Below are 576,716 nucleotides of genomic sequence, written 5' to 3'. Positions count from 1 at the left end.
ATGTGGTGCACTGTTCCCGGGGGTACACCAATACCGGGTAGATGCTGAACAAGGCAGTTAACCCACTGTTCCTAGGTCGTCATTGTAAATAAGAATTTGTTCTTAATAACTGACTTGCCTAGTTAAATAAAGGTAAAATAAATAAATAAATAAATGCGTGGAGCAACTCCCATTTCCCACTCCCTATTTGGAAAATCAATTTAATAAGTAATCAATTTAATAAGTAATCCCCCGATGGGGGATGTATTAGATAATAAGCTGATAAGAACAGATACTACACTTGATTGGGATTGCAAAATTCTGGCAACGTTCAATAAATTCCCTGGTTTTCCAGAAATCCTGGTTGGAGGATACCAGATCTCCTGCTTATTCCAGGATCCTCCAAATGGGATTTTGGGAAACCAGGGAATTTATTGAAAGTTCCTGAATTTTGCAACCCTACACTTGATCTTAGCCAAGTTAAGTTAACCCTATCATGTACCTATTATGCTGGATTGGGAAACACTGTGCTATACAATGCATACAACAGAAAACATGGCTAGGACAGTCTATCGGAGTTTAGGGGAATTTGGTTACAACTCACAAAAGGAGGAGCCCACTCACAAAGGAGGACAATCACACATGCACAAACATATTCTGTTTAAAGGGGGAATTGGCTCTGGAAGCAAAAACAGCCAAATACTCCATCTAAATCGATTCTCAATTATGGTCCAGTTCTAGAAACATAAATCCCTCTATTTTCATATCACATCAAAATAATTTCACAAATCCAAAATACACCCCAACTGTAGACTGTTTTAACCCGCTTTAACACATTTGCAGCCGACAGTATTTTTCAGTGACAACTTTGTGGCATCGTTCTTCCGTTTACAGGTGTTCGGAGACACAGATAGCTAATTAGCACAGATAGCCCACTCTGTCTTCCGTCTGTTTTCCGTAAACAAGCGCTGTAACATGGAAATATGACCATGTGGGAACACTAACCCTATAAAAGGCGTGTATCAATGAAACATTTTTATTATTACTCGCCGATATGAAAGATAAGGTTCCAAAACCGTACCGCGAGCGATGGTGTGTATGTTCAGACCGAGCATTGCGGCTCTTAACAAAACTTACCCTACAGAAGCCTTCGTCCAATGACTTGTGTGTAATATAATGGAACTGAGAGTCATGACCAAGGGCTAGTGCTTAGGTAACCTCCAGCTTTAGGAATGTGCTTTGTTTGGCAGGGGTTTCCTTTCAAACTGCAAGAGGAACATTTCCAAGAACTGAAGATTTTTCACTTTGGGACATTTTTCCAAAAGGCAAGCTGCAGAGACAAGGAGGAGTAGGCTAGACCTAATTCCTATTGCATAAGTCACATTCCTTGGACAGGACATTGAAGAGCTGACCATAAAAAAATATAGCTTAATGATGCACTATGCAGAAATTGGTGGGGCCTAAAATTCTAATAGTTCGCTTAATTTCAGTTTGTGACAAAACAAGCTAGTGTAGAGAATCATTGTACCATCTAAACCGCTGTGAAATATATTTTCCATAACCAAAAATATTGTATTTTCAGCTGGTGTACAAAACCAAAACTATACCGAACAAAAATATAAAATGCAACATGTAAAGTGTTGGTCCCATGTTTCATAAGCTGAAATAAAAGATCCCAGATATTTTCCATGCGCACAAAAAGCTTATTTCACTCAAATGTTGTGCACAAATTTGTTTGTCGCTATTAGTGTGCATTTCTCTTTTGTCAAGATAATCCATCCACCTGACAGGTGTGGAAGCTGATTAAACAGCATGATCATTACACAGGTGCACCTTGTGCTGGGGACAATGAAAGGCCACTCTAAAATGTGCAGTTTTGTCACAACACAATGTCACAGATGTCTCAAGTTGAGGGAGCGTGCAATTGGCATGCTGACTGCAGGAATGTCCACCAGAGCTGTTGGCAGAGAATTTAATGTTCATTTCTCTATCATAAGAAACATTTTGTTTTAGAGACTTTAGCAGTACGTCCGACCAGCCTCACATCCGCAGACCACGTGTAACCACGCCAGCACAGGACTTCCACATCCGGCTTCTTCAACTGCGGGATCGTCTGAGACCAGCCACCTGGACAGCTGATGAAACTAAGTATTTCTGTCTGTAATAAAGCCCTTTTGTGGGGAGAAACTCTTTCAGATTGGTTGGACCTGGCTCCCAGATTGGCCTATGCCCTCCCAGGCCCACCCATTGCCACACCCCTGCCCAGTCATGTGAAATCCATAGATTAGGGCCTAATTAAATGTATTTAATTTGACTGATTTCCTTATATAAACTAACTCAGTAAAATCGTTGTTTATATTTTTGTTCAGTATAAAATATGCAAAAACGAAACTTTAACAGCTTTTTAGCCTTGCTTTCAATGAGAATTACAGATTTATAACATTTATATGCGAGTTTGGTCGGGTTGCCCAAAAAGTATTATTCCATTAAGTCAAATAAAATATGTCAGTTAAAACATCGACTCACAATTATTCTACTGTATATGAGAACAGTGTGCGTTTTAACAAAAATAAGTATGGCCTTAAAATAAATCTCTAAATTGCATGCGGTAATGAGAGTGACATGCTTCAAGTTCAAGGAATCAAACATTTAATTACATGACAATTGGTTACTAATGTAATGATGACATTTGAAATAGAGCAGTTGACAGAATGTCACACAACTTGCCTTACTTGTCAGCTATCAATCTAATAGCTTTCTGCCAACATTTTGTTACCTAGCCAAACGCTTGTTTTCCCAGTGCTTGTATGACTAACTAGCAGACATAGTTATCATTATACGACAAGGAATACATTACTTTTAGCTCTATTTTCTAATCACGTTAGCTAGCCATCGTTTTAGCAAGCAAATCAATCAATACAGCCACTCATGAGTTGTCAGCTAACGTAGCTACCTACCGTCGCTAACCATTTAAGTTAGCTAACGTTAGCTGTGTCAAACTATTCAGCTATACTACCAACTAATTAGCTAGACAAAAATACACCCACCTAGCTAGTTGAATGTTCCAGGAGACGTGAACGCTGCAAGGTTTCCATTAGCTTAAAAGCTATCTAGCTGGCTAAAAGTCATACCTTGTCCTTGGCTTTTTCCATCTGAGCCTTGAAGATTAAATATGACTTCCGGGGTGCGAGTACATCTGAAGACAGCTTTGTAGCCGAGACAGATAGCTACTGGAGATTATCCCAATATTTCCATTGCAGCTGCATTGGTCCATCTGACACGATGCTTTTCAGTTGTCAATGCAGCAGCTAACAGCAGCCTGATTCTTGCTTGGTCAGTGCAATCCGGGATCCTTGGGACGTCCCTACCAAACATTAAAACCCCTTCCCAGAGCCTTGCCTGGTCTGGAGAGCATCGTTCATAGATGCGCATTCTAGCCCTTCTATCTCCATCTTCTTCTTCTGTGGATTTTAAATGGCTGTTGGCAACCAAACTATCTCCATCTAGAGCCAAACTCTAGTTGAGGGCAGGTTATACAGTATATATGAATGAGATTTTTTTATTTATTCTATTTCACCATTATTTAACCAGGTAGGCTAGTTGAGAACAAGTTCTCATTTGCAACTGCGAACTGGCCAAGATAAAGCAAAGCAGTTCAACACATACAACAACAGAGTTACACATGGAATAAACAAACATACAATCAATAATACAGTAGGAAAATCTATATACAGCATGTGCAAATGAGGTAGGATAAAAGAGGTAAGGCAATAAATAGGCCATGGTGGCAAAGTAATTACAATATAGCAATTAAACACTGGAATGGTTGGATTTGCAGAGGATGAATGTGCAAGTTGAGATACTGTGGTGCAAAGGAGCAAGATAAATAAATAAATACAGTATGGGGATGAGGTAGATTGGATGGGCTATTTACAGATGAGCTATGTACAGGTGCAGTGATCTGCTCTGACAGCTGGTGCTTAAAGCTAGTGAGGGAGATAAGAGTCTCCAGCTTCAGAGATTTTTGCAGTTCGTTCCAGTCATTGGCAGCAGAGAACTGGAAGGAGAGGCGGCCAAAGGAAGAATTGGCTTTTGGGGTGACCAGTGAGATATACCTGCTGGAGCGCGTGCTACGAGTGGGTGCTGCTATGGTGACCAGTGAGCTGAGATAAGGCGGGGCTTTACCTAGCAGGGTCTTGTAGATGACCTGGAGCCAGTGGGTTTGGCGACGAGTTTGAAGCGAGGGCCAGCCAACGAGAGCGTACAGGTCGCAGTGGTGGGTAGTATATGGGGCTTTGGTGACAAAACGGATGGCACTGTGATAGACTGCATCCAATTTGTTGAGTAGAGTGTTGGAGCCTATTTTGTAAATGACATCGCCAAAGTCGAGGATCAGTAGGATGGTCAGTTTTACGAGGGTATGTTTGGCAGCATGAGTGAAGGATGCTTTGTTGCGAAATAGGAAGCCGATTCTAGATTTCATTTTGGATTGGAGATGTTTAATGTGAGTCTGGAAGGAGAGTTTACAGTCTAACCAGACACCTAGGTATTTGTAGTTGTCCACAGATTCTAAGTCAGAACCGTCCAGAGTAGTGATGCTGGATGGGCGGGCAGGTGCGGGAAGCGATCGGTTGAAGAGCATGCATTTAGTTTTACTTGCATTTAAGAGCAGTTGGAGGCCACGGAAGGAGAGTTGTATGGCATTGAAGCTCATCTGGAGGTTAGTTAACAGTGTCCAACGAAGGGCCAGAGGTATACAGAATGGAGCAGCGAGAGCGACATCATTGATGTATACAGAGAAGAGAGTCGGCCCGAGAATTATAACCCTGTGGCATCTCCATAGAGACTGCCAGAGGTCCGGACAACAGGTCCTCCGATTTGACATACTGAACTCTATTGGAGAAGTAGTTGGTGAACCAAGCGAGGCAATCATTTGGGATACCAAGGCTGTTGAGTCTGCCAATAAGAATGTTGTGATTGACATAGTCGAAAGTCTTACCCAGGTCGATGAATACGGCTGCACAGTAATGTCTCTTATCGATGGCGGTTATGACATCGTGTAGGACCTTGAGCGTGGATGAGGAGCACCCGTGACCAGCTCTGAAACCAGATTGCATAGCGGAGAAGGTACGGTGAGATTCGAAATGGTCGGTAATCTGTTTGTTAACTTGCCATTCAAAGACCTTAGAAAGGCAGGGTAGAATAGATATAGGTCTATAACAGTTTGGGTCTAGAGTGTCTCCTCCTTTGAAGAGGGGGATGACCGCAGCAGCTTTCCAATCTATGGGAATCTCAGACGATACGAAAGAGAGTTTGAACAGGCTTGTAATTAGGGTTGCAACAATTTCGGCAGATAATTTTAGAAAGAGAGGGTCCAGATTGTCTAGCCCGGCTGATTTGTAGGGGTCCAGATTTTGCAGCTCTTTCAGAACAGATTGATGAAGAACATGTATTTAGTCTCTGTAGCTCATGCAGCTGTTTTGAAGAATATTTGTAGCTAAATACATTGTGAAGAAAAGAGAACAAACATCAACATACGGTGCAGTAGGCCTACATACAACGTGAACAACAAATGTAGTTCAATTGTGTTCTCAGACGACAGAAAATCAAGAAAAAAAATACAAAGCACATGGAAATCAACTCTTTATTGTACATGTACATAAATTATTGGGATAATGACTACAACAGTGTCTGGAAGGAAAAAGAGATGTCAATTAAGTGATTGCTGATAGGCTACATACAAACAGTCAGTTAGCCTAACAGTTTCATATGTGCTATAATTGTATCTTAACTTGCATAACATCTCAATTCAGATATCTGTAAACATTTGGAATGATTTTCACTTTGCCAGCACAGATACATTTTCCAAGAGCTTTCGAAGCTCACCAGGCAGAGAACAGTAAACCGCATTATACATTCTACTAGAAACAAAATAACACAACAGAAGACAATGGTGCCCTTCACAATGCCCATATTTGTTTTCATACCCAGGAGATTTGGATATTAGTGGATCTATACCAGGGTAGGCTACCACTAAAATGTAATAAAGAGACAAAGCTTAGCTCAGTGCTATTTCTGTCTCAGTTCCATGTGACAGCACTGAACAGTCTGTGGTTGTAACCCTTCTGAAATAAAAACAAAATTCCTCCTGTGAAGGGATGGAGTTTTCAGATTAATGATCTCTAATTGAATCCGATCAAAAGATAAGCATTTCCTCTTTAGGATAATCTAAGGCCAATGTAGGAGGACCTTTATAAGATAACAAAACTCTGATAGACGGTTGTGGTCCACTTTTATAACCTGCCAGAAATCTCTTAACTAAAACTATCACATAGACAGCAGTTGAAGAGAAAAATATTTAAAACATATTTAAGTCAACATGCCTGCATGTTAAATATACCTACTTAAAAGTGTAATCAATCTCACATTCCTTACAAAATAAAGACAGCATTTGCATAAACATCTGGTGAATACATTTTTCCTACAATGTGCTTCAACAGGGGGAAAAAAATGGCACATGATTCCACAATGAAACAGGCCTAACGAATTAGCTCCATAATAAGGATTTTAACTACTGTATCTTTCTGTTTTGAGTATTATGCTCATTAGTGGATAACCAGTACCTCTAAAATGACTTGATTGTCAGATATTAGTAACATAAATACATTTTGACACACTATCTGTAAGTGCTCAGCACACCTAATATGTGGTAATGACAATGGAAGTATAAATATCTAAAGATCCCAAATTAATCAGAATATCAGTGTGCAATATAGTGTAGGAGAGAATGTTTTTCTCTTTTGCAACAGCTGCATCATGGAGTTGACAATTTGCCTCACTTCCATCATCTGGTTAAACTATTATTACCTTTTAAAATCAAATAAAGGAATGGCCTGTGCTTTGATCTGACCACATTCAATGGATTTCTTTGTGTTTGATGTAAGACAGTTTTAATGTCAATAACAAGATAAGGATGACATCAGGATCATCGATCATATTGGAATGGCTTTGGTCACGGTAATGAAGTATTTGTTCTAGTATGGAATGTGCTGTTGACTCCATCTGGTGGCCATATAGAGGAGCTGCGCTGTAATCCAGCCATTGCCTCTCAGCACACCGTAAAAACACTTTTTTGGATTCAACTAATTATTACTAAGTAACTGGTTCCAGAACCTTTTTTAGTTTACTCAACTTTTCAAATCAGTGTTACCTGAACTTAACATTTTTAGTTGGCCCAAAATAATTATTTAGTTGGCCCAAAATAATAATTTCTAGTTGAATAAACATATGAGACAAGTTAAGCAAAAACATAAATTTTAATTTGACTGAATTTATGCCTAAGCTTTCTCAAGTTGGAGCTAAGTTTGGACCAACTAAAAATGTTACGTTCAGGTAACACTTTGATCAGAAAGTTGTTAATTAGCTCCTGCCGCAGCCATTCTTGGTCACAGCTAACAATTTATCACGGAAGGCAAAATTTTGTCAAATTCTTCCTCAGATGGAAATGTCCATGCTCCCGCTATACTTCAGTGGAGAAGAGGATGCTTTGACGTTTGCTGTCTGGTGTTGGGATGCTCTCAAGCTGAAGGAAATACAGTAGGACCTGTACCTACAGAATGGGAAAAGGGACAGAGCAGAGGAAAGGGATAATTAGAATCATAGCACAGATTTATGGGCTCTACAAATACACCACATGACCAGAAGTATGTGAACACCTGCTCGTCGAACATCTCATTACCAAATCATGGCCATTAATATGGAGTTGGTCCCCCCTTTGCTGCTATAACAGCCTCCACTCTTCTGGGAAGGCTTTCCACTAGAAGTTGGAACATTGCTGCGGGGACTTGCTTCCATTCAGCTACAAGAGCATTAGTGAGGTAAGGCACTGATGTTGGGCGATTAGGCCTGGCTCACAGTAGGCGTTCCAATTCATCCCAAAGGTGTTTGATGGGGTTGAGATCAGGGCTCTGTGTAGGCCAGTCAAGTTCTTCCACACCGATCTCGACAAACCATTTCTGTATGGACCTCGCTTTATGCACGGGGACATTATTATACTAAAACAAAAGTTGGAAGCGCAGATTTATCTATAATGTCATTGTATGCTGTAGCATTAAGATTTCCCTTCACTAGAACTAAGGGGCCTAGCCTGAACCATGAAAAACAGCCCCAGATCTTTATTCCTCCTCCACCAAACTTTACAGTTGGCACTATACATTCAGGCAGGTAGCGTTCTCCTTGCATCCGCCAAACCCACATTCGTCCGTCGGACTGCCAGATGGTGAAGCGTGATTCATCACTACAGAAAACGCGTTTCCACTGCTCTAGAGTCCAATGGCGACGAGCTTTACATTGCGCTTTGGCATTGCGCATGGTGATCTTAGGCTTGTGTCCGGCTGCTAGGCCATGGAAATCCATTTCATGAAGCTCCCGACGAACAGTTCTTGTGCAGACGTTGCTTCGAGAGGCAGTTTGGAACTCAGTAGTGAGTGTTGCAACCAAGGACAGACGATTTCTACACGCTTCAGCACTCGGCCGTCCTGTTCTGTGAGCTTGTGCGGCTTACCACTTCATGTCTGAGCCGTTGTTGGTCCTAGACGTTTCCACTTCAAAATAACAGCACTTACAGTTGATCTGGACAGCTCTAGCAGGGTAGACATTTTACGAACTGACTTGATGGAAAGGTGGCATCCTATGACGGTGCCAAGTTGAAAGTCACTGCGCTCTTCGGTAAGGCCATTCTACTGCCAATGTTTGTCCATGGAGATTGCATGGATGTGTGCTCGACATTATACACCTGTCAGCAACGGGTGTGGCTGAAATAGAAGAACCTACTAATTTGAAGGGGTGTCCACATGTTTTTGAATATGTGGTGTAGCTCAATCTACCTCAGCAACTAAAATCAACATGGAAGCTTACTTTCAATAGACACTATAGTACCTGTGACATAACCTCCAGTGACCAGCTGTCATTCATAGTGATGGGCTGTGTGGCATTGGCTGGGATCTTGCTGTCTTTCTCAGAGGGGCGGAGCAGGGTGGGGCCAAAGACCGTGGCCAGGTTGTGGAAAGACATCTTGTTAACACTCTCATTATCAGCAATCCTATAAGAACACAGATGATATGAAGTGTCAGCTTGTGGGATGCAGAGAAAAAGGAAGGAGATATTAGCAAGAGGATTTGAATGACAGCTATCTGACTGTATTCATGTCACAGAATAGAACATGATGCCACTTTGGGGGACTATACCTCTTCAGGTGGTCCAGCAGGAAGAGGAAGGTGACCAGGTTGGGTTCTGGGAGTGATAGCAGCAGGTTCAGCATACAGCTCTCCTTAGCCACACTGTCTGACAGGGCTGAAAGAGGATACAATTAGTTAGCTTTTTTTGTGGTAACTGCACTACCGGATCTATGTTGAATGGTTTGTTAAATTTCACGCTTATGCTGTATTCACAATGACAATATGAAAAGCAATGGAAGGCTTTGAGGTTACAAGGAGAGACTGACCGATGCCTCCAGCGAAGTTGGGGTACAGGTCATCTGTGAAAAGAGGTTCCGGCAGCTCACGGAAATACAGCTTCAGCGTTCCAGCAATGGCATTCACATCCATCTCACTCATCATCACCGACACATCCTTATTGTCTGTCAATCACAGGAAGGACATTATAATCAGGGGGAACAGTAAGCTGCAAGACGGTAAAAATAATAGTAATCCATTAATGACAATGTACACTCCTTGCTGTATTATTTGCAGGTTAGCGTTGTTCGTCACTGTTATGGAGGCAGCTCTGCAGAGTGCTCACTAGCTGTCACAGCCACAAAGTCATAAAATCTGATTCAAGTTATGTTGAGAACAAAAAACAAATGTTTATTGTCATACATTTTTACAATATAGCCAATTTTGATTTTGCAGTTGGCCTATCTAAGGGAAAATCGCTCAGTTCTGCCTCCAGGACAAGACTCATGACAATAAATGTCAACCTGCGTATTATTTGCTATGGAGGAGACCCAAGGTCTGTGTACTCACTGGCATCAAATGCACCCTTCAGGGCCTGGATGTCTGTAGCCACCCCTGAGACCCGGTAGATTCCCACCTCCTCCATGCCCCGGCGCTCAATCTCCTCTACACACTGCTTCACGATGAGGGGCACCTTGGACCGCTCCCGTCTGTCAAGGACACAAACACACACACACACACACACACACACACACACACACACACACACCAGGATTAAAACAGGATCAATGCAGGAAACAAGAAGTCCAGTACTTTACACTACTGTTACCTGTGACTGCATAACTGGGTGTCTCATTTCTGACTACACAGCTGGTGTTTATGTATTGTGGTAGTGCATAAACTATATCCAGATAATTTTTCTGTTTTAATATGTAAAACCTGCTCCCCAGTAGGTAAAACCTGTTCCCCAGTATGTAAAACCTGTTCCCCAGTATGTAAAACCTGTTCCCCAGTAGGTAAAACCTGTTCCCCAGTATGTAATACCGGTTCCCCAGTATGTAAAACCTGTTCCCCAGTAGGTAAAACCTGTTCCCCAGTATGTAAAACCTGTTCCCCAGTATGTAATACCGGTTCCCCAGTATGTAAAACCTGTTCCCCAGTAGGTAAAACCTGTTCCCCAGTATGTAAAACCTGTTCCCCAGTATGTAAAACCTGTTCCCCAGTATGTAAAACCTGTTCCCCAGTATGTAAAACCTGTTCCCAGTATGTAAAACCTGTTCCCCAGTATGTAAAACCTGCTCCCCAGTAGGTAAAACCTGTTCCCCAGTAGGTAAAACCTGTTCCCCAGTATGTAAAACCTGTTCCCCAGTAGGTAAAACCTGTTCCCCAGTAGGTAAAACCTGTTCCCCAGTATGTAAAACCTGTTCCCCAGTATGTAAAACCTGTTCCCCAGTATGTAATACCTGCTCCCCAGTATGTAATACCTGCTCCCCAGTATGTAAAACCTGTTCCCCAGTATGTAAAACCTGTTCCCCAGTATGTAAAACCTGTTCCCCAGTATGTAATACCTGTTCCCCAGTATGTAATACCTGTTCCCCAGTATGTAAAACCGGTTCCCCAGTATGTAATACCGGTTCCCCAGTATGTAATACCGGTTCCCCAGTATGTAATACCGGTTCCCCAGTATGTAATACCTGTTCCCCAGTATGTAAATTCTGTTCCCCAGTATGTAATACCCGTTCCCCAGTATGTAAAACCTGTTCCCCAGTATGTAAAACCTGTTCCCAGTATGTAAAACCTGTTCCCAGTATGTAAAACCTGTTCCCAGTATGTAAAACCTGTTCCCAGTATGTAATACCTGTTCCCAGTATGGAGAAATGGCCGCTGCCTTCTTTCTACTAGTAGAGTAAAGTGAACACTGAAAAAGACGTCCATCCTGCAGTATTGCATCTTCAGCACTATAAAATTATGTTTTCTCAAATAAAACCTGCCCATAAGGGGCTGAAGTTTAGAGTTACTTTACAAATTATCATGAGAGCCTTGGGCTCCCTATGAAAATAGAAAAACCCAAACAAGGCATGTCTTTGAGAGTTATTCCTGGCCTTACATTGAAAGTGAAGGAGGTTGGAGGAGGTATCCCATTCATTTGGCAATATTAGGTCTGATCTGTGTTGGTCACAGAAATGTGGTATGCATTACACTGAGGCTCTCATGACAGGCTTAACATGAGCTGATTTGGTTATGGGTGCTGAGATTATACAGAGGCTAACAAAGACACATTATTCACTCACTTGGTTACAACACTTATTTTCACCCCAAACACGCCTGACTGTTTCCGCGAGGGCATTCTCTTTAGACTGAACTCTCTGCTGGTGAACTTCATTGACAGCTTCACCTCAATCTGTACCAAGAGAAGTTAAGAATTAGCCAGCAGTCAGAGAAATGAAGACCATTGCATGTAACATCATCAACACAGTAAATGTAAATACAGGGGGCACACTTAATATTGAAAAGTCTTTATACCACAGTAATCATCATTGGAAAAACCATTGTAATTACCATGTTATACAGGCCTAGATAACTTATTCAACAATGGTTACACTGGCCACTGGAGTATAAAGTGGTGCCAAAAACTGTCCCTTTGCAAAACAAAAAAAAGTAAGATGGTGTGGTTTCAGAAAGATTTGTGAAAAACAGTGATGATTTAACATTTCCTATGCTGGTAATACGTACTCCGTTCATGGTGATGACTGTTCTTTGCCAGTCTTTGCTTTGTAGGGTCTGGGGATCCAGCTAGAAAATATGGAGACATCTGTCAGTCAGAGCAATTATCTGACCCAGTAAAGACAAACTGTTCAGACAGACGCTGTACAGACACCATGATGGTGTGGGATTGATGCAGTCTTTATCTCAGTACAGACATGTTATAGTACTGTATTAATGACATCCATTTTATTATTAAGAACCACTGAGATATTTAAACCACTAGAATGTTTCGCACAGTTAGCCTCTTGATCCTTTCCAACTTACAGTATAAAAAATAAAACAACTTTGAAGGAAACTGTCCATATTAGAAGGAAATTATAATTTCACAGAAGAAAAGCTAAAACTGCACAAAAGGATTGATTCAATGATGAAGATGGTTATTTTGTATTTCTTTCCAATCAGTGAGCCTGGGTCTTACATACCAGTTACCCATCACTTTCCCTCATCCTTACATAAGCTCCATATGGTTGAGTAGTGTCAACTCAAGTTACTGTGCTATTTTAATCATCTGACCAACACCAAGCTGCCAACAGTTCTTTCTAGTGGTCAGGCACAAGTGTTGTGATAACATCATCTCATGGTATTCATATGACCGACCATGACAGATGTCCTCTCAGCCAAGGAACCAACAGATACTCAATATAACTCTGGTAATCTTAATCTTTTTGTTCTGTGGACATCTTCTTACATAAGGCGGTGGACTTATCAAAAGAGAATAGAGTATTAAGTATGAGAATATAACACGTTCAAGGATACTTAAAAGATGTACCAACTAAGGATGTATGTACATATTAAAATATCTACCCTACCCTCTCGTAATGTTCCTAATCAAATACCATCCACGACAACAATAAAGACCATTCTCTCTCTTATGTGTGACATGTCTTTACCTTCTGTCTGAGCAGAGTGCTGCGGACCTTGCCCCACAGCCGTGCCCCTGTGCCTGGGGGCTTCCTGGGACCTGTGTCCCCCTCATCCTCCAGAGAACAGCTGCTAGTGTTCACCTCTCCAATCAGACTGCTGGTCTGATCCAGAATCAGCTCTTCAGTACAGGTCTCACCCATTCTTTTAGTTGAGACTCAGTTGCTCACTCTCTACTTTCACCACTAATGTACTGTACCAAACAATGGGACAAACAAAACAAGACAGCAGTCCAGAAAATAATCTTCCAAATCAGCCACTCTCTCCTAAACAATCCCCACCAAACAGCATGGGATTGGATCCCTCTGATCTGATATGGTTATTGTATTGTCTCAAAGAATCCTGAGGCCCGCATAGTCTTTTAGTGGTCCAGTAGAGTCCCCCACAAGTGTGTGTCCTGTCAACTTCTTAACCCTGTCATGCTATCAATCCTTCCACACCAGATAAAAAACAAGTTGAACAAAGGCAGCCTCTCAACCACGCTGCCTCCCTGTTGTTCCAGTTCCCAGATGGATATGTGGATTAACTCCTGAGAATCCCCTCCTCCTGTGATTATGGACACACGCTGGTGGCTGCTCAGAGGTTGTTATGAGAACTACAACCCCCAGCCTCCTACAGGATCCTCATCAGTCACCAGTTGGTAGATATTTTTTGGGTCTACTGGCTCCTCCTAACTGAGCGCCTTTGTCTGACCCTTTCTCCTTTCAACCAAACCCTCCCACATCTGATCTGTCTCTTTTTAATCCCCAAACATTTGGGCACACATGCACACACAATGTTCAGACTGCCTCTCCAATCAGCACTTATCTCAAATTCCACAAACAGATCAGACCCAGGCCAGAGGGTCACACACAATTTAATTGAAGTGTGGGACCACGTTGGCTGTGGATTGTCCAAAAAGACAATAGAAACAGTACATTGTCTATTCAAAAGACAAACATACAATGTTCTCTATTGGATGTTTTCAGGGTTTTTCTGAGAGGTGTCCCGCTCTGTCTCACTTCCACTGGATGGATCTGTGCCAGGGGCTACATTTGGTCAGCCTGTTTCCCTTCCCAACTGTAATCCCCCCTCTGTCACAACACCCCATCACCAGTCAGGCTGAGGTGACCCAGGAGCAGCCCCCACAGCCCTTTTCCTCACCACAGAACCACACATGGTGGGATTATCCACAGACAGGGCAGCTATTGGGGCTGACATACTAGATAAGTCATTTTCACCACTGTGGCCTATTAGTTAATTCAGCTATGTCACTGTTGACACTGTAGACCAGCGTGACAGGCAACACAAACTGTGCTTCATACTCTCACTCCGTACCTGTATCTGTCCTTTGGCCATGATCCTGTCTGTGCTCTCTCCGTCCTCCTTGTTTTGCTTGGCTTTGTTGTAGCACTTCTCATAACACAGCAACCTCAGAGTCTGAGAGCCTTCCAGCTCAATCTCAAACTCCTGCAGGGAAACAGCAAAAAAAACAGGTAAGAATCAATCCAGCAGATAAGGCTGAATAGACAGGACACTAACTGACACGTGGCATCCTCACCTCGTTCCACTTGGGTTCTGTGGAGTCTCTGTACACTCGTGTCTTGGCTTTGTTCACAAAATAGCCAAAGGAGTCCACCTCCAGAGTGCAGTAGAGATCTGTGTGGAAGAAGAAACAGTTCATGGAGTTAGCATGGTTCATAGGGATACACACAGAGTCACAGTAAGACCTGGATGGAGGAGTATACATGTACTTTGCCCTACACTGTTAAAACATACTTTGTGACAATCCTCACAATACAACTTGCCATGCCCTCTGAATCTGGTAAGTATTGAGGAAAATATTTCCTGTCCAGAGCATGTATACATCTGGATTAACAGGTCAGATTCGTTATAAAATAAGAGATACTGTATGCATGTGAGCTGTACGCGTGACTGTATTTGGGACAAAGAGTGAGACGACAGGGGTTTTCCATCCAGACCAGCTGTGGCCGGACCACAGTGTTCCTTGTTAATCCTCAGAGTTCTGACTGTTCCCCAGCAGCTGTTCCACATGGGAATGTCCGCTGACTGCCAGGTGACAGCCGGACTGGAGGAGACTGACAGCGGAAGGGAAGGACAGCCTTGGCTATACTCCATTCAAGGTGATCAGTGTAGGACACCAAAAATATGGAGAAAATACACAACTGAGCCACTTACTCAAGCTCTGTTGGAGGCCTGATGCAGAGTGAACAATGACATTCAGAAAACCGTAGAATCCAGACGATTCATCTTCTAAAGAGAGGAGAAGGGAAAGTCATGAGTTGTTCAATCAAAAACAATACTAATAAACATCTCCCTCTCTTATTATTAATAAGTGTGACATTACTAACCAGTCTTCCATCCTTACCAATGCTGTATCAGTTGTGTCTATGGCCTACCTTCTTTATTCATGGTCATTGGTATAGTATGGACCGTCTGAAGCTTCACACATGAGTTGGTGAGCATCTGCAGCTCCAGAGAGGTCAAAGAGAAGCTTTTGAAACCTGCATGAGGGAATGGAGTTCAGAGAGAGACTGACAGCCACCATCAGCTCAATCATGGGATTGTCACAAGCATAGCTTATGTTGCAGAGAACACTCACACTTCTTCTGTTGCTCGCGGATGATGTCCTTCCACTCCGCACGTTCGTAATCTGACGAGATGAGGAATGTGAAGCCCTGAAACACACAAAAGAACATGGAGCCCTCTGCTATACAATACAACAGACATCTTAGCAATGCTGTTTGCTAAGTCAAACGACACCGCTGGTCCTGCTCACACTGCCCCACCCTGTGCTTTGACCTCTTTCTCCCCTCTCTCTCCAGATGAAATCTCGCGTCTTGTGACGGCCGGCCGCCCAACAACCTGCCCACTTGACCCTATCCCCTCCTCTCTTCTCCAGACCATTTCCGGAGACCTTCTCCCCTACCTCACCTCGCTCATCAACTCATCCTTGACCGCTGGCTACGTCCCTTCCGTCTTCAAGAGAGCGAGAGTTGCACCCCTTCTGAAAAAACCTACACTCGATCCCTCCGATGTCAACAACTACAGACCAGTATCCCTTCTTTCTTTTCTCTCCAAAACTCTTGAACGTGCCATCCTTGGCCAGCTCTCCTGCTATCTCTCTCAGAATGACCTTCTTGATCCTAATCAGTCAGGTTTCAAGACTGGGCATTCAACTGAGACTGCTCTTCTCTGTGTCACGGAGGCTCTCCGCACTGCTAAAGCTAACTCTCTCTCCTCTGCTCTCATCCTTCTAGACCTATCTGCTGCCTTTGATACTGTGAACCATCAGATCCTCCTCTCCACCCTCTCCGAGCTGGGCATCTCCGGCGCGGCCCACGCTTGGATTGCGTCCTACCTGACAGGTCGCTCCTACCAGGTGGCGTGGCGAGAATCTGTCTCCGCACCACGTGCTCTCACCACTGGTGTCCCCCAGGGCTCTGTTCTAGGCCCTCTCCTATTCTCACTATACACCAAGTCACTTGGCTCTGTCATATCCTCACATGGTCTCTCCTATCATTGCTATGCAGACGACACACAATTAATCTTCTCCTTTCCCCCTTCTGATAACCAGGTGGCAAATCGCATCTCTGCATGTCTGGCAGACATATCAGTGTGGATGACGGATCACCACCTCAAGCTGAACCTCGGCAAGACGGAGCTGCTCTTCCTCCCGGGGAAGGACTGCCCGTTCCATGATCTCGCCATCACGGTTGACAACTCCCTTGTGTCCTCCTCCCAGAGTGCTACGAACCTTGGCGTGACCCTGGACAACACCCTGTCGTTCTCCACTAACATCAAGGCGGTGACCCGATCCTGTAGGTTCATGCTCTACAACATTCGCAGAGTACGACCCTGCCTCACACAGGAAGCGGCGCAGGTCCTAGTCCAGGCACTTGTCATCTCCCGTCTGGATTACTGCAACTCGCTGTTGGCTGGGCTCCCTGCCTGTGCCATTTAACCCCTACAACTGATCCAGAACGCCGCAGCCCGTCTGGTGTTCAACCTTCCCAAGTTCTCTCACGTCACCCCGCTCCTCCGCTCTCTCCACTGGCTTCCAGTTGAAGCTCGCATCCGCTACAAGACCATGGTGCTTGCCTACGGAGCTGTGAGGGGAACGGCACCTCCGTACCTTCAGGCTCTGATCAGGCCCTACACCCAAACAAGGGCACTGCGTTCATCCACCTCTGGCCTGCTCGCCTCCCTACCTCTGAGGAAGCACAGTTCCCGCTCAGCCCAGTCAAAACTGTTCGCTGCTCTGGCACCCCAATGGTGGAACAAGCTCCCTCACGACGCCAGGACAGCGGAGTGAATCACCACCTTCCGGAGACACCTGAAACCCCACCTCTTTAAGGAATACCTGCGATAGGATAAAGTAATCCTTCTAACCCCCCCCTTAAAAGATTTAGATGCACTATTGTAAAGTGGTTGTTCCACTGGATATCATAAGGTGAATGCACCAATTTGTAAGTTGCTCTGGATAAGAGCGTCTGCTAAATGACTTAAATGTAAATGTAAATGTCTGTACCACATTTCTACACCTGTAGGGGGCAGCAGACCCTGGACCAAAATATTTCAAAGTACAAACAATGAGCTGTGTAGTTGTTAGATATGACCTTGCAGAACCATGGGTGCAGAGAGAGAGTAATCAGTCAGTGGCTGGCTCACCTTGCCGTTCCTGTTGGCCACTCTAAAGGCCATGCTGGGGGACATGAGCAGCAGCAGAGAGTCCTGCTCCGACAGCTTCTTCCTCAAACGCTCCATCGCCTTCCCTCCTTTAGTGGTTCTCTGCACAGACGCATATAGAAGAAGAGCACTCAGACAGCTGCTGCCGTCTCAATGTATAGCACTGTCTCAGTCATTAATGGCTCTTATGAAGCCATAATCTGGTCAAGTGTTTCAACATTATTGTAATAAAGTGATCCGTTACAACACTACAGGGATTTCCCCTCTGTCTGACGTCTGTTGTCACCTTCTCTCTCTGGAGCTCGTTCTTGATCTGTGAGATTCTGATCTTCATGGCGTCAATCTCCTCTTCCTGGACCTGGGGTATGGGCGTGGCCTCTGAGTCCTCAATGGTCTGGAAGGTGAGGTCTGACAGTGGGATGTACCACTTACAGTCATACTGCTGGCCTTTCCTGGAGAGAGACACACACACACACACACACACACACACACACACACACACACACACACACAGGTAATGAACACCACAGCCAGGATATTAAACAAACCATCTGGTCCATCAGTAAATCTACACTCACCCTGCAGTCTGTTTCTTCAACTTGGCACAGAGAAGTAAGTCTGTGAAGAGGAAGACATGGCGAAGCTTTCTGGATCCCTCCACCAGCTCCACCATGAAGCAGTCCCTCAACAGCTGACGGTTCTACAGGGGCAAAACAGGGAATCACACATTCATTGGATATTTTTTCTATTCATATTTGCTAGAATTTGCTTCCACACCACCAGTGGTGGTATGGAAACGTTTTTGAGTAATTTCCTTATCAAGTTGCTTTCTGACCCCATCACATTCAGCAAATGAGAGCTGTACCTCAGGCAGCTGACCCTTAACCCCCTCATTCAATCAATTCACAGTTGACAGAACACAGATTATACCCAGAACACAAAATCAGTAGTTGTCGAGTGGGTTTCATAAACAATAAATGTACTCTGATGACTCACGTGACTAGGGTTGCAAAATTCCGGGATTTCGGGAAAATCAGGGAATTTATTGAAAGTTGATGGAATTTTGTATCCCTACATATGACACATGGTCAGAACATGTTATTATGGCCCTCAAGTGGAACCAGTATCTGATGTATGTGGCCTGACTGGTTCTAGACAGGAGGAGCATCTCCAAAAGGAATACTTGCACTGAATAGCAGAGGTGAGGACTCAAGTCATATGACATATTTGATGACTTGACACTCGACAGAAAATAAAATAACTATACTTGGACTTGGAGCTTCAAGACTCGACTTTGACTTGAAATTATCTGGCCAGGTTTGGTAACGTTTTGTCACTCATTTTGTGGCACAGAGTCTCTACTGTCCAAGCAGCCAGAGACAGCTGCATGCCAGCATCACACTTGCAAAAAAACAAAAAACAGATTGGCTAGTTAAAACGCACACTTGGCCCTCTGATTGGACCAGCAAACTTTCAATCAACAGGTCGAGTGAGCTAGCACAGTGAGTTTTTTTTGCATCAAGCAACAATTACTACTACTGGCTACTGGTCTGATAATTAATCATTTACTTGCATTTGGAATTTGTTGTTAAAACGAATTACATAATCAAAATGTGTTGTAGACAAAAATAATTTAAAAAAACCCTCTGGTAGTCTCAATAAATAGACACAGATTTGTATTTCAGCAAGTCATTGCATGTATAGATAATTTTTTTCTTGACTTGAAAAAAAACTTGACTCAACGCGCTTAGAATTCACGACTTGGACTTGACTCGAAACTCAACCCGTTCTACTTTGAACTCGACTTGAGACTCAGACCTTGTGACTTGCTTGTCACTCGAATAATAGTGAAACCTCTGCTGAATAGTAACATAATATTTTAACTAACTTCTAGAAGCTGCTGGGATAAAGATATCCTCTTCTCATAAATTAACATCTGTCCTCAAACAGATTTGAGACCTGGTTGTAAAAAGTGTAAATGAAAGATATCAAGTTAAATCAGTGTCTTGTTATTAAAGAAAATCAAATCAAACTTTATTTGTCACATGCGCCAAATACAACAGGTGCAGACCTTACCGTGAAATGCTTACTTACAAGCCCTTATCCAACAGTGCAGTTCAAATAATCTGGGTGGCCATTTGATTCATTGTTCAGCAGTCTTATGGCTACCCTCTGTAGCGGCTTACGGTCAGATGCCGAGCAGTTGTCATACCAGGCGGTGATTCAACCGGTCAAGATGCTCTCGATGGTGCAGCTGTAGAACTTAAGGATCTGGGGACCCATGCCAAATGCCAAATCTTTTCAGTCTCCTGAGGGGGGGAAAGGTGTTGTTGTGCCCTCTTCACAACTGTCTTGGTGTGTTTGGACCATGATAGTTCATTGGTGAAGTGAACACCAAGGAACTTGAAACTCTCAACCCGCTCCACTACAGCCCCGTCTATGTTAATGGGGGCCTGTTCAGCCCGCCTTTTCCTGTAGTCCATGATCAGCTCCTTTGTCTAGCTCACATTGAGTGAGAGGTTGTTGTCCTGGCACCACACTGCCAGGTCTTTGACCTCCTCCCTATAGGCTGTCTCATTGTTGTTGTGTTGTCAGCAAACTTAATGATGGTGTTGGAGTCGTGTTTGGCCACACAGTTGTGGATGAACAAGGGAGTACAGGAGGGGACTAAGCACACAGCCCCGAGGGGCCCCAGTGTTGAGGATCGGCGTGGCAGACGTGTTGTTGCCTACCCTTACCAGCTGAGCTGTAGTCAATGAATAGCATTCTCACATAGGTGTTCCTTTTGTCCAGGTGGGAAAGGGCAGTGTGGAGTGTGATTGCGTCATCTGTGGATCTGTTGGGGCGGTGTGCGAATTGGAGTGAGTCTCGCTTATCTGGGATGATGCTGTTGATGTGAGCCATGACCAGCCTTTCAAACACTTCATGGCTACCGACGTGAGTGCTACAGGGCGGTAATCATTTTAGGCAGGTTACCTTCGCTTCCTTGGGCACAGGGACTATGGTGGTCTGCTTGAAACATGTAGGTATTACAGCCTATGTCAGGGAGAGGTTGAAAATGTCAGTGAAGACACTTGCCAGTTGGTCCACGCACGTCGTCGATGCACTTATTGATGAAGCCGATGACTGAGGTGGTGTACTCAATGCCATTGGATGAATCCCGGAACATATTCCAGTCTGTGCTAGCAAAACAGTCCTGTAGCGTAGCATCCGCGGCATCTTACCACTTCCGTATTGAGCGAGTCACTGGTACTTCCTGCTTTAGTTTTTGCTTGTAAGCAGGAATCAGGAGGATAGAATTATGGTCGGATTTGCCAAATGGAGGGCGAGGGAGAGCTTTGTATGTATCTCTGTGTGTGGAGTAAAGGTGGTCTACATTGCGTGCACAATTATTAAGCAAGTGAGTATTCTAATCTTATCATTGTTTCTATTCACATTTTCGAACTCCAAACCATATAAACTTGAATGCTTATTGGATTTAATCATTTTCAGGTGATATGTATTTGTGTAATGAGGGAGGGTGTGGCGAAAGTGAATAACACCTTATATCAAGGTGTGCATAATTATTAGGCAGCCTCATTACCTCAGGTAAAATGGGCCAAAAAACTAATTTAACTGACACTGAAAAGCCAAAAATGTAAAATGCCTTTCAGACGGATGCGACACTCTTTAAATAGCTAAACTATTGAGGTGTGACCACCGGACATTCAAAAGTTTTTTTGCGAATTGTCAACTGGGGCGCAAAAAACGCATGGGGAAGAAAAGGCGCAAATTAACTGCAAAAGACTTGAGAAGAATTAAACGTCAAACTACCAGGAACCCATTATCCTCCAGTGCCACCATATTCCAGAACTGCAACCTACCTGGAGTGTTCAGAAGTACAAGGTGTCAAGTGCTCAGAGACATGGCCAAGGTCAAGAAGACTGAAACAAGACCACCACTGAATAAGATTCACAAGTTGAAGCGTCAAGATTGGGCAAAGAAATACCTGAAGACAGATTTTTCAAAGGTTTTATGGACAGATGAAATGAAAGTGACTCTTGATAGACCAAATGGATGGGCCCGTAGCTGGATCAGTAATGGACACAGGGCACCACTGAGTCAGGTGCCAGCAAGGTGCAGGAGGGGTACTGGTATGGGCTGCTATCATTGAGGATGGGGTAGTTGGACCTTTTCGGGTTGAAGATGGACTGAAACTCAACTCCCAAACCTACTGCCAGTTTCTGGAATATTCTTTCATCAAACAGTGGTACAGGAAGAAGTCCTCAGCATTCTAGAAGGCCATGATCTTTATGCAGGACAATGCTCCATCACATGCATCCAAGTACTCCACTGCTTGGCTAGCCAGCAAGGGCCTCAAAGATGCCTGAATAATGACCTGGCCCCCTTCCTCACCTGACTTAAATCCTATTGAGAACTTGTGGGCCCTTCTCAAACGTGAGATTTACAGTGATGGAAGACAATACACCTTTTTGAACAGCATTTGGGAGGCTGTGGTTGCTGCTTCATCGAAAATTGATCGTGAACAGATCAAGAAACTGACAGACTCCATGATGGAAGGCTATTGGCAGTTATTGAAAATAAGGGTGGCTATATTGGTCACTGAATATTTCTGAAAGGCCAAAAATGTTATTTAATTGTAATTTTGTGTTACTTATCTGTTACACTTACCCTAAAAATTGAGAATAAACAAGTGAGTTGAGAGAAATTATTTTTGTAATTTAGTTGCCTAATAATTCTGCACACTAATAGTTGCCTAATAATTCTGCACACTTATATATTTCCCTGAGAAAGACAACTTTTCCCTTGTTAAACATTCAGGTTTGAGGTTCAATAACATTTTGGATTGACTGAGAGCATTGTGTTTGTTCAACAATAAAATTAATCTCGAGGAATACAATTTGCCTAATAATTGTGCACGCAGTGTAGAGTTCTTTTTCCTCTGGTTGCACATGCTGTTAGAAAATAGGTAAAACGGATTTATGTTTGCCTGCATTAAAGTCCCCAGCTACTAGGAGCGCCGCTTCTGGATGATAATTTTCTTGTTTGCTTATGGCCTTATACAGTTGGTTGAGTGCGGTCTTAGTGCTAGCACTCAACCAGGTGGTAAATAGACGGCTAAGAATAATATAGATGAGAAATATCTTGGTAGATAGTGTGGTCTACAGTTTATCATAAGGTACTCTACCTGAGGCGAGCAATACCTCGAGACTTCTTTAATATTAGACATCGAGCATCAGCTGCTATTGACAAATTGACACACTTGGCTAATAATCACTTGCCTACGAATTCTCAGAAGGCAGCCCGACCTCCGCACCATTTTTCTCTGTCTTTTCTCCACGCAAATGACAGGGATTTGGGCAGTTCCCGAGAAAGCAGTATATCCTTCGCATCGGACTCGTTAAAAAAAAGAGCCAGTGTTTACAGGAATAGATCCTAATAATCCTGCCTGCCCGCCCAGTCCAGTGGGCGGTTGGTAACTGATGCAGTGACATCTGCTCTTCCTGTGGCTAGAGTGGGGCTGTGAATGCTTGGACTGTTAATACTGACCTTTGACCCTACGGGCTGAAAGCTGCTTATAAATAAAAAAAATAGCACCCATGTGGGACTCGACCAAACCAACCTAACCACATTTATGCAAAAACAAGGAAAACTCCACCAGGGAGATGCCCTCATGGATTTATAGTCACTGTATTGACATGGTCATCGGTTACTTTGACATATCTCAAAATGGAGGATGACTATCTGATGACAAAATTGGTAAGATGGGCCCAACTAGGGTTGCACATTTTGGGGAATATTCAGGTGGAAATTTTCCCTGGGAATATATGGGAATTAATGGGGATATATGCAAATGAATATGAATACTATTTAAATGTAGATGTTTTTTGCATTGGAAATATTTACCATATCATATAGAGCCAGAATCATAAACCTTTTACCTTATCATAAGTAGACATAATTTCAAATGATTAAATCCATCCAATAGAAATGTTATTATGAATTTAGCTTTAATTAAATGGATTGACTTTTCACATGGGATGATTTCACTGAAAAACAAAAGGGAATATTGAATGATCCCCAATGATCCATCGCATCTCCCCCCAAAAATGTCAACGTACATCTGTAAAATGATTCTGATTCCAGGAGGACCATGAGCTCTTGCTATTGATAAGGTGTCTGATTCATCATTTTCACCTCGAATAGAAGTAGAGGGACTTTTGTCAGAGGTTGCTTGTTGTGAGCGCTGAGGGAACTTTATGCATTGGCCAGGTGATTCTGCATCTTTGTTTCATTCTTCACATATGATTTGGCACAGTTTTTGCAAATGTACCCAGCTTTTCCTTCTACATCAGCTGCAGTGAAATGTCTCCAAACATCAGATAGTGCCCGTGGCATTTTCCTGTAAAGATTAGAATAAAAATATATACAATTCCATGTACAGATAAATAGTTAAGCAGTTAGATTAAACAATTCCTTTGTAAGATATTTTTTATTTTACTTAACATGTATGGATTAACACTCCTTAGTTAGCAGGCTCAATCAAGCTAAAACCCACATGGTAGCAACTAACCAGCAGAAATTGTTAACAAGTTAGAAATGATTTAAACACACTTTGCTGTAGACTACTATTTACCAGTTACATGATTTTTTGTTATGTCATAAAATATATTCACCCCACCCAGTATTGTAATCAAAACTTACCAGAAAGCATGTAGTCCTTGGCTCAGACAGTGTAGTAGGGTGGGCTCAATAGGATCTCATTAGTGTGTAAGATCTTGAGAATCAGCTGTACATGTGATGGAAGAATGCACTGTGCATGCAGAGGGTTGCAATTCCATTGAATTGGGGACAGTTTCACCAAAATATGCCACAAGACCTAGAATTGCCTTATGTGTATCCCACAAAAAAGGTTCACTGTTATAAGCTACATTTTTTGATGAATTTAAGCAAAATTCCCAAAATTCTGGGGCTTAACGTCAAGGGAAATTTACCGGAAAGTTTCCGACCCTTTGCAACCCTAGGCCCAACTAAATCGAACCCTGGATTTCAATCACCACAGTAAGTTTATCCAGTTAGCTACCAAACTCCAGTCACTTACAAGTACTACATTTATTTTGCCTTTAACAAATAGAGGCCTATTAATTGTGGAATACTACAATAGAGCCAACCCATACAGAAATGTAGTTTGTCTGAGTTTCATTCTCACGTTTAATTATTGTAAGAAGTCTGATGGACATAGTGGGAAAGGTTTCCAGTAATAATAGATGAAATTCAGCAGGGGTGAGGGAGTGAGGGTAAGTAACTAGTACGTGCCGCCACAGGAAAGGTTGGACAGATACTTGATAAGACGTGCTACAGGTCATTTCTGGGAAGCAGACTTCAGAGTGGGACAGGAGGATGAGAGTGGGGGAGCCAGGACAAGGATGTAGGCAGTGCGATGGGCTTTCCTGGTCAGAACCATATTATTTTGTCATGAGCTTCCTCTACGCTCCTCTACGCTCCACTTCCTCCACTAATAAACCAGACAGGCAGAGATGACTCAGCAGGAATCTGACTCACAACGCAGGTTTATTGGAGTTTACAGACACACCATTTCCCTGGCTTTTACAGGAACTGAGAAGCACTGATTGGTGTGTTTACGGACATATTCAATCAACCTTATCCCAGTCTGCTGTCCCCAAATGCTTCAAGAGGGCCACCATTGTTCCTGTTCCCAAGGAAGCTAAGGTAACTGAGCTAAATGACTACCGGCCCGTAGCACTCACTTCCGTCATCATGAAGTGCTTTGAGAGACTAGTCAAGGACCATATCACCTCCACCCTACCTGACACCCTAGACCCACTCCAATTTGTTTACCGCCCCAATAGGTCCACAGACGACGCAATCGCAATCACACTGCACACTGCCCTAACCCATATGGACAAGAGGCATACCTACAGTGGGGGAAAAAAGTATTTGATCGCCTGCTGATTTTGTACGTTTGCCCATTGACAAAGAAAGGATCAGTCTATAATTGTAATGGTAGGTTTATTTGAACAGTGAGAGACAGAAAAACAACAAAAATATCCAGAAAACCGCATGTCAGAAATGTTATAAATTGATTTGCATTTTAATGAGGGAAATAAGTATTTGACCCCCTCTCAATCAGAAAGATTTCTGGCTCCCAGGTGTCTTTTATAGAGGTAACAAGCTGAGATTAGGAACACACTCTTAAAGGGAGTGCTCCTAACCGCAGCTTGTTACCTGTAAAAAAAGACACCTGTCCAAAGAAGCAATCAATCAGATTCCAAACTCTCCACCATGGCCAAGACCAAAGAGCTCTCCAAGGATGTCAGGGACAAGACTGTAGACCTACACAAGGCTGAAATGGGCTACAAGACCATCGCCAAGCAGCTTGGTGAGAAGGTGACAACATTTGGTGCGATTATTCACAAATGGAAGAAACAAAAGAACTGTCAATCTCCCTCGGCCTGGGGCTCCATGCAAGATCTTACCTCGTGGAGTTGCAATGATCATGAGAACGGTGAGGAATCAGCCCAGAACGACACGGGAGGATCTTGTAAATGATCTCAAGGCAGCTGGGACCATAGTCACCAAGAAAACAATTGGTAACACACTACGCCTTGAAGGACTGAAATCCTGCAGCGCCCGCAAGGTCCCCCTGCTCAAGAATACATATACATGCCCATCTGAAGTTTGCTAATGAACATCTGAATGACTCAGAGGACAACTGGTGAAAGTGTTGTGGTCAGATGAGACCAAAATGGAGCTCTTTGACATCAACTCAATTCGCCGTGTTTCGAGGAGGAGGAATGCTGCCTATGACCCCAAGAACACCATCTCCACCGTCAAACATGGAGGTGGAAACATTATGCTTTGGGGGTGTTTTTCTGCTAAGGGGACAGGACAACTTCACCGCATCAAAGGGACGATGGACGGGGCCATGTATCGTCAAATCTTGGGTGAGAACCTCCTTCCCTCAGCCAGGGCATTGAAAATGGGTCGTGGATGGGTATTCCAGCATGACAATGACCCAAAACACACGGCCAATGCAACAAAGGAGTGGCTCAAGAAGAAGCACATTAAGGTCCTGGAGTGGCCTAGCCAGTCTCCAGACCTTAATCCCATAGAAAATCTGTGGAGGGAGCTGAAGGTTCGAGTTGCCAAACGTCAGCCTCGAAACCTTAATGACTTGGAGAAGATTTGCAAAGAGGAGTGGGACAAAATCCCTCCTGAGATGTGTGCAAACCTGGTGGCCAACTACAAGAAACGTCTGACCTCTGTGATTGCCAACAAGGGTTTTGCCACCAAGTACTAAGTCATGTTTTGCAGAAGGGTCAAATACTTATGCAAAAAATGCAACTCATTTTATAACATTTTTGACATGCGTTTTTCTGGATTTTTTTGTTGTCATTCTGTCTCTCACTGTTCAAATAAACCTACTATTAAAATTATAGACTGAATTTCTTTGTAAGTGGGCAAACGTACAAAATCAGGAGGGGATCAAATACTTTTTCCCCCCACTGTATGTGAGAATGCTGTTCATCGACTACAGCTCAGCATTTAATACCATAGTACCCTCCAAACTCGTCATCAAGTTCGAGACCCCGGGTCTCGACCCCGCCCTGTGCAACTGGGTCCTGGACTTCCTGACGGGCCGCCCCCAGGTGGTGAGGGTAGGTAACAACATCTCCACCCCGCTGATCCTCAACACTGGGGCCTCGCAAGGGTGTGTTCTCAGCCCTCTCCTGTACTCCCTTGTTCACCCACGACTGCGTGGCCATGCACGCCTCCAACTCAATCATCAAGTTTGCAGACGACACTACAGTGGTAGGCTTGATTACCAACAATGACGAGACGGCCTACAGGGAGGAGGTGAGGGCCCTCAGAGTGTGGTGTCAGGAAAATAACCTCACACTCAACGTCAACAAAACAAAACAAAGGAGATGATCGTGGACTTCAGGAAACAGCAGAGGGAGCAGCCCCCTATCTACATTGATGGGACAGTAGTGGAGAGGGTAGAACGTTTTAAGTTCCTCGGCATACACATCACAGACAAACTGAAATGGTCCAACCACACAGACAGCGTGGTGAAGAAGGCGCAGAAGCGCCTCTTCAACCTCAGGAGGCTGAAGAAATTCGGCTTGTCACCAAAAACCCTCACAAACTTTTACAGATGCACAATCGAGAGCATCCTGTCGGGCTGTATCACCGCCTGGTACGGCAGCTGCTCCGCCCATAACCGGAAGGCTCTCCAGAGGGTAGTGAGGTCTGCACAACGCATCACCGGGGGCAAACTACCTGCCCTCCAGGACACCTACACCACCCAATGTCACAGGAAGGCCAAAAAGATCATCAAGGACAACAACCACCCGAGCCACTGCCTGTTCACCCCGCTATCATCCAGAAGGCAAGGTCAGTACAGGTGCATCAAAGCAGGGACCGGGAGACTGAAAAACAGCTTCTATCTCAAGGCCACCAGACTGTTGAACAGCCATCACTAACATTGAGTGGCTGCTGCCAACATACTGACTCAACTCCAGCCACTTTAATAATGGAAAAATTTATGTAATAAATGTAACACTAGCCACTTTAAACAATGCCACTTTTATATGTTTACATACCCTACATTACTCATCTCATATGTATATACTGTACTCTATACCATCCACTGCATCTTGCCTATGCCGTTCTATACCATCACTCATTCATATATTTTTTTATGTACATATTCTTATTCATTCCTTTACACTTGTGTGTATAAGGTAATTGTTGTGAAATTGTTAGGTTAGATTACTCGTTAGATATTACTGCATTGTCGGAACTAGAAGCACAAGCATTTCGCTACACTCGCATTAACATCTGCTAACCATGTGTATGTGACAAATAAAATTTGATTTGGCTAATTTACAGTAACCCTCAGATTCCTAATGTATAGCTCTGAACCTGTTTGCTTGGGGGAATCCATCTTATTATGCAATCTACCCAACTAACTACTGTAACTGTCTGAATGGACAAGAGATTCCTCATTTTGACGCAAGCTGTGTAATCAGACACTATTTTGCTTATGGAATGGTGCAGTGTGACATCAAAGTGTCTGAAAAGAAGACAAGTATGAAAGCATTATAAGGGAGGTCCAGATAGCCACAGGGCCAGGTTGGGGTGTCTGTGTGCCTCTAAAGCCGTGTTCACATTGGCAGTTTGAAGTGACTCAAATCCTATACATTTGCATATCCGATTAGAATATGATATTTTTCCTGCAAAAATGTTTCCTGCAAAAAAGCACACGGAATCTGATATTTCAAGCCACATATCAATTACAAATCTGATTCCTGGCTATGTGACTTGTGTCTGAACGGTCAAATCTGATTTATTTGCCCTCAAGTGGTTTTTAGACTTTTATTCAGCATATATTGTTTCTTGCTAGCTACTCTGCTGACAGTTTGACAAGAGCATGTGGTAGCTAACTAGCTTGTTAATTGGTAACAAATACATTTGTGAATGTGCTAGCTAGCTAGTTGACTGCTGTGGCTAGCTAAAACAGTATCGTGTGAAAGTTGGATCATCTTATCCTTTGAGGCTTTAAAAGTGTTCTTACCCTATGATTTTGAACATTCAAAGCAAACGTCCATGGCAAGCATTGTTGTCACCTTAGCTTGCTATATAACTTCTGAGTGACAGGAAGCACAAGCACCAGAACCAATCAGCCTACCCCACTGCACACACTCACCCGTCGTTACTGTGACAACTAGTGGAGCCTTGTCAGCAAATTACTGCAGTCTGAACATACACAAATTCGATTTGGTCACTTGAAACTTTCTGTTTAGACAGTCAGTTGTCCAAAATGCATGCCACCTCATGTCATAGCCTGCCACACTGACCTCTCCCTTCTTCACTGTCATAGACTGCCTGCGTGGGGTGATCTCCTCGTTAATGCTGGACAGGAAGTTGTGGGAGATTCTCAGGGCATCCTGCAGCAGTGGATAGTCTGGGTGGCTGGAGGGGGTGTGTTTCAACAGGTCCTGAGAGAGAAAGAGAGAGAGAGAAAGAGATAGAAAGAGGGTGAAAGAAAGAGCGGGTGAAAGAAATAAATAAAGAGGGGTGAGAAAGGTGAAAGAAAAAGAAAGAAAGGAGAGGAGAGAGAGAGGGTGAAAGAAAGCGAGAGAGAGATAGAAAAAGAGTTAAAGAGTAAGAAAAAAAGGAGAGAAAGATGGAAAAAAGAAAGAAAGAAAGAAAGCAGAGAGAAAGAAAGTAAGAAAGGAGGAGAAAGAGTAAGAAAGAAAAAAGGAGAAAAAGAGGGTGAAATAAAGAAAGAGAGAGAAAGAAAGAGGAGAGTGAAAGAAAGAAAGCGGAGAGAGTGAAAGAAAGACAGAATGAAGAAAGAAAGATAAACCGGGTGAAAGAAAGAAAGAAAGAGAAAGGAGACAGAGTGAAAGAAATAAATGTAAGAAAGGAGAGAAATAGTAAGAAAGAAAAAGAAAAAAGGAAAGGAGGGTGAAAGAGAGAGGGTGAAAGAAAGAGAGAAAGAAATAAAGAAAGAAAGAGAAAGGAAACAGAGCGAAAGAAAGAAAAAACGTAAGAGGAGAGAAATAGTAAGAAAGGAAAAGAAAAAAGAAAGAAAGGAGAGAGGATGAAAGAAAGAGAAATAGAGACAGAGAGGAGAGAGAGCGAGAGGGTGAAAAGAAAGAAAGAGAAAGAAAGAGGAGAGTAAGAAAGAAAGAGAAAGAAGGAGAAACAGGGTGAAAGAAAGAGAAAGAAAGAGGAGAGAGAGAACGAGTAAGGAGAGAAAGAATGACGAAAAGAAAGACGGAAAGAAAGAGCGAGAGAAAGAAGGAAATAGACGAAAGACAAAAAAGGGAAAGCATAAGAAAGGAGAGAAATAGTAAGAAAGGAAAAGACAGAAAGAAAGAAGAGATGAGAGAGAGGGTGAAAGAGAGAAAAAAGAGAAAGGAGAGAAAGGAGAGAAAGAAAGAAAGAAAGAAAGAAAGAAAGAAGAGATGAGAGAGAGTGAAAGAGAGAAAAAAGAGAAAGGAGAGAAAGAAAGAAAGAAAGAAAGAAAGAGAAAAAGAAAGGAGGGTGAAAGAGTAAGAGAGAAATAAAAAGGAGAGAGGGTGAAAGAAAAAAGAGTAAGAAAGAAGAGAAACAATGAATGAGAGAAAGAGAGAGAAAGAGAGAGAAAGAGACAGGAGAGAAATAGTAAGAAAGGAAGAAAAAGAGGAGAGAGTGAAAGAGGGTAAAAGAAAGGAGGAAAAAGAGAGTAAGAGAGAGAAAGAAAGGGCGAAAGAGAAAGAAATAAAGAATTTAAAAAATTAAGAAAGGAGAGAGAGCGAAAGAGAAAGAAAAAGGAGAGAGCAAAAGAGAGAAAGAAAGAGATAAAGAGAAAGTGTGAAAGAAAGAAGATAAATTATGATCACATCTTCTAAGATATGTGAAGCATTGTTTTCATAAAAGAAATTCAAGTCTGAAGGGGAAAAATCTTCAGTGTGTTGATTTGACTTACATGCAGAACCAGGGTGCTGCGGGTGACTCTGTCCACGGGTTTGTAGAGCAGAGCTGAGGGGGACAGGGTCATAAAGTAAATAAAGTCCAAGGCAGGACAAGGCAACGCAGAACTAACAACATAACTAACAACATAGCATCCTATCAGTCACCTTGAGGTTGAGGGTCATATTCAATATGCTTTAACTTAAGCATGTACCACTCTTTCTGAATTCAAATAACTAGAAGGTTGAATGCTTCATAGTCTTGAACTATAGATATTTAAATAAATGTAAGGTTTAGTTCATTTTGAATGAATTGTTCAAAATAATGAAATTGCACTTACTTTCCAGTGAATTTTTTGCCTGGTCTTTGCATTCCTTGGTGCTTATGACCTTAAGATTCTGAGGGCACAACAGGAATTGAGAAAGGCATAATGATATGAGAACACCATTTCAACACAGCACAGTATCACCGTAACATTTATTCTAACCTCGGTCCACCCAGCCGGTTCGGGAAATTGAGCCTGGGGATGAGGTATTCTAACCAAAACGTTGCACTTGTAAAAGTAGACATATAAAATACAATACATACCTGACATATTTCAGCAAACTGTATGTTGGCCTGGCAGCACTTGTCTGCCGTCTCCACAGCAACCGTATAGTTATCCACAAAGGCCCTGTACACTCCTAGCTGGCTGGCCTATAATAGAGAGTAGATACGATGAAGTTAACCTGCTGTTGGATTCATGTACCCAGTTTTGGCTGCTCTCTACTCCGGCCATACTAGATGCTTTCCCTTCTCATGGTGCTGGGTATAGCGATCAGATGAGGTATGGCCTTTCAACACAAACAGCATTGAAAACATGCATCCTATCATCATAATTTGTCCTTTTTTTATGACTGTGTGTGCATGCACACTCGCTGCCGCACGTGTGTGTGTGTGTGTGTGTGTGTGTGTGTGTGTGTGTGTGTGTGTGTGTGTGTGTGTGTGTGTGTACGCATGCACATGTGATTTTGTTTCATGCATCTTCCTTTCCTCCACTGTCATACTGAGGCAGCTCTTTGCAGTCAGGAGCCTCTTAGTGGTGTTTTGTCCTCCTTTACTGCCTGTTATGTGCTATAGCCAGGCTTTTATCTGTGTGGGAGATGTCTCCAGGCAGTCTGCTCACATGTGGGGTCCAGCATCCACCGCACATTATAGCCAGTCTAACTCCCTCTTTCTACTCTTTAAATCTCTCGTCAGTATTATTAATGATCAAAGGAAGTCTACTAATATTGTCTTTAAAAGTGACTTATTGGATAAATATCTGCTTACTCACAGAAGAATGCAGTTTGTGGCTGGGGGAGTCTATTTCACGTTTTTGTACTTATGAACAAAGGAACAAATACATCTGGAAGAACTAACACAAAATAACCATAACAGCATTTCTATGTCTTTACACAACAATAATAATGCTCACCAGTTTCTGGAAGAGATCGCCCACACACTGGTTGTGGCACCACTCCTGAACTCTGGGTAGCAGGGCATTGTAGAAGTCCTTGTGGATCTCATGGAGCTCTGTCACCTTGAAGAAGATGGTCTCTATCTGCTGGATGGTCAGCATCGGCTGGGAGGTAGTAGCTGCTGCTCTCAGAGGCTTCATGGGCTGGGACAATCAATGCAAGACGAGCATTACTGTGTGTGTGTGCGTGCATCCATCCGTCTGTCCATCCAACATTTTACTGTCCCACGCTCTTAAATCACTGTTCATCACAGTGAGGTGTGGCATATTCAATTAGTGTCATATTCAATTAGCTCAAAGTCCTGTCTCTTACCAGTAAGATAGCCCCCAGGTGGCTGAGATATGTCTCCTCACTGGCCAGGATCCCTGACAAAACCCACTTCCGCATCTCCAACTCTTTCTCCTGATCCAGCTCTGTCTGTGTGTGAGAATGGGACTAACAGTGAATGGCAGAGAGCGAGAGAAAGAGAGAGACAGAGAGACAGTGAGAGCGACAGACCAGGTATTCACTTCTACCAGGCTTATTTGGTGATTGTAATTGTAACCAGAGCAGATCTTCCCTAATCTCCCTGGGTGTTGAATGAAACCTCTAAACAGCCAGGAGTTGAGACTGTCCTCTCAAGGGAACCTAATACATTTGATTAAATCCTGTTGGAGATGTAGAGGGCAGAGGCCAGGGTCAAAGATCCAATGTATTGTAGAGGGAAACAATTGTTTTCCTAGCCTAGGATGGGACCTGTGGTTACTGATGGGTCAAAGGCATCAGTAGTGAGGTTTCTGACAGTCTGTCGCTCACGATTCCATTTATTGCGTTCCAGCCATTACTATGAGCCCGTACTCCCCCATTAAGGTGCCACCAGCCGCCTGTGGTCGGTCGATATGGAGCTCATGCACAGAGCAGAAATGAATAGCTCTGACATTCCACAGCCTGAATACTAAGGGGGGCACAAGAGGAGGCCTCCCCCTGGATTTAACCTTTGAAGATCAGAGAGCTGAGCACATCAGAGGAGGACCTAGGGGACACCGGAGATTGGCTAGGTACAGTACAATAGAGGTGGATGAGATTTATAGGGTGAGTGAAAGTGTGGTTGGAACGAGCAGAGCATCTATATTAAATACACTCAGAGAGCCCAGGGCAGACTTATAGAAGACGGGGGAATTAACAGACAGCTGCACTGGGTGGAAAAATCAGACACATGGGCTTTAAGAGTAGAAGATGGAGGTGTATGATAGTAGGACTGGCAATAACCTTACCGACAGGGTGGACTCCAGGGAGCCAGAGGAGTGTGTGTGCTGGCTGCTGCAGCTCTTGGAGCGGAGGCGAGGTGAGGAGGAGGGTGAGGTGCTGAAAGGCAGGAGGTCATGGTGCTGCTGGTGCTCCTCCGCCTGCTCCAGGTCATAGCCATAGGAAGGAGGGGTCTCACTGTAGGGGACTTTTGGGATAATTACAGACAGATGGAGGGGATTAGGTGTGGTAGTGTAAAGTAGGTTCCAAGACAGTGGCACTGTGTGAATCTCTCTCTCTGACACTTCACATGCAATACATCCTCTCTTCTCCTCTAAAAACACCATTAAAGCCACTGAACAGGCAGTGAAAGAAGATAGAAATGTGTGATCAATTGTCATGACCGGTTTGACTGGAAACATCACCTCCCTCAAAAAAACAAATCTGTATTCATATTTGTCTATATTCATCTGCTCTTTGAAATTGAAAAAAGAAAGAAAGTTAATAATCCTTTGTTGAGACGAGAATATGGTGCAGACTCAAAAAGAACCAAAATAGGTCTTACATCAAACACAAGGGCTTAAAAAAATTACAAAAACAAAATTAAGTTATTCATATCTGTATATCAATGGTATTATATAAAAGCTACTGTACATTCAAAATAACTAGAATGACCTGATGAAAACAGCTCTGTCACTCAACCTCTAAATGTGCTCTATTCCAATACATTCTGTGTCTCTGTGCTTCAAATCCCCTCTGATCTTCAGAGACTGTGCCAGACACACAGGGACCGTCCCACCGCAGAGGATAAGCAAGGAGAATCGCAGCGAAAACTCTGATTCACTTGTGTGGTGAGGAGAAGCATTAGTCAGTCCCTCTACTCTCTGTACGTAATATACTTCAACTGTACAGATGCAGCAGCAGTTCAAGGCAGCTATACTGGACAGGAGCTTAACCATAGTAATGCTTTATTTACATATCAACTCAATGATGACAAAAAACCTCTGTGCCCTCCCTAGAGTATGAGAGCAATCAAAGAGGAATTCCCTCTTAATGATCACTCAGTAGCCACAGGTGAACCAGTAACCTGAGGGACAGATATTTGGGTCAATGGGATTTCCTCCACTCGTTATATCTTCTCCTCTCCTTCCTTCTCAACCATGTCTGATTGTGGCTGTGTGGTTTTCAAGTTCATTCTGGGTGAATAAATCCAAGGTGTAGGAAAGTGGCCAAGGCTACATTAGACCTCCCCGTTACAGAGAGAGAGGACTAAGCGCAGCTCTTCCTGCTCCTGTATTCTCTCTGGTTTGTACTGCAGGTGTTAGACACAGACCAGAAAACACCACCTTTTATTCACAATCACAGCAAAAGCAGACAGACATTCTGGGTGGAAGTGTTTGCAGACACAATGCAACACAGGGGTCTATCTTGATGTGTTAGCTGCTGTTGTGTAGACTAGTTGTTTCCTCTATTATTCATCTATATAGTTTTGCATCAAGAACAGTTCAATCCCTTTTATTGTCACTTTGACTCACCAATAATATCTACCATTATTGTCAGTATCTGTGTGGGAGAAGCACCAGCACCACCAGTATAATGATAAAAGCTGTGGTGTTTGTCTGTGAGGCCTCAGTGTTAAAATAGCAGGACACTGAAATACTGTATGTTCAGAAGTGGACACAGAGATAACTATATTGAACCAAAATATAAACGCAACATGTAAAGTATTGGTCCCTTCATGAGCTGAAATAAAAGATCCCCAAAAATGTCCATACGCACAAAAACCTTATTTCTCTCAAATTCTGTGCACATATTTTTATCATCCCCGTCAGTGAACATTTCTCCTTTGCCAAGATAATCCATCCACCTGACAGGTGTGGCATATCAAGAAGCTGATTAAACAGCATAATCTTTACATTCTGTAGGTGCACCTTGTGCTGGGGACAATAAAAGGGCACTCTAAAATGTGCAGTTTTGTCACACAACACAATGCCACAGATGTCTCAAGTTGAGGGAGCAATTGGCATGCTGACTGAAGGAACGCCCACCAGAGCTGTTGCCAGATAATTAAATGTTAATTTCTCTACCATAAGCCGCCTCCAATGGCATTTTAGAGATTTTGGCTGTGCATCTAACCGGCCTCACAACCGCAGACCACGTGTAACCACGCCAGCCCAGGTCCTCCACATTCGGCTTCTTCACCTGCAGGATCATCTGAGAGCTGCCACCCGGACAGCTGATAAAACTGAGTTTGCACAACCAAAGAACTTCTGCACAAACTGTCTCAGGGAAGCTCATCTGCATGCTCATCATCTTCACCAGGGTCTTGACCTGACTGTAGTTCAGCGTTGTAGCCAACTTCAGTGGGCAAATGCTCACCTTCAATGGTCACTGGCATGCTGGAGATGTGTGCTCTTCATGGATGAATCCCAGCATCAACTGTACTGGGTAGATGACAGACAGCGATGGCATCGTGTGGGTGAGCGTTTTGCTGATGTCAACGTTGTGAACAGAGTGCCCCATGGTGGAGGTGGGGTTATGGTATGGGTAGGCATAAGCTACGGACAACGAAGACAACTGCATTTTGTCAATGGCAATTTGAATGCACACAGAGATACTGTAACAAGATCATGAGGCCCAGTGTCGTGCCATTCATCCACCGCCATCACATTTCAGCATGATAATGCACGGCCCCATATTGCAAGGTTCTGTGCACAATTCCTGAACAAACACACTGGGCCGTACAGAGAGAAACCACTGTGTTTACTCTGGAGGAGCAGGCCTGGGGAATACAGGGGAAGTCAATGTGAAAGGCCACACTGTGTGTCCGTCAGATTATACAACAGCAGTGACACTGAGTGAATAACCACTCACACAGCCACAGAGGCCTGGAAATCACTGTCAATGGACACACACTGACCAATCATACAGACACAAATATATTTCAGTAAAATGGACATAAACTATAAAACATGTCTTAAAATGTTATTTCTTACATATGAATTGATATGAAATAAAATAATGTTCACAGAGACAGTTATTTACATGGCTCTGGAATAACCATGCTTTTTTAAATGCAGAATAGTTATCCATGGTAGCATGAAAAAGCAGGCAAGCTTCCCAACATTGAGTGAAGAGGATTTCACAATAGACTAGTTTCTCAGTACAGCGTAGTTCTCGGCCTGTTGCTAAGGGAGTGTCCAGGCAGGTCTGTCCAGAACGTTCAGCAAATTCATCAACTTCAGAGCAGGAAACAGACATTCTGCACAAGGTCACCTTTTCACACAAACATCCCCCTCCTCCCACACACACACATTTAGATGAATATTAAATATAATAGATCAACTCTAGGATTGCTGTCCTTGAACCAACCCTGTGAGTTGTCTAATGCATTGACTTTTTCCTAAGTTAAATCATGATAAAACATTTAACAAAGAAGTCCAGCTACAGCTCTGTGGGATTAACAAAGAGCTAATACAGTTTCCCCTGTGCAGTATTAGTATGGAAAGCCGTTTTAACATAGTCAGTGGCCAGTTCGCGAAAATGGTTCGCTCCTACAGACAGTGAGTCACAAGGCCATGGCTTGCTATATAAAGCAGGCAGACAGGCATTCAGTTACTTTTCTATTGAATGTTAGAATGGGCCAAACTAGTGACCTAAGTGACTTTCAGAGTAGTATGATCGTCGTTGCCAGGGGCGCGGGTTTGAGTATCTCAGAAACATCTGGCCTCCTGGGCTTTTCGCGCACGACAGTGCCTAGGGTTTACAGAGAATGGTGCAACAAACAAAAAACATCCAGTCAGCGGCAGTCCTGTGGGCAAAAACAGCTCGTTGATGAGAGAGTTCAAAGGAGAATGGCAAGAATCATGCAAGCAAACAGGCGGGCCACAAACAGACAAATAATAGCTCAGTACTACAGTGGTGCGCAGAACGGCATCTCGGAAAACTCAACTCGTCTGTCTTTGTCACCGATGGGCTATTGCAGCAGACGATCACACTGGGTTCCACTCCTATCAACTAAAAACAAGAAGTGGCTCCAGGAGTAGAAAAACATTGCCTGGCCCGACAAATCCTGGTTCCTGTTTGGTCATGCTGATAGCAGAGTCAGGATTTGTCCACGGCCCCATCCTGCCTGGCGACAACAGTACAGGCTGGTGGCGGTGGTGTAATGGTGTGGGGAATGTTTTCCTGGCACACGTTAGGTCCCTTGATACCAATTTCCATGCCCCAAAGAATTAAAGCTGTTCTGAAGGAAAAGGGGGCTTTGAACCAGTACTAGATGGGTGTACCTAATAAACTGTGTGTATATTCATCAAATTTTTTATATTAATAATGGAATTTATATCAATAATGGAATTTTCTATATCAATAATTGATTTATTTAAAATTAATAAGGAATATGAAATAATTTTTATTTTACTTTGAAAATGTGGACTAGGTTGTGTACATCAGTACCAAAAATATAAAATGTAATCCTTTTTTAGATAACATTTTAAGGCAGCAAAACGTGAAAACTGTGCAAGGGGTGTGTAGACTTTCACTAGCACTGTATGTAGGAGCATGCAAATGTGATCCCGCCCCCATGAAGTTCATTCTAATAAATAACAAAATATAAAAATGCTATTGTCGCTATCAAAAAAATTTGAATTATTGCTATCAATAATTACATTTTTGATATCCAAAATGGTCATTTTTATATTGATGAATCATATATAAATAAAAATATCTTAATTACATTTTTACAACAATAACTGTATGTTAAAACAGCTTTCCCTAGTAATAGTCAAAGCAGATGGGTTTACTCTTAAACACTATGTGGTTGAATGGTGGTAGAGTGTATCTGACAGTCTCCCCTCAATTAACCTCAAAATGGTTACTAATGTGCAATAGAGCTGTAACAAATACATTCTAATAACATTGCATAACAGCGCTCAAACCAACAGCTGGGGCTAAGAGTGTTTTAGATGTAGCAGCAGAGGACAACGTTTCTCTGGACTTTTAGTAGAGAATCCTGCAGAATTTAGAGGTTCTTTCAGCATTATTGAATTTGCCTGTGTTCTGATCTTTGGGTTTAGGAAGCCAAAGTTCATCAGGCTCAGAAAAGTTTTGTCTGGATCTGGAAGTTGTGTTGGTTTAGTGTACAAGTTAGTAGTTCCCGAGGGACTACTACAAATCCGCTTCTCTTTTACAATAGGACAGGGCTGACCTACAAATAGCTGCCTGCTAGGATTCCAAACATAACAGGTTAACATGCTCTTAAATCCTAGTCCAGAGAATAACCTGTGCACTGTCAACACGCACTCTCCCTGTGGATGCAACAATTGTGGAGAGTGATGAGAGGTTTGACGCAACACACACAACAAAAGCATCAAGGACATATTCACAGACCTGTAATCCTAATCCACATGTATAGATAGATGAACCGACTATGATCCAGAGAGAAGGGGGAATGACAGATGTGTTAGCAGGACAAATCCACAGAATCATAAACACAGAAATTCAACATTACAACTGTGATGTGACCTTGCTTAGAGTGCAGGGTTCACACAGTTTTGGTGGAATACAGGATATCCATATGAATGCTAAAAAATAAATGTAAAAAAAGTATTGTCTTGAAGATATAGTTCCCTTTTCTTTCTCCCTTGGATTAAGACTGAGCGCTTGATTGTGTTGAAGCTGAATGTTGCTGCTTTTAGAATCTCCATGTAATGCATGCATCAAAGCACTGTCACACTTCACTGCATTGGCTAAAGAACACTTTAAATATTTCTATGGAGAGAAGGATGAACTCTGCATTTGTTCTGGAAATAACTAAAAGGAGGAAATGGTCCAGACAGTGATCAGAGTGACAGCCTGTAGAGATCCTGTCAGTCCCATCTGGACACACATTAACCGGGATGGGATGCAATGAACAAAACAGAGTACACCAATTCCTCTCAATTGACAACCAAAAATCTGTTAAAATGAGACACAAATGCTAAAGGATTCTCCAAAGAAGGGGCTAATATTCCCTTTAAGACTGATTACTTGGGACATTATGGTCCAGGAATAATAACTTTAGTATTGTTAGGGTTGAACTGGCTATTTGTATGCATAACCTATATAATATACTGGGGAAGCTATGCTACAATATTAAGTATATAAACTACGGATAAATCAACTGCTGAAGACAAGAACTACACCCGGCGACAGGAAGTGCGTCATGAGGCTGGGACCAGCCTGCACGCCGACGATAGGATGAGCAAGTTTAAACCACGCTCATCCTCCCTCTGACAGGCCAGCATTGAGCGGGAACTATCTCTGTCAGAGTATATAAGAGAGAACAATAGGATGTGACGCTCTCTTCTCTGTCTGCCCTGCGTGGGGTCACAGCGAGACCGTATATATATATATATAAACATCATATTTTCCATTTGTACTATCATTCTATTTATGAATTAAATAATCATTGCAAAACTAAGTTGCATGGTTTGTTTATATCCTAATACCAGATTCGAATTGACGCAACGTGACAGTATTGAGTGTAGCACAATGACAGTCTCTCTGTCACCTCTGACAGCATGTTTATAGATTAGAAGAGATATGGCACCTTCTAAAAAAATGTTTTTTGAAATGATGCTGTTAAGAGGTTTGAACACTTTCTGCCTCCACTAAATGGATTCTCATCCTGATCGTGTGATCACTGGAGAGACAGCCGTCAGCTAACCGAGAGGAAACAAGTGTTACAATGGCTTTTACCATCCAGCATGTATAGAATGTACAAATAGAAAGTTATACAGGTTTATCAATAACAAATCTGCTTTACTAATCCTCAGCCTACAAAGAGTTGCACTTCAATCCCACTACTACGAAGGGGTCTTTTCATCCCTCACAGCTAACGCAGGAAGGCATGGGTTGGGTGGAGTGGATCTTTCAGTACTGCATACACTTCATTTCAGCACATCTGGTTTCTCTCTGATTGAGCGTCACCCATCAGGTTGAAAAGAAACAGGTCTGAAAACGTGGCACCTGCAACGGGGCGGTGGCTCTGCAGCCCTGAAAGAAGCTGACTGGGTGTTTTGGCAGATCAGCAGAGTGCGAGCCAACCAACCATCAGCACATTCTGGCACATCTGAAGTGCCCTGTTGAAGTGGGAGGGAGCCCGACCACAGGCCCAGTTGGAGTAGTGAGGCCCACCAGCTCTGCTCAGATCGGTTATGGGACAGTCTAAAATTAGCACCAGCCATTGAGCAGTGTAGGTCAGAACTCAGCTGCCCAGCCCACCACACTTACTAACCAGCGTGTTGAAATAGCTCAGGGTGGTCACAGTAATGCTCTGTATAACAGAATATCAAGGTTCAATAATTGCTCCAGTCTGTGACCTAAAGGATAAACAGTACCAGTCAAAAGTTTGGACAAACCTACTCATTAAAGGGTTTTTCTTTATTTTTACATTGTAGAATAATAGTGAAGACATCAAAACTATTAAATAACACATATGGAATCATATAGTAACCAAAAAAATCTAAATATATTTTAGATTCTTTAAAGTAGCCATCCTTTGCATTGATGACAGCTTTGCACACTCTTGGCATTCTCTCAACCAACTTCATAAGGTAGTCACCTGGAATGCTTATCCAACAGTCTTGAAGGAGTTCCCACATATGCTGAGCACTTGTTGGCTGCTTTTCCTTCACTCTGCAGTCCAAATCATCCAAAACACAACTGATTGGCTCAAAAGCATTAAGGAAAGAAATTCCACAAATGTACTTTTAACAAGGCACACCTGTTAATTGAAATGTATTCCAGGTGACTACCTCATGAAGCTGGTTGAGAGAATGCCAAGAGTGTGCAAAGCTGTCAAGGCAAAAAGGGTTGCTACTTTGAAGAATATATTTTGATTTGTTTAACACTTTTTTGGTTACTACATGATTCCATATGTGTTATTTCATAGTTTTGATGTCTTCACTATTATTCTACAATGTAGAAAATAGTCCAAATAAAGAAAAACCCTTGAATGAGTAGGGCTGTCCAAACTTTTGACTGGTTCTGTACACGTGTATGTGTTTGTGTGCGGGTGCGCACACAAACTTGACTGATACAGTGAGGGTGTGATACTAGCTGAAAAAGAGGGAGAGAAAATGTGTTTTCCCCTCATATCATAAATGATTCAGATCTCAACACCCGTGTCTTATCTTCTCTTTTCCAATAAACCACAAGAAAAACAGATTGCAGACACACACACACAAAATTCAACCCAAACAGATGCACTCACATGAGACAGTCTAAGAGTTGGACACACAGAAGGCCAGGTTTAGAGGCTTTTCCTCTCAGCACCGTGGACAACCAGGAAATGGGAGCAAAGACCAGCAACTAAACATGATTATTCCCTATAATTGTGCTTTCAGAGCAATTTCAAGAAAAGCTGTTAGCTTGCAGGAGGAATCTTCTTAAGGACTCATGCTTGTGGATATGCGTATTTGTTCTACAGTACATCTTGTTAAAGTAAATACATGAAATAGTACTGTCTGCCAGAAGCAACATCCACAAACTAATTATTGTCTAACATGGCCCAGGCTGTTTGTGCAGAGGTGAGCTCATCTCATATAGCACATTACCATCGCTGTGTTCCCCCACACCCCACAAGCAGCTGAGACATTCCTGAAACACGTGGCTTGCCAGCCAGCAGCACAGAGGGCCCTTTGAATAGGACCTGTAAAGGGAGCTAAGACCAGGGGACCATAAGGGGTTCGGAGACAGAGCACGAGGGAGGATTAGAGAGAAGGAGGAGGCCTGGAGGGAGGGCCAAAAGATCAAACATTTCTCATGCATTTTTACCATTTTCTGTAAGAAAATATATGGATATGGAAAACAGCCTGGGGTAGACACAAATACTTTCAGATGTTCTGCTCAACCTGAGAGTATTTCTCATGTTTCAGAGTTAAGGGTTGAAATAGCACCAAGTAGGCTCCTGCCCAACCGTTAACCCCTATGCTGGTTTAACTTGAACTGGATAGGGGCCTGCTTATTTAAGAGATATTAATGGTGTGTTTGTCCCTTCGCTCCATCTGACTGCAGTTGGCAGGTCCCTGGCCTGCTGCTATGATCCCCTTTCAGCTCTCCAGGCACACTCCATTCTGTACCATTTTACCAAGTCACCCACCCGAGAGGACAGGTGACACTAAACACAGAGCTCACTCAGGGTGCACAAGAGCTCTTTCCCTTTTCTGTGCTGGCCCCACTTCATCTAAATTGTTGGACACGTATCTTGTATGTAAACTCAATGGGAGGGAGAGGTGAAATAATGTTTGCTTCCTTAACCACTAAAAGTTCAGAATGTTGACATTCAGGTACAAAAAAAGAAACAGTGTGAGCTTCATCAGGAGCACTGAAATATTCACGATTGGATCGTAAACCTGGAGGGTGGGCCACCACCGCCTCTCTGACTTCTCCTGTGGTTGCAAATACAGCCCTGGACTGAGGCCAGACACGCAGACCGATAGGACCACTATCAGACCGCCTGAGTGAAAGCTTTTCATTAGTGTCAAATGAGACATACAGACCTGTCTAATTGATATTAAGTGGAAGCTGCTCTTGGCCTGGCACAGGTTCACTCAAAGTGCAGACATTCTAACAACACAATCCCCAGTAGACCTTCTTATAATGTACTCATGATTAGCCATGAGTCAGTTGTTTGGAAGCCCCAGACTGAGCCACACCCTAAGAAAAAGTCCTGGCCACTGGCATATGCCTATGTTATAGTGATAATTAACTATAGCAAAGCAGACAAACCATAGAAGTGGCTTCCTTTAACCTCCCTGGGCCAGTGGGACGCTTGCGTCCCACCTACTCAACAGCCAGTGGAATCCCGTGGCGCGATATTCAAATACCTTAGAAATGCTATTACTTCAATTTCTCAAACATATGACTATTTTACACCATTTTAAAGACAAGACTCTCGTTAATCTAACCACACTGTCCGATTTCAAAAAGGCTTTACACCGAAAGCAAAACATTAGATTATGTCAGCAGAGTACCCAGCCAGAAATAATCAGACACCCATTTTTCAAGCTAGCATATAATGTCACATTAACCCAAACCACAGCTAAATGCAGCACTAACCTTTGATGATCTTCATCAGATGACAATCCTAGGACATTATGTTATACAATACATGCATGTTTTGTTCAATCAAGTTCATATTTATATCAAAAACCAGCTTTTTACATTAGCATGTGACTAGCATGTGACTAGCATTCCCACCGAACACTTCCGGTGAATTTACTAAATTACTCACGATAAACGTTCACAAAAAACATAATAATTATTTTAAGAATTATAGATACAGAACTCCTTTATGCACTCGCTATGTCCAATTTTAAAATAGCTTTTCGGTGAAAGCACATTTTGCAATATTCTGAGTAGATAGCCCGGCCATCACAGGCTAGCTATTGTGACACCCACCAAGTGTGGTACTCACCAAACTCCGATTTACTATTAGAAAAGTTTGATTACCTTTGCTGTTCTTCTTCAGAATGCACTCCCAGGACTTCTACTTCAATAACAAATGTTGGTTTGGTTCCAAATAAGCCATAGTTATATCCAAATATCGGCGTTTTGTTCGTGCGTTCAAGACACTATCCGAAGGGTAAAGAAGGGTGACGCGCCCGACGCGTTTCGTGACAAAAAAATTCAAAATGTTCCATTACCGTACTTCGAAGCATGTCAAACGCTGTTTAAAATCTATTTTTATGCTATTTTTCTCGTAAAAAAAGCGCTAATATTCCGACCGGGAGTCGTTGTTTTCGTTCAAAGAGAGAGAAAGTAAACATGGTGTCGGCTCGTGCACGCGCCTCCAGTCTCATTGTCCTCTGATCGACCACTTACCAAAAGCCCTACTGTTTTTCAGCCATGGCCTGCAAAGCCACCATTCATCGTTCTGGCGCCTTCTGAGAGCCTATGGGAGCCTTAGAAAATGTCACGTTATGCCAGAGATCCCCTGTTTTGGTTAGAGATGATCAAGAAGGCCAAGAAATAGTCAGAGAGAGCGCTTCCTGTTTGGAATCTTCTCAGGTTTTGGCCTGCCAAATGAGTTCTGTTATACTCACAGACACCATTCAAACAGTTTTAGAAACTTTAGGGTGTTTTCTATCCAAATCAAACAATTATATGCATATTCTAGTTACTGGGCAGGAGTAGTAACCAGATTAAATCGGGTACGTTTTTTATCCGGCCGTGCAAATACTGCCCCCTATCCCCAACAGGTTTTAAGCCACACAGCTAATCAGCAGCTCTATTCACAGCTAATCAGCAGCTCTATTCACAGCTAATCAGTAGCTCTATTCACAGCTAATCAGTAGCTCTATTCACAGCTAATCAGCAGCTCTATTCACAGCCAATCAGCAGCTCTATTCACAGCCAATCAGCAGCTCTATTCACAGCCAATCAGCAGCTCTATTCACAGCCAGGAGTGATAATTGGCCTAGATCTCCACATATGAGGAGACTGGTGCTCATTCTCTAATTCCTAGGCTATTCTAGGAAAAAGAGACCTTAAGAGATTTGTACATTTTAGACTGGCTGTTTTCCAATGATTACAAGCGGGAGGTGTAGCAGGGTTTGTAGAGTCAGTGTGGCAAGGACAGAGGCCCATTTATGCCATTCAGTACTGTACCCAATACTAGGGCTGTCCCTCCTCCTCCTCCTCAGGCAGACCCAAAGTATGCCACAATGCCAGACAGTAAAACACTAGAGGTCTGCCGGGTTGTCAATGCCACTCCATGTTTGACTGGCTGTTTGCTCATGCAGTCACAGAAAAAAACCGCATCGCTGAGTAGTTTTTTTCTTCAAATGTAGCAATGACATATTGCAACTTTAACTAATTCAAATGAAGGCAGTGCCATCTGAAAGGAACATAGAACCCTCCTAAAGCTACAGTAAATATTCACCAGAACGCTTACGTAACTAGAGCACAGTGGCCCTTTATAACATTGTCATTATAAAATAGCTTTAGCAGATTACATGGAATTTATTGAATGCTGCAAGGAGTTTTATGATAAAAACAAAAAATGACATTTCCCACACTCTCTAAAAGTCAGTGCCCACAACAGAGGACAGCAGTTTGTCATGCTCGCCTCAAAACTACTGCTTATCACAGCACTGAGCCAGCAATGTATGCAATAATGTTCCTACGACAGAAAATAAATCCAGATCTCTGTTAATCCACAAAGCACGGTTTGCATGAAGTGATCCTGCGGCAGGACCGTTACCTCAGCAGCATGGCCTTTAATTAAGACAACCACTCCAGGGACAGGCTCAGCAATGTTTTTGCTGGACATTTAATCAGAAAGCTGGAGCAATCGCAACTTTCTCTGTATCTGACAGACGGTTTCCCTATTTTCTACAGGTCAAGCTGCATTGGTAAATAGGTGTTATTGTGAAGAAACAATCAAATGGTAAGACAATGTGGAAAACCACACATTACAGTGTCATAAAGCTAAATATTTGACCACAAGTCTCATGGACTTGTGTACTTTGTCAGAAGAGCCACACACTGGTTTACTGTTCTCATGCTGATTATTTCCCAGACTATTTGCTTGTTCATTGCACCTTTGGTTTACAATCCTATGCTTTCCAGCCTATCCCCTTTCATAACAGCCTATTCTCAACAATTGCTACCAAAAAAAAGTGTTCTGCTCTTCTCATATGAATTATCATAACTTTTATTAGTTGAGCCTAGCATGTCGGAAATGATTTACTACAACCGACAGTCTGCTTTTATGACTTCAGTGAAATCATGTGATATGAGGAAATATGTGGCATTGAGTCAGCCATTCACTTAGACATGTCTATACCTATTTGAGTCATCATAGACCTGAGCAACCAAAAATATCTCAATGACTGTTCGTTTAGAGACTAAGAACAACACAGGGAAGAAGACAGCACATCAAATCGTGACCTTTCCCTGTCAATCTGTGGCTAAGGAAATCAGTTCTAAAAAGACTAAACGGAGAGGAAATCAACATTTGGCTTTTTTCATCTCCACCAAAATAATATTTTCAAGACCAGATCAAAGCAGTTAAGCATAGGCTTAATAAGAGAGGGAGAACATATGTTTGTTTGTTTTTCCTCAGCTGTCTGGAACAAAGTGTTTTATAAAACATACACCCTGTCATGTATTGATGCTTTAATAAATATTTTGCACTCTCTTCTCTCTGTCCTTGCAGTACCTAGTACCACCCTATCCCACTTAAACATTGTTGCAGTGTCAATACGTTCTACATGAGTGACTCTCCTATTGTGTTCACACATCACAACAGGAAACACTGAGGACTGAAATGTTGATGGGAAGCCATGTGACGATGAGCCCTCCATCCTCTTTTTAGTGAGAGTTATCAGCCCTTTCCCTCCCCACCCCCAACAAAGAGCCTCCCTAAACGTATCACGCTACACAAACCCTTTTAAGTGAATTACTCCTAGACAAGGACAACAATGTTGATGTGTGCTGACACAAAAACACTCTAGGTGGACAGGGCCGAGCGACTGGGCAACCTGAGGGCACGCACTGTCTCAATCAGGGCAACTCTAGAAGAGCACTACACACTCAATGGTAGAGAACAGAAGGGGGAAAGGGGGCAGGCATGCTTACAAAGTGAAAAGAAAACAGTCGTACAATCCACAACGAACCACACAAGCACTAGGGTGCTTTGCAATGGTGGGCTGTGCTAATGGTTTCATATAATCATATGTAAACAAATTTGGCAGAGCTATAGTACACTATAGCGTCATGTTGCAGGTTCACATATAAGCACATCGCTGCCTGAGGAGAGATCAAGGTTAGAGCAAGTACAGGCATCTCTAATAAACACATGAAATGGCAGTGGCTATTGAGCCCTAAGGATGCATTAACAGTTCTTGTGCTTTTATACATAAAATATAAATAAAAGACTCTTGAGTACAAAAGGACAGTATAGAGACTATGGCCTTGTAGACCTACCCAGATCTCCATGGAGACTGTTGTCATGCGAGGTCCTACTGGACGTGGTGGAGTCCCCATCACCGGGCCAGATCTGGCCTATTTTACGGACACCCATGATGGAGGCCTCGGACACCAACACTTGCTGCTTCAGACGATTCTGAGACAGTGGGGAGGGCAGGCTGCTGCTGTCAAAGGACTGCTGGGAAATCTGGGAAGGTGAATGACTTTTCTGTCTGTACATGTGATTGGTGGTAGGACTTGGGGACACGTGACTTGACTGGCCGGAGGAGAAGTCTTCCTCGCTGGACGTTAGGTTCTCATTGGAGCTGCAGTCTGGGGTATAGCCGCCCCCAACATCGTAAAAACTGCCAGGTGAGTAGGAGCGCCTTGGCCAGTTTTGGCGTGAGTCCTCCTCCACACTGTGGTCCCTGATGTGAATGACCCTCCCCTCCCCCTCTGCCATCATCCCCCCGACATACACACTGGTGTAGGGTTGACAGTTTGCCGGCTGTCTCCCCCCATTGGAACGGATCACAGTGTCCTTGAGGAAATGTGGGTTCACCTCTGTATCATCATACAGCCCATTGTAGCCACAGCCGCCCTCTGTGGACCTGCATCTGAGCACAGATTTGCGGATCTCCCCCATAGCAGTGGACAGGTTCCCGGGCAGGGAGTGCATGGACCTGTTGCGCTCCATTTGCATGGCCTGACAGCCCAGGCTGCTGATCTTATCTGAGACCTCCCTATCATTGACCTTCACGAGGCCCCTCTCATGGTGGTACTCCATGTTCACATAGAAGGGTCTCTCTGTCCCTCCAACCCCTTTCCCATCTCCAGCTGTGTGAGAGTTGGCTATCTTGATGCGCTCGAAGGTGGACCTCAGTGCTGCTACTGAGCTCATGCCCACCCTGTCCCTGTCCAGATATGTGTCTGGGGGACCCACAGTAGGCATGTGGGGGGACAACTCACCCCTCTGTTCGGAGGGAGTCAGCCCATCTACCTCTCCCTCTGGAAACAGTTTATACCTCCCTGTGTCGACTGCCTCTCTCGGCTGCTCCTCCACTGTAGGCTCCTCATCTATGTGGGATGTCTGGGTGTCTGAAACACTGGATTGGTCTCCAATATTCATTAGGGACATCCTCTTGATGCCCCATCTCTGCCCATCATAAGCCTTCCTCTCCTTGGCCAGTAACGTCTGCAGGTAGATCATCTGAAAGCGCTCTTTGTTTTCCTCTAACTCCAGCTGCCTGATAGATGACTTGCATTTCTCCAGCTCCTGCTCAATATCACCCAATGATTTCAGCTCCATGCTTGGGGTATCTGACTCAGGGAACTGGGCTTTCCAAGCCTCCACAAAACCTACTGGTTCAACCATTGTTTTTTTTGTTTTACCTAGTCCACTGAGAATAGAGTAATAGAGTAGAAACTAAGTTTCTACTAAACTATATGATACGTTTCCAATCAAAATAATTTCTAAAGCATGACTTATAATGGCCATTAAAAGCTATTTCCACACTAGACTGACTGAATAGATTTTTCATAAGACTCATGCAAAAAAATGTCTACTTAACATACATGATATTATAGTCAGATCGAGTGTTTACGGGCACCAGTGAGAATGACATGAGGCCTGTTCTCAAAACGAGCCAGTTCAGATACCTGCAACAAGAGAATAACAAAGAATAAGTGTCCTTCCATATCTTCTGTAATGTCGGTAACAAACAATTATTCTTCATTCATCGTAAAAGCAGAAGCACTGTCCTATCCAGAAGTTCCATTCAATGATTTAGTGAAAGTCCAAGAACAATTAAACATTTCCAGTGTAATAACTGTTTTTAATGTTACCGGTAATTCGTTATCCTGCACCCGATTGAAAGTTAGTTTGAATGTTCTCTCGTTAACCTTACACCCACTAGACATTAGATACACTTCGTCGGATCGCACACTAGCTACGGTTACTGTGTGTTTTGGTCATTTTCTTTATTGAGTTGGTGCTGAAAAGAGAGGGAGGGACTTTGATGTGTCCAGTTTTAAAGACGCAAGCACGTCGAGAACACAAAAGATAAAGCCAAGCTGCAAAACAACTCTGGAAAATATGATTATATGGTCTATCTATAATATGTAAGTAATAATGTAGACTAATCTTTTGCTATTTTGAAAGATTAAAAACATAAATGTTGTATTGCGGTAAGTATGCTACAAACCGCCTGAAATAATGATATTTGTCTCCATCTACTGGTACAAAAGAGAATTCCAGACGGACAAGAACCCGCATGCAACTCTGCGTGTGCACTTGGCAGAATCTTGCGCAGCATGTTCCACAGGCTGAACCCACTGCAGGCTGACCCTCTTGAACAAGCCGAAATACTTCCTGTTAGCAACCAGCTCGAGGACGCTTGTGTCTGGTTTCCAAGACGGATTGCCTTGTGACTGTACACGTTGTCTTTACGGTTTAAAACGAGTTTTTCTCAAAAGAAACAAGGGGACAAGCCAGCTGTCCACTTTGTGCATACGAACTGGCTTGTCAGCGTGTAGCTAGCTATGCTTCAAGCTATCCACCTCGGAAAGTAACGGTAGCTAGGCTAGTAAATAGCTAGCAAGCTAATGCTAAGGTTGATTCTGACTTTTTGCTAGCTGCAAGTCTTGACCAGCTTGCAGCTAAAGTTCTTTACCTCGCAATAACATTAGCTGACCAGTTGATTTCAAGATGAGCGAGCAACTTAAATTTATTGTTGAGCACCTGAATAAAGACCCCTTCAAGAAAAACTTTAATCTGATCACCTTTGACTCACTGGAGCCAATGCAACTTCTGCAAATTCTCAACGATGTTCTGGCCGAAATAGACCCTAAGGTGAGACAAAGTATGTTTTGCAATGAACACAACAACCTCATACTTGATCACGAGTTGTCCAGTGGTGTATACAGTTGTCCCAGTTGATATTATGCTTATAATGGTATTACCTTGATGATGACACCTGCCCCATTTGGAGCCCCACTACTATTGTGTTTACCAGTCACCTAAATCATATTTTATTTATTTCAGCAAACTATTGATATCCGTGAAGAAATGCCTGACCAGACAGCAAAGAGAATGTTCACTCTGCTGGGGATGTTGAAATACAAACCACTTGGGAATACGTCTGAGCCGTAAGTATTCTTCTGATCGAATCAAATCAAAACTTTATTTGTCTACAACAAGTGTAGACTTTACCGTAAAATTCTTACTTACAAGCCCTTAACCAACAGTGCAGTCCAAGAAGAAGAAAATATTTACCAAGTAGGCTAAAATAAAAAGTAATAATAAAATGTAACACAATAACGAGGCTATGTAAAGGGAGCACCAGTACCAAGTCAGTGTGCAGGGGTACAGGCTAGTTGAGGTAATCTGAACATGTAGGTGGGGGTGAAGGGACTATGCATAGGTAACAAACAAACAGCGAGTAGCAGCAGTGTACAAGAGGGGGGGTGTCAATGTAAATTGTCCGGTGGCGATTTTTATGAATTGTTCAGCAGTCTAATGGCTTGGGGGTAGAAGCTGTTGAGGAGCCTTTTGGTCCTAGACTTGGCGCTCCGGTACCGCTTGCTGTGCGGTTGCAGAGAAGTCTATAACTTGGGTGACTGGAGTCTCTGACAATTTTATTGGCTTTCCTCTGACACCGCCTTTTATATAGGTCCTGGATGGCAGGAAGCTTGGCCCCAGTGATGTACTGGGCCGTTCGCACTACCCTCTGTAGCGCCTTACGGTCAGATGCCGAGCAGTTGCCATACCAGGCGGTGATGCAGGTCAGGATGCTCTCGATGGTGCAGCTGTAGAACCTTTTGAGGATCTGGGGACCCATGCCAAATCTTGAAACTTGAAACTCTCGACCCGCTCCACTACAGCCCCATCGATGTTAATGGGGGCCTGTTCGGCCCGCCTTTTCCTGTAGTGCACGATCAGCTCCTTTTTCTTGCTCACGTTGAGGGAGGGGTTTTTGTCCTGGCACCACACTGCCAGTTCTCTGACCTCCTCCCTATAGGCCGTCTCATCGTTGTCGGTGATCAGGCCTACCACTGTTGTGTCGTCAGCAAACGTAATGATGGTGTTGGAGTCGCGTTTGGCCACGCAATCGTGGGTGAACAGGGAATACAGGAGGGGACTAAGCACACATCCCTGAGGGGCCCCAGTGTTAAGGATCAGCGTGGCAGACGTGTTTTAGCCTACTCTTACCACCTGGGGTCGGCCCGTCAGGCAGATTTCAGCATTAGAACACAGAGTGTTTACTGTCTTCTCTTTTTAAATACAGGAGCAGTTTCAGACAGGGCCTGGTGACTGGCAGTAAGCCTGTGATACACCCTATCCTTCACTGGCTGCTGCAGAGGATCACAGAGCTGAAGAAGAGAGCTTACTTGGCTCGCTTCCTGGTTAAGCTGGAGGTGCCTGCTGAGTTCCTGCAGGATGATGTCATCACTGACACCTATCACCAGGTTTGTTTAACATGGGGCAAATTCGTTGGCCTGCCATGCAAAACAATTTGCCCACTGACTTCAAGGTGCAAGCATAATGCTGCATTTATAACCAAGTGGGAAGGTGATGCATTCACGTGTTTTGAACTCATTCAGAAACACATATTGACTCATGGCCAACAAGCTGCATCAACCATAAACTAAAAGTACAGCTATAATGCTTGCAACCAAATTATGGTGTTTAAAAAAAAAACATATTAATAGATTGCTTTTTATAAATAATGTTTTGCTGTTTCATTTAACTGTCAAAAATGCTGTTCTACCTTAGTAGGTGATGTCAGAGGTCAGCATGTGTGAGAAGTCAGAGCTCAGGGATGATTGATGAGTTTCCCACTAGAAATTACCATTTGGAGGGATGTTCAAGTAGATTTTTCCTAGTCATACGTGGTAAATACCACCTTCCCACTAGATTATGAATGCAGCATAACATTTAACATGGGCTCATGACTCCTCCTCTTGCTAGACTAAAGAGATCACACAATGATGCCATGATTAAAACCATTATTTTATTATTTAAAGGTCACTGTGGGTCAGACAGATGCTATGTGATGCATAACTGAGAAATGTGATTCGTAGTTTCATAGTGTTTGATCTGTTGTTTTTGTAGTATGAAGAATTAGTGGAAGGATTCAAGACCTACCACAAGGAGTGTGAGCAACTGAAAAGCTCTGGCTTTTCCACTGCAGAGATCAGAAAGGTAAAAACGGGAACAACATTTTATGTATTCCACTCATCACTTGGTATCATATGGAACTCTCTTAAGTTAAGCCACAGATGGGGATATGTGCACAGACACAGTGCTAAAACACAATCTTTTCCCTAACCTCAGGACATTGGTGCTATGGAGGAGGAGAAGGACCAGCTGATCAAGCGAGTAGAGAGGCTGAAGAAGAGGGTAAGGCATGCAGGCAGTCTGTTTGAGGAAGCCCACCCTGTCATAATGCCTGGAACTCACAGGGATTCACAGAGTAATGAAAGCATAACCTCTCATACACGCCAAGAGATTCCTCGTGGTAATGAGACTAGACAGGCATCTGACAGGCTCAATGCTTCACCCTTTTACAGGGCAGATGAGTAATGGAGCGATCATTTAGTGGGTCATACTTTTAAGCCATGCCAGAAGGGGGAACTGAGTCAGTGGCAGTGGCCCCTGGCAGTCGTGTGAGGTGAAACACAGTTTATTATGTGTCCAACAGGTGGAGTCAGTGTCCAACCACCAGCGGATGCTGGAACTGGCCAGACAACTAAGGGTGGAAAAGGAGAGAGAAGAGTCTCTGGCTCAGCAGAAGCAAGAGCAGAAGAACCAAGTAATGAATTGACTTTTCTTAGACAAAACAGGACGTAAATTAGACTATCTTTCCAATTTACAGGCTTTGTTATCCATATGATCAACTTGACTGCATACAGAGTACAAATAAATGATACAGACTTTAGGGTAAAGGTCTACATGTTATCACAGATTGTTGTCAATTAGATTTTCCAAATTCACCTACAAGTAGATTTATAAGCATGATGTTGGTTAAAATTTGATGTTGTTTTTTTTAGATGCTGATAAGTGTGTGTGTGTTGTCATTTGGACATGTTCAGCTTTTCCAGGCAGAACAGAGACTGCAGAGATCTCAGCAGCAGCTGAAGGACCTGCGACAGGCAGCAGCAGATGCCAAGCCAGAGAGTGAGTAGGCATGTTCTGCATCACCCTCAACGCCACAGCTGGTTGAAAGGTCAGGTACACATCAGATCAGGCTGAATCTCTGTTAATTGATTCACATGTATTAAGGCCCTGTAATCATGCTGATCTTTGATGTGCTCCATTGGAGCTCACCATATGTGGACTTGCCTCTTTTTTTGTTGTTGTCCTGATCTACTAGTAGCCTTTTTACAATCATACAGGAGATTTACACATTTACAGTTTAAAGAAAGACAGACATGAGACCTTGGTGTGTGGCACACCAACAAAGAATTTGACAATCCAATGACTCAAAATTTCACATATCAAAACATTTCCTAATGTGACTATTTTGTAACGGTTTTCAGTCTCATATAGGCCTACTGTGCATCAGAGCTCAACAGCAGCATTTAAGAGCACAATCTATGTTGAGGTTACATGCCCTTGAGTTAGTTAATTTAGACAGTGTTTTGCATACACTCTTGATCTTGTCTAATTTAAATGATTATGATGAACGGGTGTCTCAAGTTTAAGATGTGCATATTACCCTCCTTCTATGAGCAGGTGTGCCTCATTGTTTTTCAAAGAATGAGGTATCCTGATCAAAGGTGTAAGAACGAGCTTTGTCTTTGTCACTGTCTCAGGCTTAATGAAGAGGCTTGAAGAGGAGATCAAGTTCAACTCCTACATGGTGTCTGACAAACTGCCCAAGGAGCTGGAGAGTAAGAGGCGGATGGTGCAGTACCTGCAGAAGGTGGTGTCTGAGCCGGCCATGGGCCAAGCTGAGCTTGGGGAACTAGAGGACAAGGTGAGATATCGCTACCTACCTGGGCAATTAAGCTATAGAGCTTTGCAAGTTTGGTAAATTTGGTTCACACATATTACAATAAGAATGACTGGCAATAGCCAAAAAGTTTGTTTCTGACAAATTAAAAGTTTAAGACTGACTGTTCCCCACTTTGTCCAGATTCGAGAAAACAACATTGAAATAAACCTGCTGATTGAGAAAAGAATGATGCGAAACGACCCCATGGATGATAAACTGTCTCTTTTCAGGCAACAGGTGATTATTTCATTTTTTTCTTATTTTCTATTATCACATTCTTCAGAGATACAGTAGTGTTATTATTATATGACATAACACCAGCAATTACCTAGGATGAATTTTGTGTAATTTTCAGAATGCCATTCTCTGTCATTGATACTAAACTCAGCAAAAAAGAAACGTCCCTTTTTCAGGACCCTGTCTTTCAAAGATAATTTGTAAAAATCAAAATAACTTTACAGGTCTTCATTGTAAAAGGTTTTAACATTGTCTCCCATGCAATTAATGAACATGCACCTGTGGAACAGTCATTAAGACACTAACAGCTTACAGATGGTAGGCAATTAAGGTTACAGTTATGAAAACTTAGGACACTAAAGAGGCCTTTCTACTGACTCTGAAAACACCAAAAGAAAGATGCCCAGGGTCCCTGCTCATGAGGACTGCGGATGTGGAGGCATGAGGACTGCGGATGTGGCCAGGGCAATAAATTGCCATGTCCGTAATGTGAGACGCCAAAGACAGCGCTACAGGGAGACAGGACGGACAGCTGATCGTCCTCGCAGTGGGAGACCATGTGTAACAACACCTTCACAGGATCGGTACATCCGAACATCACACCTGTGGGACAGGTACAGGATGGCAACAACAACTGCCCAAGTTACACCAGGAACGCACAATCCCTCCATCAGTGCTCAGACTAATAGTCTGAGAGAGGCTGGACTGAGGGCTTGTAGGCCTGTTGTAAGGCAGGTCCTCACCAGACATCACCGGCAACAATGTTGCCTATGGGCACAAACCCACCGTCGCTGGACCAGACAGGACTGGCAAAAAGTGCTCTTCACTGACGAGTCGCGGTTTTGTCTCACCAGGGGTGATGGTCGGATTCGCGTTTATCGTCGAAGGAAGGAGCGTTACACCGAGGCCTATACTCTGGAGCGGGATCGATTTGGAGGTGGAGGATCCGTCATGGTCTGGGGCGGTGTGTCACACCATCATCGGACTGAGCTTGTTGTCATTGCAGGCAATCTCAAAGCTGTGCGTTACAGGGAAGACATCCTCCTCCCTCATCCTGAGATGACCCTCGAGCATGACAATGCCACCAGCCATACTGCTCGTTCTGTGCGTGATTTCCTACAAGACAGGAATGTCAGTGTTCTACCATGGCCAGCGAAGAACCCGGATCTCAATCCCATTGAGCACGCCTGGGACCTGTTGGATTGGAGGGTGAGGGCTAGGGCCATTCCCCCCAGAAATGTCCGGGAACTTGCAGGTGCCTTGGTGGAAGAGTGGGGTAACATCTCACAACAAGAACTGGCAAATCTGGTGCAGCCCATGAGGAGGAGATGCACTGCAGTACTTAATGCAGCTGGTGGCCACACCAGATACTGACTTACTTTTGATTTTGACCTCCCCCTTTGTTCAGGGACACATTATTCCATTTCTGTTAGTCACATGTCTGTGGAACTTATTCAGTTTTTGTCTCAGTTGTTGAATCTGTTATGTTCATACAAATATTTACACATGTTAAGTTTGCAGAAAATAAACGCAGTTGACAGTGAGAGGACGTTTCTTTTTCTGCTGAGTTTAAATCAGACATGTCTTTGTCAGTTATATGAATTTGTATGAGCTGGCTGTTTGTGTATGGTTAAGTGTTTGCTGGCTCTTTGAACTTTTGTGGATGATTGATGGTGTCTGATGAAGTGAGGCAACTTTATTTTTCATCAACATATTTATTCATGTTATCATATTGATATTTGAATACTTTGTTTTGTTGTTGTCTCTTTTGCTATAGTGAGGCAGATCTAGGATGAACTGCTTTGGTTTGGTCACATACTGTATTAAGCAAAGCTCAACCTTTCCTAGCTGTGGTTTGTGGGAGACACACTGTTGTGATAGCCTTATCTCCTGAACTATTCTATACCTGTGAAATGTGTGCAGGTTCTGCTTGGTTATTTTGTGTGAATTAGAATAAATGGATATATACAGTACCAGTCAAAAGTTTGGACACCTATTCATTTTTTACTATTTTCTACATTGTAGAATAATAGTGAAGACATCAAAACTATGAAATAACACATGGAATTCATGTAGTAACCCAAAAAGTGTTAAACAAATCAAAATAGATTTGAGATTCTTCGAAGTAGGGCCTCCTGAGTGGCGCAGTGGTTTAAGGCACTGCATCGCAGTGCTAGCTGTGCCACTAGAGATCCGGGTTTGAGTCCAGGCTCTGTCGCAATCGGCCGCGACCGGGAGACCCATGGGGCGGCGCACAATTTGGCCCAGCGTCGTACGGGTTAGGGGAGGATTTGGCCGGCATGGTTGTTCTTGTCCCATTGTGCTCTAGCGACTCCTGTGGCTGGCCAGGTGCAATGCATGCTGACACAGTCGCCAGGTGTACGGTGTTTCCTCCGACACATTGGTGCGGCTGACTTCCGGGTTAAGCGGACATTGTGTCAAGAAGCAGTGCCGCTCGACAGGGTCGTGTTTCAGAGGACGCACGGCTCTCAACCTTCGCCTCTCCCGAGTCCGTACAGGAGTTGCAGCGATGGGACAAGACTAACTATCAATTTGATACGACGAAATTGGGGAGAAAAAAGGGGTTACATTTAAAAAAATATATATAATAATAAGAGATTTGCACACTCTTGGCATTCTCTCAACCAGCTTCTTGAGGTAGTCACCTGAAATGCATTTCAATTAACAGGTGTGCCTTGTTAAAAGTTAATTGCATTTGAGCCAATAAGTTGTGTTGTGACAAGGTAGGGATGGTATACAGAAGTTAGCCCTATTTGGTAAAATACCAAGGCCATATTATGGCAAGAACAGCTCAAATAAGCAAAGAGAAACGACAGTCCATCATTACTTTAACACAAGGTCAGTCAATGCGGAAAATTTCAAAATGTCATCAAGGTAAAGGGTGGCTACTTTGAAGAATCTAAAATATATTTAGATTTGTTTAACACTTTTTTGGTTACTACATGATTCCATATGTGTTATTTCATAGTGTTGATGTCTTCTATTATTCTACAATGTAGAAAATAGTAAAAATAAAGGAAAAACCCTGGAATGAGTAGGTGTGTCCAAACTTGACGTATTCAGACCCTATTACTTTTTCCACATTTTGTTACGTTACAGCCTTATTCTAAAATTGATTACATTTATTTTTTTCCTCATCAATCTACACAGAATACCCCATAATGACAAAGCAAAAACAGGTTTCGAAATTTTGGCTAATTTATAAAAAAAAAAAAAACTGAAATGTCACATTTACATAAGAATTCAGACCCTTTACTCATTACTTTGTTGAAGCAACTTTGGCAGAGATTACTGTACAGAGTCATCTTGGGTATGACGCTACCAGCTTGGCGCTGTATTTGGGGAGTTTCTCCCATTTCTTCTCTGCAGATCCTCTCAAACTCTGTCAGGTTGGATGGGGAGCGTTGCTGCACAGCTATTTTCAGGTCTCTCCAGAGATGTTAGATCGGGTTCAATTCCGCGCTTTCGTCTGGCCACTCTACCATAAAGGCCCGATTGGTGGAGTGTTGCAGAGATGGTTGTCCTTCTTGAAGGTCCTCCCATCTCCACAGAGGAACTCCGGAGCTCTGTCAGAGTGACCACCGGGTTCTTGGTCACCTCCCTGACCAAGGCCTTTCTCCACCGATTACTCAGTTTGGCCAGGCGGCCATCTCTAGGAAGGGTCTTGGTGGTTCCAAACTTCTTCCATTAAAGAATGATGGAGGCCACTGTGTTCTTGGGGACCTTCAATGCTGCAGAAATGTTTTGGTACCCTTTTCCAGATCTGTGCCTCAACACAATCCTGTCTCAGAGCTCTATGGACAATTTCTTCGACCTCATGGCTTGGTTTTTGCTCTGACATGCACTGTCAACTGTGGAACCTTATATAGACAGGTGTGTGCCTTTCCAAATCATGTCCAATCAATTGAATTTACCACAGGTGGACTCCAATCAAGTTGTAGAAGCATCTCAAGGATGATCAATGGAAACAGGATGGACCTGAGCTCAATTTCGAAACTCATATAGCAAAGGGTCTGAATACTAATGTAAATAAGGTATTTCTGGTGTTTACTTTAAATAAATGTTCAAAAATGTCTAAAAACCTGTTTTTGCTTTATCATTTTGGTGTATTGTGTGTAGATTGCTGAGTTTAAAAAAATGTAAATCCTTTTTAGAGTAAGGCTGTAACGTAAACAAAATGTTGAAAAAGTCAAGGGGTCTGAATACTTTCGGAAGGCACCATATATATACTGGCTGTATCTGTATTGACTGTATCTGTAATAATATGACTGGTGTGGCTCTTCAGGCATCGATTATAACTCGTAAGAAGGAGGCGAAGGCGGAGGAGCTGCAGGAGGCCCGGGAGGAGCTAGCTGCACTAGACCGAGAGCTGAATCAGAAGAACAGCCAGGCACGAGACCAGGACGGAGACGAGGTCATCCGGGGAGATGAGGTAACATTACAGTAACTAACCGCCTTTCACAGCTCAATACTTTTGTCTGAACATCATCATCCACACCAATAGTAATCACCTTCCTCACCAGTCAATGTCTGTGGAATAGGGTCAGATACTTTTTTGGGGGTGATTCAAATATTGTCATTTTGCAGCAAAAAGACTGCTACCATTATATATAATCTGCTCAGTATTCACTAGCAACGTTGTACAATTGCCCACCGCTCAAAACTGAACATCACTATCCAAACTTTCTCAGAAGATAGTAAAATGCATCAGAGATCATATATTTTCCATCTTTAGGGGTAGATTGATTAAACATTCTCCTGTTTGCTTACGTCTACTCCGATACATAAACTTTGTTGATAAGGGTGACGTGCGGTAGTTGTGGATCCCAGTGAACATGAGACGCTATTTCTGCTCTTATGTAAACATAGTGGAGCTCACAGGCTAATGCTACTTATCCCTGTTCCCCTCACTCTCCCACTTTCCCATGCAAGGTTAAAAATAGACCACAACAGGGACTACCCGGAACCAGGACAGTATTTAACAAACGTCTGAAATGTATTTATTTTTATATCTCTTGTGTAAATATTCTTCATTAATTCAGCAAAACAAACTAGTTCAGTGTAAATCCTTCAACTAACTTTGACATCTATGGAGGATATTTTACCACAAAGAAAACAAACTGACTTGAGGTTTTGTTTATATTTTTTACTTTTACCCCTTTTTCATGATATCCAATTGGTAGTTAGTCTTGTCCCATCGCTCCAACTCCCCTACGGACTCGGGAGAGGCAAAGGTTGAGAGCCGTGCGTGCTTTGACGCCATGTTTGGTTAGATCACTTAGTATAAACCATTGGCAGAGAAAGGTCTCTCAAATTTGAGTGCCTTTTTGCCTCTGCAACATAGTGCCAGGAGCCATCACTCCTGTGTGCCAGCACACCCTGTGCCTGGCTCTATAAGATCAAGGATAAAGAGAACGACCACTCTTCACATCTCAGACTAAGCCTGTTCCTGTTTGCAGCGCGACCTTTGGCCATTAACAGGTCTATATAGTTGGTGGTAGCTGATGCATAGGGCATGTGCTGTACCCATATGTTGTCTGAGTGGTTTATGGGCAGGCGTTCCACACTCAGTGAAAACATTGCGCTGACAGCTGGACAGGCTGGCGAAGCACAGGAGCTGCATGTCTGAAATAGCATCCACTTTCTCCCTGCTCTCCTCCATGCCCTGCTCTCCTCCATGCCCTGTTCAATGTGTGTGGTTTCATCTGCTCCTCTGGATAATGAGTGAGTGTGTTTGATGTGAAAGGAAACTCTAAACCTGACTTTTTCTCAGTATGGTAACAGTAGGTGAGAACAGGATGGAAGGGGAGTCAGGGGATTTATGGTAAATGGAAAGGGTCTAGTCACACTGGGCTTATCAGTCTCTCCTGGGGTCCATGGGTCATGGTGGAAATGAGCACCTTATCAGAGGTATTTTCCATTATGCTGCTAACATGTCATCACATGTCACTCAGCAACTGCTCATCCTCAGTTAGCTTGCTTTTACACCCACTACAAACTAGTCCACCATGTTGCTAGTGTTCCATCATTACATACACTGAGTGCACAAAACATTAAGAACACCTTCCTAATATTGAGTTATTGGCCTTAGAACAGCCTCAATTTGTCGGGACATGGACTCTACAAGGTGTCGAAAGCGTTCCACAGGGATGCTGGCCCCTGTTGACTCCAGTGCTTCCCACAGTTGTATCAAGTTGGCTGCGTATCCTTTGAGTGGTGGACCATCCTTGATATACATGGGAAACTGTTGAGCATGAAAAACCCTGCGCCATTGCAGTTCTTGACACAAACCTACTACCATACCCCGTTCAAAGGCACGTAAACCCTTTGTCTTGCCCATTCACCCTTTGAATGGCACACATACACAAACCATGTCTCAAGGCTTAAAAATCCTTCTTTAACCTGTCTCCTCCCCTTCATCGACAATGATTTGAAGTGGATTTAACAAGTGACATCAATAGGGGATCATAGCTTCCACCTGGATTCACTAGGTCAGTCTGTCATGGAAATAATAATGCTTTCTGTTCACTTACACCCCAAATTCCTCCAATGTAAATAACAGATGTGTTTGCTCAGTCTGGAAAAGCTATTCACCCTGACAAAATGGATTTCACATATAGTAGGTTACTGCTATTTATAAATATGCTCAGTGCATATAGTGTATGGGCACAATGTTTCATTATCTATTATAAACTGGGTGGTTCGAACACTGAATGCTGATTTGGCTGAAAGCCGTGTTATATCTGACCGTATACCATGGGTATGGCAAAAAAAAATACATGTACTGTTCTAATTACGTTGGTAACTAGTTTATAATAACAATAAGGCACCTCTGAGGTTTGTGGAATATTGGCCATATACCACAGCCCCTCGGGCCTTACTGCTTAACTATCCCAATGTGCTGCATTTTCCAGAACTATCCGCCTGTCCTGAGTATGTGTGTGTCTGACACAGGGTCATGATAAATAGTTCAAACCCTTCAAAGTTGTGTTGGATAACTTAGCAGCTGTTTTGGGGACATATTGTATGTGACGAGGGAATGCTACGCAGCCTTATTCTGGCTGCTAATTCCCTCTCAATCTTGTCTGCCCTTGATGTCCCAAAATTAAACAAACCATACATTCTTGCGCACAAGCCATGCATGCCCCAAGTGACTTACAGGACATTTTCTGGGATTCTCCAGAAGGAATACATTTTGACATGCACAGGAGTCTGAGGCACCTTGACCCCCCCCCCCCCCCCCCCCAGTACTGCCTCACCCTCAGCATTTGTCTTCTCCAAGAACATTTTACATTGTTCCATCACTGCTGGATACTAAGCCACATTACAGTAACTCTCTCTCTTTTTCACACTCCCCCAACTCACTCTCTCAGACATGGGTCATGTCTGTCTCAGTAGAAACTGAAGGGGATGACCTTGCTTCAAGATGTGTATTTACTTTTTCTTCACTAACGTTTGATCTGTGTGGGAAGAAAGTAAAACATTTTTTTATTTTTTTTATGTTGTCATTTCTGTCTCGTTCCATTTCTCTTAGCATATCTTTCATGACAATAGTCTCCCTTGATTCCTCTCAGTTTAAACGTTTTGTCGGGAAACTGCGCAGCAAGGGGACAGTGTTCAAGAAGAAGCGGCAGGAGATTACCGAGCTGAGAGCTGAGTATGGGGTCTTGCAGCGGACAGAGGAAATCCTAAAACAGAGGCACGAGGTCGCCCAACAGCAACTGGTAACTATGCACCACAGCAATCCCCTTCGCAGCAATCCACCCTACCTGCCCCCCTCCATACCTCATAGAAGCCCCTGTATGTGTATAGTGGGACACTTACCTTTCCATCCTGCCCTTGATCATGCAATGTACATTAACAGTAAAGTGACATACCTTCCTGGAAATGACTTCACACCCCGTTCCCTCCTAGCTCCTGACTTGCTAATAGCCTGGCTGACACAGTAAGGGCTGGGCTGCTGCTATTTGCGATGGCTGCATTTGCTCTTCTCTCTGTGTCTGACGCCGGTATTTTTTTAAATCAGTGGATGTTAGGGTCTGAGCCCTCTCTCCTCTCACCACCTGCCTTCCTGTTCCCATCACTCACCCACCCAGTCACCCCAGTCCAACTGTTATTCCTTCAACCTACAACTATGAACCATTTGCTGCAACAATGTTGGTTATAGCCTACTGTATAACCCAAAACTCACTAGAAGCCCTGCTTGAAACTGTGAACTATTCATATCAGAACCAAATATTACAATGTAATTTAATGAGGTCATTTACATTCAGTCTTTATCTGTGTTTGAACAGATCTGCAGGAGAGGGAATGGGTGCTACATGGGAAGGAAATTGTGTTTATTTTCATAGATCACAGATTTCTCACTCATATATATATATATATATATATATATATATATATATATATATATATATATAGACCACACACACGTACTGCTATCTCAACCGCATGTAATCTTCTCTTCTTGGAGAACAAAGTGGCCTCTACTCCCAGGTGTTGAGCTGACCCCTGCCTGTTTGTGTGGACACAACCCTTCACAGTGCTTAGAGCACAGGCGCCAGGGGTCATTTCAGGACTAGGCTCCATGCTGCTATATATCCTCCCAGACAGGGAGGGAGTAACTCAGTCACTGTTTCAAGTTGTATTAGTCGTATGTACAGGATGCACATGGTAAACACCGTCCAATGAAATACTTACTATCAGGTTCCTTCTCGACAATAGAACAACAATAATAAATAATAAAAGATAAAAACAAAGTAAATTTCAGTAGAATAGAATAGTACATTTTAGCGTAAGTATAATATAGGAAGGCACAATTTATAGTCCAATATTTACACATGTATCAAGGAAGGGTGCATTGGGGCCAAGTGTTTAAATTGTGCAGTTGTGATGTGTGTGTAGCATGAATGTGTGGGTGGATGTCTGTGTGTGTGGGTGGGTGTCTGTGTGGGTGGGTGTCTGTGTGTGGGTGGGTGTGTGTGTGCATGTGTGCTAAGGTGTGGAAAGTCAGTGCAGGTGGTCACTCTAGTTCAAGTGTTCAGCAGTCTGATGGCTTGTAGATAAAGTGTCTCTGAGCCTGTTGGTATCAGACCTCATGTTCTGACACCGTCTGCCCAACGGTAAGGGAGAGAACAGCCCGTGGCTGGGGTGTGTGGGGTCCTTGATAATGCTGCGGAACTTCCTCAACCACCGTTTCTGAGTCATAGCTATAGGCTTACATTTGTTGACATGGTGCAAACGAATCATTAACAATTAAGTCAGATGAGCCACTGTATACATTACATGGAGGTTTACTCATTGCAAATTATTAACTTGAATTCACTGATTTCATCTTACTGCCTTGCAGCTCATGTGGGTGTAGTCTACATTGCTCAAGTGCCATTTGCCTCAGGATTCTAACACCGGACACAATCACATAATTTTATGCTGCTGCATTACAAGGCTGTCATATTTGGTGTAGTTACTGATGTGTCACCCCATATGCCCTCTCATGCTCTTATGGTGGTCCATTTAGCAATCCATGGAGGCACAGAAGGGGATCTCTGGGTACAGTGACACTCAGGAGGAACTGGAGAGAGTGTCAGCCATCAAGAGTGAACTGGACGAGATGAAGGGGCGCTCGCTGGACGACATGTCAGAAATGGTGACTATATCAGGGGATCGGAGCCACTGTCTGAGTAGCATGTCACTTTACCACAGTGACAGATCTTTCCCCACTCCAGACCACCCATACTCAGTCACAGGATCATGCTGATTGCTTTCAGATGCTCCTTCTAATGGGCTACACAAACACAGCACAATTTGTTTTACCAGAACTGTCCTAGTCCTGTTTTGTTTGTGTCATTGATTTATTTGCATTGATTTAGTGACTTGATACCTTTTGAAATACCACTTGTGCGTAATTAATCTGTCTTTTGTGGGGAAAGGAAGAGTAATTGCTGAGTTTTAAGCCAAGTTGGATCACCAAATCACTCTGTTTTATCAATCTGTCATCCCATTGCATTGAAGTCCAAATAGAACCAGTTGCAGCCGTTTAGGCCCCAGTCCAAGATGTTTTTGTAATTATTTAAAGGGTAGACAGGGCTTATGGTTAAAGCTGGCAGCTTGCACACTTGTGCTGCTGCCAATGATTCAAACATTCCTGGCTGTAGCCATAAAGTAGATTTTGACTCACTTCACAATCTCCTGTTTGGCCTTAGATAGCTTTGCCTCTGAATGCACACCCTGTAAGGCCCCTGCTTGTGTACAACACAGGTGACATAAACTCAGCAAAAAAAGAAACATCCTCTCACTGTCAACTGCGTTTATTTTCACCAACTTAACATGTGTAAATATGTGTATGAACATAACAAGATTCGACAACTGAGACACAAACTGAACAAGTTCCACAGACATGTGACTAACAGAAATTGAATAATGTGTCCCTGAACAAAATCAAAAGTAACAGTCAAAATCAAAACAAAATCTGAACAAAATCAAAAGTAACAGTCAGTATCTGGTGTGGCCACCAGCTGCATTAAGTACTGCATTGCATCTCCTCATGGACTGCACCAGATTTGCCAGTTCTTGTTGTGAGATGTTACCCCACTCTTCCACCAAGGCACCTGCAAGATCCTGAACATTTCTGGGGGGAATGGCCCTAGCCCTCACCCTCCGATCCAACAGGTCCCAGATGTGCTCAATGGGATTGAGATTCGGGCTCTTTGCTGGCCATGGCAGAACACTGACATTCCTGTCTTGCAGGAAATCACACACAGATTGAGCAGTACGGCTGGTGGCATTGTCATGCTGGAGGGTCATGTCAGGATGAGCCTGCAGGAAGGGTGCCACATGAGGGAGGAGGATGTCTTCCCTGTAACGCACAGCTTTGAGATTGCCTGCAATGACAACAAGCTCAGTCCGATGATGCTGTGACACACCGCCCCAGACCATGACGGACCCTCCACCTCCAAATCGATCCCGCTCCAGAGTACAGGCCTCGGTGTAACGCTCATTCCTTCGACGATAAACGCAAATCCAACCATCACCCCTGGTGAGACAAAACCGCGACTCATCAGTGAAGAGCACTTTTTGCCAGTCCTGTCTGGTCCAGCGACGGTGGGTTTGTGCCCATAGGCAACATTGTTGCCGGTGATGTCTGGTGAGGACCTGCCTTACAACAGGCCTACAAGCCCTCAGTCCAGCCTCTCTGTCTATTGCGGACAGTCTGAGCACTGATGGTTCAAGACAGGGTCCTGAAAAAGGGACATTTCTTTTTTTGCTGAGTTTATAATGATTATTATGGTCATAGTCATCTTTAACTGACATTTCTGTGGGTTACTTTTCCCACCAAATCAGGATGTTGGCAGATGGGTAGAAATATGTGATGCTTTTTTTCAGGTGAAGAAACTGAACTCAACGATAGTGGAGAAAAAGTCTGCCCTTGCTCCGATCATAAAGGAACTGAGGCCTTTGAGACAGCAGTGTCAGGTGAACGTCACACGCTATAAAACTTTGTCTGCAGTTTCATCTTCAAATTGTGTCATTACACAGAGCTGTGTCTATAGAATAAGCTAAATGTACAGTACCAGTCAAAAGTTTGGACACACCTACTCATTCATGGGCTTTTCTTTATTTTTACTATTTTCTACATTGTAGAATAATAGTGAAGACATCAAAACTATAAAATAGCACATATGGAATCATGTAGTAACCAAAAAAGTGTTAAACTAATAGATTTTTCAAAGTAGCCACCCTTTGCATTGATGACAGCTTTGCACACTCTTGGCATTCTCTCAACCAGTTTCACCTGGAATGCTTTTCCACATATGCTGAGCACAAAGAAATGCAATCGCCCAAATAAATGCTTCAGAGTTCAAGTAACAAACACATCTCAACATCAACTGTTCAGAGGAGACTGTGTGAATCAAGCCTTCATGGTTGAATTGCTGCAAAGAAACCACTACTAAAGGACACCAATAAGAAGAGACTTTCTTGGGCCAAGAAACACGAGCAATGGAAAGCATTCCAGGTGAAGCTGGTTGAGAGAATGCCAAGAGTGTGCAAAGGCTGGTAACTCTAATGAACTTATCCTCTGCAGCAGAGGTAACTCTGGGAGAGGTAACTCTTCCTCAGAGGTAACTCTTCCTTTCCTGTGGCGGTCCTCATGAGAGTCAATTTCATCATAGACCTTTATGATTTCTGCCACTGCACTTGAAGGAACTTTGAAAGTTCTTGAAATGTTCCGCATTGACTGACATTCATGTGTTAAAGTAATGATGGACTGTCGTTTCTCTTTGCTTATTGAGCTGTTCTTGCCATAATATGGACTTGGACTTTTACCAAATAGTGCTATCTTCTGCATACCACCCCTACCTTGTCACAACAAAACTGATTGGCTCAAACGCATTAAGAAGGAAAGAAATTCAACAAATGTACTTTTAACATGGCACACCTGTTAATTGAAATGCATTCCACTACCTCATGAAGCTGGTTGAGAGAATGCCAAGAGTGTGCAAAGCTGTCATCAAGGCAAAGGGTGACTACTTTGAAGAATCTCAAATATAAAATATATTTAGATTTGTTAACACTTTTGGTTATAACATGATCCCATATGTGTTATTTCATAGTTTTGATGTCTTCACTATTATTCTACAGTGTAGAAAATAGAAAAAATAAAGAAAAACCCTTGAATTAGTAGGTGTGTCAATTTTTGACTGGTACTGTACAACCACAGATTAAAAAGCATTAAAAATCATGACATGAGGCCAAGAGATTTGACAAAAGAAGGGGGGAAAACCCTGAGGCATCAGCCAGCTGCTGTTGACTTCATTCAGGATTTTTGTGGAGTCCATTAACTATAATTGAAACATAGTCTATGTGTATAGTGTACGACAGGGAAAGCACCTCACATCTCTCAGCTAAAGCTGGGGATCGTATTTTCCAGATTGTGTTCCCTGAGTTGGTTGACCATCATACTGGCTAACATTTACTAATGATGAAAAGTTACGTCAGAAATGTATCAATATACTCAGCTAGAGCTTAGGCTTAAGTAAAACGGAGCAAATACATGGGCTTTGATCTGATAATGATATGAAAGGGGTTGGGGAAACTAGAACCTTTGCATACATAACATACTATAACGGTGAAAAGTATTGTCATTGTACTATTGTCTTTTTAAATGCTATAGAATATGTCCATCTATGTGTATTTCTTTGTGTTCATGTATCTGTGAATGTGTATTTCTTTGGGTTCATGTATCTGTGAATGGGTATTTCTTTGTGTTCATGTATCTGTGAATGGGTATTTCTTTCATGACAGGAGCTAACTCAAGAGTATGAGGAAAAGAAGGCCCAGTATGACAGCTGTGCTGCAGGTCTGGAGAGTAACCGATCCAAACTGGAGCAGGTATAATATGAATGCTATGTGTAGACCCCTGGCCTATCTACTAACACACCCAACAGATCAACATATCACCACATATCAAATCTTCTCTATTTACATCATTGGAATGTGCTCTGCGCAAGGACCAGTTCAGTACCGCCATAGCAACAAGCATCTGATGCTTCAGGCCTGATGCTTCAGTTTCTTACTGCCACATGTTTTCATTCACCACCTCCATTGCAGGAGGTGAGAGCTCTGAGGGAGGAGATGGCTCAGGAGGAAAACCGATACCACTATATCAACTGCATGAAAGAGGTAAGGGGTTCAGGTAGCAAACAACCCCTCCCCCAACACCTGTTCTGTGACCGTCAACCAGAGCTCTCTCTCTCTCTCTCTCTGCCCATCTCTCTCGCTCTTCACAGATCATTGAGATGCAAATGCAGCGAGCAGCAGAGGAAATGAAGGCCTACGTGTCTCCTGATCCGCAAGAGAGGAGGAAGACCATCAGGTGAGTCTGCCAGCTGCTTAGGATTTCTATTACCGCAGTCACCTCCATATGCTACGATTACAACACAATGGGTGCCTACTGTATGCTACTGTTGCCACCCACCTCCCCCTATACCTCCCTCAAAGGACACACTTACAGTAGTCTGTTAGTAGATTCACCCTCATAGGTCACGCTCATTTCCAAGTGTGTCCAGAATTATTGCTTTGCTATAGAAAAATATGTAAATATATTTATATTTCTGGTTTAATAAAATATGTTATGGATGTTTGCAATGTTGTTATTCAACTACCAGGTAGTATTTTCCTTGTAAAACTCACAGTAATGTCATAATAGCAGCATTGAGCTTGCGAAAGTTTTAAAGCTCACATGAACTCTGACCCTCTGGCTGTTTCACAGGGAGCAGTACATGAAGAACATTGCGGAACAGGAGTCCCTGGGCAAGGTGAGCAGAGAGGTGCTGTTTGTGCTTTGTCAGGGTGCAGGCACGGTGCCAATCCTGTGCTGCACTGGCATCTGAAATGGATCCCCTGCAAACACAGGCACCATACTTTGGGTTCCTTCCTTCTTCACCCTGATAAGAGGGATGCCAGAGAGGAGGAAGGGTATGGCAGAGGGGGCTCAGCTGCATTCCTGCTAAACCATTTGGCCCAGTAGACAAGCTGTAATGTAGACGTGCTGCTGCAGTAGACCAGCAGTGGAGGCTCCTCAGAGGAGGAAGGGGAGGACCAACCTCCTCAGTGAATTTCATAAAAGTTGTGAAACATTAAAAGAGTAATCCTTTTTAAATAAAACTATACTAAATATATTCACGTCAAAAATAATTGATTAAAACACACTGTTATTTATGAAGATCTACAGTAGCTTCAACAGCACTCTCTAGGGTTGCACCATGGTGTAGCCGAGAGGACAGCTAGCTTCCATCCTCTCGGTACATTAACTTCAATACAAAACCTAGGAGGCTTATGGTTCTCGCTCCCTTCTATAGACTTACACAATATGCTGTAATAGAAATAAGGCCATGCTCAGTCAAACATTTTTACGGCACCGACCACCACTGCACACCAGTATAGGTGCAGCTTGTATAACACAATGTCCATCCTTATCACTGGAGCAGCTGGAGGGATGCATGCTGATTTCTACCCTCTACCCTAGCTCTGTCCTAGTCCTCATCTACATTTCCCCACCCCTGTCACATTCGTGACAAGCTACTTCTTTTTTAGGGTTATGAATAGGCTATATGCTAATTCCTCTAAGTAGTAAGTATTTGGTTGGTCAAGCTTCCTATTAATTTATAAAAGGATGGCTTGCCTTGCAACTTATAATGAAAAGGTACCGTAATTTCCGGACTATTAAGCGCACCTGAATATAAGCGGCACCCACTGAATTTTAAAAAAAAGTATTATTTTGAACATAAATGAGCCGCACATGTCTATAAGCCGCAGGTGCCTACCGGTACATTGAAACAAATGAACTTTACACGGGCTTTAACGAAACACGGCTTGTAACAAAAATAAATAGGCTTTAACGAAACACGGCTTGTAACAAAAATAAATAGGCTTTAACGAAACACGGCTTGTAACAAAATGTTTTAAATTAGCAGTAAGCTTTAGTTGTCTTTTTGCACTGAGTCAATTCCTCACGCTGCTGTTTCCAACGTCTCATCATCGACTCATTAAGACCAAGCTCCCATGCAGCAGCTCTATTTCCTTTTCCAACAGCCAGATCAATCGCCTTCAACTTGAAAGCTGCATCATATGCATTTCTCCGTGTCTTTGCCATGATGAGGGTGACAAAATGACTACCGTAATCAGAATGATGGGAAGTTTGAGAGCGCTCGATTTAATCTAAACAGTAAACAAAAAAGTTGTTTGACCTTAACCCGTTCGGCAATTTCATTGGTCTAATGAAAGCTTCATGCCGCCAAAAAACTGAGCACGTCACAGAATGTGTTTTTTTGGAGAAAAAAAATTGAAAGCGGGAAAAATCCATATATTAGCCGCGTCATTGTTTAAGCAGCGAGGTTCAAAGCCTGGGAAAAAAGTTGCGGCTTATAGTCTGGAATTTACGGTATTCAACTGAAAAAGGCAATTTAACAATGCTGATCATACACTGTATGCATGTTGGGCTGACATTAATTCTTAGTCTTTCCCTTTGGACAACAACAGAAGTTGCGTGAGCAGCAGAAGACTGTGAGGGAGAGCCATGGGCCGAACATGAAGCAGGTGAAGATGTGGCGTGACCTGGAACAGCTGATGGAGTGCAAGCGCCAGTGCTTCCTGAGGGCCCAGAGCCAAGCCTCCATTGGCCAGGTCATCCAGGAGGGTGGTGAGGATAGGCTGGTGCTGTGAGGACGAGGAGAATATTAAAGCAGGGCCAACTCTGGTACACTAAGCTCTACCACAATGACCAGGACTTCTCACTCGTCTAACTACTGTACTTAGTTAGCCAGTTATAGTTAATTAATCTGTTCTGTTTGTCTTGCATTATATCTATTTTTAGGTGAGATGATTACTCTTCATGTATCAAAACTACTCTGCTTTCATCGCCTACAGTTTAAAGGATTCCATTCATCCAATCTGTGTAAATCCTGGTTTAGTTAGTGATTTGTGTTTTTTGTAAATAATCCCAAAGTAGGATTCAGTTTAACTGATTTATCTCCTGTGAGGAACACCTTTCTGGTGACGATATTGTGAGAGTTGCCTGATGAATCCAGAACCAAAGGGACACATGTACCAGGAGGTTTCAGCCAGATAAGATGTTTAACCCTCTCTGGCCCTCTGACTTTAAACAAATCCACAGCCTCCATTTTAAGAATACAGCTTAAATCTATGTGTCTAAAGATAACAGCATACAATGTGTTGCACTTGGGACGCAACTGCACTCAGTTATTTTGGGAAACAACAGCCACGACCTTGGGTAAAGGAGCTTGCCAGTTTTGGAATTCAGCTGGGCCTCTGGTTTAGACGGGACAGTGCAGAGTGAACTAATCAAGCATCATTTTCTTGCATCTTGTACTTTGGTGAAGTCTATTTCTATGTAACACCTTTATTTGTTCCATAAATTATACTGAACAAAAATATAAATGCAACATGCAACAATTTCAAAGATTTTACAGAGTTACAATTCATATAAGGAAATCAGTCAATCGAAATCAATTCATTAGGCCCTAATCTATGGATTTCACATGACTGGGCAGGTGTACCTACCCACTTGGCAGCCAGGCCCACCCACTGGGGAGCCAGGCTCAGCCAATTAGAATTAGTTTTTCTCCACAAAGGGCTTTATTACAGACAGAAATACTCCTCAGCACCACCACCCCCCACTCAGACAATCCCGCAGGTGAAGAAGCCAGATGTGAAGGTCCTGGGCAGGCGTGGTCACACGTGGTCTGCGGTTGTGAGGCCAGTTGGACGTACTGCCAAATTCTCAATTTTTTTGGAGGGATCTTATGGTAGAGAAATGAACATTCAATTCTCTGGCAACAGCTCTGGTGGACATTCCTGCAGTCAGCATGCCAATTGCATGCTCCCTCAAAACTTGAGACATTTGTGGCATTGTGTTGTGTGACAAAATTGCACCTTTTAGAGTGTCCTTTTATTGTCCCCAGCACAAGGTGCACCTGTGTAATGATCATGCTGTTTAATCAGCTTCTTGATATGCCACACCTGTCAGGTGGATGGATTATATTGGCAAAGGAGAAATGCTCACTAATAGGGGTGCAAACAAATTTGTGCACAAAATTTAGAGAAATACACTTTTTGTGCGTATGAGGGAAAAAAAAGGTTTTATTTTTCAGTTCATGAAACATGGGACCAACACTTTACATGTTGAGTTTATATTTTTGTTCAGTGTATATATTTTATGAGTTACATAATATCCTGTTGTACTTCTCATTTAACTTTGTTCATAAAAATATATTCTTATAGAGATTCTCTGGAACTTTTGTATACTTATTAGCGAGTAGTTCTGAAAGTAGGCCACGTGAGCCAAAAGTGGTTCATTAAAATTGCATACTACGTCACATATGTGCAGATATGTACACCACATCATTGCTCTCCCTCTCGCTCTGCTGTGTGTGCATCTTGCTAGCTGTCACTCAATTGGTGAGGTGCTGAAGCTCATCGGCTAGAACTCGAATTGCAAGGGTGTTGGACCATGTGGGGGGAAATGTAGAGAAAATGTCACATTTCAGAAAAACAGTCGCTTTCAAACTAGGGATTTCGTGGCTAATTGAGGTAAGATAGTAATTCTGCTCATAGAATATGCATTTATGAACTACACCTTGACACATCCAGCCCAAAGCGGGAGGTTTAAAAAATACTTAGTAGTCACCAAAGTTCCGGAGCATGTATTTAATACGATATTTGAAGTTTATTGATATTTGGTTGTATTTCTGTCTGACTAGTCACAGCCTTCTAAAGGGGATAGATAACAATCAATGATAAATCAAACTGACCGGTCATCCTTGGAATATATCTCCCATTCACAAATCAATCATACTGAATACCTGTCTATAAATGCTGATGTGAGTAAGGGGACGTGTCACTTGCCGTACCCATGTCTTAGCTTTGACTATAGCGTGGGGACTTGAAGGGGGCATTCACCCATGGTAATTCCCGCCCCCCTCCCCTCTCATTCCTTCCTCTGGGTATAGCATATACACTATATATAGAAAAGTATGTGGACACCCCTTCAAATTAGTGTATTCTGATATTTCAGTCACACCTGTTGCTGACCGGTGTATAAAATCGAGCACACAGCCATGCAATCTCCATAGCCAACAATTGCCAGTAGAATGGCCTTACTGAAGAGCTCAGTGACTTTCAATGCTGTTATTGTGAAGAACAACAACGGCTCAGCCACGAATTGGTAGGCCACACAAGCTCACAGAACGGAACTGCCTCTGGAAACAACGTCAGCACAAGAACTGTTCGTCCTGAGCTTCATGAAGTGGGTTTCCATGGCCGAGCAGCCACACAAAAGCCTAACATCACCATGTGCAATGCCAAGCGTCGGCTGGAGTGGTGTACAGCTCGTTGCCATTGGACTCTGGAGCAGTGGAATAGCGTTCTCTGGAGTGATGAATCACGCTTCACCATCTGGCAGTCCGACGGACTAATCTGGGTTTGGCTACCCGCCCCAATGAATAGTGATAACTGTAAAGTTAAGTGGAGGAGTAATAATGGTCTGGGGCTGTTTTTCATGGTTCGGGTTAGGCCCCTTTGTTCCAGTGAAGGGAAATATTAATGCTACAGCATACATGACATTCTAGATAATTTTGTGCTTCCAACTTTGTGGCAACAGTTTGAGGAAGGCCGTTTCCTGTTTCAGCATAACAATGCCCCCATGCACAAAGCGAGGTCCATACAGAAATGGTTTGCCGAGATCGGTGTGGAAGACGACATGTAACCTAGTGGTTAGAACATTGGGCCAGTAACCGAAAGGTTGCTAGATCGAATCCCTGAGCTGACAAGGTAAAAATCTGTCGTTCTGCTCCTGAACAAGGCAGTTAACCCACTATTCCTAGGCCGTCATTGTAAATAAGAATTTATTCTTAACTGACTTGACTAGTTAAATAAATAAAAACCTTAACTAGCCTGCACAGAGCTCTGACCTCAACTCCATCAAACACCTTTGGGATGAATTGGAAGGTTGACTGCGAGCCAGACCCAATTGCCCGACCTCACTAATGCTCTTGTGGCTTAATGGAAGAAAGTTTTTAACATCTAATGGAAAGCTTTCCCAGAATAGTGGAGGCTGTTGTAGCAGCAAAGAGGGGACCAACTGCATATTATTGCCCATGATTTTAGAATGAGATGTTCGACGAGCAGGTGTCCACATACTTTGTCATGTAGTGTAACTCAATATACTGCGGACTGTCCTGACAGCTACAGTTAGTGGTCCCTCCCTGTGCCAGATGGATCGCGTGTGAATTCTAGAAGGCAGCTTGGCTCGGAACTGGTTGGGATAGAATTATAACTGAACAACAGGATCGGCCTTGTCCCACTGGAGGCTTCATTTAGAAGTGTCAACAGATGAAACAAGCCAGTCCTGTTACAAGAATGCCCCCTAATAAACACAGTGGGGTGTTATCTTAACCTAGTGCCCTTCGCTGACATACTTCACGCCATCATAGTAGTTTGCCTGTGATTGCTTTGCATCACTTGGTTTGACAAAGAAATGCTGCCTTTGTTCACATCAAATTATGATTTCAGGTGAGGTGAGTGCATTCAAATATGTGCATGCTGCTAGGGTCCAGTCACTCTCATTGTTGTTGGTCATACTAATGTACGTAAATAATGGCTGTGGCTAGGTATGCAAACTCAGTGTGGATCCCAATCTAGACTGGTACATAGACTTTCCATAGACAATATCCAGCCTGGTCAGTATCCCATGTCAAAGTATATTGATATAGTTTACAGTAAATAGTCAATGGCTTTTTATTTAGCTAATTTAATAATTCAGAGCAAACTCTGGCACTGGAGAGCATGCAGGCTTATATAACAGCCCTATGACTCAGCTAATTATGGCCCAGACTAAATCCCATGCTACATTTTATTTTAACATGGTGTGTTAATGATGCACTGGAATAAAAGCTTGTAGGTCGACACCTCTGGACCCTGAGTTGGGGAACCCTGAGCTAGGGCCTACTGATCCTGGGAAAGGGAAATGCATCAACCAGATTTTCTGCATCATATTCAGATTACTTCAGAGTATTGTTGTTTGACCGTGTTTGTCACTGACTGCTAATATCAAACTCTTGGTAAATCCTTACTTTTGAGAACATTTCCGGACTACTTCCGTCCAATGAGAGTAGTCCACATACTGAACATGCAAGGGGCAGTGTTGAGGCACTTTTGAACAAAACAGATGAGCACTACAGTGTGTTACCACTGAAGCTGAGACGGTAGACCTAACGCAAACCGAGGGTAGCGCAAGGATTGGACTGGGTGAATGCAGCCCTCAACAGTGGCGATTGCGGCTTTCTTTTCCACCATTTTTGGGGAGATAAGAGGACACCCAAAGTAACGTCAACATTCGTCGAAGGGTCATGTTTCGTTCCAAATAGCTCGTCCATAAGGCTAACAATTTACTATTCGTATCATCAGGCAGTTATCTGAATGCATATTTCATAGTTGGCAAGCTGTATTTTTTTTTCTTCTGAAAGTGTTGACTTTTAAAGAGACGGAGGCGACTGAGTAACGTTAAACGAAATACAACTGACATAAGGAGCAGATAGTCCACCATGGATAACGCTCACACAAAGAGTGTTGAAGAAGTTTATAGCGATTTTTCTGTCAACGAAAGCACAGGACTTGGTTTGGACCAGGTGAAACGTCAGAAGGAGAAATGGGGCTCGAACGGTACGTGAACCTCTAGCTACACTTTTACTACTGGTACCGGTATTTAAGCTAACTATATTTCACTGGCAAGGGAACGAGATCAGGGTTTCCCAAAGTCGGTCCTGGGCACTCCCCCGGTACACGTTTTGGTTTTTGCCCAAGCACTACACAGTTGATGATTCAAATAATGAAAGTTTGGGTGACCTTGGACTAGATAACGTACGGTCATTTGTGTCTGTTGTTATGGGGAGGGGAGGTCAAATTATGACGTCAGTGATTTTTCAGGTCTGAAAGTTGGCGCTCGAGAAAGAGGCCCGAGTTCCCGACTTGGAATTCTGTTGGATAACCGTTCAACACGAATTTTCCCAGATGGAGCTCGTTCTTTTCCCGAGTTCCCAGTGGTCTTGAATGCACTGGTCTGAGATTTCCCAGTTCAGTTATTTTGAACGCTTCATTAGCTAAACGTCAGCACACACCCGGCTTGATCATTGGTTGACGTCATCGTAGACTACCTTGTGGGTTTCAATCTTACATTTACACATTTTACTGAACGAAGTAGTTACACGGGGGAATTGTCAAATTAGTTCATTTTCAAGGGTGTTTAAACCAGGCAGCAAGACTGCTGCGCTGACCTGTGCATTTGGGTCAGGATAGCCGCCCGCACAGGCCCATGTAGCTGGCTAACGATGCTCGCAGACTGGCTGGCTAACTAACGTTAGTTAAAACGAAAGCTGGTTCATAGGATCCTGTGGTCTGTCGTTTTTCTAGATGGTTATTTAGTAGTATTCTGCCGGCACCACAAATTATGACGTCATGTGTGTATTGTAATGAAGAAACCTTCAGAATAAAAGCCCGTATTGCAATGTGGGTAACTCATTCAAAAGAATTAGCATTTTAGTCAATGACAACTTTTATTGTGCCAACAAAAGACAATAAATAATTTATTAAAGCAAATGTTTTAAATTCTTTTTTTTCTTTTTTTACACCAATAATGAAAAAATAATATGTTGACACTTTGGGCTATAGAGAACTTTTCTACCTGTCTCAGCTAAAGTGTATTGGAAAATGCTCAGTGGGATCTTAACTAACCAAATATATGTAGTTTTTGAGGGGAATGTGTCATACATATCCAGAAGCACTTCATTCTCCACCCCATCCATAGCTGAGACAGGTTTTCTCTCTCCAGCCAATATGTACCCCATGTAAAGTCTATTACAGTGCATTGCGATGGAGGTGGAGAACAAAGTGCTGCTGGATATGTATGACACAGTCCCCCTCCAAAACTACACACACTTGGTTAGTAAAAACCCTATTGAGTACCTGTTGCCCAGCATGAGACCAATTAAAGTTTTGCAGACTCTATTGAGTAATTCCAATAACATGTGTCTTATTAAGTACATTTCTTAAAATGTAGCCTTCCACAATAGCTTTCAACGTAGTACACTTTTATTTGTTACATGCGCCCTGAATACAACGGGTGTAGACTTTACCGTGAAATGCTTACTTACGAGCCCTTTCCCAACAATGCAGAGTTTTTGGAAAAGGAATTTTAACACAATAAAATAACGAGGCTATATACAAGGGGTACCGAGTCAATGTGCAGGGGTACGAGGTAATTGAGGTAATATGTACATGTAGGTAGGGGTAAAAGTGACTAAGCACTGAGGGTGGATAATAAACAGCAGCGTATGTGAAAGTGTGTGTGGGGGTAAAAGCTGTTCAGGAGGCTTGGCGCTCTGGTATAGCATGCTGTGTGGTAGCCAGGAGAACAGTCTATGACTTGGGTGGCTGGAGTCTTTGACAATTTCTAGGGCCTTCCTCTGACATTGCCTGGTATAGAGGTCCTGGATAGCATGGAGCTCGTCCCCAGTGATGTACTGGGCCGTACGCATTAACCTCTATAACATCTTGCGGTCAGATGCCATGCAGTTGCCATACCAAGCGGTGATGCAGCCAGTCAAGATGCTCTCAGTGATGCAGCTGTAGAACTTTTTGATCTGACAACCATGACAAATCTTTTCAGTCCCATGAGGTTAGAGCGGCGTTGTCGTGCCCTCTTCACAACTGTGTTGGTCTGTTTGGGCCATAATAGGTCCTTAGGGACGTGAGCACAGAGGAACTCTAAGCTCTCGACCCACTCCACCACAGCCCTGTCAATGTGAATAGGGGCGTGCTCGGCCCTCGGTTTTCTGTAGTCCACATACCCGTATTTGTGTAAACTTTCAAAATAAAAGTGTATTTTAATTTTACGGCTCCTGACCAATTGTGCTATTTTATATTTTTTTGTTGCTGATCTTAACTTTTTTTTTAACATGAGCAAAAAGAGCTTCTGGACATCAGAACAGCAATCACTAACCTCGATTTGGATGAGGATTTGTACTTCAATGAGTCGGCGGCGAAGGACATACTGCTCATCCCGGACCAGGCCCAAATCACAGACACTCGTAAAAGGAAGAGGCAACGTTCTAGAGGTTGACGTGCGGGATACCTGACGAAACTACGTCTGCGAAGGTGCAGTCACTGGAGAATAAACTGGACAAGCTCCATCAAGACTATCCTATCAATGTGAGCTGAAGAACTGTAATATCATATGTTCTCAGGACGTGGTTGGACATGGAAAATATAAATCGAGTTGTTTTTTTCCACAGACGATGCAATCTCTACTGCACTCCGCACTGCCCTTTCCCACCTGGACTTCCTGACCCCAGGTGGTGAGGGTAGGCGGCAACAACATCCGCCACGCTGACCCTCAATGCAGGGGCCACTCAGGGATGCGTGCTTAGTCCCTTACTGTATTCTCTGGCCGGGCACGACTGATGACATGATGGTGGTAGGCCTGATCACTGACGATAATGAGACAGCCTATAGGGAGGAGGTCAGAGATACACACAAGATTATATATTGGATGTCTGACAACTTTCAAGGTGACCTCTGAGAAGATGGGTTAAATAGAATCCCTACACCACCATGAATTCAAACATTGAGTGGGCAATATTCTTACCCTCTACGCTTTTGCTACCGTTAATGACTCAGCCAAACTCAAGGCTGTGGTTTCACGCAGCGAATGCAATTAAATTAAGTCCCTGTTTTTAAAATTCCTGGTGGCAAAGTTTTAGCTTTGCACAATCTAAACCAGGACATAGGGGGTTAGTGGGAGTCATTGGGGTCGGTGGTAGTCAAAGCCGAGGTGGAGATCAACAAATTGCAATGCCATGTCATGCTATGTCAAAATGTAAGAACGTTACTAAACCATTTTCCCTAATGGTGTGTTCTCTTTTCCCTGATGCATTTTGGATTGGACCGTCTCCAGAGCTACCAGCTGAAGAAGGTAACACTTGTTGAAAATAGTTTATTGTAAAAATTAAACCTAATTCTGATATTTTCTCCAATTATTTGCAAAAGAGCTGATCTGATTGGTCAAAAGACCAATTTAGTGAAAAAGTATCCGGAATGGGCTGCCTGTGTAAACGCAGCCTATGTGATGCAGCATTATTTTCTTGATTTCATGTCATTTAACACCTTTCATTCTACAGGGAAGTCTCTATGGGAGCTTGTTGTTGAACAGTTTGAAGATTTACTTGTACGAATTCTTCTGCTGGCAGCTTGTATATCTTTTGTAAGTATATCACCTGGACAATTTTTTTTCTTCCTGAGATGGTGTTTAGGGCACACAAAATGTGGTACTGCTGCTGCTTGCCATGGGCCAGTTTTCCCCCTTTTAATAGGCTAGCCCTTGATATCAATCAGCCAACATTTTACATTAGACAAGTATAGATTGATGTCTGTATTAGAAGCATGTCACTCTGGGGAATTTAGTCACAGTATTCTTGCTGTCACCGTAAAGGTTTAGATTAATAGAATTTTTAATGCATTTGATTGCTTTGGTTTATTATTTAGATGTGTCAATCCCCTTATAAGCAAACCCCTAAATCATCTGATCATATGCTTGCTGTCTGGAGTTACTGAAAAAAGCTCATGAGAAGGAGTGGGCTGTCTAATGGAAAGGGAAAGTTTGTTTGGCCTCATGGCATGAGGTGTGGACAGCAAGTGCAAATGTCTTCTGTTTTTATGCCTCTGCTGAGGTTACATTCATAGATCAGGTGGCTAAACAGCTGAGAAGGCTAGCTACACATCTGAGGAATGGTGACAACAGCAGTTGCTTGAATCGAGTTGCTATCACCATGTGTCTAACAAGACATTTGAGTCGTCTTGTACTCTTTCAGCGTAATCACTTCTATCAGGGTTCTCACTGGTAGTTTGCCTTTCACCTCGTGTTTTGACATTTAACGTTACATCGTTATTGGTAGTAAGTTGCCTATACACAAGCTAAATGGTTTGGTGGAAATGTAACTGACAGCATGCAGTGATCTAGCCTAAATTCCATAGTCCTACAGTATTATCAGTGTACTGCTGCATCTGTGTTTACTATTCATGTTCTTAGGTAGTGGACAGACGGATGTTTTTGCATTGGAAAATATAGTGTCAGATACCATGCGCATTGATTTGAGGAGATGGGGTCCTTTTGAGGCCAATGTGGAGGATTCAAGAGCTGGAATCTATAATCCCTGGTGTGTGTGTGTGTGTGTGTGTGTGTGTGTGTGTGTGTGTGTTTTTTTAGAGGAGCTGGTATGTAGTGTGCACAGCCGTGCGATATGAAGGTGTCAGTGGCTGCTGTCCGGGGGACAGGGCACCACTGAAGACCAAATTTGGGCTCTTACCTTCAGTGGGAGGGCACACGCCAGACGAATGCACCATGCCCCTCACTCCCATACTTTTGGCCGGTGGTCAGTTATGAAGTCAGATCTGACTGTGGGAGTAATAAACGGGTGCAGCAGGTTGTTCATGATGGTGTCTGTGTTATGCAGCTTTGTCTCGTTGAAGTGAATTCGTGTGCTCTTATTCTCAGCAGTTAAGAGGGACATTATTCAAATGAGTCCCACTCCCAGAAGAGTGTTTTTATCTCCTGTTTGTGAGAGAGGAGGAGTGCTGAGTTGGAGAAGAGCTTTACTAAATGCACAATGTGTGGGTTGTGATTGATTACAGAAGCAGTGGTCCTCCTGGTAACTGGTTTAATGTTTGTGGGGGGTTTGTTTGAGTTGGTAAGATGGTTGTCTGTTGGTTTCAACTGCTCATATTTGATATGCATACTGTGTATGATACTGATTAATTTAGCCAAACATACTGCTATGTGATATGCTGACACTGATGCAGTATTACAAATCCAGTCCATCTTTTATAAGCTTTGTAGCCTTACTCTATTTTCTGTTTGATTGACAGTTTTCTAGTGCAAATGCAATTTATGTGCAAAATTTACCATAAACCTCAATTAAATCTGGCAGCATGATTTAATTAAATTCTGATTCAATAATCACCTCCTTATAATGCACATTGTTGAAGAAAAGTTTCAAATTAAATCATGTTTCCAGATTAAAATGAGCTTAATGGTTAATTTTGCACTTATTAGCTCAAAGCTTTTAATTAAAAAAAATAAACAAATGTGACTGCCACTGCTAAGTTAATTAGTCATTTCAGATTGTATATTCTACCATGTTTGGGTCCATTGGCAGGCATGGATGAAGTTTGTTTTTTAACAGCTATGCTTTCTCCATGACATTTAGTACAACCTTATTTCACAACATACTTCAATCATAGCTTTCTTAACATGATTATGATCATTTAAATTCATAGCTGTAAGCGCGTAGTAAGTATCCAGGGGGAATCGTGTTGGTACGTGCTCCTGTACTATGTGCAATAACGGATCATCTCGTTGTCTTGTTTACCGTTAGGTCTTGGCCTTATTCGAGGATGGAGAAGAAACAATCACAGCCTTTGTGGAGCCTTTTGTAATCTTACTCATTCTTATAGCCAATGCCATAGTGGGTGTGTGGCAGGTGAGCAACTTACATTACATCATTTAGACCTCTTTTACAGTATCTTGAATGTCTGTGTGGAGCTGCAATGACAAGTATTCAGAAACTCTTGTTTTGCTTGTATGCTGCTAGCTAGTGACTATAGGCAAAACAGGCCACCATTAAAAAGTTACAGGTAGGAGTATCCACAAATCTCATACATTCTGCTTGCTGGTCACATGTCCGCTTTACGCTTTCCTCTTATTAATGTCATGCTTTTCAATAGAAAGTAAATGGGCAGAGGAAGGAAGTGGGTCATTGACTACATTTGAGACATGTTGATGTTTACACACAATGGTCTCTTAGCCATTCTCTAATGGTTTTTGTAAAGAAAAATCAGCCTGTAGCAACACAAAAAGGCTATATGCTCCCTTAGGATTTATTCATTCAGTTTAAACTCATGCATATTTCTGGCCTGCATGATTTTGTCCAGAAGAACTAGGCTACATTTCCTCAGCTGTCTGTCAACATAGATTGCATGTTTGTGAGCAAATGACCTTGAACATTTGAATCCAATCCATAAAGCATTTATGCGCAGCCAAAGAATGAGCATAAAATATTGTCAATCACTGTTTCAAACAACAAGTTGATAGTTGTCTTTTTTACTCAGTTTTGATGCCCAATTTCTAGTGTCAGTTAGAATGTCTGTCGCACTGGTTGACTTTGCTTACACTGCCTGGCAGCTCCTAGGAGGGATATCCAAACCACTGTGTGCCATGGAGTAGACTTTAACCTCTGTCCCCGTAGCCCTAAATTACCATGCTCAACAGACAATTATAGGCTCTTTATTAACTTATATCAATCAATAAAATGTCATTCATAAATCCCTTTTCACATAAACTGTTTTCACAAAGTGCTATAAAGATACCCAGCCTAAAACCCCAAAGAGCAAGCAATGCAGATGTAGAAGCACTTATATGTTGAAGCTGGCCAGGAAATGTGGACTTTAGAACCAAGCATTCTATTCCTCCAAGTTATTGAGTAAACACAAACGTGGATTTTCTTATTTAGCTGCTGTTCTCATAAATGTGACATTCCCTATGACGCAGTGTTAAGAACTTACACTTCTGTTTTCTTAAGCATAATCAGTACAGAAATTGACTATTTTCAGAATGTAAAATATGCAAAGGGAATCCCCTGGTCCTTGTCATGCACGATCTCTAAAATATTTCCTGCTGTCTATGACTTTGGTTAAATTTTTACAGCCACAACCATCAGAGTTAATGAAACAAAGTGGCATGGTTAGGCTGTTGAAGTGACAGATTGTGCCTTTTAAAGAAGTCACATATCTGCAGTTTGTCGGATGGTGAAAAGTCAAATAGGCTTATTTGATTTGAATTGGCTTGTAAAATGTCATCAGATCATCTATTTCAGTATGTAATATGTAACCAAACGGTCAACATTTCTAATCTACACAGGAACGCAATGCTGAGGATGCCATTGAAGCCCTTAAAGAGTATGAGCCTGAGATGGGCAAGGTCTACCGCCAGGACAGGAAGACCGTTCAGAGGATCAAGGCCAAAGAAATCGTGCCTGGAGACATCGTGGAGGTTGCTGGTAAGTTGGCCCTGTCTTTCTCGGTGCTGTAGGGTGCATTAAACCCACATCATTTTTGGTGATTCAGTAATTTGGCTTATGAATAACCATTATTTAAGATTGAAGCAAAAACAGTTCTTAGTTTTTGTTAGGAAAAAAAGGACACTCCTTCTAATCTATTTTCACTCAAACCAGCATAGTTTGACACCTCAGTCAGGTACATTTTATTTTTAATCGGGCTTACATTTTAACAACAAAATCCCATTTTTAAATTCCCCTCTCCCCCAGTCCCACTGCAGAGGTGACACCCTACATGAGAGGTGTATTTTGGGATGTTTCTATTAACCCATTGTCCCAGAGGACTAGGCACTAGTGGTGCTAAGGACCTCTCGAATCACGTGTGCTTGTTTCCAGGGGTGCTAAACTCACGAAGGTGCACTGCACACGGCACACCACCTTGACGAGGCCCCCATTGCGTTCAACCATAGCACCATGCTAGCACATTCCCATTGGAGCCGGTAAACTGAACCTCGGAGTGGCTCATCTCTCACGTTTCCTCAATGCAGCTCATGAAAAAGCCTGGTATGACTTACCCAAAGACGGTGACTTTAGCAGAGAGAGAGAGACGTTTCTGATTGATTTTCAGAGGAATTGTGTCCTGAAAAGCATGTGGCTGCAGTGCAGCAGGGGATGGACATGGATGTAGTCAACTGATGTGCAGTAAAATACTGGAGTCCTTGAAGCGCTAATGTTATCGTGATACTTGGTTTAACCCTAAGCCACTGAGGTGATACTGTGTTTTTCTGTGCATAATGGTGGGTTTTATTTTTAGCCTGAATAGCCTGTCTAGATGATGGAATCATGGCGTATTTATAGCAGGCAGTGACGGTAGTTCCTTTCTGGGGAAAAGTGTTGCTGTGTATGACGTGGGACTCCAAGCAGGACTCCAAACTCACCTTGAGAAGGGCACCGGCAGCACAGTGCATTTGCTGCTCGCTCGTTTCTATTAAACCCATTGTTTTAGAGTGACGGAACATTTGGTTTGGGGGTTAAAAGTTTAACAATACCTTCATGATGGTATGGTTACAAAGTGGATCCTGGATGTATTAGTGGGTGTTCTGTATATTTGCCTTTATTTGTTGCACAGGAATCCTTGACTGGTCCTTGCTGTGTAAAACTATGATCGAGTATAAGCGTGATTGGTTGTGTAGAGTGAAGGTCGCTTATGGTTTTGCTGTATGTTGACTCAGGAAAATGGATAACGGCCTTGCTCGGAAACCAGACTCTCTTCAAGAGAACAGTCGGTAAAGCAGATATTGTCAGAGTGATGCATTGTGGATGCTGTCAGGTGGAGATTGAGAATGTCACCTAAGCTTAGAGAGCACATTGGGGAAATCCTGCAGAGCCTTTTCAGATTGGTTTCTGTGAGGCTCCTTTCTGAATGTTTGCCCAAATCCCCAGTGTGACCGCCTGCCATGCAGGAAGGCTGGTCATGACGCAGATGCCAGCTTACTGCTGAGGCAGAGGACGCAGGCTGCGCTGACTGGCTGAACTGTGAGCAGAATACTAAACGGGCCAATCTCTGGCCTTGCCTGTCAGGGTACCACTGTGGGCCCTGACACAGCCAGCCTCCCGCTCCGCTCGTCAATGTGTTTATTGCACATAGCTAGTAGTCATCAACGTAATGTGTCTGTAGCCAGGGCTGTTGCAGTTCCACAGGACTGAGGAGAGTCTGGTCTGGTCCCTGGCTGGTGCATGTTCAGTACAGTAGGGGCCCAGATACTGATGGGGCCAGTCGGTGTGGGGTGGAATGAGGGGGGAGGATCTCTCAGCTGCTTCTATTGTTTGGACAGCATGATGACCTTGTAGGGAAGTCTGTGTCAGTGGTGGATCGCGATCTCACCCCCCCACCTCCAAGCCCAACACACAGAGACCCTACCCATCACCACTCTCCATGGCCTGGGATTCCAGACACTCAGCATGGCATTTTGTGTGGCCTGCTGTGGGGTCTTTTGGCAAGTGTCTGGTCCAGCCAGGTGTTTGCTGTCCCCAGCTTGTCAGCAGGAGGCACAATGGCTGTCTGGGACTTAGATGAATAAGGTGGAGGGATCTGTATGTTACTGCATCAGCATCCCCTTTTCAAGTTCAATCTGCTGATAGTCCTGGGCCTGGTTTCCTGATAACGATGGAACTTAGGGAGGGATTTAACAATGCATCTTTCCTGCAAGGGCTGAAGATGTAACATGCATTTCCCTAAACACCCCGTAGAGAGAATGTTTAATAAGTGAGTCATTGGAGCATGTAGCTACTGATAGGATCGAAAGATCAGATCAGCTTTCTCCATACAAATCTTACCTTAGCATTAGAATTGTTCCACAATACTGATGACGAGTCAGCTCCTAGAGATATTGTTATCACCTATGGCTTCAAATATTGAGGCGGCTTATTCTAATGCTTAGCCTATAATAATGCACTAAATCAATATTTGGCACAATTTTGCGCGCATGTTACGCATCATGAAATATATTGAGGCAATTTTTATACAGTAGCCTACAATTAGCAAAATAGAGCTCAATTGATTGAACATGAAATGTATTTCAATATTATTTAAATATATAGTGTCTTCAAAGTAATAGATTTTCTCACCAATCTACACACAATACCACATAATGACAAATAGAAAACATGTTTTTCGATTTTTTTTGTGCAAATTTATTGAAAAAGATCAAATTTACATAAGTGTTCACAACCCTGAGTCAATACATGTTAGAATCCCCTTCGGCAGCGATTACAGCTGTGAGTCTTTCTGGGTAAGTCTCTAAGAGCTTTGCACACCTGGATTGTACAATATTTGCACATAAATAATTATTCAAGCTGTCAAGTTGGTTGTTGGTCATTGCTAGACAGATTTTCAAGCAGATTTTAGTCAAAACTGTAACTCGGCCACTCAGGAACACGTTGAGGCTTCACTGTCTTCTTGGAAAGCAACTCCAATGTAGATTTGGCCTTGTGTTTTAGGTTTTTGTCCAGCTAAAAGGTGAATTTGGTCTGTTTTGAAAGCAGGCTGAACCAGGTTTTTCTCTAGGATTTTGCCTATGCTTAGCTCTATGCCATTTCTTTTTATCTTAAACTCCCTAGTCCTTGCCGATGACGAGCATACTCATAACATGATGCAGCGACCACTTTGCTTGAAAATATGAAGAGTGGTACTCAGTGATGTGTTGGATTTGCCCTAAACAAAGCGGTTTGTATTCAGGACATAAAGTTAATTTCTTTGCCACATTTTTTGCAGTTTTACTTTAGTGCCTTATTGCAAACAGGATGCATGTTTTGGAATATTTTTATTCTGTACAGGCTTCCTTTTCACTCTGTCATTTAGGTTAGTATTGTGGAGTAACTACAATGTTGGTCCATTCTCAGTTTTCTCCTATCACAGCCATTAAACTCTAACTGTTTTAAAGTCACCATTGGCCTCTGAGCGATTTCCTTCCTCTCTGGCAACTGAGTTAGGAAGGACGCCTGTATCTTTGTAGTGACTGGGTGTATTCATACACCATCCAAAGTGTAATTAATAACTTCACCATGCTCAAAAGGGATATTCAATGTCTTATTTTATTTTTACCCATCTACCAATAGCTGCCCTTTGTGAGTCATTAAAACCTCCCTGGACTTTGTGGTTGATTCCGTTTGAAATTCACTGCTTGACTGAGGGACCTTACAGATAATTATGAGTGGGATACATAGAGAGTCTACCAAATTGTATTTATGTTTTTTACAAACCATTCAAATAAAAGTACTTGTTTTGGACTCTGTATTAAAAAAAACACACATTATTTTAGATACTCAAATACACATGTATTTGAACCCAGGTCTGGTATCAACCAACAGTTATTAAGCCACTGCAATTTTCTGAATGTTGTTTTACATTGTCCTCGCGTTCCAGTGTCAGCTAATCCTGAGGCATGTCCTGCATTGACTGCTGGGAATCTGTGCTATGCTGTCTGGTTCTAGAATTGGTGGTAAAAGGGAAGACATGCTGGTCTGACCCTGGAGAGACTGTTAAGAGGAGCCACTAACGAGGAAGAGGTTGACCACAAGACAACAGGGGAAACATAAGTACCCTTCAGAGCTTCTTCTTTCAGAATACATTACTGTGGTCAGACTGTAGCGTTGTACACAGCTTCTCATGACCACATGTGGAACAGTGCATTCGAGTATTAAGAAGACTGCTGTGTGGAGAGGGAAGGCAGGACGAGTCATCAACACTCCCCTTTCATTAAGCTACGTAGAGGGATTAACAGAGGGTTTAATTACAACCTTTTCATGGTGTTAATGGCAACAGAACGCACTGGGACAGGACATCCAGAGAGGTCTTTAGCGATCCATTTCAATGTCTGAGTGTATGATGTGTCCCAGCATATAGAGGCCATAGATGGTTTGAAGGCATGTCGACCCCTGACCTCTGCTCTTCCTTCCTATCTCCCAGCAGAACGCTGTTAGTCGGGCAGCATTGGTCTACATTTCACACAGCATAGGCTGCGGGTCTTAATCTAGGTGTCATGTGGCTCCGTCGCAGTGTCCTGTTGCCACAGCAACCAAACCTGGCCCAGGACAGGACATCTGTCTGTAGTGTACTGTACAGTCCTACACACAGCCCTGTTCTGTTGGTTATGAGAGGAGACTGGAGATCTCAGTTCACCCACTGAAAACAGGAAGTAAAGATTAAAGCCAGACACATGGTTGTTACTCCAACTAGCTTTAGGCTAGTGTTCATGGTCTCACATGCTCTTTTTTCCTTTTGTAATTTTCTCTGATTCAACAAGTTCTTTGGCCTTTTGAATTGTTAGTGTACTGTACACTTGGTTAGTGGTGAATGCTTTCTAGACAAGAACAGCTGGTTAAGAGCACTTGAAGAGTTCTAGGACGTAGTTACCCGTCAAGTGCTTCTAAAATAGCCTCCTCAGAATGAGCTTTTCAGCCTTTTGTTGTAGCTGCCATAAGCACCTGCACCCTCAGGATTGTCCACAGAGAAACCTGCTGTGTCATGCAGTCATACACAGCAGGGCCTGTGTCAGTCTGTCAGTAAAAGCAGTTTTTCTGTCTTCCTTGTGTGGCAGCCTTGCTTGGACCTACTCCACAGCTGTAAAGAAGGACACCCCTGGAAGTCATGTCTGGCACTGGTTCACGGACTCTTGTGTCTGTCTGTGCCTCTTGTTGCTACGCGGCCTGTCTCACTCTCCTAGGTGTGGAGAATCACTTGTTGGCAAGCCTTGGGGTGAAAAGGTGTTCATGTTTGAGGAGACTTTTGGCCTGGTACCAAATAGGATGTTGACTTAAAGGGATAGATGATATATTCACACACACTTCATCCAGAGCAGACCTGCGGGCCAGGCTAACTGCACCAGGACAATCTTATGTGTTTTGTACCCCCATAAGGACATCAAGTGTTTATTGTAATTGGCTTTACGCCCTGTAGTCACCAGCGTTTCTTAAAACATTTAATATGTCTTGGCACAGGAAGTGTTGTACAACCATGAGGATGTGGCCGTTATGGGGGGGAAACGTTTGACTGTGGTCATGTTTTCTTTCAGTTCAGCTTGGCGTCAAATTGTATTTTGAAACTCCTCCCAAATGTGGTATCTTTCTTTGGTCTGTAGATAATATTCTGTAACTGTTTGCCTTTGTCTGAATAGCTTTCAAGTGAGCTTGATGATAATTTGATGTTGCAGCCCATCCAAGGCCAATCCATTGCATACTTCCCTCTGTGAGTTAGGTCTCCTGACCTTTTCAGAAGTGAAACGCGTTGTTCCACATTTAAACAGTTGAAAGATGCCATTGAGCTCAACACAATTATTTCTGAGAAAAGCGGTCTGTCTCTCTCTCTCTCTCTCTCTCTCTCATGATTGGCCCATGTCCATTGATGGTCCAGAACTCCTAGCACCAGTGTCAGCATTAATACGGCCTGACACACACACCCAACTGCTCGCATCTCTCTATTTCTCTCTCTCTGAGCCAAGGCCTTGTTGGTGTTGAGGCTTATGTGTCTAGCTTTAATATGTGACACCTTAGAGACACCCGCTTGTTAATTTGAAGGTTTAAAAACAAGGAGTTTGAGGTTAAAGAGTGTACTGTGTGCTAAGCGCCACTCCTGTTGCGTCAATGAGCTTTGGAAAGCGGGGCTCCATGTCTGAGTGACAGCAGTTGGTATTATCTCCTCCACCTCTTCCTGTGCAGTGGGGAGGACAGGAAATCAGCTGGCATTTAAACCAATCAATCAAATGTATTTTATGAAGCCCTTTTTACATCAGCAGTTGTCACAAAGTGCTTATACAGATACCCAGCTTAAAACCCCAAGAAGCAAGTAGTGCAGAAGCACAGTGGCTTGGAAAAACTCCCTAGAAAGGCAGGAACCTAGAGGAACCAGGCTCCGATGGGTGGCCAGTCCTCTTCTGGCTGTGCCAGGTGGGGATTAGAACAATATATGGCCATTAAGGCCAGATCGTTTGGACAGCTCATTGGGGGAACATATTTAAATAGTTTTCCCATTTTTGGCTGTGTGTATTGTTCATCCCATGCTATTTTCCTCTCCTCTCAAGGGCACAGGGGGATCGGATTAGTTTGATGTCTGTTCAGTCCTGAAAAAGGAATCCTGACATTCATGAACATGTTTCTCTTCCCTGGCTTCCACCAGTCTCCCTCAATCACCCAGATTGGGCATATTATTCCAGGACTCACTGTGTGTCTTGAAAAGAAAGGTCATGTTTGCATGATTGAAGGACATTGAAGACATTTTAATACCATGTTAAGTCTCCAGGTCTGTGAGAGCCAATATATGTGTTTTTCTGTAGAACTGTGCCCTGCAGCGTTTATGTACTAATAGGTTGCAGAATTAGGTCACCACAATTCAGATGTGGCCCAAATTGTCTGTCTCCTTTGGGACGGGCCTTTTTATGGCTCACCAGTCCTCCGTTTCCTCATGCTGGCCCACCAGTCCTCCGTTTCCTCATGCTGGCCCACCAGTCCTCCGTTTCCTCATGCTGGCCCACCAGTCCTCCGTTTCCTCATGCTGGCCCACCAGTCCTCCGTTTCCTCATGCTGGCCCACCAGTCCTCCGTTTCCTCATGCTGGATCACCAGTCCTCCGTTTCCTCATGCTGGATCACCAGTCCTCCGTTTCCTCATGCTGGATCACCAGTCCTCCGTTTCCTCATGCTGGATCACCAGTCCTCCGTTTCCTCATGCTGGCTCACCAGTCCTCCGTTTCCTCATGCTGGCTCACCAGTCCTCTGTTTCCTCATGCTGGCTCACCAGTCCTCCGTTTCCTCATGCTGGCTCACCAGTCCTCCGTTTCCTCTTGCTGGCTCACCAGTCCTCCGTTTCCTCATGCTGCTCTGGCTCTCCTCTCTCCGCTACAGCGATGGAAGCCCTGTACTCTGCCTCTGTGTAGCACAGCAACCAACCCTGAAATTAGCTATAGTCTGTCAGTTAACACTGATGCTGAATAATTGACTTCTATATTTCAGAGAACAGCTGGGGAGTCTTCAAGGTCCAATAGTCTAAGCACTCTGCAGGATGGGTATTTTTTTTATACTGTTCTGCTTTTAGTATTGGCTTAGACTTGAATATGACTTTGCACATCCACAACTAGTTTACTTGTCTTGAGACCTGTAACTGTATAGTATCTGTTGTGTGCTGCTACAATGACTTGACGTCATGGACAGAAGTTATGGAGGTCATGTGAATTATCTGTCTAGTTTTCCCTGCTTGCAAAATGTGCAATGCATCATTGTCCATCTATGATGTTTTTTTAATCTGTGTACCTCTAATTCTGTCTATATGTCTGGTTTCCCCCTCGCTAGTTGGAGACAAGGTTCCTGCAGACATCCGTCTTACTTCCATCAAATCTACAACACTGAGAGTAGACCAGTCCATCCTGACCGGTAAGACACATGGCTGTTTGCTGCACTGTTTTTCTATACGGAACAAACTTAGGCTACTCTACATCTCTAGTAAAAATAGACAAACTGTCTTACTCCAAAAGCATAACAAAACTCTCTCTTCCTGTGTAAAGACATTGTGTGCTAATTTCAGGTGTTCTACAGCTGTCTTTACTGATCGTATGAGCTCCTCAGAGCCTGCAAGCATACTGTATGACTCACTTTTAATTGTCGTCTGCCACAGGTTTATTTGCCTTCATTCCACATAGGCAAACTTGAACTGTTTATTTCTCCTCCAGAACCAAGTTATTCCAAACTTTATTTGATAGGAGAGTCATGTCCCTAACAAATCACCTCTATAGACTGGTAAGATTGTAATACGTGAGGAATGTAGGAGTCAGTTCAAACCCAACTGCTCACCCCCACCTCACAACAAAAGTTTGTTTTACTTTAGCTTATCAAAATAAGACTTATTATTAATAATTGAATATCATGACACTGTTTAATTAACTGAGTTCACGTCCTCTGAGTCTAGAGCCAGGGTTTCCACATGATCCACATTATGATAAGAGGCCTTGCCCTGGACCAGGCACACCAAGAGCCATGAATGTTACACATTGATTGTGGAGTGGGAGTCTATGATTTGAAGTTGATACAGTTTTTCCCCGAGGCTTTAGACACAGCCAAAGGGATATCTGTGTAATACGTGACCTGCGCTGCTCTCTGCTGGGATTCTAGGCGAGTCGGTCTCTGTCATCAAGCACACGGACCCGGTGCCTGACCCTCGAGCTGTCAACCAGGACAAGAAGAACATGCTCTTCTCCGTAAGCAACACTCTTTTCTCTTCACTCCTTACTGCTCCTTGTAGCGGCTGTGTGATGATTGAACTCTCCACCATCAGCTCGTAGTTTGAGATTCTCCTTCAGTTACTTGTTTACAGTCAAGCTCAATGGAGTTGAAGAACATGCTTGATGCAGGTATCCCTTAACTTTCCTAAACGTCATTAACAAATTATGCCAGCATCACTCAATATCAAAAATGTACTTAAAAATACAGACCCTGCTATTTATTTTGGTTTGTAAATATAGAATATTTACTATCTAGTCTGCTCTCCTCAAGCGTGTGATTGTGTGGCCATAACATTCTACCTGTGCATTTTCAGGGCACCAACATCTCGTCTGGCAAGGCTATTGGTGTGGTGGTGGCCACGGGCGTGAACACTGAGATTGGTAAGATCCGTGACGAGATGGCAGCCACTGAGCAGGAGAAGACCCCCCTGCAGCAGAAGCTGGATGAGTTCGGGGAGCAGCTGTCCAAGGTCATCTCCCTGATCTGCATCGCTGTGTGGATGATCAACATCGGCCACTTCAACGACCCCGTCCACGGAGGCTCCTGGATCCGCGGCGCCGTCTACTACTTCAAGATCGCCGTGGCCCTGGCCGTGGCCGCCATCCCCGAGGGTCTGCCTGCTGTCATCACCACCTGCCTGGCCCTGGGCACCCGCCGCATGGCCAAGAAGAACGCCATCGTCCGCAGCCTGCCCTCTGTGGAGACCCTGGGCTGCACCTCGGTCATCTGCTCCGACAAGACCGGCACCCTCACCACCAACCAGATGTCTGTCTGCAGGGTGAGTCTGGCTGATGTTTTACACGCTGACTGGACAGTGAAGTCTGCCTCTGAATTGGCTCTGTTGCGTTACCTTGCTGTGATTACTGTTTCAGAGTATGTGTATGTGTGCAGAAGGCTCTTTTGTAGTGGAGAATCAAGAGTGAGATGTGTTACAAAGAGGTGGTGAGGCAGCGGCGCGCTGCGGCTTTGATAGACAGTCAGCCATTAGGTGTTCATCCGCGGTGCTCTTGCATAACTGACCTTGCGTCACCACTCTGCGGAGCATCCAGTCCCTCCCACTTTCTGAGTGGCACCCCAACACACCTACAGCTCTTTCCCAGAGCAGAGAGACATTTCATTATTCATGAGCATGTTTATTCTCTTTTTGGTGAATATGCACAGGTCTTTGGAACTGCTGACTCCTTTAAACTTTGACCTGTTGCATTATATAGTAGGCCTATGTCTATCAAACGTTTCTGGATGAGAGGCTCTTTATTTGGTAGCGGCCATTTATTTCCCAGAATACATTTTGTTTGAACTAGCATTCCATGGGTCTCTGGTCTGTTTGAATGTATGTCCCTCTGTAGTCACTTCCTTTCACCTCTGGTGCAGACTGAAATTATTAGGGGAAAGGGGATGTCTAGTTAGTTGCACAATTAAATGCATTCAACTGAAATGTATCTTCTGATTTTTAACCCAACCCTTCTGAATCAGAGAGGTGTGGGGGGCTGCCTTGAAGAGAAACTTCAGGATTTTGACAATGAGGCTTTTTTTATGTACTTCTCTAGAGTCTGAACTCGTGGATCCCATTTTTATGTCTCCATGTCCAGTATGAAGTTAGAGTTAGTGCGCAATGGCTGGAAGTTTATGGGTATCTGCTAGCACAGGACTCTCTAACCCTGGTCCTAGAGAGCTTCCATCCTGTACGTTTTCACTCCAACCCTAATGTATCACACCTGACTCTAATAATTAGCTGGTTGATAAACTGAATCAGGTTAGTTACAACTGGGGTTGGACCTACAGGATGATAGCGCTCCAGGAGCAGGGTTGGAGAGCCCTGTGCTAGCCGATACCCATAGACGTCCAGCCATTGCGCTAACGTACGTTAGCATTGGATCACGAAACTAAATCCAACTTCCTTCATACTGGATACATAACATAAAAATGTTATCATGAGTTCATCTGACTCTGGGGAAGAAGATAAGCGGCCTCATTACCAAAATCCCGAAGTATCCCTTTAATCGACGTCCACGTCATCGGCGCCCAGGGAGCAGTTGTTGTTAGGATGCATGATGCAATTTTTGCCATAATACACTAGCAAATGAGTAACTACTTGTCATCATATCCTACTGTACCCATCTCATTGTTTCCATGAAGTGATGATGATATTTGTTTAAGTAACACATGTTTTCAGCTGTGACGAGTTCTCCACATTGCTTTCACCTATCCCAGTAGTTTGAGAATGGGATCTCTGGTGTAGAGGCTAGGACCTGAAAGAGAACCATGCCTTTTTCAGGTCACTACCCAGTGTCCACCAACCAACCCCCATCTCCCATTTCATCTGTCAGTGATGCTTGGAAAATCTTCCACAAAATAGTTTGTGTTGAATTCACGACTTAAGCCTAATGTATTCAGCGAGAGGATGTAATGTTATTTTCTTCTAATCATCTGACGTCAGCAGGGCTCTCTGAAGTGTGGCCTCCAGCATGATTACCATCACTCTTCCTTCATCCTATCTCTCTGACTGAGACTGCTGGCGTGTCCCAGCTGACTGGCTGTTGTGACGTGGTGTTAGTTTGCACGTGCCTGCTACTAGGCTTGTACCAGTCCAGTTCTTCCTGTGGGAAAAGGCCCAGCCCTCCAGGCTTCAGCGCACTCTTATCTTTATGCTGGCTCCCTGACAGATGGCCTCCACTATTTACTTATGGACTAAACCAAACAAGCACTGCTCACTGCTAGACTCCTGTCTTAGCCCCCACACAGCCATAGGGCATCTAAATACCTCCAGCCCAGAGAGTATGACACACACACACACACAGTATAAGGTGGTCTACAGCAGTGTTTCCTAACTCCACTCCTCCAGTACCCCCAACAGCACACGTTGTGGTAGCCCAGGACAAACCCGCCTGATTCAACTCATCCAGGGCTTGATTAGTTGACAAGTTTGTCTGGGGCTACAACAAAAATGTGTGCTGTTGGGGGTTCTGGAGAACTGGAGTACAGTTGTGAGAGCACATCTACAGCTCTCACAGGCTCTGTGGTGCTGACTTGCTGTTGTCCACTGTGCTATTATGGGGTGTTTGCTGCCATCTACAGTGTAAATTAATAAATGGCCTCTAATGTAATGTCGTAACCATACATCTCTTATGACCGAAAATAACTTCTAGACATCAGGACTGCGATTACTCACCACAGACTAGCAGAATCCTTTTTTCCTTTCACGACTCTGACAAGCCCGACGCGTAGGATATGCTGCTTCCTCGGGAACAGGCCCCGATCCCTGTGGTCTGCGTGAAGAGGAGGCTGAGAAAGAGGGGTCGAAGGTCCGGCTGCCTTCTGAGAATTTGCAGGCGATCAAATAAACCCCCACTTCCCTCCATTCTGCTAGCAAACGTGCAATCTTTGGACAATAAAATCGACGAGTTACACAGTCGATTGAACTACCAATTAAAAACTAACATCTTATGCTTCACGGAGTCGACGACGACAACATACAGCTGGCTGGTTATATGATGTACCAGCAGGATAGAACAGCGGCGTCTGGTAAGACAAGGGGCGGTGGTCTATGTATTTCTGTTAACAACAGCTGGTGCACGATATCTAAGGAAACTAAAGCTATTGCTCGCCTGAGGTAGAGTATCTCATGATAAGCTGTAGACCACACTACCTACCGAGAGAGTTCTCATCTATATTCTTTGTAGCTGTTTACATACCACCATAGTCAGAGGCTGGCACCAAGACAGCATTGAATGAGCTGTATTCCGCCATAAGCAAACAAGAAAACTCACCCAAAGGCGGCGTTGCTAGTAGCCGGGGACTTTAATGCAGGGAAACTTAAATCCGTTTTACCAAATTTCTATCAGTCTGTTAAATGTGCAACCAGAGGAAAATAACTCTGGACCACCTATATTCCACACACAGAGACGCATACAAGGCTCTCCCTCGCCATCCATTTGGCAAATCTGACCATAATTCCATCCTCCTGATTCCTGCTGACAAGCAAAAATTAAAGCAGGAAGCACCATTAACTAGATCAATAAAAAAGTGGTCAGATGAGGCAGATGCTAAGCTACAGTACTGTTTTGCTAGCACAGACTGGAATATGTTCCGGGATTCCTCCGATGGCATTGAGGAGTACACCACATCAGTCATTGACTTCATCAATAAGTGCATCGATGACGTTGTCCCCACAGTGACCGTACGTACATACCCCAACCAGAAACCATGTATTACAGGCAACATCTGCACTGAGCTAAAGGCTAGAGATGCTACTTTCATGGAGCGGGACTCTAACCCGGAAACTTATAAGAAATCCCGGCTATGCCCTCCAACGAACCATCAAACAGGCAAAGCGTCAATACAGGACTAAGATCAAATCGTACTACACCGGCTCTGACGCTCGTCGGATGTGGCAGGGCTTGCAAACCATTACATACTACAAAGGGAAGCACAGCCGAGAGCTGCCCAGAGACACGAGCCTACCAGACGAGCTAAACTACTTATATGCTCACTTCGAGGCAAATAACACTGAAACATGCATGAGAGCACCAGCTGTTCCGGAAGACTGTGATCACGCTCTCCGCAGCTGACGTAAGACCTTTAAACAGGTCAACATTCACAAGGCCGCAGGGCCAGACAGATTACCAGGACGTGTACTGCGAGCATGCGCTGACCAACTGGCAAGTCTCTTCACTCACATTTTCAACCTCTCCCTGTCCGAGTCTGTAATACCAACATGTTTAAAGCAGACCACCATAGTCCCTGTGCCCAAGAACACTAAGGTAATCTGCCTAAATGACTACCTACCCGTAGCACTCACGTCTGTAGCCATGAAGTGCTTTGAAAGGCTGGTCATGGCTCACATCAACACCATCATCCCAGAAATCTTAGACCCACTCCAATTTGCATACAGCCCCAACAGATCCACAGATGATGCAATCTCCATTGCACTCCACACTGCCCTTTCCCACCTAGACAAAAGGAGCACCTATGTGAGAATGCTATTCATTGACTACAGCTCAGTGTTAAACACCATAGTGCCCTCAAAGCTCATCAATAAGCTAAGGACCCTGGGACTAAATACCTCCCTCTGCAACTGGATCCTGGACTTCCTGATGGGCCGCCCCCAGGTGGTAAGGGTAGGTAACAACACATCTGCCACGGTGATCCTCAACACGGGGGCCCCTCAGGGGTGTGCGTGCTCAGTACCCTCCTGTACTCCCTGTTCACTCATGACTGCACGGCCAGGCACGACTCCAACACCATCATTACATTTGCCGATGACACAGCAGTGGTAGGCCTGATCAACGACGAGACAGCCTATAGGGAGGAGGTAAGAGACCTGGCCGTGTGGTGCCAGGACAACAGCCTCTCCCTCAACGTGATCAAGACAAAGGAGATGATTGTGGACTACAGGAAAAGGAGGACCGAGCACTCCCCCATTTTCATTGATGGGGCTGCAGTGGAGCAGGTTGAGAGCTTCAAGTTCCTTGGGGTCCACATCACCAACAAACTAACACGGTCCAAGCACACCAAGACAGTCGTGAAGAGGGCACGACAAAACCTATTCCCAATCAGAAGGTTCTACAGCTGCACCATCGAGAGCATTCTGACTGGTTGCATCACTGCCTGGTATGGCAACTGCTTGGCCTCCGACTGCAAGGCACTACGTAGCGTAGTGCGAACGGCCCAGTACATCACTGGGGCCAAGCTTCCTGCCATCCAGGACCTCTATACCAGGCGGTGTCAGAGGAAGGCCCTAAAAATTGTCAGACTCCACCCTAGTCATAGACGGTTCTACCGGAGTGCCACGTCTAGGTCCAAGAGGATTCTAAACAGCTTCTACTCCCAAGCAATAAGACTCCTGAACATCTAATCAAATGGCTACCTAGACTATTTGCAGTGCCCCCCACCCCCTCTTTACACCACTGCTACTCTCTGTTGTTGTCATCTATACACAGTCACTTTAATAACTCTACCTACATTTACATTTAAGTCATTTAGCAGACGCTCTTATCCAGAGCGACTTACAAATTGGTCTACATGTACATACTACCTCAAATAGCCGGTGTCCCTGCACATTGACTCTGTATCGGTAGCCCCCTGTATATAGTCTCACTATTATTATTTCACTGCTGCTTTTTAATTACTTGTTACTTTTATCTTTTATTCTTTTTTGTATTTTTTTTAAACTGCATTGTCGGTTAGGGGCTTGTAAGTAAGCATTAAACTGTAAGGTCTACACCTGTTGTATTCGGCGCATGTGACTAATAACATTTGGTGTGAGATGATTAGTTTGTGTGTGTGTGAGTCAGCCCTAACTTTCCTTGTCTGTGTTGTGGTCTCCAGATGTTCATCATTGACCAGGCCGAAGGGAACAGCTGCTCTCTGAATGAGTTCACCATCACTGGCTCTACTTATGCCCCTGAAGGAGAAGTGTAAGTACCAAATACTCTCTTAACGCCAGTCCGTTTAAGATACATTTATTTACTTCCAATTACATGAAACGTTGGAGGGAGTTAATTATTCATCTTGTCTCCTGGCCTGTGTGTCTCCCTCCAGGTACCAGGATGGCAGACTAGTGAAGTCCTCTGCGTTTGATGGTCTGGTGGAGATTGCCACCATCTGTGCCCTGTGCAATGACTCCTCTCTGGACTTCAACGAGGTCTGTGTGTCTACCTGACTGCCTATCTCCTCCTTCATATGGATCATTAAGGGATGTTGAGTAGCGGTGACTGATTGGCTAATGTTTGTGTTGTCAGGCCAAAGGTGTGTATGAGAAGGTTGGCGAGGCTACAGAGACGGCTCTCACCTGCCTGGTGGAGAAGATGAATGCGTTTGACACCGATGTCAAAGGCCTGACCAAGATCGACAGGGCCAATGCCTGCAACTCTGTATGTACACTAACTTCAACCATTGAAGAATGAAATGGTGTGTTACTCCACAGCTGGTTGTTAGCAGGTTTTCTGAGTGGTGTGTTGTCTGTCAGGTGATCATGCAACTGATGAAGAAGGAATTCACCCTGGAGTTCTCCAGAGACAGGAAGTCAATGTCTGTGTACTGCACCCCCAACAAGGCCCGCTCCTCGCTTGGAAAGATGTTTGTCAAGGTATCACCACATTTTTAGAAACTCTGCTATGTTTGACTCACATTGAACCAAGTGTTAGTGTTTTTAAGTCAACCATATTTGAATCTGTGTGTCAACCTTTAAAACACTTTAATCCCCACAGGGTGCCCCCGAGGGAGTTATTGACAGATGTACTCATGTCAGAGTGGGCACCTGCAAGGTTGCCATGACCCCGGGCATCAAAGAGAGGATCATGTCAACGATCCGTGGGTACGGGACGGGGCGTGACACCCTGCGCTGCCTGGCTCTGGCCACCCGGGACACTCCACCCAGGAAGGAGGACATGGTGCTGATCGATTGTGCCCGCTTCGTTGATTATGAGGTGAGCACTACTCATCACCACTGCATAGAGTAGGAGTTGACAGGCATTTTGCGAAAAGGCATTTGTTATGTGTAGATACCATATCTGACTTATACTGCTGGATCCTATTAATATCATATGAAGACAAATATAAAGTGGTCCCATGTTTCTTGAGCAGAAATAAGAGGCCAGAAGTTTCCCATACGCATAAAAAGCTTAATTCTTTCAAATTTTGTGCACAAATTTGTTTACCTCCCTGTTGGTGAGCATTTCACCTTTGCCAAGATAATCCATCCACCTGACAGGTGTGGCTTATCAAGAAGCTGATTAAACAGCATGATCATTACACAGGTGCACCTTGTGCTGGGGACAATAAAAGGCCACTTTAAAATGTGCAGTTTTGGCACACAACACAATGCCACAGAAATCTCAAGTTTTGAGGGAGTGTGAAATTGGCATGCTGACTGCAGGAATGTCCACCAGAGCTGTTCCCGGAGAATTTAATGTTAATTTCACTACCATAAGCTGCCTCCAACGTCATTTTAGAGAATTTGGCAGTACGTCCAACCGGCCTCACAACCGAAGACCATATGTAACCACGCCAGCCCAGGACCTCGCCAGCCCAGGACCTCCACATCCGGCTTCGTCACCAGCGGTGTCGTCTGAGACCAGCCACCCGGACAGCTGATGAAACTGTGGGTTTGCACAACCAAAGTATTTCTGTTAGAAACCGTCTCAGGGAAGCTCATCTGCATGCTCGTCGTCCTCACCAGGTTCTTATACCGACTGCAGTTCGGCGTCACAACCGACCTCAGTAGCCAAATGCTCACTTTCTATGGCCACTGGCACACTGGAGAAGTGTGCTCTTCAAATATTAATCCCCGTTTCAACTGTACCAGGCAGATAGCAGACAGCTATGTATGGCGTCGTGTGGGCAAGCCGTTTGCTGATGTCAACGTTGTGAACAGAGGGCCCCGTAGTGGCGGTGGGGTTATGGTATGGGCAGGCATAAGCTACGGACACCGAACACAATTGCATTTTATCGATGGTAATTTGAATGCACAGAGACACCATGATGACATCCTAAGGCCCATTGTCGTGCCATTCATCCGCCACCATTTCAGCATGATAACGCACAGTTCAATGCCGCAAGGTTCTGTACACAATTCCTGGAAGCTGAAAATGTCCCAGTTCTTCCATGGCCTGCATACTCACCATTGAGCATGTTTGGAATGCTCTGGTTCGACATGTTCGACAGCGTATTCCAGTTCTCGCCAATATCCAGCAGTTTCGCACAGCCATTTCATAGGCCACAATCAACTGTATTCGAAGGAGATGTGTTGTGCTGCATGAGGCAAATGGTCACACCAGATACTGACTGATTTTCTGATCTGGGCCCTTACATTTTTTTCAAAAGGATCTGTGACCAACAGATGCATATCTGTCTTCCCAGTCATATAAAATCCATAGATTAGGGCCTAATGAATTTATTTCAATTGACTGATTTCCTTAAATGAACTGTAACTCAATAAATCTTGTGGCATGTTTCCATTTTTATATTTTTGTTCAGTGTAGCATAACCTTTGGATGTATTGTGCAATTCTAGTAGGAACCCTGATGGTGACTCTGTTTTTGTGTTTCTCTGCCCAGTCTGATCTGACCTTCGTGGGCTGCGTTGGCATGCTGGACCCTCCCAGGACCGAGGTGGCTGCCTCCATCAAGCTGTGCCGCCTAGCCGGCATCCGCGTCATCATGATCACCGGCGACAACAAGGGCACTGCCGTGGCCATCTGCCGCCGTATCGGCATCCTGGGTGAGGAAGACGACGTGGACAAAATGGCGTTCACTGGCCGCGAGTTTGACGACCTGTCCCCTCAGGCCCAACGCGATGCTGTTATCAACGCCCGCTGCTTCGCCCGTGTTGAGCCCTCCCACAAGTCCAAGATTGTTGAGTTCTTGCAGGCCATGGACGAGATCACAGCCATGGTACGCTGAACCCCCCCCCCCCCCCCCCACTCACATCCTTACTGTACATGCAAAGCTGTTTTATCTATTACTGTGTTTTCTCCCACAGACTGGTGATGGAGTGAACGATGCTCCTGCCTTGAAGAAGGCAGAGATTGGCATCGCCATGGGCTCTGGCACTGCCGTGGCCAAGTCAGCCTCTGAGATGGTCCTGGCCGATGACAACTTTTCTTCCATCGTGGCGGCTGTGGAGGAGGGCAGGGCCATCTACAACAACATGAAACAGTTCATCCGCTACCTCATCTCCTCCAACGTGGGAGAGGTCGTCTGGTGAGTCTGTCATTTACGTACCTCCTCCTGCCAAAGTGATGTCTCTGTAGTGGTGTCATGGTGCTCCTGTGGAGGTTAATGATGTGTCTCTATGGGGGCAGTATCTTCCTGACGGCTGCTCTGGGCTTCCCTGAGGCTCTGATCCCCGTTCAGCTGCTGTGGGTCAACCTGGTGACAGATGGTCTCCCTGCCACCGCACTGGGCTTCAACCCCCCTGACCTGGACATCATGAACAAGCCCCCCCGCAGTGCCAAGGAGCCCCTCATCTCTGGATGGCTCTTCTTCAGATACCTGGCCATCGGATGTGAGTTAATGGGACTGTTGTGCTTTGTTTCCAATTCTATATCATAGCTCAATCTTAACATTTTCTCAAGCTCACTGCTACTGGCATACCCTGCCACATACTGTTATTGTGCACCTCTCTGCCTGTCCATTGTCTTCCTAGTTATAGAACTAGTCTGTCCCACAGTCAGTAAGCTGTGTCTCTGTCCTCAGGCTATGTGGGAGCTGCCACAGTGGGAGCCGCTACCTGGTGGTTCGTGGCTGCTGAGGATGGCCCTATGATCTCTCTGTACCAGCTGGTGAGACTAACGTCTTGATGTCAGCTTTACTCTCCAAATGGTGTTTTACCTCCCAGCCTTTCTTATGTCTCTCGTGTCTGACTCCTCCCCCCACAGAGCCACTTCCTGCAGTGTTCCCCGGACAACCCTGACTTCTCAGACCTGGAGTGTCATGTGTTTGAGTCCCCCTACCCCATGACCATGGCCCTGTCTGTGCTTGTCACCATTGAGATGTGCAATGCCCTTAACAGGTGAGTCTCCTGCAATGACATGAGCTTTCTTTCATCCTCAAAAATCATTTGCATTCAGTGGAGGACAGCTCCAACTTTTATAAGTACAAGAATAGAATATAGAGTTTTGACTAATCTGATCCACAATGTGACCTTCTCCCAGCCTGTCAGAGAACCAGTCCCTGCTGCGTATGCCTCCCTGGGAGAACATCTGGCTGCTGGGGGCCATCTGCCTCTCCATGTCCCTCCACTTCCTCATCCTCTATGTGGAGCCACTGCCCGTAAGTCAGCTTTACTTATAGCAACCAGGTCAATCTAAAGGTTCCCCATGTTCACTCTCTCTCCATCCCTCATTCTCCTCTATCCTTCCAGGTCATCTTCCAGATCACCCCTCTGGACCTGACCCAGTGGCTGGTGGTGCTGAAGATCTCCCTGCCCGTCATCCTGCTGGATGAGCTGCTAAAGTTCGTGGCCAGGAACTACCTGGAACCCGGTAACCAGCCAGAGTCTAAGTCAGCCAGCAAAGGCTGGTCCCTCTCTGCATGCACAGAGGGCATCTCCTGGCCCTTTGTGGGCATCACCCTCCCCCTGGTGCTGTGGCTCTACAGCATCGACACTAACGTGTCTGCCCTGTTCTGGTCCTGACTATACCACACAACCCTCCCAGTGCACCAGTGTGAGTGGAGATTAACACACGTCTAACAAAATCCCCCATTAACCAGGATCAGCTACAACCACATCAACTGCAGTGAGCGCTCAAGTCAACATTTGTACCTGTGTTGATGACAGATGTAATCTGTGAGCCCTCTGCTGGTTCGTCTCCAGGACATTTTCATCATTCCGCTTTTTTATTCATATTTTTAATGCTTTTGGTTTGTCATTTGTCCATGTCTTTAATTTAATATCAAGCTTTTGGTTATTTTTTTGCTTCCCATTTTTTTTTGAACAGGCATAAAAAAAATCTGCTATTTAGGAGCTGTCTGTGTATAGAGAATTAACACTATTTTATCAAAATTACGATTTTTGTACTTTTGGGAAGGCGTGTCGGGGGAGGGGGGTAGCCAGGTGGTGTAAGGGGAGTGCACAGAACTCAAACGTTTCTCTTGTTTTCAGTGTGAACTTTGACCTCTAAAGAACTTGTAGATAAGTATGCTGTACCATAACTGTAAGGACCATCATTTGCACTGAATCAGAAGTCTGTACCAAAACTGCATGTGTTCTGCCCAGGCATGAATAACGGGGATTTCTTCACCAAATTAATGATTGTTCGTTCCCCTGTTTGAACTCCTCCATTTGCTTTTTTTGTGTTTATTTTCTGCTCTAGTCAGAGCACAGCTACCTCAATGCTATTGATATCACAATTGATTACTACCTGTGTTCCTCAGTAAGCTTTTCATAAACATTGTCATATTGAGTGTTGAGGTATGTGCCATTTGGCTTGTGAATAAGGAAATCTAGAGCCCTCATTTGCCTTTTTTATGTTGCTTTTTAAAGTTTAATATGTGTTATTTTGATGTTCCTTGAGGGAGGTTAGGGTTAGGAAAAATATGTAAATGTTACCTTAGTTCAATTCAAAGCAGTTTTTTGTAATATAGACAAGCCTGTCGTTAAACACGTTTACTTGAACACAACATATTCTGTCTTTTCATTAAGGTTCACTTTTTTATGTTTGGTCTTCATTTATGGACACTGTAGTGTCTTTATTACAATAATTATATAGATTAAGTATTGTGCATATACTGTACTTGAATATGTATAAACACACCAAGTGGTGGATTTTTGTATCAGTTGAGCACAAGATGGATGCTTTGATGGGACTGTTGTGGTCAGCACTCCCTATTGGGGTGGATCACCAAGCAGAGACTGCTTTGGCCATAGTATATAGGCCCAATGCTAAAATGACTGGCTTGTAGAAGAGTCTGTACATATAACACAAATAGTATCTATGTGTATGGAGTTTTAAAGATGCTCCATACCTTTACACTAGTTTTACTTGAGCGTGTTTTAGAAACACTGTAGGTAATAGGTATTCCTAGAAAGCATGCTTTCCCCAATACCATGCCAGTAAACGCTTGAGTGTAATTAAACCTGCTATTTCTTCCAATCAGTGGTTGAAAAAGTACCCATTGTCATACTTGAGTAAAAGTAAAGATTTGTTAATAGAAAAAGTGAAAGCCACCCAGTAAAATACTACTTGAGTAAAAGTCTAAAAGTATTTGGTTTTAAATATACTTACATATCAAAAGTAAAAGTATGAATCGTTTAAAATTGCTTATTAAGCAAACCAGATGGCACAATAATTTTTATTTACAGATAGCCAGGGACACACTCCAACACTCAGACATCATTTACAAATGAAGCGTTTGTGTTTTAGTGAGTCTGCCAGATCAGAGGAAGTAGGGTGTGTCAACCGGACCATTTCCTGTCCGGTCAAAATATAACGAGTATTTTGGGGTGTCAGGGAAAATGTATGGAGTAAAAAGTACACCATTTGCTTTAGGAATGAAGTGAAGTAAAAGTTGTCAAATATAAATAGTATTTAGAGATATATACACACACACACACAAAAATTACTTTAGTACTTTAAAGTAATTTTAAGTACTTTACACTGCTGAATGTCTTACTGCATTTATTTCCATCTTTCTGTTTGCACGTGGCATGGCCCTAGACATGACTAGAAAATGAAGCAGTAGATGACTTAATGTTCACCATGCCTTTTTAAATTCCCAGTGAGAGCCATGTCTCTGCGTCTTTGCTTTTTTGACCTATGCCTTGTTTCTGTCTGTCCTATGATTGATTTGGTTTCTCCCTGTCTTTCTCTCTCCTCTCTCTGCAGCTAGTGCCGTGTAAGCCCGCTCCTCCTATAAATCCCTTGTAGGAACTGCTTTAGTGTTGTGCATGTGTTTTGAGCAGCACCACATCTTCCAAGACCTGCATGTCAATAAAGAAGAGCTATCAAGACATGAACGATACATTTCATAAGCAATTACATGACAAAGTCATCAAATGGTATATTTTTTTTACCCGAATAGATATAAATGTTTTTGGAATCAAACGAACCAATCCCAGGTCCCTCCATCCTTACTACATGAAGAGCCATAGGCTGCATTTACACAACAGCCCATTTCTGGTCTTTTGCCCAATTATTGGCAAAAGACCAAGTAGTGGAGAAATATCAGAATTGGGTTGACTGTGTAAATGCAGCCTTCAAACTAGACACAAGAGTTCCTATGTTATCTTAATATACCTATTATAGTTTTCTATTAATGTACACTTCCATGATGCATGTTCTCTGAAGCAGCCATTTTATCAGATGTGTAATTAATGTATTGATAAATTAAATGGACAATAGTACAAATGATCTTTTCCTAAGGAACTCTTTTTTTGGGGGGGGGATGTGTAAAATAACCAAATAGACTTTTCTTTGCGCTGTAATGTGCAACATGTTTGAAGCAGATTTTGCGGTATCTGGGACGGCGGAGGTGTGGCGATAGATGCAGATCCATTACCCTGAAAGTCAGTCCCTTCAGTGGCACACGTGTGCCAAACTAATTTCAGAGGTGACGATTGTATTGTCACATGACTTGGTTTCAGGTAAATAAAGCAATTCTACATGAATATGTTGCTGATCTATATGCCAGACAGGCGATGTGTATTCATTTGAAGCTACCTTGTTTATAGCCTAAATACAAGGATGTTTTAGAGCAGTGTTTCCCAACTCCAGTCCTTGTACCCTCAACGGCACACATTTGTTTTAGCCCCAGACAAGCACACCTGATTCAAGTAATCATCAAGCCCTCAATTAGTTGAATCACATGCATTTGTCTGGGGCTACAGCAAAAATGTGCTGTTGGGGGTACTCGGAGGACGAGTTGACAAACACTGTTTTAGAACTGGTACTCAAGAATAAGTCACTAATACTAATTTACCACAAACTTCAATAAAATGTCAGGGCATGAGACCAGACGTCATGATTTTATATCTTCAAAACACACATGGTTAATCATCTGCATTGGAAAACTTTAACATTACTTTCTTTGCAAAGAATGTGTCAAATTAAATGACCCCGTGATTGACACACAACATTGAGAGACGGGCCTTAAGTTATCTGATTATTCAGAAGGGAAAGTGTTTCACATCAATGTGTTAATACATGCAAATATTACAAACAGAAAAAACAAAGCAGCAGAAATAGAATAATTTCAATGATTACTGGCTTCAGATTATCTTGTGTTAACCCAACAAACAAGGAAACTCTTGGGCCACGGCCCAACGATCCTAAAATAGCCTCTTCACCTCATCTCCTTTACTCTTGGACTCCTGATGGGTATGAAATAGGTTAGTAATGTTCATTTTCACCTACCAACTAATCAGTGATCGCAAAGGGAAGGAGACGTGGAATGGCAGGTTATAATTTTGGGGTGCTGGGTTGTAAAATGCATCCTCCCCAAACCTCAGTGGCTGCTATGATGACCTCTATAACCCTGAGATGGGGCTTTATACACCCGTATCTTATATACACCCATATCTTATATACACCCATACAGAGTCCACCGGAGCATTACATCAGGAACCCATGATGCCCATGTGTGGCGTATTCCCCCAGCCCCCCGCTGTGCCCCTGGCGTCTCTGCAGTGGGCCTGGGTCACTGCATGCCAAACCACTGCTCCTGGTCTGCCCACTGGGCTGCCTCACTGTCACTGCCTTCCAGCTCTCCATCCTCCCCACTGCCCTCCATGTCATCTCCATCCAGCTCCACAGTGGCATCAGCAGGGCTCTCCTCCTTCTCCATCTTCTGCATTCCTTCCAGAGACTTCTGGTCATTCGGGTCCAGGCTAAAAGACAGATGGAGTCAGATTCGGATGATAGAGAAACATGTGCAGTCTCAAGATCGAAGTGCACCATACATATTTGAGAAAAGGTAGGCCTAAGAGCGACACTGCATTAACATTTTATGAGTTGTGTAAAACCCTGGACTTTGGCGTAACATTACCTAAGCGCTATGCTGTATTGGTCCATAGCCTCTTGATAATCATTGACCGCCACCAAGAAATCCCCCAGCATCCTGTGCAGCACACAGTCGCTCTGATTGGCCAAGGCATTCCGGAGAAGAGCAATCCCTTCCTCGTATTTCTGTTCCCGACCTTAAATGGGAAAACAAACACAATATCAAATCTCGTCCCTAACATCTTCGGTAAAACAAAAATGACAAAGATACAATGGTTCTAAATCTCTACAGCAAAACAACTAATAGAACTTCAGGGTTTGCTACCAAGCCACATACTTAGCAGCTCTGCCTTCTTGACCACAGCCTTGGTATAGTCAGGCCTCTGGGCTAGTGCCTTATCCAGCAGGGTTTTGGCCTTCTCCTGGGTCACAGGGTCCTCCAGGCAGACTGTAGCCAGGATGGTCAGAGTCTGGGCATTCGCTCCCAGGGTCTTATAGATGTTATTGGCCATCCCCATTGCCTCTCGGATCCCATTGGATGCCAGGTAACAGTCAATCAGACCTGGGGACAGAGAAGGCTCATGACTACTTCAATACTAGTAACAAAACAAAAAACATCTGATGTTGCAGCTTTATGTGGGGGCAGTTCAAGATGAAAACACATGTTCATTACAATGATGCGATCATAACAAGTAGGTCCCCTTGCCTTCATAGCAGTCCAGACGGCAGGGCGCCAGGCGCATGGCCTCTCTGAAGTGGATGATGGCCTCCTGCACTCGGCCCATGTTCCTCAGTGCTGCCCCCTTCAGGAGGAGGGCTTGCACACTGTTGCTGTTCAGCTGGATGGCCTTGGCACCCAGGTAGAGGGCCCGGGAGTAGCGCTTACTGTAGAAGCTGTGACATCTGAGCCACCAAAAAACAGATTGGTAGGAACATGTATTTAGCCACTGTGTTCTTAGGGACCTTCAATGCAGAAATGTTTTGGTGCCCCTCCCCAGATCTGTGCCTCGGCACAATCCTGTCTCGTAGCTCTACAAACAATTCCTTCGACCTCATGGCTTGGTTTTTGCTCTGACATGCACTGTCAACTGTGGGACCTTATATAGACAGGTTTGTGCCTTTCCAAATCATGTCCAATCAATTGAATTTACCACAGGTGGAGTTGTAGAAACATCTCAAGGATGATCAATGGAAACAGGATGCACTCGAGATCAATTTTGAGTCTCATAGCAAAGGGTCTGAATCCTTATGTAAATAAGGTATTTTTTTCTATATATTTGCAACAATTTCTAAAAACTTGTTTTCGCTTTGTCATTATGGGGGTATTGTGAATAGATTGATGAGGTAAAAAAATGTTTTTAATACATTTTCGAATAAGGCTGTAACCTAACAACATTTTGAAAAAGTCAAGGGGTCTGAGTACTTTCCGAGTGCACTGTATAGTGAGCAATATGTTTGGAATATCGAATTGCAATACATATAGAATCATGAGAATCGCAATACATATCGTATCAGCACCTAAGTATCGTGATTATCTTGGCAATTCCCAGCCGTATTACCCAGATATGACCCAGGGCTCTGCATGCTGGTCTGAGATGTTGAACAGCCTTCCTCCCAGGACCTCAACATCCTCCAGGTGCCCCTCACGTGCCATAAGGTAGCCGTATACATCCATGCCTGACAGTAAGTAAAGACAACATAACTGAATTAGTTCAACTATACATAAAAACCTAATAGTTAAGGTCTTAGATAAGAATCGCTAGCCTGGCTTAGTGAGTCCTAGGAAACTGATTTATTTAGTCAGTGATGGGTTTTCTGATGTCTGCTGTCCAGTACCTTTGATCAGATAAGGGTCCAGCATCTGGGCCTGCTCAAACTTCAGGATGGAGTTCTTTGTGTCGCCTGCCCTGAAGTACACATCTGCCAGGCTCACCAGCAGGTCCACATTGTCACGCATTAGAGACTTCTTCTCCAGGGAGCTGAGAAGGAGAATCAGGAAACAGAAAAACACAACACCCAGAATGAGAGCCATAGTTTAACAATACCGGAGATTATGATTCATGAAATGAATAACACTCCCATGGTGGTATGAGGAACTGGTCTGCTCACCGGATGGAGTTGATTGCTCTGTGGTTGTCCCCTGCATGTATGAAGGCATAGGATTTGATCCACACAGAGAGCCACTCCAGGTTGGGAAGACTCTGGATCACATCCATCGTCATGGACGCCACCTCAGCTCCCTTCACTGACAGAGACAGGAGACCTACAACAGACACGAGTTAAAATAACCCTTCAAAATGAAGAGCACAACATGGGATTTTGGCATGTCTGTGTGACGCACTACAGAAACATCCCAATAACTAGTCCATACCAATGATGGCATCCAGTGCCAAGGGACACTGTCTCAGGACCTCTTTGTAGCTTGTGACAGCAGAGCGTTCGTGTCCAGCCTTCCTGTACAGATTAGCCAGCATCATGTTGATCTGAGGAAGGATAAACAAATATGCAATTCGGAAATTCCTCACAGGAATCTGGGCTGCTTTACTTTATTGAAATAGTCATAAAACGGCACTGCAAGCTTGGGTGTCATTGAGAGAGGATGGGGCTTTCAGGAGGGGACCTCAAAACAGCAGCCTACCTTTGGGGTTCTCTGTCTAGATGGAATCCCATCAAGCACTGCAATTGCATCCTTATCCAGCTTCAGAATGGTGTAGCACTCTGCAATCTTATACTTGACCTCAATCTCTGAGGGAAAACTCTGAAATAAAGAAAAATGGCATTTGGTCAATTCAGAAGGCAATGCACATTGTACACAATTACATATAGTCTGTAGAGCAGCTCAGTCAAATGTGCATTATTTTTAATGAATGACATGGATGCCTGTTGCTACAGCCAGATATGTTGTAATTGACAGAGTTGGGAGCCTTCCACACCTGTGACTGCAAGGAGGATGCAGTTCCCCCGGTAGATGGCCGCACTTTAGAAGTTTTGCTGAGCACTTTCTTCTGCTGCAGTGCCATGTTGTACTTGCAAGCAGCATTACGGTACTCCTTGTCATGGAAGATGGCATCTGCATGATAAACCAGCAGCTGGTACTTCTGGGATGGTGAGAACAGTTCTCTGAAAGAACAGATGTAGTACGTGCATCAGCCTCTGGCACAGTATTTGACTGACAATAACTATACGAAGTGGTCAAGGAAATTAGCAATCAACATACAAAATCTTTTCACAAATAGTCACATTATTAATCCAGATTCAACTACACTGAACAAAAAAATAAATGCAACATCTAAAGTGCTGGTCCTATGTTTCATGAGCTGATCCCAGAAATGTTCCATATGCACAAAAAGCTTAGTTCCCTCAAATTTTGTGCACAAATTTGTTTAAATCCCAAATGGTGAGCATTTTACCCGTTGTCAAGATAATCCATTCACCTGACAGGTGTGGTGTATAAAAAAAAAAACAGCATGATCATTACACAGGTGCACCTTGTGCTGGGCACAATAAAAGGCCTGTGCTCTTTTGTCACGCAACAATGCCACAGATGTCTCAAGTTGAGGGAGCATGGAATTGGCATGCTGACTGCAGGAATGTCCACCAGAGCTGTTTCCAGATAATTGAATGTTAATTCCTCCACCATAAGCAACCTCCAACGTTGTAATAGAAAATTTGGCAGTACATCCAACCGGCCTCACAACCACAGACCATGTGTAACCACACCAGCCCAGGACCTCCACCTTCAGCCTCTTCACCCCAGGATCCTCAGTGAGTTGACCTGGCTCCCAAGTGGGTGATCCTATGCCCTCCCACGCCCACTCATGGCTGCGCCCCTGCCCAGTCATGTGAAATCCATAGATTAGGGCCCAATGCATTTTTTTCAATTTACTGACTTCCTTATATGAACTGTAACTCAGCAAAATCTTTGAAATTGTTGCGTTTATATTCTTGTTCAGTGTACATTTACACTCATCTTAAGCTAGTTGGCTTGCTAACTAAATATAAATATTGACAACTGCGTCATTGTCAGCTTGGCTCGTAACGATAAGCATGCACTGATTAGGACATGTGTTATCAATTGTACAGAATGATATGCTTATAAAGATGATCGAACGGAGTGAATAACTAGTTAGGTAGCGAATACCACAGAGGGATGTTCAGTAGCTAGCTAGCTAATATACTGTTACTTACGGATTATTATTGCTCATTGTCAGCAGTAAGCTACTAATTATCCGAACGTTTGAGTGAAGTCCCGCGGCGGCCATATCCCTCACATGATCTATGACGTTCATTTCGATGTATTTTGATGGCTTGCTTTAAGATCAAAATCTAAAGTTTACGATTGCAGACAGGTAGCTTACTTGCTAGCTATCATCACAAACTGCGATGTATTAAATATGGCGCCGCAAGTTGAAGGACCCATCAATTATGTTTTGCTTTTATAAAAACATCATATCCTTGCTACGTGTCATAAATATGCCCGTTTTTTTCTCCTCGGTATAAATGACAAAAATGTAAGTAAATCGTTTTAAAACCTTAAACGGACACAACGTTGTCCTGTTCAGGCGAATAGACAACCACAGTATGAGTCGCAATACCCTAGCGGTCAAACAGGGAAATTGTCAGGGTTGCCAGGTCCTACTAAAATGTCTAGCGAGCCCAATGAAATCTTCAAACCTACGCAGGTGTGAAAACTCGCCCCAAAAACATTTTTCGCAGAAAGAGAGGTGTTGCCACATTTATCCAATAAATGTTTTTTTCCCCCATAACGTTATCGAGCGAATTATGGACTTTTAATGACGTGGCAAGCAAAATTCGGTTTTCTATCAAAATAATGATTATTGCGAGTTTCTGAATGTCGCAAGAGAAAAGATAAATCGCCCTTATTAAACTCTCCAGATAATTTTCCATCAATGGATGTCGATGTAACTTGTTCTGACTGCCATGATTAAGCAATAAGGCCTGAGGAGGTGTGATATATGGCTAATATACCACTGCTACGGGCTGTGACCAACTGGCAAGTGTCTTAACTGACATTTTCAACCTGTCCCTGGCCAGGTCTGTAATACCAACATGTTTCAAGCAGACCATCATAGTCCCTGTTCCCAAGAACACCAAGGTAACCTGCCTAAATTACTATCGACCTGTAGCACTCACGTCTGTAGCCATGAAGTGCTTTGAAAGGCTGGTCATGGCTCACATCAACACTATTATCCCAGAAACCCTAGACCCACTCCAATTTGCATCCGCCCCAACAGATCCACACATGATGCAATCTCTATTGCACTCCATACTGCCCTTTCCCACCTGGACAAAAGGAACAGTTACATGAGAATACTATTCATTGACTACAGCTCAGTGTTGAAGGGCCCTCAAAGCTGAAGGGCCCTCAAAGCTCATCACTAAGCTAAGGACCCTGGGACTGAACACCTCCCTCTGCAACTGGATCCTGGACTTCCTGATGGGCCGCCCCTAGGTGGTAAGGGGAGGTAACAACACATCTGCCATGCTGCCTCAACACGGGGGCCCTCAGGGGTGCGTGTTCAGTCCCCTCCTGTACTCCCTGTTCACCCATGACTGCATGGCCAAGCACGACTCCCAACACCATCATTAAGTTTGCCGACGACACAACAGTGGTAGGCCTGATCACTGACAATGATGAAACAGCCTATAGGTAGGTCAGAGACCTGGCAGTGTGATGCCAGGATAACACCCTCTCCCTCAACGTGATCAAGAGGAAGGAGATGATCGTCGACTACAGGAAAAGGAGGACGGAGCACGCCCCCATTCTCATCGACGGGGCTGTAGTGGAGCAGGTTGAGAGCTTCAAGTTCCTTGGTGTCCACATCACCAAAGAACTGTCATGGTCCAAACACACCAAGACAGTCGTAAGAGGGCACGACAACGCCTATTCCCCCTCAGGAGACTGAAAAGATTTGGCATGGGTCCTCAGATTCTCAAAAAGTTATACAGCTGCATCATCAAGAGCATCCCAACTGGTTGCATCTCCGCCTGTTATGGCAACTGCTCAGCCATTTGACCGCAAGGCACTACAGTGGGTATTGCGTATGGCCCAATACATCACTGGGGCCAAGCTTCCTGCCATCCAGGACCTCTTTACCACCAGAGGAAGGACCTAAAAATTGACTCCAGCCGCCCTAGTCATAGACTGTTCTCTCTGCTACCGCACGGCAAGCGGTACTGGAGCGCCAAGTCTAGGTCCTTCTTAACAGCTTCTAACCTCAAGCCATAAGTTTACTGAACATCTAAATGGCTACCCAGACTATTTGCCTTGCCCCCTCCCTCTTTTACGCTGCTGCTACTCTCTGTTATTATATATGCATAAGTCACTTTAATAACTCTACCCACATGTATATATTACCTTAATTACCTCGACTAACCGGTGCCCCCGTACATTGACTCTGAACCGGTACCCCCTGTATATAGCCTCGCTATTGTTATTTTACTGCTGCTTTTGAATAATTTTTGGGGGTATTTTTCTTAAAACTGCATTGTTTGTTAAGGGCTTGTAAGTAAGCATTTTACTGTAAGGTCTACCCCTGCTGTGACAAATACAATTTGATTTGATTTGTTGGAAGGTGAACCTTCACCCCAGTCTGAGGTCCTGAGCGCTCTGGAGCAGGTTTTCATCAAGGATCTCTCTGTACTTTGTTCTGTTCATCTTTCCCCTCGATCCTGAGTAGTCTACCAGTCCCTGCCACTGAACAACATCTCCACAGCATGATGCTGCCACCACCATGCTTCACAGTAGGGATGGTGCCAGATTTCCTCCAGACGTGACACTTGGCATTCAGGCCAATCTTGTTTCATCAGACCAGTGAATCTTGTTTCTCATGGTGTGAGTCCTTTACGTGCCTTTTGGCAAACTCTAAGCAGGCTGTCATGTGCCTTTCACTGAGGAGTGGCTTCAGTCTGGCCACTCTACCATAAAGGCCTGATTGGTGGAGTGCTGCAGAAATGTTTGTCCTTCTGGAAGGTTGTCCCATCTCCACAGAGGAACTCCGGAGCTCTGTCAGAGTGACCATTGGGTTTTTGGTCACCTCCCCGACCAAGGCCCTTCTTCCCCAATTGCTCAGTTCGGCTATACAGTTCGGCTATACATTACAGCTCTAAAATCAATCAAGGATAGAGTCTTGTTGGTTCCAAACTTCTCCCATTTAAGAATGATGAAGGCCACTGTGTTCTTGGGGACCTTTAATGCTGCAGACATGTTTTGGTACCCTTCCCCAGATCTGTCCCTCGACACAATCCTGTCTCGGAGCTCTAAGGACAATTCCTTTGACCTCATGGCTTAGTTTTTGCTCTGACATGCACTGTCAACTGTGGGACCTTACATAGACAGGTGTGTGTTTTTCCAAATCATGTCCAATCAGTTGAATTTACTACAGGTGGGCTCCAATCAAGTTGTAGAAACAACTCAAGGATGATCAATGGAAACAGGATGCACCTGAGCTCAATTTCGAGTCTCATAGCAAAGGGTCTGAATAGTTATGTAAATAAGTACATTTGCAAACATTTCTAAAAATGTGTTTTCACATTAATGGGTATTGTGTAGATTGAGGAGGAAAATGTTAAATTGAATACATTTTAGAATAAGGCTGTAATGTAACAAAATGTGGAAAAGGGGAAGGGGTCTGAATACTTTCTGAATACACCGTATGTCAATACTTTTTACTTTCACTGTTGATAGTAGTTGATGCCAAAGCTGTGGCGATTTTAGCATGTAAATCTTGGTAGGGAAAACTCCCCCAATTTAGTTTTATGCATGCCAGCAAAGCCACTACACAACACTAAACAATACATTAATTGCACTATAACAGTGACAAACGGTGCCCACAAACTGTTAGGGCCTACAGTGTCAAGAAAGAGTATGTGAGCCCTTTGGAATTACCTAGATTTCTGCATAAATTGGTCATAAAATCTAAGTCACAACAATAGACAAACACAGTCTGCTTAATCTAATAACAATACAAACAATTATACGTTTTCATGTCTTTATTGAACAGACTGTGTAAACATTCACAGTGAAGGATTGGGAAAGTATGTGAACCCTTGGATTTAATAACTGGTTGACCCTCCTTTGGCAGCAATAACCTCAACCAAACGTTTTCTGTAGTTGCGGATCAGACCTACAGTACCCAACGGCCTGGAGGAATTTTGGACCATTCCTCTTTACAAAACTGTTTCAGTTCAGCAATATTCTTGGGATGTCTGGTGTGAACCTCTCTCTTGAGGTCATGCCACAGCATCTCAATCGGGTTGAGGTCAGGACTCTGACTGGGCCACTCCAGAAGGCGTATTTTCTTCTGTTGAAGCCATTCTGTTGTTGAATTACTTCTGTGTTTTGGGTCGTTGTCCTGTCGCATCACCCAACTACTGTTGAGCTTCAATTGGGGGACAGATTCTCCTGCAAAATGTCTTGATAAACATGGGAATTCATTTTTCCGTCAATGATAGCAAGTTGTCCAGGCCCTGAGGCAGCAAAGCAGCCCAAACCACGATGCTCCCTCCACCATACTTTACTGTTGGGATGAGATTTTGATATTGGTGTGCTGTGCCTTTTTTTCTCCACACATAGTGTTGTGTGTTCCTTCCAAACAACTCAACTTTAGTTAAATCTGTCCACAGAACATTTTGCCAGTAGCGCTGTGGAACATCCAGGTGCTCTTTTGCGAACTTCAGACGTGCAGCAATGTTTTTTTGGACAGCAGTGGCTTCTTCCGTGGTGTCCTCCAATGAACACCATTCTTGTTTAGTGTTTTACATATCGTAGACTCGTCAACAGAGATGTTAGCATGTTCCAGAGATTTCTGTACATCTTTAGCTGACACTCTAGGATTCTTCTTAATCTTATTAAGTATTCTGCGCTGTGCTCTTTCAGTCATCTTTGCAGGATGGCCACTCCTAGTGAGAGTAGCAACAGTGCTGAACTTTCTCAATTTATAGACAATTTGTCTTACCATGGACTGGTGAACATCAAGGCTTTAGAGATACTTTTGTAACCCTTTCCAGCTTTATGCAAGTCAACAATTCTTAATCTTAGTCTTTAATTTTCTGAGATCTCTTTTGTTCAAGGCATGATTCACATCAGGCAACGCTTCATGTGAATAGCAAACTCACATTTTGTGAGTGTTTTTTTTATATTGCAGGGCAGCTCTAACCAACATCTCCAATCTCGTCTCATTGATTGGACTCCAGGTTAGCTGACTCCTGACTCCAATTAGCTTTTGGAGAAGTCATTAGCCTAGGGGTTCACATACTTTTTCCAACCTACACTGTGAATGTTTAAATTATGTATTCAATATAGACAAGAAAAATACAATGATTTGTGTGTTATTAGTTTAAGGACACTGTGTTTGTTTAGTGTTGTGACTTTGAGGAAGATCAGATATTTTTTTTTTTACCAATTTATGTAGAAATTCAGGTAATTCCAAAGGGTTTTTTCTTGCAACTGTACATAAAGCTGACCCAAGGGCAGAGCTTTCTCTTCAACACCATGGAGTGAATCCTTACCACCGCTACACCTGCCCATCAGCAGAGCCTTGTCTTGCAGCAAAACAGTTAATTCAGCCTCATTTACTGACTTATTAAAAAACATAGCTGATATAGCTGACTTGCTTAAACAAATGTGGTTTCTACTGACAATTGAGATGTACAAACTATGGCATAAGGGAACAACGAGTGGTTAAAAGGCAATCTGTAATTTCGATTGAGACTAATGAGCGAGCTAAGACTGATGTAGTCAATACAACTATTTGTTCAGCACTTTTTAAATTTACAGAGACAGAATTCAGAACATGGGCCGTTCTTACAGTATTCTCCCTGTACACCAAGTCAGAACCGTAGGATAAATAAAGGGGGCGTATAAGCAGACAATGAAAGCTCTTACAATATTTGATGATTACATTTCTCTTAAACAGGCTATAGGCTACATGTGCACCACCAACTCAGAACAGTAGGCTAAATAGTGAGGGGGAAAGGGACCAAATTATTCGGGTGAGGCACATGGGCTACAAACAGCTTACTACACAACATACACTTAGTATTACTTTCTTAGCTATAGTATAAATATATCCCTGGTATATTACATAATTTATGCAGTAGCATACAATACATTTTTGTGGACAAGTTTTGTCATCAAACTTTGTCATCAAAATCTGACATTCTCTGGATTTATGATGCTTTCAAGACAACTGGGAACTCTTGAAAAAACAAGGTTGAATCATGACGTCAGTGATCTTCAGGTCGGAGCTCTAAAAAGAGGCCCGAGTTCACAATTTTGGAATTCCGAGTTGGGTGACTGTTCAAAACTTATTTTCCCGGTCTGAGCTAGTTTTTTTCTGAGTTCCCAGTTTTCCTGAACTCACTGAAGTTTGAGATTTCCCAGTTCCGAGTTTCCAGTTGTTTTGAACACGGCATAGGTCATGCTTGTTTGACAGCATGGCCAATGAAGTCAACGTTTTCTGGCCCATGGCATGTGAATGTTAATCCTTTTAAGCTTGGAAAAGAGGCCCTTAAAGCCAGATTTGGACCAAATCAAATCAAATGTATTTATATAGCCCTTCTTACATCAGCTGATATCTCAAAGTGCTGTACAGAAACCCAACCTAAAACCCCAAACAGCAAGCAATGCAGGTGTAGAAGCACGGTGGCTAGGAAAAACTCCTTAGAAAGGCCAAAACCTAGGAAGAAACCTAGAGAGGAACCAGGCTATGAGGGGTGGCCAGTCCTCTTCTGGCTGTGCCGGGGTGGAGATTATAACAGAACATGGTCAAGATGTTCAAATGTTCATAAATGACCAGCATGGTCAAATAATAATAATCATAGTAGTTGTCGAGGGTGCAACAAGTCAGCAACTCAAGAGTAAGTGTCAGTTGGCTTTTTCATAGCCGATCTTTGAGAGTATCTCTACTGCTCCTGCTGTCTCTAGAGAGTTGAAAACAGCAGGTCTGGGACAGGTAGCACGTCCGGGGGACAGGTAGCACGTCCGGTGAACAGGTCAGGGTTCCATAGCCGCAGGCAGAACAGTTGAAACTGGAGCAGCAGCACGGCCAGGTGGTCTGGGGACAGCAAGGAGTCATCATACCAGGTAGTCCTGAGGCATGGTCCTAGGGCTCAGGTCCTCCGAGAGAGAGAAAGAAAGAAAGAGAGAGAGAATTAGAGAGAGCATATTTAAATTCACACAGGACACCGGATAAGACAAGAGAAATACTCCAGATGTAACAGACTGACCCTAGCCCCCCGACACATAAACTACTGCAGCATAAAGACTGGAGGCTGAGACAGGAGGGATCAGGAGACACTGTGGCCCCATCCGATGATACCCCCGGACAGGGCCAAACAGGCAGGATATAACCCCACCCACCTTGCCAAAGCACAGCCCCCACACCACTAGAGGGATGTCTCCAACCACCAACTTACCATCCTGAGACAAGGCCGAGTATAGCCCACAAAGATCTCCGCCACGGCACAACCCAAGGGAGGGCGCCAACCCAGACAGGAAGACCACGTCAGTGACTCAACCCACACAAGTGACGCACCCCTCCTAGGGACGGCATGGAAGAACACCAGTAAGCCAGTGACTCAGCCCCTGTAATAGGGTTAGAGGCAGAGAATCCCAGTGGAGAGAGGGGAACCGACCACACACCCACTCTACTGAATAGCAGGCTAGTGATTGCTTTGCAATGTTTGCAATTAGCCACTGATTCCTTCCAAGCCACTCGTTGTTGAATTTGCGATTTCCAACTTGTTGTGTAATGTTTATGGCCAATGAGCACCGATACGTTTTATTTATAATTTCTCTTCATATGACAAGGTTTGAAAAGGATTTGCTAGTAGATCGTCGACTTGATTCACGTAGATGACTGCTTGTCTAGCTTGCTAGCTAAGATTTTGAAAGTATGATGTTGACATGATCAGTCCAATCAAAGCTACAGTAGATATAACGTGATTTGACATCCTTTGATCTGTAGCCAATGACATTGAGCCTTCTTGATGAGCACTTCTAATGTAAATATATAGCAGCACCCAATGGGCTTGAATTTTCGAGCTCTCCCCGTAGATTTTGCGGTGAAGTAGTGTCCCCATGAGTGAGAGAACACTGAGCCAATCACGGTGCAACTAGAGAACATTACCAACCCCTACGCTCTGTATTTTCCACTGGCCGCCCCACCACCACAGAAAGTACTGAGCTAGGTTGAAGCCCCTCCATTTTGGAGCTACCTTACTCAAGAAAGCAAAAAAAGAGACAATGTTTGTATGCGACTATATTAACTCAATGTATATATATTTTTTTGTTATTAAAAAATTGCAAACCGATATATGACACGTATTAATGACAAAATAACATGCAAAACAGCTAACAACATGCTGGTTAAGTGTGCCTTGAATTCTAAATAAATCACTGACAGTGCCACCAGCAAAGCACCCCCTCACCATCACATCTCCTCTTCCATGCTTCACGGTGGGAACCACACATGCGGAGATCATCCATTCACCTACTCTGCGTCTCACAAAGACATGGTGGTTAAAACCTAAAATCTCAAATTTGCTCTCATCAGACCAAAGGACAGATTTCCACCTGTCTAATGTCCATTGCTCGTGTTTCTTGGCCCAAGCAAGTCTCTGCTTCTTATTGGTGTGCTTTAGTAGTGGTGTCTTTGCAGGAATTTGACCATGAAGGCCTGATTCACGCAGTTTCCTCTGAACAGTTGATGTTGAGATGTGTCTGCTACTTGAACTCTCTGAAGCATTTGTACTGCTCAAAAAAATAAAGGGAACATTTAAACAACACAATGTAACTCCAAGTCAATCACACTTCTGTGAAATCAAACTGTTTCACTTAGGAAGCAACACTGATTGACAATACATTTCACATGCTGTTGTGCAAATGGAATAGACAACAGGTGGAAATTATAGGCAATTAGCAAGACACCCCCAATAAAGGAGTGGTTCTGCAGGTGGTGACCACAGACCTTCTCAGTTCCTATTCTTCCTGGCTGATGTTTTGGTCACTTTTGAATGCTGGCGGTGCTTTCACTCTAGTGGTAGCATGAGACGGAGTCTACAACCCACACAAGTGGCTCAGGTAGTGCAGCTCATCCAGGATGGCACATCAATGCGAGCTGTGGCAAGAAGGTTTGCTGCGTCTGTCAGCGTAGTGTCCAGAGCATGGAGGCGCTACCAGGAGACAGGCCAGTACATCAGGAGATGTGGAGGAAGCCGTAGGAGGGCAACAACCCAGCAGCAGGACCGCTACCTCCGCCTTTGTGCAAGGAGGAGCAGGAGGAGCACTGCCAGAGCCCTGCATAATGACCTCCAGCAGGCCACAAATGTGCATGTGTCTGCTCAAACGGTCAGAAACAGACTCCATGAGGGTGGTATGAGGGCCCGACGTCCACAGGTGGGGGTTGTGCTTACAGCCCAACACCGTGCAGGATGTTTGGCATTTGCCAGAGAACACCAAGATTGGCAAATTCGCCACTGGCGCCCTGTGCTCTTCACAGATGAAAGCAGGTTCACACTGAGCACATGTGACAGACGTGACAGAGTCTGGAGACGCCGTGGAAAACGTTCTGCTGCCTGCAACATCCTCCAGCATGACCGGTTTGGCGGTGGGTCAGTCATGGTGTGGGGTGGCATTTCTTTGGGGGGCTGCACAGCCCTCCATGTGCTCGCCAGAGGTAGCCTGACTGCCATTAGGTACCGAGATGAGATCCTCAGACCCCTTGTGAGACCATATGCTGGTGCGGTTGGCCCTGGGTTCCTCCTAATGCAAGACAATGCTAGACCTCATGTGGCTGGAGTGTGTCAGCAGTTCCTGCAAGAGGAAGGCATTGATGCTATGGACTGGCCCGCCCGTTCCCCAGACCTGAATCCAATTGAGCACATCTGGGACACATCTGGGAATCCAATCTGAGCACATCATGTCTCGCTCCATCCACCAACGCTACGGTGCACCACAGACTGTCCAGGAGTTGGCGGATGCTTTAGTCCAGGTCTGGGAGGAGATCCCTCAGGAGACCATCCGCCACCTCATCAGGAGCATGCCCAGGCGTTGTAGGGAGGTCATAAAGGCACGTGGAGGCCACACACTACTGAGCCTCATTTTGACTTGTTTTAATTAAGGACATTACATCAAAGTTGGATCAGCCTGTAGTGTGGTTTTCCACTTTAATTTTGAGTGTGACTCCAAATCCAGACCTCCATGGGTTGATAAATTGGATTTCCATTGATTCTTTTTGTGTGATTTTGTTGTCAGCACATTCAATTATCGAAAGAAAAAAGTATTTAATAAGATAATTTCATTCATTCAGATCTAGGATGTGTTATTTTAGTGTTCTGTTTATTTTGTTGAGCAGTGTATTTGAGCTGCTGGTAAGTCTATTGAACTTATCCTCTGCAGCAGAGGTAACTCTGGGTCTTCCTTTCCTATGGCGGTCCTCATGAGAGCCAGTGTCATCATAGCGCTTGGTGGTTTTTGCGACTGCACTCGAAGAAACTTTCAAAGTTCTTGAAATGTTCTGCGTTGACTGACCTTCACGTCTTAAAGTAATGATGTACTGTCATTTCTCTTTGCTTATTTGAGCTGTTCTTGCCATAAGATGGACTTGGACTTTTTTTGTTTTCCTTATTTCTTAAGGAACAGTGTTTAAACACTTTACAATGAAGATCTGTGAAGTTATTTGTTTTTTTACGAATTCTCTTTGAAAGACAGGGTCCTTAAAAAGGGACTTTTCTTTTTTTGCTGAGCTTATTATTGTTCATTGCTATTTTGTGTAAATGTTGCACAAAGACCAACATTTTATTCTAGTTGCGGTGAATATGTCTTGTATTATGAACCAATTTTTATAGTTAGTTTGTGAATACGTTTCTTGTACAAAGGATTGTATTCCAACATTATCATAAATATGGCTTTAATATAATTAAAGTAAACCTCAGAGTAATCTTCTCTATGAGTTGTTTTGATATCTTTATGAATAAGATGCATGCAATTCAAATGTGCTCGAACACTCCTTTGACTTCATTTAATTAAACCTCAATGTAAAGAAATCACATTTTTTGTCTTTATTTGCATACTTAATGGCAAAGGCAACGTCCCCCAAATGCAAGACGTCCTCCAGCGATGTCTGAACTTTTACTTTTGAAAAGCTATATTCCAATTATAAATACAGTAAAGTACACACACTAAAGGGTAAAAAAACACATTTTAGACAACTTTTTAGGCATTCAAGGTGTTGGTCTGATGGGAATCCATGATGTTATCTTGCTTGAGGAACAATCGAGGAACAACGGAGAACAAAAGAGGAAAGCCCCCACTTGTGCTATGTCATGACTTACCTGGATGTGCCTCTTGTTAAGTAAATCAGGTGTTACATGAGGTGAAAAGAACACCAAATCAAATTTTATCTGTCACATACACGTGTTTAGCAGATGTTATTGCGGGTGTAGCGAAATGCTTGTGCTTCTAGCTCCGACAGTACAGTAATATCTAACAAGTAATATTTAACAATTACACAACATCAAATCAAATTTTATTGGTCACATACACATGGTTAGCAGATGTTAACGTGAGTGTAGCGAAATGCTTGTGCTTCTAGTCCGACAGTGCAGTAATATCTAACAAGTAAACTAACAATTCCCAACAACTACCTAATACACACAAATCTAAAGGGATGGAATATGTACATATAAATATATGGATGAGCGATGCTGAGCGGCATAGACAAGGTGCAATAGATGGTATAAGGCACAGTATATACATATGAGTAATGTAAGATATGGTAACATTATTAAAGTGGCATTGTTTAAAGTGACAAGTGATCCATTTATTAAAGTGGCCAGTGATATGAGTCTCTGTGTAGGCAGCAGCCTCTCTGAGTTAGTGATTGCTGTTTAGCAGTCTGATGACCTTGAGATAGAAGCTGTTTTTCAGTGTTTCGGTCCAAGCTTTGATGCACCTGTACTGACCTCGCCTTCTGGATGGTAGCGGGGTGAACAGACAGTGGCTCGGGTGGTTGTTGTCGTCTTTGATGATCTTTTTGGCCTTCCTGTGACATCGGGTGCTGTAGTTGTCTTGGAGGACAGGTAGTTTGCCCCCGGTGATGCGTTGTGCAGACAGCACCACCCTCTGAAAGAGCCTTGCGGTTGAGGGCGGTGCAGTTGCTCTACCAGGCTGTGATACAGCCCAACAGGATGCTCTCGATTGTGCATCTGTAAAAGTTTGTGAGGGTTTTGGGTGACAAGTCAAATTTCTTCAGCCTCCTGAGGTTGAAGAGGTGCTGTTGCACCTTCACCACACTGTCTGTGTGAGTGGACCATTTCAGTTTGTCAGTGATGTGTACGCAGAGAAACTTGAAGCTTTCCACCGTCTCCACCGAGGTCCCGTCGATGTGGATAGGGGGGTGCACCCTCTGCTGTTTCCTGAAGTCCACGATCATCTCCTTTTGTTTTGTTGCCATTGAATGAGAGGTTATTTTCCTGTAACCAGACTCCCAGAGCCCTCACCACCTCCCGGTAGGCTGTCTCATCATTGTTGGTAATCAAGCCTACTACTGTTGTGTCATCTGCAAACTTGATGATTGAGTTGGAGGCGTGCTTAGCCACGCAGTCATGGGTAAACAGCATGCGCCCCTGAGGGGCCCCGTGTTGAGGATCAGTGAAGTGGAGATGTTGTTTCCTACCTTCACCACCTGGGGGCAGCCCATCAGGAAGTCCAGGACCCAGTTGCACAGGGAGGGGTTCAGTCCCAGGGTCTCAAGCTTAATGATGAGTTTGAAGGGTACTATGGTGTTGAATGCTGAGCTAACCACATTCTTACATATGTATTCCTCTTGTCTAGATGGGATAGGGCAGTGTGCAGTGTGATGGCGATTGCATCGTCTGTGGATCTATTGGGCAGGTAAGCAAATTGAAATGGGTCTAGGGTGTCAGGTAGGGTGGAGGTGATATGATCCTTGACTAGTCTCTCAAAGCACTTCATGATGACAGAAGTGAGTGCTACGAGGCAATAGTCATTTAGTTCAGTAACTTTTTTGCCTTCTTAGGTACAGGAACAACGCCATCAATGTGGTCTGCGGTTGTGAAGCCGGTTGGACGTACTGCCAAATTCTCTAAAACGACGTTGGAGGCTTATGGTGGAGAAATGAACATTCCATTCTCTGGCAACAGCTCTGGTGGACATTCCTGCAGTCAGCATGCCAAATATATACTCCCTCAAAACTTAAGACATCTGTGGCATTGTGTTGTGTGACAAAACTGCACATTTTAAGCTTTTTGTGCATATGGAACATTTCTGGGATCTTTTATTTCAGCTCATGAAACATGGAACCAACACTTTACATTTTGCCTTTATATTTTTGTTCAGAATAATATATATTTTTTGCTCTTCCAGAAGCAACACAGGCCTAATACCTGTAAAGTCATGAGTGACCATTTTTTGAAAATCATGGGACATATAGTCTTGGTTGCAGGTCTGGCTGGCCAGGTAGGTAGGTAGGTCCCGCTGGCCAGATGGGAGAAAAATAATCTTCTGAAATGTCATTCGTAGTCTTATTCTGCCATCTATTGCAATTATTTAGCAATTGCAGTTCATCATTTTTTTTTCCATACCTAAGGTCACTGAATAAAGTGTATACCCTACTGAAGTAGTAATTGCCAAATATAAAATATTTGCTAGTTAATTTGATCACTTACAACCATAAAATAACAATTTATAGCATAATGGTTTTTATAGCATAACGGCTTCGGTGAAGGAAGTTATGGTGGTTCACACAACGAAGAAGCAAGTGTCCCTTCCAGTAATGTGGAGTTGACATTGGACTTGATGCCAGTAAGGATGGTCTTTACGGAGACTGTAATACACTCCCTCCTTGATATAGAAATCCTTAGACTTCACTGCCTCTTCAATGATAAGGTCCCTTGCACCATAGGGACACTTAACCTCCACTGCTGTGGTGCCCATCCGACACTCCGGTGATGCAACCAGGATCCCAGAATCTGTGACCCAAAGCCCTGACATCCATTCCTGTAGCCATTTCGAATGCCTTGATGCCCTCCTCTTTGTTATCTGTGCCCCACTTTACAGACAACGTCCCATCCAACGACAGTGAACGCCTTGAAATTCATTTGTTGTAAGAAATGTGCTATATAAATCAAGTTTGATTTGATTGATGACATTACAGCTGTAGAATATTTAATAAACTGTAATTTTCAAGAGGACAATTGCAGTTTTTCCATCAACTTAATTGATAACTTGGCATTTTATCACTTGACATATCAATCATACAGTGGGAAGGATCCTATAAATCAAGACTGTGTGAATGCATGTACCACTCAGGATAAATAAATACTGTGCCTTTGAAGATTTGTCTCTGGTCATGAAACTACAATACAGGCTGGATGTCTAAACAAAATCCATTTTGAATGTCACATTTTGTTATTAATTCTCATCAATAACAACATTCTAGTACTGAGTTATCCCTCGTTAGTCTGGTATCTGGGGTAATCTGGTTAATGACTATATAATTGATTAAGTGGCTCTTTCCTTGTAGAATGTTGACCGCTGTATAGAAAACATTATTGCTATGATGCTCAAACTTAACAGCTAGACTCACTGACACACAATATACTTTATCCCTCATGCTGGCCCTGACCAAACGCAAACCGGTAAATTGCCCCTCTCCACATGGCCAGACTTTTAGTGGTCTTCTCCCCTTTTAATGTTCTTATGCTCATCCATGAAAAATGCCATGAGGTCTGAAAGACACCAACGTCACATACTGTGCAAACAATTATGTAGGGTAAGTAAAACAACCATTTTTTGATATACTGCTCAGCTAACTAGCTAGCTAAAGTGTAGCCAGTGGCTAGCTAAACAGAGAAAGGGGATGCAAATGCATGGCTTGGGCTAGAGATGACATGCAGTAGCTTTCTGCAGGAATGTGTAGTCTTGCTGAGATCTTCTCTGTTGCTAATTGGCGTTTAGACTTTTTGGGGAGTAAATTCAGGCCAATCTATTGAGAATATTCTACTTGTCCGAGAGAGAATTACATGGCATTCAAAGCGTCCGCCAGGGTAAGTCTACACGAAACACAGACCTTATATGAAGTAATTCTAAAATTCCAGATGCAAAAATGAATGGGGAAAAAACGATTGGAACCATTACCGGGTTTTACCGCTAGGTTTTATGGGTATTATGACGCATCCACTGTGCCGGTCTATTTGGCGAAACATTTATTTTGTTGCAGCCCACATACCATGACTGAACAATCAGCACTACTTCTTCGAAAGCAATTGGCAGGTAAGCCAAAGATTCAAAGAACGAAAGAGCCCCCAAGCTAGCCTAGCTAACTTTCCATGGCCGGGCTTCCTCGACGGCAGTCATGATTGTTTGTTTACATTACATTAGCGCGATCCAATTATCTCGGTTGTAAAACACATTCTAGATCATATTTTTTCCTCTAATTTATCAAATTTGTTAAGATGACTGAATTCAACTTCACTAGCCGTATCTAACATTATGCATTGAACAAGTCTAAACTGACGAACTAAGGTTAGCAATCATTAGCATTTTGACTGTCAGTGAGAACGTCACCAGGCAGCGTGAGCTGGCTAATTTAGCTAGAAAAATCAACCTTTTGTTACTGATTCGAGCAATGGTCGAAATAACAAGCGTTATCTAGCCGTAGTCTAATTTTACACCAACCTCTGTCTGCTATAAATCACAACCCTAGGTAGCGATTTACATGATCTGGCTTGCTATAAGCTACTACCTAGCTGACAAGATAACAAAGGAATAATCAGCCCCATCCCATCTGTCAGTGGTGGGAACATCACATAATTATTAGCCAGTTCACTGGTTCTGACAATGGCATCACTGTAGCAAACTCCATTGGCTGTTAACAGCTAGCATATACACCAGGGATCATCAACTAGATTCAGCAGCGGGACGATTTTTTTTCTTGAGCTGCTGGTCGTGCAGGCTGGGAACATTGTGTATATATAGTGTATGTGGACACCCAATCAAATGAGTGGATTCGGCTATTTCAGTCACACCCTTTGCTGACAGGTGTATAAAATTGAGCACACCGCCATGCAATCTCCATAGACAAACATTGGTAGTAGAATGGCCTTACTGAAGAGCTCAGTGACTGTCACCCTGGCACCTAGAGCAGCACAGGTCAACTGTAAGTGCTGTTATTGTGAAGTGGAAAGTCTAGGAGCAACAACGGCTCAGGTGCGAAGTGGTAGTTCACACAAGCTCACAGAACGGGACCACTGAAGCGCGTAAAAATCATCTGTCCTCGGTTGCAACACTCACTCCCGAGTTCCAAATTGCCTCTGGAAGCAACGTCAGCACAAGAACTGATCGTTGGGAGCTTCATGAAATGGGTTTCCATTGCTGAGCAACTGCACACATCCTAAGTTCACCATGCGCAATGTCGACAGCTCCCCGCCATTGGTCTCTGGAGCAGTGGAAACGTGTTCTCTGGAGTGATGAATCACACTTTACCATCTGGCAGTCCAACAGACGAATCTGGATTTGGCAGATGCCAGGAGAACGCTAATTACCCCAATGCATAGTGCCAACTGTAAAGTTTGGTGGCGGAGTAATAATGGTCTGGGGCTGTTTTTCATGGTTCGGGTTAGGCCCCTTAGTTCCAGTGAAGGGAAATCTTAATGCTACAGCATACATTGATATTCTAGACGATTCTGTGCTTCCAACTTTGTGGCAACAGTTTGGGGAAGGCCCTTTCCTGTTTCAGTATGACAATGCCCTCATGCACAAAGCGAGGTCCATATAGAAATGGTTTGTTGAGATCGGTGTGGAAGAACTTGACTGGCTTGCACAGAGCCCTGACCTCAACCCCATCGAACACCTTTGGGATGAATTGGAACGCCGACTGCGAGCCATGCCAAATCGCCCAACATCAGTGCCTTACCTCACTAATGCTTTTGTGGCTGAATGGAAGCAAGTCCCCGCAGCAATGTTCCAACATCTAGTGGAAAGCCGTCCCAGAAGAGTGGAGACTATTATATCAGCAAAGGGGGGACCAACTCCATATTAATGCCCATGATTTTGGAATGAGATTTTCAACAAGCAGATGTCCACATACTTTTGGTCATGTAGTGTAATTACAAATAATTTGTAGACTGCAAATTGACAGCAAGTAGCCCAAATAGATAGATATATTTGACAAAAACATGATAATTTCAAACCCTGCTTACATTTCTATACGATCACATATGTCTCTCTATTATGTGTGGAAATCTTGGAACTGATTTCCTGGTGTGTTTATTTTTTGGGGGGGGTTCAAATAAAACCCACTCAGGGGGCACCAGTTGGGGAACCCTGATATACACGTTTTTAATTCAATTGTACACTAACCCCCTCCCTTTCTGTATTTTAGAAAATAAGATAGGTTTATCTTTTCTTAATATCGGCGGTTGTCAGACATCATGCACATTATTTCAGCCAATGGATAGTTATGTGCACCTGATGTGGGCAACATACAGGCCACCTTTTCAATTGGCACCACTGACAATAGGTACCTGTTACTCATTGTCTACACAGCATTCCACTGTTCTGTGTTTTTTGTTAGTTTATTGCATTATGTTACCTTGTGTCTTTCTATTTCAGAACTCAACAAGAACCCAGTGGAGGGCTTTTCAGCTGGCCTAATAGACGATGTGGATATATACAAATGGGAGGTTGTCATCATAGGGCCACAAGACACCCTCTTGTAAGTTAAGACATAGGTTGGTATTCTGAAAGAAGAGGAGTACATATTTTAAAAGTACTCTCAGATGGGGATGATGACTGCTTTGCTTTCTCTGTTCTCTCTATTACAGCGAAGGAGGTTTTTTTAAAGCATACCTGACCTTTCCCTATGATTATCCTCTACGGCCTCCCAAGTTGAAGTTCATCACTGAAATCTGGCATCCTAATGGTAAACACACTGTTAACACTTTGAGCCCTACTAAACCTAGCACTATAATATTTTATAATCATTAGTGAGATTTATGTGTCTCCTACCATGTTTGCTAATGTATATAATTACTTTTCATCTCTTTCTTAGTGGCAAAGAATGGTGATGTATGTATCTCAATTCTGCATGAGCCAGGAGAGGACAAGTTTGGCTATGAGAAGCCAGAGGAACGTTGGCTTCCTATCCACACTGTAGAGACGATTATGATCAGTGTAATCTCCATGCTGGCCGACCCAAACAGTGAATCGCCTGCTAATGTGGATGCTGCGGTGAGTTGTAATAATACATGTATTTAACACAGACTTTGTGTGTTACAGTAGCCAAGTACGTCCAGAACCTGTGTCAAAGTGACAAGGACAACTGTGCTCTTGAGATTTTGAAATGGAGTTTGCGCTGGTCCCACAGAAAGAGTGGAGGGAGGATCCAAATGGTGAATTCAAGAGGAAGGTGGCTTGCTGTGTACGGAAAAGCCAGGAGATGGCATTTGACTAGAACCCAAACTCAATGGGTGAGTAAGCAACATACACCTAGAATCTGGGTTTCACCCAGTCTTGTTGCTATTGGAAGAAATGCAGTCAGTATTTTGTAATGTTCTGTTTTTCCTTCCATCCAGCTAAAGGACATGGGTTCAGAAGGAAAATAGGCAGTTCAGCAAAAGGCTTTAGCACCCCTTCTTTTGCCATTCAAGGGATTTGGTTGGTCAGACACTTTTCTTTTTTTTTTTCTGAGAGGTCGTTGTTTTTTGTATGAGGAATTAATGTGAGAAACCTACCAGTGAAAATTTCCCTCCATTTCCCTAACTGGAATTCTATAGAATTCTAAATGTAATTATATTTATTTTGGAAAAATATAGATTAGATTTAAAGTTTAATAGTCACATGTACAGGGTTGCAATGATGTAAGATGTCACTACTGTAAATTAACTAGCTTTTTTTATCTGCTGCTGAACAGTTTTTCTACTTCGTATCAGGTTTCTTATGCAATTTGTTTGTTGTGCTTGAAGAATTTAAAACACGTGAAAGTTGTTCTCATTATTAGGTTCTCACCAAGTGTCCCATCCTCACAATCACCTTTACATAATGTCGGCCTGCCTGCAAAACCTTGTCAAACATGTTTTTGTCGTTCCACAATCATTTGATCCCTCTTGCCTAATGTTAGTTCTACTCTCTCGTGGTGGTTTTTCTCTCCTGCTTGTTGACTGGGTCCTTTACCCAGACAATCACAATGTCTGCTACCAATCATGTCACAGTCGAGTCTCTGAGGTCCTACTCACTCTGTTTGTTTTAATGAAACGTTCCGAACCAACCAAAAAGTTATGTTAAGACTTAAGCTATGATTATTCAGTGGATATACCGGTTTGATGGCATCTGAATTTACCTCAATTTAAAAGGATTACATATTTGTTTTCAGGTTTTATGGATGTTTTTTTTGTTCTTAGTCTAGTGTTACATGGGAGCTGTAAGTGACATTGACATAGAACTTTGACCCTCTGAGGTTGTTTTTGGGTGATGGGTGGCACATTTGGCTTCTTGGTGCATGTGTACAATTATTATTTGATCAGATCTTGTACAATTCACAATTACCCCAAGATTTATATTCTGATTTGTGTATTCAGATGATATGATTACAAAAGCCTCAAACTAAGGCAGTCTAATTTTTAGTTATGGGTGCAGCCTCTTGTGGACAACATGTTTTTCTTTGCTCTAAGGACTATCAAGTCTCATGATAATAACTGCCTTATACCATCTGTTTATTCTTGGTGAAACCAGGTGGTACATCACTGGGAGGCATGCAATTACACCATTAGTTAAAACAGTTCACAATATGCAGAAGGCATCTAGAGTTGCTTTGTCTTATTATATGGGATTTTGCTGTTGGCTTTTTGATCAAATCAAATTTGGTCACATGCGCCGAATACAACAGGTATAGACCCTACAGTGAAATGCTTACTTACAAACCCTTAACCAACAATGCAGTTAAGAAAAAGTGTTAAAGTATTTACTAAAATAAACTGAAGTAAACTATAAATAAAAATAACAAATAATTAAAGAGCAACAATAAAATAACAGTAGCGAGGCTATATACAGGAGGTACCGGTACAGAGTCAATGTGAGGGGGCACAGGTTAGTCAAGGTAATTGAGGTAATATGTAGGTAGAGGTAAAGTGACTATGCATAGATAATAAGCAGGGAGTAGCAGCAGCGTAAAAATGGGGGGGGGGGGGGGTGTTAGCTATCCAGGAGTCTTATGGCTTGGGGTAGAAGCTGTTAAGAAGCCTTTTGGACCTAGACTTGGTTCTCCGGTACCGCTTGCCGTGTGGTAGCGAGAGAACAGTGTATGGCTAGGGTGGCTGGAGTCTTTGGCAATTTTTAGGGCCTTCGTCTGACACCGCCTGGTATAGAGGTCCTGGATGGCAGGAAGCTTTGACCCTTTATATTGCTTTGTGGTTGGAGGCCGAGCAGTTGCCATACAAGGTGGTGATGCTCTCGATGGTGCAGCTGTAGAACTTTTTGAAGATCTTAGGAACCATGCCAAATCTTTTCAGTCTCCTGAGGGGGAATAGGCATTGTTGTGCCCTTTTCACGACTGTCTTGGTGTGTTTGGACCATGACAGTTCATTGGTGATGTGGACACCAAGGAAGTGTCAACCTGCTCCATTACAGCCCTGTCGATGAGAATGGGGGTGTGCTCGGTCCTCCTTTTCCTGTAGTCCACGATCATCTCCTTCCTCTTGATCACGTTGAGGGAGAGGGTGTTATCCTGGCATCACACTGCCAGGTCTCTGACCTACCTATAGGCTGTTTCATCGTTGTCAGTGATCAGGCCTACCACTATTGTGTCGTCGGCAAACTTAATGATGGTGTTGGAGTCGTGCTTAGTCATGCAGTCATGGGTGAACAGGGAGTACAGGAGGGGACTGAGCATGCACACCCCTGAGGGGCCCCCGTGTTGAAGATCACTGTGGCGGATGTATTGTTACCTCCCCTTACCACCTAGGGGCTGCCTGTCAGGAAGTCCAGGATCCAGTTGCAGAGTGAGGTGTTTAGTCCCAGGGTCCTTAGCTTAGTGATGAGCTTTAAGGGCACTATGGTGTTGAACGCTGAGCTGTAGTCAATGAATAGCATTCTCACATAGAATTTTGTCCAGGTGGGAAAGGGCAGTGTGGAGTGCAATAGTGTGTCATCTGGGAGTTTTTCTTAGCCACCGTGCTTCTACAACTGCATTGCTTGCTGTTTGGGGTTTTAGGCTGGGTTTCTGTACAGCACTTTGTGACATCAGCTGATGTAAGAAGGGCTTTATAAATGCATTTGATTGATTGATCTGTTGGGGCTGTATGCACATTTGAGTGGGTCTAGGGTTTCTGGAATAATGTTGTTGATGTGAGCCACGACCAGCCTTTCAAAGCACTTCATGACTACAGACGTGAGTGCTACGGGTCGGTAGTCATTTAGGCAGGTTACCTTGGTGTTCTTGGGCACAGGGACTATGATGGTCTGCTTGAAACATGTAGGTATTACAAACTTGGTCAGGGAGAGGTTGAAAATGTCAGTAAAGATACTTGCCAGGTGGTCAGCGCATGCTCGGAGTACACGTCCTCGTAATCTGTCTGGCCCTGCGGCCTTGTCAATGCTGACCTGTTTCAAGGTCTTACGCACATCGGCTACGAAGAGTGTGATCACACAGTCATCCAGAACAGCTGGTACTCTCATGCATGCTTCAGTGTTGCTTGCCTCGAAGTGCGCAAAGAAGTTATTTAGCTTGTCTGGTAGGCTTGTGTCACTGCTGTGCTTCCCTTTGTAGTCCATAGTAGTTTGCAAGCCCTGCCACGAGCATCGGAGCCGGTGTAGTACGATTTGATCTTAGTCCTGTATTGACACTTTGCCTGTTTGATGGTTCGTCGGAGGGCATAGCGGCATTTCTTACAAGCGTCCGGGTTAGAGTCCCGCTCCTTGAATGCAGCAGCTCTACCCTTTAGCTCAGTGTGGATGTTGCCTGTAATCCATGGCTTCTGATTGGGGTATGTGCGTACGGTCGTCGTGGGGACGACATCATCGATGCATTTATTGATTTAGCCAGTGACTGATGTGGTGTACTCCTCACGCCACCGGAAGAATCCTGGAACTGGTCAGATTTGCTAAATGGAGGGCGAGTCAGAGCTTTGTGCGCGTCTCTGTGAGTGGAGTAAAGGTGGTCCAAAGGTTTTTTTTCCCTCTAGTTGCGCATTTGATATGCTGGTAGAAATGAGGTAAAACGGATTTAAGTTTCCCTGCATTAAAGTCCGCGGCCACTAGGAGCGCCACCACTGGATGAGCATTTTCTTGTTTGCTTATGGCCTAATACAGCTCGTTGAGTGCGGTCTTAGTGCCAGCATTGGTTTGTGGCGGTAAATAGACAGCTATGAAAAATATTGATTAAAATTCTCTTGGTAAATAGTGTGGTCTACAGCTTATCATGAGGTACTCTACCTCAGGGGAGCAAAACCTTAAGACTTCGTTAATATTAGATCTCATGCACCAGCTGTTATTGACAAATAGACACAGACCGCCACACCTTCTCTAACCCGGAGGCAGCTGTTCTATCTTGCCAATGCACGGAAAACCCAGACAGCTGTATGTTTTCCATGTCCTCGTTGATATGTGAAAAGGAATGAAAATTCAAAGTAATCTGGAATCAAGTGTTATTGTGAATTAATATGGACAATTATGGTGCATGTTGATTTAATTTAAGATTATGCATAACAATCAATGTTTAAATTGTGGTGGGGGGCTTTGCCATAGGCTTGATAATCCTACTTTGCTTTGATAGTGTTCTTTTCATTAAAGCCACCATAAAGCCTACACCAAATCATCAATGTCATAGCCTTGACCAATACTTCAACTAATGACACATGCAATCATGTTTGCAGGTTTACTTGCTAACAAATTAGCTATGCTGGGATTGCATACAAATGCAGGTATTCATATGATTGGATGTGACAAATGATGTAAAATGTATGGTACTGTGTAGGATTTATGACTCATAAATGATCATTTTCCTCTAGATTTGCTAACATGACCACCTCAGACTGTTAATCACTGTATTTATAGAAGAGACTCAGTGCATTTAAAACATTGAAACAAAACACTCAGATAATCTCAATGGTGTTTATCCAAGTAATCCTGATATCTCACCTTATCCCTATTGTTTGTTGTTTTTACCACTTTGTTTATCCAATGTGTATTTGACATGAGCTCAATAAAATGTGTTAACTGTCATATACTTTTGGTCTTTTTGTATTTTTGTTTGACCTATTTAGTTGTATTTATCTAGTGATAGTCTAATAGGATGGCAAGATTACTTTATATAACCTCTTGTCTAGGCTGCGCTGAATCCGCCCAAAGGATTGACATTCTCTGCGACCATGGCTCTGTAAGCTTGATACTTGTAACCACTCATTAAAATTGACCTCAATTTGTTAGAGTGACCAGGAGAGAATGTCAGTACAAAGTCATGAAAAACAGGTTACATTTGTCGAGGAAATAAAAGGGATTTGTCTGATTTAAAACACAAGAGGTAGCTGCATTTTAGCAACAAGGTAGGCTTAAAAAAATAGCTAATTGTATGCTTCTGTAATGAATGGTAATTAATTTATATGTATAGACCTGTTTTTAATGACTTATTCAAACTTTTGTAATATTGCCTTCAATGTAAACATCTCAGGTCAAGTATCTATTATTTCATTGTTATAGGTCATCAAATCAAATGTATTTATATAGCCCTTCGTACATCAGCTGAAATCTCAAAGTGCTGTACAGAAACCCAGCCTAAAACCCCAAACAGCAAGCAATGCATGTGAAAGAAGCACGGTGGCTAGGAAAAACTCCCTAGGAAAAACTCCCTAGAAAGGCAAAAAACCTAGGAAGAAACCTAGAGAGGAACCAGAATATGAGGGGTGGCCAGTCCTCTTCTGGCTGTGCCGGGTGGATATTATAACAGAACATGGTCAAGATGTTAAAATGTTCATAAATGACCAGCATGGTCAAATAATAATAATCATAGTAGTTGTCGAGGGTGCAACAAGCACGTCCGGTGAACAGGTCAGGGTTCCATAGCCGCAGGCAGAACAGTTGAAACTGGAGCAGCAGCATGGCCAGGTGGACTGGGGACAGCAAGGAGTCATCATACCAGGTAGTCCTGAGGCATGGTCCTAGGGCTCAGGTCCTCCGAGAGAAAGAGAGAATTAGAGAGAGCATATATAAATTCACACAGGACACCGGATAAGACAAGAGAAATACTCCAGATGTAACAGACTGACCCTAGCCCCCCGACACATAAACTACTGCAGCATAAATACTGGAGGCTGAGACAGGAGGGATCAGAAGACACTGTGGCCCCATCCGATGATACCCCCGGACAGGGCCAAACAGGCAGGCTATAACCCCACCCACTTTGCCAAAGCACAGCCCCCACACCACTAGAGGGATGTCTACAACCACCAACTTACCGTCCTAAGACAAGGCCGAGTATAGCCCACAAAGATCTCCGCCATGGCACAACCCAAGGGGGGGGGGCGCCAACCCAGACAGGAAGACCACGTCAGTGACTCAACCCACTCAAGTGACGCACCCCTCCCATGGACGGCATGGAAGAACACCAGTAAGCCAGTGACTCAGCCCCCGTAATAGGGTTAGAGGCAGAGAATCCCAGTGGAAAGAGGGGAACCGGCAAGGCAGAGACAGCAAGGGCGGTTCGTTGCTCCAGCCTTTCCGTTCACCTTCACACTCCTGGGCCAGACTATACTTAATCATAGGACCTACTGAAGAGATAAGTCTTCAGTAAAGACTTAAAGGTTGAGACTGAGTCTGCGTCTCTCACATGGGTAGGCAGATCATTCCATAAAAATGGAGCTCTATAGGAGAAAGCCCTACCTCCAGCTGTTTGCTTAGAAATTCTAGGGACAATTAGGAGGCCTGCGTCTTGTGACCGTAGCGTACGTGTAGGTATGTACGGCAAGACCAAATCGGAAAGATAGGTAGGAGCAAGCCCATGTAATGCTTTGTAGGTTAGCAGTAAAACCTTGAAATCAGCCCTTGCCTTAACAGGAAGCCAGTGTAGGGAGGCTAGCACTGGAGTAATATGATCAAATTTCTGCAGAGTCCAATAACATGCAGAATCATAGATATGGGTATGTATAGCCTACTGGTTGTTCAACTTATGCATTGCATGTTTGCATTGTCTGAAACTATAGGGTGTTTTGTGTGTCAAATAGTGTGAAACCGAGACCTGAAATGCAATAGCCTGCATGTGGTGTATTAGACGCCACAGAAGCCAGGAGGTAGGCCTATAGGAGTCCATATACACTGCTCAAAAAAATAAAGGGAACACTTAAACAACACAATGTAACTCCAAGTCAATCACACTTCTGTGAAATCAAACTGTCCACTTAGGAAGCAACACTGATTGACAATAAATTTCACATGCTGTTGTGCAAATGGAATAGACAACAGGTGGAAATTATAGGCAATTAGCAAGACACCCCCAATAAAGGAGTGGTTCTGCAGGTGGGGACCACAGACCACTTCTCAGTTCCTATGCTTCCTGGCTGATGTTTTGGTCACTTTTGAATGCTGGCCGTGCTTTCATTCTAGTGGTAGCATGAGACGGAGTCTGCAACCCACACAAGTGGCTCAGGTAGTGCAGCCCATCCATAATGGCACATCAATGCGAGCTGTGGCAAGAAGGTTTGCTGTGTCTGTCAGCGTAGTTTCCAGAGCATGGAGGCGCTACCAGGAGACAGGCCAGTACATCAGGAGATGTGGAGGAGGCCATAGGAGGGCAACAACCCAGCAGCAGGACCGCTACCTCCGCCTTTCTGCAAGGAGGAGCAGGAGAAGCACTGCCAGAGCCCTGCAAAATGACCTCCAGCAGGCCACAAATGTGCATGTGTCTGCTCAAACGGTCAGAAACAGACTCCATGAGGGTGGTATGAGGGCCCGACGTCCACAGGTGGGGGTTGTGCTTACAGCCCAAAATCGTGCAGGACGTTTGGCATTTGCCAGAGAACACCAAGATTGGCAAATTCGCCACTGGCGCCCTGTGCTCTTCACAGATGAAAGCAGGTTCACACTGAGCACATGTGACAGACGTGACAGAGTCTGGAGACGCCGTGGAGAACGTTCTGCTGCCTGCAACATCCTCCAGCATGACCGGTTTGGCGGTGGGTCAGTCATGGTGTGGGGTGGCATTTCTTTGGGGGGCCGCACAGCCCTCCATGTGCTCGCCAGAGGTAGCCTGACTGCCATTAGGTACCGTGATGAGATCCTCAGACCCCTTGTGAGACCATATGCTGGTGCGGTTGGCCCTGGGTTCCTCCTAATGCAAGACAATGCTAGACCTCATGTGGCTGGAGTGTGTCAGCAGTTCCTGCAAGAGGAAGGCATTGATGTTATGGACTGGCCCGCCCGTTCCCCAGACCTGAATCCAATTGAGCACATCTGGGACATCATGTCTCGCTCCATCCACCAACGCCACGTTGCACCACAGACTGTCCAGGAGTTGGAGGATGCTTTAGTCCAGGTCTGGGAGGAGATCCCTCAGGAGACCATCCGCCACCTCATCAGGAGCATGCCCAGGCGTTGTAGGGAGGTCATACAGGCACGTGGAGGCCACACACACTACTGAGCCTCATTTTGACTTGTTTTAAGGACATTACATCAAAGTTGGATCAGCCTGTAGTGTGGTTTTCCACTTTAATTTTGAGTATGACTTCAAATTCAGACCTCCATGGGTTGATAAATTGGATTTCCATAGATTCTTTTTGTGTGATTTTGTTGTCAGAACATTCAACTATGTAAAGAAAAAAGTATTTAATAAGATTATTTCTTTCATTCAGATCTAGGATGTGTTGTTTAAGTGTTCCCTTTATTTTGTTGAGCAGTATATTTTCAAATTGTTGTTTGTGGCATATCTAAATTAATTTGGTGAATAAATCTATTTAGCACTTGATGATTGAGTTAATAGCCTACCCATTAACATGTTACGCAATCAAAAATAAAAACAAACATTGTGTGATTCATTCAGATCAAGGCTTCATTAACACACCCATCTACAGTGCATTCAGAAAGTATTCAGATCCCTTGACTTTTTCCACATTTTGTTACCTTACAGGCTTATTCTAAAATTGATTGTTTTCCCCCCTCGTCTACACACAATACCCCATAATGACAAAGCCAAAACAGGCTTTTAGACATTTTTGCAAGTTAGTAAAAATAATTATATACACACACACACACACACACACACACACACACAGTTGAAGTCGGAAGTTTACATACACTTAGGTTGGAGTCATTAACTAGTTTTTCAACCACTCCACAAATTTCTTGTTAACAAACTATAGTTTTGGCAAGTCTGTTAGGACATCTACTTTGTGAATGACACAAGTCATTTTTCCAACTATTGTTTACAGACAGATTATTTCACTTATTCACTGTATCACAATCCCGGTGGGTCAGAAGTTTACATACACTAAATTGACTGCCTTTAAACAGATTGTAAAATTCCATAAAATTATGTTATGGCTGTAGAAGCTTCTGATAGAGATGAACGTACTTTAGTGTCGAAAAGTGCAAATCAATCCCAGAACAACAGCAAAGGACCTTGTGAAGATGCTGTAGGAAACAAAAGTATCTATATCCACAGTAAAACGAGTCCTATATCGACATAACCGGAAAGGCCGCACAGCAAGGAAAAAGCCACTGCTCCAAAACCGCCATAAAAAAAGCCAGACTACAGTTTGCAACTGCACATGGGGACAAAGATCGTACTTTTTGGAGAAATGTCCTCTGGTCTGATGAAACAAAAATAGAACTGTTTGGCCATAATGACCATCGTTACGTTTGGAGGAAAAAGGGGGGAGGCTTGCAAGCCGAAGAACACCATCCCAACCGTGAAGCACGGGGATGGCAGCATCATGTTGTGGGGGTGCTTTGCTGCAGGAGGGACTGGTGCACTTCACAAAATAGATGGCATCATGAGGAAGGGAAAGTATGTGGATATATTGAAGCAACATCTCAAGACAACAGTCAGGAAGTTACAGCTTGGTCGCAAATGGGTCTTCCAAATGGACAATGACCCAAAGCATACTTCCAAAGTTGTGGCAAAATGGCTTAAGGACAACAAAATCAAGGTATTGGAGTGGCTATCACAAAGCCCTGACCTCAATCCTATAGAACATTTGTGTGCAGAACTGAAAAAGCGTGTGTGAGCAAGGAGGCCTACAAGCCTGACTCAGTTACACAAGCTCTGTCAGGAGGAATGGGCCAAAATTCACCCAACTTATTGTGGGAAGCTTGTGGAAGGCTACATGACATGTTTAACCCAAGTTAAACAATGTAAAGGCAATGCTACCAAATACTAATTGAGTGTATGTAAACTTCTGACCCACTGGGAATGTGATGAAAGAAATAAAAGCTGAAATAAATCATTCTCTCTACTATTATTCTGATATTTTACATTCTTAAAATAAAGTGGTGATCCTAACTGGCCTAAGACAAGGAATTTACACTCTGATTAAATGTCAGGAATTGTGAAAAACTGAGTTTAAATGTATTTGGCTTAGGTGTATGTAAACTTCTGACTTCAACTGTATATATAAAATGTATTCAGTATTCAGCCCCTTTACTCAGTACTTTGTTGGAGCACCTTTGGCAGCGATTACAGCCTCGCTTCTTCTTGGGTAGGACGCTACAAGCTTGGCACACCTGTATTTGGGGAGTTTCTCCCATTTTCTGCATATCCTCTCAAGCTCTGCCAGGTTGGATGGGGAGCGTCGTTGAATAGCTATTTTCAGGTCTCTCCAAAGATGTTTGATTGGGTTCTTGTCCGGGCTCTAGCTGGGCCACTCAAGGACATTCAGAGACTTGTCCCGAAGCCACTCCTGCATTGTCTTGGCTGTGTGCTTAGGGTCGTTGTCCTGTTGGAAGGTGAACCTTCGCCCCAGTCTGAGGTCCTGAGTGCTCTGGAGCAGGTTTTCGTCAAGGATCTCTCTGTACTTTGCTCCATTCATCTTCCCCTCATTCCTGACTAGTCTCTCAGTCCCTGCCTCTGAAAAACATCCCCACAGCATGATGCTGCCACCACCATGCATAACCGTAGGGATGGTGCCAGGTTTCCTCCAGACTTGAGGCTTGGCATTCGGGCCAAAGAGTTCAATCTTGGTTTCATCAGACCAAAGAATCTCATTTCTCATGATCTGAGAGTCTTTTAGGTGCCTTTTGGCAAACTCCAAGCCGGCTGTCGTGCCTTTTACTGAGGAGTGCTGCAGAGATGGTTGTCCTTCTGGAATGTTCTCCCATCTCCACAGAGGAAATCTGGAGCTTGGGTTCTTGGTCACTTCCCTGACCAAGGCCCTTCTCCCTTTTTGCTCAGTTTGGCTGGGTAGCCAGCTCTAGGAATAGTCTTGGTGGTTCCAAACGTATTCCATTAAAGAATGATGGAGGCCACTGTGTTCTTGGGGACCTTCAATGCTCCACATTTTTTGGTACCCTTCCCCAGATCTGTGCCTCGACACAATCCTGTGGCGAAGCTCTACAGACAATTCCTTTGACTTATGGCTTGGTTTTTGCTCTAACATGCACTGTCAACTGTGGGACCTTTTATAGACAGGTGTGTGCCTTTCCAAATCATGTCCTTTCTATTGAACTGACCACAGGTGGACTCCAATCAAGTTGCAGAAACATCTCAAGGATGATCAATGGAAACAGGATGCACCTGAGCTCAATTTCGAAGTCTCATAGCAAAGGGTCTGAATACTTTAGTAAATAAGCTATTTCTGTTTTTAATTTAAAATAAATTTGCAACAATTTCTAAAAACCTGTTTTCGCTTTGTCATTATGGAGTATTGTGTGTAGATTGATGAGGAATTGTTTTATTTCATCAATTTTAGAATAAGGCTGTAATGTAACAAAATGTGGAAAAAGAGAAGGGTTCAGAATACTTTCCGAATGCACTGTATATGACAGACACTGAGCATGTGTATAAGGAACTAAGCGCCAGGGTGGAGACGCACAGGACAGCACATTTCAAGGTCTCTGACAACCAGCAGGTGAATATCCACACTAAGTCCATGATGACTGCATCATTTCTACAGGTAAGATGTCGGCAAGTTATTTACCATATACCATAATTAATATATTTCTCAATTTAAATGTAGTGTTATACTAAATATTGTAATCATGTTCCAGCATCCAACCCACACAACTGAACAAAAACTATCTCGACAGCATTGAAAATGTCTACAGCACCGATCACATGAGAAGACTGATGAAGCAACACTATCTTTATGTGCTGCACAGGTGTATTTAATCAGGTGTGTTGTAACTGTATTTACTTTAGAATTAAATATGGACCAACTATTGCCCATCTTTCATTAAATATTTCCCCCCTACGTCATAGCTCTTTGGATGGAATCAGAAATACTACTGGATATCCGCTATTTAAAGCTCACGTTCAAGATGGACAATGAGAGAGATTCTGGATCTAGGATCAAGCCATATGGACAGAGGAAGGGCACCACAGTGCACTCTAAAGTTATCCTCTCAAAGATTGCCAACAGTCACAGTGCAGAGTTAGAAGATGGCATTTTAAGTAATTATATTTAAGACAGTTAAACATTTAATTAATCTGACAATGTATTGAGCTGTAGTATAATATTGAACATTTCAAAATACTTTCATACTCCTTAATGGTAAATTAATGTCTGTCTGCCTGTAAACTGTGTACAGGGTTGGGGAGTAACAGATTACAAAAAACAACCTGTAATCCGTTACGTTACCAGCTAAAATATTGTAATCAGATTACAGATACTTTTGAAGAACTAGATGATTACTTTTAAATTCAGAAAAGATGTTAACGGAAAAAAAATACATTGATACCTTTTTAGTTCTTCTCAATAACATTAAATTCAGCATTGAAAAAAGGCACACATTTAAGTTTGTTCCACCTGAGCGAGTCTGACCACAAATCAAATACCGCTATGATGGTACACAATGCATTTGATGGTTCCTTTTGGCTTCTTCCAATGCCTTTTAAGGGGAAAGTCATCCAAAAGTACTGAGTTTGGGTAATCCATAAATTACTTACTGATTACAATTTAGACAGTGGATTACATTTAGAAATGAACCTTCCCAACCCTGACTGTGTGTAAGCACTATCACATGCAGTAGTTTATTAACCATGTAAATACTACAGGCTACATTTAATATCTGTTCATTATTTATATATGATTACAGTTAATTGTAATGAATTGTTTATAACTCTAAATTTTCAGTTTAAGGGTTTGGTAATGGTATGACTTTGAGCATATTCTTATCCCTAGGCTACCTGCTGTTTTGTAGCTGATGTGAAAGACTTTGAGATCTGGTGTCAGCCTAACTACCGCTCAACATCAGCACCATAGAAATAAGAATGAATTTTGTTGCACATTTATGCATGTTGTATATATTCCAAAAGCTAATATACCTGATCACAGAAATATTCATTTTTATACCATGGCATTGTTGAATATTCCTTTCTGATTGGCTTGAAGGGTATTCTAGGGCGTGCATTATTTCCATAAAACGCACGGTATATTTGCACAGTAGAATTCAATGGCTGTGGTTCATTTTTACATGTTTTGTTTGAGCTGCTTTTGAAAGCAAAAGTCGAAGTGAAAACAGTATTGATATGATTGAATTCGATTTTCATAATAACAAGCTAGGGCTGACGGTTTGATTAGCTAAACTAGCAAGTCTGTTTGTTTGGTTACCACGGCAACTACTGTAGCTATCTAGTAAACTTGCTATCTACTTCAGTGGATGTTGAACATATTTCTAGTGGCAAATGGTATAAAAGGGATAATAATCAAGGGGCTCTATGCGTTCTCTGGAAAGTAATGCAACTCTGGAAGGTCAGGTCCACTCTGTTAGCGTGTCGTGAAACACACCTTTTACGTCGTTCATTATTTTCCATGGAACGAATAGCCCCTCCTTGATTGTCCCTTACTTATTATTTCTATGATCATCAGCACCAGCTCAATATCAGCGCCAATCGACATGACGTCACATAGCTGACAGACAAACTGAGTGAGAAGCAGTGACTGCACAAAAAAAATACAACATTGTGGTAGCGACTTGAACTTGACTAACAAAATGAAGTGTGTCATTGAAGGAAACCGTGTGAAAGTTATATTAACTTTAAGAATATAGACCAGGGGCATAAATGTTCAAAGTAAATAGCTAAAGTGCCAAACCTGGATAGTTAGTAGCTAACGTTAGGTAAATTAGCTAGCTAACCTAGCTCTTTAACGTTAGCTAGTTAGCGCTCTAAAGTTGGCTAGCTCTTTGACTGCGTACTGTACCTAAACTAGTCACTGCTGATTGCTCCCTGGGGTAACTAAGCTAGCTAAAATGGAAACATTTGTGTCAGCTAGCTAAATATATTGACACATTACTGCTTGGTGAATTCCATCCACCAAACTGTCTCTTTTTGACAGCATTTGGGAAGGCTATTCATGCACTGGCACACATAGGTGATAAATTATGGTTGGATCCTATGGTGAAAGGTGTAAACATAATTGATTTACAAAGCTTTGTCAATTTAAAGTGGTACATAGCATTGCCCTGTCCTAACCCTAACCTTATGTCTATGATTATCTGCTTGGTCTGGTCTCTTGTAGTTGGCAATGCCCATTCAGCCTACGACTGCTTCCTCTTCACCACACAGTTCTTCCAACACTACAGCCCAGACACAGGACCAGCCCAGGACTGTGGAACTGTCAAATACAAATTGGTAATGAAGGTAATGGCCAAGCAGTTCTGAATCTGCTGAATATGACCCCAAGTTATCTCAGGCCTCAGGGGAGATGGATGACTCTGACAACCGTTTGGACAGTCCATCATCATTTCTTGTAAAATGTGTGACTTTATAATAGCTGTTTATTAATATACATCCATTGGTTTTAGTCAGTGGTGCCACTGTTTCGGTGCCTGGCTACTATTGAGCGTAATGTGGATCACTGTCAAATATCCATCAATCTCCCAGATAACCGGGTGATATTCCAGTTTCACTGAAGACTTAGTAGGAGAAAAGTCCAATAGCATGCTCTCAGATAAGATCTTGATTTATACTGAACAAAAATATGAATGCAACATGTAAGGTGTTGGTCCCATGTTTCATGAGCTGAAATAAAAGATCCCAGAAATGTTCCATACACACAACAAGCTTATTTGTCAAAAATGTTGTGGACAAATTTGTTTACGTCCCTGTTAGTGAGCATTTCTCTTTTGCCAAGATAATCCATCCACCTGACAGATGTGGCATATCAAGAAGCTGATTAAACAGCATGATCATTACACAGGTGCACCTTGTGCTAAGGACAATGAAAGGGCACTCTAAAATGTGCATTTTTGTCACACAACACAGTGCTACAGATGTCTCAAGTTTTGAGGGAGCATGCAATTGGCATGCTGACTGCAGGAATGTCCACCAGAGCTGTTGCCACAGAATTGAAAGTTAATTTCTCTAAATATGCCACTCCCAATGTTGTTTTAGAGAATTTGGCAGTACGTCTCACAACCACAGCCCAGTAATAAAGCCCTTTTGTGGGGAAAAACTCATTCTGATTGGGTGGGCCTGACTTCCCAGTGGCCTGGCTCCCAAGTGGGTTGGCCTATGCCCTCCCAGGCCCACCCATGGCTGCGCCCCTGCCCACTCACATAAAATCCATAGATTAGGGTCTAATGAATTTATTTCAATTGATGGATTTCCTTCTATGTACTTAAACTCAGTAACTTTTTGGGAAATTGTTGCATTGTTGCATTTTATAATTTTGGTCAGTAAATATGTTAAGGACTTGTGTGTTGGTGAGCAACATCCAGTAGGTGCTCAATAATGATTTTGGAACAAAGTGGATTTCTCATCATCAGAATTTTCAGATTGCATTGCATGGTATCAACACAAGATGCCGGTGTTTTCCAACAGCGGGGTGTATCATACTTCTTGTGACAGGTATCACCAAAACACATAACCTGTGTTTCCAGGAGAGTGAAGCTCTGCAAGCAGTGTTTCCTTCTCACCTCTGCCCCAACGTACTGAAGGCCCAGGCCAGGTGAGCTGCCATAACATACCCCAATCTATCTCCTCATATGACATTTATGAAGAGTGATTCAGATACCGTCTGAGAATTACTACAGGGTATATGATGATTATTTATTTAATTAACATTTGTATAATCTATTATTATTATTATTATTATTGTATTACATTTCTATTATTATTTTGGGCCAGACTTCTAGGCAGCATGGTGATGCACTTCCCGGTGTCTCAGGAGGAGATCACTCTGTCCATGTCTCCTCTGAGAGTCAATCTGAAAAACCACTATGAAGAGGAAAGTGGTGAGATTCTGCACTGTCTACACAGTATTAAAAACATACAAACATCAGAAACATATTGTTCCTAACTCCTCATTGTTCTGGGTGCAGATCAAATGAAAGCCATGCACACTGAGATGTCTTTAGATCCCAGTGAGTTTGACTACTTCCAGGTTGGAGTTGACTAAGACATAACCTTCTGTCTGAAGGAGCTGAGTATAAGGGGGTTATTTTGAGAAGGTCCTAAATTTTCTGTCACATGAGCTTGTAAATATATGGGTGAATCACTGTCTGTTCTTGCAGACCCAGGGTTAATTCATTTTTAAGGGGTCTTATTTACTGCACTAGACCCAAGTGTCCAGGAGACTCCGTACCCTATCATTTTCAATGGAATTGACCCCTCCTGGGTGAGATTTTGTTTTATGACCGTAGTGACTCAAGTTCTAATATGATATGTTTTTTGCTGCACGTGTACATTTTTTGTGAACAGACAGTAATAAGTAGTAGAGCACATGCATTGATTACCTAACTCTCATGCATGCTCCAAATAAACCCAAGTCCTCAGAGGACAAATATACATAAACATTGATCCAATTGCAAAATAAATCATATTGAGCCCCCCCCCAGTCATTTGGGATCCTGTGTTCACTTGAAATATAATAGTTTGTGTCATTCTAAAGTACAAATAATGAGTTTCAATCTGTGGTTCGACCCACAACCTTTGATCCGACCCTAACATCCTGGAATGTTGTTGGGGGTACCCTATTGTGAAGTCCCTTCATTACACAGCAAAGCCATGAGCTGTTTCTATGGACTGCTTGCCTGCTGGACAGTGAGCCAGTCTCTACATTGCTGCTAGTCTTACCTGTCACAGTGTGTTAGAGGGGCTAGTGTCACACACAGGGGCTCTGGTATCTGGGCTTGGGACACAGCGAGTTCACTGAACACATGATTACCCCTTTCACTGTGATTGACCTCTACAACTTCAAAGGTCATGGCTAGCATACACAGCAACAAATCAAATCCAATTGTATTGGTCACACATATTTAGCAGATGCAAGTGAGGGTGTAGTGAAATGCTTGTGTTCCTAGCTCCAACAGTGCAGTAGTATCTAACAATTCACAACAATACACAAATGTAAAAGTGAAAGAATTGAATTAAGAAATATATAAATATTAGGACGAGCAATGTCGGAGTGCATGGACTAAAATACAGTAGAATAGAATATAGTATATACATATGAGATGAGTAAAGCAGTATGTAAACACTATTAAAGTGACTAGTGATCCATTATTAAAGTGGCCAGTGATTTCATGTCTATGTATATGGGGCAGCAGCCTCTAAGGTGCAGGGTTGAGTAGCCGGGTGGTAGCCGCCTAGTGATGGCTATTTAACAGTCTGATGGCCTTGAGATAGAAGCTGTTTTTCAGTCTCTCGGTCCCAGCTTTGATGCACCTGTACTGACCTCGCCTTCTGGATGATAGCGGGGTGGTTGTTGTCCTTGATGATCTTTTTGGCCTTCCTGTGACATCAGGTGCTGTAGGTGTCATGGAGGGCAGGTAGTTTGCCCCCGGGGATGCGTTGGACAGACCTTACCACCTTCTGGAGAGCCCTGCAGTTGCGGGTGGTGCAGTTGTCGTACCAGGTGGTGATGAAGCCCGACAGCATGCTCTCAATTGTGCATCTGTAAAAGTTTGTGAGGATCTTAGGGGCCAAAACATATTTCTTCAGCCTCCAGAGGTTGAAGAGGCACGACATTGATAATATTTGCCCTGACACCTAATGTACATTGCTGTCTAGCAGAGTAGCAGAATGTTGTGATCCACTATGACCTGTTATTCTCATGTGTGGTGAATGATCAAACTTTGAGACATCAGTTAATGATGAACGTTAGTTGTCTCCAAACATGCATGTGTTTAATGTATTAACCTCTTCTCTAGGGATTGTTGTAATTTTCTTAATCTCATGGTCTACGGGTGTCTGCCCACTTTGACGCTGCATGAAAGTAAGTATCCTGGTCCTTGTGATTATACCTCTTTTACTTAGATCCTAAATAAGGCCCCGAGTTTTTCCCGGTCTGGTCACATGATTGGAGAAATCTCAGTGCCCTGATTACAGGTATGCTGATGCTGTGCTCTGCTGTCTGTCAGGCCTGTGTCCTTCCTTGTGGAAGATATGGTGCTGGAGGCCAGTGTGGTGTTGGCTACTCTTGTCCACCCAGAGAGCAGGACCCCTCCCAGGCTACAGAGGCCCAGGCTCCTGCTGCACTAAGGTAGCCATCACCATTTATTATACAGTAATTACACCACCACCAATAGGGGAGGTTCTGTATTTGGTGCAACATTGTGTAATACACAACATCACCAGCATCACAACATCACCAGCATCGTCTATTATGTCGTCGTCACCAGGGCAACCATAAGGGTAAATTCAATTATGTTTTATGTAGAAGTGGCTGAATTATTTCAAATAGACATTGACCAAATTATTTCAAATAGACAGGGAAGCCCTTGTTAGGGAACATGTTGTGGAAAAATGCAGGACATTTTGTCCTAGGGAGAAGCAGTTTCTCAATAGCATATAAAAAAGCAAACAGCAGTAAATAGCCTTAAAGCGCTTGTCCAATCATGTGACAGTCACAGTAGAGTACATTTGAATCCTAGAACTAGAACTGGCTGTGCCAGTGATGTCCTTACTGGAGGCAGTTTGCCATCATGTGCTTTTTTTGGTGCCTCAGTGGGTGTTGTGTTACAGAACAGTGCCGTGGTAGTTTAACAGAGCCTGGCTATCTGGGGCAAGGACGTGCTGGCTGGGTTAGAGGCCTGACAGGCTGTAATCCCTACATCCCCTACAGTCATTAACCTGTTATGTTGCTGTGGCGAGGATGTCACTCAGTGTGGCTCTCCTTGCCCGCCTCTACCTATTTCTCTAAGTGTCTGCTCTGAACTGCCTGAGGTGGGTTTTGCACCAGTCCAAGTCGGATTATGATGTAGTTAACGCCTGTCAGGGCTCCCTCTTCCTCCCCAAGCTTAAACATGTCCTCTGTTATGTACCCACGGTTTCAAAGGAATTGTACATACAGTTCCGGCCAAATATAGTGGCACTCTTGCACTTTTCTTAGATAATTCCCTATTTCTCTTAAAATAAGTTGAAATTGAAAAACACTTTTGGTCTCCACAGCTTGTTATTGGATTTTCAACATTGCAGAACCAATTTTATTTTTGTAAACTTAAGTTTACAATTTTTTAAATGTTTAAATAAAGACAAATGGCATAGACACCCTGGAGCTAGTACTTGGTTGCACAGCCTTTGGCCAAGGTAACTGCAGACAAATGCTTCCTATAACCATAAACGATCTTGCTGCACCTTTCTACTGGTAATTTAGCCCACTCTCCAGCAGCACACTGCTCTAATTCTTCAATGTTTGACGGGTTCCCTCCACCAACTGCTGTTTTCAGATCTCGCCATAGGTTTTAAATGTGATTCAGATCTGAACTGTTTGCTGGCCACTCCAGAACAGTACAGCGTTTCTTTTTGAACCATTCCTGGGTGCTTTTTGATGTGTGTTTGGGGTTGTTGTCCCCGGGTCCTCTCCAAATACTACCACTGCACCATCGAGAGCGTCCTGACCGGTTACATCATGGCCTGGTAAGGGAATTACTCCATCCACAACCGCAAGGCCCTCCAGCGGAGGCTGAAAACGGCCCAGTACGTCACCGGGGCCGTGTTTCCCACCCATCCAGGACATCCACTTGACATGGTGCCTGAGGAAGTCCTGCAGTATCAACAAGGACAAGGTTTGACATAGAAACACCACATTTTTGGCAGGTTTTTTGAAATGATGTTTATTGATTATGAAATTATTACAAATATTAATAACATTCCACCAATCAGGCCACTAGGTCATTTGACTGCAGGAAAGGGCTACACTGGACTGGCCACCTGCACTGACTCCCTGCACCTCAGCACACATGTACTCACACACACATATTTCCTCTCCCCCTCCCTCTGTCTGCCTACAGCTTCCTCTTGTTTCCCTCTATGTTCCTCCCATTCTCTCCCTGCCATATAATGCTCCATCTAGCTCTGCCCCTCCCCTCGCTCTCCCTCACACACTGACGCACCATGCAGTTGTAATAACCCACGCGGCATAGTGGGTAACCTACGCGCTCATGAGAGCTGACCTCTTTAAAACACACTACTGTGTTATCTAGAAACTATATTTTCCCAATAGAACATAGCGTGCAAAATGAGATCTATCTCATCTAACTTCTATTAGATATCTACTGTATCTATGTATGTCTATTAGAATACATTAGACCTATTGCTTTAGTTTGTTGACTATCACAAATGTAGTTAGTTAATTTATATTGATTTAAGACTGACAGGCATAATCTGTTTTAAATCTTAAGCTGTATATAAAGATAGGCAGATCACTAGAGGGAAATGCTAAAGGCAGCCTTAGGGTAATGGTCCTTATATGCTCTCAGGTGGGGAGGTTTTGCAGAGCTTCCAGAGGGTGAGGCTAGTATCCAGCCAGGGAAGCCCAGTGTTCAGTGGAGCAGCCTTCATGAGAGAAGATTTTTACAGTCAGAACACGTTACACACACAGAGGTCTTGGCATCACAACTCCTGCTTCCTCCAAGGTAATAGAAATGTTCCCCAAAGATAAATTAGAACAGAGTTTGAACTTTGGTGGACCTCCGTTTGTACCCTCAAGCCACGGTGTTCTGGGATTTTGGCAGGCTCTGACTGGTACTATACTTTGGTAAGTGCCAAATTATGGATAATGCCTTACTTCAACCTTTAAATTAGAAAGACATTTTCAGTAATGTCTCACCATATGAGGTGTGATTGCCCTCAAAGACAGACAGGGTGAAGGTGAATTGTGATGGATGCAAGGTGTCTGGCGGGCTGCACAGCCCTCATATTCCCAGCCCTTTTACCTAAGAACTGCCAGACCATACTGCTGACAATATGTTGAAAACTGTTTTATGGCTTGGTGATTGTTTTTCTCATACTCGTAGTCTGCTCAGCTGTCTATTAGCAATGAATTGTGTTTTGGTTCCTTAGGTTCGCTCCTTCCTCTTTGGGGCCTTGTCCTGTGAGCAGGGTGATGGTTGTACCTTTGTGCTGCCCAGGCTGGTGTGTTCCAGTGATACAGAAGATGGGGGAGATGACAGGGTCAGTGGTGCACTGTAAGTTACCATAGAACAATGAACCAACCAAGAACTGTTTTTATACCCTGCAAGTTTTTTCAGCAGACAATATTTTGTCTTTTTCCATCGTGTAGTGTCGTGACTTTACTTTCATTAATCTGATAACTGTTATTTATTTAATCAACTATGCTTAATTGTTACGCAATTAAATGAATCATGTAACAATTAACTCATTAGGATTTGGGGCACCACAGAAGAGGTTATTTAAAGAATTACCATCTCCCGAATTAAACTCTAAAGATCTTTACCTATCACATTCATCTTCTACTGTTGTTCACTCTGGAAGATGGCCAGCCATGTCAGCGGTTCCCATTGGTGATGAGCGTAGTAGGATAGTCTCACCTAGATTCGCTTTTCTCAACATCCGCCCAGGACAGCTAACCAGCTGCACCAGTGATTGTCTGGGAGGCGAGCCTCTCGCCCACACCTTGTGCCGATTACTCAGGCTTCAGGATTCAGACCACTTCACATGTACAACTGCAACCCGGCAATGTTCCGGTCCAAAGGATGGTGAGTTTATTTCTTCACCTCGTGTTGAGGTTCAAAGTTCCAACCATTAGCTCCCGTTTCCTGGTCTCTGAGATTCAGCGTTTAAACCACTTTAGACATGGCTGCAACTCCCCGTCTTTCCTGGTCTAATGTTATTTTTGTGGGCAATCCTTTTATGCACTCTGGCCAAAGGGGACGGTTCCATCAGGCTGACATGCTCTCTGACCTCAATCGGGGCGTGGCTACTTACTGTGCACAAAGTTATGTAAAACTAACTCTCTTATGGCTCCAAAAATCACATTCATATCTTAACAAAAATGCACAACGTATTGGATGGAAACTTGATAAAGGGGATATACTTTCCAAGTTACAGTATTTCATGCATACAATTTATGACATCACAAAATGAAAAGCAGTATGACAGCTTTTTTTATAGCTTCCCACTGACCATTCCCCACATTCTTATGTCAGAATTATTGTTCCAGTATCCACTTTTGACGTTAAGAGTTTCGGTGGGACAAGCCTATTAACAAAGACATTCCTCAGGTGGATTTTACTGGAGGGAGAGAAGGAGCCCCCTTCTCCTGTAATTTACAACAGGGTGTGAACTGTCAAACCAGCCCAGTTCCCTCTTCACCTCTTCTGTGGGTGAGAGAAGGTCTGGTTATTGTAACCATTGCCAAGCTGATTTGACCCACAGGACAGTCATGACAAATGTAATTTTTTTTTTACATTTTAGTCATTTAGCAGACACTCTTATCCAGAGTGACTTACAGTAGTGAATGCATACATTTCATACAATTGCATACATTTATTTTTTTTTTTTCCTGTGCTGGCCCCCCGTGGGAATCGAACCCACAACCCTGGTGTTGCGAACACCATGCTCTACCAACTGAGCTACAGGGAAGGCTATGTAATTGTATTTAATATTTAAATTTGAGTGCTTTAAATGAAAGTTCATAAAGTGTGGACATTTTTTTTTTTACTTACAAATAAGTTATTCCAATGGTATATGTGCATTTATTGCAAGGAGGAGAGTATATTTGAAAGTCAGACATCAAAGACTCCGGACATTTTGTGAGAAGTATTTTTTTTTAACTCCCACTTTGGGCTGGATGTGTCAATGTGCAGTTTATACTTGCATAATCATCATGAAAGAGAAATTATGTGGTGCACATATCTACACAAGTCCACTTTTGGCTCGTGAGTGCAACTTTCAGAACTACTGGCTAAAAAGTATCAGAATCTCTTTTAAGTGATGTATAGTTGATCAAGATCTGCCCATGAAAACATTCCTCAAGCCAAGCGCATGGAGATGTCACACCTGAGGAATGTGTAACTAAACATACAGATCACACTGAGCATTCTCATGTAGCTTCAGGCAGTTTCCTCTGGTTGCATAAGAGCAGACAACTGCGAGGGAAACCGGCTCATAGTGAGTCTAGTCCATTGTGGTGCTGAGACAGAGGCATTGACAAGCCACAGCAGGGAATTGCTGCCTGGCAGGAAGCAGTAGGGTTCCATCTGAAGAGAGAACAACTATGGAGAGATTCTCTCAGAAACACATGATCATGTATAGCCTACCTAGCTGGTATTACAATTGTAGCCTGTTCTTGTTCTAGATGCTCTTGTGCTTTTAACCTACATGTGTTCATTATCTCAGGACATGTTCAGCCTACTGTCCAAGTAAATATAACTTTCAGAGACCAGTGAACAAACAATATTGACACAAGAAAAACCTATGACAAGGGTCTGTTAAAGGAAAAGAACAAGGATAATAAATACTATATTCTTTATTTAAATATGACAGCTTTGAAAACATGTTTAATAGAATCTGCACAATCACAATAAAGATACAAGCAGCTCTCATTGTAACAAACTTTGCTTTTTTAACTGAAGTCTAGAATTGGCCAACAGAACAAAACTGTCTGGTCAGGTCACTAGGCCAGTGGAGAGCCAGACATGGACATAATGGGGAAGCTAGCTTTGATAATAGTGCCATCTGACAGGGAGGTTTTGCTTGTACTTTAAGGTTGATGAGGTTATCGGCAACCTCTAGTGCCATAATGCTTACAAAAACATTTGTGTCATCCAGTGCAGATGCCTTTCAACTCCCTGCGCAATAAGAAAAGGTATGCAGGGTATTGTTAAATGCTTTCGTTTTTTTATTTTTATGATGAAACACCTGATAGCCAGTCTGTACCAGAATCAATACGATTTTCCTAGTTAGGGGAGAGCCCTTGAAGCAGGACAGTAGCCTTCAGTGAGGGTGCACCATTACATCAACAAGAAGAACACCAAGGGTACTACAGATGATACACAGAATATTAAGGATTCTAAGATGTCATGCTTTTTCAACCCTTAAAAATAAAAAAAATTGCTTGTTCATTCAAATATGTCCCATGGTGAAAAGCATTGAACACATTGAAAGGGGATCAGATGGCGTTGAATTAATTGTTAGACAGCAGGGCATGGATGGGAAAAGTGTGAATCATATGGCTTCAGTTTCTGCTCTGTGTTCATTAGCTGTTTAAATGAACATGTGCATAGTACATGTTTACTCTTAAAATGTTGCTGCACACAAGTAATGTTGTAAATGCATAGTGCATTTGTCTGCAGCAACAATGAAAATGAAAACCTGCAATTAAAGATGAAATAAAAGTGACCTGATTAGGCGGCAGGTAGCCCAGTGGTTAGAGCATTGGGCCAGTAACCGAAAGGTTGCAAGAATGAATCCCCGAGCTGACATGGTACAAATCTGTCATTCTGCCCCTGAACAAGGCAGTTAACCCACTGTTCCTAGCCTGTCATTGAAAATAAGAATTTGTTCTTAACTGACTTGCCTAGTAAAATAAAGGTAAAATAAAATGACTTAATGAAATGTGCTATTGGAGCTTTACAACTGATGAGACAAGAAAATGCTGATTGTGAACAATTACGCCTAAAGCTAAATTGAAGCTGTGTGCAGTCACCTGACCAATATCAACTGTGATCTTACAGATATGCTTTCTTTAACCTTGTGCGTAAATGGTCATTACCATTGCATCCCAGTGGATACTGAAGAAAGCTGTGTAGCATAGATAAAAAAAACATCCATTCCACATGTATACAATATAAAACAGACAGGCTAGAGGTTACTCTATCACACATAATAACCTTCCACATCACTTGCAGTCACACTCACACCCTTCGCATCACAGCAGGAGTGAGGACAGGTTTAACAGAAACATCAAGTCAAAATGTCCCATCCTTAGAAACAATTAACTTGGTCTATGTACAACTCAAATTGCACTCAAATGTATTTTATAAAGCCCATTTTGCAAGAGCAGTCATCAAAGTGCTATACAGATTCCCAGCCTAAAACCCCAAAGAGCAAGCAATGCAGATGTAGAAGCACAGTGGCTAGGAAAGACCCCCTAAAAAGGCAGGAACCACCTAGAGGAACCAGGCTCTGCCAGGTGGCGATTATAACAGTACATGGCCATTAAGGCCAGATCGTTCTTAAAGACGTTTAAACGGTCATAGATGACCAGCAGAGTCAGATAACCGAAGTGGTTATAGAGGGTGCAACAGGATAACACCTCGGGAGTAAATATCAGTTGGCTTTTCATAGCAGAGCATGAGGTTGAGAGTGAGAGAGAAAGATCAGGTCTGGGACAAAGTAGCACTTCCAGTGAACGGTCAGAAACTGATATGGCAAAGTATGCAGCAACGGCACCTGGTCTTCATACAACCCATTAGATCAGCCAAACTACTTAAAATATCACAGTCCCTTGTTCAAAAATCTACCAAAACATTTCAACATTCATTCACATCACATAGACACATGCCCTTATGCCTGCATAAAAATGTTTGCCCTTCAATATGTTTTATTAATATGATTTTGTTTAATCTGAGTCACTGAAAGTGATGTTTTTCGTGGCCTTATTATTCAGACTTAATGGTATATCTTACAGATTCTCCTGCCTGTGAGTTATAACTTTATGCAGCTCACTCTACCAATCCCTGCTGGTGCCAGAGAGACTAAGGGATCCCCAAACCCAGTGACCTCTGCTACTAGATCACCAATATGTTGCTAGAGGGCAGGACACCTGACAGTCCTGCCTGCTCAGGTCAGAACCTCCTCAGTCTCTCTCCAAGTGGACAAGAGTGATGATATTGAACCTTGAAGATTTACTGTTGGTTGTTACTATTGCTTGTTGTTAATAGTAGTTGATGCTGTGTGTTATACAAGTCCTTTGCTTATGTCACCATCTTCTTATACAGTCAATATTGTTATTGCTTGTGCTATTACTCCTTTATTCTCATGCAATGTTTATTATGTACAGTATATTCATTAATCTCTCTGTACAGAACCACATCCATCTCATATGTCCTCTGGAGCTAAAGTTCTCTATTGTGGATAACTCTGAGGTTGCCTTATTCCTCTGACCAGGATAGGTGTCAGCGAGTCACGGACCAGTCTAACTGGAGAGCCACTCTCTTTCAGTATAGTATTCTGACGTTACTTACTGTCTTCAATCAGCTCAGCTCCTGTGACGGAATACTCACATGTACGATCCATAGATTTTCATTCCTGACTCAATCAACTTTTGACTGGCTACTACTGACCCCGTTTCTTAATCTCTACCTTCTGGGCTTTGTTTTACAGCCCAAATTAACACTCAGTTCTGATGGTGAAGTCGGTGCATGCATGGTCAGTGTTCCATCTGAGAGATGGGCCTGATTGAATCTTGGAGGAATGATGGTCTCAGGAGGGCAGCTCAGCCACCAACATCAGTCCTTAATCCCCGCCAGCAGGAACCAAAGCAGTCTGACATCTTCAAGAGGCAGACAAGAGGAAACTCCTAATTCCCCTCCTAGCCTCCATACAGTCTCTAGTCTGTGTACTCTGCCACTATTGACAGCAACACAGTGATGTCATCTGGCTTTCCTCCTGTGGGAATGAGAAAGATGCAGTCAGGAGGATGAATGGACTGAGTTTGGGAACAATCAAATGTATCATCCCCAATGGAAGGAAAACTACAATAAAACAAGGGATCAGTCACTTCTTATTCCTCTCTGGGTGTCATTCTCCCTGAAGCAGGGCAGGAATGGAGCCAATGGACTGAAATGAGGACTACCTCGGCTTTGTCTCCAATTTCCACTCGCATGAAGAAGTGATAGTCATTACCTCTTACATTCAGTCCATTGTCACAGGCAAACTGCGCAAAAGGTGACATGTAGTTGGGGTCGTATGCCAGAACATGGGCCTGCTCTGCAATGCTCCTGGCTGTCTGCTGGATACTCTCATAGTTGGTTTTCTGCAAAACACAAAAAAATGGAGGATAGTGTGTTAACATTTTTGGAATGTCTCGTTCCTCCACTTCAATACTCTACTTACTGTAAACATGTTTGTTGCACACAGGTACTGCAAGGATTTATGCGAGGGTGTACCTTGAGTTTTTTCAGCTCCTGTAGGATCATGTGTTCGGGCATGTTGTCGAAGAGGCCATCTGTGGCTGTGAGAATGATGTCCCCCAACTGGACGTCAAAGGAGGAGCTGTCTGCAGCATCAGGACTGAGGGTGCAGATAGACACTGAGTCAGTGTGGAAGTCTTACAAGAGCAAAAAAACATTTCCAATTCACACATTTGTATAATGTGAAATAGGACAAAACATCCACCAAATTAAATAATCTCCCTGTTCTAGAATACAGGGGTCAGAAAGCCTGTGGGCCAGCAGACCTGGGATTGGCTGCTGTGAGGAGGGCCCTAAGTCTGCCACTCTGTGTGTGTGATGACACTGAGCTGGCTGGGACAGTAGAAGGGATCCAACACCCACCCCACACTGGAGTATCCAGCGCAGCTGATGGCATGCCACCGCAACACCAGTGACAGCCGCACATGGCCCCAGCCACCCCTGGCCTGCATGCACACTGACTGTGGCAGTACTGACACTCAATAAAGCTGCAGCAACACTGGACAAACCAGGGAGCAGCTCAAGGGCTGAACCAATGCTGAGACTGAGGGGCTCTGTGCTTCAAAACCAAACCAATAAATAGCTACACAGCTTCTTTACAATTCAAAACATGGCTTCGACAGAATCCACAAAACTGACCTGTCACTGAGGACAGCACCCTCTGCCTCAGGCGGGGCGATAGAGAGCTGGAAGGGGGTGTTGAAGTAATGCTGCTGTTCATCGGAGTGGTGCACTACCTCTCCTCCCCGCACCACCAGGAAGCCAGAGTCTCCCAGGTTGGCTGTGTGCAGCCTGTGACTCTGCCGGTCCAGCACCACGATACAGGCCGTGCTGCTGCCTGGAGGGAAACACAAGAGGATGAATATATGGGTGGTGTGATGGGAATTTTAATGTTTGTGCTGTTCTAATAACCAATTTCTGTGTTCATGCAAGTGGCTGACTGTACAAATCCTCACTATCAGTAGCTGCAATTTGCCCTGACCGTGTTTGAGAATGAACAAAATATCTCAGTTTCAAGGGCTCAGCTTAGAAAGAAGCCTTGTGAGGTGTTGGTCTGTCACATGTTATTAAACAGTATTGGTCGGTCACATTTATATAAAAAATAAAAAAAACTTTTTTTTTTAAGTAACCTTTATTTAACTAGGCAACGGTGATGATTAATTAATTATGTTAAATCATGCAAATATAACTTGTCTGTGTATAGCCGTATATAAGACAACTGCTGGGACTGCCCAGGTAGAGCTCCTGATTGACATGTGTACTATGGTGCATTGAGTTGGTTGGAACCTCTCCGGCGCACTGACAAACAATAATTAATTTAAGATCGACTTCAGGTGTCCCTGTGTAAGAATTTCCACAACAGTGTCACACCCTACATCCTGATTCTATCTGTAACTAATGAAGTTGAATAGATCAATGGATTTCTCCCCAATTTCGTGGTATCCAATTGGTAGTTACAGTCGTCTCATCGCTGCAACTCCCGTGCGGACTCGGGAGAGGCTAAGGTCGAGAGCCGTTCGTCCTCCGAAACACAACCGCACTGCTTTTTGACACAATTGCCCACTTAACCCGGAAGCCAGCCGCACCAATGTGTCGGAGGAAACACCGTACACATGGTGTGCACTGCGCCCGGCCCGCCACAAGAGTCACTAGTGCGCGATGGGCCAAGCACATCCCTGCCAGCCAAACCCTCCCCTAACCCGGGCGACACTGGGCCAATTGTGTGCCGTCCCATGGGGCTCCCGGTCACGGCGGGCTGCGACAGAGCCTAGACTCGAACCCAGAATCTCCACTGCGCCACTCGGGAGGCCTTGGAAGGATAAAATTGAAGGAAACATAAAAGTAAACCGAACCGGCAAAAACATGGCTCTGTGTGCAGCAACACCCTGCTGATGAGTCATCTAGTTTGGACCACCAGAATGTGCTATGCTCACATTCTGACTCACTCTCGTTCTTGAATGTTTTTCCAATAGTAATACAATTACTGCTGGCCTCATGACCGCAATGGAAAAATACAATACTGACTTGTTTTTGTCTTCTACATGCGAGATGGGATGAAAAAGTACAGACTACCGAGACAGACCGTTCTGGACTCCTTACTCAGTTCTTTCTCCCACATGTTTCTGCATACTTCATTCTAGCAAAGCACTGTGATCAAGAGATTCTGGAGCTGAGTTGCAGGAATAGGCTACTACTAGTCTTTACATAGCAGCAACAACAAAAATAGTAAGAGGCATGCAGCAGCTCTCTGACTCACGATGCAAATATCCTATCTAAATAGCAGCGCCCCATGCCACTTAGTCTAACCACACAGACCAAAAATAACAGCCCATCCCATGACTGTTCCCTCTACTGCAGTGGTTCCAAAACTTTTTGGGCCCACGACACCATTTTGATATCTGAAAATTCTTGCGATCCTAAATGTGAAAGAAATGTACTTAACAGCCAATGTTAACTTTTTTATTTGGGGCTATGGTAGTCAATTGAAAAACATTCTAATCGTATTTCTGATTGTGATGGTGTGTTGAGAAGACATACTTTTAATGTGGGGCTGTCAGACTAATTTGCAATTGACTATGTATCTTCTCAAAACCACTAATGAGATGGGTGTGGCTTGATGCATGTCGCATCTGAGTTTCTCAAAGTCAGGGGGCGTGGCTGACAGCGCGCACCTCATCTCTGCTGTAACATCCAGCCTGGAACGATATTTGGTTTTAAGACGAGAGCACTGATGGTGCTTTCAAGACAACTGGGACCTCTGAAAAATACAAGGTCAAATCATGACGTCAGTGATCATGTCAGCTCTCTGGAAAGAGACCAGAGTTCACGAGTTGGATGACTTCAAAATATTCTATTCGAAGCTAGTTTATTAAAAAATAAAAAAAGTATTCCCCCCAGAGTTGCCAGTTGTCTTGAATGCACTGAAGTTGGAGATTTCTGAGTTCCCAGTTGTTTTGATCGCTGCATTAATTCTCAAACGGGAGACAGCAGGGTATTCCCTTGGAGTAAGGAACCAAAACTCCTCCGTAGTGACCCGTGAATCCATTCGGTCACATGACAGCTCGATCAGCTGTTCGATTTCACTTACCGGCATGTCAACTGAGCCAGGATCACAGCCAAACAGATTGGGAAGTAGGTTCCAAAGTGCTCTTCCAAGCGTTGGAGGTGAGCAGTCATTACTCAAGTGGGACACTTACTGATGCTGTTTTCTGTTAGAAACACGCACAGCCGAGGGAAGGGGCATCATTCACTTTTGAAAGACTCCAATAAGAATTCTTTCCTCTGAAACCACTGTTGATTCGGTCACTCATCTGTAGAATGGTTTTGTATTTCCCCTGCATGCTTGCGTTCAGTTCGTTCAGTTTCCTAAATATTCTTTCTAATTACACAGAAAGCCAAGGCTTTTTGTTTGTGAATTATTTCTTTATGAACTGTTGTCATTGTGAATGACAACCATTCCTCTCTCAATACAACAAAAATCTTCCCAACACTCCCCCTTGATAACCACCAAGCCTCGGTGTGAAATAGAACATTATCATACTCTGATCGCAAAAATATGTGGAGACATGAGAACAGGCATGTGTGCAGTGGCTGTGGTTTGATGTACATTGAACAAAAATATAACCACAACATGTAAAGTATTGGTCCCATGTTTCATGAGCTGAAATAAGATTTTTTTCCATGCGCACAAAAAGCTTATTTCTCTCAAATGTTGTGCACAATTTTGTTTACATCCCTATTAGTGAGCATTTCTCCTTTGCCAAGATCATCCAACCACCTGACAAGTGTGGCATATCAAGAAGCTGATTAAACAGCATCATTACAGAGGTGCACCTTGTGCTGGGTACAATAAAAGGGCACTAAAAATGCACCGTTTTGTCACGCAATGCCACAGATGTTTTGAGGGCGCGTGCAATTGGCATGCTGACTGCAGGAATGTCCACCACAGCTGTTGCCAGAGAATGTAATGTTAATTTATCTACCATAAGCCGCCTCCAACGTCGTTATAGACAATTTGGCAGTATGTCCAACCGTGGGCCAGCAGTTTGCTGATGTCAACATTGTGAACAGAGTGCCCCATGGTGGCGGTGTGGTTATGGTATGGGGAGACATAAGCTATGGACAAAGAACACAATTGCATTTTATCAATGGCAATTTGAATACACAGAGATATCGTGACGAGATCCTGAGGCCCATTGTTGTGCCATTCATCTGCCGCCATCACCACGTTTCAGCATGATAATGCACGGCCCCATGTCGCAAGGATCTGTACACAATTCCTGGAAGATGAAAATATCCCTGTTCTTCCATGGCCTGCACACTCACCAGACATGTCATCCATTGAGCATGTTTCAGATGCTCTGGATCGACATGTACAACAGCGTGTTCCAATTCCCGCAACTTCTCACAGCCATTGAAGAGGAGTGGGTCAACATTCCACAGGCCACAATCAACAGCCTGATCAAATCTATGCGAAGGAGATGTGAAGCACTGCCTGAGGCAAATGGTGGTCACACCAAATACTGACTGGTTTTCTGATCTACGCCCCTACTTTTTTTTTTAAAGGCATCTGTGACCAACAGATGCATATCTGTATTCCCAGTCGTGTGAAATCCATAGATTAGAGCCTAAATAATTTATTTCAATTGTCTGATTTCCTTATATAAACTGTAACACAGTACAAATCTTTGAAATTGTTGCATGTTGGGTTTATATTTTTGTTCAATGTAGTTTACAATCAATTACCTGCTGCAGTATATCTCAGTTCTGTGCTCAGCTCTTTTGCCACCAGTTGCTCTCAGTGTATCATACAATGCGTCCATATGGCAGAGGGATATAATGGTCAAGTGCGGCCTTTTCCCATGATCCAAGGGTGCTGTCTGGTTGAATTATATATAAATTGGAATAATTTTTCATTTATACTACCGGTCAAAAGTTTTAGAACAGAGTTTAATTTTTACTCTTCTCTACATTGTAGAATAATAGTGAAGACATGTTATTTCATAGTTTTGATATGGAATCATGTAGTAACCAAAAAAAAAAGTGTTAAACAAATCAAAATAAATGTTATGAGATTCTTCAAATAGCCACCCTTTGCCTTGATGACAGCTTTGCACACACTTGGCACTCTCAACCAGCTTCATGAGGTTGTCACCTGGAATACATTTCAATTAACAGGTGTGCCTTGTTAAAAGTTCATTTGTGGAATGTCTTTCCTCCTTAATGCATTTAGGCCAATCAGTTGTGTTGTGACAAAGTGGGGGGGTATACCGAAGAAAGGGCTATTTGTTAAAATACCAAGTCCATATTACGGCAAGAACAGCTCAAATAAGCAAAGAGAAATGACAGTCCATCATTACTTTAACTTGTTATGGATAGGGGGCAGTATTTTCACGGACGGATAAAAAACGTACCCGATTTAATCTGGTTATTACTCCTGCCCAGAAACTAGAATATGCATATAATTAGTAGCTTTGGATAGAAAACACTCAAGTTTCTAAAACTGTTTGAATGGTGTCTGTGAGTATAACAGAACTCAAATGGCAGGCCAAAACCTGAGAAGATTCTGTACAGGAAGTACCCTGTCTGACCATTTCTTGGCCTTCTTTGTCATCTCTATCCAAAACAAAGGATCTCTGCTGTAACGTGACAATTTCTAAAGCTCCCATAGGCTCTCAGAAGGCGCCAGAACGTTGAATGATGACTCTGCTGTCCATGGCTGAAAAACAGTAGCGCATTTGGTAAGTGGTCGATCTGAGAACAATGAGACTGGGGCGCACGTGAAGAGTCCATTTTAGATTTTGAGTCTTTGAACGGAAAGGACGTCTCCTGGTCGGAATATTATCGCTTTTTTATGAGAAAAATCGCATAAAAATTGATTTTAAACAGCGTTTGACATGCTTCGAAGTACGGTAATGGAATATTTTGATTTTTTTTGTCACGATACGCGTCCGCGCGTCACCCTTCAGATAGTGTCTTGAACGCACGAACAAAACGCCGCTATTTGGATATAACTATGGATTATTTGGAACCAAACCAACAGTTGTTGTTGAAGTGGGAGTGCATTCTGACGAAGAACAGCAAAGGTAATCCAATTTTTCATATAGTAAATCTGAGTTTGGTGAGTACCAAACTTGGTGGTGTCAAATTAGCTAGCCCGTGATGGCGAGCTATCTACTCAGAATATTGCAAAATGTGCTTTCACCGAAAAGCTATTGTAAAATCGACACCGCGATTGCATAAAGGAGTTCTGTATCTATAATTCTTAAAATAATTGTTATGTTTTTTGTGAACGTTTATCGTGAGTAATTTAGTAAATTCACCGGAAGTGTTCGGTGGGAATGCTAGTTCTGAACGTCACATGCTAATGTAAAAAGCTGGTTTTTGATATAAATATGTACTTGATTGAACAAAACATGCATGTATTGTATAACATAATGTCCTAGGAGTGTCATCTGATGAAGATCAAAGGTTAGTGCTGCATTTAGCTGTGGTTTTGGTGACATTATATGCTAGCTTGAAAAATGGGTGTCTGATTATTTCTGGCTGGGTACTCTGCTGACATAATCTAATGTTTTGCTTTCGTTGTAAAGCCTTTTTGAAATCGGACAGTGTGGTTAGATAAAGGAGAGTCTTGTCTTTAAAATGGGGTTAAATAGTCATATGTTTGAAAAATTGAAGTTTTTGGATTTTCGAGGAGTTTGTATTTCGCGCCACACTTTATCATTGGATATTGGAGTGGTGTTCCGCTAGCGGAACATCTAGATGTAAGAGGTTAACCTGTTTTGAAACATGAAGGTCAGTCAATGCAGAACAAGGACAGCAATAAGAAGAAGAGACTTGCTTGGGCCAAAAACACGAGCAATGGACATTAGACCGGTGGAAATCTGTCCTTTGGTCTGATGAGTGCAAATTGAAGATTTTTAGTTCCAACCGCCGTGTCTTTGTGAACGGATGATCTCCATATGGGTATTTCCCAGCGTAAAGCATGGAGGTGGTGGTGTTCTGGTGTGGGGGTGCTTGATGGTGACACCGTCTGTGATTTACTTGGAATTCAAGGCACACTTAACCAACATGGCTACAACAGCGATACGCCATCCCGTCTGGTTTGGGCTTAGTGGGACTATAATATGTTTTTCAACAGGACAATGACCCAAAACACACCTCCAGGCTGTGTAAGGGCTATTTGACCAAGAAGGAGAGCAATGGAGTGCTGCATCAGATGACCTGGCCTCCACAATCCCCCGACCTCAACCAAATGGAGATGGTTTGGGATGAGTCGGACAGCAGAGTGAAGGAAAAGCAGCCAACAAGTGCTCAGCATATGTGGGAACTCCTTCAAGACTGTTGGAAAATAATTCCAGGTAAAGCTGGTTGAGAGAATGCCAAGCGTGTGCAAAGCTGTCAAGGCAAAGGGTGGCTATTTGAAGAAACTCAAATATATTTTGATATATTTAACACTTTTTTTGCTTACTACATGATTCCATGTGTTATTTCATAGTTTTAACGTCGCCACTATTATTCTACAATGTAGAAAATAGTAAAAATAAAGAAAAACCTTTGAATGAGTAGGTGTTGTAAAACGTTTGACCGGTAGTGTATATTTAAGGTTAACCACATTGCAATGATTTTGATATACAAAGACGATATGATAGATCTCTCTATATTTTGTATATACAATACCGTTCAAAAGTTTGGGGTCACTTAGAAATGTCCTTGTTTTCCATGAAAACATTCATGAAATGAGTTGCAAAATGAATAGGAAATATAGTCAAGACTTTGACAAGGTTATAAATAATGATTTTTAATTGAAATAATAATTGTGTCCTTCAAACTTTGCTTTTGTCAAAGAATCCTCCATTTGCAGCAATTAAAGCCTTGCAGACCTTTGGCATTGTAGTTAATCTGAAGAAATTTCACCCCATGCTTCCTGAAGCACCTCCCAAAAGTTGGATTGGCACTTCTTACGTACCATATGGTCAAGCTGTTCCCACAACAGCTCAATAGGGTTGACATCTTGTGACTGTGCTGGCCACGCCATTATAGACAGAACACCAGCTGACTGCTTCTTCCCTAAAAAGTTTTTGCATAGTTTGGAGCTGTGCTTTGGGTCATTGTCCTGTTGTAGGAGGAAATTGCCTCCAATTAAGTTCCGTCCACAGGGTATGGCATTGCAATATGGAGTGATAGCCTTCCTTCTTCAAGATCCCTTTTACCCTGTACAAATTTCCCACTTTACCACCACGAAAGCACCTCCAGACCATCACATTGCCTCCTCCAGCATCTTTACATTTTTTTCTGCTTCTCACGAATGTTCTTCTTTGTGATCCGAACACCTCAAACTTAGATTAATCTGTCCTTAACACTTTTTTCCAATCTTGCTCTGTACAGTGTCTGTGTTCTTTTACCCATCTTAATCTTTTCTTTTTTTATTGGCCAGTCTGAGCATCCCGGAGTTGCCTCTTGACTGTTGACGTTGAGACTGGGGTTTAGCGGATACTATTTAATGAAGCTGCCAGTTGAGGACTTGTAAGGCGACGGTATCTCAAACTAGACACTAATGTACTTGTCCTCTTGCTCAGTTGTGCACCAGGGCCTCCCACTCTTTCTATTCTGGTTAGAGACAGTTTGCGCTGTTCTGTGAAGGGAGTAATACACAGCGTTGTACGAGATCTTCAGTTTCTTGGCAATTTCTCGCATGGAATAGCCTTCATTTCTCAGAACAAGAATAGACTGATGAGTTTCTGAAGAAAGTTCTTTGTTTCTGGCCATTTTGAGCCTGTAATCGAACCCACAAATGCTGATGCTCCAGATACTCAACTGGTCTGAAGAAGGCCACTTTTATTGCTTCTTTAAATCAGAACAGTTTTCAGCTCTGCTAATATACTTGCAAGTGTTTTCTAATGATCAATTAGCCTTTTAAAATGATAAACTTGGATTAGCTAACACAATGTGCCATTGGAACACAGGAATAATGGGCCTCTGTACGCCTATGTAGATATTCCATAAAAATCTGCCGTTTCGAGCGACAATAGTCATTTACAACATTAAAGTCTACACTGTATTTCTGATCAATTTGATGTTATTTTAAAAGGACCATTTTTTTTGCTTTTCTTTTTAAAACAAGGACATTTCTAAGTGACCCCAAACATTTGCACGGTAGTGTATATTATTTTCTTCAGATTTTGGCAATTTTCCCATGACCCCACTTTCATATCAGGCGACCCCGCATAGGGTCGTGACCCCTAGTTTGGGAACCGCTGCTCTACTCTAAATGCCTATTCTAGTAAGCATGAGGCTGACACTAGTGATTTATTTTTGCACCAGCCTCCAGGTTCACAAAACAGTGATCCTCAAGGGCTGGCTTTACTCACCTAGCAGAGGCACTTTGTTCTGTAGGAGCTCGTAGTAGCTGCTTGTGAGGACGCCCACAGGGTTGCTTGGAACAAAGCGTCCCTCCTTTACCAGCCGCTCACACGTCTTCATCAGTGTCCCTGAAAACTGTGATGGGTCCACCCCGTAGTCTCTCCAACCCCCCACTCCATCTGCAACGCCTAAGGAGACCACAAACAGTTTGGTTAAAAAGAGGATAACACAGGATAGAAAAGAATCAGGATTGGATTATGATTATTCTTAACACTCCTGACTAAGACACTACTTCCTCCCAAACCACACAGAGAACAACATGTAGCCTCAAGTGGATGGTGATTTTCAATCTAGTCAAGGTGGATTTTCTGGCTTTTGTTAAGGCCGGGGCAATTCCACAGTAACGGAATTACATGGAGACTCCAAAGTCTTCCCTTTAAAATGTATGCCAAACTAAAACCAAAGTTCAACAACCAATACAACCCTATGTGCAATGACTACTTTGTCAATTATTCAAAGTAAATGAAAACTAAAAAACATTTGCCAGAAAAAAAATTAAACATCTTTTGCAAAACTTTGTAACAGAATTACAGTACAATCTCCCTCAGTTTTATTCTGGTACCAAACTTTGTATCTGCACAGTTCTTCCAGTAAATGTGTTTTTGTAAAAGTTTGTGGAAATTGTTAAAAGTAGCCGAAGAACAACATCACAACCGTGAAGCACGGGGGTGGCAGCATCATGTTGTTGGGGTGCTTTGCTGCAGGAGGGACTGGTGCACTTCACAAAATAGATGGCATCATGAGGGAGGAAAATTATGTGGATATATTGAAGCAACATCTCCAGACATCAGTCAGGAAGTTAAAGCTTGGTTGCAAATGGGTCTTCCAAATGGACAATGACCCAAAGCATACTTCCAAAGTTGTGGCAAAATGGCTTAAGGACAACAAAGTCAAGGTATTTTATTTTACCTTTATTTAACTAGGCAAGTCAGTTAAGAACAAATTCTTATTTTCAATGACGGCCTAGGAACAGTGGGTTAACTGCCTGTTCGGGGCAAAACGACAGATTTGTACCTTGTCAGCTCGGGGATTTGAACTTGCAACCTTTGGTATTGGAGTGGCCATCACAAAGTCCTGACCTCAATCCTATAGAAAATTTGTGGGCAGAACTGAAAAAGCGTGTGCGAGCAAGGAGGCCTACAACCTAACTCAGTTACACCAGCCTTGTCAGGAGGAATGGGCCAAAATTCACCCAACTTATTGTGGGAAGCTTGTGGAAGGCTACCCGAAACGTTTGACCCCGAGTTAAACAATTTAAAGGCAATGCTACCAAATACTAATTGAGTGTATGTAAACCTCTGACCCACTGGGAATGTGATAAAATAAATAAAAGCTGAAATAAATCACTCTACTATTATTCTGACATTCATAAAATAAAAGTGGTGATCCTAACTGACCTAAGACAGGGAATTTTCACTCTGATTAAATGTCAGGAATTGTGAAAAACTGAGTTTAAATGTATTTGGCTAAGGTATATGTAAACTTACGACTTCGACAGACAGACAGACATTACCCTAAAAAGGCGTCAGCACGCTTCTGCCCGCCTGGCGCCTAGTCGAACTCTGCTAGTCGAACCGTAACGAGTGTGTTTGCATACTCCCTTAAAAAGAAGACCTTTGCTTGAAAAACGAGAAAAAAGCAGCAATAGTACCGTTTTTCCATTTTGAGACACCATAGCAACTATATACTTCCTCAAAATAGTCAGAATTTGATTGGACGTTTTTACCAAAGAGATCTTAGTCGCGCAATTTTACATCTAAGATGTTTGGTGCAGTATTTTTCAATGAAAACATATGCATGAAAACGAGTCGTCACTCATTGAATGAAAAATACTTTATTGAAGAATCCCTAATGTTGACCAATCACTGACGAATAGGTGTAGACTTTGGTGCCCAACTTCAGCTTTATTTTGGCACTTACCTGTGTATATGAACGTTTTGTAACAGTGTTCTCCTGAGGTCCAGGACCAGTTAGGTACACCCTATATATTGTGGCCTGGGGTAATGTGTGAATGAAAAACCAAATCTCTCTGAGATGGACTGGTTGTAGCCTACATAGTAAAAAATAAACAAGCAAGAGATAAAAAAAGAAAGGACGCCCCCCATTCACGTTGTCAGGCTGTAGAGTGGTTTGAGAGCTTAAAGTTCCTTGGTGTCCACATGACTAAGGATCTATCATGGACCGCACACAACAGTCATGAAGAGGGCATGACAACACCTCTTCCCCCAAGGAGGCTGAACATTTTGGCATTGGTCTTCAAAATAAGTTCTACAGCTGCACCATTGAGAGCATCTTGACTGGCTGCATCACCGCTTGGTATGGCAACCGCTTGTCATCCGATCCCAAGGCGCTACAGAGGGTAGTGCGTACAGCCCAGTAAATCACTGGGGCTGAGCTCCCTGCCATCCAGGACCTCTATGCCAGGATGTGTCAAAGGAAGGCCGTAAAAATGGTTAGACTCCAGCCACCCAAGTCATACTGTTCTCTCTGCTACCGCACTAATGCACAAAGTCTGGAACCAACAGCACCCTGAACAGTTTACCAAATAGCTACCCGGACTATTCTTTTTATGTTCTTTATTCATCACATACACTGCTGCTACTGTTTTATCCATCATGTTGCCTAATCACTCTATTCCCAGTTATACACCGAGTGTACAAAACATTAAGAACACCTTCCTACTATTGAGTTGCACCCAGAACAGCCTCAATTTGTCTGGACATAACCTCTACAAGGTGTCAAAAGCATTCCACAGGGATGCTGGCCCATGTTGACCCCAATGCTACCCACAGTTGAGCCAAGTTTGCTGGATGTCATTTGGGTGGTGGACTATTCTTGATACACACGGGAAACTTGAGTGTGAAAAACCCAGCAATGTTGCAATTCTTGAGACACACTCAAACCGGTGCACCTGGCACCACACCCCTCAAAGGCAGTTAAATATTTCATCTTGCCCCTTCACCCTCTGAATGGCACATACACAATCCATGTCTCAAATGTCTCTAGCAATAGGCTTAAAAATCCTTCTCCTCCACTGATTGAAGTGGATTTAACAGGCGATATCAATAAGGGATCATAGCGTTCATCTGGTCAGTCTCATGGAAAGAGCAGATGTTCCCAATGTTTTGTACACTCAACATGTGTACATAGTGCATTCGGAAAGTATTCAGACCCCTTGACTTTTTCCACATTTTGTTACGTTATAGCCTTATTCTAAAATGGATTACATTTTTTTTTAATCCTCAATCTACACACAATACCCCATAATTAAAGCAAAAACAGGTTTAGATTTTTTTTGCAAATTTATAAAAAATAAAAACAGAAATAGCTTATTTACATAGGTATTTAGACCCTTTGCTATGAGACTCGAAATTGAGCTCAGGTGCATCCTGTTTCCATTGCTCATTCTTGAGATGTTTCCACAACTTGATTGGAGTCAACCTGTGGTAAATTGAATTGATTGGACATGATTTGGAAAGGTACACCTGTCTATATAAAGGTCCCACCGTTGACAGTGCATGTCAGAGCAAAAACCAAGCCATGAGGTCAAAGGAATTGTCCGTAGAGCTCTGAGACAAAATTGTGTCGAGGTACTGATCTGGATTGTGTCAAGGTACAGATCTTGGTCAGGGAGGTGACCAAGTACCCGATGGTCACTCTGACAGAGCTTCCTCTGTGGAGATGGGAGAACCTTCCAGAAGGACAACCATCTCTGCAGCACTCCGCCAATCAGGCATTTATGGTAGAGCAGCCAGACGGAAGCCACTACTCAGTAAAAGGCACATAACAGCCCACTTGGAGTTTACCAAAAAGCACCTAAAGAACTCTGACAATGAGAAGCTAGATTCTCTGGTCTGATGAAACCAAGATTGAACTTTTTGGCCTGAATGCCAAGCGTCACATCTGGAGGGAACCTGGCACAATCACTACGGTGAAGGATGTTGGTGGAAACATCATGCTGTGGGGATGTTTCAGTGGCAGGGACTGGGAGACTGGTTAGGATCTAGGGAAAGATGAACGGAGCAAAGTACAGAGACTCTTGATGAAAACCTGCTCCAGAGCACTCAGGACCTCAGGCTGGGGTGACCGTTCACCTTCCAATAGGACAACGACCCTAAGCACACAGCCAAGACAACGCAGGAGTGGCTTTGGGACAAGTCTCAATGTCCTAGAGTGGCCTAGCCAGAGCCCAGACTTGAACCCGATTGAATATCTCTGGAGAGATAACAAAATAGCTGTGCAGCAGCGCTCCCCATCCAACCTGACAGAGCTTGAGGAGATCTGCAGAGAATAATGGGAGAAACTCCAAATATAGGTGTGCCAAGCTTGTAGCGTCATACCCAAGAAGACTCAAGGCTGTAATCGCTGCAAAAGGTGTTGTGTAGACTAAGAATTAATTTATTTAATCCATTTTAGAATAAGGCTGTAACATAACAAAATGTGGAAAAAGTCAAGGGGTTTAAATACTTTCCAAATGCACTGTATCTACCTCAATTACCTCAAACATTGAATCAGTACTTTATATAGCCAAGTTATCGTTACTCATTGTGTATTTATTATTTTTCTCTTTGTATTATTGGGACGGGCCAGTAAGCATTTCACTGTTAGTCTACACCTGTTGTTTACAAAGCATGTCACAAATAATTTATTTGAGGTCCTAAACAATTGCCAATACTCTCCATCTGTCTAATCTATTTCTTAATGTGTACATAATAATGGTCATGGCTGCCCCCCTTTCATTACAACTCTGAAACTACTACAGGCAGCTAGCTGACTTCTAGGACCCCTCAAAGGGGAGCAGAAGAAGGCTGATACTAATGAGATGGCAATGATGGCAGATAACCCAGTAAGCAGTAAAACATTCTCTTGGTTTGAAGCAGTACATTATTTTCTTGCCTTGAAGCTAAGCGAATAGCTGTTAACGCACTGGTCATTACAAAAAAAAAGTTTAGTGTCCCTGTTTTTTAAAATTGTTTGACAACATGCAACACTAAGGTTACAAACTAGCTAGCAAATGTGCACTGTCTGGCCTGTTAGCTGGCTATCAAGCAAGCTAAACAACCTGACAGGTTAAATCATCACGTTACAGAATAGTTGTCAATGTAATGTATGTATTTTTTTGCCAAATGAGTTTGTTACTCACCCAAAACATCTGCAGATCTATGTCGAGCAATAAAGCAAGCGTCGTCGCCGTAGCACATCCCTTTCTTCAAGATACCTTTTCGAAAATCCTTCCCAAAACCGCATCTTGCCGTTACCAGGCTGTAGTCACGGCTATCTGTTTGAGAGAGTCCGCCAATAACAGCTCTGGTAACAAGTCTACCGTACGAAAGTACGGAGAACATCACATACACACCAGCTCCTACTAAAGCGCCAAGCTAGCTAGTTTAGCGCCGATATAACCACACAATATTGACTTGCTAGCTTTCTACTGTGATGCTTGGACTAGTCAGCTAGATAGCCTGACAATAACATTAACCACGCACAGACAAAGACGCGTGCAAGCTGACGTGTTAACGCCCCCAGACGAGACATGTATTCTTTAGTCTGAAGAGTTCTTGCAAATCTAGTGACAACAGCGCCGTAATTCGACGGAGATCACACATCCAGATCCCAAGAGATGTTCCAAGTTTGTCATAGCTATCGGGCCTGTAGAACAGCCCACATTATAGACATCTGCGACTGGGGGAGCGAGCCAGAGTGATCTGTGGTGGTCTTGTGACTGCTGACATCCATCTCATTACTTCTTCGTGGAGGTTTCACGGCGGCTGGCATTCAATATGTTGCATTACCGCCACCTACTATATACTTTGCTTGACACATAAATAAACACATACCCTACCATAACACTACAATAAACAAAAAAAGTAATAATAATAATACCACCCTACTCCACTATTTAAATCTATTTAGTCCTACCTCATGCCAAATGGATTAGCGGTCTAAGGCACTGCATCTCAGTGGAAAAGGCGACACTACAGTCACTAGTTAGAATCCAGGCCGAATCACATCCGGCCGTGATTGGGAGTCCCATAGGGCGGCGCACAATTGGTCCAGCGCCGTCCGGGTTTGGCCGGGGTAGGACGTAATTGTCAATAACAACGTTCTTAACTGCCTTATTAAAGGTTAAATAAAAAAACATAATGCCAACAACCTGAAAGGATGGAACATCCCCACTTAACACACCCTGTAACTCTTCGGATGTCAAGTCTCCTTATGATAATACTGCACTTCCACTGACATATATAATTGTTCTTGCTTTCTCAAGGAACACCATTTAACCGGCTGTCACAATCAGCACGAACCCCTCGGGATGTAGCGCTAAACAGTGCATCCCACGTAAAATGCAGCTGCTATGTTTTGATGTTATTCTTTATCAAACGCTATCGTGACACTTTTCAATTTCAAACAAGCGCGCTCCCCGGCTTCCTTCTCCGACGTGCACCTTCAACTCCATCTCATTACGCAATTTGAGTTTCCTTAAAAGGTAATCGATTCTGACACTTAATCATCCATTACTTTTCAGGTTTTCAATACATTTTAACTTTTTAAATAAGTTTTCAAATAATTAATTTCATGTTTCTGAAACTTAGATGACAGAAAAGCATGATGACTTCTATGCCGAGCGAGGGTAAGAGTCTGCTGGATTTTTGGCACCTCCTTGTGGCAGTAATGGAAAATGTCTACTTACATTTACATCATTTACATTTTAGTCATTTAGCAGACGCTCTTATCCAGAGCGACTTACAGTAGTGAATGCATACATTTCATGCATTTTTTTTTTTTGTACTGGCCCCCCGTGGGAATCGAAACCACAACCCTGGCGTTGCAAACACCATGCTCTACCAACTGAGCCACAGGGACGACTACTTCGAGGCCCACCAGACTTTAAAGTTGGGGACCCCTTTTCACATCGTCTGTCTGCTAATGCTGCCCAGTCAGTTCAGTCAAGAGTGGTTTAAAGTGGCAATATTTCAAGAATAAAGTAAACATTTTATTGTGTGAATAAAGTCACAGTTATATCAGGATTAATGTAAGGGATTTGGTTACTTTCAATCAAATTTTATAAAAATGGTGGGTAAACTGCGTTTAGTTGCATTTACCCTCCACTAGGCCTACACCACTGCCGGTAGCCTACCCTCTCAGCAGAGACACCCATGAACACACGCAGAACAGGTAGCCTTCTTTCAATATAATACACGAGTTGAATCAAAACATGTTTCCACCGTGATTTATGAGTTGTCCATAATTCATGAGTTGAATGCTTGGAGTCTTCACAGATCCTGTGACATAAAACACCACATTTCTTTCCTTACATTAATGGCATGACCGTGTTATTTTTAAATTATTAAGCATTTAACAATTGAATTAGAACATTGAACTTAAACCCTGTATGATTCCTGGATCTAAGTGTAACTATGGAAATAATACAGATACATAAATGGTCTACTTCTTCTGGCCACAGATGGCACAGACACCAATACCTGCGCGCAGTAGAAAAACAAAGCAATGAGCCTCTAAACAGCTGACTGACAAAAGCAAACAATGATAAATCTACGGATAAATCAAATGCATTGCAATAAAGGCTATTTTTTATCAACGGCGCATGGCAAACAAATGGCGAAAATGTTGACTGAACAAAAATATAAATGCAACATGTAAAGTGTTGGTCCCATGTTTCATAAGCTGAAATAAAAGATCCCAGGAATGTTCCATACGCACAAAAAGTTTATTTCTCTTAAATGTTGTGCACAAATTTGTTTACATCCCTATTAGTGAGCATTTCTCCTTTGCCAAGATAATCCAGTCAACTGACAGGTGTGGCATATATAGAAGCTGATTAAACAGCATGATCATTACACAGGTGCACCTTGTGCTGGGGACAATCAAAGGCCACTATAAAATGTGCAGTTGTGTTACACAACACAATGCCACACATGTCTAAAGTTTTGTGGGAGCATGCAATCAGCATGCTGACTGCAGGAATGTCCACCAGAGCTGTTGCCAGACAATTGAATGTCGTTTTAGAGAATTTGTCAGTACGTCCAACTGGGCCTGACAACCGCAGACCACTTGTAACCACGCCCATCCAGGACCTTCACATCCATGATAATGCATGGTCCTATGTTGCAAGGATCTGTACACAATTCCTGGAACCTGAAAATGTCCCAGTTCTTCAATGGCCTGCATACTCACCAGACATGTCACTTATTGAGCATGTTGGGATCCTCTGGATCAATGTGTACGACTGCGTGTCCCAGTTCCTGCCAATATCCAGCAACTTCGCACAGACAAGGTATCTGTGACCAACAGATGCATATCTGTGTTCCTAGTCATGTGAAATCCATAGATTTGGTCCTAATTTTCAGCTTCCAAGAATTGTGTACAGATCCTGACGGCGCCGGAGAAGATGGCTGATATTTTACGTGCTCCTAACCGATTGTGTTTTTCTGTTCGTTTTTTTGCGTTATTTGTAACTTATTTTGCACATAATGTTGCTGCTACCATCCCTTATGACTGAAAATAACTTCTGGACATCAGAACAGCAATTACTCACCACGAAATGGCAGAAGCTTTTTTTTCTTTAATGAGTCCAACGAGCCCGAATTGAACGACATACTGCTTTCCCTGGAACAGGCCCAAATCCCTGTCATTTGCGTGAAGCGACGACAGAGAAAAAGAGGACGGAGGTCGGGCTGCCTTCTGAGAATTCGTAGGCAATCTAATAAAACCCCCCCTGACTACTAGCTAACGTGCAATCATTGCAAAATAAAATTGACGACCTACGAGGAAGATTAAACTACCAATGGGACATTATACAACTGCCATTCGCTGTGACAAATGACACTTCCGGTCCGGAGCGAGCAGTCGCACTTCACTTCGCAGGTAATATTACACTTCTTTACATTACAACGGTTTGGTTTGTTTGATCTGAGCAATTTTCTTAGCTATCAAAGATAATTGTGTAGTTTAGAGTAATTAGAGTAATTATCGAGGCCAGCTATTTTTTCGTCCTCCTAACGTAGTCAACACTGCTAGCTGCTAGCTAGTCAACACCGCTAGCTAGCCAACCGTTACCGACTAGCAGCGCTGTAGATACTAATACATTACAACGGAACGATTTGACTAGTGCAGTGGTAGCTAGCTAGCTACATAGCTGTCTTTGTCATAGCTTGATAATTGTGTAGTTTAGTAATTATCGAGGTTAGCTAGGTTAGCTAGCCAGCTATTTCCGTCCCCCGCGACGCCATTGTTCCATACCTAGCCATACCTAGCCAACTATTACCGACGAGCAGCATTGTAGAAACTAAATACATTACAAAGGAACGTCTTGATTAGTGTTATGTTATGTTAGCTAGCTACAAAGTTGCTTTTGTATAATAGCCAACCTCTACCGACTAGCAGCACTGTAGAAACTATTACATTACAACGGAACGATTTGACTAGTGCAGTGTTAGCTAGCTAGCTACATAGCTGTCTTTGTCATAGCTTGATAATTGTGTAGTTTAGTAATTATCAAGGTTAGCTAGGTTAGCTAGCCAGCTATTTCCGTCCCCCGCGACACCATTGTTCCATACCCAGCCAACTATTACCGACGAGCAGCATTGTAGAAACTAAATACATTACAAAGGAACGTCTTGATTAGTGTTATGTTAGTTAGCTAGCCACAAAGTTGCTTCTGTATAATAGCCAACCTCTACCGACTAGCAGCACTGTAGAAACTATTACATTACAACGGAACGACTTGATTAGTGTAGTGTTGTGTTAGTTAGCTAGCATTTTCGTCATTTTAGTCAATAAGATTTTCGCAACGTAAGCTTAACTTTCTGAACACTCGAGACGTGTAGTCCACTTGTCATTCCAATCTCCTTTGCATTAGCGTAGCCTCTTCTGTAGCTTGTCAACTATGTGTCTGTCTATCCCTGTTCTCTCCCCTCTGCACAGGCCATACAAACGCTTCACACCGCGTGGCCGCTGCCACTCTAACCTGGTGGTCCCAGCGCGCACGACCCACGTGGAGTTCCAGGTCTCCGGCAGCCTCTGGAACTGCCGGTCTGCGGCCAACAAGGCTGAGTTCATCTCAGCCTATGCTACCCTCCAGTCCCTAGACTTCCTGGCGCTGACGGAAACATGGATTACCACAGATAACACTGCTACTCCTACTGCTCTCTCCTCGTCTGCCTACGTGTTCTCGCATACCCCTAGAGCATCGAGCCAGCGGGGTGGTGGCACTGGAATCCTCATCTCTGCCAAGTGGACATTCTCTCTTTCTCCCCTGACCCATCTGTCTATCTCCTCATTTGAATTCCATGCTGTCACAGTTACCAGCCCTTTCAAGCTTAACATCCTTATCATTTATCGCCCTCCAGGTTCCCTTGGAGAGTTCATCAATGAGCTTGATGCCTTGATAAGTTCCTTCCCTGAGGATGGCTCACCTCTCACAGTTCTGGGTGACTTTAACCTCCCCACGTCTACCTTTGACTCATTCCTCTCTGCCTCCTTCTTTCCACTCCTCTCCTCTTTTGACCTCACCCTCTCACCTTCCCCCCTACTCACAAGGCAGGCAATACGCTTGACCTCATCTTTACTAGATGCTGTTCTTCCACTAATCTCATTGCAACTCCCCTCCAAGTCTCTGACCACTACCTTGTATCCTTTTCCCTCTCGCTCTCATCCAACACTTCTCACTCTGCCCCTACTCGGATGGTATTGTGCCGTCCCAACCTTCGCTCTCTCTCTCCCGCTACTCTCTCCTCTTCCATCCTATCATCTCTTCCCTCTGCTCAAACCTTCTCCAACCTATCTCCTGATTCTGCCTCCTCAACCCTCCTCTCCTCCCTTTCTGCATCCTTTGATTTTCTCTGTCCCCTATCCTCCAGGCCGGCTCGGTCCTCCACTCCTGGGCCGTGGCTCGACGACTCACTGCGAGCTCACAGAACAGGGCTCCGGGCAGCCGAGCGGAAATGGAGGAAAAGTCGCCTCCCTGAGGACCTGGCATCCTTTCACGCCCTCCTCTCTACATTTTCCTCTTCTGTCTCTGCTGCTAAAGCCACTTTCTACCACTCTAAATTCCAAGCATCTGCCTCTAACCCTAGGAAGCTCTTTAATACCTTCTCCTCCCTCCTGAATCCTCCTCCCCCTCCCACCCCTCCTCTCTCTCTGCGGATGACTTCGTCAACCATTTTGAAAAGAAGGCTGATGACATCCGATCCTCGTTTGCTAAACCAAACGACACCGCTGGTCCTGCTCACACTGCCCTACCCTGTGCTTTGACCTCTTTCTCCCCTCTCTCTCCAGATGAAATCTCGCGTCTCGTGACGGCCGGCCGCCCAACAACCTGCCCATTTGACCCTATCCCCTCCTCTCTTCTCCAGACCATTTCCGGAGACCTTCTCCCCTACCTCACCTCGCTCATCAACTCATCCTTGACCGCTGGCTACGTCCCTTCCGTCTTCAAGAGAGCGAGAGTTGCACCCCTTCTGAAAAAACCTACACTCGATCCCTCCGATATCAACAACTACAGACCAGTATCCCTTCTTTCTTTTCTCTCCAAAACTCTTGAACGTGCCGTCCTTGGCCAGCTCTCCTGCTATCTCTCTCAGAATGACCTTCTTGATCCTAATCAGTCAGGTTTCAAGACTGGGCATTCAACTGAGACTGCTCTTCTCTGTGTCACGGAGGCTCTCCGCACTGCTAAAGCTAACTCTCTCTCCTCTGCTCTCATCCTTCTAGACCTATCTGCTGCCTTTGATACTGTGAACCATCAGATCCTCCTCTCCACCCTCTCCGAGCTGGGCATCTCCGGCGCGGCCCACGCTTGGATTGCGTCCTACCTGACAGGTCGCTCCTACCAGGTGGCGTGGCGAGAATCTGTCTCCGCACCACGTGCTCTCACCACTGGTGTCCCCCAGGGCTCTGTTCTAGGCCCTCTCCTATTCTCACTATACACCAAGTCACTTGGCTCGGTCATATCCTCACATGGTCTCTCCTATCATTGCTACGCAGACGACACACAATTAATCTTCTCCTTTCCCCCTTCTGATAACCAGGTGGCGAATCGCATCTCTACATGTCTGGCAGACATATCAGTGTGGATGACGGCTCACCACCTCAAGCTGAACCTCGGCAAGACGGAGCTGCTCTTCCTCCCGGGGAAGGACTGCCCGTTCCATGATCTCACCATCACGGTTGACAACTCCCTTGTGTCCTCCTCCCAGAGTGCTAAGAACTTTGGCGTGACCCTGGACAACACCCTGTCGTTCTCCACTAACATCAAGGCGGTGACCCGATCCTGTAGGTTCATGCTCTACAACATTCGCAGAGTACGACCCTGCCTCACACAGGAAGCGGCGCAGGTCCTAGTCCAGGCACTTGTCATCTCCCGTCTGGATTACTGCAACTCGCTGTTGGCTGGGCTCCCTGCCTGTGCCATTAAACCCCTACAACTCATCCAGAACGCCGCAGCCCGTCTCGTGTTCAACCTTCCCAAGTTCTCTCACGTCACCCTGCTCCTCCGCTCTCTCCACTGGCTTCCAGTTGAAGCTCGCATCCGCTACAAGTCCATGGTGCTTGCCTACGGAGCTGTGAGGGGAACGGCACCTCCGTACCTTCAGGTTCTTATCAGGCCCTACACCCAAACAAGGGCACTGCGTTCATCCACCTCTGGCCTGCTCGCCTCCCTACCTCTGAGGAAGCACAGTTCCCGCTCAGCCCAGTCAAAACTGTTCGCTGCTCTGGCACCCCAATGGTGGAACAAGCTCCCTCACGACGCCAGGACAGCGGAGTCAATCACCACCTTCCGGAGACACCTGAAACCCCACCTCTTTAAGGAATACCTGGGATAGGATAAAGTAATCCTTCTAACCCCCCCCCAAAAGATTTAGATGCACTATTGTAAAGTGGTTGTTCCACTGGATATCATAAGGTGAATGCACCGATTTGTAAGTCGCTCTGGATAAGAGCGTCTGCTAAATGACTTAAATGTAAATGTAATAAACTGTAATATCTTATTCTTCACCGAGTTGAGGCTGAACGACGACATTATCAACATACAGCTGGCTGGTTATACGCTGTATCGGCAGGATAGAACAGCGGCATCTGGTAAAAAAAGGGGTGGCGGACTATGCATATATGTAAACAATATCTACGGAAGTCTCGAGGTTTTGCTCGTCTGAGGTAGAGTATCTCATGATAAGCTGTAGACCACACTATCTACCTAGAGTTTCAATCTGTATTTTCCGTAGCTGTCTACATACCACCACAGACCGATGCTGGCACTAAGACCGCACTCAATGAGCTGTATTCCGCCATAAGCAAACAGGAAAACGCTCAACCAGAGGCGGCGCTCCTAGTGGCCGGGGACTTTAATGCAGGGAAACTTAAATCTGTTTCACCAAATTTCTATCAGCATGTTAAATGTGCAACCAGAGGGAAAAGAACTCTGGACCACCTTTACTCCACACAGAGACACGTACAAAGCTCTCCCTCACCCTCCATTTGACAAATCTGACCATAATTCCATCCTCCTGATTCCTGCTTACAAGCAAAAATTAAAGCAGGAAGCACCAGTGACTAGATCAATAAAAAAGTGGTCAGATGAAGCAGATGATAAGCTACAGGACTGTTTTGCTAGCACAGACTGGAATATGTTCCAGGATTCTTCCTATGGCATTGAGGAGTACATCACATCAGTCATTGGCTTCATCAATAAGTGCATCGTTAACATCGTCCCCACAGCAACCGTACCCACCAGAAGCCATGGATTACAGGCAACATCCGCACTGAGCTAAAGGCTAGAGCTGCCGCTTTCAAGGAGTGGGACTCTAACCTGGAAGCTTATAAGAAATCCCGCTATGCCCTCCGACGAACCATCAAACAAGCAAAGTGTCAATACAGGACTAAGACCGAATAGTACTACACCGGCTCCGACGCTCGTCGGATGTGGCAGGGTTTGCAAACCATTACAGACTACAAAGGGAAACACAGCCGAGAGCTGCCCAGTGACACGAGCCTACCAGACGAGCAAAACTACTTCTATGCTCGCTTCGAGGCAAATAACACTGAAATATGCATGAGAGCACCAACTGTTCTGGACGATGGTGTGATCACGCTCTCCGCAGCCAATGTGAATAAGACCTTTAAACAGGTCAACATTCACAAGGCCGCAGGGCCAGACAGATTACCAGGACGTGTACTGCGAGCGTGCGCTGACCAACTGGCAAGTGTCTTCACTGACATTTTCAACCTCTCCTTGTCCGAGTCTGTAATACCAACATGTTTTAAACTGACCACCATAGTCCCTGTGCCCAAGAAAACTAAGGTAATCTACCTAAATGACTACCTACCCGTAGCGCTCAGTCTGTAGCCATTAAGTGCTTTGAAAGGCTGGTCGTGGCTCACATCAACACCATCATCCCAGAAACCTTAGACCCACTCCAATTTGCATACAGCCCCAACAGATCCACAGATAATGCAATCTCCATTGCACTCCACACTGCCCTTTCCCACCTAGACAATGAATGCTATTCATTGACTACAGCTCAGTGTTCAACACCATAGTGCCCTCAAAGCTCATCAATAAGCTAAGGACCCTGGGACTAAACACCTCCCTCTGCAACTGGATCCTGGACTTCCTGATGGGCCACCCCCAGGTGGTAATGGTATGTAATAACACATCCGCCATACTGATCCTCAACACAGGGGCCCCTCAGGGGTGCGTGCTCAGTCCCCTCCTGTACTCCCTGTTCACTCATGACTGCACGGCCAGGCATGACTCCAAAACCATCATTAAGTTTGCAGATGACACAATGTCGAGACAGCCGTGTAGTGCCAGGACAAAAACCTCTCTCTCAACGTGATGAAGACAGAGGAGATGATTGTGGACTATAGGAAAAGGGGGACCGAGCATGCCCCCATTCTCATCGACGGGGCTATAGTGGAGCAGGTTGAGAGCTTCAAGTTCTTTGGTGTCCACATCACCAACAAACTAACATGGTCCAAGCACACAAAGACAGTCATGAAGAGGGCAAGACAAAACCTATTCCTCCTCAGGAGACTGAAAAGATTTGGCATGGGTCTTCAGATCCTCAAAAGGTTCTACAGTTGCACCATCGAGAGCATCCTAACGGTTTGCATCACTGCCTGGTATGGCAACTGCTCGGCCTCCGACCCCAAGGCACTACAGAGGGTAGTGCGTACAGCCCAGTACATCATTGGGGCCAAGCTTCCTGCCATCCAGGACCTCTATACATGGTGGTATCAGAGGAAGGCCCTAAAAATTGTCAAAGACTCCAGCCACCCTAGTCATAAACTGTTCTCTGTTACCGCACGGCAAGCGGAACCAGAGCACCAAGTCTAGGTCCAAGAGGCTTCTAAACAGCTTCTATCCCCAAGCCATAAGATTCCTGAACATCTAATTAATGCCCCCCCTTTCACACCACTGCTTCTACCTACATGTACATATTACCTCGACTAACCAGTGCCCCCGCACATTGCCTCTGTACCGGTACCCCCTGTATATAGGCTTGCTATTGTTATTGTACTGCTGCTCTTAAAACTACTTGTTACTTTTATTTCTTATTCTTATAAAAAAAATTTAAACTGCATTGTTGGTTAGGGGCTTGTAAATAAGCATTTCACTGTAAGGTCTACACCTGTTGTATTTGATGCATGTGACTAATACAATTTGAGTTGGTTAATTTATTTTAATTGAATGATTTCCTTATATGAACTGTAACTCAGTAAAATCTTTGAAATTGTTGCGTTTATATTTTTGTTCAGTGTTCAAAGGAAAATCAATGCTTTTAAAGGAGCTCAGCTGAAGCCAAATTCAGCACTACTGAGTGGACAGCGCAGTGGACAGGGAGACAGTATGTGCAGCCACGTAGAAATAAATGTTTCATTTGGAAGCTTTTATTTTCATATTGATCAAATGTAAAACATATTTACCAATGCATTTTAAACAAATAGAATGGTTAAATTAGCATTATTTAGAGCCCCCCCAAAGTTTGACTTTTGTTGCATTTAGGGGAGCTAATGTCTCATTTAATTTTTTATTTAACCTTTATTTAACTAGGCAAGTCAGTTAAGAACAAATTCTTATTTACATTGACGGCCTAAGAACAGGGGGTTAACTGCCTTGTCAAGGGGCAGAACGACAGATTTTTACCTTGTCAGCTCGGGGATTCGATCTAGCAACCTTTCGGTTCCTGGCCCAACGCTCTAACCACTAGGCTACCTGCCACTCATTCAGGGAAGCTGAGCCCCCACTGGCTCCCCTGTAATTCACACCCTGCTTTATCTTTCATATCAACAATAAATAATAAAATAAAAGGTTAAATTACTACAAACCTTTATAGGGTTAGGGCTCCCACATGGCCATAGTTCCATGTGAGCTATTTGCGTCTCTGAACACCTGTGTGTAAACGAAGACTAACACCACAGACGTGTTGTCACCAAAAAATACAGTCAGCTCCAACTGTTAAAAAGTGTACAGTAAGTGTATATTTTGCATTTGGAAATCATTTTGATGCGATATGACGACGACTTTATGTTTCTAGAACCGTACAGCAACTGAGAATCGATTTCACGGTTCGATGGAGTATTTGGCTGCCAGAGCCAATTAGTCTCTTAACAGAACATGTTAAGGTCCTTGGACTCTAAGGAGTGATGTTAGGCTCCTTTAGTCCATAAGTGTCTTTCACATCACATAGTAGCTAGTTAAGCAATAAGGCACGAGGGGGTGTGGTATAAGGCCAATATACCACGGCTAAGGGCTGTTCTTATGCACAACACGGAGTGCCTGAATACAGCCCTTAGCCGTGGTATATTGGCCATATACCACAAACCCCTGATGTGCCTTATTGCTAATATAAATAGGTTACCAACGTAATTAGAGCAGTAACAAGAAATGTTTTGTCATGCCCAGTTAATCAGCATTCAGGACTCGAACCACCCAGTTTATAATACAAAATATATGGCAGTAATTAATTCAAGGTTGAGCTTACCTTGTAATCCTCAAATAATTGATGAAGGAGCATGATGCTAATACAATTCAAATGCCAATTTCCCCCTAAAAGTTTATTAGAAAGATTTAGTCAACATTATAAGAATGCTTTATTTCTTCATTTAATTCAGCACAAGACTTGTTTTAAAAATGGTGAGGATGCAGGTGCAAAGTGAGGATTCAATGTCCTATGATAAAGAAAGTTATACAGAAATTAACAACTAAGTGTCTTGTGATATTTCCATAGTTGTTTTAAGAACCATTAATTGCATTATTAACATTGACAGTGAGAAACAGGTGATGACAGAAATTGATGAAACATGAAATGAAGAAATTGTGAAAACAACTCTGCACAGCTTTAAACAAGGCATTTCTGTGCATTATCAGCCATATTGTTACATTGTTCCTGGTTGAACAGTCATATGTGGCAAAGACTAGTTGCAATGGAGTGCAAAACACCTGAGGTTTTCATGGTGACATATCCATTTACCCTTGTGGACAAAACAACAAAACATTTTGCTTTCATCAGGTTGGAGTGGATATCTTTTCAGTATTGGCAGCACAAAGGGCAACCAACCCTTCAGACGTGAAAGACAAAAGCAGAACAGAACATAGGTCCACTCATGCCACCTTATTTCTTGCCTTGCTTGGTGACCATGTTCCGTGGGGGTGTGACTGGACGGCTGCCATTTGGCTTCTTCTTCTCAGCGGGCTTCAGAATCTACAAGTGGAATGAATACAAGTAATCCAACCTAAGATGATGTTTTGCCCACTGCAATAGTCTTTACATCGTACAGTTTGACAATGACAAGATTGGTTATAGCGTTAAGATCTCCATACACTAGTACTAATACAATCACTGACACATTTACATTCCTGCGATAAGACAGAGTACATTCATGATGAAATACTCACCTGAAAAGAGCACATGAGGGTCTCATCCACACTCATCATAGCACCAGCATTGTCAAACTCCCCGCAGTAGTTGGGTGCTGAGAATAAAGTCACAAGCTGTCGCTTGGCGAAGAACTCATAGCCATCCTCAACAACCTGCGGAAAAAACAACATTGATTATAGTTGGGTTAAAAATAAAAACAATGCATTCAACTCCAGACAGTACAGTACAGTACAGTGAAAGTATGCAGACATACCTGATGGGCGCGACAGATCAGATCCAAATCATGTTTGTGCAGGAACTTTGCCACCACTTCTGAGCCAAAAGTGAATGAGACGCCTCTGTCATTCTCTCCCCAGCCGAGGACATCCTTGTCTGGATCTGACCAGAGCAGGTCACACAGGAGGCCCTGGTCGGGGACGTCGGTGGGCCGCATGACGCGCCTGATCTGCTCCATGGACTGGAGGTCTGGTGACAACCCTGAGAGACACAGAAGGAGGTGAACAGCAAGAATACGGTTAATTGCAGTAAGACCTTGTGGGCAAATGAGAAGTACACAATTGAAATAAAAGAAAATAGTATTTCTCAATATCACAGCAATGTCTTAGTGTGTCCTAAAACAGGACCACTTCTCTTCATGTTTAAGGACTACTAAAACGCAACCTACCTCCATGGCAACAGAATATCTTCTCATCAACAATGGCAGCAATAGGGAGGCAGTTAAAGCAATCTGTAAATGTTTTCCAGAGCTTGATGTTGTACCTTCTTTTACCTAGAATAATAAAATATAATTTTAGGATGATAGTAAGCTAGGCAATGCGTATGACAGGAACCTATAACAAAATGCAATTTATGTAGATACAAAGGCTATATTCTGTCAGAGAGTGCAGGGTTATGATTATTACAGCCACCACATATCACTCACACTCATCATAGAATCCATATATTCTGTTGATGGAGGCGCACTCATGATTCCCTCTCAGCAGGAAGAAGTTCTCCGGGTATTTGATTTTGTAGGCCAGAAGCAGACAGATGGTCTCCAGAGACTGCTTCCCTCTGTCCACATAGTCTCCCAGAAATAGGTAGTTGCTCTCAGGAGGGAAGCCCCCATACTCAAACAGCCTCAATAAGTCATAATATTGCCCATGGATGTCACCTGAAGAAGGCAAATTATTTCAACTTCAAGTTCTACACATCCCTCATTGGGATAGAAGACACTTCATGTAACAGTTATGTTCACCAAATATTGATGATTACTCACCACAGATCTTGAGGGGGGCTTCAAGTTCAAGAAGGATAGGTTGGCTGAGAAATATCTCCCTGGACTTGAGGCACAATCCTCGGATCTCGTTCTCCTGCAGCTGCACATTCTTACCAGGCTTTGCTCCCCTGACTAAAAATGAAACAATCCTGATGAATCTACAAGCAAAGATACAGTATCTACCTAGTTCGCCATCATACTCATTGCCATGTTGTCTGGATAGGGGTGTGAGTGGTGACCATCATATCAGATTTCTCATGTTATTGACTTAATCTTTTACTGACTGACTGGGGCAGCTATTAGTTGACTAAGACAGTGCCCTGGATCATGTAGCTAAAGTAACGTTAGTTACATAGCTAGCTAACTACTTTGAATGGACATTTCTTAATGTGTCGTCCGGGACAAATGTCAGGTTAACATTAGCTAGTTAGATATGGGCAACAACAGCCTTAATAACTAATGTTAGCTAGTTACTAGCTAACGTTAGCTTAGCTAGCTACCGATAGCCAGAGCCAACCTGCGTCAACAACTAACGCGTTATCTAGCTAAGGCTTGCCACCTGTCATCTAACGAAGTAAACATAATATTGCATAAATAACGTAAGATTAATGTACTCTTTCCTTACCTTCTAAAAGACGCTGGATGATACTGTCTATGTTGAGTTTGTCAACATCGGCCATGGCGACGTAGAAAAAATGGCTGAGTGAGCTGCAAATCTAGTGCTGGTTAGCTAACGCTAGCTAGTGGTGGCTACGATTGGCTAGCTTCACTAAATTGCTGGTTCCAAGAACAAAAACGTGTAGAAATGACACCCTGTTATTTGGTTATCATACAACGTTATATTATACCTAGCTAACTACTTCAACATCTTAGTGTTATACAAAACAACACCTAATATTAGCCGTCTACCGGGACAAAATAAACGTTAGCCTATCTATTAGCCGTTAACGATGCCCTCTGATCTAGCCACACCCACTTTCCTACTTCAGAGGAATCTGCACGAACAACCTTCTGGGTGGATTTGATGGCCGCTGCCATCTACTGTGCTGGCCTGGGATATACTACCCTCCTAGGTGTGCCACGCCGTGGCATCCGTGCATTACTGCTGCCACAGTGCCAGCCTCCTCCCTAAATATTTCAGCCTCCGTAGAACTTGATTGTCAATGACAATTTAATTACTGTGATTTTCATCTTCCCCAGAAGAACTGATTATTTTACTAATAGCCAAGCTTAGATTTATGAGAGGGAAGCAGGCGTCTGGTAAGAATACCAATAGGAATTTCAGACACCTCATTAATTGTAATTGACCATTCTGTTTTTTGTTGCAATATTTGTATTGATAGATTTTGAAGGTTTACAAGTGCACATCCTTGTTCACAGGACAAAACATTAAAGTGGAATTTCTGAACAAGATTACAAATACAAACTGTTGTGAAGCTAGACTCTCTAGATGATTTTAGAATGTGTACCAGCTGGGGCTGTGAACCTAGACTCTCTAGATGATTCTAGAATGTGTACCAGCTGGGGCTGTGAACCTAGACTCTCTAGATGATACTAGAATGTGTACCAGCTGGGGCTGTGAACCTAGACTCTCTAGATGATTTTAGAATGTGTACCAGCTGGGGCTGTGAACCTAGACTCTCGAGATGATTTTAGAATGTGTACCAGCTGGGGCTGTGAACCTAGACTCTCTAGATGATTTTAGAATGTGTACCAGCTGGGGCTGTGAACCTAGACTCTCTAGATGATTTTAGAATGTGTACCAGCTGGGGCTGTGAACCTAGACTCTCTAGATGATTTTAGAATGTGTACCAGCTGGGGCTGTGAACCTAGACTCCCTAGATGATTTTAGAATGTGTACCAGCTGGGGCTGTGAACCTAGACTCTCTAGATGATTTTAGAATGTGTACCAGCTGGGGCTGTGAACCTAGACTCTCTAGATGATTTTAGAATGTGTACCAGCTGGGGCTGGTACAGTTCAAATCATCTGATAGCTTTCCCAAATGGACAGATCATACTTAGTTACAGTTGGATCTATCCTGTATGAAAATGGATTCTATGCGATTAACCTGAACATCCTTTGTTTACAAGATGATCATGCACATCTCAAACATTTCCAGATAGCTTTGATGCGCAGCGGGGCAACGTGTAACAGGAGAGATGCAAGGACAGTTAGCAAGAGGTGGATTTATTCATGGTCCTTCTCTTCCCCATGTGTGATGATGTAGACCAGATTCTTGTAGTCCAGGTGTCCAGCCACATCTGGAGGGAAGGTGGTGAACATCTGCTCCATCTGAAGGGATAGATCACAAAGCCTGTTTGAGAAGATGATGAAAGTGTTTTTCCTTAGTATGTAAAAAAAAATGATCAGTGATGATGGTTCTAAACTTTTCGCGGGAGAACCCATCTGCCTGGGTTGTTAACATCTCAAATCTAATTGTATTGGTCACAAACACGTGTTTAGTAGATGTTATTGCGGGTGTAACGAAATGGGTGTATTTCTAGTTCCAACAGTGCAATAATATCTAACAAGTAATATCTAACAATTTCACAGCAATACACACAAATCTAAAGTAAGGAATGGAATTAAGAATATATTTGAAAGAGCAATGTCAGAGCGGCATAGACTAAGACACTGTTACACTGTTATACTATGAAGAGTAGTAGTAATTATTAGGAGTCTACATACAGTACATACTGTATGTAGGATCTTAATTTGATTACTCTTTTGTTGCTGAGAATTCTCAGGAAATGCAGGAAATGCAGAAGGAAATGCATACGTTTAATGTATTTGAGGTTTAAAAAGGCTTATTAGAGTTTGTAATTTCCAGTTGGACATTTTAGACTCGATTTGTCCAAACCAAAAAATCTATCAACCCCTGCAAAAATGTCAATTAATTATTGTCCACATAATAATTAACGTTTCCTGTTCCTGCAGGATTATTTTATTGCTTCAGCAAACTGGCTCAAATTAAGATCCTACATCTGTACACACCTAATATGTAAGACTGCATTGTAAGACAGGCACACTCACAAGTCCTTCTTCAAGGTCTCCTTCCCCTCAGGATCAAAGACTTTGAAGGCATTGAGGATGGTCTCCTCTGGGTCTGCACCTAAAGGATGACAGACAGACAGACAGACAGACCAAGGCATCATTTCAATTTGACAGATGGGCCAAAACCAGGATCTGCTGCCAGCATGAAGCCAGATAAACCAGCTATGTATCTCTGGCTATAAGCACCTTTTCAATCAGTCATATGAGCAGTGAAGCCTTTGTATGACATCTATGATTGTATATCATCATTGTATTGGTTGACCATTCTTACATACTTCCATTCAATATTCCCACTTATATCCTGTATATCCCACTTTATTTCATGAATTTATCTTGTACAAATGTATTAAACCATCCCTGTTTTGGTCCATGATAGTGAAAGCCTGTTGAGGGTTGATAGGGTGAGTAGGTGTACATGTATTCACATCAGAGCATACTTGCGTACTCCTGTTATGTAAGTATATATTCAGATTCAAAAGACAATTTATCTATGTACTGCCAGTGGTGTGTCAAGGGTGTCCACCCCCTACCCCCCACCCCCCAAATCTGAGATCTGATAGGTCGACTCTGAACATATTGATAATTTTGACCAAGACCCACACCTGACAGCAAGACTCACCAATATTACCGGAGAAAGCATCAGAGCGAGCGAAACAGCGCACCTCTGTCTTGGTATGTGTAGCCCATGTACCTGATACTGTCTGGGCTACAGATACTAAGACAGAGGGGCGCTGTTTCCCTCGCTCAGATGCTTTCTCTGGTGAAATAGATTCAGCCACTTGCGAATTTAAGGAAAATTACGAAACACGGATAGACACAAATGAGAAATCATTTTAGAAGTTAGTTTAGCTACCATTTGAACAGGGAAATGTACCAAACCTAATCTGAAGCATTTAATACATTGAACCATCATATTTATATAGAAAAAAAATCCACCTTGCATTGATTAAGGTTCAAAATGTTATGGCCCTCCTAAACTGGGTCCGTGCCCCACCTCGGCCACCCCATTCAAAATGTTCTGGACAGACCACTATGTACTGCATGTGTCTATGGTTGTGTTACTTGGCAAAATCAATGGAAAAGAAATGTAACTAGCTTTGGAGAAGCAATTTATCAAGTTGGTCTACTTACTTCTTTGAACTCGTGGATCTGGGCCTGTTCAAACATGGAGAGAACACATTGGATTTGGCTCCCTCTGCTCTCTTCTTTGCTTTCCGGGGGCCTGGATTTAACAAACACACAGCAATTGGTACCATGATCACCTGAGATTGTTAATTTATTATTGGCTTTTTCACATAATGAGATCATGTCAGCAAACTAAATATCTGACCGGGGTTACTATAACCTACTTAGATCATGCCAGCAAACTGGACAACTTCCGGTGAAACTGGGGGGCGCATAATTCAAATAAATTCTAATAAATATTATGGATTTTAAACATTTTGATACATAAAAGTGTCTTATATCAGCTGAAAGCTTAAATTCTTGTTAATCTAACTGCACTGTCCGATTTACAGTAGCTATTACAGCGAAAACATGCCATGCGATTGTTTGAGGACGGCGATCCATATCAAAATATTTTTCGACCAGCACAGGTTTCATACAGTCACATATAATGATTAAATATTATTTTTTTTAAATCTTCCTCTGATTTATCATCCAAAGGGTCTCAACTATAACATGTAGTTTTGTTTTGTTAGATAAAATCCTTCTTTATATCCCCAAAAGTCTGTTTAGACTTCAACTTGCAGAGAAAGGAATCCGAAAATCTACCCCTAAACTTTGTTTCAACAAGTCAAAATATGTTTCTATTTACTTCTCAGATACCCTAAAATGTAATAAAACTATAATATTTTTTTCGGGAAGAAGTATGTTTAATAGGAACATTTTTGGCAGATGTGTAATTTCTTCATGGCGCGCAAACACGGATTTCCAAGACTGAGTCCTTCTACTAAAACTGTTATTTCTTATTTGTTTTTGAAGCTACAAGCCTGAAACTTTGAACATAGACTGCTGACACCCTGTGGAAGCCATAGGAATTGCATCCAATTTACAATATGGCCTTTCTCTTGCATTTTAAGAGGATGGTCTCTCTCAAAACAATTCCGGTTGGTTTTTCTTTGGATTTTCTCCTACCATATCTATTGTGTTATATTCTCTTATATTATTTTAACATTTCTACAAACTTCAAAGTGTTTTCTTTCCAATGGTACCAATTATATGCATATCCTAGCTTCAGGGCCTAAGCTACAGGCAGTTTACTTTGGGCACGTCATTCAGGCGGAAATATCTGACTGGGTTTACTATAACCTACTTAGATCCTGCCAGCAAACTAAATATCTTACCGGGTTTACTATAACCTACTTAGATCATGCCAGCAAACTAAATATCTGACTGGGTTTACTATAACCTACTTAGATCATGCCAGCAAACTAAATATCTGACTGGGTTTACTATAACCTACTTAGATCATGCCAGCAAACTAAATATCTGACCGGGGTTACTATTAGCTACTTAGATCATGCCAGAAAACTAAATATCTGACCGGGTTTACTATAACCTACTTAGATCATGCCAGCAAACTAAATATCTGACTGGGTTTACTATAACCTACTTAGATCATGCCAGCAAACTAAATATCTGACCGGGGTTACTATTAGCTACTTAGATCATGCCAGAAAACTAAATATCTGACCGGGTTTACTATAACCTACTTAGATCATGTCAGCAAACTAAATATCTGACTGGGGTTACTATAACCTACTTAGATCATGCCAGCAAACTAAATATCTGATCGGGGTTACTATAACCTACTTAGATCATGCCAGCAAACAAAATATCTGACTGGGGTTACTATAACCTACTTAGATCATGCCAGCAAACTAAATATCTGATCGGGGTTACTATAACCTACTTAGATCATGCCAGCAAACTAAATATCTGACTGGGGTTACTATAACCTACTTAGATCATGCCAGCAAACTAAATATCTGATCGGGGTTACTATAACCTACTTAGATCATGCCAGCAAACTAAATATCTGATCGGGGTTACTATAACCTACTTAGATCATGCCAGCAAACTAAATATCTGATCGGGGTTACTATAACCTACTTAGATCATGCCAGCAAACTAAATATCTGACTGGGGTTACTATAACCTACTTAGATCATGCCAGCAAACTAAATATCTGATCGGAGTTACTATAACCTACTTAGATCATGCCAGCAAACTAAATATCTGACTGGGGTTACTATAACCTTGCACACTAAACATGATTGATGGTATAGCGCACATTTCATAATGAAGACCTTAAATACTTCTTATTTTGCAATTAAATTATTTCCATAGCCCTTTCCTCTCTGGGAGTCTATAATTAGCATGGTGAGGGAGTGGTCCTCCCGTACTCAGAGCCCCTGGATCATATGAGGGATTATGCACTGGGGCCTAGGCTTTGACAGGGTGGTGCACTGAGCCACATTTGAGTGGAGATATCCCATGAGGCAGGGATTACCATGGAATCGTGAAAACAGAGCATGGGAATGCAGTCTGATGACATTACAGTGCCAGGATTGGCAGGCCTCTCTCGACAGCTGATGTCTAACGGGTGCTGTGGATCAGCCCCACCAACAGTTGTGCTTCACAGCTGAAGGTTGTTGTGCCAATAGGTATGTACTCATCTCAATTTAGTGAAAGATTGTCTGCTTTGAGTGGAGTTGAGTTGCACTGATGATGAGTTGAGTTGATGATTATTTGATCATATTATTTGGGTTGAGATGAGGATGAACACAATCGTAAACCCATGGAAAATGTTTGCACCTCATGGGACCAGTGACCAGGTGCAACAACCTCAATAAATATATGCCTTACATCTTATCAGAAAACTATCTGATGTTTGAGGTCACTTGTCCCATCTCTATTCCCATCTCTACTCCTTGCTCCAGTCCTCAGTTGTCCTCACCCCAAAAGCTTCACAGAAAGTTTGCTAAATCTATTAATTTGGACATTCAAAGACATCTTAACTCTTACAGCAAGCAGGTCTTTCCTGAATTTTCAGAGCAAAGTAGATAAAGAACACAAATGAAAGATTCTCATTTGTTGACACATCTTACCCTTACTTCAATTTGCCTATTCTCCCAAAGTTAGATACCAACCATCTGCTCTGTCGGCCCAAAAAAATAACAATTTCATACTCTCCATGAACAAATAAAGCAGCAGTAAACCTGAGAGAGAGAAGTCATCTCAATCTCAATCTTCCTGTACATTTAATGACAAAAAAATATGAGAACTGCCAGCATCCTGTCCCCAGAGAGATACAACTAGAAGAGAACAGGAATTCCCCAACAAAATGATTCCTGACTAAAAAGCTATTTGGGATCACTTATTTCACACAGTGAAATGTATATGGCTCTCTGAAGCGTCCTATGATTAGATCCAGTCAAGGGGTGAGCATCTACTCACCATGTCGTAGCTGGAAAAGGGCAAAGAGGGATCCTTGACGGTTTATAATGTGACAGGATGATCACTAGGGGGTAGATATATAGGCTACTGATACCCCACCACACCCATTGCCAACCTTCCCTACCCATACACTATAAAAGCTCCATACCTTCTATAGGCAGTGACACAGGTGAAGAGCACTAAGTATTCCCCTTCCTTTTGGTCTATTGTCAGTGCTTAAACTATGATTTAGAGTAACAGCCCAACACTCCATCACATTACCGAGACACTAGAATCAAATATGGCTTGAGTAGAAAGCTAGAGGTTTGACTGACAGCTCCACTTGCTGGGCTCCATCCTCCAGCTGTCCCATTACATTTCCTGATGGACCATAACTATTGTGATGAGAGGTGTTTCTGGGTAGCAGCTCTGTTTGGTTTAAACCTCTGAATTTTTGTCATATTGGTGACTTTCTTACATAGCACAGGAAAAAAACTATGGAAAATAGGGGTATGGTGCCAATGTTCATCAAGGATTTTCTAATTATACAGTATCCAAATGAATGTTTTGTCAAAACATTTTCCACCCAAATAGACGGTCAGTGGTGTGGTGTGTTCTTGGGGGCATTTGAACTACTAATTGAATATATTTTGAACCCTTGACTCTTGTTCATGCATTATAGTCTTTGTAACTGAGTCACACATACTCTACATGGGAGATGGATGGATGGATGGATGGATGGAGAAAGAAGAGACATAAATGGAAATTGTGATACAAACAGGGTGGCTTGGATTTCAAAGTAGACGACGTGAAAATACTCCCTCACAAGGTAGTTGATGTCATGTCACTTCTCAGTTCTTCACACAGCCTTTTGCATAAATTCCGGGATGTCTGATGATATAGGATATATTAGAAGGGTTAAGTCCAAGGGGCTTACTGTTTTCCCAATGTCAGAAAGACAAGCCATCCTCCTCAGTAACTGCAGATCTTTAAAGCAGGCAGCAGAGCATGATGTGCCCTTTCTACTCATAGTGATTTTCGACTGAGGCTTATAGTCTTGTAGGTATTTGTTAACATTTACAAGACCAATAACCAGAAAATGTTACACTGAAATCAAATCAAATCAAATTGTATTGATCACATACGTGTTTAGCAGATGTTATTGCGGGTGTAGCGAAATGCTTGTACTTCTAGTTCTGACAGTGCAGTAATATCTAATAAGTAATATCTAACAATTTCACAACAAATACTTAATACACACAAATCTAAGTAAGGAATGGAATTAAGAACATGTAAATATATGGACGAGCAATGTCAGAGCGGCATAGACTAAGATACAGTAGAATAGAATACACTATATACATATGAGATGAGAAATGCAAGAAATGCAAGATATGTAAACATTATTAAAGTGACATTATTAAAGTGATTAGTGTTCCATTTATTAAAGTGGCCAATGATTTCAGGTCTGTGTATATAGGCAGCAGCCTCTCTATGCTAGTGATGGCTATTTAACGGTCTGATGGCCTTGAGATAGAAGCTGTTTTTCAGTCTCTCGGCCCCAGCTTTGATGCGCCTGTACTGACCTCGCCTTCTGGATGATAGCGGGGTGAACAGGCAGTGGCACGGGTGGTTGTTGTCCTTGATGATCTTTTTGGCCTTCCTGTGACATCGGGTGCTGTAGGTGTCCTAGAGGGCAGGCAGGTTTCCCCCGGTGATGCGTTGTGCAGACCGCACCACCCTCTGGAGAGCCCTGCGGTTGTGGGTGGTGCAGTTGCCTTGTCATAACAATGGATGGTGGCAATGGAGATAACTTTAAAACACAATACTAGGTTGCCCATGCCTTGACTTTGAAAACGATTTACCCCTGTTGGCCAGTAGGCAGTGCTAGCAGCACATTTTTTCAACGTGTCAAACCAAATTTATCTTGGCTCTTCGAAAATGAGCCACTGATACTGCACGTTTTGTAATACACCTGAATGTTAAAGTTTTGCTGGTTCTTCTTCAATTTAATCATCTCTTTCTACACGACCTACTGCATTTGATACACATGTAATAGAAGTGAACATAACCTGCTTCTGTCAATATGCAACCTGTGCCTGTCAATATTGGTTGTTCATTCACTGCTCAAAACGTTATCAAATATGTGAGATTACTCAGGTGATTGATCGATATGCTTGAGAATGAAATCTGCAAGCGCCGAATTGTTCAGTCAAACTTGGACTAAAAACATATTTCCATAAAACACACAGCCCGGTGGGTTTATTGTGGCAACAACCCTGGCTTGAAATTGTCTTCCATATCAACTCTAATTTGAATGTTAAGTTTCCAGATAAATCACAGCTAACTAAGATGTTATTATTTTCATATGAGGCTTGCATCTCATTTCCACCCTCGAGCCACCAATAAAACGCAATAATACTGAAACTTTTAATAAGCTTCCTTCAGAATTCCCCCTAGGTGATTTTTGTCTGGCATGAGAATATGAAATTCCTCCCTTACATATGATTCAGATAGTAATAAACTTTAAGTTGCTAAAGTACAACAATATATGCATATTATTTTCTCTTTACAGACGTTTTAAAAGGGATGTCATGTATGATGTAATAAACATATAAACGGCATTATGATACATATCACAGTGACCTGAGTTAATGACTTTTTCCTATATTTGTGATTTCACATGGCTCCAGATTATCATGTATGTACATGTATTACCTATTTTCTTATCAATGATTTGGTAATTAAATCAAAGGATGTGTTTAATGGTAACATAGGCCTACAGGTGTAACCCTTTGGTCAGAATATTATTCAGTGTACTACTGTACCCTAAGAACATGTACAGCCACCAGGGGGCGCAGACAACACTAAAACAGGTCTTGTTCAAGCTTAGCTTTGCTTGGTATGCGTTTAATAGTGGAAGGAAATGATTTGTTGAAAGTGCAGAGTTGGTATAACAACCACCTCCACCATCACCACTACAACATTTTGAATGCTAGTCTATGGTGTACAGAGAGTCAAGTATGATGGAAAACAACTTTATTGTAAATTATGGAATATGACTGCAGCCTTCACTGGTCTTACAAATATATTTATTTGTATTTATTTAACCTTTATTTAACTAGGAAAGTCAGTTAAGAACAAATTCTTACAAACCACTTAATGTAAACAGAGGCAGGTTTTCCAGAGTAGTGGTGATGGACATGAATGCCTGCGTAGTATATCGTCTTTGTATTTGATGTACATGTGTCTGTCTACATGTGCTCTTCAAAAGTAAGCTACCACTGAAAAACACTATATCAATATGATATTCATTACATATGAATCCTTCTCTGAGTCACAGGGGTTGAGTCAAATGCGGAAGAGACATTTCAGTTGAATGCATTCAGTTGTGCAACTGACTTAGGTATCCCCTTTCCCTTTCCTTTCCCCTGTATAGCCTCCAGATATGATGAAACAGAAATACACATATTTGTAACTCCTCAGATACCATATACGTACTGTTTTCACATTATAATCTTTCATTATCTAATCAAAATTAAGTTCCGGAATCCAGTAATTGACCTCATAAACATGTTATTTTACCCCCTACGGGCACTGCTCAGAGTAGACTCTAGAGGATTTGTGTCAACTTGTCAATAATATGCTTTATTTTAAGTAGGCTACTCAGTACCTCCCATATGCCTTTGTTTTTACAGGTCTCATATCATCCAGTACCAGTCTGTATCCCAGATATACAATACCTAGATTTGTTCTATGCCTGCATACCCACTTTTTTCTGAGACCCAGTTAACCCACCATATACCAGCCACTGTTCAGTTTCAGAGATCAAAGCTAGATCCAATTGCTAGAGTGATCAATTCATTTTCACATATGAACTAAGTTTAAAAATATGTTTCATATATTTTTTTATGGAACTTTGAAATATCTAAATAATCAGTAACTAGGCATGTGTGGGAATCATTTTGCAAAGTTTAGACAGTGAAATGTTTAAGAAGTTATTTCAAATTAGTTTCAAGTTTTTGTAAGTCATATGTACAGGATACACATGGTATATACTGTCCAATTAAATGCTTACTTGCAGGTTCCTTCTCGACAATACAACAACAATAAGAAATAATACAATATAAGAATTACAAATATAAAGTAAATGGCTCAGTAGAATAGAATAGTATATTTTAGCATAAGTATAAAACAGGAAGGCAACAATCTATAGTACAATATTTACACAAGGCAGCAGCTACTCTTCCTGGGGTCCAGCAACATTAAGGCAGTTATATTCAATTTAAAATATTACATGACATTACATTTCATAACACTTTTCACAACACATTAAGTGGGAAGGGGGGATTTTGGGGCAATAATTTGAATTCTGCAGTACTAGCAATAGTAGATAAGAGTATTGTAGCAGCAGTTGTGATGTGTGTGTAGCATCAATGTATGTAAGTGTGTGTGTGTGTGTGCGCGCGCGCGTGCGTGTGCATGTGCGCTAAGGTTTTTGTAGTATTACTATTTCACATTTTGAAATGGTAATGAATTAACATGATCACAGATTAAACTCGTTTTTATTCGTTCACCAGAGTAGGTGCATGCATTGCCAATGATCTGCGCCTATTTCTTCAGATGAGCAGAAATCCAAAGTGCAATGGATATATAGTCTATTCATCCATTCACTGTTATTTGTAGGCTAAGCTAATGGAGGGAGGGGTGTAAACATAAAAAGAGGTGTTCTGTGTATTTCACTATTTAGGCCACTATTATTAAGGACTGAAGATATGGACGCAACTGTTTTATTCATTTTATACAATGGTAGACGGATTTCCATAAGCACAATATGCATAGATTACATTGTTGTTCTCCTTCCCTTTATCAGACGGTAGGCTATTGATCAACCCCTTACGTCAGTATTGATAACTTTGACAAACCAAAATCAAATGCAATTTGTCCAGTTAACCGGGACTGCACAAATGCGTTGATACTATTTTTCTTTTCAAAAACACTCGCGGTCCACCAGAACATCACTTATTTTTTTACAAACACATTTGCGTTAGTTCAGTGGACTTTCATGTGCTCGTTGCATTTTTAAAAAAGTAGAACGAGTAATCGTTAACGTTGTTTAACAAGGGAAATCCAGCCCACATATTTATTGCAGCCGCTGAAAAAAATATCTTCAATATCCCCCAAGATGGCCGCCGATGTGGGATCGATGTTTCAATATTGGAAGAAATTTGATCTACGGCGGCTTCAGGTTAGTGTAATCCTTTACCTTTTTGGTTGCATGTGTTCATAGAACATTGTGTACTTTAAAATGATGGGAAATATGTTACTGTGGACGAATGGAGAAATAAATCGGCGGTGTTGCATTGATAGTTATTAGAAATTGATCCTTTTCTGCCTTTGTTCAGTTCAATCATTGATCAGCGATGGAACGACCATAGAGTAGCACAGGCGCTCTGTAGCCTCCGCTCTGCGTTCACCGCAGGGATCAGCACCACGGACACAGACCTTATTTCTATACGATTCTGTCTTTATAATGCCAATCAGTGGTGTAGCCAGAGAACGGATTGAAACTTTTTATGTCCACATGAATCTTGCTCCAAGGACGTAACTTTTCACCAGCTTAATGTTTTATACCATTTGTGTCATGATGGTGCGTGGTTTTACAATCTCTTTAGCGACATTTGGTTCTATTTTATTTTCTGTGTATGATAAAAATATGATCTTTCGTTTTTGCTTGTAAATCAACTTTGTTTGCCTCAATTAGATTGATGAAAGTTTTTTCTTCTTCTGTTCATCTGCTAAATAATCATCGCTTATTCAAGCCATCGGCTATAGGCTACCGTTGGATAGCCTACTTGATTGACTGTTTGTTATTTCTCTTTTAGACAATAACCCAGTCAGAAAAACTTGACGCGTATTTATTATAGGCTTAGTCTACCAATGACGTTATCATGTAATCTATTTAGGCTGTTGGTCATTCCGGTGTTGCGCGTTAAAACGTGTAAAATCATGATAGTCTGTTTGGCTATAGGCAATGATGTAGGCTTAATGCAACGCGTGTTCAGTGAATAGTCAGACATCTGAATGAACATTACACAAAATAGACAGCTCATATTGACTTGGTTATCACAAAGTTGTTCATGATCCGGTTTTACAAACTTGTCTAGTAAATTGACAACTAGTTTTACCACCTATTAGGCTACTGACATACAACTCTAGCGTTTTTAATGACCATTTTCAATGGCATTTCTGTAAGACTTGACATCACTAAAAAGCCAGAGCGTTGACAATGTAATTCGCTTATCTGTGCGTCTCGGTACATATGTTTTCCGCCTCTTCCCCTCTTCTCGAGCCGCATTGTGAGCACAAGGCTATTCGGGCAAGGACTGTTGTAATTGTATTCCTCGCTAATGTTTGTAAATCAGGCTCGGCCAGCGCAAAAGCAATGTCTCTACTGTATGATTGATGTTCTGTAATATGAGAAATGACTGGAGCATGGCAAGCCAGGTCCCGCGGAAAAGCCTGCCGAAAAGAAATCTGATCTGTCCTGGGTTGTCTTGTGTGGCCGGTTGTTATTGTGCCCCCCAATCGCTGGACTACTCGTTTAATCAGTGATGCAAAGGGCGAGTTTAGCTATTACGTAGCTATAGGCTACGTCGAGATTCAGTCACTTCTTTCCTCTTACAAAATAGCACGTTTTTACATAATTCGTTTGCTGCAATCCTGGCATTAGTGGCCAATGCTTAGAATCAAATAGCCAACTGCTCATTTTGTCAGGTTTGAGTCTAATAAATCAATTTGCACATTACTTTTCTCTACCTGAATGAGGCCTGACACCTCAAAATAAAGTGTTTCCAACCAAAATATCAAAATATCTATCAAGTCTATGTTTTAACGTAGCGGGAGGCCACTGATATTATGTTTGACAAAGTCATTCATGTTCATAATTTAACGTTGAAAATGATAACATGACTAAATTACTGTTAATTGAATAATGCAATATTACTCAAAAGAAACATCTTGAAAAATCCCAATATTGATGTCAGTCATATGTTGGAGTTTATATAGTAGGCTAAAGTGAACATTATAGAATCTATAGAAATGACTATTAAACTTATGGTCTTCAACTTATATCTACATGGTTCTACAGCCTGAATTACAAATGGATTAAGTATGGTTTTTTTCTACACACAATGACAAAGTGAAAACATGTTTTTAGAAATGTTTGCAAATTAATTGAAAATGAAATACAGAAATATCTAATTTACATAAGTATTCACACCCCTGAGTCAATACATGTTAGAATCACCTTTAGCATTGATTACAGCTGTTAGTCTTTCTGGGTAAGTCTCTAAGCCTGGATTGTGCAATATTTGCAAATTATTCTTTTCAACATTCTTCAAGCTCTGTCAAATTGGTTGTTGATCATTGCTGGACAACCATTTTCAAGTGTTGTCATAGATTTCCAAGCAGATTTATGTCAAAACTGTAACTCAGGAACATTCACTGTCTTCATGGTAAACAACTCCAGTGTAGATTTGGCCTTGTGTTTTAGGTTATTGTCCTGCTGAAAGGGAATTCATCTCCCAGTGTGGAAAGCAGACTGAACCAGGTTTTCCTCTAGGATTTTGCCAGTGCTTAGCTCCATTCCATTTATTTTTTGTCCTTAATGATTACAAGAATACCCATAACATGATGCAGCCAGATATTATGCTTGAAAATATGGCGAGTGGCACTCAATAGTGTGCTGTATTGGATTTTCCCCAAACATCACACTTTGTATTCAGGCATATTCATAATTGCTTTGTCACATTTTTTTCAGTATTACTTTAGTGCCATGTTGCAAACAGGTTGCATGTTTAGGAATATTTTTATTCTGTACAGGCTTCGTTATTTTCACTCTGTCAATTAGGTTAGTATTTTGGAGTAACAACAATGTTGTTGATCCATTCTCAGTTTTCTGAACACCATTGGCCTCATAGTGAAATCCCTTCCTCTCCGGCAACAGAGTTAGGAAGAACACCTGTGTCTTTGTAGTGGCTGGGTGTATTGATACACCATCCAAAGTGTACTTAATAACTTCACCATGCTCAAAGGGATATTCAGTGACTGTTTTTTTTTTTTTTAAATCTACCAATCGGTGCCCTTCCTTGCGAGGCATTGGAAAACCTCCCTGGTCTTTGTGGTTAAATCTGTGTTTGAAAATCACTGCTCGACTGAGGTACTTTACAGATAATTGTATGTCTGGGGTACAGAGATATGAGGTAGTCATTCAAAAACCATGTTAAACACTATTATTGCATGAGTGCATGCAACTTATTATGTGGCTTGTTAAGCAAATGTTTACTCCTGAACTTATTTAGGCTTTCCATAAGAAAGGGGCTGAATACTTATTGACTCAAGACATTTCAGCTTTTCATTTTTAATTAATTTGTGTGTAAACTTGATTTCTGTGGTAGAATAGTCAGAGATGGATGATTCACCCCGAACCGAACAAAAAGAGAACAGGTAAAGTGAGCGTGGAGGTGGAGTGACCTTGGTTCCCGCTGGCCGCAGGTCACACGGCCATTGCCGGTGTAATCATTCACCCCAGCCAGATGGCATTTCCGTGGGCGACCATGGAAAGGACGGGTCAGGAGATGTCCTGCCAGGTCCAGCCGGGCCCAAGCCAAGTCTTAGCCAATAGCGAGAACGCCCAGGAATCAGGATATCATTCAGCCAGTAGGGAGCATTCTCAGACCCAGGTGACAAGAAGGTGAGGTCGGACTACAAGAGGACACAGTTTACGAAGTTATTACATTGTAATAACATTGTATATTGTTTTCACAATATAAAGCACACTTTAGCTATCCAAAATATAATAGAGGAAACATCATGTGTTTAGAAGATTATTTCTTAAAGTAATCAACCTTCATCATGTACATTTTGAAGTGTAATGCAATGTGTTTTATCAGAGTTCCAGGTAACGTTGTCCAAATGTAGACACCAACTATAGCTTCAAATCATTACTGTGCTCCCACTTTATATAAAATACATTTGAGAATCCCCCTGTTGTCTTATAGTGATGGAATGCTGTGTTCATTATATATGGTTTAAAAGCAATGCACTTATTTTATGATATTTTCCAGACCCACGTATCTCCATACTCTTCTCTCCATCATTGTCTGAGGCAGTGAGTTTAGATCAGGAACGAAAGGCTTTGATTGTATACATTTAGCATGACTCAGGCGCTCCCGTGTCAGCTCTAATCCACAGACAGAGACAACAGTATTGCCAAACAGTGAAATTGCTTTGCAGCCTGTGAGCCTGGCTGCCGCTGCTACCAGCCTGCTCTCTCTGTGTGCCTTTTGCCGGCTGCTCCTGCCCCCCTAAACCCAACCCTGCAATCTCAAATTGGCTGTGAAAACAGGTCTCTCATTCCCTTTCATTCATGCTTTAATAAATTTGTTTCTCGTTATTGTTTTTGTCACATAAGGCGCTACCATCATTTCATAATTTACCGGAAATGCCAGGTCTAGGGCACTATAGGGTTGAGGGGAGGGTTAGGGTTTGTGTCCTGAGAAAGCTTTGTCCAATATGACTGAGTGATCTATAAAGGAGGAGAGGGGGAAAATAGCTCTAGAGGCAGCCATTGATAGCCTCAACCACAAACAGCATGGACAACCCAGGGAGGGAGCATGGGTGGAGACAGAGCCCCAGGGTATGAAATAGGAAAATGCACACACAGACCGACCCACTCATGCACACACATACACACTTGTGTGTAGGCATGTGGACACGTACCTCCTCCATAGGGTACATATTAATCACATAACGACAGCCATACTCATACATGCACATGTAATGCAAACGTGTAGATTTTCTTTATTGTCTCACTCCCACATACAAACATATGCAGAGTCCGAGATGGATACTAAGCTGACCTCAAATTGATACTCGAGTAAAGAGAAGATATGTCCATCCTTTTAGACCTGCAATCTCCTCTTTGACAGACCTTTCCAAAAAAGCCTCTGTGGATTAAGCATGGTTTTTAGAAGCAGTGGGACATAAGCTGCAGCCTCATCACCACAGGTCTGTGTTGCATCCATGCCCTGCTAGATAAACATTCTTCAAACATGCTTTCACACCTCCTCATTGGGAGATAACGGACGGGTTACGTCTGCCATGGTCTCATTTACCATAAGCCCCTTCTTATTCTTTGACAGTGAGAAGGACAGGAAATAAGAAAGGAGAGAGCTTTTACAGAACTAGCTGGGGTAAATTGAGTTGTGAAATCCAGGAGCCATAACCCGGGTATATAAAACGAAGGCAACATTAGAGAGAGAAGTGAAACAGACTTCAGCATTAAGCTATTTAACCTCTCTGTGTAGCATTAGTGGTAGAGACTTCAAAGCAGATGCTTCATCGTTTGGAGCGGAATTACAAATGGGTTTAGAGACAGCTACGGTGAGCATTCACACAGAAAGAGTAGACCTGTCATTAATGTCAGCTTAATCACTTTGACCTTCCTTCAAGCAGATTTCCATACCCATCCGCAGTCGTTTTGCCTCGTTCATGCCCCTGTTCGCAGGATAAGTACTGCGGTTTGATATGGGTGTGTGATGATGTCTTTGTAATGATGATGAGTTCTTGCTTTCACAGCACTTGTCATAGGCTTTCTTCTTTGAACAGTGTGAGAACATTTCTAACAAGGATATACATTGAGATATTGTTATTAAGAAACATGGATTCGTTTTTGATCATCTGTTTATGACCCTCTGTATTCTTCTCAGGTGTCTCACCCTCTGCTTTAGCATTCAGCCTTACCTAAATGTCCTATCCAAAGCCTGCACCCCAATTTTAAAGCAGTAATCCCCCCTTGGTAGTTGACAGTGCTTCATCGCAAAAGGCATGAGCTTTTTCACAGTCCTGTTTTTTTATGTATTCTGCTGCCCCTAGGCTGAAGCAATTGCTTTGCAGGAGTAAATAACCAGCTTTAACAAAACTTCAGGGACACATTAGTCTGCAGGATGAAGGATCCATGGCGGCAGGCTCCTCTTCCATAGCAGTGGGCCAGGCAGGCAGGCCAGGGGAGGTGGAAGATTCAGCGGGAGAGGTAGTGGCTCATCGGTATGGGTATAAAGCTGTGTCCTTTCTCCCTGCTGACAGCCAGTTCCCTGCCCAGTGAGTCCATATTGAGTTGTGTATCTCTACAGCGGCCCCTCTTTATTTGTTTTGATTGTCTGACAGCACTGCAGACGTATTGAGCACCAGCCTTTCTTGTTCATTTTACTGAGCTTACATTGAATCCCCTCCATTCTCCTCCCTTTTCCCTATCTTTCTCGTCCCTCTTCCAGCCTTTCTCTGCTGTATTTGGCAGGGCTTCAGTGGCTGTAATTCATCCCCCTATTGTCCATTTTGTCCTTCAGGGATAAAAAGGAGACCCTGGTTTTTGTGTGAGCGCTGGGCTTTGTATGATGTGTGGTGAGGATGCTGGCGGATGCCTGTTCTGTTGTGTAGCAGAGGTGTGGATAGTGTGGAGGGTGCTCCTGGGCCCCTAAGCTCTTGACATCAATGCCTCCCTGCTCTTCTCAAGGGTCTCTATGGGGATCCCTGGCGGTCTTATGTGTCATTGCTCAGAGTGTTTACTAGAAAGAAGGAATATGGTGGACTCTACGTTGCACACCTTTCTAGGGCCCATTTGTCCTCATTTTAACAGAAGAGGGAAGAGAAAATATGGCCCCTTTTATTTCTGTTTAAAAAAAAAATCTAAACAGCTTTTTTATTTCTAAGCAGATGTCCTCTGTTTTATCAAAATGATACAAAAGGTGTGTTACAACAAAAACAGATGAATCAGGCTTGTTATTTTAGCCAGTCCTGTCTTTGTGCAGCTGCTATCACGCTCCAGTTAATTATTCTCTTATTCATCTCCAACAATGGGAGCAGGATAGAATAAATCTGACAAGAGTTCAGCTTTTTTACTGTGAAAGGTGCATACTGGGACCCGAAAGCGAGCGAATAGCTTCAAGAGGAACAGTTTATCATTTTTAATGGAGAGGAACAGGAAGTTGAGACGTGAAACGCTGCTCTGTGATTTATATGCCGCTTCACTCGGAAAAGAGAGAGCAAGTCTATCTCTCCATCCAGACCACTGTTTCCCTGCCATCGCTACTGCTCTTGTCATATCTCTTCTTTGGTGATTTCTGCATCTCTTCAACACCATAAGGAAAATGCATTTGTCTTGTCTCTGTACTTCCAGCTAATAAAAGCTAAAAGGATAGTTCGGTATTTTGACAATGAAGCACTTTATCTACTTCCCCAGAGTCAGATGAACTCGTGGATACCATTTTTATGTATCTACGTGCAGTATGAAGGAAATTAGAGGTAGATTTGCGAATCAATGCTAACTGGAAGTCTCGCTAGTTAGCAGTTAGCAACTTCCTTCAAACTAATACATTTCTTTAGGTTGTGGTAACATTGTGGGGACATGACAAAAGATATATTCCAAAAACCAAAAAACTGTCCAGTTGTGCTGATGATTACAATGTTTGTATTCGGTTGAAAAAACAATCCCCTGATGTTGCAAGAATGTTCCCAGAACACATTTTTTTATGTTCTTTTAAAGTTCCTAAAACAATTATTTCGGTTGTGGGAACATGGAAACATTGTGGGGACATTACAAGAGATAGGTTCCCAAAACACAAAATCTGATGATAACATTCTTACAATGGTTGTATCAGGCATAGGAGGTTGGCGGCACCTTAATTGGGGAGGATGGGCTCGTGGTAATGGCTGGAGCAGAAAGAGTGGAATGGTATCAAATACATAAAACACATGGTTTGATTGCATTCCATCTGCTCCGTTCCAGCCATTATTATGAGCCGTTCTCCCCTCAGCAGCCTCCACTTGTGCACAAAACATTCCCCCAATGTTCTTTGAATATTATTCCTATGTTCACAGAATTATACAATTATGTTTTGAACAGTCCATGGAGTGTTATCCCTGGAGTGTTATCCATGGAGTGTTATCCCTGGAGTGTTATCCCTGGAATTGTTACACTGCGCCTGCAGGGATGAAACTAACACAAATATAAAGCTGTTTACACCTTTACTCTGACTTCCAGATTCTGGTCTTTGCCTAGAAAAAGAAGTATCCTTTATTATTTCTTACTCTACAAATCTTCTTTATATACTGTAAAGTCTGGATGTTTTGATTTTTATTAGTAGCCTACCGGGCTTGAAGATGGCAGATCGCATATTCAAGCCTACTTGATTACCATTCTTTTAAAAAGCTCCAGCTATGTCTGGACGGTACCCTAATAAAATATAATAATGTTACATTACACATCAATATTAGCAGAACATTGCAGCAATGTGTTTAGAACTACTCCCATTATTGTTGAAGTATGTTTTTAGAACAATTCTGGATCGTCATAACCTTAATATAAGCGTCTTGCAGGAATGTTTCTTATTTGTTGTTATAGGTGTTAGTTGTAATATCTTCAACATTAACTGAATATTCTGGGAACTTCTATTGCTCCAGCACTTTCTTGCTGGAGTATGTTCAGGGAATGTTATTAGAACCATCATAATGTCACACTATAACTTTATGAGACCATTGTAGGAATATCCCCTGCTTGTTATGTGTGTTTTGAATAACATATCCATCAACATTAGCAGAACGTTCCTGTCATGTTTCCTCAGAACCACTTCTATTGCTCCCACATTTTGTTGTGGCAGTATGAACATTACCAGAACATTATTTTATTACAGTCCCTGGCAACCTAATGAGAAACTTAGGGGAATGTTCTGTGGTATTTTTTACAGATGTTGTGATCAACATTTTAGTGAATGTTAGGATATATTCCAAGGATATTTCATTTTTTTATATTTGGTGATCAAAAACATTCTTTGAATGTTTGTGGGACGTTAGCATCCAAACATTATCATCCAAAACTAGAACTTAATGTGAATGTTAGCTAATGTTCTGGGAATGTTCCCGGTTTGCTGGGTATGTTCTGAGGGATGAGAGAGCAATGTACCAGACATCAGTTCTGCCCCCACAGACCCATGCTCCCCGTTCCTCACGCCTCCGTTTCCATGCAAATGCTTATTTTGGAATCACAACTGATGGCATCCTTCTGTTGTCACTTTCTAATTTATGTTGATGGCGGAGGACGTTGGGGTATTGATTGTGTGTTGCAACTGTGTTCGCAGCTCTGTAATGTAGGCCCTGAGGCAGGCCTCTCTTTTTGCTAGTCTCAAGGTGGCTCCTGAACTCTCTAATCTTAATTAAATATGCACTTTTTCATGGCAACAGGGTCACTGTTTTTGCATTATAATGTGGTCACAGAATTCCCCTCTTCAGTTGAAAGAAAAGGACTGTTTAGGCATTTTGAATCGTAATTTTAAAAAAATAAAGGAGAAAAAGAACAAAGAGCTGAATTAAATTGCTCCTTTTCAATTTCCCTTGTTAGTCTCTTACTGCATTCCCCTATAGTTTTTTCCTTTTTTCCAGATTAATTTTATGATAATTTTTTTCACTCTCCCTCTCTCTCTTCTCGGAGGTTTTCCCCAGACAGGTTCTACAGTGTTTTAGAGGGGATGGATTTAATTGCTCTGTGGGGATTGGTTGGCTGTGCCGGGCTCGGCTGTTTAATTAGTGTACCCTGCCGGGATTGGTTTAATGCTTCATGATCTTGAAATTGTCTGATTGTTCAGCCCTCTGGGGACTCTCTCTGCCTACGTAGGCCAGCAGGTTTAGCTAAACGTTGCTCTAGGCTTCTACAGGATGGGACTGGAGGAAGAAAACCCTGAAGAGAAGAGCAGGAATAGGGAGGCAAAGATGGCGGATAAATGAAGATAGTTCACTCAGGCTGTTTACCATTTAAAAAAATTGTCAGTTCCTGTCTACTTCAGGGGGTGGCTCTCCCATAAACACCAATGCGATAGCAGCTGGGCCTGGTGTACGTAGTTCATTGACTTCCATTGAAACAGAAAAATGTGGGAGTGGGATGTCTCGCTTCCTCTTCCGTCTCTAGGGAGGTTTAAACCTGAGGGCCAGCGCCTTTATTATGACACACCAGTGGACCTATTGCTGAGTAGAGCAGCATTTAAAGTGCATCCCTTACCCTAGGTGCTCTCTCTCCTCACATCAGGAGTTGTAGCTTTAGGCAGCATGACTGTCTTTGCACAGAGGATGAGTTCATGTTGCTCTCAAATTGCATGCCTGTGGATGAATGTTAAATATAGCACATGCTCATTAGCCATAGCCATATTACACACAAAACATCTTGTGATTTACATATTTCCAACTGGTTTGCAATTCTTGTGTATAAAATGATTATTTAGAACACATTTGACATTGGTTGTTGTATTTTGTCGACTTCTGTTTTCACAGTGTTTTGAATGTTCATAGTGCATCTCCCCCATCAGGTTTTCTCATTGTTATGACATCCCCATCAGGAGAGCCCATGTAGATCTCTAAGTTATGTGCATAGTCAGTCACCTTGAGGGACAGAGCTGTGGAAATTACATTTGTGTAAATAAGAGAGGGGTGTGTGTGTCCTCTCTACCCTGCCATGGGATGCCCTTGGTTTGGTTCAATCCTGGCAGAGACGTTGACCTCAACAGTAAATGTGCTTGGCATTAGATGCAGGATAAGCAGAGAGCAGGGGTGGGGAGTGGCAGTACATATGCCTATTGAAGGCTAAACTCACTCCGCCTCATCAGACCTATCGAGCACACTCTCTCTTAAAGAACCCAACCTTGAAGTTCATGAATCTATTTTGGATGATATTATAAATATGCTTCTTTAACCCCAGCCTGGACTTTATTATCTATATGTCCTCTCAATTGACGATGGCTTGGTGCTTGGGTATACTGTTGATTACTTTTCAGCAGTTTGTAAATCTGAACTTACTCCCCTCTCTGTCGGTGCTACTTTGCCTTGATGTGTTTTGCTGTTGTTGATTGGCTTGTCTCTGGACTACACGGGAGGTTGTACTCTCCTGTGCCTGGTTTTCCTGTAGTGCTTATCCCTTAGATAGATTGGGCTGATGCACTACATACAGGTCTGGGCATCTCCAGTCCTCGGGGGCCTGATTGGTGTCACACTTTCACCCCACCCCTAGCAAACACACCTGATTTAAACTAATTGCATTTTTAACTGAAGATCATGATTAGTTGATTATTTGAGTCAGGTGTGTTAGCTGGGGCTGGGGCAAAAGTGTGACACCAATCAGGCCCCCGATTGGAGTTGCCCAGGCCTGTGTGACACAACATGATCACCAAGGTGATAGAAGAACTCATGGCAACGGAGCGGTTGCCAAGAGTGTTCCCCACCCTTGTGCCTTACCCTCTCAGGGAGAGATGCCCTGATTACTGAATGACTCTCTGCCTGAGGAGGCTGGTGGACGGAGCTATAGGAGGACAGGCTCATTGTAATGGCTGGAATGGAATAAATGGAACAGTAATAAACATATAGAAACCACATGTTTGACAGCGTTCCATTTATTCCATTCCAGCCATTACAATGAGTCCGACCTCCTTTAGCTCCTCCCTCAAGTCTCCACTGTTCTCTACCATGGTGGAGGTGCCACTGTAGCGGATTTAGTTGTCTGTGTGATGATAAGGGGGTAAGTATATGGAGTCACCAATCAAGGGGGCTCTGTGGGCGAGCTTAGAATTCCTCCTAGTGAATGTGAATTTGAAGAGGTATCCCCTCATTTGATGTATTCAGTTGTTTATGATATGAAGTGAACTCTCTCTCTTCACTTGAGGGATTTTCTATTTAGATAGCATGTTGTGGTAGACAGCACCATCAAAACACATAGCAAATCCCGGTACATATCACCAGCAGCCGAGATGGTCATTGTTTCATTCGGTTTATGTGGTGGTTGAAATATGGATGCACCCAGTGTAGCCATGTGTGGATCCATGGTGAAAGTCAATAACACCAGTTTATTACAAATGCCCTTAAAGAGTTAATGTTCTGGCACCGGTTTTCCTTTAGAGATCAAAATATTAGTGGACCCCGGCCACATCCCCATAGCCTTTTGGGAAGGGTGTGAGCCCAGCGTCCGTCTAGACGTGCGACATCATTAACCCGCTGTGACCTCAGCCACTGATGAATTCTCTCTTACATCCCCTGCAGCCCTACGCTACGGCCCCTCCTCCCTCCACGGGTGACTCCGCTGGGACCCAGGGCTCCTCTGGACAGGCCATTAGAGCCACTACCCCTTTCTGCCACGCATAAATAGACGAGGTGGCCGTAGCCTCTGCTAGACTACTGAATAATTCAGGGCGTCTGGGCCGTGTCTGGTCCCGGGGCGCTAGGGGACGGGTGCTGCTGGGGTGCAGGGTGCTGTGTGGAGGTGCAGGGGTTAATAACAGGTCTGTGTCAGCTGCTGCCCCACCATCACCTCCACCCCACCCTATCCCACATATGAAAAAATCCTGTTCAGTTGATTAGAATTTTCTAAATGGATCAATTTTTAATCAGCGGAGCATCTGACTACGGTCAATATCATTGTCGCTGGGAAGACAGTTGCCAGACAGCTGTCTTTATTTACAGGAATGTTTTTTTTCTGTATGCTGATCCAGAGACAGGAAACGTCTAAGTCAGGCTACTGCACCACTGCAGTCATGGGTCCGTCTTGCCTGGGCTTTGGCCTTTTGATACTTATCTGTAAGAGCAAAATGGTTATATTCAGGTCCCAGCAAATCCTCCTCTCTCCAGTCTTTCCATATTGTGGGTGTCTACTTCTGTAGGAACACAGTAGTGGACAGTCATTGTTATGTCTGTGTTAGTCCAATAGAGAAGGCCTTATCATTGCTGCCTTGGCTTCTCTCTCCCATTTGCATGCGCATAAACGTTGAGTAGTAGTGAGGAGCCAGTGAACTAGCTGTAATACTGCCATCACATTTTCATAGGGCCATGGGGAGACTCTAACATGTTAAATAATGAGAGGCCTATAAACCCTACGTTCAGTGCCCACTCCACAACAGCTGTCAGGATCTAGTTATGACTCAATATCTGCAGAGAAATATGAGTTGTTTTTCATTTCCTTTGATCTGTTATTATCACTCCTCTTTTCTCAACTGCTCTCATATTGTCTGTGTGTCTGCGTCTGTGTGTCTGTGTCTGTGTGTGTGTGTGTGTGTGTCTGTGTGTGTCTAAGGATGCTTCAGCATTTTGATCAGGTGTACAAAATATTCTTTGTATGTCCTTTATTATTATCCACCATGTGCTACTCATAGTAGATTTCTGTGCAAAAGACAACACATTGTATTTAAATATGGTATTGTGCAAAGTTACACAAAAGGGCGGCAGGTAGCCTAGCGGTTAAGAGCATTGAACCGACTAGGTGAAAAATCTGTTAATGTGCCCTTGAGCAAGGCACTTAACACTAATTGCAACCTGCAAGTTGCTCTGGAAAAGACCATCTGCTAAATGACTAAAATGTAGTTGGTGTCACTTTAAAAATGCCAATCTTACTGATTTGGGAAGATGTTTTTGAGTCTTTGTGCCATGATGCCAAAAGGGTTAATTTCCTCCATTTGCTCCCTGATTATACAACTGTGGAATCTGGGCTAGCTTTTGAATTCCAAGCTGATTGCATGCCTGTAGCAAACACTTTCTGAGTTTTTCTTTTAAAGCCTCCTTTAAAATCTTCTAACGTTGTACTTTTTTGCCAATATTGAGACACCATTTACTGAAATAGACAGAAATGCACGATATGTGTTTTTGATGTAGGGTTTGAGTTGAGAAATGTAAATTGTGAAACTGAAACAGACATTTAAAAATGTAATCTTAGGAAAGGTTTGTGACATACAGCCTGTTCACTGTGCACAGTATTTTGAATGCATCTCTCAAGCCTATCTAATATGCTGACTATCAATTAGATTGTCAACTCCTATTTGTATACATTCTAGAGCACACTGTCCCACTGGGCAAAAACTGGTTGAATCAATGTCATTTCAATCAAAAAAGTCTGATGACTTTGAATCAGTGTGGAAAACTGCTTGCGTTTCCAAGAAGTCATCAACGTAAGGGAATTTCGGCATTTTTTTCACCCAACTTTTAACCTAAATCCAATGACATGGTGACATTGTTTGATTTCACTTTGAATTCACGTTAGTTTACAATTCAACCAAATGTAAATCAAACTAAACGTTGAACTGACGTCTGTGCCCAGTGGGGTGTCTCTTCCCACCATGTCACTGTTCATGTTTAGTTCCTCTCTTGTGCACCAGCAGTGTCTCCATTGTCTGTTTCACTGCTTAATATGCAAAGGCAGTCATTCAGGGAGTCATTTTGGACCAGTGTAAACGAACTAGCCACAATGATTAGCTTGGGCTGGGAAGCAAGTGTCCATCAGTGCATCTAAGTTCATGTTGAGCCCATCAACCCTCACTGCACCGGCCCTGAGACTGAAATGATAGAGCGTTCTTCAGACAGTTTTTTTTCAAATTCCTAAACATTGCCATGAGTGTAAGTATAAAAGTGAATGTACTCCAAAACGATATGTCCATGCTTATTTCATGTATGGATTAATAGTCCATTGAATGGCATCAATATTTTTAATGAATACATGTACAGTATGGATATGCCTGCTTTTGATGGTGGGATTGATTCATTGATTACATATCATTTTACCGGTAAGAAGCATTTACACAAAGATACAAACACAGTACATTGTCATAACAACAGCATGTGAAAGCATTAAACAGTAGAGGGTCAGGTGGTTTGTAGCTATCTTGCAAATGGTGGCAATTTTATCTTAATATTGAAAAGAGAGGAGCCGGTGCTTGACTTTACAACAAGTACATTTGTCTGAATTTACACAGCCAGTAAACAGTCCTTTTTGTTAGTTTGTATTCATATGCAAGCAAAGCGTGCTTCAGGGTGGCAGCATAAACGTCCCCAGGGAAATATCAGCCTTATTTATTGGGACCTTTTTTAGCTTCAGTTCAATAGGAGTAGTCTGAGGGATGGATACTGAGGGAGTATCTGGAGGAGGTGGAGCCTGGAATACCCCAGGAGACACACTGATTGACCCCCCTTTGGAAAAGGTAGAGACTGTAAATTACAATATGTTTACTACCTGGGCATCTTTGGAGAAATTGACTCAACTCTCTATTCAAGAAGACATAAGACAAAGGTCTAAGACCACTGTGACGACCCTCCCACTCTGTCTGCTGTATTTTCTCTCTTTGCTCTTGTTCCTCATTAGGATGCCAGTGGGCGGAGTGGGAAGGGTCGTCAGCTAGATGGGAAACACCTGGGCTCGGGTGTGTCCCAGGATAAAGACAACTCTTCCACAGTCATTGGGGAGACTCTCTATGCAGACACCTTGTTTTTGGTTGTGCTAGGTATGGTATCTAATAAATATATATTTTTGATACTCCTTGTCTCCACGTTGTCTCCCTTTTGTTGCGAACTCTGAGCCGGTTCGTAACAAGTGGGGGCTCATCCGGGATATGAACCCGGGACCTCTCGCACCCGAAGCGAGAATCATACCCCTAGACCCCTTGTTACGAACCGGCTCAGAGTTCGCAACAAAAGGGAGACAACGTGGAGACAAGGAGTATCAAAAATATATATTTATTAGATACCATACCTAGCACAACCAAAAACAAGGTGTCTGCATGGAGAGAGTCTCCCCAATGACTGTGGAAGAGTTGTCTTTATCCTGGGACACACCCGAGCCCAGGTGTTTCCCATCTAGCTGACGACCCTTCCCACTCCGCCCACTGGCATCCTAATGAGGAACAAGAGCAAAGAGAGAAAATACAGCAGACAGAGTGGGAGGGTCGTCACACACCCCCCCATAAAACCGGGGCCCTTGGAACAACGTACCAGCCTCTGCGTCCCAAATTGACACAGGCCTCTGCGTCCCAAATTGACAGGCCTCTGCGTCCCAAATTTACGAGAGGTTACATGTTCACCTTCCACTTGCCCCAGCCAACCTCCTTCTCCCCAGACCTCAGCAACCTTTGCGCACAGGAAGCAACATTTAAGAGGAAAGGAGAACACAAGACCAGGAGGGAACAGACAGGAAAGTTAGAACATGACAAAACCAAAACCAACCAATGGTCAGTCACATAACACTCAGGAACAGGGCACACAAGAGACCGTATCAGCTACAAACGCAAACAACATCTCCCAACGGTTCATAGTCACTTCTCAACGGTTCAGTCATTTCCCAACGATTCATAGTCACTCCAACGATTCATAGTCACTCCAACGATTCATAGTCACTCCAACGATTCATAGTCACTCCAACGATTCATAGTCACTCCAACGATTCATAGTCACTCCAACGATTCATAGTCACTCCAACGATTCATAGTCACTCCAACGATTCATGCTGAGCACACCAGATCACAACAAGAGAAAATACAATCACACCGGGCACCACAGAAAAGAGAGATATGGAGCTTCCCCAAAACCTACAATAACTCAACCCTAGTCTTCATGCAGATTTGCGGTGGGTAATTATGCACTGTAGCCCGCTGGCGAGGAAGTAACCCCCCAGCACGCTGGTAGATTCCACCAAGCCACGGATGTGCCCCCGAGACAACTGCTCAGTCCAGACACCACACAAAAATAACATTAACAATGCCCAACATATTCCAAAATGAAACACGTCGCTAAGCCTATCAGGGGAAAAAGGCTATAGCTCCGGGTAGTAAGTTTCACTACCCTATCCAAATCTCCCACTGAGGTACACAGCTGATTGTACTCACCTCAGACCAATGTTCCAACAGCGAGTAGAACAAGCGTTTTCAGGCTAGGCAGGACCTGGAAACTAACCAATGTACTCTCTCCAACGCAGCACACAAACAAAACAACCAAAGGCAACCAGTACTGAGCACCAAACTCAAACTAACAAACAAAGCACCTCAATTTAACATACCTCCATGTTTTCTCCCAAACACAAGTTCAAGATCCCGGATGAGCCCCCACTTGTTACGAACCGGCTCAGAGTTCGCAACAAAAGGGAGACAACGTGGAGACAAGGAGTATCAAAAATATATATTTATTAGATACCATACCTAGCACAACCAAAAACAAGGTGTCTGCATGGAGAGAGTCTCCTGACTGTGGAAGAGTTGTCTTTATCCTGGGACACACCCGAGCCCAGGTGTTTCCCATCTAGCTGACGACCCTTCCCACTCCGCCCACTGGCATCCTAATGAGGAACAAGAGCAAAGAGAGAAAATACAGCAGACAGAGTGGGAGGGTCGTCACACCACCTAATTAGCCTAAAGTAGCATGGTCAATTCAATAAATGCTAGCAAGGGTTAAGAAAAAACCTGCAATTTTGGTTCACTGGTTTGGTGTAATTTATACACAAAAAATTCAAATAAGAAATAAGAACACGACAAAATAAGAAGATGAATACAGGGTCAGTTCCAATACCATATTTACAATGTGCAGGCGTACTGGAGGGATAGAGGTAGATATGTATAGGGGTAAGGTGACTAGGAATCAGCTTATATGATAAACAGAGTAGCAGCAGCGTAGATGATTGTGTGTAAAGACAGTATAAATGTGTGTGCATGTTATGTGTGTGTTGGAGTGTCAGTGTGTAGAGTCCTGTGAGTGTGCATATAGACAGTGCAAAAATAAAACACAATACAAGGGTTAAGTCAGTCCGTGTAGCCATTCTGTTAGCTATTTAGCAGTCTTATGGGTTGGGGATGGAAGCTGTTCAGGAGCTTGTTGGTGTCCGGTACCGCTTGTCGTGCGGAAGCAGAGAGAACAGTCTATGGCTTGAGTCTTTAAAGATTTTCCAGCCCTTCCCTTCAAACCGCCTGGTATAGAGGTCCTGGATGGCAGGGAGCTTGACCCCAGTGATGTACTGTAGCGCCAGGCGATCGAGGACAGTGCTGTTGCCATACCAAGCAGGGATGCAGCCAGTCAAGATGCTCTCAATGGTGCAGCTGTAGAACTTTTGGAGAATATGAGTGCCCATGCCAAACCTTTTCACCTTCCTGAGGAGGAAGATGCGCGTGTGAGTGGACCATTTTAAGTCCTTAGTGATTTGGACACAGAGGAACTTAAAGGCCTACCACGATTGTGTCGTCAGCAAACTTGATGATGATGTTGGAGTCATGCGTAGCCACGCAGTCGTGGGTGAACATGGAGTACAGGAGGGGACTAAGTAAACACCCCTGTGGTGCCCCTGTGTTGAGGGTCAATGGCGGAGGTGATGTTGCCTACCCTCACCACTTGGGGTTGGCCCGTCAGGAAGTCCAGGATCCAGTTGCAGAGGGAGTTGTTAAATACCAGGGTCCTAAGCTTGGAAATGAGCTTGGAGGGGACAATTGTGTTGAACGATGAGCTGTAGTCAATGAACAGTATTCTCACCAGTGGCGGTCAGTGCCGTTTAAAATGAGGGAGGACAATTTTTGTTTTTCATGAGCATGGCCTTATTTCTATTACAGCATATTGGATGACTCTCATTCATATTCCATTCACCCAGTTCAATGTAACAGTGATAGGGTTAGGCTACTACATGATACTCAAATGTCCCTATGCCCATCATGATGTTGCTACCTATGAATGGATTAAGTAATCCTTCTAACCCCCCCCCAAAAAAAGATATAGATGTACTATTGTAAAGTGGTTGTTCCACTGGATATCATAAGGTGAATGCACCAATTTGTAAGTCGCTCTGGAAAAGAGCGTCTGCTAAATGACGTAAATGTAAATGGAAGTTTACAACGTAGGTGCACACATGTTGAGAGACAAATTTGAGGTGACAGACAGTGACACATGGACAGACAGTGACGTTTAATACCGCCTGCATCTAGCTGATATAGGGTGTAGTCATTAGTCCAACAGTTGCAAATTAGAGTTTCTATTGAAAAAAATTCAGGTATGTTTATCCCCGTTTTCTTCTGTTTGCTTACGTTTAAGAAACGTTTTCAATAGAATCGGCAGAATGAATACACCCCTGATCACACATAAACACAGTTCACTTTCATAGCAGCCACGTTGTATTCCTTCTCGCATCTATGCGCTCTCTCCTCTCACTTCTTCCCTTCACTTGTGGACTTCAATACACAACACATCAGCTGTATGTGATCAGGTGAAAAAACCTTACCAAACCAAACCGCTACACACAGCCTTCATCGTTGTCACTATATTAGCTAAAGTAACATCATAGTCAGGATAGCTAATAGAACTAACGCGTTAGTAAACCCGCTACAATCATGCAGTAAGGTTAGTGTACAGTCAGAAAACAGTTACACAGGTGGGCCCCGGTGGCAATAAATTAGTAATACCAGCTAGCTAACATAGCATCCCTCTGTTTGAGCAGGGTGTTTCAGGAGGCTAAGCTAGCTTGCTGCATTTGCTAGCTAAGTAAGTGAAACTGAAAGTGAAACAATTGATGAAAAAATCTCTCTCTCTCTTTCTCTCTTGCTTCTCCTTCATTTTGGAAGAAATTAATTTGTTCAAAACTATTATCTTGCTCTCTCTTTGAGTCAACTACTCACCACATTTTATACACTGCAGTACTAGCTAGCTGTAGCTTATGCTTTCAGTACTAGATCAATTATTTGATCCTTTGATTGTGTGGACAACATATCAGTTTATGCTGCAAGAGCTCTGATAGGCTGGAGGACATCCTCCGGAAGTGGTCATAATTAGAGGTTGACCGATTATGATTTTTCAATTTATTGGATACCGATTTATTGGAGGACCAAAAAAAGCTGATAGATTTTTACATTTTTTTGTTATTTTTATTTTTTATAATAATGACTATTATTAACAATACTGAATGAACACTTATTTTAACTTAATATAATACATAAATACTATCAATTTAGCCTCAAATAAATAATGAAACATGTTCAATTTAGTTTAAATAATGCAAAAACAAAGTGTTGGAGAAGAAAGTAAAAGTGCAATATGTGCCATGTAAAAAAGCTAACGTTTAAGTTCCTTGCTCAGAACATGAGAACATATGAAAGCTGGTGGTTCCTTTTAACATGAGTCTTCAATATTCCCAGGTAAGAAGTTTTAGGTTGTAGTTATTATAGGAATTATAGGACTATTTCTCTCTATACGATTTGTATTTCATATACCTTTGACTATTGGATGTTCTTATAGGCACTTTAGTATTGCCAGTGTAACAGTATAGCTTCCGTCCCTCTCCTCGCTCCTACCTGGGCTCGAACCAGGAACACATCGACAACAGCCACCCTTGAAGCAGCGTTACCCATGCAGAGCAAGGGGAACAACTACTCCAAGTCTCAGAGCGAGTGATGTTTGAAACTCTATTAGCACGCACCCGCTAACTAGCTAGCCATTTCACATGGGTTACACCAGCCTAATATTGGGAGTTGATAGGCTTGAAGTCATAAACAGCGCAATGCTTGAAGAATTGCGAAGAACTGCTGGCAAAACGCACGAAGGTGCTGTTTGAATGAATGCTTATGAGCCTGCTGCTGCCTACCATCACTCAATCAGACTGCTCTATCAAATCATAGACTTAATTATAACATAATAACACACGGAAATACGAGCCTTTGGTCATTAATATGGTCGAATCCAGAAACTATCATTTCGAAAACGAAACGTTTATCTAACGGGTGGCATCCCTAAGTCTAAATATTCCTGTTACATTGCACAACCTTCAATGTTATGTCATAATTATGTACAATTCTGGCAAATTAATTATGGCCTTTGTTAGGAATAAATGGACTTCACACAGTCCACAATGAGCCAGGCGGCCCAAACTGCTGTATATACCCTGACTGCTTGCACGGAACGCTAGAGAAGTGACACAAATTCATGTTAGCAGGCAATATTAATTAAATATGCAGGTTTAAAAATATATACTTGTGTATTGATTTTAAAGAAAGGCATTGATGTTTATGGTTAGGTACATTGGTGCAACGACAGTGCTTTTTTCGCAAATGCGCTTGTTAAATCATCACCCGTTTGTCGAAATAGGCTGTGATTCGATGAGAAATGACAGGCACCGCATCGATTATATGCAATGCAGGACACGTTAGATAAACTAGTAATATCATCAACCATGTGTAGTTAACTAGTGATTATGTTAAGATTGATAGTTTTTTATAAGATACATTTAATGCTAGCTAGCAACTTACCTTGGCTTCTTGCTGCCCTCGCGTAACAGGTGGTCAGCCTGCCATGCAGGCTCCTCGTGGAGTGCAATGTAAGGCAGGTGGTTAGAGCGTTGGACTAGTAACCGGAAGGTTACAAAAACGAATCCCCGAATCCCCCCTGAACAAGGCAGTTAACCCCTGTTCCTAGGCCGTCATTGAAAATAAGAATGTGTTCTTAATCTGACTTGCCTAGTTAAATAAAGGTGGAGAAAAAAAAAAATCATAATAATTGGCAAATCGGTGGCCAAAAATACCGATTACCGATTGTTATGAAAACTTGAAATCGGCCCTAATTAATCGGCCATTCCGATTAATTGGTCGACCTCTAGTCATAATTACTGTGTAAGTCTAAGGAATGGGGTGAGAACCATGAGCCTCCTAAGTTTTGTATTGAAGTCAGTGTACCCAGAGGAGGATGGAAGCTAGCTGTCCTCCGGCTACACCATGGTGCTACCCTAAATAGTGCTGTGGAAGCTACTGTAGACCTTCCTTGCAAAATAGTTTTCATCAGTTATTTGGTGACATGATTATATTTAGTATACTTTTATCTAAAAAGGATAACTTTTTAAATGTATTACCATTTTTATGAAATTCACTGAAGAGGATGGTCCTCCTGAGGAGCCTCCACTGATTCTCACATAGGTATTCCTCTTATCTAGGTGGGTGAGGGCAGTGTGGAGAGCATTTGAGATTGCGTCGTCTATGGATCTGTTGGGGCGGTATGCAAATTGAAGTGGGTCTAGGTGTCTGTGATGATGGTGTTGATGTGTGCCATAACCAGCCTTTCAAAGCACATCATGATTACAGATGTGATTAATGGATTAGCGTGAAGACAATCCACCAGGGGTTGACTCTCAGTATGATAGTTCAACTTCAACTTCAGTACGTCCTGTAGTAGTGGGAGATTATTGAAAACTGAGGTTATTGTAATACTGCCTTTGAAGTGTTCTCTCAGACTCCGAGCCTATTTCAATGAGTGCCGAAAAAAATCAAATGAAAATGTAATTGTTGTGCATGCTGTTTAATCCAATAACCATCTGATGTAACAGACTGCTATATTATCTCTCAGCATACTTAATCGGAGCGGACTTAGCCCTGTCACTTTTTGTTAACCTCTGTTGCAACGGGAGAAGGGTTTCACTAATCTGCCATTGTTGGGTTTTGCAGTCTGTAGTGCAAAACAGACTTGGCAGTCAGTGCGAAAGTAAAGGCTTTTTAATGATGACGGGCCCCACTGCTATTTCAGCTTATTAAACCGAATAATGTAGTGCTCTTTGAAATAGATAGGAGGGGGATAGTGGTGGTCTGGCAGGGTTTATTTTGGGGGTTAACTGAAATTGCGTGTTCCCTTTCCTGTTTTCCTTTCTCTCCCTCTCCCACTGGAAGTTGGCAAACAATTTAATTCCCAATGGCCTCTAAATCCGAAGTGTGTGTGTGTCTGTTAGCAAAAATGTCTTGTCTGGTAGAGACAGTACCCCCAAGTATATGTTGGAGATAATTGTATTTTGTCTATTTTGGTTGTCTAAGTGTTGTATTAGTAATAAAATATGAGCTTCATCAGGAAGTATTTTACTAAGGGAATTCAGTCTCCTGTGACAAGCTGATCTCCTACAGTGCAGTACAGCAAGGCATCCTCTGCAGTGTCATCACAGCACTTAACTTCTGTGTCCCCTCTGAAGGCTATCCTGTAACTTAAACAGATAGCTGATCGCCGGCTTGCACACCCTCCGCCACAGCATCTAACATGGATGAGGTTTCAGCTCAATAGATAAAGTAGCAGTTATTTCTCATGTGCTTTGCTCATTTTGTCAGTTTGACTGTTCCACTTATTCAGTGTTTTCTGACTTGCTGAGCTTGAGGGGATCTGAGTGCCATTTCGCAGCCAGATCTGAGTTGTGTTGATTGAATTAGACAAAGTCGGAAGATAATTAAGAACCGCAAGGCGCTGCAAAACTGTCTGCTTCCAAACTGGTGAAAATGAGACGTTGCCACATCAATGGAGCAGCCCGTTCTGCTGGATGTCAGCGCTGGGTTATATCAGTTGACACACTACCTCCTAGAGCTGGAGTCATTTCTCCCCTCCCTTTCATGTTTATCCAAATAGAATTAATCACAAACCCAAAAAACCTTGCTCCTGACAGTGCAAGACATTTGCAAAGCTTTGTTCCCTTCTTTCACCTAAGCATTTCATGACTTTAAGCTGCCAACAGTAGTTTAGCATAAACACCAAAGAGGTGTATGTGTGACAGTGTAATGTGCATGTTAAGTTTTGTTCCCTACAATGCCATATAACTGCATCCGAAATATGACTAATTTTAATGCACTAATGCTCCAATTTAGGTATAGGTTGTTTGTGTAAAGTATTCAAGAATAAATAATTCATCCATTTTACTGAACACTGACACCTGATCACATTTCCTGGTTTTCACCTAGGTCTACTTCATGTAGCCTATTTGCTTCGGTGTGCACTGGTTATCTTTTCTGTCCTTGATAACAGATCATTGATAGTCACAGGCATGGATTTGGATTCTGACCTTGATGTCCTTGGGCTGCATGTAGTCTCCTGTTCTTTAATGTTCACTCTGCCCTGTTATTCTCTTGACTTTACAGTTCATATTTGATATATACAATGTTTATAAGACTCCAAAACTTCACAGACTCACAGTAAACACAGACTTGAAGATAAATCATCGGAACATCATGATTCTCCGGCCCAGATCCTGTCACGACTTCCGCCGAAGTCGGTTCCTCTCCTTGTTCGTTCGGCGGTCGACGTCACCGGTCTTCTAGCCATCGCCAATCCACCTTTCATTTTTCCATTTGTCATGTCTTGTTTTCCCACACACCTGGTTTACATTCCCTCATTATTTGAAATGTATTTAACCCTCTGTTCCCCCCCATGTCTGTGTGTGGAATTGTTTGTTGTTTCGTGTATGTGCACGTTAGACTGGTTTGCGCTGGGTTATGTCAACCCGTATTGTGTTTAGTGTTCTTAGTGCCGTGTGTTTTGTCCGCCGAAATAAAAGGCTCCGTTTGCTACTCAAATCGATCGACCACTATCGCTGCAGTTTGAGCAAGGACGTCCGTTGGGGTTGGCCTGCAGGGACACCACCCTCACCTTCGACTAGCTGGTGGACCTGTCCATTCGGCTGGATAACCTGCTGGCCACCCGCGGACGTCCAGAGCGGGCTCTGTCGGTTCCATCCCCCAGCACCACCGCTCCGATGCCCATGGAGCTGGGAGGTGCCACGCTCAGGGAGACCGGAGGAGGTTCCGTCTCGTGCACCATCTGTGGCCGCAGAGGTCACACTGCCGGTCGGTGCCGGGTTGGTTCCTCTGGGTATCGAGGCAGCAGGCAGGGCACTCTGGCATCACCCAGAGCTCGCTGTTGCATATATGTTTTTGTATGTTACTTTTCCTACATTTTCCCTGCATTCCCAGCATAAGGCGCTCGTCGATTCAGGCGCGGCTGGGAATTTTATAGACAGAGCATTCGCTCATAGTTTAGGGATACCCATTGTTCCAGTGGCTGTGCCCTTCCCAGTTCACGCCTTAGACAGTCGACCATTGGGGTCTGGGTTGATTAGGGAGGTCACCGCTCCCCTGGGTATGGTGACGCAGGGGGGTCACAAGGAGAGAATCAGTCTCTTTCTCATTGACTCCTGCATTTCCTGTGGTGCTAGGCCTACCCTGGTTAGCCTGTCATGACCCCACTGTTTCATGGCAACAGAGGGCTCTCACGGGGTGGTCACGAGAGTGCTTGGGGAGGTGTTTAGGGGTTTCCGTTGGTGCTACTATGGTGGAAGGTCCAGACCAGGTCTACATCGTGCGCATTCCCCCCGACTATGCCGATTTGGCTCTCGCCTTCTCCAAAAAGAAGGCGACTCAATTACCACCCCATCGACGGGGGGATTGTGCGATAAATCTCCTGGTAGACGCCGCACTTCCCAGGAGTCACGTGTATCCCCTGTCACAGGCGGAGACGGCGGCTATGGAAACATATGTCTCCGAATCCCTGCGTCAGGGGTACATTCGGTCCTCCACTTCACCCTCCTCCTCGAGTTTCTTTTTTGTGAAGAAGAAGGAGGGAGGTCTGCGCCCGTGTATTGACTATCAAGGTCTAAACCAGATCACTGTGAGGTACAGTTACCCGCAACCTCTCATAGCCACAGCGATTGAGTCAATGCACGGGGTGCGCTTCACATTTTTTTATTTTTTACATTTTAGTCATTTAGCAGACGCTCTTATCCAGAGCGACTTACAGTAGTGAATACATACATTTCATTTTCATTTCATGCATTTTTTTTTTTTTACATTTTTTTTTGTTGTACTGGCCCCCCGTGGGAATCGAACCCACAACCCTGGCGTTGTGTAACGGTTTTGACTTGAGGTTATCATTTATCGGGGTGCCAGGTAGGTTGTGCCTACCAGAGAAAATATTGGTTTCTCCTTTTAGTTTGATAGGGAATGAGTCCCATCTGGTCCGTCAAGTCTACACCAATACAAAGGACTCATGTAAATGTCAGGATGGAAATACACTTTTCATAAACCCTTAAAACATTGGAAAGAACTTACAAAACAACTGTATTCTTTTGCGTGGTTGTATTAACATAAATGATCACACACACACATATAACAATATACAATAATGAGCTTTAAACAGCTCTGGTTCCTCCAGAAATGTCCTGTACCTCGGGCCTAAAAAGTCCAGCCCGGTAAACAAGTTCAGGGAACTCAAGTGACCTTAGTCACGCAATGGTTGTCCGTTCATACAGTGTAGCTTAAACCCTGTGTCAATCATACAATGAAAATAACAAATATTTTACCACACAACTATAAAGCATATCAAATCTTAATACGTCCTCAACTACAACTAACTACATAAATCATCACGGTATGCATCACCCCAAAACAAATGAAATACCGTATACAAAAAAGGTTGTAGTCAGTCGGTCAGTCGGAGAAGCCAATCCGCTGACAGATCTCCAGCGGAGAAAGGCCACGAAAAATCGGTAGATTTTCTATTAGGCTACACAAAGCACACTTTTACAGCAACACAACAAACGGAAGAGAGAAGCTTCAGAACTGAGGGTCGAACACATCCTCATTCATGTTTCCATCACAACTCCACTTTTGCGCAGCTTATGCTGGCTATTTAATTGGGAATTAAAGGGGAAGCGCCCTATTGGAAGGAGAAGCACTAATTAATTGAGAATTAAAGGGAAAGCGCCCCATTTGAAGGAGAAGCACTGAGACGGTTCAGAAACATTCGGGGCCGTCACAGTTGCACACACCATGCTGGCGTTGCAAACACCATGCTCTACCATCTGAGCCACAGGGAAGGCGCACTTACAACCTGGTGTGTATCCTGGAGGGAAATGAGTGGAAGACGGCATTCAGTACTACCTCAGGGCATTATGAGTACCTCGTCATGCCGTACGGGTTGATGAATGCTCCATCAATCTTCCAAGCCTTTGTAGGCGAGATTTTCAGGGACCTACACGGGCAGGGTGTAGTGGTGTATATTGATGACATTCTGATATACTCCGCTACACGCACCGAGCATGTGTCCCTGGTGCGCAGGGTGCTTGGTCGACTGTTGGAGCATGACCTGTACGTCAAGGCTGAGAAATGCCTGTTCTTCCAACAGTCCGTTTCCTTCCTAGGGTACCGCATTTCCACCTCAGGGGTGGAGATGGAGAGTGACCGCATTTCAGCCATGCGTAATTGGCCGACTCCCACCACGGTGAAGGAGGTGCAGCGGTTTCTAGGGTTTGCCAATTACTACCGGAGGTTTACCCGGGGTTTTGGTCAGGTAGCGGCTCCCATTACCTCACTGCTGAATGGAGGACCGGTACGTTTGCAGTGGTCGGCTGACGCGGACAGGGCTTTTGGTCACCTGAGGGCTCTGTTTACCTCAACTCCCGTGCTGGCCCATCCGGATCCCTCTTTGGCATTCATAGTGGAGGTGGACGCGTCCGAGGCTGGGATAGGAGCCGTGCTCTCTCAGCGCTCAGGTACGCCACCGAAGCTCCAACCCTGTGCCTTCTTCTCGAGGAAGCTCAGCCTGGCGGAGCGAAACTATGACGTGGGGGACCGGGAGCTGTTGGCTGTCGTCAAGGCTTTGAAGGCGTGGAGACATTGGCTTGAGGGGGCTAAACACCCATTTCTCATCTGGACTGACCACCGCAATCCGGAGTACATCCGGGCAGCGAGGAGACTGAACCCTCGCCAGGCAAGGTGGGCCATGTTTTTCACCCGTTTTTTTTCATCCTTTCTTACAGACCAGGTTCCCAGAATGTGAAGGCAGACGCACTGTCCCGGCTGTATTACACAGAGGAGCGGTCCATGGATCCCACCCCCATACTCCCGGCCTCCTGCCTGGTGGCGCCGGTAGTGTGGGAGCTGGACACGGACATTGAGCAGGCGCTACGTGTAGAGCCCACTCCCCTCCAGTGTCCCGCTGGGCGTCTGTACGTTCCATCTGTTGTCTGTGACTGGCTGATCTATTGGGCCCACACGTCACCCTCCTCTGGTCACCCAGGCATCAGTCGGACGGTGCGCTGTCTGAGTGGGAACTACTGGTGGTCCACTTTGGGCTAAGGACGTGAGTGTTTATGTTTCCTCCTGCTCGGTGTGCGCCCAGTGTAAGGCTCCTAGGCACCTGCCCAGAGGTAAGCTACCCTTACCCGTTCCACAATGGCCTTGGTCGCACCTGTCGGTGGATTTCCTTACCAATGTTCCTCCCTCACAGGGTAACACCACGATCCTGGTCGTTGTGGACCGTTTTTCTAAGTCCTGCCGTCTCTTCCCTCTGCCCGGTCTCCCTACGGCCCTACAGACTGCGGAGATCTTGTTTACACACGGCTTCCGGCACTACGGGGTGCCTGAGGATATAGTGTCTGATCGAGGTCCCCAGTTCACTTCGAGGGTCTGGAGGGCGTTCATGGAACGTCTGGGGGTTTCGATCAGCCTTACCTCAGGTTTTCACCCCGAGAGTAACGGGCATGTGGAGAGATCTTATTGCTAGGACCGGCCGGGGGAGTGGGCGGGGTTCATGCCCTGGGCAGAGATGACCCAAAACTCGCTCCGCCACTCCTCCACAAACCTCTCCCCCTTCCAGTGCGTACTGGGGTACCAGCCGGTTCTGGCTCCTTGGCATCAGAGTCAGACCGAGGCTCCTGCGGTGGACGACTGGTTCTGGTTCGCGGAGGAGACATGGGACGCTGCCCATGTTCACCTTCAGCGTAGCGTGCTGCACCAGAAAGCCAGTGCAGACTGTCCCCGCAGTGAGGCCCCGGTGTTCGCACCGGGGGACCGGGTCTGGCTCTCGACCCGAAACCTGCCCCTCTGCCTGCCCTGCTGGAAGCTGGGTCCGCGGTTTGTGGGGCCCTTTAAAGTCCTGAGGAAGGTGAACGAGGTGTGTTACAGATTACAGCTCCCTCTGATTATCGTACTAACCCCTCGTTCCATGTGTCTCTCCTCAGGCCGGTGGTGGCTGGTCCGCTCCAGGAATCTGAGGTGCGGTAGGTTCCTCCGCCCCCTCTGGACATTGAGGGGACCCCAGCGTACGCTGTTCGATCCATACTAGATTCGAGGCGTCGGGCGAGGGGCCTTCAGTACCTCGTGGAGTGGGAGGGGTACGGTCCGGAGGAGAGATGCTGGGTTCCGGTGGAGGACGTGTTGGACCCTTCAATGCTACAGGAGTTCCACCGTCTCCATCCGGATCACCCTGCACCACGCCCTCCGGGTCGTCCCCGAGGCCGGTGTTGGCGCGCTGCTGGAGCCGCGCGTTAAGGGGGGGTACTGTCACGACTTCCGCCGAAGTCGGTTCCTTTCCTTGTTCGGGCGGCGTTCGGCGGTCGACGTCACCGGTCTTCTAGCCATCGCCAATCCACCTTTCATTTTTCCATTTGTTTTGTCTTGTTTTCCCACACACCTGGTTTACATTCCCTCATTATTTGAAATGTATTTAACCCTCTGTTCCCCCCCATGTCTGTGTGTGGAATTGTTTGTTGTTTCGTGTATGTGCACGTTAGACTGGTTTGCGCTGGGTTATGTCAACCCGTATTGTGTTTAGTGTTCTTAGTGCCGTGTGTTTTGTCCGCCGAAATAAAAGGCTCCGTTTGCTACCCAAATTCTGCTCTCCTGTGCCTGACTCCCTTACAGCCAGTTACGCATACTTAACAGATCCTTTATATTACAACCATAATCCATTCTTCAACACAGAGCAGTCCCATGCAATTCAGTCCCTTCCCAATGCCCCTGAGTTTCCTGTATCAATAAGCCAAAAGGTGAAGCATAATGAACAGCTGCTACTTGACTGAAAAACAAATACTTTCCGGTGTTTAATGTAGAACACAGGAGCTGCTCAATTATATGTTTGAGTCATTTATGTACAGGAAAGGGAATAGGGCAGTTGTCTGAGGCTTGGTCTTTATGTCTGATGATAGTCTATTGGCAGCTCTTCTACACTCTCACTCACCCTCTGTCTGTCTATTTCATGCACTTGGTTTATGGATGTTGGCTGGGACGGGCGCTCCCTCTCCTATGTTCGTTTTGGGGTGGGGAGCTGTGAGTAATGGCTATTGTAGATTTGCTGCTTATATATTTGCAATAGAACGGGATGGTAGCTTACAGTATCACAAGGGATGAAAAAGGGTGCAGTGTTATTTGTTTTTGAAAAGGGATTTGCCTGCGCAGATCCCTTTGGTGGGCTAGGAGGAAGGCGGGAATGCAGTGGAACACGGGGTGCAAAAGGCACATTTTCAAAGCCACTCACTGGCGCCCATCTCTCACCATGAAGTGGCAAGCGTGGTGAGTGGCGTGTACGTTGTCATGGATACTAAAGCATGGGACCCCAGAGATGGGGAGCAGGGAGGACGAATGCCGCCCTGCGTATAGGATTCCTGTCAGGTCTGCCCTAATAGATGGCATTGATGGACCATTTGTCATAATCTAATTGTTCCAGAAAACACGAAATACCCACTAGTAAAAACAGTGGTATGTCGGTGGGCTTTTAAAGCGGGGAAATGGGAAGGGGATGCGTTGATACACTGTCTAGCACTCTCACTTAAAGAGACAATGCAATGCCTCTGTTCCGTTGTTCAGGCCAGCTGGACTGATTAGACCTGGAAGAGTGGTGGTGGTGAGGTGAAAGCAGGCAGAGGAAAATAAAGAAAGCTAATCATAAAGCAAACGGCAGTCACTTCTCTGTATCGATGTGGCTAGATGGGGGTGAAGCAGGCTGAGAAGTGTTGACAGCCTGGGGAACAACAGTGGTGGGGTTGGGAGTGATTCGTTCTCTCTCCCCTCTTTATTCTACCAGTGAAATGCTGTGGGATAATGCTTAAATAAAGCAGGGCAGAAGCGTAGATTCATGGCTGGGAATAGCACTTCTCTCTTTGACACCCGGAGACGGCCAGACTCCTGAGTTGAGTACAAATTGCACAGGGTACAAAGGTATTACTTGTTCTGCCCTGTATTGGCATGGCTCCTGTGTTTCTGGTAATGCTGTTGGGATTAATCTGGTAGTATATCCCTGATGGATGGCTTTCCTCCTAGGCTTCCCTGATAAGCAGGAGGATCTCTGGATCAGATATGCAGACTGCAGACCTCTGGGATCACCCAGGTATTTAAGGGTTCAAGTTGAATTAGCATGTTGAACCCCCTCCCCATCTTACATCCATAGGTCCTCATTCTGTGAAACCTGGACAGATCCTCCTGGAGTTAAAGATTAAACATGATGGCGGAGTGCCATGACTCCAGATGGAGAGAATAGTTTAGGACCTGACGACAATACGTCACTTTAATCATTCATGGAGCCCTGTCAGGAGCATTATAATTATGAATTTGGAACATATTGTTAGCAATTCCAAAAACCCCAATTTGGTACTTTTTAATAAAATTCAAGGTGATTTTCCCTGAGAGTGTGTTAAGTTTTAACCCTGACCTTGTACCCCAATTATTGTCCTAGTTATGCAGTAAGTGCTAACGTTACAAGGTGATGAGTCTGTCAGTGAGTCCAGGAGGCCTGGATCCCAGAGACCTGTGGTGAGATGAGTGTTTGTAGGGTCACAGTGTGACGGCCCAGCACTTTACCGTGACCTGGCTGCTCACCTCCAGCCTGATGGACAGATTAAAGGACCATTAAGTATAATTACAATTTCAGTTGGAGAAGCGAACTCACGGTGTCAGAAATGGTTACAAATTGATGCCCTACCCCATCTGCCTTTTAAATTCTGCATTTAATTAGATTAATCTACTTTTACTCTCAACAAGTATGGACTTTTGACAGGGAAAAGAAGGTGTGGTGGTGTGGGAATGTGCTGGCGACTCGAAGTGTAAGGGGTGCGAAATATTTTATTTTGCTGTTGCTTCAGGTATTTTGAAATACATTTTTCTGTTTTCCCACTGAATCCAATTGTGACATGTCCAGTCAAATTGTATTTGATGGCTGCAGAGGAGACAGTGACAGGTAGTTCCAATGTGATCCTATGTGCTGCTGTGTGTGTGGCCTGACTTGCTGTCTGCCCGTCTGTTTCTCTGATTATGTCAAATGTGGTGATGTTGGCGCAACATTGGCTGGGTGTTGCCGTGGTTTGCCAGCTCCTAATGGCAGGTTGCCAGCTTTGTATGTGGAGCACAGGATGGTAATGTACTCATCTCTGTATCCATAAGAAAACCCACACTACCGCCCAAGAGAAATTGGTCGATGTCATCATCTCAGGTGGAGGCCCAGGCAGCAGACAAAGTTTTCCCAGTTTTACATCAGCAGTAATGTTTATTAAAAAAAATCTTTACGGTAACCTTCCCCTCTCCTTCTCATTTGGGGCGATTACTACACCCATAGTGAGAACAAACAGTTTCTCTACTTAATAATTCTCATCACTTTCATCTGATATTCAGTTACCACGGGCAATTTAGTAGTTGAATAATTTTGTGAAAAATTCATTTATTATCGCTGTACGTTATGAATCTGGAGAGACATAGAGTGGTGGAGGATTTTAAATGGTGTCTGTGGAGCGAGGGATCCAGGGGAAGGTAATGTGTTCTAATGTTCTCAGCCATATGCATTGTTTTCAGGGCTCATCGGTTTTACATCGATTCCCACTGAAGTGTTTAATTGCATCATGAATATGATCTAATTCTGTCCTTTTCTTGGAAACTGGAGCACTCTCCGCCAATGATGTACGGCCTTGACAGCGCCACATCAGGATATATCTTATATGGAATGCAAATTATAGTGTTAAATTAGCCCGGAAAGATAACTAGCTGGCACGGGGAATGGACTCAACAGTTTAATTTAGTGTCAAAAGGCCGTGAAGGGATAAATCACCTCTTTCTCTCCCCATCACAGGTTGGAATTATTTCCCTTCCCTTTTACTGTATGTATTGTATTTCAGTGCTGCTGCAGGAGTTCTTGTGAAGTTCAAATGTTATGTTTTTTTGCATGGTATCAACTGACTGGTGCCTGTTGGTCGTAGTCAGAACACCTGCTACGTGGTCTCAGACCTCTTATTCCACAGATCACTCCCTCTGTTCCCTGGGGGTCTGCATTGCCATATACATGTAATGTAATTTTACACCAGTAATCCTGTGGTGCTGCAGGGTCTGGTTGAAAATGGACCCGTCCTGGCTACTTGCATTTCCCCTTTTCATTCTTCCTCTCTCTATTCCTTCTCCACTCCTTCCCTCAATGTCCTATTCTGAGTAAGAGTGATTGCTCATGAAACCAGGACAAAAACTAAACAAAACATTGAACAATAATTTAGAAATAGTTGCCATATTAATAACCCCTTTAAGACTTTGTAAGTGCTACAAAGCAAACATTACTGCCATATGAAGCTTTACCGCTTGCTCTGTAATATGAGTAGTATTTTAATTTCAATTAAAAAAGATTTACATATAAAATTATGAATATTTAAAAATAGAAACATGAATGTTGAAAAAAACACCAATATCCCACTCTGGAACGTTGATATGTCCGTAGAGTATGATATGTTCAACAATATATAGAAACATTTGCAAAATCAATAATGGTGTTTTTTTCCCAGATTCATGTTTATGTCTTTCAGTAATCATAAATGTATGTGAATAAAAGCTGTGGATTGAAAATACTCCTCATATTACAGAGCAAGCTGTAAAGCTTCATATGGCAGCAATGTTTGCTTTGTAGCAGCTACAAATGAGACGACATGGAGTCTTAAAGGAGGCCAGAGCTATGCCAAAATGTCTTAAAAATGCCAACTTTGATACATTTTTTTCTTAATTATGCTTTCAGATACAAATGTCAAAGGCAGGGCTTTGAAACAGATTATTTTAAGTGGGTATTCATGGAGCATTGTGGGTATTCAAGGGCGTTGGATAGGCCTTGGTTCATGTGAAGGAACTCTCACAGTTTCCTGTCTTCAGGAGTCAAGTGTTTGTCTGAGTGCCCTGCCTCTATACTGACTTACCCTGAATGACCCAAATGGACCAGTGTTCCTGCAATCGTCAGCATGATCTTGCTCGGCCATTTTCATTGATAACAACTAACCGAAACATTCATCCCAATAGGCAAGTTTAATGTGAGAACTTCTGTTTCTGGTGTTCCCAGAGAAGAGTGGAGCAGTCTCAGGGAACCTGGTCTGGGTATTCACAACCTTAACCTGTCTCCGTCCCCCTGGACTGGACGAGTGTTGGGAACAGGACAGAGACGGAGCAATTCCTAGCAACATAAGTATTACCATGGAACAAGATTGGCATTAGAGACAGTATTAGTGTGACATGTCATCAAAATGGTCCTCTTTCCCCTCAGTGTGATGCTTTAGTAATGGTGGTTGACATGCAGACATTATATCTTGCCTTCACTACCTACTATTGGGAATAGGCATGTCCACAGGCGTTCCTCACCACCTACTGTTGGGAATAGACATTCCTCACCACCTACTATTGGGAATAGACATTCCTCACCACCTACTATTGGGAATAGACGTTCCTCACCACCTACTATTGGGAATAGACGTTCCTCACCACCTACTATTGGGAATAGACATTCCTCACCACCTACCATTGGGAATAGACATTCCTCACCACCTACCATTGGGAATAGACGTTCCTCACCACCTACTATTGGGAATAGACGTTCCTCACCACCTACTATTGGGATTAGACGTTCCTCACCACCTACTATTGGGAATAGACGTTCCTCACCACCTACTATTGGGAATAGACGTTCCTCACCACCTACTATTGGGAATAGACGTTCCTCACCACCTACTATTGGGAATAGACGTTCCTCACCACCTACTATTGGGAATAGACGTTCCTCACCACCTACTATTGGGAATAGACGTTCCTCACCACCTACTATTGGGAATAGATGTTCCTCACCACCTACTATTGGGAATAGATGTTCCTCACCACCTACTATTGGGAATAGATGTTCCTCACCCAGTATGGCTGATTTTGACACTTTTACCAGAGAAAAGGGCCTTTACATGATCAAGAGGGGCTGTTGTTTTCCTTCTTGTTTTCCTCGGGGGGGGGGGGGGGGGGGGGGGGGGGGGTTGTTGGGTTTAGGGGAGGGATTGGTATGTTAAATGAGCTATGGGAGGTCTGCTGAGGTGTTTTTTTAGGTTCAGTCAGACGAGAATTGCTGTGTTGGGAGTTTGAGGCAGCTGTGTGAAGTCATTTTCCAGGAGCGCAAGCGGGAGAGAGGTGCGGATTAGACAGTGCTTCTGAGCCGGAACAAGTCTGTCTGGGAAGGGATGAAGGCTACAAACAATGGATCTAATTCCCCGCTCACACTGCTAGACAGCAGAGGCACTCACACACCCAGTGTGAATTAGGCCTATTTGCTCCTCTCACAGTCTGAACTGAGCGTGCCATAGCACAGGAGCTGCCCGACAGAGAGAAGCTGACACGTTCTTCACATCCTAGCCTTTCTCCTGATCTTCCCCTATTTCTGTTTCCAACCGACCTCCAAAAACTGTCTCCACTTTTCGCGTTTTTGTTTCATGTGCTGCAGGTCTTCATTATTGGTGACATAAACATGAACACACAGCAGAAAACAGGCTCCAGCATTGTGTTGGAGGGGGAGATAGGGCATTCCACTGGCGGTGCAGAGAATGTGTGCACCTGTGGCCCCATTGATTGTGTGTTTGAAACTCCAATGCTGAGAAGTTCATGCCTTTTTAATGTCAGTAGTGCTTTGCCTCAGGTCATGCGATAGCCCCGAGGTTAGGGAGGGTTCACGAGAGTGGACAAGCTGAATCACAACAGCCCTCCACCCCCAATCGAACCAAACACAGACCCAGTACCACCTTCTCTCTCTAACACACACACACACACACACACACACACACACCTGACCCCCAGAGCCATGTGGTAGGGTAGAGATCAATGTCACTGACCCAAATGGATTTTGTCCCTATTCTCTTCCCTCTGATTGGGGACAGTAATGGGTCAACCTCTGTTTGGTTGTGTCGACAACTGTTAACGCAGCAGGTAAATAAGCATTTGTATTAGACTGCCGTGACCTGTACATGTAACATGCATGCTTGTGTTTGGTTTGGAGCCTACTACTGTGAATGCTTCCTCAGGTAGCCCTCAAACAGTTTCCATGTCAGGATTGTATCTTGTTTTTCAATACCTCATTTAGTATTCAAACAGGAGCTAAATAGCAGGCTGAATGTTTAGAGAAGTGTAGTTGTTATGTGGCGAGTGAATGATGGAGATGTTGGTATACAGACCTGCTCCCTGCTCTCTCCTCTGTGCTTCTCTCTCCCATCGCGGCCATCTCCACCCTGTGTGCCCAGTAATGAGCTGTGGTGGACATGCCTTGTGTTCCCAGGCTAAATTCAATCTCTGGTCTCTGAATGGAGGGAATGGCTCTTTGTGTGTCTTTGAGAGGCAGTGAAATGAAATGGTGTGCACTGAGTGAAGCTGATTTAGAGTCTTGAGAAGAACATGTGGATGCCTGGCAGGCAAGGTTGTGTGTGTGTGTGTGTGTGCGCGTGTGCGCATTTATGCACATGTCTGAGTGAATGCATGTACGTGTGTGTCAAGGAATGTGCTGCCTTGTTGGCTGTCTATTGAATTAGGTTTTTTATTTAACTCTGCATTACCAAATGGTCTGCCAAAAATACTGTCTGAATGAAAATCTCTAGCCTGCTGGTTCATCATTGAGAAGCTCATTGTGCTCTCATTGTGACCCATTACAGGGACTGGTGAAGGACCTAGCAATAGGCTAAGTGATTTTATGAGCCAATGTCATTGGCACAAGTCTTGTTCTTTTTTCCAGGAATGCATTTTCCCTTTAAATGGCAACAAACTACATTTGCACTTAAAACATATTATTTAATCTTCTGTTATTTTACATACAAATTGCATCCTGGGCGACGCATTCATCATTTCTCATATCTACCCTGCTCCTAAATGAAAAATGGATCTGAAATGAATAATGGATCTCTCGCTATAGTATAATTTTCTGTTACTTGAATATAGTCATGTTTCTTCCCCTGCATTCTTTTCCAAGTGTTCTTCCTAGTTGCCTGGAAGAGGTTGTGATGTGTGAGTGTAAGGCTCGGGCGTTGTGAGTGAGGAATCAAACGCAGGAAGCAGCGAGCACAGGGTAGTGGCTTTTAATGGATCAACAGGCGAGCACACACAAGCCACCCCAAACAGCGAATAACGCGCACACAAAATAAAGTGCCCCAAACACAGGGGAAAACACATGCGGCGCAAAAACAAACGCACAAGCACAAACAGGAATGACAATCCCGCACAATGAGAAGACGGACTAGCTAATACTAATAGCCCCGCTAATCACCCCCACTAAGAACAGGTGCACACAATCACAAAAAGGGGGGAAACAAAAAAGGGAATCAGTGGCAGCTAATAGGCTGGTGACGACGACCGCCGAGCGCCACCCGAGCAGGAGGGGGCGCCACCGTCGGTGGGAATCGTGACAGTGAGGGGATGATATGTTCTTCCTAGTTGCCTGGAAGAGGTTGTGATGTGTGAGGGGATGATATGTTCTTCCTAGTTGCCTGGAAGAGGTTGTGATGTGTGAGGGTATGATATGTTCTTCCTAGTTGCCTGGAAGAGGTTGTGATGTGTGAGGGGATGATATGTTCTTCCTAGTTGCCTGGAAGAGGTTGATGTGTGAGGGGATGATATGAAGTACAGAGATGGGGATTTTAGAACAAGAAAGCTTCACTCTTAAATAAGTCTGTAGGGAAGTTTGCCATCATCTATCTCTGGCACAATGACCCTGGTTGTGGTCCTTCATTCTACAGTATTTTGTGTTGGTGTTTTGCGATGTTTCTGTTTTATATGATAGGCTTATGGATCGGTACTAGAGGCATACATAATAGGGGTTGTGGTTGTGTATTCACAGGTGGCTTATAGATGGTAGAGCTGGGATGGGCGGTTGTCCTTTGGGAGGTTATGGGTGGGCAGTGTAGTGTGAACCTGGCAGAGTTGGGGTTGAGTACCCTGGTCCTGTGTCTTTATCTGTAATTACATGGTGGAGCTTGGTGAGATTGGGCAGAACTCTAAAGCCCTGTAGATATCTCTGCAGGGACACCGTGCTCCAGGCTGCAGGCAGACAGACAGCAGGGTCTGGGAGTGTGAAGCAGAACCAGCCCTCATCATGCTGTAATCCCACCACAGACGTTTTCCCCTGGGACCAGGGCTGGTGTTCCTTCCTGTCCTCTACGGTTCTGGTTCTGTGGCCTGGCTGCCTGGCGTACTCTGCCGAGAAGCCTGCTGAGGCGCCGGGAGAGGCAGCCCACTCTGTCGTGCTCTAGTTGTTCTTGTCGGTTTGTCATCCCTAAAGTTTCCAGCGTATCCTAGGAGACGTCCTGACACTCAGTTGCAGATGGGAGCCGGTGGACCATGGCAGTTTGTCACATTGTGTATTGGAATTTACAGTAGGAATGAAATATGAAACAAATATGTCATTATACTTATGTGTTTTCGACTCATCTATCATTTCCATTCAACACCTCCTTCCTCCTTGTATCTCAACCTGGCCAGGATTATAGGATGAAATACCTGATTTGTCTGAGACATTGTGAAGGTCAATTTATTTTACTCAGGTGTCTTCCATCTAATGGTAATATATACTGTGATGATGCTGGTTAATTTACTTGTTGCATCTGACTGGTCCACTTCACAGTAATAACAATAATTGCATTATGAAAAAGAGGACACTTTGTCCTGGATTTAACATCTTCATACTCTGCTGTGATGATGATGTTTGGCTTCACCACAAAGAAGAACAGAGAACAAACTTCAGCACAAATGAACAGGGCAGAATTATTCCCACTCAGTTAAGTGTCTTTTGAAGTTTAATCTGCAAAAACCAATAAGAGGATGCAAAGTGGAGCCTGTGAGTCAACAGTCCCAGTGTTTGATGGGTAAACGGACAGTCAAATGGATGATCTGAAGAGACGTTCGTCTTTCTTTAGGCAAATTGGGCTGCTAGGTGACTAATTGATTGATTGCATGACTTGCTGATACAATCAAAGCTCCGGCCTGATTTATGACGATAAATCGATTGATTAATTAGATTTCCTGTGATGGAGGGGGAACCCTGCGATGGCGGTGAAGAGTGGGGGAAAGACACCTCCAAGTCATACATCCATCGTGGAGCCGACAGCCATGAGGGTTTAGTGTGGTAATGAGAGCAGCCTAGATCTCACTGCTGACATTTCCAATGCGCCGGCTACCTCTGACCCGTCTAACCCGCTCCCTAGATTAACCTGCACATGTTCACATAAACACTGCTGACATTTCCAACGCGCCGGCTACCTCTGACCCGTCTGACCCGCTCCCTAGATTAACCTGCACATGTTCACATAAACACTGCTGACATTTCCAACGCGCCGGCTACCTCTGACCCGTCTGACCCGCTCCCTAGATTAACCTGCACATGTTCACATAAACACTGCTGACATTTCCAACGCGCTGGCTACCTCTGACCCGTCTGACCCGCTCCCTAGATTAACCTGCACATGTTCACATAAACACTGCTGACATTTCCAACGCGCCGGCTACCTCTGACCCGTCTGACCCGCTCCCTAGATTAACCTGCACATGTTCACATAAACACTGCTGACATTTCCAACGCGCCGGCTACCTCTGACCCGTCTGACCCGCTCCCTAGATTAAACTGCACATGTTCACATAAACACTGCTGACATTAAAAGGATGGGGAGGGAGAGACGTGTGAAACAATGAAGTGTGACTTTTTCAGTTTGTCGGTTGCATACATCATTAGGGGAACAACAAAAAATGTCTATTGCACATTCCAGAGTAAATAAAAACATATCTTGAACAGGGTAATACGAGTGCCTCTTGTTGACTCTGCAGATTACATTTAGCTGGATGTTTAAATGCTGATTTAAAGCAAGATGGAGCCCATTCTCACCTGTAAATACTTTATGGCCCTTTTGAGAGACATGGCAGGGAACTGGCTGTGTGGTACCCACTCCACACCCCCCTGCACACACGTACAGTTCATGCACACACATGCATACATGCAGACGTACACACATACATCCCACCGAGGAGAGCAGCTACAATAAACTGTGTGGTGTGGACATCAGGGATGCTTTTTATTTGCTGTGGGTCAGAAAGGCTGTTCTGGTGATGTGCAGCATCTTACAAAACCACTCTCTGCTGTCCTCCTGAGATCAGTACTGCACAGTATACTAATGATTAAGCTGCATTGGGCAGCTCTTTGTCCAGATGTTATTTGCCTTGATAATACAATAGAAAAATACAGGCAGTTCATTTTATTTAGGCCTACATTATGAAAGTTACTGTGTTCACCAAAGCAATTTACTTTGCTATTGCAAATCTATAAATGGTTTTCCTATTGCAAATCTCACATAAGTTAACATCCCATGAATGGGAATTTTATCTGCTGGGTCTTGCAGCCTTTGTGACAGCAGCACTCTAAGTTTTACACTGCTTGTTGTCAGCCCAGGATGTATTTTCACTCTCACAGTTCTATTTAAATAATTTTATTTTTGGTTCAAATGCTGGAAAATTAGAAGAGAGAGAGAGCGAGGTAGAGAGAAAGAGAGGGAGATAGTGGGAGAGAATAAAGGAGCCCCTCTCTCTGACAGGTGGCCCTGGTTCATGATGCCGGGCCCCAGGGGCCCCTGGAACACTGTGAGAGAGAGAGGAGGGACGAGTCTCTCAGCGCACAGGTGGTGTGAAATGCAGCCCTCTCTCCTCACCTGAAATATTTAGATTCTTCTGGCGGCGGCGCTTTGATCTTCCTGCAATCGACAAGGGAAAGTAGGGGGGAGAAACAACGAAAAACAAGAGGAAGATCAGCACACCTGAGAATGAACAGATTGGCATTTTCTTAAGAGAGAATAAACAATCGCAGGTTATCTGTGTGTGTTTCACTGCTCCGCTATAGTAATTTGTTGTGAAAAGTGGGCCAATATGGTGATGACTTTATTTGTAGAGCTTTACCAAGTGTTGTCTTATTCTCATGCTGAAATTAATGGTTGGTTTCTGAGAGAATCGTCCATCGCAGTCCATTTGTACAGTAATTGTAGAGCATCACTCTTAAAATATATATACACTACTGTTCAAAAGTTTGGGGTCACTTAGAAATATCCTTGTTTTTGAAAGAAAACCACATTTGTTGTCCATTTAAAATAACATAAAATGTATCAGAAATACAGTGTAGACATTGTTAATGTTGTAAATGACTATAGTAGCTGGAAACTGCAGATATTTTGCTGGAATATCTACATAGGCGTACAGAGACCCATTATCAGCAACCTTCACTCCTGTGTAACAATTGCACGTTGTGTTAGCTAATCCAAGGGTATAATTTTAAAAGGCTAATTGATCATTAGAAAACCCTTTTGCAATTATGTTAGCACAGTTGAAAACTGTTGTTCTGATTAAAGAAGCAATAAAACTGGCCTTCTTTAGACTAGTTGAGTATCTGGAGCATCAGCATTTGTGGGTTCGATTACAGGCTCAAAATGTCCACAAACAAAGATCTTTCTTCTGAAACTCGTCAGTCTATTCTTGTTCTGAGAAATTACGGCTATTCCATGCGAGAAATTTCCAAGAAACTGGAGTTCTCGTGCAACGCTGTGTACTACTCCCTTCACAGAACAGTGCAAACTGGCTCTAACCAGAATAGAAAGAGGAGTGGGAGGCCCCGGTGCACAACTGAGCAAGAGGACAAGTACAGTAGAGTGTCTAGTTTGAAAAACAGACGCCTCACAAGTCCTCAACTGGCATCTTCATTAAATAGTACTCGCAAAACACCAGTCTCAACGTCAACAGTGAAGAGGCGACTCCGGGATGCTGGCCTTCTAGGCAGAGTTGCAAAGAAAAAGCCATATCTCAGACTTGCCAATGCAAATAAAAGATTAAGATGGGCAAAATAACAATTTGTAGACCTCCACAAGTCTGGTTCATTCTTGGGAGCAATTTCCATACTCCTGAAGGTACCACGTTCATCTGTACAAACAATAGTACGCAAGTATGAAAACCATGGGACCACACAGCCGTCATACCGCTCAGGAAGGAGACACGTTCTGTCTCCTAGAGATGAACGTACTTTGGTGCGAAAAGTCCAAATCAATCCCAGAACAACAGCAAAGGCCCTTGTGAAGATTCTGGAAGAAACAGGTACAAAAGTATCTATATCCACAATAAAATGAGTCCTATATCGACATAACCTGAAAGGCCGCTCAGCAAGGAAGAAACCACTGCTCCAAAACCGTCATAAAAAGCCAGACTACGGTATGCAACTGCACATGGGGACAAAGATGGTACTTTTTGGAGAAATGTCCTCTTGTCTGATGAAGGAAAAATGGAACTGTTTGGCCATAATGACCATCGTTATGTTTGGAGGTAAAAGGGGGATGCTTGCAAGCCGAAGAACACCATCCCAATCGTGAAGCACGGGGGGGGCAGCATCATGTTATGGGGGTGCTTTGCTGCAGGAGAGACTGGTGCACTTCACAAAATAGATGGCATCATGAGGGAGGAAAATTATATGGATATATTGAAGCAACATCTCAAGACATCAGTCAGGAAGTTAAAGCTTGGTCGCAAATGGGTCTTCCAAATGGACAATGACCCCAAGCATACTTCCAAATTTGTGGCAAAATGGCTTAAGGACAACAAAGTCAAGGTATTGGAGTGGCCATCACAAAGCCCTGACCTCAATCCTAAAGAAAAGTTGTGGGCAGAGCAAGGAGGCCTACAAACCTGACTCAGTTACACCAGCTCTGTCAGGAGGAATGGGCCAACATTCACCCAACTTATTGTGGGAAGCTTGTAGAAGGCTACCTAACATGTTTGACCCAAGTTAAACAATGTAAAGGCAATGCTACCAAATACTAATTGAGTGTATGTAAACTTTTGACCCACTGGGAATGTGATGACATTTTTTAAAAGTTGAAATAAATAATTCTCTACTATTATTCTGACATTTCACATTCTTAAAATCAGGTGGTGATCCTAACTGACCTAAGACAGGGAATTTTTACTAGGATTAAATGTCAGGAATTGTGATCACAATGACCACAATGATCGGCTATGAAAAGCCAACTGACATTTACTCCTGAGGTACTGACATGTTGCACCCTCGACAACTACTGTGATTATTATTATTTGACCATGCTGGTCATTTATGAACATTTCAACATCTTGGCCATGTTCTGTTATAATCTCCACCCGGCACAGCCAGAAGAGGACTTGTCACCCCTCATAGCCTGGTTCCTCTCTAGGTTTCTTCCTAGGTTTGGGCCTTTCTAGGGAGTTTTTCCTAGCCACCGTGCTTCTACACCTGCATTGCTTGCTGTTTGGGGTTTTAGGCTGGGTTTCTGTACAGCACTTTGAGATATCAGCTAATGTAAGAAGGGATATATAAATACATTTGATTTGTGAAAAATGTAGTTTAAATGTATTTGGCTAAGGTGTATGTAAACTTCCGACTTCAACCGTATATATACAGTACCAGTCAAAAGTTTGGACACTCCAACTCATTCAAGGGTTTTTCATTATTTTTACTATTTTCTACATTGTAGAATAATAGTGAAGACATCAAAACTATGAAGTAACACTTATGAAATCATGTAGTAACCAAAAAACTGTTAAACGAATCAAAATATATTTTATATTTAAGATTCTTCAAAGTAGCAACCCTTTGCCTTAATAACATATTTGCACACTCTTGGCATTCTCTCAACCTGCTTCACCTGGAATGCTTTTCCAACAGTCTTGAAGGAGTTCCCACATATGCTGAGCACTTTTCCTTCACTCTGCGGTCCAACTCACCCCAAACCATCTCAATTGGGTTGAGGTCGGGTGTTGTCGAGGCCAGGTCATTTGATGCAGATCTCCATCACTCTCCTTCTCGGTCAAATAGCCCTTACACAGCCTGGAGGTGTGTTCGGTCATTGTCCTCCTGGAAAAACAAATGATAGTCCCACTAAGTGCAAACCAGATGTGATGGCGTATTGCTGTGGTAGCCATGCTGGGTAAGTGTGCCTTGAATTCTAAATAAATCACTGACTGTGTCACCAGTAAAGCACACCCACACCATCACAACTCCACCTCCATGCTTCACGGTGGGAACCACACATGCAGAGATCATCTATTCACCTACTCTGCGTCTCATAAAGACACGGTTGTTGGTTGTTGGATCCCAGACTTCCACCTGTCTAATGTCCATTGCTCGTGTTTCTTGGCCCAAGCAAGTCTCTTCTTATTATTGGTGTCCTTTTAGTAGTGGTTACTTTTCAGCAACTTGACCATGAAGGTCTGATTCACGTAGTCTCCTCTGAACAGTTGATGTTGAGATGTCTGTTACTTGAACTCTGTGAAGCATTTATTTGGGCTGCAATTTCTGAGGCTGGTAACTCTTATGAACTTATCCTCTGCAGCAGAGGTAATTCTGGGTCTTCCTTTCCTGTGACGTTCCTCATGAGAGCCAGTTTCATCATAGCGCTTGATGGTTTTTGCGACTGCACTTGAAGAAACTTGACATTTTCCAGATTGGCTGACCTTCATGTCTTAAAGTAATGATGGATTGTCATTTCTCTTTGCTTATTTGAGCTGTTCTTGCCTCAATATTGACTTGGTCTTTTACCAAATAGGGCTATCTTCTGTATACCATCCCTACCTTATCATAACACAACTGATTGGCTCAAATGCATTAAGAAGGATATAAATTCCACAAATGAACTTTTAACAAGGCACACCTGTTAATTGTAATGCATTCCAGGTGACTACCTCATGAAGCTGGTTGAGAGAATGCCAAAAGTGTGCAAAGCTGTCATCAAGAAAAAGGGTGGCCTCTTTGAAGAATCTCAAATCTCAAATATATTTTGATTTGTTTAAAAAAAAAATATGTTTTGGTTACTTCATGATTCCATATCTGATATTTCAGAGTTTTGATGTCTTCACTATTATTCTACAGTGTAGAAAATAGTAAAAATAAAGAAAAACCCTGCAATGAGTAGGTATTTCCAAACTTTTGACAGGTACGGCAGCGTAGCCTAGTGGTTAGAGCGTTGGACTAGTAACCGAAAGGTTGGAAGATCGAATCCCCAAGCTGACAAGGTACAAATTTGTTGTTCTGCCCCTGAACAAGGCTGTCATTGAAAATAAGAATTTGTTCTTAACTCACTTGCCTAGTTAAATAAAGGTAAAATAAATAAATATATATATATATATATATATATATATATATTTTAAGAGTAATGCTCTACATTTCCTTTGCCTTTCACAACTACGAATGGACTGCGATGGACGATTCTCTCTCAGAATCCAACCATTAATTTCAGCATGAGAATAAGACAACACTTGGTAAAGCTCTACAAATAAAGTCATCACCACCACATTGGACCACTTTTATATTCAGTCAAATCTTTATCATTCCTGTCCAGTCTCCATTTTACCAGACCTTATTTGGCCTGTTGAGGTTATGTTTTCACTTAGGTTTCAACCCCCAGCTTGCTAATGAATCCAGGGAGGTCTAATCAGTCAGTGGCCATGTATTACAGTATGACAATAGACATCCTGATTGTAACCACAGACTTGGAGATGAGGAGAACAATGGCCTGGCTTAATGATGATAAATAAGCTCTTCTAATTGGCCGTTCAATTAGAATGTTCACACATAGATAGCAGTTTGAAGGTTCTAATTGGAGGACATTTAAAGATATCCTTAGGATTCTAGATTCAATGGAAGGGCTATGTTAAGGCTGTAGTTTTTATTAGTAATTTTTATGTTAAAGTGCTGTCTCAACTGAAAAATACCATAATGGTAATGTGTTACCCTTTCTTATCAGTGGTTGTGTGTGCATGTGCGTGTGTGCATGTGTTTAAAAATAGAAAGAATCGTTGATGGGACAATGTGCTTTGGTGCATCAGGCTCTAAAACTCCCTAAATGAAGCTGGCTATGACGAACAATGTCTGACAACACCAGTCACACCTTTTACTGATGGTTGTAACGCTCACGCTCCTCTCATCCCTTTTGTGAGATTTAGCTTTCTGTTTAACGACAGCCTGCCTGACTGGGGATTAATTATTTGGGATGATTTATCAGGCTTACTAGTCCAGGGTTTAGAAAGGTGTCAAAATTTAAATGTGATTTTCAGCCTACACAAACTATTCAACACCACCACTTTCTACTTCCTATGTACTGTACTACTGCTGCACAGTGGACACTATGATACCAATCACTGTATGGTCTAAACACAGTGGACACTCCGGTACCAATCACTGTATGGTCTGAACACAGTGGAGAGTGGAGTAGTGGAAATGAGAGCAGCTGAATGAACAGGGAGGTATTATAGTAGACAGTTGTGTAGAGATGTAGAGAGCTGCTTGCCTGTCAGTCGGTCGGTCAGCCCAGGGAGGGAGGCCAGATAAGGGCTCATCCTGTATATGGACAGAAGCCAGCCAGCCAGCCGAGGCTCTGCCTGCCCCGAACCCCTCTCCCTCCCCAGCCTTGTTTTTCTTTTTCTCCACCCCTCAGCGGCTGGGGGGTGCCAGTAATAACATTGAGGCCAGACTAGACTGCAGCGATCGGGGCCATTGATTGTGGTGATTTGATTTATAGATCGATCCCACTCTCAAATGTGGCGTCTGAGATGCGGGTCCAATCTTAGACGGCTATGGCCAATCTGGTGCCCTACAGAGAATAGGAGGGGATAAGGAATGTATAAAAGGAAACTAGACTTATCTTAATCACACACTGGCTTCAGTGCTGCCTTGCTACGACGTGTGTGTGTGTGTGTGTGTGTGTGTGTGTGTGTGTGTGTGTGTGTGTGTGTGTGCTCTTTTGTGTGTGAGCTTGCATGCAATGTGTGTTTGTGTCTCTTGGTGTGCGTATGCAGTGGGGGTTGTGAGGCTCCACAGTCACCAGGCAGAACAGAGTGGATCTATAAATTGATGGAATTCAAAGCCTCCAGCATCGATTACCATTATAACTAACAGCAGCACACAGAATGTCTGATTATTTTTAGACAAAGATTCTGTGCTCTCAGCAGCAATTCTGCTGATGCTGTCACACTTTCAGACATTTGCCTATGATTGCAATTAGATGAGATGCAAAAAGAAAAATAATACCCATCTGCATTTTCCCCTGTCCTCCTCGCCCTATTTTCCCCTTTATTTGTGCTGTCCAAGCCCGCTGCATACAATAGTGTGTGACTGTGAGTCTACATTCTATTGCAGTATCTTGGTAGTTTTTCCACCATGTTTTGTCTTTGTGGAAGGCCAGGAAACAGCTTATGGCCACAGATGTATTCGAGAGGAGTAGGTTTAATGAATCAATTTCAAATGTACTGTTTTACAATATAGTAGCTTCACATTTTTTACAGAAAACATTTTATACATGCTTCTCACACACTACTGATTTTGTGTCTTTTATGTATTGAATGTTTTTACAGACGAACGTCAGTGGATATGAATGATTTGTAGTGGGATTGATGGGCTAAGAAGCTTTAATAAGCATTAGTATTATTACTACTTGCTAACATCAATGTTGGCAATGGTCCAATGGTGATTTATTTCATAGCATTGTCGATACATTGTAGTACCAAAAATATGATGTTCCTGATATCATTATCTCTCCACTACTTTCTTATCACCATTATCCTCCATTTTGCTTGTCTTGTTTTTCACATCCCTCCGTAGAGTCTAAAAGGACCACCCCCTGCAGTCCTTTCAGCAACACAACACACGAGCTTAAATACCTGACCCACTCAATGCTGTGTGACTGGCTTTGTCAGGACATGTGACTTCTCCTTCACAGAGACTGTCCTCAGCTCCTCCACAGAGACTGTCCTCAGCTCCTCCACAGAGACTGTCCTCAGCCCCTCCACAGAGACTGTCCTCAGCCCCTCCACAGAGACTGTCCTCAGCTCCTCCACAGAGACTGTCCTCAGCTCCTCCACAGAGACTGTCCTCAGCTCCTCCACAGAGACTGTCCTCAGCCCCTCCACAGAGACTGTCCTCAGCCCCTCCACAGAGACTGTCCTCAGCTCCTCCACAGAGACTGTCCTCAGCCCCTCCACAGAGACTCCTCCACAGAGACTGTCCTCAGCTCCTCCACAGAGACTGTCCTCAGCTCCTCCACAGAGACTGTCCTCAGCTCCTCCACAGAGACTGTCCTCAGCTCCTCCACAGAGACTGTCCTCAGCTCCTCCACAGAGACTGTCCTCAGCTCCTCCACAGAGACTGTCCTCAGCTCCTCCACAGAGACTGTCCTCAGCTCCTCCACAGAGACTGTCCTCAGCCCCTCCACAGAGACTGTCCTCAGCCCCTCCACAGAGACTCCTCCACAAAGACTGTCCTCAGCTCCTCCACAGAGACTGTCCTCAGCTCCTCCACAGAGACTGTCCTCCGCAGGACCAGGCCTGGGCCCTCCCTCCCTCCCTCTGGACCGGCCCTGCTCAGCATCCCCCTTACCCCCTCTCCTCCTCCTCCTACCCCATACTTCCCCACCCCAGCGATAGGGGAAACTCATCAGTTACGTCCGGATGTTTGACTGGCAGAAGCTTAATGACAGGAGCTCGGTATTGACCTGACTGCTACACACTGAAAATTCGGTCCCGATCGCCTTTTTTAAAACCTTGTCAAACGATTCCTGGGAAATTCTTCTTTGCACAGGGAATCAAACTTGTTTACTCCCCCCTATTTTCAATGTAAGTAATCAAGACTATAGTAGCTCTAGATGTGTGTGTTGTTTTGGACACTCCATGCGGATTCATGGAGATAAGTGAATCTTATCAGAGACCTCAGTTGCCCATAACTCAAGGTGAAATGGATCAGCTATGATTAGTGAGGTGTAAAATATTTTGGTTCAAGAGACTTCAAGTACAGTACAGTTGCTCCATCATCCGTCTCTTCAAGAAAACCAAACAGGCAAACAATGTTCTGCTTCAGTTCTCTTCAAGAACGTGGACAGACACCAGGTTTCATTTGATGTGCTATTGCCCAGCCTTTTCAGCTATTGTTGTTTTACTCATATAGATGTATTCACTGCTCTCATTGGTTGAGCTACTCACAATTGAATGGAAACTGAAATCCATAGTATATTTAACATGCAGTAAAAATAAGTGGTCTGTTATGATGCCATTTGGTAAGTTTATAGGTTTTACATTCCTTGCCCAACAGTAGACTGATGCTTTCACTTTCGCAATTAATAAACTTGGAGATTTTGAGGATATACTGCAAACACTGAACTATACATTCCAATTACACTTTACCCACATAACCAGTGCTTGACTTGGGATGAAAGAAGTACAGGAGCTATCTTTTTCCAAGTTGGTCCATTAGACTATGTTGACCGAAATTCACAAATGATATTATGCTATAGACACCTCCTGATTATTCACTGTTAAGGGTTCCTACACATTTTCCATGACTTCTCCATGACTTAACCTCATTTTCATGACTTATAGCCTACATGAAAAAGTTACCATTATTGACCCTGGAAGGCTGCTGTGTCTGATCCCATGCAGGCCTACCATCTCCTGCCATTGTGCTCTTGATCAAGGCACTTAGCCGCCCACAAAGTAGAACTGCACTATTAGTCACTTGTTGTTAACATGTGGTCAACCCTCCACCTGGACAGCTCCTGGGTGTGCAGGCTTGGCTTTTAATCCAGCCCTGAAACACCCAAGTCTGCTTATCAAGGTCATGTTGAGTAGCTGATGTTTAGTCTACAGTATGGTTAGACCAGGGCTTGAACAAAAGCCTGCACACCCAGTAGCTAACATGGAGGATGGGTCCCACCCTTGATATAAATGTATTGCAACATTACATCCAAATACTTCTGTCTTTATAAAATGATTCCCTCATTCAATAAATCAGGGATCAGATGGATAAAGTAGGCTACTTCAAAGCAAGGTATCTAATTAGACATGTTTATGTGTAAGGCTCAAATATTCATGTTTCAGGGTAGATTTTTAACATTACATGGCTACTGTTTAGTCGAGGGGAATCCCAGCTTTCCAACGGTGCAGGTGGAAAGGCGACAAAGACATTAATGCTTAGCTATAGTTAACTTGTAGCAGCTATGGAGCTAGTTATGTTTTGAATTGGCTATCTAGTTAGTCTGTTGTCTGACATTATTTTATACGTGCTGCTAAAATGTCGCGCTCTCTCTTCTCGGGCAACGGCACACACGCAGCACACACTGGCAGGCACTGAAGAGTCATTCCGATAATGGCTGATATGTAGATTAAGTGATTGATCATATTTAAAAGTGTGCCTTCATTAATTATTTTAACACAAACTATGAAACTAATTTCATGACCTCCAAACCCTCATTTGACAACTTGGAATAGTGCATCATGCGTATTCATGACAGATTTGCGCAATCTCGAACAGCCTACTGTCACGCACAGAGTCACAGACTAGTGGCAAATAAACTTGAACAAAGCGGAATCAGGAAATGAATGCCCACTCTCCATTGCTCTTCAATGCATTCTACTTTGATCAACCTTCTTTTTCTTCTGTGTGTGAGTCTGGGCCGGCAATAGGCTGCTTAGTTTTATAGAGGAGCCGGGAACCAATTCCCCAAAAATGAGAAGTGCCAGAACGGCGCTGCGGACAGCTCCGGCCCAAATCAAGCACTGCACATAATTACAATGTAAATACATATGTTATTGGACTCTTCATGTGAAGAAGCAACCAAACATTGTGTTGAATTTGACTGAAATGAGGCATCAATGTGATTTGCTTTACTTTAAAGTCTCTTCATGGACAATGAAGGGCTAGGCAATTCAGAATCAGCACTATAATCCACACAAAGCCACTTCTAACAGGATTCTCTCTCAGACAGATTAGCTGGTGGTCTAGGGCTGCTTGAATCTGTTGGAGGTTAGCCCACTTCTAACAGCCAAGTCCCAAATCCCCCAAAAGTCTCATCCAATATGTGTTAGAATGGCTGACTGAAGCACAGTGACTAGCTAATAAGAGCACAGGCAGTCAGAAACCAAATAGGAATGTGTTTCTGACAAAAGAAGGATGGCTCCATGAAATGCTTGGTTTTGCTATAAACATCATGATTTACAATCTGAGATGTATGAGAATGGGATAAGCAAAGGAAAATGTAGTCCATTCTGACTCTTGGAGAAAGTCCTTAGGCGAAAGACCAATCTCTTAAGAAGGCACAACTGTCCCCAAGAGAGATCAAATAAAACTCATCAATGGGAGCATTCTGTCGCTGGCTTTGGAGAGAGAAAGGTGGCCTCTTTCACGGACCAGTACAGTAATCTATTTACATCAAGATCTGATGAAACTGAAGGGTTAAAATGCTTTCACTGGGAATAAGTGGAATCAGTTACATTTTTCAAATATGGAACTGGAGTTTTGTCCCTAGGTTTTCTCTCTCTTTGGCTCATGTGATAATTTATTAAATTGCTTTTAAGTAAGACTGGAGATTAATTAAAACACAGTCAATTTCATTTTCCAGCGTCATATATAAATTCACTGTGTTAATTGAATCCCTCACTCCAGTTTTTTTATATTATATCCCAGCAGATACAAGGGAAGACCTTCATCAAATAAAACCAATCCAAGAGGACAGGAAAAGAGATGGGATTAAAAGGGACAACCGTTGTCAGCGGAGACGAGTACTGTAGCAAGATTTTAGATGTGTTTTGTTGGTTTGCAGAAAGAGCTGGAAATTGGATGATTAATCAATGGATGCTATTGGGTTTGTGGATGGCAAGTGGTGTGGTGAGGCTAGGGTCTGAGGAGTGGCTGTGTACACAGATCGCTGGGAATTGTACAGTGGATGTTGATAGGGTGGAGTTTTAGCAAGTACTGTATCACCAGGTATTGAAGGATTTAGACAGATGAATTGTGACACTAATAGGAAATGTGGGTTATTAGCACTGGGTCTAGATAAGATCCTAGCAGTATATTTCTGTTATTAAAATCCACCTGAAATCAATGTAAAGATGTGGAAGAGAGATTTGAATGAAATAGAGGCTTCAATGGGATCTGCGTTAATCATGGAAAAATAAATAATGTTGTGTGTTGAATCGTGTCTTGTCTAGGCTTAAAATCAGCTCTTCATTTCTCCAGGAAGCCCTATATTTGTTTATTAGGTTGTTTGTCAGGTTATTGGTTCCTTCACACGTGACTCCGCTGCCTTGTTTATTCTTTCTCTCTCTCCTCTATCTCTCCTCTCTCTCCACTCTCTCTCACTGGAGTTCCATGGCGTATCCAAGCGTATTGATTATTTCAAATACTGATTATCTAAAATGCCTTCTGCTACTGTAGGCATTGAATTTATTTTGGCTTAATTATTTATGGGCCAGGGCTTGCAGTAAGTATTACCTCTATAAGATCATGAAGGATTACATAGTTAATATTCAGCACTGTATTTTTATTTATGTACACTCTAAGCTGCACTGTATTACTGTTGGCAGCCTCTCTAAGTGGTCTCTCTCTCTCTCGCACGCTCTGTGTTGCTCTCCCTCTCTCCCTCTTTTTTGTGTTTATAGAGGGAGTTAAACTCAGTAGCGTCTGAGCTGGCAGGGCGACAGGAAGAGAGCGAGCACTCCCACAAGCACCTGGTGGAGCTGAGCCGGGAGTTCAAGAGAAATGTCTCAGAGGTTAGTGCACCCTACCCCCTACCTCCTACACCCTGCCTCCTCCCTACCCCTACCTCCTACACCCTGCCTCCTCCCTACCCCCTACCTCCTACACCCTGCCTCCTCCCTACCCCTACCTCCTACACCCTGCCTCCTCCCTACCCCCTACCTCCTACACCCTGCCTCCTCCCTACCCCTACCTCCTACACCCTGCCTCCTCCCTACCCCCTACCTCCTACACCCTGCCTCCTCCCTACCCCTACCTCCTACACCTGCCTCCTCCCTACCCCCTACCTCCTACACCCTGCCTCCTCCCTACCTCCTACACCCTGCCTCCTCCATACTCCCTACCTCCTACACCCTGCCTCCTCCCTACCCCCTACACCCTGCCCCCTTCCCTATACCCTGCCTCCTCCCTACCCCCTACACCCTGCCTCCTCCCTACACCCTGCCTCCTCTCTACCCCCTACACCCTGCCTCCTCTCTACCTCCTACACCCTGCCTCCTCCCTACACCCTGCCTCCTCCCTACACCCTGCCTCCTCTCTACCCCCTACACCCTGCCTCCTCTCTACCTCCTACACCCTGCCTCCTCCCTACACCCTGCCTCCTCCCTACACCCTGCCTCCTCCCTACACCCTGCCTCCTCCCTACCTCCTACACCCTGCCTCCTCCCTACCCCCTACACCCTGCCTCCTCCCTACACCCTCCCTACCCCCTCCTCCCTACACCCTGCCTCCTCCCTACACCCTGCCTACCCCCTACACCCTGCCTCCTCCCTACCCACTACACCCTGCCTCCTCCCTAAACCCTGCCTCCTCCCTAAACCCTGCCTCGTCCCTACACCCTGCCTCCTCCCTACACCCTGCCTCCTCCCTACACCCTGCCTCCTCCCTACACCCTGCCTCCTCCCTCCTCCCTACCCCCTAAACCCTGCCTCCTCCCTACCCACTACACCCTGCCTCCTCCCTACACCCTGCCTCCCCCCTACACCCTGCCTCCTCCCTACCCCCTACACCCTGCCTCCTCCCTACCCCCTACACCCTGCCTCCTCCCTACCCACTACACCCTGCCTCCTCCCTACCCACTACACCCTGCCTCCTCCCTACACCCTGCCTAACCCCTACACCCTGCCTCCTCCCTACCCCCTACACCCTGCCTCCTCCCTACACCCTGCCTACCCCCTACACCCTGCCTCCTCCCTACCTCCTACCCCCTGCCTCCTCCCTACCCCCTACACCCTGCCTACCCCCTACACCCTGCCTCCTCCCTACACCCTGCCTCCTCCCTACACCCTGCCTCCTCCCTACCCCCTACACCCTGCCTACCCCCTACACCCTGCCTCCTCCCTACCCCCTACACCCTGCCTCCTCCCTACCCCCTACACCCTGCCTCCTCCCTACCCACTACACCCTGCCTCCTCCCTACCCACTACACCCTGCCTCCTCCCTACACCCTGCCTCCCCCCTACACCCTGCCTCCTCCCTACCCCCTACACCCTGCCTACCCCCTACACCCTGCCTCCTCCCTACCCCCTACACCCTGCCTCCTCCCTACCCCCTACACCCTGCCTCCTCCCTACCCACTACACCCTGCCTCCTCCCTACCCACTACACCCTGCCTCCTCCCTACCCACTACACCCTGCCTCCTCCCTACACCCTGCCTAACCCCTACACCCTGCCTCCTCCCTACCCCCTACACCCTGCCTCCTCCCTACCCACTACACCCTGCCTCCTCCCTACCCACTACACCCTGCCTCCTCCCTACCCACTACACCCTGCCTCCTCCCTACCCACTACACCCTGCCTCCTCCCTACACCCTGCCTACCCCCTACACCCTGCCTCCTCCCTACCCCCTACACCCTGCCTCCTCCCTACACCCTGCCTCCTCCCTACCCACTACACCCTGCCTCCTCCCTACCCACTACACCCTGCCTCCTCCCTACCCCCTACACCCTGCCTCCTCCCTACCCCCTACACCCTGCCTCCTCCCTACCCACTACACCCTGCCTCCTCCCTACACCCTGCCTACCCCCTACACCCTGCCTCCTCCCTACCTCCTACCCCCTGCCTCCTCCCTACCCCCTACACCCTGCCTACCCCCTACACCCTGCCTCCTCCCTACACCCTGCCTCCCCCCTACACCCTGCCTCCTCCCTACCCACTACACCCTGCCTCCTCCCTACCCACTACACCCTGCCTCCTCCCTACCCCCTACACCCTGCCTACCCCCTACCCCCTGCCTCCTCCCTACCTCCTGCCTCCTCCCTACCCACTACACCCTGCCTCCTCCCTACCCACTACACCCTGCCTCCTCCCTACCCCCTACACCCTGCCTCCTCCCTACCCACTACACCCTGCCTCCTCCCTACACCCTGCCTACCCCCTACACCCTGCCTACCCCCTGCCTCTTCCCTACCTCCTACCCCCTGCCTCCTCCCTACCTCCTACCCCCTGCCTCCTCCCTACCCCCTACCCCCTGCCTCCTCCCTACCCCCTACCCCCTGCCTCCTCCCTACCTCCTACCCCCTGCCTCCTCCCTACCCTGCTATGAGTTCTATGTGTCATTCTGCTCGTCTCTGCTCCACTAGGCAGACTGACTTGCTCAGTGTTTGAGCCCCGCTTACCTTTGTGCCTGGAATTATTTATTTAATTTTATAATCCGCTTTAGTGCATATAATTTGCGCACAATGCTTGGGACAAGTCAGTCTCATTACCCCAACCCCCCTTCTCCAGGTATGTTAACATTTAAATGAAAATATGTGGTTTACAGCTAGGTGTCGTTTAAGGCCAGTGTATCTGCACTATGGTCACAGCCAGGGTTCCTTGGATCTCCCAGAGTCAGACTGCAGATCCCCTGTCCCTGGTTGAGAGTGGGGAGAGTGTGCTGTAACCTTGTCAGTATAATACAGGTGCAGATGGCAGGATCAGGCTGTCCCCACAGGCAGCTCAATCCCTCTACCTGGAGCTCACTGAGAGCCAGGAGGAAGGGAGAAGCTGGAGCCTGAGCTAATACAAGCAGGAAATCCCCACTTACACTCCCCACTTTTAACCTCCCCATCCTCCTCCGCCTCCCTCCCTCTCAAATTAATCCAAACCAGGGACGTTGCTTCTTCGGCTGAAATTTGGCTAAAGAAAAATACATCTGGGATCAAACAGCATTTGACAGTCTTCCTCATCTTAAAGTTGTCCATAACAAGTTAGTATATTCAGTACTATTGAGACAAATTATAATACAAGGTGCAGTAGAAGTCTTCCCCTGTTCTCAACAGGGCAATTGGTCCCTAGTTAGATGGAGCTTCTACCCCCTTCTAGTGTCTCAAAAATGTAAAACCTTGGTTCTGTTTATCTGTATTCAGGAAGTGCGGGAGATGGTGGCTCCTGTCCTCAAGAGTTTCCAAGCCCAGGTGAGTTGACATCTCCTTGCCTATGTTTTACCTGTGGGGCTTTGACATGATTTACAGACACTTTACCAATTACATTCTGACACAAAGCACTGTAAGGATGGGTGATAGGGTAGCAGGGATAGAACTTCATGGCCAAGTGTAAGGATGTTACACTTCATCTGATGCTTATTGACTGATGCCTTTTCTGTCAAAGTGGAGTAGCTGCCATTAGATGATCAGATACTGTATCTGACTGCTCATATTATCTTGGCTGAGACAAGCCCTCATTTCCTGTTGGGATGGTGCATTCTTACTGCCCTCTCTGACGCTGCCATATTGAAAAAGTCATCTGATACCTAACAAGGCTCTGCTCTAGCCATTAAACCAAGGTCATAAATCACATTTGTGAGCTGCGTTATGGTCCACAAAGTAGAGGCATATTGAAATGATACTGCAAATAATGTTTCCAGTCTCCCTCTCTCTCCTCAACTCACCATTTGAAAGGTAACCTGAAAGCTGGATCAGTAAATATGATAACACCATGGATTGTTTGGCTCTCATTTATTATCATAGTCAACTTGTTTTTTAAAAGTTTTGTAAATAGCTAGGCCACAGCAGCAGTCTGTTTTGGCTGGAGTTATTCTGTTCAATGCTGCTGCTATGTGAGGTTCATGTCAAGGCCAATTGAATGGCTGTGACCTCAAAGGCACAGACACAAAAATATCAAAAAGGCCCTGCCATATCTGGATTGTGCAAACATGCAGTAAAAATACTTGAAAGTATTATGAAAGTACGTTTTGGGGGTATCTGTACTTTACTATTTATATTTTTGACAACTTACTTTTACTTCACTACATTCCTAAAGAAAATGATGTACTTTTTACTCTATACATTTTCCCTCGCACCCAAAAGTACTTGTTACATTTTGAATGCTTAGCAGGACAGGAAAATTGTCAAATTCACACACTTATCAAGAGAACATCTCTGGTCATCCCTACTGTCTCTGATCTGGCGGACTCACTAAACAATGTGAGTGTTGGAGCATGCCCCTCGCTATCGGTAAATTAAAAAAACAAGAAAACGCTGCTGTCTGGTTTGCTTAATATAAGGAATTTGAAATTATTTATTATTTTACTTTTACTTTTAGTTCTTAAGTATATTTTAGCAATTACATTTACTTTTGATACTTAAGTATATTTTAAACCAGATAATTTTAGACTTACTCAAGTAGGATTTTATTGGGTGACTTTTACTTGAGTCATTTTATATTAAGGTATCTTTACTTTTACTCAAGTAAGACAATTGGGTACTTTTTCCACCATTGCAAACATTAACCTATGGGATTAATTTGAGCACTATTGATGTTTGACAACAGGGAATATAGATGTTTAGAAAGTAAATAAAGTAGATGGCTGATAAGTAAAAAATAATATTAAAGCTTTCTCCAGAGGTATCGGTCTTGAAGGATGCAAGGTCTTCACTATTACTTTGGATCTCTCTTATCAAACTTCCATATGTATAGAATACAGATTTGAAAAGTAAAATGTACTACTGTACATACAATCATTCTCACTATGCATAATCATAAATTAATGAAACCCCTTGTGTTTTCTGATACATTTTGACCTTCCTGCTTAATGTCAAACAGCTTGCGGAGGCTTGTGAACTTTACCCACCAGTAGTCAGCCAGGCCTTAGAGTAAAGCTGAGGGAGTTATACCTGCTGCTTCAGGGATGAAGTACAGTAAGGAGGAGGTGTAGTTGCTGGAGCTTGTTTGGCTGTGTGTTTTGGGATACACTAAAACTCCCCTACAGCTGTACTGTAAAGGTGGCGTTTGAGCCAGAAGAGTGTGTGTGTGTGTGTGTGTGTCTCTATATGAGAGGCACACAGCTCGGAGGAGTCCCTCTTGGTATTTGGATCCTCATCATGCCACTTTTAAAAGAGAAGTCTCTGCCTTTGAAGTGTTTGCGACATGACAGGTTCTCATTCTTTTCTGTTTCATTTCAATGTACCCCTCCCACTTTTTCTCTCTCCCCTCGTCCGATCCTGGCTTCTAATTATCGCTAACCAGGCGACTGATTAGAAGCACGTCGACAACGACCTAGTTTCTTCAGCGCTGAAGTACCACAAAGGGTTAATCCCAGAGCTGGTGGCTGTCATTGGTCGCTTCCCTCCTTCTTCTTCTCCTTCTTTTTCATTCCTCTTTTCTTTCCTTCCCTGGAAGTTTCCTAATGAGGTCCCGTCAGAGCTGGGGAGAGGTGTTAATTTGGCCTTGTGAAGTGGGAAGGAGATTAAGGACAGTGAGGAGTTTACAGCTTAAAATACACCGCTGTCCTTATTAATCCACTGGGCCCTGGGAGACCAGCGTTTTTGGTTTTATAATGAACACTGTCTTATAATGAAGGTAATTTTAATAAAATGTACTGCAGAGACAGATGAGATGGTACATGTCTCCATGGTCTCCGGCACACCTTTGGGGCTGGGGGATATGACAGTTATTTCTCAAATAACCGATGGCAGGAGAGAGAGGCCTGTTGGACTGAGACTGAGCCTCTCTGCTCCACACGCTGTTCACACAACTTTCACACAACCTTCCACTGTTCACACAACTTTCACACAACCTTCCGTTGCAATCTGACTATACGGTATTGCAGACTCCACCAAGCCTACATGGGATCCAAGAGGCAATTTATACCTCTCTCTCATTTTAGAGTGTAAATCCCCCTTAAGTCTCACATTCTCAACAAAAAACTGTGATGGAATTCTGGAATCTGTTGGCTGTGGATTCCTGTGTGGCTAGATTCATCTTCATACAGCTAGATACTGTAGATGCCAGATATTGTAGATACTGGCTCTGTATTGGGATGTCAGACCAAAATGAACCAGTCATCTAATTTTCCCCTCTTCACTTGATGTCGTTCGGGAGCCTACTCAGAAAAAGAAAACAGCAGCCCGGGCTCCTAATTACGGAAACTTGCTTTACAATGATAATCCGAGGAGTAATTTAGCGTGCACAATGAGAGTTGTGGTGCTTGAGTTGCGCAGATGGAGAATCTGATAAATAGTTTGTAACGTGTAATTAGCGGCTCTGCCGGTTACATACCATTAACCCCTCGAGCTCAGGAATCATTATTGGCCCTCATTATCAGCCAGAAAGGTACAATGGAGCTGACTAGACATCAAAACCATCAAACAGCTTTTAACACACTGCCGACTGGGGGTTGGGGTTGGATGGTGGACACCTGTCTTTGATTCTAACTGTGCCATCTCTTCCCCTGAGGTTGTGGTGATGATATGGGCAGAAAACAATGTTTTTTTTCTCTGTTATTCATGCTCTAGTAGTAAATTAAACATACAGAAAGGAGATAATCCCACATCTCTTTAAGTCAATAGCAGAAACAGTGCCGGGAAAAAAGTATTTGCCCCTTTTCTGATTTTCTCTATTTTTGCATATTTTTGATACTAATGATCGTCATCCAAAACCTAGTATTAAATAAAGGGAACCTCAGTATTTATTTATTTAATTAATTAATTAACAAAGTTACGCAACACCCAATTCCACTGTGTGAGAAAGTAATTGCCCCTTTACACTCAATAACTGGTTGTGCCAAAATTAGCTGCAATGACTGCAACCAAATGCTTCCTATAGTTGTTGAACAGTCTCATATCGCTGTGGAGGAAATTTGGCCCACTCTTGCATGCAGAACTGCTTTAACTCAGCAACATTTATGGGTTTTCAAGCATGAACTGCTCGTTTCAAGTCCTGCCACAACATCTCAATTGGGATTAGGTAAGGACTTTGACTAGGCCATTCCAAAACTTAAAATTTGTTGCTTTTTAGCCATTTAGCTTTTTAGCCATGTAGACTTGATTGTGTTTTGGATTATTGTCTTGCTACATGACCCAGCTGCACTTCAGCTCACAGACGGATGGCCTGACATTCTCCGGTAGAATTCTCTGATACAGAGCAGAATTCATGGTTCCTTCTATTAAGGCAAGTCTTCCAGGTCCTGAGGCAGCATCCCCAAATCGTCACACTACCATCACCATGCTTGACCTTTGGTATGAGGTACTTACTGTGGAATGCAGTGTTTGCGACCCATGTCATCCAAAAAGTTGACTCAAGTTTGCCCAGCACCTGGAAGCACATCAAGACTCTTGGAAGAATGTTATATGGACAGATGATTAAAAAGGTATAACTTTTTGGATGACATGGGTCCCATTTATGCCTGGCGAAGACCAAACCCTGCATTCCACAGTAAGAAAATCAGTGTGCAAATGGTGCGACCACCATTTGCCTCATGCAGCACGACACATCTCCTACAAATAGAGTTGATGAGGCTGTTAATTGTGGCTTGTGGAATGTTGTCCCACTCCTCTTCAATGGCTGTGCGAAGTTTCTGGATATTGGGGGGAACTGGAACACGCTGTCGGACATGTCGATCCAGAGCATCCCAAACATGCTCAATGGGTGACATGTCTGAGTATGCAGGCCACGGAAGAACTGGAAAATGTTCAGCTTCCAGGAATTGTGTACAGGTCCTTGCGACATGGGGCCGTGCATTATCATGCTGAAACATGAGGTGACGACGGCCGATGAATGGCACGACAATGGGCCTCAGGATCTCGTCGTGGTATCTCTTCCCACTAAAGTCGGTTACGAGGCCGAACTGCAGTCAGGTCAAGACCCTGGTGAGGATGACGAGCACGCAGATGAGCTTCCCTGAGATGGTTTCTGTGCAGAAATTCTTTGGTTGTGTAAACGCACAGTTTCATCAGCTGTCCAGGTGGCTGGTCTCAGACGATCTCGCAGGTGAAGAAGCCGGATGTGGAGGTCCTGGGCTGGCATGGTTACTCGTAGTCTGCGGTTGTGAGGCCGATTTGGATGTACTGCCAAATTCTCTAAAACGACATTGGAGGTGACTTATGGTAGAGCAATGAACATTCAATTCCCTGGCAACAGCTCTGGTGGACATTCCTGCAGTCAGCATTCCTGCAGTCAGCTTCTTGAAATGCCACACCTGTCAGGTGGATGGATTATCTTGGCAAAGGAGAAATGGTCACTAACAGGGATGTAAACAAATTTGTGCACATCATTTTAGAGAAATAAGCTTTTTGTGCGTATGGAAAAATGTGGGGATCTTATATTTCGGCTCACAAAACATGGGACCAACACTTTACATGTGAAGATTATATTTTTGTTCAGTGTAGATGTGGTTTTAATTCAAGCTCCATTTATAATCATGCTATGTATGTACATTTCAATACCTTCCAATCAAGGTATATTCAGTACTTCTGAAGTCTATCAGCTGATATGAAACTAATGTCCTGCAGAGACACCAGTCTATCAGTCCCCTGTTGCAGACCTGCCCATGAACCCTGAGCCCAGAGCCTGAACCCATACAGAGCAGAGCGGGCAGCATTGCCGCTAGCTAGGTAGACACACAGTCTTTGATCATCCATCGAGAGGAGACCAGTCCTTCCTGTTTTTGATTAATTCCTGAAGGAAATGATAATTTGTCTTGAAGGTATAAATATGTTATGAATAGTGGAATGAATCAAAGAGTAAAGGATGATGATTAATTATGGCGCTGTGATGAAAGGCGGTGTGTGTTATGACACAAGTTTCCTCCTTGTCATTACGAGAGGCTTCATAATTACTTTTCTACACAAAAAAAGCTCCTGGCTGTCCTGCCGGTGGCAAGAGCGCCACAGCGGTGAGTCTAACGGTCATAAAGCTTTTCCTTGTCTAATTGTCTGTGGGGCTCTATGGCACTTTCATAGATGAGGGACTGTGCCGTTTGTGAAATACAGTGGTGATGCTCCCGCTTTAACGACCCAATGAAGACAGATCTACATTTATGGACTAAATTGGTTGGTTATTAGGTGCAGATAGGCTGATCAGATGGGTATCATGGGTCGGTGGGTTTGGATTGGTTCGTAGAGTCCTCATCTCAATGCAGTTGTCTATAAAGGTGAGGTTTGGGACAGTGTTGAAAGTGTCACTAAGTACAGTACAGCACAATTTGATACCTAGAAACTCCCCTCAGTAAAATTCCACATTCACATATCTCCAGAACATCTGTGAGATACGAGATATCTCTGGATCTGACCCACTCCAACTCTGTGTTGCTGGATCTATCCCTCTCAACCATGTCTATTGTCATGCCTGTGTGCTGAGCTGCTGAGGTGGTTCTAATGCTGTCTGTCTGCTGTCTGTCTGTCTGCTGTCTGTCTGTCTGCTGTCTGTCTCAGGCTCATTGAGCAGCAGCCAGTCAGCCTAGGCCCATACAGGAACTCCAGGCCATTAGGTATGAACAGCACACACCACACCTCCAACCTATTGTTGGGAATATAATGGACTGCAGGGGCCATGTAAACCAGTGATACTCTCTCGCACTCTCGCTCTCTCTCTAGCTCTCACTCTCTCCCCTCTCTCTTTCTTTCTCTCTCTCCCTGTCCCCTGGTTTATCACTTGTGTCATCTACATTGGGGAGAGTGTGGCGTTCTCTGCACCAATAGGAGCTCATATTTAAGGCCCTCCACCTGAGGCAGCAATAGTGCTCCCATTAAGGACATACTGTATTTGTTTTGTCTCTTTGCTTTTTTATTAACGTCATTAGTATAGCTACATTACAGTAGCTGGTAGAGTAAGAGAACACATATTATTCAGTCGAATCAAATTTATTTAGCAGAGATTCTTGGGTTAGACATAATAACATAATGTCCCTCAGCCCAGTTCATCCATGCAGTCTGTCCTGTGGAACAGTCTTCTCTCTCTGCTGCTGCCTTTGACACTGGTCATAATTAGTGCTGCAGCTCTGCTAATTTAAAAGTCCATACACAGAGACCAGGGAGTCGGGACATGTCACAGAAGATTAAACCCAGAGTGAATACACAAAGCTATATGACTGTCCCAGACTTGTCTTCATCCTTCTTGACTGATGTTTTGACTGGGTTGTGTTTGTGCTGGAATCCCTCATCCTCCATCAGACTCCCAGCGTTAGTCTCATTACACGTCTCAGGGTTGTGTGTGAAGACGCGTTGGGATGTGATTGTGTTTTGGTGTGTTTGTTTTCCTGTACTGACTGATGCCCTGTCTGCACATCCCAGTTGGAGATATTCATCATTATGGGAGCATGTTTAGATATAGGGATGCACACTAGGTAAAGAGAGAGAGGCGTGATGTTATAAATAGGCACTTGCCTCTCTAGCCATGTGGAATTGATGAGTTTTAGCACATTGTGCTCTGCAGTGCTAGGTTTAATTTCTACAGTCCTGACAGCACAAACCTCTGAGCCAAGAGACTTCATATCTGAGTAATGCTGCTGTGCAAATGTTAGCCATGTTTGACGACGGTGTTGTGCTGCTGTTATTGGGCATCAGACTGCCCATACAGCCACTCTCTGTAAACCTCCCACCACCTTAACAGCCACTCCTCAGACTCCCTTACTCACCCCTTGACAAACAGGCAATCTCTGAAAGAACCACAGTAACTCTCTCCTCTCATCTAACAGGCCGTCTCTGAGACTCCTAACTCCAGCTCCAGCCTTAAATGGTCAACTGACTTGTTATGAGACAGGCATTAGGCTCCCCAAGGGATCCCAGTCTGAGAGCAAAGCGGAGTAAAGCAGTTGTGTTCTTGGGATGCTCTGACTCCTAGCTGGCTCCCTCTCCGCTGCTGGCAAGAGCACAGTCGAATTAGCCAATAAAAATGTGTGAAATCGGTGGCTCTGTTCCGGCGAGGACATGCCAGGAGAAATAAACGTCAGCGCTTGTACAACCAGGAAAAACCCATGTGAGGAAGAAAAGGCAGAACAGGGGAGCTGCTCCGCCAATTCCGTGACGTGATGCTGTGATTTCAGGACCAGAGTCAGCACTACACAGCCACTGAGCCCAAGACCCAGTCAGTCAGAGACGCAGAGCAAGTCTTCTTACATCTACCACAGATACACAGATAGAGATCAAACCAGTTGCAGTGCAGTCACATACAGAACATGGGCTGCTGTCAGAAGACAAGGTCCTCCCATGTGGTGTTGAAGAGATTTTAATTCTGTTTGTCTGTTCCCCTGCAGAAGTCTGTATCCTGTAATTTTCATATCACATTGTGTTGTGCTGTGAAGTTTAATTTCAGCAGAATCTAAACACACTAATTAAATATCACAACTTTTCTGAAGAAGGCACTCCTAAAGGTACCTGAAATTTTAATTTAGACTTCAAAAGAAGCCAAGACTTTAAAGTAAATCTATTGTTTTTCATTTAGACTTTCTTGTGGAAGCACTGCTGTATGTAGTTTTGATTGATCTGGTAATTAAAATATGCAGAGAGGGAAAAATATTAACTGCTTGTTTTAGAAAACAGCCAACACTTTTTCCAGCACAGATAATTACATTTCACACATTGATGTTCTTTACACAGCATTCATCGGTCTCATTATTTTTCCATTTTCATCTTTCTGGTGGAAGATCGATAGATTGATAAAATGATGGAGCCTATCTTAAATAATGTAAAGGAGAGAAGTTAGGCTCACTTTGCGTCTGGCTAAGTGCTTGAACTTTTATTCTCCTTTCAAATTATGTTTAATATCCCATGAAGGTACTGTAGACTTCACAATGCTACCGTCTTTACTTAATCAATATAATTCAAGGGGTTAAATCATTTATTTTCATTTTTGCTTTCCCTGTAAAGCGAATGTGGAGTTCTGCTGACACTTGTCAGGGCTAATATATAAAACTATAAAGAAACTGGCAATTCGAAGAAAGACAGCATAAATTAGGCCAATTAGTACCTAGGGAACATTTAGCTAGGAGAGATAGCAGCTCAAAATGTCCCACAGACTACCGTTGGGTCCTATTGTTTACAATGTGACCTGACAGTTTGGGTCTCTTCAATTTCGGATTAACTACAGTACTAATTAACATGGAAGGAACTCTAATGCAGAGGTAGACAAATGTGCATTAAGAGAAAAGAGACGCAACCCATGTATAGTTTTAATGAAAAGCTTTTTTCCCCTCTACATGCTGTTTAATGTGATTCTTACAGATCCAAACCCGGGTACCACAGAGCGCTTTGCCTTTCCCACAAACAGATATGTGTGTATTCAACTCCCCACTGTAGCTCCCCTGTGTGTCTCTTCCCTTCATCCCTCGGTTTCATCAGAGAGGAGTAAAGTGGCGATGGTGGCCTGAAGAAGAGTGAGAGAGAGAGCAAGAGCGTAAAAACACGTCTTCAATTAAAGCCGCAGCTCTGCATCTCCCTGTGATTCCGCTTCTATTGCCGAGTTCCGTCCCTTTTAATTGGGTCTCCGTGGAGTAGTGTGAGTTCCCGCTCCTTCAGCCTGATGGGCCCAGCCTGGAGAGGGGCTGCTGGGACAGCCAAGGGGAACAGCTGCTGATGTTGGGGCCCTGCCACTGACACTGGGAGAGTGATGGAGGACTGGGGGAGTCAGCTGGATCTGGATGGAGAGGGAGGGACACACTGGTACAGGGGGCTTGGCCATGTATCACTCTTTACAGATGGCCCAGGTTATTCACTCTGTCAGAGAGACAGAGCTGCATTAGAGCACAATAACTGATTCAGTGTGTGGCGTGAACTGGTGTGGTGTATGTACGCTACTCCGTCTTTGTCAATGTCATTTGTGTGCATGCATGGATGAGTGTGTGTGTGTGTGTGTGTGTGTGTGTGTGTGTGTGTGTGTGTGTGTGTGTGTGTGTGTGTGTGTGTGTGTGTGTGTGTTGTCTAGCGAGACACATGAAGGACGGCTGGAGGTGCTGTGAGATTCTGTGATGTCTTTTTTATGATCTCATATTGAGACCAATCTCTGTCCATTCACCTGAAGGACAGCCAGCTATTCCCCAACTAAATTAGCCAGCATCTTGGAGCTTCTACAGGCTCCCTTTAATATCAAATCAAATCAAATGTATTTATATAGCCCTTCTTACATCAGCTGATAAGTGCTGTACAGAAACCCAGCCTAAAACCCCAAACAGCAAGCAACACAGGTGTAGAAGCACGGTGGCTAGGAAAAACTCCCTAGAAAGGCCAAAACCTAGGAAGAAACCTAGAGAGGAACCAGGCTATGAGGGGTGGCCAGTCCTCTTCTGGCTGTGCCAGGTGGATACATGCTTTTGACACACACATGCACACGCACACTCACAAACACACTCCCTCATGGGCGCATACACATGTGTATTCTCAATCTGCCCTCTCCTTCTCCACTTTTCTTTCATCATTTTCCCTGTTTGGGGGGGTTGGGGTGGGTTGGGTTGGTTGAGGGTTGGGGTGTAATTACAAGCATTGTCTGATGGTGCCCCTGCTGGACGGGGCTAGAGACCCCAGCCTGGGGGAGTGTGTGACTGTGATTTCCACGGACACTGTCTATCAAGCCTGGCAATGGATATCATACTTACTCTGTGTATGTGTGGTGTTTGCTTCCTGAAGCCATCTATAGAAGTGTACCATTACATTTCGCCCATGAGGCTGTGGGCAGGAGGCAAATGTGCATTTCTCTTCCACCAGTCTTCCCTAATTAAACCATTTTTGTGAAGGCTGGTTTTTCATTCATGGAGGATGCTTCCTCTCTTTCTAATGAAATATCAGTTGGGCTAGCTAGCGCTGCAGAACCATGACATCCTGTGTGAAAACCTCCCCAAATCACAGTGGCTGCAGCCGTGCGTCAGGTTGCTTTATTTATACCCCGGGTGGAGTTGTCCTACACTCTGAGCATACGGGGGCTTACGTAACCCATGACAGCAAGTAGGAGCTCAGTCAGGAAACTCTGATGATATAAAGGTTTCTGAAAGGTTGCTTTATTAGATTCAATTCATGATGGATCTCCTGTAGGCTAAACAGTGTATATTTTTCATTATGCTCACATGCATATTAGAAACTCATTTTGAACAATATGATGAACCTTCTAGCCTCTGTAGCTCAGTATTTCCTCAGTAAGGGCTGATTTCTCCTTATTTTCAGTGTGACTCTCATCCCATGAGCTCTCATCACATGTACCCGACATTAACCCCACATCTACACCACTGTTGACCTGTAACATGAGAGATCAGACAGATAAGCTGCTCATTACAGTCATGACACCAAACTCCTGGCAGAGTTCATTTTGTTTTACAGCTTTTAGAACAGTCTTGGCACTGGGGCGCATGGGCTTTAGGCACGCAGGAGGTCCCATTCAGGAGGGAGGGCGAGCCATGGCCGTTCAGGAGGGAGGGCGAGCCATGGCCGTTCAGGAGGGAGAGCGAGCGAGCCATGGCCGTTCAGGAGGGAGGGCGAGCGAGCCATGGCCGTTCAGGAGGGAGGGCGAGCGAGCCATGGCCGTTCAGGAGGGAGGGCGAGCGAGCCATGGCTGTTCAGGAGGGAGGGCGAGCGAGCCATGGCCGTTCAGGAGGGAGGGCGAGCGAGCCATGGCCGTTCAGGAGGGAGGGCGAGCGAGCGAGCCATGGCCGTTCAGGAGGGAGGGCGAGCGAGCGAGCCATGGCCGTTCAGGAGGGAGGGCGAGCGAGCGAGCCATGGCCGTTCAGGAGGGAGGGCGAGCGAGCGAGCCATGGCCGTTCAGGAGGGAGGACGAGCGAGCGAGCCATGGCCGTTCAGGAGGGAGGACGAGCGAGCGAGCCATGGCCGTTCAGGAGGGAGGACGAGCGAGCGAGCCATGGCCGTTCAGGAGGGAGGACGAGCGAGCGAGCCATGGCCGTTCAGGAGGGAGGACGAGCGAGCGAGCCATGGCCGTTCAGGAGGGAGGACGAGCGAGCGAGCCATGGCCGTTCAGGAGGGAGGACGAGCGAGCGAGCCATGGCCGTTCAGGAGGGAGGGCGAGCGAGCCATGGCCGTTCAGGAGGGAGGGCGAGCCATGGCCAGCCCTCTCACAGAGCGAGAGGGAGTGTGTGTTATTGTGCCCCCCACCACCAGACTGCTGATTTACGCTGCTGAAATGGACTGCCACAAACTGGGCTCTCAAGCCTGTAAATGATCCTCAGGTCAGCTGCTAAAAGGCTTTATGTACTGATATGACAGTTACTCCAGTTTTTTGGGGAGAATCTTGGCTCACCTCTGAAAGCAGTGCACTATATAACTTTTTCTATTAAAGTGTCACTCTAACGTTGTAATATTTTGTAATCACATTTTCTCCAATATATAGTATTGAGAAGCACCCTTAAGGTGCACGCACATGCACATGCACATACACACCTTGTGAATATTGCTATTTGTCCTTACCTGGTTCTAATTATAGTGTATGATGGCACACCTTCACGGAGCCAACAGTGATCTGTCATTGACAGGCCCACAGAGCTCCATGCTCACTGTGAAAGGGAGTGATATCTCTCTGTAAAATATGTATGACATCAAAAAGCCTTAAAGGTTATTACAAATGAATAATGAGTAGTGGGGCGAGAGCAGTAATGTTTAATTTAACATGCACCAATATAGAGCTGGACTGGCTCCCAGCAGTGGTAACTTGCCTGTTGGCCTGGGTGGCCCATACTGCCTGTCTGCCTGCCTGTCTGTCTGCCTGTCTGTCTGTCTGCCTGTCTGCTAGGAACACGGGCTCCAACACACACATTCTCAAATGAACATTCATGTTCAGTAGTCTGTATGAATGATCATAGATTTGGTTTCCTTGAATAGACTCGATCTAGGTCTATACTAACAGCATATTTGATACACACAAGCACAGGCTTCAGTAGCATCATCCTCAAATCCTCTGTCGGTTACAAGACAGAGAAAAGCTCTCTCTCTCTCCCAGTATTTCTCTGAAGGAACTTGAATCATGGCCCTGAACTGCTCACGTTAATGTCTGAAGACACTGTACAAAATTGCCTTGTTTATGCCTGTAATGTAAACTGTCTGTTCCAGTGTCGCTCATTCTCAGTGAAACCGGCGACGGTGACAGCCGAGTCTGGAGTGAATTTGCCGGGCGACTACCTGGGAAACAACAGTCATTAATTATGTAAAACTCTTCTCACAATGGGAGCAGAGAGCAGCATACAACTGCAGCTCTGGCTCATATTAGAGTCACTGTACTCTACAATAAGCCCCTGCTGCCTGGGGAGCTGTGGAGGGATTATCAAGCTTCTCAACAACCACCACCCCCTTGACCCTGACACACACACACACACACACACACACACACACACACACACACACACACACGTCCTGGTATGTTTAGCTGGGGATGAGAATGAGATGAGTCTGTGCTGTCTCCCTCTCCTAACAGCCCCATCATTCACTGCTCTACTCTACACTTCCCGTTATTTGTTTTGTTTTTGTTCTGCAGTTGCCTGTTTTCCGGCATCCTCGGAAAACAATAGGTGAAAGAGAAAAATCTGACAGGACAAATTATATATCATACCAGTGGGGAAGGGAAGGGACTGTTTCATTGCTGATGGTGCTGTCATAACTAGCCCTGTTCATAGGAAGTAGTCATTTTGTTCACATGCTGAATTAAGACCCATCTCCCCCAGTGGACATCACTACTGACAGCTGATAGTGGACGTCCTTTCTTCTTTCAAGTTGGTCACTATTACAAACAGTTTTGGAACACAAAAGGCCTGAATTCAATGTCACCAATCTGTCTACAGACACTTGGCATCAGATGATGGCTGTTTAGAGTTGTGCTTTCCGTTGTCCTTACTGTTTACTGTAAGCAGCAAGCATTTGGTTTCATCTCTGTCAGCTCTGCCTCTGAACCCCCATTCAGCACTTGTTCATCAGATGCTCTCCTTTGAGCATCCGGTCGAGCTGTATCACCGCCTGATACGGCAACTGCACCGTCCGCAACCACAGGGCTCTCCAGAGGGTGGTGCAGTCAGCCTAACTCATCACCGGGGCCACGCTGTCTGCCCTCCAGGACATCTACAGCACCCGGTGTCACAGGAAGGCCAAGAAGATCATCAAGGACCTCAGCCACCCGAGCCACGGCCTGTTCACCCCGCTACCATCTAGAAGATCATCAAGGACCTCAGCCACCCGAGCCATGGCCTGTTCACCTCGCTACCATCTAGAAGGTGGAGACAGTACAGGTGCATCAAAGCTGGGACTGAGAGGCTGAAAAACAGTTTATCTCCCCAGGCCATTAGACTATTAAATAGCCATCACTAGTTGGCCTCCGCCCTGTACCCTGCCCTGAACTTTAGTCACTGTTACTAGCCGGCTACCACCCGGTATTCAACCTTGCACCTTAGAGATTGAACACTGGTCACTTTAATAATGTTTACATACTGTTTTACCCACTTCATATGTACACTACAGTTCAAAAGTTTGGGGTCACTTAGAAATGTCCTTGTTTTTGAAAGAACATTTATCAGGAATACAATGTAGACATTGTTAATGTTGTAAATGACTATTGTAGCTGGAAACAGCTGATTTTTTTTTAATGGAATATCTACATAGGCGTACAAAGGCCTATTATCAGCAACCATCACTTCTGTGTTTCAATGGCATGTTGTGTTAGCTAATCCAAGTTTATCATTTTAAAAGGCTAATTGATCATTAAAAAACACTTTTGCAATTATGTTAGCACAGCTGAAAACTGCTGTTCTGATTAAAGAAGCAATAAAACTGGCCTTCTTTAGACTAGTTGAGTATCTGGAGCATCAGCATTTGTGGATTCGATTATAGGCTCATAATGGCCAGAAACAAAGACCTTTCTTCTGAAACTCATCAGTCAAATGAAATCCAAGTTTATTTGTCATGTGCGCCGAATACAACACCTTACAGTGAAATGCTTACTTACAGGCTCTAACCAATAGTGCAAAAAAGGTGTTAGGTGAACAATTGGTAAGTAAAGAAATAAAACAACAGTAAAAAGACAGGCTATAAAAGTAGCGAGGCTACATACAGACACCGGTTAGTCAGGCTGATTTGAGGTAGTATGTAGATATGGTTAAAGTGACTATGCATATATGATGAACAGAGAGTAGCAGTAGCATAAAGAGGGGGCGGTGGGTGGTGGGACACAATGCAGATGGCCCGGTTAGCCAATGTGCTGGTGCACTGGTTGGTTGGCCCAATTGAGGTAGTATGTACATGAATGTATAGTTCAAGTGACTATGCATATATGATAAACAGGGAGTAGCAGCAGTGTAAAAAGAGGGGTTGGGGGGGCACACAATGCAAATAGTCCGGGTAGCCATTTGATTACCTGTTCAGGAGTCTTTTAGCTTGGGGGTAAAAACTGTTGAAGTCTTTTTGTCCTAGACTTGGCACTCCGGTACCGCTTGCCATGCGGTAGTAGAGAGAACAGTCTATGACTGGGGTGCTGGGGTCTTTGACAATATTTAGGGCCTTCCTCTGACACTGCCTGGTGTAGAGGTCCTGGATGGCAGGCAGCTTAGCCCCAGTGATGTACTGGGCCGTACTCACTACCCTCTGTAGTGCAAACTGGCTCTATTCTTGTTCTGAGAAATGAAGGCTATTCAATGCGAGAAATTGCCAAGAAACTGAAGATCTCGTACAATGCTGTGTACTACTCCCTTCACAGAACAGCACAAACTGGCTCTAACCAGAATAGAAAGAGGAGTGGGAGCCCCCAGTGCACAACTGAGCAAGAGGACAAGTACGTTAGAGTGTCTAGTTTGAGAAACAGATGCCTCACAAGTCCTCAACTGGCAGCTTCATTAAATAGTAGTCGCAAAACACCAGTCTCAATGTCAACAGAGAAGAGGTGACTCCAGGATGCTGGCCTTCTAGGCAGAGTTCCTCTGTCCAGTGTCTGTGTTATTTTGCCCATCTTAATCTTTTCATTTTATTGGCCAGTCTGAGATATGGCTTTTTCTTTGCAACTCTGCCTAGAAGGCCAGCATCCCGTAGTCACCTCTTCACTGTTGACGTTGAGACTGATGTTTTGCGGGTAATATTTAATGAAGCTGCCAGTTGAGGATTTGTGATATTAGGAAGGTGTTCGTAATGTTTTGTACACTGTGTATATTTATATTCCAGACTCTGACATCGCTCATTCTAATATTTATATATTTCTTAATTCCTTTTAATTTTGGGGATTTGTATGTATTGTGTATTACTGTGCTGTCAGGTATTACTGCACTGCTGGAGCTAAAAACATAAGCATTTCGCTACCCCCACGTACACTCCCAATACATTTGATTTGATTTGATGCAGGTTTGGCATGATGTTCCTCTATAGTGAAACAAAGGCTGACACCTGTAATTAATTAGGCTATTATGCATTCTGCAATGATAATTGCTTCACTGGAAAGTCACCAGCCTTTTGAGAGGGAGAGAGAGGAGAGGTGGCTGGAGAATGCTATCCATCAAGAACCCTCTCTCTCTGTCTCAGCCTCGCCCGTGCTGTCTCACCTTGACATGGTGTAGGCCAGGTGGAGAGGTACATTGTCTTCGTATGTCTAAGGGGGAGATATGCTGCTGTGCCTCCCTCTGCCAAGCATGTGCCACTGGTGGGTGCCAGGCTCCACTACTGGCCTCAAGCTGGCATACCCATGCCTTCTCCTCTGCTGTGGCTTTGTCCATGGGGCCGTCTAGGAATGGGAGCAGTCCCTTTGTCTTCATCTCTCCTCTCTCTCCTCACACCTCTCCCCTCTCTCCTCACACCTCTCCACTTTTTTCTTCCCCTCTACAGTATTCTCTGGCTCCACTCCTGCCCTAATGATATTTCATGTGATACACTCCTCTTTTCACTCCACTGTCTCTCCCTATAGCTCCGTTCTCGGTACATCCTACTCTCTCTCCTGTCATGTCACTATAGATTTGTGACTCCTCTTCAGCAGACACACGTTTTCCAACCTTTTAGGTCACTCAGCACTTCAAACATTTAGAATCTCTTGTCTCAAAATAAATAAAGGATCCTGTCTTTTGAACTACAAAGACTTTCACAGAGTATTTATTTTCCTTTATTTGTCTTACTCCCTCTCTCTGTCTTGACTTTCCGGTGACTTTGAGGTGTTAAGCAGAGGTTTATGTTGGGTTTTGTCGTGTGGGTGGGTGGGTGGAGCTGCTGGCTGGCTCTGTCTGTCTGTTCCACTGTGATGGTGGAGCTGGGGGGACCGAGCCTACTAGACTCCTGCAGGATGGCGGAGCCAAATAGGGCTTTGATCTGAGTTTAATGCCTCACACTGTTCGGTCTCACACGGAGCTCACCATGCCATGTCCATCAGGATTACTCTACTCTACCTTGATTTGCTGGAGATCTGCTCACCGCTCTGCCTGCGTCATATCTCTCTCTCGCTCTCTCTCTCTCTCTCTCTCTCTCTCTCTCTCTCTCTCTCTCTCTCGCTCTCTCGCTCTCTCTCTCTCTCGCTCTCTCTCTCTCTCTCTCTCTCTCTCTCTCTCTCTCTCTCTCTAAATCTGTGTGTCTTTGTACTACAGCTACTATAGTTCTTTTTCACAAATTTAGTGTCCATCCCTTTTATTGATTTATTTCTTTGTTGTTTGATTGGATTGAATGTATTGATTGACATGATTGATTTCTTTATAATTGATTGGTTAGATTTATTGCTTGGTTTGGTATTGATTGTTTAGATTGAAATTATTGATTTGTTTGTTATTGATTAGTTAGATTAATGATATTGATTGGCTCAAAGAACATTGTGACCGCAGAACATCACAAAATGACCTTAGATGTTAGGATGATCGTGTGGTCATGTTGAGTGGATGAGTCTGGTCTGGTCAGCCTTGGTGCCTTGGCTCTATTCTCCCATGGGGATGGCAGGGCACCAGTCTGCTGAGGGAGAGCGGTGACGGCGTCTGTGTGCTGGGAGCGTAACAGGAGGAGTGACAGGAGCTGCTGATTGGAATTGACGTGGGGACGGAATGTGTGTCAGGCCACTGACTGCTCCTCTCACTGGGCACCTGGAGACGGACTCAGCCTCAACCTCATCCTCAGCCACCATTCCACCACTCAGAGAGGGGTGTCACCCAGAATAAATCCCCTGCAAATACAGAGGTGGAGGTGTGTCTCTGTGTCTGTGTGACTGTCTGAGTGTGCAAATATCTGTGTGTGTGTGTGATTGTGTCCTCCCCCTCCTTTAAGCAACTTGAACCAGTGTGGGTGTGTATGACAGTGTGATGTCCCTCTCCTCTACCCACTCATCAGTCACTCAACACCAGTTCATCACTACTCCCTTCTCTCTCTTCTCTAAACACTCAAGGAAAAACAAGCACGGATGACAGTGGTTGTAGCTTCACCAGCATTGTAGCAGTAGCCATATTTACCTATAGCTCCCACTCTCACTCTAATCACCCAGAGAATGGTGTTTTTTACAACCCATAAGGACAACCCATCCCTGTCTCACCCCACGGTCCTGTGACTTACTGCATTATGTTGTGGTGGAATTCCCAGTGTGTTGTTTTAAAAGGTATGAATCCTGACTGGGGCTGTGGTGACACTGTCAGCTCCTGGGCCGTGGTGACACTGTCAGCTCCTGGGCCGTGGTGACACTGTCAGCTCCTGGGCTGTGCTGGGTCTCGGTGAGCAGCACAGAGCGGTACAAAAGACCAACTGCCATGATTGTGCGCTGACCTTTGCATCATGGGCAAATGACAGGTAATTTAGAGGCCTCTGGGATTGTGGAACCATACAGTCCCTGTCCCTTATATACACACTGCTTCTCTCACCCACCAGCAGCAATAATCTTACCAACACACACACACGTGCGCACACAGACACACACACAGACACACACACACACACACAGACGCACACCTAACACCCCCACCGCCCTCACACATTCTAATCACCTGCATCATCACACATCCCGTCCTCAAACACCCAAATCACAGGAGGTGGCAAGCTGGTAAGGTGAGGGGGAAAAAATATGCTTTAGAGTGATAATTGCATAATCACCAGTTGTGATAATTGTAATTGATGACTGCATAATTGCTAATTGCAGTCTTTATGGGAACCTGTCTTTCGCTCTCTCTATCTTTGTCTGTAGTTCAGTGCCATTCTCTATCTCTTCCCTCCACTTCTTTATCTTACATTCATCTTTTTGCCATAACTTATTCTTCTCTTCTCACATGCTTGCACACACACACGCACATGCATAGAGACTCACACATCGACCATGTGTTCCACTATAAGTATCCTCCTAGGTCTCAGTAAGAATTTCCCAGCAGTGCTATCCCACAGACAGCAGCAGTAGCCTGCCCACACGGACTGATCCTCTGTGAAGAATTATGGACCACTTTTAACAGGTTTCCCCTCTCTCTGTCTCTCTCTCTTTCTCTAGCTTTCTCTCTCTCGCTTTCTCTCTCGCTTGCTTTCTCGCTCTCTCGTATTCACTCTCTCTCTCGCTTTCTTTCTCAATTCAATTTACGGGCTTTATTGGCATGGGAAACATGTTTACATTACCAAAGCAAGTGAAATAGATAATAAATAAAAATGAAATAAACAATAAAAAAATTAACAGTAAACTTTACAGTCACAAAAGTTCCAAAAGAATAAAGACATTTCAAATGTCATATTATGTGCAAATAGTTAAAGTACAAAAGGGAAATAAATAAACATAAATATGGTTTGTATTTACAATGGTGTTTGTTTTTCACTGGTTGCCCTTGTGGCAACAGGTCATGAATCTTGCTGCTGTGATGGCACACTGTGGTATTTCACCCAATGGATATGGGAGTTTATCAAAATTGGATTTATTTTTTCTAATTCTTTGTGGGTCTGTGTAATCTGAGGGAGATATGCCTCCCTAATATGGTCATACATTTGGCAGGAGGTTAGGAAGTGCAGCTCAGTTTCCACCTCATTTTGTGGGCAGTGTGCACATAGCCTGTCTTTTCTTGAGAGCCAGGTCTCCCTACGGCGGCCTTTCTCAATAGCAAGGCTATTCTCACTGAGTCAAAGCTTTCCTTAAGTTTGGGTCACTGTGCACTCTCTGTTTAGGGCCAAATAACATTCTAGTTTGCTTGTTTTTTTGTTAATTCTTTCCAATGTGTCAAGTAATTATCTTTTTGTTTTCTCATGTTTTGGTTGGGTCTAATTGTGTTGCTGTCCTGGGGCTCTGTGGGGTGTGTTTGTGTTTGCGAACAGAGCCCCAGCACCAGCTTGCTTAGGGGACTCTACTCCAGGTTCATCTCTTTGTAGGTGATGGCTTTGTTATGGAAGGTTTGAGAATCACTTCCTTTTAGGTGGTTGTAGAATTGAATGGCTCTTTTCTGGATTGTAATAATTAGCACGTAACGGTCTAAATCTGCTCTGCATGCATTATTTGGTGTTTTACATTGGACACTAAGTCATACCACATTGAGCCAAAAGCTTTTTTTAAATCAACAAAGCATGAGAAGACTTTGCCTTTGTTTTGATTTGTTTGTTTGTCAATTAGGGTGTGCATGTTGAATACGTGGTCTGTCGTACGGTAATTTGGTAAAAAGCCAATTTAACATTCTCTCAGTACATTGTTTTAACTCAGGAAATGTACGAGTCTGCTGTTAATGATAATGCAGACGATTTTCCCAAGGTTGCTGTTGACGCATATCCCACAGTAGTTATTGGGGTCAAATTTGTTTCCACTTTTGTGGGTTGGGGTGATCAGTCCTTTGTTCCAAATATTGGGGAAGATGCCAGAGCTAAGGATGATGTTAAAGAGGTTACGTATAGTCAATTGGAATTTATGGTCTGTATATTTTACAATTTAATTTAGCATACCATCAACACGACAGGCCTTTTTGGGTTGGAGGGTTTGTATTTTGTCCTGTAGTTCATTCAATGTAATTAGAGAATCCAGTGAGTTCTGGTAGTCTTTTTTGTTTGTTTGTACTTTTACACCTTTTTCTCCGCAATTGGTAGTTACAGTCTTGTCCCATCGCTGCAACTCCCCAAAGACATGGGAGAGGCAAAGGTTGTGAGCCATGCGTCCTCCGAAACATGATCCTGCCAAGCCGCACTGCTTCTTAACACACTGCTCGCTTAACTCGGAAGCCAGCCAGTCGGAGGAAACACCGTCCAGCTGGCGACCAAGTCAGCTTGCAGGTGCCCGTCCAGCCACATGGAGTCGCAATGGGACATGGAAATCCTGGCCGGCCAAACCCTCCCCTAAACTGGACGATCATGGGTCTCCCAGTCACAGTAGGCTGTATCACATCCTGGGATCGAACCTGGGTCTGTAGTGATGCCTCATGCACGGCGAAGGAGTGCCTTAGACCGCTGTGCCACTCGTAAGGCCCCTTCTGGTAGTCTTTAATAGTTGATTCTAAGATTTGTATTTGATCATGTATTTGGGGGTTTTTATACGGCCTAAACGATTGGAGAAGTGATTTATCCATACATCTCAATTTTGGATAGATAACTCTTCGTGTTGTTGTTTGTTTAGTGTTTTCCAATTTTCCTAGAAGTGGTTGGAGTCTATGGATTCTTCAATTACATTGAGCTGATTTCTGACGTGCTGTTCTTGCTGTTCCTTCTTTTTCCGTAGTGTCTCTCTCTCTTGCTCTCTCTCGCTTTCACTTTCTCGCTCTGTCTCTCGCTTTCACTCTCTCTTGCTTTCTCACTCGCTCGCTCTCTCTCTGAACTGGGTGTTTGTTACTGCTTGTAAAGTTAACCTTCATCACATCCCTTTCAGAGAAGCCATAGGACAACCATCTCTGCAGCACTCCACCAATCAGGCCTTTATGGTTGAGTGGCCAGACGGAAGCCACTCCTCAGTAAAAGGCACATGACAGCCCACTTCGAGATTGCCAAAAGGCACCTAAAGGACTCTCAGACCATGAGAAATAAGATTCTCTGGTCTGTTGAAACCAAGATTGAACTCTTTGGCTTGAATGCTAAGCGTCATGTCTGGCGGAAACCTGGCACCATCCCTACGGTGAAGCATGATGGTGGAAGCATCATGCGTGGGGATGTTTTTCAGTGGCAGGGACTGGGAGACTAGTCAGGATCGAGGGAAATATGAACTGAGCAAAGTACAGAGAGATGCTTGATGAAAACCTGCTCCAGAGCACTCAGGGCCTAAGACTGGGGCAAAGGTTCACCTTCCAACAGGACAACGACCCTAAGCACACAGCCAAGACAATGCAGGAGTGGCTTCAGGACAAGTCTCAATGGCCTTGAGTGGCCCAGCCAGAGACCGGACTTGAACCCGATCGAACATCTCTGGAGCGACTTGAAAATAGCTGTGCAGCGACACTCCCCATCCAACCTGACAGAGCTTGAGAGGATATGCAGAGAAGAATGGGAGAAACTCCCCAAATACAGGTGTGCCAAGCTTGTAGTGTCATACCCAGGAAGACTCAAGGCTGTAATCGCTGCCAAAGGTGCTTCAACAAAGTACTGAGTAAAGGGTCTGAATAATTATGTAAATGTGATATTTCAGTTTTTATTTTTAATACGTTTGCAAAAATGTATAAAAACCTGTTGCTTTGTCATCATGGGGTATTGCGTGTGGATTGATGAGGAAAAAAACAATTTAATACATTTTATAATAAGGCTGTAACGTAACAAAATGTGGAAAAAGTCAAGGGGTCTGAATACTTTCCGAATGCACTGTACATTTAGATACATTGTACCATACTACCATACATACTGAAACATACATAATCTATGCTATACCTCTCCATTGTGTATGCGGCAGGTAGCCTAGTAGCTAAGAGTACCTGGGTCAGTAACTGAAAGGGCGCTGGTTGGAATCCCCGAGCTGACTAGGTGAAAAATCGGTCGACGTGCCCGTGAGCAAGGCACTTAACCCTAATAGCTTCTGTATGTCACTCTGGATAAGAGTGTCTGCTAAATGAGTGGAAGAGTCCCTCAGATCAGATGACATTATACACCACATCTCCGAGGTGCTTTGATGAAACATGCATGAGAGCATCAGCTGTTCCGGACAACTGTGTGATCACGCTCTCTGCAGCCGATGTGAGTAAGACCTTTAAACAGGTCAACATTCACAAGGCCGGAGGGCCAGACGGATTACCAGGACGTGTACTCCAAGCATGCGCTGACCAACTGGCAAGTGTCTTCACTGACATTTTCAACCTCTCTCTGTCTGAGTCTGTAATACCAACATGTTTCAAGCAGACCACCATAGTCCCTGTGCCCAAGAACACTAAGGTAACCTGCCTAAATGACTACCGACCCGTAGCACTCACGTCTGTAGCCATGAAACGCTTTGAAAGGCTGGTCATGGCTCACATCAACACCATAATCCCAGAAACCCTAGACCCACTCCAATTTGCATACCGCCCCAACAGATCCACAGATGATGCAATCTCTATTACACTCCACACTTCCCTTTCACACCTGAATAAAAGGATCACCTATGTGAGAATGCTGTTCATTGACTACAGCTCAGCGTTCAACACCATGGTGCCCTCAAAGCTCATCACTAAGCTAAGGACCCTGGGACTAAACACCTCCCTCTGCAACTGGATCCTGGACTTCCTAATGGGCCACCCCCAGGTGGTAAGGGTAGGTAACAACACGCTGATCCTCAACACAGGGGCCCCTCAGGGGTGCGTGCTCAGTCCCCTCCTGTACTCCCTGTTCACTCATGACTGCACGGCCAGGTACGACTCCAACACCATCATTAAGTTTGCTGAAGACACAACAGTGGTGGGCCTGATCACCGACAATGATGAGACAGCCTATAGGGAGGAGGTCAGAGACCTGACCATGTGGTGCAAGGACAACAACCTCTCCCTCAACATGATCAAGACAAAGGAGATGATTGTGGACTACAGGAAAAGGAGGACCGAGCACGCCCCCATTCTCATCGACAGGGCTGTAGTGGACCAGGTTGTGAGCTTCAAGTTCCTTGACGTCCACATCACCAACGAACTAACATGGTCCAAGCACACCAAGACCGTCGTGAAGAGTGCACGACGAAACCTATTCCCCCTCAGGAGACTGAAAAGATTTGGCATGGGTCCTCAGATCCTCAGTAGGTTTTACAGCTGCACCATCGAGAGCATCCTGCGGGTTGCATCACTCCCTGGTATGGCAACTGCTCGGCCTCCGACCGCAAGGCACTACATAGTGTAGTGTGTACGGCCCAGTACATCACCGGGGCCAAGCTTCCTGCCATCCAGGACCTCTATACCAGGCGGTGTCAGAGGAAGGCCCTAAAAAATGTGAAAGACTCCAGCCACCCTAGTCATAGACTGTTCTCTCTGCTACTGCACGGCAAGCGGTACCGGAGTGCCAAGTCTAGGTCCAAGAGGCTTCTAAACAGCTTCTACCCCAAAGCCATAAGACTCCTGAATATCTAATCAAATGGCTACCCAGACTATTTGCATCCCCCCCCCCCTACGCTGCTCTCTGTTATTATTACTTTAACAACTCTACCTACATGTACATATTACCTCAATTACCTCGACACCGGTGCCCCCGCACATTGGCTCTGTACCGGTACCCCCTGTATATAACCCCACTATTGTTATACACTGCTGCTCTTTAATTATTTGTTATTCTTATCTCTTACTTTTTTGGGGGGGTATTTTCTTGAACTTTATTGTTGGTTAAGGGCTTGTAAGTAAGTATTTCACTGCAAGGTCTACACCTGTTGTATTTGTTACATGTGACAAATAAAATGTGATTTGATGGTAGTGGCAGCGTGCGTACCGAGTGTGCTAACGTGAGGAGACATCAGGCATGTGATAGATGTCTACTCTAGCAGCTGCAGACAGGTTAATGGTGTGATTGTGGAGGTAATCTCAATGTTCTCTCGTTAAAGGATGATGAAGGGCCAGGAAAATGGATCCTGTTGTATTCACAGGTCCTGTGCTTCTTACATTTGCAGTTCAGGGCCCTGTTTGATGGATTCATCAATGCATTGACTCAGTGGACAGTCAATGAGCTCACCATGGCATCATTCACAATGGAACAGTAGCCTTCTTCTTTGTTAATGCATCTCATTGACAGGGAGACAAAGGGCTTTTGACATTTAGAAACAGCTGGCAAGTAGCCTATACTTATGTGAATAATGTTAATATCTACGGATTCTTCTTTACTGAGGGTGGATTGGTTTACAGGCACACACAGCACACTACATTTCGTAGTTTGGATTTTGGATTGTTTGGGGATTTTGGAGTCACAGTCACACATATACATGTTTTGTATAGAGAGACCACTTATTTTATACGTGTGAAGGCTATTTGCTGAACCAACAATGCAGAGGGAGAAAGAGCGAGAGTAGAGGAGTCGGCTGAGAGCTGCAGACTATTACATCTGTATTGATTGGGCTCCAGCTTTTCCATGAACTCCGAGTGGGAGTGATGGGAGGGATTTGCTTGATCTTTATGATATTTCTTTAAACATGATGCTGTCGTTATGCCTCTCCAGGGAGGACACAAGCCATTTCCAGTAAATCAAGGGCTCTTTGTCTCTCTCTGTTTTCCACAGTTGTTATTTATAAGCCTCTAAACAGTTTCTCCACCATTCTCTTAAGTGTTTTCAGTCAGTGTTCCACAATAATATTGTTGAGCTGAAGATAGACCATTAAAGAACGTCTCAGACGTAACCATACACTTGGCCCCTTTAATAGAAGTCATTGTGTCTGATCAGATCAAAACTATAACACTGACAGGAATTCTATAGACAATAGATGGAAATAATTAGCTTTCAGTCTGCTCTTGGACTGGAGGGACATTTGGAGTGGATCTGATGTAATATTTCAGAGTTGCTAAACTACAGATGTACGATCTTAATTTGAGCATGTTTGCTACAGGAGGAAAAGAATCCTGCAGCAACAGGAAAAGTGGTTTGTAATTAATCATCATTTTTGTAGGGGTTGATTACATTTTGTTGGGGCAAATCAAGTCTGAAATTTCTATGTGGAAATTACAAACTTTAAGAGCTTTTTTAAAACTCAAACACTCTACACGTTTGCATTTCCTTTCTCTCAGCAACAAAAGACTGATCAAATTAAGATCCTACATCTATAAGACTTTCAGCCAATGACATCCTCCGACAACAGGCCTGCTGGTGTATTATAGGACCTGTGAGGACTGTAACCCATATATCCACCAGGGCAGGTGCCCTCTCCATGGGGCCAGGTGGCGCCTAATTCCCTTCTTTGTCCCTCCTAATGAATTGTTAATTGGTTTACATCACCCGTGGAGTGGAGAATAGCAGGAGGGTCTGGGTGCTGGTGTGATGGAGGTCACAGACGCTGACAAGCCTCATAGAGCACACCAGCACCTGCGTTTTAACAGGACAAATGTCACCTCACTACACACTGCAGCGTTGGGGTTTAAGAGGCCAAATATCAGCTTGCAGTATTACCTCAGAAACTTGTTCACATAATTCAGCACACAAACCCCATCAGAATGTCATGTTGGGGATTAACTTCTACAGATGGACATTGTGGCTTTGTTTCTGTCTGTCTCATTTGCACAATTACTTTATATGCTGGCTGTTTACTTCATATGTCAAAACAGTGTAGAATGCATTTAAATGTAGATTGTCTGTGTGTATGGGTCAATAAATGTCCATTCAGTACAGGTGTAGTGTTGATGCCTGAGTGTCACCCTGACGGCTATGTCCTGTCCTGTTTTCTCTAGGTGGTTGCTCTGAACAAGCGCAGTAAGGAGGCAGAGTCTGCATTCCTGGGAATCTACAAGCAGCTTATCGAAGCCCCAGGTGAGTCTCCCACCTGGAACAGAGCCACACACACACATCACATCACAACACAGTCACAGACACAGACAACATACATTACTCATGTAGCAACCCTCCCATAGGGGATCACTCTTCCCAGCCAGATCAACTACACACCAAGCCCAAGTCAGCATCATTAGGTCAACCACAGAGTTTCTAAACCAAGAGGCGCAACATCGCGAGACTTCCGGGAACGCTTGCGAAACAGACAAAGCAGACCAGGCTGTGGTTTGGGGTTCGAGAAGTCAATGAGAAGTTAACTATTTCTTAGTTGTTCATTTTCTCAATATAAAGGCACGACTTAGATTCAAGCCAATGTCTTAAGTAGTTGAACATGTGACAAACTGACACATTTTCGTTAATAAAAAACATATCGAAGGAGGGCCTTTGATTTGACGGCCTGCACATGCCCAGTTCTGCGCGAGACGACCGTTAGACTCAATGATTTATATATACAGTACACTGGATGACTGATAGGGGCCACTGTGTTAAGCCGCCACGCCTCCATCTTGGCACTCCCTCACCATTGTAAAAAATATTTTGGAAGCTATAGAAAAGCATTTATTAATGTCTACATTTGTTTTTGCCATGTTTATTCTATTACAGACAACTTAATGCATACTTTGAAATTATATTATGTGAACTAACCATACAAATTGAAATTGAAAAAATTATAAATACTTTAGGGAAAATGTATATTTTTTTATTACTAATGATACTGCCCCCACTACAACAACAACAAAATACTTAAATACATGCAATTTTGTCCTTGAAACAATGAAATCTGCAAAACACTAGTCTCAACATCAACAGTGAAGAGGCGACTCCGGGATGCTGGCCTTCTAGGCAGAGTTGCAAAGAATAAGCCATATCTCAGACTGGCCAATAAAAATAAAAGATTAAGATGGGCAAAAGAACACAGATACTGGACAGAGGAACAATGCCTATGTAACAGTGTAGGTTCCGTCCCTCTCTTCGCCCCAACCTGGGCTCGAACCAGGGACCCTTGCACACATCAACAACTGACACCCCACGAAGCATCGTTACCCATCGCGCCACAAAAGCCACAGCCCTTGCGACGCAAGGGGAAACCCTACTTCAAGTCTCAGAGCGAGTGACGTCACCGATTTGAAATGCTACTAGCGAGCACCACCGCTAACTAACTAGCCATTTCACATCGGTTACACTCACCCCCCCTTTGACCTCCTCCTTTTCCGCAGCAACCAATGATCCGGGTCAACAGCATCAATGTAACAGTGTAGGTTCCGTCCCTCTCTTCGCCCCAACCCGGGCTCGAACCAGGGACCCTTGCACACATCAACAACTGACACCCCACGAAGCATCGTTACCCATCGCGCCACAAAAGCCGCAGCCCTTGCGACGCAAGGGGAAACCCTACTTCAAGTCTCAGAGCGAGTGACGTCACCGATTGAAATGCTACTAGCGCGCACCACCGCTAACTAACTAGCCATTTCACATGGGTTACACCTAGAAGGCCAACATCTTGGAGTCACCTCTTCACTGTTGATGTTGAGACTGGTGTTTTGCGACTACTATTTAATGAAGCTGCCAGTTGAGGACTTGTGAGGCGTCTGTTTCTCAAACTAGACACTCTAATGTACTTGACCTCTTGCTCAGTTGTGCACCGGGGCTTCCCAATCCTCTTTCTATTCTGGTTAGAGACAGTTTGCGCTGTTCTGTGAAGGGAGTAGTACACAGCATTGTACGAGATCTTCAGTTTCTTGGCAATTTCTTGCATGGAATAGCCTTCATTTCTCAGAACAAGAATAGACTGACGAGTTTCAGAAGAAAGGTATTTGTTTCTGGCCATTTTGAGCCTGTAATCAAACCCACAAATGCTGATGCTCCAGATACTCAACTGGTCTGAAGAAGGCCACTTTTATTGCTTCTTTAATCAGAACAACAGTTTTCAACTGTGCTAACATAATTGCAAAAGTGTTTTCAAATGATCAATTAGCCTTTTAAAATGATAAACTTGGATTAGCTAACACAACGTGCCATTGGAACACAGGAGTGATGGTTGCTGATAATAGGCCTTTGTACGCCTATGTAGATATTCCATTTAAAAAATCAGCTGTTTCCAGCTACAATAGTCATTTACAACATTAACAAAGTCTACACTGTATTTCTGATCAATTTTGATGTTATTTTAATGGGCAAAAAAAGTGCTTTTCTTTCAAAAACAAGGACATTTCTAAGTGACCCCAAACTTTTGAACGGTAGCATATGTTTAAACGGTTTCTCATGCTTGGAGTCTTCACAGATTTGGCAAAAATCGTGTGACATAAAACACTACCTTTCTTTCTTACATTTATGATACTGCTTGTCATTGTACCATATACTAAGCATTTAACAATTTAATTACACATTGAACTTGATCCTGTAAAATTCCTGGATATTGCTGTTGTACTTTTTCTTTTTTGTATGGAGATTTCGGAATTGTACTGTACCTCTTAACATTTCGTGTCTCGCTATCTTAAGGTGTGAAAACAGTTGCCATGGGCACAATTCCAAAATAATTATGTGGTTGCAAAATCGAATACTTCTAACAGAAAGAGTAACTTTTTAACATGACTAATAAAACTAAAATATATACTGTCATTAACGGGGTTCTTCAATAATCGTGCATAATAGTTGTTTCATGCACCTTTATGTTTATCTCGAAGATTGACAGAACATTTTGGTTTCTATGTTGTTAGAGCAGTCAAGATAATTAGCCTATGTCATGGACAACATTAAGTCAAGATTCCTGAGGTTAGATAACGGTCTGTGTACGTTTTGATCATTTGCTTTCCAAGTTAAAGCGGAGCAATCGGGAACATGAAAACGGTTTATTTAATTTTTTATAGAAATATAAAAAAATAGCTTGTTTTTTTTCTTCCGTTTTTGCTATAAAACCCCAAAACGACTTGATATTTCAACTTTCACATGTGGACGGGGTTAAATTTGGAATGCCTGTCATTGGTCAAGTGCACAGCCAACACTTCATGTCCTTTCACTTCATGTCCTTTCAAAGTAGGAGTTCACCCTTCTATCTCTATTCTATGAATCTATTAAAGTAGCGGTGTGTGGGTAAAATCACTGGGGAAGCAAAGCCAGGCAAAAATGTGTTGTAATAATTGTGTTGCTTGCTGTATAACCTATTAGTTCATATGCTCTGACACCGTGATATATAAGCCTAAGGCCGAGACAATAAGAAGACACAGTGGCAGAATACATTCAAAACACACCTTTTCTTCATCATAAAACAAGAGTGCATCATCCACAAAACATACCGCATGTACCAAACAGTTACATGACCTACAGCATGATCAAGCAAGTTCATGTCTCTGACATTTTGGACTATTAAACAACTATTGATTTAGAACCACAGAGAGTTACCGCCAGTCGCAAAGAAAACAGGCGCTGCCTCCACTATTCCAGCACCGTTTCAACTTCAACATTTCAACATCATCAAATCACCTTTGCTTAGTCTAATACAGTGACAACTAAAATATATCATAAACGATTTAGTCCAATCAACATAAGCTAAATATGATGTGGCAGTCCATGGTATCCGAATGATTTCTGTGTGCGTGCATGCAAGTAGAAAAAACCTGAGTCGCCCTACTTGTAGAGAAACACCAATGCCATCCTCCTCTTTCATGTTGCCTAAATGGTTTATGACTGTCATACAGTACAAGCTTTTAGATTTTATTGTCCTAGGCTACCTGGCTAAAATACTTGCTCACTAGCCTAACTTCCTTTCATGGGCAACAATGTGCCAGGCCAGCTAGTTAACATTAACCTACTACATCTAGCTACATGTTGAACTTCCATCCTCTCGCGCCTCCCGAGTGCATTGCCGTGCTAGAAGCATCACTACAGACCCGGGTGCCCATGCTGTGTCGCAGCCGGCCGCGACCGGGAGACCCATGCGGCGACGCACAATTGGCCCAGCATCGTCTGGGTTAATTGTGCGTCGCCGCATGGGTCTCCCGGTTGCGGCCGGCTGTGACACAGCCTGGGAACCCGGGTCTGTAGTGATGCTTCTAGCACGGCAATGCACTCGGGAGGCGCGCCGGGATGTCCTTGTGGCGGCCCGGGCGCATGCATGCTGACTTCGGTCGCCAGTTGTACGGTGTTTCCTCCGACACATTGGTGCGACTGGCTAGGTTAAGGGTCGTAGCTAGGTTAAGGGTCGTGTTTCGGAGGCTGCATGGCTCTCAACCTTCGCCTCTCCGAGTCGGTACGGGAGTTGCAGCAATGGACAAGACTGTAACTACCAATTTGGATATCATGAAAAAGGGGTAAAAAGTACAAAAAATAAATAAGAAAAGAAGGTCCATCCTTTTCAGTCCAGGGGCACAATGTCTGATCAAAATCACCGTTATAATCATTAGTCAGTATGGAGAATTAAATCACCGTTATAATCATTAGTCAGTATGGAGAATTAAATCACCGTTATAATCATTAGTCAGTATGGAGAATTAAATCACCGTTATAATCAGTCAGTGTGGAGAATTAAATCACCGTTATAATCATTAGTCAGTATGGATAATTAAATCATTGTTATAATCATTAGTCAGTATGGAGAATTAAATCACCGTTTTAATCATTAGTCAGTATGGAGAATTAAATCACCGTTATAATCATTAGTCAGTATGGAGAATTAAATCATCGTTATAATCATTAGTCAGTATGGAGAATTAAATCACCGTTATAATCATTAGTCAGCATGGAGAATTAAATCACCGATATAATCATTAGTCAGCATGGAGAATTAAATCATCGTTATAATCATTAGTCAGTATGGAGAATTAAATCACCGTTATAATCATTAGCCAGTAAGGAGAATTAAATCACCGTTATAATCAGTCAGTGTGGAGAATTAAATCACCGTTATAATCATTAGTCAGTATGGAGAATTAAATCACCGTTATAATCAGTCAGTGTGGATAATTAAATCATCGTTATAATCATTAGTCAGTATGGAGAATTAAATCACCGTTATAATCATTAGTCAGTATGGAGAATTAAATCACGTTATAATCATTAGTCAGTATGGAGAATTAAATCACCGTTATAATCAGTCAGTGTGGAGAATTAAATCATCATTATAATCATTAGTCAGTATGGATAATTAAATCACCGTTATAATCAGTCAGCATGGAGAATTAAATCATCGTTATAATCATTAGCCAGTATGGAGAATTAAATCACCGTTAGAATCAGTCAGTGTGGAGAATTAAATCATCGTTATAATCATTAGCCAGTATGGAGAATTAAATCACCGTTAGAATCAGTCAGTATGGAGAATTAAATCACCGTTATAATCATTAGTCAGTATGGAGAATTAAATCATCGTTATAATCATTAGTCAGTATGGAGAATTAAATCACCGTTATAATAATTAGTCGGTATGGAGAATTAAATCACCGTTATAATCATTAGTCAGTATGGATAATTAAATCACCGTTATAATCATTAGTCAGCATGGAGAATTAAATCACCGTTATAATCATTAGTCAGTATGGATAATTAAATCACCGTTATTGTCACGGTTGTCTTCGTCTTCTGACGATAGTGCGAAATCGTCATCGGAAAAGGTAGACCAATACGCAGCAGGTACGTGTATGCTCATTTTGACTTTTATTTAACTATCAAAAGAACACTCCAAAACAACAAAACACGAAAACGAACGAACAACAAACAGTCTGGCAAAGCCTAGGGCTGAACACAGAACAATCACCCACAAATCACAAACACAAACACACCCTTATATATGGGACTCTCAATCAAAGGCAGATAGACAACACCTGCCTTCAACTGAGAGTCCCAACCCCAATTAACCAAACATAGACATACATTCACTAGACTCCCCATAGAAATACCTAAACATAAACCAACACCCGGAATTACTAAAACACCCTTTTAACAAAACACACCACCCTGAACCACATAAAACAAATACCCTCTGTCACGCCCTGACCAAACTACAAAACAATTAACCTTATATACTGGCCAGGACGTGACAGTTATAATCATTAGTCAGTATGGAGAATTAAATCACCGTTATAATCATTAGTCAGTATGGAGAATTAAATCATCGTTATAATCATTAGTCAGTATGGATAATTAAATCACCGTTATAATCAGTCAGCATGGAGAATTAAATCACCGTTATAATCATTAGTCAGTATGGAGAATTAAATCATCGTTATAATCATTAGTCAGTATGGAGAATTAAATCACCGTTATAATCATTAGTCAGTATGGAGAATTAAATCACCGTTATAATCATTAGTCAGTATGGAGAATTAAATCATCGTTATAATCATTAGTCAGTATGGAGAATTAAATCACCGTTATAATCATTAGTCAGTATGGAGAATTAAATCATCGTTATAATCATTAGTCAGTATGGAGAATTAAATCACCGTTATAATCATTAGTCAGTATGGAGAATTAAATCACCGTTATAATCATTAGTCAGTATGGAGAATTAAATCATCGTTATAATCATTAGTCAGTATGGAGAATTAAATCACCGTTATAATCATTAGTCAGTATGGATAATTAAATCATCGTTATAATCATTAGCCAGTATGGAGAATTAAGTAAAACTACAAGTCCAAATCCCTATCTCCATCCATGGCTAAGTTAGGAAATGCACGATTTTAGCTAGCCACCGGAGGACAATGACACAACGAGATGTGTTGTGATGGGATTGGTTTGAAGCCAAATCCAAACTAACTTCCTTTGACACTTTTTTTTGGTGTGCCAGGACCATTCACAGCTGAGCTCACTCAGTTGGCTATTATTTTATTAAACAAATGATCAAGGGGAGACCAAATGCTCGCTGGCTTCCCTTGCATTCAATGCTACGTGCAACAACAATGTCATACTCTTTTTGACCAGACAGAATCTGATAGATGGGCTACACATACTGAGACAGAGGGGCGCTGTTTCATTCGCTCGGATGCTTTCTCCGGTGAGATACTGTACATTCAGCCTCTTGCGAATTCAACAAAATTTATGAAACACAGAGAGACGAAAGAGACATTTTTTTGGGGAAGCCTGGCTTCCCTTGGCATCCATGAATACACACCACTGATCTATTATCTATTAATTAATTGATTAATAGCTGCCCATACCGTGCCACAATGACAAGATTAAGTATGATTTCTCAAATGTTTGCATAAGATTTAGTGTGTATTGACTTATTAATAAACTGTAAATGGTTTGCTGACTGATATATCCTAGCTACCTACACTACCGGTCAAAAGTTTTAGAACACCTACTCATTCAAGGGTTTTTCTTTATTTTTAGCATTCATGGTGAAGCTGGTTAAGAGAATGCCAAGAGAGTGCAAAGCTGTCATCAAGGCAAAGGGTGGCTACTTGAAGAATCTCAAATATAAAATATATTTTGATTTGTTTACCACTTTTTTGGTCCATATGTGTTATTTCATAGTTTTGATGTCTTCACTATTATTCTACAATGTAGAAAATAGTAAAAATAAAGAAAAACCCTTGATTGAGTAAGTGTTCTAAAACTTTTGACCTGTTAGTGTAACTAACCATTGGCAGTCTTATTCAATGATGCCATATAGCCAAAATAACAGTCTCTTACTAGACTAGAGATATGCTCCTAGCTATTTGTTAGCCAGGGATTGTGTGTCTAACTAGCTGGAAGGAAGCAAAGGTGTGAATAGTAGACATGTAAATATATAATTTCACTGTTTACAGCAGCTGTGAAGCTACCCAGACCTGTCTGATCAGCCTGGTAGGGTGCCCTGAGTGTGTCCAGCTTACACCTGTGCTAATCTGTGTGTATAACAATGGAATGAAACATCCAACCCGTGCCTAAAGTGCCGTGCTGTAGGTCCACCACACACCCAAAGGGTTGTGGGGTCCTGTCCAGAAACAACCCCTAGACACTTGTGGAGATCTGAGACGATTGGACAGGTGTAAGCAATACTGCCAAAATTTCACCAAACCTATCAGAGGGTTAGGTGGAGCTCTCACCATGTCATCATCCATCAATCCTTCTCAGGTCTCCACAAGTGACTAGACTCTGGGCAATAAAAATAATTTATTTCATTTGTAAAGCGCTTTTCATTATACATGAATTAACTCAAAGTGCATGAAATATATTTTTATTTTTAAAAGCCCAACAGTGAACAGTCTTGTCAGGAAGGGAGTTCCATAGGTGTGGTACATGGCAGGAAAAGGTACGGTTCCCCATTGTTCGGAGCCGGGTCCTGGGTGCATTAAGCAGTTTGGCATGGCTTGATCGTAGGGTGCGTGGAGGTTCATAGGGAAAGAGTAGATCTGGCAGGTAGGCAGGTCCAATGCCATTTAGGGCTTTGTAGACCAGGAGGAGAATTTTAAAGTCAATTCTTTGAGGAACAGGTAGCCAATGGAGGTCAGCAAGGATGGGGGGGAAGTGGACAGACTTTTTTGTTTGTGTCAGAAACCTTGCAGCACTGTTTTGAGCTGTAATTTGAGTTTGCAGGCAGGCCCCCCAAGTGCTGCATTCCCATAATCAATTCTGGAGAAAACGAATGCATGGATAAGGTTTTCTGTGTCAGAAGTGGTAAGAGAGGGTCTTAGGCGGGAGATGTTCTTCATGTGAAAGAATTCTGTACATTTGTGATTAATGTGGGCATTGAAGGAGAGGTGCACAGAATATCAAACCCAGGTTGGTGATGACTGAGGAGAGATGGCAGGGCGGATGCTGCAGGAGTTGGTGATGACTGAGGAGAGATGGCAGGGCGGATGCTGCAGGAGTTGGTGATGACTGAGGAGAGATGGCAGGGCGGATGCTGCAGGAGTTGGTGATGACTGAGGAGAGATGGCAGGGCGGATGCTGCAGGAGTTGGTGATGACTGAGGAGTGATGGCAGGGCGGATGCTGCAGGAGTTGGTGATGACTGAGGAGAGATGGCAGGGCGGATGCTGCAGGAGTTGGTAATGACTGAGGAGAGATGGCAGGGCGGATGCTGCAGGAGTTGGTGATGACTGAGGAGAGATGGCAGGGCGGATGCTGCAGGAGTTGGTGATCTGCTGGGAGGTGCCTATCAGCATTGCCTCGGTCTTGCTGCTGTTGAGTTGGAGGAAGTTGTTCTGCATCCAAGACTTAACCTCTTCCAGACAGTTGGACAAAGTTGACAGAGCAGATGTTGAGGGGGCTAAGGGTTGTTTCTGGACAGGACATGGGTATTATGGTAGCCCGGTCTGGCACTGTCTAAAAATGTTACTTTTTTCACACACACACACACACACACACACACACACACACACACACACACACACACACACACACACACAATGCTTGAAGAGTTTACCGATTGTAATGATTTCATTATTGGTTATTATTATTGTCAAGGATTTTGCTTTGTTCCTCTGCCGATCGATGTTTTGGGGACAACCCGCCATCATTTTTTACTTGATTCTACATGCAGTGCGCACTCAGTTCACAAGTTACTTTGAGGTGCTAAGTACTCTCGACCAACAAACGCTATTGGTGTATCTGAGCCTTAACAGTATTTGAATGTGTGTGTGCAAGTGTTAAACTTCAAGAACATTGATAAGAGGGAGTAGGCCTACTTAAACATTGGGAGCATTAATAGCTGTATGTTACAGTAACTTGTTGTGTTATGGACATAATGCCATTAAAAACATTCTGATACAGATTATTTTGTGTTTCTTTCCCTTACAATCAAAACATGCCTATATTTTAATGACCTGCTTTTTTAATGGAAAATTGTTTATTTAGGACCAAATTTGAACAAATGAAAAAATTGCGATTAAACGCGATTAACTAATGCCATTAACTTGATTTAAATATTTTTATTGTTTGACAGCCCTAGTTAAAATACAAAGTGAATGTTTTCTTGCCATAGATATCCAAGATATATAAATATCCTGTAATATCATAAGACAGCCTGTAGCTCTTATCTATGTTTTAGAGTCGGTGCTCTCTGTGGTTCCCAAGACTGTGTGGGGCCACTTCAAAACCTGAGTGCTGGTCCTTGAGAGTTGCATTGCTGAGGAGAGCCGATCCTTGTGGGGATAGGCTGGTGATTGGAGAGGGCCAATTAAAAGCCAACTGTAGCTTGTCTTAGTGTGGAGCGCAGGCCTGATGTGGCCAGCAGGGGAAGTGAGAGAGAGAGGGAGAGAAAGAGGGGGAGAAAGACTGTTTATTCTGTTGTTGTTTGGTGCCGAGGCAAACTATACAGTATTGCTCTTTGTTGCAGGAGACGAGAGGAAAACACAGTCCAATCTCCAGCTAGATCAGAGGAACACTCATGGAAAGAGTAGAGAATTCTGTTTACAGATTTAATGAATACAAGATAAAAGTGGGTGTCAGAGAAATAGCGACTTACTTTTAAAGGTCTCCATTTTTCATTGAAGTCTCCTGCTTGATATTGCACCACACACTTTGAATTTAGTTATTTTCTTGATAAGAAATGGATGTCTTTTAAGATGTATTCAGTTTGATTTCCTGACCTACACTTGCACGTATCAAGGGCTTAATGGAGGACCCAGGATGGTTTTAGGGGCTATATTTTGTCCTAAACACATTTTCTATCAAGAGCAGACTGAACCAGCAGTGGTATTGTAAGGCAACGAGGACAACACAGACATTGACAAGAAAGTGTACTCATAAACCATGTGGCGGTTAAACTGTATCAGAACCCTTGTAGCTAGGATAAGGATGGAATTTAACATTTACTTTTACTTTCACGCACTCGCGCGCACACACACACACGCATGCATACTCACTTTCTAATCAGTTCCTATTTTCTGTTCATTTGACCAATGTGATGTAATTTGTAAACATATATGACATTGAAGTGGACATCCATTCCCAACAATCATTTCTCTTTGATTGTCCGGGTTGGGGGTTGAGCCTTGCCTAAAGGAGTGGGCCTCTCTGGCTACATCAGGTGTCCTTGGATTAGCAAATCCAGACACTCATCTCCATCTGATTTTACCTGGACCTGCATTAGCATCTAGGTGACTTTCCCTCATCGGAGTCTCTAGTCTTAGCTCTCATACTGTGTGTCACTGCAGGTGTGTGCATGGATGATTTCTCCTGGGCTTACTACACAGAAGGAGTTAATATTGGAGTTATTTTTTTGCAGTAAAAGCAAAAACTCAGCCAGCTGAGGTGCTGATTATTATTTGCCGTCTAATCCCATAATGCTATACCAATAATTGTCGTTAACTGCTAATTGCTAAAAGTCTCAATCTGTTAATTATTATCCTTCAGATATTCTTTACCTCTTATCTGATTCCAAACAGGAGTCACAACAACGAGTAGGGTATTTGTGTATCGGCCCCCTCACAGAATATGCCATCTGTGACTGTGAGGTGGGCCTGCGGTATCCAACGCCTGTTTATCATTGTGCATCTCACTGGCCTGTCCAAGGTCACCCCCTCTTCCCAGAATGGATTGCTCCAGGTACACCAGAGGACAGTCAGTTGGCTGTCGTTCCCACTTTATCTCCCTCCTAAACACAACAATGTGCTGCTTTCTCACCAGTCTCCAAACAAATGCTCCAGCTCATGTATTTTTAATATTCTGACAGACACAATTATTCTTTACACGCCGTGCTCGTTAATCTTAATGCCGTTATTACTATTCATTGCCAGGCATTTTTTTCTCTCTCACTCCTCTTATTTCAATTGAAAGGATCCTTGCATGCTGGTCGGTCTGCTGACACTCAAAGGCCATTGGTCCAATGAGAACAGCCGACAGCAGAGTTAATGAATGCAGAAGGAGAGCCAGGGAGGGGGAGAGGACAAGGGCAGCAACTCAATATGTGACCTGTTGTATCCAGTTAGCAGTGAAGTTTGGTGTCAGGTATCAGTTATCCACAATAACGATGAACATGTTATGATGCTGTTTTCAATTTCACAATGCATATGAATGTTATAGACAGAGGAAATGCTATACACTGTGTGTGTCACCTCTCTCTCTCTCTCTCTCTCTCTCTCTCTCTCTCTCTCTCTCTCCCATGCACACACACACACACACACACACTCACGGGCAGACATACAGACACTAACATACACATCACTCTGCTCTTTCGGCTGATGTCAAAAGAAATCCTCTATACTAATGGCTAATTATTCATATTTTGTTATGATTTGGCTTTTGTTTTCACTGTAAAGTCAGCAAGTGTATCAATTCCTAGCTGCTAAATAAGATAGCTATCATTATATTTGATGTGTCTGGACTCAGCTTCACTTGTGTATTTTTGATATTTATGCTGTGTTCACATATATTTTAGAGGCTACTTATACAGGAAATTGGTATAAAACCCATATAAACTGTATTTCTGATAATATAAAAATATTTTAGGTTGACAATAATTATGATACAATACAATTTTTGATATAGAGTATCACATGCCTTTGTTTTATTTCCCTACATAAGTAAAATGAGGATAATGGCTCTATTGTCTTTCATTCCAATTAGACTGGTTTGGATTTCTCCCTGAACAATATGGCTGCCATTTTTACCTCATTCTGAGTTTATGGCATAGCCCCTCTAGTAATTTAATAAGATCTCTGTGGTCCTCCCTCCATCCAGATACTGTGAGGGGGAAAAAAGTATTTGATCCCCTGCTGATTTTGTACGTTTGCCCACTGACAAAGAAATGATCAGTCTATAATTTTAATGGTAGGTTTATTTGAACAGTGAGAGACAGAATAACAAACAAAAAAAATCCAGAAAAACGCATGTCAAAAATGTTATAAAATGATTTGCATTTTAATGAGGGAAATAAGTATTTGACCCCTCTGCAAAACATGACTTAGTACTTGGTGGCAAAACCCTTGTTGGCAATCACAGAGGTCAGACCTTTCTTGTAGTTGGCCACCAGGTTTTCACACATCTCAGGAGGGATTTTGTCCTACTCCTTTTTGCAGATCTTCTCCAAGTCATTAAGGTTTCGAGGCTGACGTTTGGCAACTCGAACCTTCAGCTCCCTCCACAGATATTCTATGGGATTAAGGTCTGGAGACTGGCTAGGCCACTCCAGGACCTTAATGTGCTTCTTCTTGAGCCACTCCTTTGTTGCCTTGGCCGTGTGTTTTGGGTCATTGTCATGCTGGAATACCCATCCACGACCCATTTTCAATGCCCTGGCTGAGGGAAGGAGGTTCTCACCCAAGATTTGACGGTACATGGCCCCGTCCATCGTCCCTTTGATGCGGTGAAGTTGTCCTGTCCCTTAGCAGAAAAACACCCCCAAAGCATAATGTTTCCACCTCCATGTTTGACGGTGGGGATGGTGTTCTTGGGGTCATAGGCAGCATTCCTCCTCCTCCAAACACGGCGAGTTGAGTTGATGCCAAAGAGCTCCATTTTGGTCTCATCTGACCACAATACTTTCACCCAGTTGTCCTCTGAATCATTCAGATGTTCATTGGCAAACTTCAGACGGGCATGTATATGTGCTTTCTTGAGAAGGGAGACCTTGCGGGCGCTGCAGGATTTCAGTCCTTCACGGCGTAGTGTGTTACCAATTGTTTTCTTGGTGACTATGGTCCCAGCTGCCTTGAGATCATTGACAAGATCCTCCCATGTAGATCTGGGCTGATTCCTCACCGTTCTCATGATCATTGCAACTCCACGAGGTGAGATCTTGCATGGAGCCCCAGGCCAAGAGAGATTGACAGTTCTTTTGTGTTTCTTCCATTTGCGAATAATCGCACCAACTGTTGTCACCTTCTCACCAAGCTGCTTGGCGATGGTCTTGTAGCCCATTCCAGCCTTGTGTAGGTCTGCAATCTTGTCCCTGACATCCTTGGAGAGCTCTTTGGTCTTGGCCATGGTGGAGAGTTTGGAATCTGATTGATTCATTGATTGCTTCTGTGGACAGGTGTCTTTTATACAGGTAACAAGCTGAGATTAGGAGCACTCCCTTTAAGAGTGTGCTGCTAATCTCAGCTCGTTACCTGTATAAAAAAGACACCTGGCAGCCAGAAATCTTTCTGATTGAGAGGGGGTCAAATACTTATTTCCCTCATTAAAATGCAAATCAATTTCTAACTTTTTTGACATGCGTTTTTCTGGATTTTTTTCTTGTTATTCTGTCTCTCACTGTTCAAATAAACCTACCATTAAAATTATAGACTGATCATTTCTTTGTCAGTGGGCAAACGTACAAAATCAGCAGGGGATCAAATACTTTTTTCCCTTACTGTAGGATATGAACACATCATGAAGTTAGCTAGCTTTAGTGGTACCACCCAGAGTGGTGCAGAGTGGTGTTGTTTCCTGTGACAAAGAAATACATGTAGCACGACAATGTGACTGTGGCAACCTGGACCGGTATCATGAACAGTTCTACAGAGCATGCTCTATGAGGCAACTCCAATACATCCTAGGCATTTTATGGGGAACAGTATATTTTTTTGTATATGGTCTGAGCAATGAGAACACCTTAAAGGTTATACAAGTAAAACAACTATTATTGGGTCTCCAAGCCCAACTGTCACACACCAGAATCATAATAGAGGTAGAGATACTCTCAAAGATCGGCTATGAAAAAGTCAACTGACACTTACTCTTGTGTTACTGACTTGTTGCACCCTCGACAACTACTATGATTATTATTATTTGACCATGCTGGTCATTTATGAACATTTGAACATCTTGGCCATGTGCTGTTATAATCTCCACCCGGCACAGCCAGAAGAGGACTGGCCACCCCTCATAGCCTGGTTCCTATCTAGGTTTCTTCCTAGGTTTTGGCCTTTCTAGGGAGTTTTTCCTAGCCACCATGCTTCTACACCTGCATTGCTTGCTGTTTGGGGTTTTAGGCTGGGTTTCTGTACAGCACTTTGAGATATCAGCTGATGTAAGAAGGGCTATATAAATACATTTGATTTGATTTGATAATGTCATGCATTTTAAGACACATCAGGCCTGGAAAAATACTTGTATACAATGCTTCGTTGTTTCTATTTTCACCTCCATACCTTTTGATCAGTGTAAATAAACTAGTTCTCCATCACAGAATGTGAAAAACAGTGACAGTTTCCATGACTGCATTGGCTCTCCAGAGCTACACCTCTCTCCTGGTCTTTCCTGGTCTCTCCTCATCTCTCCTGGTCTCTCCTCATCTCTCCTGGTATCTCCTGGTCTCTCCTCGTCTCTTCTTATCTCCCCTCATCTCTCCTGGTCTCTCCTGGTCTCTCCTCATCTCTCCTGGTCTCTCCTGGTATCTCCTGGTCTCTCCTCGTCTCTCCTGGTCTCTCCTGGTATCTCCTGGTCTCTCCTCATCTCTCCTGGTCTCTCCTGGTATCTCCTGGTCTCTCCTCGTCTCTTCTTATCTCCCCTCATCTCTCCTGGTCTCTCCTGATCTCCCGTCATCTCTCCTGGTCTCTCCTGATCTCTCCTCATCTCTATCCCTCACTCTCCCCCCTGTGTGAGTGTCTCTGACTCTGAGACGGCATTTGAACCTTGCTGTTTTTACCTGTCACTGTGAGAAGAGGAGCTGGCCTTGTCGCCAGGAGCGTAGCCCTGAGACTGGCGCTTCAGGTGTTTGCTCTGCCTCCCCTCTCTTTACTCACACTCCTCCCTCAGGATCACCCATCCCCCTCTCACTCGCTCTGCCTCCATCTCTCCTGAATAACACAGTAGCTTTCATCTGAGCAGGGAGCTCACTTACTGTGTGTGAAGAGGTGCTGATCTGAATGCACTCGTATGTTTGTGTGTGTGTGCGCGCCTGCGTTTGTTTGTGTGTTTTATGTTTGTTGGGCCCTTGGCAGGGCTGAGATCTGCATCAGCTGAAACGTTGGGCCAACAGTGCTTGCTAGTGGTGACAAAATACTACTGCATGGTACAGGTTCAAGGACCAGGTACAACTACTGTATACACACAATTCCATCATTGCACAGTGAACATTCATGTATTGAAGTCTCCTTGGCCTGCGAGATTGTAAGTGCAGTACATATTGAAGTCCGTTAGTTATTTCTTTTGGCTCCAAGGTTGTAAGAACAGAGCGTTATTGACTTGTGTTGACCCTATTCTATTAAAATAGTATTACTTTCCCCTTGTATCTCTCTATATACATTGGCAGACACCTGAGAGAGAGAGGCTTATGGATGCCTGTAAGGTATTGAAGGGATTTTTATAATAAGTGTGCTGCTGAGTACATTCCATAGAAGATGAGGGAACTCAGAGAGCTATGTGTGTGTGCCATGTTTGTGGCGGTATCGAAAATGAAAGCTCCTTTGGGCGGGACGAGATTATGCACAAGTGATTAATAAGAGCAGTAATAAACAAAGGCCCAGGAGATGTTTGAGGTGCTTAATAATCCATTATGTTCATAAAAGAGCTGGGCCTCTCCAATGGATCCCCGTGGAGCAGAGAACCCAGAGGGACCGGCAGAGTGTGTGCTCAGAACAGAGAGGAAGTGTGTGTGTGTGGAGAGGGAGATATACTTTTGGTAATGTAGTGTATGTGGACACCTGCTCGTCAAACATCTCATTCCAAAATCATTAATTAATATGGGTTTGGTCCCCCCTTTGCTGCTAAAACAGCCTCCACTCTTCTGGGAAGGCTTTCCACTAGATGTTGGAACATTAATGTGGGGACTTGCTTCCATTCAGCCACAAGAGCATTAGTGAGGTCGGGCACTGATGTTGGGCGATTAGGCCTGGCTCGCAGTCGGCGTTCCAATTCATCCCAAAGGTGTTTGATGCGGTTGAGATCAGGGCTTTGTACAGGTCAGTCAAGTTCTTCCACACTGATATCGACAAACCATTTCTGTATAGACCTAGCTTTGTGCACGGGGGCATTGTCATGTTGAAACAGGAAAGGGCCTTCCCCAAACTGTTGCCACAAAGTTGAAAGCACAGAATCATCTATAATGTCATTGTATGCTGTAGCGTTAAGATTTCCCTTCACTGAAACTAAGGGGCCTAACCCGAACCATGAAAAACAGCTCCAGTCCATTATTCCTCCTCCACCAAACTTTACAGTTGACACTATGCTTTCAGACAGGTAGGGTTCAATGGCGGCGAGCTGTACACCACCCCAGCCAACGCTTGGTATTGCACATGGTGATCTTAGGCTTTTGTTGTGGCTGCTCGGCCATGGAAACCCATTTCATGAAGCTCCCGACAAACAGTTATTGTGCTGACGTTGCTTCCAGAGGCATTTTGGAACTCGGTAATGAGTGTTGCTTCAGCACTCGGCTGTCCCGTTTTGTGAGGTTTTGTGGCCTACCACTTCATGGCTGAACCATTGTTGCTCCTAGACGTTTCTACTTCACAATAACAGCACTTGCAGTTGACCGGGGCAGCTCTAGCAGGGCAGAAATTTGACGAACTGACTTGTTGGGAAGGTGGCATCCTATGACAGTGCCATGTTGAAAGTCACTGAGCTGTTCATTAAGGCCATTCTACTGCCAATGTTTGTCTATGGAGATTGCATGGCTGTGTGCTTGATTTTATACACCTGTCAGCAATGGGTGTGGCTGAAATAGCCGAATCCACTAATTTGAAGGGGTGTCCACATACTGCTGTATATATAGTGTACCCGTTCGGTAGATCTGTATACAAAATGAACCCAGTCAAAGAAGAGAGCAGCAGGGGTACTCTGAGGGACCAGGGTGTAGCTCTGAAAGATGGGCAGTAATTTGGGGGAGAGTTAAAGAATGCTGATAATGAAAGCGAACAGGGCTACTAATTGAAGTTGCTAATATGCAGTGCTGGATATTCCTTTAAGAGCAATTCTCTAACCATTAATCTTTACTATAAAAGGAATATTGAATACTTGAATGGAATTTGTCCACGTACTTTTGTATATATAGTCTATATAATGGTAAGACTGACACTCAAGCTCTGAAGTCTACATGACTTCAGTTGTTCACTAAACAGTTATTGCTTATTGGTTTTGTAACGAAGAAAGAAAACATGAATGCTTACTCTATCAATTAAAGTGGTGGAGTTAGTTTTTTGTTTATGTATATTTCTAAGAGTGTCTTTTGACATTGTTGTAGAGACATTAGTTATTGATGTAATGCTGTCTATGTCCTTCAGTCTGCCAGACAAAGGCATGTGTGGAACACATACAGCAGAGCATGTTAAAGAGTGTCTCTTTCAGCTTGTCTGTCAGTGAAAGACTCTTCTTTCACCATTACTCTATCTTTCTTTCTCTTTCTCGCTCTCTTTCTGTTTCTTTATCTATCACTCTTTCACTCTCTTCTTCACATCAAAACATCAAGGGACAAACGTTTGTTCTGCTCTCTGAATATCAGGTATGTATTATTGAAAAGACAGCACAGAAACCTACTGATTTTACTGTAGTATTAGGATTTTTTTATTTTTTCATAGGTTGTCAAAGTTAATATTTTGTTAAATGGTTTTATTGTAGCTACAAAAATCAATAGAATCTAGGTTGAAACCAGGATAGACATTAAATAATTGTACCTTGTGAGTGCAAGTGACTGTGCAGTTGTTAAAAGAATAGATGACTTTGTAAAGACTATTAGACTTTAGTCAATAAAAGTGTCCCCACACGGCTGCTTTGGATGGAGACTCCCCTACTCTGTAAGTATAATTCTTTGTTATTTTTTAGTTTAATTTTAAAAAAGCTAACCTTTTTCAAAGGTAGCCATTTTGATGATGCACTTTGTCTTTGAAGGTTGAACTAAGGACTAACAGTTCAGTCAACCTAGTTTCGGTCCATGACAACACACTCTTCATGTACAGTGTTACGGTTTGTTGCAACAGCAGAAAAGGATGTTTTTGGACCTTGAAGACCACTTGGAGAAAAAAACAAAACAAAAACAAGACTGTTTTGAATGAAAATAAAAAAAACCTTGAAGCACAGCCTTATAAATTAATTTGTTCGTGTTGTATGATGGGAACACAGCTGGCCTCATTAACACACGCACAACACATAATTATAGAGTTTTTTTCCTCTCTCCAGCCAGCCAGCGCTTGGCTAATGGGCTTGCTGGGTTAATTATGTCAGAACGTAATTACACAGGGCCCAGGGAGACGTAGTGGTGCACCCCGCTGAGCCCACACTGCCTAATGATGGTGTATCGCTGACAGGGCCAAGACGGACCGCCCCAACACACCTGCTTGTCTTGGCTCACGCCACCCTCGTCCACTCCCACGCACCACCACCGCCCACCTAGACACACATTTGGGACCTGTCTGTCCCACCAGACACAGTTTCTATGTGGACGAAAACACAGTGGGCCTTGGCCAAGCCTGTTCTATATCCAACTCCATAGGAACAACCATAGGAGTTAGCTATCCAGCACAAACAGATCTGTGGTGACCAGGCTAGCCCTGGCCTGTCAAGGAGCAGCACCCAGCACCCAGAGAGCTTCCCCCTGCTGAGGGATGAGCAATAGCAGAGTAATACCAGACCAGTGGCTGCTAGGAACCAGCCAGGGAAGCCCTTTATCTCATCTGTAACGCTGATGCAAACTCCGCTCACAGTGTAAACAATGTAGATGATGAGACCATACACACATAGATTCTATGATAGCTTACACAATAACACCAAACCAGGTAGAACTTTTTAAACAACTGTGGTGAAGTACAAATGATGCCAGGATCCTGAATGCCAACTTGTCTTTGCTGGTATACTGCGAGGACAGCAGGCGTGTGTGTGTCCGGAATGACCTCTGAACCACCGCCTCCTCATAACATTCTGTTCATCCCCACCTTCTCCCAGTCACTGTGATTCATGTGGTAATGAACCATGTTTCACTGAAGAATATGATGTATTAATGTGCTATGATTTATGACCCTCAATGAGGTGCTGTTATGCTATCTGTTATCATGACCTCAGGGCAGATGTCCAATCAGCCATAATTAAGATAAGGGCTGAATTACAAAATTAACTGTATTTGCATAGATAACGATATGACTGACTTCTGTACATAATGGTGGGTCGGCCATGGTTCGCTTCATGATTGGGATGAAGTAATTCTAGGTATAATGGCAGGATAGTGTACAATTCCATTCAATTATTTAATATTCCCTTTTTAGTAAAGATTTACGGTTAGAGATTTGATTTTAAAGGAATATCCAGCACTGCATATTAGCAACTTCAATTACTAGCCCTGTTCTCTTTCATTATCAGCATTCTTTAACTCTCCCCCAAATTATTGCCCATCTTTCAGAGCTACACCCTGGTCCCTCAGAGTACCCCTGCTGCTCTCTTCTTTGACTGGGTTCATTTTGTATACAGATCTACCGAACGGGTACACTATATATACAGCAGTATGTGGACACCACTTCAAATTAGTGGATTCGGCTATTTCAGCCACACCCGTTGCTGACAGGTGTATAAAATCAAGCACACAGCCATGCAATCTCCATAAACAAACATTGGCAGTAGAATGGCCTTAATGAAGAGCTCAGTGACTTTCAATAAGGCACCGTCATAGGATGCCACCTTTCCAACAAGTCAGTTTGTCAAATTTCTGCCCTGCTAGATCTGCCCCGGTCAACTGTAAGTGCTGTTATTGTGAAGTGGAAACGTCTAGGAGCAACAATGGTTCAGCCCCGAAGTGGTAGGCCACACAAGCTCACAGAACAGTACCGCCGAGTGCAGAAGCACCTAAAAATCGTCTGTCCTCAATTGCAACACTCATTACCAAGTTCCATACTGCATCTGCAAGCGACATCCGAGAGTAGAGTGTTACTTTATTAATCCCAACTTGGGAAATTGTTTTATCACAGCATGCATCATCAATGACCTACAATGACCAACACATGAAGAAAATAAGTTAAAAAAAACACTTTAAGACACAAAGGCACATGCACCAACCATAGTATCCCTAAAAGAATAGTCTGATTCAAGTGCTGTTTTCTATCCTACTCTGGAGGGAAACAGGCAACAAAAAATACATTTTATAGAAAGACCTCATAAAACAGTTCATCAATTATACTCCTTTAGGACTGTCTGACTAAAAAAAATCTTGGTCCACCGAAAGTGGTCTGTTCTTTCTACCAATGGATTGGTCGACATTTTTTAAGTGTATTTTTCAATATATGTGTTTTAATAAAATCATCTATATGCATTGAGCTTGTCTAATACTTAAAGTTTACGGTTTGATGAAATAAGACATGCCTCACGAGGGCGCCAGAGATCTAGATAACCAGAAGAAAAAAACCTTAGCTGACCCAACTATTCTCCTCCTGCTGGCTTTCGCAGATTCTGCCATCACTCTCCTGAAGTTAATAGGCTACATGAGGAGTCAGCAACCTTTCTCATGTTGAATGCCAATGTATCTTACCATTTCTACCGATCTGCGTGCCAGTCATGGTTTTCATATGTACATTTTCGTGAAACAGTTTCAGTTAAATAGCCTACATAAAGCCAACAAATGAAAACATTGCAGCCTGCAGGTAGAAAACATCCTGATGAAAATGAATATCCTATAAATCACATTGGCTGCACATGTCCTGTCTGCAACGAACTTGCAACATTGTATAAAATATTCTGGGCCCTCAGTTACTCCGCAGTGAGCTCCGGACAGACACAGCTGTAGGCTATTTTCAAGCGATAAGAAGCACTGCTTGATGTGGGGAGGAGCTCACCGGAGTTGAGTATTGGCACCTCAAATGTTCTACTGCTTGAGCTTCTGTTTCTCTCATAGAATATTAGCTCAAAAGTATTGTGGTGCTCTTGCACCTAATTATAAACAGTACCAGCACCCAAAATGAGTACCGGAACCTATTTCAGTTCCTGTCAAGCGCTGATAAGAAGTAATCAGGTAGACCTATTTTATGACGTTTCCACTGGATCAGAGCATGATCTTTTCTGCTTTCACGCTGAGTGGTTATCGAAAGGGAGAGCTGGAAAGATTTTGCAGGTAGCCTATAGGCTACTTCTATGCGTGCGCGTCCCTACTCAACATTGACAGGAGAGCACCAAACTAACTAAATTGACAAAACTTGTAAATGGAATGAAATAAAACAAAACTTGTTTCTCACAAATGTACCATAGGTTGTGCACTCTGCAAACAATGTGTCCACTCAGACAATGAGAACGGAAAGACTGGAATAATATTGAATGCATTAAAGTCATTACCGTGACCAATGTAACAAACATTGTAGATTAGAAATTAACGGTATATGTAATGGTGAATTAATATACACTAACAATCAAACGCGAACAATTTGGCGATAGAGAAGTGCATAGTCAATCCGACGTCTGCATTGGCCATGCAGATTTACGGTGATATGCAGAAGTCAGGGCATTCCCTTCTTGCGCATCACGGAGCAGTGCAGAGCTGTTGTCAAGGAAGTGCGTTTGTGTTTATACAGGATGTGCCGCGCCCACCTACCGTCAACCAATCATGTCAATGCGGAGCAATACAGAGCTCTCCGCATTGTTGCAACATTTGGGAGGGGCATGGTGATGTGGTACAGAGCTCGGTTTGGCCTCTGGAGGTTCCAGGATTGCGTCACAACATCTATTTACATGGAGCCTCCAACCATATTTTCGGTTCAAGCATAAATTGGCTTTTAGTTTAGGCCTCCGCAATGTATTAGTTCACTGAGATGGGCGCATATATGTATATACTACCACTTGGACATTTCCTTGTTTTTGAAAGAAAAGCTCATTTTGTCTATTAAAATAACATCAAATTGATCAGAAATACAGTGTAGCCATTGTTAATGTTGTAAATGACTATTGTAGCTTGAAACAGCAGATTGTTTATGGAATATCTACATAGGCGTACAGAGGCTCATTATCAGCAACCATCACTCCTGTGTTCCAATGGCACGTTGTGTTAGCTAATCCAAGTGTCAGGAAACTGAAGATCTCGTACAATGCTGTGTACTACTCCCTTCACAGAACAGCGCAAACTGGCTCTAACCAGAATAGAAAGAGGAGTGGGAGGTCCCGGTGTACAACTGAGCAAGAGGACAAGTACAGTAGAGTGTCTAGTTTGAGAAACAGACGCCTCACAAGTCCTCAACTGGCAGCTTCATTAAATAGTACTTCATTAAAACACCAGTCTCAACGTCAACAGTGAAGAGGCAACTACGGGATGCTGGCCTTTTAGGCAGAGTTGCAAAGCAAAAGCCATATCTCAGACTGACCAATGAAAATAAAATATTAAGATGGGCAAAAGAACACAGACACTGGACAGAGGAACTCTGCCTAGAAGGCCAGCATCCTGGAGTCGCCTCTTCACTGTCGACATTGTTTTAGTCGAGCAGTAATGTGTGTGTGTGTGTGTGTGTGTGTGTGTGTGTGTGTGTGTGTGTGTGTGTGTGTGTGTGTGTGTGTGTGTATATATATTACTGCTCGACTAAAACCATCTCGGTTGACCAACAGCCTATTGACCGACCAGTCGACTAATTGGGGTCAGCCCTACACTCATTAAAATGCCTCATCACTGTGGGTAAAAATGACCGTCTAAACCTCTGTGGTTTAGACAGGATGAACCTGCTACTGAAGCTGCTCCTGTGTTGCATTTGAGTGCTGTGGATTGGTCAGCACAATAATTGTTAACCGGGAGTTTCATGAAATGGGTTTCCATGGCTGAGCAGCCACACACAAGCCTAAGAGTGGTGTAAAGCTCGCCACCATTGGACTCTGGATCAGTGGAAATGCGTTCTCTGGAGTGATGAATCACATTTCACCATCTGGCAGTCCGACAGACGAATCTGGGTTTGGTGGATGTCAGGAGTACGCTACCTGCATAGTGCCAACTAAAGTTTGGTGGAGGAGGAATAATGGTCTGGGACTGTTTTTCATGGTTCGGGTTAGGCCCCTTAGTTCTAGTGAAGGGAAATCTTAATGCTACAGCCTACAATTACATTCTTGACAATTCTGTGCTTCCAATTTGTGGCAACAGTTTGGTGAAGGCCCTTTCTTGTTTCAGCATGACAACGCCTCCGTGCACAAAGCAAGGTCCATACAGAAATGGTTTGTCGAGATCAGTGTGGAAGAACTTTACTGGCCTACAGAGCCCTGACCTCAACGCCATTGAACACCTTTGGGATGAATTGGAAGGCTGACTGCGAGCCAGGCTTAATCGCCCAACATCAGTACCCGACCTCACTAATGCTGTTTTAGCTGAATGGAAGCAAGTCCCCCTCAGCAATGTTCCAACTTCTAGTGGAAAGCCTTCCCAGAAGAGTGGAGGCTGTTATAGCAGCAAAGGGGGGACCAACTCCATATTAATGGCCATGATTTTGTAATGAGATGTTCGACGAGCAGGTGTCCGCATACCTTTCGTCGTGTAGTTTATCTACCTTCACTTTAAATTTGATTTAGCCACTGATTGATAATCCCTGCTTGTCCACGTGTGAGAGATCCCTTACGTAATCTCTGCGCTTTGATCATGGAAGGTTAAAAGGATATATGGAAAAGAGTGATAAAGGGATTTCTGTGACAGTGGGTCGATGTGAATAGCACTGTTTTAAGTCATCCTGTTTGTCTAAGAAGAGCTCTTCTCTTCAGTGTGATGTCCCATGTGACTGATGCAATATCTCCAGTGTTGGTGTAACAGTGAACACAGACACACAGGAGGCTCATTTGACTGTAAACGGTCCTGGGAAAAAATGGTTCAATCAGTTATCTCTGACCAAGTGTTTCTGATGAAACTTCAGATATGTCAAGTGGCTGTGGAAGTCTTTCAACAAATTGCTTATTTAAACTTGTGCGTCTCTGATAAGGGTTTGTACGTGTGACTGTTGTGTTTCTGTGGCCTGTTTCGACTTGGCTGTCTTGTCTCAGTGGTGTCTGTTGAAGTGTAAACGTCTGTGGTTAGGCTCTCTGAACAGTCAGTTCTGTCTGTGCCCATGCTATAAAAGGATATGATTGTGATCCACACAGCAGCAGAAAGACGAACGGATGAAAGCTGCGGGAGAAAAGTTTGTGCAGCAAAGCAGCGATTTTTCCCTCCTCTTTTGGAGTTTTAAAGGGCTGGTGTGTGTCTCTACATCCTTCCTTCCTCCTTGTCAGACAGCTCCCCTGAGCCCCTCTCTCTGTGCTTTGGCACTAGAAGTCACCTCCTTTGGTGTGCGGCAGGCAGGTACACAACAGGAGCAGCTCTCTCTCTCAGAGCTGTTGAACTTTTCGGGAGGGGAAGAAAGGGAAGGGAAGATTAAAAACAGCCCTGTGATGTGGAGTGCCGAGTCTCCTCCTGAGAATTCCTGGCATAATAATTTAAATGATCAAATGATACAGAGGAGACTTGTTAGCAGAGAAACAGCCTCCTAGTTGGCCCCATGGGCCCAGCGCTGCTGCACATGCATTGCAAAGCAGCTCCTCTGTTGTGCTAAAGAATCCAGCTTCTTTTTTTTTCTGTTCTTTTCAGGAGCAGACTTTTTCCACACTTTGTTTAGGTGTATACTCGGGACTAAAGTGCGTGTCATATTCTACTGCAATCTATGCGGTTTACTTTTTAATGAATTTATACATTTAGGTGATGCTCTCCATTGAATTTGATCTCAGTAGTTTAGTCTATTCATGTCATTAGGCCCAGCCTGTGAGATTTTCAAAGGCATCTCATTTGAGTGAATTCCAGAGACACTCTTGGGAACAATTTCTCAGTGGGATTCTGTCTCCTACTGTTGATACTGCTGTGAAGGAGCGCATATGATGTACTGTCCTGTACTGTCTCATGCAGGATTTGGGATAGTAGGCTATTTTAAAAGTTACATTTTAAAGATCCTGACATCAGTTGTATAATAGGATAAGTATTTTGACAGCAGCAACAGGATAATTGTGATATCTCATTATATTTGATCAAATAGACTGCAATGAAATTAGCTTGACTGAAGTGTTGAACTTTATACTTTACCGTTTTTACATTATGTTCAGATGTACAGTGCATTCGGAAAGTATTCAGACCCCTTCCACATTTTGTTATGTTACAGCCTCATTCTAAAATATATATATATTTTTTAATTCCTCATCAATCTACACACAATACCCCATAATGACAAAGCGAAAACAAATCAAAATAAATAAAATCAAAATAATAATACCTTATTTCATAAGTATTCAGACCATCTGCTATGAGACTAGAAAATGAACTCTGGTGCATCCTGTTGCTATTGATCATCCTTGAGATGTTTCTACAACTTGATTGGAGTCCACTGGTGGTAAATTCAATTGACTGGACATAATTTGGAAAGGCACACACCTGTCTATATAAGGTCCCACAATTGACAGCGCATGTCAGAGCAAAACCCAAGCCATGAGGTCGAAGGAATTGTCTTTAGAGTGCCGAAACAGGATTGTGTTGAGGCACAGATCTGGGGAAGGGTACCAAAAAATGTCTGCAGCATTGAAGGTCCCCAAGAACACAGTGGCCTCCATCATTGTTAAATGGAAGAAGTTTGGAACCACCAAGACTCTTCCTAGAGCTGGCCAAACTGAGCAATCGGGGGAGAAGGGCCTTGCACAGGGAGGTGACCAAGAACCCAATGGTCACTCTGACAAAGTTCCAGAGTTCCTCTGTGGAGATGGGGAAACCTTCCAGTAGGACAACCATCTCTGCAGCACTCCACCAATCAGGCCTTTGTGGTAGTGGCCAGACAGAAGCCACTCCTCAGTAAAAGGCACATGACAGCCCGCTTGGAGTTTGCCAAAAGGCACCTAAAGACTCTCAGACCATGAGAATCAAGATTCTTTGGCCTGAATAAATCAAATCAAAGTTTATTTGTCACGTGCGCCGAATACAACCTTACAGTGAAATGCTTACTTACAGGCTCTAACCAATAGTGCAAAAAAGTTATTAGGTGAACAATAGGTAAGTAATGAAATAAAACAACAGTAAAAAGACAGGCAATATACAGTAGCGAGGCCTCATACAGACACCGGTTAGTCAGGCTGATTGAGGTGGTATGTACATGAATGTATAGTTAAAGTGACTATGCATATATGATAAACAGAGAGTAGCAGCAGCAAAAAAGAGGGGTTGGGGGGCACACAATGCAAATAGTCCGGGTAGCCATTTGATTACCTGTTCAGGAGTCTTATGGCTTGGGGGTAAAAACTGTTGAGAAGCCTTTTTGTCCTAGACTTGGCACTCCGGTACCGCTTGCCATGCGGTAGTAGAGAGAACAGTCTGTGGCTGGGGTCTTTGACAATATTTAGGGCCTTCCTCTGACACTGCCTGTTGTAGATGTCCTGGATGGCAGGCAGCTTAGTTCCAGTGATGTACTGGGCCGTACGCACTACCCTCTGTAGTGTCTTGCGGTCAGAGGCAGAGAAATTGCTGTACCAGGCAGTGATGCAACCAGTCAGGATGCTCTAAACAACAGCATTATTTTAGAATACGTTTGTAACTTAACAAAATGCGGAAAAAGTAAATGTGTCTGAATACTTTCCGAATGCAATGTGCAAGCTCTTCAATTCTCTTTATTTGTGAGAGGCTGTTTTGTGTGGAATGGTTCATAGAAAAATAGCAAATTCCTCTCCATCTCGTGTGTTTCTTCTCTCAGACCCAGCTCCTGTGCTGGAGGCCACACACACCCTGGAGGAGAGGCTGCAGCAGCTGCAGTGTTCAGCCCCAGACAGTGAGGTTCTGGTCAGGGAGGTCAGCAGGCACTGGAGGAGACACCTGGAGTGCCTTAACAAGCCAGGTCAGTGCCATGGCCACAGCACTCACCCCAGAATGGGCCCAGGCCCAGCTCACTGCTGCTTGTTTGTTCAAAGTATTTTGTTGTAAAGTATTTATTTTTCAGAGAAAAACATCTAAGAAAGTATTTTTGTTGTGCAAAAACACACTATAAGCCACACAAGCAGGGGTTGGAACAGAAATTATTTTCCAATTGTTTCGTTCTGAACAGATTTATTTTTTGTTGTTTCGTTCCACTGTTCGCCGACGTCTTACCTTTTTGTCGTTAATAAATCCAATGTGAAGCGTAATAACTATAGTATCCTTAACTAGCATTGAAAAAGTGAATCCATTCTTCTCTTATTAAAAATCTCTCTCCCTAATTTCTGAATCACGCTTGTAACGTCAGTAGGCTACGGTAGACAATACTTTGGCGGGGCAGGTAGCCTACACACACACTGGCAAAGATTTTCAGCTGACAGGCAGACGCTGGAATAAGTTTCTGAGTGACAGAGTGAGGGATTTGCATAGGTGCTTTGTTGCGTATTATTTGTTGTGACTGGGAAAAAAATCACATGTTTGTAAAAAAGAACGCTATTAACCTGTTCCCATGCTTTTAAAATAACGGTTCTGTTCCGGAACAGTATCATCACTTTTGTTCCTCATTCTGTTCCTTGAAAAATGTCGTTATTTTCCGGTTTTCTGTTCTGTTTCCTGAACCGTTTCCAACCCAAGCGCACTAGGATGTCTCTGTTCCATGCACTCTCTCTGTGGCCCCTCACTTCAGATGACTACAGCGCTCATCTGTACTCCTCTCCCTCTCCTATCCTTCTCTTCTCCACAGAGGACGGCCCAGCAGCAGCATCAGGAGCTGGGGAGGCATCGAGCTGGACCGCCTGTGTGATGACTCCCAACAGCAAACAGGCCTTCAGAGCCACAGGCTCACCTCAGCAGAACCACCAGATCCAGAGTCAGACAGAGGGGTGAGAAACACAGGCCTGGTCCTCGCCTCCTTCACACCCCTGTGAACATGATATGATGTGTATAATAAAGACAAAAATTAGAACAGCCCTCATCAGTCATACTGTACAATGAAAATAGACCTGGATGTAAACAGAATGCAATGCTGTATTCCTGAGAGTCTATGAACGTTTGGTCATCTTAGACATTGTGTCTTCCTCATAGGGAGGCCGAAGACACAGATAGCACCCTGGCCGACAGACTGGGTGAGGCCGAGGAGAGGATCAAAGTGCTGCATTCATGTGAGTATTTTTGTCCGATGGTCCTTTCTGGACACTGTGGCGAAAGGACATCATGACTAATGGCCTTCCTTTATCTTTCTAGCTCTGAGCACAGCCCAGACAGACCTGCTGGACCTGCGGTGTAAATACGACCAGGAGAAGGCCAACAAGTAAGAGCCCGCTTGTCTCTCCACTCTGTCTATGTCCATACTGTCCTCTCTGCTGCTTCTCTAACATGTCCATTGCAATCCTTCACTCTTCTCATGGTCTCTCCTTATACACTACTGCATGTCCCTACTCAGCCCACCTATGCATACACCACTATGCTCAGCCTTCTCTCTTTAGCCATGCTTGCTCTACCCTATTCAACACATGGTCACTCCCCCACTGTAATGTACTATACCCATTTCCAGTCTGAACCCTCAGAATGCCATTGTAAATACAGGGTGCATCTGAAATGGCACCCTATTTCCTTATAGTTCACTACTTTTGGCCAGAGCCCTAGGCGGGTAGTGCACAATATAGAGCAGGGTTCCCCATCTGGCGTCCTGCAGGTGTTTTTCATTGTTGGACATAAGAGACTGTAAAAACACCAGGAAATCAGCTGTAGGTGATTTTAGATTTGAAGAGACACGTGATTATACAAATGTAATTAAGGGTTGAAATTATTCTGTTTTTCAAATATGATGTCTGTTTGGGCTTCTTACGGTCAATTTGTAGTCTACGAATTATTTACAAATTGTTCTGGCCCCCCGACCATCCGCTTAAGAAAAACAATCGGCCCTCTACTGAATGTAGTTGATGATCCCTGATATAGGGAACCATTTTGGACGTTACCGCGGTGTGACTAATGCAGGTCTATGGATGGGAGAGCTCTGTGTTGGCCGCCTCTGTCTGACAGCCAGAGCCTTGACACGCCTCAAGAAGAATGACTCCATTTAAAGATTGCTCCAGAAAATATTCTACCTTGTCCTGGATCTGTGAGCGCTATGTATCCAACTCAACGTTGAAATGAATCTGAAGTTGTATGAAGGATGTCGATAGACATTAAAAGTAAACACTCCTTTGTTTGGGTTGTGCTGCGGACGGAGCACACTGAGCCGGTGCTAATGGATTTTCTCCCAGGCTTAATCCATGGTGCTATTGAACTGGACTTTCCAGACCCACCGCCATCCATTCTGCTGGATTTGAAGCATTTTCCATTTGACTCCCCTCTCATGTTCAGCAGCTGTTCACAGTGACAGCTCTTTAGCTCCCTGTGAGGGAAGAGGAAGGATGGTTGTGTGTTGGTGCTTGGGCCACCGGGCCAGTGCTTCATTTGTGAATGGCTGGGTTTGAAGTTAATGAATAGGTAATGAGTTCTACATCCTATAAGGGTTGACATATGAGTGGGTGTTGTCCTCAACTGACGCAGTAGTCTAATAGGAATACTGAATACACAACCCCCTGGCCCATAATCACCACTACCTCTCTCTCAGGACTCATCCCCAAGGCTCTGTGATTCCAACTTTACCTCTTCTTACTCTCACTGACTTTTTCCATTATGTTGCTAATTAGGGTCATTTGGCTACTTTGGCTGATTTTGAGTATCTGAACAGTTAATCAATACAAAGCATTTTTCCATACTGCACAAGTTCATTAATTCTGTATGTGACACCTCGTTCCTTTTTCTGTCAGTGTGGTCCCACCTATCATAGGCTTATTGGCGTGGCCTGGACACTGCCCAGAGCCCTGTGAGTCTTGGACTGTACATCAGCACAACACTACTACTAATTAATATGGAGAAATATTGGATATTTTAAATGTCCTGAATTTGGGGTTCTAACTATTGTTAACCACACAAAATATTGGAAAGCAATGCTTTGTGACTATTCAGAATGGGTGATGAGTTAAGTTGTTTGTGTCATGAATCTTCCTAAAGCAAGCCCATAATAACCAGCAGTGAGATGAAGGGCACTGTGGGTGCAGACAGAGGTGAGGAAGATCATGGTTGGTTTGAAAAGAGTGTTTGATAGTGAACAAGATCTCTGATTTCCTCTCAAAAACACATTTAGTGAAACGGAAAGGGGTTTCTTTGTCCTGAAAAATTCCAGAAATCTATGTGCATATTTTAATCAATCTCACAATCCCCATTAATTCATTTTTCTCCACCTTTTGAAAATCAAGTCCCATGTGTCTAAAAAGAAACTGTTGAACTTCAAACAAACCTCATGAATAATCTGGCTGAGCTGCTACTTAAATTAGACTTCTGATTGTTAGATGTATAGAGGAATGTAGGGATGCAATCTCCAAAGAACTCAGAGTAGGGGTCAGACAGGCAGTCCAGGGCGCTATATGAGGACTGATGCTTTCTTGATGTTGTGTGAAGACTACGGCAGTGTGTGATTTACTGTGAATCATGTAAGAAAAGTGTGTAAAAGTCAAGGCGGGTGTATAAATCCTAGCCCCCTCAGTAACCCACTAGCTGGTTCTGTGTGTGTTCCAGGGTGGAGGAGGTCAGCGTGATCGTGATGAACCTTGAGAAGGCGAACCAGGTGAGTGAGACCTGCCGTCCTGTAGGCAGCCCTCTGATTGAGATGCTCATTCGTTAAGGTAATCACTCCTGTAATCAAGCCTCCTGTTTTAATTAGACACCCTGCATCCTGCAGCCCCCATGCCGCCTCCTCCCCTGCCTCCCACTCCCTGAGCCCCTGTGATTAGAGACAGAAAAACCTGGCCCCCGTCTGTGGGTGCTCCACGGCACCACGGCAACACTCAGTAGAGGACAGGAGAGACTGCCGAGCGCGATTGATGTCGGAGTGCTATGAGCTGGGGCTCTTACTTACCTCATTGCCTTGATTGCTATCTTTCCTTCCTAGTGATTTCTCTTCTCTCTCTCCTTCTTTCTCCCGTTCCTCTATTTCCTTCTCGCTCTCTCTCTCTCTTGCTTGCTCGCTCTGTCATTCGCTCTCTATCCTACCCTCTCTCTCCGCCAGCAGCTCTTAGATAAATGTTCTCAAAATGAATCATTAATTAGCAGCCCGAGTGTGACAGAGCAGGTAAACAGTTTGGGAAGAAAGTGCGCTGACTAAACAGCCCTCTCAGCAAAATGGAGTGGTAGATGCACTCTTCTGCTGGTGGGCGTTGTCTCAACCCCTCTCCTATTTCTTTTTTTGCTGAGGGTCTGTCCTCAGATTTGTCTTTCTGTTCTCTTCAGGACCAGTTCATCTGTATATCTGCTGAGTGACTGACAGATTGGTTGTGTCAGTGTTTTGTTGTGTGAGTTGTTATGCTGTGATGTTTGGTTGTAGAAAGCGGAGATGGCCCAGAGGCAGGTGGAAAGGCTAAAGGAGCAGCTGGCCAGTGCCCGGAGCACCACCCCAGGCAGCTATGATCCACCAGAGGGCACTAGTGGGGTAAGACGAGACCACATCCACTTCCTCTTTAGATCAATGTGTTCCTCGATTTCTTCCCCTTCAAATTCATTGACAGGGAGCCAAGTCAAGCTTCACGTCATGGATCTTTTAAGTGTGTGAATTCTGGATGGCAGAATATTCGATTTTCTTTAAAGGAATTATCGCCTTTCATTAACTTACCCTTCAGTGTATTTTACTCTCTTTGACTTTCTTTCTCTCACACCCTGTCTTTCTTCCCCTTAGGAGAGGGATGAGAAGGGTGGTGTGTTGTCATCCAAGTTGGAGGCTAAGCTGATTGCTAAAGACCGTGAGATCCTCAGGCTATTGGAGAACATACAGAGACTGCAGTTTGCACTACAGGAAGTCCAGGACACCTCAGCCAATCAGATCATATCGCTGGAACGCCAGCTGGCCTATAAAACGGAAGCTATTGAGGTATGTTCTATTGCACACACTGAAATGGCAAGAGGTACCTTCTTGTTAGTGGAGTTTTGTGAAATATGCTTCCTCTCTTTGACTGTTTCAGAGATTAGAAGCTAAACTGCAATCCCAGATGGACTATGATGAGATTAAAACAGAACTCAGGTGACCCACAGTGCTTGATAAGAGACTACTAAACGTTTTACACCGTCTTATATACAGGAACACAATATAACATTCATACTGTTTTTTTCCCCTCTTGTAGTATACTGAAGGTAATGAAGTTGGCCTCAGCGAATGGTAGCTCGTCCCAGGTGAGATATTTACTAACGGTCTGCTGTGTATTGCGTTGTTGTTCATAGCCCAGTATTAAACAGAGTAGTTTGTTTCAAAGTAGACTTTTGTTTTCCTCTTAATGTTCCACTGCGGTCAAGGAAGGAAAAGTACAGCAGTGCCATTGAATGCCTTAGTGAGCAGCATCCATTGTAAGGACATCTACAGCCACTATAATTGATACACACAGGCTGTTAAATTACAATGTGTGTGTCACCAGGAATCTGCCAAGGCTGCAGAGGCTCTTTTGCTGGACAAAGAGGCCTTTCTTCCCTCTCACAAATACCTGATGGATAAGGCCAGAGTCTTACACAACAATGGTGAGGCAACAGTGTCTATGGCCACGTTCGAGAGCATCAAAACCGTGATGTATCATGGGTAAATTGTGACTGACTAATCTACAAATCGTATTCAGTAGTTATTTATGATGCAAGGTGATTTGTAGATCAGGGAGTCAGTCTCGACTCACCTTCCAAGTCAGCTGGAATGTCGAACGTGCCCTATGTCTATGACATCTAATTGTAGTTCTTGAAAGCTGTTTTGTAGTTTATAGACCCGAGACTACACAGTGTATGTAAGCTTCATGTAGTGTCTGTGTTGGTCCTATGCAGCTTTAACCCCAGTGGCTGTGAAAGTGCTGCCAAACTGAGTGTGACTGTGTCTGCAGATGAGGACCAATCGGAGGAGTCAGGCAGAGAGGGGGGCAGGCCCACAGGGTCCTTCTCCTCAGTCTCCCAGGTGGATGTGCGTACCTCGGCCAGCCCTGGTCCTCCCACCATGGACGTCTCCTCCTCTAGCCACGACCTCCCCCGCCCCTTTTCTGTGTCCCCTTGCTCAGGGGGCAGGCTGTCTGCGGACCACGTCCTCCACAAGCAGCTCCTCTGCTCCCCACCTTTTAAGAAGGAAGCCGGCAGCCCCATCATGGCCTTCCCCACCGCCCTGTATGCAGCCAAAGCCGCCCTAATGTCAACCAATCAGGGACCTGCAGGAACTGGGGGCATTGAGGCGGGCCTGCCCAGCGACCAATCGGAGAGTGGGAGCTCCACTGCAGGTGATGATGACCAGTTGGAGACAGCGGATATTGCCTTCCAGATCAAAGAGCAGCTGTTGAAGCACAACATTGGCCAGCGTGTGTTTGGTCACTATGTGCTGGGCCTATCACAGGGTTCGGTCAGTGAGATCCTGGCCCGGCCCAAGCCCTGGAGGAAGCTGACAGTGAAAGGCAAGGAGCCCTTCATCAAGATGAAACAGTTCCTGTCTGATGAACAGAACATTCTGGCCCTCAGAACCATCCAGGTCCGACAGAGAGGTGAGTGGACTGGACAGTGGTTATTCTGAACCACAGATATAACAGCAGATCACTGGGTGTGTCAGGAAATACTGGACAGGATCACAGTGCCCAGCCATGAAAACTCACTTTCTAACCTGAAAGAATTGCAGGCACTCATTTAAAAGCATTTAATATGCTAAAACTGAAGGTTGTCTGCAGATGTATTGCGATAGCAGTGTTTTTATTTCAGGATTTTATTAGTGCTGAGGGATAGAGCAGAGTTGCCAACTCGTCTCTCATGTGGTGTGTTTTGAAAGGCTGGTGGTGTAGTTTCTGGACCTCTCTGCAGTTAAACCTTTTAATCTCCTTGGCCTGCACCTCAAACTTCTTCATGGCTTCCTCTCCCATGTTTGTTGTGTTACTTTTAAACTTTGTTTTCTCCCCAGATTTCAGAGCTTTTGAAAGTTGAACTTGCCGTATACTGCAACCTCAGATGCCGAGATCTCAAAGGCAGCCATTGATCTACCAGTCAAAAGCAACGCCTTGGAACTGCTCTCTGATCAGCCATCCCACTCACCCCCTTTCTCTCTCTCTGTTACCCTCTCTGTGGCAGGGAGCATCACTCCTCGCATCCGAACTCCTGAAACTGGGTCAGACGACGCCATCAAGAATATCTTGGAGCAGGCCAAGAAGGAGATCCAGTCCCAGAGAGGAGGTGGGTCTGGAACAGGTTATGCATCTACCCTATATTCAACTGTGCTAGGTCAGGTGACATTTAGATTATCATTATTTTGGTGTATACATTTTGACAGCAATTGGTTTTGATGGCAGTTTAAGTTTTTTGAAGTCGGTGTGGAGTATGTATTCATAGAGTTCTGTGTAACGGGGGGGATGTTGTGACTGTGTGTGTGTGTGCTCTACAGGTGACATTAAGACATCCCTGGGCAGCCCCTCGGGCAGGAGCAGTAACGGGGCAGACAGCAGCTCAGATGACACCATCAAGAACATCCTGGAGCAGGCCAGGAGGGAGATGCAGGCGCAGCAGCAGGCCCTGATGGAGATGGAGGTCTGTGGCAGGGCCTCTGCCACCAGCACTGGGCCCCAAGTGAAGCACCTGGGTCTCCCTGAGCCCTCCAAGGTCCTGCCCCTACCCACCTTCATCAAACAGGAGGAGGGGGGCACGGTGACTGTGTGCATGGCCAACCCCGTCAGCAGCCCCCAAACCCCCCTCAGTGTCCTCTCCCCTGCCGCCTTCGTTCAGAACATCATCCGTAAAGTCAAGTCAGAGATCGGCGAGGCAGGGACTTACTTCGACCAGCACTGGTCCGTGGAGCGGGGGCCCATAGGCATGGTGGGCGGCGTAGGGGGCGGCAACTCTCAGCCCTTCACCTCAGTGTCTCCCTCCCTGTCCTCTTCCTCGTCCTCGGGCCCCTCGGCCCTGCCCCGGCCCCGGTTGGAGAACGGAGAGTGTCTGCCCAACAGTGAGGAGGCGTCTGCGACCGAGGAGGACACTGGCTCGGGGATGATGCAGTCTGTGGAGGTGAAGGTGGAGTCAGACGTTTCAGTGAGCGGAGAGTCAACTGGCCGTGGCCTGGCCTACTACCCATCATATATCCCCCGCACCCTGAAGCCCACCGTGCCGCCCCTGACACCGGAGCAGTATGAGATGTACATGTATCGCGAGGTGGACACCATCGAACTCACCCGACAGGTCAAAGAGAAGCTGGCCAAGAATGGCATCTGTCAGAGGATCTTTGGTGAAAAGGTGTGTTCACTTTACTTCGCTGTACTAACTTCCTTACTCCGTCCTGATTTGTCTGTCCATGCTTCATCTAAAATGGTTTGCATTGTTTTGGATGTTTTTCTGTGACTCTTTTATGCCTTGTAGCATCATACATCTAAGTAACTAGCAAGGCTTCTTTTTAAGTAAAAGATGATTCCAGAGCAAGTGTTATTTAATTATGTAGACTGTGTGCTACCGCCCTCTAGTGGTTGTAGATATGCAACATTTTAAAATAGTAATGTGGTGAAGTTGATGTGCCAGTCACTATTTTGTCACATCTCAAACTGGTTTTCGTCTCGCAAAAGAGTGTATGAAATAGCCAAACTTTTCTCCCCAAGATCTTTATCAACTTGAGATTCATATTCACATTAGAAATAGCTGTATTTACTCAATTTTACTTGCTGACTCTTAGCCTGTTTCTGGTGTCCTCTCCAGGTGCTGGGTCTGTCTCAGGGCAGTGTGAGTGACATGCTGTCTCGGCCCAAACCCTGGAGCAAGCTGACCCAGAAAGGCAGGGAACCCTTTATCCGCATGCAGCTGTGGCTGCTGGACCAGCTGGGACAAGGACTCAACCAGCTCCCCAGCCAGAGCCTCTCTCAAGGTGGGCCACTCCATATCACATTGCAACATGGACACATTATTTTAATAGAAGTAATAGTTTGTATACGTTTAAGTTCTGGTCAATCAGTTGAATGGAGAAGGTCTCTTTGCTTCTTTATCTGTTGCTCTAACTGATTATATTACCCTCTGATGTTTTGTGACTTCCGCCCATAGATAAAAGCCCAGTGACGGCCCAGTCGTCGCCCTCCCCGCCCCCCAGCCCAGAGGAGAGCCACCCCAGCCCGCTGGTGGAGCCCGTCAGCCTGACCCTGGAGAGCAGCAAGGAGAACCAGCAGCCTGAGGGCCTGGTGAACCCCCACCCAGAGGGAGGGAAGTCCACCCCCAGTCTGCTTTCCCTTCACCAGCCCCACACCCCGCTGGGCATCCAGGAGCTGGTGGCCATGTACCCAGAGTTGGACACATACGCTATCACCAAGAAAGTCAAGGAGGTACTGACAGACAACAACCTAGGTGAGTCTGTTGGTATATCTGGATATGGGTTTTAGAAATGAGTGTCTATGTTCTGGTGAGTTATTGATATGTGTTGTGGTTTGGTCTGACCACCTGACTAGGTTATGTTGTGTGTCCACTAGGTCAGCAGTGTTTAAACAGATCTACTTTGTGTGCTCTGTTTGGCAAATGTGTTAAGGTGTGTGTTTACACCTTTTTGTTTGTGTGTGTGTGTTCTAGGCCAGCGGCTGTTTGGGGAGAGTATACTGGGCCTCACCCAGGGCTCAGTGTCAGACCTGCTCTCCAGGCCCAAACCCTGGCATAAACTCAGCCTCAAAGGCAGGGAGCCTTTCGTCCGCATGCAATTGTGGCTCAACGACCCGCACAATGTGGACAAGCTGAGGGACATGAAGAAGATGGAGAAGAAAGGTTGGTCTATTTACAGCATGGTATCTGGTCTTCTGTTATCAGGGTTTGCATGTTAGCAGTAGAGCACTGAGTGTACCCATGGATGTATGTACAGCAGCTATACTGTGTGATGTATTGATTCATGTTATTCCGTGCGTCGTCATTGAATTCTCTAACTCTTTCTCTCTTTGTTGTCCTCCCAGCCTATCTGAAGCGGCGGTATGGGCTGCTGAGTACCGGCTCAGATAGTGACTCTCCCAGCGCCAGCTCTGAATGTGTGAGCCCGGCCCTGGCCTCCATAGACCTGTGTCCCTACAGCCAGGTGAAGAAGCCCAGGGTGGTACTGGGGGCTGAGGAGAAGGAGGCTCTGAGGAAGGCCTACCTCCTGGAGCCATACCCATCCCAGCACACCATTGAGATACTGGCCTCCCAGCTCAACCTCAAAACCAATACCGTCATCAACTGGTTTCACAACTATAGGTCAGACATTGCTTCAGATCCCCACTCCCAGAGGGACTACAATAATGAGATTTGATCAATATAGTACATGGAATTACTAACAGAATACGTAGATGCTTGTTTTGGATGAATGAAATACACGACTCCTTCCAACTGTTTGTTTGATTGTTGTGTTTTTCTAAGCAGGTCCAGGATGCGACGGGAGGTCCTCATGGAGGGTCTCCAGGACAACGACACGGATGCAGAACACCACAGCTACTCTCCCTCGGCCACACAGAGCCCCACCTCAGACGGGGATGAGAGGGGGCTGCTGCACCCCACTGGACGCACCCACCCCATCCTCCCCCTCAGCGCCAACACACCACTGCCTCATGTCAAACAGGAGGCCAGTGAGGGAGAGGAGGAGGAGGAGGAGGAGGAGAGGGAGGGCTTCATCGGACAGTCTAAGACCCAGTGTTTCTCTATGGACATCCAGTTCCCTCAGTTGAAAACGGAGCATGGGGACCTGATGGTCGGCTGCCAAGAGCCCCACCTGGCTCCACACTATATTCAGAGCCTGAGGCAGGAAGAAGGGATGAGTAGCCAGGCTCAGGGGCTCTTCCACGGGGAGCTCTCCCTAGATGGCCCCCAGAGAGCCAGCCAGTCCAGGCACGAAGGTGACAACTCCAGCAAGTCTTTTGTAGACCCGGTCAGCTTCAAGGCATCGTCGGAGCCCTGTCGCAGCAGCCTGGAGGTCTCCCTCAACTCCCCCTCCGCTGCCTCCTCACCCGGCCTCATGATGTCTGTCTCCCCTGTCCCGACTTCCTCTACACCCATCTCCCCATCCCTGCCCAACCCACCCACCACAAGCACCAACCACAGCCTGGACCCTAACCCCCTGCCTCCCATCCAGAGCCCCAAGCCCAACAAGAGTGTTCAGAGACGCACTGAGAAAATGGCCAACCTCAACAATATCATCCATAGGCTGGAAAGAGCAGCTAACCGGGAGGAGACCCTGGAGTGGGAGTTTTAGGCCCCTCCCTCCCTCCACATTTCCTCAGTCCTGCTGAATCGCACCGCACATGGGAGACTCTCAAAGAGAAGCTTCCAGAGCACATGAAGTGGAGCCTGGCTCCTCAATGCCTGTCCTCCCTGTCTGATCACACTAAATAAATACCCCTTTTCGGAAAACCGGGGGAACCGGAGCTAAACTCTTACAGAAAAATTCCCTTAGAGGACTTTTAGAAAATAAAAAATATTTATAAATGTGTTTTAGGTTTTTTGATAATGGATACTACTTTGAAATATATGTAACAGCACTAGCTGTTGTTTTACTTAATGGACTCTGACGTAAAGACTTCTGCAACTATGGTGTCATGAAATGTACACTGAAGTTGTGTAGATTGCCACTGGGTGAGATTAAAAAAGACCCCTGTCTTAAGCCATCAAAAGCACTATAATTATTTAAAAAGAGACTGACCAAATTTGCTACTTTTTGAATAGCAATTTTTCAGATTTTGTCTGTAAGACAGGACTGTTTAAGTCAAGTATCGTGAAATTCTACTACTGACTGAGAGATAGTCCTTTAAGACTCTAAATATTCAACATCTCGTATGTACTTGGTTGTATGTTTTGAAACATTTGTAACAAACATATAAAGTGTGGTTGTACATGTTGTAGAATTGTCTGCAATAGCCTTCTGAACCAGATGAAGCATGGTACTTCACTGACCCTGTTATCCTTTATAGTTAGTCACCTGTGATATACTGGAGCAAAAATTGGTGAAAACAAAAAAAATCTGCAAAAAATAAGAAAGGAAATGTCAAATCTAATTAGTAGAATCTATTTAGTGTATTTTGTATTTATTTTTTATCATTGAGGTTTACTAGGCTGTAAATGAAACTCACTACACATGAGCACAGTTTACATGATTTATTTCAGACTGCTCTCGTCCTCTAAATCACTGGTTTCAGACTGTAACGGGCCAATGCACACCTGGTTACCTCAGTTTTTGTTGATGCAGATCATGCCATGATTGTGTTGTCATTCACACTCATGACCTTCCAACCTTTGAATAAATGCATTAAGATATGTTTTAGTGATGTCTCAGACAACAATGGAACCTGATAATCTTCTAGTGAGGAGTCTCAGGCAAACATGAGCGTTCTTTAAAGACCACATTGAGAACCCCAACTCTTGGATTACAAAGGAACACATTCATCCTCTGCTCCCTTTCTCTCCATCCTAATTCTGTCTTTTCAGAGACTCATGCTGTTCCTCCTGCATTCATGTCAATCTTGTTCTTAGCTCAGTGGGCAAACAGTCTTGAGTCATCCAAACAACTCTGGTTTGATTACATGGTGGTAACATACTGTAGAAAGAAATAATGCACTATAGAGCACGGACATGTCCCTCTGTTTGGCTGTCTGACTGGAATAAAAATCTGAAAGCATGGAAATGAATCCTGATGGAAAGAACATCATACAGTATGACCAACATTTGACTACATTGAATTCAGTTAGAATGTACATTCTATGACACAAAATGGAATTTATTGTCTCATTATCCTTGCCGCTGGCCACTACTGTATTGAATATATTAGTTTTGTCATGCTTGCAGTTCGTTATAATCTTCTGTATTTTCCTTCTGTTTTGTACTCAACCATTTTAATAGGTCTTCAATACCTTGTGTATGAACTACTTACAGCACTTAGATTTAAATAATTGTGAGGATTCAAGAAATGTAATTTTTAGTGTCCACAAGTGAGTCTTTGCCTTTACTGTATCGTTGAAGTTGGTAGTAAACACTGTCTAACTAGTTCAGAGGATTTGGATTGTATATGTATAGATATATAAATATTACACATTTACTGAAAATTATATCTTATGTTATTGAACAAAATGTGCTGACTATATTGAAATATAGTGTACAGATTTATTAAAGGGATCATTCTTCCAAATTACAAAATGACATTGCTTACAGGGTTAGGAAACCAGTCTATGGACAAGGAATGACAGTAATCCATGCCTTGGTTTTATTTCCCTGGCACTTTTCCCAAATGTTAACCTTTTAGCATTTGTGGCACAAATCCCATTCAAGTCATGGTACCGATATTAGCATTTTCGCACATCATGTTCAAATCATCTATAAGGAGTCAAGCAAGGCAATTTCACTATACTTGTGCACGTGACAAAAAAAAATTGTTGAGCTTCACAATCATTTTGAGATATTTTCAAATAATTTGGACATGATGCCAGAAAATGCTAATATCGGTACAAGGAGTTGGATGGGATTTGTGCCACAAATTCCAAAACATTAGCATTTTGAAAATGTGCTAGGGAAACTAAACCAAAGCATAGATTGCTGCCGAACCTTGTCCGTAGACTGCTTACAGGGTAAGGAAACCAATATGTAATTTTGTTATTTGGGGGAACTATCCCTTTAACTAAAACCCATATGAGCCAGTTCTGGTCTGGCAAGCTTGCCCATGTTTTAGACCTTCTCTCAGGGTAGACTTGCTTCTTAAAGCTTTACTGAACCAGTCGCTTTCATAAATGGTAAACACAATAATTAATTAATATAATAACAGAAGAAATCAGTAGACAGAATGGTTCTGCCATATGTTATATGGGATTATGGAAGTTTTAACTATGGGAATGCACATGGAAAACTAATGGTTGTTTTTTGAGAGAAATGGCAGGCTATTTTGTAATCCATTGGTACAATGACAATGTTCATAATTAGGTCATTTAATATAATGTTTTTTGTGAAGCAAACAGAGAGAGGCAAAAGTATAAAATTGCTGACATCCTGACAGAACTGACTCTTCCATACTTGCTGAGCAGATACAGTATGTGCTTGACACTTCAGAATGACACTGTATACCTCTAAGGATGAAATGGGGAATCTGGATATCCTATATTAATCTATGATGAATTGTCCTTTATTTTTACAACTCATTTTCTATATCAGTGATACTGTGTATGGGAGTACTTAGAAGTAACATTTCTTGTATGAGATCTCATCGTCTTTCACAGAAGAATTGACAAATAAATGGCTGAAAAAGGAATTGATTTACACAGACCCTTATGGACCTTTACATATTCACATAAACCTGATTTAATTGTTTGAATTTTGCATGCAATTTCATACTGGTCACAAGGGGAATAGACTGTTTTGTATTATTGTTCTGGTGCATTGACATTGAATCAGCACTTATCCCTTTTTACGCTGGTGAAACCATGCATGTTGCAATTGGCAGTTTTGGTGACAGACACAATGTGTTATATATTCAACTGACTGAATTGACTCTTTGTAGTATTCACAAGACGGTTTAGTAATGTGTGAATAAGATGGCGAATTGAATGAAAACAGGACTAAACAAAGTCCCTCTGAAATTTTCTATCCCAAATCCCTAAGTAAAAAGCAGACATTTAGAAATGACTTTTTATCCCATATCAATTAAGCCTCATGATTTTTCTGGCCTTTTTGATAGATTGTGATTTGATGGTCATAGACCTCCATCACTAAAAGGTGGTTGAGTACTTGGGTAAGCAAGTATGCGATTGTTTTACTGAATTACCTATGAGATTTGGGTTTGATCATAAAGAGATTCCAAATGTTGTTTAACAGTATGTGCTCTGGCGTCACCTCTCCTGTCAAAATAAATGTAATTAAAACCTGTTAATACAGATGAGGTGCTCAAAAGGCTAATATCTCATCTCATGTTTCAAGGCATTGGAAGCTGTTAAGGAATGGACAAAAATATACCAAGTGTCTTGGATTCACATATGTATGAAGCCATCATCCAATACATTATTGAATAAGATCCTATGTGTGTTGTGTTTTTTGTTACCACTTTAGGCATCACAAATTGGTCTCAGTTTTTGGAGCACACACACACACACACACACACACACACACACACACACACACACACACACACACACAGGGAAAATATAATATTTTAATGTAATTTTTTCTGGCAGTAGTTATTGATGATAAATTAAAATCAATCAAATCAAAATGAGTGCTTCAGCTTGATCGTTTCTCAATGCTAAGTTGGTGTCAACATGCACAAAAGCATAGGAAAATAGGTTAATGCTGGTTTTCTACAATGACAAATTCTCTCTGGTGGCCTAGTATAAGTTTAAGCCTACTAAAAATGTATGTAACGTTTAGACAGATGTAAACAAAGATGGTAGAAATAGGTTTAAAAACGGTGTACTTTTCTTGGAAAAGTCTCAACCGAATCCTTTGGACGTCCCAACTGACGCTACCCCATTGAAGTTTACATTTAAAACGGTTATGATAGGCGTAAGGGTTTATGGTATGGACGTCCCAACGACCCCGGATAGCGTACAGCTTGCATTTATTTATTTGTTTACATGTTCATGTGATTCGTTTGCGTACCCATCCCCCACATCCAAATAAACGTGGTTACGTTGCGTACTACGTCACGTAGAATATTGGGTTGGAGATTCGCAGCGATGGCGACTCGATTCTTCTACTGGACGTATTGAAACTGGCCTCGGATATGACAAATGTATTTCCTAACGTGTAATTTATTGCAAACCCAGTGCACGGATCTTCAACTGGATCATTACCGTTTCTATTGTCATTGCTTTCTCTCTGGTGAGTCCGCCGGTTGTTTTCCTGCTTCGGTGTGTTTTGACAGAGGCCTCAGTTTTGGGGTCCGCCCTCATAACAACAACAAAAACAGTTCCAGAAAGAGCAAGCAATGGCCAGCTCTGACTACGATTACTAGCTAACTGTAACTTTAGGACTGGAAGAAGCATAACTACGTCGTACCCAAACAGCAATATATTTATTTTGACCTGTCAAAGTCATAACGAGAAAATAGCAGTCTCACAGCTTAACTAACTGACGTTAGCCGCTAACTAGCCATGTGATGTATATTGTTTCGATTGACTGGAGTAGGCTAGCTCGCCGCTACTAGTTAGCAACCTGGCGTAACATTAACGTGTGCTACGTTATAAGATGGCTCAAAGAGGAAACTACAACTACCCAAGTTAGCCAGCTAGCTAACGTGGTAAACTCCAATCGGGTAAAAATGGTCTGTATCATGACAGTTAACATGTGGCCGCGTTATGTCCGTCGACACAGTGACTGACAGAGAATGGATATTTAGCCAGCCTGCTAACTAACGTTAAAGTTGTTGGCTAATAATATGTTTATGATTAGTCTCGCTAGCAAATATTAACCTTGAGTTAGCTAGTTATCTAATAATAGTTGTTGAAATTGCTATGTTTCTATTGCACGTCGCGTATAGGCCTGTAACATGCATTACATGACCAAAAGTATGTGGACATCTGCTCGTCGAACATCTCATTCCAAAATCATGAGCATTAATATGGAGTCGGTCCCCCCTTTGCTGCTATGGAAGGCTTTCCACTAGGCGTTGGAACATTGCTGCCGGGACTTGCTTCCATTGAGGTTGGGCACTGATGTTGGATGATTAGGCCTGGCTCGCAGTCGGTGTCCCAATTCCTCCCAAAGGTGTTTGATGGGGTTGAGGGCAGGGCACTGTGGAGGCCAGTCAAGTTCTTCCACACCAATCTCAAGAAACCATTTCTGTATGGACCTCACTTTGTGCATGGGGGCATTGTCATGCTGAAACAGGAAAGGGCTTTCCCCAAACTGTTGCCACAAAGTTGGAAGCACAAAATCATCTAGAATGCTGTACCATTAAGATTTCCCTTCACTGGAACCCGAACCATGAAAAACAGCCCCAGACCATTATTCCTCCAACAAATTTACAGTTGGCACTATGCATTCGGACAGGTAGCGTTCTCCTGGCATCCGCCAAACCCACATTCGTCCGTCGGACTGCCAGAAGGGAAGCGGGATTCATCACTCCAGAGAACGCGTTTCCACTGCTCCAGAGTCCAATGCCGGTGAACTATACACCACTCCAGCACATGATCTTAGGCTTGTGTGCGGTTGCTCGGCGATGGAAACCCATTTCATGAAGCCCCCGACGAACAGTTATTGTGCTGTTGATGTAGTTTGGAACTCTGTAGTGAGTGTTGCAACTGAGAACAGACTATTTTTACGTGCAACGCACTTCAGCACTCGGCGGTCCCGTTCTGTGAGCTTGTGTGGCCTACCACTTCGCGGCTGAGCCGCTGTTGCCGTTGTTTCTACGTCACAATACCAGCACCAGACAAATTGACTTGTTGGGAAGGTGACATCCTATGATGTTGAAAGTTACTGAGCTCTTCAGTAAGGCCATTCTACTGCCAGTGTTTGTCTATGGAGATTGCATGGCTGTGTGCTCAATTTTTATACACCTGTCAGCAATGGGTTTGGCTACAAATAGCTGAATCAACACATTTTTGAAGGGGTGTCTACATACTTTTGTGTGTATATATATATATATAGTGTACCTAGCTAGTTAGCTCTTGAAAGCCCTTCTAGGGTTTTCAGCTGTTGGCATTGGCCACGGTTGGCTGTGTGTGAACTACAATTGTGACATTAATCATCGCTTTGCAAAATGGTTTTTGAAACATATGCTAATATGCCCCTTATCTTTCATATCAGCGAGAAATAATCGTTCAAATAAAAAATATACACTTAATATATTTTTCTTTGTACAGATCCATTTTCTGTGTGCACCTCTAGTTGACGAACTACACTTCCTCACCAGCATTTCCCAAACTTGGTCCTCGCGACCCCAAGGGCTGCACGTTTTGTTTTTTATCCTAACAATACATAACTGAATCAAATGATCAAATTGATTATTTGAATCAGCAGTGTAGTGCTAGTGCAAAAACCAAAACGTGCACCCCTTGGGGTCCCGAAGACTGAGTTTAGGAAACCCTGGCTTACACACGTGTGCTATCTTGCGTTAACAAGCGCTGTAACATGGAGATATGGCCGTGTGGGAACACTAACCCTATAACTGTGTGTAGTAATTTAGCTTTTTTTGTTTAAAAAAAAATCTTGCTGCTATGAAAGATGCGTTCCTTTTTATGGCTGGGCCATATGGCCTAAAAATCATATCTACATTTTTTTTTTTTTTACTGGCTGTTTAACGATATACAGTACTAGTCAAAAGTTTGGACGCACCTACTCATTCCAGGGCTTTTCTTTATTTGTACTATTTTCTACATTGTAGAATATTTAGTAAAGACATCAAAACTATGAAGTAACACATATGGAATCATGTAGTAACCAAGAAAGTGTTAAACAAATCAAAATATATTTTATATTTGAGATTCTTCAAAGTAGCCACCCATTGCCTTGATGACTGTTTTGCACACTCTTGACGGTAGTCACTGCCTATCGATGCTTATCACTTATTAACCTTCATTTATTCACTTTACTTTAAAATATTTCAGTGTATATTACATTTGTTTTATTTGATGACTTTATTAAATTCCAAAGTCATCTCATCTCTATAGAGCTGCTGCCTATGCTGTCTGACAAAATCACTATTTTAGTAGTTCTTCAAAGTAAATAAGGCATATTTTTATGACCAACTATCAATGACTTAGATCATGTATTTTCAGGTAGAGATACCTGGGGAAGCAACTGCTCTCCTCTCCATCGCTCATTCTTAGCAGCCGTAAAAGAAACCACGACCGGACTAGTTATTGTAGTTAATAGCCACGTTTTCTGTGCTGATCTATGTAGAATATTGTCCTGTTGGAAACGACAACTCCCTACCACATCACGCAGTTCGGGTTTGATCTGATTTATTTCTAGAGAAACTGCAATGTGCGCGTTGATCTCACAGGGGGGAGAAAAAAAACAAAATGGAATTCAAATAATTAAACCGACCTTTGTTTTAAAAAACCCCAAATACTGAAATGTTTCATCGCTCAGCACTAAATTCTAATTGCATGCCTTGCTAGCTTAATCTCTGTAAAGATAACATTGAAGGCAAACTGCTACCGTTCACCAGTAACGTTAGTTGGCTATCTGGAACTCGGAAGTTTATGCTTTGATGCATGATTACTAGTGCGTTAGTAAAATTATCTGGAAGGCTAGTTCTTCTCTACTGGTCCTTGATCAGTGTTGGTGATTCACACAGTTAACAATAAATAGTTTGAGAAACATGTTTTTATTCACTGCTGGATAGATTGGCTTTGAATGTTACATGTTTTGATAATATCAGGCTTATGTGTCATAACATTACAGCTAGACTAGCTCTTGCCCTTATCATGACTCCAATTCCCTTGCACTACAGTGGAGTCAGTGAATGTCCCTTTTTGCCTTGTGAGGGAAATGGTGAGGATTTTTAACGTTTCTAAATGTTAAAACAGAGCCGCGGGATTGTAGTTTACGTGGAGCTGTGGTCCATACGTTCAGCTGAGAACCCATAATAGGGGAAGTTATAAGCCGCCTTGGGTTCTCAAGACCAGCACATGCAACTACTCAACCTTTACTCTTCCCCATAACGTCACACAGATCCTCACTCTTTCCTCATATCCTCCTTACGTCACTGAGATGGGAAGTATTCACTTTGAGAGATGATGATTTAAGCCTTTGCTTGAGTGTTGCAGGTTCAGATCAGATGCATGGTAGTCACATGACAGGACTGAGGCGCTAAGGGGCTCAGCCTGCCCTGTGTGACTGCACACAGAGCCAGGCTGAGCTGAGGCCATGGGTCACGAGCCTGCTGATGTAGAAAAAATAAAAATAAATTCCATGCTTTGTTGGTGTGTCCGCACACCTGTGTGTGTGTGACAGATGTTTTATCAGTCAGTGCCAGTGAGGAGGGGGGTACCTCTGGAGCATGCACTGCTGACTTAGCTCTCAGCTCAGTCCGGTGACAGAATGACTCCCTTTAGGCTGTGCCTAGGTCTTCACAGTCTAGTAGGTTCAGATTCTACGGTTCAGAAAGGAATCGGGCTCTTTCAGTCTGCAGGGTCTGACATTTTACAAGCATTTGTGGGACTGTTAATGCAGGCAGGTTGAGGTGAGATAATGAAGGTGCAATGTAAAGGCAAAATGTCTCTGTTTGTAGTGCTGGGCGATATACAATTAATTCGAATTCATGTTTTAGAGCGACGTTCCAAATGCCCGTATCGCAGAAATCGAGGTTTGTTTAAAAATATATAATGTATGAGTGTTCTGTGTCTATGGTTTCGACTCCCTCTGTGCTGTGTGCACTGTGCAACTTCCCACTCGCACAGACACCAAGCTCCTCCCACTCACAGAAAATATGAAAGATAACGTCTTCCTTTCAAACAACAAGCAATTTAAACTCTCTGAGGTTTGGTCCAACAGAATCGGTCATATGGATACTGTAACTCTTAGACATTATTTGACTGAAATAGACGAGAACTTAATATTTCTAACGATAGCCTAGTGGTTAGAGCGTTGGGACAGTAACCGAAAGGTTGCTGGATTGAATCCCCGAGCTGACAAGGTAAAAATCTGTTGTTCTGCCCCTGAACAAGGCAGTTAACCCACTGTTCCCGGGCGCCAAAGATGTGACTAGGTATCCTCCTTTCCTTTATGTCTGAATGCCCAAAATGTACAGTGCCTTCAGAAAGTATTCTCACCCCTTGACTTATTCCACGTTTTGTTGCGTTATAGCCTGAATCTAAAATTAATTAAATTTAGATTTTTGGTTACTGGCCTATACACAATACCCCATAATGTCAAAGTCAAGTTATGTTTAAAAAAATATTTACACATTCATTAAAAATGAAAACCTAAAATGTCTTGAGTCAAAAAGTATTCAACCCCTTTGTTATGGAAAGCATAAATAAGTTCAGGAGTAAACATTTTCTTAACAAGTCACATAAGTTGTATGGACTCACTTGTGTGCAATAAGTGTTTAACATTAATTTTGTATGACTACCACATCTCTGTGCCCCACACACACAATTATCTAAGGTTCCTCAGTCGAGTAGTGAATTTCAAACACAGATTCACCACAAAGACCAGGGAGGTTTTCCAATGCCTCGCAAAGGGCACCGATTGGTAGTTGAGTAAAACATTTAAAAAGCATAAATTGAATATCTCTCTGAGCATGGTGAAGTTATTAATTACACTTTGGGTGGTGTATCAATACACCCAGGCACTGCAAAGACAAAGGTGTCTTTCCTAACTCAGTTGCCGGAGAGGAAGGAAACTGCTCAGGGATTTCACCATGAGGCCAATGGTGACTTTAAAACAGTTACAGAGTTTAATGGCTGTGATAAGAGAAACCTGAAACAACATTGTAGTTACTCCACAATACTAACCTTATTGACAGAGTGAAAAGAAGGAAGACTGTACAAAATACAAATATAACAAAACATACATTCTGTTTGCAACAATGCACTAAAGTAGTGCTTAAAGAAATGTGGCAAAGCAATTCACTTTTTGTGCTGAATACAAGTGTGATATTTGGGGCAAATCCAAATCTTCAAGTGTAGTGGTGGCTGCATCATAGGGGTATGCTTGTAATTGTTAAGGGCTGGAGAGTTTTTTTTATTTTTTTTTTATTATTTTTTTTTTTCCCAGGATAAGAAAACAAACATAATGGCGCTAAGCACAGACAATCCTACAGGAAAACCTGGTTATCTGCTTTCCACCACACTGGGAGATGAATTCACCTTTCAACAGGACAATAACCTAAAACAAGTCCAAATCTACAGTGGAGTTACTTACCAAGAGGAGTGTGAATGTTCTTGAGTGGCTGATTTTAAAGTTTTGACTTAAATCTGCTTGTAGATCTATGGCAAGACTTAAATTGTTGTCTAGCAGTGATCAACAACCAATTTGACAGAGCTTGATTTTTGAGAAGAATGGGCAATATTGTAACATCCAGGTGTTCAAAGCTCTTAGACTTACCCAGAAAGACTCACAGCTGTAATCTCTGCCAAAGGTGATTCTAACATGTATTGACTCAGTGGTGTAAATACTTCTGTAAATGAGATATTTCCGTATTTCGTTTTCAATCAATTTGCAAACATTTCTAAAAACACTGTCATGGGGTATTGTTTGTAGATGGGTGAGAATAAAAAATGAAAAACATTTTAATTCAGGCTGTAACAAGAAAATGTTGAATAAGTCGGTGTATGAATACTTTCTGAATGCACTGAAGAACAGAGCAGACCCTACTAAAACAAAAGTATCAGTGAACGTGGAAAATTAATGCTCAGTTTCTTTCATTGCAGTACCACACAATGCTAGTAGCATTTTAGTGATAGACTGTGCTGGCTGTCTACTCTGTTTTGTAAATGTAGAATTAGTAATAAAAGACACGTTTATACAGTGTATTCAGACCCCTGGACTTTTTCCACATTTTGTTACGTTACAGCCTTATTCTCTAAATGATCAGGATTCTTTTTTTAAATCCAATCTACCCACTACCCCGTAATGACAGCAAAAACAGTTTATTTTTATGTTTTGTGGCACGTTTTATAAACATTTTTATTGAGGCCCTTTGCTATGAGACTCAAAATTGCACACAGGTGCATCCTGTTTCCAGTGATCATCCTTGAGATGTTTCTACAACTTGATTGGAGTCCACCTGTGGTAAATTTACATTTATTGGACATGATTTGGAAAGGCACATGTCAGAGCATATACCAAGCCGTGAGGTCGAAGGAATTGTCCGTAGAGCTCCGAGACAGGATTGTTTCGAGGCACAGATCTGGGGAAGGGTACCAAAACAATTCTGCAGCTTTGAAAGTCCCCAAGAACACAGTGGCCTCCATCATTCTTAAATGGAAGAAGTTTGGAACCACCAAGATTGTTCCCAGAGCTAGCCGCCAAACTGAGCAATCGGGGGGAGAAGGGCCTTGGTCAGGGAGGCGACCAAGAACCAGATGGTCACTCTGACAGAGTTCAAGAATTCCTCTGTGGCGGTGGGAGAACCTTCCAGAAGGCCAACCATCTCTGCAGCACTCCACCAATCAGGCCTTTATTGTGGAGTGGCCAGGCGGAAGCCACTACTCAGTAAAAGTCACATGACAGCCTGCTTGGAGTTTGCCAAAAGGCACCTAAAGGACTCTCTGACCATGATAAACAAGATTCTCTGGTCTGATGAAACAAAGATTGAACTCTGGCCAAATGCCAAGCGTCACGTCTGGAGGAAACCTGGCACCATCCCTACGGTGAAGCATGGTGGTGGCAGCATCATGCTGTGGGGATATTTTTCAGTGTCAGGGAATGGGAGACTATTCAGGAACGAGGGGATAGATGAGAGGAGCAGAGTACAGAGTGATCCTTGATGAAAACCTGCTCCAGAGTGCTCAGGACCTCAGACCTTCCAACAGTACAACGGCCCTAAGCACACAGCCAAGACAACGCAGGAGTGGATTTCGAGACAAGTCTCTGAATGTCTTTGAGTGGCCCAGCCAGAGCCCGGACTTGAACCTGATCGAACATCTCTGGAAACACGTGAAAATAGCTGTGCATCGACACTCCCCATCCAACCTGAGAGCTTGAGGATCTGCAGAGAAGAATGGGAGAAACTCCCCAAATACAGGTGTGCCAAGCTTGTAGCGTCATACCCAAGAACACTTGAGGCTGTAATTGCTGCCAAAGGTGCTTCGACAAAGTATTGAGTAAAGGGTCTGAATATTTATGTAAATTATATTTCATTTGTATTTTTTTTGTTTTGGACACACCTACTCATTCAAGGGTTTTTCTTTTATTTGTAATATTTCCTACATTGTAGAATAATAGTGAAGACCAACACTATGAAATAACACATGGAATCCTGTAGTAACCAAAAAAGTGGTAAACAAATCAAATTATATTTGAGATTCTTCAAGGTAACCACCCTTTGCCTTGATGACTGCTTTGCACACTCTTGGCATTCTATCAATCAGGTTCATGAGGTAGTCATCTGGAATGCTTTTCCAACAGTCTTAAAGGAGTACCCACATATGCTGAGCACTTGTTGGCTGCTTTTCCTTCACTCTGCGGTTCAGCTCATCCCTAATCATCTCAATTGGTTTGAGGTCGGGTGATTGCAGAGGCCAGGTCATCTGGTGCAGCACCACATCCTTGGTCAAATAACCCTTACACAGCCTGGAGGTGTGTTGGGTCATTGTCCTATTGAAAAACAAATGATAGTCCCACTAAGCGCAATAGGATGGCATGTCACTGCAGAATGCTATGGTAGCCGTGCTGGTTAATTGTGCCTTGAATTCTAAATAAATCGCTGACAGTGTCACCAGAAAAGCACCGTCACACCACCTCCTCCATGCTTCACGGTGGGAACCACACATGCGGAATTCATCTTTTTACCTACTCTGCGTCTCTCAAAACAAAAATCTCTAATTTGGACAGATTTACACTGGTCAAATGTCCATTGCTCGTTTTTCTTGGCCCAAGCAAGTCTCTTCTTATTGGTGTCCTTAGTAGTGGTTTCTTTAGTGGTGTCCTTAGTAGTGGTTGAGCGAGAGCTTTGCTCACTCACTCTTGGCAGTCATCAAGGCAAAGCGTGGCTACTTTGAAGAATCTCAAATATAAAATATATTTTGATTTGTTTAACACTTTGTTGGTTACTACATGATTCCATATGTATTATTTCATAGTTTTGATGTCTTCAATATTATTCTACAATGTAGAACATTTTAAAAATAAAAACCCTTGAATGAGTCGGTGTGTCCGAACTTACTGTATAAAAACATGTTTTTGCTTTGTCTTTATGGGAAATTATGTGTAGATTTGTGGGGGGGGAAACAATTTCATCCATTTTAGAATAAGACTGTAACAAAATGTGGAAAAAGTCAAGGGGTCTGAATACTTTCCCGACTGCACTGTATATGGGATTGGCAACTCATTCTTATTCTGAGAAATAAGCGTCTTCTTAGCGAGGTAGCCCACTTGATTTCAATATCTAAACAAAGTGAACAGGCTATGTTGTTCAAACAGTTGGAGACTGACAGAAGGGGTGTATTCATAACATTTTAAGTGTACTAAATTGTTAGCAAGCAAATAGATCCAAATTGGCTTCTGTCAGGCAGTTTAGCTGGCTACTCAATAGCATGTGGGCTTGTGCTTGAGAGATTGTTTTTGTGTTAATTTTCTATCCAACCTGCTACAAAAAGTTTGTCATTAGTGGATGCGCATGGTTCTGGTTACATTTTTAACCACTATATTGCATTTTCATAGAGTTGAAAGCCAGATCAGTGATTATTGCAAAGTGAAGGCTTATTTAGCCTAGGTGTAATTTTACAAGCCTTGGATCATTATATTGTTCCCGACTGTTTTAAATGCTGTGTATTGAAATTTTAACTGCAACAAAGCTTATTTAGAGAAAGCGTAATTTTTTAAAATAAAAATAGAGATATTGTGAATCGCCCATAAGTTTGATAGAATCACAGATTTTTAGGCCATATCGCCCAGGCCTCACTCTGTTATACAAATAGCGGAGATGGATTTCTGGTTCTGACACCATGCTCCTATGGTTGGTGTATTGGTTCTGTGTTTGTTGGGACCTGGTGGTATTTGACCTGGTGGTATTTGACCTGGCCTTCACCCACAGCTCTCAGGTCTGTCTTGCAAAATAAATATATATTTTTCCCTTTTTTGTTATAAAGGCATTTTTTTTATCGCTAGATTTCAGGAAATGGCAGTTACAGGTGTTAAAAAGAAAAGACTCAGCACCAACTTGTTAAAAAAAATCTGTGTAGAATCCTGTTTTTATACACATCACTTATTTATAAACTGGATACACTTAGTGTAATATATGCTGCTGTACATATCGTTCTTCGATGATCATGTGTAAATTCTCCTGGTATGTATTTTCCGTACATTTGAATTGTTTTACATTTTACTGCTTTGTTAGGAGCTAGTAACATAAGCATTTTGCTGGACCTGCTTATAACACCTTCTAAACTGTGTACGTGACCAATAAACTTAGATTTTTTGATTGCCAGTCTTAAACATTGCTAAAATTGCTCACTATATGTGTGCTGCAAAGAGACAAGAGCGAGCATGAGAAACAAGTTTTGATCAGTCAGGAAAATAAGTGCTGAGAACATGGCTCACTCTTTAGCCTAAAAAGAAGACTGAGAACAAGCTATAGGATAAAAAATACCGGCGTTTTGGCGGAGGTACTGCAGACTAGCGCTAGCTAATGCTACCTACAGTTAAAAAAAAAGTAGAATTGTCATTTTACAAATCAATACTTGGAGTGAAATATCTTCCAAAAATAATATTGCGATATGTACAGTGCATTCGGAAAGTATTGACCCCTTCACATTTTGTTACGTTACAGCCTTAAATTGATTTAAATAGTTTTTTCCCCTCATAATCTACACACAATACACCATAATGACAAAACAAAAACAGGCTTTTGGAAATTGCAAATTGATAAAAAAAACAAAAAAAACTGAAAGCACATTTACATAAGTATTCAGACCCTTTACTCAGTACTTTGTTGAAGGACATTTGGCAGTGATTACACACTCGAGTCTTCGTGGGTATGATACAAGCTTGGCACATCTGTATTTGGGGAGTTTCTCCCATTCTTCTCTGCAGATCCTCTCAAACTCTGTCAGATTGGATGGGGAGCATCGCTGCACAGCTATTTTCAGGTCTCTTCAGAGATGTTTGATCGGGTTCAAGTCCAGGCTTTGGCTGGGCCACTCAAAGACATTCAGAGACTTGTTCCGAAGCTACTCCTGCATTGTCTTTGATGTGTACTTGGGGTCGTTGTCCTGTTGGAAGGTGAACCTGCGCCCCAGTCTGAGGTCCTGAGTGTTCTGGAGCAGGTTTTCACCAAGGATCTCTCTGTACAATGCTCCGTTCATCTTTCCCTCAATCCTGACTAGTCTCACAGTCCCTGCTGCTGAAAAACATCCCCAAAGCATGATGCTGCCACCAGCATGCTTCACCGTAGGGATGGTGCCAGGTTCCCTCCACGTGACGCTTGGCATTCAGGCTAAAAAGTTAATATTGGTTTCATCAGACCAGTGAATCTTGTTTCTCGTGGTTTGAGAGTCCTTTAGGTGCCTTTTGGCAAACTCCAAGCGGGCTGTCCATGTGCCTTTTACTGAGGAGTGGCTTCTGCCTGATTGAAGTGCTGCAGCGATGGTTGTCCTTCTGGAAGGTTCTCCCATCTCCACAGAGGAGCTCTGTCAGTCACCATCTGGTTATTGGTCACCTCCCTGACCAAGGCCATCTCCCCCGACTGCTCAGTTTGGCCGGACGGCCAGCTCTAGGAAGAGTCTTGGTGGTTCCAAACTTCTTCCATTTAAGAATGATGGAGGCCACTGTGTTCTTGGGGACCTTCAATGCGGCAGAAATGTTTTGGTACCCTTCCCGATCTGTGCCTTGACACAATCCTGTCTCGGAGTTCTGCGGACAATTCCTTTGAGCTCATAGCTTGGTTTTTGCTCTGACATGCACTGTCAACTGTGGAACCTTTTTATATACACAGGCGTGTGCCTTTCCAAATCATGTTCAATCAATTGAATTTACCACCAGTGGACTCCAAGTTGTAGAAACATCTCAAGGATGATCAATGGAAACCGGATGCACCTGAGCTCAATTTCAGCACTGTAGCTGTATCTTAGTTACACCCCCCCCCCCCCCCCCAATCACTATTGATGAGCATAGTATACTGTGGCCCAACTGGATGTAAATTGCTTTTTTTTTCTCCATAAATGTGTTTTAAGTGGTGTCTCTCACCTCTTGCAGCCAGCCTACTGTAACCACCAGCACAGCTATATTTACCAGGGAATGAAAAGGTCTATTGTAGATTGAATGTTCCAGGGAAAAGTAAGCTGTTTGAGATGTTTGCAAATTAACTATTTGTGCATTCCTTATAATAACTAGTTTCATGTTCTCTTTTTTTCCTACAGAATTCAATGTCTTCACTCTAACTGGAATTTGCAAAACAGGATCATCAGGATAGCACCTCATCTGTTGCTTGTTCTCTTTTGGTACGTAGCAAAACCGGTGCACATCACAGTACTCACTACTCATTTTGTTTAGCCTCCTATCATTTTGAAGTGATAACAACCTATTGAAAAGAACGTCTTGGTCTGTGTAAGGGCAGTATTTCATTTTTCTACACGTGACAGAATGACTGTTTGTGCTCTGCACTCCAAATCTAGGTACTGCAGGGTGTTACTCTCATCCATGTGATCACTGTTAATGAGAGATTGTTTAGGGATCCTCTGCAATATGATAGACTACTGTAGTCTAGTTTTATGGAGCAATCAAATGAGATCTTTCCTCTTGTTCCACTCTCTACAGACTTAGATTTGGGGTCCAGTGAGGAAGGCCTGTGTTCCTTGTCCAGTGACCCACACTCCTTCACAAGGGCCATGGTAAAGTGCATCCTTCATCATGACCGTCTTCTATCTACCAGTGAAGAAGAGCTATCTGTGTGTGTGCTGTCTGCAGAATCGGAAACTCTCCATTGATTTTCAGCCTTTTTTAAATCCGCTGTGTTTACTGGTAGCTAGATGGTTGCGTCGGACACAGGGTCAAAGTTCCACCCAGTCTGCTGCCTCAGCAGGGAGTGTTTGATTTTGACTGGAAGCCTTAGTCTTATGGTGATATGGAGTAGTATTACCACTGCATGTGATGAGTTACATCTTGGTCAATCATAAACCTTGCTCTGAAAGAGTGTGTGTGTGTGTGTGCGGGGATTGACATTAAGGGTAGCCCTATAACTCGGGGGGGGGGGGGGGGGGACCTGAGCAGTCATGCAACTTGAGCCTGCTTGTGGAGGTTGCCCCATTGGGAAGGCGATATAAAATACCTGATATCAATCAAAAAAATACTCCTGGTTTGCCTGATGGGCGGGTGTCTTTCAGACCGTAAATACCTGGTGTGTGTGTGTGTCTGCCCGTGTGTATTGTGCGTTCCTGTGCCTGCCCCCTGACTGGCCCCTGCAGAGTGTTACCCCAGCCATGTGGATGAACAGGACACTGTCAGCTTGGCTCCCAGACAGTGTATAGTTGGTGGGATGGTCGCACTGAGCCTGCTGCCCCTGCCATGTCTTTTATCTGCTATGTCTATGGACCAGACCACCCTATAATCTCTCTTTGTCCCTGCCAGTATTGCCATTATGTTCTCACTAGACTGAACTCTTATTGTGTCCTAGCCTTACCGCCCATGGGCCCCAGGGTGCTGCTGAAACAGACCGGGGCAAAGCAAAGAGCACAGCCTTCTGCTATAGCCCTCCCTGTTTCAGAAGGCAGTTTAAAAAAAAAATTATACAATTTAGTCCCCGAATAAAAACTATTTAACTGGTTACGTGTTCATGCCTCACATTACCATCAAAGAAATGTCCTCTGTGGGTTTCTGAAATATGCTCATTAAATTGGGAAGTAGGTATGCAACATCAAAGAGCTCCTCACGTGTGGCCAGACGGATACCAGTAGAAATCAAAGGGGACCATAATTGGATCTAGCCACCCAAATTACATTTAGACCTGTAATGTATTTAAGACACTTGGTTGTAAAAGGATTACTTTATGATATTTTGTACTTGGCGACGTGTGCTCTGTAGCCGGTATCTGTTTCTGGCTCTGAACTGGGTTACGCATACAAGCTTTAGTACCATGCCAGGCTGTCAGCCAAGGGTGAGGTACTCTTCGCAGGAGACTTTGGCCTTGTGTGTGGAGGATTGAGAGATTGCACAGGGATGATTTAAGACCACACACCTATTTATAGTTGGTTTCAGCATCAACACTCCTCTGATTACATTTGGCTTCATCATTGGCTGTTTGTGAAAGCCTATTCAATTAAGTTACTGTTAGAGGTATGGAAACAGATTAGGTTAAATGTGGGAGTGGTTGGAGAATGGCTACAGTCGATGCTGGTTGTAACCAGTGAATGGGGATAGTAGTGGACTATTGAGTTATTTTACACGACACTGGACATTCCACATAATCAACAACATATTTTCTGATTGGCAGGAGGAGGAGGGGCCGCAGAGCATGGAATGTATCCAGGCCAGTCAGATCTTCCCCAAGAAGCCCCCAGTCCTGGAGGAGGAGAGCCTGCAGGTGAGAACACTAATTGTCGGAGCTGGTTAGCACAATGCCAAGTCATGCCTGTATAGTTATTGCAAAGTCATTCTTCTACATGTGTTTGTAATGGTAATTTACAGGTATGTATGTAGGTGTGTATTTATATGGCACCTTTTCAACTGATAAGGTTCTGTGCCCTTTGATAACTTTCCTCCTGTGGTGCCAGGTGCCCTTTCCCGAGCTGCATGGGGAGTTCACAAAGTATGTGGGGAGAGCGGAGGATGCAATCATCGCCATGTCCAGCTACCGCCTCCACATCAAGTTCAAAGAGTCCATCGTAAATGTAAGTACTGCCAACTAACTAAGTGAAGGCTTGGGACTTGATAGCACACAGTTTATCACCCAGCTCTAACACACACTTTAATTTCACAGACAGTGCCTAAGTGTCTGAAGAAACTCTACAGCTGGTCAGTAAAGTGAAACCCTATTGTCTCCAGTCTCTGTGCACCTTGACTTTTTATGAATGGAGACTGTGTGCTGGGTCCAGTGACAGTGTGCCACTACTGTTGTGGTAACAAGGCAGTCAGTCTGGAGAGGGCATTCTCAGTTGTTTTGCTTTTCTCTTTCCACTTGCCGTTGCCATGGTTGCAAAGATCCCATCAGGGATGCACAACACTTCCGCCATCTCCCCATTTTGTCGTGTTATATAAAGACCGTCTTTGTTACCAATGTGTGGTTATTCTTAGGAATTGACATCTCATTATTACACTGTTCTTAGTACAAAAAATTCCCCCCATTTACAAACAATTGACACTGCTTCACTTCCTCTCACTGTAGTAGTATAGTACCGTAGTGATAAACGGCATTGCTGTACAGTTAGTTGTGCAAGTTCTGCTCCTTTTGGATTGGCATGTTTTTACATATACAGGGACGTTTTTGCTCAATCACCTGTGTTAAAATGTTCCAGTTCTTACTGGCTAGCTCACCTGTGATTTTCATTTTCATTTTTTTTTTGTTAATTTTATCTTCCCATTTCTGCCGTCAGTCTGGTTATATTGGAGCTGAATCTCACTATGTTTAATTAAACTGGGTGTGTTCTCTTCACACATTTGGATTGGATGGTAAAGTGTTTGCATCACATGGCTGTGGTTCACCACTCACGTAAACAGAGAATGGAGAGGCAGGCCGTTAACAAGCATCCGAGGAATTCATTGTGTGGTCGGATGTAGATTAGAGAGCAGGAATTCTAACAGAGCATAAGGAATGTGTGGCCAGGCAACAGCAGCAGTACAGACACAGTTTTAACTCTGTTTCCCTTGTTTTTATTGTCTCTCCTGTTTTCTTTTGAACAACAGAGTGACAGTTGTTGTGAGGTGTCAGTAAGTACCCAGCAGCCCCTGCATGCACAGCGTGTTGCCCTGCTCACAGACTGGGCTGGGGTGGATGATGACATGGCAACTGTGTGTGTGTGTGTGTGTGTGTGAGAACCTGTTGAACACTGACCGCCTGTCCATTCTGCATGGCATTGGACCGTGTTGGAATTGTAAAACCAGCATTCGCTGCACTCCCCTCTGAGTCACTGCAGAGCAGAAAATGTGCTTTTGGGTGAAACTTTGCTCTGCCATTACCTGGTTGCTAAAATTCTATAATGTTTGCCTAATTTCAGTTTGTGACCAAACAAGCAATGTATAGTGTAAAGTAAGGATATTTAACTCTTACGAGGTCCGGATCCTGCTGGTTTTCTGATCTACCTGATAATTAATTGCACCCACCTGGTGTTTCAGGTCTAAATCAGTCCCTGGGGGGGGGGAAAAGCAGTGGGACTGGTTTTGAGGTCCAGAGTTGAGTTTGAGAGGTGTTGAGAATGATCGTATGATCTAAACCACTGTGACATTTTATTTTTTCAATAATCCAAAATATATTATTTTCAGCTGTTTGAAGCTGTTGTACAAAACCGAAAGTAAAAAGACACAAAAGCTAAACTCACTCCTCGATCACACCTACAGCATCATTGTGTTTTGGTACACCAGAACTACATACATTTCCAATGGAACGCTGTGTTTGTCTTGCAGCATTGCGTTGCAGAGGCAGTTGCAGTGCGTTCTATGTGGTGACTACATTGGATAAGTCGAACGTATGCATCAAATTGTACGCTGCTTGACAGAAATGGTAGCAGAAGGTGAATGTTGAACTTTTGTTGCCCACATATCCAGATGATGCTGCGTACCATTTTGCACAAGGACGCTCTAGGTGTGATCAAGGAAGCTTAGAACAGATCTACCAATTATCAGGCTAGATCTATAACTTACATTTTTATGTGAATTTGGTTGAGTTGCCCATGAAGCTACATGCTGGATCTCTTCAGTGTAATACTGTAGTTTTGGTGGTATTTGCCTCGATCAGATGACGGTTTAATAGACAGTAAATATGAGATGAGGGTTTAACAGACAGTAAATATGAGATGAGGGTTTAACAGACAGTAAATATGAGATGAGGGTTTAACAGACAGTAAATATGAGATGAGGGTTTAATAGACAGTAAATATGAGATGAGGGTTTAACAGACAGTAAATATGAGATGAGGGTTTAACAGACAGTAAATATGAGATGAGGGTTTAACAGACAGTAAATATGAGATGAGGGTTTAACAGACAGTAAATATGAGATGAGGGTTTAACAGACAGTAAATATGAGATGAGGGTTTAACAGACAGTAAATATGAGATGAGGGTTTAACAGACAGTAAATAGGGCTGCAGATGAACATTTACTGCACAATGATCCAGCAGTGTTACATACTGGATCAGTACACGAGGGAAGCACATCAAATCAGAAGGCAGTGTTAAAGGAGATGTGAAAATGGCAACCTTTGCCTGGGAAATGCTATTTGACATGTAATGCAGCTAGTTTGCAGCTGTGAAGGAGTAATATGTGCTCAGATTCTCATGGTAACAGCAGTGTAGCCTTTAGCACTTTTGGCATGATCGGCATTATCACACTTAAACGTGAAACATTTAACTAGCCTACTAACTTGTTTTGAAATGTAGACATTTTGTTGGTGGTGATATTGCACAAGCATTTACTGCATGTGCTTGTGACTTCTGCTCTTTTACTTTAGGATGTCCCCTTGTGTGACTGTAGAGCACATGTAGGCCTAGAGCCTGAAACTAGCTTATTTGTGCAAGATAAAGTCAGCCTGCTGGTTTGGAGATTGTGGTATACCAGAGTGTGACTGTTGTGTTCCTGTGTCTCTGTTTATTCTCTCACCAGGTCCCTCTGCAGCTCATAGAGACTGTGGAGTGTCGTGACATGTTCCAGCTCCATGTCACCTGCAAGGACTGTAAGGTCGTCAGGTAGGAGGACCAACTGAAACAATATACACATGCATATTTGCGTGCAACATTTTTGCTGATGTTCATGTCTTGGTTTAGGCCTATAGCTAGTATGTATGACTGTGCTGCTTGTCTCCCAGGTGTCAGTTCTCCACCTTAGAGCAGTGTCAGGAGTGGCTGAAGCGGCTGAACGCTGCGGTCCGCCCTCCGTCTTGCCTGGAGGACCTCTTCTCCTTCCCCTTCCATGCCTGGTGTGTGGACGTGTACGCTGGGGAGAAGGAGCAGCACGGGGAGCTGTGCAGGCCAGGTATGTAGACCAGGACACCGGTGTCCTCAGACAACCTCTACTCAGTGGTGACAGACCTAAATCCTTCCCTTCATTTTGGCTAATCTCATCTCTCCTCATGTGTCCCTGTGTGCTCTGTTAGGAGAGCATGTGACCTCCTGGTTCAAGAATGAGGTGGAGAGGATGGGCTTTGACACTCAAAACGCCTGGAGGATATCTGACATCAACAGCAAGTTCAGGTATGAGCAGCCAACAGCCCCTGACAGCCTGCATCCTACAGGGCTGATCTGATTACCAGGCCTCCCAGGGTAGTGCCATGATAGCCGTCTGCTGTCACCCTGCTGCACACACTGCTCTGTGTGTCTGATACAGAGGCTGGTTGTACTGTTGTTCTCCACTGGTGATGAGCCTCCTGTAGATAAGTACCTTGTCCACGATTAGGTGTCCAGGGATAGGGACTTTTTAGAGGCATCACTCAGCCTGTGCCCCCCTCTCCTTCTGTTCTAACTCCTGCCCCCTCTCTCCCCTGGCATTGCCAGGCTGTGCTCCAGCTATCCGCAGCAGCTCCTGGTGCCAGCCTGGATCACAGACAAGGAGCTGGAGAACGTGGCAGCCTTCCGCTCCTGGAAGAGGTTCCCGGCCGTTGTGTTCAGGTGGGGCTTTCTGTCTGTGTGTAGCGTTGTTAGTCAGTGAGAGAGAACCCAACCCTGTTATCTGTGAATACAATGCAAAGCAAGGACAACTCCTTTCACCCTGAGGTGTGTTTCATGAGTAGGGAGGGTTCCATCTTTGCATATGTATGTTTTTTGGACCCAATCCTTTCACAGGATACCTTGTTATTGACTCCAGATGCTAAATGGATCAGCGTTGCTCCATGTTGTTTTCCCACACAGTGCAGTCTGTTCTCCTGACTGTCCCATGCCTCTCCTCCCCTGTCCTCCAGGCACCAGAGCACTGGGGCTGTGATCGCCCGCTGCGGCCAGCCGGAGGTCAGTTGGTGGGGCTGGAGGAATGCAGACGACGAGCACCTGGTCCAGTCCATCGCCAGGGCCTGTGCTGTGGACTACAGCACCCGCAAACACCTGGCAAACGGATCCTACATCAATGGAACCAATGGAATCATCGGCACCAATGACCTCGTGGACACTGACTTCGGTCAGTCCAAAACACACAAACATGCACACATTCTCACACCCGTACCATACACACAGAGTGCTGAAGCAGCACCTTCCTATCGGTTTGTGTGGCTTTGCTGCAGACACATGGTTATGCAATGTGGGCCTGTCAGGACTTGTGCTGGCTCCTCTCAGACATTTATTACCGCTTTTATTTGATAATACTGTCATCACCTATGCAGAGATTTAATTCAGGTTGTCTCTTCATGTTTCAGAATCGTCCCTGACGAACAGCTCAGAGGTAGAGACACTGGCCATCCAGCCACAAAAGCTGCTGATCCTGGATGCCAGGTCCTATGCAGCCGCTGTGGCCAACAGAGCCAAGGGAGGGGGCTGTGAATGCCCAGGTAAGATGGCTCATCTCTGGGCCAGTGGATCCAGGAGACTGAGGTCAATGGGTTTGCATAGAAGCAGGTTATTGTCAACAGAAAAACTGTCCTAACTCGCAATCTGTACTGTTGTTTTTCTGCCCTAGAGTGGTTGTTTTGGTATTAATGATATGTTAATTTGTCACAAACTGACTCTCACCATCTCCTCCATACAGAGTACTATCCCAACTGTGAGGTGGTGTTCATGGGCATGGCCAACATTCACTCCATCCGCAAGAGTTTCCAGTCCCTGCGCTTCCTCTGCACCCAGATGCCAGACCCGGCCAAGTGAGTTGTGCCTCTAGCACTGCAGTGGAGGTCCATTCCGACTAGGCTCACAATCCAAGATGAATTACACAAGCAGAGACCACCTAGTCCACTCCAGTTTGTTGCCATGATGGCTTAGTAACTGTAGTAACTCCAGCTGGGTTTTAGCCTTGCCCACACATCTGGTTCTGGTTTAGGAACCCGGCCCAGCCCCAACTAAAGGATCTCTTTCCATCTGAACTCTCACATTCCACTCTGCCATTTGTAATCGAATCAAAATGTCTCCCTTGAACCAAGAGCACATTGTTGAAAGTACTCAGACTCAATAATAGTAAGCCCTTTTCATAACTATGGTAAAATTCAATGAAACAGATATATTAAAGATACATATTTAAGAGCCTCTTGCTTGTCACATTTAGAGGTCTTTGGTTTGTCTTTATCTAAGATGAGCTGTTGTGTTTATAAGTCAGTGCGTGGTGTGACTGAGTGTATGGGAGTAGTTTGTGTACACTACAGTGAGGCTGTGCATTCAGGAGAACTTAACCGGCTCTCCCTCTGTAGCTGGCTGTCTGCTCTGGAGAGCACCAAGTGGCTGCAGCACCTCTCTCTGCTGCTGAAGGCTGCCCTGCTGGTGGTGAACGCTGTGGACCGCGACCACAGACCTGTTCTGGTGCACTGCTCTGACGGATGGGACCGCACACCCCAGATCGCTGCCCTGTCCAAGCTCTTGTTGGACCCGTACTACCGCACCATTGAGGTAGGCTGGCTGGGACGATCATTGGGCCCCGTTGATTGTTGTATTGGAACATCTTTAGGTTTATTAACAATTAGACATAAACAGATGCACATTTTAGATGGCTGGAATAAATGCATATGTGCCCCTCTTAAAGTATAACATCCATTTTGACTGAAATGTATCTCTTGCTGTTGATATGATTTCTCTACAGGGTTTCCAGGTGCTGGTGGAGACTGAGTGGCTGGACTTTGGCCATAAGTTTGCTGACCGCTGTGGCCATGGGGAGAACTCCGAGGACCTGAACGAGCGCTGCCCGGTCTTCCTGCAGTGGCTGGACTGTGTTCACCAGCTCCAAAGGCAGTTCCCATGCTCCTTTGAGTTCAATGAGGCCTTCCTGGTGAGGAGGATGACCATAGACCTGAATAGGATGGAATCAAACTCACTTAGTCAGGAATTATGCAACTCAAATGTTTATATTTGGATTAGTATGAATTACAGTCAAATTTTGTTGGTTTGACTTACTGTTTTTATCCAGCTGTGAGACTGATATGTAATTACCCTGGAGAGTTTTGTAATATTTTAGGCTCTGAGATGCATGGCATTTTTTACTCGCTATCATTATCATACCTGAGATTTGAGCAGGCTCTGACATGTTTGTGTGTTTCTGGTCCCGTGTGTCTGTGCAGGTGAAGATGGTGCAGCATTCCTACTCGTGTCTGTTTGGCACCTTCCTGTGCAACAGTGGGAAGGAGAGGGAGGACCGTCAGGTTCGGGAGAGGACCTGCTCCGTATGGTCACTGCTGCGACCAGCCAACCGCGCCTTGAGGAACATGCTTTACTCCTCCCACTCCGAGACTGTATGTCTGCTCTCTGTTTGCTCACCCCTTTATATTGGAACATTCCTCCATGCCTTAGATACAATGGGGGGGGGGACTTTTAGGGGAAGCCCCAGAGTGCTATAATTTATTATTTTTGTTTACTTAAAATGTTCATGGTCCTAGACCTAAACTTTAATTTATGACACAAACAATGTCTTTATCTATTTTAAACTGTTTTTGTGGCCACTTTGTTGACATTGTACTGTCTTGCCTTGCTTGCTCAAGTGTGAATACTTTGTCCGTCACATACATACATTTTAATGTTCAACCCCCTGCATATTCCTATATCTAAAGTTGGGTCTATTGTTGTAGGTGCTCCACCCAGTGTGTCATGTACGTAACCTGATGCTGTGGACGGCAGTCTACCTTCCCAGCTCCTCCCCCACCACGCCCTCTGACGAGTCGTGTGCACCCTATCCTGTGCCAGGCGCCAACCCTGAGGACACTCCCCTGGGCAGGTGAGCCTGCCACTCTGCTCCCTCTCTGATGTAAGATAGACCCAGGTTGAGGGCACCACAGCCAGAGGGACCTCGCTCTGTAACCTGCTCTATAACCAGCTCAGCTGCCTAACTGCTTTTCACTCACACAATGATTGGTCTGGGAGATGCAAATAGTTTTATCCTCTGCTTATTTAATCTCTCATGACTTTGTCAGTGTCTTGAAAATATAAAAATAAGTTGTTTGAGGCTGTTTACAACAACATACCGCAAAGTATTTTTGTAGCCATTTGTTATTGACGATAAGTGTTGAGGACGTGTTTCAAAAACAGTGCTGAATCCGTTCCATCTTTTTTTCTGATTAACTGTCTGTTTTTTGTTTTTCCTTGATCAATAGGTTATGGGGATAACATTTGATTACAACACAAATTTTACATGGTCTTCTCAATCACTTGAGCTATGCTTTGATCCGTATTTTCCATTTGTGGACATGCATGTCTTAATCCTGAACACTATAATATGATTACCTGATTATATACACGGCCTCAATGATACGGAGCCATTGTTTATATATAAAAGGCTGTTTTTTCCATGTGCTAATCAACTCAATTAATCTCTTTCCTCCCTCGAAAGACGTCCGAAGACCCGTTCCTTCGATAACTTGCCCAGCGCATGTGAGCTGGGGAGCTCGCTTGCCCCCAACCGGCGCTCCAGTGACCCAAACCTGAATGAGAAGTGGCAGGACCACCGGCGCTCTCTGGAGCTCAACATCGCTGTGGGGCCCGACGGAGGGGGAGCTCAGGAAGGGCGTGCTAACGGCCAGCCTGGAGCAGCAGGGCCTCAGGCAGGCACGGCCGACTCTGAGCCGGAAGACAGCCCTGAAGGAGGGCAGACTGAGCTGAGAGACGGAGCCTCCAAGGGGTTGTTGGCAGCAGGAGAAGAACTTGAGCTCTCCATTGAGCTGGCTGTGGCAGAGGGACAGATGGAGAACATTCTCCAGGAAGCAACAAAGGAGGAGGTTGGTGCCGATACTCAGAGAGAAGCTAACGCTGCTGCTCCTCCTATTGCCGTGGCTCAAACTCTGATTGATGCTAACGTTAATGGAAGAGAGACGGAGGAAGAGGCCAGCATCAGTGATGGTAAGGCTGATAAACAAGCTAACATCAATGGGGCTGAGAATCAGACGGAGGCTACTATCACTAATGGGCATCACCCAGAGAAGGGCACAGATGAGCCTGAGGAGGAGTCTAGTGTCTCTCCATGCAGTCCCACTGACGTTCCAGAGGAGCAGGAGGCGGTAGAGAAGCTGGAAGAAGTGCTGGTGAAGCAGGTTCTGGAAAACCTTACTGCCCAGGAGGAGCCAGACCACAACCCTAGCACCAGCACCCCCAGCCCATCCCACGCTGCCCTTAGAACTATGACCAATGGCTTTGGAGAGAGGACACCAGTGGTTGCTGAGAATCACCTTCCACCAGAGCTTAACTCCAGCAGACACCTCTCAGAGGTCCTGGTGCAGGCTGATAAGAGGGCCTCCCTCATGGAGAGCTCAACAGAGACTCTGACTGAAGAGGCCTGCACCAGGCCAGAGGCCCCAGTGCAGGCACCCATCTGTGCAGGCCCCCAGCCCTGCTCTGAAGGCAGTAGTCAACCCCCCTGCCACAGGAAAGTGAACGGGGAGGCAGAGCCAGAGCAGGGGGCACCCAGGACTTCAAATGGAGGACACAAGCGGCCCTCCGTCAGTGCCTTCCAGTCTTTGAGTGCTGATCCCAGCAGGGAGGGACTGTGTAATGGCGAGAGCTTGGAGGGGGAGCCCTGCAGTGGCCCTCACTGGGCCAAGGTGAATGGGGAGCGGGCCCCACTGAGCCACCAGGTGTCCCTGGCCTCCTGCAGCTCCCTGACCTACCACCGCCGGGGCAGCTGCTCCCAGCACCGCTGCCTCCATGCCCTACTGGGGCGCCCCGCCGCCACACCCAGCCCTGAGCAGCCGGCCCGCAGTCACCTGGACGATGACGGGCTGACGCTCCACACGGACGCCATCCAGCAGCGGTTAAGGCAGATCGAGGCCGGCCACCAGATGGAGGTGGAGACGCTGAAGAAGCAGGTGCAGGAGCTGTGGAGTCGTCTGGAGAGCCATCACCACGCAGCGTCCCTCAGGATCAACGGAGACATGGGAGACGAAGTGGTAAGACCCAGCCTCGCCCTGCAGAGAGATGACTTGGCAGTTAAGAGCTGTGACTAAGTTGATTTGAGTGAGGATTTTCAAAAAAGATTTGATCAGACTGATAGTGCTGGAACTAGACATTTGAAGGGAGAACCACTTGATAATATTTAGTCAGATGTGAAATTACAAAGATACTGAGTTTGTCTCATTCCCTCCCACTCAGACCTCAATGACAGACTCTGAGTATAACCTGGATGCTAGCTGCCTGTCCCGCTGCAGCACAGAGCTCTTCTCCGAGGCTAGCTGGGAGCAGGTGGACAAGAATGACACTGAGGTAAGCTGCCTGGCCGAATGGGATGCTACGATAGGGGACCTGGATGAGGGGTGGAAGATGGACTATAGTGGCTGTAGAGACTGGGAGTTCACAGATAAAGTTTGGCTGACCTTAAGATGCTCGCTGAGAACTGCCATTTGGCTGCCTGTTGCAGGTGACCCGCTGGTACCCGGACCACTTGGCAGCCCAGTGCTACGGGTGTGAGAGTAGGTTCTGGCTCGCCACCAGGAAGCATCACTGCAGGTAACCAACCACAGGCTTTTGTCATTGCTATGGTTTGAACCAGGCCTTGGCTGCCCTTAGACACACTGCTATCACTTCTGATGTGACGAGACTTAACTCAGGAGACACTGCCTCAGTTCAAGCTTGTTGATATCAGTTTTCTACTCATTTTTTTTTCCTTCCTTCCCCCTGAGATCCTGCTGTTGGTCCGTTTGGGTATTTTTTTGCTTTGCAAATGTATCGCTTGTAATTCAGGTGTTGTGATGTGATCAGCCTTATGCCCGCAGGCATCAGTAATAGAATGACAATTTTCATTATCATTACCATTTTGTGAGAGAAGACAAACATTTTGTTTTCTTCATGGATGTTGTGGATGTGCTTATGAATGGGACAGATCTGCCATGCAGGTGCTGTAGTCTCTGCATTGCCTCTTTTGGTTTTCTCATTTCCTCATATTGTTATCCTTTCTACTCCCCTGGTACTCTGAGCCAATGTGGGACAGCTTCAACATGTTGCCATTTAGATTTCCACGGTGCTCCAAAAGCTGCATATCTATAAACTGTCTGTACCTTTTGGTTAAGCCATAGTCACCAAACTAGTTTACCAGCACCATTTTGGTCCCTGTCCAACAGAATACATACAATGACACATTGTAGCCTACAAACAGAGGATCTTAGTTTAGTTTCTTCCCTGTTATGCCAACTGGAGCTTTTACAAGGCATCTTGTGTTTGAGCCCAGGTGTAAAGGCCTTACATGACAATTAGCTTGTTGGCAATATGTTAACATTTGGGCTATTTGCTACGTTTGCAAAACTGTTTGGGGCTGATTGCAGACTTCTAGTGTAATTTAGAGATTGTTTGAATGCGCAGTTTAAATCAAGGCCATTCAAGACCGACCTTTTCATATTATGTGCTACTGGTACCATCCAGTCAAGACCACAGTGAAGGAACGTTTTTGAATCTGTGCCGTAATGGGAGCAGCCTATGTAAAGAGGTCTAGTGTTTGTTATGCATGGAACTGGGAAAGTAGGGTTTCTACAGTATCTGAGTGAGTGTGATGGGGAGAGATGTTGTCTGTATTAGCAGTGCAGACCAGATGAGAGAGCAGTGTTTGTGTCTGGTCTGGGCCACACTCTGATGGTTGCTCTTGTCCATTCTGTACCCTCTCCTCCACAGTGACAGGGAGCCTGTCCAAGAGGTCTGGTGAGATACGGCTTCACTGTCCCCTCTCTCCCCTCTCACCTACCCTCCCTCTAATCCTGCATTACTCCACCTTTTTGGTTGACTTCATCCTAACCTAACCCACCCCCTACCTATTGTAAAACCACCCCGCTCAGACACTTTATGTTGGCAGCATTCTCCTTAAGAAAGTCAGGTGGCTCTCACATGACCGTGATGGCTATCTCCTGTCTGGTCATTTGTCATGTCAAAGGTATGAGCATGAAGCTGAGAATGGCTGGCAGTTGTCTGCAAATATGTATTAACAACACACCTGCTTTTCATGGCAGTGCAAGGGGTGCATTTAGTGAGTGGGCTATAGGGGAAGTTTTGGTTTTCAGGCCTTTTGCAAATACTTCCACCTGGAAATGTCTAATCAGTGACCAAAGTGTTGAGCCACTAGTCTGAAAACCAGACATGGTCCTGTATGTTTTCTTATCGGGGTGTCAGTATAACAAGTTATGATGAGTATAAAGGTTGTGCACTACATATTAAATCAAAGGGTCTTACTTTTAATTGCTGCATGGATTTTTCTCTCATATCCACTAAACAGCCCCTCTGTGATGAAGACTGAACCTGTGCTGTCTCACTGTCTCTCCCTGTAGGAACTGTGGGAATGTATTCTGTGCCAGCTGCTGCGACCAGAAGATACCCGTGCCAAGCCAGCAGCTGTTTGAGCCCACCCGTGTTTGCAAGACCTGCTACTGCAGCCTCCAGATCAATACAGCTCCCAATCCCATGGAGCTGGAGCTGGAAGAACCCATCACAGCCAGCTCCAACTAGGGCCCTGGGAGGGGCTAGGCCGAGCCCCCCAGCCAATACTCAGCTAGCCACTGACACAGTCAGGCACACTACTGATGAGCTCAGGAGCTGCAGAATGTCCCATGTACGTGTGTGCTGCAAAATATGGATTTTCATGTATATAGGTCTGCAATGCCAGATGTAGTGGAGGAGGTGAACAAGGTGTTTTTGCTAGATGCTAAGCACTTTGAATGGTGGTTATGCACAGGAATGGATGAATGGACAGATTGACGGAAGGGAGGAAGGGTGTGTGACAACACACAGAGGACTGCTGATAGTGTTTGTCGATGTGGTGTAAGACTGGGACAGCGATAGAGCAAGGATAGCCTGTCTGGTCCCACTTTCCTTTTTGGTCCTGCTGTCCAGGGGGGGCACGAGAGGGTCATCTCCAAATGATGCTGCAAAGTCTTCTTGAGGGCTTGTGTTCATCTGAATGTTTTTTACCCCACTTATAGTTCTGTTACAGGAGTAGTACCATCATCCATCCCCTGGGGACTTTCTGTTGGACAGTGGAGAGATTTGGGACAGAATGGAAAAACGGCTCCAGTGCTTCAGAAACCACTTCTAGTGTCCAGAATAGGACTGGGCTGTGATGGCAAGACCTTCCATTGACCTCTGGGGAACACCTGGATGAACTTGGGCAGAATTTCAACTTGAGTTGTGTCTGAAGTTAGAACTCTGCCCTAAGCAGGGAGGGTATTTGGGAGTTACTGAGATCTAACAAGTGTTAGTTTTTGAATTGCATCAAAGTATGAATCCTCTCCTAGCTGGTTCCATTTTGCAACTCTCTTGGCGTGAATAGGTGCCACACACTAATGGTAGACGGTGTATATAATGTTGACAGCTGGTATTATGACAGAGCTTCTGAACCAATGCCGCGTTCAAAACAACTGGGAACTCAGGAAAAATAAGAGGTCAAATCATGTCAGTGATCGTCAGGTCGGCAAGTCGGAGCTCTAGAAAGAGGCCTGAATGCCCAAGTTGGAATTCCGAGTTGGATGACTGTTCAAATAGATTTGTCCCAGTCGGAGCTCGTTTTCTTACGAGTTCCCAGTTGTTTTGAACGCAGCATAAATTAAACTTGACATTGTCACTTGTTTTCAGAGACCTAAATAAGCTTGAGGAGAGGCTGTGGAAATACATTTATTTACTCTGCCTTCATGCCCGTCAATTCAAATTAAGATGATTTCCCCCCCAATTTACCCAGCAGGCACTTGGAGCATGGTGGCACTGAAGTGGACATGACATCACGTTCAATCCATCACAACCAGTGTTTAATAGGAAGTGGTGTAATGGTTGTCATGGGGTCACTAAGGGATGTGCTTTAGTCATGTTTCTGTATCAGTTTCCTTCTGTGATGACAGGAACTCATTTACCAATGTGTCCTCATCTGCAGGATGGGTGAATTATTACCCAACACTGACTGCTTAGTTAGTAACTAACTTCCTTGCTATTAGTTGAACATAATGAAACAGCCCTAAAATGTTAAGTTGAGAGTCATACATGCATCACAATCTTTCCCTTTGAACATCCTCATAACCACCATTGCGTCATGTCCTTTATAAAACAAAGAAGTGCTGGATAGTACAAGGGGATGAAATGTATAGTACTGTGTCTCTGTGGTACATCCAGTGACACTAGAGGGGGCTTTTCTCTTAGCTGGTTAGCTCGGTTTTCTCCAGCTGAATTGAGAAGTCACTTATTTCATCTCTCTTCAATAAACTCCTCTCAGATACATTTTTGTAACATAAATAATATATTCAGATAAGTATATAGCGTTTAAGTAACGATGTATAGAATAATCGTTTTATAGTGGCTCACCAAATTAGTCACCATAAACCTTTTCATTTGTATCTTTTTCTTTTTGCTGATTGCAGAAAAAAAACTATACTTTCAGCCTGTTGGAACAGGTTTTTAAGTGGACATGTTGTTCCTGTTTTGATGCTGCAGTGGTTTTCCATTTTATTGCTATCAGTACCTTTTTCATTTATTTATTGATGTTTTATTCTTGAATTGCTGTCTCAAATTTAGACAATTCCATTGCCACAGGATAATCAGTGTTTATCAGTAGTGGATCTTAAGGGCCTTGAGAAAAGATGGCCCAAATCGATGAGATTCCCATGCACTGACAGAATGGTGGTCAGAAACAACAACAACTTATACTATACCCCCACCTCCCACTCACATACGGTCATGCATACCCCACTCATATACAGTACATGTACACACTACCTCAACCATACAGACAGGAGCTCCACACACTCATACATGCACACAGAGAGATTCTCACTGCGCTTGTAGTAGTTGATATTTGCTTTTCAGATGTTCGCCATCAATATTGGCCTTTTGTTATGAATGATTTTTGGGTTTTACGAGCATTAAATGTACAAATACAACCCTATACTATGTCCAAAATGATATCCTTCAAGACTGCCAATCATTAATAATGCCACTTGTCGTACTAGCAGGACACAAATGAATCACAGGATTTCAGCAATTGTTATTATTCACAACTCTATCTGATCAGCAGACTGTGTGAAAGAGCTATGTATAGTTTGGACAGACATCTTGTAAATCATCTGAGGGCTTAGACCAAACTCTTGACTGTTGATCTCTTTCAATGACCCCCTGAATAGCTTATACTGTGTACATTTCAATGGCTTGACTAAATAGTCCATAGCTTCAGATCTCAAAGCCATGTGGGTCTTTCTGGTCATAATTTCCCAAACTGAGGTTTGACATTGAGGGCTAAATTAGGTCCAGAGTAATGCTCCTTTAAGACACTCATTTACTTCTGTCTTCCATTAGTGTCCCTGTCACACTCTGGCATGGCGAGGTTAGAGGCTGTAGGGCAGTTTCACCATTACAGGCATGATGAGGGGCAGCAAACTTGGCTAACAATCCATGAATGCGAATTAGGAAAAAAAATTGACTGTTTTGCACAGCATTTCAGATAAAGTAGACACTGCCACAGAAATACATCAAACAATAAAGCTGAAAATGAGTCTGTTCTATTCAGTATTATGTCACCCACAGAAGGACTCCCATGAGGGATGAGCCTGTTTTTCTTTTGGTGCTGTTGTGGGGCATAGCTGGATATGATGAGTTGGATTTACACATTGTCTGTCTGGAGGAGCCCTTACACTTTGTCCAGTTGGGTTTTGAGTTATTTTGACCTTTTTGGTTTTCATTTCTCTTCCCTCGTGTGATTTAAGAAGCTGCCCATCACGTAGTTCCCCATAGGAGGCATCCCTGCAATGGCCCAGGAATCCGGTGGAAATGCAAGTGTTTCCGAGCGTGTGTGTGTGAGCGTGTGTGTGTGTGTCTGTATGTCAGAGGGAAACTGGTGCCAAGCAGTTCTTATACAGGTCTCTAACAAAGCAGTGGAGGCTGCTGAGGAGAGGGCGCTCATAATAATGGCCCGACCAGCGCAAATGGAATGGCATCAAATACATGGAAACCATGTGTTTAATCTGTTTGATACTATTCCCGCTCCAGCTATTACCATGAGCCCGTCCTCTCCAATTAAGTTGCCACCAACCTCCTGTGTAATAAAGGGATAACTAATGTGCTTTTGATTTGTTTTCCTCCTTTACCGGTATCTTTAACAAGCACTTTCAACCTTCTCATGTCTCGTCGGTCGAAGAGGACTTTGTAGCTGTTTCCTGTAACAGGACATAGCAGTTTCTTGTGACAACAAGTGCTCTTTTTGTTTTAGTATGTTTTGTTTTGTTGAATTTACTTTAAAGAGCATTACATTGATGTAGAATTAAAGGAAAATAAAGTGGGCTATTTCCATGTGTTATTTGCTAGCCGGAATAGTTTCTCATGCAAAATTATATGTAAGATGTATGGTACAAAAAAAGGACATATCTTGACACATTGCCAGGGTAGCTCAATCATCTTTAATGTATGTACAAAAATCAAGAAAAACCTTTTAGTTGTCTTTCAACAATGTATACTTATTGAATACAAATTCATGTGAATACATGACAGAAAAACACAACCCAAAAATCAAGGTAAAAAAAAAGCAACTGCTGCTCTAAATTACTCATGCTCTTCTGATGTGACAAATGTAATATTTTATCAATTGAAAAAGAAGCGGTAATAGTGACGAACCCTGACGATTACTGGACTTCATAGTTAGTTCACTGCACAGAAGTAAGAACAGGACATCTGTACCATAATAAGCAGCTGCAGGCAGCAGACTAATGGTCAGCCAGCTCCACTGCCTGCTGTTTCAAATCAAAGACAAAGTTTTTATAGGCGTATTATTCATCTTAGGTATATTTAATACAAGGAACACTTGTAGCCTAACATTTATTTTGTCCATTAGTATGGTAAGACAATAACTGTTATTAAGCAATCATATGCAATTAGATATTAAAGTCCATTTAATCAAAAGGACCATACAAAGTTGATCCAAAAAGAAGACTGGTCATGTAGAAACAATGAATTTGGAATCCTGCTCAGTTAGGGCTCTATTCAGTCTTTAAAGCTGAACCGTTACAGATTCCGTGATAGAAATGTAAAGGAAATTTCAGATTGAGCCGACATGCAGCGTTTACCGTGAATGCAGTCTCCGCTAAACCGCTAACATTGCCTATAAATTTCAATCATGCTGTAAAGCTGAATTTCTGCGCTGCAGATTGAATAGAGCCCTTAATCTGAAGTACAAAGTGAAAAGCTCATGAGTGTTGCCTTCTTGGAACCCATATTATTTGTACAGTACATGGGTGATTAAATGTTGGCATGATCGACCGTCCATAGAAAAGAAAAAACTACAGATTGTATCTGGGATGGTGATGAGATTTTGAGATTAGATTTCTCTCCCTGCAACGTCATTAGAAACACGTCCTTAAAAAATATAGACTTGCCTTTACCAGCCTACTATTCCCTTTTCGCTATAAAAACTGGAACAATATTTACAACTTTGATTTTAGTACTTATAAAGGTTTATATCCTCGACCCATTACATCCACAGGGGTTCCCTGCTAATGCTGCTCTGTTGAACAACTATCTGCCATAGGACCATAGCAATGAATACACATATCAGAAAGGAGAAGATTGTCAAAGGAAATTTCCCAGTGCAATAGTGTGTTGGCAAATGAATCCAGATTGCACTATATACAGGCGATGGGTTTTCTGGTTGGTCACCCTTTGATGGCGTAGCCATGTGCAGAGTGGACAGAGGGTCACACAGCTCCTCTCTCCTAAACCTCTCCTCGTGTTACTCACACAGACGACTGGTCCCACACCTAAAATACAGAGATAGATAGCCATAGACTCTGTCACAGAAGATCAACTCCACTCATATGTAGTACTGCACTATTGAGTGTGCCAGCTTCACAATCAATCATTAAAAAAATTGGGCAGTTGATGTAATCGAGATATAATTCCTAGTGTGGCTGTGTAACTGTACCTTGTTGACAGGGGTGAGCTGTGTGCGGCGGTCAGAGCCGGTGTGGAGACGTTGGCGATCGTCAAACCTTCCAGGGGACCTCTCTCTGCGGCTGTCCAGTCTGGGGCCTGGGGACTTCTCTCTGTCCAGGGGGCGTGCCGGGGACTTGTCCCGCCGGAACTCAGTTCGGCCCTCCCGGAAGCGGTGTGGTGTGCTGGGCTCACGGTGAAGCCCCTCATGGCTGCTAGGGCCCGAGGCCAGACGCTTGGAGATGTGCTCTGTGTATGTAGGTGGTCCTCTCTTACTGGGGCTGCTGTAGATGCCAGAGCAGAAGACATATGTATGGAGACAAATAAGCTGTTGTTTCAGCTCAAATGAGACAAAAGTCAGATCGATAAAACCATGACTACAGATTTTGGCTTTAATTGAAACAATAACAATGGCTAAAATATATTTGGCTGCCAAGCTTTGCTAAGTATCAGCAATGAAAACTCAAAACAGCAGGTGGCACTGTATACCCTTCCAACATTTAGCATTAGACATGTGACCCAGTGTATCTAGTTTCTAGTTTCCTTTGTTTACTTGTATGTGCAAGTGCTACCCTTAACCATAGAAGTAGTTGATGGTACAGTAGTTCAGGGCCATTAGCTAAAGGTTTGGGGACATGACAGGGAGAGCTCACCCGCGGCTAGAGCCGGTCCTCTGCAGCTCCCCAGACTCCCTGACCAGGTTGCCCTTGCAGCAGATGACCCGCAGCTTGTTCTGGTAGGAGGAGGCCAAGTAGATGGCCCCGGAAGAGATGGCTGGACCCAGGTAACGGGGGTTAGGGATGTCCAGGTGGGCTAGCACTGGAGGGCTACACACAGGTACATAAACAGAGAGGCAGGGTTAGGATTAAGTCTGGAAATACACTACCCAACATTCAATTCAGTGAGTTGAGAGGAAGTAATAACATCATGCTTAATGGCCTACTGGGCAAATAAATCAATAATGCCTGCCATTTAGCACAATGGATGAATAGAACAATTAGCATCAGACAGGGAACATTATTGGAGATCATTTCTCTATTATTGTACTATGTGTTATTCTCAATTTGTCTTATTGATTGTGGTTGCATACTCAGATGAATACTGATGCATTTGTCATAATCAAGTTCTTATTGTGTAAGTTTGTATTTCAGTCGTTTTCCTTTACCCAAGTGCAGCATGTCCCTGAACCTCGATCACATCCAAAGAGTTAAAATATGTCACAAACAGGTAGGGCTCTCTGTAAGCTGTGTAAGACCGAGAGGGAAAGGGTTACATTACAAAAGGCATGGCATACACATTCATAGCACGTTATGACAATATTGCGTCAAATCCACCACAACGTACACCACTTTGTTAGAAATGTACTGTGTGAAGACAAAGCGTTTCTATACACACCGAAGGCCAGGGGCAGACGGCTCCATTTGATCTCTTCAGTGCGGCTCCTTCGTCCATATGCGTCCACAAACACTCCAAACTCTGTGACAGAACAATAGTGTAGATGAATGTACCTTGGAAAGTTTTACAATCATTCTGTGGGCAATATACAGTACATAGGTTGTGTGTGGGAAATACAACACAAACAATTTCTTCCAATATGTACAGTAAAACAGGTAATACAATATCACAGATGTTAAGATGCATTTATTTAAATTGCAAATGTCAAGCCAGATCTCACCATGGAAGCAGAGCAGGTACTCCTCCTGCTGCAGAGTGCTGGTGACCTGCATTATGGAGATGGGGAAGCTGTGGCAGGAGGAAGCAAACACTGCCGAGGCCAGAGACACGTCCTTCTTATCCAGGAACTCTACAGGGGCGACACAAAGTACAACACGCTCTCTGTCACAGATAAAGAAATGTCATGGAAATTATTTCGTGGCATCAACCTTTAAAATGTGCAGTAGAGTGGCTAATTTACATGTAGCACTTTTGGATTGGCAACATTTCATTTTGTGGTACACATGAGTTCCAGTGGGTTTCCTGAGAGAAACTGTACAGCAAAAAAAACGACTCCAAAAAGCCCACTAACCCTCCAGAACATACTGCTTCATCTCAACCTCATAGAACTTGTTGGTGCCGATGATGATGCTGTAGCTGGTCAGGTGGAGGCAGCTGCAGGGCTCCAGAGTCTCTATCTCCTGATAGAGGGGTGGAGGAAGGAGGACGTTGGGGGATTAGTGAGGGAATACAACTGATTAACTGATAGGAGGAACAGATTTTCTTCAGGTACAGTTCAATATAAATGAGGTGCATGTCTAGTCACTGTGAGCTGTCTTGAGGGTTAATTAAATGCCCTCTGTAACCAGGAAATTAAGCATTTATCATTCCATCTGATTATTTGTGTGTAGTGCACATTGAGGTGATACTCACCTTGCGAATGCAGAACTTGTTGAGGTTATCATTGTAACGCAGAATTGTAATCTTGTTAGGCATTGCAGCACAGATACAAGGCCCATTATCTATCTGTAGACAAATCCACAACATCAGCCACACAGCTAGCATAAGGGATAAACATTTCTTCTGCCAAGGGATGACCAACTGAAACAATGTCCCCAAACCATTGAAAACCAGTGGACTTACTCTGCCTGCAGAGAAGAGGTGGCATCCCTTGACCGTCTCAAAGATAAATGGTTCCAGTTCAGACTGGGCAGGCAGGTGGGACTGGGCCAGAGACTGCTTCACCTTTTTAATCTCCACCAAACACAGTGCCCTCTCATCCCCTACAGGCCAAACACAGACATTACACCTCTATTCAATTCAGTCTGACTGACAAATAAATTAGACAGTAGTAGACTATGTATATGTGCTGTTATCACTGGTGGAGTCAAGTCGGCTGTCTCACCAACAATCATCAGCAGCTTTTCATGTTCTTTCATGATGTGGATCTGGAAGACGGAGCCCAGGCCAGGGATGTGGGTCAGGGAGTTCTTGATCAGATTCAGGGCGTACAGACCCTCCTCAGAGCCCACTAACACTATCTGTGGGAGGGGAGAGAACAGACTCACATCACTGATACACTGTGGCACTACATGAAGTGGATATACAGTACCAGTCAAAAGTTTGGACACGCCTACTCATTCCAGGGTTTTTCTTTATTTTTACAGATTTTTACATTGGAATTATGTAGTAACTAAAAAAGTGTTAAACAAATCAAAATATATTTTATATTGGAGATTCTTCAAAATAGCCACTCTCTGCCTTGATGTCAGCTACAGTTGAAGTCGGAAGTTTACATACACTTAGGTTGGTGTCATTAAAACTCGTTTTTCAACCACTGCACACATTTCTTGTTAACAAACTATAGTTTTGGCAAGTCGGTTAGGACATCTACTTTGTGCATGACACAAGTAATTTTTCCAACAATTGTTTACAGATTATTTCACTTGTATCACAATTCCAGTGGGTCAGAAGTTTACATACACTAAGTTGACTGTGCCTTTAAACAGCTTGGAAAATTCCAGAAAATGATGTCATGGCTTTAGAAGTTTCTGATAGTCTAATTGACATAATTTGAGTCAATTGGAGGTGTACCTGTGGATGTATTTCAATGTATTTCAGTGCCTCTTTGCTTGACATCATGGGAAAATCAAAAGAAATCAGCCAAGACCTCAGAAAAAAATGGTAGACCTCCACAAGTCTGGTTCATCCTTGGGAGCAATTTCCAAACACCTGAAGGTACCACGTTCATCTGTACAAACAATAGTACGCAAGTATAAACACCATGGGACCACGCAGCCATCATACCGCTCAGGAAGGAGATGTGTTCTGTCTCCTAGAGATGAACGTACTTTGGTGAGAAAAGTGCAAATCAATCTCAGAACAACAGGAAAGGATCTTGTGAAGATGCTGGAGGAAACAGGTACAAAACTATCTATATCCACAATAGAACTAGTCCTATGTCGACATAACCTGAAAGGCCGCTCAGCAAGGAAGAAGCCACTGCTCCAAAACCGTAGTCAAAAAAACAGACTACGGTTTGCAACTGCACATGGGGTCAAAGATCGTACTTTTTGGTGAAATGTCCTCTGATCTGATGAAACAAAAATAGAACTGTTTGGCCATAATGACCATCGTTATGTTTGGAGGAAAAAGGGGGAGGCTTGCAAGCCGAAGAACACCATCCCAACCGTGAAGAACGGGGTGGCAACATCATGTTGTGGTATTGCTTTGCTGCAGGAGGGACTGGTGCACTTCACAAAATAGATAGCATCATGAGAAAGGAAAATGATGTGGATAAATTGAAGCAACATCTCAAGACATCAGTCAGGAAGTTAAAGCTTGGTCGCTTATGGGTCTTATGGACAATGACCCCAAGCATACTTCCAAAGTTGTGGCAAAATCGCTTAAGGACAACAAAGTCAAGGTATTGGAGTGGCCATCACAAAGTCCTGACCTCAATCCTATAGAAAATTTGTGGGCAGAACTGAAAAAGCGTGTGCGAGCAAGGAGGCCTACAAACCTGACTCAGTTACACCAGCTCTGTCAGGAGGAATGGGCCAACATTCACCCAACTTATTGTGGAAGGCTACCCGAAACATTTGACCTTAAATAAATAAATCACTGACAGTGATCACTGACAGTGTCACCAGCAAAGCACCCCCACACCATCACACCTCCTCCACCATGCTTGATGGTGGGAACCACACATGCGGATATCATCTGTTCACCTACTCTGCATCTCACAAAGACACGGCGGTTAGAACCAAAAATCTCTAATTTGGACTCATCAGACCAAAGAACAGATTTCCACTGGTCTAATGTCCATTGTTCGTGTTTCTTGGCCCAAGCAAGTATTTTATTGTTATTCGTGTCCTTTAGTAGTGGTTTCTTTCCAGCAAATCGACCATGAAGACCTGATTCACGCAGTCTCTGAACAGTTGATGTTTAGATGTGTCTGTTACTTGAACCCTGTGAATAATTTATTTGGGCTGCATTCTGAAGTGCAGTTAACTCTAATGAACTTATCCTCTGCAGCAGAGGTAACTCTGGGTCTTCCTTTCCTGTGGGGGTCCTCATGAGAGCCAATTTCATCATAGAGCTTGATGGGTTTTGCTACTGCACTTGAAGAAACTTTAAAAGTTATTGAGCTTATTTGAGCTGTTATTGCCATAATATGGACTTGGTATTTTACCAAATAGGGCTATCTTCTGTATACCACCCCTACCTTGTCACAGCAAGGCTCAAACGCATTAAGAAGGAAAGAAATTCCACAAATTAACAAGGCACACCTGTTAATTGAAATGCATTCCAGGTGACTACCTCATGGATCTGGTTGAGAGAATGCCAAGTGTGTGCAAAGCTGTCATCAAGGCAAAGGGTTGCTACTTTGAAGAATATATTTTGATTTGTTTAACACTTTCTGGTTACTACATGATTCCATGTGTTATTTCATAGTTTTGATGTCTTCACTATTATTCTCCAATGTAGAAAGTATTAAAAATCAAGAAAAATCCTGGAATGAGTAGTGGTGTCCAAACTTTTGACTGGTACTGTATGTTAACAACACAGGGAAGAAATTAATCTACCCATAACACTCAATGGCTGGTTGTCAGTTGCCCACTATATGCTTGCCATTATATTACCTGGTCTGTGAGGGGGAGTGTACAGTTGATGTCAAGTCTGTCATCACCCTCCAGCTTCAACAGAGAGTTCCCCAGCAGTTTCTGGTGGAAGGGGGAGAAAAACAGAGGATCAGGAGGCTTAGCTTCAGTAAAGTCGGGACTCTGTCAGGGTTTGTATAGGAACAGAGAGAGAGGGGGTCTATGTGCAGGTAGGTTGGGGTGAAGACAGTGTATTAAAGAGAGACAGTGTGTTCTGGCAGAGTGAACAGGGGGTAGAGAGACAGTGTATTCTGGCAGAGTGAACAGGGGGCAGAGAGACAGTGTATCCTGGCAGAGTGAACAGGGGGCAGAGAGACAGTGTATTGTGGCAGAGTGAACAGGGGGTAGAAAGACAGTGTATTCTGGCAGAGTGAACAGGGGGAAGAGAGACAGTGTATCCTGGCAGAGTGAACAGGGGGCAGAGAGACAGTGTATCCTGGCAGAGTGAACAGGGGGCAGAGAGACAGTGTATTCTGGTAGAGTGAACAGGGGGCAGAGAGACAGTGTATCCTGGCAGAGTGAACAGGGGGCAGAGAGACAGTGTATTCTGGCAGAGTGAACAGGGGGCAGAGAGACACTGTATCCTGGCAGAGTGAACAGGGGGTAGAGAGACAGTGTATTCTGGCAGAGTGAACAGGGGGCAGAGAGACAGTGTATCCTGGCAGAGTGAACAGGGGGTAGAAAGACAGTGTATTCTGGCAGAGTGAACAGGGGGAAGAGAGACAGTGTATCCTGGCAGAGTGAACAGGGGGCAGAGAGACAGTGTATCCTGGCAGAGTGAACAGGGGGCAGAGAGACAGTGTATTCTGGCAGAGTGAACAGGGGGCAGAGAGACACTGTATCCTGGCAGAGTGAACAGGGGGTAGAGAGACAGTGTATTCTGGCAGAGTGAACAGGGGGTAGAAAGACAGTGTATTCTGGCAGAGTGAACAGGGGGTAGAAACACAGTGTATTCTGGCAGAGTGAACAGGGGGTAGAGAGACAGTGTATCCTGGCAGAGTGAACAGGGGGTAGAGAGACAGTGTATTCTGGCAGAGTGAACAGGGGGTAGAGAGACAGTGTGTTCTGGCGGAGTGAACAGGGGGTAGAGAGACAGTGTATTCTGGCAGAGTGAACAGGGGGTAGAGAGACAGTGTATTAAAGAGAGACAGTGTATTCTGGCAGAGTGAACAGGCGGTAGAGAGACAGTGTATCCTGGCAGAGTGAACAGGGGGTAGAGAGACAGTGTATCCTGGCAGAGTGAACAGGGGGCAGAGAGACAGTGTATTAAAGAGAGACAGTGTATTCTGGCAGAGTGAACAGGGGGTAGAGAGACAGTGTATCCTGGCAGAGTGAACAGGGGGTAGAGAGACAGTGTATCCTGGCAGAGTGAACAGGGGGTAGAGAGACAGTGTATTCTGGCAGAGTGAACAGGGGGTAGAAAGACAGTGTATTCTGGCAGAGTGAACAGGGGGTAGAAACACAGTGTATTCTGGCAGAGTGAACAGGGGGTAGAGAGACAGTGTATCCTGGCAGAGTGAACAGGGGGTAGAGAGACAGTGTATTCTGGCAGAGTGAACAGGGGGTAGAGAGACAGTGTGTTCTGGCGGAGTGAACAGGGGGTAGAGAGACAGTGTATTCTGGCAGAGTGAACAGGGGGTAGAGAGACAGTGTATTAAAGAGAGACAGTGTATTCTGGCAGAGTGAACAGGCGGTAGAGAGACAGTGTATCCTGGCAGAGTGAACAGGGGGTAGAGAGACAGTGTATCCTGGCAGAGTGAACAGGGGGCAGAGAGACAGTGTATTAAAGAGAGACAGTGTATTCTGGCAGAGTGAACAGGGGGTAGAGAGACAGTGTATCCTGGCAGAGTGAACAGGGGGTAGAGAGACAGTGTATTCTGGCAGAGTGAACAGGGGGCAGAGAGACAGTGTATCCTGGCAGAGTGAACAGGGGGTAGAAAGACAGTGTATTCTGGCAGAGTGAACAGGGGGAAGAGAGACAGTGTATCCTGGCAGAGTGAACAGGGGGCAGAGAGACAGTGTATCCTGGCAGAGTGAACAGGGGGCAGAGAGACAGTGTATTCTGGCAGAGTGAACAGGGGGCAGAGAGACACTGTATCCTGGCAGAGTGAACAGGGGGCAGAGAGACAGTGTATACTGGCAGAGTGAACAGGGGGTAGAAAGACAGTGTATTCTGGCAGAGTGAACAAGGGGTAGAAACACAGTGTATTCTGGCAGAGTGAACAAGGGGTAGAGAGACAGTGTATCCTGGCAGAGTGAACAGGGGGTAGAGAGACAGTGTATTCTGGCAGAGTGAACAGGGGGTAGAGAGACAGTGTGTTCTGGCGGAGTGAACAGGGGGTAGAGAGACAGTGTATTCTGGCAGAGTGAACAGGGGGTAGAGAGACAGTGTATTAAAGATAGACAGTGTATTCTGGCAGAGTGAACAGGCGGTAGAGAGACAGTGTATCCTGGCAGAGTGAACAGGGGGTAGAGAGACAGTGTATCCTGGCAGAGTGAACAGGGGGCAGAGAGACAGTGTATTCTGGCAGAGTGAACAGGGGGCAGAGAGACAGTGTATTAAAGAGAGACAGTGTATTCTGGCAGAGTGAACAGGGGGTAGAGAGACAGTGTATCCTGGCAGAGTGAACAGGGGGTAGAGAGACAGTGTATTCTGGCAGAGTGAACAGGGGGTAGAGAGACAGTGTATTCTGGCAGAGTGAACAGGGGGTAGAGAGACAGTGTATCCTGGCAGAGTGAACAGGGGGTAGAGAGACAGTGTATCCTGGCAGAGTGAACAGGGGGTAGAGAGACAGTGTATCCTGGCAGAGTGAACAGGGGGTAGAGAGACAGTGTATCCTGGCAGAGTGAACAGGGGGTAGAGAGACAGTGTATACTGGCAGAGTGAACAGGGGGTAGAGAGACAGTGTATTCTGGCAGAGTGAACAGGGGGTAGAGAGACAGTGTATACTGGCAGAGTGAACAGGGGGTAGAGAGACAGTGTATCCTGGCAGAGTGAACAGGGGGTAGAGAGACAGTGTATACTGGCAGAGTGAACAGGGGGTAGAGAGACAGTGTATTCTGGCAGAGTGAACAGGGGGTAGAGAGACAGTGTATCCTGGCAGAGTGAACAGGGGGTAGAGAGACAGTGTATCCTGGCAGAGTGAACAGGGGGTAGAGAGACAGTGTCCAGAATACACAGAGTGAACAGAGAAGCTACAGGGTGGGAGAAGTGAAAGTTGATGGTACTACCAGACCACTTGTCCTGGCTTCAGGAAGGCCTATCACATTCATAGGACTGGTTATATCCCTGTAATAGGTTTGTGATGAGTCTATGTTCATTCATCTTGAAAGTTCAACACCTCGCAGAACATCAGAAATCTAACATTTAAGTAAATCAATATACAGCAAAAAGACTACCAAATGATCTAATCACAATACATCTAAGCAAAGATATTAAACAAAACAAAATCATGTCTGATAGTTGCCAGGTGCTATAACAGTCAGACAATCACTTACAGTAAACACAACTTTGATATGGCAATAGAGGAAAGAATAGTAAGGACTGTGGATGGAAAAAACAGAGTGTGGTCACAGCATGAGGTGCACAGCAGGAAAGATGAACACACATTCAAGACAAACATGCACAGCATTATTCTCAATATTGCAATCCTAATGTTGTACTGTAATTGAAAATAGATTGTAATTGTAATTTCATTGTAATTGTCTGTATTAAGTGCCTGTGTGTCTGGTATCAACAGGAAAGCAGACAAAAGCAGCCTCGTTGGACTCTTTACCTGGACCAGAGGAGGCAGAACCATCTGTCTTTTGGACACAGCAGCCTATGTGCAGTGAAACCCCATAGAACGGGTAGAATAGAGCAAATCAACAAAACATGCCCACATACAGGGACATACAGTTTGACATGATGAAAAAGCAACAAACAGGTGTGAGAGAAAGAGAGAGCGAAAGAGACAGAGAGAGAAGAAGAGGGACAATTAACGACACATACAGTACAATAGACATCAGAGGTTGCTCACAAAACTTTACAACTGCAGTAAATTTACCACCTGATTTTTTTTTTTTAAACCAATAAAAAAATAATTCATAAACATTTAATGGATGCGTCATACTCATCACAAGTATGCTGTGTTAAAGAAAACAACTGATGGTAATTGTAAATGCACTGTGGTGGTAAAGTATTATGGATAAACCCCATACAGTAAAAATGATGTTTTAACCCTTGAGTCAGACCTGAGGCAGCTAGACTGAGCAAATACCTTCAAAACATTAGCCAAGGGAAACAAGGGCCTATCCACTTGGCAGCCCTGACATCAATGACAGCTATTGGCTGAGGCTATTGTTAGGGTTGAACTGGGATGTAGACATGAAGCTACGGTTAGAGTTAGGGTTGTGCCTGGGGTTAGGGTTGAAACGTGGATGTGGATATGAAGCTAGGATTAGAGTTAGGGCTGTGCCTGGGGTTAGGGTTGAAACGTGGATGTGGATATGAAGCTAGGGTTAGAGTTAGGGCTGTGCCTGGGGTTAGGGTTGAAACGTGGATGTGGATATGAAGCTAGGGTTAGAGTTAGGGTTGTGCCTGGGGTTAGGGTTGAACTGGGATGTAGACATGAAGCTAGGGGTAGAGTTAGGGCTGTGCCTGGGGTTAGGGTTGAACTGGGATGTAGACATGAAGCTAGGGTTAGAGTTAGGGCTGTGCCTGGGGTTAGGGTTGAAACGTGGGTGTGGACATGAAGCTAGGGGTAGAGTTAGGGCTGTGCCTGGGGTTAGGGTTGAAACGTGGGTGTGGACATGAAGCTAGGGGTAGAGTTAGGGCTGTGCCTGGGGTTAGGGTTGAAACGTGGATGTAGACATGAAGCCAGGGTTAGAGTTAGGGCTGTGCCTGGGGTTAGGGTTGAACTGGGATGTAGACATGAATCTACGGTTAGAGTTAGGGTTGTGCCTGGGGTTAGGGTTGAAACGTGGATGTGGATATGAAGCCAGGGTTAGAGTTAGGGCTGTGCCTGGGGTTAGGGTTGAAACGTGGATGTGGATATGAAGCTAGGGTTAGAGTTAGGGCTGTGCCTGGGGTTAGGGTTGAAACGTGGATGTGGATATGAAGCTAGGGTTAGAGTTAGGGCTGTGCCTGGGGTTAGGGTTGAAACGTGGGTGTGGACATGAAGCTAGGGTTAGAGTTAGGGCTGTGCCTGGGGTTAGGGTTGAACTGGGATGTAGACATGAAGCTAGGTTTAGAGTTAGGGCTGTGCCTGGGGTTAGGGTTGAACTGGGATGTAGACATGAAGCTAGGGTTAGAGTTAGGGTTGTGCCTGGGGTTAGGGTTGAAACGTGGATGTGGATATGAAGCTAGGGTTAGAGTTAGGGCTGTGCCTGGGGTTAGGGTTGAACTGGGATGTAGACATGAAGCTACGGTTAGAGTTAGGGTTGTGCCTGGGGTGAGGGTTGAACTGGGATGTAGACATGAAGCTACGGTTAGAGTTAGGGTTGTGCCTGGGGTTAGGGTTGAAACGTGGATGTGGATATGAAGCTAGGGTTAGAGTTAGGGTTGTGCCTGGGGTTAGGGTTGAACTGGGATGTAGACATGAAGCTAGGGTTAGAGTTAGGGCTGTGCCTGGGGTTAGGGTTGAACTGGGATGTAGACATGAAGCTAGGGTTAGAGTTAGGGTTGAGCCTGGGGTTAGGGTTGAACTGGGATGTAGACATGAAGCTAGGGTTAGAGTTAGGGTTGAGCCTGGGGTTAGGGTTGAACTGGGATGTAGACATGAAGCTAGGGTTAGAGTTAGGGTTGTGCCTGGGGTTAGGGTTGAAACGTGGATGTGGATATGAAGCTAGGATTAGAGTTAGGGCTGTGCCTGGGGTTAGGGTTGAACTGGGATGTAGACATGAAGCTAGGGTTAGAGTTAGGACTGTGCCTGGGGTTAGGGTTGAACTGGGATGTAGACATGAAGCTAGGGTTAGAGTTAGGGTTGTGCCTGGGGTTAGGGTTGAAACGTGGATGTGGATATGAAGCTAGGTTTAGAGTTAGGGCTGTGCCTGGGGTTAGGGTTGAAACATGGGTGTGGACATGAAGCTAGGGGTAGAGTTAGGGCTGTGCCTGGGGTTAGGGTTGAAACGTGGGTGTGGACATGAAGCTAGGGTTAGAGTTAGGGCTGTGCCTGGGGTTAGGGTTGAACTGGGATGTAGACATGAAGCTACGGTTAGAGTTAGGGCTGTGCCTGGGGTTAGGGTTGAACTGGGATGTAGACATGAAGCTACGGTTAGAGTTAGGGCTGTGCCTGGGGTTAGGGTTGAACTGGGATGTAGACATGAAGCCAGGGTTAGAGTTAGGGCTGTGCCTGGGGTTAGGGTTGAACTGGGATGTAGACATGAAGCCAGGGTTAGAGTTAGGGTTGTGCCTGGGGTTAGGGTTGAACTGGGATGTAGACATGAAGCTAGGGTTAGAGTTAGGACTGTGCCTGGGGTTAGGGTTGAACTGGGATGTAGACATGAAGCTAGGGTTAGAGTTAGGGTTGTGCCTGAGGTTAGGGTTGAACTGGGATGTAGACATGAAGCTACGGTTAGAGTTAGGGCTGTGCCTGGGGTTAGGGTTGAAACGTGGATGTGGATATGAAGCTAGGGTTAGAGTTAGGGCTGTGCCTGGGGTTAGGGTTGAAACGTGGATGTGGATATGAAGCTAGGGTTAGAGTTAGGGTTGTGCCTGGGGTTAGGGTTGAAACGTGGATGTGGATATGAAGCTAGGTTTAGAGTTAGGGTTGTGCCTGGGGTTAGGGTTGAACTGGGATGTAGACATGAAGCTAGGGTTAGAGTTAGGGCTGTGCCTGGGGTTAGGGTTGAAACGTGGGTGTGGACATGAAGCTAGGGTTAGAGTTAGGGCTGTGCCTGGGGTTAGGGTTGAACTGGGATGTAGACATGAAGCTAGGGTTAGAGTTAGGGCTGTGCCTGGGGTTAGGGTTGAACTGGGATGTAGACATGAAGCTAGGGTTAGAGTTAGGGCTGTGCCTGGTGTTAGGGTTGAACTGGGATGTAGACATGAAGCTAGGGTTAGAGTTAGGGTTGTGCCTGGGGTTAGGGTTGAACTGGGATGTAGACATGAAGCTAGGGTTAGAGTTAGGGTTGTGCCTGGGGTTAGGGTTGAACTGGGATGTAGACATGAAGCTACGGTTAGAGTTAGGGTTGTGCCTGGGGTTAGGGTTGAAACGTGGATGTGGATATGAAGCTAGGGTTAGAGTTAGGGTTGTGCCTGGGGTTAGGGTTGAAACGTGGATGTGGATATGAAGCTAGGGTTAGAGTTAGGGTTGTGCCTGGGGTTAGGGTTGAACTGGGATGTAGATATGAAGCTAGGGTTAGAGTTAGGGTTGTGCCTGGGGTTAGGGTTGAACTGGGATGTAGACATGAAGCTAGGGTTAGAGTTAGGGCTGTGCCTGGGGTTAGGGTTGAACTGGGATGTAGACATGAAGCTAGGGTTAGAGTTAGGGCTGTGCCTGGGGTTAGGGTTGAACTGGGATGTAGACATGAAGCTAGGGTTAGAGTTAGGGTTGTGCCTGGGGTTAGGGTTGAACTGGGATGTAGACATGAAGCTACGGTTAGAGTTAGGGTTGTGCCTGGGGTTAGGGTTGAAACGTGGATGTGGATATGAAGCTAGGGGTAGAGTTAAGGCTACAGGTAGGTTTTGGGTTGGTTAAGTGTGTTTGTGTGTATTAGTAAGTAATTATACTCATTTAACTCCACAGTACTGTGGTACTCACTGCATCTGCCTCAGCCTTCTCCCGGGATGCTCGCCCCCCTGCCACCACAGACTCCAGCACGGCCACCCAGCGCTGCTTGTCTGGGAAACTGGGAGCCATGAAGTACAGAGTCTGTCCGGGCCAGCACGAGGTGTGGGGGTGGGACTCCAGTTTTAGCACATACTGCACATCTACACACACACCACAGCACAGTGAGGGAACAAGGAGACAGTCCATTCCTAAGCAGATCATGATACTAATAAGTAAAGCGCTAATCATAACCAGTTGAGGCACTATCTTAGCTCACCCCCTGTGGCAGGGCTTTGCTATGAGTGTACGTAAGTTTGGTGTACCTGACTTGGCGGTGTTGAGCAGCTCAGACGCCCCTACAGCACCATGTACCATCACGTCTCCATCAGACAGACACAGCTCAAACTCCTCCAACGGCTTCACTGACTCTGAACAACACAAACAGAGAGAAATCAAAATGTACCGAAAACTACACAGACCAAAATACACCACCTGGCAGCAATCAGGAACACCTGTTAGCCCAGCGGAATAAGAATTGGTTGTTTTGAAAAATACTACTTGGAGTTCGACCTACAGTGAGTGATATTTGTGTCACTGTCCAAATACTTTTGGAGCTCACTGTATTTTATAATCATATTTACTATAGGAACTTTAAAGTTGTAGGACCTTCTCTGGGCTCTGTTTCGTAGATGGTCACCTTGGTCCCATCCAGCACCACATACTTCCTCTCCCAGCCCTGACCACGCTTCCCATTCCTGCAGAACACACACGTCTGTCACTGGGCCAGCAGCATAGATTACCACAGAGTCAGACAATCAATACCTGGGACAGATGAGCGTAATGCTGTAGTCTACAACTATACTTCAGCACTAGAGAGCCATCTCAGATGATATCAAATACAGTATGAGAGATCAACAATCAGTCTACATTGATCAAGGGCAAGCAGACAGGCAGTGTTGATCTATAGTATAGTGCTATTAGTCAAATCTGTTTCACAGTAATAGAAAGTATGAAGTCAACACACCAGAGTTACCAGACCCACCTGGGCTGCTTCATCCACCCCTCCAGACGAACATGTCCACTGGCCTCTTTGAGCTGCAGGCCAGGGGAGCTTCCTTTGTCCCGGCACAGCCCCTCAGCCATATGCAAGGCACAGTCCCCAGGCAGGCCGCACGTGGCAGGAAGACAGCGGGAGCATTTTGGATGGCACAAAGCGTGACATTCTGAAGGAGAGAAGAAAACACATAAAGACAAGGACTGCCAGAAACACAATACTGTACAGGCTACCCTTCTGAAAAAGCCTTGCTCAACAGAAATGTGCCATGCCTAGTCAACGTGACAGGGAGTGGAAAGTTGGAACATAACATACCGATACAGGTGGCTGCCTGACGACCGAAGTGCACAGTATCCAGGCACACAGTACACTTGGCAGCCCTCATGTTGAGTCCCACGGTGAAGCAGTGAGGGGTGTTGTGGTGAATGCTCTCCCTCTGCCTCCCCCTCTCCCTGTCTCTCTGACTGTCCTTCATGCGATGGCCGTACTCTGAACACAGCCAGAGAAGGCAGTGAGTAGGGAAGGTGTCCATAGCAACCACAATGATTGTATGAAGAACACAAATCTGTGCACCATGCCATGTCAGCTGTAAAGGAAATTGCTTCAGATTTCCAAAGCTGAGCACTTAGAGGGAGGAAAGTTTAGTTCAACAACAGTGAACTATGTATGTAAATGTTTTCATTCTCATCTATCCAAGTAGAATACAGACACAAAAACGGTATGTCACAAACAAATAATGGCTCCTTAACATGATAGGGTGATTTTATGTTAGCTGGTAATGTCTAATCATCCAATCTGCTGATTTGAATTTAATTTCTACAATGATTTACCTGACAGTAGCCAAGAATGAGCATTGATACAATATTCCAACATGGTGGTAGACAATACTTTTACTATAAGCTACCAAGAAACATTTCTTTATGATTTATGTATGCATAGACATATAAAGTTACTTTTGATGAACATACTCCTTCATTGAAGTGAACACCAACTTCAGAGCTTGAGTAATTCAGTAAAGGGGCATTACTGGAAAGTGGAAGCTCCAATACAAACATTAAAAACCCAAACTTAGCATACCATACTCTACATTAAACATTTTTTTTAAACATTTAGCAGACACTCTTATCCAGAGAAATTTACAGGAGCAATTAGGGTTAAGTGCCTTGCTCAAGGGCACATCGAATCTGCACCAGCAACCTTTCAGTTACTGGCCCAACGTTCTAACTGCTTGGCTACCTGCCGCCCTAAAGATCTGCCAGTTGATCCTAGTGCGGAGCTTTTAAAATCTGGCCCATTCGGAGTGTGTTAGAGGGTTAAGGATGGGGCAGCAAACCGAGGGCTCCATGAGTTAGGAGAACTTACTTTCAAAAGTGACCCTCCTTCTCTCTGTTGAGTGTGAGAAAAAGGACAAAGGTCTAAGGCATTAGGAGGAAGATGAATATTTGCAGGATGGTAGTGGCCATCAGAAAAGCCTAGGTACTATTACAGTTCCAAGTAGCTTTATTATATACTGCATTATATGGAAATATGGCCACATTGCTGAAGCCCACACAGAGGTCTCATCTGGTGGTGTGTGTGTTAGCTGGGCATAAGGTCTTTCTATAAATAACGGGGACAATGTGTGACATTGGGATACACATTTCTAAATGGTTTGCAACTAAAATAAAAAGGATACGTATACAGTACACTACCATTCAAGAGTTTGGGGTCACTTAGAAATGTCCTTGTTTTTGAAAGAAAACCTTTTTTTTTGTCCATTTAAAATAACATCAAATTGATCAGAAATACAGTGTAGACATTGTTAATGTTGTAAATGGCTATTGTAGCTTGAAACGGCAGATTGTTTATGTAATATCTACATAGGCGTACAGAGGCTCATTATCAGCAACCATCACTCCTGTGTTCCAATGGCACGTTGTGTTAGCTAATCCAAGTGTATCATTTTAAAATTGCAACTGTTGTACTAATTAAAGAAGCCGTAAAACTGGCCTTCTTCAGACTAGTTGAGTATCTGGAGCATCTGCATTTGTGGGTTCGATTACAGGCTCAAAATGGCCAGAAACAAAGAGATTTCTTCTGAAACTCGTCAGTCTATTCTTGTTCTGAGAAATGAAGGCTATTCCATGCGAGAAATTGCCATGAAACTGAAGATCTCATACAACGCTGTGTACTACTCCCTTCACAGAACAGCACGAACTGGCTCTAACCAGAATAGAAAGAGGAGTGGGAGGTCCCGGTGTACAACTGAGCAAGAGGACAAGTACATTAGAGTGTCTAGTTTGAGAAACAGACGCCTCACAAGTCCTCAACTGGCAGCTTCATTAAATAGTACCCGCAAAACACCAGTCTCAATGTCAACAGTGAAGAGGCGACTCCGGGATGCTGGCCTTCTAGGCAGAGTTGCAAAGAAAAAGCCATATATATCTCTTACTGGCCAATAAAAGATTAAGATGGGCAAAAGAACACAGACACTGGACAGAGGAACTCTGCCTAGAAGGCCAGCATCCCGGAGTCGCCTCTTCACTGTTGACGTTGAGACTGGTGTTTTGCGGGTACTATTTAATGAAGCTATATTACCAGATTATATTGTGAATTTTTTTGTCATTATATCCACAATAATTAATAGGAATTGCATTGGGTGTTGCGCAATAGTCTAGCCTACACAATTGCGCACAGTAGACTCGGTGTCCAATCCGAGGCACAAAACACATGAAAACATGAACACATTACCTTGATGCTTTTTCTGTTAAATCTAAGAACACCCTGCTGTAAATCAAGCAGACAACAACAGATGATCAACCTCAATATTAGTTTCAATGTGGTACCAGGCACAACTCTCTTCATGAATGAGACACCAAAATATTCTGGATATTCCTTGCGAACACTGTTTTTCCAGCACTTGGTCTGTTGTTGCCAGAGCCGGGTGGCCCTATATGCTCACCACGCAAGTTGCGTAGGGCCCCGCAAATTATGCAAGGGCCCCACCTCCCCTTCGTGTCAAAGCGGGTGTCAATGTTTACAACTTCGATAAGAGGATGAAGTGGAACTAACCTCCTGGTCACGAAAAGAGAAAAAATAAAACACCATGAGAGTGAATTGCGGGAACAGCAGTCAGGTAAACTTGTGTTCTCTCCTCTCCAAGTTTGATGTCAGCAAATAACTGTGCCGTTAAGTTGTGCTAGCTTGCAGTGCATCTCTCTCTAGTCTATCTGTCTTGCTAACCTAGCTGGGCAGTGCATCTCTTGGTCTGTCAGTGTCTTGCTTGCCAGCCACTTCCAAAGCTGTGTTCTGTGACTTTGTGCCTGACAAAAGTGAGAGTGAAATACAGCTATTATTATGTTTGATAAACACCAACGGGCAACGGTGTTTATAAACTGTAACTCAGGAAAAGATAAGCGCGTCGTGCGTGAACATGCGTTCATATGCACATGCACGAAATGAAACTCGCGCTTTCCAGCAGCAACCTCTGTGGGAACCAGTCCAGACAATATATGGGTGTGATGGCACTCCTCACAGGCGCAAATATTTTAAAACAAGACAATCATTATCTAGTCTCTCAGTGAAGGATTAGTTACAACTCTGGACTAATGCAAGATGGAAAGCAATGGATTGACATTGACTATTGATCTATATATTGAATTTAAAATGTTGATTATCTGGGCCTACTGGGCAATATGGATGCACATCTCTCAGTAAATAATAACCATCAAGTATTCAGCCAAGTCAGAGTAAATAGTAAATAGTATTTTATATTTGAAAATGCAGCCAGTACAATCACAGACTCAGTTGATCCACATCCAGCCTCAGCCAGTACTAACACAGACCCAGTACAGCCGGCTTCAGCAAGTACTAACACAGACCCAGTACAGCCGGCTTCAGCAAGTACTAACACAGACCCAGTACAGCCGGCTTCAGCAAGTACTAACACAGACCCAGTACAGCTGGCTTCAGCAAGTACTAACATAGACCCAGTACAGCCGGCTTCAGCAAGTACTAACACAGACCCAGTACAGCTGGCTTCAGCAAATACTAACACAGACCCAGTACAGCCGGCTTCAGCAAGTACTAACACAGACCCAGTACAGCCGGCTTCAGCAAGTACTAACACAGACCCAGTACAGCAGGCTTCAGCAAATACTAACACAGACCCAGTACTGGCAGTTTCAGCAAGTCCTAACACAGACCCAGTACAGCGGCTTCAGCAAATACTAACACAGACCCAGTACTGGCAGTTTAAGCAAGTACAAACACAGACCCAGTATAGCCGGCTTCAGCAAGTACTAACACAGACCCAGTACTGGCAGCTTCAGCAAGTACTAACACAGACCCAGTACAGCTGGCTTCAGCAAATACTAACACAGACCCAGTACTGGCAGTTTCAGCAAGTACAAACACAGACCCAGTACAGCTGGCTTCAGCAAATACTAACACAGACCCAGTACTGGCAGTTTCAGCAAGTACAAACACAGACCCAGTACAGCTGGCTTCAGCAAATACTAACACAGACCCAGTACTGGCAGTTTCAGCAAGTACTAACACAGACCCAGTACAGCTGGCTTCAGCAAGTACTAACACAGACCCAGTACAGCTGGCTTCAGCAAGTACTAACACAGACCCAGTACAGCTGGCTTCAGCAAGTACTAACACAGACCCAGTACAGCTGGCTTCAGCAAGTACTAACACAGACCCAATACAGCCGTCTTCAGCAAGTACAAACACAGACCCAGTACAGCTGGCTTCAGCAAATACTAACACAGACCCAGTACTGGCAGTTTCAGCAAGTACTAACACAGACCCAGTACAGCTGGCTTCAGCAAGTACTAACACAGACCCAGTACAGCTGGCTTCAGCAAGTACTAACACAGACCCAGTACAGCTGGCTTCAGCAAATACTAACACAGACCCAGTACTGGCAGTTTCAGCAAGTACTAACACAGACCCAGTACAGCTGGCTTCAGCAAGTACTAACACAGACCCAGTACAGCTGGCTTCAGCAAGTACTAACACAGACCCAGTACAGCTGGCTTCAGCAAGTACTAACACAGACCCAATACAGCCGTCTTCAGCAAGTACTAACACAGACCCAGGTGAAGTACAGGCAGCCTCAGCCAGTACTAGCACAACCAGAGGTGTACAGCCAGCATCAGATACAAGCAGCTCAGACCCTAATAGAACAGTAGATTGGCCACCAGTCTTAACAGATTTTATGAGGACTGAGTTAGTGCTCAGAGGTCTATTCAAACCAGGACTGGATTTTACTTACCCTAAAGACAAGTCTAGAAGAGGTTTCCATTCAGGCGTATTACAGAGACAGCTGTCAAATGGGGAAAAGATTACCAGGAGCTGGCTTTCATAATCAAAAACAACGATGTGTATTGTTTTTGCTGTAAGCTCTTTTCTAAAAAAGACTACAAAATAATAAAGGAAGGCGTGAATGACTGGTCAAAAATCAACGCCATTCTGAAACACCATGAGGGTAGTCCTGAACACACAACAATATGATTAAGTGGAGAGAACTTGATCTGTGCCTAAGTTGGGGACAGACTCTTGATCAGATACAAATGACAATTTTGGAGGCTGAAAGAAAGAGATGGCGGGATCTCCTTACACATTTAATAAGTATCACCCAGTCTCTGGCTGAAAGAAACCTAGCATTCAGGGGTTCATCAGACAAGCTCTTCCAACCAGATAATGGAATCTTCCTAAAAGAGGTTGAATTACTGGCAAAATTTGACCATGTTATGGAAAACCATCTCAGCAAAATTAAAGATGGAGAGACACATGCTCATTACCTTGGGAAGCACACACAGAATGAGCTGATACAGATTATGAGTGACAAGATTCTGGAAGGAATAGTGACTCAAGTAAGAGACTCAAAGTACTTCTCCATTATCTTGGACTGCACACCTGACATTAGTCACCAGGAGCAAATGTCCATTATTCTAAGAAGCGTGGTTTTAAAGGGAAAGCCAGACTCCCTTGTGTCCTCCTCCCAGAGTGCTAAGAACCTTGGCGTGACCCTGGACAACACCCTGTCGTTCTCCACTAACATCAAGGCGGTGACCCGATCCTGTAGGTTCATGCTCTACAACATTCGCAGAGTACGACCCTGCCTCACACAGGAAGCGGCGCAGGTCCTAGTCCAGGCACTTGTCATCTCCCGTCTGGATTACTGCAACTCGCTGTTGGCTGGGCTCCCTGCCTGTGCCATTAAACCCCTACAACTCATCCAGAACGCCGCAGCCCATCTGGTGTTCAACCTTCCCAAGTTCTCTCACGTCACCCCGCTCCTGCGCTCTCTCCACTGGCTTCCAGTTGAAGCTCGCATCCGCTACAAGTCCATGGTGCTTGCCTACGGAGCTGTGAGGGGAACGGCACCTCCGTACCTTCAGGCTCTGATCAGGCCCTACACCCAAACAAGGGCACTGCGTTCATCCACCTCTGGCCTGCTCGCCTCCCTACCTCTGAGGAAGCACAGCTCCCGCTCAGCCCAGTCAAAACTGTTCGCTGCTCTGGCACCCCAATGGTGGAACAAGCTCCCTCACGACGCCAGGACAGCGGAGTCAATCACCACCTTCCGGAGACACCTGAAACCCCACCTCTTTAAGGAATACCTGGGATAGGATAAAGTAATCCTTCTACCCCCCCCCCCCCCCCGAAAGATTTAGATGCACTATTGTAAAGTGGTTGTTCCACTGGATATCTTAAGGTGAATGCACCAATTTGTAAGTCGCTCTGGATAAGAGCGTCTGCTAAATGACTTAAATGTAAATGTAAATGTAGATCAAGGAGCACTTCCTTGGCTTTGTGAATGTTGAGGTTACAGGTTTGAATATGTCCACTGTCATCTTAGATAAGCTGAAGATTCCATTTGAAGATTGCACAGGGCAAACTTGTGATAATGGGGCCAACATGAAGAGCAAGCACCAAGGAGTACAAGCCAGACTGCTCAAAAAAATCCCAGAGCCGTGTTTGTCTCATGTGGAGCACCGACTCTAAACCTTGTCATTGCAGATGCTGTCAAATCTTCAAAAGATCCAGTTGGGTTTTTGTGCTAAAGCTCTTCACCTTCTTTTCAGCTGGCACATAAAGATGGAGTGTTTTTGAAGAAACACGTGAACATAACCGTGAAGTCATGGAGTGACACAAGATAGGAAAGTAGGCTCCAAAGTGTTCGTGCAATCAGGTATCAGGTTCCTGAGGTTTGGGAGGCATTACTGGAAGCCAGACACACGACCAACAGTCCTGTGGCCAAAGTGGAGGCACAAGCACTTGCAGAGGAAGTTGGGTCCTACCGCTTCTTGATTTGCTGTGTCGTATGGTGTGAGAGACTGACAATGACAAACAAGGTGAACAAGCTCCTCCAATCCACCTCAATGTAGTTGATATCGCAGTGAATTTAGTCTCAAATGCAAAGGCCTCCCTCACTACATACCAGGAAACTGGATTCTCTGAGGCCCAAACAAAAGCATTTGTGAAGAAATTAATGTGGAGGCTGTTCTGAAAGAGAAGAGACTGAGAAACAGCAAGAGGCATTTCAGATATGAGGCTCCTGATGAACCAGTGACTGATGCACTGAAAAACCTTGAAGTCAACTACTTCAACATTGTGGTCGACTCTGCTGAGACATCCATAGATGAGAGATTTGAAACACTCAACCAGGTGAAAACCAAATATAGACTGCTGTTGAACTTCAGCACTGGCTCTCAGATGTCCAGTGAGTCTTTAAAGGCTCACTGCATGGAAGTTGAAAACACTCTAACCTTCAAAGATGACTGTGACGTCAGTGGAATGGATCTGACACACAAGATTCAGAATTTACCTGATCTGCCATCAGGTAAGATGACTGCCTTTGAGCTGCTTTCCTTTCTCTGTGATAAAAACCTGGAGGAACTCTATCCTAACCTTTGGATAGCACTAAGAATTGCAATCACCCTACCAGTAACAGTAGCATCGGCAGAGAGGAGCTTTTCAAAATGAAAGCTCATCAAAAGCTACCGGAGTTCTTCCATGTCACAGGAATGTTTGAGTGGTCTGGCCATCATAAGCATAAATCATGATGTGGGGAAACACATGTCCAATAATGACTTCCTTGATGATTTTGCCTCAAGAAAGTGCAGAGAAATATTTTGATGGTAATATTTTAATTCAAACATTAAAATGTTTACACACTTAGTAACATTTAAGATTGTATGGCAGAAGTGCATGTGTGTAAATGACTGCTTAACTAACTATGTGACATACTTTCTCCATTTCTTCCAGATAGTCCAGATAGACTGGTGTCCATGCTGATGCTGAAAATGCCCAGGCTGTAGAGGGAACCAAAGTTAATCACACAGATGTATAGGTTTTATATTACTATTTTGAGACATATAGCTGCAGCCATAGCCCATAGCCTTATGTTTACATTGTTAAAAGCTAATTGTATAATATTGTGAGGACTGGACTAATTACCAGGCAGCAGAGCCAAAGCTCTATATTTTCTACAATTTCTTATGTTAATATTAATATTCACTTATCTTAAGATTCTATAGAAAATATTTTATTCAATAAATATTGTTTGTTTATACCTCAATCTGTTCTGTATAGGTCTACTTATTGTTAGACCGACAGATGGAGCAAACTGTTTTAAAGTAGGGAGGATTGTAGTGGGAGCACTGGGGTGTCAGGTGTAACTGTGTGGCAATGGCAAATGGTTTACATGGCTCACGGGTCAGGTAGGAGGGCCCCTTAGCAGAATTTTCCTAGGGCCCCAGGGAGGTCAGGACCGGCTCTGGTTGTTGCATTGCATGTGAAATCACAACAGCTGTCCATCACTTGACCTTCATTTGGAAGATTCCTTCCTGGATCAGATGATGTGTAAAAATATCACAGTGTATCTTATCAGCCGGACACCAATCACGCATCCGACAAGTATTATGCATAGTTATTGAAGAACCACATTAATGACAGTATCGATTTAGGTTTTAAGTATCAAGGTAAGGTGACTCTTTTGGTTAGAAGCATTCGATTTTGCAATTGCATTAATTGTTTTGGATTTTTTGTGCCCATGAAAACTATTTTCACCCTGTAACATAAGGATACACAAACTGTTATATAATTACGCTGCATTTCTGAGATGTTTATATAAAAACCTGTCAGACAGCCAGATCCAGGATTCTTACAGGATTCAAGTTCAACGACAACTAACGCTGCCATAAATGTACAGAAAAATAATGTTTTATGACACACGATTTTGGAATTCATCAAAACACCAACCATGATACAGGGTTAAACATTTCAATCAACTTGTGAATTGTATATCTTAATGTAATGACATGAAGAAAAATGGCAGATTATTATCAATGACTTATTTGATACATTTTTACTTAACCTTTGTTTAACTAGGCAAGTCAGTTAAGAACAAATTCTTATTTACAATGACGGTCTACCAAAAGGCAAAAGGCCTCCTGCGGGGACAGGGGCCTGGGATTAAAAATACAAATAAATTAAACAAAAATATAGGACAAAACATACATTACGACAAGAGAGACAACACTACATAAAGAGAGACCTAAGACAACAGCATGGCAGCAACACATGACAACACAGCATGGTAGCAACACAACATGACAACAACATGGTAGCAACACAACATGGCAGCAGCACAACATGGTAGCAGCACAAAACATGGTACAAACATTATTGGAAACAGACAACAGCACAAAGGGCAAGAAGGTAGAGACAACAATACATCACGCGAAGCAGCCACAACTGTCAGTAAGAGTGTCCATGATTGAGTCTTCGAATGAAGTGATTGAGATAAAACTGTCCAGTTTGAATGCTTGTTGCAGCTCGTTCCAGTTGCTAGCTGCAGCGAACTGAAAAGACGAGCGACCCAGGGATGTGTGTGCTTTGGGGACCTTTAACAGAATGTGACTGGCAGAACGGGTGTTGTATGTGGAGGATGAGGGCTGCAGTAGATATCTCAGATAGGGGGGAGTGAAACCTAAGAGGGTTTTATGAATAAGCATCAACCAGTGGGTCTTTGCGATGGGTATACAGAGATGACCAGTTTACAGAGGAGGATAGAGTGCAGTGATGTGTCCTATAAGGAGCATTGGTGGCAAATCTGATGACCGAATTGTAAAGAACATCTAGCCGCTTACCTGCTGATCTATAAATTACATCTCCGTAATCTAGCATGGGTAGGATGGTCATCTGAATCAGGGTTAGTTTGACAGCTGGGGTGAAAGATTACGATAGAGGAAACCAAGTCTAGATGTAACTTTAGCCTGCAGCTTTGATATGTGCTGAGAGAAGGACAGTGTACCGTCTAGCCATACTCCCAAGTACTTGTATGAGGGGACTACCTCAAGCTCTAAACCCCCAGGAGGTAGTAATCACACCGTTGGGGAGAGGGACATTCTTCTTACCAAACGTACCAACAGCTGTAGAAAGTTGTCCATAAACTGGTACCCTAGTTTATAGAAAGACCCATAGACACTCCCATGTCCACTACTTCTCCAGAAGGACTCACCCTCGGGGGTGGCAGCCTCCTTCCTGCGGCCAGAGTTCGAGGTAGCCAGCAGGTTGCTCGGGCCCTGCTGGTGCTCAGGAGACTTCACCATGGCAGACATCATCATCTGCTGCCGTGTTGTGGCAGGGGTGTCAGGGGTACCACCATGGTCCACAGGCTTGTACTGGACCGCTGGATGTGTGTATAGAGAGAGAGAGAAATCATAAAGGGAAAGTCATTAGACCTGGTGTGAGTTTGATGTGCTGCTTGTTGTGAGATAGCATGTGCTGGACCACAGCAGTGGTCTTCAGTGGGATTATTTCCTGTTTATTTGAGATGACAGTGTCCTCACCCTCCTCTCGTAGGGCGCGCAGCTCCAGTCTCATCTTCTGCAATGCATCCTCCAATTCAGAGCAGCGGGTGCGCTCCTTGTCCAGGGACACTTTCATGTCACTGTACTGCAGGGGCACCGGCTTCATGGAGGGTGCAGGGGACACCTGCTGGGGCACCTGGGACTGGCCCTGGGATGCCATGGCAGCCAGCAGGTCCTCTCTGCGCCGCCCAAATAGACCCTGGGACAAACATACACAAACACACACACAACTGTCACTGAAAAACATTCTGAGAAAATATTTGGGTAAAATGAAAAGGTGCTCTAGAAATGGTAATGTATGTATTAATGCACTCTGTGTCACTGTACCTGTATTGTGAGCTGTCCAGTCTCACCTTTTTCTTCTTGGAGCCCCCCTGGTCCACCCTGGCCTGGAGGAAGTCTATGAGTTTGGATTGCTGGGTGATGGTCCCCTCCAACTTCACTTTCTCATGGGAGTACACAGCCTGCAGGTGGAGCTAAGTGAACATTACTAAGGCAATGCATTTCTACTCTGTCTGTCTGTCTGTCTGTCTGTCTGTCTGTCTGTCTGTCTGTCTGTCTGTCTGTCTGTCTGTCTGTCTGTCTGTCTGTCTGTCTGTCTGTCTGTCTGTCTGTCTGTCTGTCTGTCTGTCTGTCTGTCTGTCTGTCTGTCTGTCTGTCTGTCTGTCTGTCTGTCTGTCTGTCTGTCTGTCTGTCTGTCTGTCTGTCTGTCTGTCTGTCTGTCTGTCTGTCTGTCTGTCTGTCTGTGTGTGTGTGTGTGTGTGTGTGTGTGTGTGTGTGTGTGTGTGTGTGTGTGTGTGTGTGTGTGTGTGTGTGTGTGTGTGTGTGTGTGTCAAATCAATTCAAATGTTATTGGTCACATACACATGGTTAGCAGATGTTAATGTGAGTGTAGGGAAATGCTTGTGCTTCTAGTTTCGACAGTGCAGTAATATCTAACAAGTAATCTAACAATTCCACAACAACTACCTAATACACACAAATCTAAAGGGATGGAATAAGAATATGTATATATAAATATATGGATGAGCGATGGCCGAGCGGCATAGGCAAGTAATAGATGGTATAAGATTAAGTATATACCTATGAGATGAGTAATGTAAGATATGTAAACATTATTAAAGTGCCATTATTTAAATTGACTAGTGACTAGTGTGTGTGTGCATCAGTGTTAATTTTGGTACTCTTTTTAGATTTAGTCTTAGTCTTAGTCATTTAGACTAAAATATCATTAAGTCACATTTTTGTCATAATATAATGATTTAGTCTAGTTATTCAAAACGACGAAAATAGTGGGCGATTTAAGTAAACAAAATGCCCTTTCTTTTTAGTCATATTTTAGTCACATCACATTTGTATTGCCTCATTAACCTATAGTAAACAAATCACTGACTTCCATGTGCACAAACATACATAGCCTTGTTCTACCAAAATATTTTTCGGCTTAACATCTGTTGTGGAAATTATTACTCAATGATTCTCTTCCCAACGGCCAAATTGACAGTAGAACACATTACTCTGCAGCAGATAATAAATCACATCCCTTGACAAGGGCTCCAGACTCATATTTCCCACAGTGCCACCAACTTTTTCAGTGGCACCAGCCCATGATTTTGTAGCACCACATTTTTTGTTATCATTCATCTTATAAAGTAATTCACAGTGCTTTAGACTGTGTAATAGACTAATGAGATGGTAGGCCATTCAATAAATACGTTGTTTCATCTAACATGTCCAAGCAGGAATGCATGATTCAAGATATTTTGATGTGCAACCTAATCCAGTGATTGTCATGAATTGTAAGTTGACAATAGGGTATTGTTGTTTGTTATATTTTAATGTTAAAATAGGGTTTCAGAATTTTCAGAATTGTTTTGTTCAGTAAATATGAATTTTCATACATCTTTGTGTGCACTAATATCATATATATTCATATTCATATATATCATATTTCTCAAATGATTGCCTCGCCTGGTTCACCAACTACTTCTCTGATAGAGTTCAGTGTGTCAAATCGGAGGGCATGTTGTCCGGGCCTCTAGCAGTCTCTATGGGGGTGCCACAGGGTTCAATTCTTGGGCCGACTCTTTTCTCTGTATACATCAATGATGTCGCTCTTGCTGCTGGTGAGTCTCTGATCCACCTCTACGCAGACGACACCATTCTGTATACTTCTGGCCCTTCTTTGGACACTGTGATAACTACCCTCCAGACGAGCTTCAATGCCATACAACTCTCCTTCCGTAGCCTCCAACTGCTCTTAAATACAAGTAAAACTAAATGCATGCTCTTCAACCGATCGCTGCCTGTACCTGCCCAGCACTACTCTGGACGGTTCTGACTTAGAATATGTGGACAACTACAAATACCTAGGTGTCTGGTTAGACTCTAAACTCTCCATCCAGACTCACATCAAACATCTCCAATCCAAAGTTAAATCTAGAATTGGCTTCCTATTTCGCAACAAAGCATCTTTCACTCATGCTGCCAAACATATCCTCGTAAAACTGACCATCCTACCGATCCTCGACTTCGGCGATGTCATTTACAAAATAGCCTCCAATACCCTACTCAATAAATTGGATGAAGTCTATCACAGTGCCATCCGTTTTGTCACCAAAGTCCCATATACTACCCACCACTGCGACCTGTATGCTCTCGTTGGCTGGCCCTCGCTTCATACTCGTCGCCAAACCCACTGGCTCCAGGTCATCTACAAGACCCTGCTAGGTAAAGTTCCCCCTTATCTCAGCTCGCTGGTCACCATAGCAGTACCCACCTGTAGCACGCGCTCCAGCAGGTAAATCTCTCCTTCGGCCGCCTCTCCTTCCAGTTCTCTGCTACCAATGACTGGAACGAACTACAAAAATCTCTAAAACTGGAAACACTTATCTCCCTCACTAGCTTTAAGCACCAGCTGTCAGAGCAGCTCACAGATTACTGCACCTGTACATAGCCCATCTATGATTTAGCCCAAACAACTACCTCTTCCCCTACTGTATTTATTTATTTATTTTGCTCCTTTGCACCCCATTATTTATATTTCTACTTTGCACTTTCTTCCACTGCAAATTTACCATTCCAGTGTTTTACTTGCTTCATTGTATTTACTTCGCCACCATGGCCTTTTTTGCCTTTCCCTCCCTTATCTCACCTCATTTGCTCACTTTGTATATAGACTTATTTTTCTACTATATTATTGACTCTATGTTTGTTTTACTCCATGTGTAACTCTGTATTGTTGTATGTGTCAACCTGCTTGCTTTATCTTGGCCAGGTCGCAATTGTAAATGAGAACTTGTTCTCAACTTGCCTACCTGGTTAAATAAAGGTGAAATAAATAAAATAAAAATATATGCACATTTATTTTGGGGCTTATTCACCACATGAGGAAGTGAACTCTAAACACATTAGCTAGCTCTCTAATTAAGCATTAAGGCATGAGGAGGTGCCTGGATACAGCCCTTAGCCATGTTATTTTGGCCATATAACACACACCCCCGAGTGCCTTATTGCTTAATTAGAGATCTAGCTAATGTGTTTAGAGTTTTCACTTCCTCATGTGGTGAATTCTGGAGCCCTATTTTAACAGTAAAATATAACAAACAACAATACCCTATTGTCAGCTCAAAATTCATGACAATGGCCAATGCGCATTTCGCGCACTTCGTAATTTAAAGCCATATCAAGTATCTGGGTTGTAAAATACAGTAGTTGCTTTTGAGTTCAATATCAAGAGATTACAAATACAAATTATACCCACAGAAAGCTGAGAACAACAGTAGTTGTTTTCATTGCTATGTATTTCCCGCAATTTGAGTTTTTAATCCTTTTTCCTAAGCCTTTTTCCTCTCGTTTTGAAACTGCAGTAAAATTGCAGTAACTTCAGTCGACTGTGGTATTTTGGATGCAGTAATTGCAGAATAACATCTAAATGCAGTTACACAGCAAAATTACTGCAGTAAAAAAAACAGTGTTATTCTGGCCACAATCACTCGACCTCAACCCAATTGAGATGGTTTGGGATGAGTTGGACTGCAGAGTGAAGGAAAAGCAGCCAACAAGTGCTCAGCATATGTGGGAACTACTTCAAGACTGTTGGAAAAGCATTCATCATGAAGCTGGTTGAGTGTGCAAAGCTGTCATCAAGGCAAAGGGTGGCTATTTTGAAGAATCTCAAATATAAAATACATTTTGATTTGTTTAACACTTTTTTGGTTACTACATGATTCCATATAGGTTATTACATAGTATTGATGTCTTCACTACTTTTCTACAATGTAGAAAATAGTAAAAATAAAGAAAAACCCTGGAATGAGTAGGTGTGTACAAACTTTTGACTGGCACTGTAAGTATTCACACCCCTGAGTCAATACATGTTAGAATCACCTTTGGCAGGGATTACAGCTGTGAGTCTTTCTGGGTAAGTCTCTAAGAGCTTTGCACACCTGGAGTGTACAATATTTGCACATTATTCTTTCAAAAATTCTTCAAGCTCTGTCAAGTTGGTTGTTGATCATTACAAGACAGCCATTTTCAAGTCTTGCAATAGATTTTCAAGCAGGTTTAATAACAAACTAAATATGAAAAAAATTTGTTTACCCATGGAAAAATACAGGAATCTTCCAGACAAACGAAACACTTTTTTTGCCCGCTTTGAGGATAATACAGTGCCACCGACGTGGCCTGCTACCAAGGACTGTGGGCTCTCCTTCTCCGTGGCCAACGTGAGTAAGACATTTAAACATGTTGACCCTTGCAAGACTGCCGGCCCAGATGGCATCCCTAGCTGGGTCCTCAGAGCATGCGCAGACCAGCTGGCTGGTGTGTTTACAGACATATTCAATCTCTCACTATCCCAGTCTTCTGTCCCCACATGCTTCAAGATGGCCACCATTGTTCCTGTACCCAAGAAAGCAAAGGTAACTGAACTAAATGACTATCGCCCCGTAGCACTTAGTTCTGTCATCATGAAGTGCTTTGAGAGACTAGCCAAGGATCATATCACCTCCCCTTACCTGTCACCCTAGACCCACTTCAATTTGCTTACCGCCCCAATAGGTCCACAGACGATGCAATCGCCATCACACTGCAAACTGCCCTATCCCATCTGGACAAGAGGAATACCTATGTAAGAATGCTGTTCATTGACTACAGCTCAGCATTCAACACCATAGTACCCTCCAAGCTCATCATTAAGTTTCAGTCCCTGGGTCTCAACCCCGCCCTGTGCAATTGGGTCCTGGACTTCCTGACAGGCATCCCCAGGTGGTGAAGGTAGTTATCAACATCTCCACTTCACTGATCCTCAACACTGGGGCCCCACAAGGGTGCATGCTCAGCCCCCTCATGTACTCCCTGTTCACCCATGACTGCGTGGCCATGCATGCCTCCAACTCAATCATCAAGTTTGCAGATGACACAACAGTAGTAGGCTTGATTACCAACAACGACGAGGCAGCCTACAGGGAGGAGGCTCGGAGTGTGGTGTCAGGAAAACAACCTCTCACTCAACGTCAACAAAACAAAGGAGATGATCGTGGACTTCAGGAAACAGCAGAGGGAGCACCCCCCTATCCACATTATTGGGACAGCAGTGGAGAAGGTGGAAAGTTTTAAGTTCCTCGACGTACACATCACGGACAAACTGAAATGGTCCACCCACACAGACAGTGTGGTGAAGAAGGCGCAACAGCGCTTCTTCAACCTCAGGAGGCTGAAGAAATGTGGCTTGTCAGCCAAAACCCTCACAAACTTTTACAGATGCACAATTGAGAGCATCCTGTCGGGCTCAATCACCACCTGGTACGGCAACTGCATCACCCACAACCGCAAAGCTCTCCAGAGGGTGGTGCGGTCTGCACAACGCATCAACGGGGGCAAACTACCTGCCCTCCAGGACACCTATAGCACCCGATGTCACAGGAAGGCCAAAAAGATCATCAAGGACAACAACCACCCGAGCCACTGCCTGTTCACCCCGCTACCACCCAGAGGGTGGGGTCAGTACAGGTGCATCAAAGCTGACCCCGAGAGACTGAAAAATAGCTTCTATCTCAAGGCCGTCAGACTGTTAAACAGCCATCACTAACACAGAGAGGCTGCTGCCTACATAAAGACTTGAAATCATTGGCCACTTTAATAAATGGATCACTAGTCAATTCAATAATTACACTTTAATAATGTTTACATATCTTGCATTATTCATCTCATATGTATATACTGTATTTAATACCATCTATTGCATCTTGCCTATGCCGCTCTGTCATTGCTCATCCATATATTTATACGTATATATTCTTACTCTTATTCCATTCCTTTACTTAGATTTGTGTGTATTAGGCAGTTGTTGTGGAATTGTTAGATTACATGTTAGATATTGCTGCACTGTCGGAACTAGAAGCACAAGCATTTCGCAACACTCGCAATAACATCTGCTAACCATGTGTATATGACCAATTCATTTGATTTGATTTGATTGGCTGAGATAATGGATGGGCTGGACATGCCGAGAGATGAGTTCGGATTAGTCTGACATGCTTCTGTCTATAACATGAGCTGCAAAGTATGTGCGGAAAATCCTGTCTACCGTGGCTTTTTTTGAAAGATATCATGAAAACTGAAAAAGTTTTGCTACTGCTCTCAACATTGCTGCCCTGAAGTTAATAGCGCTATTGGTGTCGTTGTCATGGAAGCAGTTGACAGAGTTTTGAAATCAGTGGAATGCCATGTGGAAGCAGAGATGATTGCCAAATGCGGAGAGAGTCCAAAAAGAGAACACAGTAAGAAGGCTGTTGTATAAAACACCTGTCTCCGGATTACATCTTCAAACTAAGGGCAACCATGGCATCCATGACAGAGAGAGAAGCGTTCATCCATGTATACGGGTAAGTGGTATGTGTGTGATCTGTGTAGGAGCTCTAGAAAGAGGCCCGAGTTCCAGAGTTGAATTTCTGCGTTGGATGACTGTTCAAATCAATTTTTCCCAGTTGGAGTTTGTTTTTTCAGAGTTCCCAGTTGTTTTGAACACGGCATTAGAGTTGGAATTATGGTTCATCGCTTAGCTAGCTAGCTAGCTACATGTCTAAACAACACACTCCACTATGCAAGTAACCATTTCACTGTACCATTTACACCTTCTGTATCCTGTGCATTTGACAAATAAACGTAGATTTTATTTGATATAGTGTGTGTTTACCAGAGACGATAATGTGAAGAACAACAGACCTTCACCAAAGCCAGTTTAGGATATAGGCCAAGGACTAGATACAGTTCATTTTTACTACTACTTTTTGCTACTACTTTCACCACTTTTAGTTTTGAAATCTTTGGTTGTTTACTACACTGTGAATCATCAAAGAGATGGGAGAGGCTAAGGCTTAAGTGGATGTGAACGATGCTGACCGGGTGTAGATAAAGAAATTCATGGGCCATTTTCTCAAAAGTGGGGTAACAAGTTTATCAACTTTCAAAGCAGGATTACTTTCTCAATGTTTCTCAAATGCAGTGTACCGTTTTCTAGCTCGGAGTCTCTATTTTTATCCAATGTAAAAAAAACACCATTACAAATGTGTCTACAGTGCATTTGGAAAGTATTCAGACCCCTTCCTTTTTCCACATTTTGTTACGTTACAGCCTTATTCTAAAATTGATTAAACAAAAAAATCTCAGGACCTTAGACTGGGGAAAAGGTTCACCTTCCAACAGGAAAACAACCCTAAGCACACAGCCAAAATAATGCAGTAGCGGCTTCGGAACAAGTATCTGTATGTCCTTGAGTGGCCCAGCCAGAGCCCGGACTTGAACCCGATTGAACATCTCTGGAAAGACCTGAAAATAGCTGTGCAGCGACGCTCCCCATCCAACCTGACAGAGCTTGAGAGGATCTGCAGAAAAGAATAGGAGAAAATCCCCAAATACAGGTGTACCAAGCTTGTAGCGTCATACCCAAGAAGACTCGAGGCTGTAATCGCTGCCAGAGGTGCTTCAACAAAGTACTGAGTAAAGAGTATGAATACTTATGTAAATGCTTTTGCTTTGTCATTATGGGGTATTGCGTGTAGATGGATGAGGAAAACAAACAATTTAATCAATTTTAGAATAAGGCTGTAACATAGCAAAATGTGGAAAAAGTCAAGGGGTCTGAATACTTTCCGAATGCACTGTATGTGTGTGTTTGCTCATGCATGCGTGTGTGTGTGTACAGTACCTGGACGTTCTCCAGCCGGTACTCCAGGTCAGTCCTCTCAGTCTTCAGCAGGTCAGTCTGGTCCAGAGCGTCCTGCAGCCCCTGGGTTAGCCGGAAGATGTGGCTCTTCTGAACATCTAACTGCTGCTGCAGGTTTCCTTGCTGGGGGAGGGACACAAACAGTATCAACAGACATTCTGTGATATTTCACTTCTCACAAGACAAACAAACAAACATACTGGGTTATAATAGAGGATTTTTTTTAAGCCCAGGTATGTGACATTATATGATATAAATAACTCAAATATAACACAGGCAGAATAAGAAAAACGTAGCCTACATCATCCAGCAGCCTCTGCTTCTGCTCCCTCTCAGTCTCCAGCTTCTGCTGCAGACTCCTTGTATTCATCTCCAGCATGGCATGCTTCTTCTCCAGGTCATTCAGCTAGAGGGACAGAGACAGGATGTACGGGTCTGCTTTAGACAGAGAGATAGACAGAGAGACAGACAGACACATAAGGCTCACTGTGTCAGAGAGGCTCTCTGCTTTGAGTTTCTGGTCCTTGAGGGCCTCCTGCAGGGCCAGAATCTCAGTCTTGTGCTCCTTCACGGCCTGCTCAATAGACTGACGAGCCTCCGAGTTGCGCAGGTCAGCACGTAGCCTGAAGAGGAATAAGAGAGGGGCCCATATGAGTGTGTGTTTGTGTGTTTGTGTATGTTTGTGTGTGTGTGTGTGTGTGTTACCTGTTCTGCTTCTCGTTGTCCAGCAGTCTCTGGATATCCCTGGTCCTCCTCTCAGCCTGGTTCTTCTCTTCCTCCAGGGCTCCCCTCCAGGCATCCCATTGCCTCTCCTTCTCCAGCAACTCATCATTCAGGGTCTCCAGCTCCAGGACCTGCTCCTCCAGCATGGTGCACGTGGTCTTCAGCGTCTCAATGTTCTAACACAGAACATGGAAAACATAGGAGGGGTTACATGAGAATAGAAGTCATGCTATTCAACTGTTCAACTGGTCTGTTCTGTTCTAACAGACAACATGAACATCTTAGAGAGATTGTAGGAGATAAACTTACATGAGACAACTATTTAAGGTACTTTTAATAGAGTTTTGTGGTCTTAATGATGACTGTTCTGAAGTCAGCCCTCTGAGTAATGGACATAGTATCCCAAACCAACATCAGTAATGTCAGATTCTGATCATCAGGAACATTGACATTCAATGGGTTGTGCTCCACAGTTAAAAATAGATACAAGTAACTTTGAGAGATAGGGCACATACTGAGCTACGTCTGTATGTTTCTTATTTCCTTTGCTTGAGACAAACACTAGGATAAAAATATAGCTGCAGCACCATGGTCCTCTGAAGTCCACACATCCAGGGCTGACACGACCTGGGAACGATGCGGATGACACATCCCTCCCACTCATGGTCGGATCCCTCTATGACTTCCATCCCTGGTTACACAACCACTAGCTAGGAAAGAGAGACTGGGAGCTCTAGCTACTGAACGCCTACACACACCCCATCCCACAGGGGCAGAGCACAGCATCACACAGCCTACTCCCTCCCCCTCCCCTCCCCTCCCCTCCCCTCTCCTCTCCTCTCCTCTCCTCTCCTCTCCTCTCCTCTCCTCTCCTTCCAGCCTTCCTTCCTTCCTCCCTACCACCCTCTCCTCTCCTCTCAGCCTTCCTTCCTACCACCCTCTCCTCTCCTCTCCTTCCAGCCTTCCTTCCTACCACCCTCTCCTCTCCTCTCTCTCCTCTCCTCTCCTCTCCTCTCCTCTCCTCTCCTCTCCTCAATCTGCTAACTGAGCTGGAGATACATAACAAAAGAACAGTCAAGTATCTTCTGCCTGATTTATACTCTCTCCACTCAATCACATTAGCTGGTATAGTGTGTGTATGTATGTGTGTGTGTGTGCAAGTCTGTGTAGCCTAAATTGATTGTTGAGGAGTATGGAGAGATGTGTGTGTCAGTTTGTGTGTTTGGGGGTATGTGAAATGAAATGTCTGTGAAAGAAAGAGAAAATTGAGAGAGAGAGAGCTCTCTATTATCCCCATTCTGTTAACATGTTAGAGTGTGTTTGTTCTATACGGTACTATGTACCTATGGTCATGAGTGAGTGTGAGTGTATGTGTCACACCTAGGGTTGCAAAATTCTGTGAACTTTCAATAAATTCCCTGGTTTTCCAGAAATCCTGGTTGGAGGATACCAGATCTCCTGCTTATTCCCTCCTGATTCCGGGACCCTCCGAACCGGGATTTCGGGAAAACCAAGAAGTATATTGAAAGTTTGCAGAATTTTGCAACCCTAGTCACACCTGTTTTTGGTTGTTGAGGTGCATCTCGCGATCAGCCACCTCATGGCGGAGGCGGTCCACATCCTGACCCAGATGCAGTTGGTCCTCTGTCTCGTCCGTGGCCTCGTCCAGCTGCTTGGACAGGTAGAAGTTCTGACGGTTCAGCTCAGAGTTCTCCTGGGTCAGCTGGGTCAGCTGCTCCTCCAGGTCTGTGATCACCTGAGGGAAGGAGGGTAGGAGACATATTATACTAGGCTCATTACCAGCTTCTACACAATATTATATCATCTGAATGTATACTACTGCAAGATGTATTGATGTACAGTGTATTCGGAAAGTATTCAGACCCCTTCCCTTTTTCTAACTTTTTCAGACCCTTTGCTATGAGTCTCGAAATTGAGCTCAGGTGTATCCTGTTTCCATTGATCATCCTTGAGATGTTTCTACAACTTGGAGTCCACCTGTGGTAAATTCAATTGATCGGACATGATTTGGAAAGGCACACACCTGTCTATATAAAGTCCCACAGTTGACAGTGCATGTCAGAGCAGAAACCAAGCCATGAGGTCGAAGGAATTGTCCGTAGAGCTCCGAGACAAGATTGTGACGAGGCACAGATCTAGGGAAGGTTACCAAAAAATGTCTGCAGCATTGAATGTCCAAGAACACAGTGGCCTCCATCATTCTTACATGGAAGATATGTTGGCCTCCCGAGTGTTGCAGCATTCTAAGGCACTGCATTGCAGTGTTGCGGAGTCACTACAGCCTGGGGTTCAATCCCAGGCTGTGTCATTACGGCCGTGACTGGGAGTCCCATAGTTTGGAACCACCAAGACACTTCCTAGAGCTGGCTGCCCGGCCAAACTGAGCAATCGGGGAAGAAGGGCCTTGGTCAGGGGGGTGACCAAGAACCTAATGGTCATTCTAACAGAGCCCCAGAGTTCCTCTGTAGAGATGGGAGAACCTTCCAGAAGGACAACCATCTCTGCAGCACTCAACCAATCAGGCCTTTATCATAGAGTGGCCAGACGGAAGCCACTCCTCAGTAAAAGACATATGAAAGCCCGCTTGGAGTTTGCCAAAAGGTACCTAAAGGACTCTCAGACCATGAGAAACAAATTTCTCTGGTCTGATTAAACCAAGCTTGAACTCTTTGGCCTGAATGCCAGACGCCTCACAAGTCCTCAACTGGCAGCTTCGTTAAATAGTACCCGCAAAACACCAGTCACAACGTCAACAGTAACGGACAAAAAAGGACATTTCTAAGTGACCCCAAACTTTTCAACGGTAGTGTATATTTCTTTACAGTTATTTACATATGTACAAGAGTAATTGTATTCTGTTGTATTGGTTAGTATTGGATTACGCTATTGACTGCAAGTACCAGAATGCCTTGCGACAGGAAGTAAGATAAACGAGAACGTGCAAGTTAAGTACAAGTGACAAGTGATTATTCTGGCTTTCCCTAGCAACTTTCTTTTATTGTTTAGTGGAATCTAAAGTAGTAAAATGTAACGTGAACAAGTATTATTACTGAAAATAAGCTTTCATCTCAAAACCGACGTCCCGAGTCATTACTTTGAAGATAGTTTTCTACAGGGGATGTTTTTCAGCAGTCAGATGAACGGAGCACAGAGAGATCCTTGATGAAAACCTGCTCAAGAGCTCTCAGGACCTCAGACTGGGGGTGAAGGTTCACCTTCCAACAGGACAACGAAGCTAAGCACACAGCCAAGACAACGCAAGAGTGGCTTTGGGACAAGTCTTTGAGTGGCCCGGACTTGGACCCGATCGAACATCTCTGAAGAGACCTGAAAATATCTGTGCAGCGACGCTCCCCATCGAACCTGACAGAGCTTGAGAGGATCTGCAGAGAAGAATGGGAGAAACTCCCCAAATACAGGTTATAGGGTCATAGCGTCAAGCTTATAGCGTCATACACAAGAAGACTTGAGTCTGTAATCACCCTGTTGCAGGAAAACTTTTCTGTAATGCAGTAAAATGTCAAACTTGTAGCGTATTTGAGGTTTAAAAAGGCTTCTGAAGTTTGTAATTTCCACTTTTAAATTTCAGACTTGATTTTCCCTTATGAAAAATGCATCAACCTATACAAAAATGTCCATTAATTATAATCCACATTTCCTGTTGCTGCAGGATTATTTTCCTGCTATAGCAAACTGGCTGAAATTAAGATCCTCCATCTGTATGTAGTGAAATGAAATTATCAATCAATGGGAGTGGGGCATATGACTCATAATTTAAATGGCCGTTGAAAAGTGAGTGAAAAGTCCTCACCAGCGCTTGCTGGATTGCCATACACTTGAGACAATCAATGTGAGTTTCCTTCAGTGAATGCTACATTTCCGCATACTAAGGCACCCATTTTGCAATTACAGATAAATATCCAAGCAAACTTTTTTTTTTTATTCACTACTTCCGGTTTGGAGCGAGCAGTCGCACTACGCTTCACTCCACAGGTAATATTACACTTCACTACATTACAACGGTTTGATTTGTTTGATCCGAGCAATTCTTTTCTTAGCTAGCTACATAGCCGTCTTTGTATCAAAGATAATCGTGTAGCTTAGAGTAATTATCGAAGTTAGCTATCTTCGTCCTCCTAACGTAGTCATCACTGCTAGCTAGCTAGTCAACACTGCTAGCTAGCCAACCAGCCAACTTCCACCGACTAGCAGCACTGTAGAATCTATTACATTACAACGGAATGACTTGACTAGTGTAGTGTTAGTGAGCCAGCTACATAGTTGTCTTTGCATCTAAGATAATTGTGTAGTTTAGAGTAATTATTAGTAACTAGCCAGCCGCGACGCCAGACTTAGTCAACACACCTAGTCTTCATTAACCCACTGCTAGCTAGCTAGCCAACAGCTAGCCAACCGTTACCGACTAGCAGCGCTCTAGACACTAATACTTTACAACGGAACGACTTGATTAGTGTAGTGTTAGTGAGCCAGCTACATAGTTGTCTTTGCTGTCTTTGCATCTAAGATAATTGTGTAGTTTAGAGTAATTATTAGTAACTAGCCAGCCGCGACGCCAGACGTAGTCAACACACCTAGTCATCATTAACCCACTGCTAGCTAGCTAGCAAACAGCTAGCCAACCGTTACCGACTAGCAGCGCTGTAGATACCAATACTTTACAACGGAACGATTTGACTAGTGCAGTGTTGGCTAGCTAGCTACATAGTTGTCTTTGTCATAGCTTGATAATTGTGTAGTTTAGTAATTACCGAGGTTAGCTAGCCAGCTATTGCCGTCCCCCGCGACACCATTTTTTCCAAACCCAGCCAACTAGTAACACTGTAGAAACTAAATACATTACAAAGGAACGTCTTGATTAGTGTTATGTTAGCTAGCTACAAAGTTGCTTTTGTATCATGACAAGGTGTAGTACTGAAACTATCGAGGTCACCTAGCCAGCTACACGGTCAAACAAAGTCAACAACGCAGCCACTGCTAGCTAGCCTACTCCACCAGCCAGCAGTACTGTATCATTTTCGTCATTTTAGTCAATAAGATTTTTTGCAACGTAAGCTTAACTTTCTGAACATTCGAGACGTGTAGTCCACTTGTCATTCCAATCTCCTTTGCATTAGCGTAGCCTCTTCTGTAGCTTGTCAACTATGTGTCTGTCTATCCCTGTTCTCTCCCCTCTGCACAGGCCATACAAACGCTTCACACCGCGTGGCCGCTGCCACTCTAACCTGGTGGTCCCAGCGCGCACGACCCACGTGGAGTTCCAGGTCTCCGGCAGCCTCTGGAACTGCCGGTCTGCGGCCAACAAGGCTGAGTTCATCTCAGCCTATGCTACCCTCCAGTCCCTAGACTTCCTGGCGCTGACGGAAACATGGATCACCACAGATAACACTGCTACTCCTACTGCTCTCTCCTCGTCTGCCCACGTGTTCTCGCATACCCCTAGAGCATCGAGCCAGCGGGGTGGTGGCACTGGAATCCTCATCTCTCCCAAGTGGACATTCTCTCTTTCTCCCCTGACCCATCTGTCTATCTCCTCATTTGAATTCCATGCTGTCACAGTTACCAGCCCTTTCAAGCTTAACATCCTCATCATTTATCGCCCTCCAGGTTCCCTTGGAGAGTTCATCAATGAGCTTGACGCCTTGATAAGTTCCTTCCCTGAGGATGGCTCAGCTCTCACAGTTCTGGGTGACTTTAACCTCCCCACGTCTACCTTCGACTCATTCCTCTCTGCCTCCTTCTTTCCACTCCTCTCCTCTTTTGACCTCACCCTCTCACCTTCCCCCCTACTCACAAGGCAGGCAATACGCTTGACCTCATCTTTACTAGATGCTGTTCTTCCACTAATCTCATTGCAACTCCTCTCCAAGTCTCCGACCACTACCTTGTATCCTTTTCCCTCTCGCTCTCATCAAAAACTTCTCACTCTGCCCCTACTCGGATGGTATTGCGCCGTCCCAACCTTCGCTCTCTCTCTCCTGCTACTCTCTCCTCTTCCATCCTATCATCTCTTCCCTCTGCTCAAACCTTCTCCAACCTATCTCCTGATTTTGCCTCCTCAACCCTCCTCTCCTCCCTCTCTGCATCCTTTGATTTTCTCTGTCCCCTATCCTCCAGGCCGGCTCGGTCCTCCCCTCCTGCTCCGTGGCTCGACGACTCACTGCGAGCTCACAGAACAGGGCTCCGGGCAGCCGAGCGGAAATGGAGGAAAACTCGCCTCCCTGCGGACCTCGCATCCTTTCACTCCCTCCTCTCTACATTTTCCTCTTCTGTATCTGCTGCTAAAGCCACTTTCTACCACTCTAAATTCCAAGCATCTGCCTCTAACCCTAGGAAGCTTTTTGCTACCTTCTCCTCCCTCCTGAATCCTCCTCCCCCCCCCTCCTCCCTCACTGCGGATGACTTCGTCAACCATTTTGAAAAGAAGGTTGACGACATCCGATCCTCGTTTGCTAAGTCAAGCGACACCGCTGGTCCTGCTCACACTGCCCTACCCTGTGCTTTGACCTCTTTCTCCCCTCTCTCTCCAGATGAAATCTCGCGTCTTGTGACGGCCGGCCGCCCAACAACCTGCCCACTTGACCCTATCCCCTCCTCTCTTCTCCAGACCATTTCCGGAGACCTTCTCCCCTACCTCACCTCGCTCATCAACTCATCCTTGACCGCTGGCTACGTCCCTTCCGTCTTCAAGAGAGCGAGAGTTGCACCCCTTCTGAAAAAACCTACACTCGATCCCTCCGATGTCAACAACTACAGACCAGTATCCCTTCTTTCTTTTCTCTCCAAAACTCTTGAACGTGCCGTCCTTGGCCAGCTCTCCTGCTATCTCTCTCAGAACGACCTTCTTGATCCTAATCAGTCAGGTTTCAAGACTGGGCATTCAACTGAGACTGCTCTTCTCTGTGTCACGGAGGCTCTCCGCACTGCTAAAGCTAACTCTCTCTCCTCTGCTCTCATCCTTCTAGACCTATCTGCTGCCTTTGATACTGTGAACCATCAGATCCTCCTCTCCACCCTCTCCGAGCTGGGCATCTCCGGCGCGGCCCACGCTTGGATTGCGTCCTACCTGACAGGTCGCTCCTACCAGGTGGCGTGGCGAGAATCTGTCTCCGCACCACGTGCTCTCACCACTGGTGTCCCCCAGGGCTCTGTTCTAGGCCCTCTCCTATTCTCGCTATACACCAAGTCACTTGGCTCTGTCATATCCTCACACGGTCTCTCCTATCATTGCTATGCAGACGACACACAATTAATCTTCTCCTTTCCCCCTTCTGACAACCAGGTGGCGAATCGCATCTCTGCATGTCTGGCAGACATATCAGTGTGGATGACGGATCACCACCTCAAGCTGAACCTCGGCAAGACGGAGCTGCTCTTCCTCCCGGGGAAGGACTGCCCGTTCCATGATCTCGCCATCACGGTTGACAACTCCCTTGTGTCCTCCTCCCAGAGTGCTAAGAACCTTGGCGTGATCCTGGACAACACCCTGTCGTTCTCCACTAACATCAAGGCGGTGACCCGATCCTGTAGGTTCATGCTCTACAACATTCGCAGAGTACGACCCTGCCTCACACAGGAAGCGGCGCAGGTCCTAATCCAGGCACTTGTCATCTCCCGTCTGGATTACTGCAACTCGCTGTTGGCTGGGCTCCCTGCCTGTGCCATCAAACCCCTACAACTCATCCAGAACGCCGCAGCCCGTCTGGTGTTCAACCTTCCCAAGTTCTCTCACGTCACCCCGCTCCTCCGCTCTCTCCACTGGCTTCCAGTTGAAGCTCGCATCCGCTACAAGACCATGGTGCTTGCCTACGGAGCTGTGAGGGGAACGGCACCTCCGTACCTTCAGGCTCTGATCAGGCCCTACACCCAAACAAGGGCACTGCGTTCATCCACCTCTGGCCTGCTCGCCTCCCTACCTCTGAGGAAGCACAGTTCCCGCTCAGCCCAGTCAAAACTGTTCGCCGCTCTGGCACCCCAATGGTGGAACAAGCTCCCTCACGATGCCAGGACAGCGGAGTCAATCACCACCTTCCGGAGACACCTGAAACCCCACCTCTTTAAGGAATACCTGGGATAGGATAAAGTAATCCTTCTAACCCCCCCCCCTTTAAAAGATTTAGATGCACTATTGTAAAGTGGTTGTTCTACTGGATATTATAGGTGAATGCACCAATTTGTAAGTCGCTCTGGATAAGAGCGTCTGCTAAATGACTTAAATGTAAATGTAAATGTAATCTCAGACAGCCTTCATGTCTTTGTCAAGGCTGAGCAGGGAGCTGAATAATCAATTCATCAGCCCCATTCGGTCCTCTTAATCAGCCAGGATAATAGTATAGACTGTATGCAAATGAGGGTTAGAGGCTGCTGAAGCTCAGTTAGAGAGTTAGATGTTGTTCCTCTCTCTGGGGAGCCTGGCTGCTGGGTACCATGCAGGACTACATGGCAGTGGAGAGAAGTGAACAAAGCTTTTCTGTATGTAAATCATCTCTCTCTCCTGTTTCTACTGAGCCAGTCATCCCAACCATTCCCTCTAAGGCTGGGGGCTGACAGAAGAGGAAATGGGAGGTCAACAGTGGGACTGATGCGCTGGGATCTGTCTATCAGCAATGTTCTCTCCCCATCCTACTGTGTAGACACGCCACATACTCCACACAAACCACCACACCACCACACCCTAGAGCAAGACAAGTTTGAGGTGCTGTAGTCTCCTTCATATACACAGAAACACAGTACAGTACAGTCCACTAGCAGCACCCAGGGTAGATAAACACTGGTGCTAACCTCAGAATGTTTGATTCATTACAGTAATTTTAATTACAGTGGGTTTGGTTAGAATTCACTACCCTCTACAAATGAGTAAACAAAACCTAGCTAATTACCAACAACAGCCAAATGACCCAGACCTTTACCTCCAGTCTTGTTACATTACATTATATGTTGTTGATACACTACTACCCCATGTCAATGCAACCTTACCCATGTTTCATTTCTGTTATTTTTGAATGGTGGACGGCTGCCAGAAGTACTGTGTTATTAATAATCTAAATAGAAAAAATGGTGCCATACACAAAAATAAACATGGGGAGCCAGGCAAGAAGCTAGGCACAATTTGTTTCTGAACTTGGGAGTGATTGCCTGAATACCGGCCAGCTGAATCTAGGGAAAATGCTCTTTCCCAACAGTTTGCGAGTGGGAGGATCTCAAAAGTAGGGCAAGCGGATAAAGAGAGACCATTATGTATTACCCACAATGAGTCCCAGCAGTGACTCAAACAATGTGACTTTAAATGTTTTTAAAACCACTACCACAACACAATAACCTCTTCTTCTCAGGGTTAGTCTTCACATGTTCACCGAGAAAGAGATATGAAAAAGATATGGGTATACATTTTTCATAACATCAACCTTAACACAAGATGAATTGAAAACAGAGAGAGAGAGAGCGAGAGAGAGGTGGCATACCGCACAGCTGTCTCTGAGGGCATCATACTTGCGCTGGACCTCGTCCCGGTGGGCCTACCAGACAGATAGAGAGAGGGACAGGTTTGGTGGCTGTACTACAGTACTTCATCATAGCATAGCAATAACATGAGTAATATCAATAGATTGTTACAGTATGTCTGTCCCTCTTGCACTCACTCTAAGAACACAGATTTCCTCCTCAGCCTCAGCGGTGGTGTCCTCCAGCTCTGACTTGGCCTGCTGCAGCTGACTCTCCAGGGATTGGCGTGCCGCTTGTAGCCCGCTGATCTGAGAAACCCTCTCCTGCAACGACAGGGTCAGCTCCGTCACCTGACGCTTGATCTCCAGCTTCTGCTCCTCGTGCTCCAGGCCCATCTAACGACATGACGGACACACAGAGAGAAGGGAGAGACAGGGAGAGGAAGGAGAGAGTCAGAGAGATGAGTCACCCAGAGGAATGAGAGAGTCAGAGAGATGAGTCACCCAGAGGGATGAGAGAGTCAGAGAGTTGAGTCACCCAGAGGGATGAGATAGTCAAAAAGTTGAGTCACCCAGAGGAAGGAAAGAGTCAGAGAGATGAGTTACCCAGAGGAATTATAGAGTCAAAGAGTTGAGTCACCCAGAGGAAGGAAAGAGTCAGAAAGATGAGTTACCCAGAGGAATTATAGAGTCAGAGAGTAGAGTCATCTAGAGGAAGGAGAGAGTCAGAGAGTTGAGTCACCCAGAAGGATGAGAGAATCAGAGAGATGCTGATCTGGCAAAACAACTACCGATATTTCACCCTACATGACCCCTCTATCTGGCATCTCTCTCTGCCAACCCCCCGACAGCTCTCCTGGCCTCTTCCCTCTTTTCCTCCTCCTCTTCTTACCTGCACTCCCCTCTCCTCCTTCCTGTGACCATAACCGTTCTGTCCTCTCCTTCCTTCTCTGCCCTCCTCACCTCCCCCTCTCCTCCTCCTTCTCTCCTCACCTCTCTCAGCCTGTTCTCCAGCTCCAGCACTCGGCTCTTGTTGCTCTGCTCCTGCTGACTCATCTTCTCCAGGTGCTCTTCCAGCTTGGCGTTCTGGGCCTCTAGCTTCCCAGCCTGGGACTCTAGGTAGAACTTCTGCTGCCTCAGCTCCGAGATCATCTCCTCCTGGGCTTTCCTGTCAGGCCCAGACAGATAAACAAACACGCAGCACAGTCAGTATCACTGTGTGGCGAATCCTCCTAACTAATTAACCAACTAACTAACTAACTAACTAGTCCACAACACTCACATGTTCTTCTGGGTGTAGATGCTGCTGTTGGCTGCCAGTTTGTTGGCCTCAGATAGCTCAGCAATCCTCTGCTCCAGGCTGGCCATCTTTGAGTCCATGGCATTTATGGTCTGGGATGGACAGAAGAGTCAAGTTTCAACACACATTTACATGCAGCCTCAACATGTCTGACAATTTGCAGTACATTTATAATGTTACCTCATTTATAAAATGCTCACTACTACTGTCAAAACAATACAGTACATGTACAATATATGACAGTTGCCTTGCAACAGGTTCTTGCAAGTTTGAAATAAACCAAGTCAGTGTGATTAATGTGAAAAATAAACCAATTCAGTGTAATGTGAAAATAGGCCTGGCCACATCCTAACTAGGCTGGCCAGCTCTTACCGCCTTCTGCTCACTGATGATGCAGCACTTCTCCTGGACCTCCTCCTCATACTTGCTCTGACTGGATTCCAGCATCTCCTTATCTGCCATGCCTGCCTTCATCTGGTTCTCCAGAACCTGGTTAATATAAGAGAGAGATACAACACAATATCAGGCTACAGCTCAGGATCAAGGCCCAGTCAGAGTTTTCATGACCAAGGGACCTGCCCAGGAAAAACTCTGGGCCCTAGTTAAAGCCGACAACATCCCCTAACAGTGTGAATACACCAGTAGTCCTTAATATGATACTCTCCTGAATGGGTGTGCTAAACAGGAGAGAGACGTTGAGGCTCTGAAGCTCTACCTTGATCTTCTCTTCATAAAGCTTCTCCTTCTGCTCGAGGTGGGTCTCCACGCGTTGGGCTGTGGACTGGCTCTCACGCAGACTCTCCTCCAGGTCCTATGCAAACAAACCCGTTAGAGTGCATTGTTTATTCAGCCTTTTCAAGTTAGGACACAACACCATGATATTATGCAGTAGAGCAAGGGATAAAATGTACACAAAACAATCTTAGGCAAAATAAAAAATGATCTGTGTTCATAATCGGTCACTTTTGGGTTTGAGACAGAGAGAAACCACGCTATGAATGACCCCCAGGGAGTCAGGGCTGAATCCTAATGTGAGATCATCACTGATGTCAATGGGAGATGCTTGAAAATTACACTTACGAACGCAGATCTCAAGTTAGGATTTGGCGCAGACTGAATAATAAGGTGAGGGAGTGTGAGTATGTGTGTGTATCTAAGCGAGTGTGTGTATGAGCAGTGAACACACATATGTCCTGGAGGGCTTGTGTGATAATCACTCTGATGGAAGGTAATCCTCCAAAGAAGGGCAAAGTTGTGAGGGCCAGAGGGGGGCTGAGGGCCCCTCTTTCCCCTCCCCTTACCATGATTTGATCCGTCATCTGCTGGATCTGCTGGGCCTTGCTCTGCATGTCCTCCTTCAGCTTACTCTCCCTGCGCTCAACTATCTCCAGCCTCTTCACCTGGTTCTCCAGGGTCCTCCTGCCATCCTACAAACACACACACACACACCGCTAACTGCCTGGTACTCAGCACTCTATTGTCCCTCTAATCACTCTGACATCAATGCAAATGTAATCGATAATCTAATCAAACACTTCATGAGAGCCCATGAGCTATTGTTGCGTAACATTTCTATAGGCTACACAATTGCATTAGAAAACAAGAGTGATGGTCTCTATAAAAGAGAGGAGGCTACAATGAACTTTCTATAGGCTAGGCCTACTATATTTATTAATCAACTTTCCTAATATTAAGCACATTACTTCTCTTTACAACAGGAGTATAGTCTACCTGGCTGACATGAAAATGAAACGCAGGAAAAGTGTGCTCCATTCGTTGTTTAAGTGCATAGATGACATGTATTCTTTTCTGCCCTGTATCTAGACAGGTGCATGATAACGGTCCATTCTAAATCAAAACACAATTCACACATATTATTTAGTATATGTAACAACACATTACATCAAGAATAGTGTGATGGGTGACAATTCTAGCCTATCACTTGTGAATGATGCCCAGCTTAAGGCAAGCAGCCCATGCTTTTTTTGCAACTTTTTCAAATCATAGTTGCACACCTCATGTAGCCTAGCCATATGCCTATATGTTTTGATAAGGTTTATATCACAACTAAAGTGGCCAAATAACTTCTTAAAATTAAGCACATTAATCTGCTTTACAATGGGTGTAGAGCCTAACTGGCAGCAGGCGAGTTTCAAGTTTGGGGAAGATCATTTTCACCATAAAAATACACCTTTATAATAAAAGCATTACATGCATAATTTCATTTGCGGTCACTTTTGAGAATGGTGTTTTCCTGCTAATGGAACATTCACCCTTATAGCCTACTGCCATGTGCGCATTGCTGCGCTTATAATGTGACAGTCTAATAGTTTATCAACATGTTAAGCTAAACGTTCTGATCTGTTGCGTCAGCCACATTACATAAACAAGGTTTGTTGATGCTAGTTGTTGTATTAATTTGGGATCTATCGCATCCCACAACTGTCAGACTGTTTGGAATATTTATTTTCCCACAGAATAGAATAGGTCGACTTTTGTACTATGGGGGATAGTAGATTGACATAGACTAGTGCTTTTGCTGTTCGTTAGGCCTACTCTTCTTGTTGACTGACAAAAAGTAAATGTGGGCAGTTCTTCCAATATCTTCAACAGGCACCTCAGAATTGCACAAGGACGCGCGCAGTTGCGTCCCGGATGTGTCTGTTTTCACTTGTAGCTCACGTGACTGAAAGCCATGTGAGTGAGAGGTGCCTCCGCACGCAGCGGGGAGAAGGGAATTATAATTATTATATTCAGCCCAAGGGCACAACGACCACTGGCAGCAAAGGCATAGATTTTTTAGGGGGATTATGGCCACACAAAGGGAATGCAGCCGGGAAATTCGAGGCATTATCAAGTGCTTGTCAAATTGTGAATGAAAGACTAATGAATGGTGTCTGCGCAAAAAAAGAAAGCAGAGCTCATACTTTTCTTGCGACTTTTTTAAATTCATCATTAGAGTGGCATCAGGCTGCCGTAGAATGTATTAAAAATCCAAACATATAGCCCGACATTTGTATCACAACTAAAATTACATAAATAACTATAAAAAATGCATATAGGATTACCTGTTTTTTTGTTAACCGCTCAACACAGAATAGCTGTGGAGAAAATATCCCTTCTATTTCATTCAGCGTTGTTCTATTGTATTATTCATACTATAAAGTAATATAAAATAATGCCACGGAATTCTAAGCAAATCTTGTCTGCTAAATGAACTAGTGTAGCACACAGCCATATGGCATAGCCAGATCAAGAGATAACAAGGACAAGGCAGAGTATTCTATTCTGTTCTTCTGAAATAGACTGCATTTTCTTCATATCATGTTTCTTTAGACCTGTCTAAAAGAAATGGATATATTGTGAAGGTGTAGGCTGTATTACATGGATTTATTAGACATATTAAAATGTAGATGTTCCATAGGTCCACATCAGTGGTTTGTAGGCTGTGTGTGGAAGCCAGGAGATGCTGAATGTGTGTATGCTAATTAACGGTCAATTGGCAGTTATTTGCTAGACAATCACCACTGACAAAATGTCATGACTGCAACAGCTCTAGTCAGTACTGCATACCTCCTTCTCTCTTAGGCGTCTCTGGAGGCTGTCACTGGAGTCCTCCTTGGTCTGAAGCCTCTCCAGCTCATGCTCCATGCGCTCCTTAGCCACCCTGATGCTATGGAGGAGATCTGTGGTCTCACTGCTTGCCTTCACTGCCTGTGTTATGGGCCGGGGAACAACAAACACTTTCTGTCACCTATCTGACATTTACATAACTTTAAACTGTCATATTTTAAGCTCTGCAGGCTTTATTGGTAGTTGCATGCATGAATAGCCTATAATACTGGGTGAAAATGTGATTGATTGTGCCTCTGAAATATGTGCCCATACAGCCTGGAGAATTCCATTAGGAAATGGCTTTAGAGTTATTTTGAAAATGTCTTCATTTAATGTAGTCATCGCTATAAAACATATTACATAGAGGAACCAACATTGTCTGAAAAATATTTTGATAGCTGGCAATTAAGCAGAAACTGACAAATTGTGATTTTAGATACAGTTGATTTATTCTCAGGCCACAATTTAACATCTGCTTTACAGGACAATGGAGGAGTTGACACACATCATCAGCAAGAGAGAGAGGACTTTCACATGTCTGTGTGTGATAAGCATCTATTCTTCCCTTAAAGCATATGCTGAATATGAATTATCCATGAAGTTTTCAACAAAAATATTCTACCTTGGCAAGCTTATCTTGGAGATCCTCAATTTTCACTTGCTGTTCAGCATTGGTCTGAAACAGAGAAATAGAACGAAAAACAACATTTTAAGCTAAATATTTCACAGTCCATATGAGTTCAGCCCCAAACCATCTTCATGGTTTCATTCATGATGGGATAATTTGTCTCCTAACCATTGAACATTACTTAAAGGAAAATATACTGTATGAGTCAATCAACACCTTCCGGAGACACCTGAAACCCCACCTCTTTAAGGAATACCTAGGATAGGATAAAGTAATCCTTCTACCCCCCCCCCCAAAAAAAAAATGATATAGATGTACTATTGTAAAGTGGTTGTTCCACTGGATATCATAAGGTGATTGCACCAATTTGTAAGTCGCTCTGGATATGAGTGTCTGCTAAATGATGTAAATGTAAAATGTAATGACCATCCAGGGTGTCAACAGGAGATCAACATGAGCCAATAGGACCGAAGTTGTACCTTCTCCAGCTTTGACAGAAGCTCCTCTGTATCACTTTTCCCTTGCTCCTTGGCCTGTGTGAAAATAACTAGAAAATCAGTTAAACCTCCTGCTTTCAAAACCAACAAATGCCTTTCAAGTTCTCTGCATGTGGGTCAGAGTCAAGAGATCAATATCAGAGTGAATTGTTACAGCACCTTCTGCATCCTCTGTTGACAGTCTGCTGCTTTCCTCTTCAGCTCTTCACTGGTCTGACGGGACTCCTTCAGCTCCGACTCATACAGGTCGCTACGACGACGGGCCGCAGACAGGTCCTCCTCCAGCTGCCTGATGGCCACACGCATCTCCTCCAGCTGGGCATGGTACTCCTGCAGAGGGATGAGAGAGAAACGACAGAGGAACGAGGGATGAGAGAGAGGTGAAAGATATATGGTAAAGGATAAATGACAAACAAGTGAATAGAAAGGAACAAATGGAAAGCATCCCAGAAAGAGATTAGATTGGCAGACATGAGAGAGGGAGTGATGGGGCGGAGTGCTACAAAGAATAGACAGAAGAGGATATACGGTATAATAGAATCTTTTGAACAAAGAGTTATGGAACAAGAAAAATTGCACTAGCCAAAGTCATTTAGTGCCCTTGTCCTCTAAGGGTCTAATGATGATTAGATACGGCTAGCAGCCTTCATTTCCACCTCGTGGCTGAGTCACGGGGCATGCAGCAGTCCTGATTATCAGGCTGGTTAGGACTAGCAGAGGCTAATGAAAAGTAGCATGATCCCGGTGCCTGGGGAGGGTGAGGACACCCTGACAATGGAACATGACAGGTGCAGCAGATAGCATCAGCAGCACAAGCCAGCACCTCGTCAGTCCCTTTTCAATTAAAAGTGCTCCTCCTGTTTCCATTCATTCAAACTCTGCTAAGTGCCTGAAGCATGTCTCCAAGGACGTCCGCCTGTCATCTACAGTAAGCGACAGGAAGACACCTCATGAGTCATGAAACATTATAGTAACACACATTTTTTTAAATGTTGCACCCTCTAATTTAGTGTGCATTAAATGAAAGACAAAAGAATGTCATATTCAGCACAATTTACATTTGGACCTCCTTTAGAATGTTAATAAGATACAAAAAGTGTTTGATATTTAATTGAATGATGATTCATAAAGGTTAAACATACATATATTTTTTAAATTGTCATTGTCAATTACAGTTCATTACATATCCTAGGTATTGAGGAAGAAAAAGGCAAACAGTAAAGGAAATGTATAATCGGAATGCTAATTGAACGTTTTCACATGAGCAATATTTGCATCAACTGAATAAACCTGACACCACAGGGACCTCTCATTTAATCTCTTTGAAGAATAATTTAAAAAATCTATTTCAAGTGGGAAAAGCCTTTGCAGTGTTTGGCCAGCGGGCTGGCTCAGAGCCCTAGTTCCTCAGTGGCACCAGTCCACCAGGTCCTTGACTGGATCACAGAAACTCTCTGGCAGCCCTAAACATAAGTCAGCAGGAGAACTGAACTAGGCCAGGGCTTAAGCACAGAGCTGAGTGGTACCCATGGAGAAGGATGGAGTGAGCCAGGGCCAGGAAGGAAGGGATCAGATTAGAGAGCGGCAGAGAAATAGAGGGAATACGGGGTGAATACAATAGGTTTATGCATGCCAGAAAAGCTGATTCAGAGTTTTCATGTGAATATACTCAATACACTCACACACGCACGCACATACACACACATGCGCAAACACACACACACACACAAGCGCCCGCACACACACTCACACAGAGAGTGTCTCCCTATCGCCCTGACCGACACACTCCCGCTGGGAGCTTCAAACACAGTAGGTGTAGCCCTGACAGGGAGAGTGACAGTTCTACTGTAACCTCTTAGGATGGGGAGACTAATCCATGGTCCTGTGGAAAAAAACACAACCGCTTTGCCTATACCTCTTCCCACTGCCTTACAGAACAGATTTATCCTTCCTTTCAGTCATCTTTAGACAGGTTTGTCTGTGCCAAAGGTAAATTTGCTGACAAAGTGGTCAAATAAAGCTTACTTTAGGTAGGTACTAGAACTGAATTCAACCTACCTATCCACAAATACAACACTGAGAGGTAGAACACTTGTCTTATCGCAGTTAGAATCTGTCAGCATGTGTGCTGTGTATGTATTCAGTGAAAGGGATCTCTCTCCCAATTAGCCTAGCATTTTGTTCTCACTGGTTCACAGAATTACATAATTTCCATGTACTGACTGTCTTGCCATGGATTTCTCTTTCTCCTGTCACTGAAAAGCTTTTCATCTCTCATATCCCCAATCATCTATGTTTGTTGAGCCAACACTACATAAATTGTGCATGAATTTGTATAAGTTACAGACTCAAAAAACAGCGTGTGGGAGAGAGACACTGTTCAAGACAAGACCTTATGCAGCATACAGTTGGGTCAAAATCAAGCAGGAAAGCACTTTTGAAAATATCATCTAGCATGACTCATTCTCATGCATGACAATAACTTTAACTAGAAGTGGGTCAATCATTTCCATTGCTAATTTCCAGGTTCGCATTAATAACAATAATGATAATAATAATATATGCCATTTAGCTGACACTTTTATCCAAAGCAACTTTTACGTACGGGTGGTCCCGGGAATTGAACCCACTATCCTGGCCTTGTAAGCTCTACCAACTTAGCAGACCGGTACGCTGTATCAGTGAGCGGTAAGTATACCATCCATGGACAACCATGGATTGGCTGTGAAGACTGCAGAGCAGTGTAAATGGCAGTGAAGGGGTTAACAACAACACTCTAGTTCCCATAATGTTAGATCCAAGGCCCCCATCGCCTCATCACGACAGCCTGCCCACTGCATCAGCAGCTCTGCACACTCTCCACTTCTAGGTATGGATGATTCACATTGCCATGGCAACCATCGCACTATAGAGCTTGTGCCTGGTAACCAATGCCAGCAACTGCTAAGGGGAACAGGTTGTTTTTCTCTTACCTTTTTTTGGATTCTGCTCTGTGGTTTGGAGGGAAGGGGGGGGCATATATTTTATGCTGTTTGCTGTTCTCTACTGTCAACCTCTCAATATCCTAATTCTCAAACCTTCACCGAATCAGATCATTGTTTATGTGCGCACACACACACACACACACACACACACACACAGACACACTATTTGGATAAAGGTTGTCTCAGCGTAAATCTGTCCTTCCTCTACATTACTCTGTTGATCAGCAGAGTTCAGGAGACACTGCATCACTCCTGAGAGTAGCGATGGATAGATACACAGGAGACACCTTGAAGTACTGCGGCGCTGAGCTATGCAGAGGCATGCTACTATCAGAGAGATGTCCACTGAGCCTTTTTCATGGTCAGGACAGGTCAAATGCATGAGAGTGCATTTGGGTTCATGTCCACTGTTAGAACAGCATACTGCAGACTGCTAGGAAAGGCTCAACGTTGATACTCACTGAAGGTAATCGCTACTATTACTTCTATTGCTATCAGACTTCTATTATGTGGCACTCAAGCCTTGTTATAGTTTTCTGCCTTACTCTGACTATCCTTGTTCGATAAAGGCAATGAAACCACAGTATTAACACGAATTCATCTGAATAGGGTTCCAGCAGTCAGGAATCCTGAGCCAGTGTAATAGTACACTGACTCCACCTGCACAGGGAGCACTGAGCACGAAGCAGGGAGCCCTGAGCACGGAGTAGGGATCACGGAGCAAAGAGCAGGGAGCAGGGAGCACGGAGCAGGGACCAGCGAGCAGAGAGCAGGGAGCAGAGAGAAGAGAGCACAAAGCAGGAAGTAGGGAGCACAGAGTAGAGTAGAAGGCAGGGCGATGGGAGCAGTGGGGAGGCCTCAACACCCTCTTCCTCTGTAATTAACATGGCTGTAGCAGGAGTAGCACTCGGCTCACACACCACAGGGATGGGCAAGGTCAGGTCAACCCACAACTGTATATCCCTCCACAGCACTCTGGATAGAAGCTAGAAGGATAGAAGGATCAGCTTACCATCCCCAAATCTTAACCCTAAACATTATAGTTTAGGGGCAACTTTGTGCAACTCCCTCCACAACCCACAAACCCTGCCAGACCTCTGTTGCCCCACAGGAGGGGCTCTCCCCTACCTGTTCTTTAATCTCCTGCAGCTTGTTGCTCTGCTCCCGGATGCCGTGGAGGAGCTGCAGTGCCTTGTCGTCTTCCTGGGAAACCTCCGTACGGGCCTGCTCCAGACTAAGCTTCAGACTCTGAAATACACACATACAGTGCATTTGGAAAGTATTCAGACCCCTTTACTTTTTTACATTTTGTTACGTTACAGCCTTATATTAAAATTGATTAAATATTTTTTTTAAACTCATCAATCAACACACAATACCCCATTGTGACAAAGCAAAAACAGGTTTTTAGACATTTATGCAAATATATATATATTTTTTAATGGAAAAATCACATTTACATAATTATTCAGACCCTTTACTCGATACTTTGTTGAAGCACCTTTGGAAGTGATTAAAGCCACAAGTCTTCTTGGGTATGATGCTACAAGCTTGGCACACCTGTATTTGGGGAATTTCTCCCAATCTTCTCTGCAGATCTTATCAAGCTCTGTCAGGTTGAATGTGGAGCGTCACTGCACAGCTATTTTCTGGTCTCTCCAGAGATGTTTGATCAGGTTCAAGTCTGGGTTCTGGTCAGGCCACTCAAGGACATTCAGAGACTTGTCCTGAAGCCACTCCTGCATTGTCTTGGCTGTGAGCTTAGGGTCGTTGTTCTGTTGGAAGGTGAACCTTTGCCCCAGTCTGAGGTCCTGAGCGCTCTGGAGCTGGTTTTCATTAAATATCTCTCTGTACTTTGCTCTCTTCATCTTTCCCTCGATCCTGACTAGTTTCCTAGTCCCTGACACTGAAAAACATCCCCACAGCATGATGCTGCCACCACCATGCTTCACCATAGGGATGGTGCCAGGTTTCCTCCAGACATGATGCATAGCATTCAGGCCAAAGAGTTCAATCTTGGTTTCATCAGACCAGAGAATCTTGTTTCTCATGGTCAGAGTCCTTTAGGTGCCTTTTGGCAAACTCCAAGCGGGCTGGCATGTGCCTTTTACTGAGGAGTAGCTTCCATCTCTACCATAAAGGCCTGAGTGGTTGAGTGTTGTAGAGATGTGGAAGGTTCTCCCATCTCCACAGAGGAACTCTGGAGCTCTGTCAGAGTGACCACCGGGTTCTTGGTCACCTCACTGACCAAGACCCTTCTTCCCCGATTGCTCAGTTTGGCCGGGTGGCCAGCTCTAGGAAGAGTCTTGGTGGTTCCAAACTTCTTCCATTTAAGAATGATGGAGGCCACTATGTTCTTGGGGACCTTCAATGCTGCAGAAATTGTTTGGTGTACCTCGACACAATCCTTTCTCGGAGTGCTACAGACAAATCATGTACAATCAATTGAACTTACCACAGGTGGACTCCAATCAAGTTGTAGAAACATCTCAAGGATGCTCAATGGAAACAGGATGCACCTGAGCTCAATTTCGAGTCTCATAGCAAAAGGTCTAAATACTTACGTAAATAAGGTATTTCTGTTTTTTATTTTTAATAAATATGCTAACATTTCTAAAAACCTGTTTTCACTTTGTCATTATGGGGTATGGTGTGTAGATTGATGAGTGGAGAAAGTATGTAATCCCTTTTAGAATAAGTTTGTAATGTAACAAAATGGAGAAAAAGGGAAGCGGTCTTTATACTTTTCCGAATGCACTGTATACAGTATAACGCCCCTTGGCCACACACACACACACACACACACACACACACACACACACACACACACACACACACACACACACACACACACACACACACACACACACACACACACACACATTTTGGGCCACTCACGTTGCACTCGGTGATGTAGGTAGCCAGGTCTTGCTCCAGGATGGTCCTCTGTGTCTCTGAGGCTTTCAGCTCCACATCCTTCTGCTGCAGCACTGACTCCAGATCAGACATCTTACTCTGGACTAGAGAGATCTCCTGTTCCATCTGAATACAGCAACATGGAGGACGTTACCACGACAGCTTCATTTGTCCATTTCAGCATTAGTTCATTTTCCCAATATCAATTGAACTCTTGCAGGTGACCGAAACATTATATTACCGTAAGAAGCATATTTTTTTCTATTTTTGAAACATAGTCATTTATGTAAACATATTTTAGGACTGCAGTGAAATGCAATGGCCTGAAGTTGATTGTGCTAAAATGTAAAAGCATCTCCTTGATCACAGCTGTTGGGGTTGAAGAAGACTGTGCGGTGAAAACATAGATGAATCATTGCTGCTGGACTTCACAGGATAACACATAAAAGACAACAGAACATTTAAGTCCATTATGTAAAATAAATCACCATTGCCAAACCTCCTTTGAACCAAGCCCACAATAAAGAAATGGTGAGGTAAAAGCTGAAGCTATAGGGAGTTATTTCTCCCCCACCTAAGCTAAGCTGCTCATCTCAGTTTGCATGCATGGTTTAAGAGATGAGCCAGTAGGGTGATGGATGGATGCAATTAAAGAAGCCATAAGAGCCCATGAGGAGCACTGAGAGTCACATAGGCAGAGCCGCCAACCGAGACAGATACACAATCACAATGCATACCGGGTTGTATAGAACACATACAGTACAGGAGTACCACTGACACAGTCACAACATAACACACAGAAAAGGGTTATGGTATAGAGTCACAGCATTGAGTAGCAACACAGGGCACAACAGAAATGTAAAGTGACAACACAGAGTACAGAGTACATAACAACAGCTCAGCCTCAGAGCAGAGAACCATCAGTCAGTCACAGGACATGAACCATGTCATGTTAACACAGATTAGTACAGAATCATGGAGCACATAAAACTAACATAAACAAATAAGTACAGCACATGGTACAGAATGTTCCTGTGACACAGACTCACAGCAAAGACTACAACAGCACGCCAACTGATAGACAAACACAGAGTAACTTCACAGACCTAAGAGTACCTGTGACATGTGTCTTGTATCTCTCAATGTCCTCTGCATTTAGTGTATAAGAGTTTGTTTCAAGGGAGCAGGACAGGTCTTATCTAGAGAGCTGAGGGTTGTAGCCACGAATCTGCAGGGGAAAAAAAGAGCGTGGGAGAGAGACAAATGGCAGTACACACTCTATAGGCTATACACAATCTCTCCTGAAAGCTGTGGGGCTGACTCAAACCATTAATTTACAGCTCTTATCTTTTCATGTCATACTGCTACACCAGACCACCTTTTACAGTTGTCAAATGGGAAATTATTATCTCCATTGAATCTATGTTCAATGTTGTAATAACATTACATACAATGCATTCGGAAAGTATTCAGACCCCTTCCCTTTTTTCCACATTTTGTTACGTTACAGCCTTATTCTAAAATGGATTAAATAAATGTTTTTACTCATCAATCTACAAACAATACCCCATAATGACAACTGTTTTTTAGACATTTTTGCAAATGTATTAATAATAAAAAACAGAAATTCCTTATTTACATAAGTATTCAGACCCTTTTCTATGAGACCCGAAATTGAGCTCAGGTAAATCCTGTTTCCATTGATCATCCTTGAGATGTTTGATTGGTTCAACTGATTGGACATGATTTGGAAAGGCTAACACCTATCTATATAAGGTCCCACAGTTGAGAGTGTATGTCAGAGCAAAAACCAAGCCATGAGGTCGAAGGAATTGTCTGAAGAGCTCAGAGACAGGATTGTGTTAAGACACAGATTTGGTGAAGGGTACCAAAACATTTCTGCCATATTGAAGATCCCCAAGAAAACAGTGGCCTCCATCATTCTTAAACGGAAGAAGTTTAGAACCACCAAGACTCTTCCTCGAGCTGGCCGCCATGCCAAACTGAGCAATAGGGGGAGAAGGAATTTGGCCTGGGAGGTGACGAAGAACCTGATGGTCACTCTGAGCTCCGGACTTCCTCTGTGGAGGTGTGAGAACCTTCCAGAAGGACAACCATCTCTACAGCACTCCACCAATCAGGCCTTTATTGTAGGAATTCCCCAGGGTAACTGTTGAGGCCCCTTAACCTGTCTTAATTTTTACTACCAACGTGCCACTGGCATTGCACTGTAAATGACCTCTATAAAAAATAAGAAAATTCAATTTCCTGAACGTATTCTACTGGTTACATGTTGTAGCCTGCATAGGAATTGGTATAAGAAGAGAAAGCCCTATACAAAAGCAGTTTTTTAGTGCTATTCATAATCATAATGAATAATGAAACGTTGTATTCTAATCAAACAATTAAGGTAATTAAACAATTAAGCTAATCAAGTGAAATGCAAGTAATAAAGAATTCAAAAGAACAAAACATCCCTTTCATGCCCACGTTGAGGGCTCACAAATGAAAAATAGTAATCAGACCAAGGCAAAGACTAAAGGCGCACGTAGCACAACACTCCACAGCAGCTGCCATGCTTTAGATCTTGATGCATGCCCCTTATATTACATAATAACAAACATAATTAGCAATTCAAAAATGCTCTATTCTGCGAACTACTTTTAATCACAGTGTGGAAAATATAGAACCATACTGTGTGGATCACAATTATGCGTGTATTCTGGAATAAGACAAACCTATAAAAAGAGTTGGAGTCTGAGTGTGTGTGCACACAGCCACCTCTTTAACCACTCTTCAAAATATTTGGCAGCCTTTGAGATGGAAAGGCAGGAGAATGAGTGACAGAAGAAGAGTCTAATAAAAGCATGGCTTCTCTCCCACTCCTGCTCACAGCAGCAGTGCAGTGGAGTAGCTTCAACAGCCATAGGCCCAGGGATTTCACATCACATTCCATGATGCAATGCAGAATACGGCTTCACACAGAACAATCACCAAACCCATTAGATAACACTTCGCACATCACAGCCAAACATCATGTATCACATGAAGAGGCATGTGTGTTCTCCGGACGTGATACTTTGTCATGCACCTTCTGTTTCGATCTTCGCTCTCTCTCTCCCTCTCCCCCACCTCTCTCTCTTTCTCTCTCTCTCTCTCTCTCTCCCTCTCCCCCCACCTCTCTCTCTCTCTCTCTCTCTCTCTCTCTCTCTCTCTCTCTCTCTCTCTCTCTACCTCTCTCTCTCTCTCTCTCTCTCTCTCTCTCTCTCTCCCTCTCCCCCCACCTCCTCTCTCTCTCTCTCTCTCTCTCTCTCTATCTCTCTCTCTCTACCAAACCTGCTGTCTCGACCTCTGAATGTTCGGCTATGAAAAGCCAACTGACATTCACTCCCGAGGTGCTAACCTGTTGAACCCTCTATAACCACATTATTCTTTGACGGTGCATAACATTATCTCATATCACATGCATGGCAAGACATGATTGATGTAATTAGATGCTCTGGAGAGATCCCACCCTCCTTCCCCAACACATGTAGAATGCTTAGAAACCACCAGAAACCTGTGAAATGGATCAACAGATGTGGTTTTATCTCCTCTCAAGGTCTGTTGATTTACAGTATCTCAGAATCAGGAAGTGTCATATCCCATGTGATATGTCAAAACAAGTTGATGCATGTATTATCATGGTGCACTGGGTTTGTATTTGTATTTATAATGGATCCCCTTTAGCTGCAGCAGCTACTCTTCATGGGGTCCAGTAAAATGAAGGCAGTTATACAATTGTTAAACATTACTATACATTCACAACAGATTTCAGGGGGTAGGCTGTCAACAGCACGTACTGTGACACTATGATATGTATTCTGATTAAGTCAACAATACCTCTAGGCATATCTGACGTCATGTATTTGATATCTTATGTGAAGGTTAATGTCCATATTGACATCAGTTCATTGTGTTTGAGGACGGTTCACTGACGGGTTTTCAACGGATAAGATTAGATTAGACTAGTTTAACAGTTACAGAGCAGCTACAGTAGCCTATCAGAACAGCTGCAGTATTAGAGGCGCATAGCCTTAATTAACGGGCTACACATAATGGCTGACGACAGCCAGGTAAGGTTCATTTTAGCCTACGTTTAACGAGCGTTAGAGTTTTCCTAATTCCATCTTGTTCTAATGGCAAGTCTGCCTTAAGTGCAGAAACTATGGTTGATATTAGAAAATAAGTATGATTGGAAGTTTAGGCAAGTAATTCCAATTGGGGAATTGTTGTGGGATGTTAGCATGCCATACTCCACGTGTAACATTAGTGCCATGGAGGATTGTGCAGGTCGGCAGGTTGCTACAGTAGCCTTGTAGCATGTATTTTATAGGGATCAGATCTGGCTGACTTTTTCACCTGAGCTGCTCATTGGCTGTCCATAATGAGCCCAGCGAGCAGGATGTGTAGCTGGACTCTGCAATAATTAGCTCCCAGAGCAATTACAAATAACTATTCTTGTTTTAAAAGCGTCATTACAACTAGCAACATGACAGTCAGTCACCTCTAAGCAGAACTCAGTAGAAACGCTATGTGTTGGATTTGTCCATGTCTCGCTAAATTAACCTAGCTACCATAACAGCTGTGGAGAATTTATTCTGCAGTTTTAAGGGATCTCTCTGAACGTTTTAGATGATACAGTGGAACTTCGTCCTCTGGATGAAGAACTATACATCTCGGCTTGGCTTCATTGCATTATTGCTTGGGAAACGTTGACATGCCCTTTTTGTTGACGGATGGATGAAAATAATGTAATTATAGTATCGTTATACATAGGCTAGCAGGAAAATCCGCATGAGATACCCATAGAACTGAGCCCTGCTCCATTTCAGCACCATGCCGCGGTCTCAGGTGCTGCCCAGACTCGAAACATTTCAGCACCATGGCACGTTCCCCTGACGCCTAGAAACGTGTCAGCTCTATGCAGCGGACAGCTCCATAATGCTGAAATAGTTAAAGCCCCCTAGAACATCATTGATTTTAAATTATTCTAAGTGCAAGTGGTTATATAAGTTATTGCATGTCCTAGTTTTGCAGCTTTGCAACCTCAGAATTATAGCTAATGGATTGCAGCGAGTTACGTTTTTGTGCATGGTGATGAAGGAGGATGCTTGATAAACCATAAATTAAACGCAAAAACGTGCACTTACACATATTTTCGTTTGGCAGAACTTTGACAAGCTATGATCTGTTTTCTAATGACATTGACAATTCATATAGACATTAGACTTAGGCCTAATTGTGACATCATGTGTGTATGACATCTTTGAGGAATGCCCTTGCTTCAGCCAATCGGAATCGAGTATTCAACAATGCTTTGGCATAATTCAAGGACGTTCATATTCACTTCAGTTGTCTGCCGATGGTTCACTGACGTTTTTTCAAAGGAGATATTAGTATTACCTCTAAATAGCCTACAACAATAAGCTACACATCATGTCAGACAACAGCAAGGTATGGTTCATTTAGCCTATTTTGAGTTTAGAGGAGAAATTACTAACAGTATAGTAGGTCACTACCACAGCAATAGGTCTCACTGGTTTGATCCATGGACTGAAATCTGACCACTATTGCCATTTTGTTTAAAATAGGAGCGAATAAGTTGTTTTATGAAGTCACAACCTAAGACTGATATTGACCTCTCATTTATCCACCAGAGCGTGAAATGGGAGGATTCCCCGGATGATCAAAATAAAGTTGTGGAGAATATGAAGGATGAAACAGAGACACATGAGACCAACAAGAACAGGACAGGAGGCAAGGTAAGAAATATGCTGTCCTTTACACATCCTCTGCCTACTTAGGCACAGATTTAGGATTAGTTTACTATCACTAAATCCTAACCTTAAAGCATTAGGAGGAGACGCTACACTGACCTTAGATCTGCTATGAGATCTATAATCTGTTGTCATGTAGGCTAAACGTAAGTCCAGTGGCAGTGCCAAGAAGACTTCCGTGGAGGAGGACAGCAGCATTGGTGCAGGTCCGAGATTACTTCATGTTGGGTGCAGGTTGTGTTCAAATTCATCAGCACTGATCTGAGAAGATAGTATCTACATAGGTGAAAGCAATATAGTGGAGGCCCACAGAGAGATGTGCTTTTACCTGTCCAGTGCAATCAAATCACTAAAGGTGAAGGAAATTAGATATAAAGTTCAGATTCAACTTTAGATTTCTCTTTGCGGATTCCCAGAGTCTTCTCAGACACCCGGGTGTGGTCTCCGGGAAAGGGGATCTATCATTGAGCAGCTGGAGAAGGAGGCTCAGAGGACTCTAATGCCTTCTCTCAAGATTGGGACATGCTGTGCCCCAATCCTCCTCTCCTTCCTGAGGAGTCTAACTGATGAGCAAGTCCCATGTCTTTCTCCAACCTCACATACAACAACTCTGAATTTATAGTCATAGTGCACCTTCTAACCACAAATGCGATTTCAAACACTACACCTAACCCTAACATCACCGTAACCACACCCCTAACTCTTCCTGTAAATCAAGAACAAAATGGCTCATGTACTTGCTAATAGCTTAATTAAGTACACTTTTATTTTCCCTAACATGGCTATCTAGTGACTCCACTAACTCAACACCAGTGTGCAGCTAAAATATGTTTCCTTTCTTTTCTTTTCTCTAGCCAATGGAGAGTGATTCAGCATGGCATGAAAAATAACGTAAGTCTCTCCACATAAGGTTCTGGTCAAAAGTAGTGCGCTATATAGGGAATGGTGTCATGGAATTGCTTGATTGACAAAAACATTACTCTGTTTGTTGGCCATAGCTCACATTCGAGCAGCTCTCCATGCTGTGTCTGAAGATTGTTAAGGTCGTGACCCAGAAAGCCCTCCGCATTCTCCTACCAGCGCTAGCTCGTATCATGGGTGTGGACCTGAGGAGTGGGGCAGCCTCCCCAGAATCCCAGTGCTCTCTGACAGGGTCTGAGGATTCCTTAGGCAGTCTGGATGAGCGAGAGAAAAGGCTGCTGATCAATGAGATGAACTACTGGACTAAGGAGAGGAGGAGGAATGGCAGTGCAGGGTGCCGCCAAAAATCCACTCGCAGAACCTCATCACCATGCTGGTCGCCTAAGAGGTATGTTCACAGCAATATTTCAAGTTAATAATTGCAAGACCTGACCCATACTTATCATAAATTATTAACTTGGAATTCATACCTTGTAGTATAAGTTCTGGTCAGAAATGTTGCCCCTGAGGGGGTGGGTCCAGGTGAAAGTAATTTTTAACTGGGTAAGCCATAAAGTCATCTATGAATAAATTGATTTCAGAATTAATCATATTCTGATGTCGTACAAACATAAAAATCAGGCAAAAACTCGTGTCAGTTGGCTTTAGGCTTCTAGAACTACGATGGTATGAGAAGTAAACCATCATTGCTCTCATTTGATTTTCAAGCTCACTAATGACCCAGATTAGATACCAGCTGGCTGGTCACATTTGCATGGCATAAGTGGTGATTGTGTGTTTATCTTCAAGGTCCCAGACCTCATTGCAGAGTTTGCCAGCAACTAGAGAGGCTCCCCTCATGGAGGAGCCTCTGAAGGCTCTCTTTGGGGTAACGGAAGAGAGCCTCCTGATATCCCTGGTTGAGGGTCACTCCAACCCCACCTCCTCCAGCTCTTCCGAGTTGAGCTATGCTATCGCGGGGGAGGTAGTACACCAGCTTAACTCTGGCCTCTCAGTGGCCATTCAGGCCAGCTCGGGGAGTTGCCCCCCTATGGACAGTCAGGACATAGCAGCAGGCAAGGAGGTCATTCGGGTAGCCTCGGTGCAGATCCTGGCCGAGCTACAGAGCCAAACGTCTGAGCCAGAGTGGGTAGGGTTTATCGAGCCCCTCATGGACCCTGTGACCGATGATGTGCTGAATGCCATTGTCGGCACAATGGACAAAATGGCACAGGACTACAACATCCTATTGGATCTGGCCAAGAAGATGACAATCTTGGGGTCTAAATTTCTGACCAATCTTCAATGTGACCTTGATGTTGAGTGTCCATCTGGGAAAGAAGGGACCACTCACTTTCTCAAAGAGACTGGATCCTCTAGCAGTGTGGTGTCCAGAAAGCTTCAGACCCTCTCTAGCCCCGACTTTCAGTCTAAAGCCCTCAAGGCGGTGAGCACCATCCTTACAAGGAAAGTCAGCGGCTCTTCTGGCGTGGCTCCTTCCTCTAGGCCTTCTAGTGCTGCTCCTAGCCTTACTGAAGCTCCCCTGAATACCAGCTGCACAGCCCTGACATCTGTAAGCTCCACTGCCACAGTGATTGTTAAGGCATTTGTGGGAGGCATGGAGACGATAGCATCATTTGAAGGCAAATGTGAAGCAGTTGATTGGCCAGTTCCTGTAAATGACCACAAAACAGGGTTTTCACAGAAGATAACCTTCTCTCCAGCCCGCACACTCTATGGCCTTATACGAGCAAAGCTGAGGGACCTTTTAACTCTATCCGCTCGAGAAGAAGGTGTGGCTAAGGATGCTTCTCTTCAGGAGTCTTCAGACACCCTGGAAAAGGCAACTGTTTCAACTGTTGAGGTCCAGTTACCCAGCACCAAACTTAGTAGAGTTCCCAGTGAGAGCCAACCAATACCAGCTCTCTGTCTCTCCAATCTGGATAGCAGCACTCAAGAAGTTCTTAGCAGTGTTTTTTCCATCTACAAGTCAGAGTTATCAAAAGTGGAGAGTAAATGCTTGGCCGTTGTCAGTTCATCTGATGAGTCCCTAGATGCTTGTTGGCTTGTTGATGGTGTCCTATCAAAGCTTGATGACTATACTATTTCCCAGTCACCCTCACCCAATGAAGACTTGAGTGTGAGTACTCAATGTTCTCAACTGAGCTCAGAAGAGAGTGTCAGAATCACACAGTCCTCTACTAGTCTGATTCAGAGCATTAAGAAGCTCTCTAGCAATGACTTTCAGACTCAGGCAGAAGAGGCAGTGAGTAAAGTGCTGATGATATCCAGTCATTACTTTATCACACAGATCAGCCATACTGGTCTTCAGAAAAGTCTGCAGGCTGGCTTATCATCTAGCTCGCCATCAGAGATTGCCTCATTGTCCTCTCAGAATACAGCCCCTGGATTAGTGGAAACCTTTGTCAAAGGAATGGCGACTATTTTCCAGAAAAATGAGTCCACTGACACTGTGCTCCTGGAAAGAAGTGGGAGAGTTTCGCAGTGCTCCCACGGGGGCTCCCAACTGGATGATACAGAATTGAGTGTTAAAATATCAGAAGAGAAGCTTTGGTCAACAGCTAAGACCATCTGCGTCAATATGAAGAACATACTTAAGGATTTCTTCACAGGGCTGAAGCCATCCGGATCCGAAAGGACAGAAAATGCTTCTTCCAAAGAGACCCTTGCGGAAATCCTGATTGCTATCCAGAGTGAAATCTCAAACTTAGGGCGAATTAAGGATTCCAGGGAGCTCCTTCAGATCAACGATATGGTAGGAACTATGCTGAAGGAGGTTGAGAAAAGTGAGGATGACAGTGAACAAGTCTGCCAAGACATCCCTAGAACCTGTTCATCTTTGTCCACTTCTTTAAAGGGTCGTAGTTCCTTGTCTAGCTCTTCAAAGGGTCCTAGCTCAGAGTGTGAGTTAGAGATCAACCTCCCTGGCACTCCCATCCCTGACGAAGTGCCTTTTGGTCTGACCTGCCCCATCGTCAGGAGCTCCTGCATCGACACCAGGGACTCTAAAATGCCAGAGACTTTTACAAGTGACCTAAGGACAAAGATGATGGCACACACAGATGAACCCCTGCATCGTAACAGTCCAATGACTGACAGCAGCCGACCACCGAGTGCTAAAGCCTCTTTTCGATCCTCCACTACTCCATCTTTCACCAGCAAGGGAACCTCTTTGGTACCAAATGGAGATGGGATTGACATTGAAGAGAAGGAGGTGAGCATCCCCAGCAGCTCTGGCCATCTGAGGGAGCTCTTAATCAGCCCAGACATCAGCAGTGCCACTGCATTCCCCCTGCAGTACTTGATGGACTCCAGCAAAGATGATGTCATCTGTTTGGTCACCGTACTGGTGATAAGGTTGCTATCGGAGATCAGACCCTCAGCCCTAGATGGACCCTCCCAACAGGCACCAGACATGACAGAAACATCTCAGCAACTCATCAGACAAGTCCTGTCTGAGTTCTGTGCTGCATCCAGATTCTCCAGGACACAGGAATATTCCCAGAACCTGCACATCCACAGGGTGTTCAGAGGTGTACATAAACACTTGATGGAGGAGTTTGGCTCTTATAACACCCTGCAAGCAGCTATTTCCTCCCAGGACCCTGCATTTGACAGAGTCCTGGTAAAGTCCTTGACCCAGCAGCTGGTACAGGGACGCAAGGAGGCGTCAAGACCAGCTTCTGCTGCAACAAACCCAGCAGACCAGGCTGAGACAGAGAGGGGGGCTGAGCAGAAAGCAAGAAGGAGCTTCCTTTGCTTTTCAATGACCAAACTCAGGATCAACTTCAAGGTATAGCAGGGAGTTAGCATTTGTTTTTTGTTCCAGTTAGGTGCTGATGTTATTGATGTGGCTATGATAAGACAAATATATGAGATAAATATGTTTTTATTCATCACTAAATTGTTGCCTTGGATTCAGAAGTGTTCCATTTCTTTATTTATTCTCTGTACCATTTTCTTTACCTTTCTCCTGTTAGCGTTCCAAGAGAGGAAACAAAAAGGACTGCCATTCAGTCCAGGAACAGACTGAGATTCCCTCTACTGATGGACATTGCATAGGTAAGGATGTTTTAGAGCTCTGCTATAGCTTGTAGTTTTGTTTAGGTGTGTGTTAGAAACATAGAGTATGCCTACCAAACTCATTGCACTGTTATTTATCGAAGTTATTATACTGTATTTCTCTCTCTCTCTCTCTCCATCCATTTCTCTTGTGTTTCTAGCTCCACACATTGAGGCTCATGGTGCTGAATCTCCAGTTGGAGAGGTTTCTCCCTCCATATCTCAGCCTATCAAAAAACGATCCTTGATTGTCAGGGTCTTTTCAGCAATGATGAAGCCATTCAGGCGCTTCACCAAGAAGAACCTGTAACCTGTTACGCTGCATGAAGAACTACTTTTGTAACAGCATGACTTTTGACAAGAGGAATTTCTGCATGTCTACCCTTTCAAAGTCTATTTGATCAAATAAATGCAAATTATTTTACAAGAGTTTCAAGTGTTTTGGATGATTGGTAGCACCGAAGCAGCTTTTCTCAGAGAAATGCACTAGTTCCCCCTTGGTTACACATTTATTGTGCAGTTTTTGAGTTGGCAGGACTTGGGGCGGCAGATAGCCTTGTGGTTAGAGTGTTGGGTCAGCGACCGAGAGGTTGCTAGATCAAATCCCTGAGCTGACAAGGTAAAAATCTGTTGTTCTGCCCCTGAACAAGGCAGTTAACCCACTGTTCCTAGGCTGCCACTGTAAATACGAATTTGTTCATAACATCTTGTCTTGTAAAATAAATAAAATAACCAGAGCTTGTCTCTAATACAATAGTTGCTGCATAGACCGTCAGATAATCAGATGTTCTCTATTAATTTAGTTAGATTGATAAGAGCTTATTAGCAGCAAGGGGAAAACACATAGAGGAGAATTAGCTATCTGCAGCTAGATCAACCCTCTGAGATGTTTTCTGTATGTTGAATATATAAGCTCCAGCAGTTGAGAGTGTATGTCAGAGCAAAAACCAAGCCATGAAGTCGAAGGAATTGTCCGTAGAGCTCAGAGACATGATTATGTCAAGGCACAGATCTGGTGAAGGGTACCAAAACATTTCTGCAATATTGAAGGTCCCCAAGAACACAGTGGCCTCCATCATTCTTAAACGGAAGAAGTATGGAACCACCAAGACTCTTCCTAGAGCTGGCCGCCAGGCCAAACTGAGCAATTGGGGGAGAAGGGCTTTGGTCTGAGAGGTGACCAAGAACCTGATGGTCACTCTGAGCTCCGGAGTTCCTCTGTGGAGGTGTGAGAACCTTCCAGAAGGACAACCATCTCTACAGCACTCCACCAATCAGGCCTTTATGGTAGAGCGGTCAAACAAAGCCACTCATGCTATAATGTGGATAAACAGTTACTTGTCTAACAGAAAACAGAGGGTGTTCTTTAATGGAAGCCGCTCAAACATAATCAAGGTAGAATCAGGAATTTCCCAGGGTAGCTGTTTAGGCCCCTTACCTTTTTCAATCTTTACTGACGACATGCCACTGGCTTTGCACTGTAAATGTACTCTATAAAATATAAGAATACTACATTTACTGAACGTATTCTTCTGGTAACATGTTGTAGCCTGAATAGGAACTAGAGGCCCAAGTAGCACAACACTCCACAGCAGCTCAATCTGCCATGCTTTAGATCTTGATGCATGCCCCTTATATTACAAAATAACAAACATAATTAGCAATTCAAAAATGCTCTATTCTGAGAACTACTTTTAATCACGGAGTGGAAAACATAGAACCATACTGTGTGGATCACAATTATGGGTGTATTCTGGAATAAGACAAACCTATACAGTGAGGGGAAAAAGTACTTGATCCCCTGCTGATTTTGTACGTTTACCCACTGACAAAGAAATGATCAGTCTATAATTTTAATAGTAGGTTTATTTGAACAGTGAGCGACAGAATAACAACAAAAATATCCAGAAAAACGTATGTCAGAAAGATTTCTGGCTACCAGGTCTCTTTTATACAGGTAACGAGCTGAGATTAGGAGCACACTCTTAAAGGAGTGCTCCTAATCTCACCTTGTTACCTGTATAAAAGACACCTGTCCACAGAAGCAATAATTCAATCAGATTCCAAACTCTCCACCATGGCCAAGACCAAAGAGCTCTCCAAGGATGTCAGGGACAAGATTGTAGACCTACACAAGGCTGGAATGGGCTACAAGACCATCGTCAAGCAGCTTGGTGAGAATGTGACAACAGTTGGTGCGATTATTCGCAAATGGAAGAAACACAAAATAACTGTCAATCTCCCTCGGCCTGGGGCTCCATGCAAGATCTCACCTCGTGGAGTTGCAATGATCATGAGAACGGTGAGGAATCAGCCCAGAACTACACGGGAGGATCTTGTCAATGATCTCAAGGCAGCTGGGACCATAGTCACCAAGAAAACAATTGGTAACACACTACGCCGTGAAGGACTGAAATCCTGCAGCGCCCGCAAGGTCCCCCTGCTCAAGAAAGCACATATACATGCCCGTCTGAAGTTTGCCAATGAACATCTGAATGATTCAGAGGACAACTGGGTGAAAGTGTTGTGGTCAGATGAGACCAAAATGGAGCTCTTTGGCATCAACTCAACTCGCCGTGTTTGGAGGAGGAGGAATGCTGCCTATGACCCCAAGAATACCATCCCCACCGTCAAACATGGAGGTGGAAACATTATGCTTTGGGGGTGTTTTTCTGCTAAGGGGACAGGACAACTTCACCGCATCAAAGGGACGATGGACGGGGCCACGTACCGTCAAATCTTGGGTGAGAACCTCCTTCCCTCAGCCAGGGCATTGAAAATAGGTCGTGGATGGGTATTCCAGCATGACAATGACCCAAAACACACGGCCAAGGCAACAAAGGAGTGGCTCAAGAAGAAGCACATTAAGGTCCTGGAGTGGCCAAGCCAGTCTCCAGACCTTAATCCCATAGACAATCTGTGGAAGGAGCTGAAGGTTCGAGTTGCCAAACGTCAGCCTCGAAACCTTAATGACTTGGAGAAGATCTGCAAAGAGGAGTGGGACAAAATCTCTCCTGAGATGTGTGCAAACCTGGTGGCCAACTACAAGAAAGGTCTGACCTCTGTGATTGCCAACAAGGGTTTTGCCACCAAGTACTAAGTCATGTTTTGCAGAGGGGTCAAATACTTATTTCCCTCATTAAAATGCAAATCAATTTATAACATTTTTGACATGCGTTTTTCTGGATTTTTTTGTTGTTATTCTGTCTCTCACTGTTCAAATAAACCTACCATTAAAATTATAGACTGATCATTTCTTTGTCAGTGGGCAAACGTACAAAATCAGCAGGGGATCAAATACTTTTTCCCTCACTGTAAATAGAGTTGGAGTCTAAGTGTGTGTGCACACAGCCACCTCTTTAACCACTCTTCAAAATATTTGGCAGCCTTTGAGATGGAGAGGCAGTAGAATGAGTGACAGAAGAAGAGTCTAATAAAAGCATGGCTTCTCTCCCACTCCTGCTCACAGCAGCAGTGCAGTGGAGTAGCTTCAACAGCCATAGGCCCAGGGATTTCACATCACATTCCATGATGCAATGCAGAATACGGCTTCACACAGAACAATCACCAAACCCATTAGATAACACTTCGCACATCACAGCCAAACATCATGTATCACATGAAGAGGCATGTGTGTTCTCCGGACGTGATACTTTGTCATGGACCTTCTGTTTCGATCTTCGCTCTCTCTCTCTCTCTCTCTCTCTCTCTCTCTCTCTCTCTCTCTCTCTCTCTCTCTCTCTACCAAACCTGCTGTCTCGACCTCTGAATGTTCGGCTATGAAAAGCCAACTGACATTTACTCTTGAGGTGCTGACCTGTTTCACCCTCTATAACCACATTATTATTTGACCCTGCTGGTCATCTATGAAGAACGTTTGAACTACAGTACTTGAAGAACAATCTGGCCTTAATGGCCATGTAACCTTATAATCTCCACCGGCACAGCCAGAAGAGGACTAGCCACCCCTCAGAGCCTGGTTCCTCTCTAGGTTTCTTCCTAGTTTTCTGCTTGTCTAGGGAGTTTTTCCTAGCCACCGCGCTTCTAAATCTGCATTGCATGCTATTTGGGGTTTTAGGCTGGGTGTCTAAATAAGCACTTTGTGACATCTGCTGATGTAAAAAGGGCTTTATAAATAAATTGTACTGATTGATTGACGATTGATTGTATGAAATGGAGTAGCATATATCCATCATGTAAAATGAACAATGAGCACTGTCTCCATGGAGTATAGCACTGCAGCCTTAGGCAATGTATATTTGCGTGGTGCATAACATTATCTCATATCACATGCATGGCAAGACATGATTGATGTAATTAGATGCTCTGGAGAGATCCCACCCTCCTTCCCCAACACATGTAGAATGCTTAGAAACCACCAGAAACCTGTGAAATGGATCAACAGATGTTGTTTTATCTCCTCTCAAGGTCTGTTGATTTACAGTATCTCAGAATCAGGAAGTGTCATATTCCATGTGATATGTCAAAACAAGTTGATGCATGTATTATCATGGTGCACTGGGTTTGTATTTGTATTTATAATGGATCCCCTTTAGCTGCAGCAGCTACTCTTCATGGGGTCCAGTAAAATGAAGGCAGTTATACAATTGTTAAACATTACTATACATTCACAACAGATTTCAGGGGGTAGGCTGTCAACAGCACGTACTGTGACACTATGATATGTATTCTGATTAAGTCAACAATACCTCTAGGCATATCTGACGTCATGTATTTGATATCTTATGTGAAGGTTAATGTCCATATTGACATCAGTTCATTGTGTTTGAGGACGGTTCACTGACGGGTTTTCAACGGATAAGATTAGATTAGACTAGTTTAACAGTTACAGAGCAGCTACAGTAGCCTATCAGAACAGCTGCAGTATCAGAGGCAAATAGCCTTAATTAACGGGCTACACATAATGGCTGACGACAGCCAGGTAAGGTTAATTTTAGCCTGCGTTTAACGAGCGTTAGAGTTTTCCTAATTCCATCTTGTTCTAATGGCAAGTCTGCCTTAAGTGCAGAAACTATGGTTGATATTAGAAAATAAGTATGATTGGAAGTTTAGGCAAGTAATTCCAATTGGGGAATTGTTGTGGGATGTTAGCATGCCATACTCCACGTGTAACATTAGTGCCATGGAGGATTGTGCAGGTCGGCAGGTTGCTACAGTAGCCTAGTAGCATGTATTTTATAGGGATCAGATCTGGCTGACTTTTTCACCTGAGCTGCTCATTGGCTGTCCATAATGAGCCCATCGAGCAGGATGTGTAGCTGGACTCTGCAATAATTAGCTCCCAGAGCAATTACAAATAACTATTCTTGTTTTAAAAGCGTCATTACAACTAGCAACATGACAGTCAGTCACCTCTAAGCAGGACTCAGTAGAAACGCTATGTGTTGGATTTGTCCATGTCTCGCTAAATTAACCTAGCTACCATAACAGCTGTGGAGAATTTATTCTGCAGTTTTAAGGGATCTCTCTGAACGTTTTAGATGATACAGTGGAACTTCGTCCTCTGGATGAAGAACTATATGTAGTAGAGTGATGTTGTTCCCCTAGATTATGCACCAAGTTGCACGCAAGGACAGTTCAAGTAGGCCAGGGCAAGAGGGGATGTTAATAAGTTAATAACAATAATAATAATTCAATGTGTTTTCTTTATTTAATTACAGCAGCATAGTTAATGTTATTTTTCAGTGTACAAACATTTTTTGATATCTATATTGTAAATACACCTAATTGTAAAAGTTTGTATATTTTGGTTTGGTCCATCGCGGGTTATCCGTACTTGCGGACCCTGTTATCGTTCTCTTTTGCCGGACCTTCAGCTAGCAAGGTATGTTGTCCTTGGCGCCGTAATTTGGCAATATAAAACTGTGGTAAAGTTACATAAAGTGCTGTTACGCAATTATAGGGTTTGTTACAATGTGAACAATTATAAAGATTTATGTTAACTTTCACCAAGCTCGCTAATTAGGGTACCTATTGTAACTCGGGAGTATTTGGGACCGTGTTTGAGTGAGTTGCTATGTGGTCACGCAGGTGCCCGAGAGCTGTGACTGCACCGAGGGCTAACCTATTGTGTGTTGTCTCTTCGTGTGCAGGTATGTCTTTTATTTTGTTCCGAATATGTTGTATATAATTTTAACTGTATTGTATAGTGTGCTGATGGGCACTGAATGTATGTATGCAGTTCCCGCTCTTTTGCCGGACCTTCAGCTAGCAAGGTGCCCGAGAGCTGTGACTGCACCGAGGGCTAACCTATTGTGTGTTGTCTCTTCGTGTGCAGGACCAATAAACATGATTCAACCATCATAATTCCAGTTGTGGCAGTGTCCTGATTAGAAGTACACAACGCAGAACGAATCACGCTACATATACATCTCGGCTTGGCTTCATTGCATTATTGCTTGGGAAACGTTGACTTGCCCTTTTTGTTGACGGATGGATGAAAATAATGTAATTATAGTATCGTTATACATAGGCTAGCAGGAAAATCCGCATGAGATACCCATAGAACTGAGCCCTGCTCCATTTCAGCACCATGCCGCGGTCTCAGGTGCTGCCCAGACTCGAAACATTTCAGCACCATGGCACGTTCCCCTGACGCCTAGAAACGTGTCAGCTCTATGCAGCGGACAGCTCCATAATGCTGAAATAGTTAAAGCCCCCTAGAACATCATTGATTTTAAATGATTCTAAGTGCAAGTGGTTATAATTTATTGCATGTCCTAGTTTTGCAGCTTTGCAACCTCAGAATTATAGCTAATGGATTGCAGCGAGTTACGTTTTTGTGCATGGTGATGAATGAGGATGCTTGATAAACCATAAATTAAACGCAAAAACGTGCACTTACACATATTTTCGTTTGGCAGAACTTTGACAAGCTATGATCTGTTTTCTAATGACATTGACAATTCATATAGACATTAGACTTAGGCCTAATTGTGACATCATGTGTGTATGACATCTTTGAGGAATGCCCTTGCTTCAGCCAATCGGAATCGAGTATTCAACAATGCTTTGGCATAATTCAAGGACGTTCATATTCACTTCAGTTGTCTGCCGATGGTTCACTGACGTTTTTTCAAAGGAGATATTAGTATTACCTCTAAATAGCCTACAACAATAAGCTACACATCATGTCAGACAACAGCAAGGTATGGTTCATTTAGCCTATTTTGAGTTTAGAGGAGAAATTACTAACAGTATAGTAGGTCACTACCACAGCAATAGGTCTCACTGGTTTGATCCATGGACTGAAATCTGACCACTATTGCCATTTTGTTTAAAATAGGAGCGAATAAGTTGTTTTATGAAGTCACAACCTAAGACTGATATTGACCTCTCATTTATCCACCAGAGCGTGAAATGGGAGGATTCCCCGGATGATCAAAATAAAGTTGTGGAGAATATGAAGGATGAAACAGAGACACATGAGACCAACAAGAACAGGACAGGAGGCAAGGTAAGAAATATGCTGTCCTTTACACATCCTCTGCCTACTTAGGCACAGATTTAGGATTAGTTTACTATCACTAAATCCTAACCTTAAAGCATTAGGAGGAGACGCTACACTGACCTTAGATCTGCTATGAGACCTATAATCTGTTGTCATGTAGGCTAAACGTAAGTCCAGTGGCAGTGCCAAGAAGACTTCCGTGGAGGAGGACAGCAGCATTGGTGCAGGTCCGAGATTACTTCATGTTGGGTGCAGGTTGTGTTCAAATTCATCAGCACTGATCTGAGAAGATTGTATCTATACAGGTGAAAGCAATATAGTGGAGGCCCACAGAGAGATGTGCTTTTACCTGTCCAGTGCAATCAAATCACTAAAGGTGAAGGAAATTAGATATAAAGTTCAGATTCAACTTTAGATTTCTCTTTGCGGATTCCCAGAGTCTTCTCAGACACCCGGGTGTGGTCTCCGGGAAAGGGGATCTATCATTGAGCAGCTGGAGAAGGAGGCTCAGAGGACTCTAATGCCTTCTCTCAAGATTAGGACATGCTGTGCCCCAATCCTCCTCTCCTTCCTGAGGAGTCTAACTGATGAGCAAGTCCCATGTCTTTCTCCAACCTCACATACAACAACTCTGAATTTATAGTCATAGTGCACCTTCTAACCACAAATGCGATTTCAAACACTACACCTAACCCTAACATCACCGTAACCACACCCCTAACTCTTCCTGTAAATCAAGAACAAAATGGCTCATGTACTTGCTAATAGCTTAATTAAATACACTTTTATTTTCCCTAACATGGCTATCTAGTGACTCCACTAACTCAACACCAGTGTGCAGCTAAAATATGTTTCCTTTCTTTTCTTTTCTCTAGCCAATGGAGAGTGATTCAGCATGGCATGAAAAATAACGTAAGTCTCTCCACATAAGGTTCTGGTCAAAAGTAGTGCGCTATATAGGGAATGGTGTCATGGAATTGCTTGATTGACAAAAACATTACTCTGTTTGTTGGCCATAGCTCACATTCGAGCAGCTCTCCATGCTGTGTCTGAAGATTGTTAAGGTCGTGACCCAGACAGCCCTCCGCATTCTCCTACCAGCGCTAGCTCGTATCATGGGTGTGGACCTGAGGAGTGGGGCAGCCTCCCCAGAATCCCAGTGCTCTCTGACAGGGTCTGAGGATTCCTTAGGCAGTCTGGATGAGCGAGAGAAAAGGCTGCTGATCAATGAGATGAACTACTGGACTAAGGAGAGGAGGAGGAATGGCAGTGCAGGGTGCCGCCAAAAATCCACTCGCAGAACCTCATCACCATGCTGGTCGCCTAAGAGGTATGTTCACAGCAATATTTCAAGTTAATAATTGCAAGACCTGACCCATACTTATCATAAATTATTAACTTGGAATTCATACCTTGTAGTATAAGTTCTGGTCAGAAATGTTACCTCTGAGGGGGTGGGTCCAGGTGAAAGTAATTTTTAACTGGGTAAGCCATAAAGTAATCTATGAATAAATTGATTTCAGAATTAATCATATTCTGATGTCGTACAAACATAAATATCAGGCAAAAACTCGTGTCAGTTGGCTTTAGGCTTCTAGAACTACGATGGTATGAGAAGTAAACCATCATTGCTCTCATTTGATTTTCAAGCTCACTAATGACCCAGATTAGATACCAGCTGGCTGGTCACATTTGCATGGCATAAGTGGTGATTGTGTGTTTATCTTCAAGGTCCCAGACCTCATTGCAGAGTTTGCCAGCAACTAGAGAGGCTCCCCTCATGGAGGAGCCTCTGAAAGCTCTCTTTGGGGTAACGGAAGAGAGCCTCCTGATATCCCTGGTTGAGGGTCACTCCAACCCCACCTCCTCCAGCTCTTCCGAGTTGAGCTATGCTATCGCGGGGGAGGTAGTACACCAGCTTAACTCTGGCCTCTCAGTGGCCATTCAGGCCAGCTCGGGGAGTTGCCCCCCTATGGACAGTCAGGACATAGCAGCAGGCAAGGAGGTCATTCGGGTAGCCTCGGTGCAGATCCTGGCCGAGCTACAGAGCCAAACGTCTGAGCCAGAGTGGGTAGGGTTTATCGAGCCCCTCATGGACCCTGTGACCGATGATGTGCTGAATGCCATTGTCGGCACAATGGACAAAATGGCACAGGACTACAACATCCTATTGGATCTGGCCAAGAAGATGACAATCTTGGGGTCTAAATTTCTGACCAATCTTCAATGTGACCTTGATGTTGAGTGTCCATCTGGGAAAGAAGGGACCACTCCCTTTCTCAAAGAGACTGGATCCTCTAGCAGTGTGTTGTCAAGAAAGCTTCAGACCCTCTCTAGCCCCGACTTTCAGTCTAAAGCCCTCAAGGCGGTGAGCACCATCCTTACAAGGAAAGTCAGCAGCTCTTCTGGCGTGGCTCCTTCCTCTAGGCCTTCTAGTGCTGCTCCTAGCCTTACTGAAGCTCCCCTGAATACCAGCTGCACAGCCCTGACATCTGTAAGCTCCACTGCCACAGTGATTGTTAAGGCATTTGTGGGAGGCATGGAGACGATAGCATCATTTGAAGGTAAATGTGAAGCAGTTGATTGGCCAGTTCCTGTAAATGACCACAAAACAGGGTTTTCACAGAAGATAACCTTCTCTCCAGCCCGCACACTCTATGGCCTTATACGAGCAAAGCTGAGGGACCTTTTAACTCTATCCGCTCGAGAAGAAGGTGTGGCTAAGGATGCTTCTCTTCAGGAGTCTTCAGACACCCTGGAAAAGGCAACTGTTTCAACTGTTGAGGTCCAGTTACCCAGCACCAAACTTAGTAGAGTTCCCAGTGAGAGCCAACCAATACCAGCTCTCTGTCTCTCCAATCTGGATAGCAGCACTCAAGAAGTTCTTAGCAGTGTTTTTTCCATCTACAAGTCAGAGTTATCAAAAGTGGAGAATAAATGCTTGGCCGTTGTCAGTTCATCTGATGAGTCCCTAGATGCTTGTTGGCTTGTTGATGGTGTCCTATCAAAGCTTGATGACTATACTATTTCCCAGTCACCCTCACCCAATGAAGACTTGAGTGTGAGTACTCAATGTTCTCAACTGAGCTCAGAAGAGAGTGTCAGAATCACACAGTCCTCTACTAGTCTGATTCAGAGCATTAAGAAGCTCTCTAGCAATGACTTTCAGACTCAGGCAGAAGAGGCAGTGAGTAAAGTGCTGATGAGATCCAGTCATTCCTTTATCACACAGATCAGCCATACTGGTCTTCAGAAAAGTCTGCAGGCTGGCTTATCATCTAGCTCGCCATCAGAGATTGCCTCCATGTCCTCTCAGAATACAGCCCCTGGATTAGTGGAAACCTTTGTCAAAGGAATGGCGACTATTTACCAGAAAAATGAGTCCACTGACACTGTGCTCCTGGAAAGAAGTGGGAGAGTTTCGCAGTGCTCCCACGGGGGCTCCCAACTGGATGATACTGAATTGAGTGTTAAAATATCAGAAGAGAAGCTTTGGTCAACAGCTAAGACCATCTGCGTCAATATGAAGAACATACTTAAGGATTTCTTCACAGGGCTGAAGCCATCCGGATCCGAAAGGACAGAAAATGCTTCTTCCAAAGAGACCCTTGGGGAAATCCTGGTTGCTATCCAGAATGAAATCTCAAACTTAGGGCGAATTAAGGATTCCAGGGAGCTCCTTCAGATCAACGATATGGTAGGAACTATGCTGAAGGAGGTTGAGAAAAGTGAGGATGACAGTGATCAAGTCTGCCAAGACATCCCTAGAACCTGTTCATCTTTGTCCACTTCTTTAAAGGGTCGTAGTTCCTTGTCTAGCTCTTCAAAGGGTCCTAGGTCAGAGTGTGAGTTAGAGATCAACCTCCCTGGCACTCCCATCCCTGACGAAGTGCCTTTTGATCTGACCTGCCCCATCGTCAGGAGCTCCTGCATCGACACCAGGGACTCTAAAATGCCAGAGATTTCTACAAGTGACCTAAGGACAAAGATGATGGCACACACAGATGAACCCCTGCATCGTAACAGTCCAATGACTGACAGCAGCCGACCACCGAGTGCTAAAGCCTCTTTTCGATCCTCCACTACTCCTTCTTTCACCAGCAAGGGAACCTCTTTGGTACCAAAGGGAGATGGGATTGACATTGAAGAGAAGGAGGTGAGCATCCCCAGCAGCTCTGGCCATCTGAGGGAGCTCTTAATCAGCCCAGACATCAGCAGTGCCACTGCATTCCCCCTGCAGTACTTGATGGACTCCAGCAAAGATGATGTCATCTGTTTGGTCACCGTACTGGTGATAAGGTTGCTATCGGAGATCAGACCCTCAGCCCTAGATGGACCCTTCCAACAGGCACCAGACATGACAGAAACATCTCAGCAACTCATCAGACAAGTCCTGTCTGAGTTCTGTGCTGCATCCAGATTCTCCAGGACACAGGAATATTCCCAGAACCTGCACATCCACAGGGTGTTCAGAGGTGTACATAAACACTTGATGGAGGAGTTTGGCTCTTATAACACCCTGCAAGCAGCTATTTCCTCCCAGGACCCTGCATTTGACAGAGTCCTGGTAAAGTCCTTGACCCAGCAGCTGGTACAGGGACGCAAGGAGGCGTCAAGACCAGCTTCTGCTGCAACAAACCCAGCAGACCAGGCTGAGACGGAGAGGGGGGCTGAGCAGAAAGCAAGAAGGAGCTTCCTTTGCTTTTCAATGACCAAACTCAGGATCAACTTCAAGGTATAGCAGGGAGTTAGCATTTGTTTTTTGTTCCAGTTAGGTGCTGATGTTATTGATGTGGCTATGATAAGACAAATATATGAGATAAATATGTTTTTATTCATCACTAAATTGTTGCCTTGGATTCAGAAGTGTTCCATTTCTTTATTTATTCTCTGTACCATTTTCTTTACCTTTCTCCTGTTAGCGTTCCAAGAGAGGAAACAAAAAGGACTGCCATTCAGTCCAGGAACAGACTGAGATTCCCTCTACTGATGGACATTGCATAGGTAAGGATGTTTTAGAGCTCTGCTATAGCTTGTAGTTTTGTTTAGGTGTGTGTTAGAAACATAGAGTATGCCTACCAAACTCATTGCACTGTTATTTATCGAAGTTATTATACTGTATTTCTCTCTCTCTCTGTCTCTCTCTCTCTCTTTCTTTCTCTCTTCATCCATTTCTCTTGTGTTTCTAGCTCCACACATTGAGGCTCATGGTGCTGAATCTCCAGTTGGAGAGGTTTCTCCCTCCATATCTCAGCCTATCAAAAAACGATCCTTGATTGTCAGGGTCTTTTCAGCAATGATGAAGCCATTCAGGCGCTTCACCAAGAAGAACCTGTAACCTGTTATGCTGCATGAAGAACTACTTTTGTAACAGCAAGACTTTTGACAAGAGGAATTTCTGCATGTCTACCCTTTCAAAGTCTATTTGATCAAATAAATGCAAATTATTTTACAAGAGTTTCAAGTGTTTTGGATGATTGGTAGCACCGAAGCAGCTTTTCTCAGAGAAATGCACTAGTTCCCCCTTGGTTACACATTTATTGTGCAGTTTTTGAGTTGGCAGGACTTGGGGCGGCAGATAGCCTTGTGGTTAGAGTGTTGGGTCAGCAACCGAGAGGTTGCTAGATCAAATCCCTGAGCTGACAAGGTAAAAATCTGTTGTTCTGAACAAGGCACTTAACCCACTGTTCCTAGGCTGCCACTGTAAAAAAGAATTTGTTCTTAACAACTTGTCTTATAAAATAACCAGAGCTTGTCTCTAATACAATAGTTGCTGCATAGACCGTCAGATAACCAGATGTTCTCTATTCATTTAGTTAGATTGTTAAGAGCTTATTAGCAGCAAGGGGAAAACACATAGAGGAGAATTAGCTATCTGCAGCTAGATCAACCCTCTGAGATGTTTTCTGTATGTTGAATATATAAGCTCCAGCAGTTGAGAGTGTATGTCAGTGCAAAAACCAAGCCATGAAGTCGAAGGAATTGTCCGTAGAGCTCAGAGACATGATTGTGTCAAGGCACAGATCTGGTGAAGAGTACCAAAACATTTCTACAATATTGAAGGTCCCCAAGAACACAGTGGCCTCCATCATTCTTAAACGGAAGAAGTATGGAACCACCAAGACTCTTCCTAGAGCTGGCCGCCAGGCCAAACTGAGCAATAGGGGGAGAAGGGCTTTGGTCTGAGAGGTGACCAAGAACCTGATGGTCACTCTGAGCTCCGGACTTCCTCTGTGGAGGTGTGAGAACCTTCCAGAAGGACAACCATCTCTACAGCACTCCACCAATCAGGCCTTTATGGTAGAGCGGTCAAACAAAGCCACTCATGCTATAATGTGGATAAACAGTTACTTGTCTAACAGAAAACAGAGGGTGTTCTTTAATGGAAGCCGCTCAAACATAATCAAGGTAGAATCAGGAATTTCCCAGGGTAGCTGTTTAGGCCCCTTACCTTTTTCAATCTTTACTGACGACATGCCACTGGCTTTGCACTGTAAATGTACTCTATAAAAAATAAGAATACTACATTTCCTGAACGTATTCTTCTGGTAACATGTTGTAGCCTGCATAGGAACTAGAGGCCCAAGTAGCACAACACTCCACAGCAGCTGCCATGCTTTAGATCTTGATGCATGCCCCTTATATTACATAATAACAAACATAATTAGCAATTCAAAAATGCTCTATTCTGAGAACTACTTTTAATCACAGAGTGGAAAACATAGAACCATACTGTGTGGATCACAATTATGGGTGTATTCTGGAATAAGACAAACCTATACAGTGAGGGGAAAAAGTATTTGATCCCCTGCTGATTTTGTACGTTTGCCCACTGACAAAGAAATGATCAGTCTATAATTTTAATAGTAGGTTTATTTGAACAGTGAGCGACAGAATAACAACAAAAATATCCAGAAAAACGCATGTCAAAAATGTTATAAATTGATTTGCATTTTAAATAGGGAAATAAGTATTTGACCCCCTCTCAGTCAGAAAGATTTCTGGCTACCAGGTGTCTTTTATACAGGTAACGAGCTGAGATTAGGAGCACACTCTTAAAGGGAGTGAGTGCTCCTAATCTCGCCTTGTTACCTGTATAAAAGACACCTGTCCACAGAAGCAATCAATCAATCAGATTCCAAACTCTCCACCATGGCCAAGACCAAAGAGCTCTCCAAGGATGTCAGGGACAAGATTGTAGACCTACACAAGGCTGGAATGGGCTACAAGACCAGCTTGGTGAGAATGTGACAACAGTTGGTGCGATTATTCGCAAATGGAAGAAACACAAAAGAACTGTCAATCTCCCTCGGCCTGGGCCCCATGCAAGATCTCACCTCGTGGAGTTGCAATGATCATGAGAACGGTGAGGAATCAGCCCAGAACAACACAGGAGGATCTTGTCAATGATCTCAAGGCAGCTGGGACCATAGTCACCAAGAAAACAATTGGTAACACACTACGCCATGAAGGACTGAAATCCTGCAGCGCCCGCAAGGTCCCCCTGCTCAAGAAAGCACATATACATGCCCGTCTGAAGTTTGCCAATGAACATCTGAATGATTCAGAGGACAACTGGGTGAAAGTGTTGTGGTCAGATGAGACCAAAATGGAGCTCTTTGGCATCAACTCAACTCGCCGTGTTTGGAGGAGGAGGAATGCTGCCTATGACCCCAAGAACACCATCCCCACCGTCAAACATGGAGGTGGAAACATTATGCTTTGGGGGTGTTTTTCTGCTAAGGGGACAGGACAACTTCACCGCATCAAAGGGACGATAGACGGGGCCACATACCGTCAAATCTTGGGTGAGAACCTCCTTCCCTCAGCCAGGGCATTGAAAATAGGTCGTGGATGGGTATTCCAGCATGACAATGACCCAAAACACACGGCCAAGGCAACAACGGAATGGCTCAAGAAGAAGCACATTAAGGTCCTGGAGTGGCCTAGCCAGTCTCCAGACCTTAATCCCATAGAAAATCTGTGGAAGGAGCTGAAGGTTCGAGTTGCCAAACCTCAGCCTCGAAACCTTAATGACTTGGAGAAGATCTGCAAAGAGGAGTGGGACAAAATCCCTTCTGAGATGTGTGCAAACATGGTGGCCAACTACAAGAAAGGTCTGACCTCTGTGATTGCCAACAAGGGTTTTGCCACCAAGTACTAAGTCATGTTTTGCAAAGGGGTCAAATACTTATTTCCCTCATTAAAATGCAAATCAATTTATAACATTTTTGACATGCGTTTTTCTGGATTTGTTTGTTATTATTCTGTCTCTCACTGTTCAAATAAACCTACCATTAAAATTATAGACTGATCATTTCTTTGTCAGTGGGCAAACGTACAAAATCAGCAAGGGATCAAATACTTTTTCCCTCACTGTAAATAGAGTTGGAGTCTAAGTGTGTGTGCACACAGCCACCTCTTTAACCACTCTTCAAAATATTTGGCAGCCTTTGAGATGGAGAGGCAGTAGAATGAGTGACAGAAGAAGAGTCTAATAAAAGCATGGCTTCTCTCCCACTCCTGCTCACAGCAGCAGTGCAGTGGAGTAGCTTCAACAGCCATAGGCCCAGGGATTTCACATCACATTCCATGATGCAATGCAGAATACGGCTTCACACAGAACAATCACCAAACCCATTAGATAACACTTCGCACATCACAGCCAAACATCATGTATCACATGAAGAGGCATGTGTGTTCTCCGGACGTGATACTTTGTCATGGACCTTCAGTTTCGATCTTCGCTCTCTCTCTCTCTCCCTCTCCCCCACCTCTCTCTCTTTCTCTCTCTCTACCAAACCTGCTGTCTCGACCTCTGAATGTTCGGCTATGAAAAGCCAACTGACATTTACTCTTGAGGTGCTGACCTGTTTCACCCTCTATAACCACATTATTATTTGACCCTGCTGGTCATCTATGAAGAACGTTTGAACTACAGTACTTGAAGAACAATCTGGCCTTAATGGCCATGTACCCTTATAATCTCCACCGGCACAGCCAGAAGAGGACTAGCCACCCCTCAGAGCCTGGTTCCTCTCTAGGTTTCTTCCTAGTTTTCTGCTTGTCTAGGGAGTTTTTCCTAGCCACCGTGCTTCTAAATCTGCATTGCATGCTATTTGGGGTTTTAGGCTGGGTGTCTAAATAAGCACTTTGTGACATCTGCTGATGTAAAAAGGGCTTTATAAATAAATTGTACTGATTGATTGACGATTGATTGTATGAAATGGAGTAGCATATATCCATCATGTAAAATGAACAATGAGCACTGTCTCCATGGAGTATAGCACTGCAGCCTTAGGCAATGTATATTTGCGTGGTGCATAATATTATCTCATATCACATGCATGGCAAGACATGATTGATGTAATTAGATGCTCTGGAGAGATCCCACCCTCCTTCCCCAACACATGTAGAATGCTTAGAAACCACCAGAAACCTGTGAAATGGATCAACAGATGTGGTTTTATCTCCTCTCAAGGTCTGTTGATTTACAGTATCTCAGAATCAGGAAGTGTCATATTCCATGTGATATGTCAAAACAAGTTGATGCATGTATTATCATGGTGCACTGGGTTTGTATTTGTATTTATAATGGATCCCCTTTAGCTGCAGCAGCTACTCTTCATGGGGTCCAGTAAAATGAAGGCAGTTATACAATTGTTAAACATTACTATACATTCACAACAGATTTCAGGGGGTAGGCTGTCAACAGCACGTACTGTGACACTATGATATGTATTCTGATTAAGTCAACAATACCTCTAGGCATATCTGACGTCATGTATTTGATATCTTATGTGAAGGTTAATGTCCATATTGACATCAGTTCATTGTGTTTGAGGACGGTTCACTGACGGGTTTTCAACGGATAAGATTAGATTAGACTAGTTTAACAGTTACAGAGCAGCTACAGTAGCCTATCAGAACAGCTGCAGTATCAGAGGCAAATAGCCTTAATTAACGGGCTACACATAATGGCTGACGACAGCCAGGTAAGGTTCATTTTAGCCTACGTTTAACGAGCGTTAGAGTTTTCCTAATTCCATCTTGTTCTAATGGCAAGTCTGCCTTAAGTGCAGAAACTATGGTTGATATTAGAAAATAAGTATGATTGGAAGTTTAGGCAAGTAATTCCAATTGGGAAATTGTTGTGGGATGTTAGCATACCATACTGCGCGTGTAACATTAGTGCCATGGAGGATTGTGCAGGTCGGCAGGTTGCTACAGTAGCCTAGTAGCATGTATTTTATAGGGATCAGATCTGGCTGACTTTTTCACCTGAGCTGCTCATTGGCTGTCCATAATGAGCCCAGCGAGCAGGATGTGTAGCTGGACTCTGCAATAATTAGCTCCCATAGCAATTACAAACAACTATTCTTGTTTTAAAAGCGTCATTACAACTAGCAACATGACAGTCAGTCACCTCTAAGCAGGACTCAGTAGAAACGCTATGTGTTGGATTTGTCCATGTCTCGCTAAATTAACCTAGCTACCATAACAGCTGTGGAGAATTTATTCTGCAGTTTTAAGGGATCTCTCTGAACGTTTTAGATGATACAGTGGAACTTCGTCCTCTGGATGAAGAACTATACATCTCGGCTTGGCTTCATTGCATTATTGCTTGGGAAACGTTGACTTGCCCTTTTTGTTGACGGATGGATGAAAATAATGTAATTATAGTATCGTTATACATAGGCTAGCAGGAAAATCCGCATGAGATACCCATAGAACTGAGCCCTGCTCCATTTCAGCACCATGCCGCGGTCTCAGGTGCTGCCCAGACTCGAAACATTTCAGCACCATGGCACGTTCCCCTGACGCCTAGAAACGTGTCAGCTCTATGCAGCGGACAGCTCCATAATGCTGAAATAGTTAAAGCCCCCTAGAACATCATTGATTTTAAATGATTCTAAGTGCAAGTGGTTATAATTTATTGCATGTCCTAGTTTTGCAGCTTTGCAACCTCAGAATTATAGCTAATGGATTGCAGCGAGTTACGTTTTTGTGCATGGTGATGAATGAGGATGCTTGATAAACCATAAATTAAACGCAAAAACGTGCACTTACACATATTTTCGTTTGGCAGAACTTTGACAAGCTATGATCTGTTTTCTAATGACATTGACAATTCATATAGACATTAGACTTAGGCCTAATTGTGACATCATGTGTGTATGACATCTTTGAGGAATGCCCTTGCTTCAGCCAATCGGAATCGAGTATTCAACAATGCTTTGGCATAATTCAAGGACGTTCATATTCACTTCAGTTGTCTGCCGATGGTTCACTGACGTTTTTTCAAAGGAGATATTAGTATTACCTCTAAATAGCCTACAACAATAAGCTACACATCATGTCAGACAACAGCAAGGTATGGTTCATTTAGCCTATTTTGAGTTTAGAGGAGAAATTACTAACAGTATAGTAGGTCACTACCACAGCAATAGGTCTCACTGGTTTGATCCATGGACTGAAATCTGACCACTATTGCCATTTTGTTTAAAATAGGAGCGAATAAGTTGTTTTATGAAGTCACAACCTAAGACTGATATTGACCTCTCATTTATCCACCAGAGCGTGAAATGGGAGGATTCCCCGGATGATCAAAATAAAGTTGTGGAGAATATGAAGGATGAAACAGAGACACATGAGACCAACAAGAACAGGACAGGAGGCAAGGTAAGAAATATGCTGTCCTTTACACATCCTCTGCCTACTTAGGCACAGATTTAGGATTAGTTTACTATCACTAAATCCTAACCTTAAAGCATTAGGAGGAGACGCTACACTGACCTTAGATCTGCTATGAGACCTATAATCTGTTGTCATGTAGGCTAAACGTAAGTCCAGTGGCAGTGCCAAGAAGACTTCCGTGGAGGAGGACAGCAGCATTGGTGCAGGTCCGAGATTACTTCATGTTGGGTGCAGGTTGTGTTCAAATTCATCAGCACTGATCTGAGAAGATTGTATCTATACAGGTGAAAGCAATATAGTGGAGGCCCACAGAGAGATGTGCTTTTACCTGTCCAGTGCAATCAAATCACTAAAGGTGAAGGAAATTAGATATAAAGTTCAGATTCAACTTTAGATTTCTCTTTGCGGATTCCCAGAGTCTTCTCAGACACCCGGGTGTGGTCTCCGGGAAAGGGGATCTATCATTGAGCAGCTGGAGAAGGAGGCTCAGAGGACTCTAATGCCTTCTCTCAAGATTAGGACATGCTGTGCCCCAATCCTCCTCTCCTTCCTGAGGAGTCTAACTGATGAGCAAGTCCCATGTCTTTCTCCAACCTCACATACAACAACTCTGAATTTATAGTCATAGTGCACCTTCTAACCACAAATGCGATTTCAAACACTACACCTAACCCTAACATCACCGTAACCACACCCCTAACTCTTCCTGTAAATCAAGAACAAAATGGCTCATGTACTTGCTAATAGCTTAATTAAATACACTTTTATTTTCCCTAACATGGCTATCTAGTGACTCCACTAACTCAACACCAGTGTGCAGCTAAAATATGTTTCCTTTCTTTTCTTTTCTCTAGCCAATGGAGAGTGATTCAGCATGGCATGAAAAATAACGTAAGTCTCTCCACATAAGGTTCTGGTCAAAAGTAGTGCGCTATATAGGGAATGGTGTCATGGAATTGCTTGATTGACAAAAACATTACTCTGTTTGTTGGCCATAGCTCACATTCGAGCAGCTCTCCATGCTGTGTCTGAAGATTGTTAAGGTCGTGACCCAGACAGCCCTCCGCATTCTCCTACCAGCGCTAGCTCGTATCATGGGTGTGGACCTGAGGAGTGGGGCAGCCTCCCCAGAATCCCAGTGCTCTCTGACAGGGTCTGAGGATTCCTTAGGCAGTCTGGATGAGCGAGAGAAAAGGCTGCTGATCAATGAGATGAACTACTGGACTAAGGAGAGGAGGAGGAATGGCAGTGCAGGGTGCCGCCAAAAATCCACTCGCAGAACCTCATCACCATGCTGGTCGCCTAAGAGGTATGTTCACAGCAATATTTCAAGTTAATAATTGCAAGACCTGACCCATACTTATCATAAATTATTAACTTGGAATTCATACCTTGTAGTATAAGTTCTGGTCAGAAATGTTACCTCTGAGGGGGTGGGTCCAGGTGAAAGTAATTTTTAACTGGGTAAGCCATAAAGTAATCTATGAATAAATTGATTTCAGAATTAATCATATTCTGATGTCGTACAAACATAAATATCAGGCAAAAACTCGTGTCAGTTGGCTTTAGGCTTCTAGAACTACGATGGTATGAGAAGTAAACCATCATTGCTCTCATTTGATTTTCAAGCTCACTAATGACCCAGATTAGATACCAGCTGGCTGGTCACATTTGCATGGCATAAGTGGTGATTGTGTGTTTATCTTCAAGGTCCCAGACCTCATTGCAGAGTTTGCCAGCAACTAGAGAGGCTCCCCTCATGGAGGAGCCTCTGAAAGCTCTCTTTGGGGTAACGGAAGAGAGCCTCCTGATATCCCTGGTTGAGGGTCACTCCAACCCCACCTCCTCCAGCTCTTCCGAGTTGAGCTATGCTATCGCGGGGGAGGTAGTACACCAGCTTAACTCTGGCCTCTCAGTGGCCATTCAGGCCAGCTCGGGGAGTTGCCCCCCTATGGACAGTCAGGACATAGCAGCAGGCAAGGAGGTCATTCGGGTAGCCTCGGTGCAGATCCTGGCCGAGCTACAGAGCCAAACGTCTGAGCCAGAGTGGGTAGGGTTTATCGAGCCCCTCATGGACCCTGTGACCGATGATGTGCTGAATGCCATTGTCGGCACAATGGACAAAATGGCACAGGACTACAACATCCTATTGGATCTGGCCAAGAAGATGACAATCTTGGGGTCTAAATTTCTGACCAATCTTCAATGTGACCTTGATGTTGAGTGTCCATCTGGGAAAGAAGGGACCACTCCCTTTCTCAAAGAGACTGGATCCTCTAGCAGTGTGTTGTCAAGAAAGCTTCAGACCCTCTCTAGCCCCGACTTTCAGTCTAAAGCCCTCAAGGCGGTGAGCACCATCCTTACAAGGAAAGTCAGCAGCTCTTCTGGCGTGGCTCCTTCCTCTAGGCCTTCTAGTGCTGCTCCTAGCCTTACTGAAGCTCCCCTGAATACCAGCTGCACAGCCCTGACATCTGTAAGCTCCACTGCCACAGTGATTGTTAAGGCATTTGTGGGAGGCATGGAGACGATAGCATCATTTGAAGGTAAATGTGAAGCAGTTGATTGGCCAGTTCCTGTAAATGACCACAAAACAGGGTTTTCACAGAAGATAACCTTCTCTCCAGCCCGCACACTCTATGGCCTTATACGAGCAAAGCTGAGGGACCTTTTAACTCTATCCGCTCGAGAAGAAGGTGTGGCTAAGGATGCTTCTCTTCAGGAGTCTTCAGACACCCTGGAAAAGGCAACTGTTTCAACTGTTGAGGTCCAGTTACCCAGCACCAAACTTAGTAGAGTTCCCAGTGAGAGCCAACCAATACCAGCTCTCTGTCTCTCCAATCTGGATAGCAGCACTCAAGAAGTTCTTAGCAGTGTTTTTTCCATCTACAAGTCAGAGTTATCAAAAGTGGAGAGTAAATGCTTGGCCGTTGTCAGTTCATCTGATGAGTCCCTAGATGCTTGTTGGCTTGTTGATGGTGTCCTATCAAAGCTTGATGACTATACTATTTCCCAGTCACCCTCACCCAATGAAGACTTGAGTGTGAGTACTCAATGTTCTCAACTGAGCTCAGAAGAGAGTGTCAGAATCACACAGTCCTCTACTAGTCTGATTCAGAGCATTAAGAAGCTCTCTAGCAATGACTTTCAGACTCAGGCAGAAGAGGCAGTGAGTAAAGTGCTGATGATATCCAGTCATTACTTTATCACACAGATCAGCCATACTGGTCTTCAGAAAAGTCTGCAGGCTGGCTTATCATCTAGCTCGCCATCAGAGATTGCCTCATTGTCCTCTCAGAATACAGCCCCTGGATTAGTGGAAACCTTTGTCAAAGGAATGGCGACTATTTTCCAGAAAAATGAGTCCACTGACACTGTGCTCCTGGAAAGAAGTGGGAGAGTTTCGCAGTGCTCCCACGGGGGCTCCCAACTGGATGATACAGAATTGAGTGTTAAAATATCAGAAGAGAAGCTTTGGTCAACAGCTAAGACCATCTGCGTCAATATGAAGAACATACTTAAGGATTTCTTCACAGGGCTGAAGCCATCCGGATCCGAAAGGACAGAAAATGCTTCTTCCAAAGAGACCCTTGCGGAAATCCTGATTGCTATCCAGAGTGAAATCTCAAACTTAGGGCGAATTAAGGATTCCAGGGAGCTCCTTCAGATCAACGATATGGTAGGAACTATGCTGAAGGAGGTTGAGAAAAGTGAGGATGACAGTGAACAAGTCTGCCAAGACATCCCTAGAACCTGTTCATCTTTGTCCACTTCTTTAAAGGGTCGTAGTTCCTTGTCTAGCTCTTCAAAGGGTCCTAGCTCAGAGTGTGAGTTAGAGATCAACCTCCCTGGCACTCCCATCCCTGACGAAGTGCCTTTTGGTCTGACCTGCCCCATCGTCAGGAGCTCCTGCATCGACACCAGGGACTCTAAAATGCCAGAGACTTTTACAAGTGACCTAAGGACAAAGATGATGGCACACACAGATGAACCCCTGCATCGTAACAGTCCAATGACTGACAGCAGCCGACCACCGAGTGCTAAAGCCTCTTTTCGATCCTCCACTACTCCTTCTTTCACCAGCAAGGGAACCTCTTTGGTACCAAAGGGAGATGGGATTGACATTGAAGAGAAGGAGGTGAGCATCCCCAGCAGCTCTGGCCATCTGAGGGAGCTCTTAATCAGCCCAGACATCAGCAGTGCCACTGCATTCCCCCTGCAGTACTTGATGGACTCCAGCAAAGATGATGTCATCTGTTTGGTCACCGTACTGGTGATAAGGTTGCTATCGGAGATCAGACCCTCAGCCCTAGATGGACCCTTCCAACAGGCACCAGACATGACAGAAACATCTCAGCAACTCATCAGACAAGTCCTGTCTGAGTTCTGTGCTGCGTCCAGATTATCCAGGACACAGGAATATTCCCAGAACCTGCACATCCACAGGGTGTTCAGAGGTGTACATAAAAACTTGATGGAGGAGTTTGGCTCTTATAACACCCTGCAAGCAGCTATTTCCTCCCAGGACCCTGCATTTGACAGAGTCCTGGTAAAGTCCTTGACCCAACAGCTGGTACAGGGACGCAAGGAGGCGTCAAGACCAGCTTCTGCTGCAACAAACCCAGCAGACCAGGCTGAGACAGAGAGGGGGGCTGAGCAGAAAGCAAGAAGGAGCTTCCTTTGCTTTTCAATGACCAAACTCAGGATCAACTTCAAGGTATAGCAGGGAGTTAGCATTTCTTTTTTGTTCCAGTTAGGTGCTGATGTTATTGATGTGGCTATGATAAGACAAATATATGAGATAAATATGTTTTTATTCATCACTAAATTGTTGCCTTGGATTCAGAAGTGTTCCATTTCTTTATTTATTCTCTGTACCATTTTCTTTACCTTTCTCCTGTTAGCGTTCCAAGAGAGGAAACAAAAAGGACTGCCATTCAGTCCAGGAACAGACTGAGATTCCCTCTACTGATGGACATTGCATAGGTAAGGATGTTTTAGAGCTCTGCTATAGCTTGTAGTTTTGTTTAGGTGTGTGTTAGAAACATAGAGTATGCCTACCAAACTCATTGCACTGTTATTTATCGAAGTTATTATACTGTATTTCTCTCTCTCTCTCTCTCCATCCATTTCTCTTGTGTTTCTAGCTCCACACATTGAGGCTCATGGTGCTGAATCTCCAGTTGGAGAGGTTTCTCCCTCCATATCTCAGCCTATAAAAAAACGATCCTTGATTGTCAGGGTCTTTTCAGCAATGATGAAGCCATTCAGGCGCTTCACCAAGAAGAACCTGTAACCTGTTACGCTGCATGAAGAACTACTTTTGTAACAGCATGACTTTTGACAAGAGGAATTTCTGCATGTCTACCCTTTCAAAGTCTATTTGATCAAATAAATGCAAATTATTTTACAAGAGTTTCAAGTGTTTTGGATGATTGGTAGCACCGAAGCAGCTTTTCTCAGAGAAATGCACTAGTTCCCCCTTGGTTACACATTTATTGTGCAGTTTTTGAGTTGGCAGGACTTGGGGCGGCAGATAGCCTTGTGGTTAGAGTGTTGGGTCAGCGACCGAGAGGTTGCTAGATCAAATCCCTGAGCTGACAACGTAAAAATGTGTCGTTCTGCCCCTGAACAAGGCAGTTAACCCACTGTTCCTAGGCCGTCACTGTAAATAATAATTTGTTCATAACAACTTGTCTTGTAAAATAAATAAAATAACCAGAGCTTGTCTCTAATACAATAGTTGCTGCATAGACCGTCAGATAACCAGATGTTCTCTATTAATTTAGTTAGATTGATAAGAACTTATTAGCAGCAAGGGGAAAACACATAGAGGAGAATTAGCTATCTGCAGCTAGATCAACCCAATGAGATGTTTTCTGTATGTTGAATATATAAGCTCCAGCAGTTGAGAGTGTATGTCAGAGCAAAAACCAAGCCATGAAGTCGAAGGAATTGTCCGTAGAGCTCAGAGACATGATTGTGTCAAGGCACAGATCTGGTGAAGGGTACCAAAACATTTCTGCAATATTGAAGGTCCCCAAGAACACAGTGGCCTCCATCATTCTTAAACGGAAGAAGTTTGGAACCACCAAGACTTCCTAGAGCTGGCCGCCAGGCCAAACTGAGTAATTGGGGGAGAAGGGCTTTGGTCTGAGAGGTGACCAAGAACCTGATGGTCACTCTGAGCTCCGGAGTTCCTCTGTGGAGGTGTGAGAACCTTCCAGAAGGACAACCATCTCTACAGCACTCCACCAATCAGGCCTTTATGGTAGAGCGGTCAAACAAAGCCACTCATGCTATAATGTGGATAAACAGTTACTTGTCTAACAGAAAACAGAGGGTGTTCTTAAATGGAAGCCTCTCAAACATAATCAAGGTAGAATCAGGAATTTCCCAGGGTAGCTGTTTAGGCCCCTTACCTTTTTCAATCTTTACTGACGACATGCCACTGGCTTTGCACTGTAAATGTACTCTATAAAATATAAGAATACTACATTTCCTGAACGTATTCTTCTGGTAACATGTTGTAGCCTGAATAGGAACTAGAGGCCCAAGTAGCACAACACTCCACAGCAGCTCAATCTGCCATGCTTTAGATCTTGATGCATGCCCCTTATATTACAAAATAACAAACATAATTAGCAATTCAAAAATGCTCTATTCTGAGAACTACTTTTAATCACGGAGTGGAAAACATAGAACCATACTGTGTGGATCACAATTATGGGTGTATTCTGGAATAAGACAAACCTATACAGTGAGGGGAAAAAGTACTTGATCCCCTGCTGATTTTGTACGTTTGCCCACTGACAAAGAAATGATCAGTCTATAATTTTAATAGTAGGTTTATTTGAACAGTGAGCGACAGAATAACAACAAAAATATCCAGAAAAACGTATGTCAGAAAGATTTCTGGCTACCAGGTGTCTTTTATACAGGTAACGAGCTGAGATTAGGAGCACACTCTTAAAGGAGTGCTCCTAATCTCACCTTGTTACCTGTATAAAAGACACCTGTCCACAGAAGCAATCAATCAATCAGATTCCAAACTCTCCACCATGGCCAAGACCAAAGAGCTCTCCAAGGATGTCAGGGACAAGATTGTAGACCTACACAAGGCTGGAATGGGCTACAAGACCATCGTCAAGCAGCTTGGTGAGAATGTGACAACAGTTGGTGCGATTATTCGCAAATGGAAGAAACACAAAAGAACTGTCAATCTCCCTCGGCCTGGGGCTTCATGCAAGATCTCACCTCGTGGAGTTGCAATGATCATGAGAACGGTGAGGAATCAGCCCAGAACTACACGGGAGGATCTTGTCAATGATCTCAAGGCAGCTGGGACCATAGTCACCAAGAAAACAATTGGTAACACACTACGCCGTGAAGGACTGAAATCCTGCAGCGCCCGCAAGGTCCCCCTGCTCAAGAAAGCACATATACATGCCCGTCTGAAGTTTGCCAATGAACATCTGAATGATTCAGAGGACAACTGGGTGAAAGTGTTGTGGTCAGATGAGACCAAAATGGAGCTCTTTGGCATCAACTCAACTCGCCGTGTTTGGAGGAGGAGGAATGCTGCCTATGACCCCAAGAACACCATCCCCACCGTCAAACATGGAGGTGGAAACATTATGCTTTGGGGGTGTTTTTCTGCTAAGGGGACAGGACAACTTCACCGCATCAAAGGGACGATGGACGGGGCCACGTACCGTCAAATCTTGGGTGAGAACCTCCTTCCCTCAGCCAGGGCATTGAAAATAGGTCGTGGATGGGTATTCCAGCATGACAATGACCCAAAACACACGGCCAAGGCAACAAAGGAGTGGCTCAAGAAGAAGCACATTAAGGTCCTGGAGTGGCCTAGCCAGTCTCCAGACCTTAATCCCATAGACAATCTGTGGAAGGAGCTGAAGGTTCGAGTTGCCAAACGTCAGCCTCGAAACCTTAATGACCTGGAGAAGATCTGCAAAGAGGAGTGGGACAAAATCTCTCCTGAGATGTGTGCAAACCTGGTGGCCAACTACAAGAAAGGTCTGACCTCTGTGATTGCCAACAAGGGTTTTGCCACCAAGTACTAAGTCATGTTTTGCAGAGGGGTCAAATACTTATTTCCCTCATTAAAATGCAAATCAATTTATAACATTTTTGACATGCGTTTTTCTGGATTTTTTTGTTGTTATTCTGTCTCTCACTGTTCAAATAAACCTACCATTTAAATTATAGACTGATCATTTCTTTGTCAGTGGGCAAACGTACAAAATCAGCAGGGGATCAAATACTTTTTCCCTCACTGTAAATAGAGTTGGAGTCTAAGTGTGTGTGCACACAGCCACCTCTTTAACCACTCTTCAAAATATTTGGCAGCCTTTGAGATGGAGAGGCAGGAGAATGAGTGACAGAAGAAGAGTAATAAAAGCATGGCTTCTCTCACACTCCTGCTCACAGCAGCAGTGCAGTGGAGTAGCTTCAACAGCCATAGGCCCAGGGATTTCACATCACATTCCATGATGCAATGCAGAATACGGCTTCACACAGAACAATCACCAAACCCATTAGATAACACTTCGCACATCACAGCCAAACATCATGTATCACATGAAGAGGCATGTGTGTTCTCCGGACGTGATACTTTGTCATGCACCTTCTGTTTCGATCTTCGCTCTCTCTCTCTCTCTCTCTCTCTCTCTCTCTCTCTCTCCCTCTCTCTCTCTCTCTCTCTCCCCCACCTCTCTCTCTCTCTCTCTCTCTCTCTCTCTCTCTCTATCTCTCTCTCCCCCCACCTCTCTCTCTCTCTCTCTCTCTCTCTCTCTCTCTCTCTCTACCAAACCTGCTGTCTCGACCTCTGAATGTTCGGCTATGAAAAGCCAACTGACATTTACTCTTGAGGTGCTGACCTGTTTCACCCTCTATAACCACATTATTATTTGACCCTGCTGGTCATCTATGAAGAACGTTTGAACTACAGTACTTGAAGAACAATCTGGCCTTAATGGCCATGTACCCTTATAATCTCCACCGGCACAGCCAGAAGAGGACTAGCCACCCCTCAGAGCCTGGTTCCTCTCTAGGTTTCTTCCTAGTTTTCTGCTTGTCTAGGGAGTTTTTCCTAGCCACCGTGCTTCTAAATCTGCATTGCATGCTATTTGGGGTTTTAGGCTGGGTGTCTAAATAAGCACTTTGTGACATCTGCTGATGTAAAAAGGGCTTTATAAATAAATTGTACTGATTGATTGACGATTGATTGTATGAAATGGAGTAGCATATATCCATCATGTAAAATGAACAATGAGCACTGTCTCCATGGAGTATAGCACTGCAGCCTTAGGCAATGTATATTTGCGTGGTGCATAACATTATCTCATATCACATGCATGGCAAGACATGATTGATGTAATTAGATGCTCTGGAGAGATCCCACCCTCCTTCCCCAACACATGTAGAATGCTTAGAAACCACCAGAAACCTGTGAAATGGATCAACAGATGTGGTTTTATCTCCTCTCAAGGTCTGTTGATTTACAGTATCTCAGAATCAGGAAGTGTCATATCCCATGTGATATGTCAAAACAAGTTGATGCATGTATTATCATGGTGCACTGGGTTTGTATTTGTATTTATAATGGATCCCCTTTAGCTGCAGCAGCTACTCTTCATGGGGTCCAGTAAAATGAAGGCAGTTATACAATTGTTAAACATTACTATACATTCACAACAGATTTCAGGGGGTAGGCTGTCAACAGCACGTACTGTGACACTATGATATGTATTCTGATTAAGTCAACAATACCTCTAGGCATATCTGACGTCATGTATTTGATATCTTTATGTGAAGGTTAATGTCCATATTGACATCAGTTCATTGTGTTTGAGGACGGTTCACTGACGGGTTTTCAACGGATACGATTAGATTAGACTAGTTTAACAGTTACAGAGCAGCAACAGTAGCCTATCAGAACAGCTGCAGTATTAGAGGCGCATAGCCTTAATTAACGGGCTACACATAATGGCTGACGACAGCCAGGTAAGGTTCATTTTAGCCTACGTTTAACGAGCGTTAACGAGAGTTTTCCTAATTCCATCTTGTTCTAATGGCAAGTCTGCCTTAAGTGCAGAAACTATGGTTGATATTAGAAAATAAGTATGATTGGAAGTTTAGGCAAGTAATTCCAATTGGGGAATTGTTGTGGGATGTTAGCATACCATACTGCGCGTGTAACATTAGTGCCATGGAGGATTGTGCAGGTCGGCAGGTTGCTACAGTAGCCTTGTAGCATGTATTTTATAAGGATCAGATCTGGCTGACTTTTTCACCTGAGCTGCTCATTGGCTGTCCATAATGAGCCCAGCGAGCAGGATGTGTAGCTGGACTCTGCAATAATTAGCTCCCATAGCAATTACAAATAACCAGTCTTGTTTTAAAAGCGTCATTACAACTAGCAACATGACAGTCAGTCACCTCTAAGCAGGACTCAGTAGAAACGCTATGTGTTGGATTTGTCCATGTCTCGCTAAGTTAACCTAGCTACCATAACAGCTGTGGAGAATTTATTCTGCAGTTTTAAGGGATCTCTCTGAACGTTTTAGATGATACAGTGGAACTTCGTCCTCTGGATGAAGAACTATACATCTCGGCTTGGCTTCATTGCATTATTGCTTGGGAAACGTTGACTTGCCCTTTTTGTTGACGGATGGATGAAAATAATGTACTTATAGTATCGTTATACATAGGCTAGCAGGAAAATCCGCATGAGATACCCATAGAACTGAGCCCTGCTCCATTTCAGCACCATGCCGCGGTCTCAGGTGCTGCCCAGACTCGAAACATTTCAGCACCATGGCACGTTCCCCTGACGCCTAGAAACGTGTCAGCTCTATGCAGCGGACAGCTCCATAATGCTGAAATAGTTAAAGCCCCCTAGAACATCATTGATTTTAAATTATTCTAAGTGCAAGTGGTTATAATTTATTGCATGTCCTAGTTTTGCAGCTTTGCAACCTCAGAATTATAGCTAATGGATTGCAGCGAGTTACGTTTTTGTGCATGGTGATGAATGAGGATGCTTGATAAACCATAAATTAAACGCAAAAACGTGCACTTACACATATTTTCGTTTGGCAGAACTTTGACAAGCTATGATCTGTTTTCTAATGACATTGACAATTCATATAGACATTAGACTTAGGCCTAATTGTGACATCATGTGTGTATGACATCTTTGAGGAATGCCCTTGCTTCAGCCAATCGGAATCGAGTATTCAACAATGCTTTGGCATAATTCAAGGACGTTCATATTCACTTCAGTTGTCTGCCGATGGTTCACTGACGTTTTTTCAAAGGAGATATTAGTGTTACCTCTAAATAGCCTACAACAATAAGCTACACATCATGTCAGACAACAGCAAGGTATGGTTCATTTAGCCTATTTTGAGTTTAGAGGAGAAATTACTAACAGTATAGTAGGTCACTACCACAGCAATAGGTCTCACTGGTTTGATCCATGGACTGAAATCTGACCACTATTGCCATTTTGTTTAAAATAGGAGCGAATAAGTTGTTTTATGAAGTCACAACCTAAGACTGCTATTGACCTCTCATTTATCCACCAGAGCGTGAAATGGGAGGATTCCCCGGATGATCAAAATAAAGTTGTGGAGAATATGAAGGATGAAACAGAGACACATGAGACCAACAAGAACAGGACAGGAGGCAAGGTAAGAAATATGCTGTCCTTTACACATCCTCTGCCTACTTAGGCACAGATCTAGGATTAGCTTACTATCACTAAATCCTAACCTTAAAGCATTAGGAGGAGACGCTACACTGACCTTAGATCTGCTATGAGACCTATAATCTGTTGTCATGTAGGCTAAACGTAAGTCCAGTGGCAGTGCCAAGAAGACTTCCGCGGAGGAGGACAGCAGCATTGGTGCAGGTCCGAGATTACTTCATGTTGGGTGCAGGTTGTGTTCAAATTCATCAGCACTGATCTGAGAAGATTGTATCTATACAGGTGAAAGCAATATAGTGGAGGCCCACAGAGAGATGTGCTTTTACCTGTCCAGTGCAATCAAATCACTAAAGGTGAAGGAAATTAGATATAAAGTTCAGATTCAACTTTAGATTTCTCTTTGCGGATTCCCAGAGTCTTCTCAGACACCCGGGTGTGGTTTCCGGGAAAGGGGATCTATCATTGAGCAGCTGGAGAAGGAGGCTCAGAGGACTCTAATGCCTTCTCTCAAGATTGGGACATGCTGTGCCCCAATCCTCCTCTCCTTCCTGAGGAGTCTAACTGATGAGCAAGTCCCATGTCTTTCTCCAACCTCACATACAACAACTCTGAATTCATAGTCATAGTGCACCTTCTAACCACAAATGCGATTTCAAACACTACACCTAACCCTAACATCACCGTAACCACACCCCTAACTCTTCCTGTAAATCAAGAACAAAATGGCTCATGTACTTGCTAATAGCTTAATTAAATACACTTTTATTTTCCCTAACATGGCTATCTAGTGACTCCACTAACTCAACACCAGTGTGCAGCTAAAATATGTTTCCTTTCTTTTCTTTTCTCTAGCCAATGGAGAGTGATTCAGCATGGCATGAAAAATAACGTAAGTCTCTCCACATAAGGTTCTGGTCAAAAGTAGTGCGCTATATAGGGAATGGTGTCATGGAATTGCTTGATTGACAAAAACATTACTCTGTTTGTTGGCCATAGCTCACATTCGAGCAGCTCTCCATGCTGTGTCTGAAGATTGTTAAGGTCGTGACCCAGACAGCCCTCCGCATTCTCCTACCAGCGCTAGCTCGTATCATGGGTGTGGACCTGAGGAGTGGGGCAGCCTCCCCAGAATCCCAGTGCTCTCTGACAGGGTCTGAGGATTCCTTAGGCAGTCTGGATGAGCGAGAGAAAAGGCTGCTGATCAATGAGATGAACTACTGGACTAAGGAGAGGAGGAGGAATGGCAGTGCAGGGTGCCGCCAAAAATCCACTCGCAGAACCTCATCACCATGCTGGTCGCCTAAGAGGTATGTTCACAGCAATATTTCAAGTTAATAATTGCAAGACCTGACCCATACTTATCATAAATTATTAACTTGGAATTCATACCTTGTAGTATAAGTTCTGGTCAGAAATGTTGCCCCTGAGGGGGTGGGTCCAGGTGAAAGTAATTTTTAACTGGGTAAGCCATAAAGTCATCTATGAATAAATTGATTTCAGAATTAATCATATTCTGATGTCGTACAAACATAAAAATCAGGCAAAAACTCGTGTCAGTTGGCTTTAGGCTTCTAGAACTACGATGGTATGAGAAGTAAACCATCATTGCTCTCATTTGATTTTCAAGCTCACTAATGACCCAGATTAGATACCAGCTGGCTGGTCACATTTGCATGGCATAAGTGGTGATTGTGTGTTTATCTTCAAGGTCCCAGACCTCATTGCAGAGTTTGCCAGCAACTAGAGAGGCTCCCCTCATGGAGGAGCCTCTGAAGGCTCTCTTTGGGGTAACGGAAGAGAGCCTCCTGATATCCCTGGTTGAGGGTCACTCCAACCCCACCTCCTCCAGCTCTTCCGAGTTGAGCTATGCTATCGCGGGGGAGGTAGTACACCAGCTTAACTCTGGCCTCTCAGTGGCCATTCAGGCCAGCTCGGGGAGTTGCCCCCCTATGGACAGTCAGGACATAGCAGCAGGCAAGGAGGTCATTCGGGTAGCCTCGGTGCAGATCCTGGCCGAGCTACAGAGCCAAACGTCTGAGCCAGAGTGGGTAGGGTTTATCGAGCCCCTCATGGACCTTGTGACCGATGATGTGCTGAATGCCATTGTCGGCACAATGGACAAAATGGCACAGGACTACAACATCCTATTGGATCTGGCCAAGAAGATGACAATCTTGGGGTCTAAATTTCTGACCAATCTTCAATGTGACCTTGATGTTGAGTGTCCATCTGGGAAAGAAGGGACCACTCACTTTCTCAAAGAGACTGGATCCTCTAGCAGTGTGGTGTCCAGAAAGCTTCAGACCCTCTCTAGCCCCGACTTTCAGTCTAAAGCCCTCAAGGCGGTGAGCACCATCCTTACAAGGAAAGCCATCGGCTCTTCTGGCGTGGCTCCTTCCTCTAGGCCTTCTAGTGCTGCTCCTAGCCTTACTGAAGCTCCCCTGAATACCAGCTGCACAGCCCTGACATCTGTAAGCTCCACTGCCACAGTGATTGTTAAGGCATTTGTGGGAGGCATGGAGACGATAGCATCATTTGAAGGCAAATGTGAAGCAGTTGATTGGCCAGTTCCTGTAAATGACCACAAAACAGGGTTTTCACAGAAGATAACCTTCTCTCCAGCCCGCACACTCTATGGCCTTATACGAGCAAAGCTGAGGGACCTTTTAACTCTATCCGCTCGAGAAGAAGGTGTGGCTAAGGATGCTTCTCTTCAGGAGTCTTCAGACACCCTGGAAAAGGCAACTGTTTCAACTGTTGAGGTCCAGTTACCCAGCACCAAACTTAGTAGAGTTCCCAGTGAGAGCCAACCAATACCAGCTCTCTGTCTCTCCAATCTGGATAGCAGCACTCAAGAAGTTCTTAGCAGTGTTTTTTTCCATCTACAAGTCAGAGTTATCAAAAGTGGAGAGTAAATGCTTGGCCGTTGTCAGTTCATCTGATGAGTCCCTAGATGCTTGTTGGCTTGTTGATGGTGTCCTATCAAAGCTTGATGACTATACTATTTCCCAGTCACCCTCACCCAATGAAGACTTGAGTGTGAGTACTCAATGTTCTCAACTGAGCTCAGAAGAGAGTGTCAGAATCACACAGTCCTCTACTAGTCTGATTCAGAGCATTAAGAAGCTCTCTAGCAATGACTTTCAGACTCAGGCAGAAGAGGCAGTGAGTAAAGTGCTGATGATATCCAGTCATTACTTTATCACACAGATCAGCCATACTGGTCTTCAGAAAAGTCTGCAGGCTGGCTTATCATCTAGCTCGCCATCAGAGATTGCCTCATTGTCCTCTCAGAATACAGCCCCTGGATTAGTGGAAACCTTTGTCAAAGGAATGGCGACTATTTTCCAGAAAAATGAGTCCACTGACACTGTGCTCCTGGAAAGAAGTGGGAGAGTTTCGCAGTGCTCCCACGGGGGCTCCCAACTGGATGATACTGAATTGAGTGTTAAAATATCAGAAGAGAAGCTTTGGTCAACAGCTAAGACCATCTGCGTCAATATGAAGAACATACTTAAGGATTTCTTCACAGGGCTGAAGCCATCCGGATCCGAAAGGACAGAAAATGCTTCTTCCAAAGAGACCCTTGCGGAAATCCTGATTGCTATCCAGAGTGAAATCTCAAACTTAGGGCGAATTAAGGATTCCAGGGAGCTCCTTCAGATCAACGATATGGTAGGAACTATGCTGAAGGAGGTTGAGAAAAGTGAGGATGACAGTGAACAAGTCTGCCAAGACATCCCTAGAACCTGTTCATCTTTGTCCACTTCTTTAAAGGGTCGTAGTTCCTTGTCTAGCTCTTCAAAGGGTCCTAGCTCAGAGTGTGAGTTAGAGATCAACCTCCCTGGCACTCCCATCCCTGACGAAGTGCCTTTTGGTCTGACCTGCCCCATCGTCAGGAGCTCCTGCATCGACACCAGGGACTCTAAAATGCCAGAGACTTTTACAAGTGACCTAAGGACAAAGATGATGGCACACACAGATGAACCCCTGCATCGTAACAGTCCAATGACTGACAGCAGCCGACCACCGAGTGCTAAAGCCTCTTTTCGATCCTCCACTACTCCATCTTTCACCAGCAAGGGAACCTCTTTGGTACCAAATGGAGATGGGATTGACATTGAAGAGAAGGAGGTGAGCATCCCCAGCAGCTCTGGCCATCTGAGGGAGCTCTTAATCAGCCCAGACATCAGCAGTGCCACTGCATTCCCCCTGCAGTACTTGATGGACTCCAGCAAAGATGATGTCATCTGTTTGGTCACCGTACTGGTGATAAGGTTGCTATCGGAGATCAGACCCTCAGCCCTAGATGGACCCTCCCAACAGGCACCAGACATGACAGAAACATCTCAGCAACTCATCAGACAAGTCCTGTCTGAGTTCTGTGCTGCATCCAGATTCTCCAGGACACAGGAATATTCCCAGAACCTGCACATCCACAGGGTGTTCAGAGGTGTACATAAACACTTGATGGAGGAGTTTGGCTCTTATAACACCCTGCAAGCAGCTATTTCCTCCCAGGACCCTGCATTTGACAGAGTCCTGGTAAAGTCCTTGACCCAGCAGCTGGTACAGGGACGCAAGGAGGCGTCAAGACCAGCTTCTGCTGCAACAAACCCAGCAGACCAGGCTGAGACAGAGAGGGGGGCTGAGCAGAAAGCAAGAAGGAGCTTCCTTTGCTTTTCAATGACCAAACTCAGGATCAACTTCAAGGTATAGCAGGGAGTTAGCATTTGTTTTTTGTTCCAGTTAGGTGCTGATGTTATTGATGTGGCTATGATAAGACAAATATATGAGATAAATATGTTTTTATTCATCACTAAATTGTTGCCTTGGATTCAGAAGTGTTCCATTTCTTTATTTATTCTCTGTACCATTTTCTTTACCTTTCTCCTGTTAGCGTTCCAAGAGAGGAAACAAAAAGGACTGCCATTCAGTCCAGGAACAGACTGAGATTCCCTCTACTGATGGACATTGCATAGGTAAGGATGTTTTAGAGCTCTGCTATAGCTTGTAGTTTTGTTTAGGTGTGTGTTAGAAACATAGAGTATGCCTACCAAACTCATTGCACTGTTATTTATCGAAGTTATTATACTGTATTTCTCTCTCTCTCTCTCCATCCATTTCTCTTGTGTTTCTAGCTCCACACATTGAGGCTCATGGTGCTGAATCTCCAGTTGGAGAGGTTTCTCCCTCCATATCTCAGCCTATCAAAAAACGATCCTTGATTGTCAGGGTCTTTTCAGCAATGATGAAGCCATTCAGGCGCTTCACCAAGAAGAACCTGTAACCTGTTACGCTGCATGAAGAACTACTTTTGTAACAGCATGACTTTTGACAAGAGGAATTTCTGCATGTCTACCCTTTCAAAGTCTATTTGATCAAATAAATGCAAATTATTTTACAAGAGTTTCAAGTGTTTTGGATGATTGGTAGCACCGAAGCAGCTTTTCTCAGAGAAATGCACTAGTTCCCCCTTGGTTACACATTTATTGTGCAGTTTTTGAGTTGGCAGGACTTGGGGCGGCAGATAGCCTTGTGGTTAGAGTGTTGGGTCAGCGACCGAGAGGTTGCTAGATCAAATCCCTGAGCTGACAAGGTAAAAATCTGTTGTTCTGCCCCTGAACAAGGCAGTTAACCCACTGTTCCTAGGCTGCCACTGTAAATACGAATTTGTTCATAACATCTTGTCTTGTAAAATAAATAAAATAACCAGAGCTTGTCTCTAATACAATAGTTGCTGCATAGACCGTCAGATAATCAGATGTTCTCTATTAATTTAGTTAGATTGATAAGAGCTTATTAGCAGCAAGGGGAAAACACATAGAGGAGAATTAGCTATCTGCAGCTAGATCAACCCTCTGAGATGTTTTCTGTATGTTGAATATATAAGCTCCAGCAGTTGAGAGTGTATGTCAGAGCAAAAACCAAGCCATGAAGTCGAAGGAATTGTCCGTAGAGCTCAGAGACATGATTATGTCAAGGCACAGATCTGGTGAAGGGTACCAAAACATTTCTGCAATATTGAAGGTCCCCAAGAACACAGTGGCCTCCATCATTCTTAAACGGAAGAAGTATGGAACCACCAAGACTCTTCCTAGAGCTGGCCGCCAGGCCAAACTGAGCAATTGGGGGAGAAGGGCTTTGGTCTGAGAGGTGACCAAGAACCTGATGGTCACTCTGAGCTCCGGAGTTCCTCTGTGGAGGTGTGAGAACCTTCCAGAAGGACAACCATCTCTACAGCACTCCACCAATCAGGCCTTTATGGTAGAGCGGTCAAACAAAGCCACTCATGCTATAATGTGGATAAACAGTTACTTGTCTAACAGAAAACAGAGGGTGTTCTTTAATGGAAGCCGCTCAAACATAATCAAGGTAGAATCAGGAATTTCCCAGGGTAGCTGTTTAGGCCCCTTACCTTTTTCAATCTTTACTGACGACATGCCACTGGCTTTGCACTGTAAATGTACTCTATAAAATATAAGAATACTACATTTACTGAACGTATTCTTCTGGTAACATGTTGTAGCCTGAATAGGAACTAGAGGCCCAAGTAGCACAACACTCCACAGCAGCTCAATCTGCCATGCTTTAGATCTTGATGCATGCCCCTTATATTACAAAATAACAAACATAATTAGCAATTCAAAAATGCTCTATTCTGAGAACTACTTTTAATCACGGAGTGGAAAACATAGAACCATACTGTGTGGATCACAATTATGGGTGTATTCTGGAATAAGACAAACCTATACAGTGAGGGGAAAAAGTACTTGATCCCCTGCTGATTTTGTACGTTTACCCACTGACAAAGAAATGATCAGTCTATAATTTTAATAGTAGGTTTATTTGAACAGTGAGCGACAGAATAACAACAAAAATATCCAGAAAAACGTATGTCAGAAAGATTTCTGGCTACCAGGTCTCTTTTATACAGGTAACGAGCTGAGATTAGGAGCACACTCTTAAAGGAGTGCTCCTAATCTCACCTTGTTACCTGTATAAAAGACACCTGTCCACAGAAGCAATAATTCAATCAGATTCCAAACTCTCCACCATGGCCAAGACCAAAGAGCTCTCCAAGGATGTCAGGGACAAGATTGTAGACCTACACAAGGCTGGAATGGGCTACAAGACCATCGTCAAGCAGCTTGGTGAGAATGTGACAACAGTTGGTGCGATTATTCGCAAATGGAAGAAACACAAAAGAACTGTCAATCTCCCTCGGCCTGGGGCTCCATGCAAGATCTCACCTCGTGGAGTTGCAATGATCATGAGAACGGTGAGGAATCAGCCCAGAACTACACGGGAGGATCTTGTCAATGATCTCAAGGCAGCTGGGACCATAGTCACCAAGAAAACAATTGGTAACACACTACGCCGTGAAGGACTGAAATCCTGCAGCGCCCGCAAGGTCCCCCTGCTCAAGAAAGCACATATACATGCCCGTCTGAAGTTTGCCAATGAACATCTGAATGATTCAGAGGACAACTGGGTGAAAGTGTTGTGGTCAGATGAGACCAAAATGGAGCTCTTTGGCATCAACTCAACTCGCCGTGTTTGGAGGAGGAGGAATGCTGCCTATGACCCCAAGAATACCATCCCCACCGTCAAACATGGAGGTGGAAACATTATGCTTTGGGGGTGTTTTTCTGCTAAGGGGACAGGACAACTTCACCGCATCAAAGGGACGATGGACGGGGCCACGTACCGTCAAATCTTGGGTGAGAACCTCCTTCCCTCAGCCAGGGCATTGAAAATAGGTCGTGGATGGGTATTCCAGCATGACAATGACCCAAAACACACGGCCAAGGCAACAAAGGAGTGGCTCAAGAAGAAGCACATTAAGGTCCTGGAGTGGCCAAGCCAGTCTCCAGACCTTAATCCCATAGACAATCTGTGGAAGGAGCTGAAGGTTCGAGTTGCCAAACGTCAGCCTCGAAACCTTAATGACTTGGAGAAGATCTGCAAAGAGGAGTGGGACAAAATCTCTCCTGAGATGTGTGCAAACCTGGTGGCCAACTACAAGAAAGGTCTGACCTCTGTGATTGCCAACAAGGGTTTTGCCACCAAGTACTAAGTCATGTTTTGCAGAGGGGTCAAATACTTATTTCCCTCATTAAAATGCAAATCAATTTATAACATTTTTGACATGCGTTTTTCTGGATTTTTTTGTTGTTATTCTGTCTCTCACTGTTCAAATAAACCTACCATTAAAATTATAGACTGATCATTTCTTTGTCAGTGGGCAAACGTACAAAATCAGCAGGGGATCAAATACTTTTTCCCTCACTGTAAATAGAGTTGGAGTCTAAGTGTGTGTGCACACAGCCACCTCTTTAACCACTCTTCAAAATATTTGGCAGCCTTTGAGATGGAGAGGCAGTAGAATGAGTGACAGAAGAAGAGTCTAATAAAAGCATGGCTTCTCTCCCACTCCTGCTCACAGCAGCAGTGCAGTGGAGTAGCTTCAACAGCCATAGGCCCAGGGATTTCACATCACATTCCATGATGCAATGCAGAATACGGCTTCACACAGAACAATCACCAAACCCATTAGATAACACTTCGCACATCACAGCCAAACATCATGTATCACATGAAGAGGCATGTGTGTTCTCCGGACGTGATACTTTGTCATGGACCTTCTGTTTCGATCTTCGCTCTCTCTCTCTCTCTCTCTCTCTCTCTCCCCCACCTCTCTCTCTCTCTCTCTCTCTCTCTCCCTCTCTCTCTCTCTCTCTCTCCCCCACCTCTCTCTCTCTCTCTCTCTCTCTCTCTCTCTCTCTCTCTCTCTCTATCTCTCTCTCCCCCACCTCTCTCTCTCTCTCTCTCTCTCTCTCTCTCTCTCTCTACCAAACCTGCTGTCTCGACCTCTGAATGTTCGGCTATGAAAAGCCAACTGACATTTACTCTTGAGGTGCTGACCTGTTTCACCCTCTATAACCACATTATTATTTGACCCTGCTGGTCATCTATGAAGAACGTTTGAACTACAGTACTTGAAGAACAATCTGGCCTTAATGGCCATGTACCCTTATAATCTCCACCGGCACAGCCAGAAGAGGACTAGCCACCCCTCAGAGCCTGGTTCCTCTCTAGGTTTCTTCCTAGTTTTCTGCTTGTCTAGGGAGTTTTTCCTAGCCACCGTGCTTCTAAATCTGCATTGCATGCTATTTGGGGTTTTAGGCTGGGTGTCTAAATAAGCACTTTGTGACATCTGCTGATGTAAAAAGGGCTTTATAAATAAATTGTACTGATTGATTGACGATTGATTGTATGAAATGGAGTAGCATATATCCATCATGTAAAATGAACAATGAGCACTGTCTCCATGGAGTATAGCACTGCAGCCTTAGGCAATGTATATTTGCGTGGTGCATAACATTATCTCATATCACATGCATGGCAAGACATGATTGATGTAATTAGATGCTCTGGAGAGATCCCACCCTCCTTCCCCAACACATGTAGAATGCTTAGAAACCACCAGAAACCTGTGAAATGGATCAACAGATGTGGTTTTATCTCCTCTCAAGGTCTGTTGATTTACAGTATCTCAGAATCAGGAAGTGTCATATCCCATGTGATATGTCAAAACAAGTTGATGCATGTATTATCATGGTGCACTGGGTTTGTATTTGTATTTATAATGGATCCCCTTTAGCTGCAGCAGCTACTCTTCATGGGGTCCAGTAAAATGAAGGCAGTTATACAATTGTTAAACATTACTATACATTCACAACAGATTTCAGGGGGTAGGCTGTCAACAGCACGTACTGTGACACTATGATATGTATTCTGATTAAGTCAACAATACCTCTAGGCATATCTGACGTCATGTATTTGATATCTTTATGTGAAGGTTAATGTCCATATTGACATCAGTTCATTGTGTTTGAGGACGGTTCACTGACGGGTTTTCAACGGATAAGATTAGATTAGACTAGTTTAACAGTTACAGAGCAGCTACAGTAGCCTATCAGAACAGCTGCAGTATTAGAGGCGCATAGCCTTAATTAACGGGCTACACATAATGGCTGACGACAGCCAGGTAAGGTTCATTTTAGCCTACGTTTAACGAGCGTTAACGAGAGTTTTCCTAATTCCATCTTGTTCTAATGGCAAGTCTGCCTTAAGTGCAGAAACTATGGTTGATATTAGAAAATAAGTATGATTGGAAGTTTAGGCAAGTAATTCCAATTGGGGAATTGTTGTGGGATGTTAGCATACCATACTCCACGTGTAACATTAGTGCCATGGAGGATTGTGCAGGTCGGCAGGTTGCTACAGTAGCCTTGTAGCATGTATTTTATAAGGATCAGATCTGGCTGACTTTTTCACCTGAGCTGCTCATTGGCTGTCCATAATGAGCCCAGCGAGCAGGATGTGTAGCTGGACTCTGCAATAATTAGCTCCCATAGCAATTACAAACAACTATTCTTGTTTAAAAAGCGTCATTACAACTAGCAACATGACAGTCAGTCACCTCTAAGCAGGACTCAGTAGAAACGCTATGTGTTGGATTTGTCCATGTCTCGCTAAGTTAACCTAGCTACCATAACAGCTGTGGAGAATTTATTCTGCAGTTTTAAGGGATCTCTCTGAACGTTTTAGATGATACAGTGGAACTTCGTCCTCTGGATGAAGAACTATACATCTCGGCTTGGCTTCATTGCATTATTGCTTGGGAAACGTTGACTTGCCATTTTTGTTGACGGATGGATGAAAATAATGTAATTATAGTATCGTTATACATAGGCTAGCAGGAAAATCCGCATGAGATACCCATAGAACTGAGCCCTGCTCCATTTCAGCACCATGCCGCGGTCTCAGGTGCTGCCCAGACTCGAAACATTTCAGCACCATGGCACGTTCCCCTGACGCCTAGAAACGTGTCAGCTCTATGCAGCGGACAGCTCCATAATGCTGAAATAGTTAAAGCCCCCTAGAACATCATTGATTTTAAATTATTCTAAGTGCAAGTGGTTATAATTTATTGCATGTCCTAGTTTTGCAGCTTTGCAACCTCAGAATTATAGCTAATGGATTGCAGCGAGTTACGTTTTTGTGCATGGTGATGAATGAGGATGCTTGATAAACCATAAATTAAACGCAAAAACGTGCACTTACACATATTTTCGTTTGGCAGAACTTTGACAAGCTATGATCTGTTTTCTAATGACATTGACAATTCATATAGACATTAGACTTAGGCCTAATTGTGACATCATGTGTGTATGACATCTTTGAGGAATGCCCTTGCTTCAGCCAATCGGAATCGAGTATTCAACAATGCTTTGGCATAATTCAAGGACGTTCATATTCACTTCAGTTGTCTGCCGATGGTTCACTGACGTTTTTTCAAAGGAGATATTAGTGTTACCTCTAAATAGCCTACAACAATAAGCTACACATCATGTCAGACAACAGCAAGGTATGGTTCATTTAGCCTATTTTGAGTTTAGAGGAGAAATTACTAACAGTATAGTAGGTCACTACCACAGCAATAGGTCTCACTGGTTTGATCCATGGACTGAAATCTGACCACTATTGCCATTTTGTTTAAAATAGGAGCGAATAAGTTGTTTTATGAAGTCACAACCTAAGACTGCTATTGACCTCTCATTTATCCACCAGAGCGTGAAATGGGAGGATTCCCCGGATGATCAAAATAAAGTTGTGGAGAATATGAAGGATGAAACAGAGACACATGAGACCAACAAGAACAGGACAGGAGGCAAGGTAAGAAATATGCTGTCCTTTACACATCCTCTGCCTACTTAGGCACAGATTTAGGATTAGTTTACTATCACTAAATCCTAACCTTAAAGCATTAGGAGGAGACGCTACACTGACCTTAGATCTGCTATGAGACCTATAATCTGTTGTCATGTAGGCTAAACGTAAGTCCAGTGGCAGTGCCAAGAAGACTTCCGCGGAGGAGGACAGCAGCATTGGTGCAGGTCCGAGATTACTTCATGTTGGGTGCAGGTTGTGTTCAAATTCATCAGCACTGATCTGAGAAGATTGTATCTATACAGGTGAAAGCAATATAGTGGAGGCCCACAGAGAGATGTGCTTTTACCTGTCCAGTGCAATCAAATCACTAAAGGTGAAGGAAATTAGATATAAAGTTCAGATTCAACTTTAGATTTCTCTTTGCGGATTCCCAGAGTCTTCTCAGACACCCGGGTGTGGTTTCCGGGAAAGGGGATCTATCATTGAGCAGCTGGAGAAGGAGGCTCAGAGGACTCTAATGCCTTCTCTCAAGATTGGGACATGCTGTGCCCCAATCCTCCTCTCCTTCCTGAGGAGTCTAACTGATGAGCAAGTCCCATGTCTTTCTCCAACCTCACATACAACAACTCTGAATTTATAGTCATAGTGCACCTTCTAACCACAAATGCGATTTCAAACACTACACCTAACCCTAACATCACCGTAACCACACCCCTAACTCTTCCTGTAAATCAAGAACAAAATGGCTCATGTACTTGCTAATAGCTTAATTAAATACACTTTTATTTTCCCTAACATGGCTATCTAGTGACTCCACTAACTCAACACCAGTGTGCAGCTAAAATAGGTTTCCTTTCTTTTCTTTTCTCTAGCCAATGGAGAGTGATTCAGCATGGCATGAAAAATAACGTAAGTCTCTCCACATAAGGTTCTGGTCAAAAGTAGTGCGCTATATAGGGAATGGTGTCATGGAATTGCTTGATTGACAAAAACATTACTCTGTTTGTTGGCCATAGCTCACATTCGAGCAGCTCTCCATGCTGTGTCTGAAGATTGTTAAGGTCGTGACCCAGACAGCCCTCCGCATTCTCCTACCAGCGCTAGCTCGTATCATGGGTGTGGACCTGAGGAGTGGGGCAGCCTCCCCAGAATCCCAGTGCTCTCTGACAGGGTCTGAGGATTCCTTAGGCAGTCTGGATGAGCGAGAGAAAAGGCTGCTGATCAATGAGATGAACTACTGGACTAAGGAGAGGAGGAGGAATGGCAGTGCAGGGTGCCGCCAAAAATCCACTCGCAGAACCTCATCACCATGCTGGTCGCCTAAGAGGTATGTTCACAGCAATATTTCAAGTTAATAATTGCAAGACCTGACCCATACTTATCATAAATTATTACCTTGTAGTATAAGTTCTGGTCAGAAATGTTGCCTCTGAGGGGGTGGGTCCAGGTGAAAGTAATTTTTAACTGGGTAAGCCATAAAGTAATCTATGAATAAATTGATTTCAGAATTAATCATATTCTGATGTCGTACAAACATAAAAATCAGGCAAAAACTCGTGTCAGTTGGCTTTAGGCTTCTAGAACTACGATGGTATGAGAAGTAAACCATCATTGCTCTCATTTGATTTTCAAGCTCACTAATGACCCAGATTATATACCAGCTGGCTGGTCACATTTGCATGGCATAAGTGGTGATTGTGTGTTTATCTTCAAGGTCCCAGACCTCATTGCAGAGTTTGCCAGCAACTAGAGAGGCTCCCCTCATGGAGGAGCCTCTGAAAGCTCTCTTTGGGGTAACGGAAGAGAGCCTCCTGATATCCCTGGTTGAGGGTCACTCCAACCCCACCTCCTCCAGCTCTTCCGAGTTGAGCTATGCTATCGCGGGGGAGGTAGTACACCAGCTTAACTCTGGCCTCTCAGTGGCCATTCAGGCCAGCTCGGGGAGTTGCCCCCCTATGGACAGTCAGGACATAGCAGCAGGCAAGGAGGTCATTCGGGTAGCCTCGGTGCAGATCCTGGCCGAGCTACAGAGCCAAACGTCTGAGCCAGAGTGGGTAGGGTTTATCGAGCCCCTCATGGACCCTGTGACCGATGATGTGCTGAATGCCATTGTCGGCACAATGGACAAAATGGCACAGGACTACAACATCCTATTGGATCTGGCCAAGAAGATGACAATCTTGGGGTCTAAATTTCTGACCAATCTTCAATGTGACCTTGATGTTGAGTGTCCATCTGGGAAAGAAGGGACCACTCACTTTCTCAAAGAGACTGGATCCTCTAGCAGTGTGGTGTCCAGAAAGCTTCAGACCCTCTCTAGCCCCGACTTTCAGTCTAAAGCCCTCAAGGCGGTGAGCACCATCCTTACAAGGAAAGTCAGCAGCTCTTCTGGCGTGGCTCCTTCCTCTAGGCCTTCTAGTGCTGCTCCTAGCCTTACTGAAGCTCCCCTGAATACCAGCTGCACAGCCCTGACATCTGTAAGCTCCACTGCCACAGTGATTGTTAAGGCATTTGTGGGAGGCATGGAGACGATAGCATCATTTGAAGGTAAATGTGAAGCAGTTGATTGGCCAGTTCCTGTAAATGACCACAAAACAGGGTTTTCACAGAAGATAACCTTCTCTCCAGCCCGCACACTCTATGGCCTTATACGAGCAAAGCTGAGGGACCTTTTAACTCTATCCGCTCGAGAAGAAGGTGTGGCTAAGGATGCTTCTCTTCAGGAGTCTTCAGACACCCTGGAAAAGACAACTGTTTCAACTGTTGAGGTCCAGTTACCCAGCACCAAACTTAGTAGAGTTCCCAGTGAGAGCCAACCAATACCAGCTCTCTGTCTCTCCAATCTGGATAGCAGCACTCAAGAAGTTCTTAGCAGTGTTTTTTCCATCTACAAGTCAGAGTTATCAAAAGTGGAGAATAAATGCTTGGCCGTTGTCAGTTCATCTGATGAGTCCCTAGATGCTTGTTGGCTTGTTGATGGTGTCCTATCAAAGCTTGATGACTATACTATTTCCCAGTCACCCTCACCCAATGAAGACTTGAGTGTGAGTACTCAATGTTCTCAACTGAGCTCAGAAGAGAGTGTCAGAATCACACAGTCCTCTACTAGTCTGATTCAGAGCATTAAGAAGCTCTCTAGCAATGACTTTCAGACTCAGGCAGAAGAGGCAGTGAGTAAAGTGCTGATGAGATCCAGTCATTCCTTTATCACACAGATCAGCCATACTGGTCTTCAGAAAAGTCTGCAGGCTGGCTTATCATCTACCTCGCCATCAGAGATTGCCTCCATGTCCTCTCAGAATACAGCCCCTGGATTAGTGGAAACCTTTGTCAAAGGAATGGCGACTATTTACCAGAAAAATGAGTCCACTGACACTGTGCTCCTGGAAAGAAGTGGGAGAGTTTCGCAGTGCTCCCACGGGGGCTCCCAACTGGATGATACTGAATTGAGTGTTAAAATATCAGAAGAGAAGCTTTGGTCAACAGCTAAGACCATCTGCGTCAATATGAAGAACATACTTAAGGATTTCTTCACAGGGCTGAAGCCATCCGGATCCGAAAGGACAGAAAATGCTTCTTCCAAAGAGACCCTTGGGGAAATCCTGGTTGCTATCCAGAATGAAATCTCAAACTTAGGGCGAATTAAGGATTCCAGGGAGCTCCTTCAGATCAACGATATGGTAGGAACTATGCTGAAGGAGGTTGAGAAAAGTGAGGATGACAGTGATCAAGTCTGCCAAGACATCCCTAGAACCTGTTCATCTTTGTCCACTTCTTTAAAGGGTCGTAGTTCCTTGTCTAGCTCTTCAAAGGGTCCTAGGTCAGAGTGTGAGTTAGAGATCAACCTCCCTGGCACTCCCATCCCTGACAAAGTGCCTTTTGATCTGACCTGCCCCATCGTCAGGAGCTCCTGCATCGACACCAGGGACTCTAAAATGCCAGAGATTTCTACAAGTGACCTAAGGACAAAGATGATGGCACACACAGATGAACCCCTGCATCGTAACAGTCCAATGACTGACAGCAGCCGACCACCGAGTGCTAAAGCCTCTTTTCGATCCTCCACTACTCCATCTTTCACCAGCAAGGGAACCTCTTTGGTACCAAAGGGAGATGGGATTGACATTGAAGAGAAGGAGGTGAGCATCCCCAGCAGCTCTGGCCATCTGAGGGAGCTCTTAATCAGCCCAGACATCAGCAGTGCCACTGCATTCCCACTGCAGTACTTGATGGACTCCAGCAAAGATGATGTCATCTGTTTGGTCACCGTACTGGTGATAAGGTTGCTATCGGAGATCAGACCCTCAGCCCTAGATGGACCCTTCCAACAGGCACCAGACATGACAGAAACATCTCAGCAACTCATCAGACAAGTCCTGTCTGAGTTCTGTGCTGCATCCAGATTCTCCAGGACACAGGAATATTCCCAGAACCTGCACATCCACAGGGTGTTCAGAGGTGTACATAAAAACTTGATGGAGGAGTTTGGCTCTTATAACACCCTGCAAGCAGCTATTTCCTCCCAGGACCCTGCATTTGACAGAGTCCTGGTAAAGTCCTTGACCCAGCAGCTGGTACAGGGACGCAAGGAGGCGTCAAGACCAGCTTCTGCTGCAACAAACCCAGCAGACCAGGCTGAGACAGAGAGGGGGGCTGAGCAGAAAGCAAGAAGGAGCTTCCTTTGCTTTTCAATGACCAAACTCAGGATCAACTTCAAGGTATAGCAGGGAGTTAGCGTTTCTTTTTTGTTCCAGTTAGGTGCTGATGTTATTGATGTGGCTATGATAAGACAAATATATGAGATAAATATGTTTTTATTCATCACTAAATTGTTGCCTTGGATTCAGAAGTGTTCCATTTCTTTATTTATTCTCTGTACCATTTTCTTTACCTTTCTCCTGTTAGCGTTCCAAGAGAGGAAACAAAAAGGACTGCCATTCAGTCCAGGAACAGACTGAGATTCCCTCTACTGATGGACATTGCATAGGTAAGGATGTTTTAGAGCTCTGCTATAGCTTGTAGTTTTGTTTAGGTGTGTGTTAGAAACATAGAGTATGCCTACCAAACTCATTGCACTGTTATTTATCAAAGTTATTATACTGTATTTCTCTCTCTCTCTGTCTCTCTCTCTCTTTGTCTCTCTCTCTCTCTCTCTCTCTCTCTCTCTCTCTCTCTCTCTCCATCCATTTCTCTTGTGTTTCTAGCTCCACACATTGAGGCTCATGGTGCTGAATCTCCAGTTGGAGAGGTTTCTCCCTCCATATCTCAGCCTATCAAAAAACGATCCTTGATTGTCAGGGTCTTTTCAGCAATGATGAAGCCATTCAGGCGCTTCACCAAGAAGAACCTGTAACCTGTTACGCTGCATGAAGAACTACTTTTGTAACAGCAAGACTTTTGACAAGAGGAATTTCTGCATGTCTACCCTTTCAAAGTCTATTTGATCAAATAAATGCAAATGATTTTGGATGATTGGTGTTTTGGATGATTGGTAGCACCGAAGCAGCTTTTCTCAGAGAAACCAGTTCCCCATTGGTTACACATTTATTGTGCAGTTTTTGAGTTGGCAGGACTTCAACCACAACATTTTTCAAATACAATAGTTGCTTCATAGACCGTCAGATAACCAGATGTTCTCTATTAATTTAGTTAGATTGATAAGAGCTTATTAGCAGCAAGGGGAAAACACATAGAGGAGAATTAGCTATCTGCAGCTAGATCAACCCTCTGAGATTTTTTCTGTATGTTGAATAATGTGTGGTATGAGTCAGTCCTTTTGCAGGGGAGGAGAGCACAGAGAGGTTTCATCCCAGTCTCGGTGTTGCTCTACATTCAGACTGCAGGGTGACCAGGGGCCACAGGTGCTACTTTAACGTATGGGCTGTAGGCGGCAGTGAATCACTAACATGTTACAAGAGTACATCAGTGGCATAGATTCTTTCAAGATACCATTTCTAGTTTCCCTACCTAACCCTATCATGTCCAATCCCTAAACCCTAAAACTGACAGGGTGATTGTTGTCTATAGCTAAGTCCCTGCTCACGACAGCAACTCAGTAAACCTGATGTTATATGGGTACATTCATTTGTACCTTAGACAGACTCTTTACAAAGGAACTATTTAGACGTAGAGATATCACACAAAGAGGATCAATCGGCAGAGATAAGCAGGCTTTTGGAAATGACACTTGAGGGTATGGGAGAGCTACAGCAGCAGAGCTCTCCTCTCATCACGACTCACAATAACATGGATGGATTTGCGCTAGAGCGCAGCTACATCACCTGACTCTATCTGCTCACCGCCTTCAGCCCTTTCTCTTTCTCCAAGTCACATTTCACACTGTTTTGCACCGCCTCCTGTCTACAGGTAAACACAAGTGCAAATTCACATATTCCTCTCTTGACAATTCCTCTTGCCTACTCCACACTTCTTTCATTATATGGATACTCCCTAAATGCGTTCCATATTTTCTATATGCAGTGCCTTCAGAAAGTATTCACACCCTTTGCCTTTTTCCACATTTTGTTGTGTTACAGCCTGAATTTAAAATGGATTAAATTGAGATTTTGTGTCACTGGCCTACACACAATACCCCATAATGTCAAAGTAGAATTATGCTTAGAAAAATGTCAATAAGTATTCAACCCCTTTGTTATGGCAAGCCTAAATACATTCTGGAGTAAACATTTGCTTAACAAGTCACATAATAAGTTGGATGGACTCACTCTGTGTGCAATAATAGTGTTTAAGATTTTCTTTTATGACTACCTCACGTCCGTACAATTATCTGTAAGGTCCCTCACTTGAGCAGTGAATTTCAAACACATATTCAACCACAAAGACCAGGGATGTTTTACAATGCCTCGTAAAGAAGTGCACCTATTGGTAGATGGGTAAAAAAAAAAGCTGACATTGAATAGCCCTTTGAGCATGGTGAAGTTATTAATTACACTTTGGATGGTGTATCAATCCACTCAGTCACTACAAGGATACAGGCATCCTTTTTAACTCAGTTGCCGGAGAGGAATGAAACCGTTCAGGAATGTCACTATGAGGCCAATGGTGACTTTAAAACAGTTACAGAGTTTAATAGTTGAGACAGGAGAAAACTGAGGATGGATCAACAACATTGTAGATACTCCACAATACTAACCTAAATGACAAAGTGAACAGAAGGAAATCTGTACAGAATACAAATATTCCAAAACATGCATCCTGTTTGCAATCAGGTACAAAAGTAAAACTGCAAAACATTTGGCAAAGAAATGAATACAAAGCATTGTGTTTGGAGCAAATCCAACACAACACATCACTGAGTACCACTCTACATATTTTTAAGCATGTGGGTGGCTGCATCATGTTATGGGTATGCTTGTCATCTGTAAGGACTAGGGAGTTTTTTAGGATAAAAAGAAACGAAAATGAGCTAAGCACAGGCAAAATCCTATTGGAAAGCCTGGTTCAGTCTGCTTTCCAACAGACATTAGGAGACAAATTCACCTTTCAGCAGGACAATAACCTAAAACACAAGGCCAAATATACACTGGAGTTGCTTACCAAGAAGACAGTGAATGTTCCTGAATGGCCGAGTGACAGTTTCGACTTAAATCGTCTTGAAAATCTATGTCAAGACTTGAAAATGGCTGTCTATCACTGATAAACAATCAACTTGACAGAGCTTGAAGAATTTTAAAAAGAATAATGTGAAAATATTGTACAATCCAGGTGTGCAAAGCTCTTAGAGACTTACCCAAAAAGACAGCTGTAATCGCTGCCACATGTATTGACTCAGGGGTGTGAATACTTACTGTATGTAAATTAGATATTTCTGCATTTCACTTTGTCATTATGGGGTTTTGTGTCTAGATGTTTGAAAATCCATTTTATCAAGGGGTATAAATACTTTCTGAAGGCACTGTATGGATATATTTTATCCTAAATGTATAGCTATGTCCACTCCCTATACCCCTCTATGCACCATGTGGAACCCCTAATAAACCCAACTACATCTGTCCCTAGTTAAACCTCTCTCTATACAACCCACCTCTCTGTCTTTGAGTAGAAATTAGTCCATTGAAAATACATGAAAATACCTTCATCAGTCACCTCAGTGTAAGACAGAGGGGAAAGGCAGATATTTCATAGTAAAGCAAGTGAGGATGAGGTGTATTGTAACAAGACTAAAGACTTGAATATCATAATTTATTATGAACCACTATGATTAATATGTACATATTGTAATACAATTGAATGTGGGCCTTATAAAGAAACAGGAGCTGTCACCTGCTCTGAGAGGAACCTGAGGAAGAAGTGAGAGAGAGACAGATGGAAACAACTGTTTCCATGGAAATACATTTTTGATCATTTTGATCATTTCGGACTTTTCTGCTTTTCCTTTTTTAATTACAGAATATATTGGCGCACACCCAAGAAAGTTGGTAGCGGTGTTGACTAACAGCAAGTAGACTGTAGGCTACAAAATAAAGAGAACTGCACACTCTATATACAAGCTCCTAGAAATGTATTGGGTAAATCACCGATGTTTCGGCTTCAACCTGAAGAAGGCACAGTGATGCAGAAACGTTGGCGGTTTACCCAATAAATGACTTGGCGCTTGTATATAGAGTGTGTAACTCTATTTATTTATTTTGATAGCCTACAGAATATATTTTTGCCACACAGGCCTACCAATGCACACGTTCAACTAACAATAACTCACCAAGTGCCATACCATTGGCAAACTCAGGACACAAATCAAAGTTTTGTGGTCCAAAATTCATGGCAAAAAATTAATGTGATTCACAATTGAACTCTCAAGAGAGATGATTGTTTGTTCTACCAAGTTTTGATCTAACCTGCACTGTATGTTTATTTCCTACATCGAGATCTAGGCAAAAGAAAGCCATCAGAAAAAAAGTGGGATTTAACACTGATATTTTCAGAATCCTTTGAAGAAAACAGTACATCACAGCAGAGAGAGGCATCAGAATGTGAATGCTGTGATTACCTATGAAGTTGGAGATCTAATGTATGAGAAGAGGGATGCTACTGCACATTGATGCTGAAGAAGATGGGTCAACAAAGACACACATTTAATGCTAACACAGCATCTCAGTGTCGTGACAATAGAATACTCTTCCCTACTACCGGAGCAGGAAGCTGTTCTATAGCACTATCACATCTGGCTAAACTCCCCTGTCATAGTATAAGAACTAATCAATCAACATGCTGAGATGATGAGATGGGCAAACAAAAGCAGAGCAGTTATGGGCAGTTAATATGTGCTACACACACAATCTTGTCATCACACACATTGTTTGTTGTTACTCTGTCAATGCTATCAATACCACCTTGTTATCAGTGAAAGATTCCTTCAGAGCAGTACTTACTCAGACCTGGCCGGTGCTGTCAGTGCCTTTGCTGAAGAACCACTTTAGAGGGGGCAAGTCCTCACCCAGAAAGCCCGATCTTGTGGGGTCTTGCTGGGTAGCCACCGGCCAGTAGTAGGGGCTCGCTGGTTCATCAAAACTGGGGATGTCATCTTCACAGTAGAGAGTAGAGCCAAAGGCAGGAGAAAGAGATTTGAGCAGTGAGAGCGAGTGAAGATAAGCACACAGAGAGAAAGAGTGGAGGAGAGAAGGAGGGAGTGGAGAGAGGGAAACTGCATTGTATATTAATGCAGTAGACCAGTGAAAACACAATCGCATAGACATGCAGGGAAGCTCTCGCTCCCCCCACACTGCAGTAGCTCCAGCTAATCACAGTAATACATGCAGCCTGAGTCACTGCCTAAACTGTGTGTTCTCTCCTGCAAAACACAGGCATTTCAGTAACAACAACCACTCCACAGAGACCCCAGCTCTTTTCAGACTTCAAACACAGAGATCTATCAGGCCTACCTAACACAGTCTCTCCTATCACACGGCTATCAAATGTCAAATGTAGTGGAAGGCAAAGTGGTCCTCTAACTGATAAGACTTTTCTTTGCTATAGAAAAATCTTAAGCTACAAGTTCTCCACATGACATGTTGAATGCACTGAGCTGTCTGTTTGAACTGCTGGGGCACAGCTCGGACACCCATGCATACCCCACAAGACATGCCACAAGAGGTCTCTTCACAGTCCCCAAGTCCAAGACAGAGTATGGGAGGCGCACAGTACTACATAGAGCCATGACTACATGGAACTCTATTCCACATCAAGTAACTGATGCAGCAGTAAAATTTGATTTAAAAAACAGATAAAAATACACCTTATGGAACAGCGGGGACTGTGAAGCAACACAAACATAGGCACAGACACATGCATACACACACACACACACACACGAAAACATGCGCACTATACACACACACGTACACATGGATTTTGTATTGTAGATATGTGGTAGTGGTGGAGTAGGGGCCTGAGGGCACACAGTGTGTTGTGAAATTTGTGAATGTAATATAATGTTTTTAAAATTGTATGAACTGCCTTCATTTTGCTGGACCCCAGGAAGACTAGCTGCTGCCTTGGCAGGAACTAATGGGGATCCATAATAAATACAAATACCTGTCCACACCTGCTCCAAAACAACTCCAGTGTATGAATACACTTCAAAGCTCAGCTGTTTAGACATGCTTCTAAGCTGTATTAGAAATTCTACAGAATTGTACAGAAATTCGGTGATGAAGCAAATTCATCATATCAAGATAATCCCTATGTCATGGTCATGCTGGTTGGGCTTTCTGTCACTCTCAATGCTGAGATGAGCCAGACACACACACACGACAGACATCTCCCTAGGGCCTCTGAGGTCCCGGCTTTGGAACGGGTGGCAGGACCTGTCCTAGCAAGCAACACTCCATCACAGCAGTAGGGAAATGAAACAGCTCGGACAGTCCAGGTAACCAATCAATGGCTGTTATGACCCTGTCACGCACCAGAACACAACTCAGCACTCATACTGTAGGCTACCATACTGTAGGCTACCATACTGTTGTTATGAGTCTATGCAATCACTATTTTCTTTTCTTTCACTTCATAAAGTGAAGCCCTGTTTAAAATGAACTTTCAACTCAAATTGGATGTGGAGCCAAGTAGGCAATAAGTAGACTATAAACATCAAGCATGAGTGGGAAATAATGGACCAGCACACAGGGCTTTGACTTTGTCTTTTTGGTTTCTGTTTAGTGTTTACTCAGCTATGATGAAAGCAAAACATTGGAGGCATGCTTTATCTTATGAGCAGAGAATATAATTGCTTCAGACTCCCAATGTTTCAGTCAAGCAGCCCTCTCAATCTAAACACAAATCTGGGTTTGCAAGAGAGCAAATCAAGTAAGAACCCTCAATTACTGATTTATCAGAGCAGACTTCTGATAGTGCAGCGTGAGGTCATGCTCGCTATGAAAACAGTACATTTGTCTTTGGACTAGGCTGAGAACCAAATACAGTTTACAGCTATCCTCTAAGGAATACCATGGTATGCCATTTGTTGTTTGTGCATGCATTGTACATGCAGTGCCTTCGGAAAGTATTCAGACCGCTAGACTTTTTCCACATTTTGTTACGTTACGGCCTTATTCTAAAATGGATTGAATAACAACATTTCCTCAGCAATCTACACACAATACCCCATAATGACAAAGCGAAAACAGGTTTTAAAAAACAGTATGCTATGAGATTTGAAATTGAGCTCAGGTGCATCCTGTTTCCCTTGATCATCCTTGAGATGTTTCAACAACTTGATTGGAGACCACCTGCGGTAAATTCAATAGTTTGGACATGATTTGGAAAGGCACACACCTGTCTATATACAGTTGAAGTTTGAAATTTACATACACTTAGGTTGGAGTCATTAAAACTCATTTTTCAACCACTCCACAAATTTCTTGTTAACAAACTATAGTTTTGGCAAGTCGGTTAGGACATCTACTTTGTGCATGACACAAGTAATTTTTCCAACAATTATTTACAGACAGATTATTTCACTTATAATTCACTGTATCACAATTCCAGTGGGTCAGAAGTTTACATGCACTAATTTCACTGTGCCTTTAAACAGCTTGGAAAATTCCAGAAAATGATGTCATGGCTTTAGAAGCTTCTGATAGGCTAATTGATATAATTTGAGTCAATTGGAGGTGTACCTGTAGATGTATTTCAAGGCCTACCTTCAAACTCAATGCCTCTTTGCTTGACATCATGGGAAAATCAAAAGAAATCAGCCAAGACCTCAGAAAAAAATTGTAGACCTCCACAAGTCTGGTTCATCCTTGGGAGCAATGTCCAAACGCCTGAAGGTACCACGTTCATCTGTACAAACAATAGTACGCAAGTATAAACACCATGGGACCACGCAGCCGTCATACCACTGAGGAAGTAGACACGTTCTGTCTCCTAGAGATGAACGTACTTTGGTGCGAAAAGTGCAAATCAATCCCAGAACAACAGCAAAGGACCTTGTGAAGATGCTGGAGGAAACAGGTACCAAGGTATCTATATCCACAGTAAAACGAGTCCTATATCGACATAACCTGAAAGGCCGCTCAGCAAGGAAGAAGCCACTGCTCCGAAACCGCCATAAAAAAAGCCAGACTACGGTTTGCAACTGCACATGGGGACAAAGATCGTACTTTTTGGAGAAATGTCCTCTGGTCTGATGAAACAAAAATAGAACTGTTTGGCCATAATGACCATCGTTATGTTTGGAGGAAAAAGGGGGAGGCTTGCAAGCCGTAGAACACCATCCCAACCGTGATGCACGGGGGTGGCAGCATCATGTTGTGGGGGTGCTTTGCTGCAGGAGGGACTGGTGCACTTCACAAAATAGATGGCATCATGAGGAAAGAAAAATATGTGGATATATTGAAGCAACATCTCAAGACATCAGTCAGGAAGTTAAAGCTTGGTCGCAAATGGGTCTTCCAAATGGACAATGACCCCAAGCATACTTTCAAAGTTGTGGCAAAATGGCTTAAGGACAACAAAGTCAATGTATTGGAGTGGATATCACAAAGCCCTGACCTCAATCCCATAGAAAATTTGTGGGCAGAACTGAAAATTGTGTGCGAGCAAGGAGGCCTACAAACCTGACTCAGTTACACCAGCTCTGTCAGGAGGAATGGGCCAAAATTCACCCAACTTATTGTGGGAAGCTTGTGGAAGGCTACCTAAAACGTTTGACCCAAGTTAAACAATTTAAAGGCAATGCTACCAAATACTAATTGAGTGTATGTGAAGTTCTGACCCACTGGAAATGTGATGAAAGAAATAAAATCTGAAATAAATAATTCTCTCTACTATTATTCTGACATTTCACATTCTTAAAATAAAGTGTTGATCCTAACTGACCTAAGACAGGGAATTTTTACTAGGATTAAATGTCAGGAATTGTGAAAAACTGAGTTTAAATGTATTTGGCTAAGGTGTATGTAAACTTCCGACTTCAACTGTAAGTTGACAGTGCATGTCAGAGCAAAAACCAAGCCATGAGGTCAAAGGAATTGTCCGTAAAGCTCAGAGACAGGATTGTGTCGAGGCACAGATCTGGGGAAGGGTACCAAAAAATGTCTGCAGCATTAAATGTCCCCAATAACACAGTGACCTCCATCATACTTAAATGAAAGAAGTTTGGAACCACCAAGACTCTTCCTAGAGCTGTCCACAAACTGAGCATTCGGGGGAGAAGGGCCTTGGTCAGGGAGGTGACCAAGAACACGATGGTCACTCTGAAAGAGCTCTAGAGTCCCTCTGTGGAGATGGGAGAACCTTCCAGTAGGACAACCATTTCTGAAACAATCCACTAATCAGGCCTTTATGGTAGAGTGGCACATGACAGCCTGCTTGGAGTTTGCTAAAAGGCACCTAAAGTCTCTCGGACCATGAGAAACAAGATTTTCTGGTATGATGAAACCAAGATTGAACTCTTTGGCCTGAATGCCAAGTGTCAAGTCTGGAGGAAACCTGACACCATCCCTATGGTGAAGCATGTTGGTGGCAGCATCATGCTGTGGGGATGTTTTTCAGTGGCAGGGACTGGGAGACTGGTCAGGATCGAGGTGAAGATGAACGGTGCAAAGTACAGAGAGATCTTTGATGAAATCCTGCTCCGGAGCGCTCAGGACCTCAGACTGGGGCCAAGGTTCACCTTCCAACAGGACAACGACCCTAAGCAAACAGCAAAGACAATGCAGGAATGGCTTCAGGACAAGTCTATAAATGTGCTTGAGTGGCCCAGACAGAGCCCGGACTTGAACATCTCTGGAGATACCTGACAATAGCTGTGTAGCAACGCTCCCCTTCCAATCTGACAGAGTTTGAGAGGATCTGCAGAGGAGAATGGGAGAAACTCCCCAAATACAGGTGTGCCAAGCTTGTAGCGTCCTACACAAAAGCCTCGAGGCTGTAATCGCTGCCAAAGGTGCTTCAACAAAGTAGCCTACTGAGTAAAGGGTCTGAATACTTATGTAAATTAGATTTTCATTTATATAAATTAGCAAACATTTCTACAAACCTGTTTTTGCTTTGTCATTATGGGGTTTTATGTGAAGATTGATGAGGGAAAAAAACAATTTAATCAATATTAGAATATGGCTGTAACGTAACAAAATGTGGAAAAAGTCAAGGGGTCTGAATACTTTTCGAAGGCAATGTATGGACATCTTTTAAAATCCTTTGAAGTAGAACTAATTGTTAGGATTTAGAAACAGAACCCACGTTTGGCTCAACAGAATTGCGTAATACAGTGTGTTGCCAGAGAACCACTATCAATAGCCTTGTGCTGTATTTCCACTTATATCTGATCTAACTGCAGCTAAAACCTGCCTATCTGTCTCCTCACTGTGACTCTAAAATACCACTAAATCTAACGAAACACAACGAAACCGTTACAATTCCAAATCATTACACAGTCTTCATAGTGCATCAAAAACATTTTGTGCCATTGGTATTGTAGCTCATTTGAGATAAATGCATGCAATAGTAGAAACGTATAATATATGAACAAAGTTAGCGAATTACTGTTGTCAACATTTGTCAACAGATCTTAATGGTTTTCAGGATGACGCTCCTCTTCAAAACACAAATAGTTATGGGTTCATAGAGAGAACATGAGGATGGTAGAGGCTTTTTGCTGATGTTACCTAGCAACAAGCTATTGTAAGTCCCCAAGGCCAATCACAGCTTAATATCAAAGGAGGGAGAATACATTTTAGTAATTTAGCAGACACTCTAATCCAGGGCAATTTACATGAGCAATTAGTGTTAAGTGCCTTGCTCAAGTGCACATAAACAGATTTTCCACCTCAGGGATTCAAACCAGTAAAATATTGGATACTGGCCCAACACACTAGGCTACCTGCCGCCCCAAATTTCATCACAATTCATTGAGTTTATATGAATGATCCTTGAGACTGTCTTACTCTGTTGCTAGAGTACAGAGGGGAATTCTTAATCCAGGGAAAATGACACTCCAAAAAGAACAATCAATTCAACCTATATTCCACTCATCTTTATAACAATGCATCACAGTCTTCTTTCATGCACAATGAATGCTGAATTTCAGGGACATCAGGGGGACAACGTTATTTTATGTGTGAGAGCTCTATGCAAAGCTCAATAGATAAGGCTGTAATACAGTACAATCATAATGGTGATGACCACTGGGTGCAGAACACTGAGGCTTTCCTAGAGAAAATACCAGTGATGAAATATTGCCCTCCATTGGTACAAAAATGAAATGACATTACAGGGTATAAAACATAATGGTTAATACATTGGGCAGAGTTCTTAGAGAGGAATAATCAAAAGAGACCCTTACATAAACAGAGTCTGGAGGATCACCCTTGTATTGGCTGAAATGTAGCGAACAGGCAGAAGCACACTGACAGCAGACACAGTGTCAGACCAGACCAGGCCTGATGTATAACTAAGGCAGATGTTAGATAAGTGTTGTTCTGAAAAACAGCTTCTATCTCCAGGCCATAAGACTGTTAAACTGTCACCACTAGCCGGCCTCCACCCAGTACCCTGCCCTGAACCTTAGTCACTGTTACTAGCCGGCTACCACTCGACACTCTACCCTGCACTTTAGTCACTGTTACTAGCCGGTTACCACTCAACACTCTACCCTGCACTTTAGTCACTGTTACTAGTCAGCTACCACTCGACACTCTACCCTGCACTTTAGTCACTGTTACTAGCCGGCTACCACTCGATACTCTACCCTGCACCTTAGTTACTGTTACTAGCCGGCTACCACTCGACACTCTAGCCTGCACTTTAGTCACAGTTACTAGCCGGCTACCACTCGACACTCTACCCTGAACCTTAGTCACTGTTACTAGCCGGCTACCACTCGATACTCTACCCTGCACCTTAGTCACTGTTACGAGCCGGCTACCACTCGACATGCTACCCTGCACCTTAGTCACTGTTACTAGCCAGCTACCACTCGATACGCTACCCTGCACCTTAGTCACTGTTACTAGCCGGCTACCACTAGATACTCTACCATGCACCTTAGAGACTGTTACTAGCCGGCTACCACTCGATACTCTACCCTGCACCTTAGAGACTGTTACTAGCCGGCTACCACTTGACACTCTACCCTGCAACTTAAAGACTGTTACTAGCCGGCTACCACTCGATACTCTACCATGCACTTTAGAGACTGTTACTAGCCAGCTACCACTCGACACTCTACCATGCACCTTAGAGACTGTTACTAACCGGCTACCACTCAATACTCTACCCTGAACCTTAGTCACTGTTACTAGCCGGCTACCACTCGACACTCTAGCCTGCACTTTAGTCACAGTTACTAGCCGGCTACCACTCGATACTCTACCCTGCACCTTAGAGACTGTTACTAGCCGGCTACCACTCGACACTCTACCCAGCACCTTAGAGACTGTTACTAGCCGGCTACCACTCGACACTCTACCCTGCACCTTAGAGACTGTTACTAGCCGGCTACCACTCGATACTCTACCCTGCACCTTAGAGACTGTTACTAGCCGGCTACCACTCGACACTCTACCCTGCATCTTAGTCACTGTTACTAGCCGGCTACCACTCGATACTCTACCCTGCACCTTAGTCACTGTTACGAGCCGGCTACCACTCGACATGCTACCCTGCACCTTAGTCACTGTTACTAGCCAGCTACCACTCGATACGCTACCCTGCACCTTAGAGACTGTTACTAACCGGCTACCAATCGACACTCTACCATGCACCTTAGAGACTGTTACTAGCAGGCTACCACTCGACACTCTACCATGCACCTTAGAGACTGTTACTAGCCGGCTACCACTCGATACTCTACCCTGCACCTTAGAGACTGTTACTAGCCGGCCTCCACTCGACACACTACCCGGCACCTTAGTCACTGTTACTAGCCGGCTACCACTCAATACTCTACCCTGCACCTTAGAGACTGTTACTAGCCGGCTACCACTCGACACTCTACCCTGCACCTTAGAGACTGTTACTAGCCGGCTACCACTCGATACTCTACCCTGAACCTTAGTCACTGTTACTAGCCGGCTACCACTCGACACTCTACCCTGCACCATAGAGACTGTTACTAGCCGGCTACCACTCGATACTCTACCATGCACCTTAGAGACTGTTACTAGCCGGTTACCAATCGACACTCTACCATGCACCTTAGAGACTGTTACTAACCGGCTACCAATCGATACTCTACCCTGCACCTTAGAGACTGTTACTAGCCGGCTACCACTCGACACACTACCCTGCACCTTAGTCACTGTTACTAGCCGGCTACCACTCGATACTCTACCCTGCACCTTAGAGACTGTTACTAGCCGGCTACCACTCGACACTCTACCCTGCACCTTAGTCACTGTTACTAGCTGGCTACCACTCGATACACTACCATGCACCTTAGAGACTGTTACTAGCCAGCTACCACTCGATACTCTACCCTGCACCTTAGTCACTGTTACTAGCCGGCTACAACTCGACACTCTACCCTGCACCTTAGAGACTGTTACTAGCCGGCTACCACTCGATACTCTACCATGCACCTTAGAGACTGTTACTAGCCGGCTATCACTCGATACTCTACCATGCACCTTAGTCACTGTTAGTAGCCGGCTACCTACCACTCGATACTCTACCCTGCACCTTAGGGACTGTTACTAGCCGGCTACCACTCGATACTCTACCCTGCACCTAAGAGACTGTTACTAGCCGGCTACCACTAGATACTCTACCCTGCACCTTAGAGACTGTTACTAGCCGGCTACCACTCGATACTCTACCCTGCACCTTAGTCACTGTTACTAGCCGGCTACCACTCGATACTCTACCCTGCACCTTAGAGACTGTTACTAGCCGGCTACCACTAGATACTCTACCCTGCACCTTAGTCACTGTTACTAGCCGGCAACCACTCAAAACTCTACCCTGCACCTTAGTCACTGTTACTAGCCGGCTTCCACTAAACACTCTACCCTGCACCTTAGTCACTGTTACTAGCCGGCTACCACTCGATACACTACCCTGCACCTTAGTCACTGTTACTAGCCGGCTACCACTCGACACTCTACCCTGCACCTTAGTCACTGTTACTAGCCGGCTACCACTCGATACTCTACCCTGCACCTTAGTCACTGTTACAAGCCAGCTACCACTCGACACTCTACCCTGCACCTTAGAGACTGTTACTAGCCGGCTACCACTCGATACTCTACCATGCACCTTAGAGACTGTTACTAGCCGGCTACCACTCGATACTCTACCATGCACCTTAGTCACTGTTACTAGCCGGCTACCTACCACTCGATACTCTACCCTGCACCTTAGGGACTGTTACTAGCCGGCTACCACTCGATACTCTACCCTGCACCTAAGAGACTGTTACTAGCCGGCTACCACTAGATACTCTACCCTGCACCTTAGAGACTGTTACTAGCCGGCTACCACTCGATACTCTACCCTGCACCTTAGTCACTGTTACTAGCCGGCTACCACTCGATACTCTACCCTGCACCTTAGAGACTGTTACTAGCCGGCTACCACTAGATACTCTACCCTGCACCTTAGTCACTGTTACTAGCCGGCTACCACTTGACACTCTACCCTGCACCTTAAAGACTGTTACTAGCAGGCTACCACTCGACACTCTACCATGCACCTTAGACACTGTTACTAGCCGGCTACCACTCGATACTCTACCATGCACCTTAGAGACTGTTACTAGCCGGCCTCCACTCGACACACTACCCGGCACCTTAGTCACTGTTACTAGCCGAATACCACTCAATACTCTACCCTGCACCTTAGAGACTGTTACTAGCCGGCTACCACTCGACACTCTACCCTGCACCTTAGAGACTGTTACTAGCCGGCTACCACTCGATACTCTACCCTGCACCTTAGAGACTGTTACTAGCCGGCTACCACTCGACACTCTACCCAGCACCTTAGAGACTGTTACTAGCCGGCTACCACTCGACACTCTACCCTGCACCTTAGAGACTGTTACTAGCCGGCTACCACTCGATACTCTACCCTGCACCTTAGAGACTGTTACTAGCCGGCTACCACTCGACACTCTACCCTGCATCTTAGTCACTGTTACTAGCCGGCTACCACTCGATACTCTACCCTGCACCTTAGTCACTGTTACGAGCCGGCAACCACTCGACATGCTACCCTGCACCTTAGTCACTGTTACTAGCCAGCTACCACTCGATACGCTACCCTGCACCTTAGAGACTGTTACTAACCGGCTACCAATCGACACTCTACCATGCACCTTAGAGACTGTTACTAGCAGGCTACCACTCGACACTCTACCATGCACCTTAGAGACTGTTACTAACCGGCTACCACTCGATACTCTACCCTGCACCTTAGAGACTGTTACTAGCCGGCCTCCACTCGACACACTACCCTGCACCTTAGTCACTGTTACTAGCCGGCTAACACTCAATACTCTACCCTGCACCTTAGAGACTGTTACTAGCCGGCTACCACTCGACACTCTACCCTGCACCTTAGTCACTGTTACTAGCTGGCTACCACTCGATACACTACCATGCACCTTAGAGACTGTTACTAGCCAGCTACCACTCGATACTCTACCCTGCACCTTAGTCACTGTTACTAGCCGGCTACAACTCGACACTCTACCCTGCACCTTAGAGACTGTTACTAGCCGGCTACCACTCGATACTCTACCATGCACCTTAGAGACTGTTACTAGCCGGCTACCACTCGATACTCTACCATGCACCTTAGTCACTGTTACTAGCCGGCTACCTACCACTCGATACTCTACCCTGCACCTTAGGGACTGTTACTAGCCGGCTACCACTCGATACTCTACCCTGCACCTAAGAGACTGTTACTAGCCGGCTACCACTAGATACTCTACCCTGCACCTTAGAGACTGTTACTAGCCGGCTACCACTAGATACTCTACCCTGCACCTTAGTCACTGTTACCAGCCGGCTACCACTCGATACTCTACCCTGCACCTTAGAGACTGTTACTAGCCGGCTTCGACTCAACACTCTACCCTGCACCTTAGAGACTGTTACTAGCAGGCTACCACTCGATACTCTACCCTGCACCTTAGAGACTGTTACTAGCCGGCTTTGACTCAACACTCTACCCTCCTCCTTAGTCACTGTTACCAGCCGGCTACCACTCGATACTCTACCCTGCACCTTAGAGACTGTTACTAGCCGGCTTCGACTCAACACTCTACCCTGCACCTTAGAGACTGTTACTAGCCGGCTACCACTCGATTCTCTACCCTGCATCTCAGTGACTGTTACTAGCCGGCTACCACTCGACACTCTACCCTGCACCTTAGAGACTGTTACTAGCCGGCTACCAATAGATACTCTACCCTGCACCTTAGTCACTGTTACCAGCCGGCTACCACTCGATACTCTACCCTGCACCTTAGAGACTGTTACTAGCCGGCTTCGACTCAAAACTCTACCCTGCACCTTAGTCACTGTAACTAGCCGGCTTCCACTCAACACTCTACCCTGCACCTTAGAGACTGTTACTAGCAGGCTAGCACTCGATACTCTACCCTGCACCTTAGAGACTGTTACTAACCGGCTACCACTCCATACTCTACCCTGCATCTTAGTGACTGTTACTAGCCGGCTACCACTCGACACTCTACCCTGCACCTTAGAGACTGTTACTAGCCGGCTACCACTAGATGCTCTACCCTGCACCTTAATCACTGTTACCAGCCGGCTACCACTCAATACTCTACCCTGCACCTTAGAGACTGTTACTAGCCGGCTAACACTAGATGCTCTACCCTGCACCTTAGTCACTGTTACTAGCCGGCTACCACTCGATACTCTACCATCCACCTTAGAGACTGTTACTAGCCGGCTTCCACTAGAAAGTCTACCCTGCACCTTAGTGACTGTTACTAGCCGGCAACCACTCGATACTCTACCCTGCACCTTAGTCACTGTTACTACCCGGCTACCACTCGACACTCTACCCTGCACCTTAGAGACTGTTACTAGCCGGCTACCACTCGATACTCTACCATGCACCTTAGTGACTGTTACTAGCCGGCTACCACTCGACACTCTACCCTGCACCTTAGAGACTGTTACTAGCCGGCTACCACTCGACACTCTACCCTGAACCTTAGTCACTGTTACTAGCCGGCTACCACTCGACACTCTACCCTGCACCTTAGTCACTGTTACTAGCCGGCTACCACTCGATACTCTACCCTGCACCTTAGAGACTATTACTAGCCGGCTACCACACGACACTCTACCCTGCACCTTAGAGACTGTTACTAGCCGGCTACCACTCGACACTCTACCCTGCACCTTAGTCACTGTTATCAGCCGGCTACCACTCGATACTCTACCATGCACCTTAGAGAATGTTACTAGCCGGTTTCCACTCAAAACTCTACCCTGCACCTTAGTCACTGTTACTAGCCGGCTACCACTCGATACTCTACCCTGCACCTTAGAGACTGTTACTAACCGGCTACCACTCGATACTCTACCCTGCACCTTAGAGACTGTTACTAGCCGGCTACCACTAGATACTCTACCCTGCACCTTAGTCACTGTCACCAGCCGGCTACCACTCGATACTCTACCCTGCACCTTAGAGACTGTTACTAGCCGGCTTCGACTCAACACTCTACCCTGCACCTTAGAGACTGTTACTAGCAGGCTACCACTCGATACTCTACCCTGCACCTTAGAGACTGTTACTAGCCGGCTTCGACTCAACACTCTACCCTCCTCCTTAGTCACTGTTACCAGCCGGCTACCACTCGATACTCTACCCTGCACCTTAGAGACTGTTACTAGCCGGCTTCGACTCAACACTCTACCCTGCACCTTAGAGACTGTTACTAGCCGGCTACCACTCGATTCTCTACCCTGCATCTCAGTGACTGTTACTAGCCGGCTACCACTCGACACTCTACCCTGCACCTTAGAGACTGTTACTAGCCGGCTACCAATAGATACTCTACCCTGCACCTTAGTCACTGTTACCAGCCGGCTACCACTCGATACTCTACCCTGCACCTTAGAGACTGTTACTAGCCGGCTTCGACTCAAAACTCTACCCTGCACCTTAGTCACTGTAACTAGCCGGCTTCCACTCAACACTCTACCCTGCACCTTAGAGACTGTTACTAGCAGGCTAGCACTAGATACTCTACCCTGCACCTTAGAGACTGTTACTAACCGGCTACCACTCCATACTCTACCCTGCATCTTAGTCACTGTTACTAGCCGGCTACCACTCGACACTCTACCCTGCACCTTAGAGACTGTTACTAGCCGGCTACCACTAGATGCTCTACCCTGCACCTTAATCACTGTTACCAGCCGGCTACCACTCAATACTCTACCCTGCACCTTAGAGACTGTTACTAGCCGGCTAACACTAGATGCTCTACCCTGCACCTTAGTCACTGTTACTAGCCGGCTACCACTCGATACTCTACCATCCACCTTAGAGACTGTTACTAGCCGGCTTCCACTAGAAAGTCTACCCTGCACCTTAGTGACTGTTACTAGCCGGCAACCACTCGATACTCTACCCTGCACCTTAGTCACTGTTACTACCCGGCTACCACTCGACACTCTACCCTGCACCTTAGTCACTGTAACTAGCCGGCTTCCACTCAACACTCTACCCTGCACCTTAGAGACTGTTACTAGCAGGCTACCACTCGATACTCTACCCTGCACCTTAGAGACTGTTACTAACCGGCTACCACTCCATACTCTACCCTGCATCTTAGTGACTGTTACTAGCCGGCTACCACTCGACACTCTACCCTGCACCTTAGAGACTGTTACTAGCCGGCTACCACTAGATGCTCTACCCTGCACCTTAATCACTGTTACCAGCCGGCTACCACTCAATACTCTACCCTGCACCTTAGAGACTGTTACTAGCCGGCTAACACTAGATGCTCTACCCTGCACCTTAGTCACTGTTACTAGCCGGCTACCACTCGATACTCTACCATCCACCTTAGAGACTGTTACTAGCCGGCTTCCACTAGAAAGTCTACCCTGCACCTTAGTGACTGTTACTAGCCGGCAACCACTCGATACTCTACCCTGCACCTTAGTCACTGTTACTACCCGGCTACCACTCGACACTCTACCCTGCACCTTAGAGACTGTTACTAGCCGGCTACCACTCGATACTCTACCATGCACCTTAGTGACTGTTACTAGCCGGCTACCACTCGACACTCTACCCTGCACCTTAGAGACTGTTACTAGCCGGCTACCACTCGACACTCTACCCTGAACCTTAGTCACTGTTACTAGCCGGCTACCACTCGACACTCTACCCTGCACCTTAGTCACTGTTACTAGCCGGCTACCACTCGATACTCTACCCTGCACCTTAGAGACTATTACTAGCCGGCTACCACACGACACTCTACCCTGCACCTTAGAGACTGTTACTAGCCGGCTACCACTCGACACTCTACCCTGCACCTTAGTCACTGTTATCAGCCGGCTACCACTCGATACTCTACCATGCACCTTAGAGAATGTTACTAGCCGGTTTCCACTCAAAACTCTACCCTGCACCTTAGTCACTGTTACTAGCCGGCTACCACTCGATACTCTACCCTGCACCTTAGAGACTGTTACTAACCGGCTACCACTCGATACTCTACCCTGCACCTTAGAGACTGTTACTAGCCGGCTACCACTAGATACTCTACCCTGCACCTTAGTCACTGTTACCAGCCGGCTACCACTCGATACTCTACCCTGCACCTTAGAGACTGTTACTAGCCGGCTTCGACTCAACACTCTACCCTGCACCTTAGAGACTGTTACTAGCAGGCTACCACACGATACTCTACCCTGCACCTTAGAGACTGTTACTAGCCGGCTTCGACTCAACACTCTACCCTCCTCCTTAGTCACTGTTACCAGCCGGCTACCACTCGATACTCTACCCTGCACCTTAGAGACTGTTACTAGCCGGCTTCGACTCAACACTCTACCCTGCACCTTAGAGACTGTTACTAGCCGGCTACCACTCGATTCTCTACCCTGCATCTCAGTGACTGTTAGTAGCCGGCTACCACTCGACACTCTACCCTGCACCTTAGAGACTGTTACTTGCCGGCTACCAATAGATACTCTACCCTGCACCTTAGTCACTGTTACCAGCCGGCTACCACTCGATACTCTACCCTGCACCTTAGAGACTGTTACTAGCCGGCTTCGACTCAAAACTCTACCCTGCACCTTAGTCACTGTAACTAGCCGGCTTCCACTCAACACTCTACCCTGCACCTTAGAGACTGTTACTAGCAGGCTAGCACTAGATACTCTACCCTGCACCTTAGAGTCTGTTACTAACCGGCTACCACTCCATACTCTACCCTGCATCTTAGTGACTGTTACTAGCCGGCTACCACTCGACACTCTACCCTGCACCTTAGAGACTGTTACTAGCCGGCTACCACTAGATGCTCTACCCTGCACCTTAATCACTGTTACCAGCCGGCTACCACTCAATACTCTACCCTGCACCTTAGAGACTGTTACTAGCCGGCTAACACTAGATGCTCTACCCTGCACCTTAGTCACTGTTACTAGCCGGCTACCACTCGATACTCTACCATCCACCTTAGAGACTGTTACTAGCCGGCTTCCACTAGAAAGTCTACCCTGCACCTTAGTGACTGTTACTAGCCGGCAACCACTCGATACTCTACCCTGCACCTTAGTCACTGTTACTACCCGGCTACCACTCGACACTCTACCCTGCACCTTAGAGACTGTTACTAGCCGGCTACCACTCGATACTCTACCATGCACCTTAGTGACTGTTACTAGCCGGCTACCACTCGACACTCTACCCTGCACCTTAGAGACTGTTACTAGCCGGCTACCACTCGACACTCTACCCTGAACCTTAGTCACTGTTACTAGCCGGCTACCACTCGACACTCTACCCTGCACCTTAGTCACTGTTACTAGCCGGCTACCACTCGATACTCTACCCTGCACCTTAGAGACTATTACTAGCCGGCTACCACACGACACTCTACCCTGCACCTTAGAGGCTGTTACTAGCCGGCTACTACTCGACACTCTACCCTGCACCTTAGTCACTGTTACTAGCCGGCTACCACTCGACACTCTACCCTGCACCTTAGTCACTGTTACTAGCCGGCTACAACTAGATACTCTACCCTGCACCTTAGTCACTGTTACTAGCCGGCTACCACTCGATACTCTACCCTGCACCTAAGAGATGTTACTAGCCGGCTACCACTCGAAACTCTACCCTGCACCTTAGAGACTGCTGTCCTTTGTACATACAGTAGAGTTATTTTAATCATGTTTAAATATTCTTTTACCCTTTATATATATTTAAATATTTATATATTTGCAGATATTATCGCAGGTGCAGCGAAATTCTTGTGTTTCTAGCTCTAACAGTGCAGTAATACCTAGCAATACAAAACAATACACACATAATCCAAAATGTTAAAAAATTAAGAAAAATCAGAACAAGTAGAACGAGCAATATCTATCTATATATATATATATATGTATATATATATATATATATATATATATATATATATATATATATATATATATATATATACAGTGAGGGGAAAAAGTATTTGATCCCCTGCTGATTTTGTACGTTTGCCCACTGACAAAGAAATGATCAGTCTATAATGTTAATGGTAGGTTTATTTGAACAGTGAGAGACAGAATTAAAAACAAAAAAATCCAGAAAAACGCATGTCAAAAATGTTATAAATTGATTTGCATTTTAATGAGGGAAATAAGTATTTGACCCCTCTGCAAAACATGACTTAGTACTTGGTGGCAAAACCCTTGTTGGCAATCACAGAGGTCAGACGTTTCTTGTAGTTGGCCACCAAGTTTGCACACATCTCAGGAGGGATTTTGTCCCACTCCTCTTTGCAGATCTTCTCCAAGTCATTAAGGTTTCGAGGCTGACGTTTGGCAACTCGAACCTTCAGCTCCCTCCACAGATTTTCTATGGGATTAAGGTCTGGAGACTGGCTAGGCCAATCCAGGACCTTAATGTGCTTCTTCTTGAGCCACTCCTTTGTTGCCTTGGCCGTGTGTTTGGGTCATTGTCATGCTGGAATACTCATCCATGACCCATTTTCAATGCCCTGGCTGAGGGAAGGAGGTTTTCACCCAAGATTTGACGGTACATGGCCCCGTCCATCGTCCCTTTGATGCGGTGAAGTTGTCCTGTCCCCTTAGCAGAAAAACACCCCCAAAGCATAATGTTTCCACCTCCATGTTTGACAGTGGGGATGGTGTTCTTGGGGTCACAGGCAGCATTCCTCCTCCTCCAAACACAGCGAGTTGAGTTGATGCCAAAGAGCTCCATTTTGGTCTCATCTGACCACAACACTTTCACCCAGTTGTCCTCTGAATCATTCAGATATTCATTGGCAAACTTCAGACGGGCATGTATATGTGCTTTCTTGAGCAGGGGGACCGTGCGGGCGCTGCAGGATTTCAGTCCTTCACGGCGAAGTGTGTTACCAATTGTTTTCTTGGTGACTATGGTCCCAGCTGCCTTGAGATCATTGACAAGATCCTCCTGTGTAGTTCTGGGCTGATTCCTCACCATTCTCATGATCATTGCAACTCCATGAGGTGAGATCTTGCATGGAGCCCCAGTCCGAGGGAGATTGACAGTTCTTTTGTGTTTCTTCCATTTGCGAATAACCGCACCAACTGTTGTCACCTTCTCACCAAGCTGCTTGGCGATGGTCTTGTAGTCCATTCCAGCCTTGTGTAGGTCTACAATCTTGTCCCTGACATCCTTGTAGAGCTCTTTGGTCTTGGCCATGGTGGAGAGTTTGGAATCTGATTGATTGATTGCTTCTGTGGACAGGTGTCTTTTATACAGGTAACAAGCTGAGATTAGAGCACTCCCTTTAAGAGTGTGCTCCTAATCTCAGCTCGTTTCTTGTATAAAAGACACCTGGGAGCCAGAAATCTTTCTAATTGAGAGGGGGTCAAATACTTATTAACCCTCATTAAAATGCAAATCAATTTCTAAACTTTTTGACATGCGTTTTTCTGGATTTTTTTGTTCTTATTCTGTCTCTCGCTGTTCAAATAAACCTACCATTCAAATTATAGACTGATCATTTCTTTGTCAGTGGGCAAACGTACAAAATCAGCAGGGGATCAAATACTTTTTCCCCTCACTGTATATATATATATATATATATATATATATATATATATATATTGTATCTATATTCCGGACTTTGACATTGCTCGTTCTGATATTTCTTCATTTTTTACTGCACTGTTGTAGCTAGATACACAAATATTTCGCTGCACCTGCGGTAACATCTGCAAATCTGTGTACACGACCAATAAACTTTGATTTGATTTGCAATGCCAGGGTTGTGGGTTCGATTCCCATGGGGGATCAGTATGAAAATATATGCACTCATTACTCTGGATAAGAGCATCTGCTAAATGACTAAAATATAAATGTACTCCTTTCACACCAGACCTTCTTACTGACAGACAGTAAGAGACAGTTTCTATAGCATATTTAATGCACCACAACCTACATATTACCACTGTCTGTCTGTCTGTCGGTCTGTCTGCCTGCATGCGTGCGTGTGTGCATATGTTTAAGACAACAAGGAGGTAGGCTACTTACTGTGCTAATCAGTGAGATGAGTCTGTGATGAGATACCAAGTCTTCTCCACAGAGGGCGCCATACATCAACCTTCGCCATAAAAACATCAATTCTGGAGAGGAATATAATGTATGTATTCACATGCAGTTTTATGTTTACAGCTTTCAGTAGAACACTGGACCATCCCCCTGTGCCTGGACCCCATGTCTTCTCATAACAACTCATGTTCAAATAATAATCTTAAAATCATGTTGTGCATATTATACCAGCTGCTTGTCAGCCCTATAACAAGAATATAGTCATATCCACATTACTGTGATGATGATGATTATGATGGTGTTGATGATGGTGGTGTGATGAAGGACATAGGAACATTTCAGTTGGTCCAGAACAGAGCAGCACGTATTATGTCACTGGTATGCATGTCAATCTCTTCCGGCTCAAAGTTGAGGAGAGATTTGACTGAATCACTATTGGTTTTTGTGCAAGGTGTTGATGGGTTGAAGATACCGAAAGTTCGGACACTCATCGGTATCACACAAGGGGTTGCCCAACCCCTTGCCAAGAGTGTGCAAAGCTGTCATCAAGGCAAAGGGTGGCTATTTGAAGAATCTCAAATGTAACATTTATTTTGATATGTTTAACACTTTTTGGGTACTACATAATTCCATGTGTTATTTCATAGTTTTGAAGTCTTCACTATTATTATACAACGTAGAAAATAGTAAAAATAAAGAAAAACCCTTGAATGAGTAGGTGTTCTAAAACTTTTGACCGGTAGTGTATACTGTATATATTTATAAGTCCAAAAATGGATGTAGCAACTACAGATTGACCCTTTAAGTCTATCAAAAGTGTGCAAGTTTTAGGCCAAAGGATTTTATTTATTTTATCAGAGTGAATTAGATTGAGCAATAAAAGCCCCACTTTTATTCCATAGGCTTGGATGCGCACTATGCAGCTGTTGCAAGAACGCATTTTTCATTGGCTGTCCACTGGTTTCAAAAACAATGATCGTTAGGCAACTTAAACTTTTTGAATTCAACCAATATTGGGTTCAAATACACATTTAGATTTGAGAACTAACATCTACAACAACCGCAATACATAAAGTGCAAATAGCTAAATGAGAGAGCAGCAGTGTGATTCACATCAATGTGCAATATAGATATCAATAATAAGTGATATCCGTATCACCGTAGACTACACCACTGCTGTCATCCTTACCTCCAAGCATTTATTCAAGTTGGATAACCTTTGGATGCCGACAGCAGTCACACCATTGGAAGACATAGCTTGGACTGTAACCTACAAAAGCCTATTCCTGCTCTTTTCCCGTGATCCATCAATCTGGTGTGTCTTCATAGTGGTCTCTGACTTGTGGTCAGACTCACTTAGGTGGAACAAACTTACATTTGTGCCTTTTTTTAATGCTGATTTGAATGTCATTGAGAAAACAGAGAAGTGTCAAACATCATTTCTGAATTTAAAAGTAATCCTCGAAATAATCATCTAGTTTTCCAAAAGTATCTGTAATCTGATTACAATATTTTTGCTTGTAATGTAACGGATTACAGTTACCATTTTTTGTAATCCGTTACTCCCCAACCCTGGTTATATTTATTGGATGGCGGGGCTCCCTGCCTGTGCCATTAAACCCCTACAACTCATCCAGAACGCCGCAGCCCGTCTGGTGTTCAACCTTCCCAAGTTCTCTCACGTCACCCCACTCCTCCGCACACTCCACTGGCTTCCAGTTGAGGCTCGCATCTGCTACAAGACCATGGTGCTTGCCTACGGAGCTGTGAGGGGAACGGCACCTCCGTACCTTCAGGCTCTGATCAGGCCCTACACCCAAACAAGGGCACTGCGTTCATCCACCTCTGGCCTGCTGGCCCCCCTACCGCTGCGGAAGCACAGTTCCCGCTCAGCCCAGTCAAAACTGTTCGCTGCTCTGGCACCCCAATGGTGGAACAAGCTCCCTCACGATGCCGGGACAGCGGAGTCAATCACCACCTTCCGTAGACACCTGAAACCCCACCTCTTTAAGGAATACCTGGGATAGGATAAAGTAATCCTTCTAACCCCCCCCCCCCCCCAAAAAAAGATATAGATGTACTATTGTAAAGTGGTTGTTCCACTGGATATCATAAGGTGAATGCACCAATTTGTAAGTCACTCTGGATAAGATCGTCTGCTAAATGACGTAAATGTAAATGTAAATAGGATACTTCAGATGTGCTTATGGTACACACTGTTAAAAACGACCTGTAATTTGAAAGTAAGTTACCGGCTACTGAGTTGCAGCAGAAATACAGTATTTTTACAGTAGAATCAATGTGTTATTGTTGTCAAATAACTTGTTGTTGTTTACCTTACATTCACTGCACTTTGAAATGTAGGTGGTTTAATGTGCTGGAGGTGGCTCATTAGCATATTTGGGGGTATGGTCTAAAAGATGTTGTATTTGTGTTAGTGGAAGTGTTTAAGATGTTTTATCATTATGTTGATAAAGGTTGCGCACTGCATTTGTCCACTCCCAGTTCTACTATCTTTGTAAAAACTTGTGACAATCAAGAGCTGCACTGTTGAGACGTTACTGTGCATTTTCCAGTAAGAAAAATGGCCATTGGTCACCGGGAAGTCATGTTTAATTTTGAATAAGTTACTGTCAGTTTGCGGCAAGTAGTTATTGTGAAATTCACAGTAACTTACAGTGGCTAATCTGTGTCACGCTCACTGACCTGATGGCGAGGCAGGAAGTTCAGTTTGCAGCCAACCTAGAGGTAGAGGCGGGGTCCCAAGTGTGCTCATTACAAAGACTGCTTAATAGTGGTCGCCTAATGTTATAAGCTTTCTTGTAGTCAGAAAAGTTAATTGAAGTGAGCTACTGGCAGCTAGTTGCAAGTATGTTACTGTTTATTTTACAATAACTTATACACAATAAGGTTGCCAGTTAAGCTGCCAGTGAGTTACTAGCAGTTATTGGCTATTAAGTTACTGTGACTTTTACAATAACTTACTGACAGCTGGTTTCCAATTCAGTAACACAAAATTCCCAACATTTATTAAGTTACTGTGAGATACAGTAATCTTTTAAGTGAGATGCTCACCATATCAATCAACCACTAAAACTGGCACAACACTTCCACTTACGGTTGGCACAAATAAACCATGCCCTTTAATATGATAATGAGCCCATCCGTTACATTGCCCCACCTACATTTCAAAGTTCAGTAATGATTTTACCTTATATTCAAAATATATATATATATTTTTTACATTATGTTAGATTATCTGCATATGTACCCTAAAAGGAACCAACCAGTACCATGTGAGTTCCTATGTGTACTTCTGAAGGTACCTTATGTGTAACTTTCACATTTTGTACCCCAGGGAACAACACTGTACCCTAACAGTACCCTAATTTTGAGAGTGTGTGGATATAGGTTATTGGTAACAAAGATGTACCTGGTGGCACTGCTGAAACATTAATGCACTTCTGCCCAAAAGCTTGCAAGTTCAAATTCCCAAAGCATTCATGCACACTTAACATTAACTGTCCCTGAACACTGCCATTTTTATGTTCGTGTTGTCAGATAATCAGACAATTATTCACTTGATTCTGGGCAGCTTTTAGCAAAGTGCAAAACTGTATTCTTGCCATTAAATCTGTGGCCAATCTCTATCATGTCCACAGTATTTCTGTTACATGTATTTAAAAAACATATTTGAATTACTTCTGAGTATTGTGTATGTTGTACTACACTGGGCTGAACTACACTCCAATGTATTTTGTAACAAGATACTTTCGAAAGCTCTAATTTATATTTTCTAAATGCATGATTGATCAGAGATCCTTTACACTGACGAAACGTTTATGTTTTGTTTTCACCTTTTATTTATGCACTTTCTTGCGCAATGATATATTCGTTGGGCACCATGATGTTTCAATAAACATCTTTATTTTGCATTCAAGCCTCAGTTTTGGATTCATTCCTTTTTTCGTCCAGTATTTTCAAAACCACCCAGTTTATAAATTGTAATAGCCTACTATATGAAAGCTCCTGGTAATTAGTATGATGACATGTGACCATATTGAAATATGGACTGACACAGAGGGTGAGGGTGGTAACTAATTAGGCCTTGTTTATAAAATATAAAATAGTATCTGAGTAGATTGGTTTCTGGTTTGATAATGTATATAGGCCTAGTAAGATGGGGTTAAACAGCAAACTGACCTTTTATGTGTTATGTTAGGAATTTATTATAACAGAAATGTTTATCATTGGGAATTCCTCTATGAAATTCCTAACATTAGAGATTAGGACAATCACGTGGGTTTTGCATTGTTTGTACATGAACACCCGCTGTGAAATAATGGGGTCAGATCTAGACCACCCGTGTGTTCCCCTATTCATCTGCCAAAACATCTGCTCTAATTTACCCTGGGGCCATGTCTGTGAGGACTAGGAGATGACGTTCTTGATGTAATATTATATCGTTGAAAAGCTTTATGAAACATTGTAGACTCAAAGCGAAAGAAATACTCACATACGTCACACATAATGCTAAATAACAATGGCGTTATCATCCTCAACCAATCGATGTTTATTTGTAACTGGTTGCTGTTGACGTCAGCAACGTGTGGCGCGCATTCTAGGGAGGAAAGGAGGTGGCGCAATCGGCCCCGCGCTCTGCTCGAGTGGGTATTTTGGATATTTTGCCGAAGCCTGAGGTTCTGCAAAATGCCTCCGGTGTAAAGTGGCCAACAATTATGGGGAGCCGGGACCCCGCCTCAACCGGGTGGACAGACCGACTGCTATTGAGAGTTCGTCAGGGCGGTTAATGTGGGGACAAAGCACACTGTGGACCGACAATCTTTACATCCAAGATAGCCAGCAGCAGACAGCAAGAGGCTCGTCGTCAGCTCAGCTGCAGAGGAGGCGGCACTGTTTGCAGGATTAAAGCGAGAGCTTGGTGTGTACGGTTTAGGGGAGGTGGTCTTCCGAGTGTGAGGGAAATTTGAGTCAGACAGGTTAGCTATTGCTGTGATGTTTAATAACTGTAACATATATGCCTACCAAGGAACCCTATCTATGGAGATATTGTCGACACAGAGAGGCTCCGGTCAGCCCGACCCAGTGACAGAGTGGGTTCAACCGGAATAAATCAAGTGGGTAGGCTAATCTCTTCTTTTTTTTGTCCGTCGGGCGGCGATGTCAGCTTTCTGTCTCGACCTGCACACATCTAAGGCCGCGATTTCAGCACCAACCGAGCTGGACAGCGACTGCATGGAGCACCCGGTGGATCAGGGCAACAAAACCCCACAAGAAAAGGGAGGATTTCAGGGCCACTCGCTGCTACACACCGACTCTGGAGGCCTCGGGATGGCGTTGGAAGAGGAATTAGCCATGCTTACTGGGGAGCAGGACGACGAGGAGGAAGAGTTGCCCGAATTGGAAACGCCTGTAATTGGACAGAATACAGACTTGTTGTCGCTCTTCCGTCAAAAAGAGAAGGACTTGGTTTTAGCTGCTAAACTAGGCAAGGCTTTGCTAGAGCGTAACCAAGACCTGACTAAGCAATATGAGCAAATGAACAAAGATCTTAACGATAAACTAGAGGTAAGTAGCTTTTACACTCACTGCCAAATACTGTATAATCACGATTCAGTCCTTCCAGATCTGTTTTTCAATTCAGTTGTTTGGCCATCCTTTTTGTCTCAGTAAATGCATGTGGAGTTAAGCAGTGTATGTAACCATATTCAACTGATTAGGACTGTCCTCCATTATTGTAGTGCTATTGAGCAGATGTCACATTGTAAACAGTTTTTTCAGACTGTCTACAATTTACAGCTAATCTCCATGCAGTGTAATAACAGTATAATGCCTCTCTCATAAAAACACTTGGGCACAAAACACGGCTCTAACAGCAGACTGAGGTCACTCAATTCTCACAATTACTTTTTATTTATATGCTTTTACTGTCATTACCTGACACTGACAGGTAGCATTGACACAGGTGGAGAGGTGTTCACAACATCTTGGGGTGTCACTGAAGCCCTGAAACCCCATAGATGTCTGTTGCATTTGTTCACGCTGACAGCAGAGCTTTTGTTCATCACATCTGAAACCCCCCACTCCACTCAGCACATGGCCTGGAGTGGAACAAGGACTAATCCCCTGTTAGTGTCCCATGGAGATGGCCTACTGTATCTACTGTAGGCTCCATCTGCTCAGGGCCCTGATCTCTAACAACACAGCACTACGCCATTACCCAGTGCACAGTATTCATCAAGATATTTCAAAGCTTTTTGGGGAAGATAACATTGTTCGTTATCCTTTTACAAACCGTGTTTTGCCAACCATGTTTTATTCCTGACACACCTCTTTGTTCGGGACTGATCACCCAACATGCTCTGGGCTACATCATGTGTGTAACCAACCATGCCACCCATCCCAACCCCCCATACCCTGACCCCCTGGTTCTCTCATATTATAAGTCCACACTCATATCCCCACCCCCTGCCTCAGCTTTATAAAGCTATGGATAGAAAAGAGCAGAAGCTTTGTGCTATCCTTTCACAATCCAATGTCTATTACTACTACTACTACTAGTCTCAGGCCTAACCTGGTCCCTCCAGTCCAGTAGCATCTCTAACCCCGTCCCTTGTCTCCCCTCACCCACAGCACCATGAGCAGGAGAAGCACGAGCTGCGGCGGCGGCTGGAGAGTAGGGAGGGGGAGTGGGGGGACCGCGTGACGGAGCTGGAGATCGATGTCCAGCAGCTGCAAGGAGAGCTGGAGCGCCATCAGGTCCAGCTGAGAGAGGCCGACCGCGACAAGTCCACGGCTATGAGGGAGCTGTCAGAAGAGAACCACCGCCTGCTGGAGCAACTTAACCGGGTGAGTGGAGATAACTATCTGTCTGTGGACCTTTTGGTCTGTCTGTAGACCTGTCAATCGGTCTGTCTGTCTGTCTGTGGACCACTGGGCCTCAGCACTGGATGTCTCAGTCTGCCGTGTTCATTTCTAGAGAGGGTACAACTATCTTCTCATATAGAATGCATACATGCACATACATGGACTGCTTCAATCTCTTTCCCCATGTCTCAATCTCTCTCTCTCTATCTCTCTCTCTCTCTCTCTCTCTCTCTCTCTCTCTCTCTTTCTCTCTCATACAGATCAGTATATGCTAAGTCATCGAAAGTGGAACGTTCACCTCTTAAATGCTGAATCATGTAGAATGATTTAGGCTGCATAATACTTATGCAACTCTCCTATCCATATTGAGCAGTAACTACAGGCTGTTAAAACAGATTTGATGTTTTAGGTAACAAAATGTTTTGATAACCTACATGATTGATGGGATAAGAACAGAAAAAAACTGAGAAAGAATGATAGGATGACAGGGAGAGTGGAGGTGGTAAATGTTCAATCAGAACACATCCACTTTGTAAAGGGTTATGGACATGTGTCAGGAGAAGCTTTCATTGATTGGACTCCATGGACAGGCTGGATTGATGCAGGTGAGCAACAGTGCTGTAGGTAATACTGTTGATTAGACTCCACCAAGAAGCTGGTTGACTACAGCCCGAAGTCAAATCACTCAAACCTAACTAAAGTGGGAGGCATTGCCCTGACAACATGACTAGCAGAGTGGTCAATTCCTTTTAGGCCTAAATCCCAATGGGAAACTAATGGAAACACCGGCCAGGAAGGTAGTAGACAGCTCTTCTACCAACTTGAGTCGAGGTGCAGCAAAAAAATCACATGAATATCTGAAAAAACAATTTTTTCCTAATGGATATTCATTCCAGGACAGAAACACCCAATGTTTCCATTCATTCCATATCCTCTACATCAACAGACTGTTAGAAATGATTTTACTGCTGCTCATTTTACCAATAGCATACCAGACTGAGGCTGATAGGCACGGCGTTACATAGCTGTTTCTAAACGAGACTAGCTTTCCAGTGACGCGAGGGACAGGGATAGGCTTTTGTGCAAGTTGAAGGTATATATTGATACCTTTAATCTGGGTATGTTAAGGCTGTTACATGGAGAAAGCTGTGTGTTGACTTCAGTCAGAGGGACAGTCATTTTAGTAGCCGGAGGAGCTTCAGATGTGGAGATAGGCGGGTGTTGCCTGCTGATGTGCTCTGGTGACACCAGTGACAGTGTTGTGGGTGTGGGTGACAATGCCTGTGGTGCGGGGCTGTCTGTCCTGGGAATAGATGTGAGCTGCAGTCAGGCAGATGCTGCTTCCTTCCACAGCCCAGCAGGGAGAGAGCTAGCTAGCGGTCAATGGCTGTTTTTAGCCCTCCTGACCAGGGCTGCTGCTGGCTGTGTGCTGTTACAGATGCAGAGACAGCAGCAGCACCGCTGGGTTATACAGACCCGCTGCTTCGCCTCTCATTTCCATCTCTGATCAGATTAAATGTCATCCACCATCAGTCTCTGACCAATGAGGGGGCTTTGAACTGGTCTGTTGCTATGGATCCCGCTAGGTACGTAATTAAGTTGCAGTTGATTTAAAAGCAGCCTTGGTTAATATGAAATCGGTGTAGATGGGGGGGGGGGGTAATTTATGAGTGCTAATAGAGAGTATTGATCAGGCTTCCGTGATTCACTGCTGTCAGATGCCAGAGAGACCTCCTATGTAATAAAATGAATGAAGTCAGCCATGGTAATCTCTCTGTTACTAAGCAATGGCCTGCTTACTCCACAGCTCTGAGAACACATCCTCCTAGGGAACCCACACCAGACTCTGACAAACCTCCCAGTAGTAGAGCCACCAGAGAAGCGCTAAATCATCTGCTCTCCCTCTGTCTTTCCCCATCATTTCCCCTTGTACTGCACCAGCCTTATTAGGATTACAGTCTGTCTGTCTGTCTGTCTGTCTGTCTGTCTGTCTGTCTGTCTGTCTGTCTGTCTGTCTGTCTGTCTGTCTGTCTGTCTGTCTGTCTGTCTGTCTGTCTGTCTTTCCCATCATTTCCCCTTGTACTGCAACAGCCTTACTAGGATTACAGTAGGTTTGTCTGTCTGTGAGCGCGTAGTCCTATCCGAAGACATGGATTAGGAGATGTTTTGGCTTTGTAATGACATATTCTTTGTAGCAGCATTAGTAGAGACAAGGATGCTGACTGTTTTATCTACAGACAGACCATTTAGTCTGGCAAGGCTCACTACAAAACAAGCAATACATTCATTTCCAGGGTTCTTTAAGATCTGTTCTTTATGATCTATTCTTTAAGATCTATTCTTTAAGATCTATTCTTTTAGATCTATTCTTTAAGATCTATTCTTTTAGATCTATTCTTTTAGATCTATTCTTTAATATCTATTCTTTAAGATCTATTATTTTAGATCTATTCTTTAATATCTATTCTTTAAGATCTATTCTTTTAGATATATTCTTTTAGATCTATTCTTTAAGATCTATTCTTTAAGATCTATTCTTTAAGATATATTCTTTAAGATCTATTATTTAACGTAAGCTCCATTCTAACCGGGCCACTCTGGACACCTTCACTGGGGACCAGACTCAGACACATGACAGGAGTGCCACATGTGTCCACTGTATTCCAGTCTAAAATAAGGCACCCCCCTGTGAAGGAGTGACAGAAATAAGTGGTAATCTGTTGCAGGCTGCAGTCATGACAGTGGAGAGCCTGGAGAATGGCTAGAATCCTATCATGTGTCTGACAGCTCTTCCAATGGCCATTCTCAAAACAAAGCTTTGAAGATTACACTCACAATAACAATGCACTTTCATAATAACAGATTAGAGGGAGGAACCAATAGTCTGCTGGAACCAAGTCTCTGATTGGATGCAGCAGGAATGACCTTGGTGTGGTGGGGCTGGCCACAGGAAGTGATGTAAAACGCAGTGTGTAAGATGCGGCACTGAATGGATTAGGTGATAATCCTCTGTAATAGCCTTTTTTTATGCATTCAATCAGTAGCCAGAACAACAACACTACTCCATACTGCACTCACAGCTAATTAAACACTGTCACCCTGTCTGTGTGTGAGCACTGTCTGTGTGTGAGCCATTGCCCCTCATGTCAAGGGACAGTGCAAACCTGCCACTAATACACTAGGACACGGGAGCCATTCTCGATGAGCTAGAATTAAGTCTATGAGAGCCACACATGTCACTAACATATTCAACAATATTCAGCCACATACTGTAGAGACACAGACACTTACTACTCATACAGACTCAAAGAAGCACAGACATAAAAACACACCTAAACCCAGTGGTGTCTGCTGGTCTGGTAGGCTTGGCTGGCCTGGGGTGTGAGGTTGGCCAATCCCCTGAGGCCTAATCTGATCAGAGTGAACCAGCGAGGAAGGAACATTTCTCTAATTGCATTACAGCACACATTTAGAAAGGGGTAGACCTGACTCCAGCACAAATGCCTACATGTTTTAGGTTATAACCCTGATCAAATCAAAACCCCAAATCTCTGGCTACGCCAAGATGATCAGACATCCATAGCACCTCCAGTGACCTTATTGGAGCTGCTTGTTTTAAGGCCAGTGTGTAGATGGGAGTAATAATGTGTTGTGTGGTTACTAAGACCCCCTTAAGGCCTTTTGTTAGGTCTATGTGTATGTGTACACTGAAGCTCTGCATTACACTATGATAAAGTCATAGACCTCAACTAACTGTAATGAGCTGACTTTGTATTACCATGGGCCATGGGTAATACTCTGCTGTGCTCTGCGATTATCCATGGCTACTTACCACCGTATAAAACACCTAGGTGAACAACACACACCATGTGTTCAACACAGACACTGGGCATCTTTCCAGGCCATCAGTTGTGATGAAGAACAGAAACATCAGGTCTAGAATGGATCCTAAGGCTGCGAAGGGACAGAGGACACCTGCTGCTGCTCCCTGCCTGCTGCTACTGCTACTGCTCCCTGCCTGCTGCCCCTCCCTGCCTGCTGCTACTGCTACTGCTCCCTGCCTGCTGCTACTGCTCCCTGCCTGCTGCTACTGCTACTGCTCCCTGCCTGCTGCTACTGCTACTGCTCCCTGCCTGCTGCTCCCTGCCTGCTGCTACTGCTACTGCTCCCTGCCTGCTGCTACTGCTCCCTGCCTGCTGCCTGCTGCTACTGCTACTGCTCCCTGCCTGCTGCTCCCTGCCTGCTACTGCTCCCTGCCTGCTGCTACTGCTCCCTGCCTGCTGCTGCTGCTCCCTGCCTGCTGCTACTGCTCCCTGCCTGCTGCTACTGCTCCCTGCCTGCTGCTACTGCTCCCTGCTGCTCCCTGCCTGCTGCTACTGTTCCCTGCCTGCTGCTACTGCTCCCTGCCTGCTGCTACTGCTCCCTGCCTGCTACTGCTGCTCCCTGCCTGCTGCTACTGCTCCCTGCTGCTCCCTGCCTGCTGCTACTGCTCTCTGCCTGCTGCTACTGCTCCCTGCCTGCTGCTCCTGCTCCCTGCTGCTCCCTGCCTGCTGCTACTGCTCCCTGCCTGCTGCTAGCTTCTACTGCTCCCTGCCTGCTGCTGCTGCTCCCTGCCTGCTGCTACTGCTCCCTGCTGCTCCCTGCCTGCTGCTACTGCTCTCTGCCTGCTGCTACTGCTCCCTGCCTGCTGCTACTGCTCCCTGCCTGCTGCTACTGCTCCCTGCCTGCTGCTACTGCTCCCTGCTGCTCCCTGCCTGCTGCTACTGTTCCCTGCCTGCTGCTACTGCTCCCTGCCTGCTGCTACTGCTCCCTGCCTGCTACTGCTGCTCCCTGCCTGCTGCTACTGCTCCCTGCTGCTCCCTGCCTGCTGCTACTGCTCTCTGCCTGCTGCTACTGCTCCCTGCCTGCTGCTACTGCTCCCTGCCTGCTGCTCCTGCTCCCTGCTGCTCCCTGCCTGCTGCTACTGCTCCCTGCCTGCTTCTACTGCTCCCTGCCTGCTGCTACTGCTCCCTGCCTGCTACTGCTGCTCCCTGCCTGCTGCTACTGCTCCCTGCCTGCTGCTGCTGCTCCCTGCCTGCTGCTACTGCTCCCTGCCTGCTACTGCTGCTCCCTGCCTGCTGCTACTGCTCCCTGCCTGCTGCTACTGCTCCCTGCCTGCTACTGCTGCTCCCTGCCTGCTGCTGCTGCTCCCTGCCTGCTGCTACTGCTACTGCTCCCTGCCTGCTGCTACTGCTCCCTGCCTGCCTGCTACTGCTGCTCCCTGCCTGCTGCTACTGCTGCTCCCTGCCTGCTGCTACTGCTCCCTGCCTGCTGCTACTGCTCCCTGCCTGCTACTGCTGCTCCCTGCCTGCTGCCATTAGTGGTGCTGACATTCAGAGCTTCATTGATAACGTTAAACTGTGTTACTTTTATTTAATTAGGCAAGTCAGTAAAGAACAAATTCTTATTTACAATGACGGCCTAGGCCGGCCAAACCCAGACAACGGTGGGCCAATTGTGCGCTGCCCTATGGGACTCCCAATCACAGCCGGTTGTGATACAGCCTGGATTCAAACCAGGGTGTCTGTAGTGACACCTCTAGCACTGAGAGGCAGTGTCTTAGACCGCTGCGCCACTCGGGAAACTGGAAGACTGACTTATATGTATTGTTTTAGTGCATGGCATGACTTGCATCATATAGATCCATAAACTAATACACTGTGTGCTATGACTAAAGAAAATGCCAGGAACATGGCCACCTAGTTACACAGCTCCATAAATCCTGTCTCTCACTCGCTGGTTGCTATGACAACCCGGGTGTCATATGTGAGATTTCATGTGTTACCATGGGAATGTGCTCTCTGCGGCACTGTGTGTTGTACAGCCAACCCAATGTCAGGTTGTAACACAGATCCACCTGACATGCACACACATGGACTTGCAAGTCATCTTCAACCATATGTGTATAATAGCTTGTGCTGTACAGTATGTTCTGCTTCCTGAGGAGAGGGCAGACAGAGACAGAGGGAACAGATAAGCCATTGGAAATCACTGATTTAATTACCGATATTAAAAATGAAGAGGATACAAGTGGTAAATCCCTTAAGGATCTGCCTACACCCTCTCCATTCCACACCCATAGGTGTAAGCAAGAACATTAGACTGGAAACCACAGACACTCTGCTATGTTCTTGTATTAAAGATGCTATGGATTAGGCCTTTATGTAGGGAAGATATTGTTCCTCTCCTAACAAAGACTGCTGTAAATGAAAGGGTTTTGAGAATGTTGTGATTATCCCTTTGAAAGATCATGGCTTGGCACAAAGCTGTGCGCGTGCGCCACCTCCTCCAGGACTGCGGCGCAGAAGAAACACCATGCCGCGCAGAGACGCAAGAGACTGAACTTCACTGAGTTCGCCCCATTAGTTTGCACTATATAGATCAACGTTTTTTCTGTGATCGAATCAACATTATATCAGCCCCCTTTCATTGCAACAAACCAAACCAAATCTAACTTTGCAAGTGTGAGTTTGTGATGTTGTTGTATGCAGAGCCAAAGCGCAAAGGAGTAGAATTATGTTGGTGGTCTTTTAATCACCAGCGAGTGAATGCGTTTTTCAGATCAGAGCGCATAGCCGCGCGTGTGCACATTTGTTGATATTCTTTGCTAGTTAGCGAGTTATTAGCCCAGTTATCGGTAAGTATAGGCCAGCAATGGGGACATACTGCTTCCTACAAGAGCACAAAACGTGTAGTCTACATTTCAAGCTGTATTTGAAAAGCCTGTCAGGTAAAAAGCTTATGTCTTAATTAAAGGTGCGGTGTTGAATTTTGAGACAAGCTTGAATATGCAAATAAGCCAATAGGCAGAGGGGTAACCTACATTGTCTAATTCTCTGTATGGTAATAATAATTCATTTTATTTTGTAAAGTGGGTTCTTGCATCATACAACACAATACAATGACTTTTACAGTCACCTGTTTGGCCTATGACCAAGTAAAACATCGTGAATTAATGTCAAACCCTTCATAATGTAAAAACGTTTTTAAAAGTCTCATGCAATGTAGGCCTGGATTGAACACCAGGCTACTGTAGGCTATATCATAGAAATCAAAAGCTATTTCCTTGTGAAAATGGTATGGGATTTGCTCCATTGGTTTTGTTGGTAGACCTACATTATGCTCCAAAAGCCACAATAGCCTATTGGCTTCTGTCTAAAACTGTAAGGGTACAGCCTCAGTGTTCACTGTAAACGTGCGCCGGAAGTTGCACAAAATTCCCACAATGTTCAAGTTTCTGCTCACAAGACCAAACATTTGCTCAGTGCCCCATGAAATGAGAGGGAACATTGCACAAGTAGTACCTTTGTGTCCTGACTCTGGAGAAAGAATTAGCATTTATGCTTGTCTCTCAGCATATTGAGCCCTAGTTTTTGGCCTGGATTCTGTTGCAGTAGTCCAATTTCCCCCATGTACTGATAATGCTTGATCTGGGATCTGAGGACTTTATTCCCAGATTAAGGGGAATATCAGTACATCTGGCAACACAGTGAAATATCCTGTTTTTCCTCTGATCTCAATCTGTCAGGCGCAGTGTGACACTTGAGTCAAATGTCACATTCCCACTGTGACTGGGCTCTGCATAGAACTCCACCGAGGAGACCGATACATCAGCCAGTTCAGCAGAGATGAAGAGCTGTATGCATCTTCCTGGCCTGGTTAGGAGAACGTGAAGCACATTCAGAATGGCAGAGTAGAGCAGCTGTGTCTGAATGTCTAAGAATACATCAAACTAATTATGATTCTGCATTTGGTATAGGCTATATCATTCCTCCCATGCATCACTGGGGACAACAAGGTGCCATTATGAAAAAGGGGTACATAGAAGTAGAAGACTTGTAGGAGTGCCACAACAAACTTTTTGTTATTTTTGTAAGCATAGTGCACTGACCAAACAGTGTTATGACACAGCACAGATTTGAGTTTTCAGGTTGTTCTTCCCTTAGTCTCCCACACAGAATACATAACAATTCCAACCCCTCTCTGAGTTACTTAAGGACACAAGTGCATTCAAGTGTGAATGGAACACACTCATTTCTCCTCACCTAGAAAAGCTTTCCAAAAAGCACAGTGTAGTGCAGATTTATGAGTATAAGCCTTGTATTATTACACAATATGCCGTGCTAGTTCCACGAATCACCACAGACGTCCAGTGGGGAAACCATAAATCTCACCTAAATCTCTAACTCACTTACAGTAGACTGTAGTAGAAAAGCCAACTCTGTTTTGGACTCAGACAGACAGACAGATGGGTGGAGAGCTCTGTCCAATTACATTATACCTGTAGGTCTAAAACAAGGACAGAGCATTAGAGAGCGGCTGTGTTTGGTAACTTCCTGTTCTTACCTGTCCCATGCAGTCACTACTCACGAAGGCATCACCAGTCACCACGGTGGCCAACAATTCAACCGCTGACTGAAAGATCCTATAAACATCGGACTGCCACCTAGAGGCAAACATATCAAACATCTGCCATGGATATAGAGTATCAGTAGCAAACAGATGTAGAGGTATGATTCCACCTGGTTGTTATTTGTCAGAGCCGGTATACAGCTGACCTTTGATTGTTTGTTTGATCGGGGGGCGGCAGGTAACCTAGCTGTTAAGAGCGTTGGGCCAGTAACAGAAAGGTTGCTGGTTTGAATCTCTGAGGCAACTAGGTGAAAAATGGGTCAATGTGCCCATGAGCAAGCCACTTAATCCTAATTGCTCATGTAAGTCGCTCTGGATAAATTACTCTGCTAAATGACTAAAATGTAAATTATTGTTGACAGGAATCAGCACGTTGGATTAATGTTTTGTGGAATTTCTAATGAAGACAGAGATCTATTAGATATCAAAGTGTCATGATTATGGGGGAATACTGTAGTCAGAGGTGTACAGACAGTATATCACATCTCTATATTCTCAGTCAGCCAGGGCTTTATCTATCTTGACATCGACCTGTTAAGTTAAATTTGCCTCCAGTGAATAAATCAATAATTGCTTTGTTATATGGCAATTATATTTCTCCTCAGTGCAGAGGCTGGAGAGAAGTAAGTGAAGGGTATGAAGGATTCCACCATCTGTTGCCATGGCAGTGATGATGATCATTAGAGTCTGGGCTTCCTGAGTGCAGCCTCACTTATGCTAATGAGGTGCTGTTGGTCTGGCTTTGTGATCTGCACGCGGCTGGTAGGCAGTGAGTTGTTGATCAGAACAGTCCAATGAGCTCGGCCGGGGAAAGGGGCAGTAGGGACCAAGCTCTAAATGGAACATTCCAGATGTTAAAGATTGAGTTACTCAAACCTGTGCTTTTACAGGAACAGTTGGATACCAGTTACAGCTGGAAACCAGTTACAGCTGGATACCAGTTACAGGAACACTGTGGTGACTCAGAGGTAACAGTGTGTCAAATCAAATACCACTCCAAGCATTACCGTGTTGGGTACTGACTCAGAACGTTGCTCAACATGGCACAATGTGAAGTATGTGTGAGTGGCGTGAGGATGTGTTGTGAGAGTTCTGAGCTGTTCTGAATTAGGACTTTACAACCCTACCGTTATGGACCTTGTTTAACATGTGGAAGATGTTCATATTTGTCATCTGGTAATGCCTTTCTTAATTGCCCTTGAGGCAAGTTGTATTGAAATGTATGAATAACATGTTATACAATTATTTGTTAATGTATTTGTGCTCACGCTCTGTGTCTGGGGTGTGTTTGTGTGTCTCCAGGCAACAGATGTGGAGAGGCAGCTGTCCACTCAGGTCCACTCGTTACGGGATGACTTCAGAGAGAAGAGCATCTCTACCAACCAGCACATGACACGACTAGAGAGCCTACAGGCTGAGGTGAGACTAGAGAGTCAACAGGCTGAGGTGAGACTAGAGTCAACAGGCTGAGGTGAGACTTGAGAGTCAACAGGCTGAGGTGAGACTTGAGAGCCTACAGGCCGAGGTGAGACTACAGGCTGAGGTGAGACTAGAGAGCCTACAGGCTGAGGTGAGACTAGAGAGCCTACAGGCTGAGGTGAGACTAGAGAGCCTACAGGCTGAGGTGAGACTAGAGAGCCTACAGGCTGAGGTGAGACTAGAGAGTCAACAGGCTGACGTGAGACTTGAGAGTCAACAGGCTGAGGTGAGACTAGAGTCAACAGGCTGAGGTGAGACTTGAGAGCCTACAGGCCGAGGTGAGACTACAGGCTGAGGTGAGACTAGAGAGCCTACAGGCTGAGGTGAGACTAGAGAGCCTACAGGCTGAGGTGAGACTAGAGAGCCTACAGGCTGAGGTGAGACTAGAGAGCCTACAGGCTGAGGTGAGACTAGAGAGCCTACAGGCTGAGGTGAGACTAGAGAGAATACAGGCTGAGGTGAGACTACAGGCTGAGGTGAGACTAGAGAGAATACAGGCTGAGGTGAGACTAGAGAGCCTACAGGCTGAGGTGAGACTAGAGAGCCTACAGGCTGAGGTGAGACTAGAGAGCCTACAGGCTGAGGTGAGACTACAGGCTGAGGTGAGACTAGAGAGAATACAGGCTGAGGTGAGACTACAGGCTGAGGTGAGACTAGAGAGAATACAGGCTGAGGTGAGACTAGAGAGCCTACAGGCTGAGGTGAGACTACAGGCTGAGGTGAGACTAGAGAGCCTACAGGCTGAGGTGAGACTAGAGAGCCTACAGGCTGAGGTGAGACTAGAGAGCCTACAGGCTGAGGTGAGACTACAGGCTGAGGTGAGACTAGAGAGAATACAGGCTGAGGTGAGACTAGAGAGCCTACAGGCTGAGGTGAGACTACAGGCTGAGGTGAGACTAGAGAGCCTACAGGCTGAGGTGAGACTAGAGAGCCTACAGGCAATTTTTTATTTTTTTTTAACAAATATTGCCCTGTCAGTTTTTCCTCCTTTTCTATCAATCATTCAATTTCTCCCTGTTCCCCTCCTCTAATACCGTGACTGACTCCTTCCTCTTGACTGGAGCAGCAAGGGCTAGAAGTGAGTGGTTATATTGGTTTGTCTGCATGCTGCATGTCGCATGCGTGTACATGTCCCACTGTACTGCTATGGAGCACAAGATACTGTATGTTTCTGTCTGTGAAACATTTATCAGGAGAATACACAGTAATATCAGTCATGTGTAATGTCAGCCATCTAGCTTAGGGTCATAGAATGATAACATTACAGATATATTATACCTCTCAGCCTCCTCTTTAAAAGTAGGTCTTATTGGAGAGGAGTAACCCTTACTGCAGAGGGAAAAGCTACCGCTCTATATTTAGCTCAGATATACTGCAGTGTCTGGGTGTTCCCAGGGTTGCAACGGGTTTTCTTCATTTAAAGTGACAAGGATGGATACGTTACAGTCCTGCTAGACAGAAAATCACAGCAATGTCAACCAAAATATCTGAAGGGCACACGAAGAACATTAATCTACAAAGAAGTCCACATGGTGGCAAAGAAGTCCACATACTGCGCTGTAAAGTAGGTTACCAGATGTAGGCCAAAGCATGGATGGGGGATAACGAGAAAGAACAAGAACTGACATTTGTTTAGTGGATTAAGCTGCTCAGGCTGCCACCAGACATATTATAAACAACTCTCCTTGTATCGCTAGAAATGTGCAGTGTTTGTGCAATGTTAGCCTTCAGTCCGAGGCCACTTTATAGACTGATGAAGGAATAAACTGTTATCGGGTCCATTTGGACTATCAGCTTACCACGGAGACATTCCTGTAAATGAGGGTGGCAGAAACCTCCTACGCCTATGCTAGGCAACAAACATTTTTGGACCAGGGGGAGTACTTTAATCTTCTGGAACATTTGAACTCCTCAGAGTCAGTCAGGAGAGAAACAGATTTATAGAGGCTAACACTGAGTGCAGATAGCTACCGAAACAAAACAACATCTTCACTGTCCTAGGTTCCCATAGCACAATGTGTAACTTGGCTACTGGGGTTGTGTATCTTGTCAGATTAAGATGCTGTCGGAGCGTAAGAGAGAGCTGGAGCGTCGGGTTAACGCTGTGCTAGAGGAAAACGAGCTACTTCAGAACACTGTTGACAACCTGAGGGAAAGAACGCTAGTGCTGGAGAAACATCACCACGAGAAGGACTTACAGGTACGATGTCTGTCGCTCTTTGTACAGTGCCATAATATTCCTGTATTATGTGTGAATATGGGTTTATAGACATGTTCTGTAGGTGTGTGTGTCTGAGTGTGTCATGTTGATCTGTTTGGTATCAGTGCTCTGTGTTGACCACTGTGTTGACCACTGTGTTGTCTACTGTGTTGACCACTGTGTTGACCACTGTGTTGACTACTGTGTTGACTACTGTGTTGACCACTGTGTTGACTACTGTGTTGACTACTGTGTTGACCACTGTGTTGACCACTGTGTTGTCTACTGTTTGTTGTCCACTGTATTGCTGTGTGTGTCCAGTTACGGCAGAGCCAGCTGGAGCTCCAGGAGGTCCGGGTGTCCCACAGACATCTGAGTGCCCGCTTTGAGGAGCTCACAGAGGAGAGAAGTCTACAAGGCCTCAGCCCACACCCTGCCAGCCTACTCTGTGAGATAGAACAGAGCATGGAGCAAGAGGAGCAGGAACAGGAGAGGGAGCAGGTACACGCATGCACACGCACACACGCACACGCTCTCACACACATCCTGCTTTGTGAGATAGAGTGGCATACAGAGAGTCCTAGATATCATATCAGGGATTCATAGTGTATTATAAACAGTCTTTGCTAAGCTGCTCTCCCTCTCTGTCTCTAGCTTCGTCTCCAGCTGTGGGAGGCCTACTGCCAGGTGCGCTCGCTCGTCTCCCACCTGCGGGGCAACGACATCACAGACTCAGCCCTGTCCACAGACTCCTCCATGGACGAGTCCTCAGAGACATACTCAGCCAAGGACATTCCCATGGGGAGCCTGCATGCCAGTCTACTGGAGCTACGCAGACTCACACAGAACCTGCTAGACGGCAACGAGTCCACGGTACTGACCGTCACACACAGATATACATTGTAGAATAATAGTGAAGACATCAAAACTATGAAATAACACATTTTATATTTGAGATGTTTCAAAGTAGCCACCCTTTGACTTGATGACAGCTTTGCACACTCTTGGCATTCTCTCAACCAGCTTCATGAGGTAGTGGAATGCATTTCAATTAACAGGTGTGCCTTGTTAGAAGTTAATTTGTGGAATTTCTTTCCTTTTTAATGCGTTTGAGCCAATCAGTTGTGTTGTGACAAGGTAGGGGGGTATACAGAAGATAGACCTATTTGGTAAAAGACCAAGTCCATATTATGGCAAGAACAGCTCAAATTAGCAAAGAGAAATTACAGTCCATCGTTACTTTAAGACATGAAGGTCAGTCAATTGGCAATTAACTGCACCTCAGATTGCTCCTCACAGAGTTCAAGTAACAGACATCTCAACATCTACTGTTCAGAGGAGACTGCATGAATCAGACCTTCATGGTCGAATTGCTGCAAAGAAACCACCACTAAAGGACACCAATAATAAGAAGAGATTTGCTTGGGCCAAGAAACATGAGCAATGGACATTAGACTGGTGGAAATCTGTCCTTTGGTCTGATGAGTACAAATTTGAGATTATTGGTTCCAACCGCCAAGTCTTTGTGAGACGCAGAGTAGGTGAACGGATGATCTCTGCATGTGTGGTTCCCACTGTGAAGCATGGAGGGGATTGCTGGTGATATATTTAAAATTTAAGGCACACTTAACCAGCATGGCTACCACAGCATTCTGCAGCGATACACCAACCCAATCTGGTTTGCGCTTAGTGGGACTATCATTTGTTTTTCAACAGGACAATGACCCAAAACACACCTCCAGGCTGTGTAAGGGCTATTTGACCAAGAAGGAGAGTGATTGAGTGCTGCATCAGATGACCTGGCCTCCACAATCACTTGACCTTAACCCAATTGTGATGGTTTGGGATGAGTTGGACTGCAGAGTGAAGGAAAAGCAGCCAACAAGTGCTCAGCATATGTGGGAACTCCTTCAAGACTGTTGGAAAAGCATTCCAGGTGACTACCTCATGAAGCTGGTTGTGAGAATGCAAAGCTGTCATCAAGGCCAAGGGTGGCTACTTTGAAGAATCTAAAATCTAAAATATATTTTGATTTGTTTAACACTTTTTTGGTTACTATATGATTCCATATATGTTATTTCATAGTTTTGATGTCTTAACTATTATTAATGTACAAAATAGTCAAAATAAAGAAAAACCCTTGAATGAATAGGTGTTCTAAAACGTTTGACCAGTAGTGTATATATATATATATAATGTATATCCATTGATCCCTGAAGAATATAACTTATATAACTTATAAGCCTCATGAGCTTAGTTCAACTGTCACACTCCATGAGAACACAAAATATAAGATTGTTTTTCTCCAGTTTTTATAAACATTGTAAATGTAAACAAACACTGTATAGCCTCATAACATGGTTAAAACAATGAGTAGGTGTGTCCAAACTTTGACTGGTACTGTACATATGAAAATACTGACCAGATGTACTATACAGATATTTAGTTCCTTCATGCATCCAATAAAGAGTGTGCGATATTCAGTACACACTCAAAACAACTCCAAATGAATTGAGTTGAGTTTGACCTGAATTCACAATATAATGAGTCTATGTGTGTTGTTGTGGTTGTGTGTGAGCAGGGTTCTCGCCGTAGTGACGAGGAGGCTCTAGAGGACCAGGTCAGAAAGCTTGGGGAAGAGCTGAGAGGAGTGAGAGAGCTGTACGAAGCAGAGCAGGACAGAACACAGAACAGCCAAGAAGAGGTTCTACAACTCCATAATCAGGTACTACTGCACACAGAGCTTTATCATCGCTGTTGTTCTCCAACAAGATCACTTCAACACAGCCTTGTTATTCAAGCAAGACACAGATGGGATTTCTTACTCACGAGGTTGACAATGTGTCTGATGAGTGTCTCCTATGTCATTCCTCCCCTGTCCTGAAGATGGCGATGCTCTCTGTGGAGATGTGCTCTGTACAGGAGGAGAGTGAGCGTATGAGGGCCATGTCTGAAGCACGAGACCCCAGTGAACAGCTCCAAAGTGCTATACGAGACCGAGATGACGCTATTTCCAAGTAAGACCATAAAACATAGCACATTTTTGGGGCACAACTACATTGCATGTTTGTCCTGTATGTAATAGGCTAGCATATAACAACAATTAGTTGTTTTACTGTCATCTCCCGAATAAGCAGGCCAGTCATAAGCTCTCATTCAGAGCATAGAAACTAGAGAGGTGTTGTCTGTCTCTAAGCTGTGTGTCTGTCTGCCTAACAGGAAGAAAGCGGTGGAGATGGAGCTGGCCAAGTGTAAGATAGATATCATGTCTCTAAACAGCCAGCTCCTGGACGCCATCCAGCAGAAGCTGAACCTATCACAGCAGCTGGAGGCCTGGCAGGTGGGTCAGAGGTCAGGGTTCATGAGGGGGCACACTAGACCACTCATAGTATGAGTTATTTCATTAGAATTTTGGGATTATTTAAAACACAATTCAGCCACACATGTGGATACATTGTATTTAAAATAATGGAGGATAACACAATAAAGTTGAACAACTTATTTCCATTGTAGTCCGCTGACTTATTTCCATTGTTGTCCTCTGGTTGTTACTGAATGGACTGTCAAACTGAATGGACTGTCAAACTGAATAGACTGTCAAACTGACAGATATAATAACAGATACCATATGATTGTGTATCTGACAGCTCATATGTGTACGAATGACAAAACGTATGAATGATTACGTTCACACAGCAATTCTCATTCTTAATGTGTACTGTATTTATTCATTAAATAAGAGTATACTAGTGGACTGAAATTTACAGTTGTAGGTTTAGGTGAAAATGTGTGTATGGTGATCTTTTCCCCACCACATCCTGTCCTCTCCTCTAACTTGCCACTGTCCAAAGCGTGTGTATGTGTGAACATGTACGATACTGTAAATACCCTGAGTGTCTGAAGTACTAATTCACTCCTCAATGAGTTTCAACCTTGGGTTTTCATTGAACATACTGCAAACAATTAAGCAAGTAGGGCTAGTAGCTATCTAACTAAATTGAGGACTCAGTGTATTACTTTCCCTTCCCTCCCTCCCTCACCCGTAACTAGCAGCTCTTTCCTCTCTCTTTCCCTGGCTGCAGTTTGCCTCCTCAGGGCTCTTTACTGTGTGGCTCTTGTGGTTTCTGATCTAGTGGCCTTTCTCAGCTTCCGTACCACCCTTTCTCCCCTGTGGTACCCCCCCTTCTGCATTAGAGGTGAGGTGTGCCATCTCACCCTGGTTCTGTCCTGTGCGACTCTTCCATGCCACGCTGAGCCATTCCATGCCATGGCCTGCTGACTCAACAGAAATGCGCTCACCCATTCTAAGCCATTTGATCACCCAAAACCACCCAATTCCAAAACCGCCCACTTCCATGCCAATCTGTCACACCATCCTCCTGCCTCCTGTTTCTCTTCTCTAAAACCCCCTGTGCTCTTTAACATCCCCTCACATTCATTTTACCTATCTATCACTACTGTGCTCACCCTCTCTCTCTGTCACTCATTCATTCTGTCTTTCTCTCTCTTAGGATGATATGCACAGTATGATTGATCAGCAGCTTATGGAAAAGCACCAGGAGGAGTGGAGGGTGACCCCCTACACCCTCGCTGGGCCCTCTGGGGGTCGCGGGGGCCCCTCCGGCCAGTCCTCCAGACGAGCCAGTCGTCTCTCCGATGGAGACAAGAGGCTCTTTTCCTTCTTCAAAAAAAACTGAGTGCCTCTGGACTGGCCCAAGTGAACACGAGAGAAAAGATCAAGAAAAAGAGAGAAAGAGTAAAGGTAAAGCTAAAGACAAAGGGTAGTGATGCAGACTGTCAGACGGGGGGCTAAAGAGGTTCAGAGGTCAATTGCACTTTATCTGTCCCATCACGCCCTTCCTTACAGACCCTTATAGAATGAATGAGTAGCACTGTAAGACACCCCCAGAGGCCTTGGCTACAATCCCATAAACACCCATTGGGCTTACATGAACAGGGTTACATATATTACCTCCAAAGAGGTCAGTTCCCCAGTAGTGCCTCCCAGCGTCTTTACCCCACTGCCAAAACTCCAGACTGGGATTGTATGCATACAGTAGGGCTGACTCCTGTGTGCTGTCACAGGCCAAGGAATCTGGGGAGAGGGTGTTCAATATGGGACTCACCAAGGCCTTGGAGTGGAGGGATTGGGACGGTGGGGCAGGGATCTGGGTAAGGGCGAGAAGGAGAAGGACCAGCCTCGGTGTGAAGCAGCATTGTTACAGCTAACTCAGACATGTTCTCAGGTTTATTCATGTGTTCAGGGATTTACAAAGAGGCCTTATTCCCAATCAATACAGTCCAATAGATGGATTTCATTCAATTGGTATGCACTTCACAATTATGATCATGCCAATGCATTGGTTAATATAGTTAAAGGTAGCTCTAACACAACACACCAAAATCACAGAACTTTTGCATTCACAAAAATAAGACAGAAGTGTAAATGTCCAGATCAAGCCACAGTAAATCCATAAACATATCACTTGTCTTTATGTATATCGATCATAAGTTTACCTCAGATCATACTCAATACTAACTGAGCAACCATGGCATGACAAAGTGACACTTACATTTACCAAGCACTGAATGTATGAAAACCAGTCAGAGAGTATGGGTCTATCTCAGGTCCATGGACATTTCTACACAGGCCTCTTGTCAGTCTCTGACATCTAAATAAACCTCTAGACAGCTGTCGTTAGTTGCAGCCTCTATCCAGGTGGACTTCTACAGTTAAAATGTCACGTTTAGCATACATTTCACATATAAAGAATGATAAGAAAACTGTATTTTCAAACATTGTCTGTACAATGGCCAAGTATCTTCCTCCAAACTGACCAAATCCTCACAACTGTTTACATTAGTCTAGGTTGAGAAAGGGGAAGTCAAAACGGACTCTCAATACGTCTGCAGTGCCTAACTTTGGCAAGTCAAAGGCATCCATATTGTGCTATAGTTAACTGTCAAATGACCATTCATTGGAACACAAAGTAACCTACTCAGTCAGCTACCACCAATCGAGTTCCACAGGAAAACCTATTGACAGGGCCTACAGAGTGCTTTAGTTATAGTCTCACAGTAATATAGACAGTCTACTGCCATTCCCTTTGGTTCAAAGCTTATGATAGTGGAGACTTTATTTCCTAGCTTTTGGGCTTCCATTCAGGCCAGTCATAGAGAATCTGTGACTCCATATTTGTAGAGTGTGTGTAGATAAATGTGATGCATCTGAAGCCTCATGGTGCGTTTGAGAATGAGACTGGCACGGTCCTCTGACCTCTGTGTGTGTATTGGAAGTCATATCTAAAGCACCTGAGCAAACCTATGCAGATGTCTTCTCGCCATCTCATTTGGTTAGGTTGTTGATTAGGATAAACCCAAAGAATGGTTATTTTAAAGAGTTGAGAGTAGGTTGGGATGAAATCAATAGATTTATAAAGGCATACAATGAAAATGTACTCTTTCTTTTTAGAATGATACTTTCATTGTCCCTGTAGTTTTGTTTTGTGTTTTGAGTGTTTACATACAAATTGGGATCTCTGTGGAAAGGGAGCGGAGGGGTGAAGATTGGAGATTCTAAGTTCTTCATGTGACTGTTCAGTTCTGTCCAAGCAATAAGTAATTCTAACTTTCACGCAAATCACAGAATGTTGTTGAAGTTAGAGTTATGCTCTTGTATCACAAGTTCGGATTCTGTGAGTCAGTCGACCAATCTTTGAATCAAGTGTTCACCAGCCAGGCAACAAAAACAAAGTCATTACCAGTTTGCTTCTAACGGGGGTTCTGGGTAGTACTGACATTTTCTACAAAGTAGGATTTGCTTCCATAGCCTTCACTCCAGCCCACAGTTACACTCTTAGATAAAAGGGTTCCAAAAGGGTTCTTCGGCTGTCCCCTTTTGGTTCCAGGTAGAACCCTTTTGGGTTCCATGTTGAACCATTTTTACAGAGGGTTTGACATGGAACCCAACAGTGTTCTACAAAGGGTTCACCTACGGGGACAGCCAATAACCCTTTAAGGTTCTAGATAGAACCTTTTTTTCCTAAGCGTGTAAAGGAACGAGTTCTGCCTATTTGTCTGTAGTCTAAGCAGCTGTGTTGTTGTATTGATCTGTGGGAATGGTTAAGGGTCTAACACCAGTAGCTGGTCAGCTTGGAAAGGCACTAACTGGCAGCATTATTATATTGGACAGGAAGCCAACCACACACAGCTAGACTGCAGCCTCAGAACGGAGTGATGAGAAGTATATTCTGCATGCCAAGCTAGAGGTTGGTTGAACATGGAGGGAGCATTTACCTATATTACAAACAAGATCAAACAACACTTACCATGACCAGAATGTTAGTTCTCATATCCTTGTCTTCTTCTTGAACTCAGCCTCGTCTCAGCCTCATGGCCTGTTGGCACCAGGTGTTCCTGGACATGGCCTCTGGTCTAAAAGTTTGGCCATTCTGTTCATTCAGGGGGTTAGGGGGGTCGGTTCAAGAGCTCTGGCCTGTAATTTACATCCATGTATTTGTTTATTCAGTTTAATGTTGTTTACTCTTCATGTATATGTTATGTCCAAAATTACTGTCAATTGTATTGTTTCCATTTTCCATTTGAAAACTCTTTTTAAAGCCTGTCTCCTGTCCTCAATTTTATTAACCGTTAACCATCCTGGATGCTGAAGGAAGAGATGTTCTCTTGCGTTGAGTGTTTGTGTGTGTGTTTGTGCATATTTTGGAAAAAGCAGACATTCCATGGTGTGTCATCTGCTTGTCATTATGGGCCCTGTTCTTTGGCATTTCACTTGGTCTCAGTGTGTGTGTGTGTGTGTGTCCTTTTACAATCACCAATGACAAACATTGTTTGGGTCTCCAAATGCCTGGAACCTTCGAAATAGGTAACTGACCATGAATTTGGGCAATCTGTGGAAGGTCTTGGTATACATTATTTTTGCATCAGTACCCCCATTTCCCCCCTGACCCACCACTATAGACATATGGTAAGAAACATAGCTTCATGTCAACCTCATTAGTGGACAATCATCAATAATTACATTTTTGCAATTTATCCTTCATAAATGAATGTGGTACTGAACTTAACCAGGTCCCCCTCTCTCTCCTGACACATTCAATATTTTCCTGTAATGGTAAAAGACCATATACCCTGCCCCAGTCAATTCAATATGGATAATGCATGCTGTCATGACACTGAAAGGCAATATCCCAGAACACAAGTGAACTTAGTATCAATGACATTCAGTTTGAAATGTTAAGTGAGAATGAACAAAAGATAAATTACATAAAGCTATATGACTTGACACAGGTTACAAATGTGTAAGTGTGGATGTACACTACAGTTCAAAAGTTTGGGGTCACTTAGAAATGTCCTTGTTTTTGAAAGAAAAGCACATTTTTTGTCTATTAAAATAACATACAATTGATCATAAATACATTGTAGACATTGTTAATGTTGTAAATGACTATTGTAGCTGGAAATGGTTGATTTTTAAGGGAATATCCACATAGGCGTACAGAGGCCCATCATCAGCAACCATCACTCCTGTGTTCCAATGGCAGTTTGTGTTAGCTAATCCAAGTATATCATTTTAAAAGGCTAATTGATCATTAGAAAACCCTTTTGCAATTATGTTAGCACAGCTGAAAACTGTTGTCCTGATTTAAAGAAGCAATAAAACTGTCCTTCTTTAGACTAGTTGAGGATCTGGAGCATCAGCACTTGTGGGTTCGATTACAGGCTCAAAATGGCCAGAAACAAAGAACTTTCTTCTGAAACTCATGTCTATTCTTGTTCTGAGAAATGAAGGCTATTCCATGCGAGAAATTGCCAAGAAACTGAAGATCTCATACAACGCTGTGTACTACTCCCTTCACAGAACAGCACGAACTGGCTCTAACCAGAATAGAAAGAGGAGTGGGAGGTCTCGGTGCACAACTGAGCAAGAGGACAAGTGCATTAGAGTGTCTAGTTTGAGAAACAGACGCCTCACAAGTCCTCAACTGGCAGCTTCATTAAATGGTACCCGCAAAACACCAGTCTCAATGTCACCAGTGAAGAGGCGACTCTGGGATGCTTGTCTTCTAGGCAGAGTTGCAAAGAAAAAGCCATATCTCAGACTGGCCAATAAAAATAAAAGATTAAGATGGGCAAAAGAACACAGACACTGGACAGAGCAACAATGCCTAGAAGGCCAGCATCCCAGAGTCGCCTCTTCACTGTTGACGTTGAGACTGGTGTTTTGCGGATACTATTTAATGAAGCTGCCAGGTGAGGATTTGTGAGACGTCTGTTTCTCAAACTAGCCACGCTAATGTTCTTGTCCTCTTGCTCAGTTGTGCACCGGGGGCTCCCACTCCTCTTTCTATTCTGGTTAGAGCCAGTTTGTGCTGTTCTGTGAAGGGAGTAGTACACAGCGTTGTACGAGATCTTCAGTTTCTTGGCAAGGAATAGCCTTCATTTCTCAGAACAAGAATAGACTGACGAGTTTCAGAAGAATGTTATTTGTTTCTGGCCATTATGAGCCAGTAATCGAACCCACAAATGCTGATGCTCCAGATACTCAACTAGTCTAAAGAAGGCCAGTTTTATTGCTTCTTTAATCATAACAGTTTTCAACTGTGCTAACATAATTGCAAAAGGGTTTTCTAATGATCGGTTAGCCTTTTAAAATGACAAACTTAGATTAGCTAACACAACATGCCGTTGGAACACAGGAGTGATGGTTGCTGATGATGGGCCTCTGTACGCCTATGTAGATATTCCATTAAAATCAGCCGTTTCCAGCTACAATAGTCATTTACAACATTAACAATGTCTACAATGTATTTCTGATCAATTTGATGTTATTCTAATGAACAAAAATAAGGAAATGTCTAAGTGACCCCAAACGTTTCAACAGTAGTGTATATGCATTTACACATTGTGAATATGCATACTCATTCTAATATTGGACATATGACATGACAAACTCATTTTTCCTATATTGATGACACTTTCATAAAGAGGTACATAATATTTATGATGGAAGAAATGTGTAAGAGTTTTGGTTTTATATTCATAGCAAATTACTATTTTTAGTAATGGGGAAAAAATATCCAAATATTGTAAATGAGAAGTGATTTTTCTAGCAATTTTCCAAGGGAAAGAGTGTACCCAATGAATGTGATTCTATATGTGGAGGCCACTGTGAAAAAATAAAATGGGCACAGAAATAAAGAAACTGTCTTGGTAGTGTTCTTACTTTGGCTCCACTCCATATATTGAGAAAAAGCCCTTGCCTTCTATGGACAAAACTCTATTTATCAGGCCACTTCCAGTCAAAGTAAATGAATGCTCTACACTGTGAGTTCATATAGTTTCATTGTGGTCAGCAACAAAGAAGAAAACAGCTTTATACAAGATATTTAAGTTGCACAATTCCTACATAGTTTTATTAACAAAAAGCAAGAAGACAGAAGCTCAACAAGAATCAAAAGCAAGTTTCAAATAATTGACAAGAGAGATCAGCCATTGTGTCAAATATTTATTATTTTAAAAGGTTTATTGATTAAATTCATGAAGGGAATAGTACATCTCTTTCTCCAGTGTACAGCAAACCACAGCTGATAAGTGTGTTTCAACCATAGCACACGAGGCATGTCAATACATGCACAATTGTGTGTGCAAATGTGTGTATGTTCTGTATATTGAATATAAACACACAACTATATTTATATACACATACATACACATAATGAATAGAAATCATACAGTCTGGAATTTGATCCCATTTCTCAACTGCTTGGCTTGCATCACCCAGATCTAAGGTTGTGGCACTGTCATGTTCCCCACCTCAATGGTTGTCTGGGTAGGGTCACGTAGAGATTTCCCAAACCCACATCATGGCCACCTCAGCCTACACCAGTTACCCTCAAGCAGAGGGAGAGGTATTCAGGGCCCGATGTGTGTAGGAAAGTGCTACGGTCAAGGTTCTCATTGCTCCATCACTAATACTCCCCCATAGCAGACCCTCAGGGAGGAGCCAGTCTCTCACCGCCAGCCTGCCACACACTCACAGTCAAGCAGAACACTGGACAGTAAGACTTCAGTTAAACAGGTAACCAGATAGTGACAAGTCCTAGATAAAAACATGATGAAACCACCAGGTATACACGTGTTAACAGTTCAGAACATTTTGCAAGCTCCTTGATAGCTTATGAATACTAAAATGCACGTCAGATACCTTATACATACCCCTTCAAACAGTGTTAAGTGCTGAACACACACAAGGCTAACCACAGTCAGCTATGGATAAGGATTACTGCACCGACTACAATAAACCTCCCATTTCTTGTCAACACCATCCTCCTGGCACAAACCAAATGCACCCTGCAGTGATAGTTATAATTAAAATGCACCACAAGTGGTGGAAGCTAAGGGGGTTGAATCCATAGCTGTGAGAGGTGCTGATATGAGGTGTTTGGTGCATGGGAGTAGAGGCCAGAGGCTGGAGTGTGGTTAGAGAGTGGTTCCTGGGCTCTCTCCCTGAGGGCTACCTGGGCCCCTACAGACCCTAACCCCAAATTACTACACCCAGTGGGTCTCTATGGCAACAATCCAATAAGGGGAGACACAGAGTTTCTAACTATTTCATTCACAACATATTGGCAGTATCATTGTTTTAAAAAAGTGGAAGATTTTTTTCTTCTTTTAAAAGCAAACTTAGCGCACAATAAGACTGCAGTGAGTGGTGATGGCAGAGCATTGCGTCCCAGCCAGGGCCATGGGAGTGGTTCACTGCTCTGAAAATCTCTCTAGAAACCGGTCGTTGGCTAGAGATTAAGGGGAAGAGGAGAAAAAGCTTGGCAAAAAAAGAGAACCAAAGATAAGGTAGAAGTCACCAGTTCTGTCCATTGGATTAGTTGCTAAAGGTTGCCTATCAATCATCATCCTCATGATTCTTTCCCATCAAGTCCAAAAACAAACTAGAAGTTCATAATGAGTTGGGATGAGCCATACAGGCGTCTGAAAAGTCCAAATAAAAAAAATGTACGAAGGTGTCCCCAGTAGAGATTTTTTACTTAGTCCCCCATTCCAACAACAGACCCCACCCCTCACCCCCAAAAAACAAAGAAAATCATCCAAAAAAAGTGAGTCCTCCACTTCAGGTGCAGAGTTTCACTTGACTCAATGTCCCGTGTGAAGTGGAATGAGAAGGACAAAATAGATACCGATGTAAGAATATATGCATATAGAAATCTGAGCATTATGGTCATCACTTGTCTGCTTGCAGATCCTTCAAGAAAGGAGGATCACTGTTAAATAGTGCTCATCTGCTGAATTCCAAATAAAACTGACTTCTAATAAAATCTGTACATTTATTTTTTTTCTTCATGATTTTTGTCCAAAAGGGGACTTTTTTCCCCATTGTATATTTATTAAATCTATCTTGTCTTAATTTAGATGCTTGGAGTCCCATCCCGTGTGTGTTCTCTGGAGCAGATGCTGCTGGACATTGTGAGTGGGTTTGAGTTCGCTAGCAGCACTTTTTCTTTCGTTTACTGTTCTTGGTGAGTTTGACCACGTCATTCTGTTGCTGCTGCTGCTGCTTGGCCTGCACCTCCTTCTTGGCTCGCAGCACTAGCTCTGTGATGCAGTTAAACATCTATGGGGAAAACACAAAAACAACATGGTGAACGCCATCAACTACAATTAAACATCTGTGGGGAAATCACAAAACAACACAATAAGGTAAACAATCAACTACATTGTTTTGGATGAGAGATTGTTTTATATTTCCCTCCAATGAAGCAACAACAACCTCACCTTCAAGCCTATGTTCCATCAACAATTCTAACCACTCATCTTTCCATGACTAATACTAGTAACGGCCAAGGACTTACCTCTTCAACATTGATGTTCTCTTTTGCACTCGTCTCAAAGAGGTTGATGCTCATCTGCTCTGCAAACTTCTGTGCGTCAGTCGTCTCCACCACCTTTGAGTTGGGATCGTCGTTCTTGTTTCCCACTAAGGGAGAATAGGAATAGAAAGACCTTTTTAGCGTTCTGCTCAACTGCATGTAGGATCCGTTCAAATCTGTTGCTTTTTTTCCCAGATTCCTCAGTTTCGTTTTCAGATTATTTTACGTTTTTCACTCTCAAAATTACACCTTTTTTTTTTATAGATAAACAAAATTGGATATTCTGTGTTCATGTTGATGCAATAAGTGATAGACAAATGTGTGCACCGCACACAGACAGGGACATTCCTATTCTGTTGCTTCATTATTTTCACGTCTTAAGAGAAACTTGTGCAAATTAATAAATGTTCTAATTAGTTAAAAGCATTCAATAAAAGTTCCCCAAAAAATAATATTGTTGAATTCCATTTTAATGTCTGGATTCCGCGATTCCGTCCGCAGCAAGGATTTCATACGGCCCTAAGCAAGGGTCCCTCCTGCAAAAACACTGCACTGAGTAAAGGTATTTGAAACATGTGGACTTGACTCACCTAATATTCGACACACGTCATCACAGTTCTGGTTGATTTCATGTAGCCATCGTTTCACATTCACAAAGGACTCGGCACTCGTGACATCATATACCACTATGACCCCATGTGTTCCTCTGTAGTATCTGGAGACAGAGACAGAAAGAGAGAGCAGTCAGCATGTTGACCTCAAGTCCAATAGGGGGAGCCCAACTTAGAGAACAGAGTCACATAATTACACAAACACACATGGCGATTTCAATCAATCCCAACTGATGTTAACAAAGTAAGGAGTATGATTGAAGACAAATGAGTCCAGGACTGCCCATGCTCACATTAAGTTGCAATGCTTCTTTATGATCCCATAGACTTAGACCTTTTCCTTTAAATGGCACAATATAAACAATTTATTTCCTTTTGTCATTCCTATAACAGCCAAAATGAACTGAAAGTGTATAACATATACACTCTGACTCCACATGCTGCTCAGAGTTCAATAATCCATATTAATTATAGCGTTCCTGAAAGGATGAGAGCAAGAAGGAGTGTCTCTGAGGCAGGGTGGGGCAACGGTCAGCAGGATAATGCTCACCACAGTTTTCCTTTGAAGACGAAAGAGTCCAGTGGACTATGACAAAGACTGATGTACAGGTAATTGCCAAAATAAAGGAAACACTTGAGTAAATGAGGGATAAAGTATATTGAAAGCAGGTACTTCCACTCAGGTGTGGTTCCTGAGTCCAGTCATCATGAAGTGCTTTGAGAGTCTAGACAAGGACCACATCACCTCCACCTTACCTGCCACCCTAGACCCACTTCACTTTGCTTACCGCCCCAATAGATCCACAGACAATGCAATCGCCACCACACTGCACACTGTCCTGTCCCATCTGGACAAGAGGCATACCTATGTAAGAATGCTGTTCATTGACTATAGCTCAGCATTCAACACCATAGTACCCTCAAAGCTCATCATCAAGCTCGAGGCCCTGGGTCTGAACACCACCCTGTGCAACTGGGTCCTGGACTTTCTGACGGGTCGCCCCCAGGTGGTGAAGGTGGGAAACAACACCTTTTCACTGATCCTCAACACTGGGGTCCAACAAGGGTACATGCTCAGCCCCCTCCGTCATTCCCTGTTCACCCATGACTTGCTGGCCAAGCACGCCTCCAACTCAATCATCAAGTTTGCAGACGACACAACAGTAGTAGGCTTGATTACCAACAACAATGAGGCAGCCTACAGGGAGGAGGCCAGGGCCCTGGGAGTGTGGTGCCAGGAAAATAACCTCTCACTCAACGTCAACAAAACTAAGAGGGAGCACCCCTTTATCCACAGATGGGACCGCAGTGGAGAAGGTGGAAAGCTTCAAGTTCCTCGGTGTACACATCATGGACAAACTGAAATGGTCCACCCACACAGACAGTGTGGTGAAGAAGGCGCAACAGCAACAGCACCTCTTCAACCTCAGGAGTCTAAAGAAATTTGGCTTAACACCGAAAACCCTCAAACTTTTACAGATGCACAATTGAGAGCATCCTGTCGGGCTGTATCACCACCTGGTACTGCAACGGCATAGCCCACAAACGCAAAGCTCTCCAGAGGGTGGTGCGGTCTGCCCAACGCATTACCGGGGGCAAACTTCCCACCCTCCTGGACACTTGCAGCACCCCTGATGTCACAGGAAGGCCAAAAAGATCATCAAGGACATCAACCACCCGAGCCACTGCCTGTTCACCCCGCTACCATCCAGAAGGCAAGGTCAGTACAGGTGCATCAAAGCTGGGACCGGGAGACTGAAAAACAGCTTCTCTCTCAAGGCCATCAGACTGCTAAACAGCCATCACTAGAACATCAGAGGCGGCTGCCTATAGACATAGATTAGGGATCACTGGCCACTTTAATAATGTTCCGTATCTAGCATTACTCATCCCATACGTATAAACTGCACTCCAAACTATTCTACGGTATCTTAGTCACTTTTAAATTGTGTTTACATATTGCATCACCCATTTCATATGTACAGTTGAAGTCGGTTAGAACATCTACTTTGTGCATGACACAAGTCATTTCTCCAACAATTATTTACAGACAGATTATTTAACTTAATCACAATTCTAGTGGGTCAGAAGTTTACATACACGATGTTGACTGTGCTTTAAAACAGCTTGGAAAATTTCAGAAAATTATGTAATGGATTTAGAAGCTTCCGATAGGCTAATTGATATAATTTGAGTCAATTGGAGGTGTACCTGTGAATGTATTTCAAGGCCTATCTTCAAACTCAGTGCCTCTTTGCTTGACATCATGGGAAAATCAAAAGAAATCAGCCAAGACCTCAGAAAAAAATTGTAGACCTCCACAAGTCTGGTTCATCCTTGGGAGCAATTTCCAAATGCCTGAAGGTACCATGTTCATCTGTACAAACAATAGTACGCAAGTATAAACACCATGGGACCACGCAGCCATCATACCGCTCAGGAAGGAGACACGTTCTGTCTTCTAGAGATGAACGTACTTTGGTGCGAAAAGTGCAAATCAATCCCAGAACAGAAGCAAAGGACCTTGTGAAGATGCTGGAGGAAACGGGTACAAAAGTATCTATATCCATAGTAAAACAAGTCCTATATCGACATAACCTGAAAGGCCGCTCAGCTAGGAAGAAGCCACTGCTCCAAAACCGCCATAAAAAAGCAAGACTACGATCATATTTTTTTGAGAAATATCCTCTGGTCTGATGAAAACAAAATAGAACTGTTTGGCCATAATGACCATCGTTATGTTTGGAGAAAAAAGGGGGAGGCTTGCAAGCCGAAGAACACCATCCCAACCATGAAGCACAGGGGTGGCAGTATCATGTTGTGGGGGTGCTTTGCTGCAGGAGGTGCACTTCACAAAATAGATGGCATCATGAGGAAAGAAAATTGTGTATATATTGAAGCAACATTGCAAGACATCAGTCAGGAAGTTAAAGCTTGGTCGCAAATGGGTCTTCCAAATGGACAATGACCCCAAGCATACTTCCAAAGTTATGGCTTAAGGACAACAAAGTCAAGGTATTGGAGTGGCCATCACAAAGCCCTGACCTCAATCCTATAGAGAATTTGTGGGCAGAACTGAAAAAGTGTGTGCGAGCAAGGAGACCTGCAAACCTGACTCAGTTACACCAGCTCTGTCAGGAGGAATGGGCCAAAATTCACCCAACTTATTGTGGAAAGCCTGTGGAAGGCTACCTAAAACATTTGACCCAAGTTAAACAATTTTAAAGGCAATCCTACCAAATACTAATTGAGTGTATGTAAACTTCTGACCCACTGGGAATGTGATGAAAGAAATAAAAGCTGAAATAAATCATTCTCTCTACTATTATTCTGACATTTCACATTCTTAAAATAAAGTGGTGATCCTAACTGACCTAAGACATGGAATTTTTATTAGGATTAAATGTCAGGAATTGTGAAAAACTGAGTTTAAATGTATTTGGCTAAGGTGTATGAAACTTCCGACTTCAACTGTATGTATGCATATATATATTCTTAATCCATTCCTTACTTAGATTTACGTGTATTTTGGGTATATGTTGTGAGATTGTGAGATAATACTGCACTTTCAGAACTAGAAGCACAAGCATTTCGCTCCACCCGCAATAACATCTGCTAAACACGTGTATGTGACCAATAAATTGTAATTTTATTTTAGTTAATTAAGCAATTAACATCCCATCATGCTTAGTCATGTATAAAAATGCCCAGTTGCCCATTATTTTGGCTACCATGGCTAGAAGAGATCTCAGTGACTTTGAAAGAGGTGTCTCAAAGGAGCACAGGGGGTTTAAAGTGTGTGTGTGTCGTCTCACTCACCAGATCTCAACCCAATTGAACACTTCTGGGAGATGCTGGTGCCTGAGACAGCGTCTTTCACCACCATAAGCAACAAAACACCAGATTAAGCAATTTCTCGTGGGAGTATGGTGTCACATCCCTCCAATAGAATTCCAGACATTTAAAATCTATGCCAAGACGCAATGAAGATGTTCTGGTGGGTCGTGGTGGCCCAACGTCCTTTATTTTGGCAGTTACCTGTATATAGGCTATACTATAGGCTATACAGAGCTGGAAGTAGAGGACAGCCACAGTATTCATGAACCCCCCCCCAAAAAATTGTCTGAATAAGTTTGACTAGGACCCAAAATGAGGGTGCATCCCCAATCTGACTGCACCACACACACAAAAAGCACAATAGGCCTTTCAAAGGGGCGGGTGGGGTGGTGTGTGTGTGTTTGTGTGAGACATTGTAATGGCCTGTCACACACAGCCCTGGAGTAATGGGGCAGTCAGCGGGGGTGTTCTGCACAGATGAATGGAGAACCACAAACACACAGTGAGCACTGGAGCCAGACTCCCAGTCCCTCCCCACACACACACACAGCTGTCCACAAAGACACACAGACAAACATATGGCAGCTACTGGACTGTGACTGACAGAAGGACATATGGCAAAATACACCCTGGGTGGGCTGACCATTTACCTTATGGAGGTGGGGTTTCCCACTCCAGCACGCAGGGCTCTGTGAGCCATCTCTATCCTGAAATTCACTTAGACCTAATGAGGCACCATGCCACTCTACTTCTCCACAATTAACAATCAGCAAAAACAACCCAGCAGTAGCACTCTGCACCTCCCTCCTCACACAGCCAGGCTCCCTCAGCTCAGTAGCAAACACACACTGAATCCATGCTGTAGACTTGTAGAGGTTTTCAGCTCTGTTTCTGAGGAGAAATTGACAAATTTCCCAGGGGGCTTGGGAAACATGCAGAGGTTCAAATGCCTCTCTTTCTCAACACCTTTGTCAGTTCCTCACTGTTGTTATTGTAAATTGAGTGAATGGCCAAAGCGGCGAGGTTTTTACTGTCTCCACTCTGTCATAGTCACAGGTCATCAAAGCCAAACAGTGTCAAAGTACTGTACCGTCCGTCAAAGTCCAAAAGGAGTGAATGTTTGTTTATATGCTGTCCTATCCATGACAAACAGAGCAGTGTGAGTCAGACGGTGGTTAGGTCATTCTCACTAGCTCACAGACCTTCACCCTCCCCTCCTGAGTGACGGCATTCTTGTTCAGGAACACTAACTGCTCATTACTACACATATTTCTCATGACAGAGAGGAGAAAGGCTGGGCCACTCTCTCATCCACTCCAGCTTAGGAAGCACTCGCTTGAGAGAAAATACCTGCCATAGTAAAAAATAAACAAAAAATAATATGAATTCAGAGAGGAATGTCTTCCAATTCGGTCATTGTTAGTTATTTGTGCCACAATTTAAAAAAAGGCAATGACCATATTCCACTTGCCAATTTTTTTATTTATCTAATAGCCAGAGCAATACCTGTGTCCCCAAAAAAACAGGCTCCACACAAGTAATCATCTGTCAAACATGGAGCCGAAATACACAACGGACAGAAAATGAGAAACATGTGGACAATGGAGGCAAGCACAAGAAAATGTAAAAAAAGGAAGAAAATAAATTGCATTGGCACCAATTCTGCAATAGAAATAGAAACAAGGTGAAGAAAATCCATGGGGATGACACCCAAGTGAGAGAGCCATCGAGCTCCAACCTTCACAGTCCTATAATTCTGGGACTAAAAACCGTCTGTTACTAAAATGTGTAATTAAGGTCTGTGGGAAATCCCATCGGATTCCAAAAGGAGCATGGAAATGATTCTAGTCTTTGAGAAGTACTTGCTCAAACTATCATAAAAGTTGGCCTCGTAAAAAAATACTGCAGCTCTCCATGTGTGTGTGTGTGTTATTGTGCGTGTGTGTTATTCATCCCTGCCTGTACTCACGTGGAGGTGATGGTGCGGAAGCGCTCCTGTCCTGCCGTATCCCAGATCTGCAGCTTCACCTTCTCCCCATTGATCTCCACTGTCCGGATCTTGAAGTCCACTCCAATCGTGGTGATGTAGCTACCTGCAAACAACAACAACAAGTTATGAGACCCAGTGCCTGATTTTGCAAGGCAAATACTCACTTTACGTAGTGTGGGTTGGACAGTTGTTCAAATACAACAGAACAAACAACTTATAACCTGCTAGATTTACTCTTACCTGAAAATGTGTTGTCTGCAAAGCGCAGGAGGAGACTGCTCTTCCCCACTCCTGAAATGAAGAGAAAATGACAGGTTCAGAGTCAGATTAAAAAGGCTTACAACTCAGTACATTTGATATCTTACCACCCTTTAATTATGACATTTAGGCTACACAGAGGTTTCATGAGTAAGATAATTTGAAGGAAGATGTAGATTTATCTGACTTCGAGTTATGTTTTGTAAACATATTCTTGCCACCAAAGAGTCATCAGATTTCCATAGCTCTGTTTTTCTCTGACCATGAAAGAGCCAGGAGGAATAACAGAGGACCATAACTACCTAAAACTAGGCTGGTGTGTTCCTGACCTCTGTGGTATACCGTATAGGTACACTATATATACACAAAAGTATGTGGACATCCCTTCAAGTTAGTGACTTTTTCTGCTATTTCAGCCACACCCGTTGCTGACAGGTGTATAAAATCAAGCACACCGCCATGCAATCTCCATAGACAAACATTGGCAGTAGAATGGCTTTCATGAAGAGCTCAGTTACTTTCAAAGTGGCACCATCATAGGATGCCACCTCTCCAACAAGTCAGTTCATCACATTTCTGCCCTGCTAGAGCTGCCCTGATCAACCGTAAATGCATATAACCATAAACGTTTAGGAGCAACAACAGCTCAGCCGCGAAATGGTTGGCCACACAAGCTCACAGAACGGGACCGACGAGCGCTAAAGCACGTAGCAAATATTTTTTTATATTGTCTGTCCTCAGTGTGCAACACTCACTACCGAGCTCCAAACTGCCCCTGGAAGCAACATCAGCACAATAACTGCTCGTCGCAAGCTTCATGAAATGGATTTCCATGGCTGAGCAGCTGCACACAAGCCTAAGATCACCATGCGCAATACCAAGCATCGGCTGGAGTGGTGTAAAGCTTCCCGCCATTGGACTCTTGAGCCGTGGAAACGCCTTCTCTGGAGTGATGATTTACGCTTCACCATCTGGCAGTCCGACGGAAGAATCTGGGTTTGGTGCATGACAGGAGAACGCTACCTGCCCGAGTGCCAACTGTAAAGTTTGGTGGAGGAGGAAATAATCATGTGGGGCTGTTGTTCATGTTTAGGGCTAGGCCCCTTAGTTCCAGTGAAGGGAAATCTTAACGCTACAGCATACAATGACATACTAGACAATTTTGTGCTTCCAACTTTGTGGCAACAGTTTGGGGAAGGACCTGTTTCAGCATGACAATGCCCTCGTGCACAAAGCGAGGTCCATACAGAAATGGTTTGTCGAGATCAGTGTGGAAGAACTTGACTGGCCTGCTCAGAGCCCTGACCTCAACTCCATCAAACATCTTTGGGATGAATTGAACGCCAATGGCGAGCCAGGCCTAATTGCCCAACATCAGTGCCCGACCTCACTAATGCTCAAGGCTGAACGGAAATAAGTCCCTGCAGCAATGTTCCAACATCTAGTGGAAAGCCTTCCCAGAAGAGTGGAGGTTTTTACAGCAGCAAAGGGGGGACCAACTCCATATTAATGCCCATGATTTCTGAATGAGATGTTTGACAAGGTGTCCACATACTTTTGGTCATGTAGTGTTTATTAGCACAGTCAGTCAGCCAGGCCTTGACAGCATGCACTCAGACAAATACATGCCATCTTGTCCATGTATAAAAGACAGTGACAGCTGAACTCTGCATAACCTTTAGTACATTTAAGATCACAATAAGATAGAGGTGATGGTGTGCAAAAAATTATGCTGGTACAATTCATAACATCCCGTGTTGCAAATTACTTTGTACTTTGTGCACCAATCAGTAATAAGATGACACTTTCAGCGAATTCCCCAAGAGGCACAGACAGGCGGCTAGCCAACTGTCAGATGAGGAGTTGGCCAAAATGTCAGAGCTGAACTGTGAGTCCAGGCAGAGGTACTAACAGCTCAGATCAGTTGCTAGCTAAAGGTAATGTGATCATGCCTAGCTGCGGTTGATTGGTCCTGAGTTAACAGCCCATCAGAAAACAAATCCCTCTGATCATTCACTGAGTCTTGTTGTTCACCTTCACCAGACAGCATTACTTGCAGCTACAAGAAACAGATAGTGTTCTTTCTGTGGGTAACAACACTTACATCTGTCAGGCCACTAACAACCACATCACCATATCATTGCTACCTTTTAATTAGGCTCTGTCGTAAGCCAGGAAAATCCATCTTTGTTTTGAATGATGGAACTGGACAGTCCAGTAGTCAGTCTTGTTAACAGTGAATGATATCAATGACTGGGTGAGTCGAGGGTAAACCTGTAGAATCTCTGGTACCTGGCAGGTCCATTACCCATCTCTGGTCTAACTGGTAAAACAGCCCTCAGTGATACCTGGAGGACTATTATCAGTGCAGCCCGGTCTGTGAAGGAGTACCTAGCTGTCATATAGGAACATGTGGTCAAGATATAGTCCCTGAATGTGTCTAGGATGATAAGCAAAAGCACAAGTTACAAAATACAGTATGTCATTCAAAATCATCAATACTGTATTTAAACTAGTTAACAAATGTGAGGCACAGTAGCCTGGGTGACAGTTGGTTTCTGCTTCGTTGTTGTCATGCAAAACTTGACCTCTGTCAGTCCAAATAATAGTTTTCCTTGACCAATTAACTGTAGAGGGACCATGAGGTGCAGAAGGGACCCTTGATCTGAGCTCCTAAACTCTGTGTGTCAGATCGATCTCAGCAACAATTGCATGTGTAAGTGTGACAGGGGAGGGGACAAGACTTGCATTTGAGCATTGGTTTACATTTTCTCTGAATCTCATAACAGCGGTGCTAAAACTGGTACCAGACTGCAGCTGAGGGGACACAGGCCCCTGTGTGTCTTTGGTACTAAGGGGACTGCTTTCTTTCCCACTATTGTGATCAGCTAGCTGACAGGGTAGTGCCAGGACCGGGAGTGTCAATGGATCTTTCGTAACAAAGGGATTGTGGAGTTGTCAATGTGGATTTATGTTTTCACCTGAATGCAACAGTCTTTAAAAAATATTATGAGTCGGAGGTAGAAAAAAACAGCACATCAAATCAAATGTATTTATATAGCCCTTCTTACATCAGCTGATATCTCAAAGTGCAGGTGTAGAAGCACGGTGGCTAGGAAAACTCCCTAGAAAGGCCAAAACCTAGGAAGAAACCTAGAGAGGAACCAGGCTATGAGGGGTGGCCAGTCCTCTTCTGGCTGTGCCGGTGGAGATTATAACAGAACATGGCCAAGATGTTCAAATGTTCATAATTGACCAGCATGGTCAAATAATAATAATCATAGTTGTCGAGGGTGCAACAAGTCAGCACCTCAAGAGTAAATGTCAGTTGGCTTTTCATAGCCGATCATTGAGAGTATCTCTACCGCTCCTGCTGTCTCTAGAGAGTTGAAAACAGCAGGTCTGGGACAGGTAGCACGTGATGTGGTAGTATTGTTCTTAGCTAATATACCTCATATACACTGGACTTCTGGCATTTAGTTGGATCTTGATAGTATGAATGTTAAATTACTGCCTCATTTGTCTACTAGGCCCTAACCAGGGAGCATCTAGAAATCATTCAAGCCAAGGTTATTGTAAACAACTCTGCACTTCACATTTTAATATGCAATTACAAACATAATACTGAAAAAAAAAAATATATATATATATATATATATATATATTTTTTTACATCTACACTGACAAGCCACCTAGCTAGTTGACACAGCAGGATAACGGTTGGTTAACAACTTCAATGGAGCCGCTAGCTACTGGGATAAAATAAAAACACTTGCCAGTAAGTATCTAACATTAGCTGACTAGCGAACTGTACTGTTGCTATAACTAATAATCTAATAGCACTTTGCTAGCTTTACGAAATAATGTAAACATTTGGTTACAATGTACACACTTGGAACACCATAATACTTGGGTAGTCAAGTATCCCGCTAAATAACATTCTTAGAATGGGTGGAATTCGTCCCAGTATAGACGCTAATACACTATCGTGCAGCGAGCGATATCCGGCCTGATCGGTTGACATGTCCAGCCTGCGATACACAACCTCCGCCCTAGTCACCGCTCTTTCCCATTGCTCGAAAATATTGGATGTGGACTTCTAAAACGAAGACGTCAACTTAAAACTGAGTCCAAAACCACGTTATGAACCTCGACCTACATTTCTGCGACTCGTCGTCTAAAAACCTGGAAAGGCCCATTTCCCGTCACACATCCCCGGTATTCGCTTACCACTGTCACCGATGATGAGCAGCTTGAAGAGGTAATCGTAGTCCCTGGCCATGCCGGTAGTTGGTGGGTCACCCCGCCTTTTACTGTTACTTTGGTCTTCCTCTCGACTTGCTGTCTGTACCCTTGGCTTGTAATTCACCAACCCTACCCCCGATATGAATGAGTGATTACTCCCGATGCCCAATTGCTAGCCCCGGAGCCGGCGGCCTTTTTATCGGGTATTCGCGGTGTCAGCAATCCTCTCCCTCTGCTGCAAATAGCCGGAAACTCCGCTTCCTTCTCTGGTTGTTACTGCACAGTGTTGTGCACCCAACCCTACGCGAACCGTGCTCACTGCGCAGACGCACGACAAAGTGAGACCACTAATCCATTTGGGCCCATTGATTCTAGCCACCATGCAGGGAGCTGTTGAAAGTTTGCACCTTTCCATTTGTTCGTAAATAATTCTACACCTTTGACCTAGACAGATTGGATTCGGAGCAACACAATCGCTAAAACGCACCACATCCAGTCTCATGTGTATCCAAGTCATAGGCAGCAGTTTTTCACTCATTTAACTAAGGGATACTTCTCTGAATTTACAGGGGACATATGACTTACTAGCTACATTTCCAATTTGTGTAACTTGTGTTGTATACTTGTGAATGCAATTAGATAAAGATAATGAGTGACGTTCACAAGGTGGCAAAAAGTCTGAGTTAATTCAGACAGTCAAAACCATTATCAAATCAAGGTCTTTATTTGATTTCTTTTTACAACCGTATAATTGTTTAGAATATCAACTTTATCATAAAGATAACAGGCTGTGTTCCCCACACACACAAAAGCAGAGGTATAAAACCCAGAGGATAAGCAATGGGAGAAATGTAATTGCTGCTTTGTTACACTAGTATCAGTGATGCTCTAAATAAATTCAATAAAATAAGAGGGACATTGAATACACATTTAAAATGTCAAAGGAATTGGCACAAATTACTTTCTTTATGCAGTGAGCTCACTCAGGAAATTTAACTGCACTTAGTGAGATGAAACAAATGTTCTAACTGTATGTTTAGAGCCACTAAAACATCAAAATTAAATAATTGTCCAAAGATGGGGATTATGAAGGTAAGTGAGTAAATTCATATTTTTCCATGGATAACATGGAGTTAATGGGGATGTATGTGTGTGTGAGGGTTCTCTCCGTAGATGTATATATTTGTAAGACGTAACAGCAGAGTTCTTCTTGATTGCTGTTGAGGTCTTTTCTGAGTACATGAGCAACAGTATGGATTTGTCAAGCTGTGTTCAGTCCTGCCCATCACGTGAGGATGGTGTCGTCAATCTCTTCGTTAGAGTCTGGAAGGCTGGAGATCTTCCTCAGGGAGCGGCGGTGACAGTCAGACAGCAGGTCATTACTTGCGGAGTCAAGGATGGCACTAACGCTCTGAAAGACAAACATAACATTACAGAGTGAGAGAGATTTGCATATTATTGGATAAGTACACCAAATGCACAACTTAAATCCATCATTGTCCTCTTTATAATGAGTATTGAGACTATGTCGATGTTCATTTGTGTGTGTCACTGACCTGCATGGTCTGCTCTCCCTGGCGCAGTCGGAGCAGGCTAACGATGGTGTGTTCGCTCTGGGCTCTGACGCTGGTGTTCTTGTCCTTGGTGTTGTCCAGCAGGCTCTTCAGCAGAGGCTTGATGAGGGTGGGCTCCAGGGAGGGCGTGGCCTTGTCCTTAAACACCCACCACAGCACCCGCTCTGACACCAGCCTGATGTCACTGGACTGGTTCTGGAGACACTGCAGGGGAAATGACAGGAGGTTACTGACAAATCCTCAGAGGAGCACTGTCATAGTGTTCTTATTTCTTACAGATAATGTCCATATTCATGCTCGATTGGCGAAACATTATTTTTGTAAATGGGGGAAAAAAAGTGACATAAAAGAGAAAGTACCCCCCTGCCTCACCTTGACAAACTGTGTGATAATGCGCTGTGATGAGCCACTTGCTCCCTCGGTTCTGAGATGATGTCTCATCAGGTAGCCCATGGCTCGGATCCCACTGGTGGCTATGGGGATCTTGAGGAGACAGCAGGACAGGGCACAGTGTTTAGTCAGAGAGGGTAAAGACAGGGGAAGAGAGTGCTTGGAAAGCAAATCCTTCCATGGTCTGGTTGAACAGGATGAATAAACTAAAGGGATCTACCCTGTCTGCAGTGGCATTGGCAAGGATGGCCTCCATCACAGTTGAACTGTAGTCCTCCACACACAGCTGCTCAGGGGCAGACTTGACTGCGATGGCCAGGGCCATACTGCGACCATGACGCACCATCCAGTCCACGCCTGATATGTCAGCTAGGAGAAGAGAGGGCACTGTTTAGTACAAACATGAATGTCTTTCCTTACTACTTTACCATTTTGATAGAGGTAGCCCTTTACACTCGTACCTGTATATGGGTTCAAAATGGCAGATTTTACCATTAATAAGCACCTAAATTGGAACGCAGTGGCTGTACAGTAACATGCTATAAATTAGTCTTGGGCGATATACCATTTATACTGTATACCGGGGGGTATTTTGAAATACCAACGGTATAATTTTCAATACTGTAAAAAAATATATTATTTTTGGGGGGCTGCAATTATAAGGAATCTAAGATGAGTCAAATAAATTATATCCTGCTCAGGGCTCCAGCATTTGGTTTGCTAAGTGGCTAGCTTTTTGGTTACAACAGAGACATTCCCTCCTGAAACCCTGGGTAGTGTTAGGGAGAGTATGGTGTGACAGTAAATTCCTACCCAGGACGTGCTGAAGCAACACACTTCTCAGCTCCTCTTCAGACAGGAAGGCACACAGCTCTCCTACACACCCTGCTGAGGACATGCGTGTAGCATCCTACACACACACACACACACACACACACAGTTAGACCGACATGAGTCTACTTAAAGATGCACCTGGTTTTTAAAATTCTAATAGTTCGCCTAATTTCAGTTTGTGACAAAACAAGCAAAAACACTGAAATATATATTCCATAACCAAAAATATTGTATTTTCAGCAGTTTGAAGCCGGTGTACAAAACCGAAAGTAAAAGAAGCAAAAATGAAACTTGAAAACGGGAAGAATAAAAAGTGCACATAGAACAGATCTACCGCTTCTTAGACTTGCTTTCAATGAGAATGACAGATCTATAACACACATTTCTATGTGAATTTGGTCAGGTCGCCCAAAAAGTTACATATTGCAGCTTTAAGGCTTTCATACACACATGCTGACAAGGAGGCCCAAAACCACTTTTCATAAAGCCACATCCTGCCTAGACTGACGGAAGTCAAGTCTGATCAGAGCTAAAATGTAACATTGCACTCAAAAAGAGTGTCACTGAAACTTGGATCTGAATGTGTCCTTATACGAGGTTCAGTATTGCAGGTAAAATATATATTTAGCTAGCAAGATAAAACTGATATTGTTTTGCACTCAATTCTAACAATTACCACTAACGGAGACAAGGGGGGATTCAGTAGTCTGCCTTTAAAAAAAATCTGTTGCATTCATACGTGCTGTAGTCAGTGTATCTGCACGAAGATATACCAGACATGGAAGAGGAAGTGAGACACCCCATTCGCTGCTTTTGTTTGGTTCAATGAAAGTCAAGGAACTAGTGTAAGCTTCAAAACTATTGGGCCAGTGACACTGTTGTTGTTTTGGCTCTGTATGCCAGCACTTTGGATTTTAAATTATACATTGACTATAAGGTTCATGTGCAGACTGCCAGCTTTAACTTCAAGGTATTTTCATCCATATCGGTTGAAGCATTTAGAAATTACAGCACTTTTTGTATATAGTCCCCCATTATAGGGGACCAAAAGTATTGGCACAAATTCACTTATACGTGTATTAAAGTAGTCAAAAGTTTAGTATTTGGTCCCATATTCCTAGCGCGCAATGATTACATCAAGTTTGTGACTCTACAAACTTGTTGGATGCATTTCCTGTTTGTTTTGGTTGTGTTTCATATTTTGTGCCCAATAGAAATGGTAAATAATGTAGTGTGTCATTTGAGTTACTTTAATTATAAATAAGAATAATGTTTCTAAACACTTCTGCATTAGTGCGGATGCTACCATGATTATGGATAGTCCTGAATGAATTATGAATAATGATGAGTGAGAAAGTTAAAGGCATAAATATCCCCCCCCCAAAAATGCTAACCTCCCGTTATGGCATGTCTTTGAGGGTATGATATGTGTGTATAACTTTCTCACCTTTCATTGATTCAGTCAGGACTATCCCTAATAATGGTAGTAACCGCATTAACGTAGAAGTGTTAGAAACATATTAGATTCTTATTTACAATAAAAGTGACTCCAAAATGGCACAATACATTATTTACCCTTCATTTCTATTGGGCACAAAATAATCTGAAACACAACCAAAACAGCAAATGCAGCAAACAAGTTTGTAGAGTCACAAGCTTGATGTTATCATTGCGTGTTAGGAATATGGGACCAAATACAAAAAATTGTTGAATACACAACTTAATTTGTCCCAATACTTTTAGTCCCCTAAAATGGGCGGGGACTATGTACAAAAACTGCAGTAATTTCTAAATGGTTTAGCCAATATGGATGAAAATACCCTCAAATTAAAGCCAACAGTCTACACATTAACCAATGTGCTGGAATACAGAGATAAAACAAAACATTTGTCACTGTCTGAATACTTTGAGCTCACTGTAACACGGAACCCAAACCGGCTGTGTGCGCCATCGTGCATAAAATCATTTTGTCCCCCACACCAAACGCGATCACGACACGCAGGTTAAAATATCAAAACAAATTCTGACCCAATTACATTAATTTGGGAACAGGTCGAAAAGCATTAAACATTTATGGCAATTTAGCTAGCTAGCTTGCACTTGCTAGATAATTTGTCCTATTTAGCTAGCTGGCTGTTGCTAGCTAATTTGTCCTGGGATATAAACATTGAGTTGTTATTTTACCTGAAACGCACAAGGTCCTCTACTCCGACAATTAATCCACACATAAAACGGTCAACCGAATCATTTCTAGTCATCTCTCCTCCTTCTAGGCTTTTTCTTCTCTTGACTTTATATTGCGATTGTCAACTTTCATAAATTAGGTGCATTACCGCCACTGACCTCATTCGTCTTTCAGTCACCCACGTGGGTATAACCAATGAGGAGATGGCACGTGGGTACCTGCTTCTATAAACCAATGAGGAGATGGGAGAGGCAGGTCTTGCTGTGCGATCTGCGTCACAAATAGAACTGACTTCTATTTTAGCCCTTGGCAATGCAGATGCTTGTTGGCGACCGCGAGCAGTGTGGGTGCAATGATTGAATAATATAGATTTCAAAATTTATTTTGAAATCAGGCTGATGTAGTCAGCCTGTAAGTAGACCAGACCCAGCTGCTATTACATTGGTGCCTATGGGAGAACCACCCCATTAAGTAGACCAGAACTGACAACGGCCTGAGTGAACCCTCTTCATTTATCCACCATCTTTGGACATACCTCATCATGTCCCAGCATGCTCAGCAATGTTGTGGTAATGTTTTTCCTGATGGCTGGGTCAACCTTTGACCCCGCTCCCTGGATGACAAATCGTAAGGCTTGTAGCATGGTCTCCCTGAAATATGGGAGCAGAACACTAGAATCACAATTTTGATTGATCAATCAATCAAAAATAATTTCTTAAATGAGGGGAATCCTATATGGAACTGATCACTACTCTTGATAGTGTTTCTCAGTAAGAACACCTGAGGGTTGCTAAATTCCAGAAACATTCCCATAATTTAATGGTTTTGCATACCTCACTCCGGAGTCTTCAGCGTTGTTGATGGCAGAGAGCTGCTCGGTAAATAGAGGGTCGACCTTGCTGTGGATAGAGACCAGCTGGCCCAGGGCCTCAGCGGCCCTCAGTCTAACCGCCCGGCTGGAGTCCTGCAGAGCCTTTAGGAAGGTGGTCTGTAGCTGGGGCAGGAAGGGCTTCAGGGCTATGCCTACCTGGAGACAGGGCCAGAGCAACAGGGTCAGGACCAGAGCCAGACACCAACCATCGTTCCAGCAGGGAGGAAACTACAGGATTGTGTTTAGTTGGTTCAAAATGGGAAAACGTTTAGAAATGGAAGAGCGAAAATTGTTTTTATTTTTTATTATTTAATGCATTAGCCCGATTTCCCCCAAAATATGTCCCCATTTTGTGCTTACCGAACACAGCCTTTAACATCAGACTGAATCATCAGCAGACACTGACCTTGGCCAGTAGCAGGGTGAGTGTCTCCAGCAGAGCAGTCTTCACGCTCCAGGCAAAGCGGTCTCCCAGGATACGGATGAGCGGTCCAGTAATGTTGACCACAGACGGACGGAGAGCATCGGGGGATGTCAGCTTGATGACTCCTCCCAGTGCCTTAGCTGCCTCCTCTTTCTGTTCAGGACTGCCTGTCAAGACTCCCTCCCTCAGGACTGGCAGGATGCAGGTCACACCCTTGGGAAGAGGGAGAGGAGAAGAAGAAGAGGGAGGACACAGGGTATATTAACATTAGTCAGCCTGAGTTGGAGTAACTTGTAGATGTGACTGTATTGGTGTTTTTCTATCTGGACTCACCAGTGTTTTATATTAATATCAACGGTCATCAAAATTGTCAAAAGGTTTTAAAAACAATTATAATACATTTAACAGTTGGAAAATGGATGAAGATATTCCAAACGTTTTGAATTGTATAATCCCTCATATATATTGACTGAATTATAGCACATAAAACATTTTACTGGCACAGACAAATAATGGAGTTCAGGAATTTTGGTGGACTTCAGGTCATCAACTTTTGTCAAATCTTAAAATGCACTCGTATATACACACACACATTTTCTTATTGTATCAGTTCTCTTTTATATATTTTGTGTTAAGATTAAGAAAATGATATGTTCCTCATTTGCATAAATACACCAGATGTATTTGCATATATTAATCAATTAATATAAAGGGGTGGAACAGGCCTGCAACCACCAAACACTTGCTCAGTCTAACCTACCTCAATTACGTTGTCACGTTCTATTGCATGATTCAAGTGTGTCAATAGCAGGATACCCTCGGATTAAAAATCAACACGCTTGGCTCTAGATTACACCCATGTAAACATACTATCACTATAATCCGAGTGTATATTTCCGGAAGTTGCTTTCATTGCAGCGCATCTAATTTGTATTAAATACATTTTTTCAATTGCACAAAAAAATGAACGCCCATCAAAATAAAGTTATTTTTCTTCTCTTTCTTGTGATGCAAGTGTCGAGACAATGCATTAAATCCCCGACGAAGCTTTCTGATAGATTCAACAAAAAGACGATGTATTTCATTGAGCCCATTTCAGCCATTACCAGAGTGTGTTTGACAGGTCATTATAAACGTTTTCGCTGTCATAACATTAACGGTAAAAAAATTAAAACGACAGAGTCGTAGGAGGAAAATTAAAGCAATCAATCCAGCGAGATTTAAGTGACAAGTGGACCTTTCCCCCCTCAAACACAGGCAATAGATTGCTGCAAGACAGATCCTCAGGTGGGCGGTGCATGCATGTTGCTAATGCAAACTCTAGGGGTAAGGCGTCAGCTTGCTTCAGTTCAGCTGGTAACTAGCCAAAGTCGGCTAGGTGAAACGAAGCAGTGCGCTTGCATGCTCCCTTAAAGAGCTTCGCTTGAAAAACGAGAAAACAGCGTCAATAGTATGGTTTATACATTTTGAGACGCAGTATCCAGTAAACGTCCTCAAAATAGAACAACATCTAACTAAGATGTTTGGTGCAGTATTTCTCAATGAAATAATGTGCATGAAAACGAGTCGTCTCCTTGAATGACAACAAAGACTTAATTGAAGAATCCGTACTGTTGACCAATCACCGATGAAAGGGCGTCGACTTCGGCTTGCCTCCAGGAAAAAATGTGTATGCCAAAACAGCCAAAAACACCCTCACTGAAGCACAAAAACTTCTAATTGTTGCCATAACATACAGTGCATTCAAAAATTATTCAGACCCCTTGACTTTTTCCACATTTTGTTAAATTGGAGCCTTATTCTAAAATGTATTAAATTGCCCCCACCTCAATATACACACACTACCCAAGAATGACAAAGCAAAAACAGGTTTAGATTTTTTTTTGCTAATTTTAAATAAAAAAACTGAAATCTAACATTTACATAAGTATTCAGACCCTTTACTCAGTACTTTGTTGAAGCAACTTTGGCAGCAATTACAGAAGATTACAGTCTTCTTGGGTATGACTCTACAAGCTTGGCACACCTGTATTTGGGGAGTTTCTCCCAATTTTCTATGCAGATCCTCTCAAGCTCTGTCAGGTTGGATTGGATGGGGAGCGCTGCTGCACAGCTATTTTCACGTCTCTCCAGAGATGTTCGATTGGGTTCAAGTCCGGGCTCTGGCTGGGCCACTCAAGGACATTCAGAGAGTTGTCCCAAAGCCACTCCCGCGTTGTCTTGGCTGTGTGCTTAGGGTCGTTGTCCTGTTGGAAGGTGAACCTTCACACCAGTCTGAGGTCCTGAGCGCTCTGGAGCAGGTTCTCTCTGTACTTTGCTCCATTCAGCTTTCCCTAGATCCTGATTAGTCTTCCAGTCCCTGCCGCTGATAAACATCCACACAGCATGATGCTACCACCACCATGCCTCACCGTAGGGATGGTGCCAGGTTTCCTCCAGACGGGACGCTTGGCATTCAGGCCAAAGAGTTCAATCTTTGTTTCATCAGACCAGAGAATCTTGTTTCTCATGGTCTGCCAAAAGGCCCCTAAAGGAGTCTCAAACTCAAAGCGGGCTGTCATGTGCCTTTTACTGAGGAGTGGCCACTCTACCATAAAGGCCTGACTGGTGGAGTGCTGCAGAGACAGATGTCCTGCTGGAAGGTTCTCTTATGTACACAGAGGAACTAACTAGCCTTTAGCCGTACCCTTACCCTACTCCTCCTCTGTTGATGTAGAGGTTAATCCAGGACTTGCAGTGCCTAGCTCCACTCCTATTCCCCAGGTGCTCTCATTTGTTGACTTCTGTAACTGTAAAAGCCTTGGTTTCATGCATGTTAACATTAGAAGCCTCCTCCCTAAGTGTGTTTTATTCATTGCTTTAGCACACTCTGCCGACCCGGATGTCTTAGCCGTGTCTGAATCCTGGCTTAGGAAGACCACCAAAAACCCTGAAATGTCCATCCCCAACTATAACATTTTCCAACAAGATTGAACTGCCAAAGGGGCCGGAGATGCAATCTACTGCAGAGATAGCTGGCAGAGTTCTGTCTTACTATCCAGGTCTGTACCCAAACAATTCAAGCTTCTACTTTTAAAAATCCACCTTTCCAGAAACAAGTCTCTTACCGTTGCCGCTTGCGAAAGATCACCCTCTGTCTCCAGCTGTGGACATATGTGAATTTATTGCCCCCCATCCATCTTCAGTGCTCGTGCGGCTAGGTGACCTAAACTGGGACATGCTTAACACCCCGGCCATCCTACAATCTAAGCTTGATGCCCTCAATCTCACACAAATTATCAACAAACCTAACAGCTACAACCCCAAATCCGTAAACACGGGCACCCTCATAGGTATCATACTAAACAACCAATACTAAATACGGGCACCCTCATAGGTATCATCCTAACCTAACCAATCCTAACCACCTGTACCTTATCCACTATGCAATCTGGTTTCAGAGCTGGTCATGGCTGCACCTCAAGTTCCTAAACGATATCATAACTGCCATCGATAAGAGACATTACTGTGCAGCCGTATTCATCGACCTGGCCAAGGCTTTCGACTCTGTCAATCACCACATTCTTATCGGCAGACTCAACAGCCTTGGTTTCTCTAATGACTGCCTCACCTGGTTCACCAACTACTTCTCTGATAGAGTTCAGTGTGTCAAATCGGAGGGCCTGTTTTCCGGACCTCTGGCAGCCTCTATGGGGGTGCCACAGGGTTCAATTCTCTGGCCGACTCTTCTCTGTATACATCAATGATGTCGCTCTTGCTGCTGGTGATTCTCTGATCCACCTCTATGCAGATGACACCATTCTGTATACTTCTGGCCCTTCTTTATACTTCTGGCCCTTCTTTGGACACTGTTAACTAACCTCCAGACGAGCTTCAATGCCATACAACACTCCTTCTGTGGCCTTCAACTGCTCTTAAATACAAGCAAAACTAAATGCAGGCTCTTCAACCGATTGCTGCCCGCACCTGCCCGCCCGTCCAGCATCACTACTCTGGACGGTTCTGACTTAGAATATGTGGACAACTACAAATACCTAGGTGTCTGGTTAGACTGTAAACTCTCCTTCCAGACTCAAATTAAGCATCTCCAATCCAAAATTAAATCTAGAATCGGCTTCCTATTTCGCAACAAAGCATCCTTCACTCATGCTGACAAACATACCCTCGTAAAACTGACCATCCTACCGATCCTCGACTTCGGCGATGTAATTTACAAAATAGCCTCCAACACTCTACTCAACAAATTGGATGCAGTCTATCACAGTGCCATCCGTTTTGTCATCAAAGCCCCATATACTACCCACCACTGCGACCTGTACGCTCTCGTTGGCTGGCCCTCGCGTCATACTCGTCGCCAAACCCACTGGCTCCAGGTCATCTACAAGTCTTTGCTAGGTAAAGCCCCACCTTATCTCAGCTCACTGGTCACCATAGCAGCACCCACCCGTAGCACACGCTCCAGCAGGTGTATCTCACTGGTCACCCCCAAAGCCAATTCCTACTTTGGTTGCCTTTCCTTCCAGTTCTCTGCTGCCAATGACTGGAACAAACTGCAAAAATCACTGAAGCTGGAGACTCCTATCTCCCTCACTAGCTTTAAGCACCAGCTGTCAGAGCACCTCACAGATCACTGCACCTGTACATAGCCCATCTGTAAATAGCCCATCCAACTACCTCATCCTCTTACAGTATTTATTTATTTATCTTGCTCCTTTGCACCCCAGTATCTCTACTTGCACATTCATCTTCTGTACATCAATCACTCCAGTGTTTAATTGGTATATTGTAAGTACTTCACCACCATGGCCGATTTATTGCCTTACCTCCCTTATCTTACCTCATTTGCACACACTGTATATAGACTTTTTCTACTGTATGTTTGTTTATTCCATGTGTAACTCTGTGTTGTTGTTTGTGTCGAACTGCTGTACTTTATCTAGGCCAGGTCGCAGTTGTAAATGAGAACTTGTTCTCAACTAGCCTACCTGGTTAAATAAAGGTGAAATAAAAAATTAAAAAAGGTGCTCTGTCAAAGTGACCATTGGGTTCTTGGTCACCTCCCGGACCAAACCATTCTCCCCCTGATTGCTCAGTTAGGCTGGGCGGCCAGCTCTAGGAAGAGTCTTGGTGGTTCCAAACTTCTTCGATTTAACAATGATGGCCACTGTGTTCTTGGGGTCCTTCAATGCTGCATAAATGTTTTGGTACCCTTCCCCAGATCGGTGCCTCGACACAACACTGTCTCAGAGCTCTACGGACAATTTCTTAGACCTCATGGCTTGGTTATTGCTCTGACATGCACTGTCTACTGTGGGACCTTATATAGACAGGTGTGTGCCTTTCCAAATCACGTGCAATCAATTGAATTTACCACAGGTGGACTCCAATCAAGTTGTAGAAGCATCTCAAGGATGATCAATGGAAACAGGATGCACCCAAGCTCAATTTCGAGTCTCATAGCAAAGTGTTTGAACACTTACGTCAATCAGGTATTTCTGTTTCTTTTTTAATACATTTGCATACATTTCTAAAAACCTTTTTTCGCTTTGTCATTATGGGGTATTGTGTGTAGATTGATGAGGAAAATAAATAATTGAATCCATTTTAGAATAAGGCTGTAACACGCTGCGGCTGGGAAGCATATGGACTCCTTTAGTGAGTTTCCATTAGGAGTGTGATACTAAAGACTTCAACAACCTCTGCATCATTCAAGAATGTTGCTTTGTGAGGTGTTAAAGTTCACAGTTAGCCAGTGTTATGCAAATGCCAGCTGAAAAGTACCCAGGGGGCTCCAAGTTAAAGTAGGTCCGCCAGAGCCATAGCCCAGTGAGACATGGGTGCCGGCCCGTGTAGATGGAAACAGAAAAGTCTGAGCCTTCTGGGTAAACCACTGGGCTAAATCCTCAGTGGAAATGCACCATATGTGTCTAGAGGAGAGGCTTACCTTTTTGGGCAGACAGAACCCAGGCAGATGCTGACCCTTGACGTCTGCTGCCACTGACCGGATGTCTCTGTGCAGGTCATCAATCAGAGCCAGCTGGCTGCCAGCGTCCAGTTTCTATAAAAACAAAGAGTTTAACATTTCTTCACATAGATGCATACTATGTCAGTTAACCTAGTGACCTTTGGTTATCTATAAAATCAATGCTGCATAAAGCTCCAACACACATGAATAACAAATACTGTACGACGTCAGTAAACCCTGACAAACTCATTCCCAGTGCCTGTAATGCTCTTGGTGCCAACTGCTAACCTTGGTGATGGAGTTGATGGCATCCCAGCTCTGCACCAGGACCTCAGGGTTGGAGTCATTGAGCAGGCGGATGAGGCCTGACAGCAGGTTGCGGGTGTGGGTGCTGTAGTCCAGGCGGGTGCGGGAGAAGTATCCGTTCAGGATGGTGGCGGCGGCCTGTCTGAGACCAGCGTCAGGTGATCTGGTGGCCTCCAGCAGGTCCTCGATGATGATACGCTGACCAACCTCATCCTCCACAGACAGGATCACTGCCTGGCAGCTGGCCAGCTCCTAGAGGAGGGGTGGGGTGAGGACAGGGGTTATATGAGCCTGGGGACAGAGCCATCATCTAGTGACCACAACAGCCCACTAAGAGCCACTGTAATATTATCCCATGATGATGACTAATAATAGTGCCTGTGCACTTGGAACTGCTTTACCACCATCTTGTAATCATGAATGCCGTTGTTACCTGCTGTCCCTCCTCTGTTCCCAGCTTGTCTTTCAGAGAGGAGTAGAGGGCGGGCAGGATGACCCCCAGGTGGCGTGTCAGAGCGTCTCCAGCCACGGCAGATAGGAAGGCCAGCACACGCGTGTTCACTGGAGGAGCAGTTAGCTGTCACGGAAGAGGAGAGGATTGCATTCATACACAGAACTACACTCATACTATAAAAAAGACTAAAAAGCACTGAGCATCAGGAAAAGTGTTATATAAATCCAATAAATGATCAGTGAGATGAACCATTGTTAGTAGAGTGTATAATATTTGGACAGCTCACCTTGGGCACCAGGTAGGGCAGCACAGAGCGACTCTTTACTGCCATCACCTGTTTCAGACCGTCCAGAGCAAACTCTGCAGTCTCCTCATCATCCTGCACACAGAGAAACATTAACCTCACTCTATATTCTGTTCCATGGTGGGTCCTCTCTGCCCTCTCCAGAATTTCTTAAGGAGGGACATGAGAGTGAGTATTACTGAACACAATGTGTGGATATCAGGCCCCCAGAGTCCAGGTTGGAGCGTAAAGTCACAAGCCCTGCTGGTCGGCTACAGCGTAGCAACGTAGCAGTGACAAAAGCCCCGGTCTGCCCCGGTCTGCCCTATGTAAATTACGATCGCCAGAACGGGCTTTTTTTGTTTTTGTCAGCAGTTTAGAGCTCTAAAATGTGTTTATTATGATCAAGTTCAATCCACACAGTGATTTATTTTAAAGTTAAATACAAATCAAGAAATTGGATTAAATAGGGATCCATTTGGACAACAACATTTGTCGTTACACAGGACCACTTGCTGACACAGACCAATCACGTGCCAGCAGGCTACGAGGAGGCTCCGGATGACTCAGACAGGATGAAAGCTACTACATCGACCATGATACTTTGCTAGTTACGGCCACTTTCACCATGATCCTTAGTGATTTTTTGGTGCCATTCAAGCCCCATTCAGCAATAAGGCACGCTTCAAATTCAAATACTATAGTTTTCCATAGGAATACGTGGATGATGTCAGCGCTATTACTATCTACTGGTTTTAATGGCTATGGTGGATACAGAGGGTTGTTTAGAGGTGAAGAGGGTTAATGTTGGTGTGTGTGGATGTGTCTCTCACCAGCTGTTTGAGCAGGGCAGGCAGGATGTCATCCAGGGCCTGGTGACCGATGGTGGCGTGGAGTTGCTCGAAGGTTTTGGCTGCAGCCTCTCGTACCTCCTCCAGGGGGTCACACAGAGCCTTCCTCACCGTGGGGACCAGGGACTCAGAGAATATCAGCACCTGGAAACACACACAGTCACCTTACTGCTCTACCATGGCATCACATACCCCTGCTATGTCTAAGACATTTGAAGTTTTCCTTGAACAATTGACACTCATCTCAAGGTTAAATGCCAGGTTAAATAAAGCATAAATAAAAAGATGAAGGAAAAAGTGTCCAGGTATGTATTGAGGTACTGACCGCATCCCTGCTGGTGGACTTCATGATCTCACTGAGGCCGATGCAAACACCCTGCCTCTCATCACTCTTGTCTGAGCGCAGACCCTCTTCCAGGATAGGAATGATCTCTGGGAGGATCTTCTCTCCCAGCTTACGAACCAGGTCTCCAAGTGTCCTCGCAGCGATCTACAACCACAGGGAGAAGCCACATTCAGTAACCACGGGATCAGAAGCAGGAGAGAACACAGAACGCAAATACACTCAAATTCAAAACACTGAATTGTCTTAACATGTGCAACTAATGAACAGGACCACAGAGAGTTAGACAAAGGGGATGTGATAAAGTACAAAAGCTGTGAGAGAGCAAGAAGGAAACAGCTCCATAGATTGTAGACTTAATGAGCAGTAGCGTTACCGTTCTCTTGTCAGGGCAGTCGGAGGCCAGGAAGCCCAGCAGCAGGGTGAAGAGGGTGGGCAGGATCTCCCGGAGGGTGCGGGGCGTGTTGGACACCACGATCTTCCACACGTGGAGGGAGGCCTGTCGCACCACCAGCTGGGTGTCTGAACGGCCCATGTAGAGGCCAGACAGGACTCGGTTACGCCTCTCTCCACCCAGGGCTCCGATGATCGCCTGGGGGAGAGGAGGAAGAGGGCTCAGCACCAACACCACATACAAACCACTTTATAATCAACCATCTATACAGTACAATCACGCATATTTGTCAGAATACCTTGTTGGACTGCGCTGTGCCAAAGTTGTCGTCCTCTGAGGCGGTCTCTGTGGTCATCTTCCCTGTGACTCCAGAGATGTGGAACAGTAGGTCTCCCAGCAGCTGCACGGAGCTAAACCTGTGAACCAGAGACAACATGGAGGCTCACTTACATTACTATCACTGCCAGGTAAAACCTTTACATACTGACATAAAATGTATAGTGTGTGTATATATGGGTAGATGCCTGACCTAATCCTCCAGAGGTCGTCAAACAGGCCCTGTTCCAGTTCAGGCAGCAGCAGGGCGATGGCAGTCTCAGCGTACATGCTGATGATGCGCTGGCCGGCACGCAGGGCAGTGTCTCTCACATACTCGTTCTCATCTGCCAGAGCCTGTAATACCAAGGAGAGAGGGAGAGACTGGTGAGAGGTGTTCACAACCAGAGAGAGAGAATGGAGAGATGCTAGTGATTGGTTCCCTACCTTGAGGATGCAGGGGATGATGGGGCCAACATAAGGGGTGAACCTGTCCCCGAAGGTGAGGGGCAGGTAGATAAACATCATGATGTAACCGTCGCGGACGTGGGACGCGATGTCCACCTTGCTGGCCGTCTGCACCACGTCTGGCATCAGCTTGTCCAGCTTCTCCACGCCCAGCCCAGCCATCACCTCAGCCAGACCTTGGGCAGCTCCAGAGCGGTCCACAGAGCTCTGCTCAGATGCCAGGGTCTCCATGAGCCAGGGCATCAGGTCATCAAAGCAAGACTCACCCATGCCCTTCACCATGGCACCCAGGGCCTTGGCTGACACTGTTCGCACCTGAGAGGAGAGGACAGAGAGAGTTATCATCAGGTAACCAAACCACTTAAAGGGTTTATTGTTGAGCTGTTAGGCAGAGGTACATACCTCAGGCACAGGGTCCAGCAGAGAGGCTTTGAGTCCAGGAATGACACTGGGCAGGTATGGGGACAGGTCCTGCGACACAAAGAGACAAACACATTGTGTCAATCACTAGAAACACATACATTATAAACAGTAGAGCATTTTGAGAAGATTAATTGTAGTACAATGCAACTCAATATCCCAGGGCTGCTACGTACCTTCTGGTCAGTGAGGGAGTACATGTTGCCGATGATCTGAGCGGCCATCTTGCGAGTGTCAGTGGAGCGGTCCTGGAAGGCCCTCTGGACGATGGGCATGATGAGGGCCAGGGAGGGGGCATCGATGAAGTGGACAAACTTGGTGTCCAGCAGCGTCTGCAGGCAGTTCTGGGTCTTACGGGAGGGGTCAGTGAGGGCATCCAGCAGGATGGGGGTTATGGCTGAGAGGGGGACAGAAACACTGTTAGTAACTACCCTAAAATACCAATCGGTATCTGTATTACCCCTACAGATGCATTGGTGGGAAAAGTACCAAATTGTCATTCCTGAGTAAAAGTAAAGATACTGTAATAGAAAATTACTCAAGTGAGTCACTCAGTAAAATACTACTTGAGTAAAGTCGACGTATTTGGTTTTAAATATACGGAAGTGTAAAAAGTAAATGTAATTGCTAAAATATAGTATCAAAATGTATAAATCATTTCAAAATTCCTTATATTAAGCAAACCAGACAGCAGCATTTTATTGTTTTTAAAATGTACTGATAGCCATGGGCACACCAACACTCAGACATCATTTACAAATGAAGCGTTTGTGTTTAGTGAGTCTGCCAAATCAGAGGAAGTAGGGATGTTCTCTTGATAAGTGTGTGAATTTGACAATTTTCCTGTCCTGCTTAGCATTCAAAATGTAACGAGTACTTTTGGGTGTCAGGGAAAATGTATAGAGTAAAAAGTACATTATTTTCTTTAGGAATGTAGTGAAGTAAAAGTTGACAAAAATATACATAGTAGACTACAGATATCCAAAAAACGTAGTACTTTAAAGTATTTTCACTTAATTACTTCCACACAACTGTACATTCTGCTTTAACTGCTTTTTCCCCCACATTCCTATAGCTAAATCTCAGAGGTGAGCATAACCCTCCTACCCAGGATCTCAGGGTTGCGGATAACAGATCCGATCTGTCGTAAGGCCTGTTGGCCGGCATTCTGCACTTTGACATGGGAGTCAGTCAGCACCTCGGTCAGCTTGGGCACAATGCTGGGCAGGCAGGAGGACAGCTGCTTAGGGGCACAGTATGCCATGGCACCCAGGAGCTCCACAGAACCTGGAGGAGGAAAGGAGAGTAGAAGGATTAAGAAGAGCGAAAGATGAGATGAATGGGGAGCAGAGTAGGGGCCAAGGAAGGGAGGACAAGGATGTGGTTACCATCAGGTGATTGCTGAATGGTTCAATCCTATCATTTGGGATAACATGGCACAGCTCTCTAAAAAAAGGCCCATGATGCAGTGGGCGGAACCTCACCTGCTTTGGTCCTCCAGGACTCCTCCTCCAGAGCCACCAGCAGGGAGGGCAGCACCAGCTTCACCCCGTGGGCACTCAGGTTCCTCATCACCGCCTTGGCACAGTCATCTGCAGCCTGGGAAAGGGCAAAGACGTTACTTAGAGCATAATGCACAACAAAACGTGTGAGTGAATGTGAGAATTATTTAGGTGGAAAAATAGTGTTGAGTGAGAAGTGTGAGAGAAAACAGGAGAGAGAGAAGGTAGGTGGGATTGAAATAAGAAGCTGGTAATGTTAACTGTACCTCTCTGACATACTGGTTCCCGTCCCCGAAGCAGAGCAGGAGGTGGGGCAGCACGTGGACCACATAGGGCTCAAACAGCTTCCCCAGCATGTTGCACAGCATCTCAAAGGCAAACAGGGCACCTGGAGAAGACCGAGAGAGTGGTGTTAAAAATCACAGGCACAGATAGCGGGAGAACAAACTAAACCACAGAGACCAGCGAGGTTAAGCTACTGGCGAGGAGACACTGACCCTCTCTGCGTCTGAAGTTCTTCTTGTCTTGGATGGCATCGGTCAGGGTGCTCATGATGTCCTGCTGTTTGAGGGCCAGGATTCCCAGGCCTTTTACCAGGCCTGCCAGGCCGTAGGCCGCGCCCTTCCTCTCAGCGTACTTGTCACTTTCCAGCAGCAGCTGCAGCAGCTTCCGCACCATCCCCCCAGCATCCTCCCTGATGGCAGGGACCAGAGGGGGCAGGCAGCTAGCCACAGACTCCTGGACCTGAGGGAGCAAAGAGACAAATAAGGCAACGATTACAATAAGCAGGCATTTGATTGTAAAGGTCAATGCATATAGGTTCTAGAAATCAAGATGAAACCTATAGCGAATAATGTGACAGATTGTTCCAGTACCTGCTGTGAGGGTGTGGAGAGTGCTGTAATGAGCTTGGCCACAATGGGTTTGACCTTGGGGTCACTCTTTTCCAGATGTTTGGCCAGAGAGCCCATTAGGATGACCACACTCTGGCGGACTGAGTCGTAGCTGGCGTCCTGGGGGGCGTCCTTCAGAAACTCCTCGAACACGGGGAGCAGGGAGCTCACATTGTCCTGGAACATAATACAACACACTGCTCAGAAAGAAAAGGGATATACTGTATTGAGTTGAAAGGAGTCCATTGAGAGAGGAGCAGTTGCATTGGGTGCCAGGAGAAGGGTGTGGCTGTCTAGAGTATATAAAGAGTGTTGGTACCTTTCCGTGTGTGTTCAGGGCGGAGAGGGCAGCGTCCAGCATGCAGCGCCGCACCTCAGGGCGACGGTCATTCAGAGCGTCAGGAACAAAGAACAGGAAGAGAGGAGTAACCTGGGGCTCTTCCAGATACTGACACAGCTTGTTCAGAGCCAGGGCGATGCCACACCTGCAGACACCAACATACCCTTAGACACCATACACAAGGTGGTGCCACTTAAACACAGCAAATTAGAATCTGGAAAGCTATCATCATCATCACCCAGTGCTATACACTGGAATAAGAGTTGTATCGACATTGTTGAGTGGCTGAGTTCGCTTACCTGGCTTCCCACTGGTCAGGTGGTTGTTCAGAGATGACTCGTCCTAAAGCATCCAGGACAGGAGGAGGTCTCTGTAAAAAGACAACAGTTTCACATTGACCATGGTTCTACACTATATGACCAAAAGTATGTGGACACCTGGTCATTGAACATCTCATTCCAAAATCATGGGCATTAATATGTAGTTGGTCCCCCCTTTGCTTCTATAAAAGCCTCCACTCTTATGAGAAGGCTTTCCACTAGATGTTGGAACATTCAGCTTTCCAATTCAACCCAAAGGTGTTCGATGGGGTTGAGGTCAGGGCTCTGTGCAGGCCAGTCAAGTTCTTCCACACCGATCTCGAAAAAACATTTCTGTATGTACCTCACTTTGTGCACAGGGGCATTGTCATGCTGAAACCGGAAAGGGCTTTCCCCAAACCGTTGCCACAAAGTTGGAAGCACAGAATTGTCTAAAATGTCAGTGTACGCTGTAGCGTTAAGATTTCCCTTCACTGGAACTAAGGGGCCTAACCCGAACCATGAAAAACAGCCCCAGACCATTATTCCTCCTCCACCAAACTTTACAGTTGGCACTATGCAGGTAGCGTACTCCTGACATCCACCAAACCCAGATCCGTCTGTCGGACTACCAGATGGTGAAGTGTGATTCATCACTCCAGAGAACGCGTTTCCACTGATCCAGAGTCCAATGGCGGCGAGCTTTACACCACTACAGCCGACGCTTGGCGTTGCGCATGGTGATTTTAGGCTTGTGTGCGGCTGCTCGGCCATGGAAATCAATTTCATGTAGCTCCCGACGAACAGTTATTATGCTGAAGTTGCTTCCAGAGGGAGTTTGGAACTCGGTAGTGAGTGTTGCAACCGAGGACAGATGATTTTATGTGCTTCAGCGGTACTGTTCTATGAGCACGTGTGGCCTACCACTTTGCGGCTGAGCCGTTTACACTTCACCATAACAGCACTTACAGTTGACCGGGGCAGCTCTAGCAGGGTAGACATTTTAAGAACTGACTTGTTGAGAAGGTAGCATCCTATGACAGTGCCATGTTGAAAGTCACAGCTCTTCAGTAAGGCCATTCTACTGCCAATGTGTGTCTATGGAGATTGCATGGCTCTGTGCTCAACTTTATACCCGTCTGCAATGGGTGTGGTTGAAATAGCCGAATCCACAAATTTGAAAGGGTGTCTGCATACTTTTGTATATATAGTGTATCTTACAACACACCACTCCTGATACCCAACTATTGGCTATTCCTGAGCTGTGATAGGAGGGCCATGGGTGAGGGAGACTCACGTAGAGTTTCTGGTGGTAGAGCTCATTGAGCTGGCCCAGGACAGCGGGGGACTGGTCGCGGTACTCGCTGATGGCACTGGACAGAGCCTCGGCCCCGGCAGTACGCACAGCCTCCTCATGGTGGGTCACATCTCCAATGAGCAGAGAGCACAGCTCAGGGACCAGCTCCAGACACAGAGCCTGCCACAGCCTGGGGGAGAGAAGGGGAGCAGAGAGGTATGGTCAGTCACAGCAGCTACGCTACATGAGAGGAGAGACGCGCTACTTCTCGAAAGCAAAGTCATTTTGAAGACGGGAGCTATATTCAACTAGCTAAGTATTACATAGAGGAGACAACGTTAGCTACTCACTTCTCAGCCAGGGTCCTGCCCTCCTCCTCCACATCAAACCTGGACACCCACAGCCTGCGGAGAACACGCAGACCATTGGCATCTGTACTTTCTGTAGGCAGAGCCATCTCCATCTCCAACAGGCCCTGGACAGTGAGAGAGGTGGGACATTAACACACATCCAAAGACCCACACACAGTACACACAGAACACACACACTATTTCCTCACCCTGAGGGCAGCGTCTCTGACAGAGAAGCAGGGGGAGAGCAAAGCCTCCAGCAGGACGTCTATCTCATTCTGTTCAGCCAGAGCACAGCCCTTCTCTCCTCCTCCACTGGCACACACTGCTGTCAGACACTGGGACGCCAGCACCTGAAACACACACAATTACAGATCTACGCTCAGACAGTGTATAAACGTATGTGAGAGCTCTACTGGTTACTATTAGTCTGTAAATGTGGTAGAAGCATGGTGCTGAAGTGTGTACCTGCAGTCTGGGTGCTGCAGTGGAGATGACTCTGGTCAGGAGAAGCAGCATACTGAAACGAGGTAGCAGCTCAGGACCATTCTGAGAGACAAAACAGAGAGACAAGTCATACAAACATAAGCCCTTTGTCCATGATGGCCAGCCATTAATAGAGTGGAGAGTGCAGGAAGAGAAAAGTATTATCCATTGGTAAGAGTATTATATCCATTGGTAAGAGTATTATATCCATTGGTAAGAGTATTATCCATATAGGTAGGAGTATTATCCATATAGGTAGGAGTATTATCCATTGGTAGGAGTATTATCCATTGGTAGGAGTATTATCCATTGGTAGGAGTATTATCCATTGGTAAGAGTATTATCCATTGGTAAGAGTATTATCCATTGGTAAGAGTATTATCCATTGGTAAGAGTATTATCCATTGGTAAGAGTATTATCCATTGGTAAGAGTATTATCCATTGGTAAGAGTATTATCCATTGGTAAGAGTATTATACACATTGGTAGGAGTATTATACACATTGGTAGGAGTATTATACACATTGGTAGGAGTATTATACACATTGGTAGGAGTATTATCCATTGGTAGGAGTATTATCCATTGGTAGGAGTATTATCCATTGGTAGGAGTATTATCCATTGGTAGGAGTATTATCCATTGGTATGAGTATTATCCATTGGTAGGAGTATTATCCATTGGTAGGAGTATTATCCATTGGTAGGAGTATTATCCATTGGTAGGAGTATTATCCATTGGTAGGAGTATTATCCATTGGTAGGAGTATTATCCATTGGTAGGAGTATTATCCATTGGTAAGAGTATTATCCATTGGTAGGAGTATTATTCATTGGTAGGAGTATTATACATTGGTAAGAGTATTATACACATTGGTAGGAGTATTATACATTGGTAGGAGTATTATCCATTGGTAGGAGTAATATACATTGGTAGGAGTAATATACATTGGTAGGAGTATTATACATTGGTAGGAGTATGCCTCAGACAAAGAGATGTGACAACACACTGAGACGATAAACTTGATCAACTCTTACCTCATCGATGAGTATGTCTGTGGTGTCAACCTCAGCGCGAAGTTGAGCGTGCACATTGATGACCTGCAGGGCACGGACCTGCATGCTCTCCGTCTCCTCAGTGCTGCCCAAGGAGTCCCTGAGCACGGTGTTGAGCAGGGGGAAACAGAAGGAGAAGGCTGGGGCAGACAGTGGAGCCATGTCTGAAACAACAGGATGAGCGCATTAGGACACGAGCAGGTATAATCTCAATGTTGATGTCGTTGATGTGTGTCTGTATTGTGTCCGTGTTTCTTCACCAGTCTTGCCCTCTCTCTGTGTGTGTGTGTTTGCTCACCACCAGCCTTGTCCTCTCTGTGTGGGACAGTGTGCTCACCACCAGCCTTGCCCTCTCTGTGTGGGACAGTGTGCTCACCACCAGCCTTGCCCTCTCTGTGTGGGACAGTGTGCTCACCACCAGCCTTGCCCTCTCTGTGTGGGACAGTGTGCTCACCACCAGCCTTGCCCTCTCTGTGTGGGACAGTGTACTCACCACCAGCCTTGCCCTCTCTGTGTGGGACAGTGTGCTCACCACCAGCCTTGCCCTCTCTGTGTGGGACAGTGTACTCACCACCAGCCTTGCCCTCTCTGTGTGGGACAGTGTACTCACCACCAGCCTTGCCCTCTCTGTGTGGGACAGTGTGCATGTGCAGCAGCCCGACAGTGCGCTGGGTGGCTGTTTCTAGATCCTCCTGTCCCCAGGCCTCGTCCAGATCACACTCAGGTTTCATCAGGCGCAGTGTCACCCTGCCCACCAGCACAGCTGTGGAGCAGACCATGAGTAGAACATGCAGGAGGTAAGAGGAAGTTTCATCACAGGAAGTAGAACGTTTTTCCTTCCACTTTATCTTTGTTCACTCCCATTTAAAGATCAGAGACAACTGGATAGGTACAAGCAATAACTCCACATAGTTTTCATGTAGGCTAGGTGGAGTTTCCATGTTATTTTCTCCTATCCAGTCCTGTCAGATCTGTGAAGGTGTGTGAACAAGGACATATGAGGGAAGTGAGAGGAAAGCTCTACCGAGTATTAGTCTATGCTTTGGATAAAAGTGTCTACAAAATGGAATATATTACACCATATATTATATGTACCCAGGTAGTGCAGCTCCGTGGGCATGAGGCAGGCTCCTATGTCGAGGAAGGCCTGCTGCAGGCGTGGGGCGGCCAGGGGGGAGTGGAGGAGGGGCAGTAGGACCTGGAGGACCCCTGGGAGCTGCCAGGAGATCTGGGGAGGCTTCTGGATCAACATTGCCTCCAACAGACCCACCGCACACTGCAGCTCCATGTCCAGCTGACAACCACACAACAGTCGATCGATCAAACAACAGGAACATTATGTCAATGTCTAGAGTTTAACGTTTGAGAAACTGGATAAGTGTGAAAAATGTTAAAGTGTCTGGCCGTACCCCTTGTAGTCTCTTGCGAATGGAGGACTCTTTCTCCAGCTGGGCTTGCATCATCTCCTTCTGTTTGCTGGTCAGCTGCAACTCGTCTTTGATGCCTTTCTTCTTCTTGATCTCCTAAAACAGACATAGAAATCACCGTGTTCATTTCATGATAACTCTACTTTCTTCAATTAATGATGGTTCAATCGTAATTCAAGTTAGACCTATTATACTGAACAAAAATTAAAAACATGTAAAGTGTTGGTCCCATGTTTCATGAGCTGTAATAAATAATCCCGGAAATGTTCCATAAGCACAAAAAGCTTATTTCTCTTGAATTTTGTGCACAAATTTGTTTATATTCCTTTTAGTGAGCATTTCTATCTTTGCCAAGATAATCCATCCACTTGACAGGTGTAGCATATCAAGCAGCTGATTAAACAGCATGATCATTACACAGGTGCACCTTGTGCTGGGGACAATATCTCAGCCACTCTAAGATGTGCAGTTTTGTCACAAAACACAATGCCACAGATGTCTCAAGTTGAGGGAGCATGCAATTGACATGCTGACCGCAGGAATGTCCACCAGTGCTGTTGCCAGAGAATTAGCAGTACATCCAACTGGCCTCACAACCGCAGACCACGTCTAACCACGCCAACCCAGGACCTCCGGCTAATTCACCTGCGGGATCGTCAGACCAGCCATCCAGACAGCTGATGAAACTGTGGCTTTGCACAACTGAAAAATTTCTGCACAAACTGTCAGAAACCGTTTCTGGGAAGCTCATCTGCGTGCTCGTTGTCCTCACCAGTTCTGCGTTATAACCGATTTCAGTGTGAAAATTCTCACCTTCGATGACCGCTGGCACGCTGGAGAAGTGTGCTCTTCGTGGATGAATCCCGGTTTCAACTGTACCGGGCCAATGGCAGCCAGCGTGTATTGCATCATGTGGGCGAGCTGTTTGCCAATGTCAACGTTGTGAACAGAGTGCACCCGTTCTTGGCGGTGGGGTTTTGTTATGAGCAGGGATAAGCTGCGGACAATGAACACAACTGCATACTCACCAGACATGTCACTCATTAAGCATGTTTGGGATGCACTGTATCAACGTGTACAGCAATGTGTGCTAGTTCCCGCCAATATCCAACAACTTCGCACAGCCACTGAAGAGGAGTGGCACAACATTCCGCAGGACACAATCAACAGCCAGATCAACTCCATGCGAAGGAGATGTGTCACGCTGCAAGACGCAAATGGTGGTCACACCAGATATTGGCTGGTTTTCTGATCCACGCCACAACCATTTTTTTTAAAAAGGTATCTATGACCAACAGATGCATATCTGTATTCCCAGTCATGACAAATCCATAGATAACCACCTAATGAATTTATTTCAATTGACTGATTTCTTTATATAAACTGTAACTCAGTCAAAATTGTTGCATGTTGCGTTTATATTTTTGTTCAGTTTACATTCTCTGATAACAGAGGATCATCAAACAGTACCAATATGCTCCTGCATCTATTAGCCCATACACAGTGCCTTCAAAAAGTATTCATACCCCTTGACTTATTTCACTTTGTTGTGTTATAGCCATAATTCAAAATGGACTAAAAAAATAAAAATCTCAACCATCTACACATAATACCTCAATGACAAAGTGAAACATGTTTTTAGACATTTTTGCAAATGTATGGAAAATTAAAGTATTCACAGCCCTGAGCCAATACTTCACCTTTGGCAGAGATTACAGCTGTGAGTGTTTCTAGGTAAGTCTCTAAGAGCTTTCCACAAGTGGATTGTGCAACATTTGCCCATTTTTCTTTTCAAAATGTTTCATGCTCTATCAAAGTGATTGTTGGTCATTGCTAGACTACCATGTTCAGGTCTTGCCATAGATTTTCCAAGTAGCTTTAAGTCAAACATTCATTGTCTTCTTGGTAAGCAACTCCAGTGTAGATTTGGCCTTGTGTTTTAGGTTATTGTCCTGCTGAAAGGTGAATTCATCTCCCAGTGTCTTGTGGAAAGCAGACTGAACCGGCTTTCCTCTAGGATTTTGCCTGTGCTGAGCTCCATCCCATTTATTTTTATCCTGAAAAACTCCTCAATCCTTAACAATTACAAGCATATCCATAACATGATGCAGCCACCACTGTGCTTGAAAATATGGAGAGTGGTAGTCAATGTGTAGAATTGGATTTGCCCCAAACATCACACTTTGTATTCAGGACAAAAAGTGAATTGCTTTGCCACATTTTTTGCAGTTTTACATTAGTGCCTTATTGCAAACAGGATGCATGTTTTGCAGTGGTGTAAAGTACTTAAGTAGAAATACTTTAACGTACTACGCAAGTAATTTTTTGGGGATTTCTGTATTTTACTTTATTTATATTTGACAACTTTCACTTGACTACATTCCTAAAGAAAATAACATTATTTTTACTCCATACATTTTCCCTGACACCCAAAAGTACATTACATTTTGAATGCCTAGCAGGACAGGAAAATTGTCAAATTCATGCTCTTATCAAGAGAACATCCCTGGTCATCCCTATTGCCACTGATCTGGCAGACTTAATTTAACCCTTATTTTACCAGGTAAGTTGACTGAGAACACATTCTCATTTACAGCAACGACCTGGGGAATAGTTACAGGCGGGGGGGGGGGGGGGGGGGGGGGGGGGGTGAATGAGCCAATTGGAAGCTGGTGATGATTACGTGACCGTGATGGTGAGGGCCAGATTGGGAATTTAGCCAGGACACCGGGGTTAACACCCCTATTCTTACAATAAGTGCCACGGGATCTTTTAGAGACCACAGAGTCAGGACACCCATTTAACGTCCCCCAATAACTGCCCTGGGGCACAGGGGGGGGGTTCCATCCAAAGGAAAGTGCACCCCCTACTGGCCGTACAACACCACTTCCCGAAGCATCTGGTCTCCCATCCAGGGACCAACCCTGCTTAGCTTCAGAAGCAAGCCAGCAGTCAGATGCAGGGTGGTATGCTGCTTTGTTTGTAAATGATGTGTTGGAGTGTGCCCCTGCCTATCCGTAAATAAACAAATCAAGAAAATGGTGCCATCTGGTTTGCTGAATATAGGCCATTTGAAATTATTCACACTTGAAATACTTAAAGTATATTTTTACAATATACTTTACAATTTACTTTTGATACTTAAGGATATTTAACTTTTACTCAAGTAGTATTTTATTGGGTGACTTTCACTTTAGTAATTTTCTATTAAGGCATCTTTAACTGAAGTATGACAATTGTTGTTTTTTCAACCACTGACGTTTTGGAATATTTTTATTCTGTACAGGATTCACTTTTACTGTCTCAATCAGGTAAGTATTGTGGAGTAACTACAATGTTGTTGATCTATCTTCAGTCCTATCAGAGCCATTAAACTCTAACCCAGTGGTCGTCAACCTTCAAGGCATTCCTAGTCGATCATCAAATATTTCTGTAGAAAGCCAACGAGCGAGGCTTGCGCTCATTTTTTAAAATTGTGTTGAGCTGTTGCCGGTAGGTGCACTTGATTCTGAAGTCCTGCACACCCGGCGGACCGGCAAATCTGTGACAATCTAGAGCACCTACTGTGCTGCCCAATCGGATAGCTCAAATCACTATGGTTACAGAGCTTCCATGACCCTGGCCACAGCCAAGTTTAATAGGCTACTAGCCTACGTAAGATTTAATAACTTTTAAAACCACGACCACAGAGAGACTGTCAACGGATACAGCAAAGAGCTGCTGTTTTTATGAGCGAGTTATTACTATTAACACTATAACAAAACACATTCTCCGTATTTCCGCTTGGGCTGCAGCTGCAATGAATGAGTAGCCGAGTATCGATAGCCCTACGTTTTATTATTATTAGCAGCTCGTTGTGTCGATATTAATATTAAGGAATATTTAACTTTCTCTGATCACAGGAACAACATGAATTTGTGCATGAGGCAGATGCGGTGCGACACGAGTTTCGCCAACAGGTAGAAGACGGTGTCCTCTCTCTGATCAGTCTCACTGGAGGAAAGGAAGGAGAGAGCAGGGACTGTGAGAGGCGGTTGTGAAAAGTTGTTTTAAACGGTCATCCAACTCGAAATTCCAAGTCGGAAACTCGGACATCTTTCTAGAGCTCCGACCTTTCGACCTGAAGATCACGGACGTCGTGATTTGACCTCGTTGACCATCAGATGCAGGTTCCATCAGTCCAGTAAAATAAAAAAAAGTGCTAAACCAACTGATCTATTTTGTTATCAAAGCTCGAGTTTTGAAAATAATATGGTCTGATTAACAATATTGGCAGGCCAATCATATATCTAATATGCTGTGATAATGTATTAAGGCCTACTGCCCAAACCTCATTCCTATTAAACTCTTTGTGTGAGGATAATGTAAAAATATACATCTGAGCAGTAGATCTCAGCTTGCTTTTTGACTGCGAAAGTGATCTTGACTGAGAAATGGCTGGTCACCGCTGCTCTAACCGTTTTAAATGTACCATTGGCCTCGTGGTGAAATCCCTGAGCAGTTTCATTCCTCTCTGGCTACGGAGTTAGGAAGTACGCCGGTATCTTCCTTGACCTTTGTGCTGTTGACTGTGCCCAATAATGTTTGTACCATGTTGTTGTTATGTTGTTACCATGCTGTGTTGTCATGTGTTGCTGCCTTGCTATGTTGTTGTCTTAGGTCTCTCTTCATGTAGTGTTGTGTTGTCTCTCTTGGTGTGATGTGTGTTTTGTCCTATATTTATATAGTATTCATTATAATTTTTTAATCCCAGGCCCTGCCGGAGGCCTTTTGCCTTTTTATTAGGCCGTCATTGTAAATAAGAATTTGTTCTTAACTGACTTGCCTAGTTAAATAAAAGTTACATTTAAAAAATTGTAGTGACTGGGTATATTGATACACCATCCACAGTGTAATTAAGTTAACCATGCTCAAAGGGATATTCAATGTTTGCTTTTTTATTTATACCCATCTACCAATATGTTTCCTTCTTTGCGAAGCACTGGAAAACCTCCCTGGCCTTTGTGGTTGAATCTGTGTTTGAAATTCACTGCTCGACTAAGGGACATAATTCCACTTCGACATTATGGAGTATTGTGTGTAGGCCAGTGAATTATTTTTATCTAAATTCAATCCATTTTAAATTCAGGCTGTAACAACAAAATGTGGAAAAAGTCAAGGGGTGTGAATATTTTTCTGAAGGCACTGTACAGTAATAAGGTAAGAGGTAGGAGTGCAACAGTTAACAATCCTCTCTCCATATAGTTTATCAATCATAGCCCCCCATAGTCTCACCTCTTGCAGCTCTAGCTCTATGATCTGTTCCTTATACGAGTAGGCCTTGTTCTCCCTCTTCATGTTGCCCTTCTTAGTGCTCTCCTGCTGGGCACTGCACAGGACACGGGAGGAAGAGAATGAAATGTTGAAACAAGCCTTTGTTGCATTTAACTAAGAAATCAACATAGCCAAGGTCTTTGAAACAATGATAAGCATTCTTGCTGACTACAATGTGAAACCCACAGAACAGCTCTTGCACTGTATTAGTGTCCTACCTCTGGATGATGCTCTTGTCATACAGCTCTCCCTCAGGGGTGAGCATGATGGCGTACTCCTCCCTGGTGACCTGCCGCAGCGCCGGATTGGACAGCCACTGTGTCACATGCTCCATCACCCGTGGCAGCAGCTTGATAGGAGAGAGACCGGACAGGGCACCGACCGCATTCCTTATAGCCTGGTGAAACAAGAGGACGACCATCAGTCAGCCAATAAGAGTACATGACAAGTTGGACCATAGGCTTGTCTCATCCAATCACCGAGAGCAAAGGTAGGCCTCAACCATCCCTTGGCTGTGAGTGTAAGTATGTACGTGTATTGTATGTGTACATCTGATGTAAGGATGCCAATATGTAAAATATGTTCCGACCTGATTGTCAGCGTTGGCCTGCAACAGCCGTGGCAGAATGTCATCCAGGTTCTTGTCTATGAACTCGTCGGCCTTGATGTTCATGCTGGACAGCAGGTGCGGCCAGAAACCGGGTCGAGCTTCAACTGCATCATCAGAGTGGAGGGGGGAAAGATGTCAGTACTAGTAGTGGGTTTATACTAGGGATGGGCATTTCAAGTAATATCATAATTGTTCAGAAATCCAAATAATCGAAATTCCAAAAAAGAAAAGCTCTTTGCTATTGAATCTTGACCAATCAGAACGAAGCAAATGCACATGGCAGAGGTAAACAGGAGCCATGCTGCTTTTCTCCAGTAGTTTGGCTAACAGCAACAACGAAAGAAGATTTGCCATGATAGAACTGATTGTTACAAAAAGATTCTGCATATCATTTTAAAACACTGCAAGTGTTAATACAAAACTAAAACATGAAATGTTAAGAGTGTTTTGCATTGATCCGTGTCAGGTGTTGTGGAAACGTTAGGTGAGCGCATGTAACTGCTATTTGAAGTGGGGAAAATAGCATACCGATGTCAGGGCAGCCTGGAGGGTTAAATGTGCAGCAGTAGCTCAACGCACAGTTATTAAAAACTACATTCTAAAGTTTATTAAATTAGTAACAAGTAAACGAACAGACCTATGGAGGGATGGTGGGTGACGACCAGGATCTCCATGGCAATCTTGTCAGCCTCGGCTGTGTCGTTCCACTGGCCGGCCACAGAGCACACCACACCCAGTGCCTCCAGCAGGACACGGGGGGGACTGTAGGCCTTGCCCACCTCAGACAACTCCCCTGACTCTGTCTGCAGCACCTCCTGAGGCAACACCTGGGGAAAGACAAAGACACAGTATATAGTCAATGACAAAGGGATAATGTAGAGATTCATATTACACTACAAATACAATTAAAATATTTGTACTTAACATCCCAATTTAAAATCAGTCATTCCTAGTTTATAGTACCACTGAGGTGAGACCTGCAACTACAAATCTATAAAAATTCTTAGTGCCTCACAGTCAACTATTCGTACCTTGTGTTTGTTGATGACCACTCTTAGTTCTCCCAGAAGGCCGTGGGCCAGCCCGGAGCCGCCCAGGGAGGAGAGCAGCTTCTTCACGGTTTGCTGTGCCCGCTTCCGCACACGCCAACTACGAGACAGCAGCACCGCCACAGTGGCATGGTGGTACATCCTGACAGGAAGGAGTGCAGAAAGAGTCAACACTTACAGAGTACTAAACGTGGAAATGTGTTACGCAAAATGCTGATACAAATTCAGAGCGACTGAGACAGTAAAACAATCACTCACGGTGATTTGCCGTTGGTGAGTCGGTGGGAGTGGTCCAAGAAAATTCTCTCACACAGCTGTATCACTGTGCACAACGCTGGGGTGAAAGAGATTTAATGTATGAAATGTATGAAAATGTATGCATTCACTAATGTAAGTCGCTCTGGATAAGAGTGTCTGCTAAATCACTAAAATGTAATACTCAATATCGTCCCATATCTTGACACCTGCGCGATTACTGACAGTCTGCATTAGTGTTTTGTGTACCGTTTGTTTATTATGCCTCACCTTCCTCACTGGCCTGGGAGAGGAACTTCTCTGTGGTGAATAAAGGTTTCTTCTCATCCAGGATCAGGGTCCAGAAGACAGCCAACTTGGCCTCTGCAGTAACGACAAAACACACCATTCTATCAGTCTCTAAACTGATGAACAAGGGCACTGTCCCCTACTGAGAACCTCAACATTCAATAATTATGGGGTGTCATGATCCTAAATTCTCTCACCTGTCTGGGTCTCCAGCAGAGACAGTCGACTCAGGAGAACAGCAGCAGCCACGCCCTCTGAGAGCAGAGCATGCTGGGAGTTCTGGGCCGCAGCCTTCTCCACTGTCTGGAGAAGGAGGGGCACGAGGTCAGACACCTGTCCCAGAGTGTCCCCTGGAGAGGAGAGAGAGGGCAGGGCTGTGATTCTGTGCCTCCTGCATTCCGTAGAACTGGATCAATACACGCAGAAAAGTTATTTAATTTCAAAGACAAGCTCACAGACACACAGGTAACAGTCGCCCAGTGCCTGTGACTAACTAACCTTTGAATGCCGCCAGCATGGCCTGCAGGTATGCGTGGCGGACAGGAGAGGTGGAGGTCTTGAGGGTGAAGGCCTTCTTGAACCAGTCCAGCAGAGCCTTGGGGACCTCCACCGTCAGCCGCCCACTCCACTGAGACAGCATAGCCACTGCGTGCACCAAGGTCCCCTCATGGACTGACAGACAGAAACACAACATGAGCACCTCTCTCTATGGATGAAGGGAATGAGAAGGAGGAAGGAATGAGAGATAGTTCTTACCTTCTTGTTGCAGATAAGGGATGAACAGCACAGCGACTGTAGAGCTGAGAGTTTGGCTAGAGGTACCCGACACAGCATGATGGCTGCAGCTGCCGATACCTGGACAGAACAAGTCAAAACCAGGGTTAAAAGACAACATTCATCGGTCTGCAAGACTACACACTAAGTGTGGGTTATGAAGGACAGAAGACTAGTGACCACGCTACCTGACAGCACACTCATCTTCTGGCCGAACGCTGTGAGCTTCCCCTCTGACCCTGAAAATACACAGTTCTGTTAGTGCAAAAACATACTTTACACTTGGGTGTTGTGCCATGTGTGTTCAAATGTTTCTTAGGTCATAGTAAAGTGAGTTGTCCTTGCCTCCCAGGATGCTGAAGAGGTGTGTGATGACATCCTGTACAGCGCTAGGGTCACTACACTGCTTGGCCAGGTTCCGCATGGCCTGCACTGCCTGCTCCATCAGCTGGGGATTATTGGCCTTCAGCTGACCTGAAACACACAACCTGGTTACACACACAGAGAGAGAGAAACATCCTCAAAAAGCTACATTTCTACATATAAAGGCCTGACTTACTTGCAATGCCTTTTCCAATATCCATGGCATACTGACTGAGGTCAAGAGTCACTGAAGCCAGTAGACAGGAGACGGCTGAAGGAGAGAGGAAATTATATCTTGAAAGGACAAAACTACAATACATAGTAGGTAATATACACAACATTGTGTTTGATTGTGATATTAGCTACTGTACTCACTCTGCATGGCGTTCTCTGGGCTGCGGAGCATGGCCTTCTGCAGGGCAGGCAGCAGCAGCTCCTTGAACTCAGAGTGGGAGACATGGCGCAGCAAGGAACCACTCTTGTCCTGCAGAGGAACACAAAACACATTACAGAGAAGAAGTTTTAGCACTAACACCCAAAATATATTTTGCAATACACATCAAATTGTGGCTATGGGAGGTCTTTAGGTTGTGAATTGCGATCTTTGGGTCTCACTGACAAAAGCAGTTTCAGGGCCAGTCCAGCACCACTCACCAATAGGTGTTGGTGTGGTCTAGTCTTGCTCATGAGGACTGCCTTCATATACAGGTCCAATATGGCACTCTAAAAACAAAATAGAGGCTTGGTTACAGATATAGATTTTTTATTATTATATAGAAATATTTTTCATCTAATTGAACTCAAATAACAGACTCACCTTGTGTTTCTCTACAGTGGCCATGTCTTTGTGAGTTGTGCAAAAGTCCAGACACACCCCCAGCAGAACCAGTGAGCTGGGGTTCTGCTCCAGACTCAACAGTGTGCTTATATACTGATCCGCCAGGCCAGGGTTCTGGAGAAAAACAGCAGAGACAAGCATTTAAATCATAGCAAATCCAATATATTGATTTTACACTGGACCATGATGACAGTGTCCAAATATTCCTTATAACCGTCTGGCGTTCCTTGAATACCAACCCCACACCTCCCTTACCTTTTTCCATAGGTGGCTCAGGTTCTTCAGGGTTGACTTCAGTGCTGTTGCTTGAGCCCCTCCCACCACTTCAGCCAGCAGTAAACTCTGTACCTCCACCTGTCAGAGGAAAGATAGTGAAGCATGGATGGGTGGATGCAGAAACAGTAGTAGGGCTTAACAAGTCCCTATACAACCAAATCCAACATCCCATCACCTGTGTGGAATTGACGACATCTAAATTCATGCCGAAATCGTTTCACAGTATATATGTAAATAGTGATTGCTGGGAGGTGAAAGGCATGGCTTCTATAAGCAGTGTCTGATTCCTTGCTCACTTACCAGTTTCTTCCAGATGGGGCACACTCTTTTCTCTGGAGCCAAGAACACAGAGCGAACCAACAGGCAGGTCCAGGCCAGCCCGGTGAAGGCAGCCGAGCCTGTACTCTTACTGACAACACCATAACAAGATGGACAGGGAACACAAATAAGGTATTCTGTATGTGGTGAAATTAGAACAATATTTCACAGAACTCACTGTAAAATGTATACAAAGCATTTAGTCTTAGCCCTATTCCTATCCCCAAGTCCTACCTGGGTGCTCCATTCTTGCTGATGACGCCACAGTTGAGGAGGCAGTGAAGGAGGCTGGTTGCTAGGATTTCAGGTTGAGACTCAGCCAGTAGGCCAATGACGGAGAGGAGAGCTCGTCGAGATGCAGCATCCCTAGAGAAGACATGTCATTTAACTCTCAACACACACTTCCTACAAATCAATAACTGGGGAATACTGAAGAGCAGTAGGCTAAGGGCACCTACCTGTATCTGTGTGGAGTGAGACAGAAGAGCTTGCATAGCCCTTTGATGGCTGGCTCTGGTAGCTCTATAAGGACATACACATTGTCAATCACTCACACCAGTTTGCTTTAATTTGACAATCCAAGACAAAAAATAAACAGAGTGAGAGCAGAAAATAAACAAATTATACTAACTACATGGGCATCGGTCTCCTCACCTTTGCCGCTAACACACTGTTTCAGTTCGCCAAGAATCTCCTTACGCTCGCTTACACTGGCTGTGGTCACTTTCACAGCAAATTTCTTCAGTGTGTCCGAAACCTGGTGCAATACACACAGACATCCAAAATCAAATGAAAGCCGCCTGGCAATGTGTGCATCTAGGATAAAGACAATCATTTGAAACAATAGTACTGAATATTCAGAAATGTCACACTGATTGAAGATGTAACTTTGTAATTAGTCTTCAATTTATCAAGATGGAAAACATATCTTCTGAGATTTTTATGGCATCATCAGGCAGATAGTGATCAGACCACCCATAACAATTAAAACATTTAATTGAGCAAATTTCTGGATACTGAGGTGTGGTCACCAAATACAATATGCCATTCAGAAGACAGTCGTGTTTGGCTTCTCATAATAGCTAGCAAACAAGTACTGTATAGTATATGTTCTACCTAAAATTGGCTGTTGCCAACAAAGAACAAGTTCATGAAATGCTTCATTGTCGCTAACTGCTAAATAAATTAGAAACTAGGCTGGATGAAACCTACTCATCTAGTTGGTGTTTCGATTAATCTAAAACAACGGATTTGGTCACCACGAGAAACTGACTAGCTAGTTAGCCACGTACTGCTAGTTAGCTGGCTACTATATTTACGCGACCTATGGCTAACGTCAGCACTCTGTACTAGCCAGGTAACGGTTAGCTAGCTAGCTTAGCCAGCTGGACAATGTTTAAATCATTTATTTTACGGGAAACCCTACAGGCAGCCACAATAAATGAATTATCCCTCATATCATATCTTCCCTATCAGCAGTATGTTGTTGACAAATCCTCGAGGAGGAATCAGCTCCATTTTAAACATCAGCGACACAAACCTGCGTGTCCGCTGCCATCTTGCCGGTCTCAAACTAGGGAGAACTTGTAGTCACTTCCGGTTCATGATACGAGTGATCATCACTTCAAGGACAGTAAGTACTGTTTTCTTGTTTGTTTGTTTATTTTATTATTATATTATGTCATTTTTAAATAAATAAAAATATTTGAAATTCCATACGGTTTGAAGGATACAAATTAAAATGTGTTACAATCTTTAAGAAATATGTATAGATTTTTGTAACACAAACGTCACAAACAAACAGTAAGCACAAATACAGAAACACATACAGGGCTTTTACATTCAAAGACATTTGAAAAGCTTAAGAGTATCAGTTGATTTCGCCAGGGGCGCAACTTTGGTTTTAGAAGTGGGGAGGACATTATTCCCCCCAAGTGAAAGTTGTGCCCCTTGATTTCATTACCTTCTTATTCTTACAGAGCATAGTATTTAATATGTCTTGCTCCCAGACAAATTAAACAACTTCTTTGCGCGCTTTGAGGACAGTACAGTGCCACCGACACTGACCGCTACCAAAGACTGTTGGGCTCTCTTTCTCCATGGCCGGCCCAGACGGCATCCCTAGCAACGTCCTCAGAGCGTGTGTCTGCACAGCTGGCTGGTGTGTTTACGGACATATTCAATCAATCCCTATCCCAGTCTCCCAAGAAAGCTAAGGTAACTGAACTAAATTACCATCGCCCCATAGCACTCACTTGTGTCATCATGTAGTGCTTTGAGAGACTAGACATGGATCATATCACCTCCACCCTACCTGTTACCCTAGACCCACACCAATTTGCTTACCGCCAAAATAGCTACACAGAGGATGCAATAGTCATCACACTGCACACTGCCCTATCCCATCTGGACAAGAGAAATACCAATGTAAGAATGCTGTTCATTGACTACAGCTCAGCATTCAACACCATAGTACCCTCTAAACTCAACATTAAGCTTGAGACCCTGGGTCTCGACCCCGCACTATGCAACTGGGTCCTGGACTTCCTGACAGGCCGCCCCCAGGTGGTGAAGGTAGGAAACAACATCTCCACTCCGCTGATCCTCAATCCCACAAGGGTGCGTTCTCAGTCCTCTCCTGTACTCCCTGTTCACCCACGACTGCATGCACGCCTCGGCTTGATTACCAACAACGATGAGACAGCCTAAAGGGAGGAGGTGAGGGCCTTCGGAGTGTGCTGTCAGGAAAATAACCTCTCACTCAATGTCAGCAAAACAAAAGAGACGATCTTGGACTTTAGGAAACAGCAATGGGAGCACCCCCCATCCACATCAAAGGGACAGCAGTGGAGAAGGTGGACAGTTTTAAGTTCCTCGGTGTACATATCACCAACAAACTGAAATGGTCCACCCACACAGACAGTGTGGCGAAGAAGGCGCAACAGCGCCTCTTCAACCTCAGGAGACCGAAAAAATGTGGCTTGTCACCGAAAACCCTCACTAACTTTTACAGGTGCACAATTGAGAGCATCCTGTCGGGCTGAATCACGGCCTGGTACGGTAACTGCACCGGCCACAACCGCAGGGCTCTCCAGAGGGTTGTGCGGTCTGCACAACGCATCATCTACAACAGGAAGGCAAAAAGATCATCAAGGACAATAAATACCCGAGCCACTACCTGTTCACCCCGCTACCATCCAGAAGGCGAGGTCAGTACAGGTGCATCAAAGCTGGGACCGAGAGACTGAAAAACAGCTTCTATCTCAAGGCAATCAGATTGTTAAACAGCCACCACTAACACAGAGAGGCTGCTGCCTACATAAAGACTTGATATCATTGCCCACTTTAATAAATGGAAAACTAGTCACTTTAATAATGCCACTTTAAGAATGCCACTTTAAGAATGTTTACATATCTCGCATTACTCATCTCATATGTATATACTGTATACTGTATCGTTCACTATCTATTCTTTACAATCTATTGCATCTTAGCCACTCTGTCACTGCTCATCCATATATTTTATACTTATATATTCACATCCCATTCCTTTACTAGATTGTGTGTATTAGGTTTTGTTGTGGAATTTGTTAGATATTAGGTTTTGTTGAGGAATTATTAGATATTACCTGTTAGTTACTGCTGCGCTGTTGATCAAGAAGCATAAGCATTTTGCTACACTCTCAATAACATCTGCTAACCATGTGTACGTGACCAATAAAATTTGATTTGATTTGAATATGGCAAGGTAATTATTTATATTTACCTTAAAAAATATTGGTTTCTTCTATATATGGTTTCTTCTAAAAAATTCATTTTATAGATTTAACAAAAATTATAATAAAATTCATCACATTATTTTTGTTAACAGAGAATCTTGGACTAAAAAAATAACATCACAAGCTTGCAGATGGATGTCCCTAACAAATCTTTTACACAGCCGAAGTTCCACCCAGAACATAGGGACATACACACATTGGAAAAACAAAGTGGTTCTGTCCCAGATTGACGAAATGTACATTTCTCCTCAACATACAAATACTTTCATTGGATGGCTAACATCTATGAGTAATTTCAAAGAGTGTTTCCCTCACTTTGTTTGTGAGCACATATGTGTATGATAAAGTCCATACCTTCGGCCAATTTACAACACAGCAAGTTCCACATACCTTTTTCTATTGGAACAACACTGTCAGGAAAAGCTTCACTAATTAAAGAATTATTGCATTTTTTAATCAATAATTGAGACACTGTTAATTACTATCTTTGAATTTACAAGTGATGGATCTGTAATGACAACAGTTTGTTTCTAAAGGGTTTTTAAAGACCACCATTACTCCACACACAGAAACGTGTGCAAAGCTCTCCCTCGCCCTCCGTTTGGCAAATCTGACCATAATTCTATCCTCCTGATTCCTGCTTACAAGCAAAAATTTAAGCGGGAAGCACCAGTGACTCGGTCTATAGTGGTTAGTTGAAGCAGATGCTAAACTACAGGACTGTTTTGCTAGCACAGACTGGAATATGTTCCGGGATTCTTCCGATGGCATTGAGGAATACACCACATCAGTCACTGGCTTCATCAATAAGTGCATCGATGACGTCGTCCCCACAGTGACTGTACGTGCATACCTTAACCAGAAGCCATGGACTACAGGCAACATTCGCACTGAGCTAAAGGGTAGAGCTGCCGCTATCAAGGGGCGGGACTCTAACCCGGACGCTTATAAGAAATCCCGCAATGCCCTCCGACTAACCATCAAACAGGCAAAGCGTCAATACAGGACTAAGACCGAATCGTACTACACCGGCTCTGGCACTCGTCGGATGTGGCAGGGCTTGCAAACTATTACAGACTACAAAGGGAAGCACAGCCGAGAGCTGCCCAGTGACACAAGCCTACCAGATGAGCTAAATAACTTATATGCTCGCTTCGAGGCAAGTAACACTGAAACATGAATGAGAGCATCAGCTGTTACGGACGATGGTGTGATCACACTCTCCACGGCCAATGTGAGTAAGACCTTTAAACAGGTCAACATTCACTAGGCCGCAGGGCCAGACGAATTACCAGAACGACGTGTACTCCGAGCATGCGCTGACCAACTGGCAAGTGTCTTCACTGACATTTTCAAACTCTCCCTGTCTGAGTCTGTAATACCAACATGTTTCAAGCAGACCACCATAGTCCATGTGTCCAAGAACACTAAGGTAACCTGCCTAAATGACTACCGACCCATAGCACTCACATATGTAGCCATGAAGTGCTTTGAAAGGCTGGTCATGGCTCACATCAACACCATTATCCCAGAAACCCTAGACCCACTCCAATTTGCATACCGCCGCATCAGATCCACAAATGATGCAATCTCTATTGCACTCCACACTGCTCTTTCACACCTGGACAAAAGGAACACCTATGTGAGCATGCTATTCCTTGACTACAGCTCAGCGTTCAACACAATAGTGCCCTCAAAGCTCATCACTAAGCTAAGGACCCTGGGACTGAACACCTCCCTCTGCAACTGGATCCTGGACTTCCTGATGGGCCGCCCCTAGGTGGTAAGGGTAGGTAACAACACATCTGCCATACTGCCTCAACATGGGGGCCCCTCAGGGGTGCGTGCTCAGTCCCCTCCTGTGCTCCCTGTTCACAGTGATCACCAACAATGATGAGACAGCCTATAGGGAGGAGGTCAGAGACCTGACTGTGTGGTGCAAGGACAACACCCTCTCCCTCAATGTGATCAAGACAAAGGAGATGATTGTGGACTATAGGAAAAGGAGGACCGAGGACGCACCCATTCTTATTGACGGGGCTGTAGTGGAGCAGGTTGAGAGCTTCAAGTTCCTTGGCGTCCACATCACCAACAAACTAACATGGTCCAAGCAAACCAAGACAGTCATGAAGAGGGCACGACAAAATCTATTCAAATTCAGGAGACTGAAAAGATTTGGCATGGGTCCTGAGATCCTCAAAAGGTTTTACAGCTGCACCATCGAGAGCATCCTGACGGGTTCCATCACTGCCTGGTATGGCAACTGATCGGCCTACGACCGCAAGGCACTACAGAGGGTAGTGCGTACGGCCCAGTACATCACTGGGACCAAGCTTTCTGCCATCCAGGACCTCTATACCATATTTCTAGCACGCAATGATTACATTAAGCTTGTCACTCTACAAACTTGTTGGATGTATTTGCTGTTTGTTTTGGTTGTGTTTCAGGTTATTTTGTGTCCAATAGAAATGAATGGTAAATAATGTATTGTGTCATTTTAGAAT

General features: G+C 44.0%; 20 protein-coding genes, 1 long non-coding RNA gene, 1 other non-coding gene and 2 pseudogenes across 42 annotated transcripts in view; 14 read left to right on the top strand and 10 right to left on the bottom strand.

Annotated features, from left to right (window-relative positions):
• The window catches only part of LOC115164671 (cytospin-A-like), a 24,090-nt gene extending 20,756 nt beyond the window's left edge, over window positions 1–3,334 (bottom strand). For 2 of the 4 annotated variants that reach the window (XM_029717392.1, XM_029717393.1), the window contains exon 1: window positions 1,117–1,203. In XM_029717392.1, coding sequence (XP_029573252.1) covers window positions 1,117–1,172 — 56 coding nt within the window. In that variant the 5' untranslated portion in view covers window positions 1,173–1,203. Of the gene's footprint in view, window positions 1–1,116; window positions 1,204–3,026 lie in introns of those variants that run through there. The other 2 variants (XM_029717391.1, XM_029717390.1) reach the window with 2 other exon arrangements.
• LOC115165210 (uncharacterized) lies at window positions 153–302 on the bottom strand (annotated as a pseudogene).
• Window positions 3,335–5,605: 2,271 nt separating the features above from the next.
• Window positions 5,606–49,968, bottom strand: LOC115164669 (breakpoint cluster region protein). Of its 2 annotated transcripts, XM_029717388.1 has the most exons (24): window positions 49,820–49,968; window positions 47,993–49,633; window positions 34,048–34,226; window positions 33,107–33,211; window positions 32,752–32,937; window positions 31,884–31,991; window positions 31,636–31,693; window positions 31,312–31,364; window positions 29,693–29,833; window positions 18,386–18,507; window positions 18,094–18,259; window positions 17,790–17,909; window positions 15,721–15,796; window positions 15,518–15,622; window positions 15,297–15,371; window positions 14,659–14,756; window positions 14,436–14,567; window positions 12,165–12,224; window positions 11,723–11,832; window positions 10,002–10,141; window positions 9,482–9,616; window positions 9,225–9,330; window positions 8,917–9,079; window positions 5,606–7,588 (listed from the first exon to the last, which is right to left on the bottom strand). In XM_029717388.1, the coding sequence occupies exons 2-24, from the start codon at window positions 49,347–49,349 to the stop codon at window positions 7,499–7,501; spliced, it is 3,885 nt and encodes a 1,294-aa protein (XP_029573248.1). In that variant the 5' UTR covers window positions 49,350–49,633; window positions 49,820–49,968; the 3' UTR covers window positions 5,606–7,498. The 2 variants fall into 2 exon arrangements, with proteins under 2 accessions (XP_029573248.1, XP_029573247.1); XM_029717387.1 differs by having other exon boundaries at window positions 47,993–49,968.
• Window positions 49,969–50,681: 713 nt separating this feature from the next.
• ift81 (intraflagellar transport 81 homolog) lies at window positions 50,682–72,208 on the top strand. The gene is made up of 18 exons (XM_029717389.1): window positions 50,682–50,825; window positions 51,018–51,121; window positions 52,261–52,441; window positions 53,088–53,177; window positions 53,310–53,375; window positions 53,677–53,787; window positions 54,068–54,152; window positions 54,791–54,954; window positions 55,114–55,209; window positions 59,516–59,662; window positions 62,805–62,954; window positions 64,748–64,876; window positions 66,613–66,702; window positions 68,533–68,619; window positions 68,839–68,910; window positions 69,018–69,103; window positions 69,500–69,545; window positions 71,269–72,208. Exons 1-18 carry the CDS (start codon window positions 50,682–50,684, stop codon window positions 71,449–71,451), a joined length of 2,031 nt encoding a protein of 676 aa, XP_029573249.1. The 3' UTR covers window positions 71,452–72,208.
• A 3,760-nt stretch (window positions 72,209–75,968) lies between these two features.
• Window positions 75,969–106,528, top strand: LOC115164666 (sarcoplasmic/endoplasmic reticulum calcium ATPase 2). Of its 2 annotated transcripts, XM_029717385.1 has the most exons (21): window positions 75,970–76,467; window positions 79,757–79,774; window positions 79,980–80,062; window positions 82,233–82,337; window positions 83,774–83,912; window positions 91,750–91,830; window positions 92,566–92,651; window positions 92,990–93,454; window positions 99,004–99,092; window positions 99,217–99,319; window positions 99,417–99,548; window positions 99,644–99,763; window positions 99,885–100,103; window positions 101,733–102,068; window positions 102,157–102,377; window positions 102,479–102,681; window positions 102,873–102,958; window positions 103,055–103,188; window positions 103,331–103,448; window positions 103,540–103,660; window positions 106,004–106,528. In XM_029717385.1, exons 1-21 carry the CDS (start codon window positions 76,350–76,352, stop codon window positions 106,015–106,017), a joined length of 2,991 nt encoding a protein of 996 aa, XP_029573245.1. In that variant the 5' UTR covers window positions 75,970–76,349; the 3' UTR covers window positions 106,018–106,528. The 2 variants fall into 2 exon arrangements, with proteins under 2 accessions (XP_029573244.1, XP_029573245.1); XM_029717384.1 differs by lacking the exon at window positions 106,004–106,528 and having other exon boundaries at window positions 75,969–76,467; window positions 103,540–105,317.
• A 585-nt stretch (window positions 106,529–107,113) lies between these two features.
• LOC115164667 (anaphase-promoting complex subunit 7-like) lies at window positions 107,114–112,711 on the bottom strand. The gene is made up of 11 exons (XM_029717386.1): window positions 112,304–112,711; window positions 111,049–111,235; window positions 110,754–110,873; window positions 110,487–110,598; window positions 110,225–110,378; window positions 109,952–110,094; window positions 109,675–109,792; window positions 108,822–109,018; window positions 108,453–108,677; window positions 108,162–108,312; window positions 107,114–108,003 (listed from the first exon to the last, which is right to left on the bottom strand). The coding sequence occupies exons 1-11, from the start codon at window positions 112,402–112,404 to the stop codon at window positions 107,814–107,816; spliced, it is 1,698 nt and encodes a 565-aa protein (XP_029573246.1). The 5' UTR covers window positions 112,405–112,711; the 3' UTR covers window positions 107,114–107,813.
• A 14,617-nt stretch (window positions 112,712–127,328) lies between these two features.
• Window positions 127,329–131,776, top strand: LOC115164665 (ubiquitin-conjugating enzyme E2 G1). Its single transcript, XM_029717383.1, has 6 exons — window positions 127,329–127,433; window positions 129,774–129,876; window positions 129,986–130,083; window positions 130,213–130,391; window positions 130,528–130,630; window positions 130,736–131,776. The coding sequence occupies exons 1-5, from the start codon at window positions 127,391–127,393 to the stop codon at window positions 130,612–130,614; spliced, it is 510 nt and encodes a 169-aa protein (XP_029573243.1). The 5' UTR covers window positions 127,329–127,390; the 3' UTR covers window positions 130,615–130,630; window positions 130,736–131,776.
• Window positions 131,777–144,015: 12,239 nt separating this feature from the next.
• LOC115164076 (cell cycle checkpoint control protein RAD9B-like) lies at window positions 144,016–148,782 on the top strand (annotated as a pseudogene).
• Window positions 148,783–149,614: 832 nt separating this feature from the next.
• Window positions 149,615–151,838, top strand: LOC115165182 (uncharacterized). The gene is made up of 3 exons (XR_003870093.1): window positions 149,615–150,308; window positions 151,002–151,157; window positions 151,585–151,838. It is a non-coding gene; the product is annotated as an uncharacterized LOC115165182 (long non-coding RNA).
• A 1,215-nt stretch (window positions 151,839–153,053) lies between these two features.
• Window positions 153,054–153,129, bottom strand: trnaa-cgc (transfer RNA alanine (anticodon CGC)). The gene has a single exon. It is a non-coding gene; the product is annotated as a tRNA-Ala (tRNA).
• Window positions 153,130–153,994: 865 nt separating this feature from the next.
• On the bottom strand, window positions 153,995–173,148 carry LOC115164664 (protein phosphatase PTC7 homolog). Of its 2 annotated transcripts, XM_029717382.1 has the most exons (7): window positions 173,025–173,148; window positions 172,249–172,383; window positions 167,054–167,233; window positions 158,319–158,517; window positions 157,656–157,779; window positions 157,393–157,522; window positions 153,995–157,155 (listed from the first exon to the last, which is right to left on the bottom strand). In XM_029717382.1, the coding sequence occupies exons 2-7, from the start codon at window positions 172,304–172,306 to the stop codon at window positions 157,097–157,099; spliced, it is 750 nt and encodes a 249-aa protein (XP_029573242.1). In that variant the 5' UTR covers window positions 172,307–172,383; window positions 173,025–173,148; the 3' UTR covers window positions 153,995–157,096. The 2 variants fall into 2 exon arrangements, with proteins under 2 accessions (XP_029573242.1, XP_029573241.1); XM_029717381.1 differs by lacking the exon at window positions 173,025–173,148 and having other exon boundaries at window positions 172,249–172,848.
• Window positions 173,149–184,163: 11,015 nt separating this feature from the next.
• On the bottom strand, window positions 184,164–187,250 carry LOC115164663 (serine/threonine-protein phosphatase PP1-gamma catalytic subunit). The gene is made up of 7 exons (XM_029717380.1): window positions 186,892–187,250; window positions 186,267–186,398; window positions 185,931–186,161; window positions 185,673–185,777; window positions 185,262–185,485; window positions 185,026–185,160; window positions 184,164–184,831 (listed from the first exon to the last, which is right to left on the bottom strand). Exons 1-7 carry the CDS (start codon window positions 186,944–186,946, stop codon window positions 184,742–184,744), a joined length of 972 nt encoding a protein of 323 aa, XP_029573240.1. The 5' UTR covers window positions 186,947–187,250; the 3' UTR covers window positions 184,164–184,741.
• An 11,242-nt stretch (window positions 187,251–198,492) lies between these two features.
• Window positions 198,493–323,714, top strand: LOC115164661 (homeobox protein cut-like 2). Of its 4 annotated transcripts, none has more exons than XM_029717379.1 (22): window positions 198,493–199,009; window positions 250,911–251,021; window positions 254,360–254,407; window positions 280,861–280,939; window positions 308,433–308,573; window positions 309,393–309,531; window positions 309,734–309,810; window positions 309,893–309,959; window positions 312,275–312,323; window positions 313,080–313,184; window positions 313,428–313,619; window positions 313,711–313,769; window positions 313,870–313,918; window positions 314,158–314,257; window positions 314,605–315,246; window positions 315,821–315,922; window positions 316,131–316,972; window positions 317,426–317,591; window positions 317,765–318,061; window positions 318,281–318,469; window positions 318,652–318,928; window positions 319,094–323,714. In XM_029717379.1, exons 1-22 carry the CDS (start codon window positions 198,947–198,949, stop codon window positions 319,917–319,919), a joined length of 4,620 nt encoding a protein of 1,539 aa, XP_029573239.1. In that variant the 5' UTR covers window positions 198,493–198,946; the 3' UTR covers window positions 319,920–323,714. The 4 variants fall into 4 exon arrangements, with proteins under 4 accessions (XP_029573239.1, XP_029573238.1, XP_029573237.1 ...); XM_029717378.1 differs by having other exon boundaries at window positions 319,091–323,714; XM_029717377.1 differs by having other exon boundaries at window positions 315,821–315,970.
• Window positions 323,715–324,332: 618 nt separating this feature from the next.
• LOC115164660 (myotubularin-related protein 3) lies at window positions 324,333–354,779 on the top strand. 5 transcript variants are annotated; one of them, XM_029717373.1, is made up of 22 exons: window positions 324,333–324,520; window positions 336,676–336,756; window positions 337,073–337,146; window positions 338,745–338,834; window positions 339,025–339,141; window positions 340,154–340,177; window positions 342,066–342,148; window positions 342,268–342,434; window positions 342,556–342,652; window positions 342,953–343,066; window positions 343,357–343,568; window positions 343,804–343,935; window positions 344,133–344,244; window positions 344,785–344,980; window positions 345,171–345,356; window positions 345,646–345,816; window positions 346,150–346,295; window positions 346,908–348,456; window positions 348,659–348,769; window positions 348,924–349,012; window positions 350,168–350,189; window positions 350,815–354,779. In XM_029717373.1, the coding sequence occupies exons 3-22, from the start codon at window positions 337,144–337,146 to the stop codon at window positions 350,884–350,886; spliced, it is 3,693 nt and encodes a 1,230-aa protein (XP_029573233.1). In that variant the 5' UTR covers window positions 324,333–324,520; window positions 336,676–336,756; window positions 337,073–337,143; the 3' UTR covers window positions 350,887–354,779. The 5 variants fall into 5 exon arrangements, with proteins under 5 accessions (XP_029573233.1, XP_029573230.1, XP_029573231.1 ...); XM_029717370.1 differs by having other exon boundaries at window positions 350,168–350,194; XM_029717371.1 differs by lacking the exon at window positions 340,154–340,177 and having other exon boundaries at window positions 350,168–350,194.
• A 117-nt stretch (window positions 354,780–354,896) lies between these two features.
• Window positions 354,897–475,218, bottom strand: LOC115164658 (citron Rho-interacting kinase). 3 transcript variants are annotated; one of them, XM_029717366.1, is made up of 39 exons: window positions 474,915–475,218; window positions 413,189–413,310; window positions 412,065–412,208; window positions 410,295–410,414; window positions 406,342–406,512; window positions 406,165–406,218; window positions 405,680–405,733; window positions 405,016–405,156; window positions 402,744–402,869; window positions 402,158–402,253; window positions 401,815–401,931; window positions 401,425–401,534; window positions 401,136–401,310; window positions 400,341–400,538; window positions 400,164–400,217; window positions 392,222–392,419; window positions 390,646–390,839; window positions 390,428–390,563; window positions 390,242–390,346; window positions 389,923–390,063; window positions 382,067–382,177; window positions 381,693–381,912; window positions 381,362–381,532; window positions 371,158–371,331; window positions 370,831–371,011; window positions 370,455–370,543; window positions 370,112–370,216; window positions 369,780–369,949; window positions 362,020–362,100; window positions 359,280–359,415; window positions 359,018–359,157; window positions 358,808–358,900; window positions 358,467–358,575; window positions 358,116–358,244; window positions 357,836–357,916; window positions 357,606–357,684; window positions 357,094–357,267; window positions 356,433–356,724; window positions 354,897–356,268 (listed from the first exon to the last, which is right to left on the bottom strand). In XM_029717366.1, exons 3-39 carry the CDS (start codon window positions 412,206–412,208, stop codon window positions 356,245–356,247), a joined length of 4,893 nt encoding a protein of 1,630 aa, XP_029573226.1. In that variant the 5' UTR covers window positions 413,189–413,310; window positions 474,915–475,218; the 3' UTR covers window positions 354,897–356,244. The 3 variants fall into 3 exon arrangements, with proteins under 3 accessions (XP_029573226.1, XP_029573225.1, XP_029573227.1); XM_029717365.1 differs by having other exon boundaries at window positions 413,199–413,310; XM_029717367.1 differs by lacking the exon at window positions 413,189–413,310.
• LOC115164659 (uncharacterized) lies at window positions 416,151–423,445 on the top strand. Its single transcript, XM_029717369.1, has 9 exons — window positions 416,151–416,197; window positions 417,782–417,886; window positions 418,041–418,107; window positions 418,318–418,471; window positions 418,756–418,792; window positions 418,900–419,210; window positions 419,612–422,615; window positions 422,803–422,884; window positions 423,046–423,445. Exons 1-9 carry the CDS (start codon window positions 416,180–416,182, stop codon window positions 423,192–423,194), a joined length of 3,927 nt encoding a protein of 1,308 aa, XP_029573229.1. The 5' UTR covers window positions 416,151–416,179; the 3' UTR covers window positions 423,195–423,445.
• Window positions 426,976–435,693, top strand: LOC115164075 (uncharacterized). Its single transcript, XM_029716190.1, has 10 exons — window positions 426,976–427,826; window positions 430,257–430,361; window positions 430,516–430,582; window positions 430,793–430,946; window positions 431,231–431,267; window positions 431,375–431,685; window positions 432,087–432,919; window positions 433,448–435,090; window positions 435,278–435,359; window positions 435,545–435,693. The coding sequence occupies exons 1-10, from the start codon at window positions 427,809–427,811 to the stop codon at window positions 435,691–435,693; spliced, it is 3,399 nt and encodes a 1,132-aa protein (XP_029572050.1). The 5' UTR covers window positions 426,976–427,808.
• LOC115164074 (uncharacterized) lies at window positions 439,500–447,345 on the top strand. The gene is made up of 9 exons (XM_029716189.1): window positions 439,500–440,350; window positions 441,933–442,037; window positions 442,192–442,258; window positions 442,469–442,622; window positions 442,907–442,943; window positions 443,051–443,361; window positions 443,763–446,766; window positions 446,954–447,035; window positions 447,197–447,345. The coding sequence occupies exons 1-9, from the start codon at window positions 440,333–440,335 to the stop codon at window positions 447,343–447,345; spliced, it is 3,927 nt and encodes a 1,308-aa protein (XP_029572049.1). The 5' UTR covers window positions 439,500–440,332.
• Window positions 452,029–456,283, top strand: LOC115164073 (uncharacterized). The gene is made up of 8 exons (XM_029716188.1): window positions 452,029–452,075; window positions 453,662–453,766; window positions 453,921–453,987; window positions 454,198–454,351; window positions 454,636–454,672; window positions 454,780–455,090; window positions 455,492–456,128; window positions 456,236–456,283. Exons 1-8 carry the CDS (start codon window positions 452,058–452,060, stop codon window positions 456,281–456,283), a joined length of 1,377 nt encoding a protein of 458 aa, XP_029572048.1. The 5' UTR covers window positions 452,029–452,057.
• LOC115164072 (uncharacterized) lies at window positions 455,870–459,073 on the top strand. Its single transcript, XM_029716186.1, has 3 exons — window positions 455,870–458,496; window positions 458,684–458,765; window positions 458,925–459,073. The coding sequence occupies exons 1-3, from the start codon at window positions 456,487–456,489 to the stop codon at window positions 459,071–459,073; spliced, it is 2,241 nt and encodes a 746-aa protein (XP_029572046.1). The 5' UTR covers window positions 455,870–456,486.
• On the top strand, window positions 463,791–470,878 carry LOC115164071 (uncharacterized). The gene is made up of 9 exons (XM_029716185.1): window positions 463,791–463,837; window positions 465,424–465,528; window positions 465,683–465,749; window positions 465,960–466,113; window positions 466,398–466,434; window positions 466,542–466,852; window positions 467,240–470,243; window positions 470,431–470,512; window positions 470,730–470,878. Exons 1-9 carry the CDS (start codon window positions 463,820–463,822, stop codon window positions 470,876–470,878), a joined length of 3,927 nt encoding a protein of 1,308 aa, XP_029572045.1. The 5' UTR covers window positions 463,791–463,819.
• A 23,201-nt stretch (window positions 475,219–498,419) lies between the features above and the next one.
• LOC115164656 (BICD family-like cargo adapter 1) lies at window positions 498,420–520,398 on the top strand. 6 transcript variants are annotated; one of them, XR_003869963.1, is made up of 12 exons: window positions 498,420–499,350; window positions 500,416–500,631; window positions 510,403–510,519; window positions 511,646–511,657; window positions 512,633–512,779; window positions 513,101–513,280; window positions 513,434–513,652; window positions 515,361–515,504; window positions 515,666–515,796; window positions 515,999–516,119; window positions 516,862–516,975; window positions 517,291–517,379. XR_003869963.1 is itself a non-coding variant. In XM_029717362.1 (12 exons), the coding sequence occupies exons 2-12, from the start codon at window positions 499,018–499,020 to the stop codon at window positions 517,474–517,476; spliced, it is 1,806 nt and encodes a 601-aa protein (XP_029573222.1). In that variant the 5' UTR covers window positions 498,420–498,703; window positions 498,950–499,017; the 3' UTR covers window positions 517,477–520,398. The 6 variants fall into 6 exon arrangements, 5 of the variants coding, with proteins under 5 accessions (XP_029573222.1, XP_029573220.1, XP_029573221.1 ...); XM_029717362.1 differs by lacking the exon at window positions 516,862–516,975 and having other exon boundaries at window positions 498,420–498,703; window positions 498,950–499,350; window positions 517,291–520,398; XM_029717360.1 differs by lacking the exon at window positions 516,862–516,975 and having other exon boundaries at window positions 517,291–520,398.
• A 2,894-nt stretch (window positions 520,399–523,292) lies between these two features.
• Window positions 523,293–536,914, bottom strand: LOC115164655 (ras-related protein Rab-35). The gene is made up of 6 exons (XM_029717359.1): window positions 536,611–536,914; window positions 532,363–532,413; window positions 532,102–532,225; window positions 526,275–526,399; window positions 525,667–525,791; window positions 523,293–525,428 (listed from the first exon to the last, which is right to left on the bottom strand). Exons 1-6 carry the CDS (start codon window positions 536,660–536,662, stop codon window positions 525,300–525,302), a joined length of 606 nt encoding a protein of 201 aa, XP_029573219.1. The 5' UTR covers window positions 536,663–536,914; the 3' UTR covers window positions 523,293–525,299.
• Window positions 536,915–537,330: 416 nt separating this feature from the next.
• LOC115164654 (eIF-2-alpha kinase activator GCN1) lies at window positions 537,331–572,039 on the bottom strand. Its single transcript, XM_029717358.1, has 57 exons — window positions 571,974–572,039; window positions 571,088–571,190; window positions 570,892–570,955; window positions 570,668–570,799; window positions 570,416–570,524; window positions 570,095–570,193; window positions 569,819–569,953; window positions 569,656–569,724; window positions 569,377–569,485; window positions 569,198–569,272; window positions 568,984–569,112; window positions 568,827–568,877; window positions 568,621–568,719; window positions 568,363–568,536; window positions 568,062–568,214; window positions 567,847–567,939; window positions 567,580–567,655; window positions 567,304–567,463; window positions 566,910–567,099; window positions 566,252–566,376; window positions 565,881–566,059; window positions 565,624–565,717; window positions 560,332–560,445; window positions 560,018–560,216; window positions 559,533–559,685; window positions 558,905–559,086; window positions 557,852–557,932; window positions 557,593–557,736; window positions 557,384–557,508; window positions 557,034–557,223; window positions 555,737–555,807; window positions 555,417–555,582; window positions 555,080–555,274; window positions 554,702–554,948; window positions 554,471–554,592; window positions 554,187–554,301; window positions 553,810–553,989; window positions 552,879–553,099; window positions 552,685–552,753; window positions 552,262–552,597; window positions 552,029–552,171; window positions 551,798–551,915; window positions 551,482–551,697; window positions 551,088–551,252; window positions 550,745–550,906; window positions 549,915–550,007; window positions 549,608–549,751; window positions 549,157–549,426; window positions 548,848–548,961; window positions 542,886–543,116; window positions 542,442–542,635; window positions 542,144–542,258; window positions 539,403–539,499; window positions 538,810–538,958; window positions 538,572–538,682; window positions 538,182–538,403; window positions 537,331–538,036 (listed from the first exon to the last, which is right to left on the bottom strand). The coding sequence occupies exons 1-57, from the start codon at window positions 571,989–571,991 to the stop codon at window positions 537,911–537,913; spliced, it is 8,016 nt and encodes a 2,671-aa protein (XP_029573218.1). The 5' UTR covers window positions 571,992–572,039; the 3' UTR covers window positions 537,331–537,910.
• Between the last annotated feature and the right edge of the window lie 4,677 nt (window positions 572,040–576,716).

Source organism: Salmo trutta, chromosome 27, assembly GCF_901001165.1.
Source record: "Salmo trutta chromosome 27, fSalTru1.1, whole genome shotgun sequence".
Classification (NCBI taxonomy): domain Eukaryota; kingdom Metazoa; phylum Chordata; class Actinopteri; order Salmoniformes; family Salmonidae; genus Salmo; species Salmo trutta.
This window is presented reverse-complemented; position numbering and strand designations above follow the sequence as displayed.

Excerpts from the sequence above, each read along its gene's own strand:
- LOC115164669 (XM_029717387.1), bottom strand. The coding sequence starts at position 49,349 with ATGGTTGAACCAGTAGGTTTTGTGGAGGCTTGGAAAGCCCAGTTCCCT. Across the intron at positions 31,992-32,751 it reads GCGATCTCTTCCAGAAACTG|GCCAGCCAGCTAGGAGTGTA; the intron begins GTGAGCATTATT and ends TCTCTATTATAG. Across the intron at positions 18,508-29,692 it reads TGACAGTGAAGAAGGGAGAG|AACCGTCAGCTGTTGAGGGA; the intron begins GTCAGTGTGGCA and ends TTGCCCCTGTAG.
- LOC115164667 (XM_029717386.1), bottom strand. The coding sequence starts at position 112,404 with ATGAACGTCATAGATCATGTGAGGGATATGGCCGCCGCGGGACTTCAC. Across the intron at positions 109,793-109,951 it reads GGACCCTTATCTGATCAAAG|GCATGGATGTATACGGCTAC; the intron begins GTACTGGACAGC and ends ACTTACTGTCAG. Across the intron at positions 108,678-108,821 it reads CCGTCTGGACTGCTATGAAG|GTCTGATTGACTGTTACCTG; the intron begins GCAAGGGGACCT and ends CTCTGTCCCCAG.
- ift81 (XM_029717389.1), top strand. The coding sequence starts at position 50,682 with ATGAGCGAGCAACTTAAATTTATTGTTGAGCACCTGAATAAAGACCCC. Across the intron at positions 53,376-53,676 it reads TAGAGAGGCTGAAGAAGAGG|GTGGAGTCAGTGTCCAACCA; the intron begins GTAAGGCATGCA and ends TGTGTCCAACAG. Across the intron at positions 68,911-69,017 it reads ATATCAACTGCATGAAAGAG|ATCATTGAGATGCAAATGCA; the intron begins GTAAGGGGTTCA and ends CGCTCTTCACAG.
- LOC115164655 (XM_029717359.1), bottom strand. The coding sequence starts at position 536,662 with ATGGCCAGGGACTACGATTACCTCTTCAAGCTGCTCATCATCGGTGAC. Across the intron at positions 532,226-532,362 it reads TGCAGACAACACATTTTCAG|GTAGCTACATCACCACGATT; the intron begins GTAAGAGTAAAT and ends TGTTGTTTGCAG. Across the intron at positions 525,429-525,666 it reads AGAACATCAATGTTGAAGAG|ATGTTTAACTGCATCACAGA; the intron begins GTAAGTCCTTGG and ends TTTTCCCCATAG.
- LOC115164661 (XM_029717376.1), top strand. The coding sequence starts at position 198,947 with ATGGCCGCCGATGTGGGATCGATGTTTCAATATTGGAAGAAATTTGAT. Across the intron at positions 309,532-309,733 it reads ATCCAGAGTCAGACAGAGGG|GGAGGCCGAAGACACAGATA; the intron begins GTGAGAAACACA and ends TCTTCCTCATAG. Across the intron at positions 318,062-318,280 it reads ACTGACAGACAACAACCTAG|GCCAGCGGCTGTTTGGGGAG; the intron begins GTGAGTCTGTTG and ends TGTGTGTTCTAG.
- LOC115164659 (XM_029717369.1), top strand. Across the intron at positions 418,108-418,317 it reads GGACAGCAGCATTGGTGCAG|AGTCTTCTCAGACACCCGGG; the intron begins GTCCGAGATTAC and ends GCGGATTCCCAG. Across the intron at positions 419,211-419,611 it reads CCATGCTGGTCGCCTAAGAG|GTCCCAGACCTCATTGCAGA; the intron begins GTATGTTCACAG and ends TTTATCTTCAAG.
- LOC115164071 (XM_029716185.1), top strand. Across the intron at positions 465,529-465,682 it reads AGAACAGGACAGGAGGCAAG|GCTAAACGTAAGTCCAGTGG; the intron begins GTAAGAAATATG and ends GTTGTCATGTAG. Across the intron at positions 465,750-465,959 it reads GGACAGCAGCATTGGTGCAG|AGTCTTCTCAGACACCCGGG; the intron begins GTCCGAGATTAC and ends GCGGATTCCCAG.
- LOC115164666 (XM_029717384.1), top strand. The coding sequence starts at position 76,350 with ATGGATAACGCTCACACAAAGAGTGTTGAAGAAGTTTATAGCGATTTT. Across the intron at positions 83,913-91,749 it reads AGACATCGTGGAGGTTGCTG|TTGGAGACAAGGTTCCTGCA; the intron begins GTAAGTTGGCCC and ends CCCCCTCGCTAG. Across the intron at positions 99,093-99,216 it reads TATGCCCCTGAAGGAGAAGT|GTACCAGGATGGCAGACTAG; the intron begins GTAAGTACCAAA and ends GTCTCCCTCCAG.
- LOC115164663 (XM_029717380.1), bottom strand. The coding sequence starts at position 186,946 with ATGGCCGATGTTGACAAACTCAACATAGACAGTATCATCCAGCGTCTT. Across the intron at positions 185,161-185,261 it reads TGATCTGTCGCGCCCATCAG|GTTGTTGAGGATGGCTATGA; the intron begins GTATGTCTGCAT and ends TTTTTTCCGCAG. Across the intron at positions 184,832-185,025 it reads CCCTCATGTGCTCTTTTCAG|ATTCTGAAGCCCGCTGAGAA; the intron begins GTGAGTATTTCA and ends TTCCACTTGTAG.
- LOC115164654 (XM_029717358.1), bottom strand. Across the intron at positions 555,808-557,033 it reads TCTACCACCAGAAACTCTAC|AGACCTCCTCCTGTCCTGGA; the intron begins GTGAGTCTCCCT and ends GTCTTTTTACAG. Across the intron at positions 549,427-549,607 it reads GAACAGAGGAGGGACAGCAG|GAGCTGGCCAGCTGCCAGGC; the intron begins GTAACAACGGCA and ends CCCCTCCTCTAG.
- LOC115164664 (XM_029717381.1), bottom strand. The coding sequence starts at position 172,450 with ATGTTCTCCGTACTTTCGTACGGTAGACTTGTTACCAGAGCTGTTATT. Across the intron at positions 167,234-172,248 it reads TAGATCTGCAGATGTTTTGG|GCGTTGCAGATGGAGTGGGG; the intron begins GTGAGTAACAAA and ends TGGTCTCCTTAG. Across the intron at positions 157,523-157,655 it reads AGGAGCTGAAAAAACTCAAG|AAAACCAACTATGAGAGTAT; the intron begins GTACACCCTCGC and ends TGTGTTTTGCAG.
- LOC115164656 (XM_029717360.1), top strand. The coding sequence starts at position 498,943 with ATGTCAGCTTTCTGTCTCGACCTGCACACATCTAAGGCCGCGATTTCA. Across the intron at positions 515,505-515,665 it reads TTCTACAACTCCATAATCAG|ATGGCGATGCTCTCTGTGGA; the intron begins GTACTACTGCAC and ends CCTGTCCTGAAG. Across the intron at positions 516,120-517,290 it reads AGCAGCTGGAGGCCTGGCAG|GATGATATGCACAGTATGAT; the intron begins GTGGGTCAGAGG and ends TCTCTCTCTTAG.
- LOC115164658 (XM_029717365.1), bottom strand. The coding sequence starts at position 413,237 with ATGCAGAGGACATTGAGAGATACAAGACACATGTCACAG. Across the intron at positions 371,332-381,361 it reads GGAGGCTGCCACCCCCGAGG|AGTACGGCCATCGCATGAAG; the intron begins GTGAGTCCTTCT and ends GGCTGTGTTCAG. Across the intron at positions 358,576-358,807 it reads ACAAGTTCTGCATTCGCAAG|GAGATAGAGACTCTGGAGCC; the intron begins GTGAGTATCACC and ends CCCCTCTATCAG.
- LOC115164073 (XM_029716188.1), top strand. Across the intron at positions 454,673-454,779 it reads AGCATGGCATGAAAAATAAC|CTCACATTCGAGCAGCTCTC; the intron begins GTAAGTCTCTCC and ends TGTTGGCCATAG. Across the intron at positions 456,129-456,235 it reads AGTCTAAAGCCCTCAAGGCG|CTGCACAGCCCTGACATCTG; the intron begins GTGAGCACCATC and ends CCTGAATACCAG.
- LOC115164074 (XM_029716189.1), top strand. Across the intron at positions 442,259-442,468 it reads GGACAGCAGCATTGGTGCAG|AGTCTTCTCAGACACCCGGG; the intron begins GTCCGAGATTAC and ends GCGGATTCCCAG. Across the intron at positions 446,767-446,953 it reads AACTCAGGATCAACTTCAAG|CGTTCCAAGAGAGGAAACAA; the intron begins GTATAGCAGGGA and ends TTCTCCTGTTAG.
- LOC115164072 (XM_029716186.1), top strand. The coding sequence starts at position 456,487 with ATGCTTCTCTTCAGGAGTCTTCAGACACCCTGGAAAAGGCAACTGTTT. Across the intron at positions 458,497-458,683 it reads AACTCAGGATCAACTTCAAG|CGTTCCAAGAGAGGAAACAA; the intron begins GTATAGCAGGGA and ends TTCTCCTGTTAG. Across the intron at positions 458,766-458,924 it reads TACTGATGGACATTGCATAG|CTCCACACATTGAGGCTCAT; the intron begins GTAAGGATGTTT and ends TTGTGTTTCTAG.
- LOC115164665 (XM_029717383.1), top strand. The coding sequence starts at position 127,391 with ATGACTGAACAATCAGCACTACTTCTTCGAAAGCAATTGGCAG. Across the intron at positions 127,434-129,773 it reads TCTTCGAAAGCAATTGGCAG|AACTCAACAAGAACCCAGTG; the intron begins GTAAGCCAAAGA and ends TTTCTATTTCAG. Across the intron at positions 130,392-130,527 it reads CTGCTAATGTGGATGCTGCG|AAAGAGTGGAGGGAGGATCC; the intron begins GTGAGTTGTAAT and ends CTGGTCCCACAG.
- LOC115164660 (XM_029717370.1), top strand. Across the intron at positions 343,569-343,803 it reads CCTCGTGGACACTGACTTCG|AATCGTCCCTGACGAACAGC; the intron begins GTCAGTCCAAAA and ends TTCATGTTTCAG. Across the intron at positions 344,981-345,170 it reads CGTACTACCGCACCATTGAG|GGTTTCCAGGTGCTGGTGGA; the intron begins GTAGGCTGGCTG and ends ATTTCTCTACAG.
- LOC115164075 (XM_029716190.1), top strand. Across the intron at positions 430,362-430,515 it reads AGAACAGGACAGGAGGCAAG|GCTAAACGTAAGTCCAGTGG; the intron begins GTAAGAAATATG and ends GTTGTCATGTAG. Across the intron at positions 432,920-433,447 it reads GACGATAGCATCATTTGAAG|AAGAGAGTGTCAGAATCACA; the intron begins GTAAATGTGAAG and ends AACTGAGCTCAG.